Source organism: Megachile rotundata, chromosome 1 (genome assembly GCF_050947335.1).
Source record: "Megachile rotundata isolate GNS110a chromosome 1, iyMegRotu1, whole genome shotgun sequence".
NCBI lineage: Eukaryota > Metazoa > Arthropoda > Insecta > Hymenoptera > Megachilidae > Megachile > Megachile rotundata.
Window position 1 is genome coordinate 18,390,064 of NC_134983.1, and position 529,011 is coordinate 18,919,074.

Here is a 529,011-nt window from a genome sequence, read left to right on the forward strand (position 1 = left end):
CAACAAAAATTGACTCTAACTTTAAAAAACTTTCAAAATGGAAAATGGAAGATCACTTTGCAAAAATCTAAGTATATCGGTAGTTTCATTCTTAACAGATTTATGATATCAAAGTAAATTTCTAAATGACTCAAACATTCATAAATAACTTTGATATCGAAATCTGTTTCTCGCGATACTTTCTTGTACATTTATTTAAAAAATTGTCACGCGTACATAAAAATTGAAAGTGACTCGATAACTTTATCAAAATGACTCAAAAACTACTGTGAAATCGGAGGGTCATCCGACTTCTATGTACTAATTTTAATTTTAAATTGTAAAGAAGTTAAAACGCGATGTACAAGAAAACCCTGACCTGATCTAATAAATATAATAAACAGTTTGTACGAATTTTGCACGATCGTACAGTCGTGGTCACTATGCTCGCTCAAATATATAAAATACAACCAGTTCCCGTGTCGCTTCGGACCATTCGTCCTACGACATGATGGGAACCGGAGGAACCATAAAGCATGCGACTCACCGATCGCTGACTTGCGCCACTGCGATCGCTTTACCGGTAAAGCATCAGAGATTTGGATTGCTTTGGACTGCTTTGGAATGCTTTGGACTGCTTTGGACTGCCTTGGACTGCTTTGGCAACGTTTGGATTTGGCAGTTTGTCCATTGGATTGGCAGCGTGACCTGTAATCATAGCAGGACAACAATTTAGTAACTGTCAATCAATTTGCATTTCGAGTAACGTATACATTTTTGAAACGCAAACAGTTAATAAACAAGTTAAGCATGCATGCAGTACTACATTACAAAAACCAGTAATAAATTTGCAAATGTATATCAAAACGTATAGTCACTCAGTGAAACATTATAAAATATTCGAAAAAATATGTCAATGCACTCGAATAATTATTGTATGGCACAGATTAAAACATTTGCAAATTTATACCGAAACACATAGATAACTACATGGTAAAACACATTAAAACACCAGTGCAAGTATTCCAAAACATTTAAATAACCATTCCATAATACACACTAAAACACCAGTTGCAATTTGTTAAAACATTTAAATAACCACTCCATAAAATATATTAAAACACCAGTAACAATATGTCAAAACACTTAAATAATCATTCCACATAATACACTAAACCACCAGTAACAGTATGTCAAAGCACTTAAATAATCACTCCACAAAATACATTAAAACAGTAAAAAATGAATAAAACATTCAAATAACCGCACCATAAAACACAGTAATAAATCCGTATACACATGCACAATCACTTAAGGAACACACTAGTAAAGTCACTGACACTTGTAGAACCACACCATAAAATTTGTTAATACACCCCCATAATTAATAAAAAATATTTATTAAAGCACATTAAACACTAGTAATAACACACTAGGTACACTAATATATCCGTATATGCATGCAGGTAACACACTGGTTAAGTCACTGACACTTGCAGAATCACACCATAAATTTTATTAATACACCCACATATTTATTAAAAAATATTTGTTAAAGCACACTAAACACTTGTAGTAGTACATTAGGTAACGCATGGACAAGCACAGTATCGAATAAGTGAACCCTTGACTCGTACCGGTAAGTGTTGACAGGTGCGATCCGACCTCCTCGATTTCCAAAATACGACTGAGAGCATTTGACCTCCCGCTACTGTGAGTGTTATTGGTAGTTGACAACAGCCAATTAGACATCATAATGATCTACCGATCTACCAATAGATCGAATTCGACCTCTTCAAGTGTAAGAGTGATTGGCAGTGTACAGTAGCCAATTAGAGATCATGTAATCCACCAATAGCATGCAACCACTCTCATTGGATGTTGTATAATTATTTTAACGTTAATTTTTTTATAATTTCATATTTTTCGATTGTTTATTAACAAATTTATTGTTGCAATTATTTAAATTTATTAATTTTTTTTAACTTAATCTTGCAGATATGTTGCAAAATGATTATTTATTAATATACATATGTATATGTATTACAATCGTGAATTATACATATAATATAATATAATGGGAATAATATGATGGAATATAGGAGATTATTATATTTGAAATAACACAAAAGCACAATAACTTTTAAAACACTAAATGAATTTATTATTTAAGAAAAACGACTTGGAAGGACTGAATAACTATATTTTATACGTGTGAAAATTATAATATCAGAGAAACAATAACAAAGAAATACATGGATTTTATTTTGTTAACATGCATAAATCCGATAAAAATCGAGTGGTATCTTTTTCCTTTGCTCTTGCAACAAACATTGGTATTCATATAACAAATTGGCTGCAAACGTAAAAAATAATAATAATCATAAATAAATTTAATATTACTTTTATTATATATAATCTGTTGTATTATTTAACCCTTTTATTTTCTTTCCTGCAATTTTCTTCAGATTTATTTTTTTTTCCTTACTAAGGCCTATTGATACCTTATATTTCATCAAAGTGTATACGCTACTGAGGACTTCTACGGATAGCTTACTGCGCATGCACTGGGACTGCTCAACACTGCATAGAGGGGATAATGTAAATAGTAGGGGAACTTTCTGACTGAAGTTGCATTAAATGCTAATATTCGTAACTGCATGTCAGGTTTGGTTAGGAATTTTTGTTGACACCTGCCATGTATAAAGAAAAGCATATCTGAAAAAGTATACATGATTATATGATATTAATTAATGTATCGATACATTCAGTCAAGAGCTACTTTAATGTATGTAATGTATATTATTGGATGTGTTTAAAAAAATTATGTAATCATTGAATAATTCACATGTTATTTTTTATATTTTATTTTCTAGAAAAGCTACTTGTCTTATATTTAAATCAAATTTCATAATGAAGAGAACTGTACGTAAAACACGTGAAGTAAAAACGATAATTGAGTTAAGTGACTCTGAAGACGATAATCACATTGTTGTAAGTGATGATGATTATGTTCCGGAAAAGAAAGTTTCAAAAACAAATCAAGGAAAAAAAAGAATTAAGGAAGATAGTACGAATGCAGGTAACAAAAGGAAAAAACTTAAAATAGCAAAGGAGGAGCAAATAAAAATAGAATGTGAGGATAAAAGTACAGAAATAAAGCCTACACATGTAGATGATGCCAAAGAATCAATAGATTTAAAAAAGAAGGTACAAAGTAAAGGTACAAAAAGTAAGAAGGTAGCGGCACAACCTATTGATAAAGAAAATATTAAAGAGTCATTAAAAAATATACATTTTAATTCCACTAAATGTCAAGAATGGACTGATGTAGATTATGTTTGTGAGACTAATAATATTGATAGGCATATTGCTGATAATGTTATAAAGCTTTTCAATGATAACAACACAATTCCATTCATTGCAAGATATAGGAAAAATATGACTGGTGGTATGGAACCAGATAAACTAAGAGCCTTAAAAGAGAGTCTTGAATGTGCTCGATTAATTAAACAACGTGCTGCTACCATATTAAAAAATATAGACAAAGTAGCAGGACAATGGTCACCAAGTATACATGCTGCCATTGTATCTGCTAAATCCATGGATGATTTAGAACATATATATTCCCTTTTTAAACCAGAGTCTAAGCAGTCATTAGCAGAGAAAGCTAGAAAATTAGGTTTAGGTCCTATTAGTGATTCTATATTACATGGTCAACCATTACCTTACTTATCATCTCTGATTGTTCCTGACAAAGATGGTTTAAAAACTGAACAACAGATTAAAGATGGTATCATACATATAATAGCAGATATTATAAATAAAGATAAACTGGTATTTGACAAAGTCAAGGAACTCCAAAACGCAACAGTAATAAAGATAAAAACTACTAAATGTAAAAGCCATAAATCTACAGATGATAAAGAAGGAAAGGATACTGACAGAAAATATGAAATGTATTATGACTTTGATACAAATACTACAATTATTAAACCTCACCAAATATTAGCTATTAATAGAGGAGAAGCACAAAAAATTCTAAGTGTAAAACTAACTTTGCCTGATTTTTTTGAAAGAGGATTTCACACGTTTTGTTATAAATTATATAGGCAAGCTATGGCAGTATCCCAGCTACACACTGAAATATTAAATAATAGTATTGACTATGCTTATACAAAATTTGTTAAACCATTAGTAATACGACGCGTCCGTAATGAACTGAAACAGAAAGCTGAAACTGCATCCATAGAAGTTTTTGTAACTAATGTTAAACAATTACTTCTCACTCCACCAGTTCGTGGAAAAATTATACTTGGTATAGATCCTGGATTTCATCATGGTTGTAAGTTAGCAGCAATTTCTGAGCATGGAAATGTACTTGAAACAAGTATAATTTATCCACATAGCAAAAGGAAAAACTCCTATGAGGAAGCTGCTAATTCATTAGTAAATTTAGTGAATAAGCATAAATGTACAATTTTAGCATTGGGTAATGCTACAGCATGCAGAGAAACGGAATCTTTTTTAAATACATTAATTAAATCTAAGGCTTTTGGTTCAATAGATGTTTCATATACAATAGTTGACGAATCAGGAACATCAATATACAGCTGCAGTGCAGAAGCAAAATCAGAATTTCCTAATCTTGATGTAAATGTAGTTTCTGCTATTTCTATAGCAAGACGTTTACAGGATCCACTTGCTGAATTAGTGAAAGTAGAACCTAAACATTTGGGTGTAGGAATGTACCAACATGATTTGCCAGAGAAACAGTTATTAACAGCTTTAAATGAAGCAAGTATCATATTCTATGTATTGAACCAAAGTAGAATTAACCATTACATTTATGTAATAATGAAAATGTTTGCAGGTAGTTTCAGAGGCTGTAAGTTTTGTAGGAGTGGATGTGAACACTGCATCTCAATGTCTTCTAAAAAGAGTTGCTGGTTTAAACATAGCCAGAGCAAAAAATATCATACAATCAAGAATTGAATTAGGAGCATTTAAGAACAGACAACAGTTGCTAGATGTTAAAGGAATTGGAAAGAAAGTATTTGAACAATGTGCTGGTTTTATTAGGATATTACCAGAAACTTCAATGATAAACACAGTAAAACCTAAAGATTCAAAAAAATCTGAGCATACTTTTAATTTATTGGATCAAACTTGGATACATCCTGAATCATATGGAGTAGCTGAACGATTTTTACAATATTGTGATTGCAATCTGGAAAATCTTGGAACTGCAACGTTCATTGATAAGATAAAGTCGCGTGCTGAAGAAGGATATGCCTTACTGGCGGAGAAGTTTGATACAAACGAGACAACGATGGAAATAATAGTGAAAGGCTTGTCCATGAAAAAAGATGAAGATATAAGGTTCAAATCCGCTAGTCCCCTGTTTCGGAAGAACATGCTTAGTATTAATGACATAAGTGTCGATATGGTATTAACCGGTGCGGTACGGAATGTCACACATTTCGGGGCATTTGTAGACATAGGAGTAGGTAGAGCTGGTCTCATACCTACTAAATGGTTAAACAATTCTTCTGTCTCTGTAGGTCAACACGTAGAAGTGCAGGTAGTTTCAGTAGAGCTGGCTCGTAGTAGGATTAGTTTAAAATTAATTAACATTTTATGATCTGTTGTATGTTTGTATATGACATTTTACATAATCTCTAAGTTTGTACTTAATCTTTTTTGTAATCATTTTGAGAATAAATTCTATTTTTGACATAAACCAATTTCTTTCACGGAACATAAAACTAAATATGAAGGATGGTCCGATGTGCATCGGTAATTTACTGTTTTCCTCTTGTAGATTAAAGTTTCCCGAAAACTATGAATAAACATTAGCGCAAGAAATATTACATTCTGGACCTATTGTGTGCATAATATTTCACGCACGACTCACTGCGAGTTGACAACTAATAATAAATTGTTCCTCATCGTTATTGCGCGTTGACCTGGAATTAATCAATCCACCGAATAATATACAATACATTTATGCAAGTGTTTGCTTCAATCAAATTTAATGGAAATTTATTCTAGTTCCATCCGTAATACATACTGATGAGCACACCAAATTTTTTCATGAAAACGAAAATTTTTTTATTATATATATATATAATAAAAAATTATAATAATAAATAAATTAATTATATAATAAAATTATATAATTTTATTATAAAACATTTTGTTCCTTAATCATGTACTAAAATATTTTGAATAAATTGCGCCAAAATTATTCGATATTTTCGTAAGTGTCTTATTCTATATAATCGATACGAATCATATCGTCCCATATCGATACTTCAAACAGAAGTGCGTTGGCTTGTAACGGCCCGCGGAATCTTGAGTGTGGAAATATATTTATCGAAGCAACGGGATTCAGGTTGTAAATTTCAAATATGGTCACGAAGCAGTCAATGGGACAACCATCCGAGAATCTATTCGGTAACCTGAAAAGATCTAACGATGAATTCTGTACACGTTTCGCGGTGTTTCTCCCAGAGGAAGGAATTCAAGGTTTCCGTGGGTCAGATGTTATTCTGCATCGGATACTGCAATAGTCGCAAACTGCTCCGATAACACAGGGTTAGTTTAAATTATTAATAACAAATTATTTTACTTTGAATTTTATAACTTTTATTACGATGATTCACTACCATCGTATTATACTTTCAATACATCGAAAATTTTAATTCTACTTCTATTGCGTATATAGACGCCATATTGCTTTTCGAGAACTTTCAATGTTATTTAAATAAATATAAATTTATAAATTTGGAGAAGTTAATGCAATTTTAGGATTAAAAAAATTGGTAAAATATATTTTCATAGAATAATATATATATTAATGTTATTATTTTGAGAAATATTTGTAAATATATATACATATCGCATTTGAATAAAGTAGTCGTTTTCCCGCGCGTTTTTCTAGTAGTCACATTCCCGCGCGTTTTTCTGCAATTGCACAGTGTTTTGGCAAAGTGATCGGAAGCAGAAATTGTTCCCTGTCAGTTAATATTGTGTTCTTATTTCTACTAACATATTGTGTTCTTCATTTGATTAACTAGATAAACCGGAAAAGAAGGTAAGTTCTTCAAAAAATTAAAACGTTTGTCAATAAGAATAAAAAGTAGCCTATCATATACATTATGTACCGTAACGTACATGTCATTACTTTCGTAAATTATCAAATTCGCCATTTTTCGTAACTATATTACTTTGACTGTTCTTATTTTGTTAATGAAGCGATTATCAACTATAAATTATATATCAGGATAATACAACATAATACTTTGTTCTAAAAATGGTGAAATAACTATTTGAAACATTTTACGTGGTTTATTGCGCATATATGCCACCGCGTAACATAACCTCCCACCCCTTGTCCTTTTTTGTATGCATGGCATGCCTACCATGCACATATTAGGCAGACACATAAAATTCAGGGAAACTAACAGCCCTGCAGACGCATAGAATAAAGTTAAATGAAAGATAGCAAAAAATTTAATCTACAAACTGTAAAAGTACAACATGATAATTATGTACTGAATCATTAATGCTGATTATAGTCGATAAGAAATTTTGTGCTCTATTTCATGATCCAACCGCGTAAGTTCAAATTAAAAGTAACCCTTTTCACAGGCAACGTCGCGGTCTATGGCGATTCTACTCTGTTTCTCATTTCTCTCTGTCTGGGATCTCTCCCGTCAGCTTCTCTACAGACAATGGCTTGCCCGCAGCACCGGCTGGTAATATCCTGGAGTTCACCTATGGCCTGTACTCGTCCACGCCAGCCTCGGAACCCTTTTACTGAAAGCGGTAAAAGTGACGGCGTCCTTGGATCCCGATACGGTGAGTCACACACGATGATCCATAGATAACCAGCTGATGAATCGCCTCTAGTTTACCCGGTTGCGTGAAACAAAAGGACAACGGCAAAGGATCACGGCATTTTCTAATAGAGTCAAGGAGAGATAGGATTACCTCTGCGAATGGGTTTCTCGATAAAATAGAAAATAACAATCGCCGTAAATTCACGGATTTATACGACTGAAATGAAATAAGTAAAAATAACACTAATTGAATAGATTTGCGGTTTTATCGCTACGTGTGTAGAGTCTCGCTTATATGTCGTAATTACATTGATTGAATTATACGCAATTTAATTGCACTGTACTTTAATTATATAGGAATTCAATTATGTTGTAATTTGAATTGCATAATTTAAACCTTGTAATTAATTCAATAGCTAATTACTGTAATTACGAGGGGAATTCAATTATACTCGTTTCTGCTCAGATATAAAATTAATAATACCGTATTCATTATTATGGTATAGTTATGGTATAGTTATATCATCGTTTGTTGTATAGTTGTACGTTATATCACCATGTGTGGCACAATTGCGTACTGTAATATCGCGGTCTATATACCCTCGTGTTATAGCACCATAGATTGCGTAATCTCGCGTTATATTGCCGCCGCAATGTACTCTCGCATTATATCACCGCCGTATTGTATTCCCGCGATATATCACCGCTGTATTGTATTCTCGCGTTATATCACTGCCGCATTATATTATCGCGTTATATCACCGCTGTATTGTATTCTCGCTATGTTGCATTCTCCCGTTATATCACCGCGAAGTTATATTCTCGCGTTATATTATCATGCGTCATATCATTACGTATTATACCACCATATGTAATTTAACTTTAAATTTGTCTCTCGTTATATTACCTTTCATCTATGTCAGGAGTGTACTACGTCCAGTATCTTTAGGTTGATGCTTATAAAATAGATATACGCGAGCATTAGATCAGCATATATTTTACGAATGGGTGCACGAATAAAACGAAACGAAGAACCGTATGATTCTCTCGGGTACAATGAAAGAGCATTGGTATTAACGCGCTCGGTTCTGCTCGGTATGGCCTTTAAATATTTAACAAATTCAATCTTGCCGCGGTGGTCGCGGTTGTCGAGACTCGTTGGCAGACCGCCATCGTGGTTGTATTAAGTTCTCGCGTTGTTCGTCGTGGGCTGAGATAATGCATGTAGGATCGCGCGAAAGGTTGCATAGTTTTTAATTTGTCGATGGCACAGCTCGTTGCAGAGAGCCTCGAAAAGAAGACACGGAGGATTCGTGGAACGTCGCTGGAACACGGCCTCTCTTGTGTACATTGAACAATGGTCACGAAGCTGAAAACCGTGGAGACCTACACTTTGACAAGACATGTTTACTCCATGAATGTATGTGTACAGGGTGTAAAACAAGTTTTGTGTCATTCGTTTCTAAAGATGACTTTATCGACATTCATATCATAGTGTAACACGTAATGATGTGCATATGATGTTTCAGGAATAGTGTGACAGACCGGGTTGTTAGAAATATTTTGAATAACAGGATGATTCCGAATGACATGTATCGTATGATACATGTTATAGGTCACAGCCGTATACATTATAGGACATAGAACACATATATTCATAGTGATTAGGTAATTAAACAAATTATTAGTTATTAATTGTCATACAAGTTTATAACAAAATAACAATGGATATTAATTTTTCAGAAAATGTTCGAGAACTTTGAAGCGTGGAAATCATATGTCACGAACCATTTCATACACCATGTACCGATGTACGACCAGGAAGAGACATGAGGTATGTACACATACATATACAGGAGATCTCATCTGCAAAAACACAGCGTGCTCCACGGCTCTACTTCGTTATTGTATTCTTGTAGTCGGGATGATTTTCTGAAAACAGTGGATTTCGTTTCAGACTACGCTGAAAGTTTTAGCAAGCAATCTGCCGTTTCTATGTCTCTATCGAGTAACGCCTAAGCTTCTTCCATTCCGTGTCTGTTCGTTGTCTCTCGAATTTCGAATCAATTTTGCAGGAGATGTGGAACCTCCTGTGTCAAATAAATCGCCTTTGCTGAGTTTAAGAATGACACTGTCTTTTGTTCCTGCTTTTACGTTACTCTTCGCCTATTCTTCGGATCCCGAGCTTCTTTGTTTCTATCTCAGGGGTCAATACGTGCGAAAACAGGATTGGAAAGTATACGAGCTAAATTTTGCAGGATTCAATATCTAGTTCAAGATAGATGCGACGTAGACAAATTTTTAAGGTCTCAAATTTTCAAATTTTGAAGTCGTGCGTTTTAAACTTTTTACGCGTATAATTCAGCTTGCTGTACTCGCGCATAAACACAAATAAAATTGCACGAAGCTCACGACCATCAGAGGGTTAACGCGTCTTCCTGCATCGTCTGGGTGACAGTAGATTTTCATGTTACTGGTCGCGCATAGCCGCAGATTATAAAATCTCTTGTGCGAGAACGAATCATTTAGGTATTAAGAAGAACCGCAAAGGCTGGTAGCAGGGGAAACAAAGAACTGTACCGTAGGTTGTAGCAGGGACCACAATGTCGTAACGACAAAATATAGGTAGATATTGCAGCAGGATAAGCGTGTAGGTGCAGCCCCGGGTGAAAAGTAGTTTCAGATCGTCTAGTCTAACAATGGCGCGTATGAAAAGAGAAGAAAAAGCGAGACGCATGAAAAGCGTACCGGAAAATAAAGAGAAGATAGCGAAGTCAGAGAGGAGCGGCTGTAGAGGCGAGAGGAAGAGAATTCAATGCCAAGGTTTCAGCCTGCAGTTAAATCGATATTCGATATTTTACGCTCGCCAAAACGTTACGTACACATACATGTTGTGGTAATATTATCGCGTTTCGTGTATCTTTTCGATGACAATGTACCCGTATACACTCTCTTTTGTGAATAGTTAATGTATTGTATACATCGAAACTTATTGTTAGATATTTTCAAGAAGTTGCGAAGGACATTCGATATTCTATTCTGCAAATTTTTTTAATAATTCAATTATCGCAAAAGTTTTTGCCTCGATATTTACTTGAAGGTCTTCTTATTACCTTTTCCAACTTCGCCATTTTATTACTTCGATATTGTATTCTATTACTATTCTACTGTCCCACTTTTTCATTATGTTGATATACAGTAAATTTTACTATTGTATATTACTACGCCACTGTACTACTATTATGTTATTTTTCCAAATAACAATTTTACTACAATATTACTTTACCACCCTTCCACTCTACCTGTGGTCAACACAATTTTCATTTATATACTCTCCCTTATTCAGTAGCCCATTTCATACGAATCTATAAAAATTGACACGATCTTTTTATCCTCTTTTTATCACAGGTAGAAGTTTCGTACAAACTCTTTTCAATTTTCGTCGCCCAGTTCCAGGCATAACTCGTTTCAGAATTCGTAGCTACCCGAGAATAAATAGAAAACAAGGTTCATCTTTTATCGATATATTATTTTCTGCCTTCTCCCTGTTCTGGTCGCCGGTTACGTCCCCCCCGGAAAAGCGTTCTCAAAGATCATAATAAGTTTTCCCTGACAATTCGAACGACGGATACGCGTCGATGGCTACGGTCACGTACAAACGATTCCCTTCTTATCGCGTATAGCTCCTAGTTTTCTAGATCGTTTCACCGAGGCGTGTAAGCGAGCTTTCTATTTTCTATCGAAAACACATTCGCCATCGCATTGTGTGTACGTCGCCTCGAATAAGTATACGTCTGCTTGATCGCGAGCATTCACGATTCCGCCCACTGCAATCCGATTTATACGATTGCTCGGAGGGGAATCAATTGGCCCGCGAAGCTGCGAATTGTATTGTCGAACTTCGTTCAAGATTTTTCCTCATAAATATTGCGATGTTGATCGATCTTTAAAAATCACTCTCTGTTATCGATTTATCAGTCTTGAATGGATATCGTTCAGAATCTTTAGCACTGAATAGTTCTTCTATCTTATTTGCTAACTATACAAAATGTACGTTGTGTACAATATATGGCAATATAACATGTGGTAATGCAACGCATAATGTACTGCGCGATAGCATAATGCATCGACCGTGTAATATTCCTCTTATCTAATCGTCAAATAGCGTTTACACAGTAATTTCGGTTCAATACGACCGCGAGTGATTTGTAAATAAAACGGAAAGGTTTAGATACGGTGGAAATTGATAGCAACCAGTCGACTGGCTTTAGCAGCATGTAACTTTCGTTCATACAAAGCGCTCTTCCACTGAAGAAGCTTTTCCCACCCCGATTTCTTTGCCGCCCTGCCATTTCGGCGGCTTAAGTTCTTCTGATGCGACAGCCTCGTAACAGGATACAGATTACCGCGAGAAATACCTTTGTCGTATAAATACGGGGTCGTTTCGTTAAACAGCCGGTGTAAAAATCTGCTGTGCAATTTCTGAAATGTGCTTTGCTAAAACGATGCTTATTAATATTCGTACACCCTTGCCGATGTTATTATACAACATATATATCATACATATAAGTATTATACATACACATCGTACAGACACGTCGTAATATGTTCAACACATGTTACATAATATGTGTAAGAAATCATACACGTACAAAATTTTCATGAGAAAATTTTCATGAGAAAGTACTCATGTTAAAAAATAAACTGCGAAAATACGTGTTGAATTAAGAATTTGCCTCGTTATAACTATTGAAAGTATACTTCAGAAAGATCTCATGCAACGCGTATAATTATTGAAAAGACGTGTGTGAATATTTTTGTTCGAAACGCATAATATTATGAATGAAAATCCGGAAACTTACGTGTCCGTCGCAGTATCTGGCAGTATCGCCATAGTCGCGAGTCATAGGAGCTTGGTGATCCAATTATAGCGGTGCACCACGAACGTGAAGCACGGGTGACGGCGGCTCGCAACCCTTCACCTCTCCCCCTTGTCGAAGGGGAAACTGGTGGTACCTGCAGTGGTAACGATCCTCAAAAGCAGAACGGATGATGTCTCGCCGTAGGCAACGCGAGGGTCACCGTGGATTCGACAGACGGATATCAATTCAAACGCCGCGTTAAATCGCGCCATTCCTGCGAAACATTTTTTCCTCTCTTTCTTTCGCGATCGTTTCGAAAGAGAGGAAATCGAGTTCCCTCTCTGTTCGCTCGTGCGTTCGTATTTATCGCATTATCATTAACGCTCGCATCGTTGTAGTTGAATCCCTCTATTTATATTGTACTTTTGTTTAATATTCTTGTTTCATGGTACTTGTATGGAAGCTGAAAACGTGCTTGCTGAAATAGTAAAATATACGTACTTGTTGATAGTAAGAAGAAAACAAGATGTTTGTTTAAATAGTAATATGGAAAGACAGTAGTAATAGTGTAGCAGTAGTAGAATAAGGATGTATCTAATAGGACAATTAAATGGAGAAATAAAAGAATGACAAATATATTTTGTGTATTGTAATATGGTTAAATATATTGTATTGTAGTATGGTTAAGTAGTAACTGTAATAAGCAGTAATGTAATAAGATGGATGTATCTAGTAGGACTATTAAGTGGAGAAATAAAAGAATGACAAATATATTTTGTATATTGTAATATGGTTAAATATATTGTATTGTAGTATGGTTAAGTGGTAACTGTAATAAGCAGTAATGTAATAAGATGGAGGTATCTAGTAGGACTATTAAGTGGAGAAATAAAAGAATGACAAATATATTTTGTATATTGTAATATGGTTAAATATATTGTATTGTAGTATGGTTAAGTAGTAGAATTAGTGAAATAGTAACATATTGGTATTGTGCTGTAATGATGTAGTGGAATTGTAGAGTAGTATGTATGTCTAGTACAATTGGCAGAGTAGTGGTACAATGGGATTGCAGTATAGTAGTATAGTAGTGTAGTAGTGTAGTAGTGTAGTAGTATAGTAGTATTTAATAGTAGTAGTTGTGCAGTCTAATTGGTGAAATAGTAGTATGATAAAATTGTAAATTAGTAGCCCAGCAGTACAATAGAATAGTGAAAGGATAGTCCAATAGTATACTGAAGTAGTACTCTACTATAATACTAAACTTTTTGAGTGATACTCCGATAAAAAGGTGAAGTAGTGTATTACTAAAATGATCAAACACTAGTATGTATAAATCAATCTGCGACATAATAGCACAGTAGTACAATGAAACAATAATATAACACAAAACGAACAAAAGAAAATTGATTTCCAAATGCAACAACGAACGTCACGAATGTTCACTTCGTTCCTCTACGTGTTTGTTTGTCGTGCAAATATAACCACAGGCTTTTAACTACAAAAGGGACAAGGAAGACAGAAAGGGCGTATCTTTATCATTTTTATGACCCCATACGAGGGTGAACAAAATTTGAAAGTTGCCTGGCAAAGGCCGTTTCAATAACTGCAAGTTTCCAAGAAACTTTTGGCACGATCGAGCTGCGGCTGAAAGGGGACACTGAATTTCTCCATATTCATGGCAACCATTCCGAATAGAATATATACGCGAAATGCATAATATTCGTAGCGGTGTATGAACATTGGACGTGAACCAACATTGTGTGTTGTCCTTCCGTAAATATGTACAACTGAAACGAACTCGATTTACCTTTCGGTCCTATGGTTTTGTTATCCTTCCGATGGCACCCCCGTTACACGCGAATCGCGATGAGATACAAATTAATGTTTTATGTTTGTAACGTTTTTATGCTGTTCTCTTTCGTCGAATGTTGTCTTGTTTTCTATCAAATTACCATTTACAATTATATGTCGAATAGGGTTAATTGATTTATGATAAGAGCTCTCATCACTGAACTTTATTATAAATTTGATTTCTTGCTTATTACTTCGCTATTAAAATACAATTTTATTCTTATAAGGTAAAAAGGTGGCAGAGGTGAAGGCTCACTGTCACATGGGAATAAACAATTATTCTTGCATGAATATTTATTCGTACTGAAGTTCAAATTAAAATTTCAAATAGGAAGATATTTATAGCAGAAGACAAAATATGGTCAAGCTTCAAATAAGTTCTCTCGCAAAATTATCTAAGGTTAAGATCGAAGTTTTCACAAAGTCGATGTTCCTATTTCGTTAAATCTTGCAAGTAAAATCAATGTCAATGTTTCGAATAAAAATTTGAAGTTAGATGTTTGAGCACTCTCGAGCGTACTTTGATCGCGTGAATAAGCGCCTAGAAACAACCGCGTAAGCGGTTTTTTACCGCGTAATCGGGGGTACGTTCAAGTTCAGTTTCGCCGTGATCGGTGGTCGAAAAAAAATGAAAGCTCTATAGCGATTTCATGTAGGGTAGCTCGGTAGGTATAACGCGAACGTGCGAGGGCCTACGTAAGGGTTGGCTCACGACTGGCGTCGACTGTAAGAGTCTCTTTGCACCCCGTCGATCAATATTCCGTCCAGTGGCGTAGCACGAAAAACTATTTCTTTTTCCCCCCTCAACTACTTGGTAACTTCGGCTGGTGGTCGGTGTGACTAGACTGGCGAATAAACGACTACCTCGAAAACCGGCGATAATACAGCTTGCACGCCGTCTGGGTAATTCTGGAACTTGCGAAAACTACGGACTCGCGTGGAGCCATCGTTCAAACTGTTCCTAGACGAGACAGCTCCGAATTCCCGGCGATTATTTTGATTCCCCGTACAACTGCTTCGGACTTTAGACATTTACTGCCACGGTACAGACAGACGTACTGAATCTTCGAATAGAGCAGTCGTGCTGGAATCGATATTTTTAATTAATTCCTGATTGCGTGCCTTTTTTCAATTGTATACGAACATTTAAGACATTTATTTATTATGTACGTATGTTTGTTAGTCAGTTGTATTGAGATTAATAAAATGTTCACTTTGTGTGAATGTGGTTGTGACTATATGTTGGTAATTATATGTATGTTCATGTTATGTTCGTGACTGTATGATTCTTATATATATACTATATGATTGTTATTATATGATCGTGACTATATGATTGTCATTATATGTTCGTGACTATATGGTACTTACTATATGATTCTTATTATATGATCGTGACTATATGATTGTCATTATATGTTCGTGACTATAAGAGTGTGATTATATGATCGTGACAATATGTTCATGATTATATGTTCGTGACTATATGATCTTTACTATATGATTTTTACTATATGATCGTAATTATATGACTGTGACTATATGTTCATGACTATAATGTCTTTACTCTATGACTGTGGCTATATGAACCTTACTATATGATCATGACTATACATGTACTTTTGACTATACTATCGTGGCTATATGATTGCTATTATATGATAGTGACTATTATATGACCATGACTATACATGTGGCTGTGCCTATATGATCATGACTATATTATTGTGACTATGTGATTGTGACTATATGGTCATGACTATATTATTGTGACAATATGATTATGACTATGTGATTGTGACTATATGATTATGACTATGTGATTGTGACTATATGATTATGACTATATGATTGTGACTATATGATTATGACTATGTGATTGTGACTATATGATTATGACTATGTGATTGTGACTATACGATTATGACTATGTGATTGTGACTGTATCTTTCTGATAATGACTATCTAATTGAGAATGCAATTGTGACTATAAATTGAGCCTCTGTAATTACATTTATGATTGAAATTGTCATCAATGTGATTTAGATTGTAAATCATGAATAGAAAATCGTGAATATAATTACGAGAATGTGATTACGATATCAACCACGTTCGTAATAGTGTCCACATGATTGCGATTGAAATTGCAGCTCTGTGATCGTGCAACTATAATTAGAATTGCGATGATGATTAATATTTTACGAAATTATAATTGGAGTGCTTGATATTAACTTTATGAAAATGTTAATAAAAATGCGGTGCTACATCTCTCACCCTGCACGCAAACTAATATTGCCACTTGCAGTTTTGTAGTGGAACTGTGCGATAATATTTACACCGTTGATACTCGAGTGGAGCATCAGTTCGAATTAATGTATTTCTCTCGGATTCTGGATATCCTGCAATTTAGAAAATCAGATTTGTAATCTTTACTAATGGTAGTTTGCCGTCTCGTTAAGCGAGGCTTCGTTTTCAAGAAATGAAATATTTTACAAGAAAATCCACTCGTCCGAGACCGAGGCGACAACACCACCAGTGGTATAGCGTTTTTAATTAAAAATGTCGAGCACGCAGTCGACGTCACCGTGGGAACTCGAAATTTTAATGGTGTTTCATTAAATGTTGCGTTGAATTTAACGTTCAACATTTACCAATTTGCTTTCTCTCTTTTTTACTGAAAACTCAAATCGATACCACATATTAAACTAGAAATAAATAGCGAACGCTTCGATAAATTGTTATCTTCGTAGATGTGACAAATTTGAAACACAGTAACATGATTTACAACCAACAACTTAATAGCTCCACTGAAAGGAAGATAGATAATACGTAACGGGATTCCGTATCGCGAAAATGAATTTCCTATTCGCTTATCGACATGTTTGTTCGAGAAGTTTTAACTCGAGGTTTGCCATTAATTCCCTGGCGAACGAGGCTGTTCTAATAGAGATTTCGCAACGTTCGGGGATTATTGTGTTCTCGTGGCCCGTATTCGTCCGATAAATCGGACACAGCCGTTCGTGATATTTAATTGTAGTTGCACGAGCGTGAATCGACGACAACCGATTTCCCTTGCAGTGCCGCAATTAATTTTACTGATCAACGCTTCGGATGCAAAGCGACCGCGTCTTCATGAATAAACATCGGACGTATGTGTCGATGTTAAGATTCGTAACAACTCAAATGAACATCTTGTACTTCGACAGCTTTCATATTTTATTCAATTCAGATGTTTTTGATGAAGAAGGTTTAACTAATTGTAGTGTTTACTTTCTTGAGCAGCAGCTGGTGCATGTTGAGTTATATGGTGATTGTTATAGGAGCTAAGTACTTTAGATATACTTATTGTTAGTAATTAAAGTATGTTTGAGTTTGTTCGAAATTAGTTATTCATATGAGAGCTTAATAGCTTTTCATATAGGTTCCATAGTCATGTAGGTTCTATAGTTACATAGTCACATATTTACATATCTACATATCTACATATCCACATATTTACATATCTACATATGTACATATCCACATATCTACATATTCACATATCTACATATCCACATATCCACATATCCACATATCCAGATAACCACATATCCACATATCCACATATCCACATATCCACATGCCCATATAGTCACATACTCACATGCTCACATAGTTACATAATCAGATCAGTCATACATAGTTACATAATCATATTAGTCACATACTCAAACAATTACATGGTCACATAGTTACATATTCATATACAGACATACTCACATATTCACATATTCATATAATCATATAGGTTCCATAGACACATAATCACATACTCACATGTTCATATAGTTATACAATCATATTAGCCACATACTCAAACAGTTACATGATTGCATAGTAACATACTCATATATTAACATAGTCACATAGTCACATATTCATATAATCATATAGGTTCCATAGACACATAGTCACATACTCACATGTTCATATAGTTATACAATCATATTAGCCACATACTCAAACAGTTACATGGTTGCATAGTGACATACTCATATATTAACATAGTCACATAGTCACACAGTTATATAGTTGTATAACGACATAGTTACAATCGTGTAGTTTATCATATGGACATATTGCGACATTGTCATATAGTCATTTAGTTAGGCAGTCACATAGTCAATATATTTAATAAAGACAGTCATGAAAGAATGACGTAAATATTCGTAGAAACTTCCAATACTCCGAGTAGAACACCAGCTACAATGGCTCTTATTTATCCGAATTATTCGATTACATCAAACTGGTGGTCCCGATGATCAACAACCCTCACGATAGTTAAAGCGTTAAACGGAAGCTAAGGTTGAAGTGTGCATACACACCGTGTACGAAACGCGTGGAACCACAGGGAGGGCCAGAAGTTGCGGTCATTGAAATAAACTAGTTTATCTTGTTGACCAGGCGGTCGGACGTTCGATTCCCTTGTCTGTAACCTCTATTAGAGGAGCCGAGAGTTTCCTCCGTTGTCGGGCGGAAAGCTGTAATGCAATAACGACTTTATTAGGGTTATCGACGTACGCACGTGCCTCACCCTCTGACATTTTAACTCTTGGCATGCTCGTTACGCAAACCCTCGCCCCAACGACCAACCGACGTCGTCCCCTGTCTAGTCCTAGCAGAAGAGACCGCTAATTGCTAATTATCTTACACTTTTAATTAATCACGCGTCGCCTGGCCAGGCCAGATGCGCATTCGTTGCTTTACGTTTTAAAAGCTCGATTCGATTGAATTCCTCGTCTGTGATAGATTAAACTCGAGTTGTTTAGCACTCGTTTTTCGCGAGAGTAGAAGAGTCGTAAAGTGTTCGTTCGACGCTATCTCATATCCATCGCGACACGTTATGGCAAGAATTATCGAGCTTGCGCAAGGTTAGAACATTGGTGGATATAACGAGAAATGCGTAAAATAGTGGGACAATTTAATACAAGCGATGAAATAAATTCGAGTAACGAATGTATCCAAACACGTTTATTGCAGTTTCGCTGGAGTAGTTCTTCGCGACCGATCGTGATTGAACTCTACGTATATATTAAACTTCCAATTTGTTTGATACGATATTGATATTTTAAACTCGGAAGAGGTAAAGTGGACCAGCCATGTATAATTCAGCGCGATTTTTCGTCGGCGACCGAGTCCGTGTATCGGATTTTAATTAATACCAACGGGAATCGTTATTCGCAGATGTGGAACATTGATTAATAACTTATCCTTTTTCGTAGCCGCCCCTGGCCCCTCGTATTGTAAATTTACGGGTTATTTGGCGCAGACTATTCGCCAATACCCTCTTTCTTTCTCCCTTCGCGCGCTTTAAAACGATATTTTAACATACTTCAATTCGATCAGCGATTGATGACTCTCACGACATTCAACGTGTTAATAATTAACGCCTGCGACGTAACGACCGGCGTCGATCTCTGCGTTTCATTTACAAAATCTCAATTTGTCAAAGTTTGGGAATTTGGTAGTGCAAGAATTTATAGATTTGAAGAGTTTCAAATTTAGAAAGGAGACATTCAAAGTTTTCTAGTCATGTCCCTAGATCTAAAGATATTAATCTTTAGATTAATCTCTAGTTCCAAATATTCCTAAATTCAAATATCTCTAGTTCCAAATATTTCTAATTCCAAGTATCCCTAGATCCAAATATCCCTAGTTCCAAATATCCCGAGTTCCAAATCTCCCTAATTCCAAATATCCCTAGTTCCATATATTCCTAGATCCAAATATCTCTAATTCCAAATATCCCTAGTTCCAAATCTCCCTAATTCCAAATATCCCGAGTTCCAAATCTCCCTAATTCCAAATATCCCTAGTTCCATATATTCCTAGATCCAAATATCTCTAATTCCAAATATCCCTAGTTCCAAATATCCCTAGTTCCAAATCTCCCTAATTCCAAATATCTCTAATTTCAAATATCCCTAGTTCCATATATTCCTAGATCCAAATATCTCTAATTCCAAATATCCCTAGTTCCAAATCTCCCTAATTCCAAATATCTCTAATTCCAAATACCTCTAGTTCCATATATTCCTAGATCCAAATATCCCTAGTTCCAAATCTCCCTAATTCCAAATATCCCGAGTTCCAAATCTCCCTAATTCCAAATATCCCTAGTTCCATATATTCCTAGATCCAAATATCTCTAATTCCAAATATCTGTAGTTCCAAATTTCCCTAATTCCAAATATCTCTAATTCCAAATACCCCTAATTCCAAATGTCCCCAATTCCAAATGTCTTTAGATCCTAAAAATCCCTAGATCCCCAAAATTCTTTGATCCTATAAATCCCTACATCTTGAAAATCTTTAGATTCTAAAAATTCCTAGATCCCGATATCCCTAAATCTCAATATCCCTAGACGGCGGTATATCTAGATCCTGATACCTCTAGACCTCGACACCACTAAATCTTGATATTCCTATTAACTAATGTCCTTGCATTTCTAAATTCCTAGGTTCCTAGATGGTTGTACACCTAATTCCCCATCACCATAGATTCCTGTACGCGTAGAGGAAATCGCAAATGAAAAACGACGAAAGTACACAATATTGTACCAATTACCATTGTCCTCGCATTCGAATTGTTTCGAACGCACAATTACGGTCCGTTATTAATTACGTTTGTCGCCGCGCGTGAAAGCGTGAACGGTGAAATTCGTCGTCGATCGTTCGAACGGAAAAGGGAAAAAATGGAAAACAGCAAACAAGAAGAAAAAAAAGAAAAGAAAAAACACAGAAAAAAGAGGGTGAAAAAGTTCACTAGTTATTCGTACGTTGGCCATTGAATATCTGAATCTGGTCGAAGCTTTATTTTCGCCGGGTTCGCGGCAAGGGTTGAGAGGGCGGCGAGGGGTGGGGGCGAACAACGGGGGTGGTTTTCCCGCCGGCGTCTAGACGCCGCGGCGCCTGTTCTCAGGCATCAGCTGCTTACGGAAGTACGGTCGATGCTTGAAATTCGCTTTTTTTTCTCTGCTCTCCTCTTTCCTGCTCGCTACTGTTTCCTCCTTTCTTTCGGCTCGTACTCCTTCGTTAACAATTTCGATCGGACCTTTCGGTTATTAGAGGAACGCGAACTTCGACGATAAACTGGCACGAGGGCTCCCAACGAATGGTAAACGACGTTCGAGGTTATTAAGGGAGGAACTTTATTAAAATCGAGTACCTTCTCGGATAAATCGAAGGACGCCGGTGATTGGTCGCGAATGAAAAGCAACAATTTTCTTCTTGTCTTTTCGTTTGTAGTACGTGCTTCAACGAGAACATATGTCGATAAAATATTCACACGTGACTACATTAAACACAAAAGTTGTAACAAAAATATTGGACTATTTTCATTACCAATGACCACTTTACACAGTTATAAAATTACAAATTATATCTGTCTGGTTACAAAAATTACAAATATTCAAAACATTGAAATTGAACTGAACTTAAACATTCTATCCACTAAATATTATAACGGCAAAGTGTGTATTTTATCGAAAAATATTCTGAATAACAAAAATAAAAGAGAAAATTTTATAGCGTTTAGCTCCGCAGTTTGAAAGTTTTCGGAATCGACGATAAAGTAGAGTGTAAAGTGAAGGTAAATTGTGTCCATCCCATTGGCCCGCTGTTCCAATTTGACTCGGATATCCGATTGGCGGGTTGTATGTAAAAAAGCGGGCCTAAAAAGTTTGCCGAGGATCGCAATTTTTTAGGTGAAACCAATATTGGTATCTTCGCGAAACGACGACGCACCCTTTGCCGTTTCTTCTTGTCTGGTTTCGGAGCCGGGCTTAATCTCGTCGACGAAATCGCTTCCAATTTTCGTGGATAAAAATGAAACGATGTCGGAGGTCGGTTTACGAAAGAGGCAAGGGTGACACGCACACGAGCATACGGCCCTGTCATCGCATCCAAGGGAACGGATTTTAATCAGTCGATGGCTCATGCGAATTAGAATGGGCTAAGGGTGGATCGATTTTTAATCTCTGTAAAAGACTCACGGGAGCGCGTAGCATTCCAGTCGAGGAACTAACTAACCGGAATTTAACTGACAACGAACGATCACGCGTTTCTATAACAACGCGTCGATTTATAATAAATTTACTAACAATACATTGACTTATGACATATGAACGTAGTACGCGTTTAATAATAATATGTCGATTTGTAACGTGTTAATTTACAACGCATCGATGTACAACGCTTAAATTTACAGCGTATCAGCTCGCAACATATTGATTTACAACGCATCAATGCACTGCGCATTAATTTACAGCGCGTCGATTCACAACGCTTCACCTTATAAGGGATACGACTTGCAACGCACCGAATTGCAACGCGTTAGTTTACAACACGTAGATTTACAGTGCGTCGATTTACAGCGCATCAATTTGCAATGCGTAGTTTTACAGCGCGTCGACCTATAGCGTGATAGATTCACAACGCGCCAATTGGCAGCGCATTCAGCCCACCGCGCTCCAATTTACAACGCATGGATTTACAACGCGTTAATCCTTAACGCTCCAATTTGCAGCGTATTCGGCTCACAGCGCTCCGATATACAACACGTTAATCCTCAACACACCAATTTGCAGCGCATTCGGTTCACAGCGCTCCAATGTACAACGCGCCAATTCTCAACGCCCCAATTTACAGCGCATCCAGTCCATAGCGTCCCAATTTACAGCGCGTTCAATCCATAGCGCTCCAATTTACAACGCGCGAATCCGCAACGCCCCAATTTACAGCGCATTCGGCTCACAGCGCACCGATGTACAACGCGTTAATCCTCAACGCTCCAATTTGCAGCGCATTCGGTTCACAGCGCTCCAATGTACAACGCGCCAATTCTCAACGCTCTAATTTGCAGCGCATTCAGTCCACAGCACTCCAAGGTATAACGCGCCAATCCTCAACGCCCCAATTTACAGCGCATCCAGTCCATAGTGCTCCAATTTACAGCGCGTTCAATCCATAGCGCTCCAATTTACAACGCGTCAACCAATAACTCTACAATTCACAGCACATTCCGATTGCAGCGCTATAATTTACAACACGTCAACCAACAACGCCCAAATTTACAGCGCATTGAGCCCACAGCGCTCCAATTTACAACACTTTGACTTATAACGCGAATTTTACGTGTCTGAAAATGGAACCACTTTGTGTGACGTTAGATCTTGAAAACAGAATACATCTAACAGAACATACGACCCTAATAGTTGACCGTAAAAAGTATAAGTGATTGTTGCTCTTACCATACAGCCGTAATCGTCCTACATACATTAGTCCCGCGATATTTTAACGGGTGTTAAGTGATATCCGGATACACGCAGTAAGTAAGCAGTGTAAAACAGAAGAAGTAGCAGTAATACGAGTTAGAGGAGAAAGGAAGAGAGCAGGAACGCGTTTGACGAGGAAAACTGGCCACTGGAAGTAAGACGAGCTCTCGAGGCGAGGAAAGAAGGAACGACGAGAGAAAAGATGGAAGGGAGAGAAGGAGAGAGTTTATTACGCTTTCGCGAAGTTTTACGCCCTTTAATCTACGCGACAGTCCCCGGAGAATTGTTTTACGCCGATGTCGCACCCGCAGGATTTTACGGGTCACTTTGGATAATACAGAACGAACCCTTGCTGAAAGTTCGAACGAGCGAAAGCGAACGCATGGATTAATGCGTCGCTGAAATTGAGCTGGAAGTTCGCGCACTATAGAAGCGTAGTATAGCTTGCCGAAAAAAAAGAGAGAAGTAATTTTCTGTCTGAGAATTTTATGAGAAATTTGACGAGGGTCACCGCCACCTCGCACTTTCGTTCGTATCTCTATCGTGAACTCTTCGATCTCGGGATACTCCTTGCCGAACAAAGTTGTAATTAAATACGGGAACGTCTTCGTCGGCGAAACATAACTTCTTTGAAATTGGGACAGATATTGGGAATATTTGGATTAAAAGTTTCGATGGAAGTTTTAAAGATATTTCAACCGATTCGGGCTACTGGGCTGAGGATCGAGCAAATCTAATATATCTTGTATGATAGTTTGTGACATTTAAGTACTTAAAAGTTCAAGTTACGTATATATGAGGTTTCTTCGACTTTCATCTGATTTATACTTATGACATTTACAAATTTTCAAATATATTGCATTCTTTGGTTTGTAAATTGATGTATTATTAGTTGCGCTGTAAATTTATGAGCTGTGAATGATTGCGCTGTGAATTTATAAGTTTTGAGCAATTGCGCTGTGAATTAATGAGTTGTAAATTGTTGTGTTGTTAATCGATGGGCTGAAGAAGGTTGCGCTGTAAATTGATGAGCGGTAAGTGTTTGCGCTGTGAATTTGTAAGCTTTGAGCAATTGCGCTGTGAATTGATAAGTTGTAAATTGTTGTGTTGTTAATCGATGGGCTAAAGACGGTTGCGCTGTAAATTGATGAGCGGTAAGTGGTTGCGCTGTGAATTTGTAAGTTTTGAGCAATTGCGCTGTGAATTGATGAGTTGTAAATTGTTGCGTTGTTAATCGATGAGTCAAAGACGGTTGCGCTGTAAATTGGTGAAGTTTGAACGATTGCGCTGTGAATTGATGAGCTATAAGTGGTTGCGCTGTCAATCGATGAGTTGTGAACTATTGCGCTGTCAATTAACGCGTCATAAGTTACAGCGTTATAACCCCATGTATACTTTGCTTAAGATTTGAATTTAGCAGTCAAGCGTTGTAGACAATACATTGCCTTTCACTATATCACCAATTTCGACATTTATCAATTTCCACAGCGTCTATTTAACATACCTAATCAAAGTCTACTATAGTAGCAAATTAGAATCCATCTCGATTCTAAGACAAGAATTAAAAATTTTATCCTCCAGAAGCAACTATTTTCAAATCCCCTGCTTGCAAGTACAGCGTCGTGAAACTATTACGCATAAACGAAGAATGCTAAGTGTCACATTTTCTGTTATTACACAGCGAAATTTTCTCATTAAACCTCCGCAAAATTTGTTCGAATATTAATTGTTATTTTACCTCAACATCTCCTTGGCCGTCTTTTGTCATGCTTAGCAGGATTTAGTGGTCCATTGTGTCAGGTAACATTAATGTAACCGGACTAAACGCGGAGTTACAATGTAACAAGCTGAGACCGAGGGCAACGAACGTGAATTGCGAAAAATGATACGTCTTCTTGCGTATACTCCAGTTAACGTGGCCCTCGTTAAAAGTAACAACAAACTGGCTCGTTAATTGTGTTATACTATGCTATAGAACGCGTAAGAAACAACGTTCTTTTTCTCTCTAACCGGTTCATTTATTCATCTACTATTTCTTCGTTGTTATCAATTATTGAGAGTATAAAGCTTCTTGTTTTATGTGTTTTTGCGTGGAAGATTTCTTTTATTGTTTTCGTTCATTGCTTTTTAATCGATGTGAAATCGATGGATTTCAGAACTCGTTTCAGTCATTAGGATTAAAGGTAATTTTCTCGCGGGATAACAGGATCGTAAACTAATCCTTCCTGATCTAATTAAACCTTCGTATAAATCTGACTTATCAAACTATCTACCATTGTATCTTCTCCAAGTTCCTTCTGGATAATCTTTTTCTGGTCAACCTAGAAAAATTAGCAGAGGAACTATCTTTTACTCGAAAATTTCATATTATCAAATTTTTATAATACTTTCAAAATTGTCCAATTGAATTATTTAGAAACTTGAAATTTTTTACTGAAATTTTCAAATAATCAAATTTCTACATTTGTATTTTACTGACTTACCAAAATTAAAAATGGAGGTAGGTCCTTGAAATGGAGGGTAGGTGATGTGATTCTGAATAAGTTTTCCCTTTGCAAAAATTGGGTTTGATGTTTCGTTTTTGAATTATTAAGGAAAAACACGGACCAATCACAGCGCTCTGATTACGCCCACTCCGCCATTACGCTCGAAGGCGTCGCTCTCGCGTCTGCGCACGCGTTCTCGCGCTCTGATTGGTCCGTGTTTTTCCTTAATAATTAAAAAACGGTGCTTCAAACCCCATTTTTGCAAAGGGAAATTTTATTCAAAATCACGTCAGCTACCTCCCATTTCAGGGACCTAGACTAATTATGAAACACCCTGTATATTTGCTATATTAAAATTATAAGGTCTATAAACTCACCACTTTTCATATACAATAAAATAAAATTAAATCGTGTTTCTCAGAATCGTTCATTGAATAAATCTAATACTACATCCAAGGAGGGTCAAATAAAAAATATCGGACATCATACATTCTTAACAATAATTAAAAATTGTCATAAAAAATTTGAAAGATTTGAAAAATTTGAATAATTTGAAAAATTTGAAAAAATTTTACTGAGTGTTTCTCGATACGACACATTCTCTAAAGTATCAGTCTCGAATAAATCGGCAGCGCAAATAAATTGCGAATGGCAGTAATAAAATCGCCTTTAAGCAACCGTCTCGAAAGGATAATAGGGATTCAATCGGCTTTCCCGTTGGCGATCGTTCGGAGTCGTGTTTCTCCGCAATTTCCTCGGGAAGGCGAACCTGCATTCGCCAACCCTCGTAAAACACGTAGATTTTTTCTTGTTTCAGCTCGATGCTATGACGGATTTAGTGACCATGGTTTCAGCCAAGTATCCTCTACTCTACTTGGATCAAGTCATTAAACTCTGCAACCTTTCAACTCCTTTTTCCAGCTGATATAAACCGCGGTGAGTACAACGTGGCTTACCGTTATGTTTTTCATCCTCCTGAAAACAATTCTGGGAAAATTTGCCGATGTTGCTGCCAGAACTTCAAAACTGTGAGTGGAAATTATTTTTACTAATTAGTTTTCTTTCTTACTGTTTTTATTGCTTGCTTTTGTTATTATTCATTGTTGTTCACTTTTTTACTTAATAATAACCTTGCATTTTTATTACTATTTATTGTCGTTCACTTCTTGTTAGTAAATAACCATGCATTTTTATTACTGTTCATTATCCTTCATTTCTATTATTAGTAATTATCATTTAATTTTGTTATGGTTAATCATGGTTCATTTTTATTATCATTAATTATCACTCAATTTTATTACCAATAATTATTGTTCAATTTCATTATCATTTATTATTATTAAATTTTATCACTGCTAATCATGGTTCATTTTTATCAGCATTAGTTATCACTCAATTTTATTACCAATAATTATTGTTCCATTTTATCATCAATTATTATTATTAAATTTTATTACTGCTAATCATGGTTCATTTTTATCAGCATTAGTTATCACTTAATTTTATTACCAATAATTATTGCTCAATTTCATTATCATTTATTATTATTAAATTTTATTACTGTTAATCATGGTTCATTTTTATCATCATTAATTATCATTCAAATTTAATACTATTACATATTGTACATTTTTATCATTGCTAATTACCATTCATTTTTACAACCATTAGTTATCATTCATTACCAGTTAGGAAAGTTTTGAATTTTTTAAGATACATTACAGATATCACAGAAAAGTAGATGAACTGTAAAAGATCAGAAAGGCAATATCAATCCTTTAAACTCTGAAGTTTAGAGAAACAGTGTCTGTTTATCACCCAAGTCTACAAAGTTCCGTAAGATGACATATGTTATAAATACTTGCAAATAAAGCTACATGCCCCGTTATTTGTGTTTTGTGTTGAACTAAGCGAACAAATCATGGCGACGTTCAGCAACCGTCTCATTCCCAGTTCCAAACTAGATACGTGTATGATTTAAACTAGTTGTTAGGGACAATACATCTTCAAAATACGCTATAGTTATATAATAGTATACTAACTTCTAATCTTCAGAAACTAGATACAGATGTCAACCCACGAGATAAGTTAGGTTTCGAGTTATCGTGTGATCCAAAGTAAAAGAAGCTCCACGTGAACACTTCCAGTTATACTTTGGCAAATAAGAATATTAATTGTTGAATTCACACTGTGCACTTGAGAGACGTTTGTGGACTCTCATTAATACGTGTGAGGCGTCCATTTTTCTATTCTGACCAATTGGAGCCGTAGTTACTTGGGGACGTAGCGATTTGGGGATGTACCGAGTTGGAGATGTAGCGATTTAGGTATGTGAGAATTTTTGGGCAGAAGAATTTGGGAGTGGAGAGTTTGGGGAATGTAGGGATTCGGAGGTGTAGGGATTCGGGGGTGTAGGGATTCGGAGGTGTAGGAATTCGGGGGTGTAGAGATTCGGAGGTGTAGGAATTCGGGGGTGCAGGGTTTTGGAAATGTAGGGATTCGGGGCTGTAGGGATTCGGGAATGTAGAGATTTGGAAATGTAGCGATTCGGGGATCTAGGGATTCGGGGGTGTAGGGATTCGGAGGTGTAGGAATTCGGGGGTGCAAGGTTTTGGGGGTGTAGGGATTCGGGGGTGTAGGAATTCGGAAATGTAGAGATTTGGAAATGTAGCGATTCGGGGATCTAGAGATTCGGGGGCGTAGGAATTCGGGGGTGCAAGGTTTTGGGGGTGTAGGGATTCGGGGGTGTAGGAATTCGGAAATGTAGAGATTTGGAAATGTAGCGATTCGGGGATCTAGAGATTCGGGGGCGTAGGAATTCGGGGGTGCAAGGTTTTGGGGGTGTAGGGATTCGGGGGTGTAGGAATTCGGAAATGTAGAGATTTGGAAATGTAGCGATTCGGGGATCTAGAGATTCGGGGGTGTAGGAATTCGGGAGTGTAGGAATTTGGGGGTGTAGGGATTCGGGGGTGTAGGAATTCGGGAGTGTAGGAATTTGGGGGTGTAGGGATTCGGAGGTGTAGGAATTCGGGAGTGTAGGGATTCGGAGGTGTAGGAATTCGGGGGTGCAGAGTTTTGGAAATGTAGGGATTTGGGGATCTAGGGATTCGGGAGTGTAGGAATTCGGGAGTGTAGGGATTCGGGAATATAGGGATTCCACACTGCAGTGATTCGGAAGTGTAGAAATTTAGGAATGTGGAGATTCGGCAGTGTAGAGACTCGGTACCATAGATATCCTCAAATACAGAAATTTGAAGATATGATACCTCAAAAATATAAAAACTCCGCTATACAGAAATTCGCAACTAAAATAATTTACTACAGCACAGTACAATGATTCCTACATATACATGTCCTCTTCTAAAAACCCGGTCCAACCTCACGCGCCACCTTCTCGACACCTACACTATGCAGTACCTACAATAAATTAAACGAAATTAATAACCTCACCGATAAGTTATTTAATTTGCAGTTCAGCGTAAAACAGCTTTTAAATTTTCGATTACCGTTGAAATTTTAATATGCAAGCATTCTCGAACTAAATAGGTTCCGTCGGACAAGAGAGTTATTAATTTACGGAAACGGAGTTTATTAATTTATTCTGGGTCATGCATCGGTTCCGAGCGCAACCGATATTCCGATACAACGGCTTGGCTTAGTTTCCATATGGTTTAGGCACAGATCCGAAATTCAGCTGTATCAAGTTGGCTCCCGTGCTTAACGAGGCTATCGAGCTCGTTACCGAACCGATAATTAGATACGAACTGATCTCCGATTCCACTCGTCATCTTGTTTCAAATCTGTCACCTTTACAGACGTGTTGCGTAAACCGCATTCTCGTAATCAATATTTTTGTCACGGTGTTAAGTGGGGAAAATTTATACACTAAAATGTAGAACTATTCTAGAAATAGAAATAGAAAGGTCTAAAAACAAAAAGGTCTTTTAAAAATGTACAACAGAGATGTTAACAAATTATTTATTATAGTTTGAAGGAATATGTATAATCTGTTCTGGTCAAAGGAAAAACATTAAACTGACTGAAAATCAAATCATACAGATGTGTTTTTTCTATTGAAATAGTTGCTTGAGTCACTGATTACTTTCTTCATTTTAAAGTAATCTGACTAACAAATGCCTACAAAAATTAGTTTTGTATGTTTAAAGAAATGATTCAAAGAATGATTCAACTGATTGTTCAGATTCACTTGATGTTCAAAGACTGACTTAATATTTACATTATACACAATTCAACTGACTTCACATTTTAGTTATATGTATTTGATAAAATTATGTAAGAAGAACATTTGAAGAATGCATTACTTACAAATGTATATAATACTTATAAATTTTTAAAGTTTGTGAAAAAGTCAAGTTTAACCCTCTGACTTATAATAACATCTTACACATTCATATCAAAATTCGCAGTACGATTGAATTTGGAATTTAATATCAATTACAATATGCATACTCAAGGATCCTTAAATTTAAAATATACCTAACAGTTCAAGTTTCTATATTTGTCTTAATATTGCAATAATAGTTAGTTCTGACTGACTCAACTGTTAAAGAAAACATAGGTTAAGACGTTAACATATGATCAACAAGTCAGAGACCCAAAATGGCGGCGCATCTCCTCTTTCGAGGCACAAACGTAGATCGTTCTAAGAGTTTCTCCACGTCCAGCAAAAACAGGGACCCATGTATCTAGTGGTGCAAAAATACCAGGACATTAGAATATAAAAATACGAAGATCCAACAAAGTCCAGATCGCTCACCCGAAGACGTCCGACTAAAACACAAAATGGCGGAAAAGCCCGTAGGTCCAAGAATCAAATCCTGCAGGAAGTAAACGAATGGAAAGCGTAAGCTCAGCGATTCAACGATGTGCATACAGAACGTAAGGTTTTCACGAGATCCGTCGAAGCGACGGGACCCGACGGGACGCAATTCGTGAGCCGACGTCTAGCGACATTTAAAAATAGGAAGAATGAGCTAAGCTGCTTGGGGCAGCTTACGCGTGCAGACGGTGTGTACGGTCATCTATGGATGTGGTGGAAAGGAAGTTGGACCCACACGCGTCCCTGGATACCCTGGCTATGTACACATAGGAGACACCCTCCTGGCTCCCTGAGGACATGTTAGTTTCGCACGTGATATTCCCAGCCTACCGTCTTTACGACGAGAGCTCTCGGGCCGCCTTCGGTTCCATGGACCCGCGCGAGCATCCTCTTGAAACGCGCGCGGGCGAGCGCGTACAGTCATGGGCAAATATGCCTTCCCGGAGAAAATTACTGTGATGTACTCCTAGTGGTGATTTTAAAGGATTATGGGAGATTTATGATTTTGAGAGTTTTATGATTTTCTTGGGGGTTTTGTGAGTTTGAGGATGAGGTGATTTGGACATGAGGGATGTAGGAACTTTGGGATTTGGGAGTTTAAGAGGTTTGGGATCTAGGAACTAGGGACGAGATTTGGGGATATAGGAATTGGGTGACATGGAAATTTAGGAATGTAGGAATTTGGGGACCTAGCAATTTTGAGATATAGAAATTTGGGGATGTAGTAGTTTGAGGATCTAGCAATTTGGAGAGCTAGCAATTTGGAGATAGAGATGGAACTTAGGGATCTAGAAATTTTTTGATATAGGGACTAGCACATATAGCAATTTGGAGTTTTACAAATTTAGATATATAGGATTTGGGGATTTAGTTTGCAAATATAGGAATTTGGATTCATAGGAATTTGGATACATATGAACTTGAGGATATAATTTGAGGTTCTACGGATTTTGAGGTTTAGTAACTTGAGAACCTAGGAACTTGAGAAACATGGAATTTTTTTAATTGAAAAATTTGAAAATCAAACAATAAAAAAATTTGAAAGTCTGTTAATTTGAAAATCAAAAAATACAAAAATTTGAAAGTCTGTTAATTTGAAAATCAGAAAATGCAAAAAGTTGAAAGCCTAAAAATTTGAAAACCTGAAACGTGGAATAAAAATTTGAGTACTTAAAAGTCCTGAAGCATACGCGTTCTAATCCAATGGAGGCCATTGCACCAGAGTGTACGTATTTCTGCTCTCTTTCCCTCTATGTATGTGCCCCAACTAATATACGTGTACATGCGTGCACGAGTGTTTGCGTACGCGATCCCTTGCTCCTCTTCTCCATCCTTTCCTTTTGTGCTTCCGCTGCTGGAATCACGAAATCTCCGTCTACGCTGCGAATTTTGCATTCGCGAGATTACCGCGTGAAATATTGAACGATTGTCGGATGTCGAAGGAGAAGTAATTACATGCAAAGCCGATTGCACGTAATGCGGTGTTTTGGATGAATTACATAGTAGTAAAAGAAGGGATTCGAATTTAAATTAACATCGATTTAACCTATCACTGACCTAACCTAATGTTGATATAACATGAAGTACCTTTACCTAGCCTAACCTCGATTTGAACTAAACCTAATCTGACATAAACTCGACTGGACCTTAATTTGACTTAACCTAACCTCGATTTAATTTAACTTGACTTAATCTAACCTCGATCTAATTTAACCTCGATATAATTATTAACCGAGGCAATTTATAATTTAAACCTAAGTTGACCTAACCTTATATTAACTCATCATTAGAATAATTTTGTACATATGGTGGCATGATAAAATGGCGGAATAAATTCAGCGAGTGAAGGAAAAGGAATAAAATCCCGAGCAAATTACTCGGTTGCTTTTTAAATTTGTTTGAACGAACGGTGGCCCGTATCAAAAGATATAAAAATGAACGTAATCTCCTCTCTTTTTTTTTTTTGAGCTTTTTATTTTTCGTTTCACCAGCGTTGAATCCCTTTTCGGTCTTCGAATCTTAATTAAGGCAAGGATAACGAATAAACCGGATATAGCACAAAAGCGGAAAAAGAATAATGCGCATTGTCGACCGTTATAACAATGAGAAAATTCATCGCGCTGTATTTTTATCTCGCTCGAACGGAAGATCAGGAGTTAGTCGTTTCCATTCATTCGTTTCTAAATAGAAAGTAGACGATAGAAAGGACGCGTCTCCGTCAAGAGGAGGATTCATTCGTTGAAACAATCGATCCCGATACGAGACGCTCTTCCTTCGTATCGTTTCTACCCGCGAATATTCTTGTCGACACTCATTAATTATTAATTCTCGTCACGCTCGCGGTGAACACAAATCCCCGATGATAATCACCTCGTACTCTTTCTATTTAAATTATAATATTCCCTTTTTAAGACGGAGCCACATTAATTATCGAGGGACAACAAATTTTGTAATTGGAATTCAAAGGGAAGTTGTTTTTTATTATTGCTGTATATTCGATTGAAATGTGTGTACTTTAAGTACTGTAGGTTTTAGGTATATTGCCGATTGAGGAACTTTTTCTGCATGTGGACTTTCACTTGATACAATTACTATGCAATGTAGAGCCACGTATTGACTTGTCACACGTTATATAGCCGCGTGTTACACTACCACGCGTGGTATAGCCACGCATCAAATTCCTTCGCGTTATATAGCCACGCGTTATATTGCCACGTATTACATTACCACGCATGGTATAGCCACGCATCGAATTTCTTCGTGTTATATAGCCACGCGTTATATTGCCACGTGTTGCATTACCATGCGTTATATAGCCACGCTTCAAATTCCTTCGCGTTATATAGCCACGCGTTATATTGCCACGTATTACATTACCACGCATGGTATAGCCACGCATCGAATTTCTTCGTGTTATATAGCCACGCGTTATATTGCCACGTGTTGCATTACCATGCGTTATATAGCCACGCTTCAAATTCCTTCGCGTTATATAGCCACGCGTTATATTGCCACGTATTACATTACCACGCGTTGTATAGCCACGCATCAAATTTCTTCGCGTTATATTGCCACGTATTACATTACCACGCGTTGTATAGCCACGCATCAAATTTCTTCGCGTTATATTGCCACGTATTACATTACCACGCATGGTATAGCCACGCATCGAATTTCTTCGCGTTATATAGCCACGCGTTATATTGCCACGTGTTACATTACCAGGCGTTGTATGGCTACGTATTGACTTCTCTCGCGTTATATAGCCACGCATCAAATTTCCACGCGTTATATTACCACGTGTTACATTACTACGCGTTGTATAGCCACGTTTTGATTTCTCTCGCGTTATATAACCACGTGTTGAGTTGTCACGCGTTGTATAGCAATGTATCGAATTTCCTCGCGTTATATAACCACGTGCTATATTACCATGCTATAAACTAACTTTTTTCCCATACAACTACTTCATTCTTATATTTTTACTTCAAAAGTGTGCTGAACACGTAGCATGATCTTAGTTTTAATAAAATGTGACACTTACTAGCCTCCATGGTTCACAAGCTAGCAAGACGAAACGCAAAGTTTATGTTCTCGTAAGCAGTAAAATAGACGGAGGTTCCTTATTCTTGCACATACTTAATCCTATTTTCTAAAATTATTCAGAAACGTCTAAAATTTACGTACGCAAGCATAATATAATCTGCTATAATCTCCTTCATTTGAAAAATTCTGGCGACACGAGTTCTCCTTATTTCCATAAACCGTGAATCTCGCGGCAGATCGTATACGGCGTGTGTTATAAGCTCGTAACTTTCGTCGCGCTAAGAAGACGGAGAGAATTCTTCGTCAAAAACCGTAGTACATTTGTTGCTATCGAACGGCCACAATTTGCAAAGCTTGTCACGTAAAGCATCCGTGTTTCTCGTTTCCAAAATTGCATCGCACGAAGGAAATAACGCGAGGCAAAAACAGACGAACTCCATCCAAAAAGAAATGTAAGAGTATCGTTGGCGATAAAACAGAGAACTGCATTTCGTGGAAACGTTACATTATGTACAGTGACGTACATCGATGTCTTTTCATGTGTTTGCGAGTTTGGGGATTTGGGGATTAGGAGATTTTGAGATTTTGAGGTTTGGGGATTTTGGGATTTGGGGATTTGGGGAATTTAGAATTTGGGGGATTTGGATTTTGGGGAATTTGGAATTTGGGGAATTTGCAATTAGTGGGATTTCGAATTTGGGAGATTTGGAATTTGGGGGATTTGGAATTTGGGGCACTTGGAATTTGGGGGATTTGGAATTTGGGTGATTTGGAATTTGGGGGATTTGGAATTTGGGTGATTTGGAATTTGGGGGATTTGGAATTTGGGAGATTTGGAATTTGGGGGATTTGGAAATTGGGGGAATTTGGAATTTGGGGGATTTGGAATTTGGGGAATTTGGAATCTGGGGGATTTGGAATTTGGGGGATTTGGAATTTGGGTGAATTGAAATTTGGGAAATTTGGAATTCAGAGAATTTGGAATTTGGGGAATTTGGAATTCAGAGAATTTGGAATTTGGGGAATTTGGAATTCGGAGAATTTGGAATTTGGAAAACTTGGAAATTTAGAAATTTACAATCTCAAAAATATAAAAATTCGCAAATTCCAAAATCCACAACCTTAGAACTTCAAACTAAAACTTCACGAAACCTAAAAGTTCCCAAGTACCAAAGTTCCAGCGATAAAAATCCCTTTAAACTTGGTAGTTTTATCGCTGGGGAGGTTCAGTTGATAGCAAAGGGATGTAATCCTTGCACCGGGTTGTACAGCGGAAACGTAACGAAGCGCTTTCGATTCCACTCGCATTCCGGTCAACTCTGAAAATGTATTCTGCATCGCGGCTTTAGCGCAACCTTTTCGCTCGAACGTATGCAGAATTCTCGACGGAAGAGTTCACCGGCCGGGATTCCGGGACAAATAATACACGTGAAACGCTCGATATCCAGCCGAACCGTACATAAAGATACACGTTGGGATCTTCTTTTTCTCTATTTACCCTGTTGGACGCGGGACATCACCGAAACAAAGGACTCCCACCACTGTGGTGCTTACGACCGTAGCTGACTACTACCACCACTTAAATGTTTGATTTTTACGACTTTGAAATTTGGCAATTTGTCAATCTTTCAATTGGGGGATATTGGTATCTAGGGATATTGATATTTGGGTTTATTTGTGATTTAGGGATGGTGGAATTAAGGAATATTTGGACATGGGATCTGGTGATATTTGAGGACTTTTGGGGGTATTTAAGTGCGACTGGCATTTGGGGGATTTGGGATCTAAGGATATTGGGATATAGGGATATTGGGATCTAAGGATACTGTTGTCTAGAGATATTGGGGTCTAGGGATATTGGGGTATAAGGATATTGGGGTATAGAGAGATAGGGGTATAGGGATGTGGGGGTATAGAGATATTGGAAACTAGGGATGTGGGGGTTTAGGGATGTAGGGGTTTAGGGATGTGGGGGTTTAGGGATGTGGGGGTTTAGGGATGTGGGGATTTAGGGATGTGGGGGTTTAGGGACGTAGAGGTTTAGGAATGTGGAGGTATGGGCATGTGGAGGTATAGGGATGTGGGGGTTTAGGGATGTGGAAGTTCAGGGATGTGGAGGTTTATGGATGTGGAGGTTTAGGAATGTGGGGGTATAGGAATGTGAAAGTGTAGGGATGTGGGGGTATAGGGATGTGAAGGTTTAGGGATGTGGGAGTTTAGGAATATTCAGATCAAGAGATATAGTAATCTAGGGATATTTGTATCTAGGGACATTGAGTGCTATCTATATTGGAATTTGAGGATTCGGCCATTCAATGATTTGATAATATAAGAACTTGATAATTTTGAAATTAGAAAATTTAAAGATTTGGGATTTTAGTACTTAGAAATTTAGAGACATTTGAATATGTATGAACCTGAAAATTTGAAACTTGAAGATATAAAAAAGAATAAAGATTGAAGGAAGTATAGGAACATAGAGATGTTGAAAATTCGTGACTTATCCGAAAAGGAAGAATAGAAGTACGCGTACGAGTTCGAGATCCGCTTGGATCCACTTTGGTCGCGCTAGCTCGCGAATTCAGGCCTCGACTATCGATCCGAACGCGGTTCGAGCTTCCTTGGTTCTGCTGATCGAAGATTAAATGTCGTTGCCAACTGCAATTTCAGCTTTCTCTCTCCGTTCCCAGACTCTCCCTGTGTCTCTGAACGCACACTTTTCCACGATGCTTCATCTAACTTGCGTCTTCTGTTGCAATCAAAGGTACAGAAAAAATATTTCCACCAAATTGTTTTCTTTTCCTTTTTAACCGATATTCGCTGGTTCTTCAAAGCGAACTGTTTTCGATCAAGGTGTTACTACCAAATCAACATATAGCAAATTGAAGTACCACCTTCAGTTATTATTTAAAATATGTGAAGGAGGAAATGATATTACATGTTGATTGATTGATTGATTTTATATGGACTTCGACTGCTATAATATTACATGTAAAAAGATAAACATGTCAACTGGAAGAAAAACATTGTGTGTATTGCAACAGAGTCCCGCTATATGGCTCCAAATATATAGGATGTCTCACAACTAGTGTACATATGAAGAGGATGTACGTAGAAGTGGAAAGTATTATAAAATGTACTATATAAATGGAACTTTTTGACTATACATATATCGAGACCATATTAGTAACAGTGCAATATTTAAATTAAATGTTCACAAAAAATAACAAGCTGCACGAAGTAAGGTATTAAGCAATACCTGATTCTATAAGAGAAGATGAAACTCTTTAAGGTAAACAGATATTTAAGTAAATTTCAGTGTTTGCAATTTATGGCCAATTAAAAATTAACTTGTATCGTGTATCAATTCTGTCCGACAGTTTACTGAAAGTGTTTCAACGATCGTAGATATACTTATACGGGTTAGCATGTACAGAGTAGGCCATCGAAAGCTTGTTACTAGTCACCATTAATGTAAGCAGTAGGTATCCGTGGAATTTGCGATCTCCTTCTAATTAACGTCCAACAATGTTAAACTATGTGAGACTTTCCACGCGACAACTCGATAAAACCAGACAGAAGACCCGTTCCGAGTGGTTTCCTTCATCCCGGCTGCTTGTGTCTGACACGTACCACAGAAGAAGTCTTTCCACTTTGATCGCGAACCGTTTAATCATAAATTGTGCACCATTGGACCCGCATTATTCGACAATTTCCACGGAAATGAATTTTCCTCGCTTTCACCGAGAACCAATAACTTTGAATCTGGTTTAAGTAACAATCTCTGCGTAGTCTTTGAACGATTATGATTTCATCGAAACGGTGGATATCGTTCCTTCTGGTTACGATTACTCTTGGAACTAGATAATCTGGGAAATTGAGAAAATTTCGTATTTGGGGAATTTTAGGAGTGCAAATTTGGAAATTTGGATATTCTTTTGATAAGTTTCAAATTTTGGAAGTTGGGGAATTTTGGGTCTAGGGATTTTGGAAGTTGAGAAATTTGGAATTTGGGGAATTCTCAGTCTAGGGATATTGGAATTTGGGGAATTCTGAGTTTGGGGATTTGAGATTTGGGGAATTCTGAGTTTGGGGATTTGGGATTTGGGGAATTCTGAGTTTAGGGATTTGGAATTTGGCAAATTTAGAATTTGGGGAATTTGGAATTTGGGGGATTTGGAATTTGCGGAATTTGGAATTTGGGGAATTTGGAATTTGGGGAATTTGGAATTTGGGGAATTTGGAATTTGGGAAATTTGGAATTTGGGGAATTTGGAATTTGGGGAATTTGGAATTTGGGAAATTTGGAATTTGGGGGATTTGGAATTTGCGGAATTTGGAATTTGGGGAATTTGGAATTTGGGAAATTTGGAATTTGGGGGATTTGGAATTTGCGGAATTTGGAATTTGTGGAACTTGGAATTTGGGGAATTCTGAATTTGGGGAATTTAGAATTTGGGGAATTTAGAGTTTAGGGAAATTGGAATTTGGGGAATTTGGAATTTGGGGAATTTGGAATTTGGGGAATTTGGGGAATTTGGAATTTGGGGAATTTGGAATTTGGGAAATTTGGAACTTGGGAAATTTGAAATTTGGGGAATTCTGAGTTTAGGGATTTGCAAATTTTGCAGTTTTGCAAATTTTGTAATTTGAAGATTTCAAAATTGAAAAAACAGATTCAGAAATCTAAAAATTTTGCAGTGTATTTCCGAAAATTAGAAAATTCAAAGAGAAATATAGCGTGCAAAATTTTCATGCATCATTTGCCAAGAATCGTAAAGGCACGACGTCGAACGCGATTTTAATTAAATGCAAGCTTCCCAATTATTATGCTATTAACGCGAAAGCAATATCACGGTGTAGTTGAAATATACATGTATGTTGTGATACTGATTGAAATTCCTGTTTTTCTCTTGTACATCATGCATGGTAATTATTCGAAAAGCTACGTTATAAAGTGACGTAGCGAATAATATTGAAAATTCTATGAATAATATTTCGGAGAATGTTTAATCGTACCGGATGAAATTTACCGCCTATCGAGTGTTAACGATATTTTAACGGGTTCGTTGCGTGGCCGCAATTTAATATTTATGTATCATTAACTCTCATTCCGTTAGCGCTATTAAGTTTTATCAGTGCAATTTTAACAAAATTTCGATGCTTTGTATAATCTATTATGTAGTTATAGCTGTAGTCATCTTGATAGTGGTGATTATAGTAATATTAATATATTGTAACGTAAAATTAAATGTACCTATGACTACCTGACAGTTATTGAAATAATGAAACAGCTACATATTGGAAGGACGAAATATTGATACAATGAAAAAGTGACACAGTAAAGCAGTCACTGATCAGAGCAGCAGAATAGTGAAATAGAATCTGTTATGCACATGTAGTTATAGCTGTAGTCATCTTCACAGTGACGATTATAGTAACATTAATATATTGTAACGTAAAATTAAGTGTACCTATGACTACCTGACAGTTATTGAAATAATGAAACAGCTACATATTGGAAGGACGAAATATTGAAACAATGAAAAAGTGACACAGTAAAGCAGTCAATGATCAGAGCAACAGAATGATGAAATAGAAAAACAACAAAAATAGTAAAATTTGTAAAGTAGCATAATAACAAAATACTCGTATAAAAGTACCGTCTGTCTTTCTAAAAGTACATCTCTTTCTAGACTTAAAATTTTAAAGACCATCAATTAACAGCAAGCTCCTTCGAATGACACGATAAGAAAATGTGCACTCATTCTGCCAATGCACTCATCACAAATTACCTATATCTCTGCAGATCCTCTTAGGCACTCGAGCTGCTCCGTAAAGAAAAATTGTTAACTCGCCTAAATCCCCGGCTGCGTGCAATCACGGTTCTTTTCTAGTCTGACTGCAGGTCGGTAGAACGGTAAAACGGACGGGAAACAATAACGATACAGCGTTCCATAATGCATATCAACGGCTGCCGGGCTCTCATTTCCCGCCACGTTTCCCTCCATTCACCCCCTCTTGTCTCGCTGGTCGGTACATCATTAAGCTCGCGACGCGGCGTCCTCCAGCTATTCTGCCCTTCGAATACGCCCGTATTCCATGTGGCGCGATACGTGTGCACCCATAGACTGATGCACACCATCGCAGCGAACCCCCGTAGTGATGGCCTCAAGACGCTCTCCCTCCAACGCGGAACAATCTCGATCCCCTCGCTAGTATCGATCTCCCCAATTTCGTTACGTTTCGGAGAATGAGATTTCCATAGCATTGCTTTGCGTGGAAACTTCGGATACTGGCCTGTGCGTTATTAAACTTTGAGCGAAGGGTTTCCTGCTATCGAATAAAGTCTGATGGGGATGAACACTGGTACATGTACTGTCGACGACTTGGGTACCACTGAATACTTCTGAATTACTTGTTCTGAGGTACTTCTTATATGCATTGAAGATATAATTCTTGTAGGAGTATTGTAGGGTTTGTATGAAAATTATGCGAGGTATCCTTGGTCATCCAATTAGGACCATTTTTTACATTTTGCACGTTTTTAAAATCAAACTGCCTGTACACATGATATAATTTATTAGCGACTGACATGAGACACTGCTACTTAATATTACCCTGTGATACCCTATTACTAATATTAGCACTTGTTAATATGTCACATGTCTTATATTGCTTTAGTCTTAGCTTATATCTGGCATGATCCGTATTGATCATATGTATACTTTATACTTTCGTTGTTTTTCCAAATATTGTTCGGGCTATTATGCGACCTTGGCGACCTATAATATTATAGGATTTGTTAAAACCTACTAATTTCAAATTATTGTGTTAAATCGATTCACCTCCCAGCACCAAGGAATTTGGGGAATTTGGAATTTGGGGAATTTGGAATTTGGGGAATTTGGAATTTGGAGAATTTGGAATTTGGGAAATTCTGAGTTTAGGGATTTGGAATTTGGGGAATTTGGAATTTGGAGAATTTGGAATTTGGGGAATTTGGAATTTGGGGAATTTGGAATTTGGAGAATTTGAAATTTGGGGAATTTGGAATTTGGAGAATTTGGAATTTGGGGAATTTGGAATTTGGAGAATTTGGAATTTGGGGAATTTGGAATTTGGAGAATTTGGAATTTGGGAAATTTGGAATTTGGGAAATTCTGAGTTTAGGGATTTGGAATTTGGGGAATTTGGAATTTGGAGAATTTGGAATTTGGAGAATTTGGAATTTGGAGAATTTGGAATTTGGAGAATTTGGAATTTGGAGAATTTGGAATTTGGGGAATTTGGAATTTGGAGAATTTGGAATTTGGGAAATTTGGAATTTGGGAAATTCTGAGTTTAGGGATTTGGAATTTGGGGAATTTGGAATTTGAAATATTTGGAATTTGGGGAATTTATAACCTTGAGATTTTTAAATCTAGGGATATTTGAATTTATGAAGTATGAAATTTGGGAATTTTTGAATTCAGAACCGTAATTTAAATATTTTAAAATTGGAAAAACAGATTTAGAAATCTAAAAATTTTGCAGTGTATTTCCGAAAATTAGAAAATTCAAAGAAAAATATAGCGTGTATTAAACATAGAAACCAAGGGTTTCATAACTATGAACACCCCATACCCAAATAACAGTAAAATAATTCTAATATTTAATAAATGAATAAATCCGTGTCAATGAGGGAATAACCAACGTTCCGAAATAGCAAATTTGAAAGTAAAATGATGGTATGCATGAAATTGTATGCCCATAAAATTGTTTCCATTGATGTGGTCGAGTAACATTCCAACGTTGTGTCGGAACAGTATCGAACAAAGTAAAACTCGTATACTCGTTGTTCGAGCGAACTGTCGCGTGGCCGTTCGGTCGGTGGAACGAGAACGACCCCCATCGGGGCATGGGGTCGTATAAAATTGCGCATAAGTTAACCGAATCTCTCGCCGTAACAAATAAACGATGTCTAGAACGTTGTTATAATGATATGGTTCGGGGAATACAAGAGCGAAACGGGTTCGCGCTAGTTCATGTCTTCCAGAGGGCTATATCTATCGTGGGTTATTCCCATCGGTCCGCAGTTTGAACCGCAGGCAGTGTCGTACTTTCGACAACGAAGAAATATGCTTTCGAGAAGGAGAGGACTCGTAAATGTACAAAGATAGTTGCTTTGAACATTTTTAAATGATGTACGTACGAATTTAGAATGGGAATTATGCATGAGACTCGTTACGATGCGTTTCGTTTGTAAGGAGTATTGGAACAGATATGTGCTATTCTTAAAATTTGGTGGTTATTGAAAATTACTTATTGTTGCTTTTGTGATTATTGATGATGGCGATGGCACGTATCGTGTGACTATAATTACTTAATTACTTAGTTATAGTATTGGTCATATTTATAATGATAATCATACTTATGATCTTAGTCACAATGATAGTCATAGAGATAGTCACAGAGATAGTCATAGAGATAGTCATAGAGGTAATCATAGAGATAGTCATAAAGATAGTCACGATGATAGTCACAGTGGTAGTCACGGTAATAGACATGATGTTAGTTATAGCGTCAATCGTTGCAACAACCGTTGTGATAATCATGGAGATAGTCACAGAGATAGTCACAGTGACAGTCACAATAATAGTCACAGTAATAGTCATGATGATAGTTCTAGCGACAGTCGCTGCAACAACCGTTGTGATAATCATAGAGATAGTCACAGTGACAGTCACAATAATAGTCACAGTAATAGTCATGATGATAGTTATAGCGACAGTCGCTGCAGCAATTTTTCTGATAGTCACAGAGATAGTCACAGTGATAGTCACAATAATAGTCACAGTAATAGTCATGATGATAGTTCTAGCGACAGTCGCTGCAACAACCGTTGTGATAATCATAGAGATAGTCACAGTGACAGTCACAATAATAGTCACAGTAATAGTCATGATGATAGTTATAGCGACAGTCGCTGCAGCAATTTTTCTGATAGTCACAGAGATAGTCACAGTGATAGTCACAATAATAGTCACAACAATAGTCACAGTAATAGTCATGATGATAGTTATAGCGACAGTCGCTGCAACAACCGTTGTGATAATCATAGAGATAGTCACAGTGACAGTCACAATAATAGTCACAGTAATAGTCATGATGATAGTTATAGCGACAGTCGCTGCAGCAATTTTTCTGATAGTCACAGAGATAGTCACAGTGATAGTCACAATAATAGTCACAACAATAGTCACAGTAATAGTCATGATAATAGTTATAGCGACAGTCGCTGCAACAATTGTTGTGGTAGTCATAGAGATAGTCACAGTGATAGTCACAATAATAGTCACAGTGATAGTCACAATAATAGTCACTGTAATAGTCATGATGATAACTATAGCGACAGTCGTTGCAACAATCGTTGTGATAGTCACACAGATAGTCACGGCGATAGTCACGGTAATATTCATGATAATAAGCATAGTGATAGTCATAATAGTACTCATGAAGATAGTTACAAAGATAGTCACACTAACAATAATAGTCATGATAGTCATAACGACAGTCACAATAATAGTCACAGCAATAGTCATAGTGATAAACGATAGTCACAACGATAATCATAGTGATGATCATAAAGGCAGTCATATTAAAGTGTAAATTTAAGAAATTTGATCCATTCTAAACGAGAAAGACAAAATCAACCCAATCAACATAAAGACCAAAATTGAAATAAAAATTGTTCATATTACCGTCTGATCTATAAATATTTACGAAAATTAATTAACATTTTGCAGCGGAAATTAGCAATTAATATGTACACATTATTCATGTTCATAATAAGCAGTTAATATTTACATATCATTTCAATATACCTATTTGCACAGGTATATCGAGCATCATGTAACCGAAATGTTATTTAATCGAGAACCGAATTATTCGAGATATTTAACGTCGCATTTTTATTTAGGCGAGTAATCGAGACTCGATGGTCGTAGACGCGAACGAAAGCTTCCAATTTAGAACGGTAGAAAAATTACGAAGCCAACAAATTGTTGTTTGCATGCGATCGCGATCAAACACCGGAACGATTATGAAATATTTGCCGAAGAGGGATGTTACAATTTTACGAGCCGAATTTGTTGCATCATTTTTTTCCCCGGTCAACATCCGATTCCATCGAACTTCAAATAAACAAATATGCACGCGTGTTCTTTGCACACGACTTTATCAAATAATGAAACGGATATTGAAACTCGTGGAATTTTTCATACGCGGATAATATTTTCGACGAAACGCGCATTCGATGAATGTGTATTCGTGGAAAAAAGGGTGACGCTTTCGTACGGTTGATTAAATTAATTTTTGCCAACGTGCTGTATTATTTTATTCGTACTGACAATTAACTACGTTACTCGCAATTTAGGAGAATATCAAATATGTTGTTTGTATGAACCGGGAGATATTAATATTGTATTTTAAAAAATATTTCCTTTTGGAGGGAAATTTAATATTTGGATTGGGTGAATATGAAATGAAATAGCAGAGAATTTAACGGTGATGTTCGACAATTCCCATATTGCTCAATTTCCACATTTCCAAATTCCGACATTTCCCAATTCCCACATTCCCCAATTTTCACATTCCCCAATTCTCACATTCCCCAACTCCCACATTTCCCAATTTCCACATTCCCCAATTCCCACATTTCCCAATTCCCACATTCCCCGATTCCCACATTTCCCAATTCCCACATTCCCCAATTTTCACATTCCCCAACTCTCACATTCCCCAATTCCCACATTCCCCAACTCCCACATTCCCCAATTCCCACATTCCCCAATTCCTACATTCCTCAATTTCCACATTCTCCAATTCCCACATTCCCAAACTCCCACATTCCCAAACTCCCACATTCCCGGACTCCCACATTCCCCGACTCCCACATTCCCCGACTCCCACATTCCCCAATTTCCACATTCTCCGATTCCCACATTCCCTAATTTCCACTTTCACCAATTCCTAATTCTCCCAATTCTAATTTCCCCAATTCCAATTACCCCAATTCCCAAATCCACAACCCCAAATCCCTCAACTCCCAAGTAACCAAATTCGAAGCTGTCGCTCTCATGTCTGTGCACGCGCAGTCCTTGCTCTCTGATTCGTCCATATTTTTCCGTAATAGTTCAAAAATGAAGCTTCAAACCCCATTTTTACAAAGGAACTTCTTACTCAGAATCACCTCAGCTTCTCCTCATTTCAGGGACCTACACCAGTTGTGAGACACCCTGTATACGATCCACTCGCGTTCTTATTGATCACTGTTTTTACTAATAACTCAAAAATGAAGTCTCAACCAATATTTTGGCAAAGGAAAATCTTGTTCAGAATGACATCCTCTACCATCTTTAGAAGTTACACTAGTTGTAAGACACCCTGTATACGATCCACACGCTATCTCATAGATCGCTCTTTTTGCTAATAATTCGAAAATAAAGCCTCAACCAATATTTTGGCAAAGGAAAATGTTGTTCACATTGACATTCTCTATCATCTTTGGGAGTTGCACTAGTTCTGAGACATCCTGTATACGATCCACACGCGATCTCATTAGCCAGAATATTTGTTAATAACTCGAAAATAAAGCTATGAACAAATATTTTGCCAAAGGAAAATCTTGTTCAGAATAACATCCTCTACCATCTTCGGTAGTTACACTAGTTGTGAGACGCCCTGTAGTTGTGTTTTAGAAGTTATAACCATACTTAACGAAACGCAACCCCTCGGAGAATTTAGACGCAGCACGCGTGCTATTGTTTCGAGCATAGTCTGGTGCACGCATTGCGCATTTCTCATCGGTTCGGTTGCTAGCAAAGGTCGCCATTAATAGTTGAGGTATAGATGGTTATCCGTGATTCATAAGTTCTAGACGCGTAGCTGGGCACTTCCACAATACGTTGTAATATTATCAACGAGCACTGAAAGCGATACCGCCCGCGGGCTGGGACACAATGCGGCATTTGTGCCACGAAAAATGCCACGTGGGTGTCGTCGCCTCTTTCTTCGCCTCCCGCCTCTTCCGCAGAAAAATGGAATAGTGCAGCTAGTAGAAGCTTCAACTTTTGTATTGCAGCTAGCTCACAAGATCGCTCGTGAGAGCTGCTCGGGGTCACGAGGCAATTTTTCTTTAGCCTCTTTCTAACGCCGTACTTTTCAGATATTGTCGTTTTTTTAGAAAAATAATGCGCGAAAGGATTGTCTGAAGGGTGGAGATTTGGCGGTTTTGGAACTTAGAAATATGAGGATTATGTTCTGGGGTTTTAGGTTTGCAACTTGTGAATTGGGAAATGTGAAAATTCAAAAAATTGAAAGTTGTTGAATATAAAATTAAAAAATTTTCAATTCCAAAATTATTCATCCAGGCTCATTCCAAAAAATAAAATAATGTAAAAAATGTTCAAACACCCATATTTATCCCAAAAATGAAATGTAATATAATGTCCTCCCACTACCCTACATATAACATTTAAATGATCAATAACGAAAGAGATATATGTAATATTAACACTAGAACTACGGACATTAAATGCACGTTTATCGAAGAAGGAAGAATACAATGGAAAGGGAAATAAATACTAAAGCATCAAGTAACATATAGAACTACTTTTTACCTCAACAAAATGTGACAGACATTTCCATAAAATAAAGACAATAAAATTTTGTGATATAAAAAGAGAAATTTGAAACCAGTCATTTTGACTGGTTGGTAATTCTAGTGTTAAAGTTCTAATCCTATACGTAGTACTATAGAGTTTCCTTCAGGTAATTCATTACCTACAGAGAATTTTGAATTAGATTTCGAAATCGACCTCGGCTGGCCAACCACAAATCTGGTCTGAGACTCATTTACTAAAAGCCGCGTCATTAAAAATGCTCTTTATGAAGGTAACTACGTATCGACGATGCTGTAGTTTCATCAATTTCACCACCGAGTTGTTAGTTCAAAGGAGAATGCGTGATAGAGTTAATGCTTTTGATCCTGCATGCGAGCCTCTTCGCTATAATGCATTTAATCAAAAGAAACTGACTTTTAATTCGGTAAACAAAGTGGCTGGCACTAATAATTTTCTTGTATTCTTAACACTAAACCTTCCAGCATATAATGTGTACTTAATTTGAAATTAAAAAATAAATAAACAAACGATGAAACATAAATTAGTACACATATTTATTCTTTGTTTTGATGAAAATCAATTCTGATCTCAAGAAATGTATTTTAACAAAATTGTTCCTTATAATAAGAAGCTTATGGAGCGGTCATTTAACCGGTTTGGTAGTTTTAGTGTTAATGTAGCTTAGACATAATTTAACCTGAATGTAACAATAATTTTAATCTGTCCCCAGATTAATATTATTCTAGTACATGCAATTATTCTTTGTCTTGATGAAAATCAATTCTGATTTCAAGAAATGTATTTTAACAAAATTGTTCCTTATAATAAGAAGCTTATGGAGCGGTCATTTAACCGGTTTGGTAGTTTTAGTGTTAATGTAGCTTAGACTTAATTTAACCTGAATGTAACAATAATTTTAATCTGTCCCCAGATTAATATTATTCTAGTACATGCAATTATTCTTTGTCTAGATGAAAATCAATTCTGATTTCAAGAAATGTATTTTAACAAAATAGTTCCTTATAATAAGAAGCTTATGGAACGGTCATTTAACCGGTTTGGTAGTTTTAGTGTTAAATACTCAGACTTCCATATCCCTGAACTTCCTCAGAAAATCCCTCAATCTTCAGATCCTACATTTCGCGAAATTCCCAAAATTTCCAAAGAATGAGTGCAGTATTATTTTTCTTTTCGGTCATGTTTTCCCTAGCGAAACCAGATCTGTTATTGACCGTAGTTCCGCTAGCGCAGTTCCCAATCAAGCGTCCAGAGCATGTTCGTTCTCTAACTAATTAAAGAGTAAAGCGAATTAGCGGACGATCTATCGATCGATGCCAGGCAAGTGTTTCGGGGGGGTGGAAAAAGTTGCGCGAGCAACGGGGCGAAGTTGGCGAACCCTCGAAGCGGAAGGCAACGACCACTCGACTAATTTCATTTCGGTGCGATCGTAAAACGAAGGCGAAAAGAGCCGGTGGCTAAGGAGCGGAAATAGTTGACAGGTAAGTCACGCGTCGAGGCAACGTCGGTTCGTCTTAATGCTCGCGGTTCCTGGGAGACGTGGTCAAAAGGTGGGCGAGCGCCGGTGTTACGCGTCCCGAGGAAAGAGCCGCGAAGAGAAGAGAACAGGTCGGAGAAGATGTCGGGAGAAGGGAGACAGTTGTTGGCCGTTCGAACAAAGCGGCCAATCTACCGAACCTTCCTTTCTACGGCACTGACGACAAACCGCCTCTCGGCTCGGTTTCGCGAACGTGGCACGACCGGCGGTCGATCGCGATCCCCGGACACCGTTCAAATTCTAACGAGACTGCCGAACCTCTGCAAACCTGCGGGAGCGCAAGCTGCAAATTCCGCTGCGTGGGGAAATCGGAAAAGAAGCGGGTCCATTTCGCTTTTGAACTGTTTTTGCGCTTAGTGGCAAAGACTGCTTTGTGCAATTTATATCGAATATTTCTGAGAATTTTGGAGAAAAAGGAAATTCTATTAAGTACACAGGAACATTCAGATTTGGGAATTTTGTGATCTGGAACTCTAGAGATTTGTTGGAAGTAGAGGTGTGGGGTCTAGGGATTATTTAAACTAGAGGTGTGGGGTCTAGGGATTATTTAAACTAGAGGTGTGGGATCTAGGGGTTATTTAAACTAGAGGTGTGGGGTCTAGGGATTATTTAAACTAGAGGTGTGGGGTCTAGGGATTATTTAAACTAGAGGTGTGGGGTCTAGGGATTATTTAAACTAGAGGTGTGGGGTCTAGGGATTATTTAAACTAGAGGCTGAGGCTCCAGGGATTTTTGAAACTAGAGATTCAGGCTATAGGGATTTGGAATTGGGTATGTAGGGGTTTGGGGTGTGCGGATTTTTCAAACTAGTGATTAGGATATCTAAGAATTTTTGCATCTAGGTATTTGTGAATCTAGGAATTTCAGAATATAGGTAATCACGAGTCTTCAAGTTGAAATCTACAACTCAAAAAATTTTAAGCACCCGAAAGTTTCAAAATCACGGAACATGGCCTCAAAATTTCAACTCTCTATACCTACTTGTATACCTCTACCTCTATACCTACTTGTCACTCATGACCTTAAGCAAGATGAGGCACCTAACTTGATCACCTTGAATCGCTCCTAAATTATATGTACTATACAAAGAAATGTTCCGTGCACATTTGCATAATATCAAGGCTAAAACATTGTTGCAGTCGATTGTTTATGGGTAGAACGTGCACCTACAGGAAATACGAAGGCCAACGTCATTCTTTTCCTTCTGAAAAGACTACTCTCGTGTGCGTGAAATAGTATTCAATTTTAAGATCACGGCCGTCAGTCATAGGTGAAAGTTAGTATCGCGTATTTAGTTTAAAAATGATCGCGTTTTTAGTTTGAAAATTATCGTAACATTCGGTTCATCGTAATCTCGAACGCGACGAACTCGATCGACATCTGGCTCGATTTGAACCCTTTCGTTGCTAAGGGTGACCGTGGACACCCATCGCCCTTTGGGTATCACGGGTGACTACGATCTTTCATCTCTCGGTGTACGAGGGTGTTTCAAAAATTACGACGCTGGCGAGAGAGACATAAAACCGCGTGCAAAAATAATTCCAAAACGTAGAGGGTAGTCTTTTCATTCGGACGTAACATGCAGCGTATGTAGGAAATTCTTACGCATACGTAACGTAGGACTAACGTATATTCCGTGTACAGAAATAATTAAAAAAAGGGCCTTTTCATTCGTATGTGTAGTATGTACACATAGGTATGTGTAAGTAGTTCTTCCACATGTATGTACTCACACGTACGTACATATGTATGTATAACTATTTCTTCCACATGTATATACTCATACGTACGTACGTACGTATGTGTAACTAAAAAACGTAGAGGGTTTTTCATTCGTATGTGTAATGAGGTATGTGTAAGTAGTTCTTCCACATATATGCACTCACATGTACGTACATATGTATGTGTAACTATTTCCTCCACACGTATACACTCACACGTACGTACATATGTATATGTAACTAAAAAACGTAGAGGGTTTTTCATTCGTATGTGTAATGAGGTATGTGTAAGTAGTTCTTCCACATATATGCACTCACACGTACGTACATATGTATGTGTAACTATTTCTTCTACACGTATATACTCACACGTACGTACATATGTATGTGTAACTAAAAAACGTAGAGGGTTTTTTCATTCGTATGTGTAAGTAGTTCTTCCACATATATGCACTCACATGTACGTATATATGTATGTATAACTATTTCTTCCACATGTATACACTCACACGTATATACACATGTATATGTAAGAATCTCTAGACACTAAAATTAAAAAATTTCCAAGTCACCTTTATTAGCTTATCTAAACCTTAAACCTAACCTAATCACAAATAAAAGTAATCACATCGATTGTCGCAAAACTACCCTTATCCTCTACGCGTGTGAACGTATCGCATATTTGGAGTAAAACTTCGAAAATTTCCTGCAATTCCAACAAAATGCAAAGAAGCTAAGGTTAAAACATCGAAAAGTCATTGGTCGATATCCGCAGCGCATTGTCGTGGACGAAAGGTCGGGAAACGGAAGATAGGGGGCGAGGAAGCCCGACGGTATGGGGCTTCAATCGGCGAACAGGACTGTTAAGCGAGCAAGTTCGATGCCACGGAGCCCGGGTCAGACGATTCGACGAGATTAGGGAAAGACGTTCGATCGGACGAGCGGTTTTTCTCGTTTCTTTGCCGCCGCGACTTTCGTGGAACTTCGCTCGTTTACCGAACGCGTCCCGAACGCCAGCTCGACGAGGCCACTTTGTAAACTGTCGCCGAGCACTGGCTACGAATCGACGATGTCGGATTCTGCTAGTCCACTTTATCGATGCCTGATACTTGCAACAAGTTGCGATAACGCGTAGACTGACCGTTATGTCCTACCAAATCTTCGTCCACTTTTATCGTCCACGTCTGCTGGATAAATTCCGACGATAACTCTTTTTACTTCTATAGAGGGTTTATGAGTGATTTGGGTGGTTTATTGTTAATGGTGTTTCGGAGATTGAGATTTTTATGGGGCATGAGTATCGTATTCAAGATTTTAGTAGTTGGAACTGGCACGAGTGGAACGGTGCAATACTAGAACAGTAATGCAGTAGAGTAATAGTACAATAGTAATAGTATAAGTAGAGTAGTGGTATAGTTAAGTAATAAAGTGGTAGTATAGTGGAGTAAAATAAAATAGAATGAAGTAAAAGAAAAATAAAATACTGGAATACTAGAATGGTGGAATACTAGAGTACTGGAATTCTAGAGTACTGGAATACTAGAGTACTGGAATACTAGAGTACTGGAATACTAGGGTACTGGAATACTAAAGTACTGAAATAGTGGAGTACTGGAATACTAGAGTATTGGAATACTAGAGTACTGGAATACTAGAACACTGGAATACTAGGACACTGGAATACTGAAATACTGGAATTCTAGAGTACTGGAATTCTAGAGTACTGGAATACTAGAGTACTGGAATACTAGAGTACTGGAATACTAGGGTACTGGAATACTAAAGTACTGAAATAGTGGAGTACTGGAATACTAGAGTATTGGAATACTAGAGTACTGGAATACTAGAACACTGGAATACTAGGACACTGGAATACTGGAATACTGGAATTCTAGAGTACTGGAATTCTAGAGTACTGGAATACTAGAGTACTGGAATACTAGAACACTGAAATACTAGAACACTGGAATTCTAGAGTACTGGAATACTAGAGTACTGGAATACTAGGGTACTGGAATACTAAAGTACTGAAATAGTGGAGTACTGGAATACTAGAGTATTGGAATACTAGAGTACTGGAATACTAGAGTACTGGAATACTAGGGTACTGGAATACTAAAGTACTGAAATAGTGGAGTACTGGAATACTAGAGTATTGGAATACTAGAGTACTGGAATACTAGAACACTGGAATACTAGGACACTGGAATACTGGAATACTGGAATTCTAGAGTACTGGAATTCTAGAGTACTGGAATACTAGAGTACTGGAATACTAGAACACTGAAATACTAGAACACTGGAATTCTAGAGTACTGGAATACTAGAGTACTGGAATACTAGGGTACTGGAATACTAAAGTACTGAAATAGTGGAGTACTGGAATACTAGAGTATTGGAATACTAGAGTACTGGAATACTAGAACACTGGAATACTAAAACACTGCAATTCTAAAACACTGGAATACTAGAATACTTGAATACTAGAGTACTGGAATACTAAAATCCTTGAATACTGGTAAAACTAGACTACTAAAGAACCACAGCATCAGTAATAAATAACAAGGTTAAAAGAGGAACTGATAAAAATATGTTTCATCTGAAAAAGTTTCCATGCTTTCTCCTTTATTCGACTTCAGCGAACGATTTATACAGATGTTCGCTTAACTTCATTATTCAAAGAATTCTCGCCATTCTCGATGGTGTCGTATGGATAAAATATGTCAAGGAGAAACTTTCTGTTTCTGGAGGGCGAAAGAAAATTGGCCGGCAAACTTTTCTCTCAGACTTTCCCTTTATACTTTCGGTTATTACGAAAAATCTCTGAGTAATGACACTTCCACGATCTCTCTAATATGGAAAAATATTTGCATAATGAACTCCACTCTATTCCATTATGATTGAACATCGAACGAAAAGTTTCTCTGCTTTGATACTTAAAATGGGTGTTATCAAGGCAAAAGTAGTCTGCCGTTTCGCTTTCAGTCACCCTCTGAACAAAGTCAATCCATTTCATTCGACTATCTGTAGAAAACAAAACTTCCAAGCGCCTCCAAGTCGTTTCTAGAAGGGATGTTACGCGAGATGGGTCAACTATTCATTTTTAGTGGTACTACTATACCACTGTTTCACTATAGCACTATTTCACTAATACCACTGTTTCACTATACCACTGTTTTACTAATATCACTGTTTCACTATACCACTGTTTCACTAACACCACTGTGCCACTATACCACTGTTTCACTAATACCACGGTTTCACTAACACCACTGTTTCACTAACACCACTGTTTCACGAATACCACTGTTCCACTAATACCACTGTTTCACTAATACCACAGTTTCACTAATACCACTGTTTCACTAATACCACTATTTCACTAATACCACTGTTTCACTATACCACTGTTTCACTAATACCACAGTTTCACTAATACCGCTGTTTCACTATTCCACTGTGTCACTACACCACTGTTTCACTAATACCACTGTTTTACTCTACCACTGTTTCACTATGTCACTGTGTCACTACACCACTGTTTCACGAATACCACTGTTTCACTATACCACTGTTTCACTAATACCACTGTTTCACTAACACCACTGTTTCACTAACACCACTGTTTCACGAATACCACTGTTCCACGAATACCACTGTTCCACTAATACCATTGTTTCACTAATACCACAGTTTCACTAATACCACTGTTTCACTATACCACTGTTTCACTAATACCACAGTTTCACTAATACCACTGTTTCACAAATACCACAGTTTCACTAATACCACTGTTTCACTATACCACTGTGTCACTACACCACTGTTTCACTAATACCACTGTTTCACTAATACCACTGTTTCACTAATGCCACTGTCTCACTAATCCACTGTCTCACTAATACCACTGTTTCACTATAGCACTGTACCACTATACCACTATACTACTGTACTACTATACTACTATACTACCACACTACTATACTACTATACTACTCTACTACTGTACTACTATACTGCTATATTACTACACCACAATACTACTATGCTACTGAGCTAGTATATTACTATATTATTACACTAGTACTCGACTATATCACTATTATTGCTCTTCCTCTATTCTACCATTCTAGCATTCTACTATTCTATTCTGCTAACAGTGGTACAATAGTACTAAAGTCAAACCATAATTACAATTTAAATATCAGCTACATGAAATTGATGGTAATCATCATTTTGAACACCTATAATTTTAAGATAACCAATTCAAAGCAATTTTCGTGCATTTCATTTATTACATTACAAGCGTGATAATAAAACATTGAATTTTCATGGGATGCCCTGTATCCTGTCTGGATACGAAGATTTCTCGGCTTGAATAGGGAACACGTAGAGCCCGTCGGAATAACAATAAACACTTCCATTAGAATGATAGGAGTAAATAGCATAAAATACGTATTGATTAGGAAAACATGGCCACAGGTCAGGCCGTTTGTCCGTTTAATGGCGAAGATCTCGAGAAAAGCTCTACAAATCCTGAACACAACGAGGTTGGCCTCACGGGACTAGCGGTAGCAATGAAACGAGAGCAGTAAATCTACGGGAGAACGGGATTCGGCTAGGAAACTCAGCGGGAAATTTAAAGTATTTATAGTTTATATACGTACGAGACGCGAGGAGCCGTTGAACAAGGGTTACATCTTTTATCCCCCTCGAGTTTCTCTTCTTGGTCAAGGTTTCTCCAATCTTTTTTCCGTCCTATCGATCCTTCATATCGAAACGAACGCGTTCCCACGATGTAGATATTTCTGGCTCGTATGCACGCCCTGATGAGAATACGCGGACATTTTTAGACGTACGCAATCGCTCGACTTTGACCTTGCACTCTGCCTTTCGTTTTTACACGCGCGATGCAGAAACGTGATGGAATCCGATATGCAAATTAATTGTACCACTCGTCGTAAGCTTAAGCTTTTAAGCCTCTTTACGCATTACGCATGGGCTAATTGAAAATTCATGTGATCCAGCTTTTTTACGCGTATTAACGACGGGTAGAGTCATTTACCGGACAAAGGTAAACAGTGACTTTTGTGAAATACGATTGGGCTTTCAGCGTCAGTTGCTCTTGTAGGCCTGTTAAATATGTATTGAAAAATGTGGAGTAAAATAGCGATGTTTAAGTAGATGTGTTATAGTAGTGCAATGATTTGGGGGAATGATATAGTGGTATGGTGAAATAGTAGGATTGTACACAGCAGTTCAGTAAAATGGCAATATAGCGAGAGAGTAGAATAGTAAAATGGCTATGTTTAAGTAGATGTGTTGTAGTAGTGCAATGAATTAGTGGAATGATTTGGTGGTATGGTGAAATAGTAGGGTTGTACATAGTAGTTCAGTAAAATGGCAATATAGCGAGACAGTAGAATAGTGAAACAGTAGTATCACGGAATTATAGTACAGTACTATAGTGAAATAGTAGTATAGTGGTATAGTGTAACTACGAAATAATGTAATGCTAATATGGCAGTACACTGGAGAGGTAAGCTAATAAAATAATGATATAGTGGAATAGAGGAAGAGTGAAATAGTGGACTAGGGAAATATTGAAATAGTAAATTAGTAATATAGAAAAATAGTGAGTTAGTGAATTAGCGAAGTAGCGAATTAATGAAATAGCGAAGTAGTGAAGTAGTGAAGGAGTGAACTAGTGAAACGGTGAATTAGCGAGACGGTGAATTAGCGAGGCGATGAATTAGCGAAGCGGTGAATTACCGAAGCGGCGAATTAGTGAAGCGTTGAATTAGCGAATCAGTGAACTAGCGAAATGGTGAATTAACGAAGCGGTGAAGTAGCGAAGCGGTGAATTAGCGAAGCGGTGAAGTAGCGAAGCGGTGAAGTAGCGAAGCGTTGAATTAGCGAATGGGTGAATTAGCGAAATGGTGAATTAACAAAGCGGTGAAGTAGCGGAGCGGAGAATTATCGAATCGGTGAATTAGCGAAATGGTGAATTAACGAAGCGGTGAAGTAGCGGAGCGGTGAATTAGCGAAGCGTTGAATTAGCGAATCGGTGAATTAGCGAAATGGTGAATTAACGAAGCGTTGTATTACCGAAGTGGTGAAGTAACGAACTAGTGAAATAGTGAAATAATAAAGTAGCGAAGTAACGAAATAGTAAAGTACTGAAATAGTAACTTAGTGAAATAGCCACCTAACAATATAAATCGCAATCCCAAAAAGAAGCATAACTCGCAGTAACATCCATATTATTTCCCCAAAAACTGTAACGCGTTGTACGACGTTACCAGATGGGTCAGAAACGGTCGCAGCCACCGTGGTGCTAGGTTTAATGGATGTTAGAGTCTCGTGTTTCTCGCAGTGCATACTTGTATGTGGACGTCGCGTCGTGTCGTGTCGCGTCGCGAGATACTTCATGATATCGTGTTTCGATGTAACGTAAGAAGCATGAAAATGAAACCGGACATTACACTCCCGGAATAGAGACCATTGTTGTATGACATAATAAAGGGATTGCTTGAAAACACGGTCAAAGATTGTTGCTGTTTTGCGGTCGAAGACAGGTGACGCTTTATCGCTATCTTCATTCTCCTCGAAACTCGTCGTTCTTTATTACTTCACTCTTCGTAGACACGCGATACCTCGTACTACGTGTTTGTAGCTTCGAAGAAAAATCTCGTTTATCTACGTTTTTGTTTGTAATTAATAGTCTGCGAATTCCGTAATGGTTATTATAATGTGCTATCAGATATCCGGATCGAAAGTTATATGTTGATAATTCGATATATCATTAATATGTCGTAAATACATACATTCGATATGTCATGAAGACATCATAGATAGATCTGAGTATTATTTCAGTAAGGTTAGGTTGAAATTAATGTTAAAGTTGGGTTAGATTAATGTCAAAGTTAGGCTAGGTTAAAGTTAGGTTAGGTTATGATTTTTATAGGGTTAGGTTGGTTAGGATTAGATTAAGTTACAATTAGAATAGTTTAATTTAATTTGGATTCAATATAAGTTATGTCACGGTTACATCAGTGTAGCCCACACTTATGATCCTATTGAAGTTATGTTAGGTTCAGTTAAGATTAGACCGGATCACCCGAAGTTCAGTTGGAATTTCGAAATTTGTTCGGTTAGGTTAACCATATATCGGTGGATGCGAGATATCCGTAGAGTATCAATAATCGGCAACAGCACCTCCGGTCCTATAAGTTTGATTCATCGAAGTAATTGCAAGTGGGTATCTCCCGTTGGTATCGGTCGGTAGGGCAGTGGTCGGACCTGGTGAATCGTAACACGTGTAACTATTGCTCGGAAAAGGAAATTCCTCCTGGCGCAATAACGATTCTCGAAGGTGGAGGCGCGTGGAATACTGTAACACTCCGTAGCGAAGGGTACTGAATAGACCATAACGGTAACCGTTATCGTTACCCACCTATGTTGCTATACGGCCAATCAAACGGTACCTGTCCGTACACCGTGCGCCTTCTTACTCGAAAGCTCCGTGTAAATTGAACGGGGTGTCCCACTTTGATTCGAAGATCGATATCGCGCCGATATGGCGGTTCCTTGTATGCGAACTCTCCGTGGAAATCGAACAGAGTGTCTCATTTTTGATTCCATCGTCAATATCGTTGATATTGATTCGTGAGATTTGCTTGTTTAGAAAAGATTGTTCGGACAATCACGAATGTCCTATTTACCCACTCGAGTATCCCCGAAAATAGTGATGACGTAGAAAAGTGTTTTTGATCGAGGTTGTTGGCGGACTTTGTCTGGCTTCTTTCTGTGTGGACGCGAAGGTCAAACTCATTTAAATAGAGATGTATATTTTTTAATATTGTGATTTATTTGTCGCATCAGTCAGAACTAACTAATCATAACTGAGATAATTTCACGATAATTTCGTTGATTCTATGGAACACGAGAATTGTGTATTTGTTGTCAATTCGAGGCACCTGCAGGCCATCCGAAATTGCTACTCACATCTTCCACTGCTGCGAATTTTTATTTACGACCATACTACTTGCCAATCGCACCAGAGCGTTCTAACATTTTATTTTTCTTCCCCTTTTATCGTCTCGCATCGAGGGAATGTACAGCGTCATTGTCGAATAGAGGTTATTTGCTAAATGCGAGATTCATGGGAACACGGGTCATAATAAAAAGAGGGAGAACCTTTTCCGATAGAGGTTATAAGGTTTTTGCGTCAGAAGGATTTTTCTGTTTCTTCGAGGTGGTAACCATAGTTTGAAGGAGAAAATGATTTCCTCGCGTTTTATGATATATAATTTTATTACAACAACTTCTAAACAATCAAAATATAAAAAGTAAACGAAATAAGAAAAAATAATGCTAATGATAATGACGCAAAGTACGTCTTATAATTATACGATAATTGAGATATAATTAAAAGATAATTCGGATGAAGAATAATTACACAGTAACGAGGAACGGAAAAGAAATATCGAAAGCATGAGATTCATCTTTATACGTACTCACGAAGAAAAGCTTTCGAAAGTTGTAGAAATTAAAGAAATGAAACGCCGTCCAACCGAAAGCAAAGAGAATGCAATTATGAACTTATTTTATGCTCTCGCGGTGAGACCGAGCTTCGCAATTAACCCTTTGAATAAAAGTTTACCGTTGAGTTCCCGTCAGCGTGGATATTTCGTACGAAAAATTTCTCTTACGGAATTAAGTACGTATTATTAGCAAACACGATGAAAAACAGAAGTTCTTACGATCGTGCTTTGTTACGGAGAATCACGGTCTGATTGCGCACTCCGTGATACCTGTTCCGTGACGGGCCAAAACAATAATTCTATCTTTTGATTCTACTCTCGGACGAAGTTATTAACGCGTTCCACGCGATACACTGTTATCGGTATTTCATATTTCTGCGTCATCGTTATTTCAAGTATGCTAAGCGTTTGCGATGTGAACATTTTTATTTCAAACATATCTACGAAGCTTACAACTTTTTTAGTGAACTTTGTAATATTTTGTATGCGTTGCAATATGTGGAGATGCGTATGCATATGTGGAGATATGACGACATGATAATATGACAGAGCGATATCATACCTTGATGTACATATAAAAATACATGTATGGTGAAATAATATTAGAGAACAGAATGAGTGGTCATATAACACGCGGTAATACAACGCGTGGCAATATAGTCTGCCGTGATATATCGTATTGTGATGTGATACATAGTAGTATAACCTAAGACAATATAGCGCGTGGTGATATCACGTAGTGGCAATATAACACGCGGCAATATAACGCGTGGTAATGTAACGCGTGGAGATACAACACGAAGAAATGCGACACAAGGCAATATAGCGTGTAATGATATCACGGGTGGCTATGTAACGCGTGGCAATACAACGCGTGGTGATATAACGCTTGGCGATATAACGCGTGGCGATATAACGTGTGGTGGTATAATGCGTGGCGATATAACGCGTGGCGATACAACGCGTGGTGATGCAACGCGTAGCGATACAACGCGTGGCGATATAACGCGTGGCGATGCAACGCGTGGCGATATAACGCGTGGCGATACAACGCGTGGTGATGCAACGCGTAGCGATACAACGCGTGGCGATATAACGCGTGGCGATGCAACGCGTGGCGATGCAACGCGTGGCGATACAACGCGTGGTGATATAACGCGTGGCGATGCAATGCGTGGCGATACAACGCGTAGCGATACAACGCGTGGTGATGCAATGCGTGGCGATACAACGCGTGGTGATATAACGCGTGGCGATACAACGCGTGGCGATGCAACGCGTGGTGATATAACGCGTGGCGATGCAATGCGTGGCGAAACAACGCGTGGTGATACAACGCGTGGCGATGCAGTGCGTGGCGAAACAACGCGTGGTGATGCAACGCGTAGCGATACAACGCGTGGTGATATAACGCGTGGCGATACAACGCGTGGCGATGCAACGCGTGGTGATATAACGCGTGGCGATGCAATGCGTGGCGATACAACGCGTGGCGATACAACGCGTGGTGATACAACGCGTGGCGATGCAACGCGTGGCGATACAACGCGTGGTGATATAACGCGTGGCGATACAACGCGTGGCGATGCAACGCGTGGTGATATAACGCGTGGTGATGCAACGCGTGGCGATACAACGCGTGGTGATACAACGCGTGGTGATATAACGCATGGCAATGCAACGCGTCGCGATACAGTGCGTGGCGATATAACCCGAGGTCAAACAAAATATGGCAAAATATCATGAGGTAGTGCAACGCGCAGAAATACAACGCTCGTTGATATATGACGTAACACAAAACATTGCAATAAAACGCGTGACATTATAATACATAGTAAAACAACACATAACAACAAACGCAAAAATCAACATACAAAACTAGTAAAAATGAACAGCGAGGAAGTTTCTATTCGTAGCTACATAACGTGGCCATAGAACTTGCAGCGGCATTCCAAATTGTGCTCGATTAATCTCATTATTCCAACGCAGAAAGATTAAAAAAGGAAAAGAAAAGGTGGAAATCTGCGAGGTAAAGGATTAACGGTGACAAGAAGGCGACTCGAATCGAGCGAGTATCACGAGATGCATACATGATCGCAGCACGATGCAAAAGACAGGTGCATAGACAGATTCGTCCGCGAGGGGTTGTATATTCCCATAGCTCGGAAAATAGATTGCTTTCGCGTGCACGCGCGACGAACGATCCTGCAATTTCTACCCTTTTTCCGCGGACAGACAGGCTCGCGTCGAGATCTCGTCGCGAGATTCACTTAGCGTGTTTCGATAACACGACACGATCTCGAAACCCCTAGACGATCGGCAGACACGGTACGTGGAGGTTTTCAAGAATATCGTTTGCCTCTCATTCGCGTATACGCACATTCGAGTGGAACGTGAAATTCTTTCGATTAAGAGTAATGGTGGAATGCTATCCATCGCTCATTTTGATTGATGAGAAATGACATTAGAATTACTTTTAGCATAATCAAGTAAGTACTTCTTCAGCACCTTGAAATTGTCGAAGTGTATCTATAATACTCTTAGAATATTTTGAAATCTCACCATGAGATGCCTGAGATTTTGTATTTCGATAAAATGATTTTAGAGTTCTCCTAGAGTTGTGCTGAAACACATTTGATATTCTTATGATTTCACTAGAACATGTCTCCAGAACCTTAGAAGGCCATACAAATATCTTTAAGGTAGAGTATGTCTGAGACATCTATAGAATATTCTTAAAATTTCATCAGAACCGAATGACTAGAGGAAAATTGTAAAAGTCATAGTTTGCATGAAGTTTGTCGAGGCGAAAGTGTCAAATTTAAAAAGAACGATGGCAGACGAAAAATTTTCGCGCGCTTCCGTACACTTGTCGCTCCGTCGGGTTTTATTTGATAAATCAACAGAACGGCGGGCGACCACGCGAAGAAACGCGAGGCATTTCCGAGGTACGAGGCTTGTTCGTCACAAAGACGCTGAAAAGTGAAACCGGAGAGAAAAGTCGCGCATTCGGTTGCTCGTAATTATTTTGCACTTGAATTGAAGCAGGAAGAACAGGTGGCACACCGGTTGCAACAGTCCGCATCGCCGGCAATATTGTGCAAAACGTTTTTCTTTCAGTCGTAGCTAGCGAAGATTTCATTCGCAAAGAGATATTTTCGCCGGCTCCTACCGGCCCCTTCAACGGTCGCGATAAAAGCCGGAATGAAAGAAATTCCTTGAATCATTGTCCCGCGAGTAGAAAAGATCGTAATAAGTCCGTCGTTAAAAGACGCTTCTTGAATACGACGGATTTGCCTTCGTTCAACTCGCCGGATCACAACGTTCTCTTTCTTTAACACGTATTAATACGTTTTTATTCATCCACCTTGTACCCCGCGACTCCCGATTCACCGCGCTCTGTTTCTTCCTTTCGCTCGTCTTATCTCGGCCGGAGTTAATTATTAATTACAACGAGTTTATTTAAACGATTCATCGAAGGACTGTTTGGCTTACCGGATCAATTTTTCAGTTCTCGCCGCTTCGCTCGTATTTCTTCGTTTGAAAATTTAACGATGATAAAGCACAACCTTGTAGATTGTGGACTTTGAAGTAACGAATTAAACGGGCGCGAATGAACGAACGTGGAGGGTTCCTTCCGTTTTTTGTGTATCCCTTCGACGAAACTTTGCAGACCGCTTCTGGTGGTCTTAAATCAACTCTACCTTCGTCTGATTATAAATTAGCTTCTCGCCACTGTTACAAATTGCAAGTCACCCTCGCAATTATAAATTATATCTTATATTTTTAATAACGTTATAAATTACTAGTTACCCTTTTGATAATCACAAATTATATTCTCGGAATATCGGGGTCTAGGGATATTGGGGCATAGAGATATTGGGTTCTAGGGGTATTGGGATCTAGGGATATTGGGGTCTGAGTGATATTGGGGTCTAAGTGATATTGGGATCTAGGGATAGTGGGATTTAGGGATATTGGGGCATAGAGATATTGGGATCTAGGAATATTGGGGTCTGAGTGATAGTGGGGTCTAGGGATATTGGGGTTTAGGGATATTGGGATTTAGGGATATTGGGGCATAGAGATATTGGGATCTAGGGATATTGGGGTCTGAGTGATATTGGGATCTAGGGATATTGGGGTTTAGGGATATTGGGATTTAGGGATATTGGGGCATAGAGATATTGAGATCGAGGGATATTGGGATCTAAGGATATTGGGGTCTAGGGATATTGGGGTTTAGGAATATTGGGGTTTAGGGATATTGGGATTTAGGGATATTGGGGCATAGAGATATTGGGATCGAGGGATATTGGGATCTAGGGATATTGGGGTCTGAGTGATATTGGGATCTAGGGATATTGGGGTTTAGGGATATTGGGATTTAGAGATATTGAGGCATAGAGACATTGGGATCTAGGGATATTGGGATCTAAGGATATTGGGATTTAGGGATATTGGGGTCTGAGGAATATCGGGGTTCAGGGACATTTGGTATTTGGTGATATCGATATCTAGGAATGTCGGGTCTTGGGGATATCGGTATTTGAGGATATGGGTATTTAAAAGCATCAAGACATAGCAATATCAGTATTTGGAAATATCAATATCTAGGGATGTCGGATCCTAAGCATATTGGTACATGAGTACATCGCTACGTAGGTATAATGCTACTTAGGGTTGTCAGGACCCAAGGATATCAGACCTAGTAATACCGGAATCTACAGATATCATGAACATTGGAATCTAGGAATATCTATGTCATATCATGTACCGTTCCTATTTCCTACTTTTACTATATCAAATAAAATTCTACTTGCGCCCTCAAAAGTATAAACTGTTCGTTTCCTAAAAACCTATCTCGACCCGTAATTATAATATTGCACCCCCAGCAGAATTCCTTTAATATCTCCTACGAAGTAATTCCCTGATCAATCGGATCCGAATGTCCGCGCTGGCCGTCTCGCTGTCACGAAATTTCTTTATTTTTTCTTCGATAAAGCGAACAAAACATCCGTTCACAAAGCGCTTACACGCTCCATTAATCTCTGGACGACGACAAAGGAAGTCGCCGTAACTGTGTCAATAATTCTTGCAACGGACTTCGGACGGGATCGATTTTCGCGAGAAGGAGAACAACAATGGTGGCGGCGCGATCTCGTCGTTTCCATTGAATAAATGATAAACGCGGTAAACGGGGTCCTTTCGTCTCCTCTGCTGTTTCGCCGAGTCGAATGAATAGCGTTGAAACAGCTACCCGCGCTGGATCCGATGGAGCTTCTTTTTCTTTCTGTTTCCTTTTTTTTTCGCCTTTCTTTCTATCCCGGCCTCGCGTGTTTTTTCAGTCTGCACGGATAAATAGAAGTTTTATTTTCCCCGCTGTTGAAAAGGTATAAGCTTGTCGGTCGCATTCATACTCGGGTACAGTTTAAGGTAACAGTCGCGGAATGCGTGGAAATTGCGCTGCTATCCTATTAGGATCAAGATCAGGATAATTACGGCTGACGGAAACGTAGGACCAGACGTTTTCGTCTGATCAACTATTCTTCGGAGTGAAACCGAAACCCTTTGCAGTCCTCTTCCCGCGCGAAATTACACCCTCGTTCACTGATCCTGCTATGTATTCCTCATTCGACACCTTTCGTAATTCCTTTTATTGCAGTTGGTGCAAAAATAATTGCTGGTCATATTAATCTTCGATATCTATTTTTATAGTGACGCAGAGAAGGGTTTAATGACCTTGAAGTATCAAGGACATCATTTTAGATCATTTTTCTGTGTACATATAGCCTCTATTCTGTACATATAGTATTCTGAGTTATTTGTAAAAATATTTTTATTATGACAATTAATTATAACATCATATCGATTTTAATAATCTTGAAGTATATTGTCAAGGACATCATTTTAGATCATTTTTCTGTGTACATATAGCCACTATTCTGTACATATAGTATTCTGAGATGTTCATACAAATATTTTTACCATGATAATTAATTATAACATGATATCGATTTCAATGACATTGAAGTATGTTGTCAAGAACGTCATTCTGAACAACTTCGAAAAATTGCGCCAAATGTTAAAGAATCCACCCCGTTAAATTCACAAGCTAAAGAAATAGTGGCACACACCGAGAACGAGAATCCGTAAAGGTAAATCCTTGGTATTACCCCTTTGTCCTATTGTTCATAAAAACTTAACACGTGGATTTATCGAAAATAATCCTCACAATTCGGCGGACATAGGATAAGGTTTCACCGTCGGGTAGACTGGCAATCTGCTGGCGAGATTTCCAACGTAGATGGCGAGTTTAGACAAGGGCTAAATGGATTCGAGTTGAAACACGTGCTCGTGAGAGCGGGTGAAAGCTATGAGAGTTCGACAGGCCACGGATTACAATTGCACTTGCAGGGCGACGCGTAGACGACCGCTAAAAGTGGTACGCAACGCGTGATAAAAGCGTGGCGAACGCTTTGCTACCTCTCTCCTACCTTGGAAATCTTGTTACGCTTTGATACTAGGGAAATGTATGGCTCTTTTACGACCCTAGAAATGGCGTCTGCTTTTTCTCCCTGGGGTTTGTTGGAATTTTGCGTGGGACTCTTGTTTGCTAGATTTACTATATCTGGAGACAGCGATGGCTAATCGGGAGTCTACAAATTCTTATTCTCTAAATATACAGATGTCTGAGTTCTAAGGTTTTGAAGCCCAAATTTCATTTTGCAAACTTTCTAAATTTACTGATTATCAAACTTTAAAATTCAAAATATTCCAAAGACTCAAATTAAAAAATTAACTCTATGCACTTGGAGGTATTGTTGTTGTTTATTATTGAGGGCGTCGACTGCCGTGGTCATTAGCTCAGCTTGAACGTATTATTGTTGTTGTCAGATGTCGAGCATAAAACTGTTTACTTAAAAAGTTCGACAAATTCTTGTAAGATAAATAAATTTGTAAATGTCTGTAGAAACCAGAAGAAGCAAGAGACGTTCCCATTCGATCATCCATATTCCCAACAGAGAGGACAGATTTGCTATTGACTGTACAAGTCCTGTCCGCGATCTTCGAGCGTGTCGTTAAACGTAGCGATTTATCATAATTTATACGATGCTCGGCAGACTTAACGAGACGGTCATCCGATTATGTTATTACAAGCGTGGGTGCCATTTTGATGTACGCCTTCCCCGCGGCCTTCCAAGTCCTAAAATATGCATACAGTGTGCGCACGTTGTCGTTGATATCTCCCCGCGTGCCGGTCTACCCTCAAAATGTAAATTCATGTATGCGGCTGCGCCTGCCTCACGGTTGCTCATTAAACGTTTAATCGAGTAATTATTCTTGCGGGCTGCGCGGTGCTCGCTGAGTTTTTTCGCCGGAAGACCTATCAAGATTCATATTTCTGGTGCGGTCGATCGACTGGAACGTGCTATTTGTCCGGTGATATTCTTCTCAACGTTCTCGTGACCGAGATATTAATAACAGTGTAGGTATATTTTGGTACGTTGCGTCGCTGACGTTATATTTTGTGGCACTTTGGGAATTTAATATGTTCGTAGGATTTTGGGGATCTAGGGATTTTCGGGCATAGGAATTTCGGGATATAGAAGTATCGAGATATAGGGATTTCAAGGTCTAGGGATTCGAGTGCGTAGAGATTTCGGTATCTAGGTATTTGGGTGTCTAGGAATTTTGGTATCGAGGGATTTGGGTGTCTAAGAATTTTGGTATCGAGGGATTTGGGGATTTAGAGATTTCGGGGTCTAGGAATTTCGTCACATGTAAATTTCGGGATATAGAAATTTCAAGGTTTTGGGATTTGAGTGCGTAGAGATTTCGGTATCTAGGTATTTAGGTGTCTAGGGATTTTAGTATCGAGGGATTTGGGGATCTAGAGATTTCGGGACCTAGGAATTTCGTCACATGGAAATTTCGGGATATAGGGATTTCAAAGCTTAGGGATTTGATATCTTTGGATTTGGATATCTAGGGATTTCGGTATCTGGGTGTTTGGGCATCTAGGGATTTTGGTATCGAGGGATTTGGGGATCTAAGGATATTAGGACTTAGAGATTTCGGAGCCTAGGGATTTTGTCAGATAGAAATTTCAGGATATAAGGATTTCAAGGTTTAGGTATTTGCTTGTCTTTTGATATGGGTCTCCAGGGATTTCGGTATCTACGTGTTTGCGTATCATTTTGATATCGAAGGAGTTTAGTATTGAAGGACTTGGAGATCTAGGGATATTAGGTCCTACAAATTTCGTCATACAGAAATATCGAGATGTAAGCATGTTAAGTTCTAAAGATTTGTATATCTTTAAGTTTGAGTGTCCAGGTATTTCGGTGAAGGAATCTAAAAATGTGTATCTAGGGATTTGCATATCTAAAGATGTGTGCAACTAAGAATTTAGGTATCTAGGAAACTTATGAACATTCAAATTAAAAAATGCTTAAATTTAAGTGCATATACATAAAAAAACTTCCAAATATAAAAACTTGATCATTCGGAAGTTACAATGTCCACACATATGTCCTCCAAAGCCAGCCTACATTGTACCATTAATATCTACTATCAACTATCAGCCGAAAGGATATCGAGTATCCATCGTCAAAAGCCATTAACAAGTCATCGACACGTCGACACTAAATCACCCGAGATCTTTATCCACCCGTACGAGATCAACAAATCAAACGAATTTTTCCGCGGACATCTGGCAGGAGGAAAACAATGTTAAGCGGTTCGCAGCGAACACGCGTCGGGTTATTACGCCCACAACAGGTTTGCGAGTCGCATCACGGTCGTGTGCATTTAACGCTTATTGCCAGAAACCGTGACTGTGGTCAGTGAATGTTCCCGGCACTTCCGCGGAATGATTCACTCGCGCCTCGCATGCATCGGCCTCGTTTGTCCGCTCGTTCGTCCACCACCGGTTAACTTAACGCCAACACTGTGCCACCCGGCGTGGAACGCTTCGAAATTTTCTACCCACGGCCAATTTGTTTTACCAACTGCCGCGATATGTAATTTCATCGGATTTATCGCGACGCGAATTACGAACGCGATAGGGCAACGGAATATTGCCCGGTGCGTAAAATACGACCGTGATCTTGCCTGTCCCATCTTTTCTTCTCCTGCGAGGAACTGGTACACCGATGTTCCCCAATTTCACTTTTTCCAATTCCCACATTCCCCAATTCTTACATTCTCCAATTCTAACATTCCTCAATTCCTACATACCCCAATTCCCACATTCCCCAATTCCCACATTTCCCAATTCCCACATTCTCCAATTCCCACATTCCCCAATTCTCACATTTCCTAATTCCCACATTCCTCAATCCCCACGTTCCCCAATCCCCACGTTCCCCAATCCCCACGTTCCCCAATTTCCACGTTCCCCAATTCCCACATTTCCCAATTCCCACATTCCCCAACTCCCACGTTCCCCAATCCCCACGTTCCCCAATCCCCACGTTCCCCAATTTCCACGTTCCCCAATTCCCACATTTCCCAATTCCCACATTCCCCAACTCCCACGTTCCCCAATCCCCACGTTCCCCAATTCCCACGTTCCCCAATTCCCACATTCCCCAATTCCCATATTCCCCAATCCCCACATTCCCCGATTCCCACATTCCCCAATTCTCACATTCCCTAATCCCCACGTTCCCCAATCCCCACGTTCCCCAATTTCCACGTTCCCCAATTCCCACGTTCCCCAATTCCCACATTCCCCAATTCCCACATTTCCCAATTCCCAGATTCCCCAATTCCGAGATTCCCCAATTCCCATATTCCCCAATCCCCACATTCCGCGATTCCCACATTCTCCGATTCCCACATTCCCCGATTCCCACATTCCCCGATTCCCACATTCCCCGATTCCCACATTCCCCGATTCCCACATTCCCCGATTCCCACATTCACCAATCACCACATTCCGCAATCCCCATATTCCCCAAGTACCACATTTCCCAATTCCCACATTCCCCAATTCGCACATTCACCAATCCCCACATTCCCCGATTCCCACATTCCCCAATTCCCACAATTTGAGGATTCTCCCCGAAAATCCTAATATACAAATATGCTATCGTATGATATTCGCTGGACTAACAAACCACTTTCGAGAAGTTTTATAAGACGGTGTCTAGAAAATTTCGCTGAAAATATGCGGTGGTTTTAGTCGAAGCTTCCGATGGCTGAATTATGCGGAACAGAATGAAATCATTGCCGGTACATACATTATGCATACGCAGATTCTCGATGAATCTTGCAAAGGCTTACATCAGATGTGATTCATCGGTTTCCAGAATTTGAGATCATCGTTAACGAGCGTAATTCGCTTTTGTCCACCACCTACCTCAAACCGCTTCTGTCATTATCCTTTTCCATAATTTGCCTTCGCGTAACTAGTTTCGAAAAAGTAAACTGCCTTCGTACATCTTTGCTCTCGAATACTGTGCGCCATTCTTCGAAGGCGTTCCATAAATCGTAAACTCTGAATTGTACATTATACAGCGAATATCGTAACATCGTTTACAGAAGTTCAAGAACTATAGACCAGCTGCGTAAGACACTTTAGTTCGGTTGCATTTTCCGCGAATAACGATTCGTTTCGGCTAAACTGCCACGAACATCAACCACCCCTTCCCGGTAGCTGCAGCATCAACAAAACGTAAGACGAAATGTAACGAACAGCCTTTAGACTCGTTACGTAATCTCGTTTTAGAGAAGGCTTTCGCACCGTGTATTTATGCTATGCAAATTTCAGCACACGGTTTAATCGATTTTAGCGCGGGCCTACCGCCCACTCGAAAGCCAAACTTTAACGCTGACGCACCAACAAATTCCGCTTTACCAACCGAAATCGCGCGGTACATCTGGGATTCGTTCGATAACAAATACGGATTCGCGTAGCTCTCGTCAAAAAGTTTGGTAAAATGAACGCGTGCGAACGACGACGCGGACGTAACAGGGAACACGGTTGAACGATTAGGCGAACGAATGCGGTGAATTCTGCTCATGCAGCGGAGTGCTCATTTATTAAAGAGCACGGCATGAATTTATAACGAGTTAAGGATTTCGGTGATATTGATTTTTTAAATACTAGGTTTTAGGGAGTTTTGTATTCAGGTATTTTCGAGGGATTTGGTGATTTCTGAGTTTAGAGATTTAGAAATCTTATGGTGTATGGATTTTTGAATCTGAGGATTTAGGGATTTTTTAAATGTTGGAATCTAGGGATTTTTCGATCGGGGTTTTTTCTGAGGATTTAGTGGTGTGTGAATTTAGACATGTAGAAGACTTATGGAAGTCATGGAATTGGGGAATTTGGGAATTGGGGAATGTGGGAAGTGGGGAATGTGGGAAGTGGGGAATGTGGGAATTGGGGAACGTGGGAATTGGGAATGTGAGAATTAGGAAATGTGGGAATTGGGGAATGTGGGAATTGGGGAACGTGGGAATTGGGGAATGTAGAAATTGGGGTATGTGGGAATTGGGGAATGTGAGAATTGGGAAATGTGGGAATTGGGGAATGTGGGAATTGGGGAATGTGGGAATTGGGGAACGTGGGGATTGGGGAACGTGGAAATTGGGGAACGTGGGAATTGAGGAATGTGGCAATTGAGGAATGTGAGAATTGGGGAATTGTGGAATTAGGAAATGTGGGAATTGGGAAACGTGGGAATTGGGTAACGTGGGAATTGGGGAACGTGGGAATTGGGGAATGTTGTAATTAGAGAATGTTGGAATTGGGAAATGTGGGAATTGGGAAACGTGGAAATTGGGGTATGTGGGAAGTGGGAAATGTGGCAATTGGCGAATGTGGGAATTGGGGAATGTGGGAATTGGGGAATGTTGAAATTGGGGAATGTGGAAATTCGAGTTTCGAATTTTTACTGTCCAACCAAATTTCAATTTTAAGCGATTAATTACTGAATTGTAATTCCAGAATTAAAAATATATCAGAGCTGACTCTAAGCTTCGAATGAAAATAAACCTTTATCGATCAGTTTATTTTCAAGCAGTCAACCTGAACCGTTGTCAGAGCAGTTTCTATAATCCGCTCAGAAAATAATATTTACGGTACACGTTATTAATCGTACAGTTACAAAACTATTCCACCTGCCAATGAAAAATCCGATTTGAATAATTTTGTTCCCGATTCTAAATAGCCGATAAGAAGGCAATATTCCGAGTGTCCGATAAAATCAACTTACGAATAACGTTTCCAAGACTAATATTTCTGTCATAAAACATGTACACTCGATGTTTCACGCTACAGCCAAGTTAAATACCGTCAAGAAGTACCGATAAAGCTATCTACAGTTAAAATCGAAAGTGCTCGGAACGCCTAAGGCTTGAATTACATTAGCGATTCAGTCATGGTAGGTTCATGGTCCGTTCGGGCGTTATTCAATGTTCCTAGGCGTGACCGAAGCGTGAACGTTCGAACAGAATTATAAAACATGGTCCAAGTAACCCTTTCGTGAACTTTGCAAACATCGCTTTTAACGTCGATTGATTTCGATCGAAAATCATCTAATATGTTCTACAGGGTGTTTCATAAATAGTGTAGGCAAATGAGAAGTAGCTGACGTGATTCTGAATTTTATATATGAAATTAATTTTATTTTATGTATGAAACGTGGTGAATTTATAGACCTTGCAAACATACAGGGTGTCTCACAACTAGTGTAGGTAAATGGGGGCTAGTCGACATGATTCTGAATTTTATATATGAAATTAATTTTATTTTACATATGAAACGTGGTGAATTTATAGACCTTGCAGACATACAAAGTGTCCCACAACTAGTGTAACTCTTAAGTGTAAGAACTTTTTGAATCTTAGGATCTAGTGATTTCTTTATTAATGTATTGTGGTATTGAAGAATTTTTTACCTATGAACTTTTGTAACTAGGCGTTTGAAAATTTAAGAAATATTTTAATTCAGATTTGGATTCCATTCGAGATTGAAATATTTGCGAATTTAAATTTGAAAGCCTAAAAATGAGGTGATCTAAAAATATACAGAGTTTATAAATGGAGATAAATCACGAGAGTTAAAAGTCGTCGAATGTAGCTATGATTACTTATCGGATGGAGGCCTACGTTGCACTCGGGTGCACTCTCGTTTAAATCATTCCGCGACTTCGATGTGCTCCACGGAACTTTTAATGCGCTTCGATCGACTGTTTTTTCTTCCCGAACGCGTTATAATAACTCTTGCTCGTGGAAGCATGGAGAGCAGTACCCGCGAGGGATTCAACGGAAGACAGCTGGGACCAATAAAGTCCCAGGGATCGGTTACTTAGATAAGCAACCGAGCTACCGTGCTACGATTTATCCGACAAAAACTCGATGACCCCATGAATCGTGATGAAACGCGTCTCGCGTTATCGTTAATGGGGCATCCTGTTTAACACGTTCGCCCACAACGCTTTTATTGCATTTGACCTTGATGACTTCGAGGTCTTTCAACCCCATTTTCTTTTTCTTGCAACTTAATAGACAACTGGTCTGTTCTGAGTGCTCTAATTTAATATTTTGATAAGTACTTTTGTTAGTTCGATTCAATATTTAATATTTAGTAATATGTTGGACAATTTCCTAATTCCCCAATTCCAATTTTCTCAATTTCCGAATTCCCCAATTTCCACTCACGCCAATTCCCACGTTCCCCAATTTCTGCGTTCCCCAATTCCCAATTTCCCTAATTTCCAAATTTTCCAAATTCACTTTTCCCAATTCCTACATTCCCCAATTCCCACATTCCCCAATTCCCACATTCCCCAATTTCCACATTCCCCAATTTCCACATTCCCCAATTCCACATTCACCAATTCCACAATTCCCCAATTCCACATTCGCCAATTCCACAATTCCCCAATTCCACGTCCCCCAATTCCCACATTTCCTAATTCCACAATTCCCCAATTCCCACATTCCCCAATTCCCACATTCCCCAATTCCCACATTCCCCAATTTCCACATTCCCCAATTCCCATATTCCCCAATTCCACATTCCCCAATTCTCACATTCCCCAATTCCACATTCCCCAATTCCCACATTCCCCAATTCCCACATTCCCCAATTCCCACATTCCCCAATTCCCACATTCCCCAATTCCACATTCCCCAATTCCACATTCACCAATTTCCACAATTTCGAAACACGAAATAAAAACAGTTAACCAAACGAAAGATCAACGTTTGCAGCGTTTGGTTAAATCTATCATTCAAAAAGTACAAATTTGCGGGCGTGTTCCGTTTAAAAAAAAGCATTCGTAAAATGTCCGCTGACGGTCGCGTCGAACGTTTGTAAATAATTCATTTGGTTAATAAATATTTCCTGCGCGAGGGAAAATGATTCGTTTGAGAGCGTTTCTCCGCTACGTAAAATTGAAACGATGACAGTATCGTGTACCACGCAAAAGAATAAATTGCGTAAATTATTCGAAAATTCGGTCGCTTTGAAGCAGAACCTGTTGGTGACTCATCGTAATAAGAGGTGAGAGCAATAAAGTCATGGTTTGTCTACGGATTAGTAAATTAAAATGCGGAACAAGCCGTCGATGCTCTTGGCATGGCTATTGTTTCCGGATCCACTCATAATTTGTTGCTCGACTGATACTATGATTTGTGTTTTAGCTTCTGACGTAACTTTCAAGGTAAAATGGGAGATTTTTAGTTTTCTCGTTATTCACGGGTTCAAAATGCAATTGCAATTTTAATTAATTAGTGTTTTTTCAATATCAATTTTAAACAACTGTTTCACTTGGTATTTCAATGTTTAAATTATGCCGGTTCTTTCAAGTATTTCAATTCTCTGAATTGTTTTGGTTGTGTTGCACTTTTCAATTATACCAATTCTTTACATTTTTTTCAATTCTTTCAATTCTTTATATTTTTTCAATTCTTTCAATTCTCTCAATTACGTTAACTCTGGTAATTCTGGCAATTCCTTCAATTTTTTTCAATTTTTCCAATTCTGTCAATTCTGTGAAGTCTATCAGTTCGTTCAATTTTGTCAATTCTATCAATTCCATTAATTCAATCAACTCTGTCCATTCTGTAAATTCTGTCAATTCTTTCAATTATTTTAATTATTCCAATTACTTAAATCTTCTAAAAATAATAATTACTTGAATCATATAAATCACTTGAATTATTTGTATGATTTAAACACCGTTGATTAACCTAAATCATTTAAATAAATCAAGTATTCGAATTTTGTATAAAATGCTGATTGACATACTAACATTCATTAATAATTATAATAATATACAACTAAATAAATTTGTCCTACAAACTTCACTAATATTTGAATATTGTAATTTTAGTCACAAAATAAGTTTCAAGTAAGTCACATTTTTTATATGCTTATATCAACCATCGTATATCACGTTTCTTATTCCGAGATAATTTTAATATAGTCATCACCCAATACACTTACACTGATCCCGACCATAAGTTATTTGTATATTAAAAATACCAGCACCGCCTGATGAGTTCATACGGCTGATCACTGATATACATCTTCGTAACGGACACCTCATTAGGAATTAATCAACGCTGTAGGAAGTGAAACTGTTATGGCAAGTAGTTACTCAACTACACTAACAAAGATACCTACGTAATGCGCATATTAATATTAAACCGACGTATACGGGAAACATAAAACGTGAAGAAATCCAAACAGAAGTTCAAATCTATTAGCGAAACTATTCAAGTAATGGCATATAAAATTATTTGCGTTCAACGTATCTGGTAGAGGTATCAGAAGCGTTAATTTTAGCATTTTTATTTCTGGAGAATTTAGGAAATATGGACATTTGAAGGTTTAGTAAGTTAAGGGATTTCGGTATTTAAATATTTTTAAAGGTTTTGATATTTTGGAAATTTGGGATTTTGGGAATTTGGAATTTTGGGAATTTGGAATTTTGGGAATTTGGAATTTTGGGAATTTGGAATTTTGGGAATTTGGAATTTTGGGAATTTGGAATTTTGGGAATTTGGAATTTTGGGAATTTGGAATTTTGGGAATTTGGAATTTTGGGAATTTGGAATTTTGGGACTTTGGGCCTTTGGAATTTTGAGACTTTGGAACTTTGGAATTTTGGGACTTTGGGACTTTGGGGAATTTGGAATTTTGGAATTTTGGGACTTTGGAATTTTGAGACTTTGGAACTTTGGGACTTTGGAATTTTGGGACTTTGGAATTTGGGGAATTTGGAATTTGGAGTATTTGGAATTTGGGGACTTTGGAATTTTGGGACTTTGGAAGTTTGGAACTTTGGAATTTTGGGACTTTGGAATTTGGGGAATTTGGAATTTGGGGAATTTGGAATTTGGGGAAGTTGGAATTTGGGGAATTTGGAATTTGGGGAATTTGGAATTTGGGGAATTTGGAATTTGGGGAATTTGGAATTTGGGGATTTTGGAACTTTGGAACTTTGGAACTTTGGAATTTTGGGACTTTGGAATTTTGGGACTTTGGAACTTTGAAACTTTGGAATTTTGGAATTTTGAAATTTTGGGACTTTGGAATTTTGAGACTTTGGAATTTTGGGACTTTGGGACTTTGGAACTTTGGAATTTTGAAATTTTGATACTTTGGGACTTTGGGACTTTGGAACTTTGAAATTTGATAGTTTGAGAGTTTGCAAAATTTGAGAAATCTGAATACTATATTAATTTGAAAATTGCAGAGTTCAAAAATTCGTGGAATATAAGAATTTAAAAATGGGAAAACTTGCAAATTTATAACACCACCGTAACACGCAACGGAAACGAAAGGTTAAAAGGAACAAGCGTGACCAACGGCTCACGGCATAGAAATAGCTGAAAGAATACGAAACGTGACTAATCTACTTTAAAAATGAAGGTAAAAATAGCAACGGTAACAAGTGGTTAACACCAATTGCAAATACCAAGTTCCACTTAAAAGCGACAATGAACGGAAAACCGGCAGTTATATAGCTTGACTATAAAAGCGAAGGTAATACAAAGTGAAAACGCGTGAAATAACCAGAATACAAGATAATTGCTGCGACCAACAACGGATCAAATAAACTGTAGTTGCTTATTACACGATGAAACAAAACAAACATAAATGCAATAGACTTTTTTCTTAACATCGATGCATATGTAAATTTGAAATCCTAAATTTTTCTAATTTGCAAATTTCCAAAATCGACAATTTTTTACATTCAGAAGTCTCTAATTTCATAATTCTCAAGTCTTTGTAATTTAAAATGGTAAATTATAACGTTTGGAAAATTGAGAAATTTATATATTTTTGAAGCTTTGAAATTTCTAAATCTTCAAGGTTCCAAGTCCACTAATTCTGAGGATTTTCACATTCCTAGATTCTCAGATATCTAAATTCAGAAATTCTTAGTTCTTCCAATTTTCTACATTTCCAAATACCCATAACCCAGAACTCCCCAGCTCTCCCAAATTTTCTACTAATTCTGAGGACTTCCACATTCCTAGAATTCCCAAATATCTAAATGCAGAAATTCCTAGCTCTTCCAATTTTCTAAATTCCCAAATACCCATAACCCAGAACTTCCCAGCTCTTCCAAATTTTCTACTAATTCTGAGGACTTCCACATTCCTAAATTCCCAGATATCTAAATTCAGAAATTCCTAGCTCTTCCAATTCTCTACATCACCAAATATCCATAACCCAGAACTTCCCAGCTCTTCCAAATTTTCTACTAATTCTGAGGACTTCCACATTCTTAAATTCCCAAATATCTAAATCCAGAAATTCGTAGCTCTTCCAATTTTCTACATCCCCAAATACCCATAATCCAGAACTGCCCAGCTCTCCCAAATTTTCAGATCTCCTAATATCTAAAGTCAAAAATTCCACAGACTCCCGTCTTCCTAAATTGCCAAATTCCCATATTCAAAACTTCCAATATCGTCAAATTCCTAAACCGTCCAATCGCTAGATTTCCATATTCTTCTATTCCCAAATTCCAATATGACACCCCTAAACACCGAAGAAGAACCCTTCACTCTTCCTCCCCAGAAAAACTGCCCGGTCCCTAATCTGTTTATCACCCATTCTCCCAACAAACAATAGTAACCCTAAGTCCCTTTTCCATTCTCCAAACTTTGGAGTCCAAACCGATACCAGTCCTCCCATTTCAAAGAACTTCCTTCGCCTCAGAAACAATCCTCTAAATAATCCCAAATAAAATATTATTTAGCCCAGAAAGCTGCCCTAACCATAAATAATATAATAACGTTATAAAGCAGCTCGGTCGAAACATTAATAGAAAAGAAATGGTGACCGGGGAATGCGTGACCAGGCAAAACACCGCGAATTTGTCAAGTTCCACCGAGCAGCACTTTAATTGCTGCAATTCCATGCTCGTAAAGCTCAGCAAAGAAATAAAAGAATCGGTGGAGTACGTATAAGGCTGTCCTTAGTTATCGCCACGCTCGCTGTCGAACTGGTTTCATACAGTCAGGCCGTATAATTACAGCACACATCCCAGGTGGTCTTAATAAATGAATACCGTAATAAATGACTGTGTCGCTGGCACACGGGAAAAGGTCAGGTCTGATGGCTTAAAGCACGAGAAACCGACCGATAATTGCACAATATCATCTTTATCGTTGCTAACGTAGATTACGTTCATGCATTTTCGATTAACCGCGTATTTTATTGTTTCTCGCGACCGCTGACACTTTCGTGATAGCGCGATGTCGAGATGTATGGGCTTTGAGGATAGGTTGGTAATTATTCTGACTTGTGTGATTTTGAGCGGTTTCTTTTTAGATACCTGCGATTCTATTAACGGGTAATTGAATAAAATTATTGCGATAGAATATTTGTAGTGCGGGGATGAATTTTATTGACGGGTAATGAATTGCATAAAATTATTGCGATAGAATATTTGTAGTGCGGGGATCAATTTTATTGACGGGTAATGAATTGAATAAAATTATTGCGATAGAATATTTGTAGTGCGAGGATCAATTCTATTGACGGGTAATGAATTGAATAGAATTATTGCGATAGAATATTTGTAGTGCGGGGATCAATTCTATTGACGGGTGATGAATTGAATAAAATTATTGCTACGGGACATTCCTTGTGTGAGGATCGACTTTGGAAGAAGTATTTGCAGTATCAATTTTCGTGTGAGTTCTTGACAAGTGATATGTAGACATGTGTGTTTCAAAATGTTGGTGGTATAATGGAGTAGAGTTGTGGAAGAGTAAAATGATAAAATAGTGAAATAGTAGTATAATGGTAGAGTAATAGAGTGGTAAGGTAGTAGAATAGTAGGTAAAATAGAGAAATAAAATAGTAGTGGAATATTGAAATAGCGGATTGGTACAACAGTAACATAGTACAATATTGGTATAGCAGTATAGCAGTGTAGTAACATAGTAGATTTGTAGAATAATAGAATGCATTGGTGGATTGTTAACATAGTAGTGCTGTAGGATAGTCGTATGAAGGAGTAGTTGATTAGTAGAATAGCAACATAATGGAATAGTGGAGCAGGAGACGAGTAGTAAAATAGTGGAGTAGAACGATAGTAGAATACCAAGATAGCACAGTAGTAGAATAATAGAACGGTGGAGCAGTAGAATAGTGGAATAGTATAGTGGTATAATAGGAGAATAATAGAATAGTGGAATGGTAGAATAGTCGATGGAACAGTAGAATAATAGAGTAGTAAAGTGCTAGAGTAGTAGCGTAATAGAGTAGTAGAGTGCTAGAGTATTAGTGTAGTAGAATAGAAGACTAGAAGAGTGGAAGTGTGGAAGAGTGGAGGAGTGGAATAGTAGAAGAGTGGAAAAGTGGAAGAGTGGAAAAGTGGAAGAGTAGAAGAATAGAAGAGTAGAAGAATAGAAGAGTAGAAGAGTGGAAGAGTAAAAGAATGGAAGAGTGGAAGAGTGGAGAGTAGAAGAGTAGAAGAGTAGAAGAGTAGAAGAGTGGAAGAGTAAAAGAGTGGAAGAGTGTAAGAGTAGAAGAGTAGAAGAGTAGAAGAGTAGAAGAGTGGAAGAGTAGAAGAGTGTAAGAGTGGAAGAGTGGAAGAGTGGAAGAGTGGAAGAGTGGAAGAGTGGAAGAGTGGAAGAGTAGAAGAGTAGAAGAGTGGAAGAGTGGAGTGGTAGAAGAGTAGAAGAGTAGAAAAGTAGAAAAGTAGAAGAGTGGAAAAGTGGAAAAGTGAAAGAGTGGAGTGGTAGAAGAGTAAAAGAGTGGAAAAGTGGAAGAGTAGAAGAGTGGAAGAGTGGAAGAGTGGAAGAGTGAAAGAGTCGAACAGCAAAATAGTGGAACAGTACATCAGCAAAATAGCATAATAACTGACTAGAATTCACAGAGTAGTACAATAGATCATCACCACAATAGGTGAACCAATGACACCTTGATTCAGCCAAAGAAAATAACAATGGTCCCCTAAAATAATACCCTAATAACACAATAAAACAGTAAACCCCTAAAATAAAATAGTAACCTGCCCAAACAATAAAACAATAAATTAACCCAGAAAATTTGATGCTCCCATAAACGGCAAATCAGTTCCTAAATCTTAGACTCCAAAAGATTCAAACCCGCAGGTCAATTATTTCCCAGACTAAGCAAATTCCTCCGACATAAAAGTCACGTTCCTCTCTTTATCTTCCGACGCAGTAATCACGGTCATCGGGATAACGATATCTCGTTTTCCCAAAGAAATACGCAGAACAAATACCTGGTTGCTGGAGGTAAGCAAACTTTGAAAATTTACGATAAACAGGCATCGATCGCTGCGAAAGAGGATCGTATACGAGCGAGCTAGTGTTGGCTCGAATCACGTCAGCGCGTTCGAGTCGGCTGCTCCCAGATCGTAGATTCGATGTTCATGGGCGGTCGATAAAAGTTCAACGCGCGTTCCGTCGCTATTACGTAACAGAAAGGCAGCAGGAAGAATAAAATCCCGGGCAATCCTCGGGCGCAATCATCCGGGCGTCACGCAGCTGGATAAAACGGGACGATACGTAACTGTTTTTCCTTCGCAACTTGGTAAATATTTGTTAACTCCTTGCATCGCGATTTGGTTGACAGTCGAACGTAACTAACTATTTACCGCTGCGATACTGAACTGAACGAAGGCAGTGTCTTTCGTGTTTTGTATTCGGTGATCTTCCAATATTCGTGTCATGATTTGGACTTAGTTCAAGAATTCGAGTGAGCGAAAAATATAAGGAAAGTTTGTCACGTTTGGATTGTGACAGCGTCAGGGCTGTAGCCAGATATTATAGCGCCGGGGGTTAACAATTAAAATTCAACGTCACGGGTGTAGCCAAATATTATAGCTCCAGGGGTTAACAATCAAAATTCAACGTAGAACTCGTAAATTGTAGACATCTTGTGATTCTTGCATAAAGCAAGAGAGCTCAAGGTCATCAAGGTTAGCGAAGCATTTACTCCTTTGTAAATAATTACCCAGTCGAAAACATCTTCACGAATATCTTCGAAATTAAAGTCGAATGGCGACATGCAGTCTCCATATATGTTATGGAGAAAGGTTCAGAATGAAGTCCTTGGCAACATATTTCAAGGTCATCGAAATTTATTAAGTGTGTACTTCTTTGTGACTAATGGTCGCATTAATAACATTGTTGCAAATATCTCTGAAACTAAGGTTAAACGGCAATGAAGTACATGAGGAGAAGTTGTTAGTAATGATGTCCTTAATGACATATTTCAAGGTCATCGAGATCGGTGAAGTATGTATCCTTTTGTCAATAATTATCATCTTGATAACATTTTCACAAATATCTCTGAAACCAAAGTCAAACGACGGTAATGTGTATAGAGATAAATTGTTCAGAATGACGTCCTTGACGATATATTTCAAGGTCATCAAGATCGGTGAAGTATGTACCCTTTTGTCAATAATTATCACCTTGATAACATTTTCACAAATATCTCTGAAACTAAGATAAAACGGCAGTAATGTCTATAGTGATAAATTGTTCAGAATCCTTAACAATATATTCCAAGGTCACCAAGCTGGACGAAACACCACACCCGTTCGTAAATAATCACCACGTCCAAAATACCTTTCACAAAGATTTGAACAGTAGCATTCGTACATTTATCCAAATGTAAAGCTACCCTCTCCCTCGCTATCGCAAGCGACATTTGCATCCCCGTCCCTCGCGCCGCCACTTTCGCGAGGGTAAATCCTACGTCACCGTAGGATTCTCTACGAAGAGACTTCGACTAATCCTCGGTCAGGTTTTAGCGATCCCTGTCGTCGAGAACGCCCTTCTTTGCCCACGGGAGCACAGCCAACACGCTTTCACGGAAGCCTCGTACGCTCTCGAACGGGTGCACCGTCCTGTTTGCGCGAGTCCCTGGGAAAACTCGAAAAACCCTGCGTACGACTCGGCCTCGGAACACGCGTGCCACCCTGGACGGTAACGACCCAGTTTGTACTTCCGATTCGACCGACAAAGAGAGAAAAGCTGTGACGTGGCTGAAGGACGGACTTGTGGGTTGGAAAGAGACGGTAGAATAAAGGGACAGCGACATTAGGGGTGACGGTGAATAAGGACGTCGCCACCGCTGCTCCACAATTGATATTCGGCTGTTTATGCGAATCTGGAATATAGTGGGTTCAGGATTTAATATTAAAAATTTTTATAATTTGCGAGTCGATGTTTGTGATTTGGAGGGATGTGGAAATTGGGGAATTTGGGGAGTTGAGAATTTTGGGAGTTTGGGAAATTGGGGAAGAGGGGATTTGGAAAATTGGGAATTTGGAGAGTTGAAAACTTGGTGTTTTGGAATTTAGAAAATTGGGGAGTGAGAAGCTAAACTCCCCAAATTCCAAATTCCCCAAATTCCAAATCCCCTAAATTCCAAATCCCCCGAATCCCAAAATTCCTCAAATTCCAAATTCTCCAAATTCCAAATCCCCCAAATTCCAAATTCCCCAAATTCCAAATCCCCCGAATCCCAAAATTCCCCAAATTCCAAATTCTCCAAATTCCAAATCCCCCAAATTCTAAATCCCCCAAATTCCAAATCCCCCAAATTCCAAATCGCCCAAATTCCAAATCCCCAATTTCCAAATCTCTAAACTTAGAATTCCCCAAATTCCAACTTCCCCAAATTCCAAATCCCCCAAATTCCAAATCCCCCAAATTCCAAATCCCCCAAATTCCAAATCCCCCAAATTCCAAATCCCCCAAATTCCAACTTCCCCAAATTCCAACTTCCCCAAATTCCAAATCCCCAATTTGTAGAGTTAAAAATTTTGGAAGCTTGAAAACTTACAAAACTTAAATTTTCAGTAACGGTTGTTCAACTTTTTCAATTTGTAAATAATCTTAAAAATCCTACAACCCACCCAACGCACCTATACCAATTCAACCTCCATTACATTAATTCGAAATAATTTATGAAGTCGACGGTACCAGAATAACTCCTTGTATAATAAAATAATTCAATTCCATTCTTCGTTTAATCTTAAAGTAACAAGAGTTGCATTAAGAATTATTAAAGACTATCTTTATTTAAAACCATGACCATCTAAATTTCAGTTCTGTACCAGTGGTGCATCGTGAAGAATCGGGGGTGCGCAAGCAGGAAAGGAAGTCATTGTCGGAGAGCCAGTAAGAGAAAGAAAGACAGAGAGAAAGGGGTGAAAGAGGGAAAAGGTAGGAAGCAGAACACCCATAGGACAGCTGAGAGCCTGGGACGAAGGTTGGAGAGGGTGGAATGATAGGGTGGAGTGGGGTGAGTACACTCGGATGCAACGTTCATTTCCTTCGGACAGCTACACGTATGTAAACTTCCATTTTGTATATTTACGAATCTCTAAATGTTTTATTTTTTGAATTGTTTAATTCTCTAATTTGTATGGTAATTATAAGTGTACAAATTCACTAGTTTAGTAAATTCTCGAATTAGTATGTTTTCAATCTTTACAAGCAATTTTCAGATTTTAAAAATATTATGTTTTAAAAATGAAAATACTCGTTTGAATATTTCTTGGCATTTAAAAATCCCTAGATTTCTAAAATTGTGTATTTCTAAATTCCTAGATTCCTATTTATCTGCTATTTATCTGGATTTCCATTTCTCTAGACTTCCATATCTCTGGATCCCCAAAACCCAGTATTCCTAAATCCCAAATTCCAAATCCCCCAAATTCCACATTCCCTAGATCTCAAATACCCCAAATTCCAAATTCACCGAATTCCAAATTCACCGAATTCCAAATTCCCCAAATTCCAAATTCCCCAAATTCCAAATTTACCGAATTCCAAATACCCCAAATTCCAAGTTTCCCAAATTCCAAGTTTCCCAAATTCCAAATTCCCCAAATTCCAAATTCCCCAAATTCCAAATTCCCCAAATTCCAAATTTCCCAAATTCCAAATTTACCGAATTCCAAGTTCACCGAATTCCAAATACCCCAAATTCCAAGTTCCCCAAATTCCAAATTCCCCAAATTCCAAATTTCCCAAATTTCAAATCCCCCAAATTCCAATCCCCCAAATTCCAAATCCCCCAAATTCCAAATCCCCCAAATTCCAAATCCCCAATTTCCAAATCTCTAAACTTAAAATTCCCCGAATTCCAAATTCCCCAAATTCCAAGTTCCCCAAATTCCAAGTTCCCCAAATTCGAAGTTCCCCAAATTCCAAATTCCCCAAATTCCAAATTTCCCAAATTCCAAATCCCCCAAATTCCAAATCCCACAAATTCCATATTCCCAAATTCCAAATTTCAATATCCCTAAATTCCAAATCCCAACATCCCTAAATACCTCACCACCTAACTCCATAACCCGTCAAATTTTCTAGTCATGAAAAATGAGTAGAAGCCACCGCGATGTCCGTTCACTGTCAGTTGTCATATTTTCCCTAGGGAAGCCAGATTTGCTGTTGACTGTACGATGGTAGGGGAAGAATCCGGCATGGTTAGCAGAGATGGAAAGAGCAACGGTAGTGGTAGGGATGGTTCGCGAGCGGAGGGGGTGGGGTGGGGGGCGTCGGTGGTGGGGACAATAAACACGCCGGCGCCTCAGTATCGTCGCGTCCATCGAGGGAGTCGGTTCGCGACGAGCGCTCTGCCCCTCTCGTCGCGTAACGAAAGTCAATCCGTTCGGTTCGTTCGTATCCGCTCGAACGCGAGAGGAGCGTTCGTTCGCGATTCGCCTGCTTTTAATCGTCTAAACGTTCTCATATCCGTCGCTGACGCGATGAAACTATCTTGTTCCTTCGACGACGAGGGCTAGCCTTGCCCTTGAAACGCGCTCGAGTCCCGAGTGCTCGGCTGCAACTACGCAACGTTTTCCTTTCTGTACCAGCTGTGCCACGACCGCGTGTGTGTTGTGTTCGACGTTTTTCCCTTGTTTTGCCGCGTGTGACCAAGTCGCGTTCCGACCTGTCCGTGACAAAAGAAAACTTCTCTGTTGTTCAGTTCTGTTTTGGTGCTTGTGGTGGATCCATCGAATCCGGACGATCGCGCGAAAGAACAAAGGGACGAGAGCCAGCTTTACTTGATATAGAGGGACAGGGACGTCGTGGGAGGAAGCGAGAGACGAGATATCGCGGTGTATCGATCGAGAACGGTGCTCTTGCAGTTGACGTAAGTCGATGAATTTCATACTTTACTCGGTAATGATCGAACAACGCGGCTATGACGCGACGCTTCTCTCTTCGTGAAACCGTGTTATTTTACTTGCGTCACGTAGCCCTTACCAACCGGTGAACTGGTTTTCTTCGTGCTCTCCCGGTCTTCCTGCATCTCGATCTCTTGAAATAGCGCCGGGTCCGTCGATCGTGTGTCATCGGGCCTCGATCTGCCGATCGGTTAGAGACGCGTGCGATTATTGCGCTCGAGTCAGGTGCGTGTTCGACTTTGAGCGCGCGATATCTTTTATTCTTTTTTCGTTCGTGAATCATGTTTCGTTCGATCGCTTCCTGCTTCTATTAAAAAGGAGATGTATGCGTGTATTGTGTCGAGTCGTATGTTTCTTCTCAATGGTTTACATCACTGTAATTTTTACTTTTTCTATCGCCAAATTTGGGTACATTTAAATCGCCTATATTTCTATCTCCGACATCTTAAGAAATTTATATCTATATTCATATAAATCTGTGACGTCACATTGCTGGATCTCTGGATTAAAATATTTGTTGTCTCGAGATTAGTTTTTGGATCTCAGTTCGGTGTCCCTAGAGTGGAATGTATTTAGGTATGAATGTTCTAGTATTCCTAGATCTCAATATATAAATATCTCTAGAATATAATATTTTGATATCTTTAGATCCTTGCAATATATTTAGATTACAATATTCGTAGATGACAGTATTACAATATTCGCAGGTTACAATATCCCTAGATCCTAATATTCGTAGATGACAATATCCCTAGATTTCAATAATCTTAGATTATAGTATCCCTAGATTCCAATACCGGAAGATTATAATATCCCTAGATTACAATACTCGAAGATAACAATATCCCGAGATTCCAATATTCGAAGATGACAATATCACTAGATCCCAATATTCGTAGATGACAATATAGATCTCAACACTCTTGGATTACAATATCCCTAGATCCCAATACTCGAAGATTGCAATATCCCTAAATCCCAATACTCGAAGATTGCAATATCCCTAGATCCCGATACTCGAAGATTGCAATATCCCTAGATCCCGATACTCGAAGATTGCAATATCCCGAGATCCCGATACTCGAAGATTGCAATATCCCGAGATCCCGATACTCGAAGATTGCAATATCCCGAGATCCCGATACTCGAAGATTGCAATATCCCTAGATCCCGATACTCGAAGATTGCAATATCCCTAGATCCCGATACTCGAAGATTACAATATCCCTAGATCCCGATACTCGAAGATTGCAATATCCCTAGATCCCGATACTCGAAGATTGCAATATCCCTAGATCCCGATACTCGAAGATTCCAATACCCCTAGATCCCGATACTCGAAGATTGCAATATCCCTAGATCCCAATACTCGAAGATTGCAATATCCCTAGATCCCGATACTCGAAGATTACAACATCCCTAGACCCCATATCCCTAGATATCAACACTCTTAAATCACAATATTCCCAGATCTCAATATTCTTAAAACCCAATATCCCTAAATACCAATATTCTTAAAATCCAATATCCCTAGATTCCAAAATAATATTTCTGCATTGCAACATCCCTAAGCTCCACCTTCCCAAAATTACTAGACCCCAATATTCTAATATCTTTAAACCTCCTACACCCACAATTAAATTGCAATTAATTGTTACATTACCACTTTTCTCATTCACCACTAAAAGTAATCATAGTAATCGACACTCGTAAACAATTTCCATAATATGCAATTACAATTGTCATTCAATGAGTGATTAATTTTGTTTTCGTACATAATTCACACGTACCCAATATGAACTCTCTCGTATTTAAAATGAAAATTGTATTGGTTCAATCATGATCAACGATTATCGAGTTAATCATGTTCTTCGATTACAACCACTTCGATCGCTTCCTTTCTTCATTTATCATCGACTTACCGATTAGCAGTATTAATCTTGATAATATTTTTAACTCGATACGATGTTAGTAACATTAATCGAATTTACTCGGTTTTTAGTTATTTCCGTATATTTCTGGCATGGAATAAAGTAAAGCACGTATTTCGGCTAAACCCGGTGTCGTTGATTATATCCGTATAATAAAACGACTGGTATGCGTAAACAGTTTCTGGGGAAAAGGAACGTTAGTTCGGTAGAATAGCTTTTGTATCAAATATAGAAACCCGCACACTTTCGTCCGCCCAGATGGCCTATTCGCATAATACTCCATTCAGTTCCTTCGCAAACGGCTTCCATATTCCCACAGGCCTTCCATTAAACTTTCGAAAATTTTCTGGGAGTTCACCCCCCTTAATGGAAGCTTTAATAACATGGCTGGGAGAAACATCTTACTGAGTTTTTTTTAAATTACAATTTTAATGCGCTCGTTTCAATGAACTTGGTAACCTTTGGTAAATATTGATATATTCGATAGAGTTTGTAGATATTCATCCCTGTATGATGATTGAACTGTTTCTTTAAGAAAAGTAGGGAATGTAAAATGCTTTTGTAAGTTGTGCCAAGACTGCGTGGAGGACGTTGCACCTGAAGATTCACTATCTTTCAAAACATTTGGAATATCAATTAATATTTTGTTTGAGTAGTTAACATTTTGTTAAAAGAAGATTGTAGTTATGATTATTCATGAATATAGAATAGTTGTTTTACAAGAGTTCTTTAATTTAAATGAATTAATATTTTGTTTGAATAGTTAACATTTTGTTAAAAGAAGATTGTGGTCGTGGTTATTCATGGATATAGAATAGTTGTTTTACAAGAGTTCTCTAACTTAAATGAATTAATACTTTGTTTGAGTAGTTAAAATTTTGTTAAAAGAAGATTGTAGTTATGATTATTCATGAATATAGAGTAGTTGTTTTACAAGAGTTCTCTAATTGAAATGAATTAATATTTTGTTCAAATAATTAACATTTTGTTAAAAGAAGACTGCAGTCATAATTACTCATGGATAAAAATTAATTGTTTTGCAACAGTTCTCTATTTTAAATTCAATAAGAAATTTAAGCTACCCTTACATAACATAAAAAACATACTTTGATGGACCAGATATTTTAGCTACAAATTTAATTATATTTTATTATGATCCCCTGTCCCTCCTGACCAATACACTATAAGATAAACAAGGGTGGTTGCTTCTTATAAATTTTCTACCCCAAAAATAATTTGGGGTAACTTGAGTTAAATAACTTGACTTCAATTGATCAAATTTAAAAAATTTAATTTTAATGGTGAATTGAAAAATTAATTTCACTAACAAGGGGTAGGTCATAGCTGTGGATCAGTATTGTTCCTCTCATGAATTCAATAATAATAATTTGAATAGATGAAACTTGTCAACTAAAAATTTTACTGCCTGCCACCACTAAAAATTTGAAGGATTAATATCCCTAGTAGGAGGCATCTATATAGTCATTTAGCAATATAGCCATAGGAGGTAGCTATGGATCAGTGTATTGTTCCTCTCATAAATTCAATAATAATAACTTGCATTGGTAATGACTTGAATTGATCAAACTCTCTACTTAAAATTTTACTGTTTACCATCAGGAAAAATTCCAAGGATTAATTTCCCTAGTAAGAGGTAGCTATATAGCCATATAACCATAGGAGCTATGAATCAGTGTATTATTCCTCTCATAAATTCAACAATAATAACTTGAATTGGTTATAACATGAGTTGATCAAATTTTTCGCCTAAAAATTTGCTGTCTACCATCAGAATAAAATTGAAGGGTTAATATCTCTAGCAAGAGGCAAACCCTGGTACTCGTAGATACTTAGGACCTAATTGGTGAACCCATCCTCAACCTTTATTGAGGGAGAGTCAGTTAGATGTTGTTCCTAATCACATCGTTAAAATCACATCTTCAAATATATATACTACCCTCACTCTTACATACTCAGTAATTATTTAGAAAACCCTCTACAATACTTTACATCAATGAAACCTTTCACCTAAAAATTGTCTACCTACCTACCACCACTAAAAATTCAAAAGTTTAATATCCCCACGAAGAGACAGCACAGCCACAGATCACAGTATTGTTCCTCCAATGAATTCAATTATGCTCGCAGCGTAGACAAACGTTCGAATTCTTCGAAACGATGATAGTCAAAAATACCGGGAAAAGATTATGACTCTCTTTGTTTGCGCGGGTTGGCCGGTCGATAACCGTGCGCAAAAAGTCTTGAAAAGAAACGTTGTCGGGTCGGTAACGAGCGTCGTCCGTTGGTTGTCGTTGTACCTAATCAATCTCTCGTCGATGTAGTTGTTCGAATCGACGCGATTTAACATCGTAACGCGAATTTATCGTCGACTAATTAGCCATTCGCGGTACGGTCGATAGCGTGCCTCTCGTTTTAATTCGATTCGATGTTCTTGTCTCGAGCACAGGGGGGTGGCGTCGGGATTACCGATAGATAATTTGCAACGAGCAGCAACGTTCAAAGAAACGTATCGACGATAGGAAATCGTTGACCTTAACCGAGCATCGATTAAACGATAGGAACGCCAGGCATTTTAATGAACATTTCCTTCCGTGAATCGAGCCGATCGCGGCCACTCGCGTTTTGCGAAACTCCGCCGTTATACGCTATAATGATTGCTGTTCAATATCTGATGATTTGATTGCTTCGATTGTCCCGTCTTTTGTATTTCATTTTACGGACAAAGCTTTTTATGTGATATATCACTTTATACATGTATGAGTATTTTTATTGCCGTCATTATTAAATTCTTAACTGTTTTTGACATGATTTAATCAAAACACTTCAAGCTTAATAGCAAACTTATCGTAACTTTATACAAATTAACACTAAACCTACCGGCATATAATGTGTACTTAATTTGAAATTAAAAATGAAGTTAAAAAATAAATAAACAAACGACGGAACATAAATTAGTACACGCAATTATTCTTTGTCTTGATGAAAATCAATTCTGATTTTAAGAAATATTTTTAACAAAATGTGTACTTTATAATAAGAAACTAAACCTACCAGCATATAATGTGTACTTAATTTGAAATTAAAAATGAAGTTAAAAAATAAATAAACAAACGACGGAACATAAATTAGTACACGCAATTATTCTTTGTCTTGATGAAAATCAATTCTGATTTCAAGAAATGTATTTTAACAAAATTGTTCCTTGTAATAAGAAGCTTATGGAGCGGTCATTTAATAGGTTTGGTAGTTTTAGTGTTAATGTAGCTTAGACATAATTTAACCTGAATGTAACAATAATTTTAATCTATCTCCAGATTAATATTATTCTAGTACATGCAATTATTCTTTATCTTGATGAAAATCAATTCTGATTTCAAGAAATGTATTTTAACAAAATTGTTCCTTATAAAAAGAAGCTTATGGAGCGGTCATTTAACAGGTTTGGTAGTTTAGTGTTAATGTAGCTGAGACTTAATTTAACCTGAACGTAACAATAATTATAACCTATCTCCAGATTAATGTTACTCTAACAGGAGAAGAATCTATGTCTGACATAAAGCAACACTTTCGTTTCTCGAACATTACGAGGTTCGTTACTTAATTCCCGGCATTCGTGGGAAATGTCGGATTTCATAGAGTGGCGCGAAAAGAATGCATTAAAAATGGACGTTTACGTAAGAAAATTTCATCTCCTTGTACGTTACACCGTGGCAAGCGTATTAAGAAGTTTTCCTTTCGTCAGAAGGCGGGTAGAGAGTAAAGGAACGGTGGTCTGGTAGGTTCCGTTAAATACTTTCGAGGAAGTTGAGCTCGCGAGGAGGCCGGTGCGGCGCGTATCGCGTTCTCGGTAAATGCAGCTCACTTGCAAATGAAGTTCCACCACTTGGAATAGTTGGACGAAAGCTCCGCGTATTCCGGCCAAGACTGACCCATACCCCCGGGTTACGGCTGAGCTGTAAGACAGGTAGTGACGTCATCGACCCAAGCCGTTTCGCTTTTCTGCTTATGTCCACCCGGCCGCCAGTCATCTTTCGTTTATTTCTACAAGTTTACCCAAACCTTCTATACCTCTTTTCTTTCTTGCTCTTCAAACTTTAACAACTTCTGCTTTATATTTCAAACCTTTCATTCGTGCTTTTTGATTGCATGGATATTTTGTTAGTTCAACTTTTAGAATTTGTTCCAGTATTTTTTTATGATTACTTATTGGTTATGTTGGTACGAGTTGTATTAAGGTATCTTATGTAAGAGCTGTCTATTGTTACGCGTTATATTGCACTACTTGTTGTATTGCAGCGAGTAATATCCTTATGTGTGTCTATCACCACGAACTATATTGGCTCGCGTTATTTCGCCATGCGCTATATTGCCAACGCGATATATCGCCACGCGTTATATTACCAACGTGTTATATCACCACGCGTTATATTACCAACGCAATATATCGCCACTCGTTATATTACCAACGCAACATATCGCCACGCGTTATATTGTCAACGTGTTATATCACCACGCGTTATATTGCCACGCATTACATCGCCACGCGTTATATTACCAACGCAATATATCGCCGCGCGTTATATTGCCAACGCGTTATATTGCCAACGCGATATATCGCCACGCGTTATATTACCAACGTGTTATATCACCACGCGTTATATTGCCACGCGTTATATTACCAACGTGTTATATCACCACGCGTTATATTGCCACGCGTTATATTACCAACGCAATATATCGCCACGCGTTATATTACCAACGCAATATATCGCCACGCGTTATATTGTCAACGTGTTATATCACCACGCGTTATATTGCCACGCGTTACATCACTATGCATTATATTACCAACGCAATATATCGCCACGTGTTATATTGTCAACGTGTTATATCACTACGCGTTATATTACCAACGTGTTATATTACCACGCGTTATATTGCCACGCATTATATCGCCACGCGTTACATCGCCATGCGTTATATTACCAACGCAATATATCGCCACGTGTTAGATTGCCAATGTGTTGTATCGTCACGCGTTATATTACCAACGCATTATATTGCCACGCGTTATATTGCCAATGTGATACATCGCCATGCGTTCCATTATCACCGCTTTATATTGCCTCATATTATATCGCCGCGTGTTATATGGTTCCCCAAAATGTTATTATATTCTTCTGCTATATCGCCACGTGTTATGATTCCCCAAAATGTTATTACACTCTTCTGCTATATTGCCATACGTTATATGGTCTCTCAACTATGATTTTTGTTTTAATTACGACCCCTGAACATACTGAACTGTATTTGTGAACACTATTGCGTATTAAAATACTGAAAATTGAGAATCACTTAAAAATGCTAAGGTTATTATTTTTTTTTCGCACGTCGTGTAAAGAGAGGTGTGTAGGCTGCACCTGGCTCAATTTGTGCGCGGCATCGGTTGCGATAACGGGACTTATATCAACATCGTTCACCCGTTTGATCTAATAATGACTGGCGGTGTTTAAAATACCGGTTATGCCATTTTATTTCGGTATTGCGATATACATATTTATTCCGATATTTATTACGTTAAATATCACCTTTCATTCCCCAGTACGGCTCGTGTCACGGCAAATGCTAAAACGTAGTGCAACGTCAACGGATTTCCAAGGATTTTTCACGATGGTATTTTATGAATTGGAAAAGTAAGTACGTGGAAGGTTTTCGATGTTCCTTGGAGAAACGAGGTTAAATGATTCTTGCGAAGAAATCCTGTGCCACGTCAACGATTTCTAGTTTTATATTTAGTAATGAACAATTTCTAAAATTTTTTCTGAGTTTCATACGAAGTTGTCAAGTAGAAATTTGTTATGCAAATAAATTTCTTCGATTGTAAATAATTTTGTTCGGAATTTAAGTAATTTGAAAATGAGACAGTAAGAAATATGTACGTCGGAAGCATTCCACATACTTGAAATCAAGATAATTCAATTCTATATATTTCAATTCCACGAGGTTCAATTCTGTGTATCTCAATTCTACGCACTTGAAATCCCAACAACTCAATACTGCAAAATTCAGTTCCACCAGGTTCAATTCTTCGCAATTCAACTCACGTAACTGAAATCGAAACGATTCAATTCCAAGCGAGCCAATTCCACGCACACGAAGTCGATATAATTCAATTCTATGAAATTCAATCGCGCGCAATTCAATTCCACGCTCTTCGACTCGAAATTAACCGGATCAAATTTCTAGCGATTCAATTTGTCAGATTTTATTTCAGCACGGTTCAGTCGAACGCGTTTTAATTTGACAAGCCTCAATCCACCCCCGAGTGATGCAGTTCAATTCAACACGTTTTAATTAAATGCGATTCAATTCACCGTACCGAGAACTCGGACATTTGGGTTAAACTCCACAAACATTCGCTCGCATTCAGCTGTTAGGTATGACCTAACAATTCGTTCGACCATCGCGTGATCGAGCATTTACCTTTAATAGAACACGCGATATCGCGTGATTAGATTAGTATTCAGTAGCACGCGATGTTGCGTACTACCAATCAGTACAGAAAATTCTTAATCACTTTTTCATCAATCTAATATCGACAAATCTCATTCTTCATTAAAACTTTCCTCCAATAATTATTATGAGACTGATATGTATAGTCAGTGTAAACAGTATTCGTACAGTAATTAATTTCAACAAAAATGTTGTGAAACGTCATTTATTAACAAAATTTTAACAAATAAAAAATATATACATATTCTTAGATGTCTATGTATTCTATGTAAGAATGTGTATGTATTTTTTATTTGTTCGAATTTTGTTAATAAATGACGTTTCACAACATTTTTGTTGAAATTAATTACTGTACGAATACTTTTTACACTGACTGTATTTGCAAATAAGAACTATTCGTTCTTGTATTAGGGGTACTGAAAAGTAATCAAAATATTGTTTGTTGGCGAAAATTTTATTTATTAAAGAAGTCTTAAATCAACAAAATAATCCATCACTTTCTAACGCGTTTTGCCAGCGTTAACGCAATTGTTTCTTAAAAAAAGTCCTTCAATTTTTCATAGAAAAACTTTGAAATCATTGAAGAAATTTTGAATACTTTTCGGTACCCCTAATATAGCGGGCCATATAGCGGGACTCTGTTGTAATACACACAATGTTCGTCTTCCAACCGACAATATTATACAATTCCGTACAGTATGAGTCATATATGCGAAGTTAACGATTTCGAGTAGAAAAAAGAAACGATTGCAGGTACAATAACTGTGCACGGAAAAGTACTACGATATCGCACCGATAAATCGGTGAATCATAAAAATTTGTATCAAACCAGATACTGCTTGCTTCGGCGCGCTAAATTTCGGCTAACAAAAACGGCTGGACGTAATTACGGCATGTTCGGGCACGGTGCATTTAATTGTATCGTAAACCGTGACGAAGAATTTTCTTGCCTTCGCGACAAACTCATCCATTAACGTAATACCGGAAGACATGTTTCAGCGGCTTACAGGCCTGGCGTCCCGCGAACGGCTTAAGTCTCTCCCTAAGAATTCCCTTTAATAAGAGGGAACGAGCATCGACTTTAATCGCCTTGTTTCGACTACTACCTTCATTTTGTCCTACTATTACGTTCATATGAAATAGTTGTGTAAACAGTGTTAGTCTTAAGACGGCAGCTTATAAGATACCATCGGAGGTGTAATCAATTATTATAACCTGTATTATTGTTGGAATCAATTATTATGATTCATAGGAATATCAAGTTTCATTTTTACGAAACATTTTATTGCGATCGTGTGATCTTATCTGTTCGATAGCTTGATAAGTGCGATAATATTGATTCCTTTGGAGGACGCATATGGTGCGTCGTCAGATAGGATAGCTATTTGAATCTTAGTAGAAATTGCAGGCGATTAAAATATATAAAATTGAATTGTACCAATTCGAATTGATTAAACCATTAATCTTCTCGGTATAATTTCCACTGCGCTAAAATATCACTCGAATTCTCTAAACCTAATTACGAAAAAACCTTTATTACTTTTAATAAAATAATCACCTTTATTAAAACTGATAGTTAATTTAATATTTTCGAAGCAGACCGATTAGCTTTTTAATTGGATCGTTCATTGTGAACGACAGACGATCAGAAGAAACTTCTGTTTGAACAATACGAGAACCAGAAGCTCCTTGTCGCAATTATAATTCTATGCGAACGAAATTAAAAACGCGAGATCGGAGGAAAGCATTGAAAGCTCGTCGTTGTTCCAACTTCTGGGCTTTAACTATACAAAGACCGACCGTTGGATAGTCCAGCGGATAATGGTTTTTCCTATTCGTCGAACGGAATCAATTGTCCCGGAATATATCAGGACGGATCTCTCGATCGCTTCCGGTAGCGTCTCTGACGTTCGACGAGCGGAAAACCTGGCTGACAGTCGCATAAAACGCGGACAAAAGCGAAAAATCAATCGGAGCATGCGTACGATCAATTGAAATTTTCAAAGTCCTGAACAGATCCTTTATACCGCGATTACGCTGATATGAATTTGTCTGTTTTTTCACTTGAGAGCATTGCACACTGATAAGTTCTTAAATAAACTTTAAATATTGTTGACAATTCTTAATTCTATATAATTGAATCTTTTATTGAGTATATTGAATCTTTATGCAGTTGATTATTTCGAATCTTTATGCAGTTGAATTTGGTAGAATTGAATTCTCTGATGAAGCAGGCTGGACTCGATGACTTATCTGTGCTAAATCTGAAGATACATAAAATACAGTACCCTCGGGACAGTTTTTATGACGTTTAAATTTAAGGAAAACTACTAGCTTCATCTATTAAAACATGTTATCTGAAAACAGTATACCTCTCCTACAAGATACAACAATCAGTATCTTGAATAAAAAAAATTAATTTTGGCAAAGTAACTAATTCTTTTCTTTCTATTTATTATGCCGAGATACTGTGGTTATCATTCTTCGATAAACTCAATTATATTCGAAGATCTACTCAATGATCCCACAATAATACTCATTGGCAAAGTAAATAATTCTTGTTCTTCTATTTATTATGCCGAGATACTGTATATATCATTCTTCGATAAACTCAATTATATTCGAAGATCTACTCAATGATCCCACAATAATACTCATTGGCAAAGTAAATAATTCTTGTTCTTCTATTTATTATGCCGAGATACTGTATATATCATTCTTCGATAAACTCAATTATATTCGAAGATCTACTCAATGATCCCACAATAATACTCATTGGCAAAGTAAATAATTCTTTTCCTTCTATTTATTATCCCGAGATACTGTATATATCATTCTTCGATAAACTCAATTATATTCGAAGATCTACTCAATGATCCCACAATAATCACGACTTGGTGCGTGTCGGGATGTCTGTAATTAGTAATCGTCTTACGTTATTGTACCAACAAGATCCAGAAAAGGAAGAGTTTTTTACGTGCGGGTATAGCGAGTGCGCAAGATCGCTGCAAGGAACTCGATGCAGCAGGAGTAGAAGCAGAAGCAGCAGAAAGACGAGCAGCCGGGTCAATGACGTGAAACAGCCATCTTACACGGTTGTACGGATCCCCGCGGAGTTGGGTCATCGAGCTCTCCATCATATCCACCAGGGAATTCCACGAGGACACGGAGGCGTATCTAGCGAGACGAGGCACCGGCTATCTTTCCATTTACAGCGTGTCATGATGAATTCGGGACGTTGAAGAGCGAACGGGAACGAACGGGGAACGGTATAAACAGAGAGGGACGATCGGGGACAGGAATATATTTGCATAGCCGGAATTGGAACACCTGGATACGTGTCCGGAGAGAAATTGCACGAAACGTCCTTGCTCATTTCTGCCAGGGTTCGCCGGTTAATTCGAGAAAAGTGCTTGGTTAATCTACCGTGCGATTTTCTGGAACGAGTTCGATGCACGGGAGAAGCCTGCTCCTACGACTAACCGACCGAACGAATGACTCTCGTTAAAATAATACTTCTATCATATTTTCGCCCGCCACGGGGAGCAATTATGCGACGAGGGCAAGTCTCGTCTTACTTATAGATGTATCAACGGGTATACGCTCGTTCTCTTTTACGGATCTTTTCAGAATTTTCTCCAATGAAATTGAATTGACTGAAGAATTTCAATAAGGAGGGATTTCAAATTTGGAGATAAAGTGATTTCAGAATATAGAGATCTTTGGATGTAGGAGTGTTAAATTTGCGGATTTGGGGATATAGAGATTTTATAGTGCAGAGGATTTTTATTTAGGGATATTTTGAGAAGTGGAGATTTAGGAATGTGAGTGTAGCGAGGTGGGCTCTAGAAATTTTGTCACATGACAAAATTTTACATTAAATATGAAATACATATCTACGTACAGAAAGTGTCTTAAATTACATCTGACTCTACTTGTCTCTCTTCGACGTTTCTTTCTTCCTGCATTTCGCTGTTAATCTCATCACATTTCCTGTCCCCAATTTCACTAATTAGTGCAATGAGTTTTTGTCACATTACCGCTGCACCATGACAGCAATTCTTAATAAACACGTTATGATATATCGTGTAATCATTGACAGTCGATTAACAGTTTCGATAATCAACCAATATTCTCCTTATTAATTTTCGTCGCCGACAAAGCTTTGAATGGTTAATATCTCGATCAACATTTTTCTCGCAGCCGCCGGCAATATTAACAAATTTCAATTTTAATATCCTTCGTAAACACTTTGTCGTTCAAGTCTATTTAAGTGTTAATTCTTTCAGCTATCTGTTCAATGTAGAACTTTACCGTACTTTATTCTCTTTTCTTCCATGCAAATTTCCCTGCAAATATCGTTGTGCAATCGAAGTTATAATTATCTCGCATTTCTGTTCAAAAGTTTCCAGGATACCTTTTTAAATTAGATCTTCCGTAACAAAATCTTAGATCTTTGCATTTATATCTCCGCGGGTATTAATATTTTAACGTCACACTTTTGCTTCCTACGATTCGTCTTATTTATCATCCTGTTTACGTTTTGCTTCCCCGTCACACGGCTACAATATTTTTATCTCGAAGCCCTCTTTTTCTTGTTGCTCTTTTTCCGTCGCTCTAAAAGGATGAAAAGAAAAATGTGATTTCTTCAACTGCATCCTGAAACAGATTTAACGCGTTTCCTTCGGCCACGTTTCCAGCAAAACAAGCGAAACTCGCTTTGAGTGGCAATTGCTGCTTTCAAGTTCAACTCTATCGACTTTGCCCTCGCTATACGCGCCTCGAGAATTTTCCCTCTTTTCACGAGCTTTTATGTACGTTTCCTTTTCAACTTGCTTACTTAATTTTTTATTTCTTAATACGATTGTGAATATTTGAGACAGAACGGAGTTAAAGTCGCTAAAACCAATGTTCGTATAGAATCACCTATCGTGTATAATTCGAGAAGGGATTATAATTTCAGTGAAATTGAATTAATTAATGATGGCTGATCAATATGAAGTGGGTAAATAAATATCACGGTTTTCATGAAGAATGCAATATCCGAAGCGAGAGAAACCTGTTGTTTTATCGACGCTTTCGCAGTCACAGCGTTAACTCGTTAAGTGGATCATTGTTTAATCCGAAAACAATAATTATTCTGATACATATGTAATATTGAGCTGACGGAAAAGGATTCGTTGTTTGTGTATGTGGCTTTCCGCATAATGCAAGGTGCGATTAAAACGGAAATTTTTCGAAGCATTGTGAAGTTTAATTAATTGAATCATGTGATACTAAATTGCATTCTGTCAAATTATATCGTAATGAAATGTCGCGTTGAATTGTCACGAATTGAGTCGTATTAAAATATGTTGACTATTGAATCAAATTGAATTGAATGATGAGGAATTCAATTTTTGGAAATTGAATGAAATTGAACTGACTGACTTTAACTGAACCACATCGAATTGAAATAGGTAAATTTCAATTTTTTAAAAATTGAATTCACTTGAAATTGAACGTTTCTTAAAATTGAATCTCGTAATTCGACTGCACGAAATTGAAGTTGTAGTTAAGTCACGTGGAATTGAATAATAATTGAATCTAACCAAATTGATTTTAGCTGAATTAAATGACTTGGAATTGAATCGAATTGAAATGGGTGGAATTGAATTGGTTAGAATTCAATTTTCTGAAATGAAATTGCATGGAATTGAATCCAGTTGAATGGAATTACTTGAATATTGAAATGAATTGAATTAATTGAATGAAACTGATACGAGGCAAATTAAATCTATTGGAATTGAATTTTGTGTAATTGAAAAGTAATTAAATATAGCCAAATTGAACGACTTAAAATTGAATAGAATTGAAATGGGTGGAATTGAATTGATTGGAATTCAATTTGAATATTGAATTACTTGAATAATGAAATGAATTGAATTAATTGAGTCAAACTGATGCGAGAAGAATTGAATCCATTGGAATTGAATTACACGAAATTGTATTCAGCAGAATTGAAATCATGTGGAATTGAATTTCATACAATTATATCTCTTCAAATTGAATTACGAAAAATTGAAATGCACGGAATTGAATCGTTTCGATCCGAATATGGCGAAATTGAATTCCTCAAATTGACTTGTATGGAACTGAATTCCTTGTGATCGACACTAGTCAATTTGAATACCCAGAATTGAATTCCGCAGGATTAAATCCAACGGAATTGAATCTCACGAAATTGGATACACGTAACCGAACGAAATAAGCTTCTCGCGTAATCGAATCCCGCGAAATCGTATTCCTCGAATTTGAATCGCACAAATTCAGATCGCGCAGAATCTCCCGAAATTCGGTACTGAATCCAGTCATGAAACTCGTAGACTCGAAACCGCGTCGTTTCGAGCAAAGACTGAACACACCGTGAAGCTTTTATTCGCGTCGCAGCTACGTGACGGATTACCTCGACGTTCCCAGTTAACATGTTAATATTACAATTCCTCCGTGAAAACTTAGCTTGTTAGAAGTGTCCCCTCCCTCCCCGTCTAGTCGTGCAATTCCCAATTACACAGGGAAGAAGCGGCAGAGAGAAGGAATTGTCGTCGATAACGAGCGACGTTGCGTCGTCGTCTGGCGTCGTCTGGAGTCAAAGCTTTTCGACGCTTTAGACACCTTTGGCCGCATTACGTGTTCCCAAGTAACGACGACGCCCGGGCGGACGCCACTCCAACGGGCTTCCTCTGCACTCTATATTTAAGCGGGCCGAGCCGACACAATAGGCTTTATGCTAGCAATCAGTATTCTACTTCCGTGACTAGACATCGAGGCGCTCCGGCTATCGATTCGCTTCCTTCAATGTCAATAACCTGTGTGCCTCCTCTTCGTTCGCTCGATCACGGACGTATATATCCGTTATATCGCTCTGTACTCGATCATCGATCACTGACGTGTACATTTCTTATACCTCCATGATCATCGACGTATATCTACGTTATATCGTTAACACGTATTGCTCCATGCTCGAGTGTCGATCATTGACGTATACATACGTTATTTCGCGAATTTACATTGCTCCATGCTTAATCGTTGATGACCGACGTTTATATACGTTACATTGCGAATCCTCATTGCTGAAGGCTCGGTTCTTGATTGACGACGTAAATATATGTTATATTGTGATTCCCCGTTGCACTAAACTTGATTGTTGACTACGGACGTGTATATACGTCGTATTGCGAATTAGCGTTTTATTCTGTACTCGATCGTCGGTCTTCGACGTATATGTACGCCGTATAGCGAATCTACATTGTTCGAGACTCAATCTTTAATTACTGACGTATAGATACGTCATATTGTGAATCTACATTGTTCGAGGCTCAATCCTTGATCGCTGACGTATATATGCGCTACATTGCGAGTCCTCGTTGTTCAAAGTCTAATTCTTGATTGCCGACGTATATATACGTCATGTCGCGTACGCGCGTTGTAGATGCTCAACCATCACTCACTGACGTATATATACGTTATATCGCGAACTCGTAATGTACTGTTCTCGATCACCGACGTATATATACGTCGTACTGCGAATTCGTATTGCTCAATGTCCAGTTATTGCCAGTGACCGTATATGTACGTTATATTGCAAAGGTATGCTGCTCGATATTCGATCATCGATTACAAACGTATATATACGTCATATCCCATTAGATAACTTGTCTTGATATTGTTAACTTGTTAGCTTAATTTATGATTCTAGAAATTTGCGAAGTTTATTGTTGCAGTGACGTACATTATTTTGATACCAAATAATTTGTTCATGACTTTGGTAAGCACGAGGAAAATCATTATTGACATTTAGTTTTGCTGTATCGTTTATCAAGTATATTGCACTGACTAGGCAAAAGTTATATGAATAAAAGTAGGATGAGTTCTCTTCGATTATGTGTTAGAAAACCCAGCTAGACCAGTAAAAGATACATCCGCATTACAGTCTGTGGCACTACGCCAGTTTATTATTGATTCCCTACTCTTCGACGTTTTATGCTAGTTTCTTAGTAGCTCTTCCATGTATTCTGTAACAATGTAAATACAGTTTTTACTTTTTATAACTTTTTAGTAAAATACACTTTAATTTAGAAATTTGCATATTTGAAAATATATTCACATTTATAAATATCCAAGTTCTTAAATTTTAATCTGTGACTAGTCTTAGTTTGCTATTTTTGCTAAAAAAGAAACCTTCCCTCTGTACATACGTACGTATTAATTTCAGTGCATCGACAATATATCAAGTGCTCGATACGGCGACACCGATTATTAATAATGTATTACCTCAGTGTTAATCGGACACGATTTCTAGAATGTAACACTTTCAATACTAGAAACTCGAGGCACGTTTCCCGGCAAGAAATTGTACAACAATCGATCAAACTGTCAACCGAAAGTTCCTTCTGCAATCATCCTTCAGGCTGCATAAGCAACTCGTCACCGCCAATTGCGTTTCAGTTTTTCGTAAGCAATTTCTCTCGATCAGTTACAGAGCCCGACATGTTCCCGAGCAATGTCTCGACCGATGAAAAATGCGAAAACTTCATTAATTATACTTCTACCTCTGACTATTACGTGACGATCCAGCCAACATCGATCTTCAATAAATCAGTCTTTAATCGTTCAATTTTCTTTTGTGCCGTCGTCGTAATTGATCATCTTGGTACCGCTGTTTGGCGTTAATTTGCTACGAGGGTAGTGTAACCACCGTTGTACACTAATTCGAAGCCGAATAAATTACTCGGGGCATTGAGGTTTATGGGGAGAATTATTAATTTTCTTTTGTATAGCTATTCGTTGCTATTCACTAGGCTTTAATGGGAATAGTGTAATTATCGTGTGAGTATCGTACATTAGTGTTGAGTGTGGTACAATTTTGAAATTCGGTGCACTTTACTATTTTGTGATCATTTCATGATGTTAGTTGCATGCAAGAAATTCTGCAAGTTTATGTAGTGTTGTACATTACGTGTTACACTAAATAGTGTAAAGGAAAATAGTGTTCATATAATGTTTAGTTAGTTACTAAAATTTGTTACTTTCATAAGGAAAGAAAATTTCTTTTTGAACATATTTAATTAGCTTTTTGGAAACGAGGTAGTGTACTAGTGTACAGTACACTGCAGGAACACTACAACACACAATAAATAGCATCTTGAACATCTACTCTATTCTTTCAATGTCACGAAGTTCCTTTAATGTATTTATATGTCATTGATCATAAATTGTGATAATGTACCTCCACTATAATAAGTGTACACTATACACTGTAATAGTGTTCAGTCGTAGTGTTCAATCAATTACTAAGATTTGTTACTATGACATAAAAGATCAATTTTTCTTTGAATACATTTAATTAGCCTCTCGAAAACAAGATAGTGTATTAGTATACACTACACTGCAGCAACACTACAACACACAGTCAAAATATAAGCATCTTGAACATTTAGTTTATTCTTCCAGTGTCATGAATTTATTTTAATGTATCTATATGTCATTCATCATAAATTATAATAGTGTGCTCTCACTATAATAGTGTTCAGTGTACACTTATTAATAATAGTACACTAAACACTATACCAGTGTTCAGTCAATCACTGAACCTTTCTTCAATTACGAACAACATAACCTTTTTTTAAAACGTACCTAATTTGAAAGCAAGATAATGAAGCGTACACTAGTGTACTCAAGAAAACCATAACCATCTACAATATCACTTTCGTGCCCGAAATCATGAAATAATAGACCGTTACATCAGAATTTCAGCGAATTACCGTACACAACCGAGAGTGTAATTATCCGGTCGTACACTAAAGCACATCCGCTCGTAGCTTGGACATCAATCGTTATCGACGACGCGCGTTAATTGAAAACAAGCAACGATGGAAGAGGGAAAAGGGATGCGACTGATTAAATAGAAATCTCGCTGCGCGAGCAATTGACGATGGCATTGAAACGATAAAATACGCGACCAGCAATAAACCGCGAGGAATACGTAAACACCAACGGCGGTAGATTAATTGGCCAGCATTTGTATTCTTCGCGAGAATTGTTCGTGCTCGACAGACTTTGAGACTTTCTTTCGAGGTCATTAGTATCGCCGGATACGCGAATCGCACAAAGAACCGATTATCGGTGGACGAACATAGTGTGACGTTGGTGTAATTACTGAAATTACGCTGTCATGCAAGCGATGCTGTTTCGTTTGCTGGGGAGAATGATTGGAGGAAGGCGGAGAGGGATGGAGGAGGACGCTTGGGAGGAGAAGATCGGGAGGATATGGAAATTTGGACGGTTAGTTGTGGAGGAAATTAGGGGACTTGGGGAGGTGGAAGTTTTAAGAATTTGGGAATTTGGGAATTTGGAAATTGGGAATTTTGGAATTTGGGAAATTGAGAAATTGAGAAATTGGAAAATTGGAAAATTGGGAATTTGAGAATTTTGGAATTTGGGAATTTGGGAATTTTGGAATTTGGGAATTTTGGAATTTGGTAATTTGGGAATTTGGGAATTTGAGAATTTTGGAATTGGGGAATTTGGGAATTTTGGAATTGGGGAATTTTGGAATTTGGGAATTTGGGAATTTTGGAATTTGGGAATTTTGGAATTTGGTAATTTGGGAATTTGGGAATTTGAGAATTTTGGAATTGGGGAATTTGGGAATTTTGGAATTGGGGAATTTTGGAATTGGGGAATTTTGGAATTGGGGAATTTTGGAATTGGGGAATTTTGGAATTTGGGAATTTGGGAATTTTGGAATCTGGGAATTTGGAAATTTGAGAATTTTGAGATTTGGAAATTTGGGAATTTTGGAATTGGGGAATTGGGGAATTTGAGAATTTTGGAATTGGGGAATTTGGGAATTTGGGAATTTTGGAATCTGGGAATTTGGAAATTTGGAAATTTGAGAATTTTGAGATTTGGAAATTTGAGAATTTTTGAATTTGGGAATTTTTGAATTTTGGGATTGGGGAATTTGGGAATTTTGGAATCTGGGAATTTGGAAATTTGAGAATTTTGGGATGTGGAAATGTGAGAATTTTGGGATTTGGAAATTTGAGAATTTGGGATTTGGAAATTTCAGAATTTTGAGAATGAAAAACTTGGGGATTTCACTATTCGGTAATTTGGGACTTTGGTGATTTGAGAATTTTGAAATTTGGGAATTTAAGAATCTATGAATTTAGTTGATTAATTGAAATTTGAAAATGTGAGGATTTTTTTATTTAGAAATTTCAAAATTAGAGAATTTGTGGATTTTTATATTCAAGAACTTGTGCATCTCCAAAATCCTAAACATAACTTCTACAAATTCGAAAGAGTATAAATTCAAGGTTTCATAAAATGCATTCGATTTGCCAGAACCGAGAAGAGTCAGAGGGTGTTCTCCCCCGAAACTGTCCAGCCAAAGGAGGGTAACGTTGCACCGTGCATAGATCGATCAGTACAGTTTTACGATGGTCCCCCATCGTTTCATGGAATTTGACCGGGGTCGCCGTGAAAATTCAACGAGGTAGAACGCGCTCGTTGCGTGTAACTCGCGATATATAGCTCGCTCGCAGGAACGATGCCAATTTGCGCGTGCAAATTCATTCGATCGCCGAATCGCTCGTCTGTTTGCACCCACGGAAAAAAATAGAAAGATAAAAAAAAAAATAGTAGTCGTACACGAACGATCGCGCAAATAATGTTGGACGAATGGCTTTCGAAATCGCGCGGACACCGAATTTTTTCCTCGATCGACCTCGTCATCCGCGCTCTTTTTTTTATTATTCCGCGTTGTTTGCGGACGAAACGTCGTAAAATTCTCGCTGAAAATTTCCAACCCCGTTCAAATTGAAAATTTCTCACGCGTTTTGTGAGCGTTTTATTCGCGAACGGTCCGCGTATTATCGTTTTGTTCGATCGTCTCGTCGCATACACGAATTTACCCTAGGTGGAACGTTTGTAAATTATTATCGCGTTTCATGGAGTGCTCTCGACGATTAGCACGAGGGGTTTTTTTGGTGCGGTTTTTTTATTGTATAGATAATATCCTGCTGACGGGGTGTAAGGGCGGGCTCTTTGCAGAGTCGACGTATTGTCGAGGAGTGGGAGTAGCGTGCAATGGCGGCTGTATTCCCAAGTGTTACTTTTTCAAGTTCTACATATCCGAGCTTCACATTTTCAAGTTTGACATTCCCAAGTTCCACATATACAAATTTCCACATTCCCAAGTTTCCACATTCACCAAGATCCACATTCCCAAGTTCCATATTCTCAAGTCTCCATATTACCAAGTCCCCATATTCCCAAGTCTCCCCATTCCCAAGTTCCCACATTCCCAAGTCCCCATACTCCCAAGTCCCCATACTCCCAAGTCCCCATATTGCCAAGTCTCCCCATTCCCAAGTTCCCACATTCCCAAATCTCCCCATTCCCAAGTTCCCACATTCCCAAGTCCCCATATTCCCAAGTCTCCCCATTCCCAAGTTCCCATATTCCCAAGTCTCCCCATTTCCAAGTTCCCACATTCCCAAGGCTCCATATTCCCAAGTTCCCACATTCCCAAGGCTCCATATTCCCAAGTCTCCATATTCTCAAGTCTCCATATTACCAAGTCCCCATATTCCCAAGTCTCCCCATTCCCAAGTTCCCACATTCCCAAGTCCCCATACTCCCAAGTCCCCATATTGCCAAGTCTCCCCATTCCCAAGTTCCCACATTCCCAAATCTCCCCATTCCCAAATTCCCACATTCCCAAGTCTCCCCATTCCCAAGTTCCCACATTCCCAAGTCTCCATATTCCCAAGTTCCCACATTCCCAAGGCTCCATATTCCCAAGGCTCCATATTCCCAAGTCTCCATATTCTCAAGTCTCCATATTACCAAGTCCCCATATTCCCAAGTCTCCCCATTCCCAAGTTCCCACATTCCCAAGTCCCCATACTCCCAAGTCCCCATATTGCCAAGTCTCCCTATTCCCAAGTTCCCACATTTCCAAATCTCCCCATTCCCAAGTTCCCACATTCCCAAGGCTCCATATTCTCAAGTCCTCATATTCCTAAGTCTCCCTATTCCCAAGTCCCCATTCTCAAGTCTCCTTATTCCCAAGTTCCCAAATTTCCAAGTCTCCATATTCCCGAGTCCTCACATTCCTAAGTTCCACATTTCTAAATTTCTACATTCCCAAGGTCCACATTCTCAAGTTTCACATTCCCAAATTTCCACATTCCCAAGTTCCACATTCTCAAGTTTCTACGCCTTATATCACCATGTCTTGCATGATCACCCATTACATCACGTAACATTGCATCACTATACAACAGGGGTGGCCAAGCTCCTTGATAGTCCAAGCCATTTTTCAAAATTTGGAATGTTTCGCGAGCCGCAATTTTCGATGGCGCAGTTTTCGATGAGTCATATCATTCTTAACTTGGACGGAAATGAAGTTTGTTACAACGTTGCACTTAGTCTTTCATATTTGTCGTCAGTAATTTCAAAGACATTTTGAAACACATATGGAATGATAATAATTTTTTAAAATATAATAGCACAAAAATGAAAAGGGAACGTGGGTACATTTATCGAGAGCCACAAATAATCCTTCAAAGAGCCGCATGTGGCTCGCGAGCCGCAGGTTGGCCACCCCTGCTATACAATGTTCCTCTAACAGTGGCAATATAACAAGAGTCTGCTATCCCCCTGGAACTTGACCCTACCTCCGTCAATAATTAACCGATGTTCCAAGAGTTGGTACTCGACATCAATTTTTCAATTAGAAGGCGAACGAAAGTACGGTCAACGACCGTGACACAGTTTCGGTTTCGAACTTTTCGACCGTGAAAAGTCGCAAATTCCACCTGGAGGAAATCCGCCAGTCGAAATTAAAAGGCTGCTGCTCAGGTCCCGCGACTAACCCAGTTTCGACTTTCGACTCGCTATCCTCTGTCGCAAACTTAATTAGTTAGGTTCGTAGGGAGAACGATTTTCCAGCGTGCGAGGGTGGCTATCTGGTCCGCAAATATTTGTAGCTCGAGAGGACCGGTTAGTTCGTTAATTCGGTCGCGAGGGAACGAAGGATAATTGAATCTTCGGTGTTTCCAACCTCCTTCTGATCCCTGGTTCATCGAACGGATTCGCCGGAATTCGAAAACGAAAGGAGCGAGTGGTGGACGGTGAAATACACGGGTGAAACGCAAGCTTACTTTCTGTAACGATACAGGAGACTAGTGTAACCCGCTACCACGTTCTCATTAATGGTCAACTGTTTAATTAACAAACACTGAAATTACCAAACCGGTCGTGCGATCGTTTTACAAATTTGTTATTTTAAATTATAAAATTTTGTTCAAATTATAATATTTGTTATTACTTGACATATGTATCGATGTTCATCGAGATTAACAATTATTTTATGTCTTATCGATTGTTCAGTGTTAAACGATCTGTTCCTCAAAAGATCACAGTTGCAAATATTTTATTTACTATTTAAAATATTGCAAATATTTTACAGACTATTCTCTTACAAATAAGACAAGTTCTCTTATTAACCTCGTTATTTATTACAAAGTAAAAAATTGCCATAAATTGTTCTTTCTTTTTCAAATTAAATGAAAAATCATAAGTCTGCTCTTTGTCAAAAATCAACCTAAAAAATTTCAATTCAGAGACGAATGATCAAACTCTGATTAAATTCAAAATTTTATTAATTATTTAAAGTGGTACATGGTCTATTGCGCGATATATTATAATTCTCTCACAGATAGCTGCTTTTGTTCGAATATTAACGACAAAAGTTCCGCCGATTCGTTTATTATTCGACGTTACCGTAAAAAAATCAAATCTGATACGCACACCAGAGATAAAACTGTTAAAAGTTGAAAATTCGCGACCACGAACAAAGAGCACTCGTAACAATTTGTTAGCAAAAAAATTCGCTCGCTACCGTACGGAATTTCCACGAAATTCGATCGACGTTTCGGAAAGTTGCTATTCGCGTGACCGAGAATGAAATTTCGTTTCGCGTCGACTGCGACGTCGAAACCTGTCCATGGAATTTCGATGCGCGCGAAAAATAATTTCCCCGTGCGGTTATCGAATGATTTCTACGTAGAAAAAAGTATGAAAACTATTTTTCGAAACATGCTCTTCGATAGATGCTTTCAAAAAACAGATACTATGAAAAGGTAAAAAATAAGATTTTGGAAATATGAATTTTGACAAGGTTATTTTCATGAAAATTTGAAAGAGAAACATATTCTCATATTGTATGTAGTGGGAATTTTGGGAATGTGCAAATTTAGAAATGTAGAACTTGGGAATGTTCTATATTTGATTTGGGAATGTATGGACTTGGGAATGTTCTACATTTGATTTGGGAATGTGTGGACTTGGGAATGTGAAACGTGGGAATTTGGGAGCTTGGGAATGGGGAGACTTGGGAATATGAAAACTTTGATAAGTGGAGTATTGAGAAACATGTAAACTTGGTAATACGACGCTTCAGAAATATAAAAATTTCCAAATATAGAAATTTGCGAATTAAACAATTTTAAAAATTTCAAATTCGTACATATAACTTCTCAAAATCCCCTACGCTCGTCTCTCTTCAAAAAGAAGCCCATCACAATCGCCCTCAAATGTCATTTGACAATGAAAAAGTGAAATCGTTACGAATTAAAGAGAAGAGACCATGGAACAAGGTAACAGCAAGGGCGACGTTAATCATCCTGATCTGTCGCGGAATTAATGCGTGTTCTCCGGAGTGTTATCAGCCCGGAAGCTATTAACCTGGTAAAACTTACTTTTCCTAAAACTGGGTTAATCATCTGTTCCGTTTCACCGGGCTGAATTAACCGATCCCGTGTCCTAAATTCCTGAATACGAACGGCGAAACGGACGAGTGTTATCCCCCTTGTACCCGTGGGGCAGCCTCTAATTAGACGTTAATTGGCCAACCGAATGGATTTTCCGATTTTATCGATCGTTAAAACAATTTCACCTACGGTTTCTACAAATAGAACGAAACTACGCGACCGTGAGTCGCTGCCGAACGAATTTCGACCGATGATTATCGTTTTATCGCCTCGTTCGCAGTCTCTGTTTCTCTCGTGTATTCTAGCATTCGCTCGGAACAACATCATTGCAAACTGCTTTCGGCTGAATTTACTTTTCAGTTTCCCACGTTCATGAAACGCACGTGTTACGTTCTAGATCCGAGAGAATTTGCGGTTATGGCCATGAAAGGATTCGCTCAAATATTATTACGAAATCGTGCGAGGGACAACGTTTGTTTCTTATCGTCGAACACGTATAATTACTCCTGCTTATAAATAACTTTCCCTTATCGCGCTTAGCTTCGTTCAATAAAAATAATAATTGTAAATTTAGTATTGATCATGGGTTAATTTTGCGCCACATATTCTGTGATTAATATTTCGTATATTCAGATGACAATTTTATTAGTTTTAACCCTTTGCGCTCGAGGGGTGACTCTCAGTCACCATTTTATTTAATACAATAATTTGAAATAAGCATTTTTTAACTGATTCTATAATATGACACGTGTGATGTATAAACATAGAGAAACAAACAATAGTGGAAATTATTAATAGAGAAATAATAACCTCAAGGGAATTCGTTTCATTTTTTAATTAAGTTTTAAAGTTGCTGTTTGCAAACAGTCAAATTACGTTCCAGCACAAAGGGTTAAGAATATTGAATTTTTCACTCCTACTTTTGACATCACCGAGACATCAATAAATCATGTTATCAGCGCGTGATGCGGTCAGCGTAAGTATCGCGTGTAGTGTATATCAGTGCTCTTAAAAGCTCGACAGCGTGATGTTCTCCTAGCAATAAAAGTTGAACAGACTGCACGAAAAGCTCCGGCAATAATAGAGAGCGTTAAGCGACGCGTTAAATATAATCCACGCAATGAAAGGGTTAAAAGAGAATCGCGTATGTTGATAGAGTGCGCGTACGAGCGGCGTTGTTGCTCAAAGGGTTAAAGATGGTGAAAAATGTCTGTCGCGTGATGATGGTCGATCAAAAGCATCGCGGTTTATGAACGAACGGAAACGAAGTCGTTTATCATGTTCCTCGTTGAACGTGACACACGGCGCGGCGGTCGTCGCTGATAACGCGAGACCGCGATAAAGCGACACGAAACGCACTACGATTTCCTTGTCACATCGCCGATGGATCGTAGGACTCTCGGGAGGTGTTAATTAGCGCTAATTAATTCGCGAAGAATGCTAATCACCGCTAATTGATTCTATGCTAATTAAGCGTTTTGCCGACGATAAGCTTCGCGGCGGTCGCCGGATGCCGAGAGCGTTGCGATGACGGCGGACGATCGATGGATCGACGGGAAATGCGGCGGATGTCGGCGAAAAATCGAGATACTGTTACCGTGACGACGCGTTCTTCAACTCTGACCCTTTCCCTCGGACACGTGCTGTTCTGCCTTTGTGTAAAATGTGATACCTGCTTTTGATCGAAGTTTCTACGGTGTTTCTATGGATATGCGATAAGCTCGCGTATAACGCGGTTAATACATTAGGAATTGTGCGAAGTCGCATTATTTCTGATCTTTAATTAAATTGAAATGGATTATTGAGGATGATCATTTATGAGGATAGTATTGTTAATAGATGCATTTATTCTCAATACTCCTAGACGTTTAAACTTAAAAACTCTCTATATTCCAGCATACCTAGATCCTGATATATGTATTTTGCTCTGAATATCCCTATATAGAAATTTATCATTATCCCTAAATTCCAGTGATTCTTAGACCAAGACATTATACCAACATTTCAATATTTCTAACTTTGAATATTTACAGATCCCAGTGTCCCTAGATCCGAATATCCCTAGGTTTCAGTATCCTTAGAACTCAACACCTTGTTATTCCCAAACTCCAATATACACCTATGGCATCTATATTCTAATATTCCTAGATTTCAGTATTTTCCAATATCTCCCAATCTAAATATCCTTAGTTACAACTTCTCAATATTTCTAGACCTCGATATTCTTGTATCTCTGCAATCTCTACAATTTCTCTATACAATATATGCACGTTTCTAGTTATCTCCAGCGAAAAATAATTACAGCGACCAAAGTTATTTGACCACCTAGCGAGTATGTTAATTACACTGCAGTTAAGTAACTTCCGTAAAGAATCCACTAGAGCCGCGATGAAATGTCTTCCTACTTTCTTTTTCTCCACTCTCCTCGACGTAACGAACGTAATAAAATAATAGGCGGCTGGTATCGCGTAACACCGCTTCGTGATAGCCGAGAGCAGCGATACGAGTATAAGAGACCGGGGCTACTAAAAGTGGACGCACGAGCAGTGGCGGCTCGTAGCTAAAATTAGTGGGGGTTGTTGCTCCAGGAAATTTTCAGACTTTGTTTTAACATTACGCTCGAGGAAACAAACGTTCGTACGTGTCTTTACTGTATGAAGAGAGAATTAGGGAAAGTTTTATTGACTCGTTGTATTGTAAGAGCGAATAAACAATTAATAGCGATGATGACCAGATTCGCTTTAGGCTCATCTTAAATTTATTACAAATACATTCTAAGTTATTAGAGATTGACGTGAAAGTAGATTTGTTCGATTTAAATTTCCCGCTCTGTACAACCAATTTAAAGGAACAGTTTTCGAGAGATCAAAGGTGCCGACAAAGAGTGTCGTCTCTGATTTACTTTGTGGTACGGGCGAGATTGTTTTTGTTTTTGAAAATGTGAAGTGGTTTTTAATAAAACCTTCGGCAAAGCTTGAAGACGATGCATTTTAGTCTTGTTAGAGAACGTGAAGATGAAAATATTTGTTAATAAAATCGATAATAATATTTATTAAACCGTTCCGAGTGAAATATAGCCATCCTTGCAATATTAAATTTTATCGACACTGTCGAGCGAAAATATGGGGTGCAGCCTCACGCGAGCCGTCACTGCACCCGAGAGCACAAGGTTCAAAATACTTGGCGAACGTTTACGGCACCGGGGACACTGTAAACGTAGGCAGCCGTTATAATTTGACCGTGGTCCCAGCAATAATGCCACCAATTTGCTCGATGTTAACAGGCCGCAATTTTAACGTCCTTGTTAAATTGTGCCAGTGAACCGTTTTCGTAGCCCGTCGCGCGTGAAAGTCGTGAAATAATCCGCTCTGCGTCCGAGAACGCTCCACGACATCGCGGTTCGTTAATTGAAACAGGAGAGATTAATTTCTCGATGAAACGGACTGTTTAATGTTCTTGTAAAGATTAATTTCCTTTGCGAGTTCGTCTTTCTTTTTTAATCGAGATGTGATCGGTCCACATTTTCTCTCGCGATATAAAACGATTAATTCGTGAAGTACTATTAAATATTATAGCAATTTTTCTTTATTGTTACAGGGATAAAATAGGTGAGAAATTTTCTGCTACCAGAACCATCTGGAACGTGTAACTTTAAATTGACGGAAAAATAAACCGGCCGCTGTTGAAACACTCCTCTGACGAAAGTAAGTGTTCCTTTATAAACATTCTTGACATCTCTGCCAGAGTTTGATATTCTTGCAATTACTTTTTATCGCGCGATTATTCACCGTCTATTTTTTCGCATATATGAATTTTATGTTCGAGAAGAATCGTATAGTCAGTTGTATGATGTATTTGCAACACTTGAACGATTAAATGTGCAATAAAATTGCGATGTACATACCCGAAATATCGAGTCGTAATTATTTGGCTGCGAATGGTTACGCATGTATGGTTTATCAAAATCTGCAAAGTAAACATAAATTAATTAACGTCCGGCTCATGGAAAATCACAGATTACATGACGATTGAATTTTGCAGGATAAATGCATACACATCCTGCTAATTATAATACGCGGTTTGTTTGAAACGAGAATTCAAATAAAATACGTGGCATGCATAACGTTGGATCTCGTAAGCTGTTATATTCGCGGAGGGTTAAAAAAGATCTTCGCAACGCGTCGGGCGGACGTTAACGTTTCAGGACCGGACGTTAAAAAACAAAATGATCCATGGAGCATGTGGTGGTCGGATGTTATGTCATCGAGGCCAAAGATACGCGTTCTGGTAGTCGACGTTGACTTTCGTTTTATTCTGATTCTCTCCCGTTTCTCGAGCATCGCTCGCTAAAATAAATCGACCACGAACGTCCGCGAAAACTTTCCTCAAGCACTTTATAAAGCTCCTCGTGACGGTGTAAATATAATGTTTATTTCCGTGAGACACGCCATCCTTTACGCGACCCTCGCTTCTAATTGTTTCGCGTGATTTTGTGATATATCGACGATTACGGCGATATACATAGATCTTTTCAACGTTTATGCAAAGTGAAGGAAATGGTGCGATTTTTGTGTACGTTTTTAAAGTGATAGATTTTTATGAGGTTTGGGTGTAGAGAAGTTTTGGGGATTTAGGGATTTTAGGATCTAGGGATTTTGGGATCTTGGGATTTTTAGGGTCTAGGTATTTCGGAATCTAGGGATATTGGGAGCTTGGAATATAGGGATTTTGGGATCAAGGGATATTGGAATCTAGGGATTTTGGGATCAAGAGATATTGGAATCTAGGGATTTTGGGATCTAGGGACTTTAGGATTGTTGGAATTTACAGATATTGGAATCTAGAGATTTTGGGATCTTGGAACATAGGAATTTTGGGATCTTGGGATCTTGGGATTTTTAGGGTCTAGGTATTTCGGAATCTAGGGATATTGGGAGCTTGGAATATAGGGATTTTGGGATCAAGGGATATTGGAGTCTAGGGATTTTGGGACCAAGGGATATTGGAATCTAGGGATTTTGGGATGTTGGGATCTATGGATTTTGGGATTTTTGGGATCTAGAGATGTTGGGATTTAGGGATTTTAGAATCTAAGGGGTTGTGGGATATAGGGATTCGAGAATTTCAAAATTTATGCTTTCAATAATTACTAGAGACGGAGACTTGAAAATTTGGAATTTGTGGATTTTGGGGAATCTAGGGATTTAGTGATTTTGACATTTCCCAATTTATGAATTTGGAAGCTTGAAAATTTGAGATTCAGGAAATGGGATTCTAAGAATTTTTGAATCTAGGAACTTTTGGTGCAGAATTCTAGTGATTTTAATACAGGGATTTAGGGATCAGTAAATTTTACAGTTTGTGACTTTGGATATATTCGCATTTGAGATTTGGAATCTAGGGATTATTTGTCTAGGGAATTTTGAATTCATAGAAATTTGAAAAAATTTGGGAAGTTCAAAATTCTGTGCATTTAAAAATATAAAAATTGAGATACAGACATTTTGAATTCAGTGATTTGGGGCTTAGAAACCTAGGTATATTACAATATCATAATTTATGCTGTTTAAAAATGCAGAGAAGTTGGATTTGATATTTGGTGATTTTTGATTTATGTATTCTACATTTAAAAATTTGAAAAATTGAAATTTTGTGATTTAAGTTATTTGGCAATTTGAAGTCTGATAGTTCCGATACCGTCCAATATGATTAAGCTATTCTACACTTTATCCAACGATGCATGGATACGACCAGTTTATATCCGTATAAGCAAGTCTATCCACCCTTATCCTTATCTGCTCCCGCCAATGCGTAGCATATTAAATTATTATAGCTTCGCTACCATATACCTAAGTCACCGTGAGAATCTATCCAGCCGGATATACATATCCAATCGAAAATTCTGATAATCCAAATGGACTTCTCCAATTCCCACAACTCGACTTTACGTTCTCGTATTCGCGGAGAAAACGTAGAGCCGGCGTACACATTGGATAGCTAGCGAACGCATCGAGCTTTCTACAAAATTTTATTACGCGACGCTCGAGCTCGTTCGCACCTGCTGTCCCGAACGTAAACCTTTCCTTGTAATCTCTCATTTCCCTCGTTCGGCGGAGGAAGGGAATTGGTAACCTCGTGGAAAAAGTGGCGAGTAAAGGAACGGACGGAATAAAGAAACAGGCGAAGCGCGAGAGACGGCCAAGACGAACGAGCCAGGGAACGTGTCACCGGCAGATGTTAACGATAAGATTTATGAATTTTTCAAGCTCGACCTACGCCGAACACCGGAACTCGTCTAGCAAAGTGCAACTTTCGTTCGGTGACTCGTGTAACAACGCGATATACCGCCAACTTTTATGGATGAATTTCTTTTAGACCCCGATGAAAGTTATCGTTTCAAAAGTTACGGTTCACCGACTCCATTTTGCTTTATTGGATATTTCATTGAACTTCGCCGGGGTTTCTTTGTGGTCGAAGTCCTCTCGGCGATATTTCTAAATAATTGAACAGAGTGTGACAATGCTTTTATTAAATTCAATCTTATTAGATAACGACAGTCCTTAGAAAATTTAGCTCTAAAAACAGGGCCTTTTTGAAGCTCTTATCTTTTCAACTCTGGTCAAAGATATTCTCAACAATTTCAGAGACAAAGACATTTTGTATAACAATTTCCAGTCGCCTTATATCAGATAATCGTTTCAGAAACATGCAACAAAATCTACACGAGTACCGTAAATACGATAGCAGCGTAATCGTATGGAAAATTGTATGACCGAAAGGAAGAGTAAATTGTTGCAGTAGCGGATCAATGAGAAAGTAATAGATCGATAACTAGTAAAATATTGATGTACATGGTAGCGGGATAATATGCGAGTGTAACGCGTCTGTTATAAGCAGTTTGCACTAGATACCGGTGAAAGCATTACGAACCAGTTGCTGCCGGTCATAATATGCTTTTATTTATTGGCAGTGTCTCATTCATGCGGAGGCGTACAATTGTACATGGAAACGGTCTGTCGAGGCTTGCACGATCGAGTAAATTTTTACCGATTCGTAAATGTCTGAATAAAAGTGCGCGAAAGAAAAATATGTATTCGGGAACAGGTACTTTTATTCGTCCGAATATGAATATATCGAACAACAAGCAAATTTTATTTATTCGTTGTTCGCGAATAAAATTAATTGTACTCCGTTAGCAACCTTTCAATTTCTATGAAATTGAAATAAATTTGAAACCGGGAAATTTAAAGATATGGAAATTTCAGATGCATGGTATGCGCACGTTGTGCAGTGCGATATAATGCGTAACTGTATCACTCGTAGTGACATAATATGCGAGAACGTAGTCGTAGTGATGTAACATATTGCGATACTATGTGTTTTAATGAAACGCGTAGGTATATCACTCGGGTATACGGTACGTGGCGATATAACACGTTGGAATAAATATTCATGGTGAACTAAAGATATGGTGATGGAAGTATCGGGTGATATAGTATGTGGCAATATAACATGCGACAAGGGGAACCCATGGCGATATAACGCGTGGTGATTGAAACTTGTGGCGATATAACGCGAGGTGATTCAAACTTGTGGCGATATAACGCGAGGGGATTGAAACTTGTGGCGATATAACGCGAGGTGATTGAAACTTGTGGCGATATGATCCTCGGTGATATAACGCATGGAGATTGAAATTTATGGCGATATAACGCGAGGTGATTCAAACTCGTGGCGATATAACGCGAGGGGATTGAAACTTGTGGCGAAATAACGCGAGGGGGTTGAAACTTGTGGCGATATGTCCCTCGGTGATATAACGCGTGGAGATTGAAATTTATGGCGATATAACGCGAGGTGATTGAAACTCTTGGCGATATAACGCGAGGTGCTTGAAACTTGTGGCAATATAACGCGAGGGGATTGAAACTTGTGGCGATATGATCCTCGGTGATATAACGCGTGGAGATTGAAATTTATGGCGATATAACGCGAGGTGATTCAAACTCGTGGCGATATAACGCGAGGTGATTGAAACTTGTGGCGATATAACGCGAGGGGATTGAAACTTGTGGCGATATGTCCCTCGGTGATATAACGCGTGGAGATTGAAATTTATGGCGATATAACGCGAGGTGATTGAAACTTGTGGCGATATGACCCTCGGTGATATAACGCGTGGAGATTGAAATTTATGGCGATATAACGCGAGGTGATTGAAACTCGTGGCGATATAACGCGAGGTGATTGAAACTTGCGACGATATAACCCTCAGTGATATAACGCGAGAAGATTGAAATTTGTGGTGATATAACGCGAGGTAATTAAAGTTCGTGGTGATGTAACGCGTGGTGATATACAGCACGTGGCGATATAACGTATGCATTGATAACACACGCGATATTAGAAACTCGCGAAGTTTTCTATTAACCGTAGAATTCCACTTACATATTCATGAATAATAAGTAGAACAAATTTATGCTGTAACCTTTTTATTCGCGATTGTAAACGATTGTTGGCGAACACCATGTTGCAATTTCGCGAGTAAAGTGCAGAAAATGTTGATAGTGGACGTATAAAAGAAGTACGTACATCGATGCATGCAGAGCCGAATGCAAAAAAGAGGCCATTTACTTGGCGGTAGAGGATGAGATAAAAACGGTCGTAACTCAAGCACAGCCGGTATTTTCGAGGCAAACATCCCTCTGAACGGTTATTTCGATTCTATGGGGTATAATATGTAAAGAGAGATCTACCCGGGCCGTGTACGTATCCGCGATTTCCTTCTAAAGTGCTGCGTCGATTTAGGAACTGCAGAAAACGCTATTCCTCCGCTATCGAAAACGAGTAAATTATGCACGAATTATTCCCGTCTCGCCGACTTTATGTACGAGCGTTGCGTACGTTATTTATTGCTACTCTTATCCATAATTATGGGCCGTGGGAGCCGCGACTCGCCCAGTGCTCGCATACAAAAATACCTATTATCCTAGTCCCGATAGAGCTTTCGCCTTTTAGAAAAACATTATTCATGGCGTTAACGTATCTACCTCAATCTTGTGCCTTGCATTCGGACGTTGACTCTTTCTGTGACACTCGCTGCTGCAAAACGCTTCTACACTTTCATATTAATCCGCTAGTATTTCTCCGCAAAATTGCTAATATTTTAAAGACTATTTATAACCCGTTATAAGTTTGCTGACTTTTACAATGTGGAGGATTTTGACACTGCAAAATATTGCTGTAATATTCAACTTCGGTACGAGTTATACCGAGTTTACTGCAGTCGTGGCAAAAATTTGATCGAAGAATTGTAGGCAAAGTGCGAAACTATAAAGAAACTGGGTTACAGAATTTTTTGTTCAATTTGCATCGAACAAACGTAACCTTCGCTCTATGAAAATGAGAAGGAACAGATCGGATAGGTATAATGGGTCAAAGGTTATCCGATAAAGGGAGTCGATCATTGAAAGTTGGAACAGATGTGCATCGGATTTTCGCCGATTACTCGGATGAAAGTTTTAACGAGATCATAATTAGAGCAGGAAGTTTCGATGGAAAGAAAAGTCGGTATCTCCGTTGTTCGAGACGAAGGAAGGAAAATAGCCGAAGCATCGTCGATAGAATAGAGGTGCTCCTGGCGGACAAAATAAACTGCATATTCATGCTTGATCGAGCAAATAGTGGAGCGTGTTTTCCATTCAGAATTTAGTCCAGATTGCGACCCCGACGATAGAGGGGCAGCAAGTGGCGTTGGTAAATATCGTGTTTTAATATTTCCAGTATCGTCGACCGAAACTACATACAAGCGTGGGTGTGCGAGCACGACAAATCGATACTCGAAAATGGCGGGTATTCGCGAATCGCTTGTCGTTGGCGAAATTCGTTGAACGTTTTGCACGATGGTCAAATTGTCGGGCTGCAAAATCTGCCGCTACCCCCGGCGTGCCTCTCGAGCCCGGGGTGTAAACGATTTCGTCGAAAAAGGTATTTGCCCGGAAAAATTACGGGGCTCGTGTTTCGACTAATATAATGCTCCTGTTAATTGGATCCCCGTTTTTACCGGGGGGGTCGGTTTCAACTTACCGTTACCAGCGGTAACCAGAGGATCAAATAATTTCCGTCAATTAGTCCCAACAAATGAGCTCTCTCTCTCGCTATTGCGAAATGCAAACAAAATGCTTTCAACGGACTTTTGCTGGCTAATGTGTACTGCGTTATTAACTCATGACGATTAAATGGTCACGTAATTATTTGCCTCGATCGTCATGTCCAGATTTAATATTTTCCTTTCATTTTGACGCCATGCATTATTAATTGTTAAATAAATAATTAACAAATTTGCCAATTATGAAGATACATAGGCCTTCAAGCTTGTTATTGCAAAAATTTTCAACATTCTAAATTCCCTAGGTTTAGAAGGTATCTGTAGCACAAATTTCCAAATTCCCTAGATCTAGACTCTGAAGGTAATGAACTCCCTAGTCCTCAAAATTTCAGCAAGTCTTTAAACTTAAATTCCCTAGTTATTAGATTCAAAAATTCAAAACTTCCTAGCCGTAAGTTGATCAGATCTCGAAATTCCTTAGATCTCAAATTTCTCAGGGTCTAAATTCCCTAGACCCGAAAGTTTCAAAGACAGTATTTCCCTTCGCTTCAGTTCCCTAGTTCTTAAGTTCCAAATTCTCTAAATCTGAAATTTTCAGAATTTTAATTCCCTAGATTTCAAACTTCTATGTCCTAAATTCCCTAGTTCTTAAATTCGAAAATGCAAAACTTCCTAGCCCTAAAATTTTTAGGATCCTAAATTCCCTAGATCTGAAACTTCCAAAGTCGTAAATTCCCTAGTTCCTGAATTAAAAAATTACAAACTTCCTAACCCTAAAATTTTCAGAATCCTAAATTCCCTAGATCTCAAACTTCCAAAATCTCGAATTCCCTAGATTTCAAACTTCCAAAGTTCAGAATTCCCTAGATCTCAAAGTTCTAAATTCCCTAGTTCCTAAGTACAAAAATTCCAAACTCCCTAGCCCTAAAATTTTCAGAATTCCAAATTCCCTAAACCCCAAACTTCCAAGGTTTTAAATTCCCTAGTGCTTAAATTAAAAAATTCCAAATCCCCCAACCCTAAAAATTTCAGAGCTCGAAATTCCCTAGATCTCAGATTTCTCAGTGCCTGAAAAATTCCAAATACATTGCCTCGCGTTATATCACCACATATAATATCAAACTATTATATCGCCAAGTACTGTCTTCGAAATTGCTTTCTATATATATTCCCTGTTAACTCCTAAAATTTCCAAACTAGTAACTTTGTAAATTTCTTAATTTTCGTCTATATACCGTAAACGTACAGAGCAGAAGCAGAGTCGATGTAATAAAAAGATCGAGTAACATGACAGGATTGAAATGGGAAGACGGAAATATTTCAGCAAGCAGATCGCCACGTTCTTTGTTATCGCGACGATCAAAAGGCACGATCGTTAAAACGTAACGGGATCGGAGGCTCGCGATCGCGATTCCAAATGAGGGTGGCGCAATCGTAACACTGCACCGAACCTTTTACGATCGACAACCGATTGCAATTACCCGACCGGTATTCTCTTTTTAACGCTTCGATCACGATTTCGTGCGATCAATCAAAAATACATTTACCACACAAAAGATGTATCGAGATAAAATGCTCCTAATAAAAACCGTCCTTGAACCGATTTCACCTGGCGATGTACCGTTCGATAGCTCGTCAAAAAACAATATCGAGTTTTAACCCTTCGCTTCGTCTGGGAATGTAGTAACAGATAATTGGATTCATCCAATGTTCAATTATTTTATCTAACATTTAATGAAGTGCAGAAGTTCTTTCGTAATTCTTTCGTTGAAAATTGAAAGAGTAAATTCGAATAAACTTACATGCAAAAGTGGTTTAAAATGGCAAGATAGGACTATTAGCCTCGATAATTTCTGCATCATTAAAAAAAGTGGAGCACGTCTGTAAAAAAGAGAAGAAGCAATTTTTTCGAGGAATTTCGAAGAGAAAAGATTAGCGAAGCACGTGATCGATTGGACAATGTAGAAGTGGGTTGTTATCTGTAGGAATGATAGGTAGGTAGATAGGTATGTAGAACACGATTCCGTGTCGAGTATTCATCCGTAAAGTCGGCCACCAAACGTTGTGTTTTGTAATTCGCTCTCCGGAACACCGAAAGTTACCCTATAGATAAAAAGTTTATTAGCCAGGCTCGCGTTCGCATGAATTAACTGCACTTGGTGGCCTCGATGCTCGCGGTATTCTCGTGAAAAGGTCTCTCCTCCTTTTGTTTCTCCTTCTCTCTCGTTCGCTCTGTTTTCTATTCCCTCTTCCCGTTCTCCCTCTTCGACCTACAGAAACGAATTTTTCTCACGATAAAAACCTACACGGCTTTCTTCCGATTTTTTAACATCCACTTCCTGTCGAAGTATGTTCGGGGAAAAGCTTAACACGAGATATCTCGTTAGCTTTTAAAATCGCTCTTTGTGCAATTATGGAGAACTCTTTCGATTTAATAAATTTGAAGTTCGTAGCGATGTAACAAGAGGTTGGCAATATAAATCGAGATAGTAAAATGTGGCGATATAACACGAGATTATAGAAACTTGTGGAATATGAAATATGGTAGCAAAAATTTTTGGCAATATAACCCGAGGTTATAGAAACTAGTGGCGATATAACAAGAGCTGTTAAAAACGTGTGGCAATATAGCATGGGGTACAACACAAGGTAATAGAACCTAGTGGCAATGTAACACGGGGTAGTAGAACCTAGTGACAATATAACAAGAGGTGGTAAAAATTTGTGGCGATATAGCACGAGATGGTAAAAGCACATGGCGATATAACACGAGGTACAACTCCAGACAAAAGTATCTCATGGCAATATAATGCGAAGTAGAAAAATTTATGGCGATATAGCACGAGGTGATAGAAACACGTGGCAATATAGCACGAGGTGGTAGAAACACGTGGCAATATAACACGAAGTACAACTCGAGATAAAAGAACCTCGTGGCGATATAACACGAGGTAATAAAAATTTGTGGTGATATAGCACGAGGTGTTAAAAACACGTTGCAATATAACACGAAGTACAACACGGGGTAAAAGAACCTCGTGGCAATATAATACGAGATAGTAAAAATTTGTGGCGATATAGCACGAGGTGGTAGAAACACGTGGCAATATAACACGAAGTACAACTCGAGGCAAAAGAACCTCGTGGCGATATAACACGAGGTAATAAAAATTTGTGGCAATATAGCGCGAGGTGATTGAAATACACAGCAATATAACGTGTTGAAACAGAAATTTACAAATGTAGAATTTTGAAGTTATTATGCATCATATATTTCCACTCCTTAAATCGCCATTAGTATTTTAAAACCTAAAAGATGGAGTATATTATTGACATTAAAAAATGTACCGAGCCCTATTGCATCGATACCATTATTACCGGCAAATGAAATCATCGATGCTTGTAATTAAAATTTAAAACGATATTGCTCGTGTCATTATAACATCGAGCGTCCCCGTTGTAAGTACTCACGAGCGTCCCACTTTCCTGAGGAACCGTGAAATCACAAACTTTTATTTTTACTTATTTTTTAGCAAACGAAATTGCATCGTTCGCCTTGGCGAGCCTACCGAACTCGATGCTTATGTAATTCCAACAGAGGACGAGAATTTACATGTCTATTAAAGGGGATATCACAATCGACCGGTATTAATTATTATTGCATTATTTGCGTTATTTCGACGCTCCACTTCGTGCCGCGATTTCATGCACTATTGCATCTATAATTTTCTATGAATATCAAATAGACAACTCGAACGCTAGCATAAACTATTTTTGATAACAAATTCCTACTTTTCGTCTATTACTCATTTTTCGTTTTGTTATAATTACGAGAACATTTATAAAAATAAGACGAAATGAAAATTTATTATTTCATGAAATATGAGAAAAATTTGCTCTTCGGTTACAAACCGTATTATTACAAAAGCTGTCGACATATTTAAAACATTGATACTACAAATACTTTTCCAAGGTTTGTATTTTAAATTTCGTTAATCAAATTTGTTCAATCACGTTCGATATAAAAGAAAATTATTTCGTTCAATTTGATTTAAAATATTCATCCACTTGATACTTTAATTGCTGGAGCAGCTTGTACCAGAAAATTTATTTGTTAATCGATCACCGGTGATTTCTATGGCGTCCAACGTGTCAGAGTATATCTGCCGTACGATATATTGCAGTTTTCACTGTGTCAGTCGTCGTGTCAAAATAAATTTTCCGTTCGCTCTTTCGCATTCGATAGTAAACACGTACTATATTCACCGTGTCACGAACGTCGGCTCGAATTTTCTCCCACGAACGATTTCCTCGCGATGGATCGCTCGCCGGGCATTCGGGGCACGATACTTTCACCTAATCGATCGCGAGAGTCAGTGATTTATAACGATATCGAAATGGTCACGTCGATTCGCGCGGCACCGTTCCTGAACGGTGTCGAATCGTGCTCCTCCGGCGAATTTTATCGTCCTTATTTATGAAACGGAGGAAATTACGCTTCCGGACAGAAACGTTACGTTATCTAATACCGGATGAACGCTTTAAACCAACCCTATATAACCCTTTGTAGGCGGAATTTTTTACCTCCAATCGGAACCTTAATAACGTTCGTAAAATCCTTTTACTACGTCCGATGCTTCAACTAGTAATTCACTTACGTTTATACATTTTTCTCTGGGTTTTTATATTTCTGCGAGTGGAGAAATGTAGACATTTTTCATTTCAATTTTGGAATTTTGGAATTTGGACTTTTAGAATTTAGAAATTTTGGAATTCGAAAATTTGGAATTGGGAATTTTGGAATTTGGAAATTTTAGAATTCGAAAATTTGGAATTGAGAATTTTGGAATTTGGAAATTTTGGAATTCGAAAATTTGAAATTGGGAATTTTGGAATTCGGAATTTTAGAATTTGGAAATTTTGGAATTCGAAAATTTGGAATTCGGAATTTTAGAATTTGGAAATTTTGGAATTCGAAAATTTGGAATTGGGAATTTTGGAATTTGGAAATTTTGGAATTCGAAAATTCTGTTAACTAACACATTACTTCTCATATCCAAAAAAATTCGAAAGAGATCACATTCAATTTTACCGCCAAAGAATCTCCTTTTTCCCATCCGACAAAAATTGCAATATTTTCAATTTACTTTCTTGCGATACCATTTTCCGGTCGCAGTAAATAGATACGACGTTTCGTATATTCCTCTAAATCTGGGATCTAGCTGTCTAAACGAAATAGACAGCTTAAAGCGACGCGAACTCGTGATACGAATAATTCTCGATAGCAGAGTATGTCGCAGATGTTTGCAGATCGATATTCCCGTTCTGACTTAGCATGCTTCTTCGTGTTCAAAGAGAAGCTTGTCCCGTGAAGTTCGATAAGATACGACCTGATTCGAGACAAGATTCTTGCGAGGACGGGACGTTCGCGAGCATAATTCATTGCCTAACTTGAATCACGGTTTCGCCGGGAATATTGCTAATGCTTCCGGCGTGATACTCGTTTCACCTCCATTAACCCTCTGGCTGATATTTAATACCTACTGCTATTCAATCAGTTGTACTAATCGCGACTGAACGTGGGCTTCTGAGACTCCATCTTTTGTTCGTTTGTATCATGCTGCAGGTTACAATTTTGGGTCTTTTCTCTTGAAACTTTGTAAGTGGATTTGTGAGATACCTTAAATTTAGACACACATGTGGATTAGGATGAGACATCGTTAATAACTCCTTATGGAAATTATTTAATAATTCATCAAAATTACCGTTAGCTAATATCAATATTGTGGCAGCTAGCACTGAAACTATCAGAGGGTTCAATGACCTCACAAGTTGCTCATAATGAGTTACACAGTTTGTTATAAAGGTGATTCTCTTAAAATGAACGTTAACTTTTATTCAAAATAGAAAATTAATGTTAGTTTATGTTCTGTCATTTGCTTATACACTTTTAAAAATTAGAAAATTAGGGAATTATTAATTATGAGTTCCATAGCTCCTTGTTCCTTTTTTATCGAACTTTCACCCTCTGTCATCAACTTCCCTATTACCGATTACGTAGAGAATCGATCACATCGCTTCCCCTATTTCCTCCTTCCCATATTTCGTAAATCAACCCCTCGATTCTTTATTTTCATCGCATACGAATATAATTCCACGACATCTTATTTCGCCCTGTTCGGACCAAACACATCGTACACGCAGCCTACTCTACGGGCTCCACATTTTACTCGACATATCTCAAGAAGGGTAAAATTGATTCCGAACACTCGGGTAACGTCTCCCGCGAGAGCCTTATCTTTCTCGATGTTCTCTCCTTTCGATTCTCGTGTTCCCGGAGAACCGTCAAGAAACGCGAAAATACGGTTCGCCTGCGAGGATGCCACCTCGCAGACGAATTTAACGTCTGCGGAGAAAACGTGCAATTTCGAAACTTGAACTTCGATACCATCATTTTTCCTTTGTTCGTTTTATTACCTGCTATTTGCACTGTGGTTTTGTTTAAATGAAACTCTAGACGAAATTTATAAATTCGTTCATTTATGATGTCTTTGATAAGGAAGTATAATCAAGAGCATATTCGAAGATATTTTTCATTTATCGGAAATCTGAATTTTGGGATTCGAAATTTTAAAATTTGGAAATTTCGGAATTCGGAATTTTGGAATTTGGAAATTTCGGAATTCGGAATTTTGGAATTCGAAAATTTGGAATTGGGAATTTTGGAATTCGAAAATTTGGATTTCGGAATTTTGGAAATCTGAAATTTTGGATTTCGGTATTTTGGAATTTGGAAATTTTTTAATTCAACTCATGTAAATATTTGTCACGTTTAAGAGTCTACTAAAGGTGACACACTACATAAAACCTGTCATTTGCTTTAAAAGCAGTATTCCGTTCTTTTCGAAAAACAGGCGCATTGTGTCTGATCGCAAACGGGATAAAAAGATCTTCCGCTTTCACCGATCACAAAATGGCAGTTCGCGTGATGGCATGCGTCAAAGGACACTCGTTGCTCTATTTTGTATCTTTTCACCCCTTGAACGGGGAAAAGCAGTCGTTCTTTTCGCAGTCGGATCGATAGGAATCGATAGATTATTTGGATCCGAGTGGGCGAGGGTGACATTGGTATCGTTGCGCCAGTTTCGAGGGCCAGATGCAGCGACTCGATTGAATTCTAGCGATGGAATGCAATTGATACGATCGGTTGGATCTTCGACCGGTTCGTGACACGCGTCCAACGATACGATAACTTGACCGGAACAAAGCGTAGATATCGGAAGGTGTGCTGAACTGAAATTGAATTTCTGCCCAAATATCGAGGTTTGTAGCGTGAAGATTCTTTCCGTAGTGTGGTATCCGTTTAAAGAATTTCTGTCTGGTAGCCGTCGCTAAAATTTCTGGTGTCCGGAGCAAACTCGATCAATTGAAGATCTTATTGTCGGCTTTGAGGGTTCGTTCTTTCGTAATATATACATTTTGTAGATTTTTGATATAATGAGAGGTGATTATCTGATATGTGAGGTGATATAAGGAGCGGCAATATAATATACGGTGATATAACGCATGGTGATATAATGAATTGAAATGTAGTTTATGATGATACACCGCATCATATAATGACACAGCGCGTTATATCGCAAAGGACAATATAGTATGCGGCGATATAGCGCGAGGTGATATAACACATGGTGATATAATGAATTTAAATGTAGTTCATGATGATACACCGCATCATATAATGACTCAACGCGTTATATCACAAGGGACAATACAGTATGCGGCGATATAGCGCGAGGTGATATAACACATGGTGATATAATGAATTTAAATGCAGTACATGATGATACAACGCGTCATATAATGACACAATGCGTTATATAACAAGGCACAATATAGTAAGCGGCAATATAGCGCGAGGTAATATAACGCATGGTGATATAATGAATTGAAATGTAGTTCATGATGATACACCGCATTATAATATAATGACTCAACGCGTTATATCACAAGGGACAATATAGTATGCGGCGATATAGTGCGTGGTGATATAAAACATGGTAATATAATGAATTTAAATGCAGTACATGATGATACAACGCGTCATATAATGACACAACGTGTTATACAACAAGTGCGAGGTGATATAAGACATAATAAAAGAAACGGGTTGTGTGACGCAAATGGTGATATAACACGAGGTTAACACACTTTTCCTACGAAAAGATTCGCCTTCGATTTTCATCCTCTTATTGCGCCATTTCAAGATTTACGGAGATCGCGAACAGCAGTTGAAAGACGAAGAAAGGAGAATAGAGGAGAGTGTCATCTTCCAGAAACTTGTTAGGACATTCTTCTCGGAAGTGACTTCTGCACGATTGCATGAATGAATGAGTAATGCATCGTCATGAATTAAACATACGGACGCGTGCGTACTGCCCTCGTGCACACGGTGTACACGATATTGTATTACAAAGATAATTGAAGATCTACACGAACATGTCACAATATTGAGCTTTCTCGTTACTTTTGGTGTTGAACAAGGCTTATGACATGTTGCAAGCTTTCATCAGGGATTATTGTTTTTAATTGGGAAATTTGGAATTCGGAAATTTTGGATTTCGGATTTTTGGAATTTGGAGATTTTGGAATTTGGAAATTTTGGAAATTGGAAAATTTGGAATTCAAAATTTTGGAATTTGGAAATTTTGGAATTTGGAAATTTTGGAATTTGGAAATTTTGGAATTTGGAAATTTTGGAATTTGGAAATTTTGGAACTCGGAATTTTGGAATTTGGAAATTTTGGAATTCGATACTTTGGAATTTAGAAATTTTGGAATTCGAAACTTTGGAATTTGGAAATTTTGGAATTCGGAATTTTGGAATTTGGAAATTTTGGAATTTGGAAATTTTTGGAATTCGAAACTTTGGAATTTGGAAATTTTGGAATTCGGAATTTTGGAATTTGGAAATTTTGGAATTCGGAAATTTTGGAATTTGGAAATTTTGGAACTCGGAATTTTGGAATTTGGAAATTTTGGAATTCGGAATTTTGGAATTCGGAATTTTGGAATTCGGAATTTTGGAATTCGGAAATTTTGGAATTTGGAAATTTTGGAATTCGAAACTTTGGAATTTGGAAATTTTGGAAATCGGAATTTTGGAATTTGGAAAGTTTGGAATTCGGAATTTTGGAATTTGGAAATTTTGGAATTCGGAAATTTTGGAATTTGGAAATTTTGGAACTCGGAATTTTGGAATTTGGAAATTTTGGAATTCGGAATTTTGGAATTCGGAATTTTGGAATTCGGAATTTTGGAATTCGGAATTTTGGAATTCGGAATTTTGGAATTCGGAATTTTGGAATTCGGAAATTTTGGAATTCGAAACTTTGGAATTTGGAAATTTTGGAAATCGGAATTTTGGAATTTGGAAAGTTTGGAATTCGGAAATTTTGGAATTTGGAAATTTTGGAATTCGGAACTTTGGGATTTGGAAATTTTGGAATTCGAAACTTTGGAATTTGGAAATTTTTGTAATTCGGAACTTTGGAATTTGGAAATTTTGGAATTCGAAACTTTGGAATTTGGAAATCTTTAGTTCTTCCATCCAAAAAAATTCAAAAGAGTGATGTTTTATTTCTAAATTGCAAAAACCAATGTTCAATCGAAATAGATGCTCATAAACTATTCTTTACATACATAAAATTCAGTCTCCTGCAAAAATAAATGTCAGTCTCAGACGCCTAAGCTTATGAGTCACTATACATCCCCATTACCAAGTATAATCAGGGTCTTATTGAAAGGTGATTTAGAATTTTGCTAGGTCATAGTACTAGCAATACAATGTTCTGTTCTGACAACTATCACAGAGTGAATTTAATCGGACAATAATAACGAACGTCATAGAAAGTTCAATGCTCATGTTCCTGACATGTATAATGAACGTGCCACTCAGTGTTCAACATCGACCAATCCTTTCGGAACAAATAACCATTTTCCATTCCAATAATATTAATTATCGTAACCATTGTTCCTTTATTACACCAAATGATTCCAATTATAAAACTGTAAAATTTATTGCTCACGTTCTATACAATTAAAAAAAGTTTAACGAGAAATCGGTATAATTTTCTAACGCAGAACGATAATGAATTTCTCACAAATTCATGTATCACGCGAAGCAGAAAAAACAAGATAACCGAGCATAAAAAAGGGAAATGTTTTATTTACAAGATCGTAACAGCGAGGAAATTAATTGGAAAAAAGTAAGTGTAATTGTGTGTTTTCTGATAACATCTTTTACACTTAATATCGACCACATGTTTTAGTTTCTTTGCAATATTCGCTACATTTTTTAGTATATTTGCTGGGAAAGTGTACCACCTTTTTGGGGGACTATTAGAGAGATTACAATATTATTATTGAAATAGTTGAAGCAAAATAAAATGCTAAGGGTGGTTTTATTTATGTTATACAAAACGTTTATTATGGAGTTACAGGCATATCAGTGTAGATCATCTTTTCCAAATTCCAAAATTTCCGAATTCCAAAATTCCGAATTCCGAAATTCCGAATTCCGAAATTCCGAATTCCAAAATTTCCAAATTCCAAAATTTCCGAATTCCAAAATTCCGAATTCCGAAATTCCGAATTCCAAAATTTCCAAATTCCAAAATTTTCCAACTTCCAAAATTTCCAAATTCCAAAATTTCCAACTTCCAAAATGTCCAAATTCCAAAATGTCCAAATTCTAAAATTTCCAAATTCCAAATTTTTTAAATTCCAAAAATTCGAAATCCAAAGTTCTCCAATTCCAAAATTTCGAATTCCAAATTCCCCAATTAATCACGATAATTACTAATGAAAGCTTGCAACATGTCATAAGCCTTGTTCAACACCGAAAGTTACGAGAAAGCTCAATATTTTCTATTGCAATAACATTACTTACTATCATAACCATTATCCTCATAACTATCATTGATCAAGGCATATATAAAATGCTTCATATATAAAATAAACCTACCCATAGACAACAGTAAAATTCAATATTCCTGTCTCTACATTACTTTTCATAATGAAACTTCCTACTCATTTTCATTTCAAACAAAACAATTATTTTTATCAAACATTATCATCACCATTTCCCAAACGTATTACACAAATACAACACAGTAGTACAAGTGTCAGTAGCATAAATTCGTCGTTACGTTTTAATCCACTCGGTACATCCAGTTTCGCGATTGTTGGATGAGTTATGGCTACCTTGGAACGTTCCAAGGGAAGGAACACGCGTTTGTCATGGCTTTGTGTTTGTACAGTAGCGAAACTGTTGCACGGCTGGAAGACGTTTCTGTAATTCACACGCGGCGCGGCCCGGTTTTTCATCGACCTCCCTCGGGAGTAATAAAACTCACAAGCAAGGGACTAGACCGACGTCTAAATATATCCGGGAACATACCCTCGCCGTAAAACCGAGCCTACAGCTTTCGAACAGCGAACTTACAATCTCTGTGATTGATCGACTTTTGCATACTAGAACGACGATTACTTACGTTTTGTGTCATGGACGGGGCTTTAGTGTCGAGAGGACTTTGATTTCGTTGATTGCGTTTTATAGCGTACGATGTTAGTGTTGAGGTTCATACTTCTTTAGCTTGATATTTGGGAGGTTTGGGAATTTGGATGTTTTGGAATTTAAAGATATTGGACAATTTTAGAATTTGGAATTTTGGAATTTGGAATTTGGAATTTGGAATTTTGGAATTTGAAATTTTGGAATTTGGAAATTTTGGAAATCGGAATTTTGAAATTTGGAAATTTTGGAATTCGAAATTTTGGAAATCGGAATCTTGGAATTCGAAATTTTGGATTTGGATATGTTGGAAATCGGAATCTTGGAATTCGAAATTTTGGAATTTGGAAACGTTGAAATTCGGAATTTTGGAATTTGAAAATTTTGGAATTTGGAAATTTTGGAAATCGGAATTTTGAAATTTGGAAATTTTGGAATTCGAAATTTGGGAAATCGGAATCTTGGAATTCGAAATTTTGGGATTTGGATATGTTGGAAATCGGAATCTTGGAATTCGAAATTTTGGAATTTGGAAACGTTGAAATTCGGAATTTTGGAATTTGAAAATTTTGGAATTTGGAAATTTTGGAAATCGGAATTTTGAAATTTGGAAATTTTGGAATTCGAAATTTGGGAAATCGGAATCTTGGAATTCGAAATTTTGGGATTTGGATATGTTGGAAATCGGAATCTTGGAATTCGAAATTTTGGAATTTGGAAACGTTGAAATTCGGAATTTTGGAATTTGGAAATTTTGGAAATCGGAATTTTGGAATTTGGAAATTTTGGAAATCGGAATCTTGGAATTCGAAATTTTGGAATTTGGAAATGTTGGAAATCGGAATTTTGGAATTCGAAATTTTGGAAATCAGAATCTTGCAATTCGAAATTTTAGAATTTGAAAATTTGCAAATTGGAAATTTGGAATTAGGTGATTTAAGAATTATAAATGTATTAATTCTAAAATTTGGAACTTGGAGCACTAAAAAACCTAGGAACATAAAAATTGACAGCTTAAAAATATTCATACTTCATTTCAAATTTCCATTTTCCTCATGACAGAGCAATATTACAGAAACCCAGAAGCGTTGTCAACTACGGAACGCTCCGTATAATGTCATCAAACTCGAAATCGTGGTGGAAAAAAAAACACGCGATGCGTGCGCGAATCGCGTGGCTTGCAGGCTGTACGCGCGTATAACGCACCGTTCGAACAATGCAAGGAACTAGCGGCCCATTATAACCGGAGGGTATTGTACCGGATGTCTCGAGCTGCACACGATGTCCCCGACGAAAGCGGTCTACAGTTCGCCTCTACATATATGGGGTGTCCTATTTCAATCGATCCATTCGAATATCTCCAAAAATGTTGATGAATAGTGTTTTCGATACATATTACTTGAGATTTTAACTATACTTGATTTTCAATTCACAAATTCACTAAATTTGTTTTAGTAGAAGGTAGCTTCTTATGTGGACTCGTAAAGGAGACACGAAAGTCAAGTTTGATTTATTAGATGGAGTTGAGTTCTTTCATCGTTCGATGTGAAACATTGTTCTGTATGTAAGAGTATTAGTTATTTATGCAATAGGGAGCGGTATGGAATATTGCATTTACCACTTGCACTATTTTGTGACTCGCGACGCACTTATCTTCAATCCGAAATTTTGGAATTGGGAATTTTGGAATTTGGAAATTATGGAATTCGAAAATTTGAGAATTGGGAATTTTGGAAATTTGAAATTTTGGAATTTGGAAATTTTGGAAATCGGAATTTTGGAATTTGGAAGTTTTGGAATTTGGAAATTGTGGAATTGGGAATTTTGGAATTTGGAAATTTTGGAAATCGGAATTTTGGAATTTGGAAATTGTGGAATTGGGAATTTTAGAATTTGGAAATTTTGGAATTCGGAATTTTGGAATTCGGAAATTGTGGAATTGGGAATTTTGGAATTTGGAAATTATGGAATTGGGAATTTTGGAATTTGGAAATTTTGGAATTCGGAACTTTGGAATTTGGAAATTGTGGAATTGGGAATTTTGGAATTTGGAAATTGTGGAATTGGGAATTTTGGAATTTGGAAATCTTGGAATTCGAAATTTTGGAAATCGGAATTTTGGAATTCGGAACTTTGGAATTCGGAAATTGTGGAATTGGGAATTTTGGAATTTGGAAATTATGGAATTGGAAATTTTGGAATTTGGTAATTTTGGAATTCGGAACTTTGGAATTTGGAAATTGTGGAATTGGGAATTTTGGAATTTGGAAATTGTGGAATTGGGAATTTTGGAATTTGGAAATTGTGGAATTGGGAATTTTGGAATTTGGAAATCTTGGAATTCGAAATTTTGGAAATCGGAATTTTGGAATTCGGAATTTTGGAATTCGGAAATTGTGGAATTGGGAATTTTGGAATTTGGAAATTATGGAATTGGGAATTTTGGAATTCGGAACTTTGGAATTTGGAAATTGTGGAATTGGGAATTTTGGAATTTGGAAATTGTGGAATTGGGAATTTTGGAATTTGGAAACCTTGGAATTCGAAATTTTGGAAATCGGAATTTTGGAATTTGGAAATTTTGGAATTCGAAATTTTGGATTTCGGCATTTTGGAATTTGGAAATTTTGGAATTTGAAACTTTGGATTTCGGAATTTTGGAAGAGAATTTTTTGATTAATTTCACTCAAAGACTCAATACCCTTCAATATGTAATTGCGTTCTTTGATGCATCGTTCGATGCAGTATCTAGTGAAAGAATTCCTATAAAAGATGACACTCTGTATAGATACACCGTGTTTCACACCCAGCCACACACTCGTTAATTCGCGTGTAGAGTGCGTGCATGATTACGGTTTGCTCCTTGTCCGCCCAGTGATGTCCTCAGGAGCGCCATGTGCTCGCAACATGTTCCATCACCGGCTTACGCTCTCCCGAGTGTCGCCCCCTCGATTCTGCAGAAACGTTACGGTGCAGTCCCTTGTCTCGTTCATGGGAAATCGTAATTTCCCCTTATGAGAAATCGTAATCTCTCGTTACGAGGATATTATGCGGTCCGTTGACGTGAAACGATCTCTCGGTTGACCGAGAAATTGGGCCACGTTCGAAGGGGCGTCTTCTTCCCCGACGAGTTCAGGGATGAACACGTAAACTGCGTTTGGAGCACATTTTTTATGGAGATTTATGTACGCTAGACGGTGGTAAAAGACGGGTTATATGGCATTGTTACGTTTTACGCCTTCCTCGAGCCACTGATGTCTGTTACTAATGCGTTCGCTTAATATTCTACTAAAGTTTAATATCCCACCTCAATCTCCGTTCTTTCAACATTCCACTGGGATGATTCATGCTCTTATAAATTCCCTTGGCCTCTAAAGACATTTGCAGGTTTTCGTTTATGATTCTGTCTGTTATATATCCTTATTTCTTTACACTATAATTTTTGCAAATGGCAATATACCTAGATTTCAAGTTCTGTAGATACCTCGATATCCCTAGATTCTAGTGGACCTGGACCTCTATGATATTTTCATTAATGGAAATATTCCTCGAATTTGTAGGGCTTCCGATTTCTATACCATTTAGTATTCCTAGGTTCCAATTTCTGTATAAGCCAATTCGAGATTTCAATTTCCGTAGATTAAAATACCTTGGCATATTAATTCTCTAGATGTCAATATCTAGATTCTAGTATTACTAGATCTGAATGTCCCTAAATTCTAATATTCCTAGATTCCATATATCCCTTGATCCCAAATATTGCTAGATCCAAATATCCCTAGATCGTGATATCGCTAGATCCTAAAATTCGTAGATCCCAAAATCCCTAGATCGCAATATCCCTAAATCCCAATATTCTGAGATCCCAGATCTCTAGATCCCAATATCCCTAGAACCCAGTATCTCTAGATCTCAATATCCCTAGATCCTCCAATATCGCTAAATCCCTCAATATGCTTCGATCCCCCAATATCCCTAGATCTCCCAATATCCCTAGATCTCCAAATATCCCTGGATCTCCAATATCCCTAAACCCCCCTAATATCCCTATATCCCCCAATATCCCTAAATCTCCAAATATCCCTAGATCCCCAAGATCTCTAAACCCCCTAATATCCCTAGATCTCCAAATATTCCTAGATCCCCAATATCCCTGAACCCCCTAATATCCCTAGATTATGATTTCTAATTTTCTGAGATTTCAATTTCCCTGTATACCAATTTCCCCAGATCAGAATCTCCATGAATCTGAATGACCTCATATTCCCAGATCTCTACATTTCAATATTATAACACCTCGGTACCTTCGAGTTCCAGTAACCGTGTGTCCCTATATCCCTAGATCCCTATCGCGGCGTAACGCTCTTAATTAGGTGCACGCGATGCAGGAATATGGCGCCCAGTTAGTAATTATTGAACGAGACAAAGTTTAAGATATTCTTAACGACAACATTGTAGCGATCGTTGTCGAGAGACGGAGGACAAAGGACGCGGCAGTTCCGGGACATCATATTCCGGTAATTTTGGGATTCCATTACGGGGATAACGAGTTTTGAAAATCGATCGACCGCGCACCGAAGCCGGCCAGGGGCAATTGCTTATTCAATAGCTGCTCGTTGCGAGGCCATTCAAAGCAATCCCTCGAGTAATTCGCGTTCTCGTAATTCAGCCGGGCACAGAGGAAAGTACAAGAACTCTCGTTAAACTTTAAAAATAACCGATGTCGGCCTAACTGCTCTTTCCTAATTCGTTGTTCCTACGGCCGAGGGAAGTGGCAATCGCGGTCGAATCATTTGCAGCCGACGAGAGGAATTCGCGGCATTTTGTCGCTCGTCATTCTGTCTCATCGAGCAGTCGATTGTACCTCTTATTGCTCCTTCACCTCTTTCCATCTATTGTGCAGACTAGTACATTGCATTGCGTTTCTTATTTCGAGGGTCTTTTGCAAACTTGTGAATTATTGAACTATGCTATTGATCAACATTTATCTGTTCGTAACGATATTGTGTAGGTCGGCGAGAATTTAATATCATATTTCTTTCTTCTTCCAAGTTACGTGTCGTTTACGTATATGAACATTCTTACGTGTATGAAATTCCCTAGATACAAAAATTTATAACATACACTAGACATAAAAAATCACTAGATTCTAATACTTCCAAAGCACAATATCCCTAAGCTTCAAAGTCTTCAGATCCAAAAATTCCTAAATTCTAAAATACCCAAAATTACTGTTCTCACAATTCTAGATCTCAAAATTCCATGGCAAAAGTTCCTAGGCATGAAATCTCTAAGTACCAAAATCCCTAGATCTTGATACTCATAAATCACAATAACCCTAAATCTCAGAATCCCATAGTAAAAGTCCCTAAACATAAAATCTATAAATACCAAAATCCCTAGATCTTGATACTCATAAATCACAATAACCCTAAATCTCAGAATCCCATAGTAAAAGTCCCTAAACATAAAATCTATAAATACCAAAATCCCTAGATCTTGATACTCATAAATCACAATAACCCTAGACCACAAAATCCCATGGTAAAAGTTCCTAAACATAAAAATCTATAACTACGAAAATCCCTAGATTTCATTACTCCTTAATCACAATAACCCTAGATCTAAAAATCCCGTGGTAAAAGTCCCTAGACATAAAAATCTATAACTACAAAAATCTCTAGATCTCAAAATCCCATGGTAAAAGTCCCTAGACATAAAAATTTATAACTACAAAAATCCCTAGATCTCAAAATCACGTGGTAGATGTCCCTAAGCATAAAAATCCATATCTACCGAAATCCCTAGATCTCGATACGCGTCTCCGATGTTCGAATAACAGAACACGGCAGTTTCCAGTCTTCCAGCAGAGAAATGATCGTAATCGTAAATAATTGAACGCGAGTCAGCTGCAGAGAGTGCAATCTAGAGAAGAGCGCGCGCACAGCACGCGTGGATACATCGAGTCTCGAGAGTGTCATCGGTATCAGACGGCTGGCGAACAAGCAAACATACGCCTAATGCAAATGATCAATTTATGTTAAGCAACCAACCACTCTGAGTTGGCAACGTGTAAACGAGAAACTCCGTGGAACTCGTGGGGGAGAGGCCGAGAGTATGACGGAATTAAGGGAATTCAAACGGGGCCACACGAGCACCGTTAAATAAGGAAGTTCATTGACGACAGTTAACGCGAGGACGTCGCATTATGCCCGGCCTGCAATTCTCTGACAAAGGGCGAAAGTCGCGCACCGTGACAACCATGGGAAGAAAGAGGATCCTTCCCTTCTTCGCTGTCGCCGATAAATTATTCTCTCTCGGCCATTTGCTTGCGCTAAATATGGCCGGCATTGTAGTCCTGTCGGTAACTGCTGCGAATTTAATTCGTGTAAACGCGATTGTAAAAGCGAGGGCTCAAAGTCCGGGGTTATAATAATTCATTTATATGGCTGGGTTAACTGTACAAGTGTACTATGTAGTACTGTGGTTATAACATATTGCTGTGTCGTATTATTGTAGTGTTATACGATGTTGTGTATAACACTATAATGTTATTTTACTATTCAACTGTGCTATCTTATTATTTTAGTGTTGTACGGTTTCGTGCTATTTTGATATAGTACTGTACTGTTTTATAGTAACATACTACTGTTTTCTGTATTACTGTGTCACAGTTTTATTTTATTACGACAGTAGATGTTTTCTACTATCTCTTTATAATATATTCCGGTACTGCTGTATTGTATCACTGTACTGTTTTAGTACGATTGCAGTATACTGTTATGCAAGCGCTGCTTGACCATTTAATTCTCTCACTAGAATGTTGTATTCAATTCTCTGTACATACGTATTGTTATGGATAGTTCCATAAATATCGAATAGCCATAAAAGTATTCAGCATCTGCTCTTACTATGGAAATTGAAGAATACAAACATTGAGAAATCGAAAAATTGATAAATTGAAAATTTGAAGAATTGAACAATCGGGTAATTGGAAAATTGAAATCTAGAAAAATTGAGGAATTGAATAATTGAAAAATTGGAAAACTGAAAAACTGAAATCTAGAAAAATTGAAAATTTGAAGAATTGGAAATTTGAAGAATTGGACATTTGCAGAATTGGAAATTTGCAGAATTGTAAATTTGCAGAATTGGAAATTTGAAGAATTGGAAATTTGAAGAATTGGAAGTTTGAAGAATTGGAAATTTGAAGAATTGAAAAATTTAAGAATTGAAAATTTGAAGAATGGGAGTTTTGAAGAATTGAGAAATTGGAGAATTGGAAATTTCAAGAATTGAAAAATTTAAGAATTGGAAACTTGGAGAATTGAAAAATTGGAGAATTGGAAAGTTAAAGAATTGAAAAATTGAAGAATTAAAAATTTGAAAAATTGAAGTTTTGAACAATAGACGAATTAACAAATCTTGGAACTGAAAGATCGAAAAATCAAAGAATTGAAAAAGTCCTAGAATTGAAAGAGACTTGCTACAGCACGAACGAAATAATAAAGTCTAAAATTGAAATCGTACATTTCATCTGTCCGGTCATTGTCGTACCTCCCGTCAGCTCCGAACAACAAGTACAACAGAAAGAGGCGTTGCACCTGTATAAAATATGTAGCTATATGCATAGCCGTGTATCGATCGATATCACGCGATATTAAAGCAGGCAGACATCGATGGCTGGAAATGCGCATCAAAGTTCTTCATCGAACCAATTCCGAGATCAATCGACTGAAAGTTCATTTCGGCCCATCAGACGCCGGCTGAAATCTGGATTAAACGTTCGGGTTATCGAATTCAATCGACCCTACGTGCACCCTTCGTTTCTCACTCCCTTCGTTCGGACCCATATTAATCCCTTAATATTTTCAGCGCGAAAAACGAATTAAATCGTCCCCGTAAAACTGCCTCGCGTCGGATACAATGAATATCGAACCCTGTTTCGGTATTTAATAATAAAATTTGTTGAGTTAAATTTATTTTGTGGATGAATTAATGAGGTAGGTTTTGGGCGAGGTATGTTATGGGTTAATCAAGTTTATATGGAATTGGGGATTTGTATGTGGTATTTAATGTTTAATATAATTTTTGATATTTGTGAATTGATAGAACATGACTTAAATTATAAGTCATATAAGTTAATTATGTTAATGATAATATTAATTTACGTTATTAATTTAATATTTCTAACACATCAAATTTTCAAATTCCCAAATTTCCACCATCCCAAATTTCTAACTCCCCGAATTCTCAAATTCCCAAATTTCCACCCTCCCAAATTCTCAAATTTCCAAATTTCTAACTTTCCAAATTCGCAAATTCTCCAATTTCCACGCTCCCAAATTTCTAACACCCCAAATTCTCAAATTCCCAAATTTCTAACCCCCCAAATTTCCAACACCTCAAATTCTCAAATTCCCAAATTTCCAACATCTCAAATTTCTAACCCCCCAAATTTCCAACATCCCAAATTCTCAAATTCCCAAATTTCCACCCCCCCAAATTCTCAAATGTCCAAATTTCCAACACCCCAAATTCTCAAATTCACAAATTTCCAATAACTCAAATTTCTACCCCCCAAATTTCCAACATCCCAAATTCTCAAATTCTCAAATTTCCACCCCCCCAAATTTTCAAATGCCCAAATTTCCAACACTCCATATTTCTAACCCCCAATTTCTCAAATGCCCAAATTTGCAAATTCTCCAATTTCCACGCTCCCAAATTTCTAACACCCCAAATTCTCAAATTCCCAAATTTCCAACGCCCCAAATTCTCCAATTCCCAAATTTCCAACACCCCAAATTTCTACCTCCCCAAATTTCCATCACCCCAACTTTTCAAATTTCCAAATTTCCACCACCCCAATTTCTAACTTCCTAAATTCTCAAATTCCCAAATTTCTAACCCCCCCAATTCCCAACTCCCAAAATTCTCAAATTGAGGTTAAAAACAATGAACAATCCCGGCAATATATCCTGCGATAAAGTTGACAGCCCACATTCAGACTTCTTTCACAGAATTCAAATTATTCTACAAATCAAACACGATTAAATATTGTATAACCCCTTTCATGATTGTTATTCCGTTATCCGGTGAAGAAAATAATTGAATTGCTGTTGGCATAATAAATGAAGGGATATTTTTGAAAGTCACCGCGTATAACTCTTTTAAAAACGCCTTCGAGGCAAAGTACAGTGAATTAACCGGTCGTTTGAGAACGCGTGACTCGACTAAGCGATTCGTCATTCGAAAACGTGCTCAAATTGTGTGTAATGAGTTAACTCATTACTCGACTACGCGTACGATGAATTAACCCGTTACGTGAGAATGTTTCGACGGTCATACGCGATGCGTAATTGAGAACGAACCGTTTGAAAAATGGAAGCACGTTGTTCGTGGTGCAATGTCCTTCGATTGTAGTCGATGTATTTTACCCGTAGACAATTATCGAATATGGAAAATTTGCAAAAAATTTTAACGTTATGTAAATTTAGGAAAATTTAGCGATTGTTATAATTTAACACATAAATGGTTATATAGGAAAATTTGGGCGCCTTGTTGTGGATGTCAATAACTTTATTTTTGAAGAAAGCATGAACCTTTGTGAAATTATAATATCTGGTTAATGTTAAGTTAATAACGAGTTGATAGTAAGTTTATAATATTATTTGGGGTGATGAAAATTTGGGAGTTTAAGAATTTGGGGAGTTAGAAATTTGGGAATTTGAAAATTTCAGAATTTAGCAAGTTGGAAATTTGGGCATTTGAGAATTTGGGAGGGTGGAAATTTGGGAATTTGAGAATTTGGGGTGTTGGAAATTTGGGAGAGTGGAAATTGGAGAATTTGAGAATTTGGGGAGTTAGAAAATTAGGGTGGTGGAAATTGGGAATTTGAGAATTTGGGGGGTTAGAAATATGGAGTGCTGGAAATTTGGACATCTGAAAATTTGGGAGAGTGGAAATTTGGGAATTTGAGAATTTGGGGTGTTAGAAATTTGAAGTGTTGAAAATTTGGGCATTTGAGAATTTGGAGTATTGAAAATTGGGAAGGTTAGAAATTTGGGAATTTAAGTATTTGGGAAGTCAGAAATTTGTTTTGGTGGAAATTTGGGCATTTGAGAATTTGCATCGCTCATCCATATGGAACACGATAATTACAGAGCTCGTTCAAAATATTTTGAAAGACACCCAAGTCGATTTAAAAATACACACCCTGTATACTGTCAATATATCAGAACTGTCAATATCGATGAACATACAGAGAAAGATATTGACAGTACGTCAATATCTAATTGTAAATACGAACGGATGACAATTGAAATATTTTTTCTTTTGATTAGATACCGTTGAATACAATTTCAACACCGAATGTATGATCGATAAATATTGAACGTGCTAGGTAAATATAGTTGCTCGATAAATGTATAAATAAATGATGTTCCATCTACTGTGCTGTGTACACAACACTTTTTAACGTTGTGCTAATATTGTATTATTTAACTGGTAATGTATTTGGCGTATTGATTACATTTTACTGTATTGAAAATACATTAACCACGTACTAACAATATTTTATTTACAATATCGTGTTTACAGCATTGTGCTAATAACGGTGTATTAATAATACTGACAACGTTGAACTGAACATATGACAGTGTACTAACATTATCGCATTAGCACTGATATCGTGTTGATAAAATTTAATCGACGATAATACGTCGATAAGACAACGTATTAAAACAAAATGTAATTTCTGCTGGAATAAAATGCAGCGGTAAATTATAATGCGTATTACGTGGAGCTGAAGAATAAAAAGAAACGGAACAAGAATTACAGCTTCTTTGTTCCCTGAACCTTTTACGTCGATTCTCTTCCGCGGTATAAATGGATCAATCGAACGGAGAGCACGAAAAAAAAAGACGAACAGCGTGGAAAAGAAGCCGGAGAAAAGAAAAGACAGGAAATGAAAAAGGGAAACAGCTCCTCCGTTGAGACAAGAACTAAGTACGTCGAAGTAACCAGACCGAACCATGCTGATTTATTATTTTAATTGGATCGTTTAATTACCGATCCGATTATCCGCGCATCGACGTGATGGCGCGACGATTCGAACGAAACGAGTTCGAGTAGATGAATCGATATGCTTGGATGCATTGAGGGAAGGCTTCGAATAAGAGTGAGAAAGGAATCTTTCAGTATTTTTTTACTTTGAAGGAAATGCAAGTTTAATATTTTTGATAGAGTTAACTTTTTAATGTGAGAATATTAGAATTTTTATATTTCTGGATTGTGGAATTTGGGAATTTGTATTCTTCGCAAGTTTAATATTTTAGGTTTGATTAGAGTATGTTATATTCCCGCATTTTTTAATTTTATATTATCACATTCTTAATTTTGTAAAATTAAAAATTCCGAAATTTCACATTCCCATATTCCACATTCCCTTATTTCATCTTCCCTCATCCCACATTCCAACACTTCACATTCTCAGATTCCACATTCCCATATTTCACGTTCTCATATTCCACATTTCCATATTTCACATTCCCAGATTCCACATTCCACGATTTTGCATTCCCACATTCCACTTTCCCTTATTTCATCTTCCCACATTCCAACACTTCACATTCCAAAATTCCACATTCCCATATTTCACATTCCCAGATTCCACATTCCCATATTTCACATTCCCAGATTCCACATTCCCATATTTCACGCTCTCATATTCCACATTTCCGTATTTCACATTCCAAGATTCCACATTTCAAAATTTCACATTCCCACATTCCACATTCCAAGATTTTGCATTCCCACATTCCACTTTCCCTTGTTTCATCTTCCCACATCCCACATTCCAACACTTTACATTCCCAAATTCCACATTCTCATATTTCACATTCCCAGATACCACATTCTCATATTTCACATTCCCAGATTCCACATTCTCATATTTCACATTCCCAGATTCCACATTCCCATATTTCTCATTCCCAGATTCCACATTCCAAAATTTCACATTCCCATATTCCACATTCCGAAATTTCGCATTCCTACATTCAAAAATTTCACATTCCCACATTCCAAATTTCAAGATTTTGCATTCCTACATTCCTAAGTTGTACATTTCCAACTCTCACATTCCAAGATTTTGCATTCCCTCATTCCTAAGTTATACATTCCCAGATCTCACATTTCCAAGTTAAACATCCCTAAATTTCCCAATCCCACATTCCAAATTAGTACGTTCACAGATCTCACCATTCTCAAACATCACATCCTTACATTCACAAATTGCACATGTCTACATTCCCCATTCCGCAATCGTACATCTCCCTTCATCAAATAAAGTCCCTCCCACAAAAACCGTTTCCATCCCATTACTTTCATATCAGTATTATTCACACAAGTACAAACATTGCACTTTCATTAACCGCAATATTAGTAATTTTGAAATTCATTAAAATACCGCAAATCCTATAAAAATATCTCTTAACGCTACAAAAGAAAAAATGCAAAAGTTAAAGGAAGTAAGAAAATAAATTGTAAGATAAAAGGCGAAAGAAAATGGATAGCGATTTTCCGTGGCGTAATGTCCGGAATATTCATCGGACGATTTGTCTTCCGGTGTAACGAAAAATCGTGCTTTACCCACCGGTAAATTATTCCCGTGGGATATTTATGATTTTTAGGAGCGGCGAGCGATAAAATTCCAGCCTCTTTAAGCTGGCACGCTCCGAACCGCGTCCAGCTGGAACGCGGGCCGAGAAAGATCGGGCAATTAAACGGTAGATTTTATTGCCCCGATACCATGCAGCTTTTCGAATTAGCATAACCTCGTGGCTACCTAAGGGAACACCATCTGTGTATTTCTACATACTATATTAGTACTCCGCGTGTATTTAATAACATGGCGAACGGGGCCTTTCTATTTGGACCTTTAAACTCTTAAATTATTTGTGGCGGTAGCTATTTAGTGATAGGATGTGTTAATGTATGGGATAATTATTTTATTGTATGTTAATGATGAGGTTTTGGTTGGGAATTGTTTTTTGGGGAAATTTTTGGGTGGGGTTTGGAAATGAAGGGGTTTGGGATTTGAGAATTTGCGAATTTAGGAATTTGGGGAGTTAGAAGTTTGGGGGTTGGAAATTTGGGAATGTGAGAATTCGGGGTGATGGAATTTTAGAATTTGAGAATTTTGGGGAGTTAGAAATTTGGGGTGATGGAATTTGGAAGATTTGAGAATTTGGGGGGTTGGAAATTTGGAAGTGTGAGAATTCGGGGTGATGGAATTTTAGAATTTGAGAATTTTGGGGAGTTAGAAATTTGGGGTGATGGAATTTGGAAGATTTGAGAATTTGGGGGGTTGGAAATTTGGAAGTGTGAGAATTCGGGGTGATGGAATTTTAGAATTTGAGAATTTTGGGAAGTTAGAAATTTGGGTTGATGGAATTTGGAAAATTTGAGAATTTGGGGGGTTGGAAATTTGGAAGTGTGAGAATTCGGGGTGATGGAATTTGAGAATTTGAGAATTTGGGGGGTTGGAAATTTGAAAATGTGAGAATTGGGGGTGGTGGAATTTGGGAATTTGAGAATTTGGGGGTTGGAAATTTGGGAATGTGAAAATTCGGGGTGATGGAGTTTGAGAATTTGAGAATTTGGGGGGTTGGAAATTTGAAAATGTGAGAATTGGGGGTGGTGGAATTTGGGAATTTGAGAATTTGGGGGTTGGAAATTTGAGAATGTGAGAATTTGGGGTGTTGGAATTTTAGAATTTGAAAATTTTGGGGAGTTAGAAATTTGGGTTGATGGAATTTGTAAAGTTTGAGAATTTGGGGGGTTGGAAATTTGGAAGTGTGAGAATTCGGGGTGATGGAATTTGAGAATTTGAAAATTTGGGGGGTTGTAAATTTGAAAATGTGAGAATTGGGGGTGATGGAATTTGCGAATTTGAGTATTTGGAGAGTTAAAAATTTGAGGTGCTGGAATTTCAGAATTAGGGAGTTGGGGTTGTGGTTGGAAATTTGATAATTTGTGGAATTGGAAATTTATGCACTTGCAAATTTGAGAAGCGTAAAATTAGAAAATTTGAAAGTCTGAGAAATTTTATATATTTTACAATACGAGAAATTTCCTTACCCTTAAAGTTGAGAATTTAAGAATCTTGTAAAATTTCAAATTTCAGTATTTAAAGAATTATATATTTTTGAACTGTAATCCACAAAAGTATAACATTAATTCAGTTACATGTACTATGTAACATTTCCTCGAAACTATTGGTAACATAGTCATTATAAACTAAATTATCGCGTTAGTTGTACGGTGAAGCAATCGACGCAGCGAGTGGCAACATCTGCGTTGTGGTATCGCTAGTTCGAAGTAATTTCTTGAGCATTAGTTACACTTGAGATGTGGTAAAAGTGGGATTGTACCGTATTTCTGGCTTAAACAGAAATCTTGCATCTATTGTAAAACATTTAGTAAAAAGATATTTATTTGAAATTACATTAAACTAAATGTTGAACGTATCATCTGCAAGTGCAAATTATTAACCCCCTTTGCTTCAATGTACTCATTTGGATACACGGTATTCATCGAGTTTCATAAAACATGAAATGTACACATGTGTTCCCATTGTACTCGTATGAGTACTAAAGTTTATAATTTCTAACCCTCCAAATTCTCAAATTTCCAAATTTCTAATCTCTCAAATTTGAAAACGTACCTTTTCTGCATAATTACTCTAACCTAACCTAACCTCCCCGCTCGATAATCGCCCGAGTAACAGCACAAATTTTCCCAAAAGAAAAAATTTGCAAAAAAAAACAAAAATCCGTAAAAATAGCTATTCAGCCTAATTACAAAAAATTGAGAAAAGTACATATTCCGTGTAATAACCAAACGCGGTAACAAGCATAATGGAAAGCGTAAACGTCGATCAGCAATGCGGAGACAAGAATCGCTTCAGCTATCGTCCGGTTGTTTAATCAGCGGCGCGGATGTTGTCAGAGTACGGTTTCGAACCGGCGCCAGTTTCGACCGCGAACGGCAATATTTTCAGCGGCTACCTCGCGATTGCTGCTAATTTCATTCGCCAGAGCGGTTGGTATTAATTTTCGCTGGTGGCCGAAACAAGCTGTGGCGAACGTTCAATCCGTTCTGTTTCGCTGGGTCGGCAGGAAACGGCGTTAATTTTACGCCGCCCACCCGCCTTCTTCGACCGTTTGCCGAGAACCTGTCACTTGGTTCGTCTCGTTGCACGGCTCGCTAATTCTGTCCTCGATCGCGAGCGACGTTCTACATACGATCTGTCTCGTTGCTGTCACTCCTTTCACCGGGAATAACGCTAATTTTGACCACCGTCGGTGTTTACGCTAGACGTCCCTCCTCGGGATCGGCCCTTTTGATCGATCGTCGCCGCTCGTCTGGAAATGGTCGGTATCTACGCGAAAAATGACGAGTATCCGGCTAAATTTGCCCTTTTACTTCGGGGATCGTAAATAACCTCGGTGGAACGTTTCAGACCTCGGTACGAATGTTCTTTCTCTATTCGGTTTTAGGAGTATGAGTTTCTTCAGTTCGCGAATTCTCGTGTTTTATGGTTTGTGATTTATAAATCCAGCAATTCTGCAATTCTCAATTTGCAACAATTACCGATACCATAATTTCCAACTTCGGTTTCCAATTTCAAATTACACTATTCGGAATTCTCAGCAGCACAATTCCCTATTATGCAAAATTCAATTCCATAATTACTAACTCCACCACACGCAATTTCACAATTCCTAATTCCGCAGATTGCAATTCCAAAATTCCCAATTCCGCAGATTGCAATTCCACAATTCCCAATTCCGTAGATTGCAATTCCACAATTCCCAACTCTACAAATTGCATTTCCATAATTCCCAATTGCACCACACGCAATTCCACAATTCCTAAATCCACGAATTGCAATTCCACAATTCCCAATTCCACAAATTGCAATTCCACCATTCCCAACTCTACAAACCGCAATTCCACAATTCCCAATTCCGCAAATTGCAATTCCATAATTCCCAACTCCACAAATTGCAATTCCACAATTCCCAACTCCACAAATTGCAATTCCACAATTCCCATCTCCAAAAATTGCAATTCCACAATTCCCAACTCCAAAAATTGCATTTCCATAATTCCCAATTGCACTACACGCAATTCCACAATTCCTAATTGCATCACATGCAATTCCACAATTCCCAATTGCAAAAATCATAATTCCACAACTTCCAATCCCATCACCCCCAATTCCACCGCACGCAATTCCACAATTCCCAATTGCATCGCCCGCTGTTCGATCATTTAATATTTTAATTCTGCAATTGTCATCTTCACAAATTGCAATTCCAGAAACCCCAGTTCCATGAATCTCAATTGCATGATCTCCAATCCCACACATCGCAATTCCCAACTCAGCAAATTCCAGTTCTACAGTTCCCAATTGCAGCTTGTTAAATTTTCAAATCACATAATTCGACACTTCCATAATTCTACAATCCCTCAGTTCCTGAGTCCCACAATTCCTGAACTTCAACACTGATTCTCAATTCCAAAATTGATGAGTGTAGAGATTTGTATATTTCTTACACTGTCAGTTATCGATTCTCGGCTCCGAAGTTTTCCTTTTATCGAAACGATTAAACAGAAATGGCAATGTTATCCGCAGTAGCATTACAGTACCAGTTAGCAATAAGTTCGTTCTCGTCGCGAAGTCAATCTCCTGGAGCGGTTCGAGCGCTTCCGGTGTTAACTACTCGTTGAGCAGAGCTTGTCGATCGTTAATTTCAGAGGCGAGAAAAAAGTCGACGAGCGAGTTACCGTAAATAAATTTGCATAGCCGTTTCGATGATCGATGGAAGCTCGTTTTTAGCGGCGAAACAGGAAGAGAGAGTTCCTGCTACTAATAGCTACACGTTCTTGTTGTTTTAGCGTTTTGTCCTTCTTTTAGTGCCGCTCGAAAAACTTCTCGCTTCGAAAGATTTGTCCGAAGTCGATTTCCGAACATTCGTTCTTGTTCGACGACGCTCTAATCTGTTGGACAAATTGAAGTTACTCTTTGTACATTGTTTGGGAACACATAGTTCGACGGCTGTTCTATCCATAGCTACGAAAGTACGTTCTTCAAAGTTTAACTCGATAGTATTGCTTTTTTGACTGTTGGGGGGACGTGTGTTTGATGTTGTTTGTGTTGGGAAGTTGAGCGGCAGGTTGTTTATTCGGTGTGATGTAGAATGGATGTGTTATTTGTTTGACATGGAGTGGCTTCGATGCGTTGTACAATCAACCTAGTATTTATTAGACACGTTGTATGATCAAGTTGTTTGGTAGACGCGTTATACAATCAACGTGTTGTACTATGCGTTGTACAATCGATGTGTTGAACTATGCGTTGTGTAATTGTCGCATTGTACAATTAACGCGTTGATGTACCATGCATTGTACAATCGTTGCGTTGTTGTATCGTGCGTTGAATAATTGTCGCGTTGTACAATCAACGCGTTGATCTACCATGCATTGTACAATCAGTGCGTTGATGTACCATGCGTTGTACAATCGTCGCGTTGATGTACCATGCGTTGAGTAATTGTCACATTGTAAAATTAACGCGTTGATCTACCATGCGTTGTACAATCAATGCGTTGTTGTACCATGCGTTGAATAATTGTCGCGCTGTACAATCAACGCATTGTTGTACCATGCCTTGTGCAATAGTCGCGTTGTGCAATCAGTGCGTTGATGTACCATGCGTTGTACAATCAGTGCGTTGATGTACCAAGCGTTGTACAATCGTCGCGTTGTACAATCAGTGCGTTGATGTACCATGCATTATACAATCAGTGCGTCAATGTACCATGCGTTGTACAATCGTCGCGTTGTACAATCAGTGCGTTGATGTACCATGCGTTGTACAATCAGTGCGTTGATGTACTGTGCGTTGTACAATCTTCGCGTTGTACAATCAGTGCGTTGATGTACGGTGCGTTGTACAATCAGTGCGTTGATGTACCGTGCATTGTACAATCAGTGCGTTGATGTACCATGCGTTGTACAATCGTCGCGTTGTACAATCAGTGCGTTGATGTACGGTGCGTTGTACAATCAGTGCGTTGATGTACCATGCGTTGTACAATCATCGCGTTGTACAATCAGTGCGTTGATGTACCATGCGTTGTACAATCGTCGCGTTGTACAATCAATGCGTTGTTGTCCTATGCGTTGTGTAATCATTGCGTTACTGTAGTATACATTATGCACTCGTCGCGTTGTGCAATGAACGCGTTGTTTTCCTATACATTGCACAAACAATCCATTACACTATCTCGCATTGCACAATCTACCTATTATATTGCCACTCATTACAACCTTTGAGTTACAACCTTCAAATCATCAAAGCAACTCATACAATCCATCCAAAATACCCTTAACATAACAGTATAGCTAATAAATACACGTGAAGATCTAATGTTCCGAATGCATTACACATTAATTAAGATTTTAATTAACACTTAATGAATCAGTAATTGATCGGTTTAATGCAACGTAACGATGAATCTACATATAATAACGTATCGTTAATTTCTTCTTTCCAGATCGGTGAATCCTAAGGGAATCGAAGTACACCGCAGGACTTGTCGGTAAGTAATTTACTGAATTCTATTAGAGTAACACCCGTTGGTGAAACTCGAGCGAAACTCTCCGGTCAACGACACGGGTTCATTTTTTCCTAGTTCGTTCGCGTGCTTACAGACGGTAACTGTGTTGTCTGTCGATGCTTCCTACAGTAATTAACTTTTACTGGATACAATTAAACGAAACAGCTGGAACTTTTCTTCGGTAGATCGATTAAGTCTTTTACACGGATAATTATTTTACGAACTCTGTCATTTCAGTCGAAGTATATATTTCAAGGGATATCTTTCGTGCTCTGTTTTGTGTCGCATATTTGTAACAGAATGCAACACGGAGTTAAGTGACACTTTCACTGCTTTTATTGCAACACTTCTGTGTTTCACGAAACTTTTTGCTCTACTAATTATTTTAGGTATTCGAAAGTAACTAATTGTCTGTAAATGTTTTGTCAGAGGTAAATTAACAATGTCTTTGCAAAAGTGATAGCCTGTAAACAATATCTTATCAAAGTTAATTGTATGTGATCAATATTTTGCCTGAATTAATTCTGTATATACTATATTTTGTTAAAAGTGATTGACTGTAAACAATATCTTATCAAAGTTAATTGTACATGAACAACATTTTGCCTGAATTAATTGTGTATATACAGAATTTTGTAAAAAGTCACTGTCTTTAAATAATACCTTGTCAAAGATAATTATCTTTATGAACAATATTTTATCAAAAATAATTGTGCAAAAATATCCTGTTCATCTACAACTGTCTCTTTTGCATAAAATATTATATCATGTTTACTATAATAAACAGTATCGAACGGTCTACCAAAGTATCCCATAGAACCTTATCAAATTTCCCGAGTAAGGGTCTGCTAAGGATTGTGTAGGGTTGAAATTTTCAATATCCTACCAGCGAAATTTATGCCAGCCATCGTAACGATGCTCTGTTTCTTTTTTCTCCTTTATTTGGATTCCTTTAGACTCGAGACTTCCCATGAAAAAAAATCAGCCCACCTAGTCGTTCGAACTTCTCGATTGAACTTCTTTCTTCGAGTATACTATTTACAAGTTTTCCCTTTTCTTACGAATCAGCTGCGTCGCTGAATGGAACGACTATATTCTTTACACGCGTCGCAAACTATCGCTGCAGTGGCGTAACTAGAATACGTTTCATTCTGGTGTTTGGTTACAAACTTATCAATTTTTCAAATTTTTATATTTATGTATTTTGACAGATTCATTATTATGCAAAAATTTGTGAAATTGTGGAGATTTTCTTAGCTGTGTAACTACAAATTTTGGAAATTCCTCAAATTCCTGAATCTTAAAATTTTTCAAGTTCATTTTCGAATTCCATAAAATCCCTAGATTCTTTAAATTCTCTAGATTCCCTAAATTTCCCACATTTTCCAGATTTTCCAAATTCCCCAGATTTCCCAAATCCCCGATTCCCCAAATTCCCCGGATTTCCCAAATCCCCCGATTCACCAAAGTCCCTAGATTCCCCGAATTCTCTGGATTCTCCAAATTCTACCGATTCCTCAAATTCCCCAGATTTCTAAAATCCCCCGATTCCCCGAATTCTCTGGATTCCCCAAATTCTCCCGATTCCCTAAATTCCCCAGATTTCCAAAATCCCCGGATTCGCCAAATTCCCTAGATTCCTCGAATTCTCTAGATTCCCCAAATTCTCCCAATTCCCCAAATCCCCCCATTCACCAAATTCCTTAGATTCCCAAAAATTCCCAGATTTCGCAAATTCTTCAAATCCTCCGATTCCCCAAATCCCCCGAATCACCAAATTCCCTAGATTCCCCAGATTCCCCAAATTTCCAAATTCTCCCAGTTCCTAATTTCACAAATTCCCCACATTCCCCAGATTTCCAAACTCTCGCAACTCCTAATTGTATAATTTCCCCAAATTCTCAAAAATTCCCTAAATTACTAATATCATATTCTCCATACTACACTTAAGAGTCCTATACAAATAAATTTTGCAATTTACCTTTAAAAGCAAAAAAAAAATGTTTCCATATGCTTCCCTTGCTCGTAAAATTTTGTTTGTCCTTTGACCCTTAACGTTGTTCGACACCAACCCTCGATTTAACGGTCGTGTTTCAATATCCTTTCCGATACGACTGCGTATTTCTGCGTCTGGGAGTAAAAAGGGTCTGCTAGTCAGTAAGGTTCCAAAGGTGTATCTATCAAAAATTCGTGGCACGCCCTTCGAGGTTGGTTCCCTCGGCGCTACTTTACCTTCGAGAGCTTCCATCCACCTATTCTTATGCGAGCTGGAGGACACGCGATCGAAGGGAATGTCTATGTTTCCAGGGACGAGTTGCGACACGAAAATTCGTGTCCCTCTCGTACGCTGCATTTATGGACGTGGTTTCGAGGACGTACGGGGACATAATTTTATACGAACCGCTTTGTTGCGTGGTTTATGCTTTGTACGGAGCGAAATGATACACATACGCTCGCCAGCGTGTCCTCGCTCGAGGGTCGGATACCGAAGGAAACACCAATTTTTATTCATTTCTCCCGTTCGCTACGATACTTCGGGGACGATGAATATTTGGCTGTTTAGCGAGGACGCATCGTCAGGGAATTGGATATTTTCTTCGTATATCTGTACGGATATCTCAAGTTGCGTATGTGGATAATACGTGGTTATCTTCGTATCTATTGGTTATTTGTTATGACGGTTTTATTGATGTTGCAGTTCTTTATAGCTGATATTGATATTTTGTGGATGCATATGCTTTTTCAAGATTATAAATCTCCGAATTCCTCAATTTACAAATCTGACACCTAAAAATCATTAAATACCGAATTCTTACATTATAAAATCCCTAGATGCATTAACTTATACCTAATAGCGTATGGGTACAAAAATTCCTACACACAATCATTTGTCCACTATATATGTTAATAATTATATATGCATTAAAACCTCAAAATTTAATAATTCCTAGGACCAATCTGAGGATTTCTATGCAAAGTCCCTAGATTTAAAAAATTCTTAGATTTACCTGTCCTGAGCTCGAGACTCCCCTGTCTCAAATTCAAAAATTCCCTAGATCCAAAAAAATCCCTGAATTCAAAAATCCCTAGAACACAAAAATACTTAAATTCAAAAAATCCCTAGATCCAAAAAAATCCCTGAATTCAAAAATCCCTAGAACACAAAAATACTTAAATTCAAAAAATATCTAGATCCAAAAAATTCCTGGGTTCTAAAAATCTCTCGATTGCAAAAATCCGTAGATCGTAAAAATACCTAAATTCAAAAAATTCCTAGATCCAAAAAATACCTAAATTCATAAAATCTCTAGATCCAAAAAATACCTAAATTCAAAAAATCTCTAGATCCAAAAAATACCTAAATTCATAAAATCTCTAGATCCAAAAAATTCCTAAATTCAAAAAATCTCTAGATCCAAAAAATACCTAAATTCAGAAAATTCCTAATTTCTAAAAATCCCTAAATTCAACTGTCTCCAGGTACGAAATACCCCAAATAAAAATCCCTGAATCCGGAATTCCTTATATTTGACAGTCTACCAAAAACCTCAATGCTCTCACATTCCCCAAAATCCACAAATCGTCGATTGTCCTCCGCATTCACAAATTTCTTACCTGTCGATCTCGAAATTGCAAGATCAAGCAGATATTAGCCCATCCCGAAGGTCCGATGTGTCCAATAAATTTGTGGAAACGTGTGGGAGCAGCACCGTCCGCTACTATACTTTCCGTAGGAAAGCCAGATTTACCGTTCACCGTATCGTTCGATACGTCCACTCTGTTTCCCGCAACATCTCTAAATCCCTCTCGAGCTCGCCAGAAGATCGCTGGCGTCTCGCTCGTCGGCTTGGTATTCCGCGAGCGTTGCCGCGCGTGAACTCGTCGATGGCGCAGAGTGTCAAGTGCGCGCGTCTTCGATGTCGTACGTGAACATACTACGCAAACGTCCGTGTTTGCGGCTCTCGGGGTCGTCGTTTCCTCACGTTCGACCTTTCCACGACACCGGACCCGCGGACGAGCCACCGAACGATTTTCCGAGCTTTTTATTTGCCGGCTTCCGTTTCGGTGATAGCGGCTGCTCGATACCACACGATTTCGTAATGCCGAACGCATTGCGTGCCATTTCTCTGACGCGAAATCGGCTACGTGGCAAACGGCAATCAAAGGCCATGGGCGGCCGTGACGGGACATCAAAATGAGACCCGTGTCTGATCTGGGATCGCCACGGGTATAATCGCTCGATTTATTTGCTCGGTACTTTTTTACGATTCGTTTTAAGTCTGATTCTATGTGTTTGCTCGATATTTACTAAACATACTGACACATAATGTGTACTCAAGTTGAAATTAAAAATGAAGTTCGAATATAAATATTGGACCAATGATCATAGGAGTCGAGGCTTTTATAAAATCAATCAATCAATTAATCAAAAAATAAATAAACAAACGATGCAACATAAATTAGTACACACATTTATTCTTCATTTTGATGAAAATCAGTGCTGAGTTCAGGGAATGTATTTTAACAAAATGTGTACCTTATGATGAGAAACTTATGAAGCGGTCATTTAACCGGTCTGATAATTTTAGTATACTTTAGTTAACGGGCTAATGACCATAGTAGTCGACGCCCACAACAATAATCAATCAATCAATCAATCAACTTTAGTTAAATACACGTTCGAATTTGCGTGACATCTGGTCTATAGATCCACGAGTCATTGAATGAAAGTTTGATCTAATTTTAAAGAAATTCTTTTATCAGTAAGCTCATGAAATCACAATAAAAGATCCCCCATGTACATTCAACATGTACCCCATCTTCTGTTATTACCACTATCATTTCCAATAAACATTCGGTGTTTCACATATGTCAGAACTCAGAAAAACCACAGTACATTTCTAAAAATTCTAAGAACCCTTCAGAACCGATTCATTAGTCAATGTATCAATTCCCAATAAATAAAGAACGAAACAATGAAGGTACGGCGATTAAAGAATCAATACATGCATCGAGTGTCCCGATAATAAATATACCTCGGAACGATTTCGACAGCGTTTGACGTTGAGGCTAAAATAAGTGCAGCATGGGGTAGCTAGGGGGAAGAGACAAAGAAAAGAAACGAGTAGTCATTATGCAGAAGAGTGTACATTATTAATGTACGTCGTAGCGACTGACAGACGCGAGGGCTTTTAACGAGTTCCGGCGATTGTTCACCACGATAGAAAGAACGTCGAAAATACAACGTCGTATCGCGAGCCTCGAGACCGTGGGCTACCGATTATTACCGCATCACGCTTTCTTTGTTTAACCCCTTCGAACCTTGTCCGCGTTCTAACGTATGTGGCATTTATTTTAATTTACATTCAACCATTTATAACAACGAGATACGTTTTACGACGCGGCGCGCATGTCGGTGCACTTGAATCGGAAAATGACGCTGGCGTACTACGATATTTTCTATAAACGGACATTTATTTCGAGTGTAATATCGGCCGCTTTTATGAAACCGAAAATGGCATCATTCTTTGAGAAAGTTTAATTTGCTACATTTTATAGTTGAACAAATGTCTACATTGTTTGATTTCAAAAATGTGGCAAATTAAGTTCTGCTGAAAAATGCAGTTCACTTCTAGATTCCGAAGTCCTATCTCAAAAGAGAACTACATTTTGAAATCCCTATATCTATAGGGATATGTCGAAGCCTAAAGAATCTGAAATCCACAAATACTAAAATTCCTAACTCAAGAAGTCTCTAGATAAAAAATTCCCTGAATCCTGAAATCCCTAGATCCAAAATTACCTAGATTCTGAAATCCCCAGGTATTAAAATCCCTAGACTAACAAATCCTTAGATGAAAAATTCCCTGAACTCAGAAATCCCTAGATTCTAAAATTCCTAGATCAAAAATTTACTGAATCCTGAAATCCCTAGATCAAAAATTTCCTAGATTCTGAAATCACCAGATATTAAAATCCCTAGACTAACAAATCCTTAGATGAAAATTCCCTGAACTCAGAAATCCCTAGATTCTAAAATTCCTAGATCAAAAATTTACTGAATCCTGAAATCCCTAAATCCAAAATTACCTAGATTCTGAAATCCCCAGGTATTAAAATCCCTAGACTAACAAATCCTTAGATGAAATATTCCCTGAACTCAGAAATCCCTAGATTCTAAAATTCCTGGATCAAAAATTTACTGAATCCTGAAATCCCTAGATCAAAAATTTCCTAGATTCTGAAATCACCAGATATCAAAATCCCTAGATCCAAAACTTTATAGACCTTGAAATCCCTAAATATAAAACTTCCTAGATTCCGAAATCTGTATCTCGAAATTCCTACATTCCGAAATCCCTAGATTTGGAAACCTCTAGTGCCGAAATCTCTAGATTCTGAAATTGAACGTGTTTGAAGATATAATTCCACTTAAAAAACTTGACCTTCCTCTTATGATCCAATACACAAAAAATGATTAATTCGGCGATGTACCTTTCTCCCCGATATCTGGACATCTTAATTTACCCGGTTAGCATGTTCGCGATCGATAAAAAGTGTCACACCCGAACCTGTTGTTCGCGTGTTCGTCGAAGCCCCGTAAATGCAACGTCACCGTCGACACCTGTTTCCGGGTACACTTTACCGATCCACGGTGTGCAGTGCGTGCACTCACGCACCGCGTGCACGGTCGGATGATTCACGCGAGAACCTTGTTTCTGACAGATGAGAGAACCTCCTATCTAAGCGTGGCACAGCTTGATCGAGTTGAATCGATATCAATCGTGTGCATTGTTGCTGACAGAGTTACGTCCTACACTGTGCCTACTCTGTCTCGCGTGATAATGTTATCACGATTCTACGATGTTGTCGCGTTACGTCGTATGCGTCGCTACTCTACTTGATGAGCTCGGACTTGATTACATCGTTTCGAAAAATAACGGTGTCTCGTTCATTCATACGGTACGGTTAAATATTTTGTGAAATAACATGCTTGCATGCCAGGTATAATATTCTGAATTGCAATATATCTAGATCGCCATATTGTCAGATTCAAGTAGTATCAAATATACACGTTCGGAAATTCTAAGATACCGAAATTATCGGACTACAAAATTTCTCAATATTATAATTCCTAGATTGGAAGAACCTAAATACAAAACGTCCCTACATTTGGAAATACGGAGATCTTAAAAGTCACTAAATTTCGTAATCTCTACATCCCTAAATCCCTAGATGCTGAGATCTCTGAACCCAAAAAATCCCTAGATGCAAAAAACTCTAGATACAAAATTCCTTAGATTCAAAAATCAATAGACGCGGAAATCCTTAGATGCTAAAGTTCCTGGATTCCAAAATTGCTAGATGCCAAAATCCCTAGATACCAAAATCCTTAGATTCCAAAATTCCTAGATTCCAAAATTCCCAGTCTCCAAATTTTCTAGACTCTAAAATCCCTAGATTCCAAAATTTCGAGATCCCAAAATCCTTAGATTCCAAAATCCCTAGATTCTCTAATTCCAAGTTTCCAAATTTTCTAGACTCCAAAATCCCTAGATTCCAAAATTTCGAGATACCAAAATCCTCAGATTCCAAAATCCCTAGATTCAAAAATTTCCAGTTTCCAAAATTTCTAAACTTCAAAATCCCTAGATAGTAAAATCCATAGATTCAAAAATTCCCAGTTTCCAAATTTTCTAGACTCCAAAATCCCTAGATTCCAAAATTTCTAGATACCAAAATCCCTAGATACCAAAATCCCTAGATACCAAAATCCTTAGATTCCAAAATCCCTAGATTCAAAAATCCCTATATTCCAAAATTGCTAAATACCAAAATCCCTAGATTCCAGTGTCCCAAAATCCCGAAATCTGCATCCCAAAATTCCTAGATTCCAAAATCCCTAGATTCGTTAATCTCTGCATTCTGAATTCCCTAGAAATTGTTCCCTAAGCTCAAATATCCCTAGATCTCAGTATCCCGAAATCCCTAAACCTCGAATCTGCAAATTCCAAATTCTTCATATTTGATACATTGAATACTCTTGAGTTACCAAATTTCTAATTTTCAATATATACCGAGCTACGCTTCTTGTGCCTGTACAGAGTCGCGAGACTTCTTTCCAGCTGTGCACGATAGTACTTACGCCAATGCTTGTCACGTCTTGAACTGCACGCGTCGTCGTAGCACGGTGTTTTACAAGTATACAAGAAACTGATGGCGACGACGCCTCGCCTCGAAGACGCAACAAGAAATTCTTGTACAGCCAGCTCGATGGTCGAAGCATGTTGTACGAAGTTGGCCGAAGAACGGCCGGGTATATGGAGATTTATGTCGCGTGTAATTATATGGACACTTGACAACCTGGCTCGCTAATTTGGTCTAACGAGAAAGTGCTCGAAGATAGAAAGATATTCTTCATGAAAATATATAAGTATAAACGAAATTCTGTAGGTGGAAGCAATTATCTCTAGGAGGTGGTAAAGCAATTATCGATCGAGTAATGTATAAGTGTAACTAGGTTGTAATCAATATATGTGACCGTGTTTGAGAGAAGAAATTATTCATTTTATTTTCCGTAATTAATTATTTTGTTCGGGTATTACGAGCTGGTGGAGTTATTAAATTAGTTCATGGTTGTAAATTTTTTACGTAACTTAGTACGCCTGGAAATTATGAGTCGCCATCTTCTTATAATTCCATTTAACCTTTTCATAAAAAATTTGATCACCCATACTGCTACAGATAAAAACAGTTTTCAACTCCTTGATTATATCTCTCGAAGTAAACCCTTTCGAATTTTTTGTATTTTGTAATATCATCGCTGCCAACTGGTTGTTAAATACTTAAATATGTATTCTTATACGTGGATATCTCGAGCAAAAGATATATTTAGCGGATGACGGCCGAGGAACACGAATTTGCATAAAAGTCCCCATATATGGCCACCATTCACGAGGGAGTTGATTCATCGTCCATTTTGTCGTTTCGCTACATCTAAACGAGAAAGAGAACGTGCCTCATCAATTTCAACTTTTCGCAAAATTTTTATTTCCCCAGGGAATTAACCCGAAGGAAAAACCGGGGATAGTTAATTTTTTGAGGCGAGGTACACCGAAGCGAGAAGAAAGTTAGTTCGCGTTAGAAACTGGAAATGTTCAGGATGCAAAAGCCCGAGAAAAACACTTAACGGCCTCCGTGCATTTCGTTCTCTTTTTCTTGCGGATCTGCAGTTGGCAGCGACAACTTAACAGCCTGATTCCCTTCTCGGATCTGAACCATTGAACCCGTTACTCCCGCGAAGATCAGCCCGATACAGAACTAGAAATGTTTTCTGAACGCGGGAGACCGATGCCCCGGCTGTGCATGTAACAAATTGGCCGTCGACTTTCAGCCGACCTGATGCTATTTTAATAGAATGACTCTAATGGAGGTCATTGGTCAAGTAATCAAGAAGTAAACGCCGGGGAGACTGTTATGGTTTGCGTCGAAAGGAAGGAGTTGAGAAAGTCAGAATAGTTTGGTTATGATAGAAAAATTAGAAATTAACGAAATAAATTAGTAATGTACATTAGAATGTAAGGAGGTTGTAAGAAGAAAGTTCCTCCACTTTTAAATAGTATACGTATACATATTAATGATGGACATATGTAATGAACAGTATAACAAATTCTATTCTTTTGTAGTGTTTTACAGCAAACTTCATAATCACGACATACAGTATTCTGAGAATAAACTTATGATTTTTAATACTCTTAAAGATTACCAGTCGAATGGTAATGTAGAAAAGAAAATTTATTTATTATGATCATAATAATTATTTGGAGAGAAATTAATGCGTGCCACTGTTAATAATAGGCAGTGCTATTTCAGCATAGAAAAGTTTATACAAAACATCTGTTCAGAAACGCTTGCTTTTCAAGTTATAAATACCTTTGACTCGCAGGAACACCTGCTAAGATCCGAGACCCAACTCTGAAGAATAAAGTTTAGTAGGCAATAACTTTCGGCAACTTTTTTAATAACGAGGAAATTTCTTTGATTAACGTATGCTCGTGTTCTTAATACTGCGTCTTTTTATGGCTCTCGCGATTTCGCATGAAAAATTTATGATATTTTTTAACTTGTATCGTTAAAGTGATTCAGTGTACAAAAAATCTTCGAACAAATATTCTAATTCTCGTCGCAGTTGCAAAATCTTGTTACGTTCGGATTCCTCTATTACCCTTAGAAGCCTCAGACAATGAAACTGGTACATTTAAAAAATCTCTAGGCGCGGAAAAAGTTCCTATATCCCGAAATTACTAGATCTTGAAAACCTCTGAATGCAGCAGTACTTCAGATACGAAAATTAATATATTTTGAAGAATCCCTAGATGTGGTAAAAATCCCTAAATATTGCAAAAAATCCTTAGATGTAGTAAAAGTCCTTCGATGTTGCAAAAAATTCCTAGATATTGCCCAAAATCCCTAGGTGTAGTAAAAATCTCTAGATATTGCCAAAAGTCCCTAGATGTAATAAAGTCCTTCGACGTAGTAAAAATCCCTAGATATCGCAATAAATCCCTAGGCTTAGTACAAATCCCTAAATATTGCAAAAAATCCTCAGATGTAGTAAAAGTCCATCGATGTTGCAAAAAATTCCTAGATATTGCCCAAAATTCCTAGGTGTAGTAAAAATCCCTAGATATTGCAAAAAATACCTAGATATCACAAAAATCACTTGAATCCAAGAATCACTAAATTTTAAAAAATCGTGAAATTTCCAAATTTTGAAATCCCTAGATCTATAATCTCCTACATCGCGAAATCTCTACACCTCCAAAATATGTGCATTAAAAAAATCCCCAGTTTCCTGAAATCCCTATATCCCCATATTTCCGTATCTCTAAATAAAATAATTGTCAATATCACGTATTTATGTTTGAATCGCAATTTCTATAAATGGATTCACACGAGACCAGATTATACATATAAAAGCTATAAAATTTTGTTCAATGTACCGTTGATAAAAGCGTTAACTCGCGATCCGAATTAATGAGAAATAAATATTATTGCAGAGTCCATTATAATCGTATCTTTCGGCCTCAGCCGAATCATTGTGATCAATGGCACCGGTTTCGGGCGAAAAAAGAAAGCCGTGAACGTTCACGCGATGCATTATTGGCGTTTAATTTTATCAAAACGGTACGTCACGCAATACAGTTGCATGATAACTCAATTTCCCCTGGCTAGGCTGCCGGCTTTTTCACGCTCTCCGCTCGACATTTTGCAGCGGTCGTTCGCTTTTAATTTTGACGCCCCCCTCGCCAGAGCGGAAGTTACGACATCGACGCATCCTCGTAAATTTTTTGATCTCGCCCGGAAACGGATAAAGCGAGCCACGATAAGAAAGATTTCGTCGCAGGATGTTCGGAAAATAAAAATCATTGTTTCTGGGGTCGTTAAACCCGTACATTGTTCGCCTTTGTACTGAACTGATTTATTTTTCTTTTCTGTCCCATAGAACCTCACACCGAAAATCGCAAAGTAAAGGTTATATGTGACAGAATTAAATTTCTAAGAAAAACGTTCTTTTGTGTATGGAAATATTAACAGTTCCATACATGTTTATACACATTTATGCTGTTTATGAATAAAATTTGTAGAAAACGTTCTTTTGTGTATGGAAATATTAACAGTTCCATACATGTTTATACACATTTATGCTGTTTATGAATAATGTTTGTAGAAAATACACTTCAGTCTTTCTTATGTACTCTTCGACTGTCTTCACCTGTCGCGAACCGTAGAAACAGGACGAGCATCTCACCGGCAGTATATCAAACATAAATATTTGACGACTTGTGTGCATTTCGTAAATTGCAATGTTTATTCTGAGAAGCGAACGAACGGGCCAACGCAACGCTTTGTCAACGTTACGCACAAACAAACGCCGGAGACTGTTGAAAAGTTGAAAAATCAAAAACAGCTGGAGAGTAGAGGAACGAGCGAACAAAGTGGAAAAAAGGGATGGAAACGAGAGAAAAATGCAAACGCCAGAAAGAGGGTGTGTACCGGAGACGAACGAAAGTGCGAATAAGCAAAGAAGAGGACAATATTGAGAGAACGAGCGAGTAAGGAGCGCGATAAAAGCGTATACGAGAAAATGGGAGGGAAAAAAGTTGTTCGAACTGCCCGAGGGGGTAACATTTAAACAGTCACGCACCCTGAGAACAATGTGTGAGTGCATTTAAAGGTGCGTTTGCACTGCTGTTGGTAAATACCAGGCTCGTGTATAATATACAATGCACTTTTTTTACCGGGATTATTTGTTTGCGTTGGTTTATTGATTTACACGAATGGTGCGGTGAAATTCTGCGATTTATAAATTCTTGCTGTGTTGGGACTAGGAAGTTGAAATTAGAAATTACAAAATTTGGATTTTGGGATTTCAAAATTTGAAATTCCAAATTTTGGAATTCAAAATTCTGGGTTTCGGAATTTTGGAATTTGGAAATTTTGGAATTTGAAAATTTTGGAATTCGAAATTTTGGGTTTCGGAATTTTGGAATTTGGAAATTTGGAAATTTGAATATTTTGGAATTCGAAATTTTTGGTTTCGGAATTTTGGAATTTGAAAATTTTGGATTTCGGAATTTTGGAATTTGGAAATTTTGGAATTCGAAATTTTGGGTTTCGAAATTTTGGAATTCGAAATTTTGGGTTTCGGAATTTTGGAATTTGGAAATTTTGGATTTCGGAATTTTGGAATTCGAAATTATGGGTTTCGGAATTTTGGAATTCGAAATTTTGGGTTTCGGAATTTTGGAATTTGGAAATTTTGGAATTTGGAAATTTTGGAATTTGAAAATTTTGGAATTTGGAAATTTTGGAATTTGAAAATTTTGGAATTTGGAAATTTTGGAATTTGGAAATTTTGGAATTTGGAAATTTTGGAATTTGGAAATTTTGGAATTTGGAAATTTTGGAATTTGGAAATTTTGGAATTTGGAAATTTTGGAATTTGGAAATTTTGGAATTTGAAAATTTTGGAATTTGAAAATTTTGGAATTCGAAATTTTGGGTTTCGGAATTTTGGAATTTGGAAATTTTGGAATTCGGAATTTCGGAATTCAAAATTTTGGAATTTTGAAATTTTGGAATTCGAAATTTTGTGTTTCGGAATTTTGGAATTCGGAATTTTGGAATTTGGAAATTGTGGAATTAAAAATTTGAAATGTAACATATGTAAAAATTCGAAATGTACTCACATTATATGGCCTCGCGTTATATCGCCGCTCATACCTATCTTACGCAATAGGGCCCACAACATAAATATCTCAACATAATTACAAGAACATAAAAATATAAATAAAATGAAATAATGTATGCAATATTAAAAATGATAATGAAACTGCATAAAATTATTTTGAAGCAGTATGTACGAACCGTATGCCATTGAATACTCAGCTTAACATGATTTTACGTGTCGGAGGATTTGCATGAGAAAGTGATGGCTAGAAGAAGAGGATAACAGCCACTGTGCCTTGAAATAAAGCGTTCCCACTAGCCTCTGTTTCTCAGCGTTCTCACCCTTCTAAGCTATTCCTACCCCTCTTCCTTTTTTGCCGTCGCTAAAAACTTTGATACCTTTTTAGAAGGTATTGTTTCTCGGCGAGGAAAGGGAGAGAATCGTCGGGCTAAAGAGGGTTTTCCAGCCAGCGAGATAAGCCAAAGGGGTGGAAAACGAGTAGCGCCACCACATGGATGCCGATAAGAGCAATTCCGAGGGTGTGTTCGCACCAAACTTAGGCTTAGTCACGAAGACAACGGGGAACGGTAAATTCCGCTCTTGATAGCGATCGACGCGGAATAGGAATAAGAATTTCTTGTTATCTTGGATTCTTGGATAGTAGGAGGATAACTTACGTGCTCCTGCGTGCGTTGAGTCTGAATTCTCAGACCTCCAATATATGGCGTCACGATCGGACTAATATTTCTAATAAATACATACGGTGAGATATACTCTCGGTTCCTCCACTTACGAACACGTCTTTGATCATTTTTCAACTTTCTGGAACGTACATTGTATTAAAAAATTTAGAAAAATTTAGCGAGAGACAGAGATTCACCGAAAGATTTCCCCAAAATTTTGTCAAAAAAAACCTAGATAGTAAACGAGTAATCGATGAACACCTGGTAGACAAATATGGCTCGTAATCTACCCTTCGATCTGAGTGGATCTTGAAGGGTGATCCGGATCATTAACGATGACCAGCACTTTGTTTATACTAAAAAATCAAAAGCGGAAGAGGTAAAATGGGGTCGTAATACAGGAAGAAATAAAAACGAATAGCGTTCGATATAAATCTAGAAGCATCCCGGTGGAAAATAAAGGATGGTAACAGGCGACGATAAATCTCGAGGATTATACGTTTTGAAGATAAATCTAGATCCTTGGAGAAGTCTTACGGATAATCGAAAGCAATTGCTCAGTCGTGTGACCGATGATCCTCCATTTGTCGAGGATGTCCCGGTGTATAAGTTTCGAAGTAGCAGGTGATTCGATTATTTTACAACGGCCGATTTACAGAGAAAAAGGTACGATACATACCCCATTTCACTCTCAAATTACTCCACGTTTCTTTTTAGTTGGGGTGATGTGTGCGCGAGTTCAGATTTTTGAAAGATTCATTTATTTCTACGCGTAGTAATTCCACGCGTAGTAATTCCATGCGTCGTATTTCTACGCGTAGTAATTCCACGCGTCGTAGTTCCATGCGTAGTAATTCCACGCGTAGTAATTCCATGCGCTGTAATTCCACGCGTTGTAATTCCATGCGCCGTATTTCTACGCGTAGTAAATTCACGCGCCGTAATTCCACGCGTCGTAGTTCCACGCGCCGTAATTCCACGCGTAGTAATTCCACGCATTGTATTTCTACGCGTAGTAATTCCAAGCGCCGTAATTCCACGCGTAGTAATTCCATGCGCCGTAATTCCACGCGTTGTAATTCCATGCGCCGTATTTCTACGCGTAGTAATTTCACGCGCCGTAATTCCACGCGTCGTAGTTCCACGCGCCGTAATTCCGCGCGCCGTAATTCCACGCGTAGTAATTCCACACATCGTATTTCTACGCGTAGTAATTCCACGCGTCGTAGTTTCATGCACCGTAATTCCACGCGCCGCAATTTCACGCGTAGTAATTCCACGCGCCGTAATTCCACGCGTCGTAATTCCACACATCGTATTTCTACGCGTAGTAATTCCACGCACCGTAATTGCACGCGTCGTAATTCCACGCATCGTATTTCTACGCGTAGTAATTCCACACGTTGTAGTACCACGCGCCGTAATTCCACGCGACGCAATTCCACGCGCTGTAATTCCACGCGTCGCAATCTCACGCGTAGTATTTCCACGCTCCGTAATTCCACGTGTCGCAATCTCACGGGTAGTAATTTCACGCGCCACAATCCCACGCACTGTAATTCCACGTGTCGCAATCTCACGGGTAGTAATTCCACGCACCGTAATTCCACGCACTGTAATTCCACGCGCCACAATCCCACGTACTGTAATTCCACGCGCCGTAGTTCCATAAGCTAAATTTCCACGCTCACTTCCACACATTTTCTCTACCTTTTAAACCTTATACTTCCAAAAATTATAATTAGAATCCAATTACAATTTCCCCAGTCAAGGAATATTGTACATTACTATGTGTTAATACTGCCTATACAAATAGTACTAAAATACCTGACAAATAAACTGTAAGGCAATGGGTTAACGTTGCTTTAGTTAACACTAGATTTACGGAGTTTGATGGTCACTTTTATTTAAATTTACCTAAAGTAGAAAAATAAATAAATTGAAGATGATATGTGAACTGCCTAAAACATTGATTCTTTTGCTGAAAGTTGACATTTTTACAAAAATTTCTTAACAAATTCTGTCATCTAAAATAGACCTATTATCCGTCATTTTGACGGGTTCCGTAAATCTAGTGTTAAATGTATCACATATGTTTGGCGAGTGTTAAAAATCCGTATCTTCGGAGAAAGTGTAAATGTAACAAAAGGTTATATATTGAGGGTCACGGTGTATATGGCAGAGAAGTAACCTTATCGCAGTGAAGATGTCGAGGAATCAGCGACGTTTATTAACGATCCCGAAGCTCGTTAGCTTCGTTGACCTTGGCCAAACGAGAGTACATCGCGACTTCTTCGACCCTGAAGTTCGAAACTTCAACACGCGGAAACCGGAGCGTGTGTCGGTGGCGTGGGCGAGACGACAAAGTGACGACGGACCGATTGAACAGAAGAGCTTCGGGAGACAAAAAGACAAGCGGAACCAGAACGAACACGAGGGTGCAGCTAGGACAAAGAAGAGATACAGCAGAGAAGAGAATACAGAGCTCGACGAATGGAGAAAGATGATCATCGAAACGGAGACAGAGGTACATGACGATTCTACGACACAGAACCACATGGAAAGAAATGAAAATGAGCGCGCAGAGAAAGCCGAAGAGATAGATGCCTGCATAGAAACTTGTGTCGCAGAGAACTTGGAGTAACAAAGAGGATCTGTGCAGTGACAAACAACCTACCCTACGGGGTGTCGTTGCAACTTCGACGATAGTTTTTACGTTCTACGGAAAAATCTCGTGGGAAATGTAGAATGACATTTTGATATAGGGGCTTTTGGATATGAGTGTATCGATGATAGTATTTTACATTTGTTGTCAGATATAATGGTGGAAGGACAGAAGTTGGGTATTTCAAGACTTGGAAATTGGGAGTTTGCAATTAGAAAAGATGAAATTTAAGATTTTGGAACATGGAACATTGAGATTTAAAAATTTTGAATTCTGGAATTCGGAGTGTTGGAACTCATGATTTTGACATTCAGAATTTTGGAATTTGGAATGTTGGGATTGACAATTTGGGAATCCTAATGTTGGAATTCACAATTTTAGAATTTAGAATGTTGGAATTCACAAGTTTGGATTTCAGAAGGTTGGAATTCACAAATTTGGGACTCGGAACATAGGAATTCACAATTTTGGAACTCGGAGCATTGGAATTCACAAATTTGGAATTCGGAATGTTGGAATTCACAAATATGGAATTCGAAACGTTGGAATTCACAATTTTGGAACTCGGATCATTGGAATTCACAAATTTGGAATTCGGAATGTTGGAATTCACAAATATGGAATTCGGAACGTAGGAATTCACAATTTTGGAACTCGGAGCATTGGAATTCACAAATTTGGAATTCGGAATGTTGGAATTTACAATTTTGGAATTCGAAACGGTGGAATTCACAATTTTGAAATTTGGAACGTTGGAATTCACAATTTTGGAATTCGGAACGTTGGAATTCACAAATTTGGAATTCGGAGCATTGGAATTCACAAATTTGGAATTCGGAATATTGGAACTCACAAATATGGAATTCGGAACGTTGGAATTCACAAATGTGGAATTCGGAACGGTGGAATTCACAATTTTGGAATTCGAAACGGTGGAATTCACAATTTTGAAATTTGGAACGTTGGAATTCACAATTTTGGAATTCGGAACGTTGGAATTCACAATTTTGGAATTCGGAACGGTGGAATTCACAATTTTGGAACTCGAAACATTGAAATTCCCAAAATTGAAATTTAGAACGTTGAAATTCACAATTTTAGAATTCGCAATGTTGGAATTCGAAATTTGGAATTTTGGAAATTTAAAAGATTACAAAATTCTAAATTTCTAAACTCAAAGCCTAAAAAGCTTACATATTTCTAAATTACAAAATTCGCAAACCCCCCATTCTGAACAACAAATGTTTCCATAGAAATGAAACCGTATTTCACTTGTTACAAACGTCATTTACAGATAAAGTAGATGTACAACCACTTCGCGCAACCACTCTATCAGATTAATATTCAGAGTTGATTTCCCCGCAAACAATGTCATACACAAACAAAAATTCCCCGACATATTCATTCTGTCATATCACCTCGAATCTACTTTTTCGATTATACCGCAACAGTTACGGGTCACCCTGTATAAGGCAGAGCGTAGCAAAAGACGCGCATAATATACGTACACTGTTGAGAGAGAGAGAAACAGAGAGTCCGGGATCGTAGATGATATCGAAGCAGAATTCGTGCAGGAGAAATACAAACACAGGATTGCATTGTATTCGACCGAGCATTGTCTGCGGGCGCGCGGAGACCTACGCAACCCCTTCCTCTGCCCCCTCCTTGAAACAAAGCCTCTCTTAACAGGCCTGCCAACAGGGGAATGCACAATTACATACACGCTCGCCTACTCCAGACTGTCCTAAGAAGCTTTAATTAACGGCGGTCTCCGCGTGCGCGTACGAGCGAAAACTGAGCACGCGTGTATACGGAAAGGATGCGGAGGGAGAAGAGAGAGTCGATCTACCTCCCTGATCATTACGTGGGAACTGCGCGTCGACCTTTACGATCGACTTCCGAGTCGATGCTTCCTGGTAAAATGCTGCAGGTTCGAATGCGTTTATTCGGGTCCAGCACGTTCAACTCTTTAGACCCTCGATGAACCTCTTACTTTCGGATCACACGTATTTTTGTCATTTCTTATGACTTAACATAATTATATCACTGTAGGATGTTCGATATTGTTGGTGATATGGAAGTGTTACGAAACACATGATATATATCCTACAAGACTACATTATATTACATCAGTAAAGAAATTTTCCAAGAAAAGTCTGGTAAATTAAATGCAGTGTTCCGTCTCCGCGTTACTTGTATCCCTCCTAAAATTAGGTAGTAATATATCCACTGTGGTGAAAAACGACTGCCGTATTAAGCTTCATAAACTTCCGACGTAACCTACAAAGTTTTAAATGGAACGACACCGCAGACAAATTCCGCTGTTTTCTCATCAAGCGATGTCTCCATCTTTGATTTCACAGAGACAACTTTTACGATTCGTCAAGAAATAACTGGAGAGTAAACAACCGATCTCGTATACTTTTACGACGGTAAATTATTTTACGTCCGACAGTAATTTCTTTCCGATTAATCAATCGGTTCTTTACGATCTTGCGGCGCCATTAATAGCTCGAGTTTTCCATTTCGTCGTTTGATCGTTTTCTCAACGTAATCGAGAGTCGAGTTTTCCATTTTGCGAACGCGTTCTCCAATTTTTCCGTCCTCTTTGTCAATGTTATTTCGGTGGCTCTCGGCTACAGCGATAAATTTTTCATTCTCATCAACAAGTTATAAGGATCTTTCGAGGAAACGAACGAAGGATAATAACGTTGGGCGGAATTTTTCAAACGATATTCTTCGGGGAGTTGCAAAGTGTAAAGTAATCAGTTTCTTGGCTGGAAACTTCTTTGACTGAAATTACTCTTTCTCTTCTTCTTCTTCTTCGTCTTGATCTACGGATGATGTTTCTTTAATACGGAATTATGTAAGGAAAAATTGCGTTACTGTTTAGCAGATGTAATCATTTCCGTTGGGGGCTGTCGTTCGCAATGTCAATTTATTCAGAGATTATTTTCCTTGGAGACCCGACTTGTATTACTACTCTTTCGTTATTAAATTCTATGGTATTTGCATATCTACTTAGCTCTCTGAATAAATATTTAAACGAAGTCGCTGTTTAAATATGTACATCACGAAAGTAATCGATCGAAGTCAGATTAATGCATTACCTAAATGCACTTATGAATTGATGAAAATTGTACAATAAAAGCTATCACGTACCAAAGAGAATCTCTTAAACCTATATTACCTTATTTAAATCTATATTACCTTACTCGTATCATCAAATATACACTAATTACATATTCCAGCAGTACTGTTACTTAAATATCCAGCAAGGATATTAAAAAGTCAGCAAAGATATCTCGACATCGTTCAGCTAATATTGCAGCTAACATTATAAACTTTTTCCTATTCCAAAATCCAGAAACTGTATCGTTAGAAGCATAAAATAGGTACCGAGATAAGGTTTCGCCTAAGTATCCCAGTTAACTAGCCTAAATATATTATTCCCTGGAGCTGTTCATCAGCTCGTGCCCGGTATCAGAAAATACAACAGTGATAATAAAGCTCGCAGATGTATAACTGTAAAGTACTTACTTCCATAATCACGCTGTTACAACCGTTGACTGCTTCAAAAACTCAGGTATCCGACGCAGCACTTTAAAGACCCCCATTTAAACCTCACAACGGCAGCCTAAAGTACCATTACAAACCCATTATCGTAACTATCGGCTACTACCAGCCCATTTAGCCGTTTTCCTCAGCTACGTGCATCTAACCAGATGTTCGATCTTAATTTCTGCAGTTACATCTCCGCGTTACGTCACCGATTTTTATTTGCGAAACTCGGATGTTTCTTTGGAACGCCAAATCGATATTTTTCAAACGAGAAACTTTTCAGGTTCTAGGAACATTGCTGCACCAGGGATATCGAAAGTTCAGGAATACAGGGAATCTAGGGATATCCCGGATCTAGGGATATTCCAAATCTAAGGGCATTTCGATTCTAAGGATATTCCGGGTCTGGGGTATTTCGAATCTAGGGATACTTCGGATCTAGGGATATTCCAAAACTAGGGACATTTCGAATCTAGGGTCGTCCCAATTCTAGGGATATCTCGGATCAGGAGTATCTCGAATTTAGGGTTATTTCGGATCCGGGGATATTCCGGATCAAGGGATATTTCGGATTTGGGGTATTTCTAATCTAGAGATATTCCGAATCTGGGGATATTCCGGATCAAGGGATATTTCGGATTTGGGGTATTTCTAATCTAGAGATATTCCGGATCTGGGGTATTTCGAATCTAGGGATATTCCAAAACTACGGACAATCCGAATCTAGGGTCGCCCCAATTCTAGGGATATCTCGGATCAGGAGTATTTCGAATCTAGGAATATTTCGGATCCAGGGATATTCCGAATCTGGGGATATTCCGGATCAAGGGATATTTCGGATTTGGGATATTTCTAATCTAGAGATATTCCGGATCTGGGGTATTTCGAATCCAGGGATATTCCAAAACTACGGACAATCCGAATCTAGGGTCGTCCCAATTCTAGGGATATCTCGGATCAGGAGTATTTCGAATCTAGGGATATTTCGGATCCGGGGATATTCCGAATCTAGGGATATTTTGGATTTGGGGTATTTCTAATCTAGAGATATTACGGATCTGGGGTATTTCGAATCTAGGGATATTCCAAAACTAGGGACATTTCGAATCTAGGGTCGTCCCAATTCTAGGGATATCTCGGATCAGGAGTATTTCGAATCTAGGGATATTTCGGATCCGGGGATATTCCGAATCTAGGGATATTTCGGATTTGGGGTATTTCTAATCTACAGATATTCCGGATCTGGGGTATTTCGAATCTAGGGATATTCCAAACCTACGGACAATCCGAATCTAGGGTCGTCCCAATTCTAGGGATATCTCGGATCAAGAGTATTTTGAATCTAGGGATATTTCGGATCCGAGGATATTCCGGATCTAGGGATGTTAGCAATCTTGGAATATTAAACGTCTAGGGATATTGTCAACTTGGAAATATTAACGATCTAGAGGTGCTAGGGGCTCAGGTATATTAGCAACATAGAAATCTTAAAGATCTAGGGATCTTAAGTATTTGGTGAAATTAAAGATTTAGGAACACGAGTAAAATTTTTCAAAGTATTTTAAAGTGTAGTAATTCTGAAATCCGATAATTTACAATAAATAATCAGTATTCTAAGTAGTTTCTTTCATTTATCTGTGGTAGAATATAGCGATGTCATTTGGTAATAAAAGTTGGGTGAGAACAATATGTGAACATGCATATAATATCCAGATCTCACAATTAGCAAAATCGAAACGTCTCCCTTCGTACATCCGACAAGTTCATTACGGCTGCAACGCGGCTAAGAAGATTTCATCGGCCTCCGTAACGAGCTCTCTCTCTACCGAGTCGTAATTCAAAAGTTGATTCGAGTAGCAGCAATTTATTGGCCTGGGCGAGATTTTTCTCCACGGGGATGGTTTACTCTCGGAAACACGGGCCCGACGACGGAACTTGAACAGAGAGATAAGGTCGCTGGAAATTGCATTAAACAGCATGGGCACGTGCCGAGACCGAGAAAAGAGTTTCACGATGAAATACGGTCACGGACTCGTGTCGAGATGCTTCGCTAAAGAGACGTTGTTTCTTTCTACAGCTTCTGCTTCTTATCTTCCGAAACTTTCAACCCTGTGTTCGCCTTGTTTTAGCAACTTTAGAGGCGTACTATTTTATCAGTTTCTTATTGAACTTCGCTTATATTCACTTAACAATGTCGGTTGTTGGGTCAATTATGACTTAGGTAACGATAGGTATATTTCTCTGAGATTTTAGTTTCAAGATGCAATGTGGAAGTTTTTCAATGATTGTAGTATTCCAAATTCCATAAATTGTGAATTCCATTGTTCCGAACTCCAAAATTGTGAATTCCACCGTTCCGAATTCCAAATTTGTGAATTCCAACGTTACGAATTCCAAATTTGTGAATTCTAACGTTACGAATTCCAAAATTGTGAATTCCATCGTTCCGAATTCGAAAATTCTGAATTTCATCGTGCCGAATTCCAAAATTGTGAATTCCACCGTTCCGAATTCCAAAATTGTGAATTCCATCGTTCCGAATTCGAAAATTCTGAATTCCATTGTGCCGAATTCCAAAATGTTGAATTCCATCGTTCCAAATTCCAAAATTGTGAATTCCACCGTTCCGAATTCCAAAATTTTGAATTCCACCGTTCCGAATTCCAAAATTTTGAATTCCACCGTTCCGAATTCCAAAATTGTGAATTCCATCGTTCCGAATTCGAAAATTGTGAATTCCATCGTTCCGAATTCCAAGTTTGCGAATTCCAAGTTTGTGAATTCCAAGTTTGTGAATTCCAATGTTGCAAGTTCCAAAATTACAAATTCCAAATTTGTGAATTCGAAATGTTGGAATTCACAACTTTGGAATTCGAAATGTTGGAATTTACAACTTGGGAATTCGGAACGTTGGAATTCACAAATTTAGTGTTCGGAATTTTGGAATTCAGAAATTTGAAGTTTAAAAATTTGGAATTCACAATTTCCTAATTGGAAAATTTAGAATTCGAAATTTGACAGTTCCCAAATTCCCATCTTTCATACTCTAAAAACGTAAATATACAGAAACTGCAAAATTCCACTAAAATCACCAAAAACTCAAAAATTGCAAATATAAAATTCCAAAATAACCTACACGAAACATACCTAAAACATAATCCAAAACTTTGCTCATTTATATCAGCGCAAGCACATACAGTGCTAACAGCATAACTTTATTCGGAAATTCCTCATTTGGATAAACTGTGTACAGGAAGAGAACTATTGTAAGGGAGGAATAAAAACAAAGCCACAAGTTTGTCGTGGAAGAGGAGCAGATAGTCGAATTGGCGATCGGGTCCAGGAGCCACGAATACATTATCGATACCGCAGATATATGGGCCGATTTCGTATCGGTCGTTGCTCGAACGATCCGATAAGTTTCGCAGTTGAATCCGCGAAGTTAAGCGGATTGAGAGAGGCGGGAAAGGATTTTGCGCGCCGTATGCCCCTAACTTTCGGCCCGTTCGAGCGCTCAATCTGTAATCCGATATCGATTGAATTTCCCCTTCGATTTCTCTTTTTTTTTCACCCTCCCTCTCCACTTTCCCTCGTGCTTTTTTATTTTCCTTCTCTTTTTTTAACAGCGTGGTTGAACGACCCCTGTAGCTTCTGTCGCGAACACCGCAGGATGGATTTCGTTGCACAGCCTGCTTCTTTCTTTCTCTTTTTTCGCGCGAAATCGAGATACTTCGATTTGAGAGCCGTACACTCTGCTACATCGTTGCCTCGGATAAACACGCGCGTATGAATCTGATCGCTTTTATATTCCCGAATTTTCGCGATATTCTGAATTTTCATGCTTTCGAGGTGGATTTTCGAATTTCCTTTTACGAATGTTGAAATTTCCGGTTTGTTGAATTCACGACACTTCACAATTTAGTACGTTCAAACATTTACAAATCTGCAAATTTTTACATTTAAATTTGAAATTTTAAAAACTTGGATTTTTAAATATTAAAATTTTGAGATCCGAAAGTTCCTAGATTCCTATATTAGCAGATTCTGAAATTTCAAAATTCTTCAAATCCCTAGATCCTGAAATTTCAAGGTTTCCAAAATCACTAGACCTAAATATCCCTAGACCCCCAAAATCCCCAGATCTCAGTATCTTAACATCTCTAGATTTCTAAATATCCCTAGATTACCAATGTCCCCAGTTTTCCAATATCCCTAGATCCAAATCTCCCTAAATCCTAATCTCCCAAGGGTCCAGTCTCCCTAAATTCCAATCTCCTTAAATCCCAATCTCCCAAGATCCCAATCTCCCTAGATTCCAATCTCCCTAGCTCCCAATCTCTCAAGATCCCAATCTCCTTAAATCCCAATCTCCCAAGATCCCAATCTCCCTAGATTCCAATCTCCCTAGATTCAAATCTCCCTAAATCCCAATCTCCTAAGATCCCAATCTCCCAAGATCCCAATCTCCCTAGATACAAATCTCCCAAGATCCCAATCTTCCTAGATCCAAATCTCCCTAAATCCCAATCTCCCTAGATCCCATTCTCCCTAGATCCAAATCTCCCTAGATCCCATTCTCCCTAGATCCAAATCTCCCTAAATCCTAATCTCCCTAAATCCCAATCTCCCTAGATCCCAATCTCCCTAGATTCCCAATATCTCTGGCTGCGAAAATTCTTAGATTGTAATAACCATATATCCCCATGTCCGTAAATCTATCTCGAGATCCAAAAGTCCCTAGCTCCATCCACTCCAAAAATCCTAATTGCCTCTCTCCAGATATCTAAAGAACAGTTGTTAAATTGCTTTGATCCAAGAGAAAGGAACAATAAATTGGTGCTTACCAAAATCTATTTACGAAGTGATTTCGTTTTACCGAAATCGATCAGCCAGAAAATTGGTCGAGACTTAATAAGAAATTTATCGAATTCGAATCTTTGTTGGCGTAAATTTGTCTCGGTATTATCTAAACGTACGAGAGGACAGATTTATTTAGGGACAATTTCACGGATAAAAGGTCTTCGATGACCGTACCGCCTCTCTCTCTCTCTCCCTCTCTCTTTCGATAACCTTTCCTCTCCTCTTCCCTTTTGTCGAGAACGATACGATCTTTCTTTTCTTCTCTCGTTTCGGTAACGTATCGATCCTAATTCGATCAGGACAAAAGCCCGTGTAATGACGTTACTCGTCGGATTAATCCTGTTTTACGAACTTTCGTTTGTAATCCCACTTTTACGAACCGCTCTATACCGGCAATTTACTTCCTTTTTCCCGCTTCGATCGTTCATTTCTCAGCGGATAAATGCTGCGCGCGAGGTGTCGATCAGGGAACTTCGCAGAAGCCGTTATTTCTTTTCCTAAGTTTCCACGATAAATATACCGACAGTAATCTTGTCTGAAAAATTATTACTTTCCTACGTGCTGCTTTAGACAGCTTCCGGGCATCGATGAATTATGACTTTAATTACGACATACGCTCTTTACTCCTTTATGTACTTTTCTTGTTTCTGGATTCGGTCAATTTCGAAGTCCTCAAGATTCAAGACACAAAATATTGAAATTTTGTCGTTTTCAAATTCCTAGCATCAAATACCAGGTTCGTGAGATATTTCCATACGAAAATATCTATGAATTTAGTAATCGATACGAATTAACGTAAGAATATTTGGTACCAAAATCAAAGCAGGATGAATAATTTGTTTACAGAGATTTCGGGCGAAATACTTGGTGAGAGATTAATTTCGGTGTCTTAGGTTCCCCGGGAAATTTGCCCGACGAGACAAACGAGTTGGGATGATGCTAATTGGACGATTAAACGCTGAAAATATGAAACGCGTGGAACTCATTCACGCGTCTCTGCGTTCGGGACAAAGGGTGTCCCTGTCCCAGTAACAACGAGAAAATATTACGCGTGTACGGTCGGTGTCCGTCCACGGGGCTCGAATTAAAACGTAATTTCGCGAGATCCGAAGAAAGGGAAAATTCCGGGAACACCGCGAAACGGAACATTATGTAATATACATGGAAATAGCCTGCTTTAATGGATGTAGCGAGCTTGCGAGAATGTCACCTGTATATAACACGATTATCCGAATGTTTTCCTCCTTTCCGGTGAAACCGTGCGTCTTAATGGGGACAAAACACCTTTACAGGACTATAAATTCAACGCGAGATGTTGCTTCGCTAAATACGTATAATATCCCGACGTTATCTTTTGGTAGAAAGCTTATTTCGAATTAAATTGTTGCAAATAATGGGCCATAAATAAGGACCTAGACCCTCGAACGCTATAAACTAATCCTGGCATAAGCTCCGCTATACTTAACGTCGATGTAATTCAAGTTTAATCAAACTAATTCAAGTTTGACGTAATTAAATCGTGCTGTGATGCAACTACGATTTAACCTAATTTCGACCTAACCTTATCGAAGTAACCCAACATGTACGCCGATCTAACTTAACCTAATCTGAGCCTTTCGATAAACACACAAGATTCGAGTTTATAATATAAAACATGTACAAAATAGCTGATTAATCACTGTCTGATTACTTACTTCATATCGGACAATAAAATATAACCCGAAGTAATCAAAATATATACACCAACCTAACTTAACCTAACCAGAGGCTTTCGACACACGCACAAGATTTACATTTACACTTTAAAATGTAAAACATGTACGAAGCAGTTGACTAGTCACTTTCTAATTACTTACTTCATGTCAGACAATAAAATATAACCCGAAGTAATCCCAACATATACAGCAACCTAACTTAACCTAACCAGAGGCTTTCGACACACGCACAAGATTTACATTTACACTTTAAAATGTAAAACATGTACGAAGCAGTTGACTAGTCACCGTCTAATTACTTACTTCATGTCAGACAATAAAACATAACTTCAGTTGCTGAATCTTCAAGCTTCAGAATCTTCAAGATTCAGAATACATACACTTATCCTTGGAATATAATCGAGAGCCTCGCACCTCAAACCATCGTACGCACACCGAATTCCTCCCAAAAACTGCACGACGGCAGACGGAGTTTGCATCAGTGGCACTTAATTCCCGCCGACATGATTTATCCTCGAAACTTCATTGCACTCTCCGCCCCGACAAGAAACTTGCCCAAGTATATTCCATTATCACAATAGAACTCGTTGTTCGAGTTTCGTGAACAATGCTACTTCACATTGTATCATTTTTATCGACCATCTAACTCTTGTGGCGTATCGAGGCTTTTCAAACATCGATCATCCTGTTCTGTAACGATTAACCGATAAGGGTACAGTCAACGGCAAATCTGGCTCCGCTGATGAAATTATGGCAGTTCAGCGAAAACAACTTTCACTCGTTAATTTAGAGGGAGCTTTGATATCGGAACCTAAGGATATTCAGATTCGGCTGTGGGAGTCTAGGGATATTTGGATCTAGGGATTTTGAGATGTAGAAATATTGGAACCTGGGAGTTTTGGGATTTAGGGAGATTGGGATTTAGAGAGATTGGGATCTAGGAAGATTGGAAACTAGGAAGATTGGGATTTAGGGAGATTGGGAACTAGGGAGATTGGAAACTAGGGAGATTGGGATCTAGAGAGATTGGAAACTAGGGAGATTGGGAAGTAGGGAGATTGGAAACTGGGGAGATTGGAAACTAGGGAGATTGGAAACTGGGGAGACTGGGATCTAGAGAGATTGGAAACTAGGGAGATTGGGATCTTGGAAGATTGGGATCTTGGAAGATTGGAATCTAAGGAGATTGGGATCTAAGGAGATTGGGATCTAGGGAGATTGGGATCTAGGGAGATTGGGATCTAGAGAGATTGGGATTTAGGGAGATTGGGAACTAAGGAGATTGGAAACTAGGGAGATTGGAAACTAGGAAGATTGGAAACTAGGGAGATTGGGATCTAGAGAGATTGGGAAGTAGGGAGATTGGAAACTAGGGTGATTGGAAACTGGGGAGATTGGAAACTAGGGAGATTGGAAACTGAGGAGACTGGGATCTAGAGAGATTGGAAACTAGGGAGATTGGGATCTTGGAAGATTGGGATCTAGAGAGATTGGAAACTAGGGAGACTGGGATCTAGGGAGATTGGAAACTAGGGAGATTGAGATCTAGGGAGATTGGAAACTATAGAGATTGGGATCTAGAGAGATTGGAAACTAGGGAAATTGGGAATCTAGGGCTATTGGTACCTGAGGCTTTTGGAATCTAGGGATATTGCGCTCTTGAAATTTTCGACTTAGGGATTTTTGGATCTAGGGACGATGAATTGATAAGAAAACTTAAAATGCACTAAACGCGATAGTTGTGGCCCGTCGAAAGTTCGACTAACTTTTAAAAGTGCGATGTTTTCCTGCGTTGCATAAACTGCGTATCTCGCGCAAAATACTCATGCAGTATTCATGATATACCATGAACGTTGGAAACATTCTCATCGATGTTTTTCTTCTGGTTTAACACCCTTATGGCTCCGTAACGTTTTCGGGATAGTTCTGAATAATTCAGAAACCATTTGAATTATAAATACTGTACTTCTTCTCCATTTGGGGGATGAAGGTCATTGCCGTGTGCGGAGAATTTTTTCACGCACGTAAACATTACCTGTACTTGCGTTTATTTGTTGGAAGAAAACTTGCAACGTGGGGAAGTTTAAATCCACTTGCAATTTGGGACAGTTTAAACTATAGTTACTTATTTAAAATATTGACTTGGGTTAATGTACATACATTATAATGTCACCCGAGTTATAATTGTCTGTGTATAATTTATGGTCTATTAAAATAAGATAAATGCTTGTACCTGAAATGAAAGTACGAGAATGTATGAATGAAGCAGACAAGTTTAACAAAATGTTCGTTCCACGGAAACTTGCGTCGCTGTTTTCCCCCGCCATTTACAACGCCAGCTATAAATAGAAATACAATAAATTGTATCTGAGAAAAACAGCGAAGTATTTTAAAGAGACAGCAGAGTTGTATAAGAAAGATAATCTCCTGACAAGGGTATCTGAGTTATTTGCCAAGTAAAAACTTGCGGTTCGTCGATATAAAATGGACGATTTAATACGTTTACTCGTTTTCGATACCCGCGATCGTTCGTTCCGTTGAAAACTCGCTAAATCAGGATTTCTCGAAAACGATTACCACCAATTATCGACGATCCTCGAGTCCCAATTAAGCTGTTGCAAATTAACCGGAGTCAAGTGTGCACAGGTAATCGCGCAAAAAAGACAAGGTATTAATTAAGGAGTTGTTATTTTTTTTATAAGTCGCGTAATTCATTGGCTACCGTAAAACGGTTCACCTTGGGACCTTGCGTAATATTTCGACGCCTCCCCAGCGTGTTTATTCGACCCGTTATGCAATCGGTGCATTTGAATAATAGCTGGTCTCGAAAAGCATTTATGCAACGACAGTTTTTTGTGCGTTAACTTACTTTGTTTTTACGATTATCGCAGATCGCGGTGAACTCTGGCGCCTCAATATCGTTTCGCGAAAAGTGAAATCTTAATACCGTAAATGGCGATTCGTTACGAAAATAAAATACGCTTTTGATGACAGGTTTGTATCTCATTCGAAGATGTTTCGTTATCGTCAAGGATAATAATAAAGATCGTTCTGACAATCTGTTTAATTAAATTGTAATATATTGCGTACTTCAGATTCGAAACGGTGTCCTGTCGTGTTATTACACTCTTATGAAATATTTTATAAGGCTATATATTCTCATTTATATTCTCATGTATTTTGTGAGGTATGTATACTAGTCACGCACTGGAATCATCTCGTGTTATATAGCCGTTTACGTAGACAAACAGTAAATCATTAGATGTTGTGCCGAGGTATGGTTTTTATCAACATCATTGTTAATATTGTAGTTATATAATACATAACTAAATGTGTAATATATAATTAAATTTTATATAATATAATTATATATAATAATATACAATTATATTATATATACATATAATTAAATTATATATTACATATTATACATGTAATTATAATTATATAATATTATAGTATTATAATATTATAATATACTATAATAAATATTACAGTTCAGAGCGTTGTATCTTAGGTGCGCTATAATTCAACATGTATTTTGGCGCGTTATTTGAAACGTAATTCACTGCGTCGCATATCGGCTTGTTGAAATCCATGGCGCTGTATTTTGACATACTGCATACTCTTGCGCTGCAATTCAATACGTTGTATATCCACACGTTGTTATTGACCATGTTGTATCTCGACACGCCCCATCCTCCCGCGTTGTCATATCAACACAGTCGGTGCACCTGAAACAGTCATATTTCTATAAACTTCCATAATAAAATTAAAAAGTATATTAGAATAAAATGTACCATAACAAATAAATGTGTCAAATCTTAACGCGTAAGAAGCGGCAAACCATCGGTTAAAAAGAGTGTGCGATAAGAACGTAAATCTTGTCGCCACATTTCTGACGGAAATGCGGCCTACGAACGCCGGAAACGTACACGTTTAAGGCGCGTATGTACGTGTGCTGTTTGCCGTGCCACGGACCGGAAATACGAAACCGGCACGGGAAAACGTATCGGTTGGCGAGACGAGAGAACGATGCCCTTTTCTTTCCAACCTGTTTCACCGGCGAGATGTTACAGGTTTTTCAAGAGAGTACCCTCCCTTCCCCCGTGGGAAGAGGTAAGTGCATCGCACGGACAGGTGTGTGTACCAGCGAACACGAAAAGCTCTCGACCAACGGGACAAAGGAAAAGTCGAAACTGTGTCATATCGAGCGGGTTGGACAACTTCAGATGGAAAATTTTCCATTAACTTTTTCAGTCACTCAATTTGATCGTTCTCTCCGATAAGAATTTCAGTTATTGTGGTACTCCACTCTTCCATTATCAAACAGACATTTATTGCAATACACTGGCTATTTGCGGTAATAGGGACCGGTGTTTTTCTCGTGCACAGTGAAGATTTCAAGAAATGATTGATTTCTCGAGAAATAACACAAAAAGCAGGTCATCGTGTTGCTGCAATAGTTTCCTCTTACATTTTTTTAAAACGTTATTGTGTACGAGGAAAACACTGGTCTAATACCCTGTCACTTCGATGTCGGTTAATTTCGGACGCATTCGGCTTTTACCGAAGCATTTTCCGTAGTATTTTCCGTAGTACACCGTATTGCTTGTATGTCATCTTACATTATGAAAATTTGCACGAACTGTCTTCCTTTCTTCTTTTTATTGAATTATTAACAACGGAAATGTCATTCCGACAACCCCTGTAATTCACGATAGACTGGACTGTCATACAGGTTATGCACTGTCGTGTCATGTGATTCTACGATTAGCACCGAAGATTAACGGAATTACCCGATCTAACGCCACTCATGCCCTTGCAGCTAACTTCCGTTTATACAATATCCGTGGGACAAAGATATTAATACAGAACGATTGTTATGACACAAAAGCTTATAATTACTAAATAAAGGAAGGAAAATGGCAGTATGTATATCGAATTACCTATAAATGTATTTACTTCTTATCTTACGAAATTCATTTCTGGTTGCGTCACTTTGCTCTCTCACTTTTCCGGCCGATGAAAAATTGCTACAGCTTGTAGAGATCACAGTTACAGAATTGTGCGAAGCAATTTCATGCAATGTAACTGGAAGAAACGAAGTCGCTGAAATCGTCAACCGGTGCATAAAACGACAGCCATTATAATGGGAACGGTAGCGAGCAGCTTATTAAAGAAAAATATCAATCCGCTGTCGTCTGCAGTTGGTTCCACGGGTTCAGCGGAAATGGCGATTCAAAGCGGACGCGCACCAGATACTAATGGTTGCCAGTAACCACTGGAAGCAAGCGAATGACGATCAGGAAACTCGATCGAAAATGGCGCAGCCCATTAGTCGGTGGGAACTTATCGAAAAGATCGTTGCTTGTATACTCGATAAAAACAGTGTAATTTGTTGAAGTTGTCTACCGACACGAACGGCAATTATTGCTCTCTGAACCGATTTAACGGAACAGTTCTACTTGTGTGATAATGGCGGTATTTAATGACGAGTGAGATTAATTTCGTTCGAAATAATTGAAATAATAGTGGCGTTATTACACTATTCCTGGATGTAAGACTTTCAATTGATATTTCTCTAAATTGGCGAAGTTACAAGTTCTTATGAAACCTTGATTTTTTTCTTTTTTCAGAATCTGAAGAATACGTGGATCGAAAGGAAAGCATCCATTGTCCAAGGATAAATTGCACCTCGAACATCCGGTGAGTGCTAACATTTCTCATAAAATTATTACTTTAAATGAAAGACTTTAAATGAATAGAAAATTCAATTGCATTGTAAATATAAAAATTTATTTGGGTAAAATGCACAGATTGCGTGTATACTTGATAATGTAAGGTAAGAGGTTAAACGGAATTCATCCGCTCCGATCTTCCAGACCCGTTTAACACGAAATTTCACTGTAAACGTTAGACGTTGCGTGTATCGTTGCAAGAAGTCGAGAAAAGCCGAGGGAATTACACGGATTTCTTGCTGGTACCTTCGTGAAAACGTGGGAAATCGTGTTGGGGTGCATCGACGCCCATTACGAGGGAAAATCCTCTAACACCCATTACATGCGCGCGCACGCGAGCGAACAAAATAACACACGTATGCGGTTTATAAGCGCGTTCGTTTCAATCCTCTTATTCGAACGCATTGAAAGCTTTCAGTTTTCCCGGACTGAAAATGTGTAAACGAATGTTACGATCGCGTGATCGATTTTCGAACGTGATAGAAACTGCTGGAAATACAACAAAATGTTGAAAAATAGTTTAGGTGTAGAGCATCGTGTCTGTTCAATTGGAACACGTAGGAGCACGTTAACTGGTAAAAATTGCTCGTTCATCATAGGTTTTTGTAGCAAACTGTGATGTAGTGATATCACTTATATTTAGCCTTCAACGATTGGTAATTTTTCTTATTTATTATATGGTGTTTAGTTGCCTCGATGCGTTGTAGTTTTAATTTGTGTAGTGCGCTTTATTTTGATGCGTAGTAATTCGGCGCACTGTAATTTGACGCGTTGGATTTCTGCGCGCTGTAATTTGGTGCGCTGTGATTCGACGCGTTGTATTTCCACGCGCTGTAATTCGACGCGTTGGGATTTGATGCGTTGCATTTCTATGCGCTGTGATTCGACGCGTTGTATTTCCACGCGCTGTGATTCGACGCGTTGTATTTCCATGCGCTGTAATTTGACGCGTTGTATTTCTACGCGCTGTAATTCGACGCGTTGGGATTTGATGCGTTGTATTTCTACGCGCTGTGATTCGACGCGTTGTATTTCTACGCGCTGTAATTCGACGCGTTGGGATTTGATGCGTTGTATTTCTACGCGCTGTGATTCGGCGCGTTGTATTTCTACACGCTGTAATTCGGAGCGTTGTATTTCTACGCGCTGTAATTCGACGCGTTGTATTTCTACGCGCTGTAATTCGACGCGTTGTATTTCTACGCGCTGTGATTCGACGCGTTGTATTTCCACGCGCTGTGATTCGACGCGTTGTATTTCCACGCGCTGTAATTCGGAGCGTTGTATTTCTACGCGCTGTAATTCGACGCGTTGTATTTCTACGCGCTGTAATTCGACGCGTTGTATTTCTACGCGCTGTGATTCGACGCGTTGTATTTCCACGCGCTGTGATTCGACGCGTTGTATTTCCACGCGCTGTAATTCGGAGCGTTGTATTTCTACACGCTATGATTCGATGCGTTACACTTTAGTGCGCTGTGATTCGACGCATTGTACTTCAAGGCGCTGTTGTCCAACGCGTTGTGTTTCTACGCGCTGTGTTCCTGAGCGTTATAATTCGACGCGCTGTAATTTTACGTGTTACACTTCAGCACATTGTAATCCAATGATATATATCCTAATGTGTTACATTCAATACGTTGTAATTCGACGCGCTGATAATTTACACCATAAATTTCGACGCATTTCATCATCAGACACTAAACGTACAAATCCGTAAAGCTAACTTCCATGAAGTTTACTTAACAATCCACTCAACTTCCCTGTAACAAAACTTCACCTACGACCCGGCGATATACAACGAGAAAAATAGTGAAGAAGAAGTCGCGAAAAACAGGAATTGCGTATGTTATCTAGAAGTTACACGAGAGGGTTGCAAACGAATTCCCGCGGGTGACGTTATCGACTTTGTCGAGTATCGACACGTGTACGCGCGAACACGGGAAAAGTACAACGCCGAGGCGTGTATCGGTGCGCGTGAGAGTGAATTTATTTACGATCACAGTGCGTTGTTACAGCCACGCGCGACTTTATTGTTTACAAGGGTGCAGGGGCCATTAATTGCGGCTTTTAGTTCGGCCATTTCCTTCCCGCTTGCAGGCTGGCCACGCGACAGAAAGAAGTCGATAAACGACCTGTTAATTTGTTGGCTGCGAGATCGAACCTTATGCAGCTACGTACAGACTTACATACAGAACCGCTAAATGCCACCGTAAACCGGTTTGCAGTGTGCGTATGCGAGTGTAGGACTTAGGACGAACGGTGTTGTTCGATTTATGTACGTTCCTGTGTCGACACGTTGCTCTTACAAAGGTGACTCGTATTAATTGCATTAATCTTTCTTTGAATTGAAAGCTGCGTTCGCTGTGTCCTGTTTCGCGATATCATTTATTATTGCGGGGATTATTTGAACCTCTTTTGGGGTCAGTCACCTATGTCGATTCGAGCAATTAAATTTATGCCCGGTGGAGAAGCGAATTATTTCCGGTTTTTTTATTAAAATTCATGATTTTATGAATATTTTTAGATGTAGAAATTTGAGAGTGCATAAGTTTCGAAATGGGATATTTAGAAATTTGTTGAAGTGAAAGTTTTTGACGTTTAGGTTAAATGAATACATTCGTTAATATCGAAGATTATCTCGCGTTATATAGCCGCACGTGGAATTGTTATTTATTGGGATTGTCTCGCGTTATATAGCCAAGCATAGTAATTTGACACTAAAAATGATTTCGCGTGGAATTTTGATGGTGGAAATTGCCTCGCGTTATATAGCCGGACACGAAATTAATATTCGTTGTTGCCTCGTGTTATATAGCCATGTGTGGAATTCCCACTTGCAGGATTGTAACGCACTGCATTGCTACGCATGAAATTTCCATTGTGAGAGTTGTCTCGCGTTATATCGCCGTTCGCTAAATTATCACGCGTTATATAGCCACGCGTGGAATTGTCACCTGTAGGATTATAACACACTGCATTGCTATGCGTGGAATTTCAATTGCAGGAGTTGTCTCGCATTATATCGCCGTTGGCCGAATTGTCACGCGTTATATAGTCACACGTGGAATTGCTACTCGTAGGAGTGTAACGCAGCACATTGCTACGCGTGAAATTTCAATTTTAAGAGTTGTCTCGCGTTATATCGCCGTTCGCCAAATTATCACGCGTTATATAGCCACGCGTGGAATTGCCACCTGTAGGACTATAACGCACTGCATTGCTATGGATGGAATTTCAATTGCGGGAGTTGTCTCGTGTTATATCGCCGTTCGCCGAATTGTCACGCGTTATATAGTCACACATGGAATTGCTACTCGTAGGAGTGTAACGCAGCACATTGCTACGCGTGAAATTTCAATTTTAAGAGTTGTCTCGCGTTATATCGCCGTTCGCCAAATTATCACGCGTTATATAGCCACGCGTGGAATTGCCACCTGTAGGACTATAACGCACTGCATTGCTATGGATGGAATTTCAATTGCGGGAGTTGTCTCGTGTTATATCGCCGTTTGCCGAATTGTCACGTGTTATATAGCCATGCGTGAAATTGTTACCTGCAGGCTTGTAATGCAGTACATTGCTACGCTTGGAATTTCAATTGTGGAAGTTGTCTCGCGTTATATAGCCGCGTGTGCAGTTACACGATATATAGCCACGAATGATATTGTGAATGAAATAGCTACATACGTTGTATTACCACGTATTACTACGCCATGAAGTGACAGAGTTATGCTTAGAATTGCAGTACATTACAGTACCACGAGTTATACCACCACGCATTACATCACCTTGCACTATACGACCAAATCAATCGTAAAAGAATTCATTCCTGCACTTAATAAATTGGCACTGCATATTCATAACGCCATTAACGTCGTGTAATAAAATTCCTGTTATAATTCCTTTCATTTCGAAACTCTTATAGCCATATTATCGGCCACAATTTATTTCTACGTCGATGAATTGAGTTTAAACTTCCTTCATATTTCTGTTCTTAAACGAGCTCGCGTTCTTGCAAAGTCGCGTGTACTATCGAAGATTTTCGATCGAATTCCTAGAGCTTTATTCAGTCGCGACAGGGAACAGATGTTCCCTAGCCAGGTAAACGATTTCCTTAATTAGTCCCACGATGGTCAGGTGCAAAGCAGGAAGTCGGGACACGGAGGTCGGTACAAGTTTCATACGATCACCAGCTAGTTCACAGTCAAAGAGAAGATTCATAGTCGCGAATACACGTGCCGGCGCGGCGTAACGTAGAAAGAAGATTGTCCTTGCAGATACATACTTACAGGAACGAGAAAATTCTATTCCCTGGGTAAATAATTGCTTTTCCTTGTTTAGGCTGACCGTTATACACGGGATTTCAATTCGTACCGTGATAGATAAGACTGCAGATAAATTAATCACTTGTACTGTTACACATATATCGCGAGCAATGAGCGTTTAATTTGATCGCATAATACTATCTGATAAATTTTGAACGATATGTCCTGTCTCACGCTCTTTATCGCCATCTTTATCTTCAATGACTCACGAGTTTAAGTGCTCATAAATGTTCAAGTCTATGAATTCTTTAGTTTTTCAATTTCCCAACTTTAATATTTTTAAAATTATATGTACATTATATACATATTCTATATATATTATCAAAATTCTGTATTTGTAAAATTTCATAAAAATCTCCAAATTTCTCAAACACTGTATTCCTAGATCTGAAAATCCCTAGATTGAAAAGTTTTCTAGATTTCATATTCCCTAAATACCATGATTCCTACATCTACATTCATCATTAGATTTAAAAATCCCTAGATAAAAATATCTCTATGTTAAAAATCTCTAGATCTAAATATCCCTAGACCCAATAATTGCTAGATAAAAATATCCCTAGATCTAAGAATTCCTAGATCCAAAAATTGCTAGATAAAAATATCCGTAGATCCAATAAATTCCTAGATAAAAATATCCCTAGATCCAAAAAATTCCTAGATAAAAATATCCCAAGATTCAAAAATTTCTAGATAACAATATCCCTAGACCCAAAAAATCCCTAGATCATAGATCCATTGACCTTAAGATCCGCAAACTTTCAAAGTTATAAATTCATAAATCCCTAGATCTTCAAATTTCACAATGAAAAAATCCCTAGATAAAAATACCCCAAATGCCAATATACCTAGATACCAAAATTGCTGACCCCAACAAAGTCTAAATTTTTTAATCTAAAGTTACTATAAATCCCCAAATCTTCCAAGTTCCTATATTCTCAAAACCTTAATCCATCATCGAATTGTCAAATCTAAAAAAATATCCTGAAATCTACGAACGGGATACTTCATGTTCGCTTGCCATATTTTTCGCGGCGAAGACAGATTTGCCGTTGACTGTACAACGCGATTTGTATCGCGTTCGTTCGTCGGTCCCCCGTCGCGTCGTCGTTTTTTCCTCGCGTCGCAAAAATTCACCGCTAGAATTGAGATTGCGGTTGCTCGTTGGATTCTTGGTCCCCCGTAACGCGATCCTTACACCATCAACCTGTACGCACCAGTCTACACGCTGGATGCATCGCTGCCAAAGAAGGCGTGAAAGTGACACCTGCGAGTTTTGCATTTTATATTTTACACTTTGCACACGGACGTCGACCCACACCGACCACGTGTTCGTCGAATCGATAATAAATTAGCATTATCGTAATATTAGCCACGTAATACGTGGCGCGGACGAAAAACCAGTCGACTACGGCGGATTTAGACGTGGACGCGAAATTATGGTCGACCGAGTCTACCGACAAGATAATGCAACTCAGCTGTATGCTCCACTAGGTGTTGATCGATTAATAATCGGTAAACGATGTTTTTCGTGATTGCAACGGGACTCTTTACGCTTGATTCTAATGAATTGTATAACCGACTACACTGCTATTTATTACAGTTATCTTGTTACTGTGGGTTTATTACTCGATGCGCGATTATTCTGTTAAATCCTCGCATTAGCACTTTAATATTGGCTATTAACTTGGACCGTTTTATTGATACCTGCTGGAGAGATATCCGTTGCATCCCTTATTCCTATGATAATTTTTATAAAATCTATAAAAGAAGTTGCCAAAAATATTTACATAAAATTTGCAACGAAAATTCTTAACATTTCGCGAGGCTTTCTAAAGATTGCTAAGAATATTTATCTGGAGCTGATCACCGAATCAGCAGCGTGTGCGTATAACTGGCGAATTATAGCTCGCAGAAAAGATGTTCGGTAGAAATTGGAAAGCTCGGAGCACGTTAGCAGAGGATGGGTAGAAGCTTTCCAATTAAACGAAAGGATCAGGTAAGCAGCGTAAAAGGTAACCGGTATTCGAACACAGGTCGAATGTAACGCAAATGAAGCCGACAAACGGGGCAGAAAGGGTGAAATTGAAATGGTCAGGGGGTTGAGAGACACGTGTGTACGTGCAGGACCGTATTCAAAGCCGACCGACCCCCACAAACATAATTTCCATCGCCTTTTCCTTCCGTAATCAAACCATCCGCAGCTTCTGTGCAATTACGTAGTGAAATTGATTTAAAATCGGACTCTGTATCCCCCCTAGCAAGGATCGCATTACAATTTCGTTGAAAACCCCGCGGAAAGAACGAAAACGAGTGCTGAGGGGAAGAACATAATTACGCTGTTCTTTCTCCTCGTTGCAAGAATTTCCAACGAATTATCTCGCGGAAGACTACGCTTTTCGCAGCGGTAGTCGAATTAGCTGATTTAGTTTTTGTCAATCAACGCGGTCAAAATTTGTCTTGATTTGTGGAGATTTGTCAACGCGTGGTAGCTTGTATCGGGTTGTCCGGTTTGTGCCGATTTTCGGTAGGCGGCATGAATATTTATTTAGAAAAATTTTTCGCTGAAGAGTCTGAGACGTTCTGGAAAGAATTGTCAAGTTGCATGAAAGATGGAGAAAGGTTATAGAACAGAGTGGCACGTATATAATTTAATAAATGTATGCCAAATTTAAATGAGCTACGTTTCAATTCCCCGTCAAAATCGGCACGAACTTTCCGGACAACCCATATTTGTGTTTATGTGCGGATGTGAAGTTTGGCGCGTAAGTTGCGGTCTCCGTCTTTTGTTTCTTCTCTGTTTTAACATGTTGTGCACTGTGTGGGTTTTATTTAAGGGACCTACACTAATTGTGAGACACCCTGTATAATAAAGAAATAGTTTATAAAAGTGAATATTACTTTCATTCAACCCATAACTCTAACAGTTGTGCACAAATTAAATCCAAATTTGTTATGGTCAATTTTAGAGGGTTCGTGGATTATTATAAAAATTCTTTGGATATTCTTTATCATATTCGGAGACTCGAAAGATAATGAAAAGAGAGAATAGTTCATAAAGGGAATTGGATGAAAGCATAGGAAATTGGAAAGGGACGATTGAAAATGAGGAGTTGTAAATTGAAAAAAAGAAAATTGAAAATAATAAAAGATAGGAAATTGGGAGCAATATAAGCTTATTTTCAATGATTGAAGAAATAAAAGCAGGAAATGAAGTGTTTTGAATGTGGATGTTGGAAATTGCACTACTTAAATGTAGATGGAAAACTGTGATTAAAACATACTGGACGATAAGTACAGAATGATAAATGGGTGGTAATTGTAAATGGAAAACGTGGAATGAAATTACGTAAATGAAAGTGAAAAATGATAAATGAATGATAGTTGCAGACAGAACATGTTGCACTTGGAAAGTAGAAAACAAACAGAAAAGTACAAAATGGAACATGGTGAAGGGAGAATGTCTACTGCAAATAAAAAGTGTTGTATAAAAAGTAAAAAATGACAGTCGAAATTGTAGCTGAATGTCAACTACAAATAAAAAAATGTTATACAAAAAGTAAAAAATGATAGTCAAAATTGTAGCTGAATAGTCATAAATAAAAATACATACAATATAAAATGTTATATATAACGTACATAATGAATAATAATTAGAAATGAAAAATGATAAATGCATCATAAAAATAAAATATGGTAAATAAGTAATTAACAAAGATGAGAAGTAAAAGAAAATCTATCGATGGAATATGTAAAATTGAAATTGGAAAGTGACAATAACAAGACGGAAAGTAAAAAGAAGACTAACTTTCTCCCATGACTTAAAAAAAAAAGAAAAATGAAAGAAGAATAAACGACGGGACAGCGTAGAGAGCCGGCAAAAATGTGAGTAGTGAGAAAAATGCGAAACGAGTAAACGTAGGAGCGCGATCATTATGAAACCGGTGGCTCGGCACAAAGAACAGGAAGCCACGTCGGGCAGAAAGTTAGGCGAAATTTTTGTCAACACGATCAGCGACAAAGCGATGATGTTGGTAGTTAACGAACGCTGTTTAATTAGAAAAGTTGTCTAGCCCGTGGGCCCGGATAATTACACAAAGCGTTTGTTCTGAAATTGTGCGAAAAGCGATATAACTCCCGGTGCTCCGTAAACTTCAATTTCGTCGGCGATAAACGCAGCCCCGCGCGCGCGTTGCAGCTGTCGCATTCAGAAAATTTCGCGCGAACAAAAGGCGGACGTGGCGAAAACTCGGTCGCCGCGTGTACGATGTTCAAAGAAATGAAATGTAATACATAGCGTAACGTAATACGCGAGCATAACTTCACTAGGTAAACGCACTCTGCGTCAATGATCAATGTTCATCTCAACTGTATTTACGAGTTATATCTATCGATATACTCCGTTGTAGATACAAGGATATAGGAATTTAAGAAATTTAGGGATGTAGGTATTGCGGAGTTCTAGGGAAAGGAGGATATTTACGGATACCGAAATCTGGAAATCTAGGGAATCTAGGGATATTGGAATCTAGGGACCTAGGGGTTCTAGAGATATTGGAATCAAGGGGCCTAGGGAATATAGGGATTTAGGGATGTTGAGTTCTAGGGATATTTGGATCTAGGGATTTTTGAATATAGAGATATTGCGATCTAGGGAATGTTGAGATCTAGAAAGTTTTGGGATTTAGGGATATTGGGACCTAGGGAATTCTGGAAACTGGGGAATTTTTGCATCTAAGGAGTTTTGGGATCTAGGGAATTTTGGGACCTAAGGAATTTTGGGACCTAGAAATATTTGGATCTAGGAAATTAGGGATTTAAGAATTTTGGGATCTAAGGAGTTTTGGGATTTGGGGAATTTTGGGATCTAAGGAATTTTGGGACCTAGGAATATTTGGATCTAGGAAATTAGGGATTTAGGAATTTTGGGATCTGGGGAATTTTGGGATCTAAGGAATTTTGGGACCTAGGAATATTTGGATCTAGGAAATTAGGGATTTAGGAATTTTGGGATCTAAGGAGTTTTGGGATCTGGGGAATTTTGGGATCTGGGGAATATTGGGATCTGGGGAATTTTGGAACCTAGGAATATTTGGATCTAGGAAATTAGGGATTTAGGAATTTGGGATCTAAGGAATTTTGGGATCTGGGGAATATTGGGATCTGGGAAATTTTGCGATCTAAGGAATTTTGGAACCTAGGAATATTTGGATCTAGGAAATTAGGAATTTAGGAATTTTGGGATCTAAGGAGTTTTGGGATGTAAGGAATTTTGGGACCTGGGGATATTAGGATCTAGGGAATTTTGGGATCTAGGAAATTAGGAATTTAGGAATTTTGGGATCTAAGGAATTTTGGGATGTAAGGAATTTTGGGACCTGGGGATATTAGGATCTAGGGAATTTCGGGATCTGGGAATATTAGGATATAGTAAATTTTGGGATCTGGGAATATTAGGATATAATAAATTTTGGGATCTAGGTATATTGGAATCTAGGGACATTTGGATCTGTAATAATTTGGGGATAGTAATGGTCTAAAGATAAAGTATCTTAGCACAGTTATAGCAATATAAGATACAAATATAAACAGTAATATAAGTAGACAGATAGGTATTTATACAAATAGGTATTCAAAATGCAGAAATAATAAGCATCTAGTTATTAATACCAGTTATCTAATTACCTATCGACCTAGTTATACATACATAACAATTTATCAATTATTCAATCTTGAAACGCAACGATATCGCATACCTATCAAAAGTTGAAAAGTATGTAAGTATTAAAGAACCTTAATAGGAAATTACAGTGAACTAAATTGTACCTGTATTTTCACGACATTGTCATAAATCAAATATTTCTCTTATACCCCGCGACACCGCTGTTCCAGTTGCCTCGGTTGTTTCTCACTTTCTGCGAGAAACTAGCAATTTACGCGACCGAACTGCGAACCGAACTATCATTTTCATAAACATACTGCAAGTTTGAGAAGCACGGCTGAAATTTGTGCATACATGCATTCGTTTGTATTCGTTAGGGTAACTCGTGTGCACGAGATGGGTCTAAAAGCCTGCGACGAACTATAGCAATTTTTTAAGTGAAAGCACGGAAAGTTTTACAGTTTAACGAGTTTCGGTCTCTACAGAGCTGGTGTCGCGGGTTGGAATTGTTTATGGAACTTCATGTGCATAATAAATAGTGCATTGCACCTCTAATGTGTTACTTTGACATATTGCAAATTTTCAATGTTGTTTGTATAACTTTTACTCGAACTTGCTTTTAAAGATAGAAGAAAATTCGTAAAGACAGAAGAAAATTTGTTTTAATATTGTAGTTAAGACTAGTCACTTCTGACGCACCTGACAAATGAACTGTATAGAAAGGGGTTAATATAAGACAAATTTAACGCTAGGATTTTATTATGTGACTGAGTATTTGTTGTTGAGAGGGAGATGAACATTTCGACCCAAAAAGTCGTTGAAAGTGTCTGTTGATGCGTAGCTAGAGTTAAGTAACCATCGTTCGCTTTGACTTAACATTAGAGAAAAGGCGTTGGTCGACCGCAGAAAGGAATACGTCATGCGTGAGTTGACGAGCGGAACTCGCTTTCTTACTCTTTTCATTCACGCTACTTGGATGAATTTATCCTTGAGACAATGACGACATGAGAGGAATAACCCCATCTTTTTTTGCAATTTTCACGCGTAAAATCTGTGAACAGATTTTTTAACTCTTGATGCTCCGATTTTTATTAATTCTAAATATCGACATTTTTAAAATCACCAAATTATTAAATTTCCAAATTCCTAAATTGTCAATCTTCCAAATCGCAAAATTCCGGACTCTCAAATCACTGAAACTTCCAAAGCTTGAAAATTCCCCCAGAAGTGTAACATTGATCCATCCATCAATCCCCTGCACCGAGATTTTTCCCACATTAGCTCAGAATGGTCTGCGGTGTACAACTGTTTGCGAAGAATTCGGAGCACAACGTGTTTGGCCCTTTGTCTAGGTTGATGCAGCTCGGTTGTGTTCCTGAAATACGGGGAGGAGCAGACTGTCTATAAACTGGCGTGTGCACACGCAACGCCTACCTTTGTTCGAATCGGGTTGAACCAGTCGTTCATAGGGAGGAGTAGATCGGCCATAGACCAGCGAACGTTGTTGCCTCTTTGAACAGCGATGTCTGCGCTCAACGCTCGAACACCGCTACAAACCGTGCTTCCCTTGTTTTCCAATTAGAAGAACCGGTAACAGTCAACAGCGAGTTTGTTTCCTCTACGGGAAATCTTTGTTGACGATTGCGTGAAAGGGACTTTATGTTGAGATTTGGGAGGTTTGGGATTTGGGAGGTTTGGGATTTGGGAGATTTGGGAGATTTGGGATTTGGGAGATTTGAGAGATTTGGGATTTGAGAGATTTGGGACTTGGGAGATTTGAGAGTTTGGGAGATTTGGGAGTTTGGGAGTTCGGGAGATTTGGGATTTGAGAGATTTGGGATTTGGGAGATTTGGGATTTGGGATTTGGGAGGTTTGGGATTTGGGAGATTTGAGAGTTTGGGAGATTTGAGAGTTTGGGAGATTTGGCTTTGGGAGATTTGGGATTTGGGAGATTTGGGATTTGGGAGATTTGGGATTTGGGAGATTTGGGATTTGGGAGATTTGGGATTTGGGAGATTTGGGATTTGGGAGATTTGGGATTTGGGAGATTTGGGATTTGGGAGATTTGGAATTTGGGAGATTTGGGATTTGGGAGATTTGGGATTTGGGAGATTTGGGATTTGGGAGATTTGGGATTTGGGAGATTTGGGATTTGGGAGATTTGGGATTTGGGAGATTTGGGAGTTTGGGAGATTTGGGATTTGGAAGATTTGGGATTTGGGAGATTTGGGATTTGGGAGATTTGGAATTTGGGAGATTTGGGATTTGGGAGATTTGGGATTTGGGAGATTTGGGAGTTTGGGAGATTTGGGATTTGAGAGACTTGGGACTTGGGAGATTAGAGAGTTTGGGAGATTTGGGATTTGAGAGATTTGGAATTTGAGAGATTTGGGAGTTTGGGAGATTTGGGATTTGGAAGATTTGGGATTTGAAAGATTTGGGAGTTGGCAGATTTGGAGGTGGCAGATTTGGGAGTTTGGAAGATTTGAGAGTCGACAGATTTGGGAGATTTTGGATTTTGGAATTTTGGGATTTGTGGATTTTGAAATTTAAAGATTTGAAGATCGTCGGATCTTAAAACTCAATCCTCAAAATTATAAAATTTAAAAATCTTTGAGTATTTTTAAGGACTTAGAAATTTATAAGTTAATTCAATTAATACTTAAAAATTATTATTTACAAATTTTGAAATTTAAGGAACCCCAATTAAAAAGTGACCTGAATATCCTCTGACCTATGCCCTGATTTCCAAATGATCCCATTATTAACATGCAATTAGTACTCATCAAAAAAACATAACAATTACGAGACATAAAATTATGAAATAAAATAACAAACGAAACAAAATATCGCAAAATATTTCGTTCATTTCTGTTTGACAAAATACAACAATTTCACAGTATATTATTTTACCTCGTATATTTGCAACACAATACAACGAAGAATTAATACGTAACCGCAACCCAGTGAAATTTGTCATACGTTCGAAATGACAGCCTCGCATACGTTGTACCGTAGCTTCACGTTTAAATCGTTAGGTATTCAACACCGGCGTGTTACGACGAATTTATCCAGGAGTACACGCGAAAATGCATTTTCCACGTCGCCGATAAATCTTCCTCGCAACAAAAGTGGCCGTTGTATGTGTGGACGTGTGGTTGACACAACCGGGAAGAGATTGCAGTCGAATGCAACTTAGGCTTCCCTTAGATGAGTACACGTATGTAAACATCACGATTTTTATTTCTTAAATCTCTAAATTTTCAAGCTTTTAATTTTTGGAAATTTTTAGATTTTTAAATTTATGAGGTGGCAGTTTCGAAAATTTCTGATTCCTCAAGTTGTAAAATTTCTCAGATCCCCAAATTCCCAAATTTATCAGATTATCATATTCGCAAATGTCTCAAAACCCCAAATTCTCAAAATCCCAAATCTCTCAAATTTCCTAATCTTAAAAATCCCAAATCTTTCAAAACCCCAAATCTCTCAAAACCCCAAATTCTTAAATTTCCGAATTTCTGAAATATCCCTAAATTCCCAAATTTCCGTATCCTTAAATTTCCAAATTTCACGTGTCCCTAATTACCCATATCCCAAACCCTCCCATCTTAAAATTTCTGTGTATCTTCAAATCCTTGTTTCTTTAAAGCTCTGCATATCTTCAGATCCCTCTATCTTCAAATCTCATATCTCCAACTCTTCGTATATCTTCAAATCTCAGTATTTCTCAAGATCCTCAAATCCCAGTGTACCTTCAGATCCGTACATCACCAAATCTCAGCGCATCTCGAGATCTTCTCTCCGAATATCAGCACACCTTGAGAATCTGACATCCTCAAATGTCGGTGACGTGCCACGTACATAAAGCAGAAACACGTCCGCGTGGTCGAAGAATTCGGTGACCTCTGGCTGCGAACTCAATTTCGCGTTACATCCGCGACGAGGATACACATATGTACAGTTATCATCGAGCACACTGGATCTCTTATGGCTTTGCACCATGATACGAGTCACTCATGAAACTCTTCTTGCCACTCGTACGTTGTGCATTGATGACTTTTTCTATACTGTGTGTACTCTAGATTCTCTATTTTAGATAGACTATGGATTATGGAGACTCGAGTATGTGGATTATAGGTTGTAGATGAGAGATTAGAGATTCAGATTCTAGATTATAGATGATAGATTTTAGATCTTAAACGGAAGATTATAGATCGTATAGTATAGATTATAAACTTCAGATCCTAGATTGTAGGTTATATGTTATTTCAGATGTTGGACTCTGGATTTCAGATTACAGTCTCCACATATAGGACTCCAAATTTTAAACTCCAGATTATATACTCAGAATAATATCCTTACGGTTTCTGTTACAAACTAAAAAACATAATAATAAACAAAATATAATGAACATGTGGAATAGCTTTGTATCGACACCATAACTTTGCTTTTAACATCAACCTGCATATACCACACGCATTTAATTAAAGATACCGTAATGAAATGAATAAAGAAACACAGCTTCATTCCCTCAAAAAATGTAGTCATAGAAAAGTAGACATTATCGTATCAACCAAGTTTTTCTTCCCCAGTATTTCGCTGTCTGTTAACAAGTTTCGAGCTACAACTCGTCCCAATCGCGTGACGAGTCCTGTAGAGAAACGGCGCTGAAACTTTTAGCCCGAGACGCCTGTTTACGCTCGCTAACTCCGTTCTCCCTGTCTCTTGGCAACACCCTTTACATCTCTTTGAGACTTCTCGAATCCGCGACTCTATTCACCGTCCTTGACATTTGAAAACACACTCGGCGACTCTGCACCCGAGCACACCGTCCAAAATCTTCATTCTCATTTACTTCTCCGAGAGTTTCATCTCGTACAGTCAACAGCAAATCTGGACTTCCTACGTAAAATATGATAACCAAGGGAAAAGTGGCCTTCTACTCTTTGAGTTTTCTACATTTTTCGGAACTTCAAACTGTCGGGATGAATGGAACATTTGGAAACTTTTAAGTTAAGTTTAAATAGGGATATTCCAAGCTAGAAAAGTTTCGATGTTAGGATGTTTGGATCTAGGGATATTTCTAGGCACGAATGTTTACATTTGAGGATATTTCGAGCTAGGAAATTTTTGGTTTAGGGACAGTGGGATCTAGGGATATATTGATCTAAAGTTATTGTAACGTAAGAATTTAACTACCTAGGGATATTGTAAACATGTATGATATGTCGATATAATTACACTGCGATTAAGAAATATAACAATCTAGGGATATGTAGGGAAATGTAGAAATTTGAAGACTTACAGCATGAAATTTTGGGCAGTTCAGAAATTTGTTAAAGCGGTCATCCGAAAAAACGAACATCGAAAAGTTTGAAAACCTGAAAAGTTGAAAATGAAAAAGTTCATAACGAAATTTCGGGGCACGAAAATCGTTCGATTTCACGTACGAGTACTCGATTTAAAAGGAGAGTGTACATCGCACGCGAGCGTACGAACAGAGAGAGCGAAGCTACTCGATCCTTTTTCACGCCGTAGCGAGCCGCTCTGGTTAAGTTGGCCTCGGTGCGCGGGCGGCGGCAGAAATCGTGCAATAACAACGTTACGTTTCACGGGTCGTGGCTGAACGAGCGGGAACAAAAAAGCGACGGGGGCCACCGTCGGTTCTATGAAAAGAGCACGCGATGCGAACGCACGTGGCGAAAGACGAGATTACGAGAGGAAAAGGGGTAGGTCGAGAGAGGACGAGCATGCGAACTCTCACCCCTTCTTTCCCTCTTTCCCCGCAGCTTCGCGTCGCTTCAATCCAACCCCTTCTTCTACTTCTCGTCCGCTTTTTAATTTCTCTCGGCGCCGTTGCGCTCGAATGCGCTCGCTCGTACGCGTTACGCTTCTAGACGCAACCGACCACTAATTTTTACCGACAAAAAGTAATTACAGTCGAATCTCGATAACTCGAAACTCTGTTACTCGTAAACCTCTGTAAAACCAACTCGTTTATTTCCATTCCGCAGAGAAAACTTTTATATGTCGACTGCAAATTTATTTTAGCTCTGGTATCTGCCTAACCTATCTATCTTCTTAACTACCACCTAACGTAACTACCTAACCTACACATACAACACATCCAACTAACATACCTGTCTAACGTACCTTACTAACTCATAAACCTAACATTGGTAACCCATGTACCTAACCTACCTAACCCATGCACCTATCCTACCTAACCCATGTACCTATCCTACCTAACCCATGCACCTAGCCTACCTAACCCATGTACCCAACCTACCTATCCTACCTAACCTATGTGCCTGACCTACCTAACCTATGTATCTAACCTACCTAATCCAACACCTAACCTAGTACCTAACCGATATACCTAACCCACCTATCTAATTTAGTTATAACGTGCCTAACCTACTTATCTAACCCACTAACCTAACATAGCTCACATACGTATTCAACGTATCTACCTAACTTTGTTACCTACTCAATTTACCTACCTAACCGATTACCTAATCTACTTATTTATCCTACCTGTCCAGCCTACCTATCTAACCTACCTATCTAACCTAGCTACCGACCTATCTATCAGTCAACCTAATAATACCTATCTGACAAGTTAGCAAATGCACATATGATGTATAATAAAAGTTCGTGGAGTACTGAAAATTGTGTTGTCCGTGAACTAAAATCTTATTATGCTGAAATTCTTGAGACATCAAAGAAGATTTATAATGCATAAGATGGTAGTTGGCGTTGGGCCGAGGGTGAATCGATCATAATGTCCGTTCGAGTAACGCAAGTTTAGAGAGAAGTCGGTTAACTTATTCCGACGAACACAAGAGCCAGTAAACCCGATACCGGAAGCAAACTATCGACGTTTGTGTTAGGTAGCGAGGATTCTGGAAGCTAGTCCGCTTTCTTAACGTCCTACCGATGGCTTCTCGCAAATTACCCTCTCTAAGCGGAGCTTAGCAATCTTTCCTTATAGAAAACGCGCCCGCTGGCTTCTCTGCCCGTTGTGCAATTCACTCTTGGTCTAGACGAACTTCTTGCAATATCGAAATAGTCGTCTACACTTTATGTACTCTTCTACACTAAGCGACAGAACGAGACGGATATTTCGAAATTTTGCTTACGAGTTTTATGTTTATGTACTTATACATTTGGAAATTGGTGAACTTGATATTTTTGGATTTGCAAATTTATGAATTCATAAACTTGTTACTTTTTATTAGTACATGAGAGGTTTGGTTCTCTTCAGCGAATTCAAATGTACTCCAAAATTTTTTAATTCTGTCCTACGCACATCGCCATGTTTACAAATATACGAATTAAAGAATTTTACCTACGAGTATTTAAAAATTAAAAAATACCTCATGACTGCACGGTGGCCAGAGATGCTTGCAGGTTCATTAGCGAGTTAACCCCAGTTCATCTAGGTAAAAAAACAATTTCCCAGCAAGTGCTGTGGGCAAATATCATGTAGGCGATAAAAGGATGAAAAAGTATCGCGGCAGCTGCAAGGAAACCATAAATAGATTCGCAAATAAGAAGCATCCTCGGTGGGCTCGTATGAACAGTGAATCGCAAGAATCTCGTTGAACCCGGGGGATTGTTTCCCTTTCCACGGGCTGCTTTTCCCTTTCGCCTCGATACTCGATCGATTTCCATGTATTTCATTCCCGTCGGTTCTATCCGGGCGAAGCTGGGATACGAAATTTATGGGCATCGCTGAGAAGTTCCGTGGAATTCAATCAACCGATATCTCTGCCATTCTCGGGCGTACAGGGGGAGCAAAGTAGAAAAACGGGGTCGAGGGGTGGGTAAAAAAGGGGTAGACCGACTATCCAATTGAAGTTCACGTGCGACGCTATCACGCGGTAACGCGCGTCACGGAATTCGCCGGAAATGAAGAGTATCTGGCTTGCTTCCGACCGTATTTCTTCGAATAGAGACTAACGTATTTCCGACGATTTATCTGACAGCGCGTCGAGCCTGCGATTTTCCTTACCCATCGACCTTACGCTTACTTCCGGTTAGGTTTTACCGCAGCTTCAATCACTGTGCTGTTATAATCAAGCCCGTTCTTTCATGCATGAACAAAAATATATATTATGTTAAAGACTTATTAAACGTAGATGAACGACCTGACTCAATTCTTGAATATTGACTTGAATACAAACTTTGATCTAACTTAATTAATCCCGTATAATTTGCTCTGATCTAACCTAACTTGATTTGAGTTGAGTTAAACTAACCTAACCAGACTGGTCTTAACTTAATCTAACCTAACCTAGCTTAATAGACTAACTGCTATAAGTCTAACCTGACCTAACCTAATTATTAAATCAAATTAATCTAACCTAACCTATTCAAACTTATGTTAATGTGACCTAACTTAGTAGCCTAACATGTCTTAATTTAACCTAACTTAATCAAACTTATGTTAATCTGAGCTAACTTAGTAGCCTAACATGTCTTAATTTAACCTAACCTAATCAAACTTATGTTAATCTGAGCTAACTTAGTAGCCTAACATGTCTTAATTTAACCTAACTTAATCAAACTTATGTTAATCTGACCTAATTTAGTAGCCTAACATGTCTTAATTTAACCTAACCTAATCAAACTTATGTTAATCTGAGCTAACTTAGTAGCCTAACATGTCTTAATTTAACCTAACTTAATCAAACTTATGTTAATCTGAGTTAACTTAGTAGCCTAACATGTCTTAATTTAACCTAACTTAATCAAACTTATGTTAATCTGACCTAACTTAGTAGCCTAACATGTCTTAATTTAACCTAACCTAATCAAACTTATGTTAATCTGAGCTAACTTAGTAGCCTAACATGTCTTAATTTAACCTAACTTAATCAAACTTATGTTAATCTGACCTAATTTAGTAGCCTAACATGTCTTAATTTAACCTAACCTAATCAAACTTATGTTAATCTGAGCTAACTTAGTAGCCTAACATGTCTTAATTTAACCTAACTTAATCAAACTTATGTTAATCTGAGTTAACTTAGTAGCCTAACATGTCTTAATTTAACCTAACTTAATCAAACTTATGTTAATCTGACCTAACTTAGTAGCCTAACATGTCTTAATTTAACCTAACCTAATCAAACTTATGTTAATCTGAGCTAACTTAGTAGCCTAACATGTCTTAATTTAACCTAACTTAATCAAACTTATGTTAATCTGACCTAACTTAATAGCCTAACATGTCTTAATTTAACCTAACCTAATCAAACTTTTGTTAATTTGACCTAACTTAATAGCCTAACATGTCTTAATTTAACCTAACTTAATCAAACTTATGTTAGTCTGACCTAACTTAGTAGCCTAACATGTCTTAATTTAACCTAATCTAATCAAACTTATGTTAAACTGACCTAACTTAGTAGTCTAACATTTCTTGATTTAACCTAACCTACCTTAATAGAGTAATTACTCCGAGCCTAACCTAACCTAACTTGATCAAACTTATGTTAATCTAACCTAACTCAGTAGCCTAATCTGTCTTGATTTAACCTAAGTTAATCTGACCTAACTTAATATTCTATCATCTCTTGATCTAACCTAACTTAGTACTCTAACCCCAATTTAACTTAACCTAACCTATTACACAATTACTGTCCCAAAATTGAATCAGCGTTATTTGAAATCAGGTTAAACATGTCAGTTACCGATGCATTTAAACATCAGTAAAATATCGACAGTGTATCGATAATCGATATCTTGCACACATTAATATCCGCAGTGGTTTGAAAGAATATTTTTGAATCACCATACATGAAATCGTAGATTCTTCGCAGTAAATGTTTACCTCGTGAAAGGAAATGTATACTTACGTAAGATGCCCGAGATAGAGTACGAACGTACAATATACAGAGTGTCTCGGAGTAAAATATACAAGAACTCGAAAGAAATCGAGAAATGATTCATAGTCGTTTTTTCGTTGAAGTTACGTTTACAATAGCGGTCGGAATATCGGAGCTAACAGCGAGGTCGGGGCAAGGAACAACGTTTTTCCGAGTGAAAGCTTAGAAAAGCATTTTCCAGCCTTGAGCAGCTTCGAGTACTTACAGGAAAAAGGAAACGAGCGACGAGCGAGCGTAAAGAGTCTTTCCATTTCCTGGCTGCATTATGCACAACAGCGGAAAGATGCCGGTGCTGTATCGGAATACGATTATTTTACATGGGAATGGTATTGTTACAACGCGTTTTTCGAGGCATCCGTGGAATTCGCAGCACATGCCTTCGGTATTATCTCTCTCGCGGTGGAATCGTTGTTACTCGAGCGTAAAACCACGCGTTTATTTCGAAGAATATCTAATGAAATGCCGAATTCTGTGTATCCGTAAAGGGTGGAACGCGCTCATAGGGTTGAGGGAAGCCCGACCCGGGATGAAGAAACGTATGAACTCTAATGCTGGTAGGGTCGTTAACCTGGTCTCGATAAAAAGTTTAAATAAACGGCGGGAAACACCTTCTGCGGATCGAACGATCGCCACTGGGTATATAGCTTCCGCGAAAGAAGGAATAATGAAAGTTACGAAACACCGAACTCTAACCTTTTATGGTACAATGATATTGTGCGTTGGATTCGATTTAATAATGAATTCCATTTATTTTAATGGAGCTGAACTGTATATTGTAGTTGGTATCATGTTGAATAACTGTTAAAGTAATTGTGGTAATTTATTGTTCGTAAAACTTTCAGTACATACATTTATAACGATATAAGGTTAACTTGTACATGTGGGCTGATTGCAATGTTTGGTGATATATCATGTGGTAGGACGATCTATCTCCAGATTTCTATATTTCTTGATCTTTAGATACATTCCTAGATTTCTGTATATCTAGGTCTTTATATCTCCATTTTACCCTACATTGCTGGCGTCAAATGTAAAAATTCCTTAAATCACAAATTTTCCTAAATGTATATTTTTCCATATCCTCATGATTTCTAGATCCTTTGATATTTCTGTTGTTGAACTCCCTAGATTTCCGGACGACTGTGATGCAAAAATTCCCTAGATCTACGGACGACAGTGATGTAAAAATTCCCTAGATCTACGGACAACTGTGATACAAAATTCCCTAAATCTATGGACGACAGTGATGCAAGAATTCCCTAGGTTCCCGATATTATATTCCGAAGAAATTTTCTAGATCGTCGATTTCTCTAGACCTTCTTCTCAAAATTCCCTAGATCAATGAGCTTTATAGATATTATCTCGAAATTCCCTAGACTTCCCATTTTTCCGAGTCCTTAAAATTCTCGAGACCAACGCCTTTCTAGACCCCTTGATTTCCTGATCCTGAATTTCCCTATAATTTCTCTAGAACGTCCATAATATCTTGAGATTTCTACAGAAAGTTCTATGTCCCTAGATAATAAATTTCCTGCATTCAGAAATTTCGTATATCGCAGAATTTTGTACGTCCACAACATTCCCATATCCCTATATCCCCAAGTCCTTAAATCCTATCGCCAAACCCGTATTTTATTAGTTTGTCGTGATCAAGTAATTACGTAACAGCAGTCTAACGGCGTAGGATAATAAGTTAGAAATTGCATCGTGAAGTTTCTCGTACAATGTGGAGATCGGTCGATTTTGTAATAACTCGCTTATAATAACTCGTGAACTTGTAATAACTTGTAAACTCGACAAATATTAATGAGTATATAATGGATTTCACGAACTCGCGTTTGTGCAGCGACGAAACTGAATGAAACGCGTCTAGCCCATGGCCCTGCGACAATGAACCGGGCAGTTTCGCTTCGGGTTGCATGCAGAAATGCACGGATCAACAGTGCAGCCTGATGAAGTTAAGTGGCCGGTCGGTGGCAGTCTAATTAAGTTAGTTAGTTTGGAGGTTAGCGCTGAAACCTGCATTAACTTGCTGAATGTTCAGAATGTGGGAAATGTTATTTATGACACTTTGAGACCTGCCCTCGGCCCCCTCTCTTTAAACACGTTCAAAACGCTGCAAGTGACTGTGCGACGCCGCTGCTTAAATCGATACTCGACGCAACGTGAAGGGTGACCATGAAACGCTCTTTTGGGCGTGAGTTTGAACGATTGACCCCTTTCCTGCTCTTTTGGGCTCAAAGGGTTTGTTAAACTTGCGTTGGTCGTGGAATTCTTTGATTTAAAACTCTCGTGGACGTTTTAGGTCTTGGTAAATGGAACTGTGTCGAAATTTAGTCGATAATTTCAATGTAGGCAAGAATTTATGTGGAATTCCTCTGCAATTTTTTAAGAGATATTGTTTGTGGATGCTTTCATTATGACACTGGTGAATATTCGTGGAATTCAGATGGAATTCTTTGGAATTCCATTCGAGAGTTGATTACAATTTTTATAGAATTGTGGAGGGGTGGTTCTGCAACGAATTCGAGGCGGAATTCCACTGCTGTTCTATTGGAATTCCATTCGAGAGTTGATTACAATTTTCATAGAATTGTGGTGGGGTAGTTCTGCAATGAATTCAAGACGGAATTCCACTGCTATTCTATGGGATTCCATTCGAGACATGATTACAATTTTCAGAGAATTGTGGTGGAGTAGTTCTGCAATGAATTCGAGGTGGAATTCCAATGCTATTCCATTGGAATTCCATTCGAGACATGATTACAATATTCATAGTATTGTGGTGGAGTAGTTTTGTAACGAATTCGAGGTGGAATTCCACTGCTCTTATATTGGAATTCTATTCAAGACATGATTACAATATTCATAAAATTGTGGTGTAGTGGTTCTACAACGAATTCGAGGTGGAATTCCGCTGCTATGCTACTAGAATTCATTTAAACCGAGTCTGATCAGAGTTGTAAAACTTCATTATCCCTCGGAATTTCATTAGAATTCAACTGCTATTAATGTCCAATATAAATATAAATAAAGTTGGAATTCTACACAGCTAAATTTCATCAAAACTAAATTTCTATCAAGATGTGTACAGAAAATTGCAGAGAATTTCTGTGCGTCCACAAAATTGTACCGATATTCAAGAAGAATTTCCCGTAATAATAATCTTAGGGCAGATTTCTGTGCTCACGTACCGAAGATAACTGGACAAAACGTGACGAAGGCAGGGTCCAACCTTCCGGGTCATTGAAACACACGAGACTTGGAAACTCGAGTCGCTGAATTATCCGTGTTAGCAGAAATCGCCGGAAGCGCTTGCTAACCCGAAGACATCGGCCAACTTGCTGCATACTTGAGCAAACTAGTCCGCCTAACCCGGAATAATTAATGGGATATCGTTACGAGCGAAAGAGACACGTGTGTATCAAGTCCGTCGCGTGTGCTGTTAGAAGTGCCTCTGTAAAATTTCATGACTCCAGAAATCTACGTATTCAGCTTCAAGCAGTTCCCTCAATAGCCCGAAGGACTACTTCCCGTTGTCGGCTAGCACAAAAAATTTACTCTTATTTGCTGAGATCAGAGTTCGTTGCCCTTTAAATGGTGCCACTATGGTTCACCTATTTCCCTTTTTTTAGTGTCGGGTGATGGGTTACTCAGAAATCGGGATTACGACGAATCTCAGATTAGGACAATAAAACATTTGTGTTATACAATATGTATACTTATACAGTGTACTTGGATCCGTAGATGTCTACCTTTTTAAAGTCGAAGAATAGAAGTTCATGTTTGTATAAATGCATATGTGAAATGTTGAGTAACAGTGGTATATCGACAAAGTGTAATTGAAGTACAAAAGTTGGTTTAGGAATTATCGAGGAGTGCCGCTATCATCCGCGCCTTAAGATCGCTCTTTCTCCCTTACGTAATTTCTCTCGGAAGATTGATCCCAGGCTGACCCTACAAATCACGAGAAAGTGCTGTTGTTGGCGAGGAAACGGACTAGACGCGATTCAACGAGAACTTTAGGATACGATGTAGACACGATGATTTACGATGCCCGGGAGAATTATTTTCATTAAGTTTACTGTGAATCAAATTTTCTTATTTCCGAGTTAATTAATAGCTGCGGATATTTATGTCCAATAATAACGCTCGAAGTTATAATTTAGTTGATCTACGCAGTGAATATTGCCGAAGTGGCAGTCGGAGAGTTAAATGATCGAGTGATACGCGATTCGTCACGAACATTAAGATGGCGTAACGTAGGAAGAATAATCCGTGATCCTTGAGCAAAATTAACGCGCTTCGGCTTTCGAACGACCGTTTAACCAGCCGAGTAAGCGACAAGGTAAATAGATGTCCTATCAGATCATGTGTCACGAAAGCGTGACACGCGAACACGTACTGAATTAACACGTTAGAAGCTGAACAAGCCGGGAGACCGGTGAGTGGCATTGATCGAAAAGTTGTGTAGAAACGATAAAGAATTGCGTGTAATGTTATGACAATGACTCTCTGATTGTCCTACTTTTTCAACTGTTTTTAACTTTTTCCTTACGATAATTATTTTCATTATAGGTTCGTGTTGTATCAATATCCGCGTTGTAGATTTTATCTCGGGTTATATCGTGACACACGGTATTGCTTCAGCGACCATTACATCGCCACGCGTGGTATTATTTTATGTTATCTCGTATGGTAATTTTTCGCGTTATATTGTTGTGCGTGATATTGCCTCGCGTTATATAGCCGATCTTGATATATTTTTAAATGGGGTAGCAGCTTGCGTTATAGCAGCTTGCGTTATATTACCGCGTGTGGTAATTTCTGGAGTTATATTGTGGAACATAGTGTTGCCTCGCGTTATATCGCCGATCTTGATATATTTCTAAACGATGTAATACCTTGTGTTATATCACCGCGTGTGGTAATTTCTTGCTAAAGTTCATAATTTCTTATATTATCACTCGTGGTATTGCCTCGCGTTATATTGTCGCACGCATGGTATTATCTCGCGTTATATCACTGTGTGCGTTATATTTCCATGCACGTTATATCTCCGCCAAAACTAATTGGTGACGTATAATATTGCCTCGCGTTATATCGCCACGAGTGGAACCTGCTCGCGTTATATCGCCACGCGTGTTATGTTGTTATATGCGTTATATCCTTACTCGTGAAATTGTCTGGCGTCATATTGTAGCGTGTTGCATTCCCTCGCGTTATATCGCCACGCGTGGAATCTGCTCGCGTTATATCGCCACGCGTGTTATGTTGTTATATGCGTTATGTCCTTATACGTGAAATTGATTGGCGTCAAATTGTAGCCTGTTATATTCCCTCGCGTTATATCGCCGAATGAGGTACTGCCACGAATTGCATCGCCACACGTTGAATTAGTACTCATACTACCACGCGTCGAATCATTACGCGACATATTACCACGCGTCGAATAACTACGCATTATATTGTCACCTGTGGAATCATTACGCATTATACGTCGTCCCGCATGGAATCATTATGCATTTACTCGTTATACTCGTAAAATGGAAGAACAATATCGCTACTGTTTTATAAACGGAATTATAAAAATAGGAAAAACTTTCTTTACAATTCCGCAACGTGAATAAAACTCGAGTCCAGAATTTCATTATACTCGTGAATTATGTATTTTAAAAAATGAATTTCTCTTATACGAAAGGTGTTGAAGGTGTTTAAATTGCAGTATAACAACTTTAACACCTTGAATGAAAGAAAAGTCTGTTTCTCCTGTATTTTCAAAACAATCCCAAGTGTTTTGAACTCTTGGCAGGCTACGGTTCTACTCCGACCGTGAAACGAATTTGGGAAGTTGCACGGTATTAAATGTTGCTGCTTCAAGTTCCCAGAAAGCCGTGTTTCATGCACTTCCTTTCGTACCGGCATTGAATAGAATTATTCTCGTTTGTAAGGATATTTTTACTTCTTTAAAACACTTTTTGTGTGTCGTTATATTTTCACGCGGTGGCAACCTCCTGTAGCATTCGTACGCGTTCATATTATATCGTCACTGTTTTCAAACGAAAACTACATTAACGATGGGACAATTATAAAAAAGTAACGGGAACATCAAGATTCCCTTATCTCCCCTGGTATTAATGGCCTCGCGTTAACAATTGCTTTGTTGTTTTCGTTACGCTTATCGAGCCGCGATAAATAAATGCAGGTATCAGGTGGTAGCAGCTGCTAATGCATCACTCCGCGTAATAATCCATCAAACTCGTAAAAACCACCGCTCGCGAGATGGTTTTATTGTCACGCGAATTTCAAGCGCGCCGACGTGCTTCGTGTTGTGCCTGTTAGCGACTACTTTTATGAATGAACACGTTCTCGTATCGTGTTATCTTTTCGCGATACAAATGTTTGCCATCTTTCGAACTGCTCTTATCTGTGCTTGAACCGACTCTCTAGAACCATATACCAGATTCTAGAGCACACATGTTTCGTGCATTGTTTAGTGAACTCTTACGCGATTATCTTATGCCGGATAAAGGATGGATGTCGTAAAATTCTTAGAGGAAATAACATGTTCGAGTCGTTAGTATTTCGCGTATCAAATTTTTAATGTCAAGCTTTCTAATTTTTAAATTTATCAATTTTTTAATTTACAGATTAGCCAATTTTTAAATGTGGAATTTCTTAGATCCCTTAAATTGCTGCAATTCCCCAGATTCTTGGAATTTCCTAGATTCTCGGTATTCCCTAGATTCTTGGAATTCCCTAGATTCGTGGTATTCCCCAGATTCTTGGAATTCCCTAGATTCGTGGTATTTCACAGATTCTTGGGATTCCCCAGATTCTTGAAATTCCCTAGATTCTCGGAAATCTCTAGATTCTCGGAATTCCCTAGATTCCTGGTATTCTTTAGATTCTTGGAATTCCTTAGATTCGTGATATTCTCCAAATTCCTGGAATTCCCTAGATTCGTGGTATTCCCCAGATTCTTGAAATTCTCTAGATTCTTGGAAATCTCTAGATTCTCAGAATTCCCTAGATTCCTGGTATTCCCCAGATTCCTGGAATTCCCTAGATTCCTGGAATTTCCTAGACACATGAAATTCCCTAAATTCCTGGAATTCCCTAGACACATGAAATTTCCTAGATTCTTGGTATTCGAGGCTTTGCGGATACTCTAGATTCCTTGGATTCCCAAATTTTTTAGATTTCTCAGATTCCCTAGATTTTTGAAATCCTCTAGATCTTCTATATTCCTCAGACACTTAAGTCCCAATATCTTGTAGACTTTTGTATCTTTCGATACGCGTATATTATTTGTATACCTATCAATGCGCAAAAATCGTATAAAAAAAATGTTGTATAACAAGATGCTGCATAGATTTCGTAATATCTGAGGGGAAGAGTCGATGAATCGTGTTCGAGGAGCCACCGAACCACTGGATAACGATAATTATTACGAGCAGGATGTTATTATGAGGGAAAGAAATGCACGATTTATCGAGAAACGTATTCATTAAGCGAGAAAACAGGCACAAGTGTCGCTCGACCTCGTTACCGCAACTGCAATTATGTTAGACCCTCTTGCATTCTTGAAAATGTAGGAAATTGAAGGAACGAAGTGGCGAGAAGGAGGAAGAGGGAAAGAGGGACCTCCATTAAATTCATCTTCGTTCCCGTAAAAAGGTCTTGTCTCCCTCGATACAATTCTCGTCGAAGCGTGCAGCCATTCGCAGCCACGGTTCGGTGAATTTCAAGTTTCACTTCTAAAAGAAGAGGGAAGTGACCCATTTTTTATACCGAATCGGACTTTCTCCGCCACCCCTCAATTAATAACTCGCGTACATGTAACACACCCTACCGCATCCACCCGCCCGCACACAAACACGAACACATTGTACCTCGCAAACTGAATATCACAAAAGGAAATGAAACGTCTTTTACCTTTGTACTTCGCTGTCAACCTACGAGAGCTCGTTTTTTATTCAAATCGTGAAAATTCATGCCCTTACTAGGTCAACGAGTTTTTTTTATTGTTAGCGGTTTCCGCTACGCTTTAGGTATTAAGGGCACAAACTGTTACGCTGCTTACCTGATCGATGACTTCTCGCGCAATTTGTTTCGAAATCGTTTGATTCTTGACACGGGGGAATCGAACAGTTATCACGAGTAGACTCTCGGTACATCACCACGGATAGCTTTAAGAGCTCTTAATGCGATGGGAACTTTTTACTTTCAAATTTCCAAATCTCAACATTATTGGACCACTAAAGTTATTCCGAAAATTTTTATTTGCGTAATTCACCCATTCTAAAATTTCCAGATTACAAAATTTTTAAATCGCCGTATACTTAGGACTATATTTAATCTTCAGTATCCCTAGATCCCTGAATCTTTGGACTCTAGAATCCCTAGATCTTGATATTCAGATTCTTGATATTTTTAGACATCGAAATCCATAAATTTGGAAATACCTAAATTTATCAATCTCAAGACTTGGAAATCCCTAGGATAAAAATCCCTAGATTTCGAAATCCATAGAGTCGGGAATTACTGTATTCCAAATCCCCCATATAAAATTTCTAGAAAATTCAAAAAATTCCTGGATCCCCGATCCCCTAGATTCTTAGGGTTCTGAATTTGAAAATCCCTAGATTCCCAGGGTTCTAGATTCGAAAATCCCTACATCCCAAAATCTTTAGAGCTTAAAATCCCTAGATCTCAAAATTCCTATATCCCAAAATCTCTAGTACCCAAAATCTCTAGATCCGAAAATTCCCTAGATCCCTAATTTCCTAGATCGAAATATCCCCAGGTCCCAAAATTCCTTAGACCCCAAAATTCCCTAAATCCCAAAATCCCTAGACCCTAATTTCCTAGATCCAAATATCCCCAGGTCCCAAAATTCCTTAGGTCCCAAAATTCCTTAGACCCCAAAATTCCCTAAATCCCAAAATCCCTAGACCCTAATTTCCTAGATCCAAATATCCACAGGTCCCAAAATTCCTTAGATCCCAAAATTCCCTAAATCCCAAAATCCCTAGACCCTAATTTCCTAGATCCAAATATCCCCAGGTCCCAAAATTCCTTAGACCCCAAAATTCCCTAAATCCCAAAATCCCTAGACCCTAATTTCCTAGATCCAAATATCCCCAGGTCCCAAAATTCCTTAGATCCCAAAATTCCCTAAATCCCAAAATCCCTTGACCCTAATTTCCTAGATCCAAATATCCCCAGGTCCCAAAATTCCTTAGACCCCAAAATTCCTTACATCCCAAAATTCCTAGATCCCAAAATCCCTAGATCCCAAAATCTCTAAATCCCAAAATCCCTAAAAACTTCTAAATTCCCCAATACATATATTCTGAAATGCGTCGATCTCTGAATCTGAACCTCCAATCTGCTCTCACACATACACGACTACCCATCCGTTCCACATCATAAGGAATAAGTAATAAACAAGTAACGTGCGAGACTCGAGCGATCGATTGTTAATCATAAGCCGGCGTACACGTTACAAAAAGGACTAATAAAACGAAGGTAAAGTTAATAGGAAGCAACACGTCGTTAGGAGGACATTACCGGATTGTTCGTCCTTCGGAGTAAGAATAATAGCGAGCGGCGGAGGCGGAAAGGGCAAGAGGAAGGAAACGAGGGCAGGATGATGGGCCTCTCCTCTCGCCTGGCTCTCTCGAGTTAAGTGGTTAGCTCGGCAAGCGATTTCGATTAGCCAGCTCGTTGAACCCGTGCCTCGACGACCAACCACGCCGACGATCGGCGTCGCGTTCAAGCCCCTCCGAGGATCCGACGAGATCCTTCTCCTCTCTCTCTTTCTATATCGCCTTCGTCTGCCGATGATCTATGACGACGTGGATTCGTTCGATGCTGAAATTGGAACCAATTGTTTCCTCGAGAGCAACAGCGGCCCAATCCGCCACGCTCCTTTCAGACTCTACGCGACCGATTTCGTTTATTTTTTTTGCTCCCTTGTTGAAACACCCGATTTGATACTCTGTTTATGACTTGATTTTTACACGGGTTTTATTCATTTGTTAGGTCTATTTATGCGACCATTACGAGTTATTTTAACCCATTTGCAGGGATCCCCAAATGGGGAATATACATTTTTTTTCGTTGCTTACGATATGAGTATATTGAGTGAAATGTGAATAATACCTGTGTTCTTGCATTTTAGTTCACGAAATGTTTTATTTTGACATGTCTAACTTATACAAGTATTTAACGTATAAATTTGAAACCCATATTATAAAATTATCTTTCGATACTTAATGGCAGTTAAGATGTTAAATAGCAGTTCTTACTGATCATGTATCATTCTGCATATGCATATGTATACACATAAGCTTGAATTGTATCACTGTACCTCCACTTGCAGTTATGTACCGTTACACACTAATTTTTATCGTCGAAACTTGTTAAATTCAGTAAAGTGACTGTAGAATACCGCGAACAAAATCTAGCATAAAATCTATATGTATATTGCACAGATTGTTCGCAGTTTCAATGGAGTTTATCGTCTCAGTGTAACTTGCACCGAAAGTCAAACTAAGTAAAACCTTCAGAGCATCCTGCTATATTTCTTGGAAACTGGTTTACTTACCAGAACGATATTTCGGTTCCGTTTAACAACGTGGAGTGGTTCCGTTTGTTTCAGATCCTGCACATAGGAGAGGTAGACGTTTAACAACCAGGTGCTGTTCAGGGTGAGTAACGAGACTTGTATTTTAACCCTTAACATTTCTTACATTCTCTACATTTGTTACAATACATATTCCATAATACCACATTACTATAGTACATATTTTTCATGATTGACCCACCTTCAAAATTAAATAACTAAAAATGTATAACTTGATATAACTCGATGTATAAAAAGATCGATATAGAAATATTCCATTAAAATATACCAAACTCGGTAACCGGTCAATTGCCTTCTCGAAACCGCATGCCGATATTTGCCAGGCGAAATACGTTTAACAAACTGAAACGGAATTTCCCTTATGACACGATTTTTCAGCGAACCGAACGTGTTTGCCGAAGATTTATTCGTTCCTTTCCCTGTCCATATTCGTCTTGTGTAAACACGATCCCTCTTGAATCTGGTGCAGTTGCAGCACCCTTCCTGGTTGCATAACGCGTGCCAAAGTAGGTTGCACGATGTTGCTGGTGAATCCGCGATAACCGCGTCTCGCCCGTGCATCGTAAACAACCGTTGTTTCCCTTTGAAGGGATAGAAAATATTATGAGGCCTCTGTTCAGAGCCGAGTAGAGGCTCGTCTATCGGATTTAGGGATTTTAACGTCGCTGTAAAGCGTCAGATAACCGCTCGTTTGTTGCTTTTCGTTTGATAATGGTGCTCTCTAGTCTTTTAGTTATTCAATGAGTCAATTTACTGCGCTCGTTTTGTCGCCTGTTTACGGATAGTAGCTTTGTGCATTGGAAAGTATAAATGTTGGGTATGGAAATGTAGAGAATTTTCTTTGTTACATTATTTTGCTTGCTTTGATGTTTATTGTTGAACTTTGAAATATACATAACACTTTTAGATTCTAGTGTTTCTAGATTAATTATCCATAGGTCACGACGTCCCCAGACTACAATTTCTCTAGATCAAAATATCCCTAGACCACGATACACCTTGATCTAAATATCCTCAGATCCCGAAATATCACTAGATCTCAATATCCCCAGATCCCAATATCCTTAGATCCCCAAATATACCTAGATCCCTAAATATCGCTAGATCCCTAAATATCTTTAAATCCCCAAATATCTCTAGATCTCAAAATATCCTAAATCCCCAAATGTCCCTCGAACTCCAAATATCCCGAGATCTCAAAATATCCCTAAATCCCCAAATATCTCTAGATCTCCAAATGTTCCTAAATCCCCAAATATCCCGAGGTCCCCAAATATCCCTAGATCCCTATACCTCCAGATTCTAGTTATTTTTACTTTGACTATATCTTGGAACTGGTCGATCCAAAATCCCTAGATCAAAAATTTGAATGTCCCCAGTTACCAAATTCCAATATAATTTCAAATCACTATAATTCTTATAATTTGTCATCTCCACATAATAATACCCCTAGATCCATACATGTATTACTAGATTCGTAATATTCCTATATCCCTATATTCAACGTTTGAGCGAAAGGGCTTCTCCTCTTTCAGTTGCAAAAGTGTTGCAATTGCTGTTCCCATTATTGAATATATAGCTATAGCTCCTCTAATTGCCGAAGCGTGTATCCCTGATAACATGTTAACTTTTCACTTGCTTAAACCCGTAACTAATTACTTGCACTAATTGCTCACTTTCGATACCTTTACTTTTTTTCGACTCGTCGAGGCCGAACTTTATTTTTCCGTGCGAAACCCATCCCCATAATAAGAAATTACGCAGGTTATTCGTTTCCGTATATCCGCGTTGTCCCGGTCGAGCCTTGTCGAGAGCTCGATACCCGCAGCACTCTGTCGTGTCGTCTTTATTCAGGCAAAAGCTTTGGTCGACGGCATGCAAGCTGTATCTGAGTCTCCGCATCTAATAATAAACGGGTCGAGCATTGTTGGAAAATGGGTCGAACACGGCCGGCATCTCTGCCCGATGTATCGAACGTCGCCACGTTATATACTAGATGTACATGCACACGATGCAGCCACTTCCCATCGCGATGCAACTAGCTGCATAATACCTGCGCCTTCTCGAGAGCTGTCCGAACGGTGACACGCGGCGAAATGCGAATATGAATGCGCTCAGGAATCGACACAGTTTCGAACTTTCCACCTATCGTCAAGACTCGTGAACGTTTCTGTTTCGCCCCGTGCCATTTTCGAACGCTCTTTGCTCGCGGAATAATCGAGACGAATTTATGCGACACGGGACTTTGCTCGGGGAATGTATTGCCGGATAATGGGACGTTTGATTTGGGTTACGGGATTCGGGGATTTGGGAACTTTAGCTTCGAAGGTGGGAATTAGTGGCAATTTTCAAATTTGAAGATCGAGGGGTGGGTGTTATAAATTTGATAATTTGTCGCTTTTAATGGTTTGGAATTTAGGGACTTAGAAATGTGGACATTTGAAGATTTGAAAAATATGAAGTTCTTTAGACTTTTCAGAACTTGAAGTATGTAATTGGAAAACTTGAGATGTTTGATAAATTTGAGACATTAGAGACTTGCGAATAATTAAGAAATTTGATAAATTCGAGAAGTTTGAGAACTTAAAAAAATTTGCAAAATTTGAGAGATTTGAGATTTTCATGAAACCTGCGAACAGATTTTCAACCCCTCATCTCGAACCTCCATATTACCTCCTCAAAAATGAAATACTAATAGCAAAATACTAATAGTGGACTTCTATCACCTACTCCAGTACTCGTGCAAAAGAAGAAACCACCCTTGAACTCCACAATAGTACGGTTTCATCAAAGTACAATTTTATTCGTATCTCGTTCCGGTGCCAGGTAACGTCCGTCCGTGACGTCGGATTCTTCTGTGGTCGTTTATCAAGCTCGCAATAAAATTACCGGGAGTATCTGTTGAACAGGGTGATCAGGGTGCAGGGAAGAAGCCGGTGGTCGAACGAGAAAACGAGAGACGAAGGCGGTAGCCGTTGGGTTTCGTCGAAAAGCCACAAATCCAAGTGTCGCGTGGGCGACACGATAAATTCCTTTCTCGTGAAGGGCTTGCGAACTAAAGATCCGATAATATAGGTGCGAACGACCGCAAATCCAACTGTGAGCGAAACTGACGCGATAAATTCACAGTTTATCTGTCGCGTAACAGAGGATAGCCCCGTTTCCGGTGGAACATCGCCGCACTCGTGGGAAGAGAGACCGTTTCTTTCTTTCAACGAGTTTAATAACTTCGTTTCGTCGCTGGTTTCTCAATTAAACGAAAAAACGGAGGGGATAACCGTGAGAGAGAGGAGAATGCTCGAATGCTCTTTGTACCGCGAGAATTTTGTGCGTTTTTAATTTCCTTTCGGAAATCGTCGAGCAAATCGTTCGAGTGTTCGTGAATTCCTATAACACTTTTAGCAACCACCGAAATAAATAATATCGATCAACCATTTTATATTGAGGATATTGATGAGGTAATTGTACACTCATTTTTAGTGTTCCTTGCATTTCCAGATCTCAATATTCCTAGATATTATAGGTCATCATGGCTCTGAGTACCAATATCCCTAGATCATAATAGATCTGGGTCACCATCTTCTTAAGTCGAAATATCCCTAGATCGTAATAGTCCTGGGTCACCATCTTCTTAGGTCGAAATAACCCTTGATCCAAATATCTCTAAATTCAATTATGACTAGATCCAAATATCTCTTGGTACAAATATCCCTAGATCCAAATCTTTCGTGGTACAAATATACCTAGATCCAAATATCCCTAAATTCAATTATCACTAGATCCAAATATCTCTTGGTACAAATATCCCTAGATCCAAATCTTTCTTGGTACAAATATACCTAGATACAAATATCCCTAAATTCAATTATCACTAGATCCAAATATCTCTTGGTACAAATATCCCTAGATCCAAATATCTCTTGGTACAAATATCCCTAGATCCAAATCTTTCGTGGTACAAATATACCTAGATCCAAATATCCCTAAATTCAATTATCACTAGATCCAAATATCTCTTGGTACAAATATCTCTAGATCCAAATCTTTCTTGGTACAAATATCCCTAGGTCCAAATATCCCCAGGCACCAATATCACTAAATCCAAATATCCCCAGATACAAATCTTTCCAGATTCAAACATCACTCGATCCAAATATTCCTAGGTACAAATATCACTAGATCCAAGTATCCCTAGATACAAAATGTCCCTGAATCTCTAGATGTCACTGTCACTAGATTTCAGTAATTTTCGTTTCAAGTATCCCTAGAGTGCAGTATCTCTCGGTGAAAATGTCTCTAGATTCCTATATCCCTAGATCTCAATACTGTACTGCTCAAATATCTCTGGATCCTAAATTTCAATATTCTCAGATATTAAACTAAAGTATCCCTAGGTTCCAATATAATCTTCCTGTATTTCTAGATTTGTTATATTCCATGACTTTATACTCCTACTACTTTTATCAACATTAACCCTGTTCTTCTATTAATTTTATTAACGTGACCCTACTCTGCTACTAGTTTTACCAGCATGACCCTATACTTCTATTAATTTCACCATCATGACCATTCTACTAGTTTCGCCAACAAGATCGTATACTTCAACAATTTTGTATTTAGAAACAGCCTTTATTTAGACCAGTTGCTCCACATCTATTTCGTGCGACGCAGTCGTTCTATTCATTCCGCCTACCGGCATCCCAATTTCCAAACGTAATTGTTTTCTCCCATCGCCGTTGTTGTTTTTGCGGCGAATCTATTGCACGGCGAAGAAGAAACCGTAGCACACCCACGATTCTAAGTGAGTCTCCCGAGAGAAAGAGAGAAGCAAACGACACATCTGTTACAAACTCCGTGCCGGTCGTTTCCTTGACTTAAATTTCGGCCAAGGAACCGAGGCAAGAATTTGAAACTGTGCCCAGTCGCTGGCCTCGTTCGTCACTGCATAAAGTTACGCGAAACACAGTTGGTCAGATATCGCCCTGTTACAACCCCCCCTCAACCCTGTTGTCCAACAGCGTGCACGATGAATCTCGACGGGCAAGAAAATTGCTTTTTAGTAACTTTGAAACTGCGACACGATGTAATCCTTCTCTGGAGACGCAATCTGTGTCAACGAACGTGCTACGTAGTACTACGTGACGGTTATTTTGCCATTAAACGGAAAACTTTCGAACGTGTTGCGTTCTTGTCCTTCTGCCGAGACACTCTTAAAGACTGTGGTATCACGTTTGTCAGGATTACGGCTGAATGGATCTGCTGCGTTAATGGCGTGTCTTAGAACTTTTAGAGATAAATTTAGCATTCGTGTTAGGTCTACGTGCTTTTACTTTTTAGGGTTTCTTTATGTTCGTCGATTTTTTAGTTCATAGGTAGCTAGATTTCTGGATTTCAGGATTGCTAGATTTGTAGATTTCTAGACTTTTGGATTCTTTCATTCCTAGGTTCTAAGTTTGTGTACTCTTAGATTCCTAGGTAACTCAAATCTCCAATTTCTAAATTCACCGATTTCTAGATCTCCGAATACTACATCTTCCAATTTCCAGATCCCCCAATTTCTGGATCCACTGATTTCTACATATCTCTAGTTGCTAGGTCTCCAAATTCCCAGACCCCCATATTGTCAAATGTTCAGATTCCTAGATGTCCACATCCCCAGATGTTCAGATTCCTAAATGTCCACATCTTCAAATGTCCACATCCCCAGATGTCCAGATTCCTATAAGTCCACATTCCCACATGTCCACATTCCTAGACCCCTAAATTTCAAAATCTCATCTCAAACTCTTACGTCCCAAAAATTTCTATATTCCCAGATCCCTACCCCTACATCCTAAGATCCCTAAATTCCAACATCCTCCTACAATATCCTCCTTATACAATATCTTCCTACATCCCTAGATCCTCATGCTCCTCCCCAAATCTGTCCTCAAATCCCCACATTCTTACACATGTACCTCGTACAATATTCACAGATCCCAATATCCCCAGATCCCTCTATTCTCATATCCTTCCACCCTCAAGATCCCTATATTCCAAGTGATTCATGAATGAAATGGCACGGAAAGAGTCCTGAAATAGAAAGTTTCCAAATTGAGAGAGAAGAAGGAGATGTATTTTCTCGTTTTATCGAGGTCTGTGCTCGGTTAGCCGCATTCGGTAGGACGAAAGCAATTTCATCTCAGGTAACACAAGCTGATATAGAGGAAGCTTTGTTCCCCGGTGAGCCGTGATACCGTCTGTCCTTTTCTTCGTTCCTTCGTACCTTGTATCCCGAAACTGCCACTGTCTGTTTCAACTCCCTAGCCTTTACCTGGACGGGATTAACAACGACGCGACCGCTAATGAAACAGCCCGTGGTCAGATTAAGTCGTTCTTCGGCCGATTAACGATACACCTTGGACTCGTTCTCTTATGTATCCTTTCTTCGCTTCTTTTCTTTATTTCCCTCGCTAGATTTTCTTCACAATTTCCAAGACTTTCTGTTTACGTACAGATCAAACCTGCACGTAAATTTGCACGAAGTGGAAACTTAATCCACAATTTTTTCGCTGATCAGACTATTTCTGCAGTGAGACAAGGGATGAAAGTTGAGATGTCTATTTTGGATTTAGCGATCTTACGAGTGGTATTGAACTCAAAACTAGAGGACTGTCTAGTGCAAATTAGACATGTGTCACATTTGATAACATACGTCACGTGTCTGACTCTATGTTACAAGCTAAGGGGTTGTTCACATCGCTGCTAAATAATAAATTACCATTCACGTATTACCATTTAATATATATCAAATCCGTTTTACCGCTTGACTAATTTATCCTGAAGGCACCTTAACTTCACCCTTTCTCTGCCTCAAAATAATCTACCCTTTCTCTACCTCAAAATAATCTTACATTCTGAGTTAGAAAGTGATCCATACATAAAGTCGCTCATTATCAAACGGAAACAAACAGATAATTCTTCCATAAATATTTTTGATGAAATACGATTATTCAGATCCATGAACTACACGAATATTTTTCCTTATTTTGCTCGCTAGATTTCGTTTCCCAATTACGGTAGCATAAGGGCAGCAAGTCCTCCAAAGGGGCTGGCTATGAAACACGAGTCTCGGTGAATTACAACGCTGTCCCGTATAGAAACCACCTTGTGATACATATTGGTCCACGGGCAACCTGAACACACCGGCAACGTGAACGAAACAAGAGTTACGAGGAACACGACCGAGGAACCCCTTTCACAGGAGAAACAGAGACCTCGGGACCCTTGTATTTATAAAGTGGACTTCAAAGAACCGGAAGCTGAACGGAGTACTACCGAGACCCAACCATCGAGTATTCCCTGCTCTTGCATTGTCTTCTTCTTCACGGTCTGAGCTGTCTTCTTGTGAAACGGGATTTCTTCTCTCTTTTTTGACGTTTTGATGAACAGGCGATGTATTGTACGCTGGCACGGTTATTTCTCGTTAACATTTTATGCCGTTCTTTAAGTAAACACGTCAAATTTTTCAGTAGCGAGAACATATATAACTTTGCTGTTTAAAACTTCACGTGAAGTAGCTTATTTTTAATTGTGTCTTTTACTCGTATTCACCTACTACGTTAAATTATATATCAGATTTGCAACAAGTTGCTTATATAACATTACCGCGTGAAATTGTACTTACAAACATCTCGTATTAAGCCAAATAGTCAATTAAGTAATATTTGTCCATTTACGTGTAAATTGTCGAAATTCCGATGCAGTGGAAAGCTGACTGTAAAACAAATATGGCAAAGGATTATTGATTCGAACAGTGTGTGTGCAGCAGAGAGTGTTCTTGTTATTCTGTACATGGCACGACCTCACTGTATCGATCGTCTCTTGACATAAATATGAAATATCTATTCTTTCCGCGTATTAAAGCGTACACACACACACGCGCGTTCTCGCGCACGCACGTACCGACAGGATGCTCGATAAAAAGTACAAAACTATTCAGGGAACAGACTGCACGTTTTCAGAAAGGCATGCAACAACGTTATCCGATACAAAGTGTATTTCGCAGGAGTTACCAGACTAATGAACATATCGTCTCTGTCTTTCCTTTCTCATCCTCTCGTATCTTGCTGCTCATCATCGCCGTTCCCTTAATTAAGCGCTATAGACGCGGAAAGGATACGCGTATGAAACTCGCCCGTCTATTTTCCTTTGATCTCCCGGTGTAATTGAATTTTTTTTTCCACCGGGTACCATTTTATCTCTTACTCTTTTAAATATCACCGTGTACGAGCCACGTGTCTATGGAGTGCGCTCTGAGCGCGCTTAGATGGCTCGGGCTACTTTCTTGCCCTCTGATTTAATTCCCCGCTGTTTCACCAAGGAATTACCGTAGTATTTCGCCAAAGGATCTTTTTTCAGACTTTTTCTATTTCGTTCTCGACCCCGAAATGAAATTTCCACCGAATATCTTTAATATAGAGTTAACCAATGAATTGTCCACTTTGGTATTTTATTGTAATATTATTTTATACTAGACTATATTCAGGGTCTAGGGATATAGGAATTTAGGAATCTAGGGATTTAGGATTTGATAATCCAGGAATGTGGAATTCTAGGATTTTCTTTATCTAGGAATTTTTCTGATTGAAAATTGAAGGATATAGTGATATGGGATTCTGGGGATTTTTGGATTTAGGGATTCTTACATCTAGGGATTTTTTGTTTTGAAAGTTGAAGGATATGGAATTTCCGGGTTCTGGGGATTTTACGTCTAAGGATTTTTGAATCTGGAGATTTTTTGATCTAGTGATTTTTATTTCCAGAGATTTTTGTGCTTAAAAATCGAAGGCTATAGAGATGTGATATTCTAGGGATTTTTATTTCTAAGCACTTTTGCATCTAGGGATTTTTTTATTTTAGGGATTTGAATAAGATGTAACATCTCGTGTGCGAAATTTAATATTGCGGTATATACAAATTATATATCTAGGGATTTCGAAATTTAGGGAAATGAAAAGATTCATCAATTGCAGAACTTAAAAATAGTTTAAGAATTTGGTGGACGAAATGAAAAATTTTTAAATTTATCCAAAACGTAAACTTGTAAATTAGACAACAGATTCTAATAATCTAGAGAGTTATTTTAGAAACTCGTAAATATAAAAATTCGAGAATAGAGAATTATTCAAAGTCACGTACGAACCCTTAACCAACGAAGACGAACATCGTATCCAGGTGTACATGGACGTTTTATTAGAATTCTCAGTATAATAATTTTCTTGTAGGGTGTATACAGAATTCATAGTCCCCGAGGGATTAATGTACTCTCGGCGCTGCCAAAGTACATCGCCAGAATAATATTCAAGTGAACGTCAGAAACGTTATTCATACCGGTGAATGGACCGAACAAGCAAGTAGCTAGAGACAATCGTCTTAGGTACGTTGGTGCACTTCCGTCGGGTCTTCGATCTTCCGGTAATACTCTCCAGCAATAATTAGCAGCCATTTTGTCTGGCGTGACTGCGATGAATCGGCGAGTAATTCGGAAGGCACACGGCGAGCGAACGTTTGCAATTCATAGCGACTCCGTGTGCTCTCGGTTTATAAAGTGCCTCGTGCAGATAGGCTACTTATTCTCTGCGACTGTGGAATGGGATACTAATCCGGACGACCGTACTGCATTGACGTAACTAGAATTTATGTGTCGGTCGGATAGCTCTTCTAGTTTTGCTGCAGGTATCAAATATCTATGTTGAAAGCTCAATCATTGCGAAATAAATATTGGAAGAATGAAACGAAAATGAGGAAAGTTTATTGGTGTTGTGTGAAGAGTACTCGACTCTCGATCCGAGGGTCTCGAGTTCGAATCCTGTGGAAAGTCGTGAACTTATTTTTCATGCGGAAGTGTTGTAATAACTCCGTACTATTTTTCTGTATTGTAAATAATACCTTAATCTACTAGTTCCTACACGTGGTATTTATTATGTGTTAATACAAAATCTACCTAATGGCACGTTAATTTAAAATAAAAGATGATTGATTCTGATAATTATTCAGGGCCTTCGTCCACAAAGACAAATAAAAAGTAACAGGAAGCAGACTGAAATTTCTGCAATAATGTAAATAGCACAAGAAAAATATGTCTTTCGTTTACCCAAATCGCGTTATCCAGAATACTGAAACAGCAACGGTACCACTCGAATAAAGTAAACATTCTGGCACAATAATAGTCGTTGTTTCTAGGACCCGCGTTTCCCTGCGCAAAACCACGAACCAGTGATTTCTCCGCGACCACAATTGGAACAGCCGCGAATGAAGCTACTAAAGGTAACCAGCGGCGAAATATCTCGGGGCATATCAGACCCGTTTCAAACTTGTCTGTCCTAAAATGGAGGAACGCAGTTGTCCACGGAAAAACGAATAGCTTGGACCGTGTTCGCGGGCCAATTAATTCAGAGACACTAAAGTCCGTTCACCTGACAGTGCGTCGCGTGTAATAGAGCGCAAAACTATACTGGGTGTTTATTATTTAAGGTCACTTGATTTTTAGGGAAATTTGTATCTAGAGATATTTCGATCGAAATTTATGTATATTTCAATTTTGGGAATATATGCATTTTAGTGATATTTCGGTATAGGGATAGTTTGAGCCTAGGGATATTTCTATTCGGGTGATTATATTTAGGGATAATTGGGTTCGAGGAGATCTGGACCACAAAGTATTGAATTATAGTAATATTTCTGTTTAGGGATATTTTGCATCTAGGGATATTTCGAGCATAGGAATATTTCTACTCGCGAGTGATCGCATCTAGGGATAATTCGAGAGGATCTGGAGCACAAGATATTGAATTATAGTGATATTTATATTTAGGGATATTTTGCATCTAGGGATATTCCGAGACTAGGGATATTTCTACTTGTGAGTGATTGCATCTAGGGATAATTGGATTCAAGGAGATTTGGACCACAAGATATTTCAATTTTAGTGACATTTATATTTAGGGATATTTTACATCTAAGGATATTTGAATACGTAGATATGTACATCTAGGGATATTAAATTTCTAAGAATATCTATAGCAAGAATATTTGGATTCTAGTGAAAATTTTATTTAGTGATATTTCACGTCTAGGGATATTTGAATTTAATGATATTTAGACTTGGGGATATCTGCTTTGCTTTATATTCGTGTAAGAGAACGAGTTCCTGGAAAATTCATATCTAGGAATACTAGAATCTGGTTCTTCGTCTTCCGGTTCGTACGCTATTTCCAGGACACCCCTTATACTCGCACATACGCGAAATCGTAATTCGTACTGTGTATAATATCCACGGAATTTGTAGGCAAAGTGTTGGCCGAGTGTTATCGCGTCAACTCTCGAGAAATTACTATGGAAATGAATATACTACGGACGATTATTACCAGCCAGACAGAAAGTTACCGGCGTCTGTCTGGCTAGATCGAGATTGACTTGCATGATACAACGTCCTACGTGGATGTTAAGACCCCGGATATATTTCAATCAGAACGCGTTTCAACCGTCTAAATCAATTTAAACATTGTTGCTAATGAATTGGAAGCTGTTGCACATTGAATTTTAAGCGGGCGTGCTATGGATAGCGGAATTGCTGTAACAGATTACATCTATCGGCGCGAATGTATCACCTGAAACCGTCATATGCAATTAACGCGCAGATTATGTGGTGTGAAAATGTGACATGATCTGTGCACTGTAATGTTATGCATACTGACGAACAAATCTGGTTTCGCCTTGGGAAAATTCGGGAAATATATTGCACATTGAACGTTCACCTAGTGAATGGAACTAATCCTTACATTTTCTACTTTCGGATTTGAACACTTACAATTTTTTTATCGAGTTTTTAATTTTGAATATTTGGAATTTGGGAAATTAGAAAATTGGAAATTTATAAATGTGGAAAATTTTTAAGTTAAAAATTTCCATCCTTCCAGCTCTTTGTGTAAAAATAACTTTAAACTTTATCATATTTATCAGTCCAAGGAAAACAATTTGCATTCCGCAAAAAGAGTCCATATCGCACGTACAAATTATCGGTCGATTTCAATAACAATTACGATAAAAAATGTTCCGTAATCGTTCGAACAATTTTCTACAAGGTTCTATCGGAACAATTATTGAAACCCGATTAAAATCTCCTATCGATGTTCACGAGTGTCGTGTTTCGCGTGAAAAATATATTCGTGCAGGCGAATTTTTGTCTCGAATTTAGCGTGCTATGGTAGAAAAACGTGATCGTACGATTTCACTGTCCTGTCATGCAAAAAAGTAACGTTTAATAGATGAGAGGTACACTCGGGTAAAAGATAGGACGATACGCATATAAATCTTAAACATAAATAATAAATTTTTAAAATTAAAAAATCCCTAAATCTCCAAAATTCCCCAAATTCCATAATCCCTAGATTCCAAAATTCCCCAAATACCAAAAACCCTAGATTCCAAAATTACCCAAATTCCATAATCCCTAGATTTCAAAATTCCCCGAATTCCAAAATCCCTAAATTCCCCAAATTCCAAAATTCTAAAATCCCCAGATTCCAAAATTTCCCAAATTCCAAAATTCCCCGAATTCCAAAATGCCTAAATTCCAAAATTTCCCAAATTCCAAAATTTCCCAAATTCCAAAATTCTCCAAATTCTGAAATCCCCAAATTCCAAAATTCTCCAAATTCTGAAATCCCCAAATTCCAAAATTCTCCAAATTCTAAAATCCCCAGATTCCAAAATTTTCCAAATTCCAAAATTCCCCGAATTCCAAAATGCCTAAATTCCAAAATTCCCCAAATTCCAAAATCCCTAGATTCCAAAATTACCCAAATTCCATAATCCCTAGATTCCAAAATTCCCCGAATTCCAAAATCCCTAAATTCCTCAAATTCCAAAATTCTAAAATCCCCAGATTCCAAAATTTCCCAAATTCCAAAATTCCCCGAATTCCAAAATGCCTAAATTCCAAAATTTCCCAAATTCCAAAATTCTCCAAATTCTGAAATCCCCAAATTCCAAAATTCCCCAAATTCCAAAATCCCTAGATTCCAAAATTTCCCAAATTCCAAAATGCCTCGAATTCCAAAATTCCGCAAATTCCAAAATCCCTGAATTTTCAATGTGCGTAAACCCCCAAGTTCACAAATTAATAAAACTCTAAAAAAATCGACGAACGGAAGTCTTGATCCCTTTTAGTTGCCATATTCGCCCTACAGAAGACGGATTTGCCGTTGACTGTACCTGCTAAACGGGTACAGGTTACACGGCGCGCTATCGAATAACGCTAGGGACAGTTTCTAATGCAAGTTGTCGACGCGGTGGGCGTCGAAATCTCGCCGTTAACGAGTCAACCCACGTGTCTGCCATTTACCATTTACCAAGCGCGCTTTCTTAGGAAAATTGGCGCCGGCCATAAAAGACGGCCATCTCCTAGATTCGCCGTTGCAATTTGCCTGCGCTACCAGCTGTCGCGCTTCTACTTCCCTGGAGAATCAATTTTTGATACGTGACACGCGACAGAGCGTGTATTGTACCGGATTTTTTACTATTCTTCCACGTCCACTCTTTACGTTTCATCGAATCGTTGCTGCGATTTATTCCTCTTTGATGGCGCTCTGTTTTTTAAATATATTGGAAGTTTGATATAATATAATATATTATAATATATTTCATATATTATATGATTTATAATGTACTGATTTATTGTGCAGTGAATGTATGTTAAAATTCTGTATATACATATATTGTGACATATTATGTTTTAGTGTATATATGGTTTATGTGTATGTTATGTGTACATAATATATTATGTATATTAGTATGTACGGTGTATATGACATATATGATACATATGGTGCATACATATGGTATACATGGTTTTGCAAATGCAGCGAAACCTGCACTTTGTACTGCAATTTTATATGTAATATATGTACTACATAAATACATATTGTACCGTGTAATTACCAAATGGTATGCATGGTTTTAAAGAAGAGGTGGAACAAGAATTGCATTCAGTAGCGACATGGTTCGAGCAGAAGGGATGTTGGCCATCTTAAAGGGCTCCTTAAAATTAATCTAATCAGACGTAGCAGGGTGTGCCTAAGTGGATTCGTACATTAACAGCAAGGGCGTTTAGCGAAGGTGGTGGAAACCGGCTCCGACTAGATTTACCTAGCCCTTCTATTACGTCAGTTTATTGACTTATAAAATAATTAGTAATTAGTCTACGTGTGAGAGCGTCTTAACTCAGCCCCTTTCTTAACACTACATTCCATACATGTATTAGACTGCTACTTTAAAAGAAATTCAGGTATAAGTTCAGAAATATGAAGTATAAACAAAATATAATTATGAGTGTAAATATAAATATAAAGAATATAGTGTTAAATTATGAACTTGCAAAGGATTATCATATTTAGAAACGAAGAGCTTTTGAATTTACAATTTCCCACTTATATGGCCGTTCGCAGAATTTCCTCTACTAAATTGCCTGTTAAGAACTCCGTTATATTCAGAACACTGTTCATTAAGATTTACAATGGCAAATGTTTAAAGCATCGTACACACTCGTGCTAGAATTGTTCCGAAATCGTAGTGCGAGCAAGAAGAGAAATGCCCCAAAAAAGAAGAAGAATTTCCTCCACTTCTCTAATGACAGAACACATTTCCGTAAAATACGCGGCAATAAAAGCGAGTTAAAAAAGGATAAATAAAGGATAAGCAAGACAGACCGACCGTTTTCCTGTTCACGGTCGTCGTCTGCTAATAAACGCGTCTCGGCCCAAGGCCGCCAGGCGAATTCAAGCCGCGTCGCGTGAATATTAATTACCGAAATTGTGGTAATCCCGTCGCGCTAAACGGAAGTCCGTCGTCTTAAGTTAATATCGTAACGGCGGCCTCCGGGGCCGCTTGCAAATTCCGGTTCGAGCTACGTGAAAAGCGCAAAGAAGAAAAGTTGCTGGGAAACAGGGACGGGCTCTCCAATTTGTAAATTTTAAATATTTATATCCCTGGGTCTTTGCATACTTTTACCCTCATCAATTTCTCAGCTCGGAAATTTGGAAACTGTGCGATACGGGAGTTTGGGAGATCGCGAATGGCGGAAGTGAAAATTTGAAGATTCGAATGGCTGGGAGGTTGGGAAATTGGCAATTTGAGGGTTTGGGAATTTAGATGTTGGGAAATTAGAAGTTGGGGAATGAGGAGTTGGAAAATTAGGAGTTGGGGAATTAGGAATTAGGAAATTAGAAATTGGGAAATTAGGAATTGGGAAGTTTAGGAATTGGGAAGTTTAGGAATTGGGAAGTTTAGGAATTGGGAAATTTAGGAATTCGGAAATTGAGGAATTGGGAAATTAGGAGTTGGGGAATTAGGAATTGGGACATTAGAAATTGGGGAATTAGGAGTTGGGAAATTTAGTAGTTGGGAAATTAGGAATTGGGAAATTTAGGAATTCGGAAATTGAGGAATTGGGAAATTAGGAGTTGGGAAATTCGAAATTGGGGAATTAGGAGTTGGGAAATTAGGAATTGGGAAATTTAGGAATTGGGAAACTCAGTAGTTGGGAAATTTAGAACTTGGGAAATTAGGAATTGGGAAATTGAGGAATTCGGAATTTGAGGAATTGGGAAATTAGGAGTTGGGGAATTTGGAATTAGGAAATTAGAAATTGGGGAATTAGGAGTTGGGAAATTAGGAATTGGGAAATTTAGGAATTCGGAAATTGAGGAATTGGGAAATTAGGAGTTGGGGAATTAGGAATTGGGAAATTCGAAATTGGGGAATTAGGAGCTGGGAAATTAGGAATTGGGAAATTTAGGAATTGTAAAATTTAAGAATTAAAAAATGTAGGTATTGGGAAATAAAAAAGTACAACTGAAAATTGTACAACTTGCAAAATTAATAATCTAAATTTCTAAATTCTCCCATCGTAGAGAGACTAACAATTCTTACATCCCCATCTTCGGTTCTTAAAATCTAAAAAGTTTCCACCGCAGCATTGGGGGGGTGGTAAATTTGCTGGCGCCGTCCCTGGCTGAAGAAGGCTAAGGAATGATTAAAGTCTCGCGGGCTTTCACGAGAGTCTTCCGTTCTCCGGGAAGATTAGCAGTCGACGAATCAATTAGTCTGGCCGGCTGACCGGCTAATTGCCAGGCCAGCCAACCAACCACGAAACGAACCTCGGAAAAATCCGCCGACTCGGAACCGTGGTCTCTCGCCGTTTGTAAGCGGGAAAAGGCGCGGTGTCGTCCTGACAACGAATATCTCGGGGAATTTCAATATTGGCCCACCTGCTGAAACGAACGGAGACAAAGAAATTCTTCGAACGGTTCGCTGAGACACGTGTCGCGAAAACCCTCCTGCGGATGCTATCTTTGCTTTATTGATTTTTCTTTGACCGGTACTGCGGCTGTGGAATGCAACGCACGGAATCTCGAAATTGGTTAGGTCGGAGATTAATTTCTGCCGCGTCTTTTGATCAGTATAAATGCTATACCGGCTGCCTTATAATCAGTTCAAGTGCACAACGTACCAGTTGTATTCCTTGCGCGTGCTTCCGTTTGATTATACACTGACGCTTTTTCGAAGCAACGATAACTGCGGTTCAGAGATATTATACTTTTGACTATTGAAATCACGAAACAGAATATATAAAAAAACATTCCTACATAGAAACCTCCAGCTCTCTTGCATACTTCTTATACTTGTATACATAAAATAGTAATTTCCGGTTCGACACAATCGATCTTCTAGAACGTCACTAGTGTATTTACATACGATTGACTACCGAAATAACTGCATAATAAAGCATGCCTCTATTGCAACTAACAGAGGAACTCTATTTTAAACGTCCACGTATAAACGCGCCTGCTCTGTTTCTCGCGTAGTTTACAGTTTCGTGAAATTCTGTAGGAAGGAACACGTTCATCAGACTTCCGCAGAACTCCGCGTCACTTATAACTTGTTTCTGTTGCAGTCTCGAGTACCATAACGAACGTCCAGTGTTTTCCCTTTTTATTTTCCCGCGACCCTTTCCCTCCGGAACATTCTTCGACGTTTCCAAGCCGTGGTTAAAAGTCCAACGGCCGTACGTGCCCCGAAATAATCGTGTAAGCGAGCGCCGGCCAACTTCATCCACGGAATTCCCGATTCGGTCACGTGCATCTCGCTCGAATGCCTAACGATTGTCGTCGATGCTGCTACACGGCACGCGAGCAGTGCATTCGCAATGCTCCTTTCTTTCCGTCGCTACAATTTTACTAATGATCGTGTCTTCCACCCCTTAGTCGCTTTTTCTTCTCCTCTTGATTATATCCTCTTGCACCTCCTATATTTCCTCTATCCTTTAGGGACATTTGATGACTCAATCGCTTTGGACTCTTATTTTATTTAGGTAAAATACATTTTTTATGAAAACTAGTATATCTGGGGAATAATTAGGTGACTAGGAATTTTGGAATTTAGGTATTTCGAAAATTTGGAAAATTCAGAATTTGGGGAATTTTTGGATTTCGGGAATTTTGGGATCTGGGAAATTTTGGGATTTGCGGAATTTTGAGATCTAGGGAATTTTGGAAATTTTTGGATCTGGGGAATTTCGGGATTTGGGGAATTTTTGGATCTGGGGAATTCGGGATTTGGAGAATTCAGAATTTGGGGAATTTTCGGATCTGGGGAATTTTGGGATTTGGGGAATTTTGAGATCTGGGGAATTTTGGAAATTATTGGATCTGGGGAATTTCGGGATTTGGGGAATTTTTGGATCTGGGAAATTTCGGGATTTGGAGAATTCAGAATTTGGGGAATTTTGGGATTTGGGAAATTTTGGGATCTGGGAAATTTGGGGATTTGGGGAATTTTGAGATCTGGGGAATTTTGGAAATTATTGGATCTGGGGAATTTCGGGATTTGGAGAATTTTTGAATCTGGGGAATTTTGGGATTTGGGAAATTTGGGGATCTGGGGAATTTTGGGATTTGGAGAATTCGGAATTCGGGGAATTTTGAGAATTTGCCGATTAGAAAGATTGGATATCTTAGAATTTGCAAAATCTTCAAAATTTGTAAGAATCCCAGTTTTTAGAAATACAAAAATCTGAAAATCTACAATTCCCTAAATCAGTTTGAAAATATAGAAATTTTTGAGTTACCAAAATTTTCATCCACATCCTATACAAACGCAGTGGTCTCCTTTCCACGTATCGTTATTTTCCATAATTAAAATCTACAATACAGTCGACTGTATACATACATGCACTCGAAGTTTATTCTACTTTGATGAAGTTTCACAAATTAATTTCAACATATAAAAGACTGTTTCTATTAAACCCGTGGACAAAGTCTGCTCGTAATTACGGCGATATTAGACTTGGATATAAATCGACGTTACGTTAATAGGTACACGATGCTCGAGAGACGCACCAACGTTAATCGTTTCGACGGAATTCTATTAAAACGGGACAAGGTTTCCCAGATTTCGCGGTTAGATTAAATCTGCTGCTAGTCTTATCGTGCAGGGTTCACTTTGAGTAGTTAACCCTTCGCTATCATCTATCTATAAGCTCTTAATTAAGAACAACATTATTGTTGAACGTAGCTATGAAAATATTTAGTTCATCTTAGTATGAAATATCATTTCCTTACTACAAAATTTAATCCAAAGATATTTTGTTCATATATTTGCTTTTAAAAATATTTCAATTTACTACAAACATTTTTAGTGAAATATTGTTTTTATCTTGAAAATAAATTTTTGATAAAATGTTATTTGTGGGACACACTATGTATGTACGGATATGTCATTTAAATCTTTTTTATCGTAGATCAGCTATTTGTTCGGTCAACATATTTGTGCGGGTAAATCAATTAATTCTGACGGGGCTGTATCCGAGATTTTCAGATTTCACGGACAGATTACATCACTGGCTGTCCCTTATCGCGTGGACACTTTATTGGAGCGCGATAATCTATAAGCATTTATCGATTTAATGCCCCCTTACAACAGCGTGTGACCAGCATGGCTGCATGCTAAAATAAAGCGTCGCTAGCTGATTGCATACGGAACACGCTAGAACTGGCGCGAATCGGTTGCGGAAACAATTACATATTTAATCTGGAAAGTTCTCAATAATTCATATTATCGCGTATCGGATTAAACGCCATTTTGCTACTTTGCAAGTCAATGAGTCACAAGGTAGCTTATCAATTGTAAAGTTACAATTTATTACAAGGTTTATTACAATTAAATAAATTATGATGTAATAATTCTTTGATATGCTTTGTTATTTCCAAACTGTATGCAATACAATTGCTTTCTCCTGTCACGTGATCACACGAGAGTGCAAGTCGGTGGTTAAAAATGAGATCAGTATTAATAGCATTTTAACACGATAAAGCAAAAAATAAACGTAGTAGTATTATTGAAAAATATAATAGTATTATTATCTAAAAATGAAAGGAATTTATCATTTTGTTCAACAGTAGTTAAATCGTGTATATGGAAATTAACACTCGATTGAACACGTAAGAGGTTAACTGTGATAAAGGTACCCAACGGTAAGTGAATAATAAGTCCAGCTTACCTCTGTTGTATAGAAGAGTCTGTTCCTCGAAGAGTGCGGTCAAAATCGTTTTCAAGTAAATCTAGGAACGAGTCAGGATAAGCTTCCAGGAAGGTGGAAACGTAAATCCAACTGGGACTCGATAGAGAGCCGGTCGAACGTAAACGGCGTAGCAACCAGGATCGTAAAGAACCGATTCGTTCCGGTTGGCAACGTGGAAAAATATAAGGGAGACTTTGCGAGGAGTACACTAACTTTACCGTGAAAAGGGATTGCTTAGTCTTTTATTAAGAATAATCACTTCAATTAGCACAGATTAAATGTAACTGAACTGTCAACTGACTTTTGTAAAATGAAGATTCGTGACAACAATGAGGAAGTTGCGAAACTAATCACAGAGGGCAGCACCGCCATGTCTTAGCAATCTGAAATTGCTACTTTAATCAGATCAATTTATATACATATTTTTATTTGACTAATTTACTTATTTATTTGATAGAGAATATACAGATGTAAGTTCAGTTCTATTATCCGACGCAGCAATAAATTTTTCGTGTTTTTGCTTCGTTCAAATCGAATAGCGCGCCTCCATTGTTTATGACATGAATAGTGACGTCATTCGCGCGGGAAAACGATTGTGGTCGATAAGTGGACTGCAATACGATTGTCGTGGTCGTTTTGATCGTTTGTGGAACGCAGCCGAAATATCGATGGCAAGACACATACGGTTGTGGCGCCGCAGGTGGCAATAAGTTGCAGTGCACTTCCCCATTCTAAATTGCTTAAACAACTGTGCTGAATTACTATCATTCGATTGCAGTGTATCCGTGAAAGAGTGCTTGTTATTATACGGCATAAAATACAGCAAGATAACGAGAAATTACCGTACACTCTACATTTAATACTGCTCTGACTAAACATATACCACTGTTAACCAATAAATAGAATCAATATGAGAACATATAGGAACAAAAATATTGAACGGTATAAGAGTAAGTTGAATAACGGACATTCAGTGTTCCAAGCACGGAATTGCTGTACCATGTGCAGGTTTTGATTGAACAGCACGGTAACAAACGGGGTTAATAATAACCCAGTGATCGATAACAAACCAGTAATTGATTCTACCCGTGAATAGAAACAATTTAACTGCATTGTAAACGTCAATCGAGTCATTGTATTTATATGCAGTAGGAGAGACAAAGTTTACTCGTTCACTGACAGTCAACACAGGTACACCGATCCACCACTAATTACTGTTGGTAATCAGATGTCTGACCAAGCCCGGTAAATTGGTTAGTTACCAGTTACGCCAATAGTCAACACTACGTATCCGTCATCAACCACGAACCAACTACATCTAGTTTGTTGATATCTGCAAACAATTTACACTGATTTTCCGTGGGATCCACAGGTCTCAAGAATTCTACACCGTGAAAACTAGATCTTAAAAAATATCGTGAGAAGTTTCGCTATATCTCAGTTCTTACATTACAAAATGGATGCTATATAAATTTTATAAGATATCAAATTCGCCAGCATCAAATTTTTTACATTTAAGCTCTGTATACAACTTTCTATATTGCCTCAATAATTATTTACCTCTGCAATTGATTCCGTGTCAATGTAACCGATACTCTACCGGTGATTGTGTTTAATGTTAGTTCACTTGTTGTTTCGTAAACATTCGCCCAATAAAAATTCCCGGAACACGAACGACAGAAGGTCTGGCAGGGGTAATCGATATGTTACATCAGCATTCTTTGTGTGCCGAGAAGCCGAACGTGTCCTTAAGTATTCAGCGATCAATTCGACGTGTTCTTGGCAACTTCCGTCTGGTAATAATGTCGTGTTTACGACGTGGTCTAAACACGGTGGCACGTCGAGTACGCAGAGTACGGGTGAACGGTGATGAGAGGAGGAATAACTCATTAGCTTTGTAACGTGGAGAGCACGATGAGGCCGCAAGCGGTACAGTCTGAATTATACGGCGAATTACATTATAATACTGGATGACAGAGATTCCCTTAGCGAGAGATCGTTTACGTGACCATACCGTGTAGAGACAACGCCTGCAATGTAAACTTATTTTGCATATATCTCGACATTATTTATAAATCACGATGTACTTAGTTCTGATTATATCTAGATCACAATATCTCTACGTCCAAATACCCATAAGTCTGAATAATCCATAATCCCAATATCATCGGCCCCTAACGTCTCCAGATGACAATATCCCCAGACTCCAATATCCTTGCATTTTAATATTCCGGGCTCTCATTATCCCTAGATCCCAACGTCCCCAGATAGCAATATCTCTAGACTCCAATACACTTGGATATTAATATCCCGGGTTTTCAACATCACTGATCCCAACGTCCCCAGATGGAAATATCCCTAGACTCCAATGTTCCCAATATCACTAAATCTCAACATCTCTAGATTCCAGTATCCCTAAATGAAATATCTCTAGATTCAAATCTTCCGAGAGGCAAAAATCCCTAGATCCAAATCTCTCTAGATGCAAAAATCCCTAAATTCAAATCTCCCGAGAGGCAAAAATCCCTAGACCCAAATTTCCCTAGATGCAAAAATCCCTCAATCCAAATTTCCCTAGATGCAAAAATCCTTAGATCCAAATCTCCCTAAATGCAAATATCCCTAGATCCAAATATTCGTAGATGAAAATATCCCTAGGTTCAAATCTCCCTAGATCCGAATATCCCTAGATCCCAATATTTCTCGAGCTTGATATTCCAGAAGTTGGTAAATCCCTAAATCCACAGAATTCTAAAGTTCCTAGGTCTGAAAGTTCTTAACCCATTTCCCATCTGAAAAAATCCGCGAGTGAAAGCCCGGATACACGTTGGTTGGTATACTTCCGCTAGGAAAGGCAGATTTGTTCTCGACTGTACATCAGCGGATCCTGTGCTAAAAAGTTTGCGCATAATTTTCGAATAAACTCGAACGTTTCCCCGGGTTCAGTATAAAGTAATACTTAGTTTCCTCCGGTGGTGGTCCGTACGCGCGCGCGCGCGCGCAGGTTGTAAATCTTTGAAGTGGCTTTCACAGAGCAGAAAGATTTCCGCGAGAACAGTTCTCGCGTTACTTCATCTCCGCCATTGCGAACGGACGAGGGAAGAAGATAAAAGGAGCAAGTTTAATATTAAGGCAATAAACTCCCGCAGCTTTGAATTCTTCCGGACGATATATCTTCCGCTATGACATCGTGCAAGCTGGTAAACGTTGATGCTAGAATTCGCGGCTTCTATTCCTGTACAGTTTCGCGGTGCCGTTGGACCGGCTCGAAACCACTTCAGGAATACGTGGCTACAAGTTTTCTACCCCGAAGTAAAAGCCTGTTAACACCCTGCTATGTACTTTGCACTTCGGTAGCGCAGAAGAGCAAGGTGGACGTGGACTGTGTTTGTCGGAATGTCGGTTGAAACGTTCTGCTGAAATCGCTTTTGAAGATGGCCTTTGTAGCACGAAGACTGCGAAGCTTCTGGGGCTGTTTTGATAGCAACTTCGTATCGGAGTTAAATGAGGCGGACTCGCAGTTTAAACGCGTTGCACGCTCGATGAATCGAGGATTTGTGTTTTGCGGTACCTAGATCGAATTGTACGATAGAATCTGAACATATGTTTCACTTTTTTTAGGCTTTTGATTATGGTGAACTTATTTAACTGCTTCTGAGAGTTGAGAATTTCTCTGTTAGCTTGTTTCGCTAATTCCATTATGCAATTATGTTACTATTCATGGGTGATATAACGAACTTAATTGTCAATATAACAAGGTGGACTCACGGTTAAAATATATGAAGGATATCCCTGTTTTTTAGCATGTGCCCAGAATATTTTCATCCGAGTCTTGGTAATGCGGAAACGCGAGTCTCACATTAACGAATTAAATTTCCACGATTTCAAGCAGCATGAACTTTTTAATTAATTCCCAGATTCATGCGATGTTGCAGAACGAGACGAAATGCGATACCTCTCTTGCATAATAATTTTCAGTACCGAAGTACAGCTACATTATCGAAGTGGTGGAAACTAAGAGAGAAGTACGAGGCGAGAAGTCGCATCATTAATTAATATCTCGAAACCGGTGAGTCATTCACTTGACTCAGTCAATAGAAGGCTTGTGCAGTTGCAAATTAAAAGGTCGCTGGAGGAATTTGTCCGTACTTGTGGAGCTCTCTTATCTCGACGATATCCATCCGTATAATAAATAGTCGCGAAAGGAAAATAAAAAGAAAAATGAAACGAAGAAGAATCGCGCGATTTCTCTGAAAATTTCCCCGTACGAATCTCTTACGATAATTCCTGCTACTTATATCGAAACGGAGATTTACGCGCTTGCATGAAAGATTAGCTCGAGAAATCTAGGTTCAAGAGTAAGGCAATGTTTTTCTGGGAACATGAATCACAGGTGAATCGTGCTCGCACATAATTTATAATGGCTGCTCTCGACGAAAATGACGAGGTTTCACACCGTGTACGCACCGGTGAATCACAATTTCCGCTGTTTGGTATCGGTAAATCCTGAAATATCTGGCAAAGAAAGCAGAGACCGTGTAAATAAATTGTCTGAAAGGAGAAAATTACCGTGAGACTGTCGATACGGTACAATAATGGTTATACCCCTTTCTATTCCCGTCATTTGCACGTTGCTCTTCTACTAAATTGATGTGCAAGAAAGTTTATCTCCAAGTTTCTATCCGTAATTGCTCGAGTTTAGTGAAATGGAGTTCTCTTTATTGATCCACTTCCAGAAAGTTTCTCCATTAAATTCGTCTCTTTTTAACGATACAATAATATTTATATATATTTGCAATCATATTCCAATCTTTACTTCACATAAATCGAGTACCATCGTACAAGGATCATATATTTGATGTAGTAACAGAAGGTTTGGATATCAGAATTACTACCAATACCTTAAACCTTTCTGTCGCAAATGGAATTTCAATAGAAAATAGAGAAATTTATCGAGTGCGAATAAAGAACCGCATTCCGAAGCATCCTTCCGTTGATCACGAAGATTTCTTCGACAATGAGAAGCGTTTTTCCAAAGCAGATACATCGATTCCCGGTTGCGAACTCGGCGAATACGAGTCGACCAATTTCCTCGGCCATCTCGGGACCCAGACCGATAATTATCCTTTTCTTCCTTCTCGCGAGACAGAGACGAGGGGGTGGAGATACGAATAAGAGGCGGAAGGGAGAGACGGCAAGTAATGTTTGGTCAGATGGAGTTCGACTCTTGCCAAACTCTAGGCCGCATTGCAGATGCACGTGCAACCTCTATACGGATTTTCAATTTCATTTACTTTGTTTCCGCGAAGTTCCTGCGGTCTAACTCGTTCGTAAACTAAAAGCTTATACGAAACAATCCTCGGATACCGGTATATCTTTTATATATAAATATCGCGGGGAAAAAGCAACGGTTAAACGTACGCAGAATTTTACTCGTACAACCATGAGAAGTACACACTTGAGATTTTAGCATCTCGTTTAACGAGTTCTGACAACGGGGATACTTGTTATGCATATTTTTAACGTTGGTTTACGGAAGTCTACTGTTTATGGAATTTTACGCTTAGAATTTGGACGCGTGTGGAATTCTAGGTTTAATATTATGATTTGTGTGGAATTCTGTATTTGGAGTTGAGTTGTGTGTGGAATTCCGTATTTGGAAGTTGGATACGCGTGGAATTCCATGCTTGGAAGTTGGATATATGTGGAATTCCGTATTTGGAAATTGGATACGTGTGGAATTCCACGCTTGGAAGTTGGACATGTGTGGAATTCCGTATTTGGAAATTAGATACGTGTGGAATTCCACGCTTGGAAGTTGGATATGTGTGGAATTCCGTATTTGGAAATTGGATACGTGTGGAATTCCGTACATGGAAATTAGATATGTGTGGAATTCCGTATTTGGAAATTGGGTGCGTGTGGAATTCCATGCGTGGAAGTCGAATATGTACGGAATTCCACATTTAGATACTTGCAACATGTGGAATTCCACGCTTGGAATTTCGCAACGTGTGGAATTCCACACTTGGAATTTCGCACCATGTGGAATTCCACACTTGGAACATCGCAACGCGTGGAATTCCACACTTGAAACATCGCAACGCATGGAATTCCATACTTACAGTTTGCAAGTGCGTGGAATTCCGTGTTTGAAATTCTATTGCTTGTGGAATTCCACGCTTACAGTTTCACCGTGTGTGGAATTCCACACTTGGGATTTGAGTGTACATGGAATTCCACACTTGGGATTTGAATGTGTGAGGAATTCCACTCTTGAAATTTCACTGTGTAAGGAATTCTATCTCTAGAAATTAAATTGTGTCGTAAGTGGAATTCCACATTGGAGATTGCATTCAGTATGGAATTCCACTTCTGAAACTTTGATACATAACAATATTGTATTCTTGAAATTTAACTACATACGGAATTCCACATCTGTAAATCCACAGCATATACAATTAAAAATTTGAAATTTTATATTTGAAATTTGGTTATGTATAAAATTGCACATTTGAGATTCCCAATTGTACTAATGCATCAAGATAATACTTCAATATTCCAGAAATAGAAGTTTTAATTTAAGTACATTCTCAAATCTTGATCTGTCTCCTAGGATTCATTTTTAGACCTCCTCTGTTATTCCGCTCTTGGAAAATATTAATCCTTCTTTAATCTAGAATGTTTCTCGCGAAGTTTCATCTTGGGATCCCGTCCTCTGACCTCGTCCATCATCCGGAAGTGTCGTGAATACTTGATTAAGCATTCAGCTCCGTGCAAAACGTCATCTGATATTCTACAATGCTAAATTAAGAAAAACTTGCTGATACCGTGCATTTGAACACATAGCACGAAGGGATCGCGTGATTTCTGCTATTCTAAGAAGAACGGTGATAAGTAATCTGCGATGATAAATTATAATTTGCTTTCTTAATAATTTGTTTGATTTGAAAACTGAATCATAATGCACATCTTGATCTTGAATTGCAAAATCAGTAACTGGTTTGTTCGTAGAAAAATTGCGTACTTTAATGTCGTCGTATTTGAATTTTAAAAATATGCGCTTTGATGTTTTAAGATTTTGGGAGTCTAAGAATTTGCGAATTTAAGAAATTAGAATTTCGATAAGAAAGATAATAATAATTGCAGAGTTTTAATTTTTAACACCGCAAAATTTTATAATTCCCAATTATGAATGAAATCATTCATTTTTAACGAGACGTGCCCAGAGTTTCGTGAGAATAAGAATAATAGCGCAAAAAGTGGCGAATAAAAAATTTCAAACCAGTTATACGTTCACCGCATCTTTTTCCGCCGTTAAAATCCCAACGGGACGGAAGGCGAAAAAAAAGCGGAATCACGGGTACAGATTGGTAAACCCGTTGGAAAATCAACGCTTTCGTTTGTTTCGACCAAGTCCCGGATTTTCATTCACTATTTTCGCTGACGATCCGAAGGAAGGCGGAGTTATGGTCGAAGCGAGAAGAAAATAGTCGAGTTCGGACGTTGAAAACTTTTTTCGCTGTTCCTAGCAGCAAGCCGCGAAAAACGAGCACCCTCTCGAACACCGCTATTTCCGATATACAGCTCGACCGCGCGTGTCACCGTAGATTAACGATTCAGCCTGGCGACACGTGCATGACCTATCGGCTTCCAGCGACGCTGACTCCGTGTCACGACGCGGACCGACGCGACGCTATCCACGGACGCGTTGTTAATTAATTTCACGAGTAGCGGTCTCGAAACACGTCGGTTGTGTCTTCCACAAACCCGTCGCGAATTCTTGTCGACGAGGGTGCATCGATAAGGGTCCTCTTTTTTTCCTCTTTAATCTCTGGCCGATGAACCGGGAAGCAACTTCTTCTTCGCGAATCTTCTTTGTCTTCGCGTTCAAATTCGTGTTTTCAAATTACAGTGCATTACCGATGTTTCGTTGCACGGCGTTGCTATGACAAACGCGTTCGGCAAATGTTTGTGGTTTCCCGCGAAAAAGCCATTACGTTTCGGGACAGCGCTTCTAAATTGTATCGAACACCCTCGGAATTTTATGACGTGTTTCTATGTGGACTCAGTGGTTTTATATTGTATTATTATTCCATTAAATTATGGTTTAAACATCAAACTGTGTCTAATTATTTCGTAACCTACTATTTGACTTCACCTACGTACTTGACTTTCTGTCAAATTTTATTCGAGTTCTTCTGAAGTTTTGCGAACTACCAGTGACGTTTGCTCTTTATTTCTTTGCGAATTCTTTTTATTGCCTAGTGTGAGAGAAGGTTTAAGTGTTCGTGTTTTTGTGAATTTTTGTTGAAGGTGATTTTCTTTTTATTGCGGTCAGTGAACGTAGTTCTTGTTTTCTTTGTTTTACGCTGTGAAAGAGGGGTTTTCATAGAAGAGTTTTTGGTAGAAAATTTTATTGACATTGGAAATTTTTGTTAGTGAGAAGGGTGACTTTTTTAACTGTGGTCAGTTTGTCTTTGTGAGTCTTTATGAAAAATGATACTTAACTTTATAAAGCGATTATTTAACAAAAATTGATCGATAATGCCTCAAGTTCTATTAACGAGGACATGTTCTTCTTTATAAAGTTATACAGAATAAATCAAAGAAAAGCAATGATTTAATATCATTAAGAATTCCTTTGATCGTCTAATAGAGTGTTGAACTTATAATGAGATTACATCAAAAGCAAACGATTTAAAAGTGTATAAATCTTTCTTGAATATTTAAAGAGGATTAAACTCGAATGAAAGATTAAAAAGAAAAGTTGTCGAAGTTGCAGTAAATACTTTGGGAGGGTGCATTAGAAGGGTCTCTTTAAACCGATAAAGTGGAAAGAAATCAGTAACTTTCTCGGTTCTGATTTAACAAGATAAAAATTCGTAGAACTGCCTGGAAAAATTTGTGAAACCTTTGTTATAATAATATAAATTATATTATAAGAATAATATTATCGTATTACAATTACCTTTATTATTATCCTGTTTCGTGAAACCGTACAATTTTACTTTACGTCGATTTCATCCGATAAAATAAGATTATACTCCTTCACGGAAACTACTTATCGGATAAGAACGTCGAAAAGCTAACGTTGACAAATACTTTTGCTCAATATTCTAGGTTATTGTTGTAGATGAGCTTTTGTAGAGATTGCTTCCGGGTATGGTTGGGTTAGCTTCTATTCAATTACAGAGAGCTTTTGTATCGAGGATTTTCTTTGCCCTCAAAGCTTTGCTTTCTTTACTTCGAGGAACGACGGATCGAGTTATTATAGGTCAAGAGATGGTTTATCGATCAAATTGTCCTCGATTTCGACGCATAATCTTTATTGGTCTTATTTGCATTGACCTTCCATCCTGAATAAGTTGTTCGTTGTTCTCTTTGATTTTGAATTTCTATTAGATTAAGGTTTAGTCCTTGAGCTGCTCAATTTTTTATCGCATTTTACTTGAATTACGAGAGAAAATTAAATATTTTAATCGATAACTGTATTCTTAAAATAACTTTAATAAACGTGTGGAGATGAAGGTATGATTTTACTGTGTACGGAATTGCACAGTTAGATTAGGTTTGTGTAGAATTCCATACTTTGAATTTTATTTTGAGTGGAATTCCATGTTTAGGACTCAGCTATGCACGGAATTCTGTATTTACTAGGTTGCTATATGTGGAATTCCACTTTTGGAATTCTGCTCTATATGGAATTCCACTTTTAGAAGTTGGTTTTAGATGGAATTCCATATTCTAGGATTTGATTTGTGTGAAATTCCACCAATACAGTTGTGATTTCGATGGAATTCCGTATTTAAAATTTTGTTGCATGTAGAATTCCACGCTTTTGATTTAATTACATGTAGAATTCCACACTTACAATTTAACTGTGAGTGGAATTCCACATTTGGAATTTTGTTTCGTGTGGAATTCTACGTCTGAGATTTGTCTTCATTTAGAATTCCACACTTAGAACTTGTTTGTGCGTGGAATTCCACAATTGGACCTTAACTACATCTGGAATTCCACATTTAGAATTTGGTTGAGCATGGAATTCCACTATTGGACCTTGTCTGTATTCCGTACTTGGGAATAATATGAGGAATTCTGTGTTTAGCAGTTTTATTCTGTAGAATTCCACAAACCAATTTTAGTTGTGTATGGAATTCCACTGTGGGATCTTGTTGTATATAGAATTCCACGTTTGAATTTTGTTCTACAGCAAATTCTATACTAAGTAATTTTGCTATGTGTATAATTTCATGATTAGAAGTCTTGTCACGTAAAATTATATATTTGAAATGTTGCATGTGAAATTTCACATAGAATTTAACTGTATGTGCAATTCCTTGATTTGAGAACTGTTTAAATTCCTAATGTCTCATCCTTATATCTCGTCATTAAAATTGCAAATACCGCAATTGCAAAATCGTTACATTATATACTCCCAACATCCACTTTTGGATAATCGTGTTAATTTTATAAGAATCAGTCTATATCTAGAAGAAAATCCTTCTCTATTATAACATGAACAAAAAACACATGTACACATTGGAGCATAGTATTTCCAATTACCTAGAATCACAAACTACGAAATAGGAAAAATACATCCGAGCCGGGATAGAAATGGTCGCAATTAAAGAAATAATTGGCAATTAATCAGTGCACTTGTGCAAAAATCCAAGTGTTCCTTTGACGTCTCGTAGTCGATCTAAATTCCTAGCAATTTCGCTCGGTCGTTATCACGCAACTTTGGTAATTACACGAATGATGTCTCATTAAGACACGTTGCTCTTGACAGACAGATAATTAACTGACGTAATCGTTCCGTGTCTGTTGACATAACGAGAACGAAATGGCGAAAGAAGGAGCGCGAAGATATTTCTTCATCGCGCAGAAATAATAAAAGCAGAATACACATTTTTAATACTTCACGTCAAGCGTCAACCGAGCATGCGTATAACACAATAATCCATTATATTACCATGGCTATAAAACGTGTGGCAATACATCTTTCATACAGAATAATCTCCAAGAGACATACAAACCTTCCTCGTGCTAAAAAATATTAATACAACCGCAAGAATATAAAAAATAATAATCTTAAAGTCTAAGTCGAGTTAATAATCGTACATGAGATTGCACACGACCACTTTCAGTGTCGGTGTCAAAGAGCGCGTTGAAATTCTATGAGAAACTTTCAATAAGCGGTTCCACGAGCCAAGAAAAGGAAGGAAAAAGAAGACATCGTGAAGATAGCCTTAATAAAGAAGCAAAGTAGACTTTCAGCTTTAATGCGAGTCAACTTCCTGAATAAAGTATCCATACTGGTGCCGGTGCTTTTGGCGAGGGACGCCGTTACAAGCGACAGAGATTCCAATAATAAATGATAAAGCACCTGGGCTCTCTGTGAATCCGATCCGTTTCGCGAACGTGATAAATCTATTTCGTCGTTTCGCTGCCACTGCTGAATTATTAGTTTCACTGGCTATGACGCTATTGATGTTCATCGTCCTGCCCGTTGATCGACTGTATTCTTTCCAACATCCGACCTAACCGATCCCCTGTTTATTCAGTATTAAGCCTACGAGGGGCCTGGGGATACGAAGACACGCGAACAGATATATAGAGATTCTAGTGAATCTGACTATAATGAATTTTCAAATCCAAGACTTTTGGGATGTAAACAATTTCTGTACCCAGAAATTATCTGGAGAATTTAATATTCTTTGTATTAGTTATCTAGAGAATTTTTAGTTATCTAAGAAATTATTTTCCAGGGAAATACTATATCTAGGAAATTTTAAAATTTCGGAGGGAGCTACCTAGGAAATTTTCTTCTCTCCATAATTTAGGGAATTTTATTCCATGCGAGTTTCTGTTTTTGGGGAATTTTTGAATTTAGTGACTAGGCCCCTAGGGAGTTTTTGAGTCTAATAACTAAGCATCTAGGGAATTTTTGAATCTAGGAAACAGGCACCTAGGGATTTTATGAATTTAGGAACTAGACGCCTAAGGAATTTTCGAATTTGGGATTAGGCGCCTAGGGAATTTTTTAATCTAAGAACTAGACACCTAGGGAATTTTTGCATCTAGTTACTGCACTCCTAGGAAATTTTGGATATAGGGATAAGCTCCTAGGGAGCTTTTGAATCTAGGGACTAGGTCCCTAGGAAATTTTTGAATCTAGCAGCTAGACGCGTAGGGAATTTTTGTATCTAGTGACTAGATGCCTAGGGAAATTTTGAATTTATACATTAGGCTCTAGAGAGTTAAGTGTCTAGGAAATATTAGAACTTCAGAATTAAGTATCTGGGGAATTTTTAAGCCCAGGAAAATTTTGTAGTCCGGTGTATTTCTGTGTCTAGGGAATTTCAGAATTTAAATAATAGATATCTAGAGAATTTACGAATCTGAAGAATTTAACATCCTAGAAACGTTGGAAAGTACAAAATCCAAAAGTCAGAGTAAACCTTATAAAATATTTCGAAGCAGAGAGGAAATCTTTGATCTCGCAACGAATGTGTATCGCGAGTTTCAAGTTTTCGAGAAGAAAAAACGTATCGCAGAAGTTCTTCTACTTTACCTGAACAGTCTGAAGGACGATGCATCGGACACAGTTCTGCACTCTACTCGAAAATTGAAAAAGTTGAATGAACGAAAGTTGAAAGTTCCGTCGTTATATTCTGCTATTTTCCCGCCGGACGTTTTTCGCAAATTTCATTAGTTCCGTTATCCGTCTAACGCGTTCCGCTAGCACCATCAATCTCACGATCCTAAGTTTATTTGTTTCATCGTCGGGACGACCGTACACGAGACTGTCAACCGATCCTTCTCACGGTGGAAAAAGGCGGACGGATAAGGTGGAAAAAAGCAACGGGAATTGTAGCGCAAATTTCGCAGCGATAACCTCGCGTTAAGGACGATAAATTCCACAGGTATTTTCCCCGTCCGAACGTAGTCCCGCGTAATTGTAATCGTCCTCTTCGCGGTAATAACGGCGTTAATCGCCGGCCCGGATAAAAAACCGGGGCTCTATCCCCGCGACGCGATAAACAAATTTATGACCGTCGAGAGGGCGAATGTCCACGTACGACGCGATTGCGGAAAAAGAAAGCTACGAGAGTAATTAATAGTAATCTAATTAGCATGTCTATTGCCGGGAACCGTTGCAGTACCGCGGAGAGAGACCGTAGCAATTAGAGGAACTAAATGTATGCAAGTCGTTGAATGCCTTTAGTTTTACTTCGTTAGTTGCCAAATTACTAGACTTGCACTTTATTAAGCGGCATTAGAATTAGTTGCAAATTCGTTGTTCCAAAAATCTAGGTACCATGTTATCTTACTATTTCAGAATACTTCGCATGGGGCATTGAAAGAATACGTGACCTCTCGTTTCAATGAAAACACATGCATGGTCCTCCGAATAAAATGGAGCGTTCTCGTTGTTGGGAGCGATTGTTCGTGGGAACAATCACGATTAAATAAACAACGAGTTGTTGAGGAACAATGATGAGAAAGTCGAGGATTTCGTGTGAGAAATAACTGCTCCACTTACGAAATGTTCATTAGTAAAATTCATTAAAACTCGCTCTAAATTGGACGATGTTTAACAAGTTTACCGTTATTGGACTCATCGGTGACCGATTTTAGAATTTGAGGATATCAAAATATTTGAATACACTGATCTGCAGATATCGTAACCTGAGAATATCAGAATCCAGAATTATTTGAACCTAGAAATATAATCTGAAACATGGATTATATACCCAATGGATCAGTACCCAAAACGAGACACTTCATTTTTTAAATAAGAGTTTCCTGTATCGGAAAACTGATATCCGACTGAATAATATAAGCTCGAAATGAAATTTAAGATGTAAATTATAGATCGCGCCGACAGAAATAGAGCTATTTCACATCCGAAACCGTAGGTGTCGGCGTAAACGACTGCAACAGTCGATGTCTGTACAGATGAAACGTATCTGGAGCTGAGTTAACTCGGCGCATTCCGTTTGTTTGACCTCCGGACAAGATGAGATACTGCACGTGCTTCGAATGACAAATGTAGACGCGTTAAACGAGCCGTATAAATCCTGATCATATTTTAAAGATGACACGTAAACCAGTCGACAAAACGATCAAATCTGACAATTTGTTCGGCGTGTATCAATTTCCATTAACGATACACCCGGCTGTCGTTCCAACCCATAAACACGTCGAACTTTATACCTGCACTTCGTTCCGACGCGTTAACACTTTTATGCTGTGTAAATATTTTTTTTTTACCTATTGTCAACAGTCGTGATTGCGTGGGATTTTTCTCGGATAACACGTCGATGTTCTAGCTCTTCGTAAATATTTGTACCATTAGTTTTTAATTATATTCGCAAGTTGTAACAAACTGTTTCAAGGTTTGCTAAAAATTAGCGGCTCATCGATACGGAATGGCCGATTAACAAAATGGCTGATTCTCCGAATATTCGATCAACCAATTTGGAGCTTAATTTGCCCATTAACGAATATCCAATTTCCCTTATACCTCAAAATGATAATGGGCTTTTTATTATTCCATGGGAGTGGCAATTTTTGCGATCATTTTTGAACGCGTTGCATATACGATCGAAAATTGGGTACTCGTTAATCGACAACATTAACCGGACGCTGGAATTGCTTTACATCAGTGACAGAATTAAAAAAAATATTTTTAAATAGCCCAATCCTTCATGAATCAAACAAAAAAGAATTTAGCTAAATGGGTTGAGTAGTTTCTGAGAAAAAAATTCGTTAGTGAAGCCTATTTTCGCAAAAAATTGTATGCTGTGAAGGCTTGTAATTTTTTTACAAATTCGAAACTGGCAAAATGGTGACTTAAACCCCCCCTAATTTCACATGGACTACAAAATATTTTGATTAGAGCAAAATCGCTGATGGTGATATCTAAAAGTGATCGATTCGACGTGAAATGACCCAGTTAATTATTATTTAACCTAGGCACAAGCTAAAAATATTTATAAAAAATAAACTCCTGATTTCCTAAAAACCCTTCTGATTTCCCAAAAAGTAAACTTCTGATTTTCCCCATCAGTAAAATAAAGTACGAGTGGATTTTTAGGATCGATCGGTGTTGACCAGACGTCGCAATTAAACCCCGTCGAAAAATCATTCCGCTGTCATAACTCCACTTCTCCTCTCCGTAAACGAGAAATAAAAAGCCGTAGTTAACCAGTCTAACTATGGATCGCGAAAATGAAGAGGCATTGTACTCGATTGTCAGGATCTCTTTCGCTGTAGGACTGCAATCAGTCTAATACCTCGTAATTCGTTAATTAAACCCTTTTTGTTTTTTTGCTCTCGTCTCGACGTTTGTTTGGCCACGATTTGCCATGGCTGAGCAGATTACACACGAAGAACATAAATCCACGACGTGCATTATGGAAATTTTTTTCATAACTCTTCTCTATCGACGAGCCGCGAATACCGGAGAGAGTTGGTATTTTCGTTGAATTCCTGCCTTTTCAACACATCCTATGTAACGTGTTTTTAATTAAACGATATAGTCGACGATGATGATGCTACGGTGAAACCATTCAGACGCTGTTATTCGGAATTATTATTCGGAAACCATTGTGATAGTGGAGATTGAAATAGTAATTTATTAGTGACGAATGTAATTGGATAGCTTTATGGGAGAATTAGTAGAAGATATTTTGCAGTTTCTTCTGATTTATTAATTTGAGGGAGAGATGTTAGACTGAGATGTTAATAATATAAGTAGGAAAGGTTTGTTACATTTGTAGATCATTAGAAATTTGAAATTTCTTTACAAATTTGTAAATATGGGCTTTTCTTATTCTGAGGTATTCGAATTTCGCGCGCAGGGATCGCCGAACGGACAAAATGGCGGTGCAAACACTGAACGGACAAAATGGCGGACTAGATATTTCATAGATACAATTTTCTAAATATAATTTTTATAGATGTGAATGTCACTTTCCAAATTTAATTTTGTAAGTGTAATTGTCATTTTCCAAATATAATTTTCATAGATATAATTGTCACTTTACAAATATAATTTTATCGTAATAGTTTCATGATGTAGTCGAACATATTTAGGTTATTCTTTGTTCTAAGAAGAAGCTATGCAGCATAAGAATAACTTTCGCCTTAGCTTCCAGCATTAACTTTGATTTGAATAGAAACATCAGCATAACTATTTAATGCGATTACCATAAACATATCATTTCTATTATTCCAATCGTATAATTTCGTATGTATTAAGAGTGACCGGCTATTATCCTCACGTCAGCACGATCGAAGATATCGCGAAACGGCGTCGAATTAATTGATTAATTAGCAAACACGGTTCCGAGCGACGCGTGAACGCTCGCACTTGGGATCCTTCATTAATTATCGCGCTCGATTGAGCCATGCCGCGTGAATCACGCCCGGTATTAATTATAATTGGAAATGAAACGATAATAGCTCGGCCTGAAGGAATCCTTACGTCTGAATCAATAGCGAAACGCGTCCAGAGAGAAATATGTCGCTTCATAGATATCGAAATGGTATAATAAGTTAAATGGCTTCATTATCCTAAATTTTATTATCGCCGGCTATAATAACAATAATGCGAGAACCATTGAACAAGTAACGAGAATGTCCTGTTAATCTCCTTTCTCTCTCTTTACCTGTTTTCGTCGGATATTCGGTTGCAGGGGTAGTTTTGGTGAATAACGTTATTGCAACGTGACTAGGCAGTATCGTCCTCGAATTCGCGCGATTATACCGTTGAAATAGTAAGATAATAGTGTTGAACGCGTGTTACGTTGCGGAGAGGAGATTATGGCTTTAGTCTGGCGTGGATTTAATTGAGAGCTGGATTCGTTCGAGATGAGAGCGATTTTGGGTAGATCGGTTAATACGTTTGCATGAATTTCATTTACGTGAATCGGGTAATTAAGGTCAGATGAGTTCGAATATCACTAGAATTTTGATACTACAGCTGTTGAATGAAGTATCGACATCCCTTTGCACTCCTCAAATGTGGCTCATCACATTTCTCTGAGATCTTATTCAGATAAATAATTTGCTTGAATATGTGTATTATCATTTGCTTACTATTCATAATAAGAGAGAATGAATCTATCCTTTATTGATCTATTTTGTAAATTAGAGAGTTAGTAGGTGAAAGAAATTAAGGAGTGCAAAGGTGTACCTTTTGACAATGATACCTTCACACAAAATCATTGATATACAGAATATTACATTTAACAATTTTTCACCCACTTGTGGTGATCCGACAAAAGGAAGTTTACAACAAGAATTTCAAGGTATGGAGTGTACAATATATGTCAGTAAAAAAATTTCGGAATTGGCTTATCTTCTTGCTGAAATCGCTCCGTTACCATCGAGTCCGTTACTCATCAACTGAATCATTCGTCTGACCTCTCAGACCTAGTAACATCCATGAACTCCTCCTTCACTACTCAAATCAAACTTCAGAAGCTTTAAAAGAGGTAGCATAATTAGCTTTAAAAGAAATAGCTGAACCATATTATTTTTGACAGAATTATTCCCAAAAACCTAAGAATAGATGAACAATAGAAGAAGAGTACAGTAGTACAAGAGTATAAGTGGCAGAAACCAAAGAGTCGTTCCAAAGATTTTCACATAAGAAGTTGATCTAAATAAATACCGTTGATTAAACGATCGGAATGTGACACGACGAAACAATGTAAAGATTCCGATAAATAAGGAGAAACAGTCGGTTATGTTGTTAGATGGATGCACCCGATCGTTAATGCGTTCGTGGCTCGCCGTATTTGGTTGATTGAGCAACGACCTGGTTTCAGTCAGGTCGGGACATCATTCTCGGGTCAGCCGGCTCGTACACGGCTGCCATAATCGGAACATGTGCTATTCGGCTCGATTAGTATTGGAAATTGAAACGTCTCTATGGACGTTCCAAAATACCACAAGGACTTTCAATGGAATCTCGATTCAATGGATTCAATTAATTAACCTTCATTATATTGTTAAAATGAAAAATCAGGTATTCCTATTCATTTCGAAATTTAGGAATATATGTAGAGATATACAGTTACTGTAATTTGGGAATATAAGAATTTCTGAGGAATCAGAGGTGACGCTTTGAGTAGTGTCATCTAGGGATACCGTCATCTAGGGATATTAAGGTATTGGTACATAAAGGTATTGAAGATAAATGCATATGGATAATTTTTGCTTATCGTAAGGAATATGAAGACATTCATATGTGGACATAAGGAGGCAGGGACTAAACATATGAGGGTTTAGTGACATGTAAGTCTTGTTACATGAAGGTGCAGGGATATTGCGAGTCTAAGTATAAGGTGATTTAAGCACACACGATCTAGAGATCTAAGAAGCTACACAACTTGAAGTACAAGAATACTCAGATTTATAAATGTGGGTCCCTCAAGATGTTAAGCTACCGAATTCTCTAAGATAAGAAATTTAAGACTTCGCTAGTTTGAAGCTTGCAAAGTGTTGAATGTACCGTACCCTTACAGACGGTTCTCCACCACCGATAAACCACTATATCCAGCGACTCCAGGAATCACGTACAAATTTAAACGCAGAGATTTAAGATGAACAAAAGTGGACGCGCGTGATCAGGCTCCATCGATGATACAGAATTCAACAGACGGAATCCGGCCGAGGCTGCGAGGCACCGTTCGGACTCGTCCGATGAAAGCTACCTCTGAAATATTTATAAGCTGTACACGCTCGTAAATTACGGTGGATTTTTGAGGGAGGCTTTTCACCACGAACACCATGCTCGTTCGGCAGTTTAATTTTTCATGGGGCGACCACGACGAAGGACAGAGGCGAATGGACGCTAACTAAACGCGTGATTAGAATCTCGCGCAGATTTCGACCACCTCTTCTCGTTGCCTTCGCTTCATGTTCCATACAAGAGTCTCTAAAACTTTCGACGAGTACAAAAATAAAAAAAAGGAACCACTTGACCCAGTTCCATGAAATGCCCTATGTTTCTAAATTGCGCCTTTTATTCGTTGAAAAGTTGCTGCGAAACATGTCTCGAGATTTGAAGATTCAAAGGGATTTGGGGATGCAGGAATTTGCTGATATAGCAAATTCTGGGGATATTTTTTTTAATTTGAAAATTTAGTTATTTACATACTGAAGAATTAGCAAATTTTGTAAATTTATTAATGTGAAAATTGTCAATTCCGAAAACCATAAAATGTAATGTAATAGACTCTCGTTGTATTGCCACTTTGCCCAAAGTGCTTAAGTATTAAGTGCACATTTAAGTATCCATAAGAAAGTTTTGTACTCGAACAAGCTACAGTCATATAACCTGTTCCGAGAGGCGAGTTTAAAATATGACGTTCGAAAGCTGAAGCACCGTTTATATAACGCACCGTCAGTTTGTCCGACGATCTTTCGCTCGTAAGATCTATCGAGACGTCTTGGAAACGGCAGGTGACAATTTCTAAACACGTTTCTGAGCCAGCGCCGGAAGACAAATCCGCTGTGAAATTGAATTCCTGTCAGTCCAGTGTAAAATTGACTCTGAACCGTTGATAATAGTGTCGAGGCCTGCTAGCCTGGTCCCGTGTTTCCCCATTCAGTCGAGACGTCTCAATTTGCGTGTTCCCCATTGGTCTTGCCACCTCCGGCAGGTGAATGCGCCTCTTTATTAACCAGCGAATTCAAAGTGGAACGAGCATTGTCATTCCGCCAATGTAACTTCGGCTCGATTTCCTTCGTCGCGTGCAAGCTTTTTGATCCTCATTGTTCGATATATTCTCTCTCCTCGTTCTGCTCCGTCTCTTCTATCCCGGCTGGGCTCTATTAAGCATCCAACTCTATTTTCCCGTTTTGTCTCGCGTTCCCTTTCAATCCGCTGCCTTCACCGATATCGTTCGCAGCAATCAGGATCGCGTACTTCGAAAACGCTGCAGTTCATCTTTTCTTTACGCTGCAAAGAGATCAGTAATTTGGAAGCATAATATATTTGGGGACTCGACCACAAATTTCCTAAACCACAATAACCCTATAGGTTATTGAGAAATCTAGGGAATTTTGAAATACAGGAAATTGGGAAATCTAACGTATTACCTAGTGGATTTTTGCTGAGTTGAGAGGGTAGCTCACGAAATTGGGGATCTAGGGAATTTTGGAATACAGGGAATTTTTAATCTTGGGAATTTTCGACTCGGGTTCCTTCTGGATCTAGGGAATTTTTTAATTTAGAAATTTTCGACTCTGCGGAATTTTCGGGTCTAGGAAATTTTCGAATATAGCGGATTTGGAATCTAGGAAATTTTTTAATACAGTGAATTTTCGAAGCTGGAGAATTTTTGAATCTGGGGAATTTTTGAATTTAGGAATTTTTGAATCTGTGGAATTTTTGGATTTAAGGAATTTTTAAATCTTGAGGTTTGAATCTAGGGAATTTTAAAATTCTGTGAATTTTCGAAGCTGGAAAATTTTTAGATCTAGGTAATTTTTGCATCTGGGAAATTTTTGAGGTTAGGGGATTTTACAAAGACGAATTTGAATATCTAGGAAATCAGGTGGTGTAGGAGATTTCGAGATCTAGATAATTTGAGAATCTGGAGATTCTAGGGAAATTTGGGAATTTAATTATCTAAATGAGAATCTACGGAGCATTAAAAAGTAGATAATTTTTCTATAATATGTTCGAAGATCTAAGGAATTTTCATAAAAAAACTAGGGAATTTGAGAAAGAAAAAATGTTTGAATTTGAACGATCAAAAATCTAAAGATCTAGGAATATATGTTTCACCATAAATACACACGAGTGTCAATGCCATTTTGCCAGTCCGATTTTTAATTCGTTCAGAATTGTATTAGAGTATTCTACAAAATTTCTATCATTCTCTATCATAGAGAAAAGGAATCAATGTAACATTCCAATAATCACGAAACAGCGTTCGAACAATCCATCAAGTCCCAAACGTACATGATTAACCCAGCAACTAACCATTGTCGCCGATCAATAGTTTCCGTCGACGGTGAAAAAGGAAAAAGATGACACGTGCTCCCCGGATCCCGCTGGCTCATCGACTGCCGGTGTTAATTAACTGCATATTACATTAACTGCGAACGGGATGTGCCAGCCGTTGCGACGGAACAATGTCCGACACTGGTGCGAGACAAGCAGCAAACGAAGCGTAAAACGCCCGAACCCCGAACCGTGTAGTAATTAGGTGACCCCGACACTCGAAAGCCTCGATGTCGGCGACGTTTTGTCCATAGAAATCGAAGAACAAACGTACACCTTGGTTTTCGACTATTCATAATTATCCTGGATCCATTCTCTTCTTTTTCTGTTCGCTTTATTTCCTCTTCTTCTTCTTCTTCCGCGCCGACGCCACGTGAATCGAGTCGGGAATTAACTAGACCGCTGCGTAATTAAAGCAATTTGTCAGGTAACGTGGGGTCGACGCAAATTACCGAGCGACGTTTTCAAGATGACTGTCATGTTCCTATTCGCGACGCCGCGGGACGAGATTTTGTTAAATAATACGGACACGCTTTAACCGTCATCTTCTTGGCTCTTTAAGTGCTGCCTATTACATGCTGCAATTAACACCTCGCGACTGTTTAGTCGGACTCGGGAACTGCAGCTTAAGAATTTCAAATCTTCTTTCGTTTAATTGCTAGAGGAACGTGGGGCACTCGAGAAGCTTCTTTTGCTACGTTAATTGAATGCTGGTGATTTGGTTCGACGCGTGATATTTACACTGTTGGATATAGCAAATTTACTTATTATTTTACTACATACTTATTTAGATTTATACATGGTATGTGATATATCATATGTGATAACTCATACTGATGATTTATGGTATGTAATGTATGATATACAATATGTGCTGTATTATATATGATGACTTATGATAATGTGTGATGATGTACGGTTACATATGATATATTATATACGATGACATATGGTAATGTATGATGATATATGCTAATATATGATACATTACATCTGATAACTTTTGATAACGTTTGAGGAAGTTCAATTATATATGATATATTATATATGATGACATGTGATGATGTATGATATGTGACAACATATGGTACATTACATATGATGACATACGATGATGTATGATGATGTGTGACAACGTATGATACATTACATATGATGACTTATGATATTGTTTGATGATATTTGATTACATATGACATGTTATATATGTTGACATGTGATGATGTATTATGATATATGACATATGGTACATTACATATGATGACATACGATGATGTATGATGATGTTTGACAACGTATGATACATTACGTATGATGACTTATGATAATGTTTGATGATATTTGATTACAGATGACATGTTATATATGTTGACATGTGATGATGTATTATGATATATGACATATGGTACATTACATATGATGACATACGATGATGTATGATGATGTTTGACAACGTATGATACATTACATATGATGACTTATGATAATGTTTGATGATATAGGATTACATATGATATACTTGTATATGATCACATATGATAATGTATGATGATATATGATAATATATGGTACATTACATATGGTACATATTTATGATCATACATGTACATGTGTTCTACTATAACACATATTGATCCTATGAATATGAACATGTATCAGAAAGAAATTTAAAAAATATCACTAAAATTATGTTAGTAATCTAGAACAGAGAACTGCAATTTTAAATAAAAAATCTCTGTTCAATGGTCGTAATAACACGTTCAGTAATGTATGTGGTTACCCAACGTCATAACTTAAAATTTTAATTAAAGTTCCGAATATAACCGAAATTATAGCACTAAATCATAGACCCTTTATTAAAGAACGAACCTTAGAAATCAAGATTAAATATCACCCATGAAATCTGTGATAATGTTCCCGTAATTGTAACAGGTAAATCGTATCTCGTAGTGTTATAATATTTAGAAGTAAGGATTAGCAACAATAGAATGGCGGTTATGAGTGCATGTATAACGGGCAAGTGTTCTTGAAGGTATTCAACATGCTCTAAAGAGGGAAATACAGCGAGCGAAGTGAGAAGACAGAGAGAGAGAGAGAACTTAGAATAAGCATTTAATGAAAGTACGTTGCTGAAAGCGGCTTGAAAGATGAACGGAGAAATTGGCTTCGTTGCAATTAGGTTTAAAAAAAATCTTACCTCGTTAAGTGAAAAATGTATCGTTAACATTTGCTGTAAAAGTTAGTACCAGAGATTATTAAATGAGTAGACATTTATGCACGAGTACTGTTTACATTATTCTGTTGGTCGAGTGCTAGCTTGGAATTGGAATCGTTTCTCTTTCGTTTACCAGTTGATAATTTAGATATACATATGTGCATCCATATGTGGATACGTACATGCATATATGTGGATGCATAAATACGTGGATACATGCATATGTGCATCCATATGTAGATACATACATGAATATGTATATGCGGATGCATACATACGTGTATCCATATGTGGATACATACATGGATATGTATATGTTGGTACATACATATGTGCATCCATATGTGGATACATACATGAATATGTATATGTGGATGCATACGTATGTGCATCCGTATGTGGATACATACATATGTGCATCCATATGTGGATACACACATGAATATGTATATGTGGATGCATACGTATGTGCATCCATATGTGCATACATACATGGACATGCATATGTGGATACATACATGGACATGCATATGTGGATACATACATGAATATGTATATGTGGATACATACATACATGCATCCATATGTGGATACATACATGGACATGTATATGTGGATGCATACATATGTGCACTAATGACTTAATACTTCGAGTCATGTAAATTTAAGCTCGTTCACAATATTCGTTGCAATTATACTGATCTCTACAGTATCAAAATACTTATTTTCCTCCACAATTTATCGGATAATACATTTCCGCGTCGCGTACGGGTTCGTCGACGTTGATTTCAGTTTCCCATAAAATTGCGATCGTCGCCGAGGAATCTCTCGGATCGGTACATTTTAATTGCGTTTCTGAATGGTGTCGGTAAAAGGGGAGGGCAGGAACAATTGATCGTCGTGAGAAAAGCCGAGACGGCTGAGTGCCAAGGGAAAACGCACTTTCACGTTTTCGCAGAGCTCTCTCACGCCCGACGTGGGACAGATTTACAGCAATTAAAACGTGCGAATCCGGGGAAATTTCGTTTCGCGGGATCCTCTCCATTCGAGGATCGCGCCGAGCTTCGTTAAAATCATTGTGGAAATCTGGAACGTACCACGACGACGTGTCTCCCCAGACGCTTTTAAACGGGCAAATAACGAACCCTGATGTCTTATTTCCATGGGAGTGCCGGCTATCAAACAAATTACGATTGACAGCCGAGCAATCTTCCTGAGTGCGTCATTTTCCGCTACAACGTTTTCTACATCCCTCAATTTTCAAGTCTCCAAAACCTAAATACCCTGAGTCGTATCTCAGAATCTCCGGGTCCCAAGAAATCTCCGAAAAATTAAACTAACTATTGGACCCTAGTTTCACTCCTAAGTCAAAGACATCCCATGCCAAGTGCACACGAATCCTTCGATAGAATAAAAAAAAGCAACGATGCACCTCCGATCGCAAATCATCCTAAACTGATGCACGAATCAAACGCATTCATTGTCGCGCGTTCAAAGATCCATTCTCTCAAATTTACTGCCATAGTCGCACAATACGAGCTGCCAGTTCCCGCTTATCTCACGTGTCATACGCGTTGTTACTGATACCACGTGCGCCGGATTCCCTTGTACCGATCGGCTGATTCGAACGACGACCTGCCTTAACAGCCATTTCACAAACGATAAACCATGACACCGGTTCAGCCATTGTCGGCGTTCATTTCGCTTTTTTATTCCCCGTGCAATCTGTGTCGTGACACCGTCTCGAACACGTCGAACCCGACAAATTAGTACTAAACCTAAGCTGAAAATTCATCCTCCGATGCACGCCGATAAACGGCTCGTGATTTATTCGACGTTCAATCAGGGAACGTCAATCTTCGCGAGATGGAATTACGGGGATAAACGATTTAAAGGTTTCGCTTCTTCGCTCGTCAAATTGTGGGAAAAGTGATCCCAGCTGAATCTCGTTATCGGACACGTACGGATCTTCACTTACGTAAAGTCGCTTGCGTAAGATATTAATTATATGCTGCCTAGGTAAAGTTAACAATTACGAATATTTACAAATTATTAGCGTGAACCAGTCAGTACTGGTGTCCATATTTGACTTACAGCTCTCTGCTGAATTTCTGTCTTAAATTAAAAGCCTTCGGTTATGTCTCCTCGAATGCGTTCTTAAGTTCACTTAAGCAACGTAAAGAATGTAAACGTTTATTAAGGCAATTACGAACAGACAAATTCCGACTGCTTGAACGCGTAATTAGCCATAAACAGAAGAGCGGTGATCAAGTATTGACTCGTTAAGATGGTTGACGAGAGGATCGAAACATCTGTCCGACAAACGCGAAACCGTGATCGTTGGTGCACGTAACCGGACAGAAATGCCGCAGGATCCAGCTGTGCGCGGTTTAAAATTCATACGAAGCGAAGTCAAGGCAGACTTGACCCACTTAAAACTGACATCGAACAGTGGCTTCCGTATTTGGCCAACGTGTGTCTAGCCGATGCACTACTCTCTTCATTAAATTCGCAGCGAATGGACGACCCCGGGGACTTCGAACAGGTCCAATTTAGCCACTCCGTTGCCGCGTATTATCTCCGCTGAACATCTGGCATGAGTAACTTTAACGCTGTTCCAAAACTCCGTCGACCTTATTATTACTAGGCTGTCGCGTCGACTAAATTTTCGGAGTGATTGATACAGGAAATTTTACAATAAAGATTTAAAAATATAAGAAACCGAGGGATGTATGGAGTTTGAGGTATCAAGGGATATAGCAGACTTGGGAGATCTAGGGAATTTTTATGATCATGATATTTTAGAATATAGGCAAGTCTGGAGAATTTTTGTATTAAAGATATTTGAGATTTAGGGAATGTAACATCTAGGGAATTTTCGACTAGGAAGCTTGAGATGTAGGGAATTTTTATTCTCAGGATATTTGATGATATCGGCAAGTTAGTTGTCTAGGGAATTTTTACATTAAGGGTATTTGAGATATAGGGAATGTAGGATCTAGGGAGTTTTCGACAAGGAAGTTTGAGATCTAGGGAATTTTTATTTTCAGGATATTTGATGATATAGGCAAGTTAGTTGTCTAGGGAATTTGTACATCAAGGGTATTTGAGTTATAGGGAATATAGGATCTAGGGAATTTTCGACAAGGAATATTGAGATCTAGGGAATTTTTATTCTCAGGATATTTGATGATATAGGCAAGTTAGTTGTCTAGAGAATTTTTATATCAAGGGTATTTGAGTTATAGAGAATGTAGGATCTAGGGAGTTTTCGACAAGGAAGTTTGAGATCTAGGAAATTGTTATTCTCAGGATATTTGATGATCTAATCAAACTGGTTGTCTAAAGAATTTTGCCACGAAAAATTGAAGTATAAGAATAGAAATAATATATTAATATATTCTATATGAAATCCTGGAGGTTTCTGTCTGAGGAAAATGTTCAAACCTACAAAATTTTTAAGTTGTCAAATGTCGAGGTCTCTAGTCTTAACATTCCTAACTACATTATTTCTAAACCTTCAATTCTCAATTAATATAAAATGTACAGTTACAACAAATAATCTTAAAAAAATTAAATATTATCGATAAAGTGTTAAGACATCCCCAAGATATATAATTTTGCAAATGACACGAAACCGTTTACAAAGATTTTGATAAGCACGTTTCAGTTACAGCGGCAAACAGTTGAAATCCACGTGACAGCAGGTAGAAACATGCGGTACTAGTAATTAGAAAAGTCAGACAGCAGAAGATCCTAGGTATCTCCTTCTCATTAGTGGGACCAGTTTGTCATTAACCCTCCGCGTTTTCCCCCCTATCCCGGGCATTCTCTCTCGTAATTTCGTCCCACCTGTCGCCCACCAACAGACAATTATTACGCCCGTTTAATACGAATTTCAGATCATTTAACGTGCAACTTGGAAACCTAATTCAAGCTTTCCATTAGACGCGACAGGATTTCTCCACCTTTCTTTCGGCGAAGTGCCACGGGTAAATGCACTGTATTCAACGAACATGAACTACGGTGAACTCTATTTCAGGGATCTGCTTCTCTTCCGCTGCGAAATTCACTTTGAATTTCTGTAAGTGAGCGAAATAAGAAATTGGGGAAGTTAAACGGTTGCTTTCGTTGTTTGGCGGAGAGGAAATTATATCGCGTTATAATTTTCTCCTGTTATTCTGTTATACAATTTTATTATATTGCTGTTCTGCTACTATTATTATTGTTATACTGTTTTGGAAATTTTACTGTTATAGTATTCTATAATTTTATTAGACCACTGTTTCATTATACTTTTGTAGTATATTCTTTTAATTTACGATTCGAATTGAATGTCATTCTACTACTTTACTACGCCGCCATTTTACTGTTCTACTGCGCCGCCATTTTACTGTTGTGCTACGCGGCCATTTTACTGTTCTACTACGCCATTTTCTTGTTCTACTATTCCGCCATTTTACTGTTCTACTACACTAAGATTCTATTATATTACTAGTCTATTATACTACTATAGTGTCATTCTACTATTCTATTATACTACTATATTGCCTTTCTAACGCTCTATTATATTACTGTTCCACTATGCTGTCATTCTGTCACTCTACTACACAACTATTCTATTATTCCACTACTTTTCCATATTATTCTACGTAAGCAACTAAAGTTTGTTTTAATCAATTTAAATAAATCAAATCACAATCATGAACATGTCCCAAATGAAAATCTCATCTGCATCCAAAACGAAGTTGCAAATAATTCAAGAGAGGCATCTGTCTATCAAACTCAACAAAATAAACCACTAAAAATGACTAGAAAAAAGTTTCATCGTCGTTATCACGCATTCGGCCATCTATCAAGTGTCTCTTGTCACGTGTAAAGAATTCATGTAGATTTCACGCGGACATCATCGGGCGGGTCTAACTCGTATCCCGCGGGGTGCAATAAACGTTGTCTCCTTTTGCTGTTGCAGGTAGAATGCAGCGATACGGGACGCGGCGGTGCTCGTCCGCAACGAGGCTATGAGAAGGCTGAATGGAGGCCGAGGAAGCCTCAGAGCCCCCTGGGGCTCCGACCAGTGTTCCCTCGTCCGTGTACATCGAGATCAATCGTAGCCGCGCCACATCGCAGCCAATCTAGACCCCAGCTAATATCCGCGTAAACGCGAGGCTTTCCACAGCTCGGATCCGTCGAAACCTCGATTTTGATCCTCTTCTCCCCCCGAAGCTGCGAGTTTCCAACGAGAGACCGTACCTAATATGAGACCGTGGCCAACGAGCGAACACGCGATCCGACTAATCGATTGAACGACACACCGAGAGACGTCGGAATGGCTGCACCGGTGATAGAGAAGAAACGGTTCTTCTGCCGTGAATGGGCGTTCATCAAGCTGTCCCATTGTCTGGAGCAGAGGCCGGCCTCGAAGACGTGCGGTGCTCTGATCGTCGGAGGACCAGGAAGCGGCAAGACAGCTTTGTGCGCGGAATTAGCATGGCCGTCGACCGGCGCCAACGCTAAACACCAGAGGTCCTTGAACAGGAGACTGCTCGCCAGGCACTTCTGCCAGGCAAGGAGCGAGGCATCCTTGTCTCCCGCTCAGTTCGTCAGGTCTTTGGTCGCTCAGCTACTTCAGGCTAGCTCCGATGGCATTCATAGGTTGGTTAAACGTGTTACAGAGCAAAATCCTACCTAGAGGAGATACTATGACAATTCTATGCAGATTCTTGACAGATTGTAGCTATATCTTGAGAGTTGACTTTGAGAGATCAAAATTATAGTTAGACTTTAAGAAAATTTTTTGGAAATTCTAAGAATATTCCAAGGAGATGTTGGAAGCTTGTAGGTTGACTCTGGTAGATACTATAGATAACCTAGCAAGATTTTAGGAGAATTGCAGATTTCAAGGCTATTCCAGGTGGAAGATTCCTATGTAGATTTTTCTTGAGAGATCCTAAAGTATTTCTAAGAAGTCTCCCTAAGTCCTCTACATCCCTACATAGTTTATATCCATGTATCCATAATTGAATCATATCATTTATATGATGTATTAATAAAGAAAATTAATAAAGTATATTAATAAAGAAAAATTGTCGTGAAGAACAGAAAAGTAATGGCGTCCGTTTTCACAGAGCCTCTCCAAGTTCGCCAACTCCGAGCAACGCCACAACCACCACCACCACAACAGTTCCTCTAACTTCGAGGGAGGCCGTGGCAGAAGCGTACGCCGAGAAACTCAGAACAGATCCGGATATACAAGCCGCCTTGCAGCCGGACGTTCTCGATCGAGATCCCGACGACGCTTTGAAGAAGGCTCTGCTGATACCCCTGCTAGAGGTGGAGCCACCGAAAAGTTGTTTGTTCTTGTTAGTCGACTCGATCGACGAAGGACAAACGCTCAATCCCCCGCAAACCGGTACCAGAGACTCCAGAAGAGACAACGAGAACGTCAGTAGAACGATCGCTGAACTACTAGCCAATCATCACCACTTGTTCCCACAATGGCTGCTGCTGGTTTGTACCGCTCGACGTCAGAGCAAGACGATCTCGAGGATGTTCACCGGCTTCCGCAAGATCTCCTTGGACGATCTGAGGAAGTCGCAGGTCGTCAGAGACGTTCAACAGTACATTCTGGCACGGTTGGATCAAGAAGACGCTCTGAGGTAGGTGTTCATTTGAACAGAGTCGTTGTAAAGAATTTGAAAGATGCAGACTGTAATCGTAGGAGCGTTTTGATTACTCTGTTACTAATTGCTGTGTTAGTTTATTAGTCTAAATTCCTCTAAAGTATTCCTGCATTAGTCTAAAGTCCTCTGTCGATTTTAGGCAGCACATCTCGCGCGACACAGCCGAGATGCTAAACCAGCTGCACATCAAAAGCAACGGTTGTTTCCTGTACCTGGAGAAGGTTCTCGACGGCGTGGCCGAGAACTTCATCGTGCTGCGTGAGGTCCGTGAGATACCAGGCACCCTGAACGGCCTCTACCTATGGCTGTGTCAAAGACTCTTCAGCAGAAAGCAATTTGCCAAAGTACAACCGCTGTTGAACGTGATCCTAGCCGCGAAACTGCCGATCACCCAGGAGATCCTGTACAAGTGCGTGAAAACCGCCTGCGTCAGCATCACCATCGAGGACTTCAATAGGCGCTTGCACCTTCTACGAAGAGTCATCTCCGTTTCGCGTGCCGGAGCCCTGATGCTGTTCCACCATAGCTTCGCCGAGTGGCTGCTCGACGTGAAACACTGCACCCAGAAGTATCTGTGTTCGGCCATCGAAGGACACGCCATGTTGGCCGCGTATTACACTCTTCGTGGTCCAGATTTGAATCCCGACGAAATTTGCGTGTTGGGTCAGCATCTACAACGAGCCATAACCAGCGTGGCGACAACCAACTGCAATTTGGACGTGCACACGCTACAGGTGCTCTGGATGATAGGCAGCGGAGCACCGATCGAGGATTGCTATCTGGACAGCTCCGAATGCATCCTCTGGCCTAGGCAGGAAGTGAAGCTCCTCAAACTACTGATCGACGCAGGTGCCAAGCCATCCGAGAAGGTCGTCGAAGACGACGCCAGCAAGGATGCTGTTTCTTCTAGTCAGGTACCTCCGTTGACAAGAAATTTGATGATCGACCCCCATAAGTTTATATTGTCATTGACCTTATCAGCGTAGTTCTAACTCCTATGCTCCTCATGTATCTCTTTCAAATGGCGCATGATCCCTGATTGATAACAGTCGAGATGAAATTATCAGTGAAATTTGTATAACGATTATGTGGCTTTTTTATAAAAGGTCTCGCAAGATGTGAGCCCTATGGATGAGTCTCCAAGCGAGCCATTAACGGAACTACTCGGTGAAAGTGGAGACATCAATCAAGCTGATTCTTGCGGACGAACAGTGCTGCACACGCTTGCTGCAGACGGTAATGCATCTCTATTGGAACTCGCTCTGGCAACGTGTCCCCAGGTAAACATTGACAATTCTTAAAAGCATCTTAACACGTGCTTCTCTAGCACTTGATTGAACAATTATCCGAGTAATTGCATTGCCCATAACACTCACTTATGAGGTGAACTTATAATTTTGATTATTAGTGTATTACATCATTTTTATTGTACACATAACAATACTTGATTGTTTTATCCATATAAAGTGTACAATTTATATAACATTAATTAATTAAATAAATAAAAAAATTAAAGAAGTTAATTAATTAGAACAATGTATATGTTTGCAATATATTTTTAAACCGCATAATTTTTCAATTCCAGGCAAAATTGGAAGCCACCGATCGTCATGGTCAAACACCCTTGAACCTTGCTGCCAGACACGGTTACGCAGACGTAGTCAGAGTACTTTTGGCTGCTGGAGCTTGTGCAGATCATGCTGACTGCGATGGGTGGACTGCCCTTAGAGCTGCTGCTTGGGGTGGACACACTCAGGTGACCATTTTATAATAAACCAACATTCGATCCAGCACTGTAATTTCACTGTAATATCTATTTGACCCTTTGAACGCAACATCTATGCACTGTACTGTCACACTAATTTCTATGTATTTTACATAAACCTTAACCTGTACATTTGTTTCTGAAGCTTATCATACTAAACTCAACTGTTAAGATGTAAATAACCCTCTGTCGGATGTTAAAATTTAGATGACTTCCTAATTTCATTATTTATCTAAATTGCAAGCTGAAGCAAATCCAACAAACTGAAGTAAAAATTTACTCTGTAATATTTGGCAACTTGATGTGGTAATGAATATTTGCCTGCATAAAGTTTTGAACATAAATATATAATACATTAATTACATTTACATTAATTCTTATTAAAAAATTTGAGACACCACTGTGGAAGATTCGAGGAAGGGTTAATTATATCTGTTAAGTTGCACTAAACTGTATGTAATTAAATGTATGTCTGGCGTGCGGGGCGTCAGGACGAATAGGTTTCCAGAAATTGCAAGAGGTAATATAAAATACGAAAATAAAATCGCGTAGGTGGTCGAAATGCTGTTGGAGCACGGAGCAATGGTGGATTGCGCTGACTGGGATCAACGAACCGCTCTCAGAGCAGCTGCGTGGGGTGGCCATGAGGACATCGTTAAAGCACTTCTGCAGCACGGCGCCGACGTCAACAGAACGGATGACGAGGGCAGAACCGCCTTAATTGCTGCTGCCTACATGGGTCACAGCGAGATTGTCGAACACCTTCTAGACTTCGGCGCTGAGATCGATCATGCTGATAGCGACGGAAGGACTGCTCTCAGTGTAGCTGCTCTATGTGTCCCTTCCAATCATGGTTATGCAAAAGTTAGTTCTGCTTCTGGCTTTACTCGTGTCCATTTATATCCTCTGCCTGTTCATTCGTTGCCCACTTATCTATACTTTGATGACTCTTCTCCGTGATTCATCCAGAACTGCAAAACCTGAAAAGTAAAACATTTAACAAAGACCGAGACTGAGTTCAGATAAATTACGTTAACAAATTGGAAGCTCAGATCAGAGTTAATAATGTTTTTGGATGCGAATCATGTGCTGAAGAATGAGGTCCACATTGTCAGAGTATTGTAGCTAACTCAGAGGTTGAAGCATACTGTATCAGCTTTGAGTGTTAAGTGTGAACCATGTCATGAAAGCCTCAGGACCATCACTTCTAACCTAATATGCTAATCGTCAAATGTGGTTGCATCATTATGCAAAAGTTCATTCTGCTTCTAGCTTTACACGTGTCTGTACTTCAACTCTTCTCTGCCTCTTCATTCGTTATCTTTACACCTACTTTTCTCCTACTCTGTCGTCTAGTTTTCTGTATGATTCATCCAGAGTTATAGTAAGCAGAAGAACCTTAAGTCTGAATGTAGATAAATTAAATTAGCAAACTGCTGAGGAATCTCAGATCACACTTAACACTGTGTAAGGCTTTGAATGCAAAAATATCCTGAAGAATGAGATTCCCAATATTTCACTAGCACAAGCACAAAGTTTGAAGAATACATAGCATCAGTATTAAATGTAAACCTTGCCATGAAAGCCTCTAGATTATTGGCTTTAGCCTAAAACGTATATTATCAAATGTATTTGTAATTAATTATTTGTTGTTTTCTCGCAGGTTGTTACAATACTCTTGGAAAGAGGTGCCGCAGTTGATCACCAAGACAAAGATGGCATGACCCCGTTGCTAGTGGCTGCATTTGAAGGCCACAGAGATGTGTGCGAATTGCTGTTGGAGTACGAGGCAGACGTGGACCATTGTGATGCCACTGGACGCACTCCTTTGTGGGCAGCTGCCAGTATGGGCCACGGATCAGTGGTCGCTCTTCTGTTGTTCTGGGGATGTTATGTTGATAGCATCGATAACGAGGGTAGAACCGTTTTGAGCGTGGCCGCTGCACAGGGTGGCACTGACGTTGTAAAACAGCTATTAGACAGAGGTATAAAATTGTTTCAGAATTTTTGTCTATGATGCACAAGGTCCTCTGGGTTTACTAATAATGTCAGACACCCACTAAGGTCATAGATGAACGATTAAAGTGCACACTTATATTCCAGGTTTGGACGAACAGCACAGAGACAACTCCGGCTGGACACCCTTACACTACGCCGCGTTTGAAGGCCACATCGACGTTTGCGAGGCTCTACTGGAAGCTGGAGCTAAGATCGACGAAACTGATAACGATGGAAAGGGTGCTTTGATGCTGGCGGCACAAGAGGGTCACGCTACATTGGTTGAAAGATTACTAGAACAACACGGTGCTCCCATCGATCAACACTCTCACGATGGGAAAACTGCTCTCAGGTGATTCAACGATATCGCCGTTCATCTTTGAATAAAACATCGCGACGTTGTTTCAATTTGCAAAATGACTTATGAAGAAACGAAATGGTTGTAGGGTAGCAGCGTTGGAGGGGCATTATGATACTGTTAGAGTATTGCTGGCTCACAATGCAGACGTGAATGCGAAGGACGCTGATGGCAGGAGCACTCTTTATATCCTTGCTTTGGAGAACAGGCTGGCGATGGCACGATTTTTGCTGGAACATGCGCGTGCCGATGTGGAAAGTAGAGATTCAGAAGTAAGTAAAAATAATATAGCCTCTCTGGAGCTAAATAAGTAGTCTAATTGTCAAATTACAAGTTTAAGAGTGTACAAATGTCGCGTGATCTTTTAGGGCAGAACTCCTCTGCACGTAAGTGCCTGGCAAGGGCATGTGGAGATGGTAGCTTTACTGCTAACCGAAGGTAGTGCCAGTGTGAACGCCTGCGACAATGAGAATAGAACTCCTCTTCATTCAGCAGCCTGGCAAGGTCATGCTGCTATCGTCAGATTGCTGCTGGAACATGGAGCTACTCCTGATCATACCTGTAATCAAGGCGCAACTGCTTTAGGTAAAACAGTCATCTAATAATTAACCTCTTCAAGGATTATTTTTTCGAGATTGTTATCTAGTCATATTAGCATGCAACAATGTTTATGTGGATAAATATAAATCAGGTATTGCTGCACAAGAAGGTCATGAACACTGCGTACGAGCTCTCCTGAATCATGGCGCGGATCCGAGTCACTCTGATCACTGCGGTCGCAATGCTATCAAAGTGGCCGCCAAAAGTGGCCATGACACTGTGGTTAGGCTACTCGAGGAACATTCGGCTAATCAACGAAGTCTAAGACCTGGAATTAACGGAGGTTTGTTCATTTTATACATGTGACTTAGTGACCAAGTATCTCCACACTAACTACACTGTCCACACTATTGCATAGATACATTAAGAAGAGTCTAAGAAGTGATACAAACATGACAATGTCTAAGACATAAATTATAGAATATAATTCTTATAATTACTGTAGCGTTAACTCTTATAATTACTTTAACATGTATTACTGTCGCAGGTGGAAGTAGCAGTGCTACCTCGGTAACGTCAAACTCAACAGCAGAAACGAAACCGTCATCCGCGATTCTGAATCCGCTGTCAACCCAATACAGTCCAGCTGAATCGCCAGATTCAACGAAGAGGCGAAGCTGCGTCTCCCTGGGCAATAATTCCAGCAACAGCAAATCCAGCAGCAATCTAACCGGTAGCACGAAGAGCGATCAAGGGAAATTCAACCAGAACTCGATGGTGAATCAGGTAATCAAAGTAGGTAACACTGACGTTTCTTAATGCTTTTTTCCATTAACGCTGTACTTGGAGAATCTTCGACCTCCGATACCACTTCCAATGGGATCATCCATTACGTTTCATTAACTCTGCCGCATGCTTTTGTTCGTTCCGTTCTCACGCACTCGTGTACAGATCGTTTTTTGCAATCACTTTTCATCGAATTTATTTCTCTCGAGTACAACCCTAACACATTCAAGACTTATCTTACCGAGCGTAAATATCAAGGCGATCTATACACAAGCTTCAGACTTAACTCGCCGCACGAAAACCAAGGCATTATCTGACTCCTATAATTTTAGACACCATTATCTTTCACGCAACAACTACAACAATGCTCGAGGGGTGCGAAGAGTCGTCCGTTGAGCAAACTGTTGTCACCGTTGAAAAGCGAACCCCAAAGTCCAATCTATGCTTCGCCGCCTCATTCACCGTTGAGCGACAGCCTTATACCGTACTCGCCAACGAACACCAGTCCACCGAGTGCTCAGACGGCCGCGAACGTGATACAGAGCCAGCTAGGGGTCTCTTTGTTGACAGCGAACAATCAGAATTTACCGTACAAAGCGCAGATCGGTGGATACAATCACACATCGGCGATTTACGAACCCATCAACATAAAGACCGAGATCATCGACAAGAACGACATCGGTAAACCCTTCGAACTCACGAACGAGATGTTAGGTTTGAGCGTGACGAAGGACAAGAAAAATGGCCTCGACGAGAAGAGAAACTCGGCTGATACCCACTTCACTAGGGACACCCACATGAGGATAATACTAGGGAACAGTGGAGCTGGTGTTGGCAGAAGCGTGAAACATACCTCTGAACATATGCCTGCCAGGTATGGTTTCTATCATTATTTAAATATTTATTGTCTCTTAACAATATATTCATAGAAATAATTCTTTGCAATGTGCTTAAAATATAGGATTCACAATTTAATAGCAGTGATGTAGAATAGTAAAATATTGGAAGAATACTAAAGTTGTCAAAGAGTACAAAATGTGAACAGATGTTTCTAAAGTCATATTGCAAAGAGATTACTTCGTTGTAAATAAAGAGAATAATGTTTTAGTTGAATTATAAAATGATCTTTGATTGCAGTGCGAGCAATGCTAAACCAAAGCGCAATGGACTGGTTTCCAACCCAGCCATGAGATTAGTAGCAGGTGTTAGAAATGGAATTGAGAATGCAACTAATAGAAATAAACCAATTACAACGCGAGTAAATGGATTTCAGTGGAAAGCAGAGGCACGAAAGGAAACACCTTTGTAGGGACAGGTATTAATACAGTTTCACTTTTGAGGGCCACAAAGAAAAGTATCTAATGCTAAAAACCAATGTAATTTAAACAATTGTAAAGAACAAATAAAAGACCTAACAAAACTTTCAATTCATATAAGATTGTATAAATGATCAGAACAATGTGTTATATATATTTTATTTTACAATGCACCACACGATTTTCCATTATGCTTTATGAATATTATACAATATTTTCTATTGAATCATACACTTAGTATTAGAATTTAAATATTTCCATCCCTCAAATTTCGTTTGATCCAATTTTCAATTTTAATTTTGAAGATTATTGAATGACGAGTTCTTAAATATTTTGAGATATTAAATGATTATTGAATTTTCTAAAAAACAAAATAGAAGTAGCTGATCCTTACACGTTGTAATTACAGCGTTCAGTTTTGGAAGTGGTATCAGTAGATCTTTGTATTCCTTTTTTACTAAAGCATAACTTATCGATTTTGCATGATCAAAGATAACTATGTATAACATTAGATTTTGCAATAAGACTAGGAATTAGCAAACGTGAGTTTAAACAAAATTTTAATATTCTAATCTTTTCAGAATAACTGGTCTCACTAATCTCCACTTAAGTGTGTTTGTGTCATGTCGAGTTCATTTATCATTTACTTAATAATTAATTGTAATAAGTTACGAATAGAATAATGGACTAATCAGGATTATAATTTCTTTGACATAGGTTGTATTGTCAGAAGCACCATCTCAGCAGGACACTGGAATCCGTTATTGCGGTTGGCGAATCGTAATTACCAAAAAGCGGAAGTCAATAAATAAATTTTTCTCTTTTTATTTGAGCAAAATCAAATTACCTCACATTAAAAAATGAACGAAAAAGATTTATAAAAATCGCGACGAATATGAGAAATAAAGAAATGCGTACTATACAAACAAGAAAACCAAATATTAAACAGCATAGAGAAGTATGTAGATCTAGACATGTAAACAATTACAAAACATGACTTTGTATAAATGTAACGTTAATAAAAAATTCTTTATTGATCTCACTAATACTTCATATAAACGGCGATGAACTAATTATTGAAACCTTAAGGATTGATAGTCATTGAGTTTAATGAAAGAACAATGTGTTATGAGATTTTTCCTTCAGAAGACTGGATGCAGATAAAATGCATAATGTGATGTTTTAATTGATTAACTCAAAGAATGATACAGAATTGTAAAGATATGTATAAATTATATTAAATAATTAAGAAAAAAAAAGTTATAGCGATACAATGTGAAACTCAGTTACAAATACGTAAAATTATGGCCTGAAGATTAAAAACGTGTGTAAATACACATCCTTCATGTATTGTGCACGATCATATTTATTATATTGTAATAGATGCAAAATAAATAAAAAGCAAAATATCAATACTACCGATTTATTTATTTAGCGTGACTCGTTTTTCACCGACGTAATTTAATGATGATATCCAATCAAAACGGTTCTAGTTAGAAGAAAAAGTTTGCTGTAGCAGATAACAGTAGAACTCCCTTATAACTTCCATCATGATTATAAAAGAGTCATAAATACATCCACTGTCATAAGATATCTTTCCCAAGGTAATATCCACTATTTTTAATGTTCCTGCCTAACATTTTAGATAAGACGGCAGATTTCATTAAGTCAGATTTTTTAGAAAAGTGTGCAACAAAAAAATTTGTCTTGAAAAATCACTCTGGGTATCTGTATGTATAAAATATTCTAAAAGTTTACACTAAAAATATAATTCAAACATCTTGATACAAGTTTGTGATAACATACTGTACTCTCAGATTGTAGTAGATTATTCATTCATACAATTTTTGAACAAAATGAATCTATTAAAGAGAATACTGCGACAAAAATTAATATTAACAACTGTTGCTGGTGTGTGTGCTGGAATCACAATAGGTTTTTTTCTTAAAATCTCAACTCCTCAACCATGGACCAAAAGAAATATAATGTACCTAAAATTTCCTGGGGAACTATTCATGAGAATGGTAAATTGCTTAATATTACCTCTTGTAATGACTAGCATCGTGAGTTCTACTTGTAACTTGAAAAAATCAGGTAAACTTAAAAAAATCAATGTTACTTTTATTATAATATAATAGCTGCCTCTTAGACTGACCAATTTTCTAATATGTAGGACAGATTGGATCAATGGCTCTGTATTATTATATGACAACAACATCACTTGGAATAATACTAAGTGTCATACTTGTTCAAACAATAAAACCTGGTGAATTACTTAAAAACAAAAATATTATATCACAAAATTCAACCAAGTCTTCCATGACAGTGGATACAATTTTAGATTTATTTCGGTATCTTATTTATAATACATATAATGGTAAAATTTTAATACTCCTTTAAATATATTTATTTTTACTTTTCTTAATTTTATAGAAATTTGGTACCAGATAATATAATGAGTGCATGCTTATCACAGGTAATGTCATTTTACTTCCCTAATTTTTGTTAAAATTATATATTCAAATAATATAAAAATATATGAAACATTGTTGCAGTATCAAACTGTACTAATAAAACCAAAAAATGAATCAGGTATGTTAAAATGACAATATAAAATAATGTCAAGCATGCAAAATTTTAATAAAACATGGTTTTGTAGCTCCAATATATGATTGGAAAATAGATCACACAAATATAATGGGAACAAATGTCTTGGGACTGGTATTCTTCAGTTTAGTTTTGGGCCTAGCAATTGGAGAGATAGAGTCAGTGGGTGAACCTTTAATAAATTTCTTTCGATCTTTATCAGAAGCAATGATGAAGATCATGAGCTGGACAATATTGTAATATCACTTACCACATAATGAAGCAATGATAATGAATAGTTATAATATAAAAATTGATGTTATATAGGCTGGTACCAATAAGTGCATTATTTCTTATTTCTGCAAAGATTCTAGAAGTAGAAGATTTTAATAGTGTGATGCGAAGGCTTGGAATTTATATCCTAACTGTCTTCAGTGGGTTACTTATACAAGGATTAATAGTACTTCCTCTAATATATTTCATATGCACTCGACAATCTCCATACAAAATTATAACTAAGCTTGGACCAGCTTTCGTTACAGCATTTGGTACATCATCTAGGTAATTAATTGAAATATATTTAATACAGGATACCTCAAATTTATGTAATCGATGATATTTACAATATAAGCTAAATTCTTCAGTACAGCTACAGTCCCTGTAACAATATCATGCTTAGAACGCATTGGAATGCCTTCCAAAATATGTAGATTTATTATACCAATTGGTGCCACCATAAATATGGATGGTATTGCATTATACGAAAGTATTGGTGCAATTTTTATTATTCAATTGCATGGATTGCAATTTTCATTGTTCAAAATCATAATAATCAGGTCTGTATTATGATCCTTTTTTGTTACAATTATAATATTAGATAATAATAGTAAAATGTATTGGAAACATTTGTAGCATAACTTGCACTATATCATGCATTGGTGCTGCTGGCTTACCTAGTGGTGGTTATGTAATGTTAATAATGGTATTAAATTCTGTGGGAGTCCCTGTAGAAGATGTCTCGTTAATTATCGCCATCGATTGGTTTGTGTAAGCATTTACCATTCATATCTATATAATCGCAAATGTTCATTCATAATAATCAAATGTCATATTTTTAGAGATCGATTTAGAACGACCCTAAACATCGTAGCTGATGCCTTGGGTGCTGGGATAATAACTCATTATTACAACAAAAATAAGCAAATTCCCGTGCAGGAAGAAATGGAGTTGTGTACATAAGATGACTTATCCATAAATTAAATTAAAATTATAACGTTAATCAAAATATATTATATATAAATATAAACTTATGATGTAAGCAAGAATTACACGAACGATATACTCATTTAATAAAATATTGATAAAATGTTTTATATATATCTATTTAAATAAAAATATTTTGAATTGCATTTATATATAAATGTTATTAAAAGTTTGCTTCCTGTTCGAAACTGAGAATACTTATTTAAATTATATCGTACTGAACAAATGGCGGGAACTTTTACCTCAAAGATTCAAATATAAAGAATGATACATAGCCTCACAAATTTCTGCAAGCTTCAGATCTTCAAATAGTTGTGACATTTCTATTGTATAACATTATAAAATATTACTTTTAATATTTTCCATCAAATCTTTCATTAAGAACATAGTATGTTACTTATTTATTAAAAAAATCCCATTACTACTAGTTCCATGAAAGATCATACTCCTCACGCGATGAGTTTTTTGTTCATTCTGCGCATACAGGATATGATTGGTTCAAATACTATTGGTTTCAAGAATAATGCGCATGCTCGGTTGCGATTTTCGCGATGCCAAATATATATACCCAGTGATCTTTTACTTTGTGTACTCTAGATTTAGATCATCGTCTCTTTTCCCTACTTATATATTTTTGTACACCCTGTATATAATGTACAAAGTGAAAGGCGTATAATACTGAAATTAGCCGCAATGCGCGAGCTATGATCTCTCATTCACACCACTGAACGAGTAACTTTTCGGGGAACAAATGTCGATAATTTCCGGTGTTTTTAAACACACTATTATTTTTTCATTATAATGCCAATGCTGTAAAACATTACAAAGAGAAAAGAAAACTAAAAAACAAATAAATTGACAAAATAAAAAATGTCCAAAAAATTAACACAAATTTTGAATATGATTATAATCATTGAATAATACAAGATTTTCTTTTCCCTAAAACATCTTTCGAGGATAAAATATAAGAGGAAAAATAAACCTACCTTAACCTAAACTAACCTAAAATATTAAATCGTAGCTACGTTCAATTCAGTTTATGATGATAAAGTAGCGAAGGGACCTAGCTTATCTGACACACGGCTACAGCCAGCGACTCCTGTGACATTTTCTAGAAACGAAATCTCATCTATGTGAATACTGCATGTATAGGAGCGAGATTTCAGAATGGCGACTGTCTTTACTTAGGAGAGTACTTATTCCCGCCCAGAAATTGTGTAATTAACGCGTGTCTTTGAAGAGTTCCATGTGTTTTTCGTCGCATATTCACTGAAAATGATAATAGAGAATCCAGATCAATTCAAGGCGTGGCTCACAGCCGTCTTGGAGCCGCTGTAAGTAGGCCAGCTTGTCCGAGTACAGTTTTAGCTGTATGTGTATGCATTTGATATTGTAAATGGCCGTACATGTGCTGTGCTTTACACCCCATGCAGAATTTTATTTACATGTATTACCTGACTGTTTCTGAATGATTCGTGATAGGTCATTTTAGTCCAACTGCTTCCATCACCCTTATCATGCATTGAACAACAACTAGCTCAATAATAATAGGTCCTTTAATGATCTGCTTCATCTGTGTTTCATAGCAAACATTTTTCAGATGATTATACAGAGAGTATTTAACTCTTTGGCATTTTGTGCCACAATGTAAAGTTCATATCTATTTCCATGAGATACTACATCGTAAAAATACTTTTTGGTATATAAACAATCTATAAGAATTATTTATTTTTTAAAGAGACTGTTGACAGTAATGAATAACCGAAACATAATTTTATCTTTGTAAATGAATTATTGTAAAAACATTAACATAAAGATTAGGGTATCGTAAAGATTAATAGAAGTTCAAAAGGAAAAAATACTTAAATAAATCACAATTTCATAAAAATGTTGAATATATTTAGGTAATCATTGAAAATGTTTTCATTGATTTATAATAGACCAGTTAAAAACTTGTAACTAACTTCATATATGATTTATTGGATTAATATTATCATTCTTCTTGCATTTTGTGATCTCTATTGAAATTATGTCACATAATTCTAAAATTTGTTCGTAACCATAATTATTGAGGGTTTAAAGAAATATACCATTATGATACCAAACATCAATTAAATTTATGATGGTATCAGTCATATCAATACTATGCCTTAATAATTATAAATATCTATTTGTAAAGTTATTTAGAACATTATGTTATAATAGAAGATATAATTATTATGTGTTTAATTTTTTAGTTGTGATGCAGATCCTGCTGCATTAGCAAAATATGTATATGCTCTTGTCAAGAAGGACAAAACTTTGGAAGAGTTGCGTGGTGGAATGGTTGAACAACTTGATGTATTTTTACAACAAGGTATGATTATATTAAAATAATATTTATAAAAATGACTAACTAATTATTTTCGTTGCAATGTTAATATTCTTTTTTTTGCAGAAACCAAAAACTTTGTGGAGTTACTGTTTAAAACATTGGAAACTCAAGAATATGTACTACCACCAGCAAAGAGTGATCCAGATGGTGGTGGGACACCTCCAGGTGTAAATCCACCACCACCTGCGATGGCCACAGAAAAAGTAACTGAAAGTACAATTCCAATTACTTCTGTGAATACGAATCCTCCTGCTCCCCTCCAAATGAATGGATCTGCACCTATGACAATAGGTAAACGTGAAACTAGGAAATCAGACTCTGAAAAAGTTGACAAAGAAAAAGAAAAACGTTCCCGAAGTCGGTAAGTTCTATTTTTATTAACGTTTAGGGCCATATAGCGAGACTTCGTGGTATTTTAAAATATTTATTACGTATGTTTATAGAAGCGGCCGAATGAGGTCCAGAACAAGGTCACGTTCACGTTCATGGGAAAGGGACAGACGTAGATCTAGAAGCAGGGAACATATCCGACGTGATCGAGAACGTGATAGGAGTCGACCATGGAGAAATGAATCACCACCAAATACACGACGGCATGATAGGAGGTCCATACACTGTTTATATTAAAAGATGAAATATTCTAACTTCGTTTTTCATTTGTAACGTTAATTCTATTTTCAATAGACGAAGCAGGAGTCGTAGTACATCACCAATACGACCAAGGATACGAGATGGTCCTGATAACCGCGATCATAGAGCACGATTTAGGAACAGATCTCCAACACCTCTTCGATCTAGATCTCGATCGCGATCATTAGATCGCAAGAAGATAGACCGGTCTGAAAGAATGGAAGTAGATCGAACAGATAGAATTGAAGGAAGTCCTGGTGGTGGCACACCAACGCAAGATAGTAATCACGGAGATGTAGACATGAGGCTGTCTACTACTAGTCAATCAATTCAAAGTGTTGTTGCTGTTGCTTCTAGCGTTCCGAATAGCCAACCAGGATTTCAAACGAAAAGGAGGTGCAGAGATTTTGATGGTTTGTACCGTTTGGATTGTTAGAAATCGATCAATACGATGTACAATATTATAAATTTAAAACTATGCTCTTGCAGAGAAAGGATATTGCATGAGGGGAGATCTTTGTCCTTATGATCATGGTACAGATCCGGTTGTATTAGAAGATGTGGCTTTAAGCCGGGTCTTGACTTTTGGTCCCCATAGTGCTCAAGCACCAGGAACAGTACCTGTAACAGCCGTACCAGAACCACCTCCTGGACCTAATGGAAATGCACCACCGCAACACCTTCCTCTTGCAAGTTTACCTCCTCCCCATTTAAGGAATCAACATCATTCTAACATGGGTAAGGTTGTTTAAATACGAAGCTTAATGTTTACTTTTGCAAACGAAAAAATCATGGAATATTATGAATACATATTTTACACGGAGTGTTTCAATTTTGATTTATGATAGGTTAAAGGTTGTGTTTATGTTTACTTTTTTTGTTTAGAATATTATTAAAAGTTTGTAACGTAAAATAAATGTTGATAGATGCATTTGCTGAATATAATCCTGATGCACCAAGCATGGAACCACGAATGCCATGGGGAAGGCATCCCCAACCAGGACCTGGTATTTATGGTAGAGGTCAGAGGGAACTGATCAGCGTACCAGTAATTCCGCATACAAATTCTTCTGAAATAACGCATACCCAAACGAATCCATTAAAACGTAAACAAGCATTTGATTTCAATCGTCTTGGACCAAAACAACGAGTGGTACATAATCCAGCTAATTGTTCTCTGGAATTAAAAAAAGTCCCACGTAGCCTGAACAATATAACCCAATTGAATAATCATTTTTCAAAATTTGGTAAAATTGTAAATATCCAAGTTAATTTCGGCGGAGATCCTGAGGGAGCGTTGGTTACCTTCCAGCTACCAGCTGAAGCAAAGGCTGCATACAGAAGTACAGAGGCTGTGTTGAATAACAGATTTATCAAAGTGTTTTGGCACAACAATGTTAACAACAATGCAGCCGGCGGCGCTATTGAAAATGTGCCACCAGGTAAGCTGATATTCTGAATTGTTAATTATAGGCTTTTCCGATCGTTATCTAAAGATGTGTGGGTAATCGTATATCCTTCCGAACCTGCCCGAGTGCACCCGACACTACCCAAGTCCTAATTATCGTATACCTGCACATTTCCTAGTTACTTGAAACATTTTATAAGCATTTGAATGAAAATATTTAATATTCAATGTAACACTATTTTACTTGTCCAGGTTGCCGTCCATCTGTGAAGGAAAGATTAGGTGCTGCTGTGAACGTGCCAGCGAAAACCGAAGAAAATGAATATATTCCCACTCGTCGTTCGACCGAAGAACAAGTTACGCAGACTATAGTTCCCACATCACCAAAAACTACCACTGTTCCTACACGAGAAGAAAAAGTTCTCGCAATAAAAAAGACACAAGAAATATTAGCTGCTAAGGAAACGTTAAAGAAAAAGCAAGAAGAGAAACGTAAAGAGGCGTTAAAATTAACGGCCGATTTGCGTAAGAGAAAACAAGAATTACTAGATAAGCATTTGATAGAGATACGAGCTTTGATCGACAAAGCCGAAAAGAATCCAGAACAAAAAGATGCAATTATGGCAACGATAAAAACAATGCAGCAATCTATTGACAATTTGCGCAAAGATTTAGCTGCAAACGGACAAATCGGTGGAAATAAGACGCAGGTTAAATCCAGAGAACAAACGCAAAAAGAGATTTTAGACGCCGAGTTAGATTTAATGACTGCACAACAGGAGGGACAAGACGCTGGGGAATTACAAAAGAGATTAAACGAGCTGCGAGCTCAGGCTGCTGCATTGGGTTTAAATACGGGCCCAGCTGTCGGTAGAGGTACAAGATCCAGTAGAGTTATACGTGGTACTCACGCATTATCGTACAGGGGCCGTGGTAGAGGTAGTTTTACTCATGTTTCGGTAGATCATAGACCGACGAGTCTTCTAGTCTCTGGTTACGAAACCGAAGAAAAGGCTGAAGTTTTAGCGCATTTTCAAGTAAGAATTTAATTATTCTTCGTCATTATTGTTTTCAAGTATTAATTTTTGTAATTCATTTGGACTTTCGTTGCGTTACAGCAATTTGGAGAAATAGTGAGTCAAATAGTAGATGACGCAACGCCTTCGATTGTAATCAATTATAAATCAAGGAAAGAAGCCGAGGTAGCTTTAGCAAAGGGACGCACATTTCAAGATAGATTATTATCCATAACATGGGTGTCCGGGCATCATTTACATCGTGGCGGGAGCGGTAGTAATACAAATACGTCTGTACAACTTACCTCCCGTTCTGAACAAGCACCACCTACCACAGATGAAGATGTTGATTTGGAAGTGAGTTCTTCATCAATACTGTGAAAAGCATAACATGTGTGTGATACGTCGAGACGTATATTTCTAAATTCCTATATTCCCAGATCCTTAGATTTCTAGAATCTACACCTTTCTAAGTCTCAAAATTCCATAGTTCCAAAGTCAGAAAATTCCAAAAGCCTCAAAGTTCCAACATGGATCACACTTTAAGAATTTCTGACCTAGACTGTTACGTACTAGGAACTGGTATTAGTCTGTTTCATTAATTATTGATAGGTGTTATTACATTTATCTTAATTTATTTTTATACTATTTCATTTCATTAAAATGTTGATTTATAAACTTTAACAGGGTAACGCCGAAGCACTGCTTCTTGAAGAAAACGAAGAGGAAGAGGATGAAGATGGCGAATCTCGAAGTTGGCGGCGATAGCAGGGTCAGCGACATTCGTGACAAAAATTTGGTACCAGCTATAATGACTGTGTAATGACCTGGGCAAAACAATACGTGCCCACCACTTGCGCCATTACTGCACTGTCGTTTGATGCATCAAATGCCATGATTTTCACGAAAAAATCAGGTTATGAGCTCATACACGTTATCATGAGTGTTACACTATTTGTTAATATTATTAAATATATACGCGTGCGCATTATATCGGTATTATAAAAAAACATACCGTACCGAGTTGCGCGTTGCAAAATAGAAAACTGATATGCAAGTTTACAACAAGAAAAAAACTAACCAAATTTATCCCATTATTTGTAGAATAAAATCGCTATGTTTTGTATGGGAAACATCTTATTCTGAATTCAGTCCTTTTCTTTCGTGTGTAGTACTGTGAATTGTCTACTGTTATTTCTTTTAAGATATAACTATGATAATTGTAGCCAGACTTCTAGAATAAGTAGATACTTATAATTTCAAAAATTTTACAATCGAAAGTGAGGAAACTATATTTATAACTTGTAAGATACAAATACAATTTATTATATAATTATCACGTAAACATATAGCGTACAACGCTTCGAGTAGTGTAATTGGTTTCTCCTTTTTCTTTTTTTTTTTTTACTTTCACTTAATATGTACTATTTAAAATTATCTCTGTAATGATGTACAGTGTAATGTATCATTGTCACGATTTCCTTTTGTCAAATGTTAATGAAATTAAGTTGATTAGAATTGAGAACTTTATTCGTGCATAATTTTACACTAGTGTTTTTTAATATACACTGAAAAAAAAATTAATTGATGTAATTGTTACATACAAATTCTTAAGATTAGTTTTCAAGGTAAGTATTGAATTCTGCAATAAATGAATTTCGTGTACACTCTGTGTGAACTTAGAGAAAAAGAAAATCACAGACTATGTTTTTAATGCCTTCGGCATTTCGATATACATAGAAATAAACTTATTTGATACATTTTGAAAATAATTCTAAGTAAAATCCTACCCGATGTTTCATTAAGTATTTTATTTTTAAATGTTAAACAATGTAGGTGATAATTTGCTTTTAAATGTTACATTCTAAAAAACGTTATCTACTTAAGAAATTCCTCTTGTTTAAAATTCGTACACTAGTTACTAAGGCAACTGTTTTATAAGAACTAGTTTTTTTTTTATAAAAATTCGATATCAATTGAATCAACAAGAACGAAAAAAAATTTATTTATTCAGTCAAGAAGAAAATAAAGTTTTTACTCCATTCCTATGAAGTGTGTTTTCAATGTAGCAAACGTAGTATGTAAAACAATCACTTGTTTCTTGGTTCCATACTTCGATAATGTTAAGCAAAATATTGTACAGTATTTCAGAATCAAAATTACTGTAAAAATAACATGTACTTTTTGTACTATATTTTAAGAGAGCAATGAATTGAGACATGTATTAAAAATCCCATAAGAGAATTAAAAATAAATTACATTAAAAAAATAAATGCTATATGCATGCAATTTTAAACAAAAAATAAAATGTATACAACATCATTTAAGTTTGTCACATAAGACTTTTTACATTACGGAGATAACCAGCTAGCTAATAAACTACCCAACAATAATTGTGCAACCGGTAGTACACACAATGGTAAGTTCACTGCTGAACTATGGGCTGAACCATGATAAGCACCACGTAAAATCCAACTGCCAAGACCAACTGATTTGTGAGTACTTGTAAAAAGTGTAGCTAGTACAATATCCCGAGGCAACCATTGAGAGCACAAAATCCAACATAAGCAGCTAACAAAGAGTTGTCCCACGCAAGCTTAAACATAAAAGATACTAATGCCACACTGAGTTAATGAAAATTATATCTTTACAGTTATTTCAAATCAATAATACTTTTACTACATGCAAAAAAATTATACAATTGTTACAACAATCATTGGTAAACATTTATCTGTTGTTAGTAAAGTTAGTATTACTACACTTACCTATTAATACACATAATAATACATCTGTAGCTTGTAATGATGATGCATCCACTAAAACAGCATCACAAAACCAGTGATATGCTGTAGCTAATAACAGCCCTTGAGAAAACCATGGAGACTTAACTTTGAAACAAAAATCATACTTTAAAATAATAATTTGAATTGCAATACCAATAAGTAATGGTATAATTGTACTATAAATAGTTTCTTTAATGTTCACACCAACCAGAGGAGGTGTAGATGCTCCTAACTGTAACAGGAATCATATATATATATATATAATTAGTGCATAAAAAAGATTTAGACTTTTATAAAATAATAAATGTATACATATATTATTTACCACAAAATATAATAATATAGGGGATATAAATAACCCTCCAAAATGAGAAACTAATGTTATTACAATACTTGTTGACAAATCTGCTTTTGCTAATCGACATAGAACAAAACTTGTATTGAATGGAGGTGGCATGCAGTAAAGTACCTGGAATAAAAAGCTGATCATGGCTGTTCTACAAGCATCTTTATTTTTACTTATTTACCTCCATTCCCTTTAACAGCCATATATTAACATCAGCATAAAGTAATAAATATACTCCAATCTTCATTAAAAAGGGCATTAGTATATATATAAAAATCATTGTAAATACTAGAAGGGAACCATTATTTAATGTTGAATATAGCGATTTAGGATCACATAATAAACCTGCTTCCAGATATGTTAAAGGCACAGCAAAATATCGGATGATAATGTTCCCATTAAGTATACCTAAAATATATGATAAAAATTTACAATATAAATGCCTTATGATAAATACAGTAGAAATACCATTTGTTTTGCCAAAGTGTGGTCTAATAGAGGCAAGTATCATACACAACAGCATTGATAGAAAATATCCATATCGATATAAAAGTTTGCTATGTTTTTTCATTTGTTGGTTTTCTTCTATGTATTTTAAATTCATATTTCCTTAATTTAGTATATACCTGTAACGATTTAAATATCTTAATATGTGCTGCAATTTTACTATAATAATAGTAGTTGCATAACAAAGCAAATAAAATGTGAATAATAGAATGAAGAAATGTTGATAATAGTAAAGGGGATTCAAACCATTTTTGTGAAAATTAAATTATATCTGCCTACGAGCAAATTCAGCCAGTATAACATTTTTCTGCTTCTTCTTTGGGACAATTTCATGCTCTGTCTCCTTTATAAATATTGTACATGTGCACTTTAAGATGAAATACTATACATACTGCAATCCTATTTGAACATGCTTAAAGTGTTATGATTAAATAAAGCAAGCGTATCTTATTCTTTATAATATTATACTATATGTATTAAATATAGGGTCTATAATCATTCTCTTACAATCTAATCTATGTCATGAATTTGTCATCAGCATTTCTGTAGAATATTAAATCAAAAAGATTGATGCATTTAAATTTAAGCATTATTTGCAAAATTTTTAATATAAAAAATGCAGTAATATCTTTCTAAATAACAGTTTTCCTATGGTACATATAAAATTACTTAGTTTTACCATTCATTGGAAATAAATAAAATGATGATTATTATCACTATTATTCTAATCCTATATCATTCAAAATGACTAGAAAAATAAGTGCTTGGTGCCAAGTAAAATCAATTCCATACTTTAAGGTATAATTATGTATTTACACGTTATCACGTTGATAGATAATTGATTATAATTTAAACGTTGTTTAAATTCAAAAATGTTGCACACAAAGAAATAAATTATTTGTTATATAACAAGAATTAAAAATGTATGTTCATTACATTTGTCAACATTTTCCTAAAATATTTAACAAATTATAATATTATATTATACAGTTTCCGATGATTGAAAACTATTACATTTAATTAATATTCAACTATTAGATAATAAACAATATATTGTTTACTACATCGCTTCAAAATATCTGTACGAATACGACAGAGAATAAATGACAAACAAATCGCAATGAAGAATGTAGTTGTCGTTTCATCACGCATGCGTGGTTGAAATAAATATTTTGAATCATATTACGTTACTACTGCTAAAAAAATATTTTTTGTTAAAAAATGGTAAATTTGTTTTGACAAAAATTTACGTTCAGATAATGCAAAAATATAAGTAGTAATTAAAACTTTATAGTACATATAAATATTAAAGGATATACCCTCTCTGATTTATACACCCTTCTAAATCGCGTCTAATAATTTCGGAAGTAAAAGTAATTAAGTTTAAATTACATACCATAAATTAAATGCTACCTGTACTGCTAAATACAGTAGGAGCCTATTATATGACTTTGGGTAGACGCAAGAACGAAGAAATTTGAATAAGTCATATAAACTAATAATGACCACATTAAGTGACCACTAAATGGGTCACGAATAAGGAAATTTGATTATCCGTGGGAAAAATTGACTGTCCATTAATGCTCAAGTCTTCATATTTCAAACTTTGTATTTGATGAAGGATTTGTAATGGTAGGGAAATACTATTGGTATGCATGGCAATCTTTGTAAAAGGAACATAGTGAGACTGTACTGTATTACTAAAAGAAATATAATAAGGGTTTGATACATTTTATATTTACTTATATTTTATAGCATTTTATATTGCTCTCCATTTAATATTCTGAAACATCAATAGCTTTTAGTACATGAAAGTAAATAATTACAAGAGATTAGTTCATTAATTATCATTTATTATAATAATAATATTAATAATAATAATAATAATACAATAATAATATTAATAATAATAAGATTAATGAAACAACAGTTCACAGTGCATGTAAACATGGCATATTACCGGAATACCTTACTGCCATATGTCGGGGTCTACCCTTTCTGGCACACATTTCCAAGCTTATACAGCTTGTTTATCGCTTATTCACATTTTTTTTTCTTACAGAATTTTAATAACTTTTATACACAGTATGGTCTATGATTAAATACATAACATTGACTTGTAAACAAGGTTACACTCAAAAGAATTAGTATTTAACTGCATTACCTTTCAACACTGTGATAACATAAAAGAATATTTTTTTTTTAATAGACCATAATTTAAAAAACGAGTTTATATGTTAAATAAAAGATACAGGTAGTTTGTACCGCAAACTACAATAAACAACTCATGATATAAAAAATTCTATCTAGATCGTTCTTTCTCAGTTTTTGTAAACAGTAATGCAAAGCATTACACATGCTATATATTTCCCTTCTTTTTTAAATATAAACATAGAAATGCGTCGGTAACGCAAATATAAGAGAATCACATATCAGCATGCTCAGTGACACGAGAATATTAAATCAAGGTACAAAGACTTTGATTTTTTTTATTAGCTAAATGCCAAAGAATTGTACATAGGACATCTAATCGACGATTTTTAAGGAACAAAGGTATTCGTTGAATGCATATGTATGATACAGTTGAATAAACTACATCATGATAAGCCATTGTTCATTGTTATTCCTGATCAAGAAACACAATATGTTACAGAAAAAAAGTGAAGTAGAAAAATTCACAGATTGATCTGTCCAATGTGAAAAATTTGTAATATCTTTAAATTAGATACGTATTCGATAATGAATGGAATATATTTTTTTGTGAATTTTCGTATTAGTAAATAAAATAAGAAACACCTAATCAGTAGTACCACCTATGCTAGAAACGCGGGTTATTATACATCAGTATTTATCAAATATATATAATAAAAACACAAGGAAACATTGTATAATACGAATTTTAGAGCATGCCAAAGACAATAGGATTATAAAAAAATAGTATAAAAATAATTTAAACTCAAAATATTTACGTTTAGATTCACTCTTGAATCACTTGTGATTTTAAGAGTTATGAATTTCTTATACAAATTATACACAGAGTAAAATCGTAATTTTAAGGGCTAGGAATTATGCTTAGATGAAGTTCTATAATGGCAACCATGAGTTTTATTTAAGAAAAAAAAAAAATGATTATATCATTGTATGGCAGTAAATAATATTGATTTTTCATTACTAATTTAAAAGATAGTTGTATATACTCCTAAAAGTTATTGAATTTAAGTTGTGAAAATATATAAAAATTATTTAATATGATATGTTAAAGTAACAGTCTTTTGTCTGAGTATGAAAATTGTAATAAATAAAGGAAAATAATTATTTGAACATTTGACAAGAACTTGAAAGTAACAAATGATGGATAATACAGATTAGTATTATTTTTAAACATCAGACAATATACAACACTAAACCATTATACGTAAATATCTATTTATAAAAATATAATGCATTTGTAACAATTTGTTACAGTCTATTGTTAGTACTCCCAGATTATTTCTTACAGAAATCCTCAAACCCAATGGAAAGAAAGAAATCGGAAATATCACATTGTCAAAATGTTAACTAGTACCTGATATTAAAAAGAATTCCCTCCTCTTTATAATACTGATTAGTTAGACTAAAAAATGGTAATATTTTAAAATGAGTGCATACCATAAATGTACAAAAGTACATAAGTAAAAACTTGTAACAAGAACAATCGAGCTACATAATACAATATGCAATAAAATTGTTCTTATTTTCCTGAATGAAACATATTCCGAAATTTTATATACCTTATGTCTTGAACAATCTAATAGATTAATGAATATTAGTAATAATTAGATTCTTCCAAAATCCTATACAGTTACTTTTCACCTTATACACGAGAAATGTATACAGATAAACAGTATCAAATTACTGTATTACCCATCTAAAAATTCAATTAGCGATGAAACAAAAAATATAAAGAGTGAAAAAATTACCTGCTTATAATTTTCGTCTGCAATTCGTAACTTACTTTATTAATATAATATCTTCATCGCTGCAAGAGTTTACTCATAACTATTATACAATTTCACTCTGTGTAGCATTTTATTCTCATAGCAAATAGTGATCGCATTTTTTCACTTATCAACTAGAATTATTTCATATCACAATGTCAAGGCACTTAAAAAGAAAAGTTCTTTTTCCTTAAGCACCTTTACCCTTCTCCTTTAGTCCAACATAAACATAACACAGAACATTCAAAAATTTGTAGTGCTATTACTTCGATTGACCTTTTTACCCACTACTCGAGAGGATGTTCTAGTTGGCGTAGACCTTAACTTATAGCCTCCGGCATTTATGTTATTATTAATTGCCGCTACATTCGGGGCAATAGTTTTTAGGCATTTAGCCGCTTCTTGTAGTTGTTTCGATAAAATTTCATTTTTTAGCTTTTCTGCGTTCAATTCACGTCGAAGTTGTGCTTTCGTTTTGTTTCCAAATGGACATAGTACTCTATGTTGAATGAGACATACTGCTGAAGGTCTCATTTCGGGATTTGGATGAACCATTAACTTGAATGAAAATAGAATTGTTATATTATGCTTATACAAAGAAATTTTACAATACTTACTTTATAGAAAGAATACTTACTTTCAGTAATTCATTGACATCACGACTATAATGAGGTAATTCTTTTAAATTTCCATTCCTAATATCGTGCCATTCAGGCCCATTTTTAGGTAATGGACCTCCACCACCTGCTTCATAAACGGTTAATCCTAATGCAAAAATATCAGCTTTTGGCAAATGACTGAAGTCCTCGCGTAAAATCTCTGTCGGTAAATATCTACAATCTCCTTCTTCGACTTGAGGGTTATTAACAGATGTAACATGACCTAGATCACCTATTTTATACGTAATTTCTTCTTCTATAGTTTCTTCTTCATCAAAACCATCATCTGCTGAATCATAGTTCACTGCGAGTAACCTTTTTTCCTTTGAGATAAAAATATTTCCAGGTTTGATATCCATATGTACTAATTGCATACTGTGAATGTATCTTAAACCTTCAGCAACGTGTAACAACAGTTGTCGTATCTCCGCTTCAGTAAACTGTTTCTTTTCTTTTTCTAAATTGACAATTGCATCTGCTAAGCTACCACCATTACAATATTCATTCTGAATAATCATGTGATTATCTTCCGCCCAAGCAGAGTAATATCGTACGACATGCTGATGTTTGCCAAGAACAGCATGAGCGTATACTTCGTTTAAAGCATTCTTTTCATTAATACTTCCAGCAACTGGTTTAATACTTTTTTTAATAGCATAAATGCATCCATCTAATCGATTGATGCACTTGTAAACCGATCCAAATTCGCCTGTACCAATCAAGCCCAACTCGTGAAATTCCTGATGATATCTGGGAATGTTTGAGTCTTGTAACGCTACGCGTTTTGTTGCCTGTTCGACTTCGTTATCTGAGTCTTCAGAATCGGCAAGATCAAATTTTGGAATTTGAATATCAGGGGAACTGGTATAAAAAGGACAATATATGTTAATGTGGTTATAAATATATTAATATTATATGCATAGGCAATGTATATATAAATAAAGTAATTTTTTATTTTATACTATATGCAATGAAACAATACTTATTTATCAAAACTTACCCATTCAGACTACGTTTAGACCTAGTGCGTTTTCTTGCAGTTAACAACATTCCATTTGGTGTAAAAGGGTTTACATTTGCAGCTGGCTTATCGGTTTTGTTTTGGTAATTACAGATTCTTGGTTTGTCTAATGAAAATAGTCTAGTACACTTAGTAGGAAACGGAGTATGTATTGTGCTTTTCTCCATTAGAGTTTTTGGGGTAGCTGGCGAGTCAAAAAGACGTAAAGCTCTAACACGTTTATATGGTGGACTACATGCCATTGACATTTTTTGTGAACAAACATTTTCACGAGGTGGAATTCTAATCCTTGATGTACCTGTAATAAGTATATTATCAATAACATTCATAAAATTTACTAACTATATCCGAACCCCAGAAACACGATGAAAAAGTATTATAATTTTGCTAGAATTAACACTTTCTTTGTTTAGACCAAATAATTTATCCCATTAGAAAGAGTAAAAAAATATCGTTTTTTTAAAGAAAGGAGATTTAAAACATTCTGGATCTGGGGTCCAGATATTTAGCTCATTCAGGCTAAAATCTTTATGTAATTTAAACATATTAATGCATTTTTAAATTAAATCTTTAAACACTTATTAGTACTGCACTGGTCTCTTATATTACACAAGGTCTCAATTCACATATAAAAAGAATTTTATGAACAGACATTTCATTTATTCATAATTGAATATCCACATATAATAAGTGTCACATAAAACAAGAGACCAATGCATGACAGTACCTTATATGTTTGTCTACATGACTGGTCATTGATTTGTAGACAGGACCTCCTTTGAACGGAAAGTACCATGGTCAATACTTAATTATATAATTTCCAAATATTATTTCCTTACCTTTTCTCCTTTTTACATTTATGTTTTTTTATGAAATATTACTATTTCATAAAAAATGAGCTTATGCTTAAAAAAATGAATAAAATACAGAAATTTTTTATCAATTTTATATAAAGGTTAAATATGGACTTTCTTATTCATATGTTAAAACAATCATTCATATATTACATAATGTTGTTATTATAAATGAAATGAATGTATGTTTTTAAAAAAATGTTAATTTTACTTAAAAATTGCATGTATTTTAAATATTCATATTTAACATACTAATTAATTAAAAACTCTGAGATAATATCAGTACACAGTTCATTTCTATTTACTGACAATATGTTATTAATTAATTAGTATGTATAAACTTGTACACATGATGTAAAACAATTGCCCAACAAAAATATCAATTTTCTCACACCATGCATCACTACTACTTTAAGTATGTAATAAATCTGTCAAAGCATATAAACAGAACTTGTAAATAAAGAATTAGAAATTGATAATCCAAAATAAAGACATTAAAAGCAGAAGATAACAGTATGAACTGTGGTCACACACAAACACTTCAATAACAAAGCAAACAGAGACCTTAATCTATCAAAATAACTCACAAAACTTATAGAGACAGCTTCATAGAGAGCGAAATATAGAAAGAAAAATGTATATAATCCTAAATTTAAATACTTACGATTTAAACAGCATCCATTACAATAAATACCAATGAGTTGTAACAAGCTTCTAATTTTTCAAACATAACCATCAAATCCGCGAACAAGACACAAAGATGGTAAATAATGATTTAAAATACATGTTGCACTCAAGAAACATCATGTAAAAACAATACCCAAAGAATTAGAAAATTTATAATCTTACTAACCTGTCACGATACTGACTGGAGTTTTGTTATTATTAATTAACACAGATTGATTGTTTTCACTGTCACTACAGTCCATCGTATGACTAAAGGATAATTTTCTCGGTTGAAGAGGTGGTGAACATCCAAGATCCTCTGCGGATGAATCTAAAATATCGTCAACATCACAACCGGAGCTGTTCGTACGACAGCTGATGTTCAGCTCCTCGTCCTGAATGTCGCACGCGTCGAAATGCAACTTTTGTGCAACTTCCATGACTTTAAATTGTCACCATAAGTTCTTGAGCATGCAATCGTCCTGTGTACACTGTATACGCTAAGGTAAAATCGATACTAATTAAGAAATCTCGTCAATTACGTTTGAACACGTTCATTCAAACAACGTACCACGCTACGTTCGTTATGGCGGGTGGCCCCGATGTTATTCGGGAAAATTGAGATCGACCAATCAGAACACGTTTTAGGTATTGCTACCTATAGAATTCGATGTAACGCGTTCTCCTATTGGTTGCGGTTATTCACAATGGTAGCACATAGTAGCGTCATCTGCACACATTTTCAAGGGAGAAAGCATCCTCGTGAAATTCTAAAACTTATTCTTTCGTGCGTTTTACGTAAGATTGAAGGACGACTAAAATGAGCGATGATTTTTCAATGAGTAATAGGCGAAAATAAGTTTTGTTAAGGTCCCCTTTGCTTTTCTTTCAGAATTCAATAATTTCGTATTCCTGTAACAAACAAAGACTAACGTTGTGTTATTATCATTAATAAGATAAATCATCAATATGTACACACATGCATGACATAATGGAGATCACAGACGATCGGCATATACGTATGCATATGTATACTTGTCGATTTTTTTCGTATATTGTCCATATTCACCTTAAAAATTTAGAGATTAGGAAATTCGGAATGGTGGAATTTGAAGCTTTGAAGATTTGAATATTTAAAAATTTGAAAATTTAAAAATTTGAAATTTTCAGAATTTAGAAATATTTGAATATGAAAATTTAGGAATTTGACGACTAAAATTTGAAAGTTTGGGGATTTGGGAATTTGTAGGTTTGAAAATTTTAAATCAATATTTATTGACAATATTATATTGACAATACGTATTGATCGTGAAAAACTTGAAAGAATAACAATACTTATGAAATCATCCGAATAGAACGAACAAAATTACATCGATCTTTCAAGCTCCCAAAGCAATGAAAACACTGTACAAAATTTGGTACAGTATTATTAAAATCAGTAAAATATTATTAAAACCAATAAACATATGGATTTATTAATTAGGACGACATAAATTTCTCTCAAATATATGTTATCCTCTCGAACATCGTAAGGTTCAGGAAACTTAGACAAAGAAATATGTGTTCCATTTTCCTGAATAAGAACAATGTAAAATATTGAATTTAAATAGAAAATTCAATTAAAATCGCATGCAAACATAGTATTATACAATTAAGAAAGAGATTTTCTTTTACGTCTTTGAAATAAGGGGATTGAAAAACTTACGCCAGCAAGGAAAATCTTTCGCGTCCTTACTCTATTCAGACAAAGAGCCCTTTTCGTGAAAGAAGTTTTACGAAGGCAGTGAAAGAATTTTTATCGAGCAGCTGCAACCTGTAGCGTTTGTATGGGAACATTTTCGGATGTGTTGGAGTCAGGGATGCTCGATGGTAGGGGTAACATAGTAGTTCAATGTGCGATATGATGGGAATTTTACTGCCTACGACGGGTTTTTTCTAAACGAGACTGTGCTTGTTTCTGTGGTGGGGACGCAAAGTTCTACGTAAGGAACTAAAACAGAAGATAGTCGCTTCCTCCTCTCGCGTGTCATTTCCAAAAGTTCATACAGTCAAAAAGGGAATATGGCAAGCGTGGAAATTGATGTCGGGGGTGATATGCACATACCACAACAAAAACAAAAATCTAGTCAAGGGTAATTATTTAAAATTGATCAGAAATTAAATTTTAGGTACTCGCAATTTTATCTACAGGAAAATATGATAGCAATGGCAGTGACATTTCAGTAACAGATTTTGGTTATTTAACCTGTAATCACATATGTGAAATTATTATCACCTTAATGTAGATCAGTATTTTAAATAATTCATTTAGATTTTAGTTTAATTGTACTGAAATTTGTAGTTAAATTATAAAATATATAATACTAATCCTTCAATTATTTATAATTTGTGTTATAATTTAATGATGACAATTCATGTTTTCTTTTTTTAGGCTTGAATTTTTACAACTACCACAATTTATCAATGAATATCCACAAGCTCATGAATGGATTGAACATAGAAAGGCTAATATTAGGCCGTGGTCCTTATTCCTTAATTCAAATAATTTGAGGCGTCCACCTAGCTTTCCAAGATTAAGTAAACGAATTATGAAAAATATTGAATATTTTCAGAGCAACTATTTATTTGTGTTCATTGGATTAATCATATACTGCTTGTAAGTGTTATTGCATTGATATTATTCTTTATCGAAATGTAATATTTTGTTTCTTGAAAACAATATATTTCAAATATTAGGATTACTTCTCCATTGTTGCTATTGACTGTAGCAGCTTTTCTTGGAACTTGTTATAAAATTTCACAACGCCATGCTAGGCAAGAATTTATGATATTTAATCATAAATTGAAATTAGCTCAAATTTATTGCTTGGTTGGAATGTTGTCAGTACCAATATTTTGTTTGGTTGGTGCAGCTCACGCACTCTTTTGGATTCTTGGTAAACAAGCTATATATAATTTGTTAATTTTATAATTTTCAGCTGTATTTAAATTGTGTACATTATTGTTTCAGGTGTGTCATGGTCTCTAATAACTTTACACGCAGCACTTTATAATATTGACTCTGTGTTATGCCCGGGGGAGGATGAACTCAATTCCTTAGTCATGCAAGAAGTATGACTTGTATTATAATGTAATTCTATTACTTGTATTATAATAGATGTATATACAAATTGATTTTTAAATGATATAAAGATTATATAAATGCAAAAATATAATTAAACATTTATACTATGTATATATGACATAAAATATTTATATTGTTAACATCTAGAAAAGATACAAGTTATGACATAATGTATGTACTTCATTGTTAAAAAAATAGTACGAATAATATTAAATTATGTGACTACATCATGAAATGAAAAAATTTATACATTATTTATTTTGTATTAAAAAAATAAAATTTTATATTGCTAATATTTTATAAAAAAATATTTGTACTTATAGTTAAAAGTTAAATAAAATATTAGATTACCTATCGAAATTGACTTTTATTATATTTTTACACCTTAAACATTAGTAAAGACTGCACGTAAATACATGTTTTTTGTCCGTTTGTAAATACGTTTGTGACGGTCCTGTTGTAATACTATAGATAGTAATGTGAATCAGGGGCTATGATCCATCTTGACCATTACATGTTTTTTATATTAATATGTATACGCACTATAGTTAATACACTTGGTATACATAATGCACTCGAAAATGCAAAAAAATTAAGTACTTAATATAATTAGAAAACGCAATCAAGGTGTATGAATGTTGTAAAAGGAGGGTTAAGAATATGAATAACAATGAAATCACATATCAATACAAATACGTGACAAGTTCCTGGCTCCATATCTAAACAGCATCCGGAGTTAAAGATATCCGATGGAAATATGATCATTCTGTAAGGATATTACGTATTTTTATTATTGCTTTTCATAGTAGAAAGTTTAGCAAAAATTGTGGTTAGATTTGCGCAAAGTTAATCATGTAACATTTTTTATCACGTATTTTAATTAGCACCTTTTATGTGTCTATTGCAATAATACATGTGCAGTAATTTATTTTTTTATGTAATATTAATCTATGAACCGTATACTAAATTCTTACTTATTCTTGTTGCTTGTGTCTATTATGTTGCTTAGTTGTAGTATTTATTTAGTTTGCTGCAAAGTTATAATTTGAGATTAGATAAGATATATCTATAAAAGAAAAAGTTATAACATTTTCTTTTGAGTATACACATATCTTTTTATTTGGCTTGCATGTAGTACACATTGTTTGATACAAGTAAGTAGAATTTGGATATTGATCAATTGAATTAACAAAAAAAATGAAGGAGGATGACGAGGAAGTTTCTGTCCCATGGATACAAGATCGTAGAAATAATACATCTGAAGTAAGTGTTTATCAGTCGGTACAAAGTGATTTAAATGCAGGATCCTTGCAAACTTTGTATCAAAGTCTTCGCAATATTCCACTCAATGGTATTGCAAGTATGAGCAGTTTGAATAGTATGCACAGTGTATTCTCTATGGAAGAGATTGAACAAACACGTAATCAGGATGGATCAATAATTAATGATACTGATGAAACAGTAATTGAAGGCAGTTGTACGGATCTGCGGAACATTAGAAGAGGATCAAGATCGGTAAATCAAAATTTATTTATACATAGAATTTATACTTATTTAAAACTTCATTGATAATAGCAAAAGGATGTAACATGAAACATAGAATATTAATTATCCTCCTTTGCAGGTTTCCAATTATGGTGCAATGTTTAGTTTATATTTCCGTGATGAAATCCGAACCATTGATTTTGTTCTTGTCTGGGACGAATATGACACAGGAGCTCAAACATATCGCAACACTGAATACAGACGTGTAAGTACATAATTATGTGTAAATGAATAAATAAATAATTTTTATATACTTCATATTTATTTGTCATTTCTAGATATTTGAAAAAAATTTAGAAAAGGAAGGCTTAAATTTAGAATATGAACAAGCAGAACCAAATGGTTTACATTTTATAAAAGTACATGCACCTCGAGATGTATTAAGACGATATGCTGAAATATTAAAACTTAGACTGCCAATGAAGGAATTACCTGGCATGGTAATTTCTGAAAATCGTAGTAATACGTTAATCGAAGAAGTCAATACATTCTTTAGAAGATTCATGAAAAAATATTATGTTGATAAAACCATTTTTCCAACCATGAAGCACAGTTTTACAGCAGTCTACAGTCGCGACAAAGAATATTTGTTCGATTTAGATTCCCCTAACTTTTTTACTCCTGCAACTCGTGCCAGAATCGTGCAATTTATCTTAGATAGAACCAGATTTACTGAGACTAAGCATGACGATTTTGCATTTGGAATGGAAAGATTAATTTCGGAAAAAGCGTATGTAGCAGCATATCCCCTTCATGACGTAAGTTCCTTTCTTTTTTTATTGTTTAATAATTGTATAAATTATTTATTAAACGATTATCAGAATGAGAAGGATAATGATTTATACATTTTGATGAGTAATATTGTCAAATATTAATTTTAGTATCTGAATTTCGATTTTCCGATAAGTTGTGTACTTTTAAAACTTTTATTATATTTACCAAGTTATTGTTCGCTCGCACGTTCCAAACTGCTTATTCATCGAAAAATCCTCGTAGGATCTATTCACAATTCGTCTATGTCTAGCCTTTTGTCTTCGAGAATACGACCTGACTTTAAGGACATAAAACGGCTTATAGGATTACTGTTTATTACTCTAAGCAATTTTTATATACGTCTATAAATGGGCAGGGTCCAATGGCGGTATCCTAGTCTGGGTCTATAATACAGCCACCTGGTATTACTCCTCCTTTTGTCTATCGATTCATAGTATTCGAACCGGGGATTTAAATTGTACATTTAACTGTACCTTTAAATCCTAGTTTAAAGGTACAGCAAAAACCACGCTTGCGCACATTCATTTGATGAATCATTTTTACTTTAGAATTAACATAAAATGTAACTCGTAAATGTAACATTAAATAAAATAACAAATAATTGGTTATAAGAGAATGTATTGAGATTATGGATGGTTTATAAGACTTATTTTTATTCCATTTTCACAAGGTTGAATTTCTTTTTAACATTGAATTTTACACCTAACATTATATTTATTTCTGTTTCTTCAGAATTAACTAAAAATAAGACAAATATAACATTTCTGTATTTTTTAGGAAAGTTCTGTAAGTTTAGATCTAAATTTTATTACTTTGAAGGGTGCCATAAAAGGAAGGTTCCACAATTTCCTTTTTCTAAGGATTATTTGGGATAGTTTAAGAATTGCAATAATCTTCACGTTTAAAGGCTAGACAGTATTGTATCTATATCTTACTCATACCTATCTGGTCCCTCGTACCTGTACGATTAACGAAATGACCGTTAATACTTTATCTTACTATCAGTTCTCTAAAAGTATTTAAATTTACTACAGTTGTAAAATTTATTACGATCCGAACCAAACCTCGTTGTTAGGATGACAATTCTTGCTATTTGCGGCTTTTAAAACGAATAAACATCATGAAAAAATACTATATAAGAATTTATTTTTATTTTTAGAAAAATTAGTTTGAATACTCAAGTGTAATAAAAGTACAGTATGTATTTTTTTATTTATAGGGTGACCTACATGCACAGGATTGTATGAGATCTCTTTTATACAACGAATGGGCAAGCCTAAGAAAATGTCTTCATTATCAACCTTTAGATTATATCAAAGAGTATTTTGGTGTCAAGATTGGACTCTACTTCGCTTGGCTTGGGTTCTATACGCACATGCTAATACCTGCTAGCATTGTTGGTCTTTTATGTTTTATATATAGTTGTGCAACTTTATATTCCAATGAACCAAGTGAAGATATTTGTAATGGGAACGGTACTATTGAAATGTGCCCACTGTGTGATCATTTTTGCGGATATTGGGATTTGAAAGAAACTTGTCTGCATGCAAGGATTACATATTTATTTGATAACCCATCTACTGTATTCTTCTCAATATTTATGTCATTATGGGGTAAGTGTGTATCACTGAATATGACTATTATTAGATTAGATGTTTTATTTTTTATGTTATTTTTGTCAGCAACATTATTCTTGGAATTGTGGAAAAGATATTCAGTAGAAATAACTCATAGATGGGACTTGACTGGTTTGGATGCTCAAGAGGAACACCCTCGACCCCAGTACTTAGCACGTTTAGCGCATATAAAGAAAAAGTCTGTCAATATTATTACAAATACAGAAGAACCAAAGGTTCCATTTTGGAAAATGAGAGTCCCAGCCACGATCCTCAGCTTCTCTGTTGTTTTATTGCTGGTTTGTTTATGCTTATAGGAAAGAACTTATCGAGTAATATCCTTTTAATAACAAAATTCTCTTTAATTGCGCTTCATATTGTAGATTGCTGTAGCGATGGCTGCCGTATTAGGAGTTGTTTTATATAGAATGTCCGTTTTAACTGCATTAAGTGTTTACGGCCATCCCATGGTAACAAGTTATGCAATCCTTTTTACTACAGCTACTGCGGCTAGTATTAATTTGTGCTGCATTATTGTGTTTAATTGGGTTTACGTTTGGCTGGCTGAATATTTAACAGAGGTATCTATATCAATATTATAACAACGGAATGATTTCCATCAATTTTTTAATAATATTTGTTTTTATTTTTACAGATCGAACTCCTTCGTACTCAGACTGAATTCGATGACAGTTTAACGTTAAAAATATATTTATTAGAATTTGTCAATTACTATGCGTCCATTTTTTATATAGCATTTTTCAAAGGAAAGTTTGTTGGTTACCCAGGAAAGTATAGGCGTTTCTTCCGTTATCGACAAGAAGAATGTGGTCCAGGTGGTTGCCTTATGGAATTATGTATTCAATTAAGCATCATTATGATCGGAAAGCAAGCTATGAATACAATATTAGAAATGCTTTTCCCGCTATTTTTTAAATGGCTAAATACTTTGAAAGTACATGTCGGAATGAAAACGAAAGACGGAAAGAAAAAAGTCTCTTCCAGAAAGTATCTCCAATGGATTAAGGATTATAAGTTGGTGGAATGGGGTCCAAGAAGTTTATTTCCAGAATACTTGGAAATGGGTAATGATTTGAATCTCTCAAAGTTTATTAAATGTATTTACATTTTGTTTAACTTTTTATTACTATTAACCGTAGTTCTACAGTATGGATTTGTTACTATTTTCGTCGCTGCATTTCCATTAGCACCATTTTTTGCATTATTAAATAATGTCTTCGAAATGCGATTAGATGCCAAAAAGTTGCTAACAATGTATAGAAGGCCAGTTGGACAACGAGTTACGGACATAGGAATATGGTATCGCATTCTTGATTCCGTGTCGAAATTATCTGTAATAACTAATGTAAGTATTCTTTAATGAATCATATGTGTTTCTAAATTATATTTGATGAATACATTAAATAACAGAATTATATTTCAGGCATTCATTATAGCTTTTACGTCAAACTTTATACCAAGGTTAGTTTATCGGTTCACTGTCTCCGATAATTATTCTCTAGAAGGTTTCTTAGAACATTCTCTTTCAAAATTTAATACAAGTGATCTGCAAAATGGGACTGAACCGTATATTATACCTAGCTATGAACAAGTAGAAATATGTAGATATCCAGATTACAGAGAACCACCAGATTCGCCACATAAATATCAATATACAATTATGTTCTGGCACGTATTAGCTGCCAGATTAGCATTCGTCGTCGTGTTTGAGGTATAAGTTCAACATTCTCATTATAAAAAAGAGAACAAATCTTATATTCCTGATTTAATACAATTTTTGCTTTTTATAGAACGTTGTTGCTCTTATAATGATAATTTTGCGGTCGTGCATTCCCGACATAAATCCAAAATTACGAGATAAAATTCGACGCGAAGCATATATAACTAATGAAATAATTATTCAACAAGAAGCTCTTCGTGCTTGTGAAAGATCTACAGACGAAGCAGAAGCGAATCAGCATTTTACTACATTAAACGAAAATGCCAATCGATGGAATAGAGTAATGAGAAATAGTTTATCAAATTCGGAATTTGATTTAGAGGTCCACGGAAGTCCGGTATCTCCTGCTAATACACATACACTAGTTGGTCCAGCCGCGTTATAGTCATTATAGAATTCGAAACAATTGAAACATTTATTGATATTACGAAATATTACAATTACAGCTGTGATGCTAGTCACGCTTAAGTACCAATTTTATTGATATGCTTTTTAGGTGATATGAAAGTATCGAGAAAATTATTTACAAATTTGAATACTACTAATATTATCAGAGGTATATAATTATAAAAGATATACGCTATAATGTATACATATTTTTGATTAAGGGAAAGTAATTGATCTGAGAAGGAGAATTCTCCTTTTAAAACGCTTTAACTATGAATCTTACAACTCTGTTCCTTATAAATAAGACAAAGTAATTATAACAATTTAACTGATATTTAAGTGATACGTATACATGCTATGTTAAGTTCTTAAATCTTTATAAGAACGTTTATATAACATAAGCAACTAACTCCATTACTATTACGTCTTCTATAAATTTCGCTATATTGGATATATAGAAAATATGATTGAAATTGTTTTCAAGATTCTATGTACTGTTAACTGTTATGTTTATGGAGCTTTATAGCGAACAGATATTACTATGTTGATCAAGATCTTAATTTATGAATAGATTCATAAGTATTCCTTTGTTTAAAGTTCCTGTAAATAATTGTTACATGTGGGATTAATTTTCAAGGATGAATTCGCTATATTATGCTCATTATGGAATGTAGCAATTAATTATTATTTAAAAAATGACAAATTTTATTTATTTTCTTTTTAATAAAATATATCTTATCATAGCTAAGATCTACCTCTACTACGTATGAATTAATTACAAAGATCTTTATAAAATCTATGACACTTATTAACATTTTCAATTAAAATATATAAATATTTTCATACGCATAGCTGCCATCCTGATCAATATAGATATTTTTATGGGATTAATATAATGTAATCTATTTGTTACATGTATGTATAAATGTATGCAGTTTTTATGTTTTACAATGTAACTGATGAAGGTACACAAATAAATCATAATTTCATTACAATATGAATTTGTATATATACTAAATTTTTTTACATTATTTGAATGGATAATTTTCTAGAGCCAATAATGTTTTACCAAAAATTGAAACTAATTTGTACTTGAAATTTATCATCAAAGTAAAACTGTTATACCGACGGAATCCTGATTTACCGATTGATTTTCAGCAGCATAAAGAGGGTCTCTAAATTATCGAACGATGAAAAATCAGGGATTTTGCTACGCTTTTGACAATATTCCTAAATTATCCACTCGTGCTTAATGCACTATTCCTGAAGCCCTGAATCGTGCATTAAGCAAGCAGAGATATCTCAATAGATTAATTGCGAAAAAATCATCAGACGGTAATGTCATAATCCAATAACCAATACGAGCCTCGTGCAATACAAAGAATTCACAATTAATAATTTAATTTGTAATTCCTTGCTTGCATGTAAAAACATCTAACCTATCATCGGATACATTGTGTAGATAAAAACATCGGCATCTTTGTTACCACGTTTACCTTCATAATTTTTCAATACAAGCACCACATGCCCGATATTATGTGCCTTATTACTCGGTTTACCATTATAAAACACTTTCATTTTCGGTAAGGCAATGGGAAACTCATTATTTGCCAACGTTACATTCATAGTGTATTTGCCCTTGTTCAAAAGTTTCATTGCATCCTGGCTCATATTATGACTTAAAGCATGATGAGCCACCAAATTCTGGTCGTCTTTACTTAGGAAGCCAGATTTCGGTTGTCCTGTTGACTCGGAATATCTTTCTACGCTGTCTCGAGGGCCTGTAGCGTCTGGGTCAGATGCGTGTGCTCTTGGATGGCCAAGTTCCATGCATCCCTCGCATTGTGCGTTTTGCGATTTATCTATGTACTTTCCAGCAGCGGCCGCTGATTTGCCGACGTATCGGGCACCGTTTGCACCTATTATCAATATCGTCGTTATCGTTTGGCAGGAAGTTTTGAATCTTGGGAATTTGATGGTTTGGAAATTTCGGAGTAAGGACACTTGGTGATCAAGTTTTGGATCTTGGGAATTTTGGGATTTGGAAATTTACGTATTTGGGAGATTGAGGATTTGGAAATTTCGGATTAAGGACACTTGGTGATCAAGTTTTGGATCTTGGGAATTTGAGGATTTGAAAATTTTGGGGATTTGGGAAGCTTGGGACTTGGGAAGCTTGGGATTTGGGAAGCTTGGGATTTGGGAAGCTTGGGATTTGGGAAGCTTGGGATTTGGGAAGCTTGGGATTTTGGAAGCTTGGAACTTGGGAAGCTTGGGATTTGGGAAGTTTGGAATTTGGGAACTTTGGGATTTAGGAAGCTTGAGATTTGGAAGCTTGGGATTTGGGAAGCTTGAGATTTTGGAAGCTTGGAACTTGGGAAGCTTGGGATTTGGGAAGCTTGGGATTTGGGAAGCTTGAGATTTGGGAAGCTTGGGATTTGGGAAGCATGGGATTTGGGAAGCTTGGAATTTGGGAAGCTTGGGATTTAGGAAGCTTGGGATTTGGGAAGCTTGGGATTTTGGAAGCTTGGAACTTGGGAAGCTTGGGATTTGGGAAGCTTGGAATTTGGGAACTTTGGGATTTAGGAAGCTTGAGATTTGGAAGCTTGGGATTTGGGAAGCTTGAGATTTTGGAAGCTTGGAATTTGGAAAGTTTGGGATTTGGGAAGCTTGGGATTTGGGAAGCTTGGTATTTGGGAAGCTTGGGATTTGGGAAGCTTGGGATTTAGGGATTTTGAAATTTGGGAATTTTGGATTTGGAAATTTACGTATTTGGGAGTTTGAGGATTTGGAAATTTCGAAATAAGGACACTTGGTGATCAAGTTTTGGATCTTGGGAATTTGAGGATTTGGAAATTTCGGGGATTTGGGAATTTTGGGATTTGGAAGTTTTTGGATTTGGGAGTTTAGGGATTTGGAAATATACGTATTTGGGAATTTGTAGATTTGTAAATTTCAGAACAAGGACACTTGAAGATTTGAGGAACAGAGTGTAATTTATGAAATTTGTCGATTCTTAAATTTTAAATAAAAATTTGTTAATTTAGAATTTAATGGATCCAGGAAATCTTAAAAATTGGTTATTCATAAATGTTACAGAAGAGTTTAAGAAATATTGCCCAAGTTAATAATAAACGAATACGTACCATATATGGCAATTAATAATATAATGCAAAAGCTAAGAAAGCTGCGAAGTATATCAACGAACTGCATCTTGTTGTAAGTCCTGTTGCCTCGACTGTACAGTTTCAGTAAGTCTTCCGACGTGTCTCCCTCACAACTATGCATTTGCAGACTCGAGAACAGGAATATATACAGGACGTTTATTGCGAAATGTTAACGATATAACGGTACAAACTTTGTAGACTACATAGATTAGATTAAATCTGAGATTCAGAGATAAGGGCTAATGAAGAAGTACTCGTATCTTTGTCGTATCAGCTACACAACTTCAACGATATTAGAACTAATCATAAATAAATGGGATATTAATTACAGACAGGCTGAGTTTCTAAATTTCCAAATATCTTAATTTCGTGAATCCCCGAATTTACGAATTCCACGTGTTACTACATTTTACTGATTTCAGTATTTTTTACTTTATTTCATTTTTATTTTAAGAGAAAGGTCAAGTTGAGTATAATAAACTAAAAATTTGTACCTAGATACATTTATTATTCAAGCATATGTACACGCATAAGGCTTGTAGTAAGTTACAAGATAAAGCAGGGTCTGTATTCATATTTTCGTCCTATATTAAATCGAGGCAAGAATCGAACAATCTCACTCGGTATCGAAATTTTAAAACATTTCCTCCACTTATTTTCGACGTCCATTTTGTTACAGCAAAATCAATACGAAAGGATCCATCTTACTGTGACTACGAACCAAACCCACAGTCGCGGTTACGTTTCATTATCGAGATACAAATAAGGATTCGATTTTCACCTCAGTATAGCACCACTCTGAGCTTTACTTCTTCGGATAAATTGTCTGCACGAACACGTCGGCATTCTTGTCCTTCTTCTTTCCAGCTTGGTGACGTAATACTACTACAACTTCCTTGATATCGTACTCGTTCTTTGATGGGTGACCCTTGTTGTACTCCTTCATTTTCGGTAACTTGAAACCACCGAAATCTTTCGCCGACAACGTTACCGCTTCAGAGTTCTTACCCTTGTTCAGTTCGCTTATCGCATGCTGACTCTTCTGATTCATCAAAGCCTGATTGGCCACCGCATTTTGATCGCCTCTACTTAAGAAACCAGATTTCTGCGAGTTCGTCGAGTAGGAATAATTTTCTACGCTATCCAGCGGTCCACGAGCGGCAGGGTAGGATGCGTGGCCTCTTGGATGACCGGGTGCATTGCACCCGTCGCACTTTTTATTTTGCGAATTATCGAGGATAGCCGAGGCAGCGTTAGGTGTTCTGCCAATGTAACGGGCGCTGTCTAGACCTATCGTTGAACGTCGAAGTTTTAGTTTAATAGTTAAGAGTGGAAATCGAGGTGCAGAGGTTGCTCAAGGTGTTGGTAAGGTAGGTTGCAATTTGGAGGTGAGAGTTTTGAAATTTTGGGGTGAGGGAATTTGGGGTTTGGGTAGTTGAGGATTTGGGGGAATGGGAATTTGGGGATTTGGGAATTTAGGGGTTTTGGGATTTTGGGATTTTGGGATTTTGGGATTTGGAGATTTGGGGATTTGGGGATTTGAGGATTTGGGGATCTTGGGATTTGAGAAGCTTGGGATTTGGGAAGCTTGGAATTTGGGAAGTTTGGAATTTGGGAAGCTTGAGATTTGGGAAGCTTGGGATTTGGGAAGCTTGGGATTTGGGAAGCTTGGAATTTGGGAGGCTTGGGATTTCAGGATGTTGGGATTTGGGAAGCTTGGGATTTGGGAAGCTTGGGATTTGGGAAGCTTGGGATTTGGGAAGCTTGGGATTTGGAAAGCTTGGGACTTGGGAACCTTGGAATTTGGGAAGCTTGAGATTTGGGAAGCTTGGGATTTGGGAAGCTTGGGATTTGGGAAGCTTGGGATTTGGGAAGCTTGGGATTTGGGAAGCTTGGGATTTGGGAAGCTTGGGATTTGGGAAGCTTGGGATTTGGGAAGCTTGGAATTTGGGAAGCTTGAGATTTGGGAAGTTTGGGATTTGGGAAGCTTGGGATTTGGGAAGCTTGGGATTTGGGAAGCTTAGGATTTGGAAAGCTTGGGACTTGGGAAGCTTGGAATTTGGGAAGCTTGGAATTTGGGAAGCTTGGAATTTGGGAAGCTTGAGATTTGGGAAGTTTGGGATTTCAGGATCTTGGGATTTGGGAAGCTTGGGACTTGGGAAGCTTTATAATAGATTTGAAAAAATATAGAATCATAGAAGATTGAAACTCTAGTAACTTAAGATTGTAGAATTTTAACATTAAAATTTAAAAATGTAGAACTTTAGAAATTAAAAAATTTACAAATTTACAAATATAACAACTTAAAACTCAGAAATGTAATTTTATTCCTTCGAACTTAGAAATATTCTTGAGATACCCAAAAGTACTTTCAATCTTAAAGAAAGCGCTAGTAAATTCTCAAAGTTCTACAACTAGAAATAAGATGAGCACATACCCTCGAAGTTAACTAATAATATGAGGCAGAAGCCAAAGACGAAAGGAGTACGAGTAACCATTCTGAATGACTGATGTTACGTTAATGGCAGTCTACCTTTTTATATTGAACCTCTGTGCCCGACATCAGCCATTAACGAATCAAATTTCAGGGCAATTATAGTAAATATATCGCGATAAACAATGAAAGTAGGTTTCCGGGTCTATTTTCCATATTCTTCTATTCATATACTCTTTGTTCGGAAGGTGAATACATTATCATAACTAATGACATAATTAAAAATATTTAAGGAGGTTCAAGTTTAAATTTCCCGCATGTCGATCACGGCCGTCTTTATATTTCTTTCTTACGCGCGCTTTTTAAACGTTGCACTCATCTCTCTTTTCTTTTTTTATTTAAAATAAAATGTAAATCACTAATTTTAACTAGTTCATTCTTTAATTAATTTTCAATTAATCAGAAATGACATTAAGAAATAAATTTCCTTCGCCTTTCGTAATTGAATCGCTAAATTTTGCTGCGTTTTTGTTATCGATATGATCTGTTAATTATAGAGCTCTTATCTCGTATTACTTATTTACCGGTTTCAGTTGGTATTGAAAAACAGCCAAGGAAAAAAGTAATCAACGAAGTCATTTTAACCAGAATAATTTATTCTCGGTTTTAAACCATTGTTTGTTCGACGCATGTTATTTGTCAAACACTCTTTGTCGCAGTTGTTGAAAATTCGAGGCGGAAGTCGACGCAAAGTCGAATATCTGAGAACCCGTTTTTTAATCATTAACCCTTTAACCTACAACTTTTTAGTGCATCTAGTTAAATATTAGCTACAGTATCAAGGCAACTAAACAAACTTAAAATGTTAAGGATTTTTTATTTGGTGTCCTCAGTAATCCTTGATTACACAGATTGTTATTAGAATGGAATGCAAAATTGCAGTGAAAATACTGGTTTATCATATTCGACCGTGTCCAGGATATTTTGAAAAAAGAAAACACAATTTAATATGTAAAGATAGTGTATCCAGAATATTTTTAAAAAACAAAACACGATTTACATAGTATAACCGGTTGTATTAAACCGATAACGATAACAAATTGTTAATGAGTCTAACAAATTATGATAACGGTAAATTCCTATTGGTAACCTCGACTTATATATTGTATGACGCTTAACAGTTCTTGTATCACAAATTTAATTTTTAGAAAATAAGCATTCCGTGTTGCGATTGTAGCTTAGGTTTTTCTTGTATTATTTGACAATTTGGAATTTTGGAAATCTTTGAATAAAAATTGAAGTTGGAGAGGGAAGACGAAGGGAGAGGAATTGTGAAAGAAATTTTTTAGAAATTTATTGTTGTGAAAAATATATTTTGCGAAGGTACAATTGTATTTCATAGATCAATGTTTTAACTTTTTCTTTATGGTACAGTAAATAAAAAAATATTTCTATTTGGGTTTATAAACAATTATATTAAGTATTAAAGATATTGAAACATGATCGGTCCATTATCTAAAATCTAAAATGACGCCATCTTGACGTAACTCTCGCTCCACATGCAACCCTATTGAGACTTTCCATAGTATCAATATAAAATATTGCAAAGTTAATGTAAAAGGTACTGACAATATATCAGCGTTAAAAAGACCAAAAACGAATTTATTGCACACAGTTGATTTTTAAATATGCAAATAATTCAACTTTTCGAAACCCAATCCTTATTACGTAGCTCAGACGCATTTACAATAATTACCTCAGACTTATTTACCGTAATTATTTTAGACGTGTTTGCTACAATTATTTCAAATATTTACCGCAATTAATCAGACATTCTGTATATTATTTTCACCTCATAATTCCGTCTTTCACATCTTTTCAATTATACCTTTGACTTCACATATTTTTCAAATTTAAAACTTAGGGGCACCTAATTTAGCCCTTGAGAGGCGTCTTTCAGGCGCCATTTACGACGGTAAATCGTTCGATTTAATACAATAATTTGAAATAAAAATTATTTAATTAATTCTTTAATAGTTCTCAAGTGATGTATAAAAACAGTGTAAATTATTAGTAAAGAAATAACCTCGAAAGAACTCATTTAACATTCCAATTAATATTTTCAAGTTACCGTTCATACATTACCCTATCAGTTACATCAATCACTGTTCCCAACGTGTCAAAACACGTTCATAGATACTCTATCTTCGTAGCAACAAAGTTTAAATTAAAATTGTCAGTTCCAACACATAATTCACGCATGATTTGGAATAAATAATATAGTAGAAAAAACAAGTGGACGATAAATTAAGAATTGATTGTTTAATATACACGTTAATTGAATGTGATTGATTGATCTTGTATTTCGGTCAAATCATCACGCATTTCAAGAATGACATCTTATAATAACAAATTTTATAATAAAGAAACAAAAGAAATTTGTGTACCAGTTATTTTATAGTATCAATTACATTATTTTTGACATCGATTACATCGATTATATATTCAATCGTGCTGTAATCGTAATTATAGTTGCATTAAACCACTAAAATAAATTAAATTAAAGTACTCCTGAATTTTAAGATTGGAAGTATTAAAAAGAATACGTACCATAAAGGTTGACCAATAAAACGATTAGGAAGCAGTAGGCAAAATGTCCCTGGAACCTCATTTTCATAAATGACGGTTTGTCAGGAGTGCTCGGCCTTTTATATTTTTAACCGATTTCGAAAAAGGAGGAGGTTACTCAATTCGATCAGTATATTTTTCTCCGTAAATGTTGAAAGGGTCTTTAACGCAAATTTTAAAATTCTATCCCCACTACTGGGAGGATCCCCTCAAAATTAATTAAGAATGAAACACGATTAGTCGCCGAAACGAAAATGTTCTGAATACAAATTTCCCGTGCATCGACCATTCCGATACTTTCTCCCTACCTGCCATTTTCTTCTCTCCGAACAGATTTGAATAATAAAATCTCGTTCAGTTTTGTTTGAAGCTTCATTCGCAGCAACAAAAAAGTAGCACAATTACGTATTATATTTTACATCATTAATGATCGTTAGACTTAACTATTACTTAATGACATTTTCGTCAGGTATCAATAAAACATCGTTTGAGTAACAATATATAATATCAATATACATCATGTACCAATATGCATCATATATACATCACATCCAATATCAATATACATATATTATCATGTATTTACAATTTATAATAAATGAAAAACTTTGTCACTAACTCTGCACTGCATACATTTGATTGAGAAATCGTTTGTAGATCTACTTTGTAGATTAAACAGCTGGTAGATAAAAGAAATTATGAAGTGCAAAGAGTTAATGGGTTATCTATACAGGAAAATTCTTTATCTCGGAGAACTTCCCTTTTTTTTAGATAAGTCATAGAACAGAGAGAGTGTTTGAACGAAGAAAGAAGAATAAGTGTGAAGAAAAGTCACTTATGTACAGGGTGAGTCACCTAACGCTTGCACCTCAAATATCTTTGTTGTTTTTATTCTCAAACATCTTGAGAACAACGTTGAGTGGTTTGGTGAGGTTCAGAAAAAAAATTTGTATTAGATCATCGTTTTAAAAATATATAAAATGCAGCTATTTCGCATCCATGTTTTAGTTTTACATATTTACTGTCTGTGATCTTAAAGGACCATGTAATAAATTTAGTCCCTTTATTCCTAATGAAAGGACTAAAATTCTAGGTGTTTAACAAAGGGTAGTTTCACTAAAAAAAATGAAAATTACCGTTATATTTTTAAAAGAAACGAAAGAAAAATAAAAGTTTTGCAACGAGTGAGCTTCACCGAGCCATTCAACATTGTTCTCAAGACATTTGACGTATCTTTCAAAACAACAAAGATATTTGAGGTTCAAACGTTAGATGACGCACCCTGTATATCACTACTGTTATCATGCCGGGAGAGGTCATATCTCGGGATTATCTCAATACTAAACTTCGAAAATGGCGAATTAATAAAAGGACGGGAGTTTCTGGCGGACCGTCATTTGGTAAAATGATGTTATATGTGCAATTAGCATACTGTGTAATTATATTACTTGCGAACCTACAAAGTATGTATACTTCTTATTACATTCAGTTTTGGAAAGTTTGGTAATAATGTCATATTAATGTACGAGGCAGTTTGCAACTTTGAAATTATTTATTGCAAAAATGTGGTTATGTAGATTTGGAGTTGTTTCCTGTGAGCCTTTGAGTAACATATTAATGAATTATGGGTTTCTTATTGGTTATGATAAATTACTCTTCTATGTTACAAAAATTGATTTGCATAGAGGTTGATTTTATCGAAGTGAAAAATTAGCATATGCATTAACTTATGGTTCATTTATTCATTCTTTTGGTTTATAATTAATTGCAAACTTCGTGTGCCAGATATTCTCCAAGTTTTCCAATTCAGAAATTACTAAATCTCTAAATTATACATTAGTCAATTTCCAAAACCTTGAATTTCCAAGTTCTAAATATGGAAATCCTCAAGTTCCTAAATTTGCAAAGTCATACTTCACATGTGCCAACACTCAAATTTCCAAATCTGCGAATTCTATTATTCAGAAATGACCAAATCTCTAAATTGTACAGTTTCCAACTTCCAAAACCTTGAATTTCCAAGTTCTAAATATGGAAACCCTCAATTCCTAAATTTGCAAAGTCATACTTCACATGTGCCAACACTCAAATTTCCAAATCTACGAATTCTATTATCTAGAAATGATCAAATCTCTAATTTGTACACTCTCCAACTTCCAGAACCTTGAATTTCCAAGTTCCAAATATGGAAACCCTCAAGTTCCTAAATTTCCAATCTCATACATCACATGTGCCAACACTCAAATTTCCACATCCACAACTTCTATCAAAAAATACCAAACCTCTCATTCTTACACTTCCCAATCTCCAAAACCTTAAATCTCCAATCCCCAAAAACCAAAACCCTCAATTCCCAAACTCACACTCTCCAATCCCACATGCAATAATTCTTCCCACTCTTAAACCTAACCTCCTTTATCTCTTTAAACCTAACCTCCGAAAATTCCAAGAATAAAAGAACATACGATTAACAACAGATGCAGCCAGCGCCAAATACAGTGGAGTATCAGCCAATTCCGCGGGAGCGGTTCTCGATCATTCACAAAACGCCATGTGCGATTCGTGCAACGCCCCTGGGCATCCAAGAGGACACGCTTCGGATCCAACGCAACAAGGACCCCTCGACAGCGTCGAAAATTATTCCCGTACCACGAAGAGCAGGAAATCTGGGTTCTTAAACAGGTACGATCAGAACGTGGTGGCTCATTTTATTCTGAGGTCTCAAAGAAGTCAGCGAGCGATGGCGATCTTGAACAGAGGCGAATCTTCGGCGTCGCTGACGTTTTCGGTTGGGGAGCTGCAAATTAATTTTCCGATGATGAAGGAGTGGAATATGGGTCTTCCTTATACGGACGAAATGCCGACGAATCATGTTGTAATTGTGTTACGGCACCATCAGGGTAAACGGGGTGATCCGAATGCTGAGGTTTTTGTACAAACGATTTATCCGAAGCAATGGTAGACTGTTGGTTTATTTGGCAGTCACGGTTTATTTGATACTGGTACATTAACCCTTTGCGCTCAAGAGGTGACTCAGTCACCATTGTATTTAATACAATAATTTGAAATAATTAATTCTATAATAACGCTCATATGATGTATAAACATAATGAAATAGACAATAGTGGAAATAAATAGAAGGGAAATAATAATCTTAAAAGAACTCGTTTAGAATTTTAATTAATATTTTAAAGTTACTGTTTGCAAGCAGTAAAATTATCTTCGAGTGCAAAGGGTTAACCCTCTGTAATATGACGCGCGTGATGTATACACATAGTGAAACAATTGTGGAAATTATTAGTGGAGAAATAATAACCCGTTGCACTATTTTGACGAGTCAGACTCGTGACGCATTCGGCCGTGATCAATTTTACTTGAATTTTCAGTACTCTTCAGTTTGAAGTTCGAATCCAATTATAAGTTGTATAGTCAACGATTGCATAATAAAATATTGATATAACATTTCACATTCTTTTGTTTGTATTAATATTGCAGCTCTAATTAGTCAGTTCTTAATGACGCACCTGACAAATGAGCCATAGTGCAAGGGGTTAACCTCAAAAGAATTCATTTAACTTTTTATCTAAGTTTTAAACATTACTGTTTGTGAACAGTCAAATTACGATCGACTGCAAAGGGTTAACTCGATGCAAGGCGAATTGAGAAATATTGGATATTTATTTAAATTGTAATGGTGAAATTAGACTGTGTATTGAGCTGTGGATTTTTGGACTGATTGTAACTTTGCTTTTTATGTATTTTGTACGGAGACACTTTTTTATCAGTTTATTAATAATAAAATATACTTTAAATTGGATAAAAAGTTTCATGTAATTACAATCTTTTTCCAGTGATTCCTATTTTATAGTTTAGCCAGACAAAATTAACTCTAAAAGTCCATTGTTAGTATTGATGAGAGATTTTTTCAAATAAATTTCGACTATAAGAGTGTTTTGAAGAAATGAATGATTTAAGATTTTAGGGTGAACGTCCTGATTTTGTGCACTTTGTTTAAGTGTCAAAGAATGCTAACTTGATATGATGTTATCTGACTTCAACTTATTGTACTTGGAGTTCACATTGTTTGACTGAACCCTTGTATTGTATGACTATTCTGTTTATGTGAGCGATGTTGCAAAATTTCAGTTTACGAAAGCTGACACTGAAAATTAACGTCATTTATGGGAACGAAAATTTGCAAATTAAAATTTGAGCAGACAAGTAGATATGGTATGGTTGTTCCCCTTAAGCTAGGAAATGACCGACCCTGACACATAGTATCGAAAAGCTGAACTATGACAACAAAATTTTGTAAAATTTAAGAAAATCTTCATACTGTTAGTTCTGGGAGAATTTTGTAAACAAGCTTGCTTTTTATAGAAGAAAATATTTGTGAAAACGGTATTTGGTGATTGGGAAGAAATATTTTTATTGTACTGATGTCATTACGTGTATTACCGACCGAGCACGATATGAGTAAACTGTTTTGAACATATAATTTACATTCGGGTCCATGGAAAATATTGCAAACAGTATAAAATCAATATTAATAAGTATATAATTAATATATAGCATATTAATTAATGTTAATTGCGTTTTTAGGAAAATTGAACAAGTGGCGCCATCTCTCCAGCGAACAGGGTGAACTACACACTTTTGAAACTGTAGGTTCATTAGTTCTCATTTCTACCATCAGAGGGCAGCACATTCTCAAGTGGCGCCATCTCTCCGGCGAACAGGGTGAACTACACACTTTTGAAACTCTACTTTCATTAGTTCTCATTTCTATCACCAGAGGGCAGCACATTCTCACGTGGCGCCGTCTAGCGGGGAAGATGAGAACTAACGAAGCTGCTGTTTCAAAAGTGTGTAGTTCACCCTGTTCGCCGGAGAGATGGCGCTACATGTTCAATTTTTTTAAAAATCCAATTTACATTGATTTTATTGCTTAATATGCTATGTATTCATTATATATCTATTAATATTGACTTTATACTGTTTGTAATATATTCTGCGGGTTCGAAAATGTGCTTTATGTATTCAGAACACTATACCGTATCTCATCGACTATGTAAGCAATGACATAGGCATTGCAAAAAATTTTTTTCGAGTTGCAAAAATCCTTCTCACACATATTTTCTTTCGTATAAGACTCTATTTGTAAAATTTACTTTGAAGTTTCTTCAAAATTGCAATTACTTTATTTCAATAGTTTCATGCCTTACTGCTAGGTGATTCTAGTTGAACTTTCCAGATTGCCCACACGTGAACTCAAACTTTAAAAAATATTTAAAAATGAGGCTTCTAAAAAACTATAAAACTATTAAACAATACACTAAATTCAATAATGATGTTTGTAACGATATAGAAATTTCATAACGATACTCCTAATTTTTTATTGGAATCTACTCGAAAAGAATGGACGAGGATTGAAGAGGCTTTCTTACAGATAAAATAATTTAACAAACAACAATCATATACTTTTTCTTCCTTCTTTATTATCATACGCTTTCGTTGTTATAATTATGATAGAGCAAGATTACACAATAGTACTCTACAAGTTAGTTTTGATAAGAAATAAGGGCGTAAAAGGCTCGTGTCTCCGTTCCGATAAAAACTGGAAGACGCAAAGGTGTATCGAAAATTACTATCGGTGTTAATCGGTAATACAACGTACGAAATATACAAAGCAGACACCGTTTGTTCGGTGTCCAGTTACCTACCGTCTTACGACTACATCTCTTACCTTTAAAGGTTAATAATTGTGATTCGAATGTTAAACGGTTTGATCCCGTTTACATCGCGATGTCTCGTTGTCGCGACACGTCACGAGGCCGCGTTGCAAGCGGTTTAAGGCGATTTAAGTACTATGAACGGTTTTGGCACTTAGATTTACGATTGCACTAATTAGAAAATGGTACCGCTTACTTCCTGAACGTGGAAATGCACCTATTTGTTTGCACGAACTGTTATGATTCTGCGACGCGGTATTTGTATTTCGCGCCCCGATTATTTCATTCGGTATAGGTGTTCCGCGCATGCGCAAACTCATCCTTCACTCTGAACGGATATTTTCGTATACCTTATCGTAATCGTATAAAAAGAATTTGATAATAAATCGACAAATTAGAAAATAAGTATCTCTTGAAAATTTCGCTTCTGAAAAAGTCCAGAATATTATCGGATTTGATCATTTTACAAGTACTCGTTGAGCGTAGTTATCGAAGTTTCAAAAAAATTATTCTCGATAATAATTTTCTAATACGTCTTAATATGTTTTTAATTAATATGATATTCGTTCGCGAATGACTATGTCTAAATTCTACGCATAGTTCTACGCTTTCTCTGTCTACTTTGGCATATCGACCGAAACGAAATGATCGTTAGACGCTGGAAATGGTGCACGTTTGCACGTTTTAAACACGTCGTTCACGAGTTTTCTTTTTACCTTAGGTTCATCGCTATCCTACACGTCGACGCTACGATTATTGGCAGTATTTGGATTCGCATAAAATATCCTTTTCTCGTTTATATCTCTCTCTTTTGTTCGAGTAAGGCAAATTGTCAGGCTATCGTACGTGCGAAATATTGCTTTAGCAAATCGCTTTAACTCGGTAAAGCGATGCAAAACTGCCAACGTTACGACGCTGTGGTACCCGTTTATAGTTTCTTTTGCTATTAATTGAAGTAGGAAATGGAGGCACTATGAAGTCTAACACGCGCGATGCATTGTTTCAGAAATTATTATTTTTTTTAATATCCTTTATACGCGGTTTCATTCGTGAATTCGTTTCAAAATTAAAAATTGTAAAATTCAATAACTCAGATTCCGAATGAGGTTCAAATTAATTTGAATGAAATTCAGACTAAATTAAAAGGTACTATTTATAATAATAATTTATACTTGTACCCTAAAATACCCACCTTTTAAGTAATTTTTTTTATATACCAAAGTATCCATAGTAAACTGGAACTAAAATTATTTAAAATCGTATTATAGGAGGGAACATGCACAAAGTGCAAATGATTGCAATGAGTGAACTGCAAGGACAATGCAACGTGCGTTCAGACTTAAACTTTACATGAATAAGGTGTACTGTTTACGCGTTTTGCGGGATTGTGTGGTAAGCTCGAAGGTTAGGATTAAATTAACGAATACTATCCGTGGAATGGCGATTGTTATTTCTACGATACTATCGAATCATACTAAACACTGAGGTTTTCGAACGTAAATTATGTCCATAATTCTTCACATTTTGCCAATATTGTAGCTGACATTAATAAATACTGTAGCTATTGTATTAGCAAAATGGTGGAAAGAATTTTGAATAGACATTTACATCCAAAAGCTTTTAACATTGTTAACACTTCGACGGCCATTTTGTGAAATACGTGCTTTTCATAATTTTATGTGTAAGAAAATAGATTACTGAAAGAGATTACTGGAGTATTTATCAGTTTTCAAATTTAAGTTATGATTATATAAATAAACGTGTGTGGATACTGGCATGAAATGTTGTATAGCAGTCATTGGCATAACTAGATTAAGAGTCTTAAAACTTAGACCGGAAAGAATTAAAAAATAATTCCTTTTAAAAAAAGTAACCTTTTTGTTCTTTGAAATTATGTACCTTTTCTCTGAAACTCAGTTATTAATATTTTTAAAAATAACAAAAAATATTGGGGTGACTTAAGCACCCTACAATGCTATTCAACACAAAAATATAATAATATTTTTAGACCACAAAATTTAAAAAATAACCTTTCTGTTCCTTGAAATTATGTACCTTTTCTCTGAAACTCAGCTATTAATATTTTTAAAAATAACAAAATACTGGGTAAACTTAATCATCCTTACAATGCTATTCAACACAAAAATATAATAATATTTTCAGTACAAATTTTGTTAGAATAAGCGTACTATTTTTAATGAAGTCAAAAAAGACATGGCTCACTTCAAACACGAATCCTAGTTACGTCAATGGCGATGGCCGTCAAAGTGTTAAACAAAAAGGTTCCGAAGATCGGACTGTCGAACGTTCAGCCGCGTAAGCATATAGATGATCAATGGAAGCACGGTGCTCGAAACTCATTTCGATGATTATCGTCATTCCTGATCGAACTAACTGGGTGTAAGAGACAACGATGTGACCGTACCATGTACGTGAGAACATAACAAATTTTTTATTTATTGGTAACTGTTACAATGCTCTCTATATGCTTAAGCAGTACAGCGCGTTCTTTCGTTTTACACGTGTGGTTCTCGTTGAGATATAGCGTGGTCGTAAATTTGATCTGTTGGAAACGAGTGTTCTAACACATTTTGATCGTAGACCATTGGGACAATTTGTAGTTACAGACGCCGTAGATTTCACAAGCTATGTTAAATTATAGCTCATCATTTATAACCATTCTACTTTTGTAAGATAAGAAGTCTGCGAGATACAGTGAGCTCGCAAATTAAATCATGAAATGAAGATATCGCTTGAAGTAGTAGCACTCAAGTTCATACGTATTTCAGATTGCCTTTAACCCCCTTTTAAAACAGTAAACAAATAGCCAGACTATTACCCAGATTATCCCTAACCAATTCAAACTTCACCCTCACCAAAGATCTCGTCACATATCAATCTTTACAACCACGCTATATTTCATCAAGCTTCCATATCTCCCACTCCATAATCATACATAAATTCCACCGGGAAACTGGTGTTAAAAGTTCGATCTTCACCATCCTTCAGCAAACGAAAAAAAATTGAAGAAAAACTTTAAACGAGCCCAAAGTCGGTATGAACAGTAACGTCGCAGTTGTTCGGTTTCTCCGCGGCAGCCATGTTGACTTCAACCAAGGTGTCCACGCTGTTGATAGGGCATCCCTTGAGGATCTTCTGAGCGGCCAAGCTGGTGAACTGCACCTGCATGTCGCTGAGACTCGGATACGAGTACAGATCGCCTCGACTGACCGTCTTCTCGAGATTCGGTTCGGAGCCTTGCGGTGCCCTCTGTTTCGCGCTCTCTAGGTTCTCGATGTAGACGTTGTTGAAGGAGCCACCGAACCCGTCGAAGGATTTGGTGGGCGACGGTGGATTCGACGCGATGTTGTTCTTCGAGTCCGGACGCAGGAGATTCCTGTAGCTGAGAGCGTCTTTGGACAAGGACAGGCTCAATTTCCGTGAATTATTCATGGCGTCGTTGGTGTTCTTCATGGTGGACAGAGCGGAGGTAGGGTGCTCGTTCACCAGAGAGTTCTTGTCGATGTTGTTGGTGGATCCGTCGATCAGGTGTGCCTGGCTGTTGTTCAGACGATTAGTCAGCTTCAGTTTATTCGAAATCTCCTCCTCGACCTTCGGTTTGTTCTCCTTGTCCGATTCGGACAACAGGTGGCTGGGCTTCGATTCTTTGGAGGCGTACAACGAGGACGGCCGCTCGAGTTTGCTCGATTTGTTCAGCTTCTCGTCGTCGAGCTTCGACTTGAACAGCTTCTCGTCGTCCATCTTGCTCTTGTAGATTTTCTCGCCGATCAGTTCTCGTTCCTGCTTCTCCTTGCAGTCGAGCGTCTCCTTGTCCGCCAGCTTCGTCTTCACCGTGCCGTTCTCGAACGTGATCACCGATCTCATGGGAGAGTTATTCTGCTGCACGTAGATCTTCGTGCCCGGTGAACCGGATATAGTGGTCGTGCTGGTTGCGTTCGAGGCCAGTGTCACGCTGTTCTGAATCGCGCGTTGATCCTGGGACGGACTCACCGGGGTCAGATTCGTCGACACCTGGAGGGTTATCGAGTTCTGCGCTTCCTGCAACGGCGTTAGGGATCCTTGCTGGACGACCTTCAACGGGGACGATTTGGCAGGAAGCGTGGACGTCTTCAACGGCGACGAGGATAGTTTACCGCTGGAGATCGACTTTCCGCTGGAGTGGGACGAATGCCCGGACGATGTTTTTTGCAGAACCTGTTGAGACGGTCCATTAGTTGGTTTCTTCTCACATGCTGTATAGTAATATTATAAGGTACTAATTTGGGAACTTTGAGTTTTGGGATTTATGAGTGCGTGAGTTTTGGGAAAATTGAAAGATCAAGAATGTATAATGAAATAGGTTAACCCCTGCACTATTTTGACGAGTCAGACTCGTGACGCACTCGTACCTCGGCCGCGATCAATTTTACTCGTATTTTTAGTACGCTTCAATTTGAAGTTCAAGTCCAATTATAATTTGCATAGTCAACGATTATATAATAACATATTGACATAACATTACACATTTTTTTGTCTGTATTAATATTGTAGCTGTAATTAGTTAGTTCTGACTGACGTACTTGGCAAATAAGCCATAGTGCAAGGGGTTAATTATAATACTACGTTGGAACATGTCTGCTAAACTACATAATGAAGTGATCATATCTTGACTTTCCTTTACCTTATGCTGAGGTGATCCGTTCGTCTTCATGCCGCTGCCCGTCGAATCGTGACTGGGTCTCCTGGAGTTCGACTGTCGTGTACTGGATCTCCCTAGGGTTGCAGTTTTGGCGGGACTGGCGTTCGCCGTTCGAACGGAACCTGAACTGCCGCCGCTTCGACTGGGCGAGGAGTTTGTCGAGTTTTTACCGTTCTGCGTTTGATTGCGGCTCTGATAGGATTCCTGGTTTGCGCTCGGAGGCAGCACACTGGCCCTGGAGGTGCATCTACTCAGGCTGGAGCATTTCGACCTGGGCAGCGTCGAGCACGGTGATCGGTGTCGTCTGGAACTCCTCGGCGTCGAGTTGGCCAATAAACTGGAGGAGTCGCCACTGGCTTGACGTCGATGTCGCCTGGGCAACGTGGCTGATCGCACGGAACTCGAGTCGTCCCATACTTGAAAACTGGCCTGTGACTGATCTAGACCCTCCATCATCTGAAAATGTTACTTTAATGAGGAGACTGACGTAAAACGTGGAGGAGACCTTAGGGAAATTGGAAATTAAGATATGAATAATGGCGATATAGGAAGAAGGTGTTGATATTTTTAATAATAATTACTGACCAAGATATTATTGTTAGGACAATTCAGTCCACATAAGATAGACAGTATAAGTATCTTTTTATGCTATGACATGGAACAAATTTCATAGCAATTTAGAGGGTTTGGAACAGCGAAAAGCACGGTGTCTGAATTATAATTTGTGCGATGTTGAACTCACCGACGGGCTGGCAGCTCTCGTTTGCGTGGCCACGCTGTGCAAATGAACGACGCGAGGATTGAACCACTCGGTAGGAGGATACTGTGCGCTGAAGGTGCCCATCAACGGTGCGCCCTTCCTCCTTGTGCTGCGTCGGAACAGCCTGGAGAGTAGACCTATCTTCTCTGAAAAAATCCCGGAGAAACCTTGAGAAAGAAAAGAAGAAAGGGAGACCGACGTTGCATTTCGTTACTGAGAGATCGGGGATCGAGGAAGGGCTTGCCAGCTAAGGGTGACTAAGAGGCTTAGTTGTTGGATGTTCGCAGCGGCGCGGATTGGGAGCAGGGTGTTAACACGGATACATCAAACTGTAAGAGCTTTTATTTCGGAGATAAATGAAGCGGACGGTAGAGAAAGCCGTGGATAAATGATTTGCTTGTCGCGGATAAAGACGTCCAACTCGTTGGAACGAAAGTTTCGTTTTAACTGAAAGTCACGATACTCGTGCACTTCGGAGCTCGATAAGCGGTCGCTTTGCTTTTATCTCTAGGTGTGTACGGTGGAACATGCTTCGAAGGTCTCGCGAAAATTTTGTTTGAAAAGAAACTCCCTCTTGCGAGTGGGTGTTTGGAGGGGACGTTTGACTTGCTCGATAAAGACTTCCTCTATGAAGACTTCTTCTGTGAAGACTTCCTCTATGTTTACATGAATGCTGTTTTACAAGTATGTACTTTTACGGAATGTTGTTTTTACGCTTTTATTAATTCATTTGCCAAATCTATGATATTAGGTTTTATACACTTCGTGTATGAAATACATTCGTTATACATTTTCAATACACGTTTTCATTATAAATTTTTATTATACATTTTCATTATACATTTTGTGTTTCATTTTTATTCTAAAGAAATGTAGAAATTTGACAAATTTTCGACTTGATAGTATAAAAATGTAAAAATTTTTCAATTTGAGAATTTGAGTCTGAAAAGTCAAAAATTTGTATATGCAAGAAAATTGAAAGATGTGGTGAATTAATGAAACTTGAAAATGTTAAGTACTCCCAATTTTTGGTATCCGAATATTTGAAAAATTTAAGCAATTCAGAGACTGAAATTTTATAACTTTAAAATGTAAAATGTTGGAAAGTAATAATTTCAGAATAACATATGCATCGATATTTCTGTGATAGTTTAGTAATATCGCAACGGAGTAAACAGTATCGAGGAAGTGATTTGTCGGTCAACTCAAACGGACCCCATTCGATTGTGCCGCGCGAAACAGGACACGCTTTCTTCGATCAAACACCTTGAGCCACATATCGAAGCATCTGTTTATAAAAAGGAAAGCCAACGCGTCCTGATTAAGCGATCAATCACCCAGCACCAAAACAATCCCTTCCCCGATTCGACTCACTGGTTGGGCTATGGGGTGCGCTGTCGGTGCTCGCGTATTCCGCGCTCGAGGAGGTGTCGCTTCTTTCCGGCCTTCGTGGCAAAGACCGCGAACTTCCGCTTCGGTGTAAACGTCTTGCGGATCCCCAAAGTCGTAGAGAGTGTCGCCTCTCGAGGCGGCCCGGCATCGATCGACATCTTGCGAACAGAACCTTGTCGTTTGGATTACCTGCAATTACATTTCACATCTAAATCTCTCTTACTATTACATCTACTCTTTACAGAATAATCTGACGTTAATCTGTCTTCTATCCATCAGAGTAACGTAGCTACTGATCCTTAAATTAGTTGAATTAACACTAGAACTACCGACAGTAAATGCTCGTTTATTGGAGAATGAAAAATAAAATGAAAAGGTTAATAAATAAATAGGGTAAGGTTGCTCGAATCGTACCCCCTATGAAAAGCAATGAGTATTTAGCAAATATGTAAAAACTATATTTGCTATTCGATTCTAGTGTAAATATTGTTTGTGTTTATTAGAACAACTCTGAATAATCTTTGTGTTGTCATATAAATTAATCCTAATGTAGTAGCCATAACACTTCAAATATAGATCAAGTACGATTTAAGCAACCTTACCCTAAAGCATCAAGTAACATATAGAACTAGTTTTTCCCTCAACAAAATGACAGACATTTCCATAAAATCGCGCCAATAAAATTTTGCAATATAAAATGAGAAATCTGAAGCCAGTCATTTTGACTTGTTGGTAGTTCTAGTGTTAAAAGTCATGTTACATATGTAATTCTATTACTTTGCCAAAAGAAGTGGGAGATCAGAGGTGGTTCAAATTTATGTGACAATTTCGGATGAAATCAGGTAAATGAAGACTTTGAAGGGAATAAATTTGGAGGGTTTGATCGATGAATCATCGGTCCGTCGATTCTCATGACGCGAGAGTCGCGAACTCGAGCCGCGTGCTCAAAAAGTGGAACACCCTCGTTCTTGATTTTCATCGTGGTACACAGCCAGAGGCGGTGGCGACGACCGGCCGACTGGTTGGTTTGCCAGCGTGAGAATCACTCGAGAAACGAGCCAGAGAAAAGTAGGAAGATTATATACGTGGCCCCCCACGTGATCCCGACAGCGTGTGTAACGGTAGACAATGTCGTGACCAATAGCTAATATATCGGTTGTGCTAAACGCTTTCCAGGGATCGTCGAGTTGCCACGGACGGTCTCTTACTCTTCTCTTCTGTCCTTTCTGTGTACACGTTGCCCGTGTATTTATATACCGGCCGTTCGCGTGTACGTCCTCCATACGCGTCTCTCACGATGTATGGTAAAAGGCGAAGGAAGCGTGCAAGGTGCCGAAGGTGTTTCCGTGTCAATGCGCCAGAAAATTCCAGTTTGCTCGTTGCACCGAAACTTTGACCGTACTCGTTCCTTTTTTTTTAGACACGGACAACTGGTCGCACGCAAACACTCGCTTGCTTCGTTGACGATCGATGAACCGCGTAACAATGCACCGTCGAGTTCAGCTATTCTAGGATAAATATGGCGACCAGGAGACAACACGGTTGTCGATTTTTTGGGTATTCGGGATCTGGAAATTTTGGTTCGTGCAAATAATTTGAGAACGTAGGAATTTGGGGCTAAGGCAGGTATTTGGAGAATTAGGGATGTGGATATCTAGGATATAGGAAATTGGAAGTCTATGGATTTTGTGACCGAGGAACTTTTAGTCTTTCGTGGTCTACAGATTTAGGAAGTTTTGAAATTTTTTATACAGCGAATTCAGGGTCTATGGATCTTGAAATCTAGGGTTGTTTATCTAGACACTTTTGGAACTACGGATTTAGAACTTCGGGAGTTTCTTGGTTTAGAAATTTGGGTATCTATGAATTTCATAAACTACAAGTTTTTGAATGCAATGATTTGATTTGAAAGTTGAAACAATTCCCAAAACCCCAGATCTGAAATTAAGCTTGAATTCCTAGCATCTATCTACTCTATAAATCCCGAGTCCATTTTCAAGCTGTCTATCCAATCAGCGTACCTTTCGAGAAGTGTCGACCCTCGGTAGATAAGGAAATTATTTGCTTTTCTCCGTGCGAGCGTGTTCCATTTGAATTTTCAATACGAAGAGGGTACATAAACTCGCCATCGAGACGATAGCCACTCTAAATACAGCGATAAGGTGGCGCAATTTAAATCGAACCGCGACGATTTTTTGATACGAACCACCGCGAAGGAATGCAACATCTTCCGGCGCGAGCTGCGTGGCTGCCAAGGACGACGACAACATAAACGTACCGGACCCGTCCATCGAGTTCAAAGAAAAAGATCTCTCCTGCTGCTAGCCAACTCTACTCCTGGACACTCGGAACCATTCCCGAACACGTGCCCAACGAGTTTGCTCGGATTGAGTCTGGCCGAGTTACTTCGACTCTGCCTCTGCTTTTATCCTCAAATATTCTCAAATTTTTTAATTTCGCACGCTAGGAGGCACCATGAGAAATATAGAAATTTAGCATTGTGATCAAATGGTAATTAGGAGATGTGAAATTTGAAAAGGTCTAAGGTTTAGAAGTTGGCAAATTTACATAGAGAGTAGGAACGTAGGATTTGCAAATTTAGGAACGTAAGAAATTCGAGAACTTGAAGATCTAGAATTTGGAGATCTTAGGAATTTGAAGAATGAGGATTTACAAAGTTGGGAATATTCAAGTTCCTTTATCTCTGTATCTGTTTCTTCTTGGTCGTTATATTTCCTTCAATTATCATCCACATGTGAACATCCACATATGAGCATCCACATGTGAACATCCACATATGAACATCTACACCTGAACATCCACATGTGAACATCCACATATGAACATCCACATAAGAACATCCACATATGAGCATCCACATATGAGCATCCACATATGAGCATCCACATATGAGCATCCACATATGAGCATCCACATATGAACATCCACATATGAACATCCACATATGAACATCCACATATGAGCATCCACATGTAAACATCCACATATGAACATCCACATATGAACATCCACATGTAAACATCCACATCTGAACATCCACATATGAACATCCACATCTGAATTAATTTTTCATACTCCTCAAATGATATGTTCATTCAAACAATTCTTTCAGTTCTTCCCCAAATACTCTTCAGTTCATAAAAACATGAAACGTATTTTTCTTCATAAAAACATGAAAGAAAAAATATTTGTAGGATCGAATGTCTTACCTCCACATATCACATCCGCCAGATTCGTTTGCACAGCTTGATGCGTCACGTCGCCATCCCTAAGGGTGAGCATTTCCCCATGCACGAGCGCCATAGCCTCGTCGTTGGACATGAGCATGCTCCCCTGACTTCTGGATCCGCTAACCTCCCTGGAGCATCTCCTGGAATTACTGGAATCGCGTCTAAGCCTCCTGGTCTCGGGTGTCACGACAAAATATCCCTGTGACGTGTGATAGATCTTGCGTTCTTGCATGAGTTTCGCGAGGGCATCGTATACTAGCTCGCGACTGGGTCTCTGCATCGCAGGAAAAGCGTTTCTTAAAGCGGATCTTAGAGTGTCCAATGTGGCGGCCTGCCTTTGTGAAGTTAACTCGAGAATGGCCCAGCAGAGAGCTTCCGGTAGGGGCGTGAATTGACCTTGGGCTACCGGGGCTACTAGACAATCCTCGATATCGCCTGAAACAGCAAAAGCAATTGGTTGTTGAGTTATTGAGTTTGTGGAGTATTTTTTTGGTGATTGATATGTGTAGGGGATATGAAGGGATGAGTTGGTGGTGAGTTGGAGTTTCATTTAGGAGATTCTTTTAATGTAGGAGGACTGAGATTTCTGAAATTGGCTATGTCTGAAATGGAGATCTCTAAAATGATATCATTTTTTAGGTGGATCGTTGAGAGAGTTAAGCTTGCGAGAGAGTTTAAGTTTTCTGGACTTTCAAGTTAGACATTGAAACATTTCAAGTTTCTCAAATTTCTTCATGTTCAAAATTTACAATTTCTACATTTCGAACTTTCTAAATTTCCAAATATTGATATTTCAAAAAATCTTTAATTTCAAGGTTCCTAAATCCTTAAAATTACAAAACTTCTTAATCACTCAAATTTTCATATTTGCTAAAATTTTGCTGAAATTGTGTTAAATTCCTAAATCCACCCATAATTCCATAAATAGAATCCACCCATAAATAGAACTCCGTTAATTTTCACCTAGCGTCAAGAAAGTGATGATGGACAGAAAGGGATCAAGGTTGCAGCCCAGCGCAAAAGTAGTCAAAGGTGCGACAAGATCAGGCAATCCCATTTTTAAGGATCCGTTCATTGAAATTCTCCTGGCATATTCGGTCGACAGAATGAAACCGTAATAGCTAGTTGGTTGCCAGGAACTGGCGACATTCAGGCAGCTGCCTTTCTAGTTCTAACTGAGAGACGGTTCGGGTTTCCGAATGCGTGTACCAGCTACGAACCGAGCGTTTCATTAACGAACACATGTAACCTTCTGCTTGTTCGACGCATAATGTTTAAGGCTTGTCCTCGGTGGACTGGTTAGATCGCGTTTCCTTTTGCGAAAACTATGCAGGAAGGCGCGTTTTTTATATGTCATTGGGATCTCCAAAAATGTACGGACGCTTGACTTAATTGGATTACGACTGTAATTTTATACTGGGTGTTTCTTAGTCTTTGGGTGATTTTTAGTTTGATATGTTATCTTAGTTCATGATTAATTGTACTCGGAGGGTGATAACATTGGTTCAATGTGAAAATTTGAAATTAGTGTTAGTACTGGGTGCTTCATTTTTAGTTTCATATGTTATATTAGTTCGTGATTAATTGTACCCAAAGGGTGACGTCACTGGTTCAATGTGAAAATTTGAAATTAGTGTTAGTACTGGGTGTTTCATTTCTAGTTTCATATGTTACCTTAGTTCATAATTAATTGTGCTCGAAGGGTGACATCCCTGATTCAATGTGAAAATTTGAAATTAGTGTTAGTACTGGGTGTTTCATTTTTAGTTTCATATGTTACCTTAGTTCATAATTAATTGTGCTCGAAGGGTGACATCCCTGATTCAATGTGAAAATTTGTAACTAGTATTAGTACTGGGTGTTTCATTTTTAGTTTCACATATTATTTTAGTTCATAATTAATTGTATTCGAAGGCTGACATCACTGGTTCAATGTAAAAGTTTGAAATAAGTATTAGTACTGCGCGTTTCATTTTTAGTTTCACATATTATCTTAGTTCATAATTAATTGTACTCGAAGGCTGACATCACTGGTTCAATGCAAAAGTTTGAAACTAGAATTAGTACTGGGTGTTTCATTTTTAGTTTGATATATTACCTTACTTCATGATTAACTGTACAATAAAATGTCCCTCCAAAAGCAACTTGCACTTCCCTCATAGCCTCCAAATTACATGCACCCCAAATGCTTCAAAGAAAACCCAGACACCCGTAACTCGATCGATCGATAAGAACTGCCTACAGAATGGCTCGCCAACGTTAAAAAATTTCAAATTTAAAAATGCATACCTCCGCGCGCGTTGCACCGATGCAACGCACGACAGATTCCGCGAGAACATGCTGCAAGTGGAATCGCGAAAGTGCGCGATTCGCATGCGAATGCACCTCGATCCTACTCGTCCACGAACCTAATGTCGCCACCTTGTCCTCGTCGAAAATGAAATTCCACGTAAGCCGGCGTATTAAAGTTTCAATCTGTGCGACCGTCTTGGGATTATGCAGAATAATCGTTTACAAAGGGGGCGCGAGTTTCATCGGGCTGGACCTCTGCACGATATTGAAAAGCGGATCAAACGGGATTTGAAATTGAAATACAAAGTGTACGATATCGTCTGGGACCGTGGGTATCTCGTTCATTTCCATGGATATTGCGAATTCCTTCGAATTACGGAATCGGTGAACTGAACGCTCTTCGTAAAATTTCAAACACTTTCTGAAATATTTCTGAAGTAGATGTTGCAGAGAGAGGAGAGTTACAAAGAATGGGAGAAGATAAAATTGTATGACTGAATACAGGGTGTTTCACAATTGTAGGTCGATGGAATGAGGGGTAGCGGACGGGATTTTGAACATTTCCCTTTGCTAAAATGGGGTTTGACCTATTCGACTCGTTTATTCATCAGCGCTGGTGCTCCAATTCGAAGATGATTTGGCGCGAATCCAGTTTCCAGAGTAAACCCTGCTAATTTACCTACTGCTAATTCCCTTTTAATTGCTCCCGTACGTCATGGACCTTATGTACACTCTGACGTAGGAAATTCGGATGGAAGGTTGTTCCACTTCCGATGAAATGGATGTTCGTTCAACGTGTAATTATCGCTTAACACGCTATTCGTAGATGGATTCGTGGAATCAATGATAAGTTTCGATCTTATCAACCTACAATTTGTTTAAGACTGCACTTTCTAAATACAGATCACTGAATCATTTACCAACAAATCAATCAAATGAACATATTGTAAAATTGTGCACTCATGTTTATGTTGATTAAAATAAGGTATATGGACAATGTATATATTTATATCAATTTCATTAATTTTTGTCATTTCATTTAACTGATTTTTGTTGAACTTTATTTGATTGATTAATTTTGCCATGTCATTTTATTTCACCGATTATTTTTATTAGTTAATTTCAGTCAGTTGATTATCTTTTTTATTCGATTTAACGATCACTTTGCTCATTTAATTAATAATCATAATTAAGATAGGTGACACATGTTCGTGCCTCACAGGTGGTTACATTACAGTCCACGCAGTACACAGATTGCAACAGAAAGTTAGATAACAAGCCCGTTTGCTACACATTGTGTTCGCAATGTCATTAAATATTCCTAGCACGATGACGCGAATACCACGGGAATTTCGGAGACCTTCAGAGCCGCGAGCTTAGAATAATCCATAGTCGTGGGCGTGGACCAGATGTATGAGACCTTCGTTCTCGAGGGGTTGGAAAGTCACCTTAAAACGTGACCGGAAGAATAAAACACTCGAATTTCGTCGACGATCGTTCTACGTGGAAATGTCTTGTTTCCGACCTCCTTAATTAACCTCGTAACGCTGTTTGATCGACGTCCGCTAATTACGTATTGTTATCTGCAAACTGATTCGCTATCGCGGAGTTTCTCTGCTCCCAGTGTTGGCAATTGATCGTTACGCTCCGTATCGGCTTTAACTCGCGTGAGAACGCATCACGTGCGGGCGTTTTCATGAAAATTGAAATCGCATGCCGCGATACACGTACCTACACGTTTCCTTCTGTCTAATCTTCCAGGAATCGAAGATGCCATTCGAGGATACCAAGTGGGTGGAGAACGCGTTTGTCACGAATGGAGGACTACTGTGGCATTATCGGCGATTACTTCGCCACTTATGGTTCCGCTTTGGGCGAAATAACGAATGTAAATATTCGGAACGAATACCGAGGAACAGGCTAACAGCAATAACGGAGCTTTTATATCTACATATATCACAATTTTTATACTGTTTTATAGTACATCTAATTTATTGCATCCTAAGTCTTTAACCAAGAATATTTTGTAACATTCTTTCTTCTGGCTGTAGCAAAGCAGAATACCAGCAGCATACCAGAAAAAGAATAGCGGAAGAAATTGTTTACAGACGACAACTCTACATATGTAGCTCTGTACATTACATACTGTGAGAAATTAAGAGCTGCGTACAAAAGTGCCAGGAAAATCGTAACAAAAGCAAACATACGTAAACACGATGAGTCAGTTTCTCCATTTCGCTAAAACCATTTTCCATCATTGTCCTTTCGCTGATTGAATTCCCAACAGCAGTCGCAATTTGTTAGAACCTTGTACGACTTCGCGGTGACACGTGAAACGTCATAAATCCAACGATATGGTTTTTTACATGGTTGGATTAACAGATGGCACAGATGGGAATTCACCTCGATGGGATAATGCTCTATGAAAGTTAACTATCGACGTACACGGGGCAGTGTGTGTACGCGTGATCCTCGTGACACGATAAAAATATGAATCGAATACTTTCATACGTTCACCCTCGACGTTCTCATCCGTGCTGGACCCACGAATGCATTTTAATATATCCGAGCCCTGCGTGCCATATGCGGGATTTCGAAGGGTAGCTCGAGTTTCTATACGCGATATTGCGTTGACCCGCGAGAGATATATTGATCGTTCCCAAGGCTGAAGAGTGCTCGTCGAACACTAAGCAGATGTACGTGCGTTGGAACATTATTGTCTGATTTAATTCGTACATATTTCACTCGCGCGTTGTTACACCCCTTGGTTCAATTTAAACAATTCGGTTATTGCCTTGATACGGGATACGTATAATGGACAGAATAATTTGGGTCTATAAAGAAAATGAAGGGATTTGGATACATGGGAACGTGAGAGATTTGGAATTCGGGGAATTAGGATGTGGTGTAATTAGAAATTTGAGGAAATTTGGGGAAATTTGGAATTTGGGAGTTTCGGGATTTGGGAATTCTGGGATTTGGGGAGCTTGGAATTTGGGGAATTTGGAAATCGGTGAGTTTGGGATCTAGGGACTTTGGAATTCGGTGCATTTGGAATTTGGGGAATTTGGAATCTAGGGAACTTGGAACTTGGGAAATTTGGAATTTGGGAAATTTGGAATTTGGGAAATTTGGAATTTGGGAAATTTGGAATTTGGGAAATTTGGAATTTGGGAAATTTGGAATTTGGGAAATTTGGAATTTGGGAAATTTGGAATTTGGGAAATTTGGAATTTGGGGAATTTGGAATTTGGTGAATTTGGAATTTGGTGAATTTGGAATTTGGGAAATTTGGAATTTGGGGAATTTGGAAATCGGTGAGTTTGGGATCTAGGGAATTTGGAATTCGGTGCATTTGGAATTTGGGGAATTTGGAATTCGGTGAATTTGGAATTTGGGAATTTGGAATTCGGTGAATTTGGAATTTGGGAAATTTGGAATTTGGGAAATTTGGAATTTGGAGAATTTGGAATTTGGGAAATTTGGAATTTGGAGAATTTGGAATTTGGGAAATTTGGAATTTGGAGAATTTGGAAATCGGTGAGTTTGGGATCTAGGGAATTTGGAATTCGGTGCATTTGGAATTTGGGGAATTTGGAATTCGGTGAATTTGGAATTTGGGAATTTGGAATTCGGTGAATTTGGAATTTGGGAAATTTGGAATTTAGCGAATTTGGAATTTGGGGAATTTGGAAATCGGTGAGTTTGGGATCTAGGGAATTTGGAATTCGGTGCATTTGGAATTTTGAGAATTTGGAATCTAGGAAATTTAGAATCTGGGGAATTTAGTAAGTAGGCAATTTGAGTTCTGAGAAACTTGCTATCCAGGGAATTTGAAGTATCGGTCATTTGGTGTTTAAGGAAGTTTGAAAGTAGGTAATTTAAAGTCTATGAACTTGTAGTCTAGAGAATTTGGGATCTCAGGATATCCTGTCAATCGACAAAGATGAAATTCCAGAAACTATTCCTCAGGAAATCGAGTAATTTGTACCTCTGATCCCCCCATACACAGAGGAAGCCTGCACCCACCTCTGTATACCTATCAAGTACCTGTCGCGTGAAGTCGTAGCGTGCAGTTTTACAAAGGACATACCATTTAATTTGGTTAAATGCTCCTATAACAATGCCTGTATCGCGTGGAAGTTGTCGGGCAAACACGGATCGTTGGCATTTCCGTGCACATACGAACACGTTCGCTGTTCTAGTCCCCTAGTTGCTTTGAATCCTCGTTCGCGAACAGGCAGTCAGTCAGTCAGGCAGGAAGGAAGGAACAGATGTGTAATTACGTGTCCAGGCTATGTCAGAAAACGCCTACTCGGCCGCTCTTGTTAAAGGGTTGTCGTAAATAGGCCAGACAAGTTCTGCGTCGAATTACTGGCAAGGCCTCGGAACGGCTACCGTCGTTTTCTCGTTTGTTCGTTAACGAGCTGGCTGTCCGTTTCCCTCCTCGATATCCCGGTGGAAAGGTTTTCGCGCGAGAACCTGTTTGCGCGTTCGCGACGTATCGGGTAATATTAGATTTTCAATTTCTAAGTTCCGAGCTCATCATACCGGCGCGCGCCGTGAAATCGCGCGATCGTTCGATGATCACGATTCGTTCGCGACTTTCTCATAGAATATTCATACGGCGGCCATTTCGATGGAAAACGTTCGGACACGATCGTTGCGCGAGGTCCAGTTGCCCACTTCCCTGGAATTTCTCCGCGGCCCACGGACCCATAATTACACAAAGAGGTAGCCACCCACGCGTGCCATTTAAGGAACCACCGACACGGTACCGACAGGTGCGCGAAATCCTCGATTTACGGCAGAGACACATAAGCTTTCTTCGTTTATGACATTTTTACGATCTTTTAAGGTTTAAACGACCTTTTTTTCATTAGTGCTATTTCGAAAGATTAAGCAGCGAGCTGTAAGGTTATTTAAAAAATATTATGTGGGTGTATCTTGGGTTCAGGGTCTAGGAAGGTAATATAAAATGTTTCGTTTATTAAGACGGCTATGAACTACTTTCATTTTATTAGCTTTTTGGTCAATTTTTGGTTAGCTTTCGAAACAATAAGTGCCTGAGTACATAACATACATGTACATATCCTTCAACCTATTTTGAATGCTAAGGTTCTCATTGCTACTAAGTATGTGGCTTGCAGTGAGAACATAGGAGTAGGTATATATTTATTGAAGAAGAAAAATGTTTTTAATATCACAACAAATGTAACGTTTCTAATGTTACACATGTGGAGACCAAGTTGAGTATGTTCGGTTTAAGAGAGGGTCTACATTATGGCTGCCACTGGGGCCAGTAGTCACTATTTTGATTGTTAAGGTACATTGCTGCTGAGAATGTGTCCTGCAGTGAGAACATAGCAGCAGGTATTTGTTTATTAAAGAAGAAAAATGTTTTTAATATCGCAACAAATGTAACGTTTCTAATGTTACACATGTGTGTCCAGGTTGAGTATGTTCAGTTTAAGAAAGGGTCTACATTATGGCTGCCACTGGGGCCAGTAGTCACTATTTTGATTGTTAAGGTACATTGCTGCTGAGAATGTGTCCTGCAGTGAGAACATAGCAGCAGGTATTTGTTTATTGAAGAGGAAAAATGTTTTTAATATCACAACAAATGTAACGTTTCTAATGTAACACATGTGTGTCCAGGTTGAGTATGTTCGGTTTAAGAGAGGGTCTACATAATGGCTGCCACTGGTGCCAGTAGTCTTGCCAGTAGATAGCTGAATTCTAAGTAGATAGTTCCTTGCTTTACCTCGTTGAAAAAATTAATTTTTTCCTTGCCTCCTGTTTAGACTCGAAAAAGGAAAGTCGCTAATTAACGACATTGCAAGAGCACGGTCACTGATCCAGAATGACCACTATAATACAATTATGATACAAAAGTTGACGGAATTACATAACTCGTGTCAAATATTTTACATAAGCACATTAGCATACGTATTGCAAGTAACATACGCAACGCATTCTCTCGTATGTAAATATGCAAAACGTATGCATTATGCAGACAGTGCGAAATAGAATCTATATTTTTAGAATCTAAGTATGCAGGTTTTTTTCGAAGCATCATAAACGTATATCCATTACAAAACTAGAAGCATAAATCCGAATATCTGAATTTTCCTATAAAAAGCAACTTCCCTGTGTCGTTGACGCAGCATCGAACATTTTATTCGTACCCGAAGAAAGTTATAAAGTTTCTCGATAAAATGCACGCGCGGAATTTATTGTATGTCTCTTCTGTTCGGCCGTGTTTCGGGCGGAGACGGACGCGTACGTTGTATCTGGCAATTTATTCGCGAGCGTGGACGGTTTATTCGCGTACGTGGAAGCGTGTGTACAAGTGTACGGGGCAGTAAATGGCCCAACTAAGACCGCGTAATGCTCTGCGTGGGAGAGGCCAGTTTCGATCTCGTTTGCGAGATCTTATCCGGCGCGAGCACGCTCGGAAAAAGATCCAGGATAATACCCGGCGTCGTTACATCGAGAACTGCCAACACGGGGATCACGAAGAAACCGAGAAACGTTTCGGTTGCACAATTTTCGAGGGGCTGTCGACGACCACGGACGTGTACACACACGGACGAGAGGCCGTTGCTCGGATCGTGGAACTCGATACGTCAGTTTCTGGCCCGTGAACATCGTGTTCCTCCTGGGAATCTTGTCCCGGACGCGTTTTCGATGCTTTTCGTTCTATCTCTACAAGCTGTTCTGGTGTTACGGAAAAGTATAATAATCTAGGAGTATACAATATTGTTTTTTATGTGGGTTCATTTGCGAGTTTCAATATTTTTCAAGTATTTGAGTTTGTGGAAACTTATCGACAGTACTACGTTTCTATATTCTTAGATATCCATATACCTAGAGCCTTATATCCCAAGATTTATGGAGAACTCTTAAATAATACTAGATCATTGATATTTTTAAATAGATCTCTAGGTTCCTAAGCTCCTAGGTCATCTAGGTTCCTAGATCTGAATATTCTTATATTTCTAGGAAACCAATATCCTCTGACTCCAACATTTTTAGATATCAATATAACTAGATTTCAAGATTTTCAAATAGCACTGTTCTTAGATGCAAATATCCCTAAATAATCAAATTTCTAGGATCTCAATATCCCTAGATTTCCACATTCTCGTGATTTCAGTACCCCTACATTTCGATATCCCTAGATTCCAACAGCCCTAGGTTCCAATATCCTCAACGACAAATATCCCTAGATTGTAATGTTCTCGACATTCCAATATTCCTAGATTCCAACAGTTCTGAGTTCTAATATCTTTAGTCACAAACATTCCTAGATTCGAATATTCCTAGAATATCAAAATCCTTAGATCTTGGAAACCTAGGATTTCACTATTCCTAGGTCCCAAAGCCCCTAGATTTTAATAATCTTGAACACAAATATCCCTAGATATATATATTTCTGGAATCTCAATGTCTCTAGATTTCAAATATCCCTGGATATTTTGAACAGTAATTTCAAATATCCCTAGATACATCAGTCGTCAAATATCCCTGGATACATCGCTAGTTTCATACATCCCTAGACACATAGATCACTAACAGATAAATATCCCTAGACAGTTATCAAATACGAGCCCATCTAATCACAAGGACATATGAATCTATATGTTCTTATATTCTTAGAATCTGAATGTCCCTAAATCGTGAAAAGCATCGAGTCTAAATATTATCAGCTCTCCAGATCCTTTGTGTCTATATTCTCGCTTAGGTTTGTTGATCTACGTATCCGTAAATCCGTAAATCTAGTTTAAAAGGAATAAAGACGCAAATAGGAGAGCAAGGTTGAGAGATGTAGAGAAAGGAAAGGAACGCGTGTACGTCTCTCGGATTTAGATCCGCGGCCTAACTACGTCCGCGCTTTTATGTACGATTCCCTCGAGAAAGGTGTGGTTGGTGGCACCTAGACGCTAGATTCCTTGGTCCGATTTATGTGTAACTGTCGGCGATCAATATATCTACTACCGAGTTAACAGCCGATCGTTTTGTTATCCGAGGCGCGGAATGCAAATACGTTGCGTAAGAGGCGCGAGAAGTCAATCGTCGATAGAAGCACGTGTTTGCCCGGTCGTGTAATAACCGTGTTGTCTGAAACGGTTGCCCGATTTAATCGTTCGGATCGTTACGAGCAGGAAACACAGCTCGCCGTCCCCGTGCACCGGCAACACTTGTAACTTTTGTTCGATCGCGCAATCGTTTAGCCGAGTTACCGAATCTTTTGCCTCGCCAACTGAATTATCGATCTTTTATCTCTACGTCGCTCGAATTTACCACCTGGCGACTCACGAGTTTCCGTTCGATAATCGATAATTTTCCGTATCGGGGAGAATAGCTGGAAATCGAAAGTCGAGACGACGTAACCGGAGCTCCCTGTAATCCCGTAATAACAATCGAGTTCTAGCGACACGGTTTCCCATGGATTTCTGAAATACGCTCTCGAGCACACAGGAGCGATCCCGTGCAAACAGACATTTGATTCGAGAACAATGGCTCGTTGAGCGTGGCGCTTCGCGAGGATGATTGGCACTTCTCGTTGAAATTGACCGAGTCTATGTATCTTGGTGCCCGCACCGTAGCTGCACGGACGGTCACGAAAGATGATATCTCCTCTGAAACATATCGAGGTACCCACGACCTTTCGAGAATAAAATCGTCGACGGAAGAGACCGCGAGACAAAAAGGTCTGTCGTTGTAAATTTCATGCAAATCTTGACTTTCCGTGAATTTGTCAGCTTTCACCGGTGTTCGTGAAACTCGCGGTACGACACAATGGAGTCGCACGCAGCTTCCATCGCGGAATTCTATGAAGCCTTTTTCGTACCGTCGAGCATTTCAGTACTGACATTACCTTCCGACTTTGGGAATTCTCCAAGTTACAAATTTTCAATTTCCGCTTTCACGAAATACCAATTTTTCAAGCTTTCATATTCATAAATTTCACGAAATATTTTCAAAATTCATAAATTTTCCCTCTCATGAAATATTAAATTTTAAAATCTATAATTTAACAAACGCTTAAATTACCGAGTCTACAAATTGTTCCGAGTTCCTTACGTATCAGAGTCAGTAATAAAAAAGAGCGTTCTAATTGAAATTTGATTATCTAGCAAGGAAATACCGCGAGCAGTGTCTGTACAGCGCATTAACGTCACCAGAATATGTCTCTAATTGCTGTTAATATCCTCTAATCACGCTGCTATTTCCCGGCCAGACTAGCGTACACCCGCAGAGACACGCTGTTTGCTCGCGACTCGAAGTGAAAGGTATAACGTTTTCCTAATGAATACGGCAGACTGACGACCACGCAAACACGCGTCGCGAATATAATCCATCAAGCTCGACGGTAAAACTCATTACGCAGCGGTAAACCATGTATATGACTGATCAAAAGGCGACGGGTACTCGAACCGTTTCTCGCCCAATGAGATTGATACTAATCTCGCGTTATTCTCCGATTTTCGGATCACATATGAGCTTATAGGGATATTTGGGGATTTAGAGATATTTGAGGACCTAAGGGTATTTGGGGATCTGGGGATATTTGGGTATCTGAGGATATTTGAGGATCTGGGGATATTTGGAGATTTTGGGATATTTGGAGATTTTGGGATATTTGGGGGTTTGGGGATATTTGAGGGTTTTGGGATATTTGGGGATTTTGGGATATTTGGGGGTTTGGGGGTTTTGGGATATTTGGGGATTTTGGGATATTTGGGGATTTTGGGATATTTGGGGGTTTTGGGATATTTGGGGGTTTTGGGATATTTGAGGATTTTGGGATATTTGGGGATTTTGGGATATTTGGGGGTTTTGGGATATTTGGGGGTTTTGGGATATTTGGGGATTTTAGGATATTTGGGGATTTTGGGATATTTGGCAATTTGGGGATATTTGAGGATTTGGGGATAAATGGGGATTTGGGGATATTTGGGGATTTAGGGATATTGGGATCTAGGGATATTGGAATTTAGATATTGAGATCTCGGGATATTGTTATCTAGGGATATTGGAATCTACACATATTGGAATTTAGGGATCTTTAGGGATTTAGAGATATCGAGATATAGGGGAATGAGGATCTAGAAAAATGGGGATGTAAGGAAACAAAGATTTAGGGAAATGGGGATGTAGGGGAATTGGGATCGGGAATATAGGGAAATGATAATCTAGAGATATAAAAAATTGAGAATCTATAGATCTAACAATGTAAGGGATCTTAAAAAATAAAAATCATACGTCAAAGGAACTTTGCGATTACGAGAGTGCAAGATAGTTGGCATTTTGCAAAACAATCGCAATTTCGTGGTATAAGAATATCGTTTTCGAAAGTGAGACACGGTCCACAAAAGTCTTGAAATCCATTCCAGTGATCTACTCGCAGTCTCCATCGCACACCTCATCGGCTAAACAGTATCGATAACCAGGCACGCATATCTTTACGATCTTGTCCCAATAATCATGTCTCCCGAACGACGCCCGTCTCAATAATCGGCTAAACAATCACAGCCGCATTCCTCCAAGCGTCTCCGTGCGTGCGTTTTGGCACGAAATCAAGGCGACACAAAGCGCGATCGTATCGGTAATCGAAATTGGAAAGGCAGATCACGAGGAACGGCACTAAAGAGAGAGAGAAAGGAGGGCGGTTGCCCGAGCTAGGGCTGTGAATGCGACTAGCATCCTTTAGATTTGCATAGAACAGCGTCGCCGGCTGGTAGAGGATAGGCCGGGACTCAAAGGTCGTCTTGTTACGAGGTGATTCCTTGCAAGTGGTCTTTGCCATTTCCCATGGGCAGACCCATAAAGCGGTGGAGGTCGGCCAACACGACCGACACGATGGATCACGGCGATAAGGATATATGCATCGTGTTCTGCAGCGTGTACCAGTACACCGGAAGTGATCCGACCGTGTGTCTCGAAGTTCGAAGTGCGCTCGTTCTCGAACCCCTCTCTCTCTACGTTTCTGTGCTTCTCGGGTTATATAGCCTCCGGGCTGTCTCTCTGTGATACTCCACTGATATATTCGCGTGGGCGAATCGACCGAATACCGGCTCTGGAGCCAGTGTATCTACGTGTGGGCCGAATGGATATTATAATAAAGGAATGATAGAAACGTGGAGAGGGAAACTGGTAATAATAGCTTGGCAGGTGTTCATCCGTGTCTACCGGCTGGGTACAGTATTCTACCTTTACGACAAACTATATTTTCGCCTGCTATAGGTATACGCAAATTGATTGCCTTCGCACATGTGCTTTCATTCGAGATTAATGGACGTTTCGTTTTTATTGATGTTATTCAACATACAGGAGCTGTATCTTTTACTATTCGTTTATTAGGAAAATATAGGAACTTGTATACTTTCGAGGTCGACTCTGAAGAGTCAAAAATTTGACTTCGTTTTTATTGCTGCCATTCGAGAAACAAGAGCTGTATCTTTTGCTCTTTGTACATTTTAAAAATTTAGGAACTTGTATACTTTCGAGGTCGATTCTGAAGAGTCAAAAATTTGACTTCGTTTTTATTGATGCCATTCAAGAAACATGAGCTGTATCTTTTACTATTTGGGCACATATAATAAAAATTTAAGAACTTGCAGACTTTCGAGGTCGACTATGAAAAGTTAAAAATTTGACTTCGTTTTTATTGCTGCTATTCAAGAAACAGGAGCTGTATCTTTTACTCTTTGTGCACATATAATAAAAATGTAGGAAGTTGCATACTTTCAAGGCAGACTCTGAAAAGTAAAAAATTTGACTTTGTCTTTATCGATGCCATTCAAGAAACAGGAGCTGTATCTTTTACTATTTGTGCACATATAATAAAAATTTAAGAACTTGCAGACTTTCGAGGTCGACTATGAAAAGTTAAAAATTTGACTTCGTTTTTATTGCTGCTATTCAAGAAACAGGAGCTGTATCTTTTACTCTTTGTGCACATATAATAAAAATGTAGGAAGTTGCATACTTTCAAGGCAGACTCTGAAAAGTAAAAAATTTGACTTTGTCTTTATCGATGCCATTCAAGAAACAGGAGCTGTATCTTTTACTCTTTATGTACATATAATAAAAATTTAAGAACTTGCAGACTTTCGAGGACGACTATGAAAAGTCAACATGGTTAAAGTTTGAAGATATGAAAATTGATCAGAAGATTTATCATCTTCAAACTGTAGTAATCTCACGAGTTACATTATCCTATACTTCCTGTAGAACCTTGCTACAACCAGTCGCACATTCTACCATTTTTCCTATGGCAAACTCCCTATTCTCATTTCCCCTAAGCAAGACTCCTATACAAGACGTATCCCAATTATCCGAAGAGTGTCGAGCAGAATCGAAACGAGTTCTCGATCTCGGGAACATATTCGGAAGGAACTACTGACCGACATCGTCGCCCAGATTCAAATAGTCCTGTTCGGTAAGGTAACCTTTGAGTAACGACAGTCACGAGGAGTGATGGGAGTCGTGATCCTCGAGGAGAATTCTGCGATTGGATCCGGGTCGCGACAATGTGGTTACCGTATGGTTAGGACGATCTTCGCGTTCCTAATGATCGTCGGTTAAGGCCTCGTAAAGATCCATGGGTTCAGCTTAGGCTATCTCTCTGCGTCGACGAGCGACTACGTCGGATCGTTAGGCGCTGCATCCTCTCTCTTTCGATACCAAACGGAGAAATTAGAATTTCACAGAGATGTTTTTTTTCTCGCCATGGCTCGATCTGTCGGTCGCATAAATCAGCTGCGAGGGATTGGAGCCGTTTCGAAAGGCCTCTCGGAATCCGATTGCTAGCCTGTGAGCCTGTCTGCCAGGCTAATGAGTTCTTACGTGCTAAAAGTTCGATTAACTTGATCTCGCTTCTGGGTCTATTTTTTTGTCGTTTCAGTACCGGTCTATTGCTCTAACGTTCTTCTCGGGGAGAGCGTAACCATCGAGCTTCTATGAGGAGAAAAAACAAACGATTTCTCGCGGTCATTGTTCTATGGAAATAAATAAAAGTTAACGATGCGTCGATGTTCGAGTGACATAGGGACGTAGAGACATAGAAATGCAGGAATGTTGGGAAATGTCGGAAATGGGATTTTAAGGAAATATTGATTTAAAGAAATAGTGATGGAGGACACCAGAAATGTAGGAAATTAGAAGTATAGAGAATGGAGATCTGGTAACTGATGATTTAAGGATAATGATCCTATATCCAGGGTTATAATAATCTTGAAGAACAGTGGTATAGAAAATATAGTGGTTTAAGAAAAGTTTAAGCAAACCAGAGTTTGACTTTCCCTGAATAAAATTTTTCTTAAAAATTATTAAACATTGCTGCATTCTCCATATATTATAAGCAACATACCCACATGAACGTTTCAACTGAACTTTATGAAATTACATTACCATCGATACACTCGATCGATTCAATTATTGCACAGGCAGAAAGACAAGTTAAACATAAATTCGTTAAAGCGACACACCTGGCCTGTATCATCGAATCTCAGAGACATTTTCATTCCGCGCAACGGGGTTTAAATTGCGTAACCATCTTGCAACCCCATGTGGGAGTACGTAAAATGGCAGGTATGAGAAATAAGCAGAACAGGATCGTAGGAGATAGCTTAAAGTTAACAACAACCTACGCTCAGGCTGGCTATAAATTTTCGTCTCTTCGCGGCGATACCCTTCTGTGCGCAGGAAACGTTTATCAATCGAATGAAAGTATTTCAATGGAAAAACGCGGGTCAATTTGAACTATGACGTAATGGCTGTAACCAGTAGCTGATTGGCTCAATTGGGTTTATGCCTTGGGCATCGTTTAAGGATTCTGTTATTACAGGTTTTAATGTGGAAATTTACGTATTTGAAAATTTTTGAAAATTCGAATTTACTGTACTTCGATATTAAGGTTTTAAATTCTCAATTTTTTGAGTTCTCAAGTTTGCAGATTTTCAAATTTGCAAATTCTCAAGTTTCATAACTCTGAAATTTGCAAATTCTCAAGTTTCGCAGTTCTGAAATTTCCAAATTCTCAAGTTTTCCAATTCTGAAATTTCTAAACTCTCAAGTTTCCCAAATTTCCAAATTTCCCAATTCTGAAATTTCCAAATTCTCAAGTTTCCCAAATTTCCAAATTTCCAAGTTTCCAAATTCTCAAGTTTCCTAATTCTGAAATTTCCAAACTCTCAAGTTTCCCAATTCTCAAATTTCCAAATTCTCAAATTTCCCAATTCTCAAATTTCCCAATTCTCAAATTTCCCAATTCTCGAATTTCCCATTTCTCAAATTCCCCAATTCTCAAGTTTCCAAATTCTCAAATTTCCAAATACTCAAATTTCCAAACTCTCAAGTTTCCCAATTCTCAAATTTCCAAATTCTCAAGTTTCCCAATTCTCAAATTTCCAAATTCTCAAGTTTCCCAATTCTCAAATTTCCAAATTCTCAAGTTCCCCAATTCTCAAATTTCCAAATTCTCAAGTTCCCCAATTCTCAAATTTCCAAATTCTCAAATTTCCAAATTCTCAAGTTCCCCAATTCTCAAATTTCCAAATTCAAGCCTCTATTAGCTGTTAATAAAAGTATTTGGCGAACGAGACGCCATTTCCAGCAACAGTCTACATCAGATATACATAGGAATCGGCGGCTACGCCCTTATCGGAAAGAGCTAATGGTACCGGTACACGCGGTGCAGCATACGGCGGAATCCAGGCTAGCAGTCGATTCTCATGGCCTCTTTCGTATCCTCGTTCCGGTCGACGAAAAATCCTCGGAATCGAGAGATTCGGTTTAATTGAATATTACAACATACGCGATATCTTTCCGTGACCAACTGTACCCGCGGACGTCGTAGGAACAAGAGGAAACTGGACGTTAAGCGGCTTTTAAGTCGTTAGCCACTTAAGTCGTGTTACGGCGGGAAATTTGAATGGGAGTGTAGCGATACTCGCCCGGAGGTAGTCTACGGCGTTAATGGGTACATCGATGTAGAAATTGTGCAGGAACTGTGCACGAAGTGTGAGTACGATGTTGAAGAATGTTTTTTAGTTTAGGGGTGTTTGGAAGGAAGTTAAGGAATTATGTAACTGGGAGATTAAGGTACTGGGTAATTGAATAATTCTGAAATTTGAAAATTGAGGAATTGAGTGATTGGGAAATTAGGAAGTCGAGAAATTATGTAGCTGATTAACGTACTGGGTAATTGAATAATTGTGAAAGTTTCAAGTTGAAGAATTGAGTGATTGGGAAATTAGGAAGTCAAGAAATTATATAGCTGGGAGATTAAGGTACTGGATAATTGAATAGAATTATAAAATCTAAAGAGAAATTATGAAATCTAAAATTTCACGAATTTAAAAATCCATATAACTTCGAAATCGAGATATTTCTTTAATCTAAAATTCTCCCGTATTCCATTCACGATTCCCTTCAATCGGCACGTGGTTAGTTCACGATTCACCCGGATCGTTACCAATTCTCCCGATTCAATTTCTGCCCACGATTCTTTCGATTACACCCAAGCCTACAATTTATTTCGCCGTTGATCAGCGGTCTTTGTTCATCGTATCGGGAGTCTGTGATAACACGGCAACAGAGGAATCGAAGTCGATATCTCCGTTTCACCGGCGATCCCAATAACCTATATATCGAACGGTTACGTGAATCGGTTCGATTTTCTGCGCGATACATGGAAAAGAGTAGAGTGCAACTTCTCTTCGATATTCAGCGACGAAAAAAAAAGAACAGTCGGTTAACAGATCTTTGTGCTCTTTGTTGGCAAACCGCCGGTCAGACGATCACGATCGATCCGTTTTCGATAATGGCGAAGCCACTCGAGGCTAAAGGGATCGGCCCCGGATAGCCACCAATAAATTCCGTTGCATTTGTATGTGTATCGAGCTTTGCAGTAATAATTGGTACGTTTCTTTAATAGTAATATAGCATCAAGTGTTAAGGACAAGAAGGATTAAAAAAAATATATTTATACATATAAATTGTATGTAACTGCAATAATTTTCTTAAACAGCTACATACAACTGTATACAACTATATACAAGTACATCAAGTATATTCATATTTGTATATTTAAGTACATACATTCAAGTACATACATTCATATGAATCTCATGAAACCCTAAAGTCTTTAAAATTCCTTTTAAAACCCCTTCTGAACGAAAGATGGAACCCTCTCCCTATATCGCCATTTTTCCCAAAGAGACCTAACACATCATCACACAGAAAACACCTTTCCAGTATCATTCTCGTGTACCAAAACTTTCATATTTAAATCGGGTCCGATCCATGTGCATACATTGAACTTGATTCGCGACCACGGAAGCAACCGCGAAGAATTCAGGTCATTGACATGAACGGAGGCTGGTTTGGCCGTAAACGAAATTGTCCGATGCGAATAATTTCCATAGGTGTGACCACGCGTAACAAGGAACGTAATTACATTGGCGGTACGCTAACATGTCTATAGAGTCGAGAGGCGTGGCAGAAGGTTGAGTAAAACGGGTCGTTCGGCCTCCATTAATGCCATATGTAGGCTAATGTCAAGAAAGCATGACAGTCAGCGCGATGTGATTGATGACGCGCGTCATCGCCCACTCCATAATGTCCAATTTACCACCAGAAAAGACCAATTCACGCCAATTGCTTGTTAAGACGTTATTCGCTGTTTGGGGCTCGCACTTCGATTTACTGAACGTGTCTCGTAGTCTCTTTAATTATGATATACTCTACGAATTTCGATTTACATCGTTTCTGTGATATGCTGTGTTCGTGTAGTAGAATTCTTGTTACAATTTTTGTATTTCTTTCAAATTCTGCGCGCTGCTGTGCGCATGCGTAGCCTCGTTGTTATCTGCGCATGCGCGGGCCGGCATGCGCACGCGTTCACTGCGCACATGTAGCAACTTTCAACTCCGATTATATTAAAATCAAGTTTGTTTATTTATAATTGAGTAGTGAATGGAAATCTTTCTGTCAAACGAATCATTATGTACTCTATAATATTTCTGAGTAATATTTATCGTTTATATCTGCCACAATAATGTAGAATATATATATAACTTTATGAAGACTATCAGTATCACACTGGCACTTCTGGAAAATTAAAATATGAATCTAGTCTGTAAACATTTGATTAGATTTCATAATATTTTCGTTCAATTGACACTTCGTTCCTTGACATTAGAACACTGATTACTTAAGAAGAAGTTGACGATTTCTGACAATTTATAGAAGATTTTAATCACAACTTCGTACAATTAATCAAGCGCTGACATTAATTTTTCCTCGATGTCACGAATAAATAATTTTCACTTTTCCACGCCGTAGATTATCAAGCATGGAAATGTTTCTCGCACTATTTCCGTAAATTACGATGGAAAAGGTCAAACGATACGTACATTATGTAAGGTAAATTACGCGCGATCGCGGTTAGGGACGTTATACGGGTCCAGCGTGTAGGCCAGACGCGTAGAATTTCTCATTTGCGATCATGCACCATAGTTTCCCTGCTCCGCGGGAAACACGTTCGCTACGGATTGTTGTTAAATTTATGCATCGCTTATTGCCGTGTTAATGCATCAAGGATAACGTAAGTAACGACAGAACCGCGGCTATTATTAATAACCGGCACCGTATTCCCATGTAAACGCGTGCTAACGATATATTATCTTGGCCTGTGTAACAGGCAGTTTCAACTCTGTTACGATCGCGTTTAGGCGCTACCATGAATGATTTGATCGCGCAGACACGCGCTTCTAATCGAAAAGTGCGGTAATGCGATAATTGGATTGCCTTTAACTATCGCTGCCTTCTAATGAAGTATTCTGAGCTACAAGTATGTATAATATCATGTACCAGGTATAGTGTAGAAACTTTTTATAAATATTAATTAATGGTACATTGTTTTAAACATTAAATTAAATTACAAAGGAAATTATAAATTAGAAAGGGACATACGTTCTTATCATTTTAAAGGTAACATAAGACTGACTGAAAATTAAACAAACATTCAAAGCAATGATGTGTTCTTCAACCAGTTACAACCCTCATTCACTCTGCTCATACTTTAAAAAATATCTACAGTCATTAACGGGTCACACAAACAATGTGGAACCAATAATAATGAATATATCTTCATATATCTATACATATGTATATACATATGTATATACATACAGGGTGTCTCGTAAGTAATGTTACTCTCTGAAAGGGGTGGTAGAGAATGTCATTCTGATCCAGATTTTCTTTTGCAAAAATGGTGTTAGAAGCTTTGTTTTTGAATTTTATATAAATATGGTTAGGTATATATATATAAATGCTAAAATATAGGAACAAACTTTTAAAGAAATATATACAGAAATAATTATCTGTCACATTAGAAAGACAGTAATTTTGTGAGGTGACGAGCTATCGAACAGTTTCACATATTGGACTAATAACGTATAAACGTCGTGATCGATGCAAATTGTCCAGTTACATCGAAATTATCGATGCCGTTCGTGTCGCGGCATCGGACATCATTAACTAGAAACTAGCGGTGGTCCCAGCGGGGAAATAATTTTTCACGTTATACAATTCGAACGTTCGATCGCGGAAAGTGAAATCGACGTTGTCGGGACAGGTTCAAGTTTCCGTCTGGTGTTCGATAGAGCGCTCATACCTCGATAGGAGACAAGTAAGCACTCGGGACGAGCGCTCGTGTCACCGTTATTACACTGGAACAAGTAGAAAGTGCCAGACAAAAAAAGCTTTGGCGTTAGAAAGATTTCGGCCAACGGAATTTTTGCGAACTTTCTCCCTTAAGTGTCGCTCTACAAAATAGCCTAAAAGGTGTGCTAAAAATTTCTTCTTAATGTTAGCGTACTTTTTGCCGTTTCTAATTAACGAGAACCGGAATGTCGATTGAAGCGGGTCAATTTTTATGGTGGAGTTTGAGGAGTGGGATTTTTGCAAACTTTTGAATAGTTGAAAAATTGTATACATTGAATTAATTGTTAAATATTGTATTTTCTGTTCGTTTGCACTAGGGAAGACTTAAATCATATGAAGCATATGCAACTGCAAATATCTCTTGTTTTTATAAAATTATAAGAAACGTCAATGAATAGCAAATTGATGTAATCAAAGTTTATCTGAAATTCAAATTAGTACTCCCTGTTAAGTTAAATAAAAGAACGGAAATAATTAAGATAATCAATGAAAATTGACTTGGAATTAAAATTCCAATTAAGATAAAATTGCTTGCGTCACTAAAAATGTTGCCACTAAAAATGTAACCAAACGTTACATAATTTTTCATCCAATAAATTGCAACATAAAAAACTTGTTAACTCGAGAGTTCGAAAAAGTTCCTTTTAAAAACATACAAAAATTACGCGACGAATATTCTTGTCAAAATGATGAATCCTTCGGTAACGCGATTAATCGACAGGAACGATAAGGATATAAATACAGGTTCGAAGCGGAGCAAAAAGAGAGTCGTGCGATAAGGATAATGATTTCAATTTACCGACAGAAACATCTTCTATAATGGTACACGGAAATCGATCGCGGCGTTCCCATCCTGCCTGGAACAAGCTTGTTTCATAAATCATACAATGGTCGGAGCACAAAGCGAAAATGAAAAAAAAAAGAAGAGAAAGAAACGATAATAATTGCAGAGTCGGTACGGACAGTGTGCGAGAGACTTAAAGTAAACGGCGAATCGGATTATTCTGAATTCAATAATTCAAACCTGCCATATGGATAAAGTATTGCGCGAAAACCGGCAACAACAACGTGATTGCGCAACATATTGCTCAAGAAAACAATAGTGGTCCGAGCAATGAAACCGTAGGTACTAATAACAGGGAGTTACTGCCCCGGCACGAAACAATTTTTAAACCAGGGACTTAAGTGGTTTAAAACTGATTGATTGCAATTTCGCCGGAGGATAAGTCATTTTTGGAATTTTGAAATTTTGGGACTTTGGGAATTTTTGGAATTTGGAAATTTTTAGATTTTAGGAATTTGGAAATTTGGGGATTTTTGGAATTTGGAAATTTGGAAATTTTGGGATTTTTGGAATTTGGAAATTTGGAAATTTTGGGATTTTTGGAATTTGGAAAATTTGGGATTTTTGGAGTTTTGAAATTTTGGGATTTTTGGAATTTGGAAATTTGGAAAATTTGGGATTTTTGGAGTTTTGAAATTTTGGGATTTTTGGAATTTGGAAATTTGGAAAATTTGGGATTTTTGGAGTTTTGAAATTTTGGGATTTTTGGAATTTGGAAATTTGGAAATTTTGGGATTTTTGGAATTTGGAAATTTTGGGATTTTTGGAATTTGGAAATTTGGAAATTTGGAAATTTTGGGATTTTTGGAATTTGGAAAATTTGGGACTTCTGGAGTTTTGAAATTTTGGGATTTTTGGAATTTGGAAAATTTGGGATTTTTGGAGTTTTGAGATTTTAGAAGCAGAAATTCTCTAGATTTCAAATTCCCTCGAGCAGAAATTCCCTAGACCATAAATCCCCTCGCGCAGAAGTTCCCTAGATCGCGAATCCCCTCGAGCAGAAATTCCTAGATCACAAATTCCCTAGATCGCAAATTCCCTAGATCACAAATCTCCTCGAGCAGAAATTCCCTAGACCACTAATCCCATCGAGCAGAAATTCCCTAGATCACAAATCCCCTCGAGCAGAAATTCCCTTTATCACAAATCCCCTCGAGCAGAAATTCCCTAAATTACAAACCACCCGCGCCAAAATTCCCTAAATCACTCCATCGACACAAAATGTAATTAAACCAAAATCTCCTAAATTTCATAAAAATATAAGCCTAACCCAACTTATGAATTAACCCATAAAAATCCCTAAAAATTGACGAGTGAATTTATCCTCGACCATACTTACTGTTTAAAAAAATTACTCATCTTGAAAGGATCGAGACAGCTCGAGAAAGATTATTTATCGAAAGGTCGCAATTTAAGTCGCGTTAAACAGCTAGTATCCATAAGTGTGACGAGTGAACGGCGATTTCTTTTTCGGGTCAATTTTCGCGCTGTACCGAGTTACATCCTCTGCTTTCTCGCGCGAGCCTACCTCGTCTTTTTTCGACCGATACAAAGTACACCCGGTTTATTCTAAAGCGACTCGAATAGTTATCCTTGGCTGAATGTTGAAGTTCAACCGGAGCCCATTAAAACGTGATATTTAGGAATCCTCGACGTGACATTTGTGCTGGTTCCCGGAGTTTCGATTTCTTGAAAGCGGTTCGGTATGGAAAAAAGATTAAGAAGGAAATATCTTTGAACAGATGAAAATAAGCTGATATATGTGAGTTTTTTTATGTAGCATATCTTTGTTTTGTATTTTCGGAACTTCAGATATAATTTATTGTAGCTATTACACTATATTTTCTTTGTTTAGAAGTATTAAAAAATGGCGGAATTATGATAGACTTTTGTGGAAGTGAAGACATTCTCTGTTGGCATCTGAGATTCTAAAGGTATTTTTTTCCTTTTTTCCTTGCGTTAACTCGTGTTCGGACATTTTTACGACAGGATGCTACAGTAACCCGAATTTAGGCCGGATTTATGGAAGAGCAAATTTCGCAATTACGAAACCGCACGACGGGTTTCACGTAACGCACCGATTTAAAAGTGTACACCTTTTGTCGTGGCGCAGTTTTTTCTTTTTTCCTTTCTTTATTTTCCCCTCTCGCTACAAGCCACTCGATTTAAAGGACATCGCGCGGGTGAAAGCGAGACATGGAAATCCACTCGGAGGTGCCTTCTGTGCAGCAACAGTGCCGACAAGAATACTTCTGCGAGAACGTCTGATCTTCAGACATTCAAGGACGCGAAACTATGCAAACAGGTGTTCGCCAACGGACCGAGGAAAGTTTATTTGCGACCTTGCGAGGTATCGCTCAAGTTTTCCTTTATTTTCTGTTCGAAGAAAGCGAACCATTCGCGCCACTGAACTTTCCAATTCTCTTTTAATTCGTTTCCTCGGTAATTATGCACTTCTTCATTCGGACGACCTTGATGTTATGGTTGCGGAGGTCAACATCCTCAGTAATTTTATCTTCAACCATTTAGAGATTCAATTTTACTCAATTTTACTTGTAAGTTCAATTTTACTTATAATTAGTTTTTTTAACTTCGTATTTTTAAATATAATTATGTTATTTTTTTAACAGTCCGTTAGTTACGGCTCACTAATAATTACAAAGTAGATTCTAATCATGAACATCAAAAATAAAAATTGATGTTCATGCACGAGGTTAAATTAGAAATTAAACTTCTCTCTCGATCAGAATTTTTAATCGAGCATGGTAAATTAAACTTCCCAATTAAAATCCACGTTTAACCCTTGCTTTGACAAATTTTTCTCCCAAACCGAATTTTATTATCATAATTATTGATTATCAAAATATATGTTACAAATTAGATTCTAATCACGAACTTCAAAAATAAAAATTGATGTTCATGCACGATGTTAAATTAGAAATTAAACTTCTCTCTTTATCAAAATTTTTAATCGAGCATGGTAAATTAAACTTCCCAATTAAAATCCACGTTTAACCTTTGCTTTGACAAATTTTTCTCCCAAACCGAATGTTACTATCATAATTATTGATTACAGAGATCTATGTTAATCGTGAGATCTCGCGACGCTGCAATATACATTTGACGCTCATGATAAACGATCGAGGCAACCTAACGGACAATGCTAGGAGAAATTCCAAAATTATCGTGGCTCTATCGCGGGTTCGTAGTGAAATGCAGATATTTTATCGGGCAATATCGTACAGTCGTTTAAAGTAATAAAATTTGCGAAGATCGAAGATGAGCGAAGATCTGGAAGATTTACGAAGGAGATTAGGTGATGTATGGGTTAGCCGCGAAGACGATTGTGAATTCCCGATTAAAATCTTCGTGCTTGATCAAAACATTGTTTCTTAGCCGGTGACAGCCAAGTGGCTCGAAAATCGAACATTTCCCTCGGAACGATACTTTCGATGTATATCGAATACTACTACTGTTTTACAAACGCGATCGACGACGAAGATTAACCCTCGAGGACAACGAACCCGTGATCGCCTATAAACTCGCGTGCACGTTTGACAAATATCTTATTGTGTCTTTGATGGAAACAGTGAGTGTAGATATATCACTTGTAATATCTACTTTAAAATTATAAATTATAGATATACATAATACCATATAGAAAAGAAATAATGCTCCGTGTACTTTTGAAACTAAATATAATTTGCAGCAATCTTGAATAATATTTTAAACTGCATTTCTAACTGCAATGATTAAACTTTATATGTTGTACATACAGAAGTAAACATTTTCTGAATCTCAAATCCTTGCATCTTAAAATCCCAAGACTTTTGAAAGAAATTTTTAAAATGAACATTTAATTTATTCGCTGATGTTACAGAATACAGAGAGACATTTTATGTAAAGCAAGATGTAAGAGCATAAAGCAGTAAACATTTTACTTAAACAATTTAATGTAACGATACACATATTTCAACAAAATCGTTTTTATTTTAGCGACATTATTTATTATGCTACATAATATTGTATAATTTTCTGTTTGAGAGAAATTGAAATTAAAAGATGATTTTTTAGGTGAAGTCATTTTTATTTCTCAAGAGAGAAATCATTTTTATGTCCTATTAAATTAAAATCATTTTAAATGAAATTTAAATAGTGTCTTTAGCTAATCAGACTTTAGATATATTGTTGAAGCAACGTGATTTTTTAGTCAAGTAATAAAATAATCTTGAGAGAAATCATTTTTATGTTCTGTTAAATTAAAATCATTTTAAATGAAATTTAAATAGTGTCTTTAGCTAATCAATTTTTAGAAATATTGTCGAAACGGAAGATCACAAAGGAATAAATAGTTCAAACAAGGATTTGGCAACGCTATGATGGGTTTTTGCGCAGAAATTCATTGAAGAGTCGTCGCAATGTAGGCTGAAGGTTTGGCGCCGGTCCAGCACGAAAATCGTAGAAAACGCGTTTAATTTTCATCGTGCGACTGCACCGAATAATTGCGAGCCGCAGTAACACTTTCGGTCGTAACCCGACAAGGTAAATGGGATCGGGTATCACGATGCAATGCTCGTCTACTGGAAATTCGATTAAACTGTTTCATCGTACACGATCAAACCGTTACGCGCCAATTTCCCCTGTATTTTTTCTTTGTTTCATTTTCTAACGAAACGTTGTTGAATTCGAATCGCGCGACACAGAAAACGCTGCGAGTTTCGCCCATAGAATCGTAACAGTGTTTGTCGAAAGCTTCAGTTTGAACCAAAGCGAGAATTGCTGTAAAACGTTTGTTTGTTAAACACTACAGAACAGATGTCGAATGAACATCATATTTAAATTATTGTTAAATCTGTAAAATGTTTATTGCAGTTTAGCCGAGTCACTAAACCTACCGGCATATAATGTGTACTTAATTTGAAATTAAAAATGAAGATAAAAAAAAGAGAAACAAACATTACACACATTTATTCTTTATCTTGATGAAAATCAATTCTGATTTCAAGGAAACTACTTTAACGAAATGAGTACCTTATAATAACAAAACTTGTGGAGCGGTCATTTGATTGGTTTGATAGTTTTAGCGTTAAAGAAAGCTTTAGTGTTTTAAATAAAAGCCTGTTCCACTCGGTGAAAAATTGCAGGTTAAAAGTCCGAGTATCGAACACACCCCGGCGTGAGTGATTTTGCAGTCGAAAGGGTTAGGTTAGGAGCTCGTCGATCGCCGGGAAGAAAATTACGAGTGGCAGATTCATGAACCGAATGGCTGTGCCTAGTGCAGGGCAGTATCAGTAAACGAGAAGCCGGCCAGAAGTTATATCGACAGGCTTATGAATAACAAATATCCATTGCGCCTCGAGAAGTCGTGTGTACACGTTCGAATATCCATGGGAACTGGATCGTTCTAACTACGCAGCTCTTTCTCCTCGTATCTCCGTCGAACGAGAAATATGTTTCCTTCTCGTAGCAGGGTATGACACCGTATGCAACAACCCTTATGCCGTCTCTCATGTATCCCGAGTATTCCGCGAAACTTTCTCCGTAAATTCTGCACCGCCCTAGTCTTCCTTCGACTGACCTTTCCGATCTGAATCATTGATCATTCGTGTGGGATTCTTTGTACTCGAGACTTTATGATCTTCTATTTCAAGATGGTGCCGTGTTAATTTATCGGTTTTACTATTTCATCTATTCACTTTTGGATTGTTTGGTTTAACAATTTACTCGTTTACTAATTTACCAACTTACCAATACACAGTAATTGTATTATTATTATACAATGTCAATGATCTTATTATGCAGGAATTGACGAATTCTTCTACGTGGAATTCATCCACTTGACTTAAAAAATTACTTCTTCATGAATCAATGTATTTATCAGTTAACTACCATTTCGTCTAGCAACTTCTAGCATCGACCGTTTCAGAGTATGCGAAGAATAATGATCATTCGATTAAGCAACACGATAATTTCAGTTAAAATTAAGCTTCATTAAACAAAGCCTTCTCTTGTTAAGAATAATTGGTTAAATCTCACCGAGCGCCGCATTCTCCCGCACTGTTCCGTTTGTTCCTGCACGCTCGATACGCGAGCATGATTGCCGACAATCAGAGCACCGTTAACGAGGGTACGGTTTTGGAAAATTTGTATGAATATCGGGTCGTACCTTTTGAAAGTGTACTTTCACTCTCTCCAATTACGAATCCGATGGAAACCTGAATCGGTGCATAGATCTTCCTGCGGTTTTCATACAGACTGTGGTTCGCTTAAATACGCAAATGTTTGCATACCGTTAGCTGCTGGCTCCGTATACAGGGTGTTATTTATCGCTAACTGAGATCGAGAAATATTGCGACCTACCGACGTAACTATCTAGGGATATTGAAATTTCAATTATTACGAGTTGAAAACTCTGCGATCAAGGAATCTAGGGAAATTGGGATCTAGGGATAATGAGATCTACGGATAACAGGATTTAGGGGAAATGGGATCTAGGGATATTGGAATCTAAGGATATTGGAATTTAGGAGTGTTGGGATCTAGGGATATTGGAATTTAGGAGTGTTGGGATCTAGGGAGATTGGGATCTAGGAGTGTTGGGATTTAGGGAGATTGGGATCTAGGAGTGTTGGGATATAGGGATATTGGGATCTAGGAGTGTTGGGATATAGGGATATTGGGATCTAGGGATATTGGAATTTAGGAGTGTTGGGATCTAGGGAGATTTGGATTTAGGAGTGTTGGGATCTAGGGATATTGGAATTTAGGAGTGTTGGAGTCTAGGGAGATTGGGATCTAGGGAGATTGAGATCTAAGAGTGTTGGGATATAGGGATATTGGGATCTAGAGATATTGGAATTAAGGAGTGTTGGGATCTAGGGAGATTGGGATTTAGGAGTGTTGGGATCTAGGGAGATTGGGATTTAGGGAGATTGGGATTTAAGGAGATTGGGATTTAGGGAGATTGGGATTTAGGGAGATTGGGATTTAGGGAGATTGGGATTTAGGGAGATTGGGATTTAGGGAGATTGGGATTTAGGGAGATTGGAATCTAGGAGTGTTGGGATATAGGAATATTGGGATCTAGGGATATTGGAATCTAGGAGTGTTGGGGTCTAGGGAGATTGGGATTTAGGAATGTTGGGATCTAGGGATATTGGGATTTAGGAATGTTGGGATCTAGGTATATTTGGGGTTCCATGAATAATTTGGGATCTAAGGGTGTTTAGGGGTGTAAGGATATTTGAGGGTCTAGGGATATTTGGGTATCTATGGATATTTGGAGGTGTAAGGATATTTGGGGGTCTAGGGATATTTGGAAGTATAAAGATATTTCGCGGTCTAGGGATATTTGGGACTCTAGGAATATTGCGTTCTAAGGATATTAGAATCTAGCGACATTTGTACCTCGGGATATAGTGATTCATATTTCAGGACCATCGAGATCTAGTGTTATTGTATTCCAAGTATATGTGGAACTAGGGATATGTACGTTTGCACTAGTGAGATCTATGGTTATGAACTCGAAGGAATTTTGCATTTACGACTAGTAGGAAAGCAATTAAAGCGTTGCATTAAAATATCGTTTATCATTAGAAGGCAAGTGGTCTTGACAAACTATCCGTCACCAGTAGAATGCACTTTTGCCGACATTATACAACGACATTAGCTAATAACGTTTCATTATATAATATCGCAAGCTAATAACATATAATAGTTAGTTCAGTTTCGAAATTGTTATTACCACGACTCGCAGGATGTCGAAAAGTTCGCAGACACCCAGTATCCTTGGCAGGCAACTCGGCAAGGCCGTCTATGCACGACATTCGAGTGAAGATCGCCGATTCTCGTTAAGATGCAACGATAACACAACAGTCAAACGCGGTCTCGAAAGTAAACGGAACGTTGTTCAGCTGGCGCGAGATAAACGAAACTCGCCAGCACTCTTTGCATCATGCCTCCTCGACAAACGAGAGCTTATCCTTCTCTTCTTATTAAGCAGGCCGGTCGACGTGCCCAGATTTCTGTCCAACCCGTTGCTATTTATGTGTCTAACACGGCCAAAGTAAAAGGCCCATTTATTACAAATCTGTTCCGACCACACGATAAACAATCAGGTGAAAATGCAACCCGGTAAAATAATCGACCACTGTCTCGATTCCAAGATAAAACCTATTTTAGTTAGTTCTTTCTGATCGTTATAGCTGAACCACGGTAACTGATACGGGTACAAATTGATGACGTTTTTTATTAAGGTGTATTGATGGATTATTATTTCGAGCTTTGTAGAGTTTAATTATGACGGATAATAGTGGATAGAAGTTTGATAGGGAGAAGTTAATTTAGGTTTGAAAAGGTTTTCTTGAGGACCACCCTCGAGGTATAAAATTCATATTTTAATTCATATGTTCAATAAAAAATTGATTAATGTAAGTTATTTTTTTTTGCTGTGTAAATAAAGTTGTTTCACTACATTGATTGTAGAGTCACTTTAAAAATTGAATTTCGCATTGAAACCATGGTGAGGGTTAGGTTAGGATATAAGCTGTTATATCGCATTTATTCCATCGAAAAATATGTGGTTTCCCTTTTCCTTCGTCGACAAAAATATATTTTCTATTTTACAAAGAAAGAAAAGTTGCGTGTCACGGTGCACGAAGGAGCAGTCTCCTTGGAACGCCATGATACGATAGGATGTTCCTCGCAAGAGTTTCCCTTTCGCAGACAGAATGCCGAGATCTTCCTTTTTCCTCGTTGACCGATGCGTGCATTCTCTGCACTGTAATTTTCCACTCGTTTTCTCTGAGCATCGAAAATTATTACCCACCTCGATCGGATCTTCTGATCGCCTAGATTCCCGAGATTCTCCAGGATTTTCACAAATGTATCCGTGCGAAGATCGCATCTTAACCGTCTTTGATTCCAGACGATCTTAATCTCTTTCTTACCACCGTTTATTGTGGGATACAAATTTAACCGTCATTCGTTTTTTCATTAAATAAAACTGTTCGTTAAACAAAATTAACTGTTTCATTAAATAAAAATTGAATAATAAAACTGTTTAATTTTTTATTCCTTTTTATGAAACTTTTACCAATGTATGTGTGACATGTTTCTGATTAAAATATACGAAGTAATATTTCAGTAATAATACCACAATAATTGTGAACATATTTGCTTGTAATTCTCGTAAGATACAGGAAGTAGAAATCGTTAATAAAATAAATAGAATCGTCCACGATAACAAAAACATTCAATCCTTTATACGAATCGTACGATACGCGACGTTCGAAACGCTGCTGATTGCGATTTATACTTGCAACGTTTAGTATATTTTATTCCGTGTGATCCTGAATCCAGCTGATTAGCTGTCAACTCGTTTCTGTGTTTGACTTTAACGTTACGATAAAGTTACACCGAATGTACGAGAATGGTGTCTGATTCGAACAGGAAGTTCTCTTCAATCCTATTTATGGGCGCAAGTCGAAAAACAAAGAGGGATACTTAAATGGTTTGAGGTTCTCGAAAACTTGTCTTGAAATGTAGAATCAAATGCAGATTTTAATGAAGATGACATTAATTTTGTTTTTAGAAATATAATTTCATAAGTTTGGAGATTAAGTCAGAAGCTAGATCGAATATTTAAGTTTTTGTAATATTATGACGCACCTCTGACGCACTCGCGACGCACCCGTGACACACCTCTGACGCACTAGTATTGTAGATGTGATTAATTTTACTCGAATTTTGAATACGTGTCAATTTAGAGTTCAAGTCTAATAATTTGTATAGTCAATAATCGTATAATATCAAATTGACATAATTCATGCGTCAACTCATGGGTTGACATCGGTACAGTCCGATAGGTTTAGCGTGAACAGCACTCGTACTTCAGACGCGATTAATTTTACTAAAATTCTGACATCCCCAAACTTCCAAATTTCCAAACTATTCAAAATCCCACTGAAACACTTCCAACTTGCATACTACTAAAAATATACCCAAGAACCCTAATACAAATTACCCAAAACCCTAATAACTTTTCAGCACCAATTCTAATTCCAATAGAAATACTCTGCAGTAAATTCACAACATTTAATATTTTTCTTCACTCTCATTCTCTCCTCTTCACCCAATCCTCTAGATCCCACATTCCCTAGATATCCCATTTCCTAGATCCCCAATTCTCCAGATCCCAAATTCTCTAGACCCCCAATTCCCTATACCTTCGATTCCCTAGACCCCCAATTCCCTAGACCCCCAATCCCCTAGATCCCCAATTACCTAGACCTCACATTCCCTAGATATCCCATTTCCTAGATTCTCAATTCTCCAGATCCCAAATTCTCTAGACCCTCAATTCCCTAGACCCCCAATTCCCTAGACCCCCAATTCCCTAGACCCCCAATCCCCTAGATCCCCATTCCCTAGACCCCCAATTATCTAGACCTCACATTCCTTAGATATCCCATTTCCTAGATCCCCAATTCTCTAGACCTCCAATTCCCTATAAATTGAATTCCCTTGACCCCCAATTCCCTAGACCCCCAATCCCCTAGATCCCCATTCCCTAGACCCCCAGTACCCTAGATCCCCATTCCCTAGACCCCCAATTACCTAGACCACACATTACCTAGATATCCCATTTCCTAGATCCCCAATTCTCCAAATCCCAAATTCTCTAAACCCCCAATTCCCTATACCTTCAATTCCCTAGACCCCCAATTCCCTAGCCTCCCAATCCCCTAGACACCCAGTACCCTAGATCCCCATTCACTCTCGTGAATATTAAACGATATTAACCTCGATCGACGATAAAAACGAAAAGGAATAACGACGTGGTTCGTTGTCAAATTTTTATCTCCCTCCGTGAAATGATTCACGTTATTTGCATGGCGGCGCGTTTGCCCGACGATATATCGGCAGCGTGCCGTTTACATGTTCGAATTTCATCTCTCATATCTTTCGAAGGGTAACTCTTATTGCGACGGAGTAATTTAAGGGCCGTGTTTCTCGGCCTGCAATTTGGATTAATACTAAATGTAAATCAGCCTCCCCTTGGCGCGCTTACCCGACTACATAAACGAGCTCGTTGCTCCCGAACGCGTTTTCTCACACGTTGTTTACGACAAGCTGTGGCTGAAGCTTTATTTGATTATTCTCAACGAGGGGTAATACCTTTACAGCGCGGTTTAAATGTAATTTCCCTGCTGTGTAATTTCCTCTTTGTCCGCGACAATATTTTTCTTTCCAGGTTTTGATCAACTGTTTATTACTTTGGCGAGGAACGTACACTACCGTCCATAAGTATCCGGACACCAGCGAAATATGCATTCGCGTTGCATGAAAGTTATTCAAGTATCTGCAACAGTAACTAAAATCGATTTTTTTTCTGCGTAGGTCAGAATACTGGAACGTTTTTCGATTAATAATTCTCGTTTGAAACTCATATCTCGATGGAAAAGAAGCTACAGACGAACTAAACCGAAACTGTCGAGTGCGTAGCGTTACCTTCATTCTTATCTCCATTGAGGGAACCTAAACATCTACCAACAGTTTACAAACACTTGAAACATATCGAAGAACCCTCTGAATACGTTCTGCACCATAGAAATGAAACACAGTAGAAATGAAAATTTTTTTTAGAATAGAAAGCGTTTTATTAGATTCACAAATTTGGACTTTGTACTTCTGGACATGAATTTTACTTTCACACTTTCGTTGTATAATTTGTACTTAAAAATTAATTCTATTACGTTATGACACCTCAAAAAAGATAATAATAATTATTACAAATGATACGATAACCCTAAATACCTTTCGTATAAGGTTCAACTATGTTTTATGTAACGAAATCAAGTGTCCGGATACTTATGGACGGTAGTGTACGTGTAATGTGTACCGATGTCGACCCATGAGTTGGCGCAGTTATGTGAACTTGATAATATAAAATTGTTGACAATAAAAATTATTGAATGCCAAATTTCCAAATCCTACATTTGTAATTTTTCGAATGACAAATTTACAATTTAGCAGCCAATGATCATAGCAGTCGAGGCCCATATAAAATCAATCAACCATCAATTTAGAAACTGGGGTATGTAGAGCGTTCGGTTGTACATTCGATATAGGAATTTAGAATTTTGAGAGTATTTAATTCGTTAAATATTCAGTTTGTATTGACACTCCGTTACATATCCAATTAACCTAATTCCAAAAGGAAACCAAGCGATAAAAAACAGCAAAAAATTGAGACATAAATTTTCCTAAGCTCCTGTCTAAAATAAAACATCGTTTTCTCGTCGACACATTCCATCGCCTCATAATTGAAATAATCTTGTAACTGTACTTCGACGATACCTATAATCCATATCCAGTTATTTGTATCGAGGATGAAACGTTGTGTCAGTTGCGCCAGTTAGTTTGCCGTGGCGATTCTCTCGTAGATTAAAGCAGAGATTAAGTGAAAAGCGATGCAAACGGAGCGCAGCATAATAAGATCGTAATTAAAGGATTATTTAAAGACAGGTAGCGAAGCACCTTTCGTCGAGATAGAACCAGCTTAACGGCCTTAAATCAACATCGCAACACCAAGATGCAACACCCGGTACGCGAATATTGTAGGCAGAGAAACATTGAGTAACGGATAATTGCATCGGCTAATAAATTAATCCCAGATCTCCTTAAGACACGCCCACCGCAGCTGCGTAGTATCGTCTAATCCTCTAATTGGCACCTTGCATCCGTGTGATAGAACCTGCGGGTCAAGGTGACCGATTCAGAGGAAAAACACGGTGACGTGAGAAAACTTCAATTGTATCGTTAATTGAGAGATCACACTATTTGATCAGAGAAATAGTGCGAAGTGGATTGGAATTGTGAGGTGAAATGAGGCACATCTTTTAAGTGGGTGTGGAACAATTTGGAATTTGCACTTGTGATTTGATAGGGACGGATTATTTTTTTTAAATCTGGGTCATCTTTGTGTTGTAGTATCAAGATTTTTGAAATGAGGAGAAGTTTTTAATTTTTTGGTTTGTGAGTTTTGAAGGTTTGAGTTTTATATTTGTAAGGTTTAAATATTTAATATTGTGTTTTAATGAATTTTTATGTTTGGTCAAATAAAAAAATAAACCCTTCATTACCTAGATCCCTCACTCTCTACATCCCCAATTCTCTAGACCTTCAACTTCCGAGATCCCCAATTTTCTAGATCTCAAATCCCTAGACCCCGAATCCCTAAATCTCCAATTCCCTAGACCCTTCATTTCCTGGATATCCCATTTCCTAGATCCCCAATTCCCCATACCCCAATTCTCTAGATCCCAAATTTCCTAGACCCCCGATTCCCTAGACCTCCAAATCCCTAGACCCACAATCCCCTAGAGCCCCCATTCCCTAAACCCCCAATTCCCTAGACCCCTCATTCTCTAGATCTCCCATTTCCTAGATCCCCAAATCCCCAGACCCCTTATTCCCTAGATCTCCCATTTGCTAGATCCCCAAATCCCCAGACCCCAATTCTCTAGATCCCAAATTTCCTAGACCCCCAATTCCCTCGACCTCCAAATCCCTAGACCCACAATCCCCTAGAACTCCCATTCCCTAAACCCCCAATTCCCTAGACCCCTCATTCCCTAGATCTCCCATTTCCTAGATCCCCAAATCCCCAGACCCCAATTCCCTAGACCCTCAATTCCCTAGATCCCGAATCTCTAGACCTCGAATTCCTATATCCCGAGTTCCTAAACCCCGGATCCCAAAATCCCGAATTCCTATATTTGAAATTCCCATTTTCCGAATTCCTAGATCTCCAATCCTATAATCCCAAATCCCTACATCCATAATTCTCAAATTCTGAAACCCTCAAATCTCAAGTCCCCGTATTCTTCATTTCTCATAGAAAGATTCCGCCTACCTTGGTCCTCGACACTACATAACAAATTGCTATGCGCGCAGCTACCTATCTTAAATCATGTATATTGCATACTTACCAGCCAACCGAATAAACCTGCTTTTGCGCACTAGTGTACACGAGCTAGACGAACATGTCAGCCGAGCAAGCATTAAACACAGTCTTATTCGGAATGCGGCGAGTTATGCGTACGAGGGTCCATGGATCACTCGCGATCAGCCTGTATCAAATCGTTTCTAGCCGCGTATTTATTTGTTCTGCCACTCCGGCGAACGGCCCCCGTGGGACGTTCATGTACATTGCCATTAGGACGTAGCAAACAACCATAAGACTTGCCTCTGTTCTTTAGACAACGAACAGAGTCCCACGGTTCCTCCGTTTGAGTCCACCGCCGACGCGACCACACCGAACAAAATAACAGACCCGCCGAGTAGCTATCCATTTGCCCTGGTGTAAATGTTTATGGGGACCCATCAGCCCTGGCACACGGCGTTTTCGAGTGACAACTTCCTGCCGAATGCCAGCCGCTTTCTCACCGTCTCGACGGGTGACAATTGGAACTGATGACGGTGGGATACGGACGAGTTTTATGCCATAATCTTCGCTGCCGTAATCTTCTCTTCGTGCTCGTAATATGCTGTGCGATCAGCGCTGATAGCTTCGCTGATATTACGCTTTTGGTGTTTCGGATTTGCAGCTCACTTTTGACATGTTACACATTTTGACGACTAAGTTCATTTGCGATTAATTATGGTAGATTAGAAGATGCGGTACATGAACAGTACTTAAATCCAGTGTCCCTGTCTGCCACTTAAATCCACATTATAAACATAGGTCTAGGGAATTGGGGATCTAAGGATTCGGAATCGAAACGGGAAAAATTCGAAAATTCCGAAGCATCGTACCCGAGGAAAATTTGCTCCATCGATCCTGTCGATATGTCCGGACGGTATGCGCCACAATTCCATGGCGTGTGGTGAAGCGAAGCGAAGCGAATCGAATCGAATCGGCTCCGAGCAATCGGCGGGATATCGCGGACGCTCATAAACCACTTTCCAAGTCGTGCTCTGCCGCTCATTGTTGCGCGATAACGGAGAACCTCTTTCCAGGTGTCTTTAAACGCGTCGTATGCTAATGCCGCATACCGTCGGGCCGCTCGATGAAATTTATGGCGAATTAGACATTTTACCCCGGATCGTGGCGGAAACACCGCGACTGGACCGGATCGCAGGGCCGGCGAAGGTACAGTCAATGGCAAATTCCACTTCCCATCCCATTCTCCCTAGGGACAATGTGACGATCGACAAGTCTTTGACGTGATAATTTTTAAATACGGTATACTGGGAAGATTTGCAAATCTAGCATTTTATGTTTGGAGAATAGAGAGTTGGGAATTTTGGAACTCATGGTTGTGGAGATTTCGTAATTATGGAATTGGGGAAAGTTGGGAATGTAGGGATTTGGACATGTCAAAACTAGGGAAATTTTTGAACCAAGATAACGTTGGAATTGGGAAATAGGGAAATTATCAACTAGGAAATTTCAGAACTAAGAAATTTGGGAACTGGAAAAATTTGGAACTAGGGGATTCGGGGACTAGGGAAATTGGGTGACTAGGGAAATTTAGGAACTAGGAAAATTGGGGGATTACGGAAATTTGGAACTAGGGGATTTGGGAACTAGGGAAATTTGGAACTAGAGAAATTGGGTGACTAGGAAAATTTGGGAACTAGGGAAATTGGGGGATTAGAGAAACTGGGGAACTAGGGGATTTGGGAAATAGGGAAATTTGGAACTAGAGAAATTGGGTGACTAGGAAAATTTGGGAACTAGGGAAATTGAGGGATTAGGGAAATTGGGGAACTAGAGAAATTGGGGAACTAGGGAATTTGGGGAACTAGGGAATTTGGGAACTAAGGAAATTTGGAACTAGGGAAATTGGGTGACTAGGGAAATTTGGGAACTAGGGAAATTTGGAAACTAGAGAAATTTGGGAACTGGAGAAATTTAGGAACTGGAGAAGTTTGGGAATTTGGGACCTAGGGACTATAGGAATTTGGAAATTTGAGAAGTTGCGTATAGGAAATTTTGAGAACTAAAGATTTGAAAATTGTGAAACTCAATATGCAAATTTACAAATTTCCCATTCCTATATCTACTACACCACCAAATTCTAAAATCCCTATACCATAAACCCCAAATAGACGAATCCTCAAAGATCCCTAAAATAAACGAGAGTCTCCCCCGTTTTTACCAAACGAGATTTGCTCTGGCCTGTACAATCCCGTCTGTCAGCCGTGTTTCACTGTCGCGCACAGCTACGTGTAAACGCACCTGCAAGGGTGGACAGCGGCCGCGGAATGAAAACCGCGTTGCAAACGTCCATTACGGTGGACGCGACGCGACGCGTCGATTTCAACCGATAAAAGTGATAATTGATCATTCCGATATCGGAATTACCGGCTTCAGCGGGACCGATGCAAAAAAAACAGGGAAAAAGCGTGAAACGCGCATGGATAATCGATTAATTCTCATCCGTTTGATTTATGGCTTACTAGAGAGCCGGTTCAATTTTCACCAATATTCTACGGATTAAATTTTCACATCCGATAAAGCTTGTAAAAATCTAGGCAGCCTGAAGAGGCGTAGCTATTTGTATACCTTGTATCTTGTGGGTAATTTGTAAAAGCTCAATTTTATCGGTGGTTAAAGTATCGATATAATCGATAACACGTATGTTGTTCCAAACACGTATAATTAAATTGAAATCGAGAAATAAAATATTGAGAAGAACATCGATGACGGTGTACACTATTTGATCGATTTCTATCATTAATAATTGTAGTCCTATGCTAATGGCGTTCTTCTTAGAAGCCACGATGTACGACTAGAAAACTGCTATACACCTGGGACATCAAAAACGATCAAGTGGTGAAAAGAGGTCAATTTTATGTGGCTCAAAGAGAAGTCAACCTTTTTCCGGGTTTGAACTACTGTCTCTTACAGCAGCGACCTGTTTGAAATGATAGTGTCAGATTCAGAGCTTAAATGGTGCAAAAATATCTACAATTTATGTGTGGTCCAAAATTCAAGAAAGATCAATCTTCTGCAAGATTGTCTTTCATCTGAATTGCAGATTGTCTCTTACACCAGTAAACTGAAAGGATCATATCAGATGGAAGTGTAAGATAAATTAGGACAGGTTATTGATGAGGTATCAAATAATTTGTGGGTGATTTTGAAACAAGTAACTGCAATTCTTTACTGACGTTTCACGGCGAAAGCCAATACAAGAGTGTCTTCATTGACACGATCCTGTCTTGAGGGCACCCCCGTCAGCATGGCTGTTTAGGGCACTTGGGCCCAGTGAAGTTCCCTAAGGAAGGGGAAGTGCAATGACAAAAAGCGGATGGCCTGTGTCGACCGTTCGTTAATTTCCTTTTTCTAACAGAAGCCATTTGTAATTTAGTGAAATTACTCGTTAACGAGGTCTACAGTCCCTGGACACTGAATTAGGACCACATGTGTTAATGTCATGTGCAGTAGTAGTGTATCACCTCAACAGCTAATAAATTATATAATTATCATTTGAACGGACCTTTCGAACCATGTAAAATGTCGAGAAATTCTAATGGTCCTAATTCAATAACCAGGGACTAGAATTTTCGTATTCGCGAAGGAAGATGAGCCATTAACGCTACGACTTTCTACGCGGATGCTTACGCCCGGAATACGTGACTCGGTAACGCTGATACAGCGGATCGGATGCTCGGTGCTCGGTGTCAACGATACTATTAAGTTTCCAAGAACGCGACAGATCTCCTGGAAGATTCATCGAGTTACAGAGAGAGAGAAAAAAGTTCACGACGGTTATATAAAAGCGTGTATCGGCAAAATCGTTCAACATAGATATCCTAATTAGCGACCGAATCGATTCAGCTATCGTACTCGTAAATCGAACTCTGATCTCTCCGGACCTTATCAATGAATAACAGCCGTCAGTGGCAATCGTTAATGGCTCGGTTCCTTGATACGTCGCTTCACAGTCGGATTATCGATAGACCACCTAAACGTTCGATATGTCGTTCAATGAAAATTATGCATGGAAACGCGCCGCTTGTCGCGTGTATTTATTCAACGGCGTGCCAGCTTAATCAATTGACCCGGAATGCAGCCAACGGCGTACACGATCCCGTCTGATTTATCGCCGAGACACTATCCACCAGGCGCGTTTCGGTTAGGGTAATCGAGAGGAGAGGAGAATAACGTTTCTCGCGTCATTCAACGTCCCTTTCGGAACATGAACACGAGGGGTCCAAAAGGATCAAACTTGTATTACGATAGCCTCGTTTTCGTATGGCTTTGACAGGACAGGTTCGTATGACTTCGGACTCGACGGATATATATTGCGGACTCTTATCGCTCGATTATTGGAACACGCGTTGCCACACGGAACCGCTGGACATCTTGAACGCGTTCGACCTTCTGCAATTAATCCTGGCATTGCTTATTGACGACTATAGGATTGTCCAATTTCGGTACTTCAAAATCAATGTTCAAGTGATTATATTTGGATGTTCAAATTTTTTAAGTCACACACTCGTACATTCTTAGATACTCATACTATCAAATCCTGAAATTTTATTTTTAAAACTCGAGAACTTCTATATTAAAAATGTTTAACTTTTTAAGATTCAGAATTTTGCAACACCAAAACTTTCAAACGACTAAGTGCATACATTACCAATTACTTAAATGTTATATTCTAAAAATACCTTTTATATTCTAAGTACCTCATTGTCGCCATTTTTCCTAAATAATGGATGTTCTTCATTGTTCAGAAATTTTCCTGACTCCTCTCTGTTTGGCAGTTATACTCGTGGCAATTATAATGTGTGAGGAAGTACAATAGAGAATATAAAGCGTGGCAATATAATTCGTGATGGATTTAAAGCATGGAAAATGTCGGGCGTGGCGATATAGCATGTAACAAATATTACATGTGATGATAACGCATAGCAAGTATAAGTCGTTGCAAACATCACACATGGCGATATAATGCGTGGAAAATACCACACATGGCGATATAATACGTGGAAGATATCACACATGGCGATATAATGCGTGGAAGATACCACACATGGCGATATAATGCGTGGAAAATATCACACATGGCGATATAATGCGTGGAAAATATCACACATGGCGATATAATGCGTGGAAAATACCACACATGGCGATATAATGCGTGGAAAATACCACACATGGCGATATAATGCGTGGAAAATATCACACATGGCGATATAATGCGTGGAAAATACCACACATGGCGATATAATGCGTGGAAAATACCACACATGGCGATATAATGCGTGGAAAATACCACACATGGCGATATAATGCGTGGAAAATATCACACATGGCGATATAATACGTGGAAAATATCACACATGGCGATATAATGCGTGGAAAATACTACACATGGCGATATAATGCGTGGAAGATACCACACATGGCGATATAATGCGTGGAAAATACCACACATGGCGATATAATGCGTGGAAAATATCACATGTGGCGATATAATGCATGACAAATATCACACATGGCGATAATGCGTGGAAAATATCACACATGGCGATATAATGCGTGGCAAATACCACACATGGCGATATAATGCGTGGAAAATACCACACATGGCGATATAATGCGTGGAAAATACTACACATATCGCCATTTTTCCTAAATAATGGATGTTCTTCATTGTTCAGAAATTTTCCTGACTCCTCTCTGTTTCATACCTTTCTCTCTCACCTGAAGTCTTCTCCCTCTACGTGTCGGTATTCTTTTCACTCTCTTTCCACATTTTTACAGCATGTCCGCTGGTATCTACATATAGGTACGCCCACGCTCGACTATCTCGCATACCAGGCTTATGGTAATGCACGCGCATAGCCACGTATCACTGGCGTAGCAGCGTGCTCGATATTATCCGAGCCTGGTGTGACCTTATTTTTACAAGATGCTTCCATGAAATAACATCTTCCACCATACAAAATTTCAATGATCTTCACATATGTACAATTAAATAAGTATTATACTATATTATGTACATTATGTTACATTAAAATAGAAACAAAGAAGTTTTGTTTTAAATAAGATGCAGTTACGTATGGTACTGTTTTAGAAGGATTTATGAATGAATCATGTGAGGAGGTGAATATGAAATGTTACTTATGATGATGTTATATGTATGGAGATGTTGGAATTTGTGGATATTGAGATCTGGCAACATCAGAATGTTGGGTATACTGGGATTCCAAAGTAATAAGACTTAATTCTGATGAGATTTTGTGACGAAGTTGAAGATATTTTGGATTCTGGATTGAAGTTTTGAAGACATTGAAGTACAGGAATATTGAACACTAGAAATATGGAACTCTAGAAATCGAGCCACTTTGGAATTTAATCCAAAGACACAACAATGTATGAACATCCAGACATCAGAATAAAGAAATATTGAGATATCAGAGAAATATAAATATCAGTGCCTGACCATTCGTAACTTAATATCATCTGACCTCTCCTCAACCAAGAAATTCAATAGAACGGTACCTCTCCGGAAAATCTCCCCAAGTGAAAGATTCCGTTTGTTTACACGAGTTGACTCGTTGCACGAGCCATCGACTCGAAATCACAGGCGTGTATTATGCTAATGTCCTGATAAATTTCCGATTTCTCCGGCATCGCACACGGACTCGCAGGAAGATCTAACGCGCTAAGCAAAGCGAGTTTCACACCGGCTAACATAATTGGTCTGTCGTCCAGCTCGTGGACAGCCGGCTTATCCGATCTCTCTATTCTCTCTTCTTCTTTTCAACCGTGTAACCTCGACGATGCAACCGTCCGTTTATTAACACTACACCGAATGGTATATGTACACCTACTTTCAAATTGAACGTAAGTTAGTGCACGGATGGCAACTCACGAGGTGGCGCGTGAGAAAGTAGCAGAAGCTCGAACACTTCCAGTTAAATACATTTTGACAGATAAGAATAATTGCTGAATTTGGACTTTTCATTTGAGAGATGTTGGAGGACTTATTTTTCTATTTTGAGAAATTGGGGACGTAGATATTTGGGGATGTGGCGATTTTGGGGTGTGTCTTTGGGATGCATTGACAAGTTGGAGATGTATGATTTTGGGAATATAGCGATTTGGGGATGTGAGAATTTTGGGACAGAGGAATTTGGGAATGGAGGGATTTGGGGATGTAGGGATTTGAGGATGTAGGGATTTGGGGGCGTGGGGATTTGGGGGCGTGGGGATTTGGGGGTGTGGGGATTTCGGGATGTAGGGATTCGGGGGTGTGGGGATTTGGAGGTGTAGGAATTCGGGAATGTAGGAATTTGGGGGCGTGGGGATTTGGGGGTGTTGGGATTTGGGGATGTAGGGATTTGGGGGCGTGGGGATTTGGGGGCGTGGGGATTTGGGGGTGTGGGGATTTCAGAATGTGGGGATTTGGGGGTGTGAGGATTTGGGGGCGTGGGGATTTGGGGGCGTGGGGATTTGGGGGCGTGGGGATTTGGGGGTGTGGGGATTTCGGGATGTAGGGATTCGGGGGTGTGGGAATTTGGGGGCGTGGGGATTTGGGGGCGTGGGGATTTGGGGGTGTGGGGATTTCGGGATGTAGGGATTCGGGGGTGTGGGGATTTGGAGGTGTAGGAATTCGGGAATGTAGGAATTTGGGGGCGTGGGGATTTGGGGGTGTTGGGATTTGGGGATGTAGGGATTTGGGGGCGTGGGGATTTGGGAGCGTGGAGATTTGGAGGCGTGGGGATTTCGGGATGTAGGGATTCGGGGGTGTGGGAATTTGGAGGTGTAGGAATTCGGGAATGTAGGGATTTGGGAATGTAGGAATTTGGGGGCGTGGGGATTTGAGGGTGTGGGGATTTCGGGATGTAGGGATTCGGGGGTGTGGGAATTTGGAGGTATAGGAATTCGGGAATGTAGGGATTTGGGAATGTAGGAATTTGGGGGGTGTTGGAATTGGGGGGTGTTGGGATTCGGGGGTGTAGGAATTCGGGAATATTGAGATTCGGGGGTGTAGGGATTTGAGGGTATAGGAATTCGGGAATTTTGGGGATTTGGAAATGTAGGGATTCGGAAGTGTAGAAATTGGGAAGTGTAGGTATTCGGAAATGAGGGATTCAGAAATGTAGAAATTCGGGGGCGTAGAAATTCGGTAATATAGGAATGTGGAAATTAAGCGACTCGGGGGTGTAGAAATTCAGTAATATAGAAATTTGGAAATATAAGTATTTGTCAATGTAAGTCTTCGGTAATGTAATACCATCACATATGTATCATTCTACATAGTAAACATACCACACTCGTATGTGAGTTTTCCTAGAAAGACACCACAACTTCCCAGCTGCTTCCAGCCAGTACCAGAACTTCTATACAAGTTCTTGTGCGAAATAATAAATGAATATTAAAAATGAAATAAGAATATTGAAAATGAAATGAGAATAAAAAGAATGAAATGCGAACATCAAAAATGAACTGAGAATAGGAAGAATCTTCTTATAACACCCACTTTGTATCTCCTTCTCCACATCACAAAATTTGTAATCATCGATGACTAGTGATTAAAAGTTAGCACCATAGAGTCGAATGTAATAAATGTAATAAATGTAATAAATGTACTAAACGATGTAATTAATCGGTAAAACTAAGATGAACGCTAGTGACGTTAGGTATAGTTGAGGATCAAAATCACGAAGAATACGTCACAGCGGCTGTCAGACTGTTGAAAGCGAGTCGGATCGGTTCGTTCAACCACGCACGCAATCAACCTAGCAAGGCTAACTTCTTTTCTACCTGCTAGCTTTACAAGTTTCTGCCAACCTCCGCAAAGGCCGTTTAGGCCCGGTTCAGCTTGGCGACAAGTGTCTCGGTGCTCGGAGGCTGCTACCTTTCGAATTACAATTTTTATCAATTTTAGACGTTTGGGTATTTTTGTACTTTCGGAACTTTGGGAGGTGGTTGAATGAGATCTGTGGGGAACTTAGGAAATTGGAGAACTTGGGAGTTTGCAAGGTTTCGGGAATTTGGGGTTTTTAAGAGTTGGAGAATTTGGGAAATTTGAAGATTTGGATATTTTTGAATTGGAGTGTTTAAATGGTAAATTTGAAAATTTGGGGAATTAGAGGATTTTGGGAAATATGAGAAATTTGGGATATTGGAAAATCTATGGATGTGAAAATTTGTATTGGGGAAATTGTAAAATCATAATTGTATCAAAAATTGTATGAAGGTCGCTAAATCCAAAATATACTTAACATTTCACATTGACGTGAAATCAATTGAATTACCTTAATTATGCTTAGCTGTACCAATACTTAGGCAGCCTTGACAGATGCACCTACCAAGAAATTTGTAGACGAAGCGATTAATATAGATCTTCCCATTGTACTCTTGAAATATTTGAATTTGATGCCTAACAGACAGCGAAGGTTTCAGTCGTTCAATACGTCGATTCAAATACTTCGCGAAGACTATCGAGGAAAGCAATCAGGGTGAAAAAAAGAGGGTAAAAAATGAAGCATTCAGTGCGACGACTTTATCGTGGATCATTAAAGAGGCAACGATGGTGATGCAAATGAGGCATGGCGTGAAGTTCCCGCCTTCGAGGAGATCCGTGCCAACGGCAGCAGGGGAGTGTTTAAATCGCGAAGTTAGCTTATCTCTCGCAGCTTATCTTCGAGAGAATACGGTTGCCGGTTTATCTGGGATAAGTTTAACCGCGGATAGACGAGTTTCTCTGAGGGAGATGCGTGAACGCTTTGGGATCGATAAGTTATCTACCGTTTATTACTAGTCTTTGGATGAGTAGTTTTAGGATTAGGGAATGAATTACTGTAGTTTTGATCGTTTCAACATTTCCAAATTCTCTAGTTACAAACTTGGGAACCTTGCACTTCACTTGCACCTTTCTTCAGTTCTGGAATTTGAGTTCTTCAAATTCCCTAACTTCCCAGATTCTCTAACTCCCAAGTTCCTTAGCTCTCCAGATTCTCTAATCCCCAAATTCTCTAATTTTTCAGATTCTCTAATATCCAAATCACAGAAAAAGCTACAGTGAGATCAGAGAATAAACCAATGCCTCTATAAACAAAATAACATGCATTGCTACAGGACGTTTCATAACTAAAATTTTGCAATAGCCTCTCAGATTAGAATCCAGGAGAGACTGGTATAAAATACTGTCCACAGAAAAAGCTACAGTGAGATCAGAGAATAAACCAATGCCTCTATAAATAAAATAACATGTACTGCTACAGGACGTTTCATAACTAAAATTTTGCAATAGCCTCTCAGATTAGAATCCAGGAGAGACTGGTGTAAAATATGTCCACAGAAAAAGCTACAGTGAGATCAGAGAATAAACCAATGCCTATAAATAAAATAACATGCATTGCTACAGGACGTTTCATAACTAAAATTTTACAATAGCCTCTCAGATTAGAATCCAGGAGAGACTGGTGTAAAATACTGTCCACAGAAAAAGCTACAGTGAGATCAGAGAATAAACCAATGCCTATAAATAAAATAATATGCATTGCTACAGGACGTTTCATAACTAAAATTTTGCAATAGCCTCTCAGATTAGAATCCAGGAGAGACTGGTGTAAAATACTGTCCACAGAAAAAGCTACAGTGAGATCAGAGAATAAACCAATGCCTCTATAAATAAAATAACATGCATTGCTACAGGACGTTTCATAACTAAAATTTTGCAGTAGCCTATCAGATTAGAATCCAGGAGAGACTGGTGTAAAATACTGTCCACAGAAAAAGCTACAGTGAGATCAGAGAATAAACCAATGCCTCTATAAATAAAATAACATGCATTGCTACAGGACGTTTCATAACTAAAATTTTGCAGTAGCCTATCAGATTAGAATCCAGGAGAGACTGGTGTAAAATACTGTCCACAGAAAAAGCTACAGTGAGATCAGAGAATAAACCAATGCCTATAAATAAAATAACATGCATTGCTACAGGACGTTTCATAACTAAAATTTTGCAATAGACGTCAGATTAGGATCCAGGAGACACCAACAAAAAATACGGTCCGCAAAAAAGGTACGTTGAGATCCGAGGGTGTAGAAGGATCGGTGCTATAAGCTTATTACATGGTCGAGCAAGTTGAGCCGCGACACGCGATCAATTTCAAGCCTGCGTTGGTCGGTGAACGGAATGACGCTCGTATTAGGGGCCCGATCGTTGATAATATTCGACGGGGGGCAGGATCGGGGTGGTGTAACGAACCAGGCCGCGAACAATGTACGAATAATTTTCTAAAGCCGTCCGTGGAAAGAAGTCCCCGCGAGAACAAGCTATCATTAATTATATGCCCGTGTCCGGGCATGTTGGAATGCATATACATTAGCATAAGCCCGATACGCGAGATAGTTCGCGTGTAGGTGTATACAAGCGTGTAGTTGGTCCGAGAAGAATGAAAAAAGGAAAGAAAAATGTGAGAAACGAGGGAAATGAGGAAGGAGAGCGAGAGAAAGGAAGAGCACGGTGAAGAAAGAAGAAAAGGGATCGTATAAGGAAAGCGGTCCCCGGATACCGAGGATGCTCTATAATCCTAACAGATAAACGATGTAGAACGTACCAGGCTATCGTTGTTACGTTTTTTTACATGGAAACGCCAGCAGAGAACAGAGGAAGCGAATCGCAGCGACGCATAGGCGCGTGCAAGTGCAGGGACGGCTTTACAGTTTACGGTGCCCTGCGGTTGGTGTACAAGCTCTACCAAAAGCTGTTATATTTTCTCATTTTTTCAGTGAGCAAGTTTTTCATATGGGACAAGATTAAAAAAATATATAATTTAGTTAGTTTGATATTTTCAATTTTGTCATTTTTTTTTAAGTTTCTAGATTTCACTGATTTCTGATTCTTAAAATCTTAGAATCTTCGAGTGCTCATATTTTCATATTCTTAAATTTCCAACGTGACGGAATAAATCAAAGAATTCGATGACTTTGCGAGTTAGTTGCGACCGTTACGACAGGCTTGAATTTCATTCCAGATGGAAACAGAATACTGAATTTTATACGGTGTTTTGATAACTGTTTTCAAGGTTAGCTATGAAAGAGTGACATTTTATTGTACTATCAGAATATTCTTATATTAAAGTCTTAAATTTATAAAGCAGGAAATGTAGGAATTTGAAGTGTTAAAAGTCTATCTGTCTATGACCTGATACGACCTGATCCGAATTGATACGAATGCACCCGAATTGATCTGTGAGCCTATTGGAGCTGATCCGAAGCTAGCCGAATTGATTCGAACCGACTTGAAGTGATCGGTGCGCACCCGAACTGATCCGAACCCAGCCGAATGGATCCATAACCATCTGAAGTGATTGGTACGGGTCCGAGTCGATCCGAACTTGGTCGAATTAATCCGAGTCCATTAAATCTCGTCTAAAAATTTTCGAATTGATCCGAACTCATCGCAATTAATTCCGAATCCACCCGAATTGATCCGAATGCACTTGAAGTGATTGTAACCCATCCGAATTGTTCCGAAACCATCCGAATTGATCCGAATCCGCTCGAATTGGTACAAACCCCTCCGAACTGATCCGAAACCACTCGAAGTGATCCGAAACCCATCCGAATTGATCCGAAACCACCCGAAGAGATCCGAAACCACCCAAATTGATTCAAACCCATCCGAATTGATCCGAAACCATTCGAACTGATCCGAAACCATCCGAAGAGATCCGAAACCACCCAAAATTGATCCAAACCCATCCGAACTGATCCGAAACCACCCGAAGAGATCCGAAACCACCCAAAATTGCTTTAAACCCATCCGAACTGATCCGAAACCATCCAAAGTGATCCGAAACCACCCAAAATTGCTTCAAACCCATCCGAACTGATCCGAAACTACCCGAATCGATCCAAAACCGCCCAAATTGTTCCACCTCACCCTCCACATAACCAACGCGATATTATTTCATACAAACCACCTTCAAACATCTATAATTACACACATATGTACCCATACCCATAAATTTCCAATAAACAGAAGATATTACCGTACAGTATTTCATAAAATTATAGTAATAACGTTAATATAATAAAAGTTGGATTAAAGTTGACCCGTATAGGTCGTCGGTAATACGAGGGTTAATTGTGTCGTTACGCCAATGCCTGTTGGAACTTACACGCATTAGCATACGCTTGGTATGCGAAGTAGTAGTGCGTAGGTGTATATAGACGCGGGAACGCGATGCACAAAAATGGCAAAGGTGGCGAGGAATGAAAAAAGAAGGTGGAAAACGGGCCCGAGGGAACGGGTTGACGAATAAAAGGCGCAAAACACGACACGACACGACACAGCGATCGACGTGTTGTTATTATGCGATGTCGTTATAAGAAAATTTCGCCTGGCCTTTCGTAGAGACAGGTAGAATGACGACAGCTAAAAATATCGCGCAACGTGCGGTCGAGTGGAACGTGGACTTCCTTTGAATACGAACGAGTTTCGGGTTGGAGGATTTTGTATTTCTAGGCGATTTTTGGGTATTTTTGTCACAACTTGTGTCGCTGAATGTGTTATTGTACTGCTGAGTGATGTGGTTGAAAGTTTCAAGGTGTTTGAATTTCTAAATTGATATGTTAACATATTAGTAGATGAACAAGTTAGGGAGACAACAAGTTAGCATGTCGACACGTTAAGAAGTTGATGAATGAATTAATTAATGGACTAATAGGTTAACAAGTGAAGGAGATCACAAGTTAACAAAGTATTAAGTGAACAAGTTGAAACGTCAATAAGTGAACAAGTTGACAATTTATCAATTTAATAGGCCAGCAAGTTGACAAATTAATAAGTGACAAATTAACAAGGCATCAAGTTTATAAGCTGACCAGTTGGCAGGTTGATAAGTCGACATGTTTATACATTAACAACTTGATCAGATGATAAGTCAACAAGTTGACAGGTCGATAAGTTAACTAGTTGACAAGTTAACAAGGTGACACACCAAGTTAACAAGTTGATAGGTTAACCCCCCAGTCAATTTTCATCCCAAGAAACGCCATGAAAACACTGGATAACCCTTCCGGTTGTAACTCGAATAGTTCTTACAAGGAACGTGGCGAAGTAAACGCTGATAAAACCATGAACGGTGGTTGCGTAAAGATAAAGCTGCAGATACGAGAGCTTCTCGATTTAAACGTTCGGTTGCGAACATTTATCCACGCGAGGACTTAACGCCACGTTTAATTTGCATTATCGTCAATTTCTCTGAAATAGCTGGGATTACAACATCTTCCTTTTGTTCATTTTCTACTTGCTACAGACGGTCACTGCTTTTTTCTCATTTTTTTTTTTTCATTATTTTCATTATTTATTATAGCGTTAATAATTATTATAAATTTGATTGGTAATCATGGTGTCGATAATTATTATAAATTTTGTCTGATAATCATTCTGTGGAAAATTATCATAAGTCTTAACCTAACCATCCTGTTAATAATTATCATAAGTTTCTTTGATCTTTGATAATCATCCTATCAATAATTATCATAAGTTCGTTCATTAATCATCATGTCAATAATTATTATTTTTGCCAATCGTCATTGAATTTCTTTCAAAACCTTGATGATAGTTAAACAATCAATTAACGATGAATTTTAAAGAATGTACATGTTTATAACTCAGAACCATCTAGCTATTTTTAGTGCTGTATTATCATTGCTCACATATGATCTTCATGTCCAAAAATTCGTTTTTAATATTCAAGTCTTGTACTGGTTCGTAAGTTGGAGATAAGTAACTTACCAAGACAGGTGATCGCATGATCGGCTGGTGGTCGCAGGACATTTCGAGCCCAGGCTGCCCTCAAGACCTCGAGGGCACAGGGTGGTCCACCGACCATCAACACGCCAGGTGCTACGTGACCCTTGTACCTTAATTGCCGGGTTGCGTCCACCAAGGCTGCGTTCCACCAGCATTTGGAGTTTGCCTCCAAAAAGCCCTGCAACATTTACGAAAATTAGTACTCTGATCACTTTATTAACAGACAGGGTTCTAATTAATCCTTCGGAACAAAGGATCTTTCTGAACCTGCCCTGAAGAAATATGTCTGTTTCGAAATCTGGTTCCGAAGCTCATAAATTGTACAATATAAAATTCAAGTTGAGAATATTATTCTGAAATGATCTCAAATAAAAATTCAAGCATTAATGTTAAATATCAGTAATCTTAAATAAATGTATTCATATATTAATGTTAAATAAATGTATTCACACAGTAATCTTAGATAAATGTATTCACACAGTAATCTTAAATAAATGTATTCACACAGTAATCTTAAATAAATATATTCACACAATAATTTTAAACAAATGTCTTCACACAGTAATCTTAAATAAATGTACTCACACAGTAATCTTAAATAAATAACATCACCTTCAATTAATTATTTATGTGAAAGCACAAGTCTACCAGTTCGTATTATAGCAATGCATGCAGTCGTCATTTTCAATTTCAAATGAATGTAAGTAAGCTACTTTACATAGCTATTGTAAAACCACTGTTACACAAGAAGTCAATAAATATTTGATACAATGGATTAGCATATATCGTAAAATGACTGGCTAGTCAATTCTATCTAAAATTGATGGCTAGAAACAGATTAAAGATAAGATAAAGAGGGATCAATCAGGGATATACATCGGAATGTCGACATATTGTTACGCAACATACGGAAAAGGAACAAGTCCCACAAATAGTCCGCAATGTCGTAACAGCGATATATCTTCCATTACGAGGACGACGATCGTACGGAAGATAGAATCTCAGGATTCGTTCGGTAAAATACGGTCGTGCCGTTAAGTGTTTACTGCCAGGGGTGTTGCTCACCCTTCTCGTAACTCGCAGCGAAACTGTGCCACCCTCGTAGTGCTCGATCCCCGGGTAGTTATACGGGGGTAAGCCATGATGGGGGTCGAATAAGCCAGACAGTGCTCATAAACGAACGTCCCCGTAGGATTTTCACCGAACGTCGCCCTTTTCTACCCCCTTTTCTTTTCATCATGACGTTCTTCGTTGCCTCTGCTTCACGGTAAACCATGAAATTAGAAGTGTTCGAATCGATTGGTCGATTCATGAAGCTATCGTGATTCATTGTGACCTTTGTGTGCGTCGAACACACGGTTCTCCTCCCTTTCGTAACTCCACTCGAGATAAAGCCATGAGTCTCGGTGTTATAAATCAAAATGTTTTTCATGTCGACGGAAGATTTAATGACTTTGAAAATTTATCGAAATCGGTGTTTGTAAGTGACGATGTAACGCGTGTTGATATGTAGCATATAATACAGGAAGTAACTATTTAACTCGTGGCAATTATAATGTGTGAGGAAGTACAATAGAGAATATAAAGCGTGGCAATATAATTTGTGATGGATTTAATGCATGGAAAATATCGGGCGTGGTGATATAGTGTGTAACAAATATTACATGTGATGATAACGCATAGCAAGTATAAGTCGTTGCAAATATCACACGTGGCGATATAATGCGTGGAAAATATCATGCATGGCGATATAATGCGTGGAAGATATCACACGTGGCGATATAATGCGTGGAAAATATCACACGTGGCGATATAATGCGTGGAAAATATCACACGTGGCGATATAATGCGTGGAAGATACCACACATGGCAATATAATGCGTGGAAAATATCACACGTGGCGATATAATGCGTGGAAAATATCACACGTGGCGATATAATGCGTGGAAAATATCATGCATGGCGATATAATGCGTGGAAGATATCACACATGGCGATATAATGCGTGGAAGATATCACACATGCCGATATAATGCGTGGAAAATATTACACAAGGCGGTATAATGCGTGGAAAATATCATACGTGGCGATATAATGCGTGGAAAATACCACACATGGCGATATAATGCGTGAAAGATATCACACATGGCGATATAATGCGTGGAAAATATCACACATGGCGATATAATGCGTGGAAAATATCACACATGGCGATATAATGCGTGGAAAATACCACACATGGTGATATAATGCGTGGAAAATATCACACATGGCAATATAATGCGTGGTAAACAAAAATCATTGAAAATATCATGTGGTGATATAACGCGTGGTATATATATCGCAGATGGCAATATAACGAGTGGAACAATCACACATGGCGATACAACGTGTGAGAAATTACCACGCGTGACAAACATCACATGTGGCGATATAGCGCGACAATATATGACTCGTTGCATTATAAGCGAGTATGCATAGAGAATATCACGCATGGCAATATAACGCATGGTAATAAAATGTGCAGTGACATAACGCGTGGTGAATAGAACTAGTGGTGATATAACGCGTACCATAAGCAATATAATGAGAGGTAATGCAACATGTTGCGATACAAAGCAATATAGCTATCAAAGGTCCCAAACTTATTTTGACAGGATTTACATAATACGCTAGAAAGTTGACATTTTCTTATGCAACGTATTATGAGAAGGACTCGTTTCAGAATTGAGTAGTGATCATACAAGATGTTTTTCTCGGAGTCGCGATCAAGATAGCGACGTCGATGTCTGTTTTTCAAGCATACAGGTTGGAATAAATAGAAACATTCCTGTTGTGGCTTATCTCGTTATTTTCCTTTTACTTCCGCCATACAAGTATTGATGTTATTGGAAGATTTGTAGCGACCAGACATTGTATCTCGTTTCAAACATTACCCGCTCTAATTTGATTACCGTTGCCCATTATACAACCCGTGTTTAACACGCAGTTTTACCTCTGCTTCGATTCCCGTCCGTAACCCATTCGCTACGTTTTGTTTCGCTTTGTTTTCGTTCTTAAAAATTGTTCGACTTTAATCACGCTCGTGACATTCGGCGCTATCGATCTCTCGACCAATTTGGAACGGAACACTGACAAAACGGGCGACCCTTTTCTTTTTCTTTTGCACCCTCGTTCTTTATTTGCACATTGAACGGAGCACGACTGGAGGACCCTCGACTGGGTTGGCACGCTGCACCTGACAGGATATTTTTCACTCCGTATTCCGATTGAAAGCGTTCAACGAGCTCCTCCCCGAAACGTTTGCGGATAATTCCACCGTGTATCGACCGTAATGGCACTTACGCTCTAGTGGCGTGACGCCATTTTTTGACAGGGCCAAATCGAGCTTGATATACAAACTTCTTTTATTTTAATCCATTTGTTGGGCAAACATGAAATAATTACATTTTTAATTTAACTAGAAATTCGTTATTTTTATTATACTACAATGGCAGTATTCTAGTATTTTATTGTTGTACTGTTATACTATGGTACATTCTAGCCAACTATTTTATTACTGTGTTAATGTACTATTGTACTATTATACTGCTGTACTATTATATCACTATATTATTAGGCCATTATAATACTGTAACAAAGTACTACTATACTACCATACTACTATGCTACTATGGTACTGTACTACTATACTATTATACTACTATGCTACTATACTACTATATTTCTATACTATTATACTACTATACTACTATACTATTGCACTACTACATTACTATACTACTGTACTATTATACTACTATACTATTATACTACTATACTACTATACTACTATACTACTATACTACTGCACTACTACATTACTATACTACTGTACTATTATACTACTATACTATTATACTACTATACTACTATACTACTATACTACTATACTACTGCACTACTACATTACTATACTACTGTACTATTATACTACTATACTACTATACTATTATACTACTATACTACTATACTACTATACTACTATACTACTATACTACTATACTACTATACTACTATACTACTATACTACTATACTTCTATACTTCTAAACTATTGTACTACTATACTACTATACTACTATACTACTGCACTACTACATTACTATACTATTATACTATTATACTACTATACTACTATACTACTATACTACTATACTACTATACTACTATACTACTATACTGCTATACTGCTATACTGCTATACTACTATGCTACTATACTACTATGCCATTATACCACTATACTACCATACTACTATACTACCACACTACCATGCATCGTTTTATATCTACACAGTCGAGCAACGCGAAACTCCCTTCGAAAGGACCCGTACACTTCGAACCAACACGGCTAGGGCAAAGAACTCCACCATATTTTAAAGTCCCGATACGATATAAAGGATAACTGCTTTCCTGTGTACTCGCGTGTGTTCAGAGGCTCGTTCGATTTCCGAGAGCCCTCGGGGAGAATATTTTCCGTTTCCGCGATGTATACAGTGTACACGCGATATCGTCCCGATAACTGCGATACCTTGCCAAACCGGACGTCGGGAAATAAAAGTTCGGTGACAGGGAATTACTTTATTCCGTCCCTTATTCGCGTTTATTTTCCTCTTTTAGTTCGGATCTTGCCGCGCGATCGGTATATACTTCATACGCCCGACGTTACGGTGCAAATTAACCTGTTCCGAGAGGAGTTACAGGCTAATCTTTTCGCGGATAATGCAACCTGTTATCTAAAGTTGTAAGTAGTGAACGATGGTGAGTCGAAAGGTTTAAGGTTACGTACTGAAAATATTTTAGAATTAAGAAAGTTGTATTATATATTGACAAATGTGGTATGACTCATTGATAATAGTATAGGAATCTGCACTGGTACTTAAACAATATACCTAAATAATATGAGAATCTTCCTCCTACAAACAGTAAACTTTTCAGTGAACTTCAACCTATCTAACTTCATGTACCCATTACTCAAGCTACATGTTCTTTTGCAAGTCGACTAACAATCGAAGCTTTAATCATACATCCTCATATATACAAGTTGTCTCACAATTAATGAAGTGTAGCACAACTACCTCCCTGGAATGGGAGGTAGCTAACGTGATTCTGAATAAGATTTCCCTTTGCAAAAATGGGGTTTGAAGCTTCGTTTTTGAATTATTAAGGAAAAACACGGGAGAGTGATGGCTTCGAACCTACAGCTGAGCGCGATCATGAACAAATGCCTTTGCTAGGCTCGAAGATATCGCTCTCGCATCTGCACACGCGTAGTACTACATTTATCCCGTCACAAAATTACAAAGCCATTTTCTATTACAAAATCTCTTAAGACAACTCAATTTTTATTACCTGGAATTCAACCCAAATACAATTTGTTCATTTAACCCCTCGGCTCATAACATCAAGTAATACTCCTGACCAAAATTACATTCAGTAAGCCTACATCTATGAAAGCAGTGAACCACTTCCAAGATTAGTCAAAAAGCCCTTTGAGAAAGTAAGTCGAGAAAGCGTAGTAACTTTTGACGTCGAGACAAATCGATGAAATTCCACGGTCGTAGGAAGCAACGACTTCACGGTTGCGACAATGTAACGTAAAAATGATACGGCGGCAAAAGAAATCGCTTTCTTTCGGCGAGCCTGTGCAGCCAAGCAAGAAAAATGAGGTTTCGCCGCGGATAGGAAGAGATCTCGAAAGAAAGAGTTCAGGAAAAGAAGGAACCCGCAAAATATCGTGGTCCAAGTGTTCCTTGTTACGTATCGAGAAATGGCATCATTCACGTAATCAAAAAAGTTTCACTCGCCGAAATCAACGATTACTCTGAAATCGATCGCTGGTACATTCGGAAAGAATTACGAGATCCTCGGTTATCCTTGGCGACGCCTTGACACGGATAATTTCGTTAAATCATCGCGTTAAGTAACGTTCCGATAAAACGTGAAATATCGTCTTCAATTAGCCTTTCACCGAATTTTGAGAGGAACGCTTCGTTGTATGTTACGACTATAATGTGATAGCCACTTGCTATGTGGTTATTGTTGGAACTTTCATTGAGCATCAGAGGGTACTTGACGACTGCAACGCGGAAAGGAATTCAAGAGCCGTCGCATAAACCGTCGGCGTGAAAAAAGGCTGTCCGCAGATTGGTGCATAAAGAAAGCGGTCGGGGAGCGTGTAAACAGTACGTAAACTCGATCGTCGTTCTTCACGGGCAAGCATTACTTACGATAACACCGGCGCGGCAGCGAGAAAAAGGAAGAAAGCGACGCTGAGGGAAAGAGACAGCGAAACAGAAAGTACGAAACGATTCGTAACACAGAGAGAGAGAAAGGCCTGGTCGGCAATAGCGTTGCTAATCGGCTCGGTGTTCCCGGTGCACGTTACGTTCATATCGCTATTTCCTTGCCGGCAATGAACTTGCGGCAATTCGCTCTACAGGGTATACGGTCGTTGGCTGCCCACTAATTATTATGCAATATGCTAGCCATGCTCTCGCGAGCATGCTTATCCTTTTAGAGTACTCGGACAGAGGATTTGCTTATGAACGCGACGCGACCACTCCGAGGAGCTGTACAAACGAACCTCGAGGAAACGTTGCCTTCGTACTTCGTTGACACCGCGAATATTATTTCTACTCCTCGGGGACTTTTCAGACGGATAATAGAAAAGCCTGGACAATTGATTAACCTGATGACTAACTGCGTCACGTACGAGCTCTGTACTTGCACGATCGCTGGCAGAAATGTAAATTACTAATTCTGCAGCTTTAGAAATATTTCATTGTACGTTTCTGCAATTCCACTATTTTACTGTTTTATTACTTTTATACTTTATTGCTACATGTTTTGCTATTTCATGGTAAATAGTACTTTATTTGTTTTACTGTAACTGCAGTACTGCTCAATTGTTCCATTACATCACTCTTTTAGTATAATGTCACTTTACTATTTTATTATACTACTATACTGTTTTACAGGATTTTTTACAACCACAATTTGCGATTAAAAAATCTGTAAAAATTCTATAATATGCGCTATGAAGACCACAATGTCTCAGAATTTTTTCAGAATTTTTTTACGAAATTAAATAGGCAAAATGGGCCAAAAACTGGAATTTCGGTTTTTTTCTTTTACTACCTCCATGGATGAAATAGAGGGTTGAAACTTAGTGTGAGACTCTTTCTAACAAATGCTTCCAGAATTTTTCCGTGGACTTTCCATTTCCCAGACAAGAGTGGATTTCCTTGATTTCGATTTCGTATACCCTGTCGATCGTTTCTTTCCGATTTTAAATCGTTCCGTGACGCAACCGATTCCAGCGAAACTGGCTCGTTTACGAACCGATAGATTTCCCTCGACGTGCTCGTTAGCAACACTAATTTGGTATAGTCGTCCGCCATAAATCGCGCAATTATAAACTTGTCCAACTTTTTACTTCCAGAGTTAATTTAAATAGTGGTGTATTAGAGATTAGTCTCGTGCCGGTGATTTATGAAATTGCTTGTAATAATATTGGATATGGGAGATTCGAAAGCTTTGATTACTCGAATAATCAGTTCACATGAGTTGAAATTTAGTTAGGTTGCAGTTGATCAAATTCGAAGGACTGTTGACTCAAATGAGGTACAGTAAATACATCTTAATAAATAGTGTCATAGTATGTAGATAAGTCTTATATACTATGATAGTACAGTAAATCTTAAATACTGCAATAGTGCAGTAAATATAGTAATATATTTATATACAAGATATATCCCAACTACTGTAACCAGCAATGGTGGTAAAACACGTCATTCTGAACAAAATTTCCCTTTGCAAAAATAAAGTCTGCAGCGTCGTTTCCGAATTATTAAGGAAAAACACGGACCAACCATAGCGCGAAGACCACGCGCGCCCGGAAGCGAGAGTGATGGCTTGCAGCCGAGCGCGATCATGAACAAGCGCCTTTGCGAGACAGTGTAAACGTTTAACCCTTGCCATACTTTGACGAGTGCGACACGTGACGCACTTCAACTGTGATCAACCTTACTCGAATTTTAAATACACTTCAATTCGAAGTCCAGATTCATAATTTGCATAATCAAGATTTATAAAATTCAAAGTGCATTTGTAAAATACGGAATCCAACACATTCCCGGTGGACGGCAGTGGGATCTGGTCGTCGCGAATTTTAATCGGTAGCCCCTCGACGCGTGTGTGGGCACGCGCACATAAATCACGATAACATAATTTATATGCTAATATCGCGGCACCAACGTTCGCGGGGAACGAGGCGACGGACCTAACTGGGTGTAACCGGGTGCCCGGTTACTCCACATTGGCGTCGAACTGTCTGCCTTGTTGTTTCATTGAACTTTCAGATACTTTCAAGAAACTTTTAATTGCAGCAAATTATTATTGCATTAGGTCAGTACGTTTTGATATAATATCGACATTCTGAATATTTAATGCATTTTTTATTATCATTTTTTTTATAGCAGTTTTGACACGTTTTATTGAAACTATAATAATAAAGTGGTTAAATTAAAAGTATCAACTGATTGCTTTTTTATTGAGAAGTAAAATAAATGCATTTTTCATCGTCTTTTTTGTAGTACTTTTGAAATTTTTTTATGAATTAAAATGACCGACTGATTGTTTCTTTATTGAGCAGTAAAATAAATGCATTTTTTATCATCATCTTTTTTGTAGTACTTTTGAAATTATTTTATGGATTAAAATGACCGACTGATTGTTTCTTTATTGAGCAGTAAAATAAATGCATTTTTTATCATCATCTTTTTGGTAGTACTTTTGAAATTTTTTTATGATAATATAACAATTAAGTGGTTATATTAAAATGACCATCTGATTGTTTCTTTATTGAGTAATTAAAGTTGAATAAATTTACTACTTCCTATTTTATTTTAAATTACCTCCCAGTATAAAAATGAAATAATTAAAAATAATGAAGAATGATCTTTAGACCACCCTGTGAACATACCATAAGCTTTATCGAGTAGCTAGGTCGATGTAGTAATACATCGATCGTTTAATAGCCAATCACGATAGCTTCCTTTTTCCTAATTAATATCCGATTCAAGCCAAGCAACATCGAAACCGTCGTTCGTTTTCTTCCTGTTTTGTGTACGCGTAACGATTAGATTAGACGAGCTTGATGGAACGTTCGGCCGCGTTCTCGATCGCGAGGTAAACGACGCTTCAATTAAGAACCACGGGGTGAACCGCTGATTAATATCCTTGGAAAATGTGTGTTTGACAAAGAAATTTGCCGGCAATTATGTTAAGTGACTTTGAATTCCGTAGCATGTTCAGCGAGCCGATAAAAATTTCAAATAATTCCGTTTACTTGTTGCGTTTGCCTCGCTTTCTTGCGTCGGTTTCAAAACACCAATTTAATCCGGGATATTCGACGAAAAAGTAACCGTCAAGTGAAATGCGGTAAAAACGAAAGATCTTTTGGAGACTGCGGTTTTCTTGGCTGCTTCTGCGCTCGAAATTAAGAGCAAATTTACTGATATTTTTGGTATTTTATTTCTATATTTATTTTCATATCATTTCAAGTTTGTTGCAGCCACATGTTGCCGTGTGAAGGGGCTGACCCAGGGAGGTAATATTCCTAAATCATAATATTTCTGAATTTCTCTATTCTCGAGTTACTACATCTCCGAATCCCTACGTTTCCAAATTTCTATACTTACAAATCCTTACATTCTCGAATTTCAACACCCCCAAATTCCCACGCTTCCAAATTCCTACATCCCCGAATCTCTACATTCCTGAATCCCTACATTCTCGAATTTCTACGCATTGGAGTCTCTACATTTCCAAATCCCTACATTCCCGAATTTCAACACCCCTGAATCCCCACGCTTCCAAATTCCTACATCCCCGAATCTCTACATTCCCGAATCCCTACATTCTCGAATTTCTACGCATTGGAGTCTCTACATTTCCAAATCCCTACATTCCCGAATTTCAACACCCCTGAATCCCCACGCTTCCAAATTCCTACATCCCCGAATCTCTACATTCCCGAATCTCTACATTCCCGAATCCCTACATTCTCGAATTTCTACGCATTGGAGTCTCTACATTTCCAAATCCCTACATTCCCGAATTTCAACACCCCTGAATTCCCACGCTTCCAAATTCCTACATCCCCGAATCTCTACATCCCCGAATCTCTACATTCCCGAATCCCTACATTCTCGAATTTCTACGCATTGGAGTCTCTACATTTCCAAATCCCTACATTCCCGAATTTCAACACCCCTGAATTCCCACGCTTCCAAATTCCTACATCCCCGAATCTCTACATTCCCGAATCCCTACATTCTCGAATTTCTACGCATTGGAATCCACACATTCCCAAATCCCTACATTCTCGAATTTCTACACCCCCAATTCCCCACGCTTCCAAATTCCTACATCCCCGAATCCCTACATTCTCGAATTTCTACACATCGGAGTCCCTATATTCCCAAATTCCTACATTCCCGAATCCCTACACCCCCGAATCCCCACGCTTCCAAATCCTTACATCCCCGAATCCCTGCATTCCTAAATCCCTACATTCCCGAATTTCTACACCTCCACATCCCTACATCCTAGAATCCCTACATTCCCAAATCTACACTTCCAAATTCCTCCATTCCCAAATCCCTCAATTCAAATATTCGACTATCTACTAGCAATGCTAATAGCACCGTTTACTAGAGTACTGTAAACCACCCTTAACAGCTGTTAACCACCTTAAGATCACCCACTAGACTTAGGATATACAGAATGGTGCAATCACAGTCCACGTTAAATTTTGCCATCACTTGCAATAATATAAAAAACTGTAATAATACATAAAACTTGCATAGTATAAAGGGGTTCATGACAAACATTTTTACCTAGATGAAGGCATATAGCAGGGGTGGCCAACCTGCGGCTCGCGAGCCACATGCGGCTCGCGAGCCACATGCGGCTCTTTGAAGGATTATTTGTGGCTCTCGATGAATGTACCTAAGTTCCCTTTTCATTTTTGTGCTATTATATTTTAAAAAATTATTATCGTTCCATATGTGTTTCAAAATGTCGTTGAAATTACTGACGACAAATATGAAAGACTAATTGTAACGTTGTAACAAATTTCATTTCGGTCCAAGTTAAGAATAATATGACTTATCGAAAACTGCGCCATCGAAAATTGCGGCTCGCGAAACATTTCAAACTTTGAAAAATGGCTTGGACTATCAAGGAACTTGGCCACCCCTGGCATATAGGTTTCTAGGTCATTTTTCTTAAACAACAACCTATGTATTATTATTGTATGATAGCCGATGCTGAGACAACTCCAGTAAGCCATCACTGAACATACTCGGTCGCCATTAACGTCCTTGCAAAGAAGAATAGTCTGTATTTGGTACCATTTTCAATAGTTCAATCACTTGGAACGACTTTCAAATCTCAACTATCTACCTCCACATTCGCAGAAGCTCCAAATACCCATTCGACTTCAAGCTGGTGTACAAAGTCAACAGTAATAAAACCTCGTAGAAGATCGAACGTTCGAAATACTCGGCGATCATGGCCGATAGAAAATGTTTGTAATCAAATATCGGGCGGACAGTGGAGAGTTCTAAAAGAAGCGAATGTAACAAACCGGTATCCTTGGTTAGACTGCGGTTATGGGCGGGGAAGGCCGGCACAAAGCACGGTGTTTTTGCGGCTGTGCTCGTGGCAGAAATCGCCATGCGGATGGAAAGTGTCCGCCCGATTGCTGCATCGGCCATCTTCAAGGTAACGTGATCAACGTATCGTAATAACGGTCATTTAAGAGTAGATCGAGGCGATTCGTAGTCGTGAATCGACGAGGAAATAGGATAAAGAGTAAATATTCATTCCTTGTTGGATTTCATAGATCTTTGATAGATCCTTGCTTGACAGATCTTGATACGATTCGACGAGAAAATTAATCCTTAATTGGGGATGACCTGTCGCAGGAGTAAATGTATCTTCTTTTTATTAGGGTGTATACTCGGAGGTTTAAATGAGGTTATTTCGCGGGTCGATCTGGTGTCAGTAACCGAATCGTCATCCACGATTGCAGTTGTCTTCGAGGCAATACGATTAAGCGTAATAACGGTGATTCGAGGCAACATGGTAATTTGCATTTATCGCGGACCCGTTAGAGCGTTTAGGAAACGTTCTCCTCATTTACAGTCATTAGCCTTTTTAATAGTTTCTGATCACTTTTAGATTCACGTACTTGAAGATTCTTTAATTGATAAATTCAAATTTTTCAATTGTTATATATTCAAATTTTTATAATTATATGATGAATTTTTTAGTTCTTAAATTATTAAGTAGTACTCAAATCTTTAGATCCCTGAATATTCAAATTTGTAAATCACTAAATTTCTGAATTTCTAAATCTTCAAATTCTCAATTTCCAATTCCTACCTCCACAAATTCTCAAATTCTCAAATCTCAAATTCCCCAGATACTGAATTCTTCAAATTCCCCACATCCCAAATTCCCAAAATGCCAAATACGCTAGATCCCAAATTCCCAAATTCTCAAATTCCTCAAATTGCCCGAATCCCAAATTCCCCGAATCCCAAATTTCCCGAATCCCAAATTCCCCGAATCCCAAAATCCCCGAATCCCAAATTCCCCGAATTCCAAATTCCCCGATTCTCAAGTGCGCCGAATCCCAAATCCCCCGAATTCCAAATTCCCCGAATCCCAAATTCCCCGAATCCCAAATTCCCCGAATCCCAAATTCCCCGATTCTCAAATGCTCCGAATCCCAAATTCCCCGAATTCCAAATCCCCCGAATTCCAAATTCCCCGAATCCCAAATTCCCCAAATCCTAAATTCCCCGAATCCCAAATTCCCTGATTTCCAAATTCCCCGAATCCCAAATTCCCCGATTCTCAAATTCCCCGAATCCCAAATTCTCCGAATCCCAAACTCCCCGAATCCCAAATTCTCCGAATCCCAAACTCCCCGAATCCCAAATTCCCCGAATCCCAAATTCCCCGATTCTCAAATTCCCCGAATCCCAAATTCTCCGAATCCCAAACTCCCCGAATCCCAAATTCTCCGAATCCCAAACTCCCCGAATCCCAAATTCCCCGAATCCCAAATTCCCCGATTCTCAAATTCCCCGAATCCCAAATTCCCCGAATCCCAAATTCCCCAAATCCCAAATCCCCCAAATTCCCCAATTTCCCCAAATTCCCCAAACTCCTCAAATTCCCCAAATTTCCCAAATTCTCCAAATCCTCAAATTCCAAAATCCCCATATCCCCAAATCCCGAAATTCCCAAATCTCCAAATCCCTATATCCTCACGTTTCCAACTCCCCAACTCCTCAAATTCCCAAAATGAAACCGAACAAATGTCACCGTATACATCATCGACTTATATCGGTACAAAGCACCACCTCCACGATTGTATCGTTATTACGGTCGAGCTCTTTATATTCCCTCCATTGTGTTCCTTCAAAGCAACGTTCATTGTTGCTCAAACTGACACCAGAAGAGAGGTTACGAGGTTCACGAGGTTATCAGCCTGCACGGATCCTAAATCGCCGACGGGCTACGAGTCTTTTGGATCGATGAACAAGCGTAAAGCGACTGCATAAGTTCCCTCGGAGGCGTCTTATCCTTCTGCATATTTCACAGTATTTTGCGTCCTCGCGGGGAACTTGACCGCGTGTGTATCGCATCTTTACGAGTTGGAAAGCTTTCCGGAGATGCAGCCTGCACGTGCACCGCACGCCATTGCTCGAACATGGCCAGTCATACGCGTGTTTCAAAGGGTAATACTTGCTCTACCAGTTACCAAGAATACTATTTCCAAGATCGACCAGGAACTGATGCGGTTTAACGAGCTCCGCGCTCGAGGAAATTATCGTCTTATCAAGATGTTACAACTTGTACTCCACAATTGCATCTATTTTCAATGTTTGCAACATGTTGCGGGCTATAAACGAATCTTGCTGCGTACTCGAGGATGAAGATCGTATGCACGTTGCCGATGCATAGTAGCAACGATCTCCGTTGCGTATAAAGTGGAGAGCAATTTGCAGAAACAGATGCAGCATTCATTCTTGATACGGTATGATATATGCATCTGTGTCGCAATTTTTCAATGTGTCGATAGAAATGTCGGAAAGATACATCTCTGATAAAATGCCAACATCTATCACTGACCGTTTTCGAAACAGGTCAATTATTGCGAAGAACATTTGTATCACATTTCATTGTATGTTTGTTATATTTAAAAGCAAGAAACACTCGTTTAAATACCGCAAGGTATATTTTATTTTTTTCAACATGGCTTACGAAACAATTGATGAGTATGCATAGTTTCGAGCGGCGTGTATTGCGCAAGAGTACCGCAGTGACTCATTAAACATGCAAGACGCGTGTAGATCACATTCCATGTGTGTCTCGCATCCGAAACACGCTATTGAACTAATCTGGAAACGATCTCGACGATTCCGACAGAGTTCTAACCATCTAAACGACTGACGTGCCGACTATATTAATAGACGAAGGTTTTTTCTCCGCGAACATTGAATTTATTTCGCGAAAGCGTGATATCGAATATCCTTGACCGAGTGCTGGCTAGCAAACGGAGAAATTAGGTTCGGTGAGTGGTTGCGACAGGTGAACCTTGACCATTGAATCATTCGTACCGAAGCTTTTGGACAATTGCGTTGCCGGCGGCGGTTCGCAGATCTCTCGGTTCTGAACTTCGATTTTTATCTAACCTGCTCTTTCACGCTCGAAACGTGCCTGCAGTATCTATCGTCGAGATTTTCAACGTTATTTCATCGCGGTTTAATTTAACCGAACAACCGTTAGCGGATATTATCGGAATGCATAAACAATAGCGGTCCCTGCTAGCGTTACTCAAGTATCTGGGCGTTTATCAACGCGTCCGTTGGCGTTTCCCGGCCGGAAATGTGGGATTACAGATATCGATGCATTTGCATAGATCGATAACGAACAAGCTTGATAATTGAACCACGGAACAAGTTGATACTTTATGCTTTCCTCTCGCGTGTTTGCACCTGCGAACATAATTAAATATCTATGTTTATCTTATGTGTACGCGAAAACTTTCGATGCGGTATTGAGTTGTTTCGATCGTGTTGCCAATTGCTCGCTGTTATCAAGCTTTTCAATTTATATTATTACACAGATATATCGCGTGCGATATCATCTTTGGTTATACAACGGTGAATGTACCATTGGCTATGACGTGGTAAATTCGGAGCGACGCAGATAGAATGTCTGATGAATTTGACGGGCGGCGATATAACGGGTAATCAACTTGGCGAGGAGTTATATAACGTATGGTCAATTTGTTGCGTGGCGATATAACGCGTGCTGAATTTAACACGTAGTGATATAGCGTGATGTTAATTTGGCGCATGGCAATATAGCGCGAGATGAATTTGGCAAATGGCAATATAGCGCGTGATGATATAACGCGTTGTGAATTTCGCGTGTGACAATATAGCGTATAGTTAATTTGGCGCATGGCAATATAGCGCGAGATTAATTTGGCAAGTGGCAATATAGCGCGAGGTGAATTTGGCAAATGGCAATATAGCGCGTGACGATATAACGCGTTGTGAATTTGGCGTGTGACAATATAGCATAATATTAATGTGGTGCATGGCAATATAGCGCGAGGTGAATTTGACAAATAGCAATATAGCGCGTGACGATATAATGCGTTGTGAATTTGGCGCGTGACAATGTAGTGTATAGTTAATTTGACGCATGGCAATATAGCGCGAGGTTAATTTGGCAAGTGGCAATATAGCGTGCGGCGATATAACGCGTGGTTAATTTGACGCGTGACAATATAGCGTAATATTAATGTGGTGCATGGCAATATAGCACAAAGTGAATTTGGCAAATGGCAATATAGCGCGTGGCGATATAACGCGTTGTAAATTTGGCACGTGACAATATAGCGTAATATTAATGTGGTGCATGGCAATATAGCACGAAGTGAATTTGACAAATGGCAATATACCGCGAGATGAATTTGGAAAATAGCAATATAGCGCGAGGTGAATTTGGTAAATGGCAATATAGCGTAAAGTTAATTTGTCGCGTGGTAATATAGCGCCAGGTTAATTCGGAGCATGGCAATATATCGCGTGGAGAATTTGTTGTGATATAACACATGATCAATTTGACACGTAGCAACATAACGGGTAGCAACATAGCGCATAGCCACATAACGTTGCGGTATAATTGGATTGTAACATTATAATCGTACTTTACACTTTTTGCAAAGATTAAAAGTGTTAAGCTTTGTTTTTCGAATCGGATATTTTCCGTAGATCGTTCGACCACAATATTTATATTAATCCAGCGGTTTTGCTTCTATTTACAAGCCATTTCCGCGTACGGTTCATCTGTACCGGAGGGTAACACGATTCCACACGGTGCATCCGAAGAGATGCACGTTGCGCCGCGTTGCCGTCGTGCAATGGTGTTTGTTGCAAAGATCGCGTTTCACGCTTAGACGTGAAACGTATTGCAAGTATGTGTGCTCCTGGCATAATATCCACAATAAAACGAAAGAACGTTTCACTCGCTGGCTGTAATGGAGTACCTATGCGTACGCGTCGCAATTCGACCTGTTTATAATCACACCGAACATTGTTTCCAGAAGCTGTCCGCAAAGAACAGGGTGATTTGAATACGCGTGTCAAATATAACGCATGAATATGGTACGTGGCAATATAACGCGTGATTAATACAATACGCGAGGAATGGAACGCATTGTGCATTCGACACGTGGTCGTTGAATTCATGATAACGTAACATGTGTCGATTCGAAACTGGTCTATTCGCGCAAAAATCGAAATTACGTCAATATGTATTTTACATTATTGTAAGAAAAAATAGATGATCGAAATTTTCTATTTTCATTCTTGAACGACCACGTTTCTTCTATCGTTTGAAACTCGTAACAAAATTCACCGTGCACCGTGACAGCGTTCAGCTCGCGTGTCGCGCTTTCACTCGACGGGACAGGTTTAATTTCATGTCCGATCATTTCACAGATATTACTAATTATAATACGTTACGTCTTTTTTTAACTGTTCCAGCCGCTTTAATTTAACGTCTCAATAATTGGCGAATTTGTTTCAGTCGATTCGAAACTAGCATGTAACTTCCCTGCTGGTCCTAAAGTTCGGTCGCTCGTAATTAACTCGAATTTACGACGTAAAAGTACAAAATTAGATTTGTTCACGATGTTTATCTAAAACGCGTCCAACGTTTATCGGTCATATTGGACGAGGAGAACCGAATCGAGTCGAACAAGATGAAATCTTTATAGCGGCTCGATCGTTCAAAGTACGATAACATCTTAAAAGTGAACTGTGTCGAACAATAATTAACCGCGGTAATAAATAAACCGATATCGGTATTGTGAAACGATAACAGTGGCCATAAACGAGCGGGTTTCTGCCGTGGCACTAATTAGTCTGCCAATTACAGTCCATTGATCCAATACTCGCCGACACACCGGGTGTTACGTTATTCTTATCGTTATCGTACGAGCACCACGTTACGCGCACTTGTTTTCAAACATTCGATCTCGTTTCTGTTCCCCGGTATTTAAATCACCGTGCGTTTTGGCGTTTATGAAACAGGAAACGGAAAATAGAATGTCGTACTTTGTGTCGCGCGTTTAGCGGCACGTAAGCCGCGTTCTTGCAGCGTTTCTTGGCACGATGCCTCGAGGAAGTTGCGAAAGGAAGAAGGAAAAATTCTCATATGGTGCGATCACGCAATGATATGCAAAATGGAAGACAGTTTAACTCCTCTTAACGCGTTTACTGCTATGCGGAGTTAAATACTTTAAATAGTAATATCGAACAATTTTGTTATATTGCCACATTTACTATTTTAGCTCCGTTTACGGCAATATAACAAGAGTTTAGAATTAATCAAAGACTATTGTGTTACAATGGTGCAAATTCGTTGTTAGTATATGTGGTGAAATACAACGCATAATTATATCACGTGGCCATGTATAATATATAATAGTAAATCACGTGATTGTGTATGAAGCGCGGTGATATATGATGTATGGTGATATACGATGCATTAAGAATGCAACACATGGTAATGCGACACTTGGTAATATACGATGTGAAACAATATACAATGCATGGCAATATAACGCGAGATGATATTATTATGCGGCGATATAACGCGAGATGATATTAATATGTGGCGATTTAACGTGGAGCGATATATAATGCACGGTGATATAGCACGAGTCAATAATAACGACCGGCGATATAACGCGATCTAATAATAACTTGCGGCAATATAACACGAGATGATAATAATGCGATATAATGTGAAGCAATATATAACGCTCGGCGATATAGCACGAGTCGATAGTAACGACCGGCGATATAACACGAGCTAATAATAACTTGCGGCAATATAACACGAGATGATAATAATACGATATAATGTGAAGCAATATATAACGCTCAACGATATAGCACGAGTCGATAGTAACGACCGGCGATATAACACGAGCTAATAGTAACTTGCAGCAATATAACACGAGATGATAATAATACGCGGCGATATAATGTAAAGCAATATATAACGCACGGCGATATAGCACGAGTCGATAGTAACGACCGGCGATATAACACGAGCTAATAATAACTTGCGGCAATATAACACGAGATGATAATAATACGATATAATGTGAAGCAATATATAACGCTCAACGATATAGCACGAGTCGATAGTAACGACCGGCGATATAACACGAGCTAATAGTAACTTGCAGCAATATAACACGAGATGATAATAATACGCGGCGATATAATGTAAAGCAATATATAACGCACGGCGATATAGCACGAGTCGATAATAACGACCGGCAATATAGCACGAGGTAATAATAACTCGTGGCAATATAACACGAGGTAACATGAAACATTCTGCAATATAATGCACGCTGATATGTACAGTTCTACAACGTGATGCGTGGTGATATATCATGTGGCAATCTAACGAGTTGCAATATAATCAGTAGAATAGCAATATATCAAATGTCTCCCTCAACGATAGCAATCGTATCAAAGTTTAATCTAAAATAAGAAAAATGACCGAATATCCCAATAGTCGATCAGCTTTTGGTCGTCTTCCATTTCCGATTCATCTATATTTTCGTTCCCCCTCGAACAATGTTCCAACAGCAACGTCGATCTTCAAAGAAGAAAAAGTACTTGGCACTCCCACGAGCGCCGAGAAAGTTTTCTCGCCAATTTTCGGCTGATTCGATTTCCCAACTTTCACCCGTGAAGAAGTTTCCTTACGCTCTTCAAACCGCTTCAAGGATCCAAGGGTTTATAACGTTTGTTCAAGGTTAACGCTTTCACGATATCCTTGCGCGAGCACGAAGTGTAAAGAAGTTCCGTAAGTGCAATTTATCCGAGGACAGGTGTTAACGGAGGAAGTCGAGTCACAACGAGACGCAGGTAACAAAGAGCGACTCTCGGCTACGCTCGCTTGAAGGATGCTATTGTCGTGAATCGAACCAGACGCTTTTGCAATGGACCATAAACTATGTACCATCGACGAGTCTTTTCCGACGGTGCCGTGGTTAACTTTCCCCGGAGGGTGCTCCACCCTTGGCGAGTGCTCATTGAATCTGAAGGGCACTCTCCCGTTGAAAGGCGTGTCCCAATTTTGTTTCCTTTGCCTGGCGTCGACAGTCTCCGTTACTACCACCATACTACTCTCTTCAATAATGGAATAGAATTTTGCGTGCTTTATGATACACGATAACAATTCGTTACTTTGCTTTTCACATTTTCAACTGATCAACACAGAGTACTCTAGCATTTTTTGTACGAACATTCGTGTCCCATGTACCTTGTCACGTGACAAAAAGTGTACAAATTACAAGGTTAAGAGATTCGCGTAGGATCTCAATCAATTACGTAACGTTCGGTAGAAGACATTTTTGCGTCTCTTTTTCGTTTAAGTTAATCGGTGCGTTTCGTCATGGCTCAGAGGATGGACGTTTTATTCGAGTTACCGAGGGCGGTATAAAACTCGAAATTACTCTCGGAAACGCTTGACATAGGAGACGATACATTCCTCTTACGTCTGTTCGCTGGTTTTTACAACTCGGCGTTTCCAAAGTAAGATTGGCGTTGATTGGATGCACCGTTACGCCGGAATGAGACAATATGAATTACGAGCAATTTTGCGTAGCAAACTTAACGGGGGGGATAGAACGAGACGAGCTAAGTGGCGGATGTTCTCTATAGTCTTGCCAACTATTCGACGTGTCGTAATCCTTCCTCTTTCATTTTTTCTCCTCTATTCTGACAAGAGCCTACGTCAACGCGCTCGTCCTCCACCATTCTTGTCAATTTTGATTCATGTTCGACGTCAATTTTTAATTTCTACGGTACACGAACTTCTTGTTCTTGGTCGAATAAATTAGGTTATCGATTCTATGTTATTAGCATGAGCAAAATTATACTGTAAAGATGAAATGTCTGTAGAGTGCGATCAGACGTATGTTTTCCAATTGCTAGATCTTTTACCTAGATCCCGAATCCCTAGATTTCAAATTCCCTAGATGCTCAATTCCCCAGATCTCGAATTCCTAGATCTTCAATTCCCTAGATCACCGATTCCCTAAATTACAAAATTCATTAGATTCCAAATTCCCTAGATCCCGATTTCCGTAGATTCCCAATTCTCTAGATTCCAAATTCACTAAATTCCGAATTTCCTAGATCCCGAATTCCTAGATGCCCAATTCCCTAGATTTCAAATTCACTAAATTCCGAATTCCCGAGATCCTGAATTCCTAGATCCCCAATTCCCTAGATTCCGAATTCACTAAATTCCGAATTCCCTAGATCCGAAATTCCATAGATTCCAAATTCACTAAATTCCGAATTCCCTAGATCCCGAATTCCTAGATGCCCAATTCTCTAGATTTCAAATTCACTAAATTCCGAATTCCCGAGATCCCGAATTCCTAGATCCCCAATTCCCTAGATTCCGAATTCACTAAATTCCGAATTCCCTAGATCCGAAATTCCATAGATTCCAAATTCACTAAATTCCGAATTCCCTAGATCCCGAATTCCTAGACGCCCAATTCCCTAGATTTCAAATTCACTAAATTCCGAATTCCCGAGATCCCCAATTCCTAGATCCCCAATTCCCTAGATTCCAAATTCATTAAATTCCGAATTCCCTAGATCCGAAATTCCATAGATTCCAAATTCACTAAATTCCGCATTCCCTAGATCCCGAATTCCTAGATGCCCAATTCCCTAGATTTCAAATTCACTAAATTCCGAATTCCCGAGATCCCCAATTCCTAGATCCCCAATTCCCTAGATTCCAAATTCACTAAATTCCGAATTCCCTAGATCCCGAATTCCTAGATCCCCAATTCCCTAGATTCCGAATTCCCTAGATCCCAAATTCCATAGATTTCAAATTCACTAAATTCCGAATTCCCTAGATCCCGAATTCCTAGATCCCCAATTCCCTAGATCCTCGAGTTCCCTAGATCTCCAAATTCCCTAGACCCCGAATTCTCTCGATTCCAAATCCCTAGATACAACTCCCCGTGTCTTCCAATTTCCCTAGACGCCAACATCATCATATCCCAATATCCCTAGATGTTATCACATCCCGATAAAAATACCTAAGTGAATAATAAGTAGAAGAAAAGCTGTCCAGTAAAAGAAGAAAGAAAGATGTGTAGAATGTACATACTGTAGGTGGGATTAGAGAAGCTAGATAACGCAGGGGAATATGGAACGCGTTAACTCACCTGAAACAAATTGTAGCCTTTATCGTACATCCACATCTCGTCGGCTGGATGCTCTTTGGGACTCTCCCGTTGGCTGGCGTTCAGAACCTGAGGAGGCGGACCTCTGGTCAACTGAATCGCCAGGGACCTTTGTAGAAGCAAGAGGCATCGGGACGGTCCCGAGCCTCCGGGGCCTGTTCCGTCTCCCAAGATCGAGGCCATTTTTCGCGGCCCTCTGCTAACGATTCCGACGACTCGGTGGCGGTCGCATCACGGGTTCTGTAATATAACAAACGAATACGTCTGTCAGGTTCTTGCATGATGAGGTACGCTTAGTATTACCGTGGAGACATACATGTTGACTGAATATGTGGTGCGCAATTTATCATTTTTATGTAGTAATATCCTTACAGAGAAATGATTGGGAGATCTACTTTAATAGAAGATAAAATATTAAGGGCTTGTTGATTTTTCTTAGTGACAATACATATTTTTACCTTCTTGTGTAGGTAATTCAATGGTAAGGTGTTCTATATTATTTTATTTTGGTTGTATATTTGGAACAGCGCTGTAACTGTCAAAGTAACAAGGTTACTAGACGTCCACAAGATAAGGTAAATCTAAGATAAATTATGGTTGGTTCAGATGAAAGACAAAAACCTCAACGGATGAATTTATGAATGCATACCGATGCACAGATTACGAGACTCAGTATCAGGAGATTTATCGGTTACGGATAATACACGAATCTTTTATATAATTAATATCGTTTCATTTTATTTGCTAAGTGGTTTGCGCTTCATCTCCTCGCGGTTACTCTTATCTATGATTACGAGAGAGTTCATCGTACCGTTATCCGCGTTCGCAAAACTTTCGTACGAGCACAAGTGCAACGTACACTTAGGCGGGACGAACGAATGGATGGGTCGCTAAAGCACCACTCTGCATTAGTTACATTATTCCGAGTGGTTCGAGCCACTTCAACGATCCTCGACTTTCGACGAACGTCGTTCGGTTACGTTTAAATGTGCAGTAATTAATGCATCACGGGATTAATTGATGATGTGGTAAAACGTTTTGCACGCGAGGACGTCTGTGAAGACGTCCAAAGTAAATGTATCTCTAGTACCATAATATTTGATATTTGCGACTGGTATAATTAACTCTACTGAATCTTTAAAATAAGTATATTATATTCATATTAGTTTGAAGATGTTAAAGTAGTGATAGCTATAATATTCAAAGCAAAGTTTCATGTTATAAGTATCGTCGTTGTATGATTTTTTAAGATTTCAAATCTTCGATGGTGTAAATTTGCAAATATTTCTGAAGGATCAAGTTTTCAAATTCCTTACATCTTCTATATACCTCAACTTTACAAGGCTTTCTAAATTCCCTATATCACTCAAAATTATGAAACTACCTACATTCCCAAATTCCCTAGATTACCCAGATCTCAAAATCCCTAGACCTTTTAAATCCCTGGAGTATCTATATTTCCTAGATTCTCCGAATTTTCGAATTCTCAAAATCGAAGATTTCTCAATTCCCAAAATTATCTAGATTTTCAACATTCCGTAGAACCCCTAAATTTCAAAACCAAAAATTCCCTAAATTATGTAAAATCGGCACTCCGTAAATTCACAAGCCCCAAAATTCCCTGGACCTCGAAAACTAAAAAATTCCCAGATCCCAAAAACTCTCTAGATTCCCAAAATTCTTCAGATCCCCAAAATTCCCTAGCCCTAGAAAATTCCTAGATCCATCATATTTCCTAGATTTCAAAAATTCCCTAAATCCCGAAAATTCTCTAGATCCCCAAAACATCTTATATCCCCAAAATTCCTTAGTGCCCCAAAATTTCCTCGATCCCCAAAACCCCTTAGATCCCCAAAATTCTCTAGATCCACAAAATTCCTTAGATCCTCAAAATTCTCCAGATCCCCAAAATTTTCTCGATTCCAAAAATTCTCTAGATCCCCAAAATTCCCTAGATCCTCAAAATTCCCCAAATTCTCCAAATGTTCTCGATCCCAAAAATTGTCTAGATTCCCAAATTTGACACAAAAGTCGTAAAATTTGTAGGTAGAAAAGGTATTTTCGGTGAATAAAATTTACCGTTGCTAATAGTAGAAAATAAAGGTTAATCGAACACGTCAGTTGCAATCGCGTGGCAAATCAATTAAGACTAGCATGATACGTACGGCTAGACTATCTGATTAAAGATAGAAGGTCAGTATAAAAATAATCCAGAAATGCGGAAATGCTCGTTGCCGTCGAGACACGTTCCAGTCACCCTCCGGTTCTCGCATCGTTCCTCATTTCCTGCGAGCCACAAGGCAACGTCACGTTTCTTTTTATTGTATCAACAACTACCACGATGGCCGTCTAATTGATTTACGCCCTCCACCAGTCATCAGCCGGCTGAAGGAATCCTCGCGCAGAGCAATCCACGTGGCCTTGCGGGACGAGAAAAGGGTACTCGGGGATCAGACGATTCCGAGAAGAATGATGCGCGAAGGGACCATGATTGGATCAGAGCGACGAGTGTCAGACGAAAATTGCTCCGAGACGTTCTTTCTCGAGATGTTACGCTTTGGAAATTTCATTGTAAGCGAAACACGGCGCAGAGTAATTTAATAATGTACTTCCAGAGAATCTCGAAATTCAAATTACCCTTGAGGGAAATTTATTTACGATATTAGTCTCTGACAAAGATACAAATTATATCAAAATGGGGTTTACGAAATTGTGGGGTTAAGACACAGCCTATTATCGAACATAAAATTATACGGAATTCGAATCATTTTCAAGAGTTGTTGGGAAATATAGCTAACCTTTGATTATTCCATGTTTGACCATCACAATGTAGGTTACCTAGAATCTACCTACAACGGTAGCGTGACTCTCGAGCAGCCTTGAATATCGCATCGCTTTATATCGCGGTACACCGTTTCTAGAAAAGGCGGCCTTAAATTTGGCACGAAAGCCTGGCAATTATGGCCGCATCGAATTGCAGCCCCCTGGAAGGAATCTGCGAAGCAATCTCGCACCTTTTGGCTACGTTCCAAGGTGCAGTCGATCCAGACAATTCCTTTAATATAGTGTTGTAGTTTCCGCTCGAAGGAACTCCACGACACTCACCAGTATTTTTCAACGTAACTTTTGTTTGTTCTTCGAGATCAGGAATTTATCGCCGTCGCAAACTTTTTGACGTTTGGGCACGGAAAAGGAACGCGAGAAACGTTCGTGATGTTTGGTCGTTTTCGTTGCCGTCAAAATAACTTCCTTACGGTATTTCTTTCCTGTACTGAGTTGTATTTGTTGGATAACATTTTATTCAAAATGTCAATTCTTATATGTACAATTTTCAGAATTAAAATTATCTTACTTTCGATCATTCTACTTTACCGAACATCCGATCGTTTCGATTCCATGGGTATTTAACTGGAACGAATATCGACATTTAACTCGTTAACGACGTTTTTCAGTCACTCGAGATAATAAATCTCTCAAGCACCGATAACAAAAAGTATCTAAAGAGGAGTTAATTTATGTCTCACATAATCCACGTTGATGCGCAAGATTTTTCTTAGAATCGAATGGAAGTCGACAAAACACCATCCATAAATGCATCATTGCTTTCACTCGATTAATGGACCAGTTTCCCGTTTAATTAATCCGTAAACGTGTATTAACAAAACAAATTCATTATTACTATGTCATTGGTATATTTTTCGCTTATTAAGTCGGCAATTATCGATATCGTTTCACGCGTCACAGGGTAAAAACGTGTACATATGTTACTCGTTGATAAGAAAGTGCACACGTCGATGAATCACCGCGGAGGAAGTCCTTTTTCTTCCCGCGATTTTCAGCCGAACCATTTCCAGGCAAACTGGTACAAGGTGAAACGACAGAAATTAAACGGTCGATATGTACAAAAAACACATAACGGAACAATTCTGCCCGGCAGGTATCGCGTGTCTAACTGCCGTATACGTCTGCATTCAGTTTCTAACGTTCAATTCCACCATACGGGAGAAAAGTTTCGCCCGTTCTCAAGATCCACTCGATAATAAAATATGATGAACGGATCGCTAATTGAATAGTGAGAAAGTCGCATTGTTATTCTGTTAATCGCGTCGATGTTTCCTTTTGTTACTTCGTTTCGTTCTCTGTGAAATGGTATATCGATCGAATGCCGCAGTGAAAATGAATGTATATTTCCGGAATTTAGAAGTTGAGATTTCGGAATTGGGGTTTTGTGATTTGGGGAATTTTGGAAAAAAGAAAATTAGGGAACTGTGATGGAGATAATAAAATTTAGAGGGATATGGGATTAAGGGAATTAACATGTGAGGATTTCGTCATCTAGGGATTTTTTTATTTAGGCATTTTGGAATTACAGAATTCAGAAATTTTAACGTTTTGGAATTTGGGGATTTGAAAGTAGAGATTTTCTGAATCTAGGAAATTTTTCAAATTTAGGGATTTTTTTCAAATCTGAGGAATTTTTCAAATCTAAGGAATTTTCAGATCTAGGGAATTTTCAAATCTAAGGAATTTTCAAATCTAGGAAATTTCTCAAATCTAAAAAATTTTCACATCTAGGAAATGTTCAAATCTGGGGAATTTTTCAAATCCAAGGAATTTTCAGATCTAGGGAATTTTTCAAATCTATGGATTTTTTAATGTACACATTTCAGAATTGTAGAATTTTGCAGTTTCAAAATATTGCAATCTAGAGATATGGAAATTGGGAATTTTTAAGTCTAGGGAATTTTTTGAATTTATTTTCAATCAAATGTCAAATTATTTGGTAATTTTCTGTTGCAAAGTAAAGAAATAATTTTGCCTACTTGAAGATTTAAAATTTCGTACAAAATTGGACGTTCGGTTCCTAAAAGCCGAAGGTAAGAATCTTTTGTGAACGTATCAAAATAAATTCTGTGGAAACCTTTTCGTGAAACGACGTGATCGTCGTCTGTGATAAGACAATGTCTTTGAGAAAGACGCACGGTCGACGTAAGGAATGCATTTAAATCGCTCGATTGTGCGGAAACCCCAGTGCCGTGACAATCCCTCATGAACTCTCCTGCCAAACCCCATATGCTAAAGCTTGTAGGGAAACCTCGTATACGATAAAAGGAGAATAAATGTACCTGAAGAATATTGTACCGATAACGTTATCGACATGGGGAACATTAAGGAAATTTTTATCAAGTTAAACGAGAAGGAATTTTTATTAATTTCTGTAGAAAGTTGGAGAAGAAGGAATTTGGTTCAAGTTCAGTAAGAAGTGGAATAAGAAAAAATGTCAAGTTCAGTAAGAAATCCGTGTCGAAAGATGAACCACATTCACAAGTTTGTTCAATGTAACAAATTGTAATATTTTTAAACTAAAACTATAGTGTTTCATATATTATGATGTATAAACACAGTGAAACAGACAATAGTAATTAATAGTAATTAATACGGAAATAATAACTCGAAAAAATTCGACAAACTTGTCAACAGAAATATTTTTAATTTACCAACTACCAACAGTGAAAATTCGACTAATAAATCAAGTGAGAATGCACGTCGGACGTACCTGACTTAACTATAAACGAAGATACATTTAGTCAATTTTGATGTAACGAAGTTTCAACAAATTTTGAAAGGAGACGTATATCGAACGCTTTCTCCCGAGCCACACGTTGCCGAACGAAATTGGTGGCTGAGCTATTGGCGTATCTGGATCTGGTCAGTTTGAAGGAACGTGCGGTTATAGCGGAGTCGGCATGACTGACGGCAACTTAATGAGATCCGTCGTGATATAAAGACACGACGATGACTCACGCCGCAGGAAGTCTCCTCTGTGCAAAAGCGAGACCGGACGTCTTCCGTTCTTTAAACTGGCACGAGGTGAAACGGAGTCAGTGACACTGCTTAACTTATGTACCTTCCATGGAATTTTTGTGTATGTCATTTCAATTTTTAGATCTTAGCATAATATCTAAAAATATCTTCATGCACAAAACTCTCGACTGTGTCGCTCAGTCAGAAACTTTTCGCATTTGATAAAAAATGAACCAATTCTTTGAACAAATAAGGAAAATTTTCTTTCATGATTATAAATAGAAATGAAGACAAAGAATAAAGCATAAAAGGAAGGACAATGAAAATGCAGAAAAGTACCTGACAAAGTTTAATAATAAATATTGTTTCAACTATCGTTAGATTAATTAATATTGGTGCTGCTAGAAAGATTAAGTGAAAATCCTTACGAGGTTAACTATTCTTAACTCGTAAGTGTGCTGTACTCTTACTAAGGAGTAAAAACTTAATATCAAAAAGTAGAATGTGGTACCACAATACTCTTACTAAAGAGTAAAAACTTAATACCAAAGAGTAGAACATGGTACCACAGCACGGATACCAAAGAGTAAAAACTTAATACCAAAAAGTAGAATCTAGCACCACAGTACCCTTACCAAAGACTAAAAACTTAATACCAAAGAGTAGAATGTGGCACCATAATTTTGCTGAACAGCATATTTCTTTTGGAGCCTCTAAAAATAAATCCTTCACACTCATTGTGTTTTGTTACTCCTCTGTCCGACGTTCTCGCGTCGAATTAATCGAAGAGAATCCATGACTCTCGACCTCCGAGGCACGATGAACTTGCAATTAATTGGCGTACAATAACGGGACGATCAAGATCTCACAGGCTATACGTTCGAATATCGTGGGTGTATTGCTTCTGGTGTTCCATGGTACGATGAAAAAGTAGGCCGCACGGTTCATCTTCCACGCTGAAGAAGACTAGCTTGGGAAAGGACGGATCGCAACTCGGATAAGACCTGCAATTTCTTTCTCGTTTGGTACCGCCTAAAAGTTCTACACGATAATTACGTCTCTAATTACTTTACGGCTATACATGAACGCTGTGCTTCTTTTCTTTCTTTCTGAACCATGGAATATACAGGGTGTACCACTAGTGCAATGTTCAGATTCACTAGTAACTGAAATGAGGGGCAGCTGTCGTTACATTTTACTATACTATGATAGTGCGGTAAATCTTAAATACTACGGTAGTGCAGTAAATCTTAAATACTACGGTAGTGCAGTAAATATAGTAATACATTCATGTACAGAATATATCACAACCACTGTAACCAGTAATGGTGGTAAAACACGTCATTCTGAACAAAATTTCCCTTTGCAAAAATGGAGTCTAAAGCGCCGTTTTCGAATTATTAAGGAAAAACACGGACCAACCATAGCGCGGAGACCACGCGCGCCCGGAAGCGGGAGTGATAGCTTGCAGCCGAGCGCGATCATGAACAAGCGCCTTTGCGAGACAGTGTAAACGTTTAACCCTTGCCACACTTTGACGAGTCCGACACGTGACGCACTTCAACTGTGATTAACCTTACTCGAATTTTAAATACACTTCAATTTGAAGTCCAGATTCATAATTTGCATAGTCAAGATTTGTGAAATACAAAGTGCATTTGTAAAATACGGAATCCAACACATTCCCGGTGGATGGAAGTGGGATCTGGTCGTTGCGAATTTTAATCGATAGCCCTTCGACTGGGATTTGGAAATTGGGGTAATTGAAATTGGGGCAAGTGGAAATTGGGGAAAATGGAATTGGGGAAAGTGGAAATTGGGGAAATTGAGAATTGAGGAAATTGGAATTTGGGAAATTAGAATTGGGAGAATTGAGAATTGGGGAAAGTGGAAATTGGGGAAATTGGAATTTGAGAAATTAGAATTGGGAGAATTGGGAATTGGGGAAAGTGGAATTGGGGGAATTTGGGATTTGGGGAATGTGGAATTGGGGGAATGTGGAATTTGGGGTATGTGGAATTTGGGGAATGTGGAATTTGGGGAATTTGGAATTGGTATAATTGAGAATTGGGAAAAGTGAAAATTGGAGAAATTAGAAATTGGGGAAAGTGGAATTGAGGGAATTTGGAGTTTCGGGAATGTGGAATTGGGAGAATTTGGAGTTTCGGGAATGTGGAATTTGGGGAATTGGAAATTAATGTAATTGAGAATTGGGAAAAGTGGAAATTAGAGAAATTAAGAATTGGGGAAATTAGAATTGGTAGAATTGGGAATTAGGAAACGTGGAAATTGTGGAAATTGGTATAGAAAAGATCTTGGGGAAGAATGTACAAAATATCATGTTACAAGTATCAAGATAATAATGTCTGAGATTTCCCGGTGTAGAAGGTAGACGTCGTATAAAACTAAACTATTAGTTGAAGTATAGAATCACTCTCCCATGAAACTTTAGCAAATTATGGAAATTATAGCGGTGAAGGCAATTAACACTTAAACGATGTTTATAATCTTTCGTTCCTAATTAATTGACTGTGTAATATGGATATAAATTTGTGAGATTTATAATGCATAAATTGTTCGGAATTTTAAGTAGCGATTTTATATTACGTATACGAGGGGAATATGTCGAGCGGAAAGTTTTAATTCAAAATTCAAATAAATCACATAGCAAAAGCAGTATCCTACAAAATACATACCAAAAACTATTTTACATACACAAATACATTTAATAATCTATAGCCGTAATTTCTCATAAAACAATTTATCTCAACACAAAAATACTGAAATAATAAATTTTATCTCAAACATTCGTCTCAATATTTTAATGAAATTAAACAGAATATATATCTATTTTATTTAACAAGCCCTGCAACAACCGATAAAAAGTGGTCGAGCGTATCCAGATCACTAGTTCCATTAAGTACGTTCAAAGACGTTAAGCATAATAGTTTCTTAGCGGTCAATAAACGCTCCTCGCATAAATATTCGTGAAGGCCTCAGTAGAAAATCTAATGTATTTGCATAGGGTAGGATTTTTACGCGGGATATAAATCACTCGGCGCTTTCGATTCGTTGTAACATCAATTTGCCAGTCTGTCGTTATTCATCCATCCGTTGCTACGGTGTCGAATCGCGTACGCCGGTCGCGGAGTCGAGGCTTGCATATATTAACCGTGTGCCATGGAGCTTTGATGTAGCACCGGCACTCTCAGAACAGAACGAGGAGGTTCGTCGAACGTCTAAAAAGCACGTCGCGGACCATTCCTCTCGTATACACTCTCGTAAACCGTGTAACGGCCAAGATCGGCCGAGCACCGCCGCTAATGGAACGCCAAATAAAGCCAGACGTTCGTCGTAAAGAGAAATTAGGTAATTAAAAGCGAGTCCGTCGCGGATGCAACGTACTGTGTAATTTCTCAGAGATTACCACCCCGCGTTTCTTCGTTTCGCGGCCGAACTTCATTTACCGGGCGCGACAAAAACCGAATATTGATTAGCGCGATCATGGTACAAATTAGCAACCTGTTCCTTTTTTTGCGGACGCGTTCCCTACGGGAAAAAGCGAGGTACATGACGGATAAGATAGATCTGCTTTACGGTGTACGTGACGAGGTCTAGAAATTTTTTGTATCTACAGATTTTTGGGGGATTTAGGAATTTCGTCAATGTAGATATTTTTAGAATTTGGACATTTTTTGATTCGATTCTGAGGCGTATGAAGATCTAGACAGATTGTCGATTCTTGACCAAGAATAACAAGATTTACAGACATTGACATCTACTGATTTTAGGCTAAGTTCACCGTCGAAGCATAGAAAATTTGCTGAGTGCAGTCACTGTCATTGTTGCCTCTCGTAATGCTTACAATTATTTTTAGAATTAGGACATTTTTTGATTCGATTCTGAGGCGTATGAAGGTCTAGACAAGTTGCCGATTCTTGTCCAAGAATAACAAGATTTACAGACATTGACATCTACTGATTTTAGGCTAAGTTCACCGTCGAAGTATAGAAAATTTGCTGAGTGGAGTCACTGTTATTGTTGCCTCTTGTAATGCTTACAATTATTTTTAGAATTAGGACATTTTTTGATTCGATTCTAAGGCGTATGAAGGTCTAGACAAGTTGCCGATTCTTGACCAAGAATAACAAGATTTACAGACATTGACATCTACTGATTTTAGGCTAAGTTTATCGTGGAAGTATAGAAAGTTTGCTGAGTACAGTCACTATCAGCACGTGGCCCTTAAAATTACGTGACTACGGTCATATTCGCGACACAAAAGCTCCCCATATCGTGTAGACACCCCGCAAGGGGTTAAAAACCCCGTGTGTTGGCGTTGACGTATCCGCACAGATACGCGTATTAAACGCGTCGTTTTCGTGATTTATTAAATCACAGTGCCGTGATAAGAAAGCACGGACGCTTGTATCGCATTCATCGATTCAACGTGACTTCATTGTAAGCATTACGAGAGGCAACAATGAAGTTCCTCGTCTACGTATCCGTACCACCGCGAGACGTATCCACCTACCGAGGCACTTTGGAAAAATGTTTCGCCCTCGTGCGGCTCGTGCTTGTCCGATGTATGCAGATAGCGGACAACTGCACTCGACGTATATACGTGCACGCGTGTATGTACCAGCTTAAATTCGTATCCAGCACGGTGTAATTATATAACCGATGACCGTAGCGGTGTATAATTACGCTCGAATTTCCCTTCGAGCGATACTTGACAAATATACCAGATACGGCTGTGGATGGAAAAAATATGAACGACTGGGTAAAACCGAGACAAAGGTATTGATTGTACTGGGAGGCAAGTTTTAAATGATAGTTGATTTTTTTGATGATATGCTTGTGACGATTTAAGTCTTATCCGGATTAGTTTTTTATTTGTGGAACGGGCGGAGTTACGTGGTGGACTCTAGTTATATTGCCGATTTTAGATAAGGTTTCGTGTACACTAGCGATGGACTCCATTATTGTAAAATGTGTAGGTTATATCGTTACGCGTTCACTATAGCCACTTGTTATATCGCCATGGGTTCTATTTGCCACGTGTTATATCGCCACGGGTTCGATATTGCCACATGTTATATCGCCACGGGTTCTATATTGCCACGTGTTATATCGCCACGGGTTCTATATTGCCACGTGTTATATCGCTACGGGTTCTATATTGCCACGTGTTATATCGTCACGCGTTTACTATAGCCACCTGTTATATCGCCATGGGTTCTATTTGCCACGTGTTATATCGCCACGGGTTCTATACTGCCACATGTTATATCGCCATGGGTTTTATATTGCCACGTCCTATATCGCCACGGGTTCCATATTGTCACGTGTTATATCGCCACGGGTTCTATATTGCCACGTGTTCTATATTGCCACGTGTTATATCTCCACGGGTTCTATATTGCCACGTGTTATATCGCCACGGGTTCTATATTGCCACGTGTTATATCGTCACGCGTTTACTATAGCCACCTGTTATATCGCCATGGGTTCTATTTGCCACGTGTTATATCGCCACGGGTTCTACACTGCCACATGTTATATCGCCATGGGTTTTATATTGCCACGTCCTATATCGCCACGGGTTCCATATTGTCACGTGTTATATCGCCACGGATTCTATATTGCCACGTGTTATATCTCCACGGGTTCCATATTGCCACGTGTTATATCGCCACGGGTTCCATATTGCCACGCGTTATATCGCCACGGGTTCTATATTGCCACGTGTTATATCGTCACGCGTTCACTATAGCCACTTGTTATATCACCACGGGTTCCATATTGCCAAGTGTTATATCGCCGCGGGTTCTATATTGCCACCAGTTATATCGCCACGGGTTCTATATTGCCAAGTGTTATATCGCCGCGGGTTCTATATTGCCACGTGTTATATCGCCACGGGTTCTATATTGCCACGTGTTCGTTATAATAACACGTTATATAGTTACGAGTCATTTCACCACTCGATATATCACCACTTGTTATATCGCCACTTGCTGTATCACCACGAGTAATACTCTCACGCATCTTATCGCTACGCACTACATAGCCACGCATCCAATAATGCCTTACTAGTATTTACTAAACTCATATCATCATGGGTTAATTCACTACTAGTTATAAACCCAAATATTATTTTATCGTGTGTCCTATCGTTAAGTGTTATTTCACCTCGCCTTATATCACCAAGTATTATTTCACCACACGTTATAATACCGGCTGGTGTCATATCATCACGCGTTGTATTGCAAAGCTACATATCATTCCTCTATAGTTCCTTTAAAAGATATTGTAGCTGATTTACTGGTTTGTGTACGTTCATGTTAGAACCGTATTACGTATCAATAGAGAATTATTGTTTCAAATGCGTCTAGTACCTTTTATTGTTCTGACATTGCAATGTTAACTGTTTCAGAGTTCAATGACTCGCTAATTGGTGTAATTATGTACATCGCCTGAGTTCATGTTTTGGATCACTTATCGACAACTAGCAGTTATTCCAGTTGATCACTTGATCGATTAAAACATCGTTTTCAATTAGCGAAGGAAGTCATCTAGAACCAAAAACTCCAGTATCTTGACTAGTTCTCATCATAGGAGTTAGAAAACAAGATAGGTACTCGAATCTATGCACGTTGTGTGCATGCAGATAACGAGAAATACACTTATTTTATTTGTTAATCATGTACACAGACACCTGGTGTATTAAAATGCAAAGTTAATAGTAAAATGTTATATTATTATAACACTCAGATGTATAAACTTCTATGTAATTCTTTAAATAATTAATAATGTAATTAACAAAATTTGAGGCACTAGAAAAGATAAGGATAATCAGGTCATGTATATACTTTCTTTCATATTTCTTTCTTTCGCATACTCGTAGTTTTACTTGTTCCAGAAACTTTTACTGATTTGTTCTACAAGTCTGAAAGATGTCATGATCACACTGTACCTGCACAAAGGCTTGTAACTACATAGCTACTTGTTTCTCTAAATGAAACGAATTTTTCCTCGTGTCATGTCGTGAGAATACCTTCAGGGAAAACAAAAACTCGCGAACAGAGGGATCACTGAAAGGAAGTCATTACACCTACGAGCCTTTGTATTCCTGTAAAGAATCTCTCAGTACCATAAGAAAAAACGTATCATTTCATCTGTATAGTCGATCTCTACAATACAGCAGATACATTTTCATCAACCAAAAACATTATCCCACTTTTGATATCGGCTGAGTGAAACCTTGATTATCCACTTGCAGGTCATGCTGTACTTCTTCAAGAAGTGCTCACTATACCAGCACTCCACAGTGCCAATAATAATTGAAATGTTAAGTTTCATGACCCTATTTTTATTAAAATAATACAAAGAAACAAAGAAATGATTATTAGAAACAACTCATAAAGATACGAGAGACTACGCACAGCAAGAATATACAGATTTATTACAATTACTAGTAAATGTATGGTTAGGTTAGGTAATCGTTGCCGTCCGCCATATTGCAAAACTATGCGCATGCGCACTTCGAAATCTCCCATGATTCATTCCTCGCGGGCATTTAAATTTGTTGTGTCTCCTTTCCTTGTCCCGTATCCGTAGAGTTTAAGCAGGTGTATCAATTCGCGATTAGTTTATTCATCGATTCACCGGAACTCGGTTTCGATGATGGCGGAACGAAGTCGAAGACACGCGGATACGCGCTCCCTTTCGACGAGCAGAAGAAAAGTCGCGCCGCATGCGGTCCGCTTCGATGCACGCTGTCGTCGCACACATGCACACAAACGTACACGGATTATATACGTACACGTGTAAGTACGTATACATAATGAATAGCGTGCGGCATTATTTTCTGCGGAGCGTGGATAAGGTTATGAATACGTAGCGCCGCGAGCACGTATAACTCTCGTGAATACGTATCTATCCGGGACCACCCAGGTCCTCGCGTTAAATCCTTGCCAGCAGCTGCCCATTCGTCCATTACGGTTCTCGTACAGGTCTCGAGAGGAGCGGAGAAGAGAGAAGAGGAACACGGGACTCCCGCTTCGTTCGCCGTTTCCTTATGGCTCCCCTCGATCGGCCGTCTTCGATTCTCTGCCTATCCTCGTCCGTTAACTCGCTGACAACGCGACCGGCAGGTGTACGCCTTTCAGCGTTTCCTGTGGCGAGCTGCTTCCGTCGTTCGGATCCTCACTTTTTCCATATACAAAATCTCTTAATGCTTAATTACAACTTTTTGTAATTTCTCAATGACTGTAGCAGAAATAAAAAATGAAATTTTTTAATTTGAAAAATTAGATGCTTGAAAATTTCAAATTTTGAAATCTTTGAAATTCTGTGCATGAAATTATGGGAACTGTTAAACTATAAATTCTTAAGTTCTTTTTCTAAATTTCTAAATTGCGAAGCTGCTAAATCCTTGAATTCGAAAGTGGAATAGTAAGAAAAGAGTAAAAGGTGTTTACTTTAAATATTTTCTAATTACATATATATTGAGGCAGTAAAGTCTGAAAACCATAAACACCGAAAAGTAATAAACTAGATTACGATAAACATAGAAAATCCTCGATCGCAATAAACCGTGTGAACGATATTACTAAAATACGACCAATGAATTATGATGCGATTGCACGGTCGTAAAAAAAGGAAATTCCACATAACGAAAACAGAGAAGTTGAGGATGAAAGTGTCTCGAAAATGCTCCAGTCAGCAAGCGTAAATCTGCATTAATTGAAAAGTTCCTGGAAGGATGGCGCCGATAGCAAGTGCAAATTAGTCCGGCTAGAAGGTGAGTAATAAATACGAATTCCTACCGTTTCTCTCGCGGCAATGCTAAACGGCTGGGATAGGTGCGAAATCATTTTCATACGAGGCTGTGAAACGTGTAAGTACTTCCTTGGTGCTCGTGTTGTCCCGATAGTGAATCCGACACGCATCAAAGCCCGTTTACTCTTACTCGAACGTCGTGTATGTGCGTCCTCCGACAGTCAATTACTGCCAGCGTATGTGTACGTGCACATAAATATGCGATTTGAATAATAGAAAACTCGATGGGAAACTCGGAGGACGAGATGAAATTTATTTCAATAAATTTCAATTTATTTCACGAGCGTTATACTCACGGTTTTCACCGTGGCCTAATTTGGCGGGAAATTTGAACTGCTTACACGCGAATCGGGTTGATCTAACAAAATATGTGGCGTTACGATACTTTGTAGAGATTTAGCAATTACTATTTATTTCAACTTCACGATGGAGCGATATACTTAAGGTTTTTATCGTGGCCCAATTTGGCGGGAAATTTGAACTACTTCCACACGAGTCTTGTTAATCTAACAAAATATGTGACGTTACGATACCTCGTAGAGATTTAGTAATTACTATTTATTTCCACTTTGCGATGGAGCGATATACTTAAGGTTTTTATCGTGGCCCAATTTGGCGGGAAATTTGAACTACTTCCACACGAGTCTTGTTAATCTAACAAAATATGTGGCGTTACGATACTTTGTAGAGATTTAGCAACTGCAATTTATTTCAACTTCACGATGAAGCGTTATACGCATGGTTTTCACCGTGGCCCAATTTGGCGGGAAGTTTGAACTGCTTCCACATAAGTCTGGTTAATCTAACAAAATATGTGGCGTTACCTCGTAGAGAGCAATTACAAATTCGATTTCTAAATTTACTTTCACGGAAATAGGTATTAAGAATTTTTTCTGGAAGTAGAACTTTCTTGCTATTTGTAGTGGACTATTTGAAACAAGCAATTTTCCAGTGCTGTTCGTAAAAATATAGAGTAATCGACTCTTTATATGATCACCCAATTTGCAACTAGGCATTTCACGTTAAAGTAGATTCAAATAGAGTTAGAAAGTCAAACCGATTTTCTTGAGGTTTTCATTAAAACGATTGACTGTATGAAAGTCAAACTAATTTTCTGCAATTTTTCGTAAGAGGCTATAATCTCTGTAAACAGGCATTCGTAATATTTAGCAAAGTATCGTACAGGATCTATTTGTCTCGTGGACGCAAAAACTGCTATATAGAACGCGTTAAGTGGTTTTCGCAATATCGAGTATCTCGATTGGATATTGTCGATCAATTAATTTAATCAATCGTTAATCGATTTTCCCCGTGGTCTAATTGATCGGAAGTCAACGTAGAAAATTGCTCTTATTAAACGTCCCCTCGACGACGGCTATATAATGAACGGTGTAATTTCATCCCCGCGAAATTACTCGCGATTGTCCGTTAAAACGATCGTCCTCGTTGGTGAAATAGAGCACGGAATTATCCTTACTCTTACTGCATGCATTATGCATTTACTTTCATTTCATTTGTTGTTTTATTTATCCTTAACGCTTTTGCGGGCAACAGTGCCACGGTTCGGTCCTCGTTAACGATATCCAACCGGGAAAGCTGGCGACCATTAAATCGGCTCGAGTCGATAATTATAAAATACCGTCTCGTCGACTTGGATAAATTATCATATAAATTATGTTACGAATCTTTCATTCACGTTTTTCTCTTACACGACACACGGCTGCTTTTAGCGGACGTAAAGCTTTACGTTGATTCGCGGACGAACGTTAACGAGAAGCTTCAAATCGTTGGTAATTCGCGACTAGCTGTGAATGATTAGCGCAAATTACTCGTTCGAGTAGCATTAGCGACGGTGTGCTAATGGAAATCGTCAATTTTGTGGTTCCTTCTATTTCTAAGCAATATTCTAGAGTTAAACACTAATTTGAGGATAGTCTCTCAAGATATTGCCATCGGTGAGACTGATACTTTTGGTACAGGCGCATGGCGATATAGCGCATGGCCATATAATAGGAGACTATATACTCGGTTGATCATTCAATGTATGAGGAGTATAAATTACAACGATGAAACGTGTGACAAATATAATTCACGGCGATACAATAAGAGGCGATATAACAAGTGGCGATATAATGAGAGGCGATGGAACAAGTGACGATACAATTTCATACAACGCGTGACTAATATAGCGTGATACAATCTAACCTATTGCAACATCACGTGTGACGAATACAATACGTGGCGATATAACTAGCGGCGATATAACACGTGCCGAATATAACGCGCTGCGAATGCAGTATGTTGCAATATAATACGTGACGAGTTCAACCCATTACGATATAATGCGCGACTTGTACAATATGTGGTGATATAGCGGGTGGCGATATAACTAGTGGCGATATAACACGAGCTGAATATAACGCGCGGCGATTACAGTGTGTTGCAATATAATACGTGGCGAGTTGAACCCATTACGATATAATGCGCGACTTGTACAATATGTGGCGATATAGCGGGTGGCGATATAACTAGTGGCGATATAACACGAGCTGAATATAACGCACGGCGATTACAGTGTGTTGCAATATAATACGTGGCGAGTTGAACCCGTTACGATATAATGCGCGACTTGTACAATATGTGGCGATATAACGAGTGGCGATATAACACGAGCTGAATATAACGCGCGGCGATTACAGTGTGTTGCAATATAATACATGACGAGTTCAACCCATTACGATATAATACGTGACTTGTACAATATGTGGCGATATAACACGAGCTGAATACAACGCGCGGCGATTACAGTGTGTTGCAATATAATACGTGACGAGTTCAACCCATTACGATATAATGCGCGACTTGTACAATATGTGGCGATATAACGAATGGCGATATAACGCGAGTTAAATACACCCCGTTGCAATATAATGCATAGCAATGTAAATCGTGTCCACTATAACGATTGGACATTCCACGTATGAAAAATTAAAATTATGCAATATAACGAGTGGTAAATATCTATGTGGTGATATAACGCATAGCGAATAATTCTTAGATCAACTAAAAAGCTACTCTCCTTAACGGTATCTTAATATTTCATAGAAATAACTAATTTCCTATAACATTCTGATATTATCGTTATATACCGATAACCGAATCAATAGGTAATTACGTATCCACTCCGAAACGGGCTTAGATTCAGCGTAATAGTCAATTTTGATCCAATCAATTCAATCGAAGAAGAATTGTCGACGATAATAATCGATACTTCCTATTAAGCAATTTAATGTCGAATTGTTTGAATATCATCGATATGTATCAATATCATTCCAGTCACTAGCCATACATAGTTGCATACACTGAATAGGCAGAGATAAGAATTACGAACAGAGATTTATTCTCCTTCTACCTTCTACCTTCTATTCAACGGCGTTGAAACGTTTGTATTTGCATAGAATAGAATCTGCTTTTCGAGACAGAGATTCATGGATATCGCTGTATACACGCGGTCTATACGATCGATACTAACGGACGAGATGAACAACGTGTGTGTACGTCGTGTAAATTGTGATACAACGGTAAATTGCAAAATATGCGATAAGCGATTACTCTTTCTTATTGACCATTCTTATACGTTGCGCGTCGGGACGTTCGTTCGGAAATGGCGAAACAAGATTAAATTAAACTACACGATTTCCTTAAACTTTAACTTTATGTATACTATTATTCGTCGACCACCGTGAATATTATATAAGCTGCACGAGAAGAGGATTGATAAGTATAGTAAACAGAACTCGATAGGCCCGTTAGTAACTTTTTGCACTGTGCTGTTTAGAGTTTCGTAACCGGTTGATCCAGCATTGAGATTATTTTTACGTCGACCAGTTACGTCATGGATGTTACATCCTTTCGGGTGTGAATTATTTTACTCTCAGAATTATCGTGGTTGTAAATTTAGAAAGTTGCTAATTAGAGGATTTCAGAATTCGGGATATTGATTTCGTAATTTCGGATGTGAAGATATTACGATTTGGTGATATAGGAATTTCAGAATTTGGGCACTTGGATATAGGGATTTTCGGGATATTTAGAATTTTGGATTTAGAGATTCTTGGGATCTAGGGACTCCTGAGATCTAGGGATTCCTGGGATCTAGGGACTTCTGGGATCTAGGGATTCCTGGGATTTAGGGATTCTTGGGCTCTAGGGATTCTTGGGATGTAGGGATTCTTGGAATCTAGGGATTCCTGGGATCTAGGGATTCTTGGGATCTAGGGATTCTTGGGATCTAGGGATTCTTGGGATCTAGGGATTCTTGGGATCTAGGGATTCTTGGGATCTAGGGATTCTTGGGATCTAGGGATTCTTGGGATCTAGGGATTCTTGGGATCTAGGGATTCTTGGGATCTAGGGATTCTTGGGATCTAGGGATTCTTGGGATCTAGGGATTCTTGGGATCTAGGGATTCTTGGGATCTAGGGATTCTTGGGATCTAGGGATTCTTGGGATCTAGGGATTCTTGGGATCTAGGGATTCTTGGGATCTAGGGATTCTTGGGATCTAGGGATTCTTGGGATCTAGGGATTCTTGGGATCTAGGGATTCTTGGGATCTAGGGATTCTTGGGATCTAGGGATTCTTGGGATCTAGGGATTCTTGGGATCTAGGGATTCTTGGGATCTAGGGATTCTTGGGATCTAGGGATTCTTGGGATCTAGGGATTCTTGGGATCTAGGGATTCTTGGGATCTAGGGATTCTTGGGATCTAAAGATTCTTGGGATCTAGGGATTCTTGGGATTTAAAGATTCTTGGGATCGAGGGATTCTTGGGATCTAAGGATTTTTTGGATATGTAGAACTTTGGATCTAGGGTTTTTCGGGAGCTGGGGATTCTGTGGATCTCTGGATTTTTGGGGCCTAGGGATTTCTAAACCGAGAGATATCGAAATCTATTGATTACCTGATCTATTAATTTGGATAACTAGGGATGTTGAGATACATGAAATTGAGAATACAAAGTTTAGTGATATAATGATCTGGGAATTTGAAAGTTCAGAAATTTATGATTTCCTGAAATGTGCGAAATTGCAACTTGTACACTTTCGAAATTTCTGCAATCAATAAGACTTGAAAAATTCTAATCGTAAAGTTTCTAAGTTTCCAAACGAAGCAATAAAGTTGTTGGGAAAAAATGATTTCACAGAAACGTTGTACCAGCCACGATCGAAGAGAACTTTCCACGAGCGTGGTAAACGATTTTTAGCAGGATCGCCGATAGACATCGGCCACGTAGAAACCTGTTGGCCGATTCATCGACGAAGGCAGGGAAACCATCGAATCGTGGATGCTTACGAACACGGCGAGCGTGGAAAAAATTCCGGAAGGCAGCGACCGATGGGGTCACGATGGGGATACCACGGTACCCGAGGCTTCGTATCTCCATAATGACAAGCAACGGTAAAACGCTGGATGACGAGGATGACGCCGAGAGAAGCTGATGCATTCTCGACTAAAGGATGTCAATTGCACCGGAGCCGCTAGCGTACACGCAGTCGCCATAATACCGCACAACAATATAAATTGCACCGTGCGCGAACGTTATTGAAATAACGAGACGAAAGGTCCCTCTCTGACCCACGCTCCTCCCTTTTCATTCGCTCGATTCTTACAAAAGTAACGTTTTACACGACTGGACACGTCAGCGGGAAGATTGCAACTTTTTCGTTCGCTTGTTTGTTGCTGACTTTTATATCGCACTGATGGATGCCTCAAGCCGGATATTTCTGAAGCTGGACACGTGAGATGCAATACACGGCAACATCAATCAACGGGTACGGTCTTTTTTATTCTTCGGAAATTTTTATGCTTCTTGCGGGATGCAATTAGCTGATAGTGAGGTAAGAAGCTTTATGTAACTTTTAAACGTAACCTGATATGATTTATAATTTTACTGAACGATTCTTTGGGTTTCAGTTTGAACTTTATGTGTAACCTAACCTACTTTGAGACAATTTTATAATTTAAACTTGTGTATCTTTATTTAAGCAGGAAACATAACCTAACCTAATCTGATACTTAATTTTATTATCTAACTCTATGTCTTTCAATTTGAGTTTCAAGTATAACCTAACCTAACTTGAGACAATTTTATGATTCAAACTTATGTACCCTTATTTAAACATGATACATAACCTAACTTAATTTCATACATAATTTTATTATTTAACTTTATGTCTTTCAGTTCGAACTTCAAATATAACCTAACCTCTCTTGAGACATAATTATATGATTCAAACTTATGTACCTTTATTTAAACATGATACATAACCTAACCTAATCTGATACTTAATTTCATTATCTAACTCTATGTCTTTCAGTTTGGGCTTCAAGTATAACCTAACCTAACTTGAGACATAATTATATGATTCAAACTTATGTACCTTTATTTAAACATGAAACATAACCTAACCTAATCTGATACTTAATTTTATTATCTAACTCTATGTCTTTTAGTTTGAACTTCAAGTATAACCTAACCTAACTTGAGACATAATTATATGATTCAAACTTATGTACCTTTATTTAAACATGAAACATAACATAACCTAACCTGATACTTAATTTTATTATCTAACTCTATGACTTTCAGTTTGAGCTTCAACCTAACCTACCTTGACACATAATTATACAATTCAAACCTATTTACCTTTGTCTAAACATGAAACATAAGCTAAAAATAATTTATCATTTTATTCTATGTTCTTCAGTTAAAAAATTAAATATAATTTGAAATAAAGATTAAAATAGAAGTAATTAAACTTGAAGAATAGAACTTATAAATAGGTTAGGTTAGGTTATATATCATAAAATAATTTAACGAGCGAAGAATATAGAAAATAGTGATAGATAATATGAAGTAATCGACATCATGAAAATTACTATATTCGTTAACCTAAATGTGGATTTGTATCCAGACCACGATATTATTTTTAATACTCTACATAACATTTACTCAATCGCTTTAAATGTTTTTTATTAGCAACGTAAAGTAGAGATTATAACCAGAAAAATGTAGAATACCTGACAGGTATGTGTCATAAAAATATAATAAGTCGAAACACTGGTTTTACCGCAATCGTCGATCATTTCATCAAGGTTTATGTAATATTAACGTTATTTAACGGCGAGTGTACAAGGTGCGTCAAATCAATCAAATCTATAGATTCTCAAGTTCTCATATTTCTAAATTTCTGAATTTCTAAATTTAAAAATTTCTAGATTTTCATATTTCCAAATTTCAAATTTTTCAAATTCCAAAATCCCCAAATTCTCATTATTCCAAATCTCAACACTTTCAAATTCCCCAATCCCCAAATTCTCATACTTCCAAATCTCAACACTTTTAAATTCCTAAATTCCCAAATTCTCATACTTCCAAATGTCAACATGTTTAAATTCCCAAATCCCCAAATTCTCATACTTCCAAATCTCAACATTTCCAAATTCCCAAATCCCCAAATTCCTAAATTACCAATTCCAAAATCCCAAATTTCAAAATTTCCAATTCCCATATTTTCAAATTTACACATTTCCAATTTCCTATATTGTCAAATTTACAAATCCCAATTTCCCACACTCAATACTTCCAAATGTCCAGAAGTCTGAACATGTACATTTGTCTGATACACCCAGTACATATTAATTGACTATTAGAAACACCCAGAATATAATAATTGACTATTTGAAGCACCCTAAATATACACATCTACCATATGAAACCTCACATATGTACATGTACCATCTGTATCACCCAGTACACATACTCCTTTGAAAAAGCTGTACATATAAATGCACAGTTTGAAACACCCAGTACATATTAATTGACTATTAGAAACACCCAGAATATAATAATTGACTATTTGAAGCACCCTAATAATATACACATGTACCATATGAAACCTCACATATGTACATATACCATCTGTATCACCCAGTACACATACTCCTTTGAAAAAGCTGTACATACAAATGCACAGTTTGAAACACCCAGTACATATTAATTGACTATTAGAAACACCCAGAATATAATAATTGACTATTTGAAGCTAAATATACACATCTACCATTTGAAACCTCACATATGTACATATATGTGTATCACCCAGTACACACACTCCTTTAAAAACCCTGTACATATAAATGCACCATTTCAAATAACATTACTTTGATTCACTAATCGAAACACCCGGTATATATGCATCTACTATTTGAAATGATTTGAGGTCGGAGTTATCGAACTATGGGACGTTGCACCATCGTCGTCAAGGATCTCGTCTCTCGTTATGTCCGATGCAATTTATCCCGGTGGCTAGTGTTACTTTCCCGACAACCGGTAGTCACACTCGACTGCAGTTGACATCCTTTACCTGAGAGATACGCGGGCTACTTCATATTCCTCGATTTATTTACGTTTGTTCGTTAGCAAGCTGCAGAACCTGATCCACGTAGATGACATTTTCTATCGTTCGAAGGCGGTTGCTACGAAACCACCTCGTTCAAACGGCATCAACGTGGATCCTCGTTTTCTTCGCGCACCATTTACCTCGCTAACGATATTCGCACCGATTCTCCGTTCTACCGGATCTTGTTTGTCTTTTTTTCAGTCGACAAATGTATCTCTTCCGTAGTGAACCCTAGGAATAGTCGGGCAAGTACTCTTCGTGTACTCTTGTTACGTTTTTCGTAGAGTCAATTTCATTAGGCACCCTTTTTAAAGCAGGGTGTATAAAATGAAGTTTTTTAATGAATGTGTACTTATGAATGCTGCAATGTGAAGATGTTCAATGTATATGTACATTGAATGTTATAGTATGAAACTGTTCAATAAATATATACATATGAATATTGCAACATGAAGATATTCAATGATCATATACATATGACTGTCCACATATGAAACTATTCAATAAATATATACATATGAATGTTACAACATGAAGATGTTCAATGAACATATACATATGACTGTCCACATATGAAACTGTTCAATGAACATATACATATGAATATTGCAACATGAAGATATTCAATGAACATATACATATGACTGTCCACATATGAAACTATTCAATAAATATAAACATATGAAGGTTACAATATGCAACTGTTCAATAAATATATACATGTGAATGTCACAACATGAAGATATTCTATGAACATATACATATGACTGTCCACATATGAAACATTTCAATAAATATATACATATGAATGTCACAACATGAAGATATTCAATGAACATATACATATGACTGTCCACATATGAAACTGTTCAATGAACATATGCATATGAATGTTACAACATGAAGATATTCAATGAACATATACATATGACTGTCCACATATGAAACTGATCAATGAACATATACATATGAATATTGCAACTTGAAGATGTTCAATGAACTTACACATATGAATATCACAATATGAAACTGTTCAATAATGTACATGTGAACGTTGCAGTATGAAGTCATTCAATGAGGATACACATGTGAATGTCATAATATGAAATTATTCAACGAACATATACATGTGAGTACTGCTCTCTGAAGTCGATCAATGAATATGTTCATGTGAACTTCATATATATGAAATCCCTCTACAAATGCATACATGTGAATATTTCAGTATGAAGTTATTCAATGAGGATACATATGAAGGTTGCAATATGAAGTCACTCAATGAATATACACACTTGAACGTCTGCATATGAAGCTTCTTAATGTGCATATGTGCATATGTATATGCATATGTGTATGTGCATATGTGCATATCTGTATGTGCATATGTGCATATGTATACATGTCTGGGCATATGTGTATGTGCTTATGTCTATGTCTGAGCATATGTGTATGTGCTTATGTCTATGTCTGAGCATATATGTACGTGCAAATGTGCATATGTGTATGTGCATATAAACGTATATAGTTGAAATTGTTCAATAAATATCTAGCTACAAATGTTACAATACGAAATTACTCAACAAGTGCATACATACAAATATCATAATAATATGAAGTTGTCGATGAACACATATGAACGTCATAACACGAAATTGTTCGATGAATACATGTAAGCGTCATAATACGAAATCGATGAATACATATGAACGTCCTAATACGAAATTCGATGAATGCATGTAAGAGTCATAATACGAAATCGTTCGATGAATACACGTGAACGTCCTAATACGAAATCGATGAATACATGTGGACGTCCTAATACGAAATTCGATGAATGCATGTAAGCGTCATAACGCGAAATCGTTCGACGAATACCCCTGAACGTTATTATAGGAAATTGCTCAATAAATATAAGCATGTAAACGTCGCAAGCAGAAATTGTTCAATAAATATATACACGTGAACGTCATAAAAGAATAGAACTCGCAGCATGAAATACAGAGACACATTGTGACAGCCTCCCTTTGTCTCCATAGCGCAGACATTTATAAACGACATCTTTCGAATAGAACGTACCAGCAGAATAGTTCTTTCACTGTCCTTCGCGTGTGGAAGTTCTATCGCGTTTCGTAGAAAATCGAGTGCAATGTCGATCGAAACATTGTCAGACAATTAGTGCTTAACATTGTGGCGTGTATCGGACGCAATTAATAATTATGCCGGTATCGCATTTGCCTATCGTTGATCGAGACCCAGTTCCATAATTTCGTGAAGCCTTCATTCTGATTGTTTCTCACGCGATTCCTCTTTTCACGAAATACAAGGTTTCATTATGGATTAAATTTTAGTTGGAGAACGCAAATCTTGACTTACAATTACAATTTTTATTGATTTTGATATTTTTATAGCGAAGTAACCTTATGTTAAACAATCAATTTTTCATCCGAATCATTTTCTTTTTATGAAGGGTTCTAATATGACATTAGTTCAAATATTTACAAAAATGAAACTCGACTGACAGAGGTTGCTGCAATTTTTATAGAACATCGTTAGTATAGTAATATTTATATAAAGTTACAATGTTTGGTATAAGATTTTACTTACGTATAATGGACATAAAATAATTGAATACCTCCTTGTAAATAAGAAAATTAAATTTAATTATATTTCAACTTATTGACTCTTCCATATTCAATATCTTGTATAACATATTCTAAAAAATTAAACCAATTTTGATATCTCTAACATTTTCCACGTCCACCATCAAAAGTACATGATATAACAGTGACCATAATACAACGTTCTTAAAAAAAAACAAGAACGTGATTTGACTTCCACAAATAACATTTAAATATCTCGTTGAAGAACGAGAAGTTAACCGAACAATTGTATAACCGAATAAGTCGGTAAGGTAGAAGCATCATTTAGAAATCCTCAGACTGATGAAGACAGATTGCATCCCTCAACATCGGAAGACAAATTAAGACGCGATTGAAAGTAGCGAGTAGGCAAGAGTAGCTAAACAAGACAGCGTCCTCGACGGATATTTACGAGGAAATGTTGCCATCCGATTACCAACAGATCAAACACTTTTTCTCGCGTTGACGAGGCACGATAGAGCTTGAACGCGGAAACGAACGAATCATTAGTTGATCAACGTGGGTCCGTGGTAATAATAAGTGTCACGCGGGTTCGACGAAGAAAGCTTGAACCTCCGTGCGACGCCAGGGTCGAAGTTCATCGGTGGGAGATCTTTAAAACATCCAGGATCGTGAAAGACTCACGGCGTTATTAATCGCGGGAGTCCACCGCGTGTACACTCGGCTGCAACCTACACATTCGACTTCTAAGCTCGACGACTTTCAAATTTCTAAAATCGTGGATTTTCGAGTTTGAGGATTTTTGAGGTTGAATATGAGGAATATAGGATATTCCTAGGTTTTTGGTACAATGGATGAACAAATTGTTGGATGTTGGAATCTATATATTTTTAAATTTCTGGAATTTCTGGAATTTCTTAAATTTCTGGATTTTTTAAATTTCTAGATTCCTCAATTCCCAGATGCCTAAATCCCTGAATTCCTAAATTCCAAGATTTCCAAATCCTAAAGTTCCTAAATTTCAAGATTCCCAAATCCCTAGATTCCCAAATCCCTAGATTCTCAAATCTCAACATTCCCAAATTCCAAGATTCCCAAATCCCTAGATTCCCAAATCCCTAGATTCCCAAATCCCTAGAGTCCCAAATCCCTAGAGTCCCAAATCCCTACATTCCCAAATTCCAAAATTCCCAAATTCCAAGATTCCCAAATTCCAAGATTTCTAAATCCCTAAATTTCCAAATCCCTACATTCCCAAATTCCAAGATTCCCAAATCCCTACATTCCCAAATTCCAAGATTCCCAAATTTCAAAATTCCCAAATTCCAAGATTCCCAAATCCTTAGATTCTCAAATCCCTACATTCCCCAATTCCAAGATTCCCAAATCCCTACATTCCCAAATTCCAAAATTCCCAAATTCCAAGATTCCCAAATTCCAAGATTCCCAAATCCCTAAATTCCCAAATCCCTAAATTCCCAAATCTCTAGATTCCCAAATCCCTAGAGTCCCAAACCCCAAAAGTCCCAAATTCCAAGATTCCCAAATCCCTAGATTTTCAAATCTCAAGATTCCCAAATTTCAAAATTCCCAAATTCCCAAATTCCAAGATTCCCAAATCCCTAAATTCCCAAATTCCAAGATTCCCAAATCCCTAGATTCCAAAATTCCAACATTAATATCTCCCTAGATTCCAAAATCTCTAGACCTTAAATACTAAAATATCCCAACATACAAAAATCCCCACATCTTAAACGCCAAAGTCTCGAATATTTCAAACCACAAAATTCCTAGTCCTCTAAATATAAAAATTCCCAAATCCCTAAATTCTCCAATTTCTCGTCTTCCTAATTCCTAGTTTCTCCCCTTCTAAGATCCTCACAGATCCCCAAATTTCCATGTTCCCAAAAAAGTCCCTAAATTGCTATGTTCCCAAAATTTTGAATTTATCAAATATTAAAAATCCCCAAAAATGTCTGAATGTAGTCAAGAAGAGGACTCGTTTCTCTTGCAGTTATTTTCCCTAGGAAAGACAGCTTTGCTCACGACTGTACACACACCACGATCATTATACTCGGTATCGTTCGCGAGTAACGATTTCTTCCAACGTTTCTTCGTTGCAACGCCGATTAATCGCCGATACGGAGATTAGAGGGCTAATTATAGGCGCGTGGATCATTATCGATGTGTCGTACGCGTCGTGCATCGCTGACTATGACAGGCTTTCGGATGGATACACCAATCGGACGTTTTCACTTTCCAAAGAACGCTCGATCGAGCAAATCGAACGTTCAGAATTTCGTGCCTTGGAACCGAATTCGTTTCCTTCAGGAATTTCACGGTCCAGGGAAAAAGAGTAACACGTTCGCTATTAACTGTGGACCGTATTTCTCGAATCAGTGTAGATCCTTTTTGTAAAAAGGAACTACATTGCATATTTTTATAACACTTCTCCATTGATCACTTAACCCTTTGCACTCGAGAGGTGACTCTCACTCACCATTTTATTTAATACAGTAATTTGCAATAAGCATTTTTAACTGATTCTATAATATGACACGTGTGATGTATAAACACAGTGAAACAAACAATAGTGGAAATTATTAGTAGAGAAATAATGACCCCAGAAGAATTCATTTAACTTTTGAACTAATTTTTAAAATTGCTGTTTGCAAACAGTCAAATTACCTTTGAGGGTTAATTAAAAATCAACAACTTCACCTTTTTTATAAGTTCTGTCTTAGCAATGTTGTAGACCAAGAAACGTTTAATAATGCAAGGCGATGGTATTCGATAATTTATTGAGGAAATCAGTTTCAATCATGAAAGAGGAATGTAGGTTACGAAAGATTGATTAATCGTAGGAGCATCGGTAAATGGAGCTCGTGAGGTAGAATCGAGTACCAGAGGATCGTGAACTATGCACGGTGATATGCATGTTAATTACAGTCCTCTTGATGGCTCGGGTAATAAAATTAAATTTCGAGGTACTAACGATACACCGTGCTTTGAACGTGTAATTACCGTCAAAGCGCCTATTTGCATATAGGACGTCCCATTTAACGTATACATTACGTGTCCGTGTAGTCATTCAGACGTCTACATATGGTGTTTCACTTAACAAGGTCATCTAAATATCTTCCTCAATTATGTTCAGTGCTATTCTATAATTCATATGCAATCTTTGTACATTATATTTTAATGTTGTTAGGTTAGACTTTTAAGTCAATGCATTTCTGTTGGGTGCACTTTTATTTCAAGGTTAGAAGATACTACAAGGTCGTGTAATATACTCTTATGGATATCTTTTGATTTCTTAGCTTTAAGAGCAAAGATAAATTGTACATTAAATATTATAGTAATTGTACTTTTATTACAATAAATTCAGTGCATACATTTCTGTGGAGAACACTTTTATTTCAAGGTTGAGGATACTTCAAGGTCGTAATATACTCTCATGGATATTTTTTAAATTCTTAACTTTAAGAGCAAAGATAAATTGTACATTAAATATTATAATAATTGTACTTTTATTACAATAAATTCAGTGCATACATTTCTGTGGAGAACACTTTTATTTCAAGGTTAAAGGATACTTCAAGGTCGTAATATACTCTCATGGATATTTTTTAAATTCTTAGCTTTAAGAGCAAAGACAAATTGTACATTAAATATTATAATAATTGTACTTTTATTACAATAAATTCAGTGCATACATTTCTGTGGAGAACACTTTTATTTCAAGGTTAAAGGATACTTCAAGATGGTGTGACATACTCTCATGAATATTTCCTAAATTCTTAACTATAAGAGCCAGATAAATTGTACATTAAAGAAGAGACATATTTATAAACCTAAATATACAGAGTTATTCAAAACTTCATGACATAATGTATTATACTTATGACATAGTGTCAGCACTCTTCCTTCATGAATGTCGTGAACAATTTCTTCTGTAACTTTCAAACTACAGAACATATTAATTACGACACACAAAGATTTATCCACAAAACTGACATTAAAATGATGTCAACAAAAATGATGTCAAAACTGACAACAAAATGGCCGCCCCACAAGTTTCTTATTCTAAGATACACATTTCGTTAAACATTCCTTAAAATCAGAATTGATTTTCATCAAGAAAAAGTATAAATATGTGTCCTATTTTATGTTTCGCCATGTGTTTATTTATTTTTTAATTTCAAATTAAGTACACAAAAAATGACCTCAGTATACCGTTTCGTTTAATTTATAATGTTATCAAAAGTTGAATAAGACACCTTGTACATGGTACAGCTAATGATAAACTGTACCGAAGAAACCTGTTTACGTTGAAGAAGAAACATGACCGTACTCCGGTTGGAAAATCTTTATCGACCCTGAAACGTCCTCGACACTTCCATCGAACAATTTTTCACCGTGAAATATGTTCTCCGTACGCCCCCGCAGTTTCAATCCATTCCATGTAACGTACTTTCCAAAGCATATCCATTTATAGATGAACCTCTCGACGCCGACCTCCATATTTTTCGCGTGTTGCACACGTCAGCGAGAGATACGTATCTATGCAAGTGTTCCTTCGCCTTTATCTATGGGTTCAGATGGTTAACGATAGAGTAATCCTGTTTGTGTACCTTTGCTCATGTAACCTTGTTCCGAATATTTATCGCATAATTACGATCTGGTTGCTTGTTCCATGTTTGATAGTGTCGCGTGCGATCTAGTTCTGCGTGAAACGGGTTGAGAAAAAATTTTATCGAAATGAAGGACGATTTATCGTTTCGATCGAATTTATATTGATTTTATTTCGCGGAAACGCTTGGACGTGCACATAATTGTTCACATCGACATCACAACGCAATAAAAATTGCAACGCATCAGTACCGCAATGCGTTGTTATTATAGCGCGTCAGCGTTACAATGCACCATTATCGCAACACGTTGTTATTACAGCGCGTCAGAATTAGAACGCATTAGTACCGCAAGGCACCAATATTACAGCGCACCGTCACTATAACGCATTAGTATCACCACGCACCAATATTACAACGCATTAGTACCGCAACGCGTTGTTATTACAGCGCGTCAACGTTACAACGCACCACTATCGCAACACGTTGTTATTACAGCGCGTCAGAATTAGAACGCATCAGTACCACAACGCGCCAATATTACAACGCACCACTATCGCAACACGTTGTTATTACAGCGCGTCAGAATTAGAACGCATTAGTACCGCAAGGCACCAATATTACAGCGCACCGTCACTATAACGCATCAGTACCACAACGCGCCAATATTACAACGCATCAGTACCGCAACGCGTTGTTATTCCAGCGCGTCAGCGTTACAACGCATCAGTATTGCATCACGTTGTTATTACAGCGCGTCAGCGTTACAACGCATTAGTATCGCAATGCACTAATATTACAGCGCGCCGTCACTATAACGCATCAGTACCTCGACGCACCGATATTACAACGCATCAGTACCGCAACGCATTGTTATTACAGCACGTCAACGGTACAACGTGTTGTTATTACAACGCATCGGTATTACAGCGCGACAGAACAACAACGCGTCGCTATTTCAGCGCATATTTATTGAAACGCATCACAATCACAACGCGCTACTATGACAGCGTGTATTGTCACAGCGCATTGATACTACAGCGGTTTAGTATTACAGCGCTCCGTTATCACAGCGCTTCAGTATGCAGCGCTCCGTTATCACAGCGCATTGTTACTGCAACGCGCCACGATCTCAACGCTGCACTATAACAACACGTCAACGTTACAACACGACGCTATCACAACGTTTCAGTGTCACAACGCATTTTTGTAACAACGCGCGTTGTTATCACAATCGTCTTGTTGTCACAACGTACCGTTATCAGAAAGTGTTGTTATCTAAACACGTCACCGTTCAACGCATTCCTATAACATTGCTATCACAACGCATAGCAATCACAACGCGTTACCTATTAAACACGTTACTATTATAATATATTACATCTACTATGTTACTGTAATCCGTATTGTATATACCTAATATGTCACAATCCATATTACCTACATAATTATCCTTGTACCTTTCCATATATAACATAAAACAAAAGGATTAAGCGCACAAAGGAATCGCACGCAGCCAGAAGCGCCATAAGCCGAACAGTCTGCACAAAGGCTTTGTAAGTTGTCGCAACAGTGGGGACTCGGATCGAGTCTCGAAAGACCGGGATTTTTTTGTTATTACCGCGGCGAGTAACGGAGAGGAAAGTGACGGCCGTAGGAGGAAAACAATCCGGTTGCTAGCCGCGTGTGTTCTCCTGTTGCAAAGGGACCAGCTAGACAAGTAGTTCCTCTGCACACCACTCGCTATCATTAATATCCTGCGGTTCGCGAATAGGCTCGCGCGATCGTTAAATCATTTACTCGATTGTCGTAACCGGACCCGAGCTGCACTTGCTCGTTGGAATCGAAATTTATTCGACGTTTCCATTCCATTCTACCTACCACCGATCACCCTAATCGTTCCTGGGGAGTTTTAATCATCGCGGATCTCGGATTTCAAACTGTCACGGATATATTGGATTGGGGTTACGCCATTAAAATTATATGTATTGGGTTAGGGTTAGGTTACGGGGAGTTATATTGGGTAAAGGTTAGAATTATGGCTATTAGATTGGAGTTGGGTTACGTTATGTTAGATTGAGGTGTAGTTGAGGCTGAGTTAGTTGGTTAGGTTAAGTTTATGTTAGATCAGAATTATATTAAATTAAGGTTAGATTAGGGTTGTTAGATTAGGGTTAGATTAAATTAATACTATATTAAATTAAGGTTAGGTTACATTAGGGTATAGCTACATTAGGTTAGGTTCGAATTATACTAAATTAAGGTTAGATTAGGGTCATCACATTAGGGTTAGATCAAATTAGAGCTATATTGAATTAAGGTTAGGTTACATTAAGTTATAGCTACATTAGGTTAGGTTAGATTTATACTAAATTAAGGTTTGATTAGGGTCGTCAGATTAGGGTTAGATTAAATTAGAACTATATTAAATTAAGGTTAGGTTACATTAGGTTATATCTATATTAAGTTAGGTTCGAATTATACTAAATTAAGGTTAGATTAGGGTCATCACATTAGGGTTAGATCAAATCAGAGCTATATTGAATTAAGGTTAGGTTACATTAAGTTATAGCTACATTAGGTTAGGTTAGATTAGGTTCGTCAGATTAGGGTTAGATTAAATTAGTGCTATATTAAATTAAGGTTAGGTTACATTAGGTTATAGCTACATTAGGTTAGGTCAGAATTAGACTAAATTAAAATTAGATTAGGGTGTTCAAATTAGGGTTAGATTAAATTAGAAGTATATTAAATTAAAGTTAGGTTACATTTCAGCGGTGCTACTTCGTGTCCTATCACACACGTGACTCAACAACGATGTACAAAAATCGGGGAACATATCCCGATAGCCCCAATTACGAAATTGACTCGTCATCGAGAAAATCAGCACCGATTAAACGGTATTGTCTCCACGGGCGTGTAATAACGTCACGTAAGAATAGCCGCGGATACAGCGTTTCCGTCGACCACTTTCCGCGGAAGAAAGTGGCTCGTAGGAGGGAAACGAGTCGCGCGTTACTAGAAAACGAACAACGGGTCATTGTTGGACACGTCGGTCCACGACCATTAATATCACTGCCTCCTTGGGCCACGTAGACGCTTATGCAGCGACTAGACCAATTACCGTTAGTTGTTCGCTGCCGTTGTAAAATGATTTATCGTGGATTGTCCTCGCCGTTTGAAATTTATAGAGCGAGTCTCATTGGGTTCTTCGCGTGGCTGCAAAATAATCGGGCTGATCGTGAGCTCGCACGCTCATTATCGAACGTGCTAAATTACACGCGAGATACGGTGATATCGAGCCTCAATTATGTCCGGTTTCCACGAAATCACCACAACCGTATTTTCAACGACTCCATCGTTTTCGTAATTTATGTAATTCTCTCGGCGTTCCGTTTTCTGGGACGGCGGTCTATGACCGGAGTCGTCAAAATGGCGTCGTAAAGCTCGCGAACAGATATGTCGATTTAAAGAAACTTTTCATCGTCTTTAATTTATCTGCACTTATAAAGTAATAATACTGGTTAGAGTAAAACGAGGAAATACAGAAGAACAATTATGATTGAAAAATTTGATCAAAACTATGATAAACAAATGACAGAGTATCGTTAGAGGAAGACGGAAGGTGACGATTTGTCAGGCGTTTTCACCGGATCTATCCTCCGCGTTAATCGTTCGTCTCGTGCGTTCTTCTGGTCTCTCTGTTTGTCGATCGTGCGTGCACACCGGTGCTGGACTATAAGGTTACAGGAGAGGCCAACCGCACGTCAGACGAGAACCAACTGGTAGAAATCTCATCGAAGAACGTTACACGACGGCCGTTAATCGCGTTCGACGGGCGTGAAGCGACGGTGTTAAGGAGGGAAATCGCACTCTGGTCCTCTGCTTCTCTTTCGCTTTCTTCCGACTTTTCGATCGCCACTATTCCATGTCTTTGTTCCCCAAAATCACCGTTCGATAGCTCGACAAAATCTCATTTACCACTCATAAAATTACTCGTTTATTACTTGGTCGTTCTATTACTCGCATTGTTCAGAATCATGTCACAACTTCTATCCAGGAATAACTAGTTGCGAGACACCCTGTATTACTCCTAGCGTAGACTATGTACCTCTTGATTATGAGTACAGTTTGTAAAATTCATTTACAATTTTCTATATTCTAAAATTTATTTATAAATCTTGCACTTATTCAAATGTTTGTATTCCCAAATTTTGTATCTTCAAAGCCCTAATACTTCATATGTTCATATACCTACTAAAATGTTTATATTCAAATGTTTATATCTGAATGTCTATATCTAAATGTTTATACCCAAATGTTTATATGAAAATGTCTATATCCAAATGTTCATATGAAAATGTCTATATCCAAATGTTTCAATAAAAATGTCTATATCGAAATGTTTATATGAAAACGTCTGTGTGCATAAACATAAATCTTCCTCAGTTACCAATGAATGAATTTAGATTGACAGGTTTGAAAATATTTTCTGTACACAGCATCATGTGAGCAGAATGCAATAAGCCACTCCTTTGTCATGATTGCCGTCGAGTACGCGTTCTAGTCTTAAAATTTCATGTTTGTACATCAGCTCTCACTGTACATGAGCGCGTTTAGCACATTTCCTGTTATTTGTATGGTTTTTGCTTGTCTTTCTCACCGCGTCGTAAACTATTACGACCATTAGTAGCCCCGAGAAAGTATACAAAAACTTTACATCGCGCATTAAAATAAGGTGGTTTTAAATCGACGCTACAGCCGTAGGCCATCGGCTATTCAAATAACACGCCATCCGCGTTTTATTTGTCTCGCTCTTACAATTAACCTACAAAGACAACTGTAATCGCTTTTACTACGAATTGCTACAAATGTGTGGGAAAATATGGGGGATTAGAATGTTTGGGAATAAGGGTCGATTTTCATGAATTACTATATATTTATACTTTACAAGGTTTCAAAATTTTATATTAGTAATTGTAATATTAATTAACAGTATAAATTCATAAATTTATAAATTCTTATATTCTGATGTATATATACAAATTACCCAAACTGTTGAAATGCATAAAAATTCCCGAAGTTTCCCAAAATCCTCGAATTCCCCAAATCTCACAAATTCTCAAATTCCTCAAATTCCAAATTCCCCAAATACCAAGTCCTCCAAATCCCAAATTCCCCAAATTCCAAATACCTCAAATTCCAAATTCCCCAAATCCCAAATCCCCCAAATCCTAAATCCCTCAAATTCCAAATACCTCAAGTCCCAAATTCCCCAAATTCCAAATTCCCCAAATACCAAGTCCCCCAAATCCCAAATCCCTCAAATTCCAAATACCTCAAGTTCCAAATTCCCCAAATTCCAAATTCCCCAAGTACCAAGTTCCCCAAATCCCAAATCCACCAAATTCCAAATACCTCAAATCCCAAATTCCCCAAATTCCAAATCCCCCAAATCCTAAACTCCCAAATCCCCGAATTTCCAAATACCTCAAATCCCAAATTCCCCAAATTCCCCAAATTCCCCAAATCCCAAATTCCCCAAATTCCAAATCGCCCAAATTCTAAACTCCCAAATACTAAATCCTCCAAATCCCAAATCCCCCAAATTCCTCATATCCCCCAAATCCCCAAATCCCTCAAATCCCAAAAATACAAATTTCCAAAATTGCGAAATCGCCAAATTCCAAATTCCCTAAATACCAAAATCACCAAATTGAAAACCGTGCAAAGCTCGTGAACCGACATAAAACTCGATGGTCGGCAAATTTAAAGCACATAAAGATCAGTAGAATTTCTGAAATTATCGTTGAACGAAGGTTCTGCCCTTCGAAGGCTCAGTAAGAAACCGAAGTCCGAAGTATCCGTACCGGTTTGTAATTCAGAAGTATTATCCAGCAAAAAGCGATCGTTTTCGCGCGTAAAACGATTATCGATCCGTTAAAGGAGAATCGAACCGTTCCAGCCGCTTAGAGCCGGAGGCTCGCAGCGAGATGAATCGGCAAAAAGCCGATTCACGGTGAAAAATCGGTGAACCGACGCCCATGAAGAACCTAAGAAGCCAAAGGAAAAGAGCTCGTTATCTTTTGTTTGAACGGCTGTGCTAAACAGAGGCCTCTACATAATTGAATGGCCGTCTATTCAGGATCGGAATCATCGACCAACGGTTTTTGCCCCGTTCTGCTATTCCGCTCGAGGATCGGAACAGGATCGAAACGGATCATCTCTCTCTCGATCCGGAGTTAAATCCGCCGAAACGAAAGAAGAGTTTCGACGCCGAACGATAGGCAATAAGGCAACGTTTGTGTACTCAGCTGCCTCCGAGCGGCGTGGGTGGATGTAATGAATGGATCTGTCAGATTTGTAAACATTTGACGTACACCCGTATCGCGTCCGGTTAACTTGATGAATCGATTCGTTGAACAAGAAGTTCATTTTTGAACCTCGAGAATTTTTATTTCGGGTGCTCGATTTTGGCGGAAATTTTTAGCTCGAATAATATTAGTCTTGTAAAACGTTGGTATGATAAGGAAAATAAACGAACCTTCTCACTTTGCGGTCCCCAGTTCGTTAACCCCTTCGCAGCCGGTTTTGTCTGCAATCAAAAAGAAAAATATTGTGTTAAAATAAAGTTGAGTAGCGTTGATTAATTTGAAAATATTTGCAAATTTTATCATTCTGGTTTTTTACATAATGACATGTATGAGGTTGTAAGGATATGATCTTATGATTTTGGAAAGGTGAAACTTCAAAATGAGGGTTAGGGTACTAGCTCTCTAAGTTTCCATATTTCTAGATATTCGTATTTTGAGACCGATAGACCACTATGTTCCCATGCTCCAATGTTAGGTCCCAAGATCCATAGGTCCTGAGATAACTACATCATTAAATCTCTGTACTCCTACACCTCTGGACTCCTAAGCATCTCCACATTTCTAACTTCCAACCTCAGTGCTCAGTATGTATTCCTGATCACTTAGATTCATATGTCCACATGTTCCACTGTCATATCTCAAAAACCATAGATCCACATACAACCATAAAACCATGTTCAATCTGTACTCCCATATCTCTAAATCTCCATATTCCTAAATCCCACCATCCATGGTATTAATCCTTGACCACTCAGATTCCTATGTTACCAGATTCCAAGATCCTAAGATAACTATAGCATTAAACTGTACTCATCTGAATCCTTAAACCACTGCATCTCCTAAACCACACCTCACCATTAGTCCACCTCAGCATTAACCCAGCTGTGTATTAATCCTTGATCGCTTAATCAGATAGCGTTTATACCACCATTAACCCAGCCCTAAGTAAGGTGTTAACAATTGCACCTGCAAGCGTTTACGACCGCTTCCTTTATTTTCAATTTCACCGCGTCTTAACGGTCCTCTATCCGCCTCGTACATCACGAAAGCTTTCTCTGCGCCTAGGCGTAGTCTCCGACTTTTCCTCTGGAGGAAGTTACGAACGTTCCCGGCAGGCAAACCTGGAAAATCGAAGCCAGAGATCGCGATGCTTCTCACGGAAGAGCAAGTGCAACGATCGGGAAGAAAAATACGGAGAAACAAGCGTCGGTCGGAGATTCTGTTGGTTCGTGTTCGATCGGTGGAGAGTCAGGGAGGAGGTGGCGATGCCGGGCCGAAAGAGGAATCCCGAAGGAAGATGTACGCGCTTGCGATTCCACGACGGATTTCGCTGCGGGGCCCGGGTGTGGTCGATCGTAGGATAATGCTAGCGAGCGGAGACGAAAGAGGAGATTCGAGAGGGAAGCTTCTCGAGATCGATGCCTAAAGGCGAGACGAGTTTAGCTCCTATACTCCGGCATCGATAACCGACTAAGAAACAGCAGATATCGGCGAATCAGGCTTCTAGTCCATTTTCTTTAGCCCGCAAAACGTTACTTGTCGAACGCTCATTTACCATAATTACACCGGTCAACGCTTCTTTTCTGTTTTGCCACGAGAGCCTCTAATGTCAATAACTTCATTTAGTTCACTCTGTACGCTCGTGTATAATTACGCTGTCATTGATTTATGTTTGTTGGAATACGTGTCTGCATGTTTGTATGTTTGTTGGTATGTTTGTCTGTTTGTCTGTTTGCAAGTTTGTCTGTTTATATGTTTGTATGTTTGTCTGTGTGTATGCTTGTATGTTTGTCTGTGTGTATGTTTGTATGTTTGTTTGTATGTTTGTATGTTTGTATGTTTGTATGTTTGTATGTTTGTATCTATATTTGTTTGCATCTTTGTTTGTATGTATATATATATGCAGATTAAGTATGAACCTTTAAGAAGTAAACAACTTTAAGAATAATTTCTTATGCACTCTAAACTTTCACGAATTCGTAATCAAACAGTTTCCTGCTTTCTCGATAACGACCCCGATCCTCAGGATAGGTATTGTTCGGTTCCGATGTCGATCGGTTTAATTGTTACTTAATTACTCATTGTTACAACCGATCGAATGGATCCGTGAGTTCACCCCAACTAATGTAACCTTCGTGACTCTTTCACATGATAATCAATTTATATCGTCATATCACCATGCATAATAGGTATTCAATCGATCAGCCCGATCAAAGCGTAGGATGAATCCAATCGTTTCATTCTCTAGCATCGCCTGTCGGTATTATTCGTTATTCGTTGCTTTCACCCGTGTGCTCTATGATTTAACTATGCGCAGTGTTAACTATAATTGCACAAGCCTAATGCCCGTTTGTCCCACATACATGTAATTACGTTAACACGGCCTGTGGCTACTAGAGAAAACTTGACCATCTGACCTGTCAACACTGTCGACAGTTCACGGCATACATACTAGAAGCTTTAGAATTCAGCGACACAAGAATCCAGGAGTATAATGATCTAGAAATCGAAATATATCGAAAATGAAGGTTCAAAGATGAAACACGTTGCACCTTCCCGGAAGAAGAAGATCGGAAAGACACGAAAGAAAATCTCGCAGGTGGTTACACGTGCGTGCATGGATATTACAACGCCGGAGGGCTTGGATGTTGTAGCTGATCATAGAGGATAATAATCGTGAGAAGTTGGACGAAAAAGAACGTTGAAGGCGGTTTTCACGAACCGGTAGAGGAATCACGCGAGCTACAGCGAGGTTTACGGGCGACAACGGGAATCTTACGATCGGCAATCAAATAAAGGGATAACGGTAACTAAGGTAGCTATTACTAGCCGCGTTAAACTTTAACGCGGAATTTTTCTACAAGCAATTTTCTCATTAACTCGTGGAGAGTGTTGGAAACGATGATGGGCAGATCGGTTACTCGATAAATACCTTTCGGCTACATGCGTGCGTGATCGACTCTGGGCAGATATGAAATTTATTGATCTGACACGAAGTTTACGAACATACGAATTTATACATTAATGAGTGTACATACAAATGTACATATTAATTTACAAACATACAAATCAGTGATATTACAACCATTCAAAGTGTATAAACATACAGTATGTGCAAACATACAAACATACAAACCTATGACATTATAAACATACAAAATGTATAAACATACAGTATGAGCAAACATACAAACATACAAACCTATGACATTATAAACATACAAAATGTATAAACATACAGTATGTGCAACATACAAACATACAAACCTATGACATTATAAACGTACAAAATGTATAAACATACAGTATGTGCAAACATACAAACATACAAACCTATGACATTATAAACATACAAAATGTATAAACATACAGTATGAGCAAACATACAAACATACAAACCTATGACCTTATAACCATACAAAATATATAAACATACAGTATGTGCAAACATGACAAACATACAGAATGTGCAAACATACAAACATACAAACATACAGAATGTGCAAACATACAAACATACAAACATACAAACATACATATATACAACCATACAAACAACCATACAAACAACCATACAAACAACCATACAAGCAAACATACAAACAACCATACAAATAAACATGCAAACAAACATACAATGCAGACATGTATTCCAACATGTCTACAATTGCACCAATTAGTGTATGCAATCCCAACAAACACAACGATTCGAATAATCTGAATTGGGGAATGCAGTAAGTTAGAAACGTGTGATTTGTAGCAAAGCGGCGCCCAAAGATTTCCCCGAACGTCAGCCTACATTGTTCGACGGCGGTCGCATTGTTCTCGTGGAACAGCGTGGCAGGTAGTCTCGGAGGTTCGTTTCCGCGCCGGGACGTACTTTCTATCCGTCCTAGGTGGACACGCGACCGTGCCACGGTTGTCGTGTACCCAGCTGCCGGACGACGCGTGCCTAAATGCAGGAAGGAAAGTAGCAATCGAGCAGAAGCCGAACCTTCTCCTAGGAATCGTTCGATCGGAAGATCGGAGCGGTCGTGTTTCCAATGCTGTTACGGTTTTAACGGTGTCGCGAAATCACGGTGAATAACGTTCCGCGACAGCTGCGATTCCGCTGGATCGATTCCGCGAACGGGTGACCTGCTCTTCTACATACGTGCAGTGCTCCTCCACTGGGTTATGGCGCTTGCGGTTACGGTTGTTAGATGACGAGGCTAGTTTTCGAGGTGTCTATTAGAGCATAACTAAATGGGTGTGTAATGGTAGGTAGTTTCAACAGAATACAGGAAGCCTCTCTATGTACCTTGAAAAATTGATGCAATTCATGGAAGATGCATTTTAATGCGCTGCATGATGCGGGTATTAATACTAGATAGGTAATCCGTTTAACTCTCCATGTGGTTATGTTGCACGTCTTTGGAATGATGTTTCGAACTTTGTATCATTTGTTTTTCATTTCGATGTCAATCTTCATTTTTTCAGACTTCTAAATTGAGAAGTCTTATATCTTAAATTATTAGACTTACTGTAATCATTTATAAAAGACAAACTCTTTTACCTATAATCATTCTCAAACTCCCATATCTACTTTCTGGAGCTTCATATATTTTTTCTAACAGTAAATGAAAAAATATTTTTGGGGCAGCATTAACAACCCTATTCTACAAATACCTGGAGCTTCAAATATTCTTTGTAACAGTAAATGAAAAAATATTTTTGGAGCAGCACTGACTCCCATATCTACACATTCCTCAGAGCTTCAAATATTTTATCTGACAGTAAATGAAAAAATATTTTTGTAACAGCACTAATTTCCATATCTAAAAGTTCCTGGAGCTTCAAATATTTCTTCTACCAGTAATCTGACGAGAAAATATTGTTGGAACAGCACTGACTTTAATCACCCAAATTGTTAGTAAAATCCAGTTTTCTGATTCAAAATTTTGATGAATTTACTAATTTGATTAATTTTAATCATTTTACCAATTTGATCAATTTTTATCAATTTATTAAGAACGTAAAATTCCAAACTATAAATTGGACTGATCAGTTTCAAGATGCGCTGGTTTGTAGCGGATGTATCGCATTCAAATTGACACACTCCTTATATGGAACGACGACGTTTTATGTAACCGCGAACGCGTTACACCACTCGCGGCCATTTTTGGCAAGGAATTGCTCGAGCGTCGTTAATTATCCTCCTTTTTTTTCTGACAGTGTTTCTTTTTCGCCTTGGCACGAGCAAACCGAAAGGTGTGGCGGTGACGCGAAACACCGGTGAAACAAAGTCAGACGCCTTTCTACTTAACAACACCGACGTCCCATAAAAATGATGGGACCTTACAAAAAAATTCTCTCGTTTTTGGTCAACGGACCTTAATAGCTTCACTTTGCACCTTAATAGCTCTGTTTGCTGAAAATTAAGGATTCACCGACCCGTTCCAAAGGGATGATAAAGTGAACCACTCATTTCGGTCATGGATTTGGAAACTTTTTACGTGGGCCAGGAAAAAAGTTTCTACTTGAAATACTGATTGTAGATAATGAGGTCTTTGGAGATTATGAGGATCGTTAATCATGGCGATGTGATAAGATAACGTTGGAACAGCTGGGGAGTTGTCTCAATTTTGTTAACAGGGTCGGTGGTTGTGAATGTTGGAATTTTTAGGTTTAATTAATGGATCTTTGAATTTTCAAGGTTCTACATTTTTAGTTAGTCAAATTTGTAGGTGTATAAGTTCATAATTTTTCAAATATCCAATGTACCTATTTTTTAATTTTCTCGTAACACGAATTTCAAATCTTTGAATTTCCATTGTACCTACTTTTTAATTTTCTTGTATCACAAATTACAAGCCTTCAAATTTTACAATTTTTTTAGTTTCAAGAACGGTGAATGTCTGAGTTATCAAATTACCTAATTACCAAACTCTCAAATTTCTAAATTCTTGAATTACCAAAGTCTCAGATTGCCAAACTATCATATTACCAAATTTTCATTGTGCCAAACTCTCAAATTACCAAAGTTTCAAATTACCAAATTTTCAATGTGCCAAACTCTCAAATTGCCAAACTCTCAAATTACCAAACTCTCAAATTACAAAACTCTCATATTACAAAACTCTCAAATTACCAAATTTTCAATGTGCCAAACTCTCAAATTACCAACTCCTCAAATTCCTAAATTCTCAGATAACCAAACTCTCAAATCCCCAAATTCTCAAAGCCCCAAATTCTCAAATCCCCAAATTCTCAAAGCCCCAAATTCTCAAATCCCCAAATTCTCAAATCCCCAAATTCTCAAATTACCAAATCCACAAATCCCCAAATTCTCAAATTCCCAAATTCTCAAAACTCCAAATTCTCAAATTACCAAATCCACAAGTTCCCAAATTCTCAAATCCCCAAATTCTCAAAACCCCAAATTCTCAAATTACCAAATTCATAAGTCCCCAAATTCTCAAATCCCCAAATTCTCAAAACCCCAACTTCTCAAATCCCCAAATTCTCAAATTACCAAATCCACAAATCCCCAAATTTCTACTTTCCCAAATCCAAAATTTCCAAATTCCACCCCGAAATTTCCTCCCCATTTTCAAATTTTTATTTCCCCAAAATTAAATCTTTCAAACCACTCCTTTAATTCTAGATATTCAATTTCCAAGGTGACATTCACTTCTCCAGTCCTCATAATTCACTGACGATGACTGTTAACGTCTAACTTTGACGAACTACCGTGATTAATGGTACCCGCTAATTTTTCTTGCGCATTGAATTTCGCTTGTTGTCACATCCATATTCGGCTGGAAGCTTGCATCATACGAAACGTTGTAAACGTTTCTGATTGGACTTTCAATACAGCGATGTCTGGTTAGGTACATTTCGTGTTTCATTAGAGTAGATGACTGCCAATTCGTTTCGAATACTTTGATTGGTTATTGGCATTTATTACAAAGATTCATCCGTGGTATTCAATTAAATCTATACAACTCTTCCTACGGAACGAAATGTAGGTTGAGGTTTATTGGCCTTTGTGCTGAAATTGCATGCAGTAATCGATGTATGCGATTGCTGACTATTTTGAGGAGTTTTGAATAATTAAAATTATTCAAATTAGTAAAATCATCAAAAATATTCAAATTAGTAAAATGATTAAAATTAATCAAATTAGTAAATTCATCAAAATTTATCAAATTAATAAAATGATAATAAAATTAATCAAATTAGTAAATTCATCAAAATTTATCAAATTAATAAATTGATAAAAATTAATCAAATTAGTGAATTGATAAAAAATATTCAAATTAGTAGGTTGATTAAAATTGATCAAATTAGTAAATTGATTAAAATTGATCAAATTAGTAAAATGATTAAAATTTATCAAATTAATCAATTGATTAAAATTAATTAAATTAGTAAATTGAACAAACTTTATCAAAATAGTAAATTGACCAAAATTGATTAAAGTAGTAAATTGATAAAAAATTATTAAAGTACTGAATTCATGAAAATTTATTAAATTAATGAATGCATGAAAATTTACTAAATTAGTAAATTAATAATATTCAATAAAATTTTTGTACCTATCCCTCGATCTACAGCAAACATCCCCTCAAACGACACTATTACTCAAAATCGTATAAACGAAAATTACCATTAATTAATAAATATAGTCGAAATTAAATGAAACTTGACTTCCCTTTAATTAGAAAAATATTAAAAGCCTACCAGTAAAAAAGCCAACTAGTGTAAAAGGCTATTGGTAAAATGTAGACCGAAATTCGCCATCAAAAAGTGAAAGCTATAAATTAGTCGGCATTCGAAGCGCATAAAAGTGCGTTAAAAGCTGGGAACGGCAGGCAATTGGCCCCACGAGGGTTAAGAGCTGAAAATCGGTGAATAAGCTAGGCACGTAGTTGGAGCAAAGGTGAATATAGAGGATGAAAAGCAGAAAGTAAGTTCACACAAGTCTCGGCAGTGTTGTTCCCATCAATCGTGGCGAACGTTCGCAAAGGAACGAAATGGTAGCCGAAAGTTGTTTCCCATTCACCGTACGTTCGGGCGTGTTGGTTCATAACGAAGAAGAAATTCGTGTTAGCGAGCCTCCCGCGAGAGATCGGTTGAGGAGGAAAGAGAGAAAGAGAGAAAGAGAGAGAGCCGGTTGAGAACCTTCGAGATTCAGGTTCTACCCGGTGCGACCCGACAGAGCGGAGAGACTTGGGTGGCATGAGAGCGTGGTGGTCGCGCCCTATGCTAACCCAACCTCGCATAACCTAACATCTCGACTCTTCTCTCTTTTCTTCTCTTCTCTTACTTGGCTAGATTCTCACCGCTCGAAACCGCATCGACTCTGTCGACTTGTTTCCATAAGATCGTGTGCACGGATCAGGAGGCTAGCGTGACGGTACGGGAGCAACACTCTGATCACACATTCGCTGCTTTCTTTGAAAAAAAAGCAATTATAAGAAAAATTACAATTATAAGGAAAAGTAATCGACATCAAGTATATTGCTGATCTTGATTTCTATCTCTTGATCTACAAAATTTATAATCCTTATACTTATTCTTATGAATCGTTATGAACTTATGATTACGGATTGTATCTCGAGATTCATATAGCTGTGTAGCCCCAGATTTTAATATGCGTGTATATGGAGATTTTTGTGCATCAATATCCCTAGATCCAAAGATCTCTAAATATGAGTACTTCTAAGTTCCAATATCCCTAAGTATCATTACACCAAGATCCCAATATCCCTAGAGCACATAATCCCCAAACTATGATATCTCTAGATCCCAAAATCCCTTGATCCCAATATCCTTAAATCTTAATATACCTAAACCTCAATATCCCTAGATCTCCCAATATCCCTAGATCCCAACATTCCTAAATCCCAATATCTCTAAATCTCAATATCTCTAAATCCCAATATCCCTAAATCCCAATATCCCTAAATCCCAATATCCCTAAATCCCAATATCCCTAAATCCCAATATCCCTAAATCCCAATAACCCTGAATCCCAATATCCCTGAATCCCAATATCCCTAAATCCCAATATCCCTAAATCCCAATATCCCTAAATCCCAATATCCCTAAATCCCAATATCCCTAAATCCCAATATCCCTAAATCCCAATATCCCTAAATCCCAATATCCCTAAATCCCAATATCCCTAAATCCCAATATCCCTAAATCCCAATATCCCTAAATCCCAATATCCCTAAATCCCAATATCCCTAAATCCCAATATCCCTAGATCCCAATATCCCTAGATCCCAACATTCCTAAATCCCAATATCTCTAAATCTCAATATCTCTAAATCCCAATATCCCTAAATCCCAATATCCCTAAATCCCAATATCTCTGAATCCCAATAACCCTGAATCCCAATATCCCTCAATCCCAATATCCCTAAATCCCAATATCCCTAAATCCCAATATCCCTAAATCCCAATATCCCTAAATCCCAATATCCCTAAATCCCAATATCCCTAAATCCCAATATCCCTAAATCCCAATATCCCTAAATCCCAATATCCCTAAATCCCAATATCCCTAAATCCCAATATCCCTAAATCCCAATATCCCTAAATCCCAATATCCCTAAATCCCAATATTCCTAAATCCCAATATCCCTAAATCCCAATATCCTTAAATCCCAATATACCTAGATCTCCCAATATCCCTACATCACCCAATATTCCTAAATCACCCAATATTCCTAGATCTCCCAATATTCCTAAATCACCCAATATCCCTAGATTCTATTCCCAAAATCTGAACACCTCAAATTTGTAACATCCCTAAACCCCAAGACCTATGATCTTAACCACTCCTTACATCACAACGCCAAATAATACAGAAAGTGTTTTAAAAATGATAATGAATCATGAAGAAGAAGTAACAGAAATCTCAGCAACGTTATAGGTAGAAAATAAAAGAGGAGGATGAATGAAAGAAAAGAGAGTTCTGTGGCCGTGCGAGCGTTAAGTCACGAGCAAGCCATATCCTGCAGCAAATGGCAAACAGCTGTCCGAGTCCATTATTCAAGGGGTCCAGCTGGAAGGAAGCATCTCCCGATGGTATGTATGTTCCCGAGGCCAGAAATCCAAGGCCAACGGAAAACGAAACTCTTTCGAGACGAACAGAAGGATCGTAACAAATGTTCCACGGTCCCAAAGGGACCGCCTACGCTGGCTTAGACCCTAAATAGATATTCCAACATCCGTTTCGTAAAACGGTCGCCCGCTACCTGGAACATTCAACCTATGCTAACTTCCCGTGCACGAAACCGCCACAGGTAGACTCGACGACTTCTGGGAATCAAGGTTAAATCGTTGCTTTCCGGGATTGTGAGAATCTGGATGTTTCAGGATATTCGAGTCGAAGATTTTAGAATTTTGGGGTGTTCGGTTTGCAACAGATTTTATAGATTTGGGGGATTTGGAATTCGGGGAATTTGGGATTTGGAATTTAGGGGATTTGGGATTTGGGGGATATGGGATTTGGGGGATATGGGATTTGGGGGATTTGGAATTTGGGGGATTTGGAATTTGGGGAATTTGGGATTTGGGGGATTTGGGATTTTGGGGATTTGGGATTTGGAAGATTTGGGATTTGGGGGATTTGAGGGATTTGGGGGATTTGGAAGATTTGGAAGATTTGGAATTTGGGGATTGTGGGATTTGGGAAAATTGGAATTTGGGAAATTTGGAATTTGGGAAATTTGGGATTTGGGAGATTTGGGATTTGGAGGATTTAGAATTTGGGGAATTTGGAGTTTGGAAAATTTAGAATTTGAGGAACTTGGAATTTGGGAAATTTGGAATTTGGGGAATTTCCGAAAGATCATACGTATACATTGTTCTAATCCACAGATTGCCAGACTTCTATTTTGTAGACTTTTGTGCATCCACTACCCACCTGTTAAATTTCCCAAAATTAGTGAAAAGAAAGAAGGGGTGTAACAAAAATAAAAAAGAACCATGTGTAAGATGTGTGAATGATAAGGTAGTTAAAAGACGTCCGACATCCGGTTCCCTCAATTATTGCCGCAGCTGACCCGCATACCATTAATTAGGTCGGTGGATCGTGCAAGATCAAAGATCTGCCCGAAGTGTTTCATCGTGGATCTATAGGCAGCGCTTCTTGTTCCCTCCTCGCTCCTTATCTCGGGAAACTCCTACTCTCACGACTGTCCTAGTGTTCACCTCTGGCCTGGCTCGTCTCGACGCGAACGAGACCGTTGAAAATCGATTAATCGACGAGTCGAATTTTCACGGTACGCCATCATGCAAGAAACAACGAACAAACGGTAGAACCGACGCGGAGAATACGTGACGAGAAATCTCTGTTAACATTGAATCTTCGGGGGAAGTAACGGGATGATATTGACCTTTATACAATTTACAACCTTGCGGCTTCTATAATAATCGGTATCCGAATTATTTCGTCTCTAAATTCATGAAGTGATAAATTTTTCAAATTCGAAATTGTTCTAGATTCTCGATATTTCAAATTCCAAATTCACCAAGTACCAAATTACCCAAATTCCAAATTTCCTAAATTTCAAATTCCCCCAATTTCACATTCCCTCAATTCCACATTTTCCTAGTTCCACATTCCCCCAATTCCAGATTCCCCCAATTCCACATTTCCCCAATTCCACATTCCCCCAATTCCACCTTCCTCCAATTCCACCTTCCTCGAATTCCACCTTTCTCCAATTCCACCTTCCTCCAATTCCACATTTCCCCAATTCCACATTTTCCTAATTCCACATTCCCCCAATTCCACATTCCCCAAATTCTACATTCCCCCAATTCCACATTCCCCCAATTCCACATTCCCCCAATTCCACATTCCCCCAATTCCACATTCCCCCAATTCTACATTCTCCCAATTCAACATTCCTCCAATTCCACATTCCCCAAAGCCCACATTATCCAAATCTAAAATCCCCCGAATTCCCAAATCCCAAACTCCCCAGCTCCCCAAATTCCGAAAGTACCCTATATTACCAACCCATAAAGTTGAACGACCCAGTCTATGTCGAATTTTAATTACCGACGCAAACGAGTAAGAAGATGTGGCATCGGTCGTTGATCGATGTCGAATTCCATTGGACGGAAAATGGAACCGCTACCGCGGCGAGCGTCCTGCAGGCCGATTTGCACCGGCTGACGTGCCAATTTCGATGATCGAGTATGATCGAAAGCGGATCCGTTTCGGAGACCGGGCCGTGGCCCCGAATTCTGTGGAATCCAGTTCAGGACTGGTTCCGAACGAAATCCGTGGCTTCGCTGGATCCCGTGGCATCGCGCCGGTCCACGTACGCGAATCTCGGTCGCATGCAAATTGCATTTCATAACTTGTTACCTGTGCCGCGTTCACGACGAGTTTATCGTCCCAATCTCCGCCACAAACTCCTGCTCTTCTTTCTCTTCCGTTTTTCCACTTGACTCTTGAGCTACCACTTTTTTGGCGTCCACTGACCCTACATGTTTCTTTTGAATTTTATGAGGAATTTGAGTAAGTATATATTTTCATTTATTTATTAATTATCGTACGTGAGAAATGTTTGTCACATACTTTGCACTGTTGCAATGTATTTTATTGAAGACTTCTTTCTTGATGTACTTTGTAAATTAAAAAGTTGATGGGTAAAAGAAATTGAGGAGTGTGAAAGTTAATGTTGTTACCTGTTTATCATTCAATCTTTTATAGCGTTATAGTATCATATGTATATAGCAACATATACATGTATATAACTATGCATAAATATATACATGTACACACATGTACATATGTACATATATAACTGTACTATAGTATTGTGAATCAAGACATGCAGTATATTTGACAGTCCTAAAATATTCTCCAAATTTTGCAGTACTTAAATTTCTTGACCTCCAAACTGACTAACCCTTATATTTCAATTTCCAAACCATACAAGGTAACTTTTCATTCGCGAACGTCAACGAGCTCGCGTCTCCATAAATCCGAGGAACAAAGCAACGAGACGGATAATCTTGTAAAACACAGTTTCCACAGAAGCAAAAAAAAAAAACAGTAAGATCCGCAGTAATTATCCGTTGCAGACGAAGTCAGATGCAAGATCGAAATTGTCATACTTGTCTTCCTTTCGACTCGCGTCGTGCAATTAAGTAATTATATCGCGCGTATGCCCTCGTGAGAACCGGCTATTCTTCTATCAAAAACTCATTACGATTTTGAAGCGCGATACCGGCAGAAAATAGCCTCTCTGTCCTCTACGCGTTCGCCTTATTATTTCCTGCACACTCATCGATTTCACGAAATCGCGGCAATTTACAAAACCACCTATTCATTAGGCAGACAATTCCCAGGAGAACGTTCGTTTCTCTTCTGGATAACATGACACTGTTCATACGTGACTCTGACGTTCGAACGTGCGAATCGATTCATTTCTATTCCGTATGAAACTGCGTTGTTGTTGAAAGCTATCTAGGAATATCCTTATATCGAGGAGGTGGAAATCTAGGAATCTGAAGAATATCTAGGGATATTGGTATCTAAAGAAATCGCAATCTAGGGATATTCCGAATGCGGAGTATTTTGGATCTAGGGATATTTGCAGTTCTGAGGTGTTTCGAATTTAGGGAAACCCCGAATCTAGGAATGTCCCGCGTCTAGGGATATTTCGGATCTGAGGATATTCCGGATCTGAGGATATTGTGAATCTAGGGATGTTCCGGGTCTACAGTATTTCGAATCTAAGGATGTCCCGAATCTAGGGATATACTGCATATGGGGTATTTCGAATCTAGGGATATTCCGAATCTAGGGATACCCCGAACCTGGAGATATTCCGAATCTGGGGTATTCCAAATCTAGGGATATCCCGAATCTAGGAATATCTCGGATCTAGGGATATTCCGAACTTAGGGATATTTCTGATCTAGGGATATTACGAATCTAGGGATATCCCGAATCTCAGGATATCTCGGATCTAGGGATATCCCGAACCTTGGGATATTTCTGATCTAGGGATATCCCGAACCTAGGGATATTTCGGATCTAGGGATGTCCCGGACCTAGGGATATTCCGGATTTAGGGATATTGTGAATCTAGTGATATTCCATATCTTGACTATTTCGAATCTTGGAATATTCCATATCTAGAGACATCGGAATCTAGAGAAGTCGGTCTCCAGGGATATCAGAAATTAGAAATGTCGATATCTAGGGATATCCGGTACTTAAGAGTATCACTGGCTTGCTATATCGTATCTTGAGATATCGATATCTAATAATATCAGTAACTAGACATGTGGGTATTTATTTGATATTCCGTATCTTGGGATACGGAATAAAGAGATCGAGAGGTTAAAGTGCATCCGAGGTTATAATTCCTATATGTTACTGTTTCTTTAACACGTGTGATTCAATGACATATGGTACAAATAGCAACGATAGACTTACCCAGGTGAAAAGGATCTGGAAATAAGGAACGAGAACTTTTTCACTGTACATGATTATCACACAATGCGCTATTCCGGAGATTTATTCTTTCCGAAAGTATTTTACGCATAACTCTAAACGCGAAACGGATAATTAGTTCCTTTACAGCGAGTAGGTAATTTGTTACAAACTGCCAAACAAATTCAAACGGTATGCACGTTTTATTGTCGAGCAAATATGAGCGTGAAGGGTTAATATCTTCATCTAAACGGCACGGTCAATTAGAAAGAGAGCTTTATCGTGAGACCCGTCGTTACAGACGAGAGTTTCTTCCCTTACAATTTACGTACTATCCATTATCATTAAACTGCAACAAGATAGCGATCCTACTGGCGGCCATTAGAGATGTAGATGTTATCGGTGAATTTATAAAAGAGCTCGTTAGATTTACAAACAATCGCGTCTAAAATAATAAATGACCGTGGCGAGGCGAAGGGTTTTAAAGCAGTCAAGGCCGGTGTTTCCATTAATATCCTGCCGCTTCCGGATGCACGATGCGACCATGTGGAAAATGCTACCGCTACGGTACACCGTAGATCACGGTTACCGGTATATTTATAGAGGAAAGCGGCCGAATGTTTTCCAAACTTATGGCGCGTCGTTTATTTTCGTACTTAATCCGGTGTGCCGGCACGATGGAACCAAGAAACGCGTCAATGTTTGCTTTCCCGTTCGGTAAACACCGAGGGATCGAGGCATCCGTGTGGCGACGTCGATGATTTCATTATGCATTTCTTCTTTCAAAAAAATATTTTTTTGTGAAACGATTTACCAGCTGCTAGTAAATTGCTTTTACTCCGCATTACTATCTATAGCTAAATCTGGTAAAAAATTATATTTTTATATTTTTCAGACTCCTACACTTTCATACAGAAAAAATTACTAGACGTAAAAATTCCTAGATTAAAATTTCACAAAATTCCGATATACAAATTCATACAGAAATTTTTTTTATATTTACAATTTTGATCTTCAAATTTTTATGTAAAAAAATCCCTAGATACCAGAATTAATATTTCAGATAATTAATAGATACTACAATTTTTATATATAAAAATCTCTAGATTCAACTATTACTATACCAAAAAATCCCTATACCTTCAAATTCCTGTAATAAAAATACCTACATTCTCAAATTTAGACGATGAAAAATCCCTAGATTCACAGGTTGTTACGTCGCAAAATCCCTAGATTCCCAAATTTGGGAGATCAAAAATCCCTGAACTCCCACATTCGGATGTTCAACAATCCTTAGATTTACTAATTCTTACATCACAAAATCCCTAGATTCCCAAATTCTTACATTCCTAAATCCCTAGATCCCCAAATTCTTGCATTCCTAAATCCCTAGATCCCCAAATTCGTACGTCAGAAAGTCCCTAGTCTCTCGAAATTCTTGCATTGGTAAATCCGTATGTCCCTATATTCATACACCCAAAAGTCCCTAGATCCCCAAATATTTATCCGAGAATCCTTATATCCTAGACTCCTTACATCCCAGAATCCCTATATTCCAAAATCCCACATCCAAAAATCCTCACACCCCAAAATTCCTATATCTCCAATACCAATACCCCGAAATCCATAGATGCGGAAATAGGAATAGGACGTTGGCTATGTACGGTTATAATTGTAGAACGAAGCTTGTCGATGAGCTTTTTCGATCGAGTTACGGGTGGTCTTCCGCATTTTCTCCGGGTGTAAAGGCAGGGCCGTACGGCGCAGAGCAAAGTGTCGACCGTTAGCTCCATGCCGTCCCTCCTCTCTCAGGTGTGTACACGTGCACGAGCGTGCCGTTGACAAGCTCTCTCGGCACTCGGTATTATCTATTCGTGTGTACACGAGCGGTACGCGCGCGTGTTCACCTATGGGAAAACTACGCCGTGGTTCCCATGCCATCGCCGAGGGACGCAGGGCGGTCACGCCAGGACCGTTAGCAGGCTTCAAGGATATCCTGTGTCGCGTGCAAGCGAGCCGCGTGAATTACCTTATGGAGACTTATCCGATCCGCAGGACGAGAAGGGATCGTCAAGGATTACCGGTAGTCAATGACTGCTGCTCTTTGTTGCACCTCGAGAAAGTTCTTCCACCATGAATTTAATCATTCGGTGATCATAATCGATACTGGAATAACAATTCGGCGATCATATTCTTATTTTATAGGGAACTTCGTTAACAAAGGTGGCTACTTATTAACACTTCATGGGTCTGTGCAGTCAAATGTTGATAGGGTTTGGCATTTTTGAAAAACTTAGGGATTGGGGATTAGGAATGTGGGGGATTTAGGGGATTTGGGATTTGGGATTTGGGGGATTTGGGATTTGGGGGATTTGGGATTTGGGGGATTTGGGATTTGGGGGATTTGGGATTTGGGGGATTTGGGATTTGGGGGATTTGGGATTTTGGGAATTTGGGATTTTGGGAATTTGGGATATGGGGGATTTGGAGTTTGGGGAATTTGGGATTTGGGGAATTTGGGATTTGGGGGATTTGGGATTTGGGGGATTTGGGATTTGGGATTTGGGATTTGGGATTTTGGGAATTTGGGATTTTGGGAATTTGGGATTTTGGGAATTTGGGATATGGGGGATTTGGAGTTTGGGGAATTTAGGATTTGGGGAATTTGGGATTTGGGGGATTTGGAATTTGGGGAATTTGGAATTTGGGGAACTTGGGATTTGGGGAACTTGGGATTTGGGGAACTTGGGATTTGGAAAACTTGGGATTTGGGGAATTTGGGATTTGGGGAACTTGGGATTTGGGGAACTTGGGATTTGGAAAACTTGGGATTTGGGGAATTTGGGATTTGGGGAACTTGGGATTTGGGGAACTTGGGATTTGGGGGATTTGGAATTTGGGGAATGTGGAATTGGGGGATTTGGGACTTGGGGGATTTGGAATTTAGAGAACTTGGGATTTGGGGGATTTGGAATTTGGGGAATGTGAAATTGGGGGAATGTGGAATTGGGGGAATGTGAAATTTGGAGGAGGATGGTCCGGAGTCTGGACTCTCTCCAAACTCTCGAAGAGACTCAGTCAAAAGGTCATATGGATATTTATGGAACAGATATGTAGTATAGACAGAAGAGGACGTATAATGGATTCAAATCCTGAGTACAATATTCAAATATTGAATTTCATATTCAAGTACAAAAATGTCAACTTTATAATGACTTTCTGCATCAGTTCTACATATATGTATATGCATAACACCCTACAAAATGAAAAGGTATTAGATTATATCACAGAATAATCAAAAATAATTACAATTATTCATTTATAAATTTAATAACTTGTGAATAATTACCATATCATGCACACATTCAACTATGATCATTTGCAAGAAAAATGAATTATCCATCCATCTATCTAAGTAATATATCTAGTATGGAAAGTCCGAAGAATACCGAGTTTCGACTTTCATTTTGTTACATATTAACCCACACGTATTGCGTAAAAAAAAGAGAAGATTTCTCTCTGACTGTTTCTTCAGCAGGAAACGTAACGATAAACCGGGGTTTTCAGGTTATCGAGCAATTTAGGGAAACTGGTTTCGTAACCCCTTAAAACAACGCGTTAAGCGTATCTACATTATTACGAGATTATTTTTGATACTCCAAGCGAGGGGACTGCTTCGATGCAGTTGCTCAATTTCCGTTCGTTTCGTGAACGCGTAATGACCAGCTCGTTTATTACCAATTATCTTTCGTATCGTTTTTTGTTTTTGGTAGATTATTTAACTGGGTGTAGGGGTTTATATGCATTGGGGAAATTTGGGATTTATGGTGTTCTGGGAATTTGGGGAATTTTGGGAATTTGGAAATTTGGAAATTTGGGAATTTGGGAAGTTGGGAATTTGGGAATTTGGGAAGTTGGGGATTTGTGCATTTTACAAGTTTTAGAAGTTTTAGGTATTTGGGAATTTGGGGATTCAGAGTGTGAGGATTTGGTAGTTTGGGGAATTAAGGCTGTGGGGTCTTAGGAATCTTGGGACTTAGCAATTTGGGAAATTATCGATTTGGGGTCTCAGGAATCTTGGGATTTGATAATTTGGGGAATTGAGGATGTGGGGTCTTAGGAATCTTGGGATTTGGCAGTTTGGGGAATTATCGATGTGGGGTCTTAGGAATCTTGCGATTTGACAATTTGGGGAATTATCGATGTGGGGTCTTAGGAATCTTGCGATTTGACAATTTGGAGAATTATCAATATGGAGTCCTAGGAATCTTGGCATCTAACAATTTGGAAACTGGAAAGGTTGCACCTTGGTCCTCTGAGAGCACGCAAATCTTGAAATTTAAAGACGTAGAAATGTAGAAGGCAAGAAATTTCGAAATTTGCAAACCAGTAAATATAAAGATTTGCAAGCCGCATTTATGAATTTCTCGAGAAATATTAACGTTAAGCGTTTGTCGAGTACTCTAAGCAGCAAGCAAGCACTCCGAACCCTTGCGAGCGAGAACCACGTGTATACCTACATATACCTACACATATATTCTATATATACATATAATTCCGATAGAAAAACTATGCAGTTCCAATACGCAACGGTGTCAAGTAGAAAAGCCGCAATGCGACGATGTTGACGTCATTGCTGAAAAGAACTGCGTTCTGGGAATAACTGCGGTTCACGATATACATGTTATTGCTCTAGTTTTATCGAGCCCTCTAGTCACAAGTTGATTAAACGATGCTTATCTAATAATGCCTTTCAGCGATCTTGTCTGACAATCCAGTTGTACGAAAGGAAGCTGTTTCGGTGCTAATTTATGTGTTCTCGTTTTAACCACGTAATTATTGTGCCTGTAATTATTGCAAGTATATAGATATTTATCTGTGAAGGGGCAAATTAGAAAATTTATGGAACTTGTTATTAACGTGTGAGTTCTCTCAGACTTTTTCTTGGTGAGAGTTTTTATATTTTTATATTTTTTTATTTGGGAGTTGGTTAATTTGAGGGATTTGGGATTTGGGGTATTTGGGATTTGGGGGATTTGGGATTTGGGGACTTTGGGATTTGGGGAATTTGGGACTTGGGGGATTTGGGATTTGGGGAATTTGGGATTTGGGGGATTTGGGATTTGGGGGATTTGGGATTTGGGATTTGAGGGATTTGGGATTTGGGGTATTTGGGATTTGGGGGATTTGGGATTTGGGATTTGGGGATTTGGGGATTTGGGATTTGAGGGATTTGGGATTTGGGTTTAGGGGAATTTGGGATTTGGGATTTGGGATTTAGCATTTGGGGGATTTGGGGGATTGGGAATTTGGGGAATGTGAAAATGGGGGAATGTGGAATTGGGGGAATGTGGAATTGGGGGAATGTGGAATTAGGGGAATATGGAATTAGGGGAATGTGGAATTAGGGGAATGTGGAATTGGGAGAATTTGGAATTGGGGGAATTGGGGGATTTGGGGGATTTGGAATTTGGGGAATGTGAAATTGGGGGAATGTGGAATTGGGGGAATGTGGAATTAGGGAAATGTGGAATTGGGGGAAGTGGAATTTGGGGAATGTGAAATTTGGGGAATTTGGAATTGAGGAAGCTTGGAATCTGGGAAATTTGGAATTTGGGGAATTTGGAATTCGGGGAATTTGGAATTTGGGAAATTTGGAATTTGGAGAACTTGGAATTTGGGGAATGTGAAATTGGGAGAATGTGGAATTAGGGAAATGTGGAATTGGGAGAATGTGGAATTGGGGGAAAGTGGAATTGGGGGAAAGTGGAATTTGGGGAATGTGAAATTTGGGAAATTAGGAATTTGGGGAATTTGGAATTCGGGGAATTTGGAATTTGGGGAATTTGAAATTTGGGGAATTTGTAATTCGGGGAATTTGGAATTTGGGAAATTTGGAATTTGGAGAACTTGGAATTTGGGGAATTTGGAATTTGGGAAATTTGGAATTTGGAGAACTTGGAATTTGGGGAATTTGGGATCTACCCAGCTAAAATTTGGGAAATATTGTAATTCATAATTTGATAGCTAGCCAAGTTGGTGATTCAAAAATTTAGTAACTCATAAAAATTTTCCTATAAAAATGTAACGATTGTTCCGGAAGAAGCTAACGTTTGCCAGAAAAAAAATGTGTCGGAAATTCATGTCGACAGGCTCTCGAATTGCATTTTACTATGGAGAAAGCATGCAATTCGAGAGCCAGCTGTACCGTGGGTGTTCGTGCATTTACGTCAAAACAAATCATTTCTTACGCCTCTAACGATGTTGCTCTTTTCATCCATAAACCGGATTTCCAAACTGGAAATCTCCTCATTACACGGTTAATTAGTCGGAAAAGAACGAGTCTGAAATTTCAAGGATCGATTAATGAATTTTCTTCCCACGCGATGAGCCTATTAAACGAAAGTCCGTTGAGAAAACTAAGTTGCAATTTATGGGAGCGGATTTTAATATTACCCCTTTTCAGGAAATCTCTAATGGAGTTATGTTATTGGCCGTAAGTGTATACTAAATTAGAAGTGAGTGAAAGCACGGAATATATGGTTAAAAACAAACGAAATAACTCGGGCAAAAAGAATGGAATGTGTTTATCGGACCTTTCACCGGATCGATGAAACTTCGAATCGAGCTAATTACGATGATACTCGTTTAATGTGGAGCAATTATGTATCTAGCTGCGATGATAGATACACTTATGAATGAACCATCCTTTCGACTAAAAAATTTACTTTCGTTTTGCGTTCAAGCATGATACGTTATCGTCGAGTTATGCGCTGTTACTTTCGATTTCGAGGCGACTGTTAACGTATTAATTTGTTCGTTGAAAAGTGCTGAATATGAGGAAGCGTAGTAAAATTACGTGGAATAGGAAGTACTAAAATATGAATGATCGCTGATTATGATGTGATGGGTGGAAAGTTTAAATTCAGTTTAATTAATTGGAGCCTCTGCTCTGAGACGATCTTTTGTGTGAATTGTATTCATAATCAGCTTGTTATTTTATAATTGATGTGTTAATCAATTATACTGTAATAATAATTGTGAATGTATAACTGTAATAAAAAATTAGCTGGATACTGGGGAAAAAAATGAATTATACGATGAATGGTAAACTTGTTTGAATAAATTACTGGGAACGTTAAAATGATTGAATTTGAAAAATACTTCTGTACCTGACTACTTGAATGCTTAAATACTTAAATACTTGACTATTTGAATATTTAAACACCTGACTACTTGAATACTTAACTATTCAATAACTGAATACTCGAATACTTAACTATTTCAATAACTGAATACTTGAATACTTGCATGTTTGAATAATTGAATAATCGAAAACTTCAAGAATTGAATTACTAAATAATTGAGCACTCGAATACTTGAATACTGGAAAAAATGAAAACTTGAATAATTGGATACTCGAAAAATTGAATGCTTGAATGATTGAATATTCGAGGAATTGAATACTCGAGGTATTGAATACTTGGGAAAATTGAATTCTCGAACGATTGAATACTTGAGGAATTGAATACTCGAACGATTGAATACTTGAGGAATTCAATACTCGAAGAATTAAATACTCGAGGAATTGAACTCTCGAATGATTGAATACTCGAGGAACTGAATAGTCGAAAAATTGAATATTCGAATGATTGAATACTCGAAGGATTGAATACTCGAAAAATTAAATACTCGAGGAATTGAACTCTCGAATGATTGAATACTCGAGGAACTGAATACTCGAAAAATTGAATATTGGAATGATTGAATACTTGAATGATTGAATACTCGAAAAATTAAATACTCGAGGAATTGAACTCTCGAATGATTGAATACTCGAGGAGCTGAATACTCGAAAAATTGAATATTCGAATGATTGAATACTTGAATGATTGAATACTCGAACAATTGAATACTTGAGGAATTCAATACTCGAAAAATCAAATACTCGAGGAATTGAACTCTCGAATGACTGAATACTCGAGAAACTGAACACTCGAAAAACTGAATATTTGAATGATTGAACGCTCGAATGATTGAACGCTCGAATGATTGAACACTCGAATGATTGAATACTTGAATAATTGAATACTCGAATGATTGAATACTCGAATAATTGAATACTGGAATAATTGAATACTAGAATAATTGAATACTTGACAACCTGAATGTCGATGCGAATACTGAAATACTCACACAGTGGGATACTTGAATAAAATTCAGATTACGTACCTATTAAAAGTAGTAAAATTTCAATATCTCGAATATTGGAGAACGAGTAGCAGAAATGAATCCCAGACACGAATATCCTGTCAGCTCAAACCAATTGAAATTATAGATCGTCTATAGAGAGCGATTCAGCTGGTCGTTGAACGATTTCTACCGTAGATTATCCGCGAAATACGACGCGATTCACGATTCCAGTTCAAGATGGAAAGATTCGCATGCGAATCGGAAAAATGGTGGACGTAAATCTCGACGGGGATCGCCGGCGAAGCCAAAGAAGCGGGGATGATTTGTGTCTGTTCTTAAGAACGATTCTCGTAGAAAGTCAGGAACCATTTATAACCTTGCACGGTTAGAAAATCTTAGCGGCGTAGTTTTCGCGATCAAACGTCGTTCAGTGTCGCGTTGATAGGTTTACGCTTTAACGCGTGCGAGCTCGTCAAGTGTCGCGTGTCTCGACTTCTGGCGCGAAGCTGCCGGTAAATTCTACCGACATTACGTATAAATAACCGGATACGAGCAAGACGACAATCGGGAAACCGCGTTGGCAAATTTACGGTTCACCTTTCGACCAAGATCAACGCTCGTTTCTCCTGGATCGATCCTTTCGATCCACGAATACGCGTGCCTAGGAAATTACGTAAATCATTGATTTTCTTCTTGTCCCGTGGTATGGAGAATGTTGGGCTCATTTTATGTCGACTGCACGTCAGCCATAAGTGTACTAGAATGCTATTTTTTGGTCGAACTCGACGATTTTTAGATTTCACGGATTTCGCGAATTTGAGGATCAAGAGATTTAGAAGTTTCAAAATTGTCAACCTTACAATTGTATGTCCAAAAAATTTCACCAGAAACTGCTTGTTTTCCACCGTTGAATCACACAGTTTTAAAGGGCGTTCACCGTTCCTGTATTTCGTAAGAAGATCGAAGAATCCACAAGAACGAGCAAACTTCTTAACAAGGTATTCGAGTCGAATGAGATCAGCCATTCTTATCGAGGGAGGTAAAGTTTCCCTCGCGAACAAACTTCCAAACCCTCCAAGAATCTTTCGACAATGGCCGCCGATAGACCCAACTTTCGCATCGCTTTTGGAACAATTGAATTTCAAAGCATGACGCTGAATGAACTTGTCGAGATAGTAGAAAACTGTCTTGACGCGTCGTCGACTCAGATTTGTTGCTGGAGACCTGAGAACTCTTGGTTGTTGGAAAACAGTTTCCGGAAGTTGGGTGCTGCTCGCTGTTACTGAAAAATTGTTAAGAGTATAGGTTTTTCGAGTTCTGATGCTGGAGGCAACATAATCGCTGTAGATTGCAATTTTCAAATTTAATTTTGTTATTTGTGTATTTGAGAAAATTGGGAAATTGGGAAATTGGGAAATTGGGAAATTGGAAATTTGGGAAATTGGAAATTTGAGAGATTGGAAATTTGGGAAATTGGAAATTTGGGAGATTGGAAATTTAGGAAATTGGAAACTTGGGAAATTGGAAATTTGGGAAATTGGAAACTTGGGAAATTGGAAACTTGGGAAATTGGAAATTTGAGAGATTGGAAACTTGGGAAATTGGAAATTTGAGAGATTGCTAATTTGGGAAATTGGAAATTTGAGAGATTGGAAATTTGAGAGATTGGAAATTTGGAAAAGTGGAAATTTGGGAAATTGGAAACTTGGGAAATTGAAAATTTGGGAAATTGGAAACTTGGGAAATTGGAAATTTGAGAGATTGGAAATTTGAGAAATTGGGAAAGTAGAAAATTGGAAAAACCGGAAATTGGGAAATTAGAAAAATGTATTATGCTCTAGTCCCTGAAATTCCTGTCACAAAAACAGTGATTAACAATGTAATCTTCAACAGTAAAACATTAATACTTAATAAAATGTTTGCATCCTCGGAGACTTTCTCGCAATTCCCGCAATAAAGCACAATAATACGTTCGAAGCATAAATGGGATGCAGGGGGACAAAGTGTCGGATATAGAAAGAGAGAAAAGAGGGAAAGAGTTCCTCGACCTATTCTCGATCGTAACGAGGCTAATGGGAGAACGATCGTCGGTCGGCTTTTCGAAATGGCGAGCCGGTAATTTCTCCTACGCTCGATTCCTCGGGAAAAACAAGACCGGCTGCAGGAAGAGGAACGATCGACGATTCTTTGCTACACCGGTGTCTTCCTTCTATACATAACCGCTGGCAGACATTATTCGCCAGATATGGCTAAGGCAAACGCGTCGAAGAAACCTGAACGAACGAGAAACCGGCGCGTATCAGAACCAGAAGGACGGCTTAGTCACACTCGAACCCATTGGCGTAACTATGTAGGCACAGGTCAGCAGAATCTGCCAACCTTTTTACGATTTGTATTACTCTTCTCTAAATTGGTGATATAACGCGTGGTGATATAACGCGCGGAAATCTAAGAAGTGACAATACCACGCGTGGAAATTTAATACGTGGCGATACCACGTATGGCAATATAACGCATGGCGATACCACGCGTGGAAATCTAACACGTGGCGATACCACGCGTGATAATCTAACACGTGGCGATACCACGCGTGGCAATATAACGCATGGCGATACCACGCGTGGTAATCTAACGCGTGGCGATACCACGCGTGGCAATATAACGCATGGCGATACCACGCGTGGAAATCTAACACGTGGTGATACCACGCGTGGAAATCTATCACGTGGCGATACCACGCGTGGTAATCTAACACGTAGCGATACCACGCGTGGCAATATAACGCATGGCGATACCACGCGTGGAAATCTAACACGTGGTGATACCACGCGTGGAAATCTATCACGTGGCGATACCACGCGTGGTAATCTAACACGTAGCGATACCACGCGTGGCAATATAACGCATGGCGATACCACGCGTGGAAATCTAACACGTGGCGATACCACACGTGGTAATCTAACACGTGGCGATACCATGCGTGGAAATCCAACACGTGGCGATATTACGCGTGGCGATACCACGCGTGGATATCTAACACGTGGCGATATCACGCGTGGAAATCTAACACGTAGTGATACGACGCGTGGAAATCTAACACGTGGCAATATTACGCGTGGCGATACCACGCGTGGATATCTAACACGTGGCGATATCACGCGTGGAAATCTAACACGTGGCGATACCACGCGTGGTAATCTAACATGTGGCTTTACCACGCGTGGTAATCTAACACATGGCAATATAACGCATGCGAATCCAACACGTGGCGATATAACACCTATCTTTATTACACATGCCTACAATAAGTGACCACACCCCGTGTAATACTCCAGCGATATAACACATAATTGATCACATAAAAATCTAGCAATAGCTACGCCAATGGTCGAACCAACTCGAGTCGAGGACGACGAGCGACATAGCACGGGTTTTCTAAAGTGATTAGAAATAATTGCGTTCGCGCGAGCGTCGCCATATTACAGACTGGAAAACCAACTCCACCGGGACGGAAGCTCCAATCTCGATCGTGTGTTTCTTTATTAATCGACTCGAGCTCGCTAATTATCTTCACTAGAGTCTCCCTGGTCATGTTGATACGAACGTCAAGCTTTTCCTCTCGCAACTCGCGTCTTATTAACGAGCCAACGAACACCTGCTTATTTTTGCTTTTGCAACGTGTACCTGGCTTGTACTTATACGCCAAACGCGGACATTCGTTAAACCTGTCGTTATAGTTGCCATTTTAGAGACACTGATTGTGATTAATGCCGAATAAATTCGCGATATCTTGTTGATATGTCGCGATACGCGTATTGATAGTATTGTTAAGATCTTGCTTGGGTTAAATGGAATTCCATTATTCAAATTAATTTGTTACTGTAAGCTACAAATGGAGTCTAAGGTGACCTCGGTACAATTCTATTAGGCAAGTCCGTACACTGGTATTTGAGATTGATATCTGAGTTAACCTAACTTCGAATGAAACACCTGAAATTGAATTTCCGTACGAAATATGGAGATCTATCTGAGTATAAATATCCGAAAGATGAACATCGTGAATTGTCATGTTTTCACATTTCATTTAAGATCAATGAAATTAATTAATTTTTGAAGATCAGTGTAATCAACCAATTCCTGAAGATCAATGAAATCAATCAATTTTTGAAGATCAATGAAATCAATTAATTTTTGAAGATCAGTGTAATCAACCAATTCCTGAAGATCAATGAAATCAATCAATTTTTGAAGATCAATGAAATCAATTAATTTTTAAAGATCAACGAAATCAATCAATTTTTGAAGATCAATGAAATCAATCAATTTTTGAAGATCAATGAAATCAATCAATTCTTGAAGATCAATAAAACCAATCAATTCTTGAAGATTAGTGAAATCAATCAATTTTTGAAGATCAATGAAATCAATCAATTCTTGAAGATCAATGAAATCAATCAATTTTTGAAGATCAATGAAATCAATCAATTCTTGAAGACCAATGGAACCAATCAATTCTTGAAGATCAATGAAACTAATCAATTTTTGAAGATCAATGAAATCAATCAATTCTTGAAGATCAACGAAACCAATCAATTTTTGAAGATGAATGAAATCAATCAATTTTTGAAGATCAATGAAATCAATCAATTCTTGAAGATCAACGAAACCAATCAATTCTAGAAGATCAATAAAATCAATCAATTTTTGAAGATCAATGAAATCAATCAATTTTTGAAGATCAATGAAATCAATCAATTCTTGAAGATCGACGAAACCAATCAATTCTTGAAGATTAATGAAACTAATCAATTTTTGAAGATCAATGAAACCAATCAATTTTTGAAGATCAATGAAATCATTCAATTTTTAAAGTTCAATGAAATCATTCAATTTCAACGTTAACATCGATGTGTACCCACATATTACCATTTCAACAAATGAATTAAAAATGAATAACCAAAGAGTGTAAAATATATGCTGATCTCCCTTAATTTTACGTCCGCTAGAAAGCAACGAATGTATTTTATCGAGGCACGAATCGGCTCGTTATTTATCGCCGCACGCTGAGCACCTTTGGCCAGAAGCGATAAGGAATTTTTGCAAATCGCTCGTTTGTCCGCGTGAAAATTAGCGGCGAAAAATCCACGGCTACGTGATTCGACGGATTTGAAAGTTTCAATTAAAAGCGCCCTCGATATCGGCTGCGAACGTTTCTCGGGTTTCACCGGGATCGATCACGTATTTCATTAGAATTCGCCAAGTCCAAAGCAGGATGCTCGTTACCCACGGAATCGTAGCAAGTGAAACGAACAGCGCTGCCTTCGATATCCGCCTACCATTTTGTGATACGATACGAGTTATTCGTCGGCCATCTTTTCGTTTTGCCGCGCTCTAGGATTTCGCGTGATCGTATCTACGCCGGCTCCAACGATCGGACGATGTTATGTATCCTAACAGAGCCTAAACACTCCACGTTTCTACTTTCTCACAATTTCATTTGCTTTTGTTCTTGAAAGAAAACTGACTTTGCGGAGAAATTACGTTTAGAGCGATCCTCCATTGCGAGCTTCGAGGCGTGACATTCTTTATTTTTTATGATGGTCTATTTTTTGGTTTAACTGTTTTGACTTATACTTATGATTATTGTAATAATAATAATAGTGAATTTTGTTAGTGCAAAATATTTTTTAATTAAGAAGATGTCGATCAAAAATGCGAACAAATTATACATGGATTATATGTGGGTCCTAGATCAAAAATTTTTTAAATTCCATTAAAAAATGAAAAAGTCGAAAAATTTCAAAATTTCAATTCAGAAATCTAATAACACTAAAACGTAAAAATTTTTTAATGCAAAAATACAATGTTCAAATATCAAATATCCAACAATGCAAAAATTTCAAAGAGTCCAAAATCTAAAATTCTAAAAATTCAATCCAAAAATAGAAAAGTTAAAAAATTCAAAAATTTCAATGTAGAAATCCAATAATACTAAAACTTAAAAATGTCAAAATCCAAAATTCCAATGTTCAAATTTCAAATACCCAACAATCTAAAAATTCCAAACAATCCAAAATCCAAAATTCTAAAAACTCTCTTCAAAAATGAAAAAGTACAAAAATTTCAATCCAAAAATCCAACAATACAAAAATTCTAAAACATCAAATCCTAAAAAGCAAAACTCATAAAACGTAAAAATCCAAAAATTAAGAGAACATTAATAAATCATCTCCTCCGTAATAAATCTCGAGTAAATGAAAAATTGTAAGATAATATCGAAAAAAGATGATCGAAAAGTGATGTTCGCCAACCGTTCATTGAGCATGCAAGAATATTTTGACGCTTATTGATGCAGTAATTTGTATTCGACGACGAAAGAAACGATAGCGATGAGAAACCACGACGAACGTATCTGATGTCCATTAGAAAATATCCACGTTATTATTACACGCTATCCTTTCACTTACTAACGTGTGTTTTAAATTGCATTAACTTCAATTTTGTAAATGTAAAACAAAACGTGTTTCATTCATTTCAGTCTATCCAACGGAAGAGAACGTTTATGCTCATGATAGATACTTGATTTATAGTATAACTAATGAGACCGGCCATTTTATTAACTCTTTTACTGCGGGAGAGTTTAAGGAAAATAGACGGTGTAGACGGTAAATTTATACTGGTCACGTGACTTATTTCTGATAGATCTTTAGTCTCGGGTAAATAATGTAATTACGAGTTGACAAGAGATAAGATGGAAATTGCGGTTGATGAATTTAAACGGGTTGTGGGCGGTGAAATCTTGGGGAGAAAATGTTTTGTGATGGAGAGGTATGGTTTTTGAGGGTGTGGTGAGGTGGATGGATTGTTTTCAAGGTTTTGATATTCAAATTTTGGTATTTTTTAGTTTTTGTACTCTCAAGGTTTCTAATTTGGTAATTTGGTAATTTTCTGATTTCTTAATTTCCTAATTTCCCAATTTCCCAATTTCCTAGTTTCCCAAATCTCCAATCTCTCAATTCTCCAATTTCCCAAATTTCCAATCTCTCAAATTTCCCAATTTCTTAATTTCCCAATCTCTCAATTTCCCAATTTCCTAATTTCCCAATCTCTCAATTTCCCAATTTCTTAAGTTCCCAACTTCTCAATTTCCCAAACCCTTAAATTCCCAATTTCTTAAGTTCCCAACTTCTCAATTTCCCAATCTCCTAATTTCCCAATCTCTCAATTTCCCAATTTCTCAATTTCCCAATCCCCCAATTTCCCAATTTCCTAATTTCCCAATCTCTCAATTTCCCAATCTCTCAATTTCCCAATCTCTCAATTTCCCATTTTCTTAAGTTCCCAACTTCTCAATTTCCCAATCCCTCAATTTCCCAATCTCTCAATTTCCCTATTCCCCAATTTCCCAATTTCCTAATTTCCCAACTTCTCAATTTCCCAATTTCTTAAGTTTCCAACTTCTCAATTTCCCAATCTCTCAATTTCCCAATCTCCCAATTTCCCAATTTCTTAAGTTCCCAACTTCTCAATTTCCCAATCTCTCAATTTCCCAATTTCTTAAGTTCCCAACTTCTCAATTTCCCAATCTCTCAATTTCCCAATCTCCTAATTTCCCAATTTCGCCTATTTCCTAATCTCTCTATTTCCCAATCTCCCAATTTCCCAATTTCTTAATTTCCCAACTTCTCAATTTCCCAACTCCTTAATTTCCCAATTTACCAACACATCCTCAATATCAAAAATTTCCAAATTACCAACCACCCCAATTTTCAAAATAACACATCCACAAACCTCTAAAAACCACAAAAAAGTCCACCATCCCTCAAACCTGTTTGGCGCGCTTTTCAAACAACTTATTCTTCCACTTATCAAAAAATTAGCACATCTCCAAATTGATACAGTGAAAAATTGTTCAAGAATTTTAGTTGTACAATAAAATATGCAAAGGGTCATTTCCGTAGAAAATCATAACGGAAACATCAAAATTAAATGTTCCTCCACAAAAAATCTAACTAAGTAATTAACATCGTTAATAAACTAACTCTGTCATCTTTGAATAATCATTTTAATAAAACTCCCTCATATTCTCCGCAAGTAAATAAGAATGTGTACCGAAATTTAATCACGCTTCGTCCATCGTGCGTAGCTTCAGAGTTTCATTGCTACGTGAAGCACGCTGAATTCTTCGGCAACGTGAGCGATTGCATCCGCTGCGATGAGTTATGCCCCCGGTGTCTGGGACGGATACATATATTCTTCGGTGTCGATTATTTATGCCTCGAACAGAGATTGACAGCGGTCCAGTTTTGAAAAATCCCCACTTTTCAAGTGCTTTTTAACAACATTTTATTTCGTTTTTTTTCTTGGGTCTCTAATTGTAAAACGCACTTCGCCTGCTCCTCGATCAACTCCGAGACACAGCACGATTATCGATGCTGCCAAAGACTAATTGGCATCCACTTTCTGTACACGAATAATGTAACAACATGGAAATTACGCTCGAGTAGAAATCGTGTGTGCGCACCAGTGAAATGTACAGAAACTGTTGCTGTTTATTAACTTGTTCGAATGTCGCGTGGGCGATATATGATATCCGCTTCAAGATAGATACGTATGTGTTGTACACATCGGAGATTTGATTGATTACTTCGCGAGAGGGATCGTTTATTGAAAATTGTTATTTGCTCAAGTTGTTTCGTTTCTGTAGCGACATTCCTCTCTTGTAAGTAATATATCATTCTTGAAAGCTGTCGTTGCTTTCGACTTTCGAAGGGTTTAGGGAGAGTTGGGGAGAATCTAGGGGAAATTTAGGGATGAAGAATAGAGGATAAGCTTATAAATTAACTAATAGTCTTTTTATGTTTAAAAAATTTTCAACTTTTTTTATGCGTCAATTCATCAATGTACCAATCTATCAATTCATCAATGTATCAATTCATCAATACATCAATGTATCAATTCATCAATACATCAATACATCAATACATCAATTCATCAATGTGTCAATGTGTCAATCTGTCTGTTTGTCAATCTAACAATCTATTAACCTGACAATTCATCAATCTATCAATTTATCAATTTGTCAATCTGTTAATCTGTCAATCTATCAATTCATCAATTCATCAATTCATCAATGTGTCAATCTATTAATTGATCAATTCATCAATGTGTCAATCTATTAATTCATCAATTCATTAATGTGTCAATCTGTCAGTTTGTCAATTTAACAATCTATCAACCTGTCAATTCATCAATGTGTCAATCTACCAATCTATCAACCTGTCAATTCGGCAACCTACCTCTCTATCAATCTGTAATCTCTCCACCTGTTAAGTTGTCAATGCATCGATTCATCAATTCACCAATTCATCAATGTGTCCATGTTTCAACCTAACAATTGATCAACCTCTCAATTCGTCAATCCATCAATCCATCAATCCATCAATCCATCAATCCATCAATCCATCAATCCATCAGTCCATCAATCCATCAATCCATCAATCCATCAATCCATCAATCCATCAATCCATCAATCCATCAATCCATCAATCCATCAATCCATCAATCCATCAATCCATCAATCCATCAATCCATCAATCCATCAATCCATCAATCCATCAATCCATCAATCCATCAATCCATCAATCCATCAATCCATCAATTCATCAATCCATCAATCCATCAATCCATCAATCCATCAATCCATCAATCCATCAATCCACCAATCCATTAATCCATCAAATCATCAATCCACGAATCCAACAAAAGTAGAAAATTGTAAATATCCAAAATTGCATATTTCTTTTCCTACTTCGCCAATTATCAAAGTGAAGTCTGCCACGTTCACCAAGGTACATATGTAATACCAGAGCAACTAGTTGACGTAGCAACTTCCCAAGAAAGACGAACGCTTGTCAAGGAAGATCGGTCCGAGTGATCGGTGAAATCAAGGGCCAAATCATGTTTACAGTCCAGGTGCAAGCAGGACGAAAGAACTGACCGATCGATTACGATCGCAGAGGACGTTCCTTAATTGGACGTCCATGTTTCGGCACGCGGATTTTCTAAACCGATTAGAAGTAATTGCGAGCGCAGTCCCTCGGGCTGGAAAAGCAACACGGAATGCCTTTTTTACTGGTCATGCTATTTTATTGATGACCCTTGCCTCCTTGTTCGATCCTATCGTCGGAGAAAATCAATTCTCTATATCGTAGAAACTCATTTAACTGTTAGATAAAAGATCCTGAAAAAGTTTAATAAAATAGTCACCGTTCGAAATTTACCTCTAATGTTGCTCACACTTGTAAGAATAGATATGAGCAAGTCAACTTATTTGATAGAAAGGAGACAAGAATCCTTTTTGGTATCCAACAAGATATATCTATAAAAGAGTTTGTGACACAACACTTTAGCGACAATTATCCATCATTTGCCACATGTAAGCGCAGTATTGTCAATGTAAGCGCACATGTGCGATATGCAACTCTGTGGCGATTGCAGATAACGGACATGCAGGTGTGAATCAATGGAGACCGGAAACGGAGTCAGAGAGTGAATAGGCGGCTCGAATGGATAGCAAGGACGTTGCAGTTTGCAGAGGTCGAGCAATTTATGTTTTGTGAAAGAACTATAATATACAAAACATCGCCATTTTAGATTCGCTTATGGGATTTGGGCAATTTGGAATTTGGAGAGTTTGGAATTTGGGGAGTTTGGAATTTGGGGAATTTGGAATTTGGACAATTTGGAATTTGGGGAGTTTGGAATCTGGGGGATTTGGGATTTGGGGGATTTGGGATTTGGGGGATTTGGGATTTGGGGATTTGGGATTTGGGGATTTGGGATTTGGGGGATTTGGGATTTGGGGGATTTGGGATTTGGGGGATTTGGGATTTGGGGGATTTGGGATTTGGGGGATTTGGGATTTGGGGGATTTGGGATTTGGGGAATTTGGGATTTGGGGAATTTGGAATTTGGGGAATATGGAATCTGGGAAATTTGGAATCTGGGGAGTTTGGAAATTGGGGAATTTGGAATTTGGGGAATATGGAATCTGGGAAATTTGGAATCTGGGGAGTTTGGAAATTGGGGAATTTGGAATTTGGGGAATATGGAATCTGGGAATTTGGAATTTGGGGAATTTGGAAATTGGGAAATTTGATATCTGAGGAATTTGGAATATGGGAAATTTGGAATCTGAGGAAAAAGTCCCCCAAAATTTCCCTCAAATATATTAATCTAAAAAATCCTAAACTAAAATATCTCAGCAAATATTAAAAATCCCAGTAAATTCAATAAATCCATTTATAGTGAAAAGGTTCGACTAAAGTCCCGTTTCCAAGTTGGAAGCAACATTCATTCCTTTGACGATATGCAAGCCACGTCGAAGGTATGTATATCACGCGAGCGTATCTCACGAATCCAGGTCAAACGTGGAAACTAGGGTTTTTCAGCTCGCGTTTTCCTGTTAGACTCAGTAGACGTATAACTATTCATACGCGTGGCTAACTATTCATAAACGATGTATATGGAACCGGCGTACCATCGGAGTTCAACTCTAAAGAAAGAGAAACGAGCAAGCGTGCACACGATTACTCTGCAGTCACGATGTCGTCCGCGAAGCGTCTTGTTAGTAGACATTGAACTTCCTTTCACTGTGTAATTGAATTAATTGCGGCCGATTTTGCCGTGTTGCTTTGCGTTTATTGTTCGCCAACGTCGCCGATCTTCCTGTCTGCCTTTCTCTTTCAACCCTTAGACTTTGTTCGGTACACCGACCTTACTAACAAACGTTCTTGTCGGCTCACTTTCTTTCGACAATTTTTTCCTCCCTAACTAACTTCGTGCCTTTCTTTGTTCCCTTATCTAATTCCAATCGGTACGATTCCACTCGGTTTATTATAGAAATTAATGTATAATAAAGGCGCTGTTGGTAAGAACCTTGCTAATTAAGTTCAAACGATTTTGTCGGAGATTGCAGACTCGTGATTGCTACTATCTTATTAATTTTAATACTTCTCTTTTGTAGATTACATGGAATAATGAGTAAAAGCGTTGGTACATAAAGAAGTATGTGGAGCAGAATTTTTTTATCTGGTTTTTAAGAAGCTTGAGAAGCTTTGGGTTTCTGTGTTATTTGAAGGTTGAAATTCGCTGTAAAATAAAAATGAAACTTAAGATGAAAATCTATGAACAAATTTAAATTTTCTGTAGGATGTATGAGACTTAAAAATGTCCTCATAACATTCATGTAGAATTTAAATTTCTGTAAAAATCTATATGAAATTTTAAATTCCTGATACAATTTACATGGAACTTAAAATTTCCTGCGAAGCAGAAGTTGAGATTACCTGTACAACGATGCAAAACTTACAATTCTTCATGGAAGTCATATGAAACTTATATGCTAGGATACCCATGTCAAACTTAAAATTCCCCACAAGATTGAATCAAGACATAAGCTTTCCTATAGGACCCTCAAACTTGAAATATCCAACAGGCTCCTGAAACTTGAGATATCCTATAGGATCCACACAAAACTTGGTCCAACCCAAAAATTAACATTCTCCATGGCATCCATAGAACCTCACATAACCTCTACCCTAGAATCCCACATAATCTGTACATGAGATCAAAAATGATGAAAGAGCAGCTCCAAGATACTCCACTCTAAAGTACACATAGAACTCAAACTGCCCTACGAATTCTATATGCAACCCAAAATTTCCCACACTCTCCATATAAAACATAAAATTTCCTATAAAATCCTCAGGAAGTAGAAGATGCGTTGATCGGAAGTTCGGAGTACAGTAGAGCCTCCGTAACTGCACCCCATTATTCGAATACCCTAATATCTGAACGTTCTAGTATCCGAAAGTTCTGTTACCCGAATAGCCGTTTCGCAGCGACGTTTTCATACAGTATAGACACTCCCCGTATTTGGTCGAACGAATTCCAGTTATGTACATCAATTTAGTACGAAGCTGACAGCGTGCGACTACAACGGCGACTAAACGAGAACGCGCAGTTCTGACTATCGATACGAAATACAAAATAATGAGAGAGCTCGAAAAAGGTGGAAGGATTCTGACGGTTCTGACGGAGATAACGCGATGAACATAAGTTTGACACGAGCAGAAAAAGCGAACGAAAGCAACGACGACGTGCCTCACGAAGCGTTCGATTTGGAGTCGATGGTTCGTGTCTCGAAGAGAATGTACTTCACAATTATTTTTGGTAAAATCTTACGCAATTTAGCAGCTGGAAATATACGGGATCCTCAAATATCGAAACGAAGCGTTCCTTCCACCTGGATAAATAAAGTTCGCTACAAAAGAAAGTTGTCCCGTTATTCGATAAGTCCCTCATCTGGACACCTTTGTCTCCCCATTAATACGGGTGGCTCTACTGCACCATAATCAATAGCGACGTTCGATCGCAATGGAACTCAAGAATGAACGATGGTTTCCAGACAGATTTCTCGTTCACGCCCGAGTTAGTTCGGTTTTTGTCGCCGACAACTTACACTCGGTCGATCTTGCGGCTGAATTACAAGCAGCCTCACCGCGTGCTCTTTGCTCGTCGCTTTGAGAATCGATGTAAACACCGCCTAAACGGCGATTCTCGTCTCGAGCGTAAAAGGTACACGAACGACTCGCCACTTGAACGTACACCGTAATTTTCTTCGCTACCAACGACCAGATGAGATAGTCGTTCGTGCCCGATAATCTTTTACGACGTTTCGTCTATTGTTGACGATCGGTCGTTCTTCGAAACGGGGATCCTTTTCAGGACACGATGCGTTATTGGTGTTCTGAAGCGTTCAATTAGAAGGCTTTTGCATTCGAATTGCTGGGACGCCATTTTACTGACTCGTTGTGTTCAGAGGTTAGGTCATTTGTCGCTTCAAGAATCGGTGATTTTTTCATTTTGGTTTCATACACTGGAAGTAGCTAACAATTTTTATTTCTTGCATGTTTTAATATACAGGCAAACAACTATGTTAGAGTTTGAATTTTCTAACATAGATGTCAAACACATTGTCACACACATTGATGTCAAACTTGAAGATATGTTAATTCCTTTCTCTATTTAGTGCTAAGGATTTATTTCTCAAAGACAAAGGCAAAGGCCAAAGACAACGAATGTCTTCCAGTTGGCCAAACAGTAGATAAATAATAGTGTTACGCGGAATATGCGAGAATCGATTCGCGAAGAATGACTAGACTCGCAGACAAATTACCTAGTCACTTTACACCGTTACTTCAAAAATTCCTTCCTTTCGAAAACGAGCATATAGTCCATAAAACGGAGTCGTAAAAACAGTTTTAAGATTTCGAAATACTTTAATATACAAACCATGCGTGAGTTAAAGACGATGACCTTTCCGAATACGTTTCAGCGAATGTAAATGAAAATTCAACGACTCGTAGTACCGCAATCGTGAACTTGAATATGCGTATCGGTAGTACACAACTTTACGACTTCCTCAATCCTATCTATGAATAGATCGCTGTTTATCGTAACCATCAAACGCTTTTGTCATTTTACTATCAGTTTGTACCAAAAAATATATTTTCTTGAAAAATTACAAAAATTGCATGCAAGGTTTAACTGCGCGTAAATTGTTACACGAAATATAATGTTATCATGAAATGTTATTATTCGAAATGAAATTATAAAAAAAATAAGGTAAATTAGGTTATAGATTCTCCATCTCAAAGGTTAATTTCAACAAACGCTTGCTAACTAAATCCTAAACTAAATCCATCCTTAACTAAAAATAAGAAATCTAGGATCCGCCATTTTGTGTTCCGCAAATGTAGTTAATGAAAATGTAAGATCAGCGAAAAATCTAGAATTCCCGTTGCAAGGTTGAACGGAAGAAGTAGAAATTACTGTTAGCCGAAGTAACAGACAGTATCTCATACCCTTCGCAGCACAAAGGTCGGTTATAAGGTGAGTGACCTTCTTCGTTCGTGGACCATAAAACTCGGGACTCCGTCGACCTCGACCTCGAGATGTAACGCGGAATTACCCTCCGATGAGATAGTTAAAATCGACGTAACGTAACGGAAGGTCTCGAGGCCAGGAGTGATCGCGTTGCGAGTGAAACTCATGAAGCTGCAATTGATTTATGTTGAAAACACCGTGACGGATCTCGAATTCGATTATCATGAAGGTTAATTGCTCGCTAATTACGTGAACCTTCCATTCAATTTCAACTGACTTTTAATATGAGTTTTCTATGCGCGCGAAAGCTGGTAAAATGTCGGTCATTGTGCAATATGTATTTAAATGGTACGTTGGATGAGGTTTTCCCAGAATGGAAATTTTATGGGAGTCTGTCGTGCAATGTGTAGAGATGTACATAATAGTGAACATTTAATAGTGAACATTTAAAAATGAACATTTAAAAATGAACATTTAAAAATGAACATTTAAAAATGAACATTTAAAAATGAACATTTAAAAATGAACATTTAAAAATGAACATTTAAAAATGAACATTTAAAAATGAACATTTAATAATGAACATTTAATAATGAACATTTAATAATGAATATTTAATAACGAACATTTAATAACGAACATTTAATATTGAACATTTAATAGTAAGCACTTAGTAATGAACATTTAATATTGAACATTTAATAATGAACATTTTTTAAGGAACATTTAATAGTGAACACTTAATAATGAACATTTAAAAATGAACATTTAATAATGAACATTTAATATTGAACATTTTATAATGAACATGTTTAATATGAACATTTAATAATGAACATTTTATTATGAACATTTAATAATGAACATTTTATTATGAACATTTTATTATGAACATTTTATTATGAACATTTAATAATGAACATTTTATCATGAACATTTTATCATGAACATTTTATTATGCACATTTTATCATGAACATTTTATTATGAACATTTAATAATGAACATTTTATCATGAACATTTTATTATGAACATTTTATCATGAACATTTTATTATGAACATTTTATCATGAACATTTTATTATGAACATTTAATAATGTACATCTAATGGTACACATTAAAGTTGGAGCTAAACCGCAGAAGCCGATTTTCATTATGTCAGTTAACTAGTTAAATAGAAATTGAAGCGTGTGCACCGAGACAATGTAACAAAGGCGCATCGCAATCTGTATGCAAAAGTTAGCGGTGGGAGATCGGAGTTGCATTTCCTCTTTGAGGAACACGGTCCCATTCGAAACCTATTTACATTGTGTTCCATTCTGGCGAGCGTCATAACAGTAATTAAGCGTAATCTACTCTTGGAAGCCTGCGAGGGAACGAAGAAAGACGAGGGTTATTAAGTTCGAGCGGAGCTGACAATAATTAAACCCGGTTGCATCCCTTGTCCCAGGAAAGTGGCCTAATCTACTTTTCGTCTTTTCAATTATCTGTTACCTCACGAATCTTTCGATTGTTCTCTGGGAATCTGTTCTGCGGAACATCAAGGAGATTACGGACAAAGACGCCGTTTTAAAGTTATTAAGTGGTCGTTTGGAATTTATTGGGTTTGAACTTGATCTGTTTTGGCGCGATTTTTGAATGAGTTATTGTTGCAAGTGTTGGAAAGTTGGGATGTGTTCAATTTGAGGTGGTGAAAAATTGTTGAAGGGGTTTGGTTGTGTGATGAAATATGTAAAAGGTTGTTTTAGTAGAAAAATATAATAGAAATGTTGAAATTATAAGTTCTTGAACAGAAAGTATGTATGTCAGTAAACTGAGTCTGTTATCCAAATTTCATTTTTATTTTTTACTCCACTTTGATTTAACTACTTAACTTAATCTAATTTTATTCTCCATCTGGTATGTTTGTTATAGAAAATATGAACACATAATGTGTTTTTAATAATATTTCTGAGATAAAGTACTTATTACAGTAAAACAGTTTTTATAAAAATGATACACCCTGTACAATAAAAACTAAATATACGATCCATGTATTTTCAGTCAGGTGATAAATAAATAAATGAAAAAAACATCTGAGCAAGATTATAAGATAACAGGTTAACGTTGTAAACGAAGGAAATTACCATCGTTTAAAACGGAATCTTTTTTTCAAGTAAACGAAGCAGTATAATACTATGTTTTACGAGTACGTGATAAGTAACTACCCGGTAATTGAAAGATGTAAAATACTGCAAGTAGTACTTAGTTATCGAATGTTAAACGTTGCGGACAAAATCACGCACTAATGCGTGACCAGCTGTTTAAGCGTTAATGTCCCGCTGATCGGAACGTAGCCATTTTCATTTACCACCGTGAAACACCTAACACGATCTACCCTGCAATCATGGACTAATCGGCGATTGATCTAACAGCCGGAAGAAGAATGCAAATGATAGCTTCGATTGTGTGTTACGTAACTATTGCACAATTTGTTGATTCATGGTCAAAACCTGTGATCCGCTATTGGGAGATTTGATTAGTCGGTTAGTGGTGGAATTTTGTTTTAGAATTGTTATTAGAACAATTATTGGAACGAGTATTGGGAAATTTAGGGTTGTTGAAATTATTGAATTTGGGGAGTTTGAAACTTGGGGTGGGAAAATTTAGGGGTTTCAGAGGGGAGGGATTTAAGATGGGGGGATGTGGGAATTTGGGGAATTGGAGATGGGGACATTTGAGGAGGTAGAAATTTTGTGGAAGGAACTTGGTAATTTCGTGATTTGGAAATTTGGAGATTGGGAGATTGGTAGATTGTGGAGATTGGGGAATTTGGGAAATTGGAAATTTGAGAGATTGGAAATTTGGGAAATTGGAAATTTGAGAGATTGGTAATTTGGGAAATTGGAAATTTGAGAGATTGGAAATTTGAGAGGTTGGAAATTTGAGAGATTGGAAATTTGAGAGGTTGGAAATTTGAAATATTGGAAATTTGAGAGATTGGTAATTTGGAAAATTGGAAATTTGAGAGATTGGAAATTTGGGAAATTGGAAATTTGAGAGATTGGAAATTTGGGAAATTGGAGATTTGAGAGATTGGAAATTTGGGAAATTGGAAATTTGAGAGATTGGAAATTTGAGAGGTTGGAAATTCCAGAGTTCCAACCTTCACCAAAGTCCCAAATTTGTAATTTTTCCAACTTGCAAAAAATCTGCAAATCTAAAACTTCCTAAATTCCCAAATCCCCTAATCCTAAATCCTAAATCCCAAATTTTCCAACTAAAGAGAAACAGTCCAAAATAGTTAGGCTCGAGATCATCCAACTTCCTACTTGTCACACTTCCATCCATCGAACCTTACGAAATCTTTTCTACGACTAGAAATCACGCGAGCTAGAATTCCGTCGAACAGACCTTAATTTCCTCCGAATTATCCCGCAGATAATCAACCAGATACGTGAAGGAAAGTTATCGCGACGCAAGGTAACATAACGGCAAACACGAGAAACAACAAGTGAAATTATAGCAAGGAAGCCGAAACAGCAGGCTGAAAGCAGCATGAGCCGAGCATTTTATCCCAGTTATTTGCTCAGCTGCGTCGAGTAGGATAATCGAACGATCGCGTGCATTGTTGATACTCGCGTTCAATTTCATCATCTCAATTTCCGTCGCGACCGTTTCACGAGCATGCGTATATATGCGTCGTTATCACGCGTTCACTTTTCGAGCTAGTTCGGTGCAACCCCGTTCTGGCCGACGCTGTTGAAACACGAGGTGCGTCATGCAGTGGAACAGTGTGTACTGGTGGCGAACCATGGGTTGGCGCTTTGATGAGGATGATCAGGTGTTTATGAGGAGAGTTACATGATGGATATCATTATATAATAGTGTTTATGAATTATTATATTTACGAATTATTAGATCACTGAGTTTTTGTATAGTTGAGGTTATTATATTTACGAATTATTAGATCAGTGAGTTTTTGTATAGTTGAGGTACTATATGTATTTTTGAAATTTTATATGTGAGAATAGGTGTAGGACTGAATACCTATGTTTCCGAATTTTTATGCTTTCGAATTACTGCATTCCTGAATATCTAAATTTCCAAATTCACATTTCCGAATTTTTACACCCCCGAATCCCTATATTCCCAAATTTCTACGCCTCCGAATCGCTGCATTTACGAATCTCTACATTCCCCAATTTCGACGCCCTCGAATCCCTACGTCCCCAAATCCCTATATTCCCGAATCCCTATATTTCCGAATTTCTACGCTGTCGAATCGCTACATTCCCAAATCCCTATATTTCCGAATTTCTACGCTGTCGAATCGCTACATTCCCAAATCCCTACATTCCCGAATTTCTACACCCCCGAATCCCTACGTTCCCAAATTTCTACACCCCCGAATCCCTACGTTCCCAAATTTCTACACCCCCGAATCCATATATTCCCAAATTTCTACACCTTCGAATCGCCACACCCCCAAATCCCTATGTTCACCAATTTCTACACCCCCGAATCCCTACGCCCCCGAATCTCTACGCCTCCGAATCCCTTCATTCCCGAATTTCTACACCCCCGAATCCCTACGTTCCCCAATTCCTACACCCCCGAAACCCTATATTCCCGAATTTCTACACCCCCGAATCACCATATCCCCAAATCCCTACGTTCACCAATTTCTACGCCCCCGAATCTCTACGCCCCCGAATCTCTACGCCCTCAAATCTCTATACCCGCCAAAATTTCTACACCCCCAAATCCCTCCACTCCCAAATCCCTATATTTCCGAATCTCTCCACCCCCAAATCCCTCCATTTCAAATTCGTAATTTGAGAAACTAAAATTCTTCTTATCGAAAATTTTGTTCGTGTGTTTCTTTCGAGTTCATAGCAGTCACCTGCCGACATTGTTTGCAAGTACAATAGATGTTTACGTCGTGCATCCCCATAACAGCAGTGGTTCTTCAAATATGATTGTGTAGAAAACTAGGCTCAAGTACCAGAAAATTTTATTCTATTTTTCTTATAGGATACAGTTTAGAATATTTGGACTGTATGTGCGTCACGATGCGTCAGAGTATGTCAAGGAGTCTACTGATTACCAGCGACGGTATAATTTAAGTATATACTTCAATTTGGAGGAAATTAAAAATTCGAGTAGGATGTAGAATATTTGAATTGTAAGTGCGTCACGATGCGTCAGGGTATGACGAGTCACCCAAATATCACCAATAGTATAATAATTTAAATACTCCAAATTGAAACGTACTCAATGATTCAGTAGAATTTATGATATTTGAACTGTAAGTGCGTCACGATGCGTCAGAGTACAAGGAGTCACCCAAACACCACCAGTAGTATAATAATTGAAATACTCCAAATTGAAATCTATTCAAAGATTCAGTAGAATTTATTATATTTGAACCGTAAGTGCGTTACGATGCGTCAGAGTACAAGAAGTCACCCAAACACCACCAGTAGTATAATAATCTAAATACTCCAAATTGAAACCTACTCAAAGATTCAGTAGAATTTATATTTGAACTGTAAGTGCGTCACGATGCGTCAGATTACGACTAGGAGTCACCTAAACACCAGTAGTATGATAATCTAAATACTCCAAATTGAAACCTACTCAAAGATTCAGTAGAATTTATAATATTTCAACTGTGAGTGCGTCAGAGTATTAACCGAATACCATCAAGTGCTGAATATACATAACAATACAAGATCACAGTACAATAATTTCTCCTCTCAAAACCAGTGAAAACCCCCGTGAAAAAGCTCAAGAGATAACTCGGAAGTAATAAAAAGGTATAAAAAAAGTGTTACAACTGAAAAAGGATTGTATGGCCGCGTAACGAGTGGACAGAGCGGTGCAGAGGCAGATGGCTGACCGCTCTTGACCCTCGTGGCAGGGTGCTGGAATTCATCGTCGAAGAGACTCACCTCGGCAGCGTTCGAGTCCAGATCCGAGGACGAATTCCTGGTAGTCCGAAATATCCAAACGGGGCCCGAACCACGAACACCGGAGAAACAAGTTTTCACTTTTATACGGGGTCCTCTCTTTCTTCTATCACCTCGTGCCAGAGCGAGAAGGCAACCGAGAAACACTGGAGCACAAGCCGTTCCGGGCGAAAACGGAGCACGTGAAGAAAAATCCCGTGGCTATTTTACCGATCGAACGCGTATTCCACTGAACTCATCGGCGATTATCCAGAAGTGACGGAGTCTGTTTCGGGTCGAGGGAAATCGGAGCCGCGAACACGGTATCCATGGGGTATCGATGTCGATCGGATCCACGATCGGGAGCCAAAGAGAAGATCAGCCGAGCGGACGACGAGCGTAGTTTGTCGCGATACGACGAGACGACAGGTGCAGCGGCTGCAGCTGCCACGGTCGTCGGCTTCGTACTGAAGGGGCGCCTCGACGCCGCCGGCTCGACGCTGCGAGAAACTGGCTCTCTGCCACTGGCGACGGCACCGAAAACTCGCCAGCCACTAACCGGGAACAACGTTGCTCTCCGCCAATGTCCTGTTACCTCTCCCCGAGGGATACGACGGGAGGTGGGGGCCGCACGCGCTCCTATAAAGCGGATGATGCAGCCAGCGCGCGAGAGAATGCGTGATCGAGTGCCTGGAGATCGAGTGCTCTTCTAATGCTCCTTTGTACCTTTTTTCGGTCTTGGATATGCTTTTCAAATTCCCAGGCGGGAATTTGTACCGTACGAGTTCTAAATGGAGGAGACTTTGAAGCTGACTTGCCAAATCGGTCAAATGCTCCACAAGTTTCTTATTATAAGGGAAGCTTTTTGTTAAAGTGCATTCTTTGAAATTAACATTGAGTTTCGTCAAGGTAAAAGATAAATGTGTGTACTGTTTTATGCTTCGTTGTTTATTTATTTTTGAAATTGTGGGAGGTTGGCATTTTTTAATAAGGACGCATCGAAGGTTTTAGGCATTGTTGCATATGGTATTCGAGTAGAACAAATGTATGATGCAGTTGGGAACCTGTTACTGTATAGATTCTAGTATTTGGGATGTTGGAATTTTTTAGCGAGGACATAATGGACGTTTTAGACGATATTGTCAATATTTGCGGATGGTATTAATGAATACCGATGACGTAATTTTGAATTTGCGGACATGAGAATTGAATGTACAGGTTGACTCTGTGTCCCAATATTTTTCATTGGCAAAGTTTGACAGAATGGTAACAGTCAACATTGATGGCATATTTCTAAATTTAGAAGTATTTCTAGATTTTAAAGTTGGCAAATTTAGAAGTTAGTAAGTCTCTGAATTCTATTATTCTTAAATTTTTAAATTCCTGGTTGCTGAAATTTCTAAATTCTGAAAACTCATTCCTTTCTTCGATATCCATTCATGCTTAAATATCTAAATGTTTAAATTTCTGAGTACCTAATGCTCAAAATTTAATAATCCAGAAATCCCTATATCTTAAAATTTCAAGATTCTTAATTCTTCAAATCTCTAGAGTCCTATAACTCTAGATCCTTAAATCCCTAGATCCCTCAATCTATAAATTCCTAGATTCCTAGATCCTTAGATGCCTGAACCCCTAGATGCCTAAACCCCTAGATGCCTAAATTCCTAGATGTCTAAAACCCTAGATCCTTAAAGCTCTAAGTCCATAAATCCTTAGATCCCTAAATCCCAAGATCTCAAAATCCCTAGGTCCCCAAATCCCACGATTCAAAAATCTCTAAATCCCCAAATCCCAAGATTCAGAAATCTCTAGATCCCCAAATCCCTAAATCCCCAAATCCCTAGATCCCTAGATCCCCAAATCCTTAGATTCTCAAATTCCTAAATCCCCAAATACCTAGATCCCCAAATCCTTCGATCCCCAAATCCCTTGAGCCCTAAATCCTTAGATCCCCAAATTCCTAGATCCTCAAATCCCCAAATCCCTAGATTCCCAAATCCCTAGATCCTCAAATCCCTAAATCCCCAAATCCCTAGAGCCCCAAATCCTTAGATCCCCAAATTCCTAGATCCGTAGATCCCTAGATTCATAAATCCCTAAATCCCTGAATCTCTAAGTCCCTATATTCCAAACCCCCGAATCTTCAAAACTATCGAATCCCAAACTACGCCAAACTTCCCAAAAATTAAAAATCCTCATAAATCTTCAAATCCCCAAATCCACCTATTCCCAAGTTCCCCAACCCCCAACTCCTTACATCCTCAAAACTTTCACATCTTCATATCCCATAACTTCCACATTCCTAAACTTCCAGGTCGAAAAATATCTCGACATCCAAACTCAAAAATCTACCAATGAAAAATGAAGCTTGATGACCATTTTCCATACATCGTCACTTTCCCCAGGGAAGCTTACCACGTTCTCCCGTACAGACAGCTTAACGATAGCGAGGGGTCCAGTTTCCCCTCGATTCCACGCGTGCCCCTCCACCGTCACCTTCTTTCTCGTTCCTCTCCATCCAGCGTTCCCCTTCCTTCTATAGTTGCCCTATCCACCGTACAGAACACTCCCTTTCCCTGATTCATTCCGGTGTCGAGAGCCCGTGGAGTCGTGAGTTCTCTCCGGTGTTCACGGACACACCGAGGGCTCGCTGGATATTCCAGCACTTCGTAGCCGGTCCACGATGGATACTGGGCGAGTTCCACGCGTTCCGGTAGGTCGGTGCCGGCCGGAGAACCGGACCGGCTGCAAAAACGATTGCGTTTCGAGATGAGGGAGAAACGCTTCGGGCAGCTACCGCTCCTGCCACGGGCTTTACAGTCTGGAAAAATGTTTCGCGCCACGTCTGGAAGCGCCGACCACGGGATCCTTGACTCCCCGCTCGGCCAATGCGGATTTTTTGGACCATTCGAACCGGGTTCGTCGATCTACCTCCTCTCTTCTTTTATATGCCCTCGGTCAGCTTTCAAACAACGGCCTCAGAATGGACGTCAACTTTGGAGTCACCGGTTCTTTGCACTTTGCTGCAAAACCTTCTGCTTCACTTTTTATTCACGGTGGAAATTATTTAAATCTTAAGCTTATTAAATTATTTTATAAGCTTGTGAAATCGTCTTCGTCTTTTTATTCATATTTAAATGAACATTTCCAGTTTTCGTTTGTACTGAAATTTATACTGAAAGGCACTTCTTTCATTTTTCGTTTAGGATGGAATGAACTTCTTCCTTTTTTCTCTCATGTTGAAATGAACTTCTTATATTTTTTTCTATACAGAAAAATTTTGGTATATCTCTTTATATTAAAAAAAAAGAAATTTTGTATAATAAAACGGTTTATAACAGTTTGTTTGTAGTTGGAGAGTTTGCTGTATAAGGGTGGTTTAAATTTTTTATTGGAATTAGATTAGGGAGCTCTTTTGAAGAACAACTATTCTTTATCTACAATCAATTATGACTGCAGTCTTCTTCTTTAGACAAAAACGTCTATTGACAATTCAATATTGTTCGAGTCGATTACAGTTTCAAGTAAAATTACAAATGTTTTGGAAGATCGTAGACCTTCAAATCAAATTAGCTTTACACAGGTCTTCACACAACTACAATATTAACAAAAATTCTTCTCAACTTTTTTATTTTGTTTAACATAATATGCATTAAAGAGCCTTTCAAAGATTGATTGATTGATTTTATATGTGCCTCAACTGCTATGATCATTGACCCACCCTTTTAAAGTTAGCTTTAAAATATTTTATCTTTGTCACAATCAGTTAGCTGGCACAAAGCTGTCACAACAGAGGTTATGTTCCATTCTAAAAGTCTACTATAGCATTGACCTATTATCTCAAAAGTATTTGCAAGAAAGGAAGCATGCATACGCTCAGAATATGTTACCAAAGTTTGATTACGTTCCTATCGTGCACAGAAGGGCAGATACCGATGTTTTCTGAGCCAACGCGAAAATACGGCGATTGCGAAATCGCCTAGACATTCTTGCCGGCCTATAAATTCGAAATAGCGTCGGCGATGCTGGAATAATAATGTCACTGATAAAATACCAAAGACCAGAGCCGGAGTAACCGTACTTCATTCAAGGCATTAGCGTCTGACGAAGGTATTCGCACTGTCTGGTAGAGGGACAAAGTGGGAGGGGCAGGTAGATAGAGAAAGAGGTTGCGTTGGAAAGAAATGGAAACAGGGAAAGAGAAAAGGGCATTGGCGTAACTGGATAGGGACTGGGATGTGACTGATCCCTTTTTAGAGGGATTTTCACTGTTAAATTCACTGTGAAAATTGTTAATGTAACAAGCAAAGATTGCCAACTTATACAATTAGTCATTATTTGCATCTAAGTGTAGGAGACACATTGTAGAAAATAAAATTTTTTCTGTCTGTTATGGGAAATATATTTTCCGAGAGCAACAACCAAGTGGTTAGGAATTTATTTCTAACTGGTTAGGGACCTATTTCTAACTGGGTATTGTCCTCGAGAAGTACTTTTATCCTTCATCTAGTTCAGCAAAGTGATTGTAGCCCTTATGAGTACATATGTGTAATATGTGCTGTGGCTATTGCTAGGACTAGCCTTCACACTAGGGGTTCTCCACCCCCTATATCCTTAGTTAACCATCTTTCAGTACTTCTGACAATTTTCCTGAGGGTTTTGGCTCATTTTAAGAAAGTTTCATTCTCAGACAAAATGTCGTATCTGTCACAGTTTAGCCTGTACATATGTACACATATGTGAGCAGTCAATATGGGGTATTACGTATGTATTTTGACCTGCTTCCCTTCTTTGGAGGGTTCTTTGTCCTCAGACACGTTGGTAGCCTCTTTTGGTACTCTTGACAATATTTCTGCAGGTGATCCATTTTAAAAAAATTTGATTCTCAGACAAAAAATCATATCGTCATAGTTCAGTCTGTACATATGTCCACATATGAGTGGTTGATACATGGTTTTATAGTATGTATTTTAACTTGCTTTTGTTTGTGGAGTGTCCTTTGCTCCCAGACACTACGTCAGCCATCTTTGATATTCTTGCCAATATTTCTGAACATTGTGGCTCATTTTAAGAAAGTTTCATTAACAGACAGAAAAATCATATCTGTCATAGTTCAGTCTGTACATATGTCCACATATGAGTGGTTGATACATGGTTTTATAGTATGTATTTTAACTTGCTTTTGTTTGTGAGGCTGTTCTTTGCTCCCAGAAACTACGTCAGCCACTTTTGATATTCTTGACAATATTTCGGAACATTGTGGCTCATTTTAAGAAAGTTTCATTAACAGACAAAAAAATCATATCTGTCATAGTTCAGTCTGTACATATGTCCACATATGAGTGGTTGATACATGGTTTTATAGTATGTATTTTAACTTGCTTTTGTTTGTGAGGCTGTTCTTTGCTCCCAGAAACTACGTCAGCCACTTTTGATATTCTTGACAATATTTCTGAAGATTGTGGCTCATTTTAAGAAAGTTTCATTAACAGACAAAAAAATCATATGTCACAGTTTAGCCTCTATATATGTACACATATGAGTGCTCACAATGGGTCTCATACTACATTAATAATATCTGCAAACATTTAGCTTAAATCACGTTCATCCATCATTAAGAACCTCCTTTTTCCCCCCAACAGTACAATAATCAAATTAAAGAGGTCGTATAATTAAGTTAAAACGAAAGAACGCAAAATAGTCGACATTTACAGCAAAGCTAACGAACGCAGCCCACCAGCACGAAGATCGCAATAAAGTACTTGACGCCAATGAAGGAGGTTAAGGATAAGGCGAGAAAGAGATGGCCGAAGAGTGGAAGAAAATGATCGCTGCGTGGACGGAGGAATTTATAACTTTCGCACTCGTTGATACAGGCTGCACGGACGCCGCTTATCGTCCAGTTGCACTTGTTTTGGCCGGCTATCGGCGTAAAGATCGGAAACGTGCCGGTGTCGCCGGTGATTTCACGAGTCGTCGACTGTTGGCGCGTTCGCAAAGCGACGAAACGCGAGAGAACGTTCCCCGCCCGAACGAACGACTTTCCTTCAAATCGCCGGGACGTTTTACGTGCCGTCGCTTGACATTTACAGTGAAATTCTGGCCGAGGCTTGGTTACACCATTTGCCTCAATGACATCTCGGATCTACGGTTTTGCCTGTCGCAGAACCTGTTTAGCTCTGCGCTAAGCTGTTCCTGCTTCGACGACGGGAATCCATCTTCGTTGCTACAACTTTTCTTTAGGGATAGTTTCTTTAGGGATATTTATGGGGGCTAGTTAGGTTCTGAGAATTTGGAATTTGGAAAATGTGGTAATGTCTCGGGTGTTGTTAGATCTGAGAGTAATGAAATTAACTCTTTACAGTTAAAGGTTGATGACTTTAACCCCTTGCGCAATATCGTGTGACACTTGTGTCAAATCTCAAATTCCTTAAACTCCAAATTCGTCATACTTCAAATTCCTCAAACCCCAAACTCCTCAAACTCCACATTCCTCAAATCCAAAATTCTTCAAACCTCAAACTCCTCAACCCCCAAACTCCTCAAATTCCAAATTCCTCAAACCTCAAACTGCTCAACCCCTAAACTCCTCAACCCCCAAATTCCTAAAACCCCAAACTCTTCAAATCCCAAATTTCTCAAATCTCAAACTCCTCAACCCCCAAACTCCTCAAACCCCAAATTTCTCAAATTCGAAATTCCTCAAACCCCAAATTTCTTAAATTCTAAATTCCTTAAACCCCAAACTCCTCAAACCCCAAACTCCTCAAACCCCAAACTCCTCAAACCCCAAATTTCTCAAACCCCAAACTCCTTAACACCAAAACTCCTCAACCCCCAAACTCCTCAAATCCCAAATTCCTCAAACCTCAAACTCCTCAACCCCTAAACTCCTCAACCCCCAAACTCCTCAAACCCCAAATTCCTAAAACCCCAAACTCTTCAAATCCCAAATTTCTCAAATCTCAAACTCCTCAACCACCAAACTCCTCAAATTCGAAATTTCTCAAACCCCAAACTCCTCAAACCCCAAATTTCTTAAATTCTAAATTCCTCAAACCCCAAATTCCTCAAACCCCAAATTCCTCAAACCCCAAATTCCTCAAACCCCAAATTCCTTAACACCCAAACTCCTCAACCCCCAAACTCCTCAAATCCCAAATTCCTCAAACCCCAAAACTTCTCAACCCCCATATCTTCTCAAACTCCAATCTCCTCAGTCCCCAAATTTCCAAAATCCCACCGTCCTCAGATTCCAAAGATCCCAAAAATAATACTTCTCGCATTCAATCACCATTTGACCCTTAACCGCTTAATATTTATTTCGCAATTTAACCGTGCGCGAGTCGGCGCGTCGCATTGCGCCACTAAAAACGAAGCTGCGTGCGCGTGTTGCATTTTAATTCGCCGAGATTAGTATGTGAACTGCTCAACTTCCTGCCTATAGATGGATCGCAACGTGCTGTAAACCGGAAATGATGCTGAGGATAATTACAGCGGTAAAACGACGTGGATACTGTTTCGCGGCATTGCAGTTGATCGGCGTAATATATGTCTGGATCGGCTTAACTTGTCAGAACACTATGAGTTCTGATAATGTGTGCTTAGTATACACTTTCTTGCGTGTTTCAGAAATAATCGACAAGTATAAATATTCATTCGGAATTGCATAATTTAATGTGTACGGAATAGATAAACTTGTTATTCCTTTTCGGTAGATGGAGTTCGTTGAACTCGAGACTTGTTTTAAATTTATAATATTGGGTAGAAAGGATATAATAAGGAGATATTGGCTTTGGAAGTATTTATGTATGTTTTATAACGTTGAGAAGTTGAAGAAGAATGATATATTAAAATTATTGTAATACACAATATTACGAAGCAATATTATTCTACAAAATATTACAAAGCATATGTGCTACATATACTACATATACGACATATATTACATGTACATATATAAAAGACTTACTAAAATGATTAATCTGCACAATATTACAAAGTAATTTAACTATACACGATATTATAAAACACATTTACTACATATACTACACATACTGCATGTACTATGTATATTACATATACACATATTAATCATATATATTAGCGAAATGATTATTACAAACAAGTTCTGCCATAATGACAAAATATATATCATAAGAAAATACAGATGTAACAGAGAAATAACAAGGTATTTATTACAAAAAAATTATAGGTGAATGTGCAGTTTGAGTCGTACTTCGGCCGCCATGTTTGCACAGTACGCGCATGCGCACTTCGAAATACGCGTCGAAACTACACTCACCCCCGATTTGACTTGGACATTTAAATTTTGTCCTCTGCCTCTCTAAAAAATAAATTGTCGAATGTTATCTCTTGTATCTGTACTCTTTGGTGTAGCACTCTAATGGAATGTACTCTTGAATCCCGTGCAATTTGAACTTTGAATCTTTCAAACTGTTGATTCGCCAAATAATCCGGAATGCATCGAGGAATTCTTCGCATACCCTTTCACGGATTCTGTAAATATTACCGCGAAACGTCAATAAATTTTCCTTGCCACGCGATATCGATCCACGTGGATCGTTTGTTTGCCGTTGAAAAATTTGGTGGGCACCTGAACAAACAACGGTGTCCTATTAATCGCGTAAGCCTCGGTAGCGGGAAACTCGAACGCTGAACCGCTTTCAAATATTTGAAGAATCTGTTGCGATACCGCTTCGTCCCTGAATAATACATTGCCTTCGGTAATTAAACATTGTTCCAGAAACGTGTGAGAAGCGGACCGAACCGTTCCCTCTATTTATTAAATATCAGTTTCATTAGGTGACGCTTATTATTGGATATCTAAATTTCATTAGGAATCTCTAATAGAAACGAGCGTTTCACTTGCTAAGACAATCGTAACTTTTCTTTGTTTTCTATCAAAATTTGTGAAGTAGCACAGTCGCGGATGAGGTACGTCACGAACATGTACAGTTCGGTGCAGAAGTATTATGATCACTTTGGAAGTAATTTAGATATGGATGTTTAAGGACCTCATCATTTCTAAATTCTAAATTGTAAAATATTTTTAATAATTTATTCTTTCTACTAACAAATATATGTATACTCCATTTTTGTATTAATGTCCAAACTCTAAAGATTAGCCTAGTAACTTGACCCTAAGCTAACTTCAGACTTCGATCTCCAAACCCTACAGATTGCAGTATATTTTTACCTTAACCTTAACCTTATTATTACAAAATATTTTGATTCAATTTTAAATTTGTAATTAAATGTTCGAATAATATCTAGCCATGAATTTATAAATATTAGAGGTAGATATAAAAAATCGCTAGAAAGATATTTTCCTGTGAGAAACGAGATTTGTCGTCGATTGTACAGGAACTTCGCTTCGATATCTAAACGTTGCATATTGCCAGTTTCGTGAGCGATTTCCCGATCGCTATCGATCGAAATTGTTGTTGATCCACGGTTTCACACAGTTTCCCTCGGTTTACCATATCGGAAGACCCGCGCTCCTTTCGTTTCGTTTAATTGCCGCTCTCTCGCGGGCTCCAGCCTAGAAATCGTCGCGAGCAGATTCCGTCGTGTATTCGTCGTTCCGGCGCGTGAGTGGCGTGAAAACGAGCGATTCCGACTGAAACCTCGGCTAATTTTACCGTTCCTTTTTTTCCACGGAGTTCCTTTGGCCGGGCTCCACAGGAAACACCGCGGAAAATTTCGTTCGTTTACCTGGCGGGAACGACTTTGTACGAATACAAACTACTTGGCCTTATTCGACGTGGTCCCTTCTCTTCAAACGGCCTGGCCCCACGGAAAAATTAGCATAAACGACGGGAACGGGTAATACTATTATAGCTCCGTGCAACACGCTGGGAAGAGACTGGTACCGTCCTCGTGCCCGAGGCTCGTTTTTCAGAAACCGTTGTCTTCCACCGATACATCGCGAACCGCCGATTTGACTTTGCACTTTCTACCTTCTGAATACGCTTTACGGCTGGTCGGACTATGATTTTGTTGCAGAACAATCTGAGTTATAGCCTAACATAAATCTAAGCTTAATTTAATGTTAACCTAACTTCAATGTAACTAATCTACCAAACTAACAATTAAGTAGTAACTAACCTTAATGTAATTAACAACAAACAAACTAATCAATGTAACTAACCTCAATGCAACAAAACTCGACCATAAACTTAATGAACCTTAACTTTAATCAACCTTAACCTTAAACTTAATCTTAACTTTATCCTTAACCATACTCTTCATTCTAACTTTACGTTTAATTTTAACATTGACATTAACCTTAACTATAACCTTTATTGCAACTTTACCTTTGATGTTCATCTAAACCTTACTTTTAACGTTCCCCCTAATCTCCACCTTTAAACTTCACCTTTAAACTTAACCATCAGTCTAACCTTAGCGTTAACATTAAACATAAACTTAACCTTAGCCCTCGCCCTAACCTCAATCTTAACCTTGACCTTAACATTAACGATAACCAGCTATTAACTCCAACCTGACCCTTGACCTTAATGTTAGCCACAACCTCAACCTTAAACCTCAACCTTAACCTAACCTTAACCTCGACTTAACCTTAACCTCAACCTCAACCTAACCTTAACCTCAACCTAACCTTGATCTCAACCTAACCTTAACCTCAACCTCACATTAACCTCAACCTAACCTTGATCTCAACCTAACCTTAACCTCGACCTAACCTTAACCTCAACCTCAACCTAACCGTAACCTCGACCTAACCTTAACCTCAACCTCAACCTAACCTTAACCTCAACCTAACATTAACCTCAACCTAACCTTGATCTCAACCTAACCTTAACCTCAACCTAACCTTAACCTCGACCTAACCTTAATTTCAATTTAACCTTAACCTCAACCTAACCTTAACCTCGACCTAACCATAACCTCAACATAACCTTAACCCCAGCCTAACCTTAACCTTAATCCTCACCTATCAAAATAACCTTCACTTCATAACCTAATTTTAATCTACCCTTAAGCTAACCTAACCCCAATCTAATCACACCTAAACCCAAAATTACCTACCATAATTTAGCACACAATGTTGAAGTCTACTTTCGTTTAAATTTCAACCTGAACCTGTCCCCGATAAACTAATTTTTCCTGAAAACAAGGTCCGTAAACACGGTAAATAATAACACGGTGCCACAGCGAAATAGAATAGTAACGCAATAAAGCGAAATAATTACGCGGCATTTAAAGTAAATAGTTAATCTCAACATGTCATTCGAGAGTATCCTCAACGCGAAAATCATCGTACCCAACATGTAATTTCCATCAAAGTACGAAGTAATTTCATCCTCATTGGTTCAGAGATTTACACTGTTATCGGTGTTTTCACAATTTCCCAGGGCGCGTACACCTCGGCTACCACGATAGATCGCTTATTAACCGTGTTCAGGATTATTATAATCATTATGCAAATATCCTTGTTATCCTTGGAAGGGAGAGGCTGTAGGGCGCGCGAGACCGCGCATTACGTGCCCGGTTAAAGGAGCCTTCCAGACTTTCGTCGATAATTAAAGTAGCATGGTAGCTATGTTGAAAATAGTAATTTATCTCCTCCGTATCTGAATCATCGGGACACGCTAGTTCCGTGCGTCCTTTTTTTCGCGTTCCTCTTCTAGATCGTGGCATTAATCACCGGCTGTTGAAGATTCTTCCTTGTAAAACGCGTGTACGTACACAGTCGTTAGACCGCGCACACCGGCCTTCCCCGGTAACCCATCTTCGTCTCTCGATTTATCAATTATTCCTCTTATTTCCTCTGTTCACGTCGATTTACCGTCGCTTCGTTAACCTACCGAACGATATATTCAATCTCCATGCCATTTTCAATCTCTCTCGCTGAAATACTCCCTTGGCGACAGCCGTGTCTCACTTTTTTCATTGAAAATTTATCAAATCTTCTTAGGAATTTCAAAGTTTAACGTAGAATTATTAGAAGAAAATTTTAGTGGATCTTCATGGCTATTCAAGTAAGAAAATTGTGAATAAATAATAGGAACATTTCAGAATAATTTTAAATAGATTCCAGGAAAATTGCAAAGAGGTTACAGGGAAAGAAATGTGGGATGTGTTTGTTAAGAGATGAAACTCTAAGGAGATTGATCCCCTTTTTTCACATATTCTAACCTTTACAAATATCCTAAGATTGCAGAGCGGTTTGAAAGTCACAGGAAGATTTTAGGGAATGTAAGATTATAAAACACAGCTTCCGAGGGATCGAAGTTCCCCGAGGAAATTCTAGTAATTCAGAATGTACGATAGAGAAGGAATAATCGTAATTCGATAGAGTTATCGCAATCATCCGAAGACTCTGTTCGCCTCGTCGCCCGCTGAGATTCAGCCAATACGTGTCGTCCCTGCCTATACGGCGTCGTTCCTCGAGTATTTGCGTTCCAGTGGCATCGATGGAATCTCGAAACGCGCTCCTAATACACGGATACATAAAATGGCCGTCGTTGTTACGGGGTCAAACGAGATACCGTTGCCTCTGTTAACTTAACCCGTGCCTCTTGCGCAAACTGAACAGCGTATTTAAACGGCGCTACTTCGACGCTTTCCTAATAGCACATTTTTTTCCTCGTTACATCTGGGACAGTACAGCGAGCCCGGATTGCTTTCTATCTTGATACAGTACACCACTTATCATCGATTCATGCAAGCAGCTTGAATGATTGCTCGTTACTCCTACGATTATTCATCGCTTATTCATCGGATATTTATCCAGCCTGCTTTTCTGGAGAACTTCATTTGGGTTTTAGTTCAGAAAATCAGTAGTGATATTGGTGAACAAAATGGGATTGGAGTATTCGAGTATTTGGAGTATTCTTTGTTACATGAATCATTACTATAACATTATTGTATACATTAATAAAAATATATACATGTGATAATATGTATAGGTTAGTAAATAAAATGGTGTTTATTTGGAGTATTCTTTATTACATGAATCATGAATTACTATAACGTTATTGTATACGTTAATAAAAATATATACATGTGATAATATGTATAGGTTAGTAAATAAAATGGTGTTTATTTGGAGTATTCTTTATTACATGAATCATGAATTACTATAACGTTATTGTATACGTTAATAAAAATATATACATGTGATAATATGTATAGGTTAGTAAATAAAATGGTGTTCATTTAGAATATTCTTTATTACATGAATCATGAATTCCTATAACATTTTTGTACATACAAAAATATGCACATGTTACTCATATGTATATATTATTAAATAAAATGGTGTTGTGAATTATTATAACATTTCTGTATATACAATAATATGTACATATTATTTATATGCATATACTATTAAATAAAATGGTATTCATTTAGAATATTCATCATGAATATTCATCATGAACTGCTACATTTCTGCACACACAACAACATTTATATGTACACACATATATGTTCCACATTATTTTTAATGGTACACTATACACCTGTCACTAAACCTATTTTTATTTTACAAGCTTGAATAAAGACCGAGTTAAGACTGTTCGAAAATGCACGGCAGAAAACTGGAACTTCCAGAAAGGAAAATAACCAGAGTCTGCAACGTGTTTATTACAGAGGCCTGTAGGTCTAGACATGGCCAGAGGTCCATTGACTCTGGTTGCCAAGGTAGACTTTTCTTTACAATGTACTCAGTGTCTCTCAACATCAAGATTTTATCTTGTAACTGAAGATTTAATAATTCAATGCATATGTGTGTCTGTCACGTACGTTGACATACTTCTTTGTGAAGGGAGGTTTCCTAAGGTATCCAATTTTATAATCATCGATTGACCATTAATTTATAACAAAATTTCTATGAACACACATTTATCATTCACATAAATTTTTTCTATAAATTGCTGTTCGAAAATTGAAGACATTGTAAAGGAAGGTTTTCTAAAGCATCCAATTTTGTAATCATTGATTAACCATTAATTTATAACAAAATTTCTATCAACACACACATTCATTATTCACATAAATTTTTTCTATAAATTGCTGTTCGAAAATTGAAGAAATTACAAAGGTCACTTTCTCAAAAATCTTTTTTAAGGAACACCGAGAAATTTTCAAAAAACTGCTTACAGAGTGTCAGAATTTTTTAACAGCAGTTTACAGGAGAATTTTCAAAAAACCTTCATCGCAGTAAGTTGCTGCGTAGTTGCGTTATAAGCGAATTCGTAAAGGGTGAGCGTAACGAGGCGATAAAACGAGAGAGATGCTCGCGACAGTGGCAGCAATTAACAATGAAAAGGAGCGCGGCGAGTCGAAAGGCGAAACAGATTTCACAATAAGTTGTCAACGGCGAACGAGCGAGTCCTGGATCGATCTCGTACTTGCGCAATGATCTTTGGATTGTTTGATACGACACCGGCGTACAGAGATCCGGACTGTGTTGCGTTTATTTGATCGGAGTGCGTTGACTTGGCCCCGGGGCTCGTGTCGCCACGCTTCGCCGAGCTTCCACGTTAGTTTCTGTCTTTCGTTTAATGCTAAATACCGAATAATAATTTTCCTGGCTGATCATTTACCGAAATGAGCAGCTCTCGCAACTTGGGAATTTAAAAATTTGAATTTGGAAAAATTTGAGAGTTTCAGAGCTTGATACTTCGAAACTTCTGAAACTTTGAAACTTTGAAACTTTGAAACTTTGAAACTTTGAAACTTTGAAACTTCTGAAGCTTTGAAACTTCTGAAACTTTGAAACTTCTGAAACTTCTGAAACTTCTGAAACTTCTGAAACTTCTGAAACTTTGAAACTTCTGAAACTTCTGAAACTTCTGAAACTTTGAAACTTCTGAAACTTCTGAAACTTTGAAAGTTTGAAACTTCTGAAACTTTAAAATTTCTGAAACTTTGAAACTTCTGAAACTTTGAAACTTCTGAAGCTTTGAAACTTCTGAAGCTTTGAAACTTCTGAAGCTTTGAAACTTCTGAAACTTCTGAAACTTCTGAAACTTCTGAAACTTCTGAAACTTCTGAAACTTTGAAACTTTGAAACTTCTGAAACTTCTGAAACTTCTGAAACTTTGAAACTTCTGAAACTTCTGAAACTTCTGAAACTTCTGAAACTTCTGAAACTTTGAAACTTCTGAAACTTCTGAAACTTTGAAACTTCTGAAACTTCTAAAACTTTGAAACTTCTGAAACTTCTGAAACTTTGAAAGTTTGAAACTTCTGAAACTTTAAAATTTCTGAAACTTTGAAACTTCTGAAACTTTGAAACTTTGAAACTTCTGAAACTTTGAAACTTCTGAAGCTTTGAAACTTCTGAAACTTTGAAACTTCTGAAGCTTTGAAACTTCTGAAACTTCTGAAACTTCTGAAACTTTGAAACTTTTCAAACATTGAAACTTTGAGAATTTGTGAATTTAAGAACTTGACAATTCAAAAATACAAAAATTTGAAAATCTAGAATTTTTAGAATTAAGAAATGCAAAAATTCCAAAAATTGGACTTCTTGAAAATCTGAAAAGTTGACATTTCCCTCTTCTTCTATTATCATCCCCTTCCCCATCAACTATGCAATATAACAAGAGTTGTATATCCCAACACCATCATAAATCCGATGAATATGACAATCACCATAAATCAAATAAGCTAATATAACCAGACATTCATCCACCTTCCAAATGTAAAATAACCCCTAAATATCGACCCTCTTATATAGCAGTGAAACCTCCCGTTGCTTCTTTCCCCTACACCGTTTCTGGTACATCGATGTGGGTGTTGCATGTACATCGAGTAAATGGAAAGCTTCGTTTACGATAGCTGCAGATTTCTGCGAGCACGATGCGGCAGAATTTGCAGAGTTCGCGGAACACACCGGCAGGAAATTCCGCGAACGAGGCAATTTTTGGCGACGGCTGATTGCACGAAGTTTGCACACGCGAAAATACCACGTGATGGATGTGCATGCGATGTTTCGTTGAACTGCAGATTTCGTGCCGGATAACGGAAATTGCGAACTGTAATAATATTTTCTTCCGTTTAATAAGCTTTCACGAATATCGGAGTTGATTTGAAACTCGTTGGAAGGCTGGGTTTCTATTGAACTCGAGTAGCATTACTTTTTCAGCAATTTTTCGCACGGAAGCCTCGTTGTGTTTTTATTATTTTCGTATTTAGATTGCAATTTTGTTTTTAGGATGCATGAAAGTATGTTCGAGTGTTTTATATTCTTTTGCAGAAATTTCAATATTTATAAATTTTGAATTGTCTCAGTGTCTCAGTGTCTCAATGTCTCAATGTCTCAGTGTCTCAATGTCTCAATGTCTCAATGTCTCACTGTCTCAATGTTCTCAAAATCTCAAAGTTTCAAAATCTCAAGGTTTCAAACTCTCAAAGCCTCAATGTTTCAGTGTCTCAATGTCTTAGTGTCTCAGTGTCTCAGTGTCTCAGTGTCTCAATGTCTCAGTGTCTCACTGTCTCAATGTTCTCAAAATCTCAAAGTTTCAAAATCTCAGGGTTTCAAATTTTCAAAGCCACAATGTCTCAATGTTTCAATGTCTCGGTGTCTCAATGTCTCAGTGTTCCAATGTCTCAGTGTCTCAGTGTTTAAAAGCCTCAGTGCCTCAGAGTCTCAGTGTCTCAAGGCATCAGTGTCTCAACGTCTCGTTGTCTTAATATTTCAATGTCTCAATGTCTCAGTGTCTCAGTGTCTCAATGTCTCAATGTCTCAGTGTCTCAATGTCTCAATGTCTCAATGTCTCAATGTCTCAGTGTTTAAAAGCCTCAGTGCCTCAGAGTCTCAGCGTCTCAAAGTATCAGTCCCTCAACGTCTCATTGTCTTAATGTCTTAATGTCTCAGTGTCTCAAAGTGTCTCAGTCTTAGCATCTCAATGTCTCAAAGTTCTACTGTCTCAAAATACCCAGGTGTCTCAAGGTCTCAGTATCCCAACATCATAAACTCTCCAAGTTCTAAAAATTTCAAATTCCCAAATTGTCAAATTTATAAAACATCCCCCATTATCAAATCCTAAACCTCATTTTAAAAGCGAGCTAATTTAAAAACGAACCAACTTAAAAAAAAGTCCTCACCTTGAAATTCCAACATGTCTCGATTCACACTTGATTAACAATAAAACACGTCTGCATTAAGAAGGATAGCCTGTTTAATATGCAATTCAATAACATACAAAACATATACAAATCGTTATCGCGCGTTTCCGCACACCGAGTTACAAATTGAACGAGCTTCGAGGCGCGTACTTGTCGCGACGAAGCAACAAAACGATCGACAACTTGTTCCATCCACGGAAACGAAACGTACTCGCATGCAAATATAGCAAAAAGGAACTGAACGTCGCATCGGCGACGAACCCGTTGCGTTAAACGGATAATTAATTGTTTGCAATAAGGTGACCAGTTATACGTGGCGACCGTTAGACGCGATAAAGCGCATAAATCAAAAGCCGCATTCCAACATCGGGATTTCACGATTTTTCAACGGCGACGTTGAACTTCGGTGTCTTTAAAATCATTTTTCTTGCTAACCTGTTTACGATTCTCTATTCATACGGATATCTAAATTCCTGCGAGCTAGGCAGTTTGTCTTACAATTAGCCGCGTTGCTGATTAAACGTTCAAATGATTAATATTCTCGGTTCAAGCGTGCTGTACCGACGCAACCTTGTCGCTGATTTATACGACGGGGCGATAACTGTTCTGGTGGTCGTGTCATAACACCCTTCGTTACGAAGTTCTTCAAAATTTTCTGGATAATGAAGGTCAATTGGGAAGTCAATTTGTGGGACAGCAAGTTTGCAAAAGTACACGTGGAATATATTTAAAAAGGATGATCTTGATCTGACTAGGTTGTCTCTTATTTTTGCAGACTCGTTCTTTATGGGTTTCTTACAATAATAACAATGTATAAACGTTACTGATGTTTCAAAGATAAATCACACAAAAATAGGTATAAAAGGAGGTAAATATATTTGAAGTGATATGAAGATAATATGAGAGCAAATACAAAAGTATGCAACCAAAGTATATAAGATTAGGGATTTGTGGTTGCAGGACCAAACACTGATAAAATAACGTATACAGAAATAAATCATCAAATATACGAAAAGAAAATTATCATAAACTCCACATTGCAAGTTAAATTAAATACAAATTGCAATAAATTAAAATTGCAAATCGAGCTCCAGCCATCGTGACACACCGTCCATCACCATCCACATTGCACAAGAAAATGGCCGCCGCCCAAAAGAGCGCAGATCATCTTCCAACGCCGAAATTTTTGCTATATTTGACCATAACACGACGTCATTAATTGAACACGACGTCGAAGATTTATACACTAGTACGAAATAATCGCTAATAATCGTTTCGCCAAGAATGGAGCTGTTTGCGTAAATATCAACGGTGTTGTTGCGATCGAGCTGGCCAATTAGCTGGGCAGCGAGCGTTGGCGACGACTCCATCGTGTTTTTCTCGTCTCTTTTCTTCTTCCTCTTCTTTTTCCTTTTTTTTTGCACCGTTTCGTCACACTCGACCGTCCACCGTCGATAACGGCAGCTAATTGGCATTAATAGTAATCCGAGCCAAAAATGAAAACCCGTTCCGAGCCGACTGCCCGTTACTCGAAACGGACCGGAGCGAATTTTTACGGGAATTGCGAAATCGTATGCGACCATCTTCTGGAACGCGTCCATGGGAAGAATTAATTACTCGCTACGTAATTACGACACCGGGGGGCAAAAAGATTTCCGAGGAATCCGCGGTTGCAACATATTTATTTATATGCGAGTTAAATGTCTTTATACGGGAACAGATATAATTTACGGAACGGTTTGTGGATATTTTAATGTGGATGTCTTGCAGTTTTATAAGGACTGATAAGAGGGATAATTATAGAGGATTGTAATGTAACATCATATTAAACGTATCTAAAACACGTCGTATATCAAGGCGAACATGTAATACATGTCTTTAATTAAGAAATTAAGGAAGCTTGGATAGCGAATGAGGAAAGATAAGAATGTTCAAAATGTATTTCAACAGAATTATTAAATAATTAATTCATACAAATATTGTAAAAGAAGGATGTATTAATTTGTCTTTGTCTTTACATTATCAAGTATATGTTCACCATCGTCCACATCGTTTTCAAGTGTTGTCGACAAAGAAATTTTAATGAATGGCACCATTGTCACGAAAGTTTTGTACGAATATCCATGATTCGAGTGGAAGGTTCATCGCCGAGGTCGCGGACCTTAACGGTCACCATCCTTTTCGGGAACGATGCTTCTTACCAAGCACGGATGTTTAGTTTCCATTCGATTCGTTCATTATTTCTCGTCTACTACACGGTAGATATGATCCTATCCTGCACAGTAGAACCACCTGTATCTGTGTTAATAGGGACACAAAGGATAAAGGACTTATCGAATAACAGAACTTTCTTTCATACCAAACTTTATTTATCCAAGTGGAAACTAACGAACGCTCGTTTCGATATTTAAGGATTCCATATCTTTCCATCTGCTAAATCAAGTAAGTTTTTACCAAAAATAACTGTGAAGTACATTCTTTTGGCGACAGGAACCATCGACTCCAAATCGCTTCGTGAGGCACGTCGTCGTTGCTTTCGTTCGCTATTTCAGCTCGCGTCAAACTTATGTTCATCGCGTTATCTCCGTCAGAACCGTCAGAATCCTTCCACCTTTTTCGAGCTCTCTCATTATTTTGTATTTCGTATCGATAGTCAGAACTGCGCGTTCTCGTTTAGTTGCCGTTGTAGTCGCACGCTGTCAGCTTCGTACTAAATTGATGTACATAACTGGAATTCGTTCGACCAAATACGGGGAGTGTCTATACTGTATGAAAACGTCGCTGCGAAACGGCTATTCGGGTAACAGAACTTTCGGATACTAGAACGTTCAGATATTAGGGTATTCGGATAATGGGGTGCAGTTACGGAGGCTCTACTGTACTCCGAACTTCCGATCAACGCATCTTCTACTTCCTGAGGATTTTATAGGAAATTTTATGTTTTGTATGGAGAGCATGGGAAATTTTGGGTTGCATATAGAATTCGTAGGGCAGTTTGAGTTCTATGTGTACTTTAGAGTGGAGTATCTTGGAGCTGCTCTTTCATCATTTTTGATCTCATGTACAGATTATGTGGGATTCTAGGGTAGAGGTTATGTGAGGTTCTATGAATGCTATGGAGAATGTTAATTTTTGGGTTGGACCAAGTTTTGTGTGGATCCTATAGGATATCTCAAGTTTCAGGAGCCTGTTGGATATTTCAAGTTTGAGGGTCCTATAGGATGTTTCAAATTTAAGGATCTTATATGATATTTCAAATTTTAGTATCCTACAGGATATTTCAAGTTTGATGGTCCTATAGGATATTTCAAGTTTGATGGTTCTATAGGATATTTCAAGTTTGATGGTCCTAAGGATATTTCAAGTTTGATGGTTCTATAGGATATTTCAAGTTTGATGGTCCTATAGGATATTTCAAGTTTGATGGTTTTATAGGATATTTCAAGTTGGATGGTTCTATAGGATATTTCAAGTTTGATGGTTTTATAGGATATTTCAAGTTCGATGGTTCTATAGGCTATTTCAGGTTTGATGGTCCTAAGGATATTTCAAGTTTGATGGTCCTAAGGATATTTCAAGTTTGATGGTCCTAAGGATATTTCAAGTTTGATGTTCCTAAGGATATTTTAAGTTTGATGGTCCTATAAGAAGCTCAAGTTTTGACACAATTTTACATGAAGAGTATGTGAAATTGGGTTTCACAGGGCATTTTAATTTCAATATGTACCTTAGAGTATCTTGAAGTTCCTTCTTTAATTTTGTTGGTTCCGTAATTTCATCGGTGGATTCTCGAAATAATTGCACCGTCGCGAATCGCTATAATCCTGGACTTTCTTCTGCTTCTTTCTGATCGTTACGTCGTTCGACCGCGGCCGATATTAATTTTAAACGGCAATCTGCGCTTCGTCCATAAATGGATCGCCGTGATTCAGCCGATCTGGTTTCGAGGCACGCAGAACTTGACCCGTTCGCTCTTCTTCCCGTCACAGCATCTCTTCTCTACGTTGTTGGACTTTCTCAGCGTTCACCTACGTTTTTTACCGGTTCACCTCGTTGTCTTCGAAGATATACGAAAACGTAAAAATCATTGCTATCGGGCTAATTTTCTAACAAACATACTTTTATTATCAGAATTTTTAACCGTGTCGTAGTGTTCAAAAAATTGACGAACCCTAACCTATAAACTTGGACAAAACGTCAAGAGAAGATCATAGAAAATGTCAAAACTTGTGTCATAAATAAAATTGTGATTGTATCATAAATAAAATTGTTAAAATCCTAAATCTTTGCGCTTGGAATACTACATTCATCATTTGAATAAAACATAACTGTAATACAACTCGAGCTAAAAATGTTATACCATCTCACGATAAATTTATTGCTATAAATATTCATCGACTCCTAAATTCGAGATATTCCTGGCAGAATCGTTTCGAATCTTATTGCCAAAACATATCGCTATGAATCAGTTTAAAGAAAAAGATGCAAGATACCTTCGCAGGCAAATATTCGATATTTATGAACCAGACGGCAGTATTTCAAGTAGTTGTTTGTAACAGCGAGACAAACATCGACGCATCTATTTAAGAGCAATGACGTCGCTATTTAGGATTCATAATTCTCGTTTTTTCTTTTAAAAGTCTCGTCGCAGACGAGTATAATAGAGCATTCTGCGCAAGAAGATTCACGGAGAGAGTCGTTTTGTGTCCAAGCGTCGAGGACAGTTTTTTCTTTGCCCGTTCGCGCTTCTATTTCAACGGCTGACAAAACGGCTGTCGAGCGCTATCGTGCTCGAATGAACGTTTCATAGTTCATAGTTTCATACTTAAGTTGTCCCAGTAGAATGGTGAAAAAAGGGGTTCAAGGTTCATGGGATAGATAAACCGATCGATAAATTGTCAAGGATCGTTAAGCAACTATGTGGTTTTCGAAACAAAGTGCGTTCTATTGGCATGCGTTGTAATATCACGTGTTACATATGTGCCGTATAAATTAATATTGGAATTCCGACATATGGGAAGGTTTTAATGTAGGATAATTTCGAAATATGGCTATTTTGGGATATGGGGATTTTGAGATGTGGGGGTTTTGGGAAATGGAGAGTTTGGGGTGTGGGGACTTTGGGATATGGGGGTTTTGAGATATGGGGATTTTGAAGTATGGAAATTTTGGGATATGGGGAATTTAGGATATGTGGATTTCGAGATATGTTGGACTTTGAGATGGGTGGATTTTGGGATATGGGGACTTTGAGATGGGTGGATTTTGGGATGGGTGGATTTTGAGATATGTGGACTTTGGGATATGGGGACTTTGAGATGGGTGGATTTTGGGATGGGTGGATTTTGAGATATGTGGACTTTGGGATATGGGGACTTTGGGATGTGTGGACTTTGGGATATGTGGACTTTGGCATGTGTGGACTTTGGGATATGTGGACTTTGGGATGGGTGGACTTTGAGATGGATGGACTTTGGCATGTGTGGACTTTGGGATGTATGGATTTTGAGATATGTGGTCTTTGGCATGTGTGGACTTTGGGATGTGTGGACTTTGGGATGTGTGGACTTTGGGATGTGTGGACTTTGGGATGTGTGGACTTTGGGATGTATGGACTTTGGGATGGGTGGATTTTGAGATATGTGGACTTTGGGATATGGGGACTTTGGGATGTGTGGACTTTGGGATGCGTGGACTTTGGCATGTGTGGACTTTGGGATGCGTGGACTTTGGCATGTGTGGACTTTGGCATATGTGGACTTTGGGATGTGTGGACTTTAGCATTTGTGGACTTTGGGATGCGTGGACTTTGAGATGCGTGGACTTTAGCATGTGTGGACTTTGGCATATGTGGACTTTAGGATATGGGGACTTCATCTATACAAAAATGAAAGAATCCAAAAAATTGTAGAAATGATGTTCTAAACTGCGTTACATCCATAAACTTGCTTAGTCCAACAAACTTACTATTACACCACGGCAATATAACGAGAGTCACCTCGTCATACTGCCAATAATTCACGTCGCCAATACCTGTTTTACAAGAACCCCTTAAACTCGGTAAATCGCTTCTAAAATTGAAGAACCATTTACGTTCGTGAAAATCGTGTATCGTTTTGTTGAAGAATCATCGATCCATGTTAACCCGTTTCTCGAACCACGTTGGCAAACGCATCGAAAGCGTGTCAAGAGCACGCTAATGAGAAGAATAGACCGACGACACGTGAAAGATGTTTCTCTAACGTTGCGAGGTAATCGAAGCGTCGTAAAATTCGCTGTCTTCTTTCCAGCGGATACTTGAGCACCGGGCAATTACTTTCCGAACGATCCGCAATGAAATTGCTGCTTCGAGACATCGATTCCTTCTGGTTTTACGTTAATTACTTCGTCCAATGACCCCTTTAATCGGCGTAATTCCTCGTCGAGGAGCAGCACGTGAATAGAATCGTAAATTCGAAAACCTCCGTGAAGATTTTTCTTGCGGGAAAAGCCAGTTACGCAACTCACGTTGTCAAGTTGTCTCGAAACAGGATGTCGTACCGCAATCATACGAGTTATTTGGATAGGAGGTGAAAATTTTACTTTCGACCTGGAAATGTAGACTCGTAAATTCGGTCGCGTTAAATTATTACGATAATTACGATAAATAAGTTCGATGGAACAAATCTCTTTTCGAATACAGTGACTTTTGGTACTTTCTCGTTTTTGATCATTAAACGTATGCATAACATGTGTGGATATTTCAGATATATCATATTAATAGTAGAGTTGAGTCTTTAGTTTTAATACATCTTACATTTATTTTGAATTATAAACATTATTTGGAGCCTCTCATCAAAATGAAAAGGACTATTAATTTTTTTTTAAACATATGTTATGTCATACGTCATGAACTCCATATGTTACGAACTCCTCGAAACATACTAAAAATCACATTTGAACCACGAGTCAAGTGTCAGACTCCCCAAAGTACGTCAAAAAATTAAACCCAGTACATGCCAAAAGAAAGAGAATGTTTGTCCGACCAAGAACGATTAATTTCGTAATAAATTAATTTAGCATATAAACGCTTGTAGGATATCGTAACAGGACTTTCTTATAGGAGGATAATAAGTCAGGCCGAAATCGAGTATGTCCGTGCATAATGCATCGACCTGAATCCTATTGTCGTCGGTGCTCGAGCACCGCTTCTTTTCGAGTGCAACACCGTTCGGAACGGGTTAAAATAATAGCAACACACAATGTAACACAACGCCGCGGACCAAGAGTACAACGAACGCAGAAGAAAACACTTGTTCGCCATTGTTCGCCGATGGCACTTCAGCCGAGCTAACATCACCTACGTCCTCCTCCTACTTTTCTGTCGCTACCTTTTGCCTTTACACGCTCTTAAGAACCTACCAAGGTCGTTGTGAAACGACGCGTATCGTAACAGCCTGTCAAAAAACACTTTGCCATGCGTGTCGGAAAACGATAAACACGCACAGAATTAGGACTTTCGAGATATCGAACTTTACAAATAGTGGAATATGGGAGATTTCGAAATAGGGGAATTTTAGAAATTTGACATTTAGGGATTTAAGAAGGGGTATTTGGAATTTGGGGGATTTTGGAGTTGGGGAATTTGGAATTTGGGGGATTTTGGAGTTGGGGGATTTTGGAATTTGGGAGATTTGGAATTTGGGAGATTTGGAATTTGGGAGATTTGGAATTCGGGGGATTTGGAATTTGGGGGATTTGGAATTTGGGGGATTTGGAATTTGGGGGATTTGGAATTTGGGGACTTTGGAGTTGGGGAATTTGGAATTTGGGAGATTTGGAATTTGGGGGATTTTGGAGTTGGGGGATTTTGGAATTTGGGAGATTTGGAATTTGGGAGATTTGGAATTCGGGGGATTTTGAATTTGGGGGTTTGGAATTTGGGGGATTTGGAATTTGGGGGATTTGGAATTTGGGGGATTTGGAATTGGGGGATTTGGACTTTGGGGGATTTGGTATTTGGGGGAATTGGAATTTGGGGGATTTTGAATTTCGGGGAATTGGAATTTGGATGATTTGGAATTTGGGGAATATGGAATTTGGGGGATTTGGAATTTGGGGGATTTGGAATTTGGGAAATTTGGAATTTGGGAAATTTGGAATTTGGGAGATTTGAAATTTGGGGAATTTGGAATTTGGAGGATTTAGAATTTCGGGGAATTGGAATTTGGGGATCTGAAATTTGGGGAATTTGGAATTTGGCGAATTCGGAATTTGGGAAATTTGGAATTTGGAGGAGTTGGAACTTGGGGGATTTGGAATTTGGGAAATTTGGAATTTGTGGAATTTGAAATTTGGGGAATTTGGAATTTGAGGAATTTGGAATTTGGTAAATTTGGAATTTGGGGAATTTGGAATCTAGGTATGTCTGAAGTCTAGGTATATTAAAAATCTAAAGAGAATTGTATTCTAGCGACATTTGGAATCCAGTGACATGCAGGTTCAGAGACGTTGGTCATCTAGGGATATTCCGTGCCTAGAGATATTTCGAATCTAGAGATATTTGGCATCTAGTAACATTTGGAATTCAGAGATACATTGTACTATTAATTTTGAGAATCGAGGGACATTCCGTGCTTAGAGATATTTTTAATCTACTGACATTTGGCTTCTGGTAACATTTGGAATCCAGAGATACTTCGTACTATGGGTTTTCTATAAATCTAGCGATATTCATATAAAAATTAAATAAGAATGATAGTATTTTTTGTCGTATAGATATTCCTATCCAAAAGAATCCTATATTGCACGATTCGCGAAGAATGCGCGTACGCTCGCGTTCGTTTTTCCCGGTTGGAAACGTTCCGAGAGTCTGCAACGCAGATGGACGGCCTTATTCGGCTTATTTGGCGAGTATATACGCAGGTGCCGCAGGAAATCGACGGGAAAGGGGTCGACCGGAAAGAGAAACTGTGAGCTAATCGCATCGAGAAAAGGGGACCCTGTCGAGCACTCGTATAGTCATTAAACGGTCATAGTTATTCGAATCATTCTTACAAATATTTCTTATTTTGCTACCGCAAAAAGTTCGTACGCGTTCATGAAACAAAGTTCAAGCAATCTCTTGAATCTTTTCTCCTTTACAAATATCTGAAAAATGTTCGAATTTCATTTTGCTTGAAAATGGGGCCACTAAAGAATCTATTGTATATTTTTCATTTCTCATTTCATGTATATTCTTTTTGATGTATTATATAGACATTGTATACAAGATGTCTCAAAAATGGGAACTTCTAACCTGCAAGAAACAAGAACAGAAAATTATTTTGTGATACATAAAAGTTTGACCTAAGCGCGACACAAACAATATATTAAAATAAACTGTTAGTCAACACCTAATAACACTTCTTATCTAATAATACTAGTTAACCTAAAAATACTTAACCAAACTTATCGTGCACAGTAATTTTCACCGTGGCGATAAAATATCGGCGCGAAGAGGAAGAAAACGAGGAGCACGTTCGATTCGATAAAATTCAAATTAGAAAGCAACACGGTTTCCGGCGTGTACGAAGTCGAAGCCGTTACTACTTGCTAGGTTCTCCGACACCTTCAAAGGAACGAAAAATCCGCGGGAAAAGAGTGGAATCGCGAGGAGATTCATGACTTGGGAAGCGGAAAGTAAACGTCTGCCCGACATTTCGCCGGCAACGGGTGTCTCACTGTCAATGTAGGTGACCTCGTCTCTTAATTAACATGGCTTGGCTCCGCGTAAGAGCGAGTTTAACTAACTTTTACATCGGCGACGTTCGTTTCGAGAGATAGCTTCATTAGCGCCGCTTCATTCGCCGCGTGCAGTTTAGAAAGTGGCTGATGAAGGTGCAATATCGTGGATGTAAGGAACCGCGCGAAGCTTTTCTGTAACGGAAAATCTTAGGCGAGGAACGATCGTTTGTTCAGGGACTGGAAAAGGGCGCGGGATCGAGGCTAACGGAGACATTGTACCGGCGAGGTGATGGTCTTCGATGATTTTGCGAAATTAGGTTACATAAATAACGACGATTGTGGTGGTGACAGATTAGGGGCGATCGATGCTGTCGTGACCTTAGAAAACGTGTGGTGCACATTTTTATCCAGGATTTTTAAATTTAATTCTTTACTAACTGACTTTGCTCAGTGGAGAACTGAATAATTGAATAACTGAATGACTGAATGACTGAATGACTGAATGACTGAATGACTGAATGACTGAATGACTGAATGATTGAATGACTGAATGACTGAATGACTGAATGATTGAATGAATGAATGACTGAGTGACTGAGTGACTGAATAGCTGAAGAATTGAAGAATTGAAGAATTGAAGAATTGAAGAATTGAAGAATTGAAGAATTGAAGAATGGAAGAATTGAAAAATTGAAGAATTGAAGAATTGAAGAATTGAAGAATTGACGAATTGACGAATTGACGAATTGACGAATTGACGAATTGAAAAATTGAGAAATTGAGAGATTGAGAAAGTGAGAAATTGAGAAATTGAGAGATTGAGAAAGTGAGAAATTGAAAAATTGAGAAAGTGAGAAATTGGGAAATTGAGAAATTGAGAAATTGAAAAATTGGAAAATTGAAAAATTGAAAAATTGAGAAACTGAGAAATTGAAAAATTGAAAAATTGAAAAATTGAAAAATTGAAGAATTGAAGAATTGAAGAATTGAAGAAATGAATTGAAATTCTGACCCGTAAACGTATCTTAATTCAGCCGTACGTGACTCCGCAATCTAAATAACTCTGATTCGATACTCACAAAAAGGAAGTCTCGCAAAAAGCAAAAAGAAATCCTTATTGCGCTAATCGCGACTGCATCTCGATGTCGAGCACCGTGCTAATCACTCTGCATGACTCGGAAATGGCAGTCATCGTATCAAACTATGTCCAATATATCGCCGCTCAACGAGGCATCGCGAAAATGATGCTATTACCAGAGGTCTCAAAACACGATTACGAAATCCGTTCTCGTAAAAGTGAGAGTTCGAAACGCCTCGTTACTGACAACTCGTTAGTGACATAATAACGCGAAGAAGTCATCGACGTTTCGCGGTATCTCTGTAACAAAAATAAAAAAAAAAGAGGATACGAAAAAAGAGAGAAAAATGAAACGTTGACTTCTGACATTAGCGTATTCGGGGCGAGGGGACTCGAGCGGTGAGTTACGTGTTAATTACACGCTAGCGAGAGAGTTTCGTCGTTGTTAATCGTCGAGGACGAGCGAAGGTATATTTTATCGTCGGGGGGCATCGTACTCGAGCTTCTCAGCAACTTCTTCTGGTTATCCTGCGTGACCTGGCACCGAGCTGTGCGGTTTCCTCCTTTGTTCGTCGGCCATTGTTGAAAGAATCACTGGGGTGAAGAAGAGTCGCGTTACCGCCGTTGAATATGCTCGCTACGATTTGACGATTGCTTTCTGTTGCATTCGTTTCTATTAAGTCCCCTTTTGTGCCGCTAACAGCCCGCGTTAATTGTGTTCGAATTATAGAGGCTCAATAACGAACGACTCGCGTTTATACACACGCATTGGTACATGAATAGCGCCGGATTCATCGTTTAAATAGATACAGTTGTCAATTACTATCGTAGTATCGGACACGACTCAGCGTTTGCATTCAGTCTGTCTCTTTTGTGCCAGACATTGTACAGTTGTTTCAGGTAAAACGATTTCTATGAACGTCCTTCGCGCCGACAACTTGGCGGATATAGAGGGCAGAGTTCATCGGGATTCGACAAAAATTTAATTTCGATTAGAAAATTAATATAGGCACGTTTCGAGTAGGATGACGAACGACTATTGGAAATGACAGATTCAAATACTTTAACGCAAGAAAATCTTATCGTGTATTTCATTCTAGTGGATTATTTTTAAATTGTTTATTTGGATATTGTATGAGTCTCCACATTAGGTCAGGAGCATGGAACCCAGACATAGCATAGCAACCCAGACTCTTCTCTTCTGGAGCTACAATTTTGATCTACAGTTTCAACCTGGGTTTCGAAAATGTAGAAAGTTGAAAATGAAAGAATCGAAGGAGGTTCGTCCGCAATAAAGATGGCGACAAATCGAAGATCCATCCGAGTTGAAAGTTTTGTTACCGTTCAAGTATTTGGTGCATAGTGATTGTGCGTTTATTTCCCAGCCAAAGTATGATCCCGGCCGATGTAACGGGTGTTGCTGGCACGGTGACAGCGTAGCCGGCGGTGAACACACGAGTCACGCCTGCATGGTCTACGGGATAATGTCAAACGACCGTAAATTACGAGCAAGGCGAATCTTAGAGAACGTGGGAGTCAGAAGGTAAGCGGAGACATAATCGTGCAGGGGATAACTCGCCCTGGACTTTCCCCTCGTTTATTATTTTCACGATTAAACGGGCCGTGGCCCGCGGCCTCGTGCTGTCACCTGGACGAAAGGTCGAGGCATCCGCTCGCGTCGATAGGTCGATATTGTTGCCGCGTTTCTCTATCGTTCTTCGTTACTTTCGATTCGATTATCCGTTTTCTTGCTCGATCCGTGCTCGGACGATATCGCCCCACGATTTAACGGCTTGATTTGACTTTTATACCCACGGAATGTCTTTACACTTTCGCTGCTCGTGTTGGAATGTTTAAATCGAACGCTGGGAAATTTGGTTATTCGGGAGTTTTGGCTGTTCCCTAGTTTTGAGGTTTCCAAATAAAGAAGCTACACTAGCTATATAGAAAATAATTGTACAGTCAAAATCCTAATTTCAACCTTCCTAGCCACTCAATTAATTAAACACAAGTGAACGAAGTGCCATATAATAAACAAGTAAAGTCAGACAGCACTATACAACATGAGTACCGTTACAACACCGTAATATCAACGCATAGTCAAACCAATTTCCCAAATAGATAACGTGATCTAAGTTTGACAAGCACCCTTTTGATCTAATATTCCAGTGATTCGTAGAATTAATGATAATTTAATTCGCGTTACGTCTGAGGTTACGGCTGTTGGGGCAAGAAACGCGCTTTCCGTCTCGATTACCGCAAGGACAACGACAAAAGCGGCTGGCAAAGAAATTCAAACCGGCGAACACCGCAATAGTCGCTTGACTGATATCTACGCGAGTCAACGAGGCGTACGCTATTACGTCCAAAGAAAAAGCGCTACCTTGCGGAACCCACGGTCGCTTCGACACCTCGAAGAAGCTCCGAAGAAGAATCGAGATCGAGCCGTAAACACGGACGAACCTTGTGTTTAATTTACTGTCCGCTTCTTGGCCGCGTATCGTTGTTAAACGACCACCGGCAAAAAGAGAACTGTAGAAAATTTTCCCTCCTTGCTTTTTGCATGTCCGAAGAGAGGACACGCTTCGAGCCTGTTTTCCCGAAGGACAACTTCGGCTTCCGACGCTTTTAAATTCCTCGCCGACTCGCCGAGCTCATTTATTTGCCAGCGGGATTCCAATTGTTAAACGTGATCCGACTCTAACGCTTCGCCGAGACAGCATCATTATGTATCGGTTAATCGAGATTCCTATGTACCATGCAAGAAATACGCCATAATTCGCGTCATAAGGTAACACTGTTTTAGAACCTTTTCTATTACGGACTGTTTTTATCGTGTGGACATCGCAACACGATATCGATCACTGAACTATTTGTGTATAACAAGGATTTATGCTGTGGCCAACCATCTCAAGACATGTTTTCTGTTGGGCAACTACTTTGATACTTTCGAATTGCTTGAATGTATATGAACATTAGAATTGTCTGAATACATATGAACATCAGAATTGTTTGAATACATATGAACATTAGAATTGTTTGAATACATATGAACATTAGAATTGCTTGAATATATATGAACATTAGAATTGCTTGAATACATATGAACATTAGAATTGTTTGAATACATATGAACATCAGAATTGTTTGAATACATATGAAGATTAGAATTGTTTGAATACATATGAACATTAGAATTGCTTGAATATATATGAACATTAGAATTGCTTGAATACATATGAACATTAGAATTGTTTGAATACATATGAACATCAGAATTGTTTGAATACATATGAAGATTAGAATTGTTTGAATACATATGAACATTAGAATTGCTTGAATATATATGAACATTAGAATTGCTTGAATACATATGAACATTAGAATTGTTTGAATACATATGAACATCAGAATTGTTTGAATACATATGAAGATTAGAATTGTTTGAATACATATGAACATCAGAATTGTTTGAATATATATGAACATCAGAATTGTTTGAATACATATGAACATTAGAATTGTTTGAATACATATGAACATTAGAATTGTTTGAATATACATGAACATCAAAATTGTTTGAATACATATGAACATTAGAATTGTTTGAATACATATGAACATTAGAATTGTTTGAATACATATGAACATTAGAATTGCTTGAATACATATGAACATCAGAATTGTTTCAATACATATGAACATTAGAATTGTTTCAATACATATGAACATTAGAATTGTTTGAATGTATATGAACATTAGAATTGCTTGAATATATATGAACACTCAAATAGTTTGAATACATGTGAACATCAGAATTGTCCAAATACATGAACACTTCGAATAGTTTGATTATACATGAACATCAGAATTGTTTGAATATATATGAACATTAGAATTGCTTAAATATATATGAACACTCGAATAGTTTGAATACATGTGAACATCAGAATTGTCCAAATACATGAACACTTCGGATAGTTTGAATATACATGAACATCAGAATTGTCTGAATATATATGAACATTAGAATTGCTTGAATATACATGAACATCAGAATTGTTTGAATACATATGAACATTTGAATTGCTTGAATATATATGAACACTTCGAATAGTTTGAATACATGTGAACATTAGAATCGCCCAAAAATGCGAACACTAAAATTTGTCCAACTTTATCGCATCATAGCAAAGTATCGCGTGTCAAGTATAATAAAGTCGATACGCATTCTCGACAGACTTTCACCATTCCCTAAGGACCACGTTATCCCATAAAGTTTGAAATCGCAGGATCAAAGAGGCTTGCCATGTTGCAGAGTGGCGTTCCTTGATCCTGGCGCGAGCGCACACGCCCTTCCCGTGTCTTTTTCTCGTTTTTCTGCCGCGACGTCGCTGACGTATACCCGGTTGGAACCCGACGTCCTCGATGGAATGCATTTCAGGTACCGGCGGCTGTGTACCAAGAATTGGGCCCGTCGCCCTCCGTGGAATGCAACGTCGGGTAATGTCGTTTCGCGATTATGCTCTAGCACATTTTCTCCGGGACAAGTACGTGCCTCGTCTGGTAGGCCCGTATCCCACGTGTAACTTCATCGTCGCGACGCCATGCTACCACGTAGCTTAGCAGATCCTGCAGACAGATACCGAATGCACCGGGACCGTTTTCATCAACCGGATCTCTTCTGCTTCTCGAAATTCTTCGCCATCGAGATATTTCTGCGCCACGGTTTTCGACCCACTATCAAATTCTTCATCGGAGATATGACCTTTCGAAAATGCTGTACTCCTCGATCGACATTAAATACATCAGAGTTAGAATTTTTTAATACTTGAATACTTTAAGTGTAATTTTGAAATTCTAAATCCAATAACTAAGGAACGAACTCTGAATCTAAACATATTCCAACGAGTTCGATAAACAGTTACAGTTATAATTGTTCGATAGAACATTCTTGCTGCGATCGTTTTATAATTCGATTAGCTAGCCGCACGTATAATCGTATTTGAATCGTTCCATCGTTAGAAGAGGAATAATTTGCACGTTGTATGCGCTGTACACGTAACGTGCGGCGATTTCCCGTAGAAGGAGACGATCGGTTTAATTATCGTACTCGTCACGTACACGGCTGACGTAACACCTGACAATACTCCTCCTTTGCATGCGCCGCTAATACGATGCAAATCGAGAAATAGTCTCTATCGGCTATTAGAAATTAGAAACAGCACGTAACGACGATGTATCCCGGCGAGAAAACGCATTAACGATGAAAACTGTTGCATTCGATTCATAAATTAATCATTAGGACACCGCGATATAACCTGCATTATGCATTCTGTGTCGTGCTGGTTAGCGCTGTTTTATTGTTAACATGTGAATGGGTGGTTTTAAAAATAGTGGAATTTATACATTGGAATTTACTGGATTTTGTACTTAGAAATTAGGTAATTTCGAGATTCGATGGTTAGGGAATTTTAATGTTTAAAAATTAGGGAATTTGGAAATTAGGGAATTTTCAATTTTGGAACTAGGGGATTTTGGAATTTGATGTTTAGGGAATTTCTAATTTTGGAATTAGGGGATTTTGGAATTCGACGTCCAGGGAATTTCTAATTATGGAACTAGGGGATTTTGGAATTTGATGTCTAGAGAATTTCTAATTTTGGAATTAGGGGATTTTGGAATTCGGTGTCCAGGGAATTTCTAATTAAGGTACTAGGGGATTTTGGAATTCGGTGCCTAGGGAATTTCTAATTTTGGAACCAGGAGATTTTGGAATTCGGTGTCTAGAGAATTTCTAATTTTGGAACTAGGAGATTTTGGAATTTGGAGCCTAAGGAATTTCTAATTTTGGAACTAGGGGATTTTGGAATTCGGTGCCTAGGGAACTTCTAATTATGGAACTAGGGGATTTTGGAATTTGATGTCTAGAGAATTTCTAATTTTGGAATTAGGAGATTTTGGAATTCGGTGTCCAGGGAATTTCTAATTATGGAACTAGGAGATTTTGGAATTCGGTGTCTAGGGAATTTCTAATAATGGAACTAGGAGATTTTGGAATTCGGTGTCTAGGGAATTTCTAATTTTGTAACTAGGAAATTTAGGAATTTTGTGTCCAGAGAATTTTTAATTTTGGGACTAGGGAGATATTGAAATTTGAATCCAGGGAATTTCTCATTTTGTAACTAAGGGATTTAGAAATTTGAGATCTAAGGAATTTTTAACTTTGAGATTAAGAAATTTGAGGTCTACCGAATTCGGAATATTTTTAACTAGGGACTAGGAACTAGGGAATTGAAAAATCCTTGAACTAGAAGTTAAAATATTTCTAAACTGGGGAATTTGGAAATCCAGAAATTTTGACATTTAAGAAACAAATCATTTTTACTATTTCAAGCGAGACGAACTTATGAAACTAGGTGATTCTGGGATTTAAATATTTAAAAAGATATTGTCAATACGTTTCTAATCGAATTAAGTAAGTTATTAGCAATACCAATATTGTAATATTAATCTTTAACAAGACATCACGTATAAAATTGAAAACATATATTAGCAATTAAATTATTCCTATTGAAAATAAATCCGAGTAACGTGTCTAGCAGTCACCGCGTTAATCCACGCCGCAGCAAATGATTACACATTTCGATGTTGGGTATTCACGGCGTTAATCGATCATAGAGCGTACGAGACGCGAGCACAAGAAGGTTGTCAGTCAAAGCAAAAACCGCATCTTTTGTAAGTAATTTAAGGCTCTCTGATGAGGCTTTCAGGTAACTGGGTCGAACGTTTCGCTAAATTTGGCCGTCAGTATCGTTCGTGTACGCGCGTTGCGCTCATTGTGCCCGTCGGAGCAATCCGGTACCGGCTTTTACGATACGCTTCACCTCTTTCGATTTAATTTTGCGCGTAATCAACGGAGCCTCGTTCGTTTTGCTCGTTTTACGTAACCCTTGCCGATCGGACCACCCCGGCGAGAAATGACCTAAAACCGGACCGCGTCTCCTTTGCGGACCTTTCCAATTCCCTTTCCAGACCCTAATTCCGCTTTCACCGTGATCAACACACGGCCAAAAATTCACGCCCGTCCACGCTAATCGAGAAGAACAATGCCGGACGTTGACTTTGAGAAATCAACGCTCGATCGTTCTTCGTGCCCCCCTTTTCAAGTACTTTTTTATCGAGGACTCTGCATCGTCAAACTTTGTACGAAACCTTAGCTTAATCAGCTTTTCTTGTTCCTTGATCGCAGACCCTTTGCTGCAGGATTTATTTGTCAGATATGTCAACGCTGTTCACTGTTACATTATTAACCCATTTGTTCCTACGAGAATTTTTTTGGGGGGGAGAAAGGGACAATGATGATGGTACAGATATTCAGTATTTTATTTAGCAAATAAAATCTTTTGATATAATAAAAATAATAATACTTCATATTAGAAACACTAGTGCTGTACTCATATGAGTACACTGGGAACACATGTGTATATTTCATGTCTTATGAAATTCATTGAATACAGTGTACTCATACGAGTACATATGAGGGTTAATTCCTTAACCTGCATGTTTTTCAATAGTTGCCTTAGAGCTACCTATTTATTACTGCAGTGTTAAGAGAAATACAGAACGTTCAGATGTTAAGGGCATATTTTAGATTCATCTTTAGTTGCACAAATTGGTGTTGCCCTAAAAATTTGATCTTGCAAATATGATTTAGATTTGTCACATTTGAACTACATATATACAGTGCAACAAATGAAGGATGTTAAAGTGTAACATCAATTTTGTCTTCAACGATCCTTGACCATACAAATAATAATTAAACTCAAACTTCAAACAGTCACATACTAAAACTTCGAATAAGATTTGTCACATTTAAACTGTGAGTGCAACACGAGTCACACTTATTCAAACTTCGAATACGATTCAATTCGAAGTACAAATTCGAAGTTCATTGTAGGAGTACATTATCTTGACAAATAAATCGGTAGAGGGTTGAACGCGCTGTACAACACAGAAACGTTTGTCCCGAAAAGATGTAGCCATTACGAGAACACAGAAGATAAAGAAAAGGAAATTAACGACGCTGTACATCACGAAACGAAAGGCAAGACTGAAACGGGCCTAAGAGTCGCGCGTGAACAATCGAGCAGCAAAAGCGTGCAGGAAGATCTATGCAAACGTCTCGGCACGCCGTTCACGGGAGAAACAGTACTCGACTTCCGTCTCGTGGTTGAAAAAGTCGGCTTAATTGTGCAAAGGTGAAAGCTAATTAGTAAAATCCAATTAGCCGTGGCATCGCTTTCGCGCGATCTCCGATCCTAAACCGGCGACTCGATTTTGGTAAGGTTCGCAATTAAGCTTGACCGTCCACTCTGATGCGACACGCCGACCACGTGTTTCCGGTTCCCTCGGGCTAATGCGTTTCACGTCTTTCGTGAGTCACGACCTTCTTGAATCAAGATTCGACGATAACAATGTCCCGGTAATCGATTCTAATGAAACTAGTGATACAACATGGAGGTTTAGGGTAATAAAAATTTTAAGATGTAGAGATTCGGAGTAATAGGAAGTTTTATATTTGGGAATTGCGGATCTGGGGATTTGGAATACAGGAAGTCGAAGTCTAGGGTATCTGGGTCTAGAGATTTGGGATTTAGAGATTTCGGGGTTTTGGAAATTTGGGGTCTAGGGAATTCGGGTTTAGGGATTGGAGATCTAGGGATTTCGGGGTTTAAGAAATTGGGGTCTAAGGAATTTGGGATCTAGGGATTTGGGGTCTACGGATATGGGGTCTAGGGATTCGGGGTTAGGGATTTGGGGTCTAGGGATTTCGAGGTTTAAGAAATTTGGGGTCTAGGGAATTTGGGGTCTAAGGAATTTGGGGTCTAGGGAATTTGGAATCTAAGGAATTTGAGGTCTAGGGATTTGGGGTTAGGGATTTCGGGGTTTAAGAAATTTGGGGTCTAGGGAAATTGGGGTCTAAGGAATTTGGGGTTTAGGGAATTTGGGGTCTAGAGAATTTGGGATTTAAGAAATTCGGAGTCTAGAGAATTCGAGGTCTAGGTATTTTGGGGTTTAAGTAATTTGGAGTCTAAGGAATTTGGGGTCTAGGAAATTTGGAGTCTGGGAGAATTTTTGGTATAGGTAATTCGGGGTCTAGTGATTTCGGTATCTAAGTGATTTGGGGTCTAGGGATGCAAAGATTTAGGGATGCTGGAAGTAGGCATTCGGGATCATGGTATTCGGAATCTAAGGTATCCACTATTTTGAATATTCAGCGTCTAGGAAATCTTCTATTTGGGGTTGTAGGATTTATAGATTTTTTAGGCTACAGTGATATGTGGAATCTGTGGATTTTGTGATATGTATGTATGTATTTATGTATGTATGTATGTATGTATGTATGTATGTATGTATGTATGTATGTATGTATGTATGTATGTATGTATGTATGTAGTATATGTATGCATGTATGTATGTAGTATATGTATGCATGCATGTATGTATGTATGTATGTATGTATGTATGTATGTACGTACGTACGTATGTATGTATGTATGTACTTAGGGATTTTATGGTTGTAACGATTTTGAGCTATAGAAATGTCAGTCCATACATAGACATCGTATAAGTAGTTCAGTATGTAGGAATTTCGGGATATAACGATTCGGTGATGAATGAATATACTGCAGTCCGATTGCTTACTTTGCAACTGTTTGATATAAACATTTGATGCAAGTGTTACAGTGAACCTGTCCGTATATGCCGCAACGTGTTTAAATACACGTTATCCTATCTGTCGAAACTCGTATAAATATCCCCGGATATAACTAGTTAATATGCATCATTGCCAGACACCGTTTTTTTACTCCGATAATACCACAGTCGTATATCAATGTCATTACGACGCAAAAGTTTGCAAGCCGGGTACAAGCACGCAGCAGGTCTATTACCACTACTGAACTACAAACTTGCTGTTAGCACCTAAGTGTTTCTGTCCGAAGATAACCGTCTCTCTATCGCTAAATAGAAGTACAAATCGAATTATAAACGGACTGAGACGGGTAAAAAGGAAGAACCGTTCGCAACGAAACTCGCCGGTGAACGTAACGACAATCTTTTTGCGATCTATCTCGATAGACCCGTCTTGATGACTTCTTTCTTGCATCGTGCCGCAACACCTTCGCGTTTTACTTCAGCATCCTCGAGGAACTGTTTGCGTTAAAATTATTTCTTCTGGTTTGTCCTGTTTGCTTACCTGCATCCTCTTAGCCGGTAATTTACGGCCGGCATTCTCGTGAGCTCCGCAATCATTTAGGAAATTGTGTCGCTTCTGGGGGAGCCAACTCGGTTCTTGCGGTGGCTTCTCGTTGCGATATCCTGGGCATATCCGGACTTTTGTTTAACGATATGGTAATATCATCCTGACCTGCTTTTTTCCTCGATATCGGTTTATCGAACGCGTTTACGTAATCCTGGCTGCATTGCAGTTCTCTTTTACGATAGTTAAAGGTTATTCTTGGAACGGTAGTGGAATATTCAATCGTTTTTTAGTGCTTGTTTGCCTAGCCGGGAAGTTTGAATAATCGTTAATTGCTGTATGGTCGATTTAGATGCGACTTTCCGAGAAATCATTACCTTTTTCAGATTGCAGGAAATTGCGTCGCAACTAAGTTTCTGTATCTTGTTGCTGTGACCGAGTTTTATTTTCTTACATATCTGTTTAATTACGCGTTCAATTATTTTTAAAATAATAGCAATTATTCTGTAGCAATTTCAGACGTTATTACTGGTTTTCAATTACATTTCAATTATGTTCTGTTACCTGTCTGTTGCTTGTCTTTTGTTTCTCAAGTATTTTTATTATCTTTTCAATTATTTTCAAATACTTTCTATTATTCTCTAGTATTTTCCATTATTTCATGTTTTCAATTGCTTTCAATTATTTTTTAGTAATTGCCATTATTTCATACGGTTTTCAATTACTTCCAATCATTTTCAATCATTTTCAATTATTTTCAATTACTTACAGTTATTTAGAATTATTTACAATTCTTTAGAATTATTTTCAATTACGTTCAATTATTTTCAACTACTTTCAATTATTTTCAATTATTTTTAATTGCATTCAATTATTTTCAACTATTTTCAATTACTTTCAATTATTTTCAATTACTTCCAATTACTTCCAATTACTTCCAATTACTTCCAATTACTTCCAATTACTTTCAACTGCTATCACGTATTTATAATTGCCTTCAATTACATTCAATTACTTTCAACTACTATCACATACTTGTAATTGTCTTCAATTAATTTTCAATTATTTTCAATTGCATTGAATTTTATTCTTTGGTCTGGATTGATTTCAATTACGTACAATTATTTTTAATTACCTTCAACTACTTTTAATTGTCTTCAATTAACTTTCAATTATTTTAAATTACATTGAATTTCATTCTTTCATCTTGCTTAATTTCAGTTGCGTACACTTATGTTCAATTACCTTCAACTACTTTTAATAGTCTTCAATGATATTCAATTATTTTAAATTACTTTGAATTTCATTCTTTCATCTTGGTTAATTTCAGTTGCGTACACTTATGTTCAATTACCTTCAACTACTTTTAATAGTCTTCAATGATATTCAATTATTTTTCGTTAGTTGCAATTATTCTTGTCTATCTTCATTTTAAGGAACTTGTCGTCGACAATTAGTTAATAATTATTTCTACTATTTTTGCACGCAAACTAAATTCTTGATTAGCAAAGTTAACACGTAACTTTCTCAAAAAATGTAAGATCCGTTGATTCACCTTTTCGGCGTTAAGTAAAAGGCAGCTTCCACACTTTCTCACCGCGTAGAAAATCGCTGGAATATTATGGCAATGACCGAACAAAAAGCGATTGCAACCGCTCGACCTTCCTGCGTGCAAGCGATAATTATTGTTCCGGCGTGAAAAAAAACGAACCGCTACATTAGTCTATTATTCATCCGGCTAATTTGCCATAATGGTGCCACTTATTGTTCAGCGCGGACTTTCTCCGTCGTGCCGCGTTAAAGTACGCGTGTGCGTATTTCTCTACTATGCCGATTTTTTGCGCTCGTTCCGTCGACGCCGCCACCTTCACGAATGGAAAACGCGGCCGATGCTTAATTTGAATTTAATCGTGTAATTCGGGTCAGACCGCTTCGGAACTTACAACGTATCAAACTAGTTCTTTAATCCGTTTTATATCGCAGCCCGAAAAAAGGAAGCTTGTTTTACCAAGATTGGTATGTACAATAATTACGGTGCTTTGCATTAACGGTATCCACATAATTATTTCTCGATATGCTTGTTTACAATTATATCCAAGAAACGAAGCCTGAAATCGTTAATTAAACGTTTATCGAAGAGAAAAATGTCGGACAACGTTCGACGTAAAATATTTATACGAGTTTGTGCTCAGAATTCGTTAATTGTTAATGCATTGTACGAGAATTTTAACAGCAACGGGACTTTCATCGCGTAATTAGTGCTTTCATAACTCTCGACTTAAGCAATCGCTCTAATTAATGTCCTCGCAAATTCTAATTCCTTTGCGGAATTATCTTGTCAGTTAATTCGAAATAATTTTCAACGTTCAGTATGCGGTTTCGTTCTCACGCACCAGAGACAACTTTCCACGCGATCGACCCATCACTTTCCGCTAACACAATCGTTACGAAGCGGCGTTTAACGTTTCTACGCAGTCGAAACAATTTTCTGAACAGTTTCACCGTCACGAAACGTCGAGACAGCCAGGCTCGTCTTCGAGGGTAATCAAAGTTACGACGCACGCTTGTTCGTCGCTAATCACATAATCAAGTATCTGAAGGACCCGCGGAATTGCTTCTCGCCAGTCTGTTTCCTAGGACAATCGTTAAAAGTGAAAACTAGAACTTTCGCGAGTACGTCGATTTCTCTCAGTGTCGCACCTTCTGGACAACGGTTATCGCCGGGTACAGTCTTAGGCAAATATGGATTTCCTGGAGAATTTTTGGAATGTGGAGATTTGGAATAATTGGGTATATGTTTAGTTAAAAGTTTGGGTAATTAGGAATATGTGGATTTAAAGGTACTTAATAAGATGTGTTAACAAATTAACAATGAAACACTCATTGAACAATCTTATGACAAACTTAATAACTTAACGACAAGCTTAACAACTTAACGTCAAACTTAATAACTTAACCACAAACTTAACAACTTAACCACAAACTTAATAACTTAACCACAAACTTAATAACTTAACGTCAAACTTAATAACTTAACGTCAAACTTAACAACTTAGTCACAAACATAACAACTTAATGTCGAACTTAAGAACTTAACCACAAACTTAATAACTTAACGTCAAACTTAATAACTTAATGTCAAACTTAACAACTTAACGTCAAACTTAACAACTTAACGTCAAACTTAACAACTTAGCGTCAAACTTAATAACTGAACCACAAACTTAACAACTTAATGTCGAACTTAACAACTTAACCACAAACTTAACAACTTAATGTCGAACTTAACAACTTAACCACAAACTTAACAACTTAACGTCAAACTTAACAACTTAACGTCAAACTTAACAACTTAACGTCAAACTTAACAACTTAACGTCAAACTTAATAACTTAACGTCAGACTTAACAACTTAATGTCAAACTTAATAACTTAATGTCAAACTTAACAACTTAACGTCAAACTTAACAACTTAGCGTCAAACTTAATAACTTAACCACAAACTTAACAACTTAATGTCGAACTTAACAACTTAACCACAAACTTAACAACTTAACCACAAATTTAACAACTTAATGTCAAACTTAACAACTTAACGTCAAACTTAACAACTTAAACACAAACTTAACAACTTAACGACAAACTTAACAACCTAATGACTTAATAACTGTACGAATTTAACAACTCAATAATTTAAAAATTTAGAAAGATGGAGATTTGGAGACCTTAGTATTTGAAAATTGGAAACTTGCAAATATGGAAAGAATTTAGAAAATGTTGATACCTGAATATTTAGAGGTTTAGCAATCTTAAAAATCTCATCATTTGGAAATATAAGAGTTTGAAATTTTTCAAGTCTCAAGTTTAGAAAATTTGCAAATATAGAGATTGAAATATGTGAAAATTTATAAATTGAAAAATTCAGATAACTTTGAATATTCAGAACTTGAAAAGCTTCAGATCTATGGAGTCCCATTTTGACATTCGTGGATCAGCAAATCCATGAAGTTGAAAATGTGAAATTCCTAATAATTCCCAAGAATTCCTAAAATTTCCTAAAAATTACTAAAAATGAATAAATAGTGTGTTTATGCGATGATCACTATATTTTTGTGGGGGAGGACAGATTTGCTGTAGACTGTACCTTCACTCGATGAATAAAAATAATGGTAGGAAGACGTTGGTGGTAACCTCGAAGACGAGTTCGAATATCTTCGGGATCAGAATAGAGTGAAACGTCAGCGGGAATATATCATTCAGTCATCATGGAACGCAAACATCAGAAAGGATAAGATTAATCATCGACAGACAGACGTTTACTCGTAAATGTAATCTTATTAACCTTTTAACCGTGCAAATCGAACGTTTTGTCGGGCATTCGATTTTGTGAAAGTACTGGAAGCAAAAGTTTGCATCTATCTCCATTTGGAGTTAACTTGAAGGTAACTTGTAAGACTTGTCACTCGTATGTACAAGTATCGACCAACCACAACTAAATTTCATAAAGAACTTCAATTTCAGAAGATTCATTTCCACGGGATTCAATTCGATACTCTTCAATTCCACGCGGTACAATTTCACGCGATTTAATTCCACGTGCTACAATTTCATTTAATTCAACGTGATTCAATTTCACACAATTCCAGTCGATTCAGTAGAAATACCCCTGTTAATACCATCCTTCCAGGACCATCAACTTTTACAACCCTTAAATCCCCCTTGCAATCGAACCGAGACCAACATAATTTCTCCAGCAGACAAACAAAGTCGTTTCCCGGAAACGATCTCACCAGACGTGCCAATCGGTTATTCTCGAATAAACTTGATAGCGTTTCAGCAGATTCGATCGCCGACGAAATTGTACACGGAGAAGAATCGTGAAAAGGGCTCGCTCGTAAACTGTGACTTTGTGTCTCGTGACTTTATGTCTTTAGGGACACACGTCACATAGCGGCGAATTTCGTTCGAACCGTAGACAAAACATCTTTGGTACTGCTTTTACTAAACTTGTCAAAATAATGCATCTTTATTTTGTTTTTAATGACGGATCTTTTTATTAAGAATTAATATATGCCTCTTGTATATGTACGTTACTGTATGTCCTCTATTCGTGTATGTCCTTATATGTCTTTTGTCTCTGCATGTTACTGTATGTCTTTCATTCTTGTATGTCCCTGTATGTCCTTTGTCCATGTATGTCCCTGTATGTCTTTCATTCTTGTATGTCCCTGTATATCTTTTGTCCATGTATGTCCCTGTATATCTTTTGTCCATGTATGTCCCTGTATGTCTTTCATTCTTGTATGTCCCTGTATGTCCTTTGTCCATGTATGTCCCTGTATGTCTTTCATTCTTGTATGTCCCTGTATGCTTTTTATCCATGTATATCCCTGTATGTCTTTCATTCTTGTATGTCCCTGTATGTTTTTTGTCCATGTATATCACTGTATGTCTTTCATTCTTGTATGTCCCTGTATGTTTTTTATCCTTGTATATCCCTGTATGTCTTTCATTCTTGTATGTCTCTGTATGTCTTTTATCCATGTATGTTCCTGTATGTCTTTCATTCTTGTATGTCCCTGTATGTTTTTTGTCCATGTATGTCCCTGTATGTCTTTCATTCTTGTATGTCCCTGTATGTCCTTTGTCCGTGTACATCCCTGTATGTCTTTCATTCTTGTTTGTCCCTGTATGTCCTTTGTCCATGTATGTCCCTGTATGTCTTTCATTCTTGTATGTCCCTGTATGTTTTTTATCCATGTATGTTCCTGTATGTCTTTCATTCTTGTATGTCCCTGTATGTTTTTTATCCTTGTATATCCCTGTATGTCTTTCATTCTTGTATGTCCCTGTATGTTTTTTATCCTTGTATATCCCTGTATGTCTTTCATTCTTGTATGTCCCTGTATGTTTTTTGTCCATGCATGTCCCTGTATGTTTTTTACCCTTGTACATCCCTGTATGTCTTTTATCCCTGCACGTTACTGTACGTCTTTCGTCCTCGCACGCCCCTGTACGTACATTAAAATTGATCCACTATTAATGTCTAAAAAATTTTTAAAAAGTTGTCAAGTGCGCATAGAACGCGCCGTTAAAAGGAAATGACCGTAGCAAAGGAGCGTAGCGTATAGCAGTAAAACGCAAACTACATAGGATTATGATCAGCTTTACGCTGCGTCGCGGTGTTATCGACATTACCGGTAGTCGTCGACATTAAGCGAAGTTCGCGCGGACGAGGAAAGCGCAGCAAACGGAGAGTTTCAGTCGCTCGAACGTATAATTACGCTTAACCTTGGCATTGAAGTGTTTCCCGCTCGTTCCCTGTTCCCGGTCTCTCTTCCTCTTTCTGTGTGAACGGCTTCCATTCATTTACGTAGCCGGAGTTCCTCGAGCGTTGCGGAGGCACACGTTCGCTCGCTCGCGAGTTCGCGCGTATGTTAAATCGCGCGTATATCCGCGAGGAAGAAATTTTGGTGGATTTTTTAACGCTTTGCGCTCGAGAGGTGACTCACAGTCACCATTATATTTAATACAATAATTTTAAATAAGCATTTTTTAACTGATTCTATAACATGACACGTGTGATGTATAAACATAGTGTTTCACTATGTTTGTTTCAAACAATAGTGGAAATTATTAGTAAACTCAAGAAAATTTATTTAACTTTTTAACTAAGTTCTAAAGTTGCTGTTTGCAAACAAATTACCTTCGAGTGCAAAGGATTTTTGGTAGAGCAGTCAAATAACAAAATAATAAATTCTACAGTAGTAAAGAAGTGAAGTAACTGAATATTACTACAATACAGTAATTAAGTAGTAGAATCATGAAACATTAATTTAGCGAGCAGTGAAATACCGAAGTAATTAAAAACAACAGATCGACAGCGAACGAATAAAATTTCACGGTGCACGAAACCGGAAGTTGCGAGCGCTTGAACGAAATCGACTAACCGTCGAGGACAAACTACGAAGTTTTAGGCAAAATGGCCGGCGAAAGAACGAGTGAACGAACCCATCACGGGGGAGTCCGCGTACCGGATAAGGCAGCAACCAGTCGTGTCACTCGGTTATAATAAGAAAGCTAATGCACGCTACGTTGGCTACGAAACTTCCGGCGCGTTCATTTCCCACACAATGTGTGCTCTTCGTGGCTCGACCGGTTGACCCATGTAAACTCGTCGACCGCGCACACCAGCCTCGACTACGCGTAATTGCTCGATCGGTTCGTACGGGTCAAGGTCGTTCCGTCTGCATCGTGCAGCGGCCACTTCCGGTGCCGATGGAGAAAGCCGCGACGAGGAATTAATTTGACAAGCGGCGCGTAATTGCGAAAATAACGTTGATTTATGAGAGGACGCGGCAGAAAAACCGACCGGCAACCGTTCTCGATCACCTTTCTCCCGAGACTGTATGCTAATGATATCGACACGCTGAGAGAAACAAAAAAAATGGCCGTCGTTAATGACGCCGAACGTGCGCATCTTGATTTATCAAACGGTAATTGGAAGCGGTTTTTACCGCTCGATTAGAATTCAACTTCGTCCCGCCGATAACGGTGCTCGACGATGAGCTTACGTCTATCGCTCTGTAATTAGATAAAATTACGTTCAAAAGCAAATAGGACAAGGTACACGCCTTGTTCTGACGCGACATTTCTGCCCGGATGAAAATCCATTAAAACGAGAGGAATTTTCAAGTTTTTATTCTGCAGTTTCTGTTATTCGATTACTTTTTATGGGAAAGCGCGATAATTTATAACGAGAAGAAACGAGAAGTTGAAATTGAAATTCCCTGTTTGTTGTTTTCTGTTTCGACGGGCGGTACATTTGAGTAGTACGGGTCGCGGATTTGGCAGACATGATTTGTGCAACTTTCGAAGCAGTAGTTGTTGATTACTGGACGGTGCGCAATCATCATTCCTTCATTTTTTGTTCGTATTTAATTATTGTCCACTTAACACTCCTACATGACAACAAACATTTATTGCTAGATTTAAAAATTTAGTAACCTAAGCGTAACCTATTAAATTTTGTATTGAAATTCTTCTTTCAGCGATATCATCATTTCGCCCTATATCTGCTTGAAAGGAAGTCGAAATGAAAAATGCAGCAGCATTAATATTCATCGAGTAGGGTTTCCTGTTTGACGGTAGGGTTTCGTGTCATACGTCTGCAGGATTCTCGAACAACGCAAAGGAACACGATGCGAATATCCTTATCTAAGAAAATCATGAATGGGGGATGATGGCGAGAGATTGCGACGTTGCATTCTCCGGCGGACAGATAAATCTGTTTGTTTCTCAGGTTGAGTCACACGTTCCACGTTTAATTCAGAACTCGAGAAGAGGGTACCGAACAATGTGGCATTCAAACGGATTCAGGATACATTTAATGAAACTTGCCTCGTTCGGGACAGGATACGCGTACTGTTTATACGATGGTAGAAGTGTGTTGATTAACCTCGATAGAACAATTTATCAGTAATTACTGTGATGGTGTGTCACAGGAGGCAGTTACGGAACTGCATTCCCATTATTCGAATACCCTAATATCTGAACGTTTCAAGAACGATATGAAACTTGCAACGCTTCATGGAAGTCATATGAAGCTTATATGCTAGGATACTCATGTCAAACTTAAAATTCTCCACAAGATTATTTCAAGACATAAGCTTCTCTATAGGACCCTCAAACTTGAAATATCCAACAGGATCCTGAAACTTGAAATATCCTATAGGATCCATACAGAACTTGGTCCTACCCAAAAATTAACATTCTCCATGGCATCTATAGAACCCCAGATAACCTCTACCCTAGAATCTCATATAATCTGTACATGGGATCAAAAATGATGAAAAAGCAGCTCCAAGATACTCCACTCTAAAGTACACATAGAACTCAAACTGGCTTACGAATTCTATATGCAACCCAAAATTTCCCATACTCTCCATACAAAACATAAAATTTCCTATAAAATCCTCAGGAAGTAGAAGATGCGTTGATCGGAAGTTCGGAGTACAGTAGAGCCTCCGTAACTGCACCCCATTATCCGAATACCCTAATATCTGAACGTTCTAGTATCCGAAAGTTCTGTTACCCGAATAGCCGTTTCGCAGCGACGTTTTCATACAGTATAGACACTCCCCGTATTTGGTCGAACGAATTCCAGTTATGTACATCAATTTAGTACGAAGCTGACAGCGTGCGACTACAACGGCGACTAAACGAGAACGCGCAGTTCTGACTATCGATACGAAATACAAAATAATGAGAGAGCTCGAAAAAGGTGGAAGGATTCTGACGGTTCTGACGGAGATAACGCGATGAACATAAGTTTGACACGAGCAGAAATAGCGAACGAAAGCAACGACGACGTGCCTCACGAAGCGTTCGATTTGGAGTCGATGGTTCCTGTCGCGAAAAGAATGTACTTCACAGTTATTTTTGGTAAAAACTTACTTGATTTAGCAGATGGAAAGATACGAGATCCTCAAATATCGAAACGAAGCGTTCGTTACTTTCCACTTGGATAAATAAAGTTTGGTATAAAAGAAAGTTCTGTTATTCGATAAGTCCTTTATCCTTTGTGTCCCTATTAACACGGATACGGGTGATTCTACTGTGACATAATGAATAGCGACGTTCGCAATGGAACTTAAAGATGAACGATCGTTTCCAGACAGATACGGTTCTACTGTAATTTAATATGGTTGTTATCCGATCGTTGAGAACAAGATATGGATCAGTACTTTTAATCATTTAGGTCATAGGTTTCATAAATTGTGGTCCGGGAAACAGTTTCGATATAAACTTTACATTCCCCAACCTTTCTTTTTTATTCAAATAATATTGTACGAATTTATGATCCATATATGTACATCTTATTTTATCACAGTAACTTCGAGTACTGCAGTTAGATAATACAAAGAAATTATTTTTATTCGATGCACTACATATTATTATTTTATATATGATACATAGAGTAAAAGACATAGTTTTTCAAAAATTAAGTCCGTCACTCTCTGAATAACCTTACATATAAATTAATCAAGTAAAGTAATAAAAACGAAAGTGAATTTTAAGCATAACTATAATATTCAATTAATTGAACAAAATAGAAAGTGGCGGTACGAAAGTCGACAATGGAACGACTAATATCGTAATTACAAAGTTCTCATCGCAATAGTTATCGCGTTAAAACCGAAAGGAACGTTCCGTTATATAGAAACGTTTCAATTCCCTAGTTAAACGGAAGACCACTCACGATGACACGATCGTTTTCATTATGAATGTTTATCTCCCTAGGGAAGCAATTTAAAGGCAATTAATATTCATTAAAACCGTTCTCATCGTTCCGCGACCATTCTTTATCCTCGAATTGGGTTGGTGCATTTTTGAATCGTTCTGTAGACGCCAGTGAAACGTGCAACATGAAATTTCCACGTTCCCATGTGGCATCAGCAGGGTTCATCAAGATGTCACATCGGGACGGTCGGTACCGTGAGATTTCGAGTGGCCGAAGAATGAGCCTCTCATGGAGTTCCATTGAGAGGCAAGAAGCGTGGAAATGGTCGAAACGTCGTTTTGAATAACGAGACGATATCGCGGAAGCTAATCCCCCTTCTCGTCCGGTATCGCGAAACGAAACGATGCACGCCCGATAAATCCTACTAATGCCGGTGATTAATCTCGGACGCGACTGGCCAGTCCATCTTCCGGAATGGATACCGGTGTCACGAGAATCCCCTTCTTCTATAACGCCTACTTTCCACGCTTTGCCACGTATTATCAACAGGAACAGTGTTCGCGTACTTTCAACTTTTCATACCGTTTAAGGGTGCACTTTAATTAACCTCTGAACTTTCGGTAGTTCGAATTACGTTAAACACAATGTGTGACAATTCTGCGAGTATATTGAAATCAAGTCTTTTTTGATAATTAAATTTTTACCAAACATACATGTACTTTGATAATTTACTTTTCAAGAAAATTCACAAAATATGTAATTTCCAAAAGTCACAATATCGTGTATTGCTGCGAAGAGGTGCTCCTATGGTGCCTAAACTTGGAGTTACCTTTTATTTACATACAATGTAAAATTACATACATGTAATATAGAATCTGAATGACTGTAATGGTGAATCGTCGAATCTCTTTCACCGAGCTTGTATCACAATCGACGACGCGTTTCACATCGCGAGTGGATACGGAAACATCGAACGGCGATCATCGATATTCTGATTCGCAACGTGGGAGTGTTTATCGTTGCCGGTACACTGGTTGCTCGTTAAATCCCCTGGCTAACGAATCACCGTGAAATTCGTTGAAAGCAAACGCGACTCAGCTTCGCGAAAGTCGTCGACGAATTATGAACGTTTATCACGGTAGAACGCGTTCGATCTTCGAGCGTCCGCCGCTTTCTAAGCTCGTTTCGAGTCAAAATCAACCTTCGTCGGTACGTAAGTACAGTCAACAGCATATCTATCTGGTTTTCCTAGGGATATTATTGGAACCAAGGGATTAGGGATTTTGGGATTTAGGAGATTTTGGGGATTTTGGGAATTTTAGGGATTTAGGGATTTTGGGATCGAAGGATTTTGGGGATCTAGGGATTTTGGGATTCAGGGATTTTGGGGATTTAGGGGATTTTGGAATTTTGGGAATTTAGGGATTTTGGGGATCTAGAGATTTTGGGGATTTAGGGACTTAGGTATTTGGGGATTTGGGGATTTAGAGATTTTAGGGATTTTAGGGATTTTAGGGATTTAGGAATTTTGGGAACTTAGAGATTTTTGAATTTTGTAAATTTAGGGATTTTGGGGATCTAGAGATTTTGGGGATTTAGGAACTTAGGGATTTGGGGATTTGGGGATTTAGGGATTTTGGGGATTTCGAGATTTCGAGATTTTAGGGATTTTGGGATTTTGGGAACTTAGAGATTTTTGAATTTTGGAAATCTAGGGATTTAGGAATTTTGGCGATTTAGAGATCTTGGGGATCTAGGCATTTTGGGGATTTAGGGATTTTGGGGATTTAGGGGTTTAGGTATTTTGGGGATATATGGGTTTGGATATAATTAGATTTAGGAACTTTGGAATTTCAAGGTATAGGGATGTAGAAGGTTCCGGGGAATTAGAAGAAATCCACCATAATTTAGGGACTTTCGGAGACTAGAAATTTGGGAATCTTCAGATTTAGGAACTTCCGGATTTCAAGTTCTTGGGATATAGAAATCTAGGGATTTTTGGGTCTAGATCTATGGTAATCTAGGGATTTCTTTTAGCGTTTACGAAATTTACAAACTAAAAAATTAAAAAAAAATGCAACCAATTCCGTCACTTAGAAACTTGAAAATTAGAAATTTGCAAAGTTGCATTACTAATAATCCTCAAATCGAATCAGTCTCATATCGAACTTCAAATCGATAACCCCAAATTTTCCTAACTATACAAAAATTATTAAATATGAAAAGAATAAAACATAAAGGAGCGATAAATTCCCTAGTCGATCATTAAAATTTCCCTAAGGGAAACCAGATTTGCCGTTGAGTGTACGCATCAAATACGCTTTCCTCTTCACGTTTCTCTTCCTGTGCTACGCAATTACCACGGTGCTCGCTTATCGCAGCAAACGATGCGACCTTTTCAAGGCGGTGAAACTGCCGGAGACCCAGATAACGGACGCGATGTAACAATTTCACGGGAACAAGAAAAACGAACGGACTCCCGGTGAAAGGTCCGTCGTCGCTAATAGAAAATCGGCTAATGAAAAGAATGGGTAAGTCGTTTGATTTTCCGTCGAGTGCCACCTCTGCGGCTTCCGTTCCCTGTTCCGTTGAAAATCACGCGACAATAGGACATTCAGCGGTCACCGCGGCCTAACCCAGCCGACGCTGACGTTGATTAACACGAATTTTTCAGCTTCCGTCGTCGCAACGGTTCTATATCGTACATTTACGTAATTACTTTCACTGGCTGCGTCGTTTGACTTCGTCTCCTCTAACGAATGCCACGTTTCCTTTTGTTCGGCCGGCCATTTTTTCGCTGGGGGTCCTCGAACTTTACTCCCGGAAATTTCAATTATATTCGCTTTGCAAGGTGAACTCGGATGTAGTTGTTCAGGTGTAGTTTGGAGACAGAATATATGGAGGAATATGTGGATGTAGGAATTTTAGGGATAGGAGTAAGGGGATCTAGGGACTTGTCGGTTTAGGAATTTGAGGAGGTAGCTCTTTGGAAATATAGACATTCGATTATAGAGATCTAGGGATTGATTTAAAAATTTAGGAATGTAGGTATTTGAGAATTTCAGAATTTGAAAGTTTAGAAACTTGTCGAATTTAAGAATCTAGGGATTTCAGACCTAGAATTATGGAGACCTAGGGACATTTTGATCTAGCAATTTGAGAAGTTAAAAATGTGCAAATCTAGGGATTTGATGGTCAAGAAACTTCATGTCCTAAAAATTCATAAATCTAGTGATTTAATTGTCAAGAAATTTCAGGATAATTTTGGTGATTTTGGTAATTTGGTGACGATACAATTTGAACATTAAAAAATTTTTTAATTTAAAAACTTGAAACTGAAGTTTGATTTTTTATGAAAGAAAAAATGTCTAAACTTGACAATTTAGAAATGTATAAATTTAAAAACAGTAAAGTTTACGTATATATCGTTATCGAAAGGAAGCCTACATTGCCGGCGAGTGTACCTAACGTGTTATCGGTGTAATCGGCCGCGCCACTTTCACTAATGCACCGTTTACAACGCGGACGAGTTACGCTCACGTCGCGTTACCCTCCTTTTCCTTCGTACGTGTGTGTACACGCACGTATCAACAGGTAAAACGGAAACGACCGACACCCGCTCGCTTTCCTAATATACGGAGACCGGCCATTGTAGAAATCGCAATTAAGCTCACCTCGAACCTATCATTTAATTGTGCTAACGATCAATTTCAAGATCGATACAACAACTCAACTGTTATTTCATATTTATTACAAACACGTGACACAATCGTTTTTTATATCAATTCCAAAATTTCATGTCTATTTTTATTCTTATCTCATTGCACTTGCAAGTTATTTTTAATAGACGACGCACCTGGTGCGTCGTTGATATGTGACAGTAAGTCGATATATTGGAAGAGTGAATTAAATAAAATTAGTGCAAATTTACTTGACGCACTTTTTGAATATATGACGCACCCGGTGCGTCGCTGATATCTAACGATAAATAGATATATTGGAAAAGTGAATTAAGTAGAATTAGTGTAAATTCACCTGACGCATTTTTTGAATATATGACGCATCTAGTGCGTCATTGATATCTAACGATTAGTCGATATATTGGAAGTGTGAATTAAATAGAATTAATGCAAATTCACCTGACTCACTTTTTGAATATATGACGCATCTAGTGCGTCATTGATATCGAACGATAGGTCAGTATACTGAAAAAGTGAATTAGTGCAAATGGATTTAGTGCAAATTCAATTATTGATGATACACCTGGTGCGTCATTCTGTATATTTCTGTAGCACCACATGTAACATTCCTATAGAATTGTGCCTCAGTCAGAAAATTCAACATCTAATCAAAATTATGTGTACAACCACTGTGATTGAAATTGCACTGCCATATCAGCATCCACCCCCCTGTAAAAACCTTCATATCTAATCTCATTCTACTATTACAAAATTGTCATAAAATGAAGTAGCAATAGAGTTATTACAGAAGGGTTCGTAAATTATAAAAACCCAAAAAGAACGATCGAACATAGAAATATTTAAAAAGTAAGCAATTTTAAAAGTAGGTAATGAACGTGTTACGTGTTCCCTCCTAGTTTATTCTGAATATCCACCCCAAAGAGAATATCTATTAATTTTTTTTACACCGATATCTCGTTAACGGAGCCACTCAATAAGACTCGTTATTTAATCCTCGAATATGAGTCAATTGCAAATGTTTCGAATAACTAGCACGGACGAGAATCATGGCGTTAACCGCTAACGAGCCGAGTATTGCATAAATATCTCGAACGTACTCGCGGGACGTCTTCCATTATTTCTGCAGAACGCTTTAATGAGACGTCGAGGAATGCACGGAATTTGCTTAGTGATCGTACGCGAAACCTGTGCAGACACACCTTTCAAGTGGCACGCAAGGCTAGTCAAGGATAACGCCTACCGTGCTAAAATTAAATATCATTGCACCTGTGGCAGGATACGCGTAACACGTTTCAAATATAATTTCATCGTTGAATCACGAAACGGCCTTGGATTCGTCCCGTGAAACGATTAGCCGCCAAGATTTATGCTCGCAGCATCGCGTCTCCCGATGTAATCACCGCTTCTTCGTTATTATCGATTTTGAACGCAAATTCAACCGTGGCTCGTTAGATTAACGATATTAGAAAATTGTGCGTTAATTGAGGAAGAGGATCGAATCATTTTAGAGCTGGATCTACCGATTTCAGACTGGGGAAGATAAATTGACTGGTGTTTAGTATGTGTTTTTATTACCAGACAATTTTATTGAAAAATAATTCGATTAACGTGTCAAGGATTTTATTTCATATGTCTAGTTAGGGTGATGGGTAAATGTGCCTGTGAGTGGTGTGATGGTTGTTCAATTTTCAGTTTGAATATTTGGAGACCTCACATTTTTACATTTATAAGTTTCTAAATCCCCGAATTCTTTATACTTCAAAACCTTTAATACC

At 38.0% G+C, this 529,011-nt stretch overlaps 12 protein-coding genes and 2 long non-coding RNA genes across 36 annotated transcripts; 7 read left to right on the plus strand and 7 right to left on the minus strand.

Annotated features, from left to right (window-relative positions):
- Positions 1–2,558: 2,558 nt before the first annotated feature.
- LOC100881390 (S1 RNA-binding domain-containing protein 1) lies at positions 2,559–5,722 on the plus strand. Its single transcript, XM_076533520.1, has 3 exons — positions 2,559–2,767; positions 2,856–4,780; positions 4,857–5,722. Exons 1-3 carry the CDS (start codon positions 2,733–2,735, stop codon positions 5,621–5,623), a joined length of 2,727 nt encoding a protein of 908 aa, XP_076389635.1. The 5' UTR covers positions 2,559–2,732; the 3' UTR covers positions 5,624–5,722.
- Positions 5,723–84,282: 78,560 nt separating this feature from the next.
- LOC100877696 (uncharacterized) lies at positions 84,283–270,292 on the plus strand. 7 transcript variants are annotated; one of them, XM_076533459.1, is made up of 20 exons: positions 84,283–84,854; positions 112,778–112,884; positions 149,496–149,540; positions 181,916–181,985; positions 212,574–212,622; positions 260,404–261,086; positions 261,560–262,090; positions 262,254–263,028; positions 263,221–263,394; positions 263,700–263,870; positions 264,432–264,743; positions 265,543–265,864; positions 265,983–266,229; positions 266,324–266,507; positions 266,604–266,820; positions 266,927–267,118; positions 267,323–267,561; positions 267,894–268,435; positions 268,699–268,876; positions 269,595–269,723. In XM_076533459.1, the coding sequence occupies exons 6-19, from the start codon at positions 260,761–260,763 to the stop codon at positions 268,868–268,870; spliced, it is 4,404 nt and encodes a 1,467-aa protein (XP_076389574.1). In that variant the 5' UTR covers positions 84,283–84,854; positions 112,778–112,884; positions 149,496–149,540; positions 181,916–181,985; positions 212,574–212,622; positions 260,404–260,760; the 3' UTR covers positions 268,871–268,876; positions 269,595–269,723. The 7 variants fall into 7 exon arrangements, with proteins under 7 accessions (XP_076389574.1, XP_076389584.1, XP_076389591.1 ...); XM_012287164.2 differs by having other exon boundaries at positions 84,284–84,854; positions 267,323–267,570; XM_076533464.1 differs by lacking the exon at positions 264,432–264,743 and having other exon boundaries at positions 84,284–84,854; positions 267,323–267,570.
- Positions 179,339–234,035, minus strand: LOC143264801 (uncharacterized). 2 transcript variants are annotated; one of them, XR_013038742.1, is made up of 3 exons: positions 233,740–234,035; positions 232,159–233,512; positions 179,339–180,010 (listed from the first exon to the last, which is right to left on the minus strand). It is a non-coding gene; the product is annotated as an uncharacterized LOC143264801 (long non-coding RNA). The 2 variants fall into 2 exon arrangements; XR_013038744.1 differs by having other exon boundaries at positions 232,159–232,910; positions 233,740–234,029.
- Positions 263,653–273,205, minus strand: LOC105662688 (uncharacterized). Of its 4 annotated transcripts, none has more exons than XR_013038749.1 (4): positions 272,969–273,205; positions 272,087–272,531; positions 267,300–272,020; positions 263,653–264,859 (listed from the first exon to the last, which is right to left on the minus strand). It is a non-coding gene; the product is annotated as an uncharacterized LOC105662688 (long non-coding RNA). The 4 variants fall into 4 exon arrangements; XR_013038751.1 differs by having other exon boundaries at positions 267,300–271,622; positions 271,735–272,531; XR_013038750.1 differs by having other exon boundaries at positions 267,300–271,656; positions 271,735–272,531.
- Positions 270,734–272,802, plus strand: LOC100881278 (excitatory amino acid transporter 3). The gene is made up of 9 exons (XM_076533544.1): positions 270,734–270,971; positions 271,051–271,228; positions 271,311–271,353; positions 271,433–271,469; positions 271,537–271,720; positions 271,791–272,024; positions 272,108–272,299; positions 272,376–272,510; positions 272,582–272,802. The coding sequence occupies exons 1-9, from the start codon at positions 270,734–270,736 to the stop codon at positions 272,700–272,702; spliced, it is 1,362 nt and encodes a 453-aa protein (XP_076389659.1). The 3' UTR covers positions 272,703–272,802.
- A 631-nt stretch (positions 273,206–273,836) lies between the features above and the next one.
- swm (Zinc finger protein swm) lies at positions 273,837–281,170 on the plus strand. Its single transcript, XM_003704042.3, has 10 exons — positions 273,837–274,060; positions 274,964–275,082; positions 275,164–275,461; positions 275,544–275,705; positions 275,785–276,143; positions 276,220–276,468; positions 276,657–277,172; positions 277,391–278,175; positions 278,257–278,511; positions 278,842–281,170. The coding sequence occupies exons 1-10, from the start codon at positions 274,002–274,004 to the stop codon at positions 278,920–278,922; spliced, it is 2,883 nt and encodes a 960-aa protein (XP_003704090.1). The 5' UTR covers positions 273,837–274,001; the 3' UTR covers positions 278,923–281,170.
- On the minus strand, positions 279,387–282,870 carry LOC100881166 (sodium/bile acid cotransporter 7-B). Of its 9 annotated transcripts, none has more exons than XM_076533560.1 (8): positions 282,727–282,870; positions 282,037–282,189; positions 281,752–281,909; positions 281,465–281,691; positions 281,263–281,406; positions 280,920–281,169; positions 280,570–280,750; positions 279,387–280,316 (listed from the first exon to the last, which is right to left on the minus strand). In XM_076533560.1, exons 3-8 carry the CDS (start codon positions 281,885–281,887, stop codon positions 280,169–280,171), a joined length of 1,086 nt encoding a protein of 361 aa, XP_076389675.1. In that variant the 5' UTR covers positions 281,888–281,909; positions 282,037–282,189; positions 282,727–282,870; the 3' UTR covers positions 279,387–280,168. The 9 variants fall into 9 exon arrangements, with proteins under 9 accessions (XP_076389675.1, XP_076389671.1, XP_076389686.1 ...); XM_076533556.1 differs by having other exon boundaries at positions 282,037–282,202; positions 282,727–282,868; XM_076533571.1 differs by having other exon boundaries at positions 282,805–282,820.
- A 752-nt stretch (positions 282,871–283,622) lies between these two features.
- On the minus strand, positions 283,623–290,807 carry LOC100881055 (wee1-like protein kinase). 2 transcript variants are annotated; one of them, XM_076533532.1, is made up of 6 exons: positions 290,673–290,807; positions 289,539–289,879; positions 289,155–289,467; positions 287,427–287,745; positions 286,405–287,287; positions 283,623–286,325 (listed from the first exon to the last, which is right to left on the minus strand). In XM_076533532.1, exons 3-6 carry the CDS (start codon positions 289,405–289,407, stop codon positions 286,011–286,013), a joined length of 1,770 nt encoding a protein of 589 aa, XP_076389647.1. In that variant the 5' UTR covers positions 289,408–289,467; positions 289,539–289,879; positions 290,673–290,807; the 3' UTR covers positions 283,623–286,010. The 2 variants fall into 2 exon arrangements, with proteins under 2 accessions (XP_076389647.1, XP_012142538.1); XM_012287148.2 differs by lacking the exons at positions 289,155–289,467; positions 289,539–289,879; positions 290,673–290,807 and adding an exon at positions 288,175–288,229.
- Positions 290,808–290,864: 57 nt separating this feature from the next.
- LOC105662687 (prenylated Rab acceptor protein 1) lies at positions 290,865–292,451 on the plus strand. Its single transcript, XM_012287150.2, has 4 exons — positions 290,865–291,099; positions 291,399–291,623; positions 291,704–291,903; positions 291,978–292,451. The coding sequence occupies exons 1-4, from the start codon at positions 291,029–291,031 to the stop codon at positions 292,082–292,084; spliced, it is 603 nt and encodes a 200-aa protein (XP_012142540.1). The 5' UTR covers positions 290,865–291,028; the 3' UTR covers positions 292,085–292,451.
- Positions 292,452–292,577: 126 nt separating this feature from the next.
- On the plus strand, positions 292,578–299,149 carry LOC100877362 (anoctamin 1). 3 transcript variants are annotated; one of them, XM_012287151.2, is made up of 11 exons: positions 292,578–292,859; positions 293,227–293,606; positions 293,716–293,841; positions 293,915–294,394; positions 295,630–296,023; positions 296,093–296,325; positions 296,410–296,607; positions 296,682–297,111; positions 297,187–297,392; positions 297,471–297,758; positions 297,838–299,149. In XM_012287151.2, the coding sequence occupies exons 2-11, from the start codon at positions 293,289–293,291 to the stop codon at positions 298,150–298,152; spliced, it is 2,988 nt and encodes a 995-aa protein (XP_012142541.2). In that variant the 5' UTR covers positions 292,578–292,859; positions 293,227–293,288; the 3' UTR covers positions 298,153–299,149. The 3 variants fall into 3 exon arrangements, with proteins under 3 accessions (XP_012142541.2, XP_012142542.2, XP_076389595.1); XM_012287152.2 differs by having other exon boundaries at positions 293,295–293,606; XM_076533480.1 differs by having other exon boundaries at positions 296,682–297,392.
- On the minus strand, positions 298,836–301,458 carry LOC100880940 (uncharacterized). Its single transcript, XM_076533609.1, has 2 exons — positions 301,301–301,458; positions 298,836–300,073 (listed from the first exon to the last, which is right to left on the minus strand). The coding sequence occupies exons 1-2, from the start codon at positions 301,440–301,442 to the stop codon at positions 299,589–299,591; spliced, it is 627 nt and encodes a 208-aa protein (XP_076389724.1). The 5' UTR covers positions 301,443–301,458; the 3' UTR covers positions 298,836–299,588.
- A 350-nt stretch (positions 301,459–301,808) lies between these two features.
- On the minus strand, positions 301,809–303,899 carry LOC105662694 (uncharacterized). Its single transcript, XM_012287177.2, has 2 exons — positions 303,759–303,899; positions 301,809–302,611 (listed from the first exon to the last, which is right to left on the minus strand). Exons 1-2 carry the CDS (start codon positions 303,817–303,819, stop codon positions 302,127–302,129), a joined length of 546 nt encoding a protein of 181 aa, XP_012142567.2. The 5' UTR covers positions 303,820–303,899; the 3' UTR covers positions 301,809–302,126.
- Positions 303,900–307,705: 3,806 nt separating this feature from the next.
- On the plus strand, positions 307,706–309,850 carry LOC105662686 (uncharacterized). The gene is made up of 2 exons (XM_012287143.2): positions 307,706–307,846; positions 308,861–309,850. Exons 1-2 carry the CDS (start codon positions 307,789–307,791, stop codon positions 309,343–309,345), a joined length of 543 nt encoding a protein of 180 aa, XP_012142533.2. The 5' UTR covers positions 307,706–307,788; the 3' UTR covers positions 309,346–309,850.
- A 2,011-nt stretch (positions 309,851–311,861) lies between these two features.
- On the minus strand, positions 311,862–475,669 carry knockout (Stork-head domain-containing protein knockout). Of its 2 annotated transcripts, none has more exons than XM_003704094.3 (9): positions 475,116–475,669; positions 431,743–431,793; positions 394,834–395,091; positions 372,887–373,082; positions 322,197–322,652; positions 318,949–319,155; positions 317,557–317,720; positions 316,797–317,270; positions 311,862–316,330 (listed from the first exon to the last, which is right to left on the minus strand). In XM_003704094.3, exons 3-9 carry the CDS (start codon positions 395,032–395,034, stop codon positions 315,152–315,154), a joined length of 2,877 nt encoding a protein of 958 aa, XP_003704142.1. In that variant the 5' UTR covers positions 395,035–395,091; positions 431,743–431,793; positions 475,116–475,669; the 3' UTR covers positions 311,862–315,151. The 2 variants fall into 2 exon arrangements, with proteins under 2 accessions (XP_003704142.1, XP_012142531.1); XM_012287141.2 differs by having other exon boundaries at positions 317,557–317,741.
- Positions 475,670–529,011: the final 53,342 nt, after the last annotated feature.

Bases quoted from the DNA above. Each gene is read 5' to 3' on its own strand.
- LOC100881390 (XM_076533520.1), top strand. From the start codon at position 2,733: ATGTATCGATACATTCAGTCAAGAGCTACTTTAAT. The intron at 2,768-2,855 runs GTATGTAATGTA...TTTATTTTCTAG, and splicing joins CAGTCAAGAGCTACTTTAAT to AAAAGCTACTTGTCTTATAT. The intron at 4,781-4,856 runs GTATCATATTCT...GTTTGCAGGTAG, and splicing joins AACAGCTTTAAATGAAGCAA to TTTCAGAGGCTGTAAGTTTT.
- LOC100877696 (XM_012287164.2), top strand. From the start codon at position 260,761: ATGGCTGCACCGGTGATAGAGAAGAAACGGTTCTTCTGCCGTGAATGG. The intron at 263,029-263,220 runs GTACCTCCGTTG...TTTTTATAAAAG, and splicing joins ATGCTGTTTCTTCTAGTCAG to GTCTCGCAAGATGTGAGCCC. The intron at 267,119-267,322 runs GTTTGTTCATTT...TTACTGTCGCAG, and splicing joins AAGACCTGGAATTAACGGAG to GTGGAAGTAGCAGTGCTACC.
- LOC100881278 (XM_076533544.1), top strand. From the start codon at position 270,734: ATGAATCTATTAAAGAGAATACTGCGACAAAAATTAATATTAACAACT. The intron at 271,229-271,310 runs GTATCTTATTTA...TTAATTTTATAG, and splicing joins ACAATTTTAGATTTATTTCG to AAATTTGGTACCAGATAATA. The intron at 271,354-271,432 runs GTAATGTCATTT...ACATTGTTGCAG, and splicing joins TGAGTGCATGCTTATCACAG to TATCAAACTGTACTAATAAA.
- swm (XM_003704042.3), top strand. From the start codon at position 274,002: ATGATAATAGAGAATCCAGATCAATTCAAGGCGTGGCTCACAGCCGTC. The intron at 277,173-277,390 runs GTAAGCTGATAT...TTACTTGTCCAG, and splicing joins TATTGAAAATGTGCCACCAG to GTTGCCGTCCATCTGTGAAG. The intron at 278,512-278,841 runs GTGAGTTCTTCA...AAACTTTAACAG, and splicing joins ATGAAGATGTTGATTTGGAA to GGTAACGCCGAAGCACTGCT.
- LOC100881166 (XM_076533560.1), bottom strand. From the start codon at position 281,887: ATGAATTTAAAATACATAGAAGAAAACCAACAAATGAAAAAACATAGC. The intron at 281,692-281,751 runs GTATTTCTACTG...CATATATTTTAG, and splicing joins ACACTTTGGCAAAACAAATG to GTATACTTAATGGGAACATT. The intron at 281,170-281,262 runs GTAAATAATATA...TTCCTGTTACAG, and splicing joins CTATATTATTATATTTTGTG to TTAGGAGCATCTACACCTCC.
- LOC100881055 (XM_076533532.1), bottom strand. From the start codon at position 289,407: ATGGAAGTTGCACAAAAGTTGCATTTCGACGCGTGCGACATTCAGGAC. The intron at 287,288-287,426 runs GTAAGTTTTGAT...TTTTTATACCAG, and splicing joins TCTAAACGTAGTCTGAATGG to TTCCCCTGATATTCAAATTC. The intron at 286,326-286,404 runs GTAAGTATTCTT...TTTTCATTCAAG, and splicing joins ATGTCAATGAATTACTGAAA to TTAATGGTTCATCCAAATCC.
- LOC105662687 (XM_012287150.2), top strand. From the start codon at position 291,029: ATGGCAAGCGTGGAAATTGATGTCGGGGGTGATATGCACATACCACAA. The intron at 291,624-291,703 runs GTAAGTGTTATT...TTCAAATATTAG, and splicing joins GGATTAATCATATACTGCTT to GATTACTTCTCCATTGTTGC. The intron at 291,904-291,977 runs GTAAACAAGCTA...TTATTGTTTCAG, and splicing joins CGCACTCTTTTGGATTCTTG to GTGTGTCATGGTCTCTAATA.
- LOC100877362 (XM_076533480.1), top strand. From the start codon at position 293,289: ATGAAGGAGGATGACGAGGAAGTTTCTGTCCCATGGATACAAGATCGT. The intron at 296,024-296,092 runs GTAAGTGTGTAT...TATTTTTGTCAG, and splicing joins AATATTTATGTCATTATGGG to CAACATTATTCTTGGAATTG. The intron at 297,759-297,837 runs GTATAAGTTCAA...TGCTTTTTATAG, and splicing joins CATTCGTCGTCGTGTTTGAG to AACGTTGTTGCTCTTATAAT.
- LOC100880940 (XM_076533609.1), bottom strand. From the start codon at position 301,442: ATGCATAGTTGTGAGGGAGACACGTCGGAAGACTTACTGAAACTGTAC. The intron at 300,074-301,300 runs GTACGTATTCGT...TATTGATAATAG, and splicing joins ATTATTAATTGCCATATATG to GTGCAAACGGTGCCCGATAC.
- LOC105662694 (XM_012287177.2), bottom strand. From the start codon at position 303,819: ATGGTTACTCGTACTCCTTTCGTCTTTGGCTTCTGCCTCATATTATTA. The intron at 302,612-303,758 runs GTATGTGCTCAT...GTTCAACGATAG, and splicing joins ATTATTAGTTAACTTCGAGG to GTCTAGACAGCGCCCGTTAC.
- LOC105662686 (XM_012287143.2), top strand. From the start codon at position 307,789: ATGATGTTATATGTGCAATTAGCATACTGTGTAATTATATTACTTGCG. The intron at 307,847-308,860 runs GTATGTATACTT...GATTAACAACAG, and splicing joins ATTACTTGCGAACCTACAAA to ATGCAGCCAGCGCCAAATAC.
- knockout (XM_012287141.2), bottom strand. From the start codon at position 395,034: ATGGCCTCGATCTTGGGAGACGGAACAGGCCCCGGAGGCTCGGGACCG. The intron at 322,653-372,886 runs GTAAGTTACTTA...TTGCTGTTTCAG, and splicing joins TCATGCGATCACCTGTCTTG to GCGATATCGAGGATTGTCTA. The intron at 316,331-316,796 runs GTAAAGGAAAGT...CCGTCTCAACAG, and splicing joins ACGGATCACCTCAGCATAAG to GTTCTGCAAAAAACATCGTC.